This window comes from Triturus cristatus, chromosome 3_2, assembly GCF_964204655.1.
Source record: "Triturus cristatus chromosome 3_2, aTriCri1.1, whole genome shotgun sequence".
Taxonomy (NCBI): domain Eukaryota; kingdom Metazoa; phylum Chordata; class Amphibia; order Caudata; family Salamandridae; genus Triturus; species Triturus cristatus.
This window is the reverse complement of record NC_140584.1, coordinates 334,954,757-335,473,022: the sequence shown is the minus strand read 5'-3', so window position 1 is coordinate 335,473,022 and position 518,266 is coordinate 334,954,757. Positions and strand designations below refer to the sequence as shown.

At 45.1% G+C, this 518,266-nt stretch overlaps 1 protein-coding gene and 1 long non-coding RNA gene across 3 annotated transcripts; one reads left to right on the top strand and one right to left on the bottom strand.

Moving 5' to 3' along the window:
- Nucleotides 1-36,213: 36,213 nt before the first annotated feature.
- Nucleotides 36,214-65,686, bottom strand: LOC146857312 (uncharacterized). The gene is made up of 3 exons (XR_014979890.1): nucleotides 65,625-65,686; nucleotides 44,629-44,743; nucleotides 36,214-37,597 (listed from the first exon to the last, which is right to left on the bottom strand). It is a non-coding gene; the product is annotated as an uncharacterized LOC146857312 (long non-coding RNA).
- A 140-nt stretch (nucleotides 65,687-65,826) lies between these two features.
- On the top strand, nucleotides 65,827-348,335 carry MACO1 (macoilin 1). Of its 2 annotated transcripts, none has more exons than XM_085647812.1 (11): nucleotides 65,827-66,173; nucleotides 87,990-88,131; nucleotides 95,335-95,461; nucleotides 116,858-116,981; nucleotides 140,296-140,474; nucleotides 181,551-182,046; nucleotides 229,062-229,220; nucleotides 236,086-236,268; nucleotides 246,766-246,886; nucleotides 296,742-296,916; nucleotides 345,699-348,335. In XM_085647812.1, the coding sequence occupies exons 1-11, from the start codon at nucleotides 66,094-66,096 to the stop codon at nucleotides 345,899-345,901; spliced, it is 1,989 nt and encodes a 662-aa protein (XP_085503938.1). In that variant the 5' UTR covers nucleotides 65,827-66,093; the 3' UTR covers nucleotides 345,902-348,335. The 2 variants fall into 2 exon arrangements, with proteins under 2 accessions (XP_085503938.1, XP_085503939.1); XM_085647813.1 differs by having other exon boundaries at nucleotides 65,934-66,173; nucleotides 181,554-182,046.
- The last annotated feature ends 169,931 nt before the right edge of the window (nucleotides 348,336-518,266 follow it).

Genomic DNA, 518,266 nt, shown 5'->3' with positions numbered 1-518,266 from the left:
CAAAACAAGAGAACCCAGAAATTCGTCCCAATTGGCCAGATCCCAGGAGAATAGGACTAAGAATATCTGTGTACAGAAATCACAATTCTTAAAATAACAGATGCATTTGAAGAAGCCAACTTAAAGCTATGGGGCGTGACAATGTTGGCGTAAATAATGTGCATAATGTTCACAAAAAAGAACTAAGGACCTGACTTATATTTAAGTAGGTTGCTCATCATTCTGCCATTGGGATGGAGTACATTACTCCTTCCCCATGGTGGAGAGGCCACCCACCTAATTTATAAATGATTGCCAAGCAGGAGGTCATTGATTAAGGTATTGGCGGAACCGCTGTCACGTTGCTTCCTGTCAATGCACTATTGTTTGCTGAAGTGCTGCGCCAAAAAGTCGCAGCCCTGCCTCAAACAGTATTCTTTATTTCTTTTCAAAAAGAAAATCCTAAAACGGGATTTTCTTTTTGAAAATAAAAAAAAACAATGCTCCCCTTGCCATGGGAGGCTTTTCCCATGGCAAGAGGAGCATTAGAATGGTTTTACTGTTCCTTGCCACCAGGTTTTACCAGCCATCTCTCCAATTTCCCTTACTCCCCAGGGCCGTTGGAGAAGTTTGTCCACAGCGGAGACAGAGTAGACTTCGTTGCGGCTAAACTTAAGGTCTGCCCGCAATTAAATTTAGTGGGTGAACCACTATATCGGTAGGGTGGAACTCCATCCCCATTGCAATGGAGTACCCTGTCACCCACTATATAGATCAGGCCATAAGTTTGCTGCCCAGAATATTATCATCTTGGTTTGAAATGAAAAGAGTCCCAGAATTTATAATTAAAAAAAACAACCAATATTAATTCATAAGAACGTACATGTGAACAAGTTGAACAAAATAAACAACTGGAGAGCAATTACAACTGGTACAGCATTCATGAAGTTAATAACAAAAATCTTAATGAAAAAGCTCACTAGTTTTGTAAACTTTAATAACAGATGGAAAGGCTTCATGAAAGTGATAGGATGTCTTGAAGACCTGACACTACAGAATATCATAAAAGGGTCATCTAAGAATAAAAACATGCTTAAAGTGGTGTTTATATACACTTCAAAAGCATTTACTCTGATAGTCACTATCACATCATACAGAGCCTCATAACACAAAGAGCACTGTCATATATCTGAGATCTAATAAGAGACTTGAATGCAGAATCTACATATTTCAAGGGGAAAAACAATGGCTCTACACCAGAAATAATAATGAAGTCTGGTGTCAAACAAGGTGACTCACTATCCCCACTGTGGTTTACTTTTGCAATGGAACCTCTAATATGTGATCTCCAGAAAAACGGCAATGGCTTAACATTTGACCCAGATGGACTTATTGAACAAATCACTGCTTTAGCAGGGCTCGAAAAATCCCAAAAATGTTACTAGACCTGCAGGTCTACTGACTTAAATAATCTATTCAACCTAATTATAATGCTCTTGATCCATAAACTGGTTTCAAACTATGTGATCCTGGGCAAGTATTTTAACTCACTAAGACGCCATTATCTTCTTAAGGATGTATGACGTTACAACGCACACTTTTACAACGCATGCACTTACAACGCATTTTTTACAACGCATAATCCATTACAACGCATGACTTTACAACGCAGGACACTACAACGCATTTTTAAAAAATACCTTTACAACGCATTACCATTACAACGCATACTACCTTTACAACGCATACCATTACAACGCATAATATTAAATTACATTTAAGGTAAGTATTAAATAGTATAGGGGTAAAAATTACTATTCTAACTCCAGGGGGTGCAACAGTAGGGTAAGTGTTGGATAGTGTAGGGGTAAAAATTACTATTCTAACTCCAGGGGGTGCAACAGTAGGGTAAGTGTTGGATAGTGTAGGGGTAAAAATTACTATTCTAACTCCAGGGGGTGCAACAGTAGGGTAAGTGTTGGATAGTGTAGGGGTAAAAATTACTATTCTAACTCCAGGGGGTGCATCAGTAGGGTAAGTGTTGGATAGTATAGGGGTAAAAATTACTATTCTAACTCCAGGGGGTGCATCAGTAGGGTAAGTGTTGGATAGTATAGGGGTTAAAATTACTATTCTAACTCCAGGGGGTGCAACAGTAGGGTAAGTGTTGGATAGTATAGGGGTAAAAATTACTATTCTAACTCCAGGGGGTGCATCAGTAGGGTAAGTGTTGGATAGTATAGGGGTAAAAATTACTATTCTAACTCCAGGGGGTGCATCAGTAGGGTAAGTGTTGGATAGTATAGGGGTAAAAATTACTATTCTAACTCCAGGGGGTGCATCAGTAGGGTAAGTGTTGGATAGTATAGGGGTAAAAATTACTATTCTAACTCCAGGGGGTGCATCAGTAGGGTAAGTGTTGGATAGTGTAGGGGTAAAAATTACTATTCTAACTCCAGGGGGTGCATCAGTAGGGTAAGTGTTGGATAGTGTAGGGGTAAAAATTACTATTCTAACTCCAGGGGGTGCAACAGTAGGGTAAGTGTTGGATAGTGTAGGGGTAAAAATTACTATTCTAACTCCAGGGGGTGCATCAGTAGGGTAAGTGTTGGATAGAATAGTGTAATATTATGCGTTGTAATGGTATGCGTTGTAATGGTAGTATGCGTTGTAATGGAATGCGTTGTAAAGGTAGTTTTTAAAAATGCGTTGTAGTGTCATGCGTTGTAATGTCATGCGTTGTAATGGATTATGCGTTGTAAAAAATGCGTTGTAATGGTAGTGCGTTGTAAAAGTTGCGTTGTAAAGGTTGTTCCCCTCTTCTTAATCACATATGAGAGCACCTTCAAATATGCAAGTTCAGCACGTCTGCTGTAGAGAAAATGCATTTGTTTGATTTAATAGACTAAACATTAGCTCCATATAGAATGCAAATCTAGCCACATATAAGATACACTTGCCTGCATACTTGCCTCTTAGTTCATCAGGGCTTGGCCAGGAACGTCTCTCACATCATGTTTAAAAACTATCACTTAATAACTACATAACTAAAGCATAAAGCAGCAGCCCACTGTTATTTGCAATTAGCAGATTTTACTTAGAAATGGCCACAGAATGTGTCACTGACGTGGTTTTAAAGCTATATAGCGTACAATGTTTTGAAATAAAGTTTCTGCAAATATTTGTTATTTGCACATCACCAAGGAAAGTGTTTTCCTCCAATTTAAATCTTTGTTTGCATCACACTTCTGAATTACAAAAAAAAGTTCTTTCATAATTGCTAATCTACTTGTACTATTCATTTACAAGCTGTTCAACTGTTGTTTTAGAGAAAAAAACTGACATTTTACTGTATTTTGTTTCACAATTATTGTCAAATAGCTCACTTGACAAAAAGCATTAACAGTAAAAAGATAAAGAAAAGTAAACACCATTTTCCAAGAACACATAAGCAACAATGAGTAAAAAGACATGCTGACATTTAACCTCCGTCCTTGAGCAGTTGGGAAATGTGTCAAGATAAAACAAGATTTAAAGGCATTTTAATTGCTCATTCCCTTTCTGAACAAACAGAACACCTGTTTCCTCCAGCTTAAGTTTACTCCAGCAGGGTTGAGTAAGTGCTAAAAATAGCTCGACCTGCTAAAATTTCAGACTACATAGCAGTACTCAGAAACACATGGGAAGCCATTAGTAATAACTTGAAATTCATTGAAAATTCAGCAAGACAAAAGGCCTAAAATTAAATGTCGAAAAAAATATGGGTTTTTCATAAGTTATCACATAAACAAAATTTTTTGTGAATAATTGTAAACCATGCAAAAATTAAAAACAGAACATCAATAACATACATTGAAGTGACAGTAGAAGGTACCTCGGTTTGAACTTTAACTGTCACACAGGTCATACTAAAAACAGAAAAATAAATTAGGTACTAACAGAATGGGCTAAAAAACTCAGCAGTCTACCACTCAAGCCCACACAAAGGTTAAAATGCAATGTGAATACCTAGTTCCTAAACTGTCATTCAGACTAGAAATGGCAGGCACAGAAGCAAAGACGTTCTCTGAACTAGACCAGACAAGGTTAAGAACTTTCTCCATCTACCTGCTTACACATGCGATGATCTCTTGTACGAAATCTTGGAATTACCATGGACATGACATTATCAATGAATGCCCAAGTTGACAAGTTGGCAAGATCAAGCTTCATTAGCATGAAAACTCTGTCACGCATCTTCCTCCACCTAGGATTTCCACACAAGGTCCAGGCTACCATCCCTTCTGTACTATCTAAACTTGAACACGCCAATGGCCTCTACCACGGATCATCTTTATCAACTATGAAAAAATTATAACAAATTCAGAACTCTGCTCCCAGACTACTACTACATGTAAAGCCACAAGTACCCCTCTCCCCTGCCTTGAGGGCCCTACATTGGTTACCAGTTGCCAGAAGATCCACTATCAAGCTGCTTTGTATCACTTACAAAGCAATACATGGAACAGGAAAAGTTTTCATCCGGATTAAAATCTCCAAATACATACAACAAAGGGAACTTCGCTCAAGATTAGCACCTCGACTCAAAACCCCAGCCTATAAGAAAAACATCATCGGTGGTGCATCTTCCTCTGTTCAAGCAGTCAAACTATGGAATCCATTACCCCCAAACATAAGAGCCATGGATAACTATCTTATCTTCTGAAGATTACTCAAGAGTTGGCTCTTTCCTGCATGACCACCACACTGAAACACAAATGTACAGCATATACCTCTGCATGTAAACTTGTATAATTTGAATATAAATATTTAGATTTGTGCATTTCTTTGAATAAATATATATACTACCTATGGTTTAAAATATATATATTCTTTAGGTCTGCTTAATAAATGTATATATTTCTTACAGGGATGTTATAGTTAGGAAACAGCATTAAAAAATGTAGATATCTGCTGAAAAAACAAAGGTTACAGGGATGTTATAGTTAGGAACTAGCATTTACAAAACCTTAGAAATTCACTGAAAAAAGAAAGGTTACAGGGACGTGATAGCTAGGGTCAGATTTTACACAGACAAAACCATGGAAATTCAGCAGTTCAAGTTACCTGAGCTAGCTATAACATATGCCCCTGCAATGCACTCCTTATGACCTCACACATTACATCACTCATGACATGGGTGAGTGAGTGGCTGTGTGGGTCTGTGAGTGGGTGTGAGAGTTGTTTTGTGGGTATGTGAGTGACTCTTTGGGTCTGTGAGTGGTTGTGTGGGTGTGTAAGTGGGTGTATGAGTGGGTGTGAGAGTGGCTCTATGTTTGTGTGAGTGGTAGTGTGGGGGTGTAAGTGGGTATGTGAGTGGGTGTGTGAGTGGATGTGGGGGTCTGTGAGCTGGTGTGTGAATGGTCGTTTGGGTCTGTGAGTGACTGTGTGGTTGTGTGAGCAGTTGTGTGGGTGTGTGAGTGGCTGTGTGGGTCTTGGAGTGGGTGTATGAATGGCTGTATGGATGTGTGAGTATGTAAGTGAGTGTGCGAGGAGCTGTGTGGGTCTGTGAGTGGGTGTGTGAGTGGCTTTCTGGGTCTGTGAGTGACTGTATGGGTGCTTGAGTGGATGTGTGAGTGGTTGTGTGGGTCTGTTAGTGGGTGTGTGAGTGGCTGTATTGGTCTGTGGGTGGGTGTCTGAGTGACTGTGTGGGCCTGTGAGTGGGTGTGTGAGTAACTGTATGGATGTGAATGTGACAGTATGGACTTGTGAGTGGGTATGTGAGTGGCTGTATGGGTGTGTGACCAGCTATGTGAGTGGTTATGTGTATAAGTGGGTGTATGAGTGGCTGTATGGGTCTGTGAGTTGGTGTGATTTTGTGTGTGTGTGAGTGGGTGTATGGGTGTGTGAATGGTTTGCAGGTATGTAAGTGGGTGTGAGTGTGTGTATGATTTGATGTTTGGGTATTTGAGTGGGTGTGTGAGTGGTTTTTGTGGGTGTGTTAGTGGCTGTATTGTTGTGTGAGTGGTTGTGTGGGTATCTAAGTGGGAATGTGAGTGGGTGTGTGAATGGTTGTGTGGGTGTGTGAGGAGTTCTCAGGGTCTCTGATGGGATGTATCAGTGACTATATGTGTGTGTGAGTACCTGTATTGGTATGTGAGTGGGTGTATGGATGTGTGAGTGGTGTTCTGAGTCTCTGAGCTGTATGGATGTGTGAGTGGGTGAGTGGCTGTATCGTTGTGTGTGGGTATGTGAGTGGTTGTGTAGGTGTGTGTGTGGTATATGTGGGTGTGGAAGTGGCTGTGTGGGTCTTTGAGTGGGTGTGTGACTGGCTGTAGGGATGCGTGAGTGGGTATGTAAATGGTTGTGTGTGTGTAAGTATGTGTGTGGTAGGTGTGTGTGTGACTGGCTGTGTGAGTGGTTTTGTGGGTATGTTAGTAGCTGTGTGACTGGTTTTGTGGGTCTGTGAGTAGCTGTACAGGTATGTGAGTTGTTGCATGGTATGTACGTGGTTGTGTGAGTGGGTGCATGAATGCCTGTGTGGTTCTGTGAGTGGGTGTGTGAGTGAATTTCTGAGTGGATGTATCAGTGACTGTATGGGTGTGGGATTGGGTGTGTGAGTGGCTATATGGATGTGTGACTGGGTGTGTGAGTGTCTGTATGGGTGTGTGAGAGAGTGTGAGTGGATCTGTATGGGTGTTTTTTTTTAATTGAGCGCTGGATCCCCAGATGCATCATGGATACACACGGGGATACACTGAGCATTGAGGTGGATTTGCTGATCTTCGTGCGCCCATGACGGGTCCCTCACACACTTTTCCATCAGTCCCATTGGGTCAGGATACCTCTATCCTGACCCCTTACATTGTATTTCTACTTTTTTCCCTCCCTAGGAACACAGTCCCGAAACACAAAATGGCGGCCGCAACTTTCCTTTCAGGTTGCAGCCAGCCAATCACAGCATGTTTATGATTCTTAAATAAGTTTTCTTTATTAACTCCAAAAACTAATGAACAGATTTACACCAAATTACAAAAAACACTCTTTCTGGGCCAAGTTCTTGCTTTCTGACAAATTTAGTGTCACTTCGTTTGGCGGTTTGGGCTGTAGTCATGTCTAAAATCCCTATGGGAATCTGCACGTGGAAAACGCATTTTGGGACTCCCCTTTTTTCTCAGACCCCGCTTGATGAATCACCCTGACACTTACCAGACAGCAGCTGAAGTGAGTGACAAACTAGTTTTGAAATTTTCATGAAGATTCATCAAACGGCGCCAACACTATAGCAAAACAGAAAGCGCTATTCCTATGGAAACGGGGTCCTAACCATAACTACCTAATGGCGACCACCAGTAGTTTATGCATAAATATGTGTATATATGCATATCTATATGTGCGTGTGTATATATATATATATATATATATATATATATATATATATATATATATATATATATATATATATATATATATATATATATATATATATATATATATCATCGACAGCTCTCTCCTACACGGAGAGAAATGAGCCGCACTCCATGCAGTGAAGGTAAACGCATTTTATTTCATTTTGTCGGCAGTCCTGACGCGTTTCAGTCGTCTTCGACTTTTATCAAAGGAATAGCCTTGGCATCTGTCAGTTACCACCGTTTAGTTCCTTTCACCATTTTGTAGTTTTTGGCCCCAGTGGCCGTCCTTCGGTGGATTGATGCATTCTGGGATGTGTGGTACTGAAAATAAAGCCCTTCAGTGGGTGATGCCGAAATTGGTTGAATTTAACAAGAAACAAAGTCCATTTTCGTCCACTGCTGCTCCGTAGCATACCTACTTTCAAGGTTGCAAGGAGACCATACCAGAGAGGTCTCCGGTGGCGCACTACTGACCCTTTTCGTTTTCACGTTCAACACAGCGGTTCAATTTCGGGCAGTAAAGCGGCGCTCTTGCTGGCGGTGCGATCCTCGAGGCTGAACCACGCCCATGTAATGTCATCGACAGCTCTCTCCTACACGGAGAGAAATGAGCCGCACTCCATGCAGTGAAGGTAAACGCATTTTATTTCATTTTGTCGGTAGTCCTGACGCGTTTCAGTCGTCTTCGACTTTTATCAAAGGAATAGCCTTGGCATCTGTCAGTTACCACCGTTTAGTTCCTTTCACCATTTTGTAGTTTTTGGCCCCAGTGGCCGTCCTTCGGTGGATTGATGCATTCTGGGATGTGTGGTACTGAAAATAAAGCCCTTCAGTGGGTGATGCCGAAATTGGTTGAATTTAACAAGAAACAAAGTCCATTTTCGTCCACTGCTGCTCCGTAGCATACCTACTTTCAAGGTTGCAAGGAGACCATACCAGAGAGGTCTCCGGTGGCGCACTACTGACCCTTTTCGTTTTCACGTTCAACACAGCGGTTCAATTTCGGGCAGTAAAGCGGCGCTCTTGCTGGCGGTGCGATCCTCGAGGCTGAACCACGCCCCTGTAATGTCATCGACAGCTCTCTCCTACACGGAGAGAAATGAGCCGCACTCCATGCAGTGAAGGTAAACGCATTTTATTTCATTTTGTCGGCAGTCCTGACGCGTTTCAGTCGTCTTCGACTTTTATCAAAGGAATAGCCTTGGCATCTGTCAGTTACCACCGTTTAGTTCCTTTCACCATTTTGTAGTTTTTGGCCCCAGTGGCCGTCCTTCGGTGGATTGATGCATTCTGGGATGTGTGGTACTGAAAATAAAGCCCTTCAGTGGGTGATGCCGAAATTGGTTGAATTTAACAAGAAACAAAGTCCATTTTCGTCCACTGCTGCTCCGTAGCATACCTACTTTCAAGGTTGCAAGGAGACCATACCAGAGAGGTCTCCGGTGGCGCACTACTGACCCTTTTCGTTTTCACGTTCAACACAGCGGTTCAATTTCGGGCAGTAAAGCGGCGCTCTTGCTGGCGGTGCGATCCTCGAGGCTGAACCACGTCCCTGTAATGTCATCGACAGCTCTCTCCTACACGGAGAGAAATGAGCCGCACTCCATGCAGTGAAGGTAAACGCATTTTATTTCATTTTGTCGGCAGTCCTGACGTGTTTCAGTCGTCTTCGACTTTTATCAAAGGAATAGCCTTGGCATCTGTCAGTTACCACCGTTTAGTTCCTTTCACCATTTTGTAGTTTTTGGCCCCAGTGGCTGTCCTTCGGTGGATTGATGCATTCTGGGATGTGTGGTACTGAAAATAAAGCCCTTCAGTGGGTGATGCCGAAATTGGTTGAATTTAACAAGAAACAAAGTCCATTTTCGTCCACTGCTGCTCCGTAGCATACCTACTTTCAAGGTTGCAAGGAGACCATACCAGAGAGGTCTCCGGTGGCGCACTACTGACCCTTTTCGTTTTCACGTTCAACACAGCGGTTCAATTTCGGGCAGTAAAGCGGCGCTCTTGCTGGCGGTGCGATCCTCGAGGCTGAACCACGCCCCTGTAATGTCATCGACAGCTCTCTCCTACACGGAGAGAAATGAGCCGCACTCCATGCAGTGAAGGTAAACGCATTTTATTTCATTTTGTCGGCAGTCCTGACGCGTTTCAGTCGTCTTCGACTTTTATCAAAGGAATAGCCTTGGCATCTGTCAGTTACCACCGTTTAGTTCCTTTCACCATTTTGTAGTTTTTGGCCCCAGTGGCCGTCCTTCGGTGGATTGATGCATTCTGGGATGTGTGGTACTGAAAATAAAGCCCTTCAGTGGGTGATGCCGAAATTGGTTGAATTTAACAAGAAACAAAGTCCATTTTCGTCCACTGCTGCTCCGTAGCATACCTACTTTCAAGGTTGCAAGGAGACCATACCAGAGAGGTCTCCGGTGGCGCACTACTGACCCTTTTCGTTTTCACGTTCAACACAGCGGTTCAATTTCGGGCAGTAAAGCGGCGCTCTTGCTGGCGGTGCGATCCTCGAGGCTGAACCACGCCCCTGTAATGTCATCGACAGCTCTCTCCTACACGGAGAGAAATGAGCCGCACTCCATGCAGTGAAGGTAAACGCATTTTATTTCATTTTGTCGGCAGTCCTGACGCGTTTCAGTCGTCTTCGACTTTTATCAAAGGAATAGCCTTGGCATCTGTCAGTTACCACCGTTTAGTTCCTTTCACCATTTTGTAGTTTTTGGCCCCAGTGGCCGTCCTTCGGTGGATTGATGCATTCTGGGATGTGTGGTACTGAAAATAAAGCCCTTCAGTGGGTGATGCCGAAATTGGTTGAATTTAACAAGAAACAAAGTCCATTTTCGTCCACTGCTGCTCCGTAGCATACCTACTTTCAAGGTTGCAAGGAGACCATACCAGAGAGGTCTCCGGTGGCGCACTACTGACCCTTTTCGTTTTCACGTTCAACACAGCGGTTCAATTTCGGGCAGTAAAGCGGCGCTCTTGCTGGCGGTGCGATCCTCGAGGCTGAACCACGCCCCTGTAATGTCATCGACAGCTCTCTCCTACACGGAGAGAAATGAGCCGCACTCCATGCAGTGAAGGTAAATGCATTTTATTTCATTTTGTCGGCAGTCCTGACGCGTTTCAGTCGTCTTCGACTTTTATCAAAGGAATAGCCTTGGCATCTGTCAGTTACCACCGTTTAGTTCCTTTCACCATTTTGTAGTTTTTGGCCCCAGTGGCCGTCCTTCGGTGGATTGATGCATTCTGGGATGTGTGGTACTGAAAATAAAGCCCTTCAGTGGGTGATGCCGAAATTGGTTGAATTTAACAAGAAACAAAGTCCATTTTCGTCCACTGCTGCTCCGTAGCATACCTACTTTCAAGGTTGCAAGGAGACCATACCAGAGAGGTCTCCGGTGGCGCACTACTGACCCTTTTCGTTTTCACGTTCAACACAGCGGTTCAATTTCGGGCAGTAAAGCGGCGCTCTTGCTGGCGGTGCGATCCTCGAGGCTGAACCACGCCCCTGTAATGTCATCGACAGCTCTCTCCTACACGGAGAGAAATGAGCCGCACTCCATGCAGTGAAGGTAAACGCATTTCATATTATCTACTGGCGGTCACCAGTAGATAGTTATTATAGTTAGAACCTATTTTCCATAGGAAATCCGCAACATTCTATTCCCAATAAGTCTGGCGCCGGTTGACAAATCCTCGCGAAATTTGCCAAACTTTTGGCCAGCTCCGCTCCACTCCTACCCTGAAAGTTTTGTGGTGATTCGTCAAGCGGGGCCGAGAAAAAAGGGGGGTCCCAAAACACGTTTTCCCCATGCAATTTCCCATAGGATCTGTTGTCGCAGCTACAGCCCGAACCGCTGAACGGAATGACACCAAATTTGGCAAAGAGGTAGTCCTCAGTTCAGACTCGTGCCTTTTGCATAAATGTTGTGAATCTGTTCAGTAGTTCCTGAGAAAATTAGGGTAAAAAAGTTAGTGATATCTATGGCCGCAGAGGATCCGCGGACTGTACACGCACCGTACGCGCACCCTCCCCGAACCGAGCGCGCACCCTCCTGATCGCGCGCTGAATGCTAATTGGCTGTCGAGTGTCTCCCTACATTCGAAAACAGGAACTGTTGGCGGCCATTTTCTGCCTCGGTAGAAGCGAGGCTGAAGAAGCAAGGGGAATAAGTGTGTAAAACATATAAAGGGGGCAGAGTGGAAATACTCTGACCCTCTAGAGGTGCTTACGGGGACCCAGAAGGACCCCCTGGGGCCCCCCATTTAAAAAAAAAACAAACGGCGAAATGCGCGCATGGTGCGTGCATCCTATCACGTTGAATGCACGGATCCTCTCGCGGTGGGTTTGCGGATCCAAGGGAAAAAAAAAAAAATTGTTGGGAGATAAAGATTAAGCTTAAGTGTTTTGTTTTTAGACCACTTTGTGTTGAAAGGGTGTTCTATAAGTGTTGTTGTGCATGATTGCACTTAATACTCATAAACCAAGACACATGTCTAGATTTATCAGAAATCAGAAATCTCGATATGTGTGTGAATGCTGCACCATTCTAAAATTGGTGTAGGAAAGCACAACAAGGAGAATTGTTTTAATTTCTCCACATTTTTATATCTTCAATGCATGCTGAAATGTTCAGCATACATTGAAGGAGAAAAATGCATTTTCTCATTGTTTTTGTGTAGGAAGGTGTGTCTTCCTGTAGAAAAACAAACAGCACATGACACAGATATCCTTGCACTATGGTGCAAGGGTGCCTGTGTCACCACATGGCTGCAGTTTAAGCAGCCGTGCAGACAGAAGCATAGATTTGCAACATATTTATGTACATATGTTGCATCCCTGTGCTTCGGAAGTACTACAGCACACTGCAGTTAAAGAGGTTACTGTGTGATGCTGCAGCACTTCCTTATAGTTCTGCACTTATACATTCCCCATACGCTACTAATGCATTCATTCAGTCAATTACGTACTACACATACATTCATCTAAAATTTCACACACTAACAAAGAAATGTAGCTCTTTTTTTAAACCAGGAAAATTAGTTCTTACAAGAACTTTTTTTTTCTTCTTTCTTCTTTTATATTTTTTTTTGTTTTTTCTAACAATTTTAACAAAATCTAGCAAATGTGACTTTCTTGGCGGCGGCAGATCAGATCGATCGACTGCTCGCCATAGCACAAAGTCTTATTGCACTTAGTGCAGAGCACTTTTAAAAATTTTAATTGAGGACGGATGTCCAAGGTTTGGTCTGATGGATGCACTCTTGATGTGCTCGGCTGCGATGAGGTGGATGGCGCAGGAGCAGGAGTGTTTCTCATCCGTCGGCACTCTTCTTTTGCAAGATTGTTTGGATGAAGGGTCCTCGTGTGCTTCATCATACTTGCCGTAAGAGTATTTCTTGTTAGGATCCCCTCTCGATAGGACTCTTTTGCAAATCTTGCATGTGACCAAGGTGGCATTGGTCTTATTCTGCCCCTCGGGAAAAGTAAAACATTTCCACACCACTGAAGAGAAACGTTCTTTGCGTGGTAACTCCGGCAAAAATTCATACTCAGAAGTATGAGGTGATGCAGGTGATGCCTGCTGCCCTGAAGCCATTTTTGGTTGAAAAAAGTTAGAGCTAAGTGTAAACTTAGTCTAAAAATCTTCTTCTCTCCAAAGAGGTGGTTCTCCAAAGAAGCTCAAAGAAGAATGATTGAAATGGGTGGGGTCTTTCAGTAGTTAGAACAGGAAGTGTAATTAACCAATCAAATCTCTTTTTTTGCAGGTCACATGGGATCCGCGCACCCTGCGCGTACGTAGCACGCACCCAGCGCGCATCCGCGAAATTGAATTAAAAAGAAATATAGGATTAGATGTCAAAATATATTACTTTTAAGACTAGTTTAGAGTTTGTCTTCAATTAATATTCACATGAAATACATAAATATGTTTTTTTAAATGTTAAATATTTTGCGGGATCCGCGCACCCACCGCGTCATAGACGCCGATGACGCATCGCGGAAGCGCGTAAATGTCGCATTACGTACATCGAACGCATCGCGTATAGGCTGGGAGTCACGTACCGGTCGCATTGGAATTGTGCACTAACCACGTACCCGATGCATACTATGCGCAGATGCTATCGCGTAGAGATCGAGAATGGTGCGCTTAGGGTGCGCGGATCCAAAAACATGGAAAAAAATATATAAAATAAAGTTTTGCACATATAGTTAAAAAAATATTTTGAAAAATATGTTTGAAAAACCCATTAAGTTCAAATAATATTTTTTAATTTTTAAAAGAATTAATTGAAAAAATACATTTAAAAATGGTGATAAAAAAGTATTTTAAAAAAAATTTAATTAATGAAATGACACACTGAATTTGAAAAATATAGAAATCCAATCAAAATCATTAAACATGATACCTTCAGAGAAGTTATAGATAGGAATTAGCATTTAAAAAACCTTTGAAATTCACTGAAAAAACCATAGGTTTCATGCACGTTATAGTTAGGAATTGGCATTTAAAAAACCTTTGAAATTCGCTGAAAAAAACATAGATTTCAGGCACGTTATAGTTAGGAATTGGCATTTAAAAACCTTAGAAATTCACTGAAAATACCATAGGTTTCAGGGGCGTTATAGTTAGCTGGACATTTCCCTCGTACAAAACCCTAGAAATTCCCCTGTTATAGTTAGTTCAGCTAACTATAACTCGCGCCCCCGCAATGCACTGCCGATGACGTCACATATTACATCACTCATGACATGGTCAGTGACATCACTGATGACATCACTGATGACATCACTTATGACGTCATCCATGTGATAAAATTAGTGCATCTTCTCACACCCTAATATAACCTTTGATACACGACTCAAAATTTCAGACGGCCATTTTGACAACCATAGATACTCCAATACCAATAACTACTCACCCACTCATTGACTTTTAGGTCTACATACATGTCCACTCACTCACCTCTACAGTCACTCATACTTACAGTCACTCTGTGCATTTATACACCTATATAGACACTCACACACCGCCAATCATCCATTGAGGTACTGACACATCTAGTCAGTCATGCAAATAATTAATCACAGTCCAATTTACTCACCTATACAGTTAAACACACTCAAGTTCACTTACTCATAAAAATACTAACAAATTTTGTGTCTTCCTGCAGAAAAAACAAACAGCACATGACACAGATATCCTTGCACTATGGCGCATACAGCCACTCCCAAAATCACACACTCTCACATATAAATAGTTATATACTCTTACACATACACACACTGCGTTTCACATATGTAGTTAGTGACACATGTATAACTGAGATATACATTCAATCACTAACACACCCATACATACACTCACCCAACCATACAGTCCATCACAGATGCACTTTTAAAACCATGCACCCAGTGAATCACCCACTCACACATCTAGTCACAGAGTCACACACACCCTACCCACACAAACACTCAGGCACCCATACAGATACTCAGACAACCAATCAATAACCCATATAGACACTCATATAGCTATTCACAAAACCATGCAGCCACTTATACACCAACAAACAGACACATACAGACATTCACACAGTTTAGTCACTAGTCTGCAGTAAGATACATTTATTGACTCACTTATAGAGTCAGTTACACACCTAGAAAATCATCCATTCACACACTTGTACACCCACTTATTCTTCAACAGGCCTTTCCCTATATATATTAAACATATTAAAACTGTTCAGAAACACATACTCAATGGATGATGTCATCAGTGATGTCATCAGTGATGTAATATGAGATTTCATCAGTGATGTCATCAGTGATGTCACTGACCATGTCATGAGTGATGCAATATGTGACGTCATCAGCAGTGCATTGCGGGGGCGCGAGTTATAGTTAGCTGAACTAACTATAACAGGGGAATATCTAGGGTTTTGTACGAGGGAAATGTCCAGCTAACTAAAACGCCCCTGAAACCTATGGTTTTTTCAGTGAATATATATATATATATATATATATATATATATATATATATATATATATATATATATATATATTATGCTCCAAAGGTTGTCCACCGGGTGAGCAGCACTCGATCAGCAGCTTTGTTTATGATAGGCATGGACGAGGATCCGCTTGTAGAAGCCGCTCCGTAGTGGAATTGCCTGACGCGTTTCGAAGCTCCATTGGCATATATAAATTTAAGGAACCCACAATTTAAATGTTAACCAATTTTAAGACCGCTAGAATCCAAGGTTGTAAGTGTAATGACATAGAGTCAATTGGTAACACGCACGCAAACAACATACACTTAAACAAACACATATCAAAAAATTAGGATAACAACTAACAGTGGATAGCGGATCAGATTAAAATGTGAAGAGTTTCCACATAAGAGAGACATGTAATTGATTTGTAATTAATCTCGGTTGAATGTAAATTGGAAGTTTTAGGTTGGAATGAAATGTTAACAATATATGGTTTGAAAAACTACAAAGACCAGAATTCCATATTAAGAGATGTGTGACATCATTAATCACATGACTAATAACAATTGTTTTTATTGGGTAAATGAAATGTGCAATGGCAACCGTGATCAAGCTATCGGTGGATGGCGAAACGCGTTGGTTTTTATTGAGACTGGATACCTGCTAAAAAGAATAAAGAACTTGGGATAAGTAAAGCAAACTGTGAGTGCGTGCTAAATTGGTTCGCTGCGAAGGGAACCATTTTGATGAATTTATGACGGCATGGCTCGGCCACAGCGTCGCACCGGATAAAGACGCGCCAGGGGTCCCTTGAACTGAGCTGTTTTGTGGAAATATAGATATATATATATATATGGGAATCGTGTAATGTCCTGGGTTGGGGGACGGCGCTCTTCGGTCTGGGGGGTGCGTAATACAGCCGGTAGGACAACCGGTATAGACAAGAAGCAGGAGAACTCTGAGCCCAGAGGTCAGGGTACACGCACTCAGACGGAGTCCAAGGGTTTAAGTTTCAGTTCGTTTTTAATTCAAAAGAAAGTTCGTCAGCACAGCCAGCCAACAACAACACTGGCCCAACGCGTTTCGGTTCTCACTCGAACCTTGATCACGGGTTACCTAACACAATGGCCAGACATTATTTATGTCAATTATTGCTACTACTTCCTGTTTAAGCATTTTCAAAGCATGCTGGTCATTGTAGTCCGTGTATTCTGTGCTGGTGAATTCACAAAAGTAAAATATACCAAAATTAAACTCAGGTAACTAGGAGAGAGAAAGCAAGTGACAAGGTTGATCACAATTACAATCCTTAAGTGGAACGCTATAATCAACGCAGTAGCAAGTAGCATAATGCATCAGGTAATCAGGTTAACATAAACATTGTGTTAAACACACTTGTTGTGTGCAGACTAAAACGTGTTCTTTACCCTCTAGTGGGTTAATGGTACAATGTGTACAAAGCGCAAGTGCCAAATAAAACTAAGAATCACAACAGTAAATGGGAATTGCTCCGTTACTACGCTATTGTGTTAGGTAACCCGTGATCAAGGTTCGAGTGAGAACCGAAACGCGTTGGGCCAGTGTTGTTGTTGGCTGGCTGTGCTGACGAACTTTCTTTTGAATTAAAAACGAACTGAAACCTAAACCCTTGGACTCCGTCTGAGTGCGTGTACCCTGACCTCTGGGCTCAGAGGTCTCCTGCTTCTTATATATATATATATATACACACATACACACACATTATTTTATGCTTAAAATGTATATAGGTCACTGCATTGTTTTGATATTTTATTAGTTGCTTATGGGTCTCTGCTTGTTTTACTTTTCTATCATAATATATAAATATAATCATACCAATTTTATCTATAAGTGCTTTACTACTGAAATATTGAGGAAAATATTAATATAAAAAAAAAGTACACAAATAAATTAGCTTTACATACAGCAACATCTGAAAATCTGAATATCTAGCTATCTATCCATACATGCACATATGGAACTTTATACAATACAATTTTATATCTCTTTGTTATTTTCTTTATACGTATATAACCTTTCTATGTAGTTATGTACCTACATATTTATTACTTTACTCCTTCTGTAGAAAGAAAGAACATTTAAAATAAAAAAGCATACAATGCACTACTCTATGTCTCATTCTATATCTCTCTCAATGTATCCTCTACCTCTATTCTCTGACTCATCCCCCAAACCTCATTGATCTCCCTAAGACCCTTTCTTGACTCTTCCCTCCTCGACTCACCCCAAACCTTATTCTACTAATATGATCTCCCATATAACCCTTTCTAGACGCTTCCCTCCCCTATCCCTCCATTATCCAATTCAATCCAACTAATCATACTCACATGTCCACTGCCCGAATTAACAACTTATATTTCCCTATACTAATCCATCACTAATCCATTTTGGGTTTCGGAGCAGCGTGTTACTTGCCGAAAAGTGTTTCAACACCTTGTCAGGGGTAGTAAACTCTATATAAACACAATTACAATATAGGGCAATACAGGCTGGGTGTGGTCTACAAGTACCACTATCCCGCCTTGACTCATCCAAACCTTTATTTTACTACTATGATCTCCCTAATAACCCTTTCTAAACTCTTTCATCCTCTATCCCTCCTTTGACTCATCCCAAACCTCATTTTACAAATATGATCTCTCAAAAAACACTATCTAGACACTTCCCTCCTCTATCCCTCCTTTATCCTATTCAATCAAACTAATAGACCCACATGTCAACCGCTCAAATTAACAATTTATATTTCCCTATACTAACCCACCTCTAATTTTTTGGGTTCCAGAGTAGCGTGCTACTCAATGAAAAAGGCTTCAACGCCTCGTAGAGGGGTAGTAAGCGCTATATAAATACAATTACTCTAAAAGATTAAATGGTGGCTTAGGTATACTACAGCTATGTACAACTATAGGAATTAACAAAATGAAGAATCTATTGTTTTTCAGAGACTCTCTAGACTTGTACATTGCTCACTCAAAACTCACAACCTAAAGCTATGACGCAGCAGATTCATAGACTACTCTTTGCAATCTTTTGAATGGGGAAATGGAGAATTTGAAAATTGAAACATCTTCCTGTACAAGAAGATGGCATACAATACGTAGAATACTTCTCAACCTCAAACTTTTGGATTATGAAGGAAAATCAATACACAGCTGTGCTTATGCTGAGAGCGAATGTCATGAACACTAAAGAAACAATATCCAGCGGAAGAGATTGACTAATCGCTACTTGTAGATATTGCAAAGATGTATGTGAAACAATAGTATGTGCCAAATACATGTCCTAAGAAAAGGAAACAAGAAATAAAAGACACAACAAGATTCTGGGGCTACCCATTGATAGAGAAAAAAGATGTGGTTGGCTAACATACAAAGAACCTTATTTAAACAATAATCAAGGTGAATTAAGAAAACGGTTGTAGTATTCGCCATGGATGGTAATGCTGAATTGAATGATGTTTCTATGTTTTACAAAAACTCACACAATTCCCTTGAATAAGCATATTAAAGTAAAGTCAATTATTACAGTGAACTATCTCAAGAAGTAAAAAACTCTCAAAAACTGGTCCACTCTGAAATTTCATTGTTTTAATGTAGGTTGTCAGGAGATTTGGCCTCAATCTAACGATAGGGCAGGGGCGTGGCCAGCCGCGAACGATGGCAGACGCCTGAAGGGAGAGCTCCCGGGCCGGGACCACATAAACCCGATAAATCCTGTAGAATCCTGGGGCACCACCGCTGTAGCTACAGCGGAAGAACTGCGGAACCGATACCTACTGACCGAGGTGACACGAGAGTGGACCTGCACCCTGGCGAGGCGGGACAGAGAGCAACAGCGTGACAGCCGGCTGCCAACTGACGCGAGGCCACGGCTTGGGGCCTGGGCATTCTGGAGGAGCTGGGCCAAGCCCATTATTACTACGCCCGGAGGAGCGGTGGGCGCCGCACTTCCTTGTCACGGCTCCTGCCCCTGATGCGGTGCTGCAAGTTGGCCCGGGCAGTGTGATTCCCTCCCACCCGTGGGCTCACGCACGTGTTTGAAGTGTGCAACAGGCGCCCTGGTGGTCTGCTGGAGCGCCAGAAAATCAACGTGGCCGGCGGTGGCTCGTGAGGGCGTTGATGGGGTCCCGTAGCGCCTACCGGGACATAGGATACCCCCTCCATCCCAACGGTGGGTGGCTGTGCTGACCCCCCCCAGGGGGCCCTTTTGTTGAAAGTGACCTCAACGATGGAAGATTGCAGAGGAGAGGGCGCGGTCCTGCCCGTCCTTAATGCGGAACCGAACTAAGGCCCTAAGGCCATGAATCCCTCCTGCCATCGACCCAGCACGCTCAGGTAACACACAGCAGGTGCTCCGGCGGTCGGCTGGGGCACCGGAGGAACGGCGCGGCGGGCTGGGGCCGGCGGCGGTGCTAGTGCTAGCATGTGGTAATTAGCATACATCCACTAAGCAGCAATGGTGGAGGTCTGTGCTGCCTTAGGGGAGGGCCCTTACATAGCCAAGTCTGGACCGGTGAGCGGGCTGAGCGGAGGAGGCACACTACTGGTGGGCGTCTGATCGAAGAGCAGGGGATGGTGTGATCTTCTCCTTGACTTGCCTGTAGTGAAGGCTGGGGGCCAGGATCTCCTTCATTTACCTGCGGCGGTGCCTGAGACTGCCCTGGCCCGGGACTTCCCTTGCTCCAGACCAGACCAGCGGGCAAGAGTACTGATGGGGGAGAGATCCCTGTAACATTATTGGGACCATATTGATGCGGCGGAGGACCTGGCACAGGAGTTGCGATACCATAATTCTTTTTGGTGTTTTCTGTATCACCTACAGGCCCGGAATACTGGAAGCCACATGAGTCGTCATTATCACGACGCTGGGATTTTACCTGCAAGCAGAGGGCTTCACAGCATGGGGCAGACAAAAGGTAAACCTGTGGACCAAGGCCAGACGTCGGAAATGGGTCTTCACACGCAGCGTGACTCTCCGCCCACCCAGGACGAGATCCAAGATACTCTAATGCAAGAGGAACAGCCCCAGGACAAACTTGACATTTTTTTGAAGGAAATCCGAGAATCTAGGGCTGTGATGGACCAACAGCTGGGAAGTTTGACGGTGGATGTGAGTCTGCTTCGGGCGGATCATAAGAAACTTGCAGAGTGGGTGCAGACACATGCAACTACACTATCAGATATCACACCCTGGCGTAAGGCACAGACGGAGACGGTCTCCCAACTTCAGCGTCAAGTGAAGGAAGTGCAAGATAAGGTGGATGATGCTGAAGGACGGGCTCAGAAGAGCAATCTCCGAATCGTTGGTATGCCTGAAAAGAGCGAAGGCCGGGACCCCACCTTATTTATCGAACATTGGTTGCATACGGAGATCGCACCTTAAGGACTGACCACAATGATCAGTGTTGAGAGGGCTCACAGGGTACTGACAGGACCGCGGGCCGCCGGACTGCCTCCTCGTCCTATAGTGGCAAACATTTTGAATTACAGAGACAGAGATACACTGCTCCGTAAGGCAAGGGAAAAGGCGCCACTCCTATACGAAGACTCGAAAGTTTCTTTGTTTCCCGACTATACGATCCAGGTGCAAAGGCAAAGGGAGGCTTTTTACAGAGTTAAAAAACACCTGCAACAGCTAAACCTCCGATATGCTTTAATATTTCCAGCCAAATTGAAAGTCCTACACAATAATACCAGTCACTTATTTGAAGACGTGGAGACGGCGTGGCTATGGATTGAAGAGAACTTCCCCAATTTGGCGATACTGGAGGAACATTGACAGCCTCGAAGGCCGAGTCAGCGCCGCAGGCGCACAGGTTTGCGCAGCATGTCCAAGCAGAAGACACGTGAGGAGAGAGAACCCACCTTTGAGCAACAACTAGAGAGCAAACAAGCGGCCCTGAAGGGGGCTGCAGCATGGAGAAAAACCAGGAAGAACCGACAGTAGGCGAGATTCATCGGAGGAGGGAGCGCCGCCAACGGCCTGGGAGGCCAGTCAACCGTTGTTCCCATCCTTGACACCGCAAACAGCCAGGGAACTGGAGGACTAATCATGTTGTCAGGGCGGAATTTATGCAGACATGTAAAGTACTGGGGCTGTTGGTGGAGGACTCATCCACTTACTGCTCAGCGATGCCATGTGACGTGAGATGACAAAGATATGACTTGTGAGCTGGCACCTGTATTATTCTGGTTGCTCCACTATGTATAGTATATACTGATGGGGGTGTGTCCCAGGCATGGGAAGCAATCTCATTTCTCCACCTAAATGTTGTTTTATCCAATAGTTTAGTGTCTTTTCTTTCCTCATATATTTTACATTGGTTTGACAAAGTTTAAGTTTGCTAACACTGCAGTGAAACAGAAACGCGGCGTACAATTGGTGTGGCCCGGCGAATGCTTGTACGGGGCAGTATGGTCCGTGGTTGGCGTATCATCTCCCCCCCCCCCCCCCCCCCCTTGCAAAAGCAGCAAATGAGTTTCAGCTGTTATTATTTGTAGCAGCTGCTTGGTCGAGCACAGTTTTGGGGTTGGACCTTTGAATTGGGGTAGTTTGGGGATTCACAATAGCAGTTATAAGGGAACATGCGCGTATGCTCGACAGACAGCACTGGAGACTAGGCACGGGCCGCAGGGCAGAAAGCCGCATGACACATTTCAGATAAATGGAGGCAATGGCAAAATATAAGTTCCTCACTTGGAACGTGAGAGGTATGGGCTCCCTGCATAAACGTTAACGGATTCATGCTCAGCTTAGTAGGCGGAGTTCTCCTACAGGAGACACATTTAAATGAGAGTGAAGCGAATAAATTATGAAAAAAGTGGAGAGGTCAACTTTATAATACAACTATTCAGCCTTCGCGCGAGGAGCGACAATATGGATATGGGTGGGGGTCCTTTACAGATTGCTAGAACAGAGGGTGGATGCTGAGGGCAGATATGTACTGTTGAGGGGTGAGATGGATGGGCAGATGCTTGTGATAGGAACAGGATGCGTGTGATAGGAACAGGAGGGGTTCCACCAACGATTGAATAATGCATTGGTTGACTGGGTACAATACCCATGGATTCTTGGGGGGGACTAATATGCAGTGCTGGACGTGCGGATGGATCGTTCTCACCCGCCTCTCCGTGGAGCATTGCCTATTCAGCAGGGCAGGGCATTAGAAGTATGGATGGACAGATGGGGCCTTCAGGAGCCGTGGCGTGTCAAACATGCATTGATACGGGAATACTCCTTTTACTCCCATGTGCACGCAGTACACACTAGAATAAACCATGTCTTTTGTTCCCCCTCCCTTTGCCAAAAGATGGTGCAAATATCATATTTGGGTAAAACGCTCTCGGACCACAGCCCGCTGGAGATGGTTCTTGAGAGGGATTATGTCCCAACACCGGTCCCACCGTGGAGATTTAATCCCCAAATGCTTGAGGATGGGGTCTTTCTGGCACATATGGCAGCTACAGTTGCAGACTAGTTCACTGGGAATGTGGGGGGCCCTGCCTCCTCCCCTTTAATAGAATTGGAAGCATTTAAGGTCATACTGAGAGGTGCCTCCATTGAAGCAGTGGTAGGAGCGCGACAGGAAATAGTACGCACTCTGACAGAAGTTGAGGGGCGATTGGGACCATTGGAAAAAGCAGCTGCAGAATCCTCTGAATGGACAGGGGAACTGCAGAAAAAGCAGATAGAACACGCTGATCTGATGGAACGGATAAGGGTAAAAGATTATAAAGCGTATGTCCAGAGAACACACGTAAAGGCTGATAAATCGGTACCTTACTAGCACGCATTATTAGGGATCAACCCCGAGTGACCCCGATAACACAAATTCGCTCCCCAACAGGAGTTATGGCTGTCACCCAAGTTACAATTAATGAAGCATTTAAACAGTACTATACCTCTTTGTATACCGCCCCCGGACACTCGTGTATGCTAGACATTAAGGTGTCTCTTCAGGGAGTGAGGCTGCCGAGGTTGACCACTGCAGACCAAGGTAACCTGAAGTCACCCATCACAACAGAGGAAATTCTGACTGCGACCTGGGCCTTGCTGCGGAATAAGACCCCACGGCTTGATGGCCTACCCTCGGAACTTTCCTCCACCTATGCCAAGGAGCTGGCGCCCCACTTGAGTGCATTATATAAAGCCTCTGCTGAGGGAGGGGTTCTTCCCCAGACGACAAAACAGGCACTGGTAGTGTCACTACCCAAACCTGGACGTGATCAGTCTTATATCTCAGCCTATCGCCCATTGTTGCTCCAAAACACTGAGTATAAAATCCTAAGTACGATTTTAGTGACACGTTTACTGCCATATCTCACCGGGTTGATACATGTGCATCAATGCAGGTTTGTGCCATGTAGGAGCACGGTGCAGAAAGTGAGGCGGCTATATCAAATAATGTGGGCCCCTTTGGAATGTTTTCCAATGGCTGGTTGCCTCTCCCTAGATATGCGGAAGACGTTCGATACGTTGAGCTGGGAATATATGGTTGAAACACTGGCAATATATAGGATAACCGTTGAATAGATTCATTGGGTTAGGTTATTATATTCCGCCCCGACGGCACGCGTTAGGATGGGAGGCCATATTTACAAAGAGTACGAGGTCCACAGGGGCACGAGACAGGGTTGCCCCGTCCCCCATGCTTTTTATACTGGCAGTTGAACTGCTTGCATATAAACTGCGTATGTCAGCCCAAAATTGGGGTATACCAGTAGGCCCGGTGATGCACGCTGTGTCGCTCTAGGCTGACGACATAATCTTGTATACTCGTGATTTATACAGTGGTATGCCTGGTGCGCCAGCGATTTTTGAGACTTTCGGTCAGGTGTCAGGTCTGCATATAAATTTTGATAAGTCTGCGGCCTTCTTTTTTAACTGGCTAGAGACCCCGACCGAAGTGGGGTTTGGAGACAACGAACTACATGTGGCCCCAGTCACGTTTAAGTATCTGGGCGTCCATATATATAGAACGCAACAAGACACGATAGACAGCAATGTGCAGAGAGCAATGAACTGCGTTGCAGTCTAAAATTGCGTTTTGGACTACTCTACCATTGTCTGTCACGGGGCGCTTGGCCATCGCAAAGATGGTGATGTTGCCAAGAGTGCTGTACTATTTTACAACAATCTAGATATTCCTCCCTGCGGCCATATTCCGGGTCCTAGATACCTTGTTGCTATAATTGGTATGGGGCATGGGTAGAAGGAGAGTGGCACTTAACAAATTGCAATTACCGACCACTACTGGAGGGGTAGGAGCCCCCGATTTCAGAGCCTATTGTATTGCGAGCCAGTTGCAATGGCTTTCATTCTGGCTTGTGGATTGTAACATGCAGGAAATTGGATATACACCCAGAATGTTGACACAAGACAAACTACATGCGCGGTTATATAGTGCATGCCCAATTGAAGCAACGGATTCCCCACTATTACAAATAGCGTTAAAATACTGGAATGCTGCCAAAAAATACACACATCCTTGTTTACCTTATGCAACAAATATCCCATTTGTAGGATTGCCCATCCCGTCAGGAGTCGTCACGCGAGACAGATAACGGATTGGGAGGAAGGAGGGCTAGCTACAGTGGGGACACTATTCCAAGAGGGCATATAGATGTCGCACACTGACTTCACAAATACTAATGACTTGTCAGATACTCTATTCCTTTTACATGCGGGACTATCTCATTACATGAAACAGCTGTGGACCCCGGCCGGACAGGAGCCACCCACGAACGAATTGGTGCATATGCTCCATCTGATGGGAAATGGCAGGCATTTAACGAAATGGCTTTATGTAGGTATAAGAGGGACAGTAAGATCGCCACTAGAGGCGCTACGGATTAAATGGGAGTTAGATGTAGTAGAGGGTCTGACAGACGGAGAATGGGCAAAACTAATGGAGTAGCCGAAGATAGTGTCCCGCAATGCGCGGCTTCATCTTTATACAATATTTGATAACACAAAGAGCATATCGCACTCCGCACAGACTCCACAGGATGTTTCCTACTGCCCCCGCAAAATGCCCAAGGTGTTTTGAGGAGGATGCCGGATTTATACATATGCTGTGGACATGCCCAGCGCTAACATACTATTGGGCATGGATCCCACACAACTTACTGATACAATAGGGAAGAATACTTGGAATACAGCAAAGAGCAGCCTGCTAGGGTTATACCATCACCCTAAGGGATACAAAGTGCAAGAGCGTTTTGCTAATCTAGCGTTAATACTAGCAAAGAGACATATTACCAGTCGGTGGAAGGCAGCAAGATCGCCAAAGTTAGAGACTTGGCAGGAGGAGGTGATTAAATGGAACCTTGCCGAAAGTGCTGAAATACGTAGGTAGGAGCAGAGGGGTCTGCGAAAAATACCAATAGCAATGGCGTGGGATGTGCTCTGTGAGGTGTTTAAAAGTTGGGGGGAGCCGATGCAGGCAGGGGAGACTTGAGCGCAGCGGTGGCTGAAACATTGGAAGACAGAGGCAGATGCATTTTATAAGTTGTATCTGAATATGTTGTGTTGTGGGGTATAGTGGTGCGTGTCCTGGTCCTGTGCAGGTCCCTTAGTATAATGTTACAGCATCATTCTGTCTGTTACGTAGCTAACTACGGTGTTCCCAATTGGATAACTGTGGGTGCGGGGCGGTGGGTGGGGCCTTGGGGTAATTGTTAGAGTTCATTTAGAAATCAGAAAACTGGCTTAAAGATATAGAATGGAATGTCTACAGTTCAAAACCGAAGGTACACACTGGAACGTGTTGCTATTGAACGATATACACATGTAGGTGTTGTATTAGCTATGTGCTCATGTATATACTAGCAGATCATACGACGATGTACCCTACTGGTATTCTCGGGTGCTAAAGCGACAGTAGAAAATTGTATGCATATTTGAATAAACTTAATAAAGATTGTGTAGAAAAACAAAATCTAACGATAGGGCTCTAACTGATCTAAGACTGCAAATGGCATTCCCCTTCGACAAAAATGTATGCCTTACTTTCATGATGCGGTACAAAAGGGGGTGGTGATGGATGGAGCATCAGAACCAATCAAACACTCACACCCAGTCAACAGATCCATCACCGTTCTTTAGCCCACTCTGCCACCCCAGTTCAGACATGGCCATATGCAAATCAGTCTTACCCTGTGCCTCATGGAAACAGTCCAGCCCGAACTGCCAAGCCATGCCTTCCCTGGACCGGAAACAAGCTTCCTAGGACCGGTTTCTGGCATTTCAGCCATCTTCAGCCAGGCTTGCTTGAATCCAGTGGCAAAGTGAGCAAGGGACTCACGTCTGAGCATACCCTGCCAACTTATGGCAAACAAAGCGGTACAAAAGGGGGTGGTGATGGACGGAGCATCAGAATCAATCAAACACTCAAACCCAGTCAACAGATCTGGGTTTGATCCATCACCGTTCTATAGCCCACTCTGCCACCCCAGTTCAGACATGGCCATATGCAAATCAGTCTGACCCTGTGCCTCATGGGAACAGTCCAGCCCGAACTGCCAAGCCATGCCTTCCCTGGACCGGAAACAAGCTTCCTAGGACCGGTTTCTGGCATTTCAGCCGTCTTCAGCCAGGCTTGCTTGAATCCAGTGGCAAAGTGAGCAAGGGACTCACGTCTTAGCATACCCTGCAACTTATGGCGAACAAAGTGGTACAAAAGGGGGTGGTGATGGACGGAGCATCAGAACCAATCAAACACTCACACCCAGTCAACAGATCTGGGTTTGATCCATCACCGGTATTTAGCCCACTCTGCCGCCCCAGTTCAGACATGGCCATATGCAAATCAGTCTGACCCTGTGCCTCATGGGAACAGTCCAGCCCGAACTACCAAGCCATGCCTTCCCTGGACCGGAAACAAGCTTCCTAGGACCGGTTTCTGGCATTTCAGCCGTGTTCAGCCAGGCTTGCTTGAATCCAGTGGCGAAGTGAGCAAGGGACTCACGTCTGAGCATACCCTGCCAACTTATGGCGAACAAAGTGGTACAAAAGGGGGTGGTGATGGATGGAGCATCAGAACCAATCAAACACTCACACCCAGTCAACAGATCTGGGTTTGATCCATCACCGTTCTATAGCCCACTCTGCCACCCCAGTTCAGACATGGCCATATGCAAATCAGTCTGACCCTGTGCCTCATGGGAACAGTCCAGCCCGAACTGCCAAGCCATGCCTTCCCTGGACCGGAAACAAGCTTCCTAGGAACGGTTTCTGGCATTTCAGCCGTCTTCAGCCAGGCTTGCTCGAATCCAGTGGCAAAGTGAGCAAGTGACTCACGTCTGAGCATACCCTGCCAACTTATGGTGAACAAAGCGGTACAAAAGGGTACAGGGTCAGGACTGATTTGCATATGGCTGGGTTCAAACTGTAAGGGCATGGTGAGCAAAAAAACGATGGATATAGGCCCAGATCTTCGTACTGGGGTGAATATATGACATTGTTCTGCATTCTGTCCATCAATTGTTGTTTTTACATTTGTCACCCCGAGTGGGACGGGTATGCTCAGACGTGAGTCCCGTGCTCTCCATGCCATTGGAATCAAGCTATCCTGGCTGAAGAGGGGTGAAACCCCGCAACCGGTCCTAGGATGCTTGTTTCCAGTCCAGGGAGGACCTGGCTTGGCAGTTCGGGCTGGACTGTTCCCATGAGGCACAGGGTCAAGACTGATTTGCATATGGCTGGGTTAAACTGGAATGGCATGGTGAGCAAAAAAAACGATGGATATAGGCCCAGATCTCTGTAGTGGGGTGAATGTATGACATTGTTCTGCATTCTGTCCATCAATTGTTGTTTTTGCATTTGTCACGCCGAGTGGGACGGGAATGCTCAGACGTGAGTCCCGTGCTCTCCATGCCATTGGAATCAAGCTATCCTGGCTGAAGAGGGGTGAAACCCCGAAACCGGTCCTAGGATGCTTGTCTCCAGTCCAGGGAGGACCTGGCTTGGCAGTTCGGGCTGGACTGTTCCCATGAGGCACAGGCTCAAGACTGATTTGCATATGGCTGGGTTCAAACTGGAATGGCATGGTGAGCAAGAAAAGATGGATATAGGCCCAGATCTCTGTACTGGGGTGAATGTATGACATTGTTCTGCATTCTGTCCATCAATTGTTGTTTTTGCATTTGTCACCCCGAGTGGGACGGGTATGCTCAGACGTGAGTCCCGTGCTCTCCATGCCATTGGAATCAAGCTATCCTGGCTGAAGAGGGGTGAAACCCCGAAACCGGTCCTAGGATGCTTGTTTCCAGTCCAGGGAGGATCTGGCTTGGCAGTTCAGGCTGGACTGTTCCCATGAGGCACAGGCTCAAGACTGATTTGCATATGGCTGGGTTCAAACTGGAATGGCATGGTGAGCAAAAAAAGATGGATATAGGCCCAGATCTCTGTACTGGGGTGAATGTATGACATTGTTCTGCATTCTGTCCATCAATTGTTGTTTTTGCATTTGTCACCCCGAGTGGGACGGGTATGCTCAGACGTGAGTCCCGTGCTCTCCATGCCATTGGAATCAAGCTATCCTGGCTGAAGAGGGGTGAAACCCCGAAACCGGTCCTAGGATGCCTGTTTCCAGTCCAGGGAGGATCTGGCTTGGCAGTTCAGGCTGGACTGTTCCCATGAGGCACAGGCTCAAGACTGATTTGCATATGGCTGGGCTAAACTGGAATGGCATGGTGAGCAAAAAAAGATGGATATAGGCCCAGATCTCTGTACTGGAGTGAATGTATGACATTGTTCTGCATTCTGTCCATCAATTGTTGTTTTTGCATTTGTCACCCCGAGTGGGACGGGTATGCTCAGACGTGAGTCCCGTGCTCTCCATGCCATTGGAATCAAGCTATCCTGGCTGAAGAGGGGTGAAACCCCGAAACCGGTCCTAGGATGCCTGTTTCCAGTCCAGGGAGGATCTGGCTTGGCAGTTCAGGCTGGACTGTTCCCATGAGGCACAGGCTCAAGACTGATTTGCATATGGCTGGGCTAAACTGGAATGGCATGGTGAGCAAAAAAAGATGGATATAGGCCCAGATCTCTGTACTGGAGTGAATGTATGACATTGTTCTGCATTCTGTCCATCAATTGTTGTTTTTGCATTTGTCACGCCGAGTGGGACAGGTATGCTCAGACGTGGGTCCCGTGCTCTCCATGCCATTGGAATCAAGCTATCCTGGCTGAAGAGGGGTGAAACCCCGAAACCGGTCCTAGGATGCTTGTTTCCAGTCCAGGGAGGATCTGGCTTGGCAGTTCGGGCTGGACTGTTCCCATGAGGCACAGGGTCAAGACTGATTTGCATATGGCTGGGTTCAAACTGGAATGGCATGGTGAGCAAAAAAACGATGGATATAGGCCCAGATCTCTGTACTGGGGTGAATGTATGACATTGTTCTGCATTCTGTCCATCAATTGTTGTTATTGCATTTGTCACCCCGAGTGGGACGGGTATGCTCAGACGTGAGTCCCGTGCTCTCCATGCCATTGGAATCAAGCTATCCTGGCTGAAGAGGGGTGAAACCCCGAAACCGGTACTAGGATGCCTGTTTCCAGTCCAGGGAGGATCTGGCTTGGCAGTTCAGGCTGGACTGTTCCCATGAGGCACAGGCTCAAGACTGATTTGCATATGGCTGGGCTAAACTGGTATGGCATGGTGAGCAAAAAAAGATGGATATAGGCCCAGATCTCTGTACTGGGGTGAATGTATGACATTGTTCTGCATTCTGTCCATCAATTGTTGTTTTTGCATTTGTCACGCCGAGTGGGACAGGTATGCTCAGACGTGAGTCCCGTGCTCTCCATGCCATTGGAATCAAGCTATCCTGGCTGAAGAGGGGTGAAACCCCGAAACCGGTCCTAGGATGCTTGTTTCCAGTCCAGGGAGGATCTAGCTTGGCAGTTCGGGCTGGACTGTTCCCATGAGGCACAGGGTCAAGACTGATTTACATATGGCTGGGTTCAAACTGGAATGGCATGGTGAGCAAAAAAACGATGGATATAGGCCCAGATCTCTGTACTGGGGTGAATGTATGACATTGTTCTGCATTCTGTCCATCAATTGTTGTTATTGCATTTGTCACCCCGAGTGGGACGGGTATGCTCAGACGTGAGTCCCGTGCTCTCCATGCCATTGGAATCAAGCTATCATGGCTGAAGAGGGGTGAAACCCTGAAACCGGTCCTAGGATGCCTGTTTCCAGTCCAGGGAGGATCTGGCTTGGCAGTTCAGGCTGGACTGTTCCCATGAGGCACAGGCTCAAGACTGATTTGCATATGGCTGGGCTAAACTGGAATGGCATGGTGAGCAAAAAAAGATGGATATAGGCCCAGATCTCTGTACTGGGGTGAATGTATGACATTGTTCTGCATTCTGTCCATCAATTGTTGTTTTTGCATTTGTCACCCCGAGTGGGACGGGTATGCTCAGACGTGAGTCCCGTGCTCTCCATGCCATTGGAATCAAGCTATCCTGGCTGAAGAGGGGTGAAACCCCGAAACCGGTCCTAGGATGCTTGTTTCCAGTCCAGGGAGGACCTGGGTTGGCAGTTCGGGCTGGACTGTTCCCATGAGGCACAGGGTCAAGACTGATTTGCATATGGCTGGGTTCAAACTGGAATGGCATGGTGAGCAAAAAAACGATGGATATAGGCCAGATCTCTGTACTGGGGTGAATGTATGACATTTTTCTGCATTCTGCCCATCAATTGTTGTTTTTGCATTTGTCACCCCGAGTGGGACGGGTATGCTCAGACGTGAGTCCCGTGCTCTCCATGCCATTGGAATCAAGCTATCCTGGCTGAAGAGGGGTGAAACCCCGAAACCGGTCCTAGGATGCTGGTTTCCAGTCCAGGGAGGATCTGGCTTGGCAGTTCGGGCTGGACTGTTCCCATGAGGCACAGGGTCAAGACTGATTTGCATATGGCTGGGTTCAAACTGGAATGGCATGGTGAGCAAAAGAACGATGGATATAGGCCCAGATCTCTGTACTGGGGTGAATGTATGACATTGTTCTGCATTCTGTCCATCAAATGTTGTTTTTGCATTACTTCCATGATGGACACTTTAAAAATGTGCCAGTTCTTTATGGCCAACCAATTGATTGACAAAGCTCAATAAATGTATACTGAATTAAGAGTTGCGTTTCAACAGAAATGTTAATGTCAGAAAGTTGAAACATATTAGTTTAGTATTGAAATGTAGTGCAAATTTAGATCATTTTATTAAGGATAAGGGTTTGAAAATATATGTGTGACGTTGAAACATAATATTAGAATTGTTGAAGGTTTATGTTGATGTTAGGATTTGTTAATATAGTTAGTGTGAATTTTGGTTAGAACAGACAATATTGAATTCCCCACTGCATGTAAGAATTTCTGTTAGAATAATTCATAATCTACATGCCCATAATCAGTTCAGGTCATATTACTATATGCTAATTGTATACCAACCAAACCTTACTCTGCACAGGTCATTTGCAATTGCAAGATCTAAAGTGCTATAAGAAATAAGCAATACTAATTGCTTGAGATGCACTGGGGGGTGTACTGTCCCTATCTTATCATACAGGATTTGTAAAGCGCAACACTGTCACCAGTAGGGGTATCTGGGTGCTGTGACTGTCGAAGAGCCAGGTCTTGAGTCTCTTTCTGGAGTCTGCCAGCGAAGGGAATGTGCAGAGTTGGAGGGGAAGGTTGTTTCCAGTTCTTGGCAGCAATGTAGAATAAGCAGCCACCACTGCTGCAGTGATGGATGCGGGTGTGTGTGCGAGGGCGAGTGAAGAGGAGCGCAGGTGTCTAGAAGGTTAATGAAAGTTCAGTCAATGGTTGATGTAGGCAGGTCTTTGGTCATGGAGGGTTTTGTAGGCGTGTGTAAGGATCTTGAACGGACATCTCTTCTGGATGGGGAGCCAATGGAGGGCTTTCAGGTGGCGGTGATGTGGGTTCATTTGGGGAGCTTCAGGATGAGCCTGGCTGCAGTGTTCTGTAGGGTCTGGAGCAGTGATACTCAAAGCACGGTCCGGGGGCTGCATGCGGCCCTCCTGACCTTTACATGCGGCTCCCTCAGCAGCAGCAGCACTGGACTGCCGTTCACTCGACTCAGCAATAACATGGAAAAAAAGTTAAATATACAGCAAAGACTTATTTAAAGGTTAATTGCAGTTAAGGAAAGGAAGTAACTCTGCCCTTAACTTTAGGAACTTCCTTCTTTTTTAAAGACTGCCACTGGATATACATGCTTTTCTTCCCCTACACCCACTGTACACCCCCGCTGGCATCAGTGCGGCCCTCAGTCACACCATAGACCAAACTTTGCGGCCCCCGGGAAAATGTTTGTGAGTACCCATAGTCTGGAGTCTTCTGAGGAGCTGGGTGGAGATGCTGGTGTACAGTGCCTTGTCGTAGTCAAGGTGGCTGGTGACGATGGCCTGAGTGATGGTCTTTCTGATGTTGGTTGGGATCCATCTGAAGATTCTGTGGAGCATGCGAAGCAGGAGCAGGCAACCGCGTTGACTTGTTGTTTCATGGTCAGTTGGCTGTTGAAGATGATGCCCGAGGCTGCGTACATGGTCGGTCGGTGTGGGTGTAGGTTCAAGTTCTGCAGGCCACCAGCTGTGGTCCCATGTGGAGGTGTCCTTCCCAAAGATCAGTACTTTGGTTTTGTCGGAATTGAGGTGGAGGCTGTTGTCTCTCATCCACTTGACTAAATTGGTCATGCTGTTGCGGATGTTGATTTGGAGGTGGAGGGGTCATTGGTGAGCAAGAGGATCAGTTGTGTGTTGTTTGAGTATGAGATTATGTTGAGTCTGTGGGATTTGATGACATGTGTGAGGTGGTCATGTAGGTGAAAAGGGTGGGGCTGAGGGATGATCCTTGTGGTATGCCAAATATGATGCCTTTGGGTGCGGAGGTTAAGGGAGGCAGTCGGATGCCCTGTATGTGTCCTGTAAGGAAGGAAGGGATCCTCTTGAGGGTGTCTTGCAGTATGCCTATGTTGTAGTCTGCTGTTGAGGGTGTTGTGGGAGACGGTGTCGAACACCATGGAAAGGTCGAGGAAGATCAGGGCCACAGTTTCTCCATGGACAAGATGTTTTCTGATGTCGTCAGTGGTGGTGATCAGAACAGTCTCAGTGCGGTGGTTGGCATGGAATCCTGATTGTGAAGCATCCAGTAGGTGGTTTTGTCCCAGGAATTGGAGAGCTGCTGGTTAATGGCTTTCTCGATTACTTTGGCTGAGTAGGGGAGCAGGTAGATTGGACAATAATTTTTTCAATTGCTGGGGTCGGTGGAGGGTTTCTTTAGGAGGGGTCTGGTTTGACATCTGCTTGTTTCCATCTGTCCGGGAAGATTGCTGTGGAGGTGTTAGGGAAGCTGGTAAGTTGTGCCCTGATCGGGTTTATTGCGAGTTTGTAGAGGTGGTGGGGGCAAGGGTCGGTGGATGCCCTGTAGTGAATGGAAGACATGATGGCTGAGGTGGTCAGGGCAGTGAGTGGAGACCAGGTGGTAATGGTTTGACTGATGTTCACTGGTTGGTTGAGGTCGTTGGGATTCATGTTTCCTTGAGGACAACTTGAACTGTAGTTGTACTCTGGAACTATCTTTGTGTTGTTGGAAGCAAGAAGGATTTGATGGTGACAGGGAGCAAATAGAACCTCGAATGAGCCACTACCCGGTGGTACAAGAATAACCAAATGCCTCACCATCTAAATAGTGATGCGCATGAATGGATGAACAAGATTCCCATTGTCCCTACCTACTATTCAGCGCAACCACAGCCAGGGGAATAAGCAGATCCAGCAGGGAAAGCCGACCTGTTGACTTTGACTCTAGAGATATGAGTGGGATGCCCTCAGGCTGCTGGTGAAATTCCATGTTGTAGGTGTGCGGCATAGTAATATAGGTCCAGTCGTGGCAGCTCCCACCCACTCTCTTCATATAGTCTAGTCCGGGAGGCGTTACAACGGTGTTCCACCCAGGGACTTGAGGAGAAATAGTAGCGATTTGGTGTGGTTGAGCCAGAAAGGTCCCAAACTCATCCACTAGATGCAGAAGTATTGCCAATGAGACGCAGGTCGATGAGAGATAAAATAGCATCTCCCAGGCGTGTGCCTCAGTCCTGCAGCTCATGGTGCACCCATACTGCCAGGGGCTCCATCGCGAGCGCAAACAGGGTAAGCGGAAGTGGGCAGCCCTGTTATGTCCTATGACCCAAGACGCACTTGTCCGAGCGAATTCGGCCCACGCACACACTGGCACTGAGATCCATATACAGCAGGTGTTCCCACCCACAAAAATGAGGACCAAAACCCATGACTCTCTGCACCTCGAGTAAGTAACCCCAGTCCAATGTGTTGAAGGCTTCTGCAAGGTCAATAGACATCAACACCATTTCCTCATTACGATGCTCAACTTCGTTGGGGGACATGGGCGAAACGCCTGAGATTTATTCTATTTTTCTAGTCCGGGATAAACCTTCACTCGTCTACGTGTACCAATTGTGTCATATAGGCTGTCAGTCGATTAGCAAGTAATTTGCAAAGGACCTTCATGTCGGAGTTAATCATTGTGAGTGGCCTGTATGCTGCAGAGTCAGCCCGGTCACCTCCCGGTTTGAGGGACATACATATATCTCTCCCTCCCTCATGGTCGATGGCAGTATCCCATCAGCGCACACCTCAAGGAATACCTCCAGGAGTCCCTCTGTGATTGTTGCAGAGAACACCTGATAAAATATGGGAGGGTAGCCATCCCTGCTCAGTGCCTTAGCCCGTGGGAGCATGCTCAAGGCTGACCTGAGCTCCTCAAATTCTATGGGGGCATCCAGGGCCTCGGCACCAATGGTCAAAATCTGGGGATCTCCATGCTCTCCAAGAATGGTGTCTTTCGGTTTAGGTCTATGTCTGGGTCCGCGATGCTGTAGTGTTTGTAATTTGACACAATAGGACACACCTGGACCCTGCACTCTCAAAAGGAGGCAAATGCAGTACTGCACCTTTAAACAACACACGTTAAAAAGCACTCCCAAAAGACAAGGCGATAAAACAAGACCCAGCACTCTCTTAAGGCGAGGGAAGAAAACAAATTCAGGTGCATTTAAAGTGACACACGTTTATTAATTCAATATTTTAGAAAGGAAGGCAAAATATATCAGTTAATGCAGACTCCCAAATATCAAGTAACTCAAGTGCAAAACCAGAATAAAATGTAGTATATATACATGTAGCAAAGAGCAAAGAAACTTAGAAATTATGTGCATAAAGTAAGGAACACCTAACCGATCGATCATGCAACATCCTTGCCAACTCAAGTTGGAGGAGCCCTTCGACAGCCCAGGAAGGAGTTCGATCGGGACCCAAGTTCCGTTTGTTTCACAGCAGTACGTCTACTCTGAGAATGAGCTCCTAGCCATTCCCCGAAGTCTTCCAGCTTTAATACCTGTACTCAATGTGAGGCTAAGGTTCTAGAAACCTCGCCTCCTTTCTTCTGTTGGATCAAAACGAGCTGGCCGTACAGGTCTGTGTCAAGGTCAAGACAGAAGCTGGCCAGGCTCCTGTATTTTGACTTTGAGACAGAGCCGTACATTCTGCACATTCCCTGAAAGGTACCAAGCACGCATCCCACACAACATGTTCCAGTTACTCTGATCGGTGAAGAGCAAAAAACAAGTGAAGAGCGAAAACATGCTCTCCCCACTTTGCAGCTACATGCGAGCACAGAAAATGGAGTCTGTTACACAAGATGGAATCAGAACACAATATGGAGTCAATTATGCCAAATGGAGTCAATGGTCAATATATCATTTTTAATATCAGTACATTCCACCCCTTGGCCATTGGCTTTCATAGCATATCGGTCTAACATCAACTGCTTTAGGTCGAAGCATAGATAAAAGATTAGGCACACACTGGATACAACAACATAATGATATCAAGATACATATTGCTAATACTATCCCACCTGGAACAGAGCGAAGTTTACCAAAATCCAGCAACCAACCAAACAACCAATCCCACCACCCTTTTTCTACATCCTGCTTGACATCTTTAGCCAACTTATGTAAAGCTTCAATGTGGGGTTGAATTGACTTAGAATGATCTGAAAGATTAAAGCAACACATTCCCTCAAAGTCTGAACATCCAATCCATGATCATGATTCAAGCATGATATATAGCAATATAGCTTTTCTTGCCCCCGCACATCTAATAATAATTCTGCTAAAGCAACTGATGTATGATTAATATTTTTCACCATCAAACATGCTAATTCACTGGCAGCCCTAGAATTATAAATGGTTAGGCCTGGAATTCCTACTGTTGAAGCAGCTAAACTAATATATTCAGACTTAGATAATAAATGAATTTCAGAATCACAATGTTCACTGAGTTGAACAGCTTCTCTTGTATTCCGAACATGTGATGATGGATCCAATGGGAATATTATGAGGCCTAATCTAGTAAAGGCACACGGTCCACCTGTGATATTTGCTGGAATATACGTACATGTAACATTACCACATGAGAATAACGACCCTACAGGCAATTTAACATGCCTGAAATGACTGGCAGCAGATACTACATTTTTGCACATCATATTGTTCTGCTTATTTTTGCATGTACTTCCATTTCGATTTTTGCATAGAGTTTGTTGTTCCCATGTCATTTGTAATTCAGTTTCCTTCAAGTCGTATTTGAGCACATTTACCAATGGTAATGGGGTCAGAACTCAAATTATAGCAAAAGTCGCCTTCAGAGATATTGAACGTGATCACTTGTGTTAGATTTTTCCAAGTATCATCAGTAGTTTCTGGACAGAATCGGAAAAACTCATAAGGTGGCAAGTTAGTTCTCACATCATGTTCCTCCACTGTCTCGTCTGCATTTGTGACATTGAATGTCTGCAACAGCACATCGAAACGGGTAGGTATAGCTACAAGGCACGTGGAAATAATACCCATGGTGCTTTTCATGTTTGTCATGCAAAAGTACTGCAAGTTGAGGACTGTCTGTGCAAGATAGGACCACCCATTGTCAGGTCGAGTCAGCAGTGCAGTTGATTTGCGCAGTCGGCTGGCCACTTCAGAGTAAGGGGCTACCGGTCCCTCCTGGCCCCACTCAAACAAGACCAAACACACTCCAGCAAGCGCAAGCAGAGCACAGACACGCCATGCTGTGATCTAAAAGAACAGAGAACAAACAGATATTATTCATTCTCGCAAGTAACATTTTTCAGCAGGCACATGTTCCCATTTTTCCTGCCCTGGCTTCATAGTTAACAGGACGTTGTCCTTTCCTTTTTTTTTTAAATATCTTTATTTGATTTTACCATAATTAACACACCCATAATTCCCAAGGTCAGACATTTAATAATATAATACAATACAAGCAAAATCAAAAAAAAAAAAAAAATGTATATGTTCACAGCAGTTTATCATCACAGTGCATTATACATTATCCCTGTAGCTACCACTTATTATTAGATCATAAGATTAGCTAAGATTCACTATATTCACAGTATTATTTTGAGATTGACACCATTCAATTAAGGGGTACCAAATTCTCCAACCTCTTTTTCGGCGTATTCTCCCTTTCCATTTATAGATAGCTGCCTCTAGATTGGAGATTGCAAGGAACCTGGCCAGCCATTGGTGAAAAGCCGGCGCATTAGGGTCTAGCCAGGCCAAGGCGATACACATTCTTAAAACTGCCATGGCTATAAAAATAAGTTCAAGACCCGGCCTGGGCAAACTAGGATCTGTCACTCCCAATAGTATAACTTCACTAGTCAAGACAATCTCTCTTTTGAGTATGGACGACAAAAACTTCTCAATATTTTGTTTTAGAGATGTTAGACCATTACAGATGGAAAAAATATGCACACAGTCAGCATTAAATAGCATACATCTTGGGCAACATGTCCCCTTACCCCTCCCCCATTTAGCAATCCTATCTGGAGTGTAGTAAAGAAAAAAGCAGGTTTTATAAAATTGCGTTTGGAGTTTTGTAGACATAAGAATAGTTTGAAACATGGCGTATGCAGAGTAAAATTTTTCCGAGGTTGTACCAATTTTCTCATGCCTCTTCTGAGATACTTTCTCCAAATCATCCGGAAATCGTGCATTTATAAGGGAGTAAATTCCCCCAATTGTGTTTCCCCTCTTATTTGTTAATGTTTCTACTAGAGTTATTTTACCTGAAAGATTCTCTCCCCTCACCCTGCGTATGAGAAAATCTCTAATTTGTAAATATTTAAAGAAGTCCCGCCAGTCCAATTGATACTTTTCCCTAAGTTGCTCAAAAGATTGAATCCCTTCCGAGGAGAGGAAGCATCCAGTATGCTTAATACCTGCTGTCCTCCATCTGCTAATATAATTGTCTTTAAAGATCTCAGGTAAAACCGGATTATCGCTTAAGGGAGTATAGAAAGATATTCGTCCAATGCCCAGCAATTTCCTCATAGCTTTCCATACCTTAAAGCTGTTGGTCAAAGTTTTTAATTTCACTTTTTTATAATGGCTATCATGGAGGTGTCGCCAAAGATATCCATAATTCTTATTGCCTAAGATTAATTGAAAAAAAGATGGCGACTCGCCCTCAGGTATTGTTTCTAGCCCAGTATTTATTAACAATTCCCTGCTATAAAGTAGCACAGATGCCCAATAATAGGCTTTTAAATTTGGGAGACCCAACCCACCTCTCTCCTTTGCCAGGGTCAAATATTTATACGCACGGCGAGGTTGTGCGTAAGCCCACATAAAGCTTGAAAATGTGCGTTCCATAGATTTAAACCATTGATCAGAAAATTCTAAGCATATTGCTCTAAATAAATATAAGATCTTAGGAAAAAACACCATTTTCAAAGCATTAGCCCGGCCAATTAGGGATAGATGTAAATTATCTAGGCGGCGGAGATCTTTCTGTATGGTGCCCAACAATGGTTTTATATTTACATCCACCAAAATCTCAAGTTTAGCTGTAATACAAATACCTAAATATATGGCTTTATCAACAACTCGAGAGTTCGACATTTCGATTTTGTTATTCATCATGATCTGAGTCTTCCCCTGATTTAGTGCATATCCAGAAACGACCCCAAAAATATTGGCCTCACATTCGATAGCTACCATAGACGAGCTGGGATCCGCAGTTACCACCGCGATATCGTCTGCATAGGCCAAGATCTTAGTTGGATATGTTTGTGATACAATTGGTGCGATTTCACAGTTACCCTCTAATCTGCGAATGAAGGAGTCGATGTAGATCGCGAAAAGCAGTGGCGAACAAGGACACCCCTGTCGAGTTCCGCGTGAAATAATCAACTCCTTGGTGGGGCTACCATTCACCATAACCATGGCCCTGGGATTCACATACAGTTTTTGAACCGCCTGAATATACCCGCTATTAATCCCCACCCTAGACATAGCAGCCCACAAACATAGCCATGAGACCCTATCGAAGGCCTTCTCGGTGTCGAGAAGGACCAAGGCCATAGGGTCCCCGGTACTATCCATAGAGTCGAACAGGGTGATCACTCTCTGGATGTGATTAGTGGTTGATCTCCCTGGAACAAAGCCATGCTGATATTTCGCGATTACTTTGTGAATAATTGGGGCGATTCGATTTGCCAACAGTTTTGAGTATAATTTAGAATCTGCATTTATTAGAGTAATAGGGTGATATGAGCCTAGTTGATCCGGAGGTTTATTTTTATTCGGAAAGATAACTATCTTTGCCCTAGACCAGGAGTTTGGGGGCTGCCCCCCTTAAAAATGTGTACTATTAAATCAAATAAGATTTCTTGAAGCTGTTCTATAAAAACTAAATAGAATTCCGACGGTATATTATCCAATTCGGTTGCTTTCCCTTTGGGTACATTTTGAATTATAGTTATCATTTCTTCTTTATTGGGGGTTTCATCTAGGGTAAACTGGTCCGCTTTGTCGAACCTATCGGTACATTCACCATTTAGATAACTCTCGATTCTTTCTATGTCCTTCCCCCCCTCTTCGGTGTATAGGGTACTATAAAATCGCCAAAATGCCTCCCTGATTTGTTCCGGGTCAGTTAATTGGCCTTCCACCGGATCCTGTATTTCCCGTATCAAGTTTACTGAGGTTTGCTGTCTCATACGGATAGCCAACTGATGACCAACTTGTTCATTAACCTCATACACCATCTCTTTATGAGCGGTAGCCTTTTTAATGGCTTTAGTAGTAAAGATGTTTGTAATAGCGGCTTTTGCAATTGCTACCACATTTTGAGTTCTATTGATATCTACTAACTGTTGGCTCCCTTGAGTTGCAGTTATCAGCTCCTCTTCAGCTAAACGAAGATTTTCCTGCAACCCTCGCAGATGTTCCCTGGCTATTTTATTAGTTCTTAATGAGTATTGCATTGTTTCTCCGCGTATCCCAGCTTTTAAAGCGTCCCACACCATTTCAATCGAAACACTTCCAACATTGTCCTCTATAAAGTTTGGTATCCACTCTTTCATGTGTGCACAGTACATATCGTCTAGCAGTAAGGTTTTTTCAAATGTCCAAGAGCTTGGTGTAATACTACCGGATGACATGTCTAGAGTGCAGATCAAAGGATTGTGATCTGAGAGAACTCGGGGAAGCTTCTCCATTTGAAACTTAGATCTAAGTGAATTAGATATCAAAATATAATCAATCCTTACATGTGTACGATGCGTGTTAGAAAAAAAGGTATACCCCGGATCCTTAGTGTTTAAGATTTGCCAACCATCTGCAAGCCCATGTGTCTCACACAAATATTTCATTGCCTTAAATACTCTAGGTTTCTGGCCCTTATACAGCCAATCATCCCTTAGTGACCAGTCACTGGCGAGATTGATATTAAAACCCCCACAGACCACTAAGGGTAGAGGCCAATGCGTAAGTTCATTAGAGATCTCATGGAGGACTGCCGGGTCATCATTATTACTCCCATAAATAGCACATAGAGTAGTCTTTTGCCCCTGTCCATCTTGACACTCCGTCACTGCCCAACGGCCAAATCTATCGGCTTTGGAACGATTAAAAGTATAAGCTGCGCCCTTTGCAAGTATAGCAACCCCCCGTATCCATCCACCTTGTAGAGTTGCACAGACCAGTTTATACCCCAATGTTTTTAATATATGTAAGTGTGTGCCCTCGATGTGGGTCTCCTGTAAGCACACAACATTTGCACCCATAGTTTGTAGACCTATCGCAACCATTTGTCTCTTTTTAGGGTCATTTAAGCCACAGATATTTAAGGATAACACCTTTAGGACCCCCATCAAGTTAGATCATATGGTCCACATACGTACACAGATTTCTTTTTTTTTTTTATATATATAATTTTTTTGGGCCTTTAACTGCCCCATACCCCACAGATTATTTTTTTTTCCCTTTCCCCCACCAATATACAACAGTATAGTCACCTGTCTGACCTTCCACCCTACCCCCCCACCCAAACTACCCCCTTCCCACCCTGTCCACCCCCCCTCCCACCACCATTAATGGAGGTTAGCTGGCCACCACGTGGCCAGGGGTGTGGCATCCAACGAACACAGCCCCCTGAAAGCCCGCTGATTTCCCCCCATTATCAAATAAACTTTAGATATGCAAAAATCAAAAACCAAGAAAAAACCAACAACAGGTACCCTAACACAGGGCTTACTTTCACAGAAAATCCCTTGCCTATTGTTTATAGCCTCAACATACAGTATCACACCTGATTTATCGTATCACCGTAGGTGTATTACCGGAGAACAGACACACTTTTGAAGCTTTTTTTTTTTTTTTTTTACTTATGTCCCGAGATTTCATCTAGATACTCTTTCGCCTGTATTTCCGATACAAAGCAACGGGTAGTCCCTAAATGAACAACTTTCAATCTGGCCGGATTCTGAAGGTATACCATGGCCCCGAGTTTTAAGAAGGGGTCGATAAGCTGCCGCATTCTCCATCTGCGCTCCACGGTGGCATGAGCAAAATCCGGCCCCGTAAAGAAAGTTATTCCATCATATGTCCGTTTGCTTGTAGGTCTGGCCAGGTCGTAGAGTGCTTGCCGCAGCAGAAAATTTCCAAAGAATAGCAGCATAGCTCGAGGGTGCTGTTGGGGTGCCGAAGTGCGTTTCCCAAGAGTCAAAGGAAACCGGTGGGCTCTTTGGATTTCCTTGTCCCAATCCCAGTATTGTAGTTCAGGAAACGAGCCTTTGAGAAGTGAGATCATGAATTTCCTGGGATCCTCTTTTTCGGCCCCCTCCGGAATCCCGAGAAAGCGGAGGTTATTCCGTCTCTGTCGGTTTTCCTGTTCTTCCAGCTTCCACATCAAATCCTTAACAATCCCCTCGTGCTCCTTCGACTTAGTCTTCAATGAAGAGACATCCTGCTCGAGTTGATCCGCTCTCACTTCAACTGAGGCCATACGATCTGCAATTTCAGCACAGGTTTTGCCCACTTTCCGGACTGCCCCTTGGAGTTTCTTTGCTGCCTGGCGAGATCTACGACTATCAGCTTTAACTTCTGCCTGGAAGCCCTTTATAGACTGCAAAATATCTATTAAAGCCGGTTCGGTTTTTTGGGGAGCATGTACTCTCACTTGACCAGTGGTAGAGTCCGTAATTGTTTGATTGCCCCCTGATGCAGTCGCGACATTAGAGATAACGGTAAGTGAAGTGTCGTTGTAGTCCCATTTCAAATCAGTACCACTGATTTCACCTGTTGCCTCCATTCCATCATGCTTTTTACAACGGTCTCTGTTTTTCTTCTTCTGAAGCTTTTTAGCAGCCAGTTTAATTTTCTGCGGATCGGTATTTGAGCTGCTATACCACTTACTCTGCTCTTCGCCGCTAGATAAAGAAATACTAATGTCCGACAGCTCAGACTCTTCGGTTAGGGAAAAGAATTGATCCTGATTATCAGGTGTTTTCAGCAAGCAATCCTTCCATGTATTGTGTATGGCTTGAGGAGAAAGGGCAGCGTTTGAATACCCCTCTGCACGACCCTTTGATCCCTCGAAGGAAGTGGCATCCCCCCGTAGTGCAGGAGAAACCCGATCAGTTGTTAAGTTACCCTTACCAGTGGCTGCGGGGAAGTTGTCCTTTCCTGTTGCAATAACCTCTGCCTTTTCGAGGGAACTATTTGGAGATTCTACCCACACCTTGGCTCCTGGATTCTTGTCAGTAGAGCCAAACCCTCCTTCCCCACACACGGTGAGAAGGGCTGGGGCAGTCCCCTTCTTGACTATCCCTCCTTATACTGGCATGATCACTATTTGAGCGACTCTGTCTCCAGGTTGTATAATCAAATCAGCATCTCCACTATTCAGTATGATGACCTTGATTTCACCTTGATAGTCTGCATCAATGACCCCTCTCAGCACTTGAATGCCCTTTAGAGCCAACCCAGATCGAGGGGCAATCAAGCCAAAGTGCTCTGGGGGAATCTGGATTCCCACTCCTGTCTCAATAAGTGCTATATCTCTTGGTTTGAGTCTGTACAGTTTCAAAGCATGCAGATCAAGACCTGCAGCCTCCGGTGTCGCCCGGTACGGAGCTAAAGCTCCAGGAGCTGTCTCCCAGTAGAGAATGGTATTGGTGGCTACATGAGGCTGAATCTGCAAGGCTGGGGTTAGCATTCGCATAAAAGGGGTTTCTGCATTTGCTAAGGGTCTACTGTTCAGTATTTGCAATGCCTTATTTAAATGATCTCTCCAATTTTTCATTGACCCATCAGACAACTTTCTCAATTGATCTTTCAACAAGCCATTCATGCGCTCAATCAGACCCGCAGCCTACAGGTAATACGGAATATAAAAGACCCACTCAATGTTGTGTTGTACACAATAATCCTGCACCAATTTGCCTTTGAAATGAGACCCATTGTCACTTTGAATCTGTAATGGAATTCCATAATACAAAATCAGCAAGTCTAACGTTTTCAATGTGTTCAACTGAGTAGCACGTTTACATGGAAATGCTATCAAATATCCAGAGTATGTGTCTACAGCTGTGCATACATATTGACATCCTCGACTAGTGGGAAGGGGCCCAATGTAATCAATCTGCCAGATCTGTGCTGGTAATTTTTATCTGTCTAGATGGCCTCTCACTATCAGTGGGACTGGTCTATGTTGGGTATGCTAACAAATAGGACATTGTGAGATCCCAGTTTTAATCAGATGTATAGGAAAGCATATCCCTCTATTCTCTGCCTACCTGCTAGTAATCTTTTCTCCAAAGTGTCCGCACTTCTGGTGTGCCCACTTCGCAATCCCAACCAGGTCAGAATCTTGCATTGCCACCTCGGCCTCCGAAATCTTAGCTTTTTCATCTGTGAAGGAATTAAACCAGCGGTCGAGTGAGTCGGTGGAACAGTGAGCATCTACATGATACACTGTAACTGTACTTTGTGGCAACATGGTCCAGATTTCTTTCCACAGTTCCTTACCCCATACTTCTTTTGAATATATCATCCAGTTATGAGCATGCCACGTGGGAAGCCAAGTGGCTAACCCATTGGCAGTGGACCACAAGTCAGTGTATATATGGCATTTTCCTGGCAATTCTTGTTTCAAAGCTTGATACACAGCATATAGTTCTGCGAACTGGCTACTCTTTCCCTCTCCAGTAGCGGTCAACAATTTCTTGGTCACTGGATTGTATGACACCGCCTTCCAGTGCCTAATAGCCCCTACATACCTGGCTGAACCATCAGTAAACCACACATGCTTCCTGTCCTCGAAGGACAGTTCTTCAAATGGCTTACCCCACTTCACAGGAGACTCCTGTATCTCAGGTACATCATGCAACACCTCTGTATCTCCCATTGGGGCTTGCGCCACCTGTTCACGCTGCACCATAGTGCCCTTGGGACCTAATCGGGCCCTATCCTGTATGTACCACTTTCATTTGATCATGCTGGCCTCTTGCGCATGTCCTATTCTGTAAGTCTTGGGGGAACTCATCACCCATTGTATTATAGGAATCTCAGGTCTCAAAATCACATTGCGCCCTAGGGTCAATTGCTCAGTATCCACCAGGGCCCAATAACATGCAAGCAACTGTTTTTCGAAGGGAGTGTACCGCTCTCCAGCATCTGGTAATTTCTTTGTCCAAAATCCTAAAGGCACCCTCTTTTTTCCTTGCTTCTGCCACAAACTCCAATTAGCATACAGTCCTTGCACTGTCACATTCAGCTCAACATCCCCCTCACGCACTGGCCACAAATCCAAAGCGAGCTGTATAGCCTCTTTTGCTGATTAAAATGCAATTTGATGTTGCTCTCCCCATTCAAATGCATTCTTCTTTCGCTTAACTTTGTACACAGGGGCCAAAATCTGACTAAAGTGAGGGATGTGCTATCTCCAAAAACCAAACAATCCAATGAACCTCTGGGCTTCCTTCCTATTTCGTGGCACAGCAAATTCTTTGATCTTTTGTTACACCTGGGACACCACCTTTCTTTGTCCCTGATGCCATTGAATACCCAAAAACTTCACATTTTGAGAGGGTCCTTGTACCTTTGCGGGATTTATCTCCCACCCTTTACTCTGCAAATGCTCCACAATCCTGTCCAAATGAATCTGCATTTGCTTGTGTCTCTCCCTATATCATTATGTCATCAATGTAATGGCAAAGCTGTACTCTAGGAATAACTGGTACCTCACCTAAATGCTCTTCCACCAGCCGGTGACAGATAGTAGGACTGCGTAAGTACCCCATAGGAAGACTTCTAAATGTTAGTTGTCTACCATTCCATGAGAATGAGAATTGCTCTTGGCATTCAGGGGCTATTGGTATATAAAAGAAAGCATTGGCAATATCAGTAGTCGCATACCAAGTCTCAGGATGCTTCTGTATTTTCTCAATTAAAGTAACAATATCTGGGACAGTGGCAGTCAAAGGAGGTGTGTGCTTGTTCAATTCGCGATAATCAACTGTCATGCGTCAAGTATTGTCACTTTTGCGCACAGGCCACACAGGGTTATTCCAGGCAGTAGTGATTGGAGTCACCACCCCTGACTCTATCAAATCCTGTATGGTTGCACTGATCTCCTCATGCCCTCCTGGAATTCTGTACTGTTTCAAATGAATTACCTTAGTAGCCTGGGGCACCTTCACTGGAGATATCTTCCAGTGACCCACTCTTACGGCACCAACTGAAATGTACCTTTTAGGTCCAAATTGATAGTACCCATCCTCCAAATACAGAGTCATGCCCTTCAAGATATCAATTGCAATAATATATTCAGAGAGGGGCACAATCAATACAGTGTTCTCTCTTTTTGATATTCTCCCTATTTTCATTTGGACCTTTGTCTGCACTGCTGGTGTCTCTTTCCCACCTAAGCCTGTGATTGTGAAATACTGTCCTTTAAACTTTTTGGGATTTCCATATGTCAAAATGGCCTCCGCACCGGTATCTACTAGGGCTTGGGCCCTCTGAACATTACGATGTTTCCAATGAATTTCTATGCCAATATAAGGTCTATTGTCTTTGCGAGCCCATCTCTGTACCGGAGCTTGACCTATTTCCTAATCTGCTTTACATCTGTCAACCTTTGCCCAGGTCAAATCCGGGTACAACCTGTCATACTCTCGGGGGAACTCCTCCCTCTCCGGTTCTCACTGAGCCATTCACTCAAATGGGTAGCTCTCTCACCCTCCTTTTCCTCCTCATCCACCTCTGGCTTTCTTCGCATTTTATTTTGTTTATTCACTCTTTTGCTTCCTTCCTTTTTGTCCAACCCTCTTTTCCGATACATCTCCCACAGACTTTTAGTCTCTATTCCATCTATCTGCTCTTTCTTCACTCCATCATTCAACAGAGCTAAAAACATGTCTCTTTTAGACAGCCTGTTATTGTCTGTATAAGTCTTAGGTGGAAAGGTATGTGTGAATGGCAACCTATTCATTTTAATTTGATAAAAACACTCAGTAAATAATAAAGGATTGCTTTGTGAGTGTTTTCTCAATTTTAATATCACATTTGGTTACATCGAGGGATGTGACCTATTTCACTTCACTGCACTTGATTTTTGTTTGGACACTTTTTCGTTTCCTTTTTAACAAAATGACCGCCAATGATGATAAAAGTGGGCAAAACTGGTGAGTACCAACCAGCTATGCCATTAGTGGTGCGCACGTGAGGGGTCATTTTGTCTTTTCACATCTTGTCTTTCCACATTTTTTATATTATTTCTCACAGTTTGTGATTGCGGGGGTTTACATTAGGCTTGTTTGAAGAAACTCTCTTATTGGAGGACTGTCTTCTGTAAAAATGTGTTTTTTATTTTAAAAAGAAAGGCGACTACACGGAGTGTGACTACTGTAAAAATATATATAAAATAGAGTAGTACAACTGAGCAAATGGCAATAATTCATACACATTGATGAAAGTTGGAAGGTTAATAAAAAGCGCCTTAGAAACCTAGTTTTGTTGTGTTGATGTACGAGTCTCAGACCTGGAAGCTCTTTCAGTCTTTATCCAGTCCCCCAGCTCTCCCAACTCACGGACTGCCTAAATCACCTGCGCCAAAGTATTACCAGTCTGATTAATTAGCAAAGTCATCATCACCTGTTTGTAAGCAGGGGGAGCCAAACTGATTATTTTATTTTGCACTGACATAGTTAAAAGTCCATCCATCAACTTATGTGCATTATCCAGAAAAATTGCAGTTTTCATCACTTCCTCCTTAAGCCTCTTTATAGCATTTCTCAATGTATACCAGGGTTTATCATTAACTGGCCAGTCTGACTCTGTCGGGTATTTCTGACTGCATTCAACCACTGCCAATTGTAACAGGTTAGTTTGATTATTGCCCCCGTAATTCCTAAACTGCTCCTGCACTGTGGGATCAGTACTGAGGGTGCAGAATTTCATTGCATCTCAGTGATCCAACATTATCCCAGAGGCACCCATATCAAACAACCGCACCATCCATGTAAGCAGAGATTCTCCAGGTCTTTGTCGTAATCTATCTAAAATATCATTAATCCCCTGCTGAGTAAAATCCTCCATAGAATCCATTGCAACCCCCCTGTGGAAAATTTGGACCACTCTGTATTTTCCTACGATGTATGGGCTGTGCCTGAACCACTTTGCGTTCTTCCGACTCATCCTGACTACTGGCTTGATCACACTCTCCTCCATAGTCTGAAAACTCTGAAGAATCCCCAATATTCCCATCCCACGTTTCAGGGTCCCAGTCAATTCCCACCTTTGCGATAGCTAAACATACGTTTCTCTTGTTAACCCTTCCCCTCCTTTTCTTGTACTTGTATTGCGCGATACGAACTGCAGCCTTTTCTGCCACAGTCTGGTAAGTTTCCAACTTGTAATAACTTATTCTGACAAGTTAACATCGTAGAGGTATTTTTGGCTTCAACAAACTCTTTTTCTATTATTTCATGTTCGTGCTGCAGCTGAACACATTTTTCATGCATTTTACGATAAGCACACAAGAGGATCCAGGTTCTTCGCCCTAACGTGCTAAGCACTTGTCCTTTCTCAACAGGCGCTTTTTGCAAACACGCAACCACTTGTGCTGGCTCAGCGTCAGCTAAACACACATTCCAATTCTCACTCAGCCCAGAGCATTGAGCCCATATGAGACTACATCCCATCAATCAATCAATCAATCAATCATTTGCACACTACATACCCGCGAGAGTCTTAAGGCACTGGGAGGGGGGGGCCCCGCTACTGGTCAAACAGCCAGGTCTTGAGTAGCCTCCTGAAGGTCAGCAGGTCTTGGGTCTGTCGTAGGCTCAGTGGGGGGGTGTTCCAGGTGTTGGCGGCAAGATGGGAGAAGGATCTCCCGCCGGTGGTTGTTCTTCGGATGCGAGGGACGGTGGCGAGTGCGAGGTCGGCGGAGTGGAGCTGGTGGTTGGGAATGTAGAAGGAAAGTCATCTGTTGAGGTAGGCTGGGCCGGTCTTATGGAGTGCCTTGTGTGCGTGGATGAGGAGCTTGAAGGATATCCTCTGGTTGACGGGGAGCCAGTGCAGGTTTCTCAGGTGGGGTAATGTGGCTGTGGCGAGGTACGTCGAGGATCAGTCATGCAGATGCGTTTTGGATGCATTGCAGTCGTTTGATGAGCTTGGTCGGGGTTCCCGCGTAGAGGGCGTTTCCGTAGTCGAGTCTGCTGCTGACGAGGGCCTGGGTGACTGTTCTTCTTGTATCCGTCGGGATCCACCTGTAGATCTTGCGGAGCATGCGGAGGGTGTTGAAGCAGGAGGAGGAGACGGCGTTGACTTGCTTGGTCATGGAGAGCGTTGAGTCGAGGATGATTCCCAGGTTGTGGGCATGGTCGGTGGGTGTCGGGGCTGCCCCCAGTGCCGTCGGCCACCAGGAGTCGTCCCAGGCTGAAGGGTTGGAGCCGGGGATGAGGACCTCAGTCTTGTCTGTGTTCAACTTCAGTCGGCTGATCTTCATCCAGTCGGCGACGGCCTTCATTCCTTCGTGGAGGTTGGATTTGGCGGTGATGGGGTCCTTGGTGAGGGAGAGGATCAGTTGAGTGTCGTCGGCGTGTGAGATTATGTTGAGGTCGTGGTGTCAGGCGACATGTGCGAGCGGGGCCATGTAGATGAACAGTGTCGGGCTGAGGGAAGATTCCTGGGGTACGCCGCAGATGATCTCCGAGGCTTTGGATCGGAATGGGGGGAGGCGGACGCTCTGAGTTCTGCCGGAGAGGAAGGAGGTGGTCCATTCCAGAGCCTTGTCTCGGATCCCTACGACGTGGAGGCGTGCGCGTAGTGTGCGGTATTTCAATTGGTATCCGAGAATCTGCCTTAGTTTTTCTAGAAAACATTTTTCTTTCCCCTTATAATTTTCTTTTCATATACTGACTAGTGACGCCAAAAAGGTAGTGCTTGTAATTTGACACAAAAGAACACACCAGGACCCTGCACTCCCAAAAGGAGGCTAATGCACTACTGCACCTTTAAACAACACATGTTAAACAGCACTCCCAAAAGACGAGGCGATAAAACAAGACCCAGCACTCTCTTAAGGCAAGGCAAGAAAACAAATTCAGGTGCATTCAAAGTGACACACACGTTTATTCATTCAATATTTTAGAAAGGAAGGCAAAATGTATCAGTTAATGCTGACTCCCAAATATCAAGTAACTCAAGTGCAAAACCAGAATAAAATGTAGTACATATACATGTAGCAAAGAAACTTAGAAATTATGTACATAAAGAAAGGAACACCTCACCGATCAATAATGCAACATCCTTGCCATCTCAAGCTGGAGGAGACCTTCGACAGCCCAGGAAGGAGTTCGATCGGAACCCAAGTTCCATTTGTTTCACAGGGGTACGCCTACTCTGTGAATGAGCTCCTACCTGTTCCCCGAAGACTTCCAGCTTTATTACCTTTACTCAACGTGAGGGAAAGGTTCTAGAAACCTTGCCCCCTTTCTTCTGTTGGAAAAAACCGAGCTGACCGTACTTGTCTGTGTCAAGGTCAAGACAGAAACTGGCCAGGCTCCTGTATTTTGACTTCGAGACAGAGCTGTACATTCCGCACATTCCCTGAAAGGTACCAACCACGCACCCCACACAACATGCTCCAGTTCACTCTGATGGGTGGAGAGCAAAAAACAAGTGAAGAGCGAAAACATGCCCTCCCCACTTTGCAGCTACGTGCGAGCACAGAAAATGAAGTCTGTTACACAAGATAGAATCAGCACACAAAATGGAGTCAATTATGCCAAATGGAGCCAATGGTCAATATATCATTCTTAATATCAGTACAGATGCTCCCAGGACATGGCCCCTATACTCACTCTGGAGGTGACCCTGGTGCCCCGAGATGTTAGAAGATGTGTCAAAAGTGGTGGCGTGTGCTCCATATGCAGGATCCTGGTTAATATCCTACCAGATTTGTCGTCTGTATGTAACTTCTGTCTATATTATTTCAGTGTATACTTGTATAATCGTTGCCAGATATCTGCCATGCACCTGCGCACACTTTGTTCTCTCCTGCATGTCTCAGGGTATGTCTAGGCTCCACCCTGCATTGAGGCCAGCGCTGTTACCTTCCTGCTTAACTCTGCAACTGTCGACGTACCCTGCATGTTAGCCCCAGGCAAGTTCCCCTCAGTACTGCTTTAAGGGTCTCTCAATCCTTGGCCGTGGAGCCCCAGTTAGCCTCCATGCAGGCTGTCAGTGTCTGTGATAGCACCACCCGTCCAACTGGGTTCACTAGGATGTCGACCGGCATCCTCTAGGACCTCTCACCTCACATTGAGCCTCCCCATTAGAACACGCAACTAACTGGGGAGTGATCTGATAGGAAGCACACTAGGTGTGTTACCTCGATGTCTTCTGTTCGCTGGAATCCAGCCACCAGTATCCTATCCAACCTGCTGAAGGTGTTATGTGTTGTTGAATTACATGTGTATACCCTTTGGGTGGGGAGGGTCATCTGCCAGACATCTTCTAAGTTCATGTTTTGCATTACTCCGATGAGTGCTGCAGTCATAAGCGGTTTAGTGCCCGCTCTGGGTGGTGTTTGTCTAAATTGTCTAGAGTCTACGACGCAGTTTAAGTCACCTAGCCATATCATGAGCAACCAACATCCTGCATTATCAGGTCCTGCATGCTCTGGAAGAAGGCAGGGTCATTAGTATTTGAGGCGTAAGTCTTCAGTATGTTTACTTTCTGTCCGTCCAGGGTTTCCCCTGTAACAAGACATGCCAGCCTCCCACATCGGCATCCATGTATGTTAGGGAAAACGGCACTCCTGGGCCCACCCAAATTAGAGTGCCACTGGCATATGTAGGAGGAGTGGAAGACCTGTCCCCACCATTTTTTAGTCAGTTGTGTGGCACCTATGTCTTCCAAGTATGTTTCTTGCAAGCATGCTATATTGATTTTATGCCGTTTCAAGAAGGTAAGTACCCTGTACCTCTTGATGCATGTTCCTTATTCCCTGACGTTCCAGGTCAGGATTCTGAAGTCATTCTCCATGATTTCTTGTGTGAGCCTCCTCTCCCCCTGCCGTGACATCACTGCTCCTAACTGCATTTCAACTGTCAACACAAATAAGCAATACAAACCAAACACTCCCCAACCACCGACATAGTACCACCGCTTGACTATATATGCACACCCATTGCTTGTACCAGGACATGCACAGCATCCCAGCCTGTCCAACGGGGACCAGCTAACACACTCCACCAGCCAACAACTTGGCCAGCCACTCACATCTGCATACTATATACCTGCTTCATTCCCGTCGCAACCGTTCTCACCTAGCAAGTCTGTGTGCTCTATCTGTAGGTCATTGAGACACGTGGCGTTGGAGTTACACCAGACCCATTAGCTGTCAGTAGCATTCAAACTCCCCAGGCATATATCATACCAGCCCCTAAATTACTATCTCACAGATTCAAACGGCACGCATCTTCAGTCAGTCATCTCCAACCCCCACCTCGGGGGCAACCGTGGTATGTGGTATAAAGTCCAACGTAGGACTCGAGGCACCGGTCTAAGTTGCATCACCAAGCGACAGTGTGCCATTGTCCAGTTCCATGTCTTGTGTTTCTGAAGTGCATAGCTGCATGGTCCCCTTCCTCACTGATCATCACCTTCCAGGAGCCGGGGGGGGGGGGGGGATGTTCAGGTCCTCCCTTGCCGAGCAGTGATGGTGGGGGGCCCCCTCAAAGGCACGCTTTGTTGTTGGCTGCTTCCCGGCAGGGTACGGCTCTCTTGTCCCAGTTACTGCCATTCCCACACCTCCTCTGGATGATTTAAGAAATGTGCTTCTCCTTGGAAAATTACTTTCAATCTTGCTGGGTACAAGAGCATGTATTGTAACTGTAGCACTCAGTTTTTGTTTGACACTGAAAAAAGATTTGTGCTGCTCCTGTACCTGTTTTGTAGTCCGGGTAGATTGCTATCTTGCTGTTGCCAAAGAGAGTTGTGGTAATGTCCATATCGGCTGGGCACCATCACAATCCTGTTGGAATGCCTCCTAAACATCAGTGCAATGAGTGAGCATAAGGTGGTGCAGTGTGGCATGTTGCAGTAAACTGGAAAGAAATGTAGACTACATTCCACATCCTCTCCTTGCTCCACCCCGAAACACAGTGCCTTCCTTATTGGGGATAGACCAAATGTAGTGAATGTTTTTTCCAATAGAGGGCATACCTTGTGGAAGGCTATTGACACTGTGAGCTCAACCAATGAAAACTTGGGCGTGTCCACCACTAGCACCAGTGTTAGTTGTCCATCTAGGAAGCTTCCAAAGTCTATGATGACCTTTGTCCATAGTGTCCTTCACGGTTCTTAAGTCAGGATAAGGGCTGGGTGACAAACTCCCCCAGCCAGCTGAAAGGCCCGTCGTGCTATTACCATGCACTCTACTGCCTCGCCCATCCCCAGAAATAAGGTTCTCCCTCAGGCGTGATTATTTTTTGCCAACCCTTTGGTGTGCCAACTCCACTACCCTTTTTTTGGAGTGTTTGTGGTATCACGATACATCTCCTGCTTAGAGAAGCCCTCTATCAGTGGCACTCAGGTCCTCCCTCACTCTCCACAGCTGCATGAACATTACTTTATCAACTGGTTTCCATGATTGACAGTCACACAGGAAGCCCTTCCATTTGTGTTGCTCCATTGCCTTCACAACAATCTGTATAACTTGGTCTTCCAGGGAAGTAGTGGCAATTTCTTCTAGAGTCATGGATTTGGGGCATTTTCTCTGTGCAATTAGGCAAATGTAGTCTTCAGTGTCATGGCCTGCTGAGTTTTGGCTTGTGCATGGGTGCTTAGGGATGTCTCAATAGGTAGTCTGCTGGATTGCTGACCCCTGCCTTACATATTATGTGAAACTTTATATGTAAAGCTGAACCATCCACCTCTCGGTGATGCGGGGGGGGGGGGAAGTCTAGAGATGCGTCAGCAAATAGATAAACAAGTGGCTTGCAGTCCGTTATGACTCAGAACTTATCGCCACAGAGGTACAAGTGAAAGTGATGACTCCCCGATTTAATAGTCAGGGCCTCCTGCTCAATTTAGGCATATCTGGTCTCAGTGGTGATCATCTGCCTGGTTACAAAAGCGGCTGGCATCAAAACTTCGTAGTTATATTCTTGAACTAGAAAGGCACCCAGGCTGCAGGGTTGGCAGCTATTATGAGTTATGTGTCCTTTAGGGGGTGAAATTGTGGAATCATTAAGTAACGCTTTTTTGATGCTGGTAAACACTTCTCCTGTCTGGGTGCTCCCTTCCCAATGGGAGATGGCCTTTATAAGTGCCCTCACAGGTTCCGACAGTGTGGCCAAGTTTGGCAGAAATTTGCTGCAATAGTTGGCTATTCCAAAACGAGGTTCATCACCATTGTCACACTCTGTGGGGCAGGAGAGTTTGGAATAACTTCTAACTGGTGGAGGTCCATCTTCAGACCTTTTTTCGAAAAGACATACCAAAGAATTCTATTTGGTTTTCAAAGAGGGAGCGTTTGTCTTTGTGTAGGGTCAGACCCTGTTCCATCACTCTTAACTAACACCCATAGGTTTCAATACTTTGAAGTAAATGTGAATATCATCACTCATGTTGAGAACACTCACAATGTTTCCTGGATTGCACTTTGGAATACCACGGCTGCCGAGGAAGGATATTCTAAAATGGACACACTTGTACCTCCTTATAGTTATGCTGAAAAAGTTATGTGTATGGTGGTTGGGTCTAAAAGTAGCTGGTAGTAACCTACGTTGCACCATATTGAGGTCTAAAATTATATCATCCATTGTGGGTGTGATGTACCTTTCGTGCGGTATGGCTTTGTAATGTAGCTGCGTGTTGCTGCATGGAGAAATGCCCACAGTAGCTTTAGCTTTGTGATAATGAACACAGGAGTCAGCCACGGTGTGGGGCAGACACAATTTCGATAAAATCCATCTTTTCTAGCTCCTCCAGTTCCTTTACCACGCGATGCACAGGTTAAATAATAATAATAAAGAGGTTTATAAAGCGCATGGTTATACTAACTAGTATGTCCCCGCGCTGCGGCCACATTGGACCAGCCTCAAATACGTGGTAAGGGTCATGAGGGAAAGAAGGCTGATAGAACTAAACTGGCTGGAAAAGCCAGGTCTTCAGTTTTTTTCAGAAAATGGTTTCGGATGGTTCCAGTCTTAGGTCCAAGGGGAGGGTGTTCCATTGCTTAGCTGCAAGGTAGCAGAAGGATCGTCCCCCCCTTCTTGTTCTTTTTATAACAGGAACATGAACCCGGCCAGCGCCCGAGGACCGCAAGGCCTTGGAGGGCAAGTAGGGGGACAGAAGATTGTGGAGATGGATCGGGGCCTTCCTTTGAAGGATTCGGTGACTAATGCAGAGGGCCTTAAAGGAGACTCGTTCTTTAACTGGGAGCCAGTGTAGAGTGGATCGCGCATTTTTCGATGAGGCTCTCCTAGGAAGCATCAGGACAAGTTGGGCAGCCGCATTCTGAATATATTGTAGCCTCTGCATGCTTTTACTGCTGGCGCCCAAATAAAGGGCATTCCCATACTCCAAACAAGAGGTGACAAGTGCGTGGACTAAGGTTTTCCTAGCCGCTACTGGGAGCACGTCAAGAACTTTCCGGAGGCCTTTCATTATACCAAAACACTTTCCGGCAACCGTCCTGGAATGGTGGTCAAATGAGAGCTTAGAATCTAACCACATTCCCACAATCAGTACCTCGGTTTTATTCCCGTTCAATTTAAGGCAGTTGTTCTCCATCCAACCGGCACGTTCTTGGAGGCACAGTGAAAAGTTGGAGGCATCCTCATCACGAGATTGGGATAGAGATACCACAAGCTGCGTGTCATCTGCATATGACACGACACTGACGCCGTATTTTTTGATGTTATCGGATATGGGAGCCATATAAAGATTGAAGAGCGTAGGGCTCAATAGAGATCCCTGGGGGACCCCCTGCTCCATCCTGATGTTCTTGGAATAGAACGGTCCTTGGGCTACCTGGAAAATCCTATCCCGAAGGAAGGAGCTTAGTCATTTCAGTGCCGGATTGGCCAATCCACCTTCCTTAAGGTGCTGCAGCAGAACGGGGTGGGCCACAGTGTCGAACGCAGGACTAAGGTCAAGCAGGATCAGCGCCACCGACTGACCTGCATCGACCAGTCTGCGGATGGTTTCAGTAGAAAAGAGCAGAGCCGACTCAGTGGAGTATGTCGCCCGAATAAGTTATTCTGATTCACGTGCCTCATAAGTTGGTCGTTGACCACCTTTTCCGCAATTTTGACGATAAAAGGTAGAAGTGAGATTGGCCGCAGATTTTCCGGCTGACTATAGCTAATCCCGGGTTTTTTTTTATGGGCACAACCACAGCCTGTTTCCACTCTCGGGGAACTATGCCTGTAGTAAACGAGAGTTGAATGAGGTGTCTAAAGTAGGGCGCCAAAGTATCCATACTCTCCTTCATATTTCTAGGTTTCATGGGATCTTTCGGGGAGCCCGACTTAATGCTCAGGGCTAAAGCTCGAAAGTCTCTCAAGGATGGAAGACTAAAGCCCGAAAGACAGGAAACCTCATTCATAATACCAACTCTCGGCAAAGCAGACTTCCCATTACGAGCCGCCTCCGGAAAGGTTGAGTAAATTCTCTCCACCTTCTCGGAGAAGAATTCCGCTATCCTGTCGCATGCCTCAGCTGAATCCCTATTAGGGGGAGAGATTCTATCCAGCGACAATAGTTCTTTAAAGATCACGAACAGCTCTCTAGAGGAGTTCTCTGCTAGTTCAATTTTGGTGTTATAATAGGCAGCTCGTGTCTTCCTTATAAAAGAGTGGTAGTTCTTAAGACTAGACTTATAGGATAGTTTCCTATCTTTGGAAAAGTCTACTCTCCAGCTACGTTCCAGACGTTTGCAGGAGGATTTAGCGACCTTCAGTTCTTCATTAAACCAGGGAGCAGATCTACTCTGTCTCCTCTGAGCATTGGAGGCCCAGGGTACTACCTTATCAAGTGCCTCATTGATGCGGTGTGTTAAGGCATTGAAGGCAGTTTCCACATCACTCCCCCCTAGGGGACCTCCCAGCAGTAGGGCCTGATTACACTTAATAGCCGAAAAGCTGGCCCACTTTCTCTGGGGTTTACCTGATTTAAGCACAGTAGGGGGTTTTAGAATCATAAAACTAAAGGGAACCAGATAGTGGTCAGACCATGGAACCGGGATCGGAGCGTCCACCCTGATTCCTTCCCAGTTGGCAAAGATGGGGTCTAACAAGTGACCCAACTGATGGGTAGGGAGAGTAGATTGGAGCATTAGATTGAGCGCGGCCATCTCCTGACAAAGCTCTTGTGCAGGGGCATTATCCCTATCATCGAAATGAAGGTTAAGGTCACCCAGCACCAGTACCTTAGCATACCGTAGAGCTAATTGAATGACCTTTTCTCTAAGATTATTGGCAAACTGTAGAATAGGGCCAGGAGGACGATATATCAGCAAGCCCTTGATAACAAGGGGGCTGTCAGCCCCGATTGTAAAGAGACCCGCCTCACAGGCCTCTATGGTCACTCTTTCCAGGGCACATTCAATTGTGAGTTTATGGATCAGTGCAATCCCGCCCCCTCTATTAATGGGGCGGTCCAATCTTAGAATCCCATAGTTTAGGGGGAGTGCCTCAAGGATATCAGGGGCAGAGTCCTTAGACAGCCATGTCTCCGTCAGCAGCATAATATCTGGCTTACTATCCATGAGGAGATCGAATAGCTCAAGTTTGTGTTTAGTAAGGGATCTACAGTTGACTAATATTATTAGGAAATTCTGTTCCTTTATAGTGTCTCCCTGTTTGTTAGCCAGTGAGCACATTTTTGTGCCTTGAAATCGGACCGTATGCTATGCGCACATACATCCGTTACAGGGGGGCGCAGCAAACGCAGTTCCTCAGGGGTATAACTGAGAATGATTGGAGGACGGGCAGGGGTTCTGGCCCCAGGCCCCGGCAGGACGCGGACGGGCTTGCCTTAGGCGCGCCTTCGGGGCGCCCGCTGCGCGTCCTCCCAAGCATGCACCTAAATAGGCCCCACCCGCCTCCACACTAGACCGCAGACCTGGTCCAGCCACCGGAAGCGCTGTTTCCTACTTCCTGCCCTCCGTACAATCGGCACTAGAAAGCCGTGACGGACCGGGGCAAGGAAGATCAGATCGTGCCACAAGGGTAAGTAGGATTTATTTGTTTTCTTTTTTAAACATTCACACACACAATTTTAAAAAGTATACAGCGTTCTAGAACCCAAGCCAGCAGTACCATGAGAGAAGCGGTACCTCACAGACTCTGCCACCGTCTGCAATTGAACCGCTGCGCGTCCTCCCAAGCATGCACCTAAATAGGCCCCGCCCGCCTCCACACTAGACCGCAGACCTGGTCCAGCCACCGGGAGACCGGAAGCGCTGTTTCCTACTTCCTGCCCTCCGTACAATCGGCACTAGCCAGCCGTGACGGACCGGGGCAAGGAAGATCAAATTGTGCCACAAGGGTAAGTAGGCTTTGCTTGTTTACTTTTTTAAAAAAAAATATTCACACACACAATTTTAAAAAATATACAGCGTTCTAGAACGCAAGCCAGCAGTACCATGAGAGAAGCGGTACCTCACAGACTCTGCCACTGTCTGCAATTGAAATGGTATTCATCTGTGCCTGAGGGTTGTTAGTCTTATCAATATCTAGTTTGATGGAGGTGTCCGTCAGGCACACTAGCCCTTTGAAGAGGTGGTTGACAATATTGCCTACCCAACATTGGTATACTTGTCAGGTGAAGAATATGAAGCTTAAATCTTTAAGTGTGGCAGCCCAACAGTGTTCTTTCACCCTCTGTAGTAACTTGGAAGCGAGCTTTGGTCTGGACATCTCAGTTATATATGCCTACTTTGAAGGTACATGCCAAAATCAGAGACTGCTGACACCTGGTGTAGGTGTTGATCTGAGTGCACGTTGGGGTTTGCAAGGGGCGCAGTCTGAGAGCTTGATATTACTTTATGTACATGACATGGACTGTTGTGCCTGTGTCAATCAGCACTGTGTGCCTGCGAGTGCCACCTAACAAATTGGTTGGGGCCATTTTTGTTCTTGCCTTGTCTGGTGTATGAAGCCAAGATGACCTCTTCTTCATTGTCAGTGCAGTCATTCTGCCTGGGTAAACAATGTTTACCCCCAAACTTTTTCCCCGCTTGCAATCACAATGCGGTTGTTACAACAACCGCATTTTGGTTCCGCATACCATTACTCCGCAAGTCGGAAGAACGACTTGCGGAGGGGAGTCCTAACAGACTGGAGTTGGAATAGTAAATTATACTATTCCAACATCCAGCGCCCCCCCTCCGCAAGTCTTTGTTCCGACTTGCGGAGTAATGGTATGCGGAATCACAACGCGGTTAACAACCGCGTTGTGATTCCAAGCGAGGAAAAATGCAGTGGAAAAACGTTGTAGATTCTTCTGCCTGTCAGTAGCCAAGACCTTGATAGTGGTTAGTTATTATTCATCATTCAATGTGAGCTGACATTGTGTTGGGTTGAGGCATTATTATCCTGGGAGATTTCTTCCTCTCTCACCACCTGTGGATACTCTTGTGGAGTGGTTCGCCTTGACACATTTAGAGCACTCAATAATAATAATAGTTTATTGTTCAGTTAATTAAAACCATAACAATATTATATACACAATTTTGTGGACTGGTTCGCCTTGACACATTTAGAGCACTGAATAATAATAGTTTGTTGTTCAGCTAATTAAAACCATAACAATATTATATACACAATTTAAAAAAAAAAACCCTACAAAATTACATTGTATTCTAAAAAACACATAAGATATACACAATTGTTAAAATATTCTCCAGCATGTCTCATTAGGATACTTTTGCTTTCAGTTCTTGTTCATGAATGCATAAAAACGTTAGCAATTTGCAATTCATTTGGGAGTCGGTTGAGTCCAGTAATAATAGCGGTTCTACACAATTTGATTCCTCTGTCCAAGAATGCTCTCCTTAGAAAGGTAATTCGCACTGGTTGCAGTGTCTGACAGTGGCATACAAGATGAACCAAGATGAACCAAATCTTCCTTTTTATTGCCACAAAGCCGACATTTTTGGTTCTCCATATGCATCCATTTCGGGGCGTCTGCAAGAGTGGGGAACTTTCCAAACCGTAATGCTATTAATTGTCTTTTTACATGAATAGAAAAAGTGGAGTCCAAATAGGCCGCTTGTTTCAGTATTTTATAGCTATTGATCACTGTCCAGGAATGAGATCTTTTAGAAAATATGCCTTTATCAACCAGCAATGAATGGAACTTTGCGGCTTTGTTTAGTGCTAGCTTGAATGTTGGTTAGGGCATATTTTTAGTCCAGAGATCAGTAGTACAAGTAACTTTTAGCACATGTTCCAAGAATTTATAGGCTGGTAAGTTATTTTCCTGTTCCAATTCCAGCCATAAAGAATCGTTGAGACTATTTTCCTCTACATTTTGTTTTCTCTGATACCACACCTTTATGTACGTGTAGTTCTCCCAATGTTTCATTCAATAGCCCAAATGCTAAGCGCATCTGCGCAGGTAGGCAGTCTTGGGGAGCTGTAGAACCGTTTTATAAATACTTGTTATTGGTTTGTTTAGAGTTTCTGAGTTCCTTCCCATGCAGAGCGGCACTGGCATACGATAGTGTTGGCAGTATTTAGCAGAAATAATCATCAGTAGCGGTCTTAATGAAGGTCCCTCCAGTTTCTTTGAAAGTGCTTTAAGGGCAAATGTTAGAGCCCCCGCTCGCTGCGTCATATATTTTTTCTGGTCTCGAAGGATAACTTATCATCTACATAAATCCCAAATACTTGTAACATGATACTTTCTCTAATAAGTTGTCTTTTAGCCTGTTATGATAAGAGGCTATTCGGTTTGTAATGAGCATTGATTTAGTTTTGGATAAATTGAGTTCCAATTTATTTACAGTCAATTTCAGAGAGTTTGTTTAATAGTCTTGTCAAACCCACCTTAGTTAAGCTCAAAAGAACTATATCGTCTGCGTAAGCAAGATGCGACAATTGTAGTTTGCCCAACTTCAGTGAATGGGAGTTAATACCATCATGCTTTCCAGATAGGTCTGAGATGAATAAATTAAATAGGTGCGGGGCCAACACGCACCCCTGTTTTAGACCCATGGTGGTAAATACCTTTCTGGAAATTCTAGCTCCATTCCCAAGCTTCACACGAACCCAGGTGTCTGTATAAAACCACAGCAGACCCCCAAGTATTCTCTCCGGTATATTCCAGGATTTTAATTCAGTCCACATTAGTTTCCAGTCTACGCTGTCAAAAGCAGCTTTTAAATCTATATAGCACAGATGTAGGTCCTGTTTCTTGTTTTTAAATTTTTTAGCAATCAGTGAAATCGACAGGATATTTGAGATAGTTCCGATGCCCTTTCTAAATCCTGTTTGATTTTTTGGAATTAAATTACGTTCTCTTGACCAGATCTTTAAGGATGAGTGAGGCAAAATACTTAGCTTCGACGTCCTGTAAGGCAATTAGCCTATAATTTGTAGGATTGGATTTGTCTCCTCCTTTGTAAATAGGGGCTACGATTGATCCCTGCCAACTATCCGGAACTAGATTGTTAATTTCTACATCAGTGTAAAGTTTTTTAAGTGCGAGCTCCAATACTCTGAATCATATTTAAAAGTGGCTTGCGGAATGCCATTAGGGCCAGGAGCTCCATCACTTTTACCTTTATTTATTATTTCCTCTGTTGCGTAAAATGACTGATTTATCTGTGGGATCAATTCATGCTCAGTTGTCTGTGTCACAGCCAGTGATTTACAATCGTCCACGTCTTGAAGTTGTTTCTGTTTAAATTTCTCCCTGAGAAAATTAACCCACTCCTGCTCTTGTATATACGATGTTAATGCATTTCGAGGTCTTGACAAGTTATTTATTGTCTGCCAGAATTTGTTCGAGTTTGAATGTCTTACGTTGAAAATTAGTTTGGACCAGAAACTCTCTGCTTTCACTTTTTTAAATTCCCATATTCTCTTTTTGAATTGTTTTATCAGTTGTTGAAATGTTCTCCAGATTATCCCTTCGGATTTGCTCCCAGGGTGCAGTCTCCTCAGCTTTGTTTGAGTCAGCTTGTGAGTTCTTTCTTTATTTGCCTCTCCATTTAGAGCACTGGACGGGACACTTGGATGGTGTGTGTGCTTCTAGGAAGCAGTTTCTGCATTGTGCTGTTGTGTCTGGTTGTGTCCCTGCCTGTTGTCATGCTGATGCTATTCCCCCTTATCCAGTCTACTCCCTCTTCCTTAACGCGGACTATAGCAGTATAGATTGGCAGCACGTGTGGAGATCTCAGGAGATCTTGCCAGTATTAGTTTGTCTTCTAGCTTTATCCCAAGCTGAGGCAGTATTAGGCGTCTAATCACAGAGGATGTGCATCCCTGGATTATCTGGCCTCTTACTTTATATTGATCGTCATCTGTACACACACTGGCCATTTCTCTAACGCAGGTGTAGAATCTGCTGATTGCTTCACCTTTCTTCTGGCGGGCCGGTTGCAGTTTGCAACGTTCGCTTGTTCTCAGGATTGAGCTGTGGGTCAAAGTATGCATTCAAGGCAGCTATTGCAGAGTCCTAGTCATGGTCACAAATGCTCCCGGCATGGTCTCAACAACTTGTAATCTTCCTCACTTGCAACGTGTAACAGAAGCAATCTTTTTACTGTTCCATCCTTCTATCTTGTGACATGGAAGTAATTATGGAGGCTTCTGACTCATGTTTTCCAATGAGGACCTGCCATACCTAGATACACTAAATGAGGTCAATATTGTAAGGTGTCTCGTGGTGAGGCACCTTGGATTGAGGGAAACAGGGAACTGAACAGGCACACGACACTCAGTAGTGCAGTTGGGCCAACTGGCCTCGAGCGACCACTCCCCTTTTATTAAACGCCTAGGGCCAAGCCTGGCCCAAGCACGTGGGTGCAACATATCCAGCTCACGACGGGTGGTTAGCTGGACCATTAACTCATTACATCCCAGCTCAACTCAGTCTCTTTTTTTCGTTGACTGGTTGGAGGCTTGCTAAGGGTCTGCATGAACTTCTCGATTTCTCCATTGGCCTGTGGCCATTGAGGGGTAATTTGGCAGTGTTGCACCCCGTGAGGTTGCATGAAGTCACGGATATCCCCTCCCTGGAATAGGGGCCTATTGTTGCTCTTGATCTCTTACGGACACCCGAACATCGCAGATGTCTTCTCCAACACCAGGACGACTCGGGAGAATGCGGTGGAGCCGACGACCTCTACTACCGGGTACTTGGAGTAGCTATCCATCAGGACTATGGTCATCATGCCATCAGGGAAGCTCCCGAAGTCGATGCTCACTCTCTCCCACTGAGCCTTCCCATGCTGTATGTTCTTTTCCTCCATTATTCTTATTTCTTTTTTATTCCAAACAGCTCCAACACCACTTGTGTGGGCGTGGGGCTGACCGCGTGTTAGCTGCTTGGGGCGGGTCAGCGGCACATCTTGCGCAGGCCAGTCTTCAGTGCAGGAGGCCGTGCTCTTACCGACTTCTGTACGTTGTCACCTTGTGCATGCACCTCCGAGGGCTGGCGGCGGAGGTTGGGGAACGCGGACGGCGCTTCACCCCCTCCCAGCATACATGTGGTGGCCGCAAGACAGGAGGTGTCTTGCTGGCTCCTCGGCATTAGTGCGAGAGCGTGGGCTCGGCTCCGCGCTCGTCGCCAGTGTAAGGTGCCTCGTGGTGACGCACCTTGGATTGAGGGAAACAGGGAACCAAGCAGGCACCCGACACCCAGAAGTGCAGTTGGGCGAACTGGCCTCAAGCGACCACTCCCTTTTTATTAATCGCCTTGGGCTATGCTTGTCCAACGCACGTGGGTGCGACATATCTGGCTCACGCCGGGTGGTTAGCTGTACCGCTAACTTATTACAAATGCAATCATGAAAGCACGTTTCGTAGCCTCGCCACACAAAGAAGTCATGCACAGCAGCCCTCGTGGTTGGGCTTGTGTAACCTGTGGATCGCTGGCCATGCCAGATTCCATCTGTTAGCACCAATGCGTTTCTGGTGCAACAGGGCACAATGACAGCAAAGCACCTAGTGAAGAGTTCGTGCTGGCACTTCAGGAGGACAATACAGTTATCTAGTATTTTAAAGGGTCCCCCATGCATTTTAAAGTAAGGAGTGGGTGTGGTGCTGGCCACACTAGCTGCACTCTCCACTTAGCGGGACGTTCTGGCATGTCCCAGCGTTAGCATTCACTTCAGCAGTTGTAGCTTACACTGCGCTTCCAGGCAGCGAGGGGCTCCGCTGTGAAAAATGAAGCGGCCAACCAACCTCTGGCCTGTGTGGTCTGCGTGTGCAGGACTGGTATTCGCCTCCCTTAAATGTTAGGCTGTGTGAAGGCAGCCGGGCAGATGAATACGGACAGGCTGCAGTGGCACATTCGGCTGCCGCCAGCAGTCACCGGGGTGCGTGCAAAATGAGTGTCCCTCAGAGGGCAGCAAGGTGGGTCTCTACAAATATGGTATGACCAGTCCCGATAACAAAGATGTTTACACAGGTTACTTGAACGGACCCCCCTCCCGGTTATTGCCAAAGGAACGATTGCCATATTTCCAGTTGGTAGAACGCACTTCAAGCAGAATCGTCGCTGCATTGGTCTCCGGCTGTAATAGCAATTGGTGCTGTCTCTGATGCCAGCAGACCCGCCCAACCACTCGAACACACAGTTCCCATGAACTACTACGGAAGAACACGACCTACCAGTAAAGCAAACGTCCAGGCCCGCCCTGAATCCCAAAAAGGGGGAGTACAATTGGCTTAAACGCTACCAGTCAATTGTCATGTCACTTATTCGAACGTCCACCCCAACTTCAACGAAAAGGGAAGGATGGAAGTAGCGGCCATCTTGAAAAGGTTTTAGCTTTCGGTTTAATTCAAATACGTTGCGTGAATACATAAGGCAGGGATTCATGGATGGGAACAGTTTTGATTAACTTTATTATATATATTTCCCGACAATAACAATTTAATGTATTAAAAGAAAAACATATGTTCATAGTAAATAGCAGCGCGCCAAAGTATATTATTCGATGAGGAATGTTGCTAAAGTGCGATTCGTTTGTTTAGACGAATTGAAAACTACGTGGAAGAAATACTTTGCTATTAAAGCTACCGCTACTTACGATTGTGATATGGGCAAGCGCCAGTCTGTCATTGTTCAAAGTGAGACGTCAACTAGTCTCTCTTTCATACTTATGGCTTTGGTTACCGGGCTTCCACTCTATGTCATTTTTCTATGTCTGTGAATCGTAGGCTACTGAAGCAACTGCAGATCTGGTCCTTCTTCTACTTCCATGTTTCACTTCTCATTCCCCTTGGTGAGATGATTGGCAGCTAGGTTTCTACACCAGTTGGATAGCCACGCTGTCATTTGTTGTGCCCCCTTCCTCCGCGGCTGCTGATTGGTCTGTACGGCGATCAATCATAATGTTGGCTGGGGTTTACGCGTAGCATGTAGAGGCTGCACTAGAGGATGAGGGAGGGTCCTATATATTTATTTCTTTGTTTCAAACAGTAAATAAAATCTCCTTTTCGGTCCATGTGACTCGCGCCCGGTGCAGGCAGCGCGCGAGGGCAGCCCCGGGCGGGAGGATGAAGCGGCGGAACGCGGACTGCAGCAAACTCCGGAGGCCTTTGAAACGAAGCCGAATCACGGAGGGAATCTACGGCAGGTAATGGGGGCGCAACCCGGCGGGGGCGTGGGATGTGTGTCTCTTTGCAATTCAGCTTGGCCGGGTTTGGGAATAAGGCAGTGTAGGCCTGGCGGGGACCCTGCTCAGCAGTCCGGTTACGCCTCTTAGATTGTCCACCAGGATAGTACTGACTGCTACCATCCCAAAAAGACAAGCTGCAGACTGACAGCATCCCGACAGCAGTAAACTGCAGATGTCACCACCGTTAAGGCATTAAGTGCACTGACAGCTCTTGCTCCATACTGCCGCGATTTGTGCAGGCTGTCAAATTCACGAGGGCACGCAGTGCACTGCCAACACTCGCTCCATAATGGCGCCACCCTCGTAGCATTCATTGAAAACTGGTTTCATTCTTTTAGAAATCAGTACTCGCAGTGTACATCCTATTTAAGTCACATACTCTGACTGTATGGACTGCAGCACGCTTTCACACTTGAGAAACACTCACTGCAGACCGTCGTCATCATTGTATCTGCCTGGTGTAGACTTCCAGCACACCGAAAGTATAGACTGTATAGTGAGAGCACCTTGAAAACACTTGGGGCATATGGTTTCTCCCTAAGAAGACTTGCTGGAGGCTAATGTATAACCATGATAGCTTTGAGTGGGGACTGTCATAAACATAGCAATACCCCATTATATACTCTCATCATCCTGCTAGTAGTGACTGCCACCACCGTAAGAGGACCAATTGTAAACTGCTAATATTGTGACAGCTCTCTGTGCAGACTTTCACCAGACATTCAGTACTTCGTGCAGACTGTCTCCATCCTGGCATCTCACAGTGGAGTCATTCAGCAAACTGACATCACTAAACGAAAGCTCTTGCTATGATGACAGTATTCTGATCATCCTAATATCACTCAGAGCAGTTAGTCCCCATGCTGGCACCACAGATTGCATTCTGTTGATTATCTCCATGACTTAGTTATCGCCAGACGAACATCAATTAGTTCAGACTATCATGATGTGCGTGAGCACAGACCGACCCTATCCAGACAGCAATCTCTGTAAGCTGTCACTCACCTGACAGAACTAGGTACTAATTGCCATCACCATGCTTGCACACGGTGCAGAATTTTACCACCTTGACGGTGCACAGTGAAGACTGTGTTCACCCTAAGTAAATGTAGTGCTGACTATCGCCATCGTCTGAGCATTCGATTGTGTTATTTTTACAGTACTGAACTACCTGTTGCTCTTTTGACATCTGGGTGCCCTTTTTTGCTCTGGGATTCTAGTTGACTAAAGTGTCGGAGTTATCTTGTCAGAGTGATCTGTTATCATTTTATTATGCTGTGTTTTTTTCACATTTAGATTGCGTCAAGCCGAGGTTAGGTTAGTATACTATTTATTCTGATAGTTTGTATTGGAGCATGTCAGTCTAATAAGTTATGGATCTGTGTGGAGCATTATGCGCACAGAAGTGTTTATTTCTGCTTTGGTGTCATTACTTAGCTTCAGGTGGCTTTCATGTTTTCAAGGCATCTTTGCCCCTTATGTGGATGTGGTGCAATGGCATATGCAATAAATGTATGTTAACGTTTTTCTGGATGTTTATTCGTGAAATGATGTGAATGTGTTGTTGAAGACTTATCCAGCTGCATGGCTTGGAGTGACGCGTGAATGACTATGTCAGGAGTTGTCTGCTATTTTCTTTTGAGTCAGGGCTGTTGACTTTTATAAACTGTCTTCTTGTCCTAGGGATGGGATGTTGCACAAATGTACTTGTCTTGTAAGACAATCCACTTGTCCCTTGTAATGCCATGAAGTTGGGTGTCAAATTGTGGCAGCGTTCTTATAATGTCAGAGCCATAATAATAGCCTTTCGGATTATGTTATGACTCTTATCGGGGTTTGTATTCTAGTTAGGCTCCAATTTAACCACCTTATGCAAATTTACGTACAGGAAGGAGATGGAAGTAAACAGGAAGCAGTAGTTCCTAGGTTGTAATCTGGGCCACTGGAAGTATGTGATTGTGCGGTTGTGTTTTTTTGCATAAGTATACATTTGTTGCATTTGCCACATAATCCATTATCTGCTGCATAATCTGCAGATTTTGACAAAAAAAGTTACTATAAACGAACTGGCACATATATGTGCGCAGCGGAAGGCCCTCTGCAAAGGTTGACTGGTCACCTTTCTGTTGCTTATTGTTATGGTTGGGTGTTCAACTGGTACTAATGAGGTGCAACCAATGCCCAGACAGTATTAACAGGTGTAAAAATTACAAAATATTGAAGTAATGCGGTCACAAAATGTGGCACATTATGCCACATAATTTACTCAACCCTGCCGCATAGATTGGCCCTCTGCCACATAATTCCATTGGCCATGGTTGTAATACATTGTGCGTCCACAACTAACAGGTTTAAGGGTATTCACCATCTCCCCTCTAGTCTCTTCACACACTGAAAAGGTTGAAAATTGACTCCAGGATAGGGAAGCAGGAGGTGTCAGGATAGTGAATTGGCACTCCCTCAGCAGATGTTCGCATCAGCAAATGTGCACATGTATATTTGCTCATTCAAAAATGGAAATCTCAAAAGTTTGTTTGGAATATGGCTTTTGGGACTGCCTCTGTAAATTCTTCTGAATTCCTGAAAGTTGTAAATCTGCAATGATATAAACTTGCTTGTGCATTTTTTTTGTATTTTTTGTATTTTTAAATTCTTTTTTAATTTCTTTTTTTTTTTTTTTTAATTTAGATCAGGCCCTTGATTTTTTTTTCCTGTTGCCTTTAATGGTTTTACACTGATTCTCATTAATTTCATATTTTTATATTGGCATGTTTCAAACATGTTTTACTAAATGATGCCTTGGACAATTTGCTTTTAAAGTTGCACATTTGTTTAGAAAATATATATTTTTTTCAAGTTATTCTGTGTACATTTTATTTAGAAAATCATCTATCTTGCTTATGTGCCTTGGCATGGTAGTAGGAAGCGTGTTTAAAAATAGCCTCATTTGTTATATTTTGCAAACGTGTACACATTTGTATACTCTAACGACTGTCAATAATGCACGCAGTGCTCAAGATTCACTGCATTTCCTTAGAGTGCTGATGCCAATAGTAAAGACTTTAGTATCAAGGAATCAAATATACAAGTTTGAACAACTCCTACATATGGATTCACATTTTGCACTTAGTGGCACACAAATCTCTTTCACAGATCCATACTGAGGTACTGTAAACTGGCAACTAAAGGGTGTGTGCTGGGCCTACTTGTCTAGTGGAAAAAATAAACATGAAAACTCAATGAGTGACTATCACTTTATATTGATATACTAAAAGTGGTGCAGTTGATTTGCCAGCTAAATGGTTTAATGCTGGGATGTGTGCATGATGGTGGCAGAGTTGTATCTAATGGGTCCTGTTGGCATAGTGCGAAATATTGATCTAAATGTGCTGCTGTGTTGACAAATGCTTAGTGCAGATTATTGTGGGTATAAGACATTTTTTCATGGTTCCAGCCTAACTACTCATTCCATACTGACTGTACTCACTGCGAACTGCCACCATCCTCCTCTTGGCGCAGCCTGTCACCATCCTGCCAGCCTTCTGTGAAGACTTTCCCCTTACTGTCAACACTGACTGAATACTGATAGAATCCTCACACCAATAAGTTCAGGCTTCCATTCACAGGGTGTTCAATACACTGGCACCAGTCTGAGCATACTCACTGCAGATTGTCCCCTGTTCTGATAATATTTACCTCATGCTGACCCTAGTCTTGACTTTATTCACTGTAAACTGGAACCCCATCCTTAGAACCCTAAAGACAGACTGACACCACCCGAAGTTCTCACTGCAAATGGCCGCCTTGATTGTTAATAATGCAGATTTCCACCCCAAAGCTTCCAATGACAAAGCTCTGTGCAGACTTTACAATCCTTAACAACACTGTGTAAGCTATCACCATCCTGGCGCCACTCTAGGTGAACTTTCACCATACTGACAGAGCTGATTGTAGGTTTATATACACTAATAAGTGACTGACAGAATTTTAGGCAGGCACATGTTCTTCCCACCAAATATCCTCACAAAACACAAAAGGGTGCGAGGGCTTCTAACCGCGGAATACCTTTTTATGGATTCAGTTACTACTTCACAGATATAAAAATATATTATAAGACACCTCATCCACAATTGATAGTGGCATACTTCCTCATAGGGGCCTTCTCCTCATTCGGGTAGGTAGAAACCACACAATAGGGCTCAAACACTAGTTAGGAGCGTGCTATAATGTTTTTCTCATGGATAAGTGCTATGATTTTCAAAAAATGACAAGGTATTTGGAGGGTTACATGTCATGGTTAAAAAGTGATCCTAATTGCCTAGTTGTTTCAGCCGATTCCAACTAGCTCGAATGGGTCTCCAGCTTTCTTCAGGGTCAATAAATTCCCTGCCTGTATGGACCAAAACTATGGAAAAAATACAATTAAAAGTAGAGGTGTAAGGCTATCATACCTGTGTGTTGCTGCAAAAACTATATTTGGGTTTTTGTTCCTATTTCGTGGGGGAACAATCATGCTTCTTGCACCTAGTTGTTCTCGCCTCCACTGCGCTGGCCAGCACAGCAGAAGTGAGAACAACTAGATTCAGGAAGCAGCACCTATAATCATTAAAAAAACAAAAACGCTGGATCCCTGCACTTATTCAGAAGAAATGCTTTATAACGAAATCCCAACTAGTGGTTGATCCCTTTCGGGTCGTATCTACCTATATGAATGAGGGGTAGGTACCTATGATGAAGCATGCCTCTATCAATTGTGGATGAGGTGTCTTCAAACATGTTATTTATATTTGTGAAATTGTAGGCAAGTCTATAATAATGTATCCCTTGGTCAGAAGCCTCACACCCTTTTGTGTTAATCATGGAAGGTTTATGCCATCTTGGCAGTTTTTTGTGCATATTGTCACCATCCTAGCAGCAGTGTGTGCTATGTAGCATCTCCTTGACGGCAGACACTGCAGTCTGCCACCATCCTGACCGAATTATCACCTTTCCTATCCTATCCGTATCAACTAAGTTGCCACCATAGAAACAGTGTATGCCCACTGTCCTCACTCTGTCAGCAGTCAATGCAGACTGTCGCCATCGTGACAGCACAGACTGCAGGTTGATGCTATCTTAGTAGGACTCAATGTCAAGTCTGCATCCTTTTGAACACCACTACAGGCTTTCTGCACTGTGTCCTCATGAATGGCACCATTGGTGATCCATTTTCCTATTGCTGTATATATCTTCTTCATCCCCAAACAAAGCTTAAAGGCAAAGATTCTCTCGGTCCGGTAAAGAAGTGAGTGGGCAACCAGGGTGTTCTGCAACAACTGAAAGCTGGGTTTCGAAAAAGTATACAGATAGTTAAGGAATCCTTTCTATTTCACTTGCTTAGAGAGAACCAAGTGACCACAAAGCATTCTCTACTTGTGGTTTATAGATTTGAATCATGCGGTAAACTCTTAATCCATCTGTGATAATGCAAATACTTAGTAGACGTGGTTGTGATGACTCCTTACTGGCATCCATAGCATGGTTCCCAGCACAGAAGATGCTAAGAATCTGTTATAGAACACTGGGTTATTTGACACACACATTCTCTTTTAATAGAGACATCCATTAGGGCTGTGGCCTGGCTCCTTTTACTATGTAGCATTTAGCTGAATGCCCTCTCCAGTATTCTGCATGGATTGTTTCTGGACGTCTCCTGCAAGGGTAGTATGGATTTCATAGTGTTGCTGTATTCAGGTGATGAAATTTGGAGTGCATATACCCCTACTGGGCTCCACAACCTTGTGTATTCTGCAGTTTTTTTTCAGTGTAAACAAATCCTTGCTTACAAGTATTTCCACAGTAAAGCTGATGGTCCTTGGCAGTGGTGCGTTTCTGACCATTTGTCACTTGCTAGTATTAGAATTGGGGTGGTGGAGTCACATATATATATTTATGGTTGCCGCAGGTTGATAGGCCTGTCAAACAAGGCACAGACCACCGCCGCTTGAGAAAGGTGGCTGGGGGAGTTGTGTCCTTTAACAGCTCCTTTGTGTAACAAGTGATACGAGAAACCGTCCATGTCTACCAGTGGCAGCATCCTCTTGTGCACCCATGCTGTGAGGGCATGGGAACATGAATGACATTCTGGTAGAAGAAAACACGTTCGCCCGCTCTCTTTTTGATTGCCTTTGGGGACCCAATGATGTGTTTACAATAGGAATTGGGGGTGGGACCCACCCAAAACCACCTGGCTTTCAAACCATTGATTCTTTTGTGTAGGCTGTTGCTAAATCCAAAACCCACCATCTCCTAAAAATGCCACTCTGAGATCCATGCTATGGATTAGCTGTGCCGGGCTCCCTGACTGGGATATTTTAGGAAAACCGGTGTCATAGTCCTTGGTCTATGTTCAATCTGGAATGAGCCCTTGCAGGGGAAGAGGGGAGGGTTGCTTAAATTGGTAGGTGGGACCCATGCAAAAATAATAATGGAGGCAAAGGTAGCCCTTAGTGAGCAGGCAATAGTCTGCTTTCAGTTTGAGGCAACATCAGGCTATGAACAATATCTGATATCAGAATTATTTAGTCGGGATGTTAAGTGCCAGATTACAACTTTTCGACAAGATGGAGGCACAAGCTGACCTTTGTCTCTGCCCACTTATTGAAGGAGGCCATTTACAATTTTTTTTTTTTTTTTTTTTTTTTTTTTTTTTTACTGGTTCGCCCTTTTTTTGTTTGGCGACTTGTATTCTTTCGGTCAATTAGATAGGGAACAAAATCTTGGGTTACTAAACCACGAGAAAATATTTAGGAAGTTAAAGAAAGGAGTTAAGAGGGTAGCCCTTGTTTTAGAACAAGCATTTGCAATGCAGTTGGTCTCACATGTGTGAGAGTTAGAGCTATTGGTGTTGTAAATGACAATGTTTTTTACTTTGTTTTTTTTGTTTGCAATTAAGTGATTACATTTGAGTAGCACTATTGCCGTTGGTATGAGCTCACGGTGCTGGAGAACCAGAAAATGGAAATAGGTTACGAGAGAGGGGAGGTGGAAAATAAATTACATCAATGGAAAAAGGGTTTAAAAAAGTAGAAAAGGGTCGGGGATAATGCATGAAGAAAGAGAGCATGATACCAAAGCAGGATATGTGCGCGAGTTACTGAGAGACAGGGATGTGGAATTCCTATAGCCCGACACCCAGGACATATTGTTTGGGGTCAAGGGCAACAAGTTTTCATGTGTAATTTATCCTTGGGACAAGCAGGCCCAACCCCCTGCAGCACAAACCCTTTGGCTGCCTATTTGCAGTACCACATTATGGATCAGGAAAGGGCACTGTCTGCAGTTAAGGTAATATTTTTGTCCATATGTTAATGCTGTTCAAACTTGTATTCATGGTTCATTAATTGAAAGCGTTTGTTCTTAGGGTGAGCGCTCTAAGTAAATGTTGTAAGCTCTCGCTGCACTACTGACAGTGGTTCCAGTATAAAAATGTCTACACACGTTTTCAAAGGTTAGCAATATGAGGCTATGTATAATGCTCCCAACATGCTCTCTGATTTGATGCAAATATTTGCAGAAGCTTGAAAGCAAGATTGATGAGTCTGCTTTCAAAATAAAATGTTCTCAAAAAAATTAAAGCAGGAAAAAAAGCATTTTGCTAAACTACTGTAAAATTTCAGGTACCATTTTTTTGCAGCATCATTTAGTAACATGTGTTGATGCATACTAGTATTTCCCAAAAATATTCATATTGGAAAATCAGTGTAACCAGTTTCAATAAGATTATGGAAACAAAAATTAACCAGTATTGGCCAAGCCAGTATGTCTGAAATTGGTTGTCAGCTTATTAGTTTTTTAAATGTGTGAATTGTTTTGGCATGGTTTTTGTAAAACCTTATTGGTGTGGGAGCTGCTGGGCCCTCACCATTATAACAAACATTGGCAAAAGCAAAAATAGCTTTTGGACTCAAAAAGCACACACTGCCACAGTAGTTCCTGGAACTGAGCAAACCTACTTTATGTGGCGATATGCTCCTTGTGAAAGAGCAGAATGCTGTCACTCACAGTGAAGTCATCCGATACAGAAAGAGAGAGACAGAATTTTAGTAAATGCAAAAGGTCATGGTCAATGCCAGACCAAATTAGGGGCCCAATTATTAAAGAAAGTCTCAAAAGTGCACCCATGGTATATGTCCTTGCACTAAGTGCAGCTATACAGATTTCGTGAATTCCCAAGAATTTACAGACGTAGGACAAGAAATAGTACTCCTGGAAAATATTTGTGAACTGCATTTTAGAATGAGAAAATATGCATGTGTAGATTTGCTAAGCGAAAGAGTGTTTGCACTTTCACTTTCACTCCAACCACTTTTTTCCCAACTCTGGAAGAAGGTTTATGCCTGCCATAGTCATGAGTAAATTTCCAACATTTCTCAATATGGGAAAAGATTAGAGAAGAGTTGTTGAAAACCCTTAAAACATGCACATTAGTAGGTTAACACAGACTCAAAAAGGCATTCTAACCCTGGAACTATTGCTTACCACTACCTTCAGCCCCAGTATGTAGATCTGCGGAAACGTGGCAACATAAGGCAAGTATTCAAACACTACTATGGTATGAGCCCTGGCATAATCAGAGAGGCTATATAAGAGCTCTTATATAATGAGATTGCTGGCATAATATGTCGCCGCACTACATGGCACCAAAGGGACAAGTGGATTTTGTTACAGGACAAGTAAATTTATGAAGCAACCTGCCCCATGAACAAGTAGATATTTTATTAAATTCCACACCCCTGATGAGAGTGAAAGAGGGTTTAGAGAGAAGTGTGCATGAGTAACAGAGAGAAAGGGATGGTTAGAGAAGAATTGGGCATGGGAAAAGGAATATGAGGGGGAGTTGGAAACAGAGGGCAGTTGCAAGTTTGCGAGGAAGAGTCTAGAGTAGAATGAATGAAAGAGAGAGCTGGGGAAATTGGTGAGTAGAGGAGAGAGAGGAGTTTTTTTGGATTCAGCATTTAGGCGCTAGACTAATTCCATAATTACGGCATCCTGAATGGAAATTCATAGTGCTATTTGAATGTGCCACATGAGCTGTAACTTGGAGTGGAAGTAGGGTGGTTACAGCTGAGCGCTAGGTGTATCACGGCCAAACTGAAGCAACCAGCCATAATGGTCACTCAGAGCAAAGTGGCCTGTGGGGAAGCCCAGAACTAGTCAAAATGAGCCTTTGGTCACTCTGTCGCACGCATCCCACACCCCATGGTTGGGCTCAGCCTGATTGGCAGAATAAAAGGAAGTTTGGCGCAGCCAGAGTGCTATGGGCCCTAATGCGAGCAAAGAAAATGGCACCTCTTCATCTGGTTTGGTAGTTAAAAAAACGGCTGTAATAGGGTGTACAGGAGGTCCCGGTGCCGCTACATATGCGGTACCATTGACAGCTCAAGCATCGTTCCAGCACAGTGTGAAAGAGGGGCTCCTGCTGCATAGCCCCTACCCAGTAGAACTCAGGCCAGCCTCAATTTACAGACCTGTATCCGCCTCTGAGGCAGGAAATTGAATTTCATCTATGACGGACAAGAAGTAGGAAGAGGAGTGTTCTATCAATCTGGGCAGCAAAGATGCAAAATACAAGGTGCCTTTACTTCTCTTTTTACCTACATTAAAATGCAGCCTTTTACATTGCACCTCTTCTGCTGAAATAGTGTAGACAGTTTTTTTCACCTTAGCAATTCCAAGCAAAACGTCTGATGATTTGAAGGCAGTCTGTCAGACAGCGATAGAGCTCTCTCAGCGATGTTCAACAGTCAGACATGAATCGTAGAGAAACATTGAGGTGGGTCTGGGCTTTGTGTAGTTGTGTGTCTGATTGATGTAATAACTAACCCTCACAGCTGTAATAGAAGCCAGGCAGGTTCGTGGAAGTTAGTGCACTCATCGCAGCATGGGAGTATTTCACCTTCTATCCTGCGCACATGGCCCCCCTCGTCACACGGTCGGGTCGGTTGCGGCTCACGGAACGCCAGAGCCAACAAGCACTTTTCCAGCTGCTGTATTCTGAGCAGCAGACGAAACCTCCAGCAGGCGCGTAAAAGGTTACTGCGTTCTGCTTCTGTGCCTCTGAATCCTGCGTGTGCAAGGGTTGTTTGTGTTTGGTTTATACTTCCTGCGAGCTGAGGCCAGGTAATAGCAGTAAGAAAGGAACACCTAGATCACGGCGCAGTTAGCGACCTTGCCGCAAAAATAGAGGAATTGGCAAAGAAGCCAGCTGTAGAAAACAGGTTTCATTTCTGTTCAGGCTCAGAGCTGTTATTCTGTAGCATGCTATCCCCAGAGGGAGAGGATGTGTTGCAGCGCTCAGAACTGTTACCTCGGGAGCTGGAGATCAGTGTTTGAGGCACGGCGTCGGCTCAGCATTCTGTGTTTTTTGGCAAATCACATAATCTACCCCCTGCCCGTGATCTACTAATTTAAATTAAACAAATGTTGCTATCTCGGAGGGGCTGGTAAGCAGTGTTGTGGGAGGGGTGAGGAGAGATGGCACATGGAGATTAAGTGTTAAGTTGTTTTTTAAATTAAAAAAAATAACAAGCACACCTTGGATGAGTGGTGGGTGCGGGCAAGCAGTGTTGTGGGTGGGGGGGCACGGAAAATGAAGCTACCAGAAGCGAAGTAAACAGGACACTTAACAAGCAGACTAACAAAAAGAAAAGAGTGCTCTCAAAGCGCTCTAAATAACCCTGACGAGTAAGAGCACATGTAACTGGGGCAGTCCTCATCGGAGGATGCAAAAGTCCTAAAGGAGGGACTACTAAGTGTATCCACCATACAAAAGGCAACACTGCCAAAGGAGAAAAAGAGGAACCAATTACAAAGATGGACTGTTCTCCAAGCCCATATTCTAGATACAGGATGTTTCGAAGAGACCTAAAAATGGAAGGGTAAACCTAATTTGGTATAGGGTAAGAGTAAATGGGATAAAAATAGCATTTAAAGATAGAAGGCAGGGGTGTGGAATTTAAAAAAATACCTAACTTCCAAAGCATTGCGTGATGCTTCAGAAATCTACTTTCGTGTTGGAAAAAAAAAATCCACTTGTCCCATTTGGTGCCCTGCAGTGGGGTGACAAATTAAGGCAGTGCTCTCATTATATTAGGGCTTTTTATAGTAGCCTCTCTGATTATGCTCATATTCTATCAGTTTAGATTCTAGCAAGGCTTTGATTTTCCCATATGTCTGCAAATCTATGTACATCATGGACTGAAGAAGGTGAAAAGCAGTAGTGTCACAGTTTGGGTGCCCAGCGAGTCTTTGAACACCCTCTAATTTGCATGTTGAAGCGTGTTGGAAATGGCCCTTTTTAGGGTGGTTTCCCTCGACTTTCTACTTTTGTCCCTCCTGGTTTTCCGCTGATCTACTTGCTAGCCTTAGGACTTTCAGTGCTTTGATACTGATAGTCAATGCCACAGTGCTGTGCTTGTCATGTACATACTGGTGATTGGTGTATACATGACTGGCTGATTTGAGTTGGCTGTAAGTCCCTTGTCCAGTGGTAAGACATATACTTAGGGCATGTAACTCAAATTCTACTCCATGGGCCTGAAGCACTGGTTGTGCCACCCACGGAGGTAGCTCTCCAAATGTACCATGTGTTGGCCATTGGTGGGGCCTGTGTGTACAGGTTACTGTTGCTCAGCTTGGCATTTAAAAGCTACTTGCCAAAGTTCTACATGTCTTTCTTTCCATTTGAGCACTCCCTGGGGGAAGAGGGAGGGCATGTGCACATGTGCGCTACATGCCCTAGTTGTGAATACCACCGGATGCTGTGTTCAGTAGTGTGAGGCCTGCTTCTTACATTGGTTAACATGGGGGATCTATGGAAAGGCTACTGAGCTGTATTTCCTACGTGCAGAAGAGCAGCAGTATGGTGTGTTGTATAGATGGATTGTTAATGGCAAATCCTTTCCGGTAGTGAGTGTGGATTTAACATTACTAACGTGGAAATGCATTTTTTGGGAAAGTGGGCATTTCAGTGCTCGTTGCTCAAGGAGTGGAATTGGCACTTGCATTCCAAGGGGCCTGCCCCCACTAAAGATCAAGCTTCCCAGGGTTGGATGGCAGACAGGTCTTAATTTGGAGGGGGCCTGTGTATTTCAAAGGTGGCCATTTGACCTGATCTCATCTTCAAAGGCCATTGTGGGCATAACTACTGGGGCTCTGTTTGTAGGAGGTTAGATACACTTTTGGAATTGGAACAATACTACGCTGGTTTGACGCTGTGACATAGACATGAGGAACCTTTGTGGAAGGAGGATGGGCAACTGAAATATCTGCAGACTTCTGGTGGCCTGGGGCTTGTCGTGCTCCGGGAAGGGGACTATGATTTGGTGGATTTTGACGGAATGTTGCTGGCCTGCAGCTAATTGCCACCTGTTGTGGCCCGGGTCCTTAAGCACTCTTCAAGGGCCGGTTGGCTGGCTGACCTGTCCACGAGATTCCAGGGACAGAAAGGATCTGCCCATTTCCACAAGATTGTAAGGACCACGCAGGGTGCGACAGAAACTGGTGGAAGTTATTGTTGGTTGGTACAAGGACCGTCCTGACATATGCAGTAATCACACTGTGCAGAGGAGTGTGCTTTTAAAGGTCAGTGGCCCACCTGGGGTGCCGTAAAGTTCAAGGAGTGCTGGGGAAGTTTGCAGAGTCTGAAGGACCCGAGCTTGCAACCGCAAACCTGTGCTAGCTCGCACTTTTTAGTGTGTGGTTTCCGAGGGGTGTTGGGGGATGTGTCCCGAATTTGCGGGACCTGAGCTGGAAGCCTGGACTGTCTTCGACTTCCAGATCAGGAGGATGACAGTGCCTTACCTTGCAGCCTCAGCTCTTGGTCGCCAGCTTTCTCCCCTCGGATCCACGCCACAAGGTACTCTGTGGTTGGTAACATCATGAATGGACCCTAGGGGTCTTGTTGTGCTTTGTGCGGCTCCCCCAGCTGCCTTCCTGGAGAAACTGCGGCTCACACCTCTGCTTGGGAGGAACCATTTCTCCAACTTGGAAGAGTGCCAGCTTCCGGTGTCAGTCTTTTGCCTATGGGGGGATAGTGATCCTGAACTCGTGAAGGTGCTGCTGGGTGCCTTGATGGCCTAATCTGGATGGACAGAACCAAGTAACTGTTTCCTTCTGCTTTAGGTGGTCCCGGCAATCTAATCAAAGTGACGCCAGCGGGTGCAGCGTGTATCCTTGGCTGGTGTAGTTTGAATGACTAAGGGGCTGGGTTTCGAGGCATAGGCAAAACCTGTGGTTTCTTGACCATTACAACTTTACAGGGTATGCAATATTTGGGAATGTCGTGATTTATGCTAATGTTATTACGGGAAAGTGAAATACCTCTGAACAGCCTGTATATATGTTTCTGTTGTTCTTGATGTGGGAGGGATCTCTTGGATTTTGAATACCTCGGGGAGGAGACTGGGGGGGTGAGATGCACATGGGTTTATGTCGCTTTCGAGGCTCCGGGGATAACGGAGCAAGTGAATTCCTATTAAGGGCACATCTATGTTCAGGCTGTTCTGCTGCTAATGGGAGAATTCGACGGTTGCACATAACTGTAAATCATATATCCAATTCTGTCGTTTTGATTTCAATGTGTGTGCATTACTAAGACCAGTGTTTTATACATACGGTGTGGAGTCTTTTTGTAATGTACTCAGGTTTATGTCTCCTGCTACTATATTCTCCCTAAACAGATTTTCGTCTATCCTAGCGCTGTGATATCTCTTGGGATGAGTGTTGCGCTTTACAAATACTCAATGTGTTGCGGGGGTGGTGCTGTGCCAATACTATACATTTTGACTCTGAGGATAAACCTGAATGCTCTGTGCCAAGCTACCACAGGTTAGCACAGGTTATCTGATGAGTGTATCGTCCTCATCCTATCTAGGACAGTGGATTCTATCTTGCTTCATTCAGTACGTCCTAGCGAGCTAGAAACCGCTTGGTCTAACAAAGGGAATGTACTAACTCCTCTCCAATCTCTCCTCACACTGGAAAAGGTTGGAACTTTTTCCAGATTAGGAGGAAAAAAGGGAGTGTAAAAAAAAGTGATTTTGCAATAGTTTAGCAGATAAATGCATGAGCAAATATACCCTCCCATCACGTGTATTCTTTAAACCGCATGTTCACCCTAGGGTCTCTTGGCACTGAAACAGATGTTTATTATTACCCAACTCAATGGTTTGCATTTTATTAACCCCAGAAGGGTGAACAGTTAAGCCGCCCTGCCGGATTGGAATACTGTGATCGTGTATATTTCCTTATACAAAATTGGAATAGACATAAGGTTGCTGGAAGTACAGTTTCCAGCTATACTTCAGTTAACTTTTGCAAATTCCTATAAGTTCAAAATCAGCACCAATGCGAGGACACATCTGTGGGTGCCTTATGTATCTTTCTTTAATAATTGGGCCCTGACCAATTTTCATGTAGCACACTATCGTTTTACACAGATTCGTCCTATATTTCAATAAAAAAATAAATATTGGCATGCCTCAAACACATTTATTAAAACATGCATCATAGAAACGTGTGAAATAGTTTAACAAAACACTTTTCAAGTGGCAATTTTTTATGTATACTTTTTTATTTTAAAGCAAAAAATCACCAGCCGTGCTTTCATGCTTCAGCATGTAGTCATGGTGAATTCAGTGAGCATTGAAAGTAGCCTCATATTAAATACTGCAAATGTGTATATATTTATGTATTGGAACCACAGTCCGTAATGCATAGTGAGCATGCTGCATTTACTGACGTTTAATACATCGCGTATGTGAGTTTGAACCGTTCACACATATAAATTCAAATCTTGCTTTAGGGTTCGACAGTCCTTTTACTGATCGTTACTGTAGAACGGCTGTCAAAGGGTTTATGGTTCAGGAGGCCGGGCCTTCTTGTCCTTCGAACAAAGTAAACATGATAACCTGTCGGTCTTCAATCAATCAAGTAGGATTTAGGAAGTGCTGCTATTCACCCGTGCGGGTATCCAGGCGTTTTGACCCCAAACAATATGTCCTGTGCTTCGGGCGATATGAGTTCCACACACTTGATGGAAAGTGTGTATTAGGGGAAGAACCCTGAGATTTACCACAGTATTCCACCCTCTCCCACCCCCCAAGGTTTTGGCGAAAATAATTTAACAAAAAAACCTACATTAATTACTCCGAGGTTCATCGCTCTGTGATTAATTTGGAAGTGAGTAAAGACACCACCCTCCAAAAAAGGCAAATGAAAACTTATTCTCAATTGCGAAGTATCTGGCTGGTTCAAGTTCTCAGGAAGAGGTGCTCAGCACTAGAATGGGGTTTTCTGAGCGTGCTGCATGCTACCAATAACTTGGAAGTGGCATGCTGTCTAGTTTTATCGCAAGAGCATGAAAGCAGCGCACTCACAAACTGCCACAATTCATAATTGGTCCACAGTAATTTTACCATTACTGGGACGTTTTTAGCTGTTTTATGGTTTAAGTAGTGATCCCAATGATGTAAGGTACAGTTGTGATTGGAGTTCACATTGCATTCTTGTTTGTTTCATTTTCATAGGATGTTTTTACTATTTTAGTGTTCTCTATCAAGGTGTATTTTCAAGGAAATATTGATTGATCCTGACAATACGCATTGGTGTGCCCTCAAGGCTACTCTAAGCAGACTTGCACTAATTAGTCTCTCCACTCTTAGAACATTTATTGCTAGACTGCCACTACCTTGACTGCATTCGTTCCAAGCTGGCATCATCCCTACAAAACTCACCTCAGAATGTGAAAGATGTAAAATCACTCAATCCAGTGTGCATCCATCACAACAGCATGCTTGAATTGTTATTTGCATTCAGCCACTTGCTTTTGCATATGCAATGCAAAAATGAGCATAAACAAATACAGGTAAAATACACCAAGCTGTGATCGTACTTTTGTGGGAAAAGAAAGAAGCACGAAAAAAGAAAAGCATGGGAGAAGGGTGAAAATAAGGCAATTATCTTCTGGTCAGCAACCGTAGGACGCTAAAGTAGTCTGTCACTGTGCCGTTTGCTTCTAAGGCAAATATCAGTTTGGGTGGATGGATGCCTCCTGTAGTAGCGCCCATCGTAAAAAGCTCCAGAGGAAGAGAACCTGTGCAGGGCTGCCTGTTGCCTTGTTCTGGTGACATTACTCGCTCCAAAATGACAGCACTTTAAAAAGTCACTTTATATTCTCCACGTTAAAAAAAAAAAAAAAAAAAAAAAAAAAAAAAAAAAAAAAAAGGTAACCGCACATTCGTCGTCCAAAAAGAGATCACTAGAGACGGTCATTATTTTAGTCATCTTCATTCCAGATGGTTACATCGCATCCACTCTCATCCTACTATCAACATCCTGACCGCATTGTCCCCAGCCATACACCATGACGAGAGAACTGGTGCCTTCTTTTCAGTTCTACTTCGCTTGGCATCAGACCTGGCCTACTCATTACATTGTTTAATTCTGGCATGTTCTCACCTTAAAACATGCACTACAATTCGATGCATTAAAATGAGAAGTAATTTATAAGTCTTAGTTCTCCAGATAGTTAATAGCTTAAGGCAATAAAACCGCTGAAACCTTTAAACCAGCACCAGTGCACACCACTCTCCGCTGCAGACAAACTCCATTCTTCTAGAACTGGCTCCATTATGTTACTTCTTGAGATGATTTCGCCAGAGATCTTAGTACTATACCTTTTTTGTCCCCTTGTACAGACGTCTTGAGCGGAGGTGTGGAATTACTACAGCCCAACTCTCAGGACATATTGTATGGTGTCAAGGACAACAAGCCTTCACGCTTATTTTGTCCTCTGGACAGGTAGACCCAATTCACCTGCAGCACAATCCCTTTTGTCAGGCAGTTTACAGTACGATAGTATTGTGGGAAGAGGATTGTCTGCTGGTGAGGCAAAATAAGCACCCCTATGTGGAAGATGTTCATAGTGGTATATATTGGCCATTTATACTATCCCTTTAGTATTCCGGTGAATTCGATAAAGGAAATGCTGTGAGCTGTAAGCTCAGCCTGCTTTTTTGACATTGCTTCCAGTATGAAAACTTATGTTTACGTGTTTTCAAAATTAACGATTTGTGGCTATTTATAATGCCTTCGTAATTCTCCTTGGTTATATGCAAACACATGCAGTAGTTTGGAAGCAATATTGGTGACATTGTTTTTAAAGGCAGAATCTGTGTAAAAAGGGTTATATCCCCCTTTTTAGGTCTGGCATAAGTCAAGACTTTTATTTTTTTAAAGTAAGTATGTAGTGGGCTTTGGGTCAACAAGTACCTGCAGACAGTTAATATTTCTGCCTTTTGAAAGTACTTAACTGAACCATATTTGGATGGATTGTTTCTTTAACATGCTTGTTTGGAATAGCATTCTCAAAACTCTTTCAGACCGCTTCAGCCTAGTTGCATAGGGCTGGCATGTTCCGGATGGTGTGGAGCAGGCTGGGCAGTTGAAGCGTTTCATACAGTGTGGTGGAGAGTTGAAGTAGAGGTGGTGGTGTGGGAGTCGCAATGCGGTGTGGCTGTCTTGGTGTGGTTTATGTTTATGGTGGGCTTTTTTAGTCCTGAATGAGGCCTGTTTCACCTTTGTGCTGTGTTTGGTAACTTGTTAGGTGGAGCCTGTGGTGTTCCTAGATGGTTACTTTATATCGGTTGGACATTTGGTGGTTGTTAGGCAAGATTGAAATGCGAAGGGGCTGGGGTGTGTTTAGAAGGGTGTTGCAGAAAGTTGCGTTGTGGCGCCATGTGTTTGGTATTCGATTGTGTGGGTTAGTATGGTTTGTCAGTAATTTGTTTTTCTTTGGCCTGATTTGGGGTTGAGTGGGAATGGAAGTTGATGCTTTATAACAAAGCACCAGTTCATGGGATATTTCCAGAAGGGTCGAAGCACCCTAGGTGGTGAAAGTGGTTGCCTGTAGTACAGTGCCAACATTGTAATTATGTATTGGAGCTGTGGCATTTATGAAACATGGGTTGGGGGCTCATGGTCAAAAGCTTATATCTTAGAAAAAACGCATAAATGCCACAAACGTCCACCACTGGCCTAAATGTTATGTTCTGTTACGGAGGTTTGTAAATTACAGTGGTAAAACAAACTGAATATTAGTGGACATACACACTTTCTCACAGACCAAGAAATCTTTCCTTGCCAACACATTAATGATCTCTGTAGCTTTTGATTCTGTTGTAGGTGACTGTTCTACAATTGTTTCAAATGCTGATACACGGAGGGGTAACCGCACCTGGCTCTGCGGTGAAATGTGCTAGAAGTTTCACTAATAAACTGGTTACATCATCTCTGTCCGAGAGACTTTGCGTCCACAGTAAGCAATGTTGAGATGGCCGCAGCCCAAAACGGTTTATTTAGTAGATAAAGCATAACACTCGTGTCTGTGGCCACATGCTTCTTCCTGCCTTGCTAAAGTACTGATAGCTGTGCTCACCTTTTTAGTAGCAGCGTGTTTCTTCTTAGTCACGTATTTCTCTTCTTGATTTACATTCTATATGTATGCAAAGCTAGTATGCCATGATGCAAAGCTGGGCATGCAAGGTGTCTGGGGAATTTATTTTATATACATATTTTATATTTAATTCCAAATTGTATGCAGACGTTTGTAGCACTATATATGTATAGCTTATTATTGAGTACAAAGCATCGGAGATGTGCGCAGATTGGAGTACTAGAAATGTATGCTTATGTGTGTTTCAGCAATTTATCCACTATGAGACTTGAAAATCAATAATGGCATTTCCAGTTCACTGGTGTAGAGCAAAATGTGCCATTTAACAAAGACTACCACACAGAGGTAAAAGCACAGATGGCTTTGGACATGTGGACTGTAGTAGGGCAAAGTTATTTTAAATGGAAACAATAGATCCCTGTGGGAGACTTGTTGTGCATCAGGAAGGCCTCTTGCAATGGAAGAAAGCACCCTCAGAAACGTATTGTTCAAATGGAAGAACAATACCATTGCTGAATCCCAAGAATACTTCATACTAACACAACGCATCATTTAATCATTTAATCATTTAATCAACGCATCATTTAGGTGATAACCAATGCATTGAAAAAATAAATATACCATCTTCAAGCAATAATTTTTCTCGCTTTGCAGAGGTCACTGAAGATCAAATCCAGGATATTATTAAAACTATTAAATCTGGATCAGCTCTGGATCCCTGTCCTCTAAATACCCTTCGTTCACTAATGGACACCGTCATTCCAGTTATTACCCAAATAAGCAATCTAATGTTTCGCACAGGCATCTTCCCTAACCAGTTAAAAAAGACCTTACTTAAACCCCTCCTGAAAAAACCCGGCTTAGATAAAGCAGAACTTAAAAATTACAGGCCCATCGCAAACTTACCCTTTCTTGCTAAGATAGTCGAAAAAGCCATGAACACCCAACTTGCGGAATTCATCGAGCAATATCATCTGCTCGACAAAACACAATTCGGATTCCGCAAGTTTCATGGAACGGAAACAGCGCTCATTAAAGCGGCGGACGATATCCGATTAATCAGAGACCAAGGTGGCACAGCACTATTGGTGCTTCTAGATTTATCGGCTGCTTTCGACACGGTTGACCATAAGATCTTAGTCAACCGTGTCGAAAAGATGGGCGTGCAAGGCCTAGCAAAAGATCTACTGGCGTCTTTTCTGGCAGAGAGATCCCAGGCAGTTATACTGGGCCAGTTTGAATCTGCTGAGTTATCACTGCCATGTGGGGTACCTCAAGGTTCATCCCTTAGTCCGACACTATTTAATATATACGTGTCGGACCTCGCAAAAACCATCAAAGCGCATGGGATGAACCTTACCTCATATGCAGATGATACACAGCTGATACTGGCTGTCAGAAATGATGGGGAAACAGTGGCGGAAAGTTTCAAAACAGGTATGCTGGCCATAGGCAAATGGATGTCAGCAAACTGTCTGAAATTAAATTCCGATAAAACCGAGGTGGTCACCTTTGGCCATCTCAACCCTAGCTGGTCCCCAACTTGGTGGCCTTCTTCCTTTGGAGCTGTACCCAAACCAGTCACGAAAGTAAGAAATTTGGGTGTCATCTTTGATGACAATCTAAATTTCATGGCTCATGCCAATCAGACGGCCTCCACTGCCTTCTATAAGTTACGACTGGTCAGGAAGATTCTTTCTTTTCTTCCCAAAAATGTGGGAAAGACATTGGTCCGCGCTTTGGTCCTATCAGCATTGGATTACTGCAATGGCTTGTTCGCTAATGCTCAAGTCAGGATTATCAAGAAAATGCAGACAATCCAAAATGCAGCAGCCAGACTTCTCCTTAACATCCCTAAATTCAAGCCAATAGCTGAGACCTTAAGGAGTCTCCACTGGCTTCCTGTTAGGAATAGAATTAAATTCAAAACATTATGCATCGTTTACAAGTCACTACACCATCAAGCGCCTCAATTCTTGTGCGACCATCTTGTCTCATACATTCCCACTCGAACGTTACGATCAGCAAGACTGAATGACCTGGTAGTGCCACGGACTAGGCTGGTCAACTGGGGAGACAGACGTTTCCTAGTTGTCGCCCCAAGACTATGGAATACACTCCCGCAAACCATAAGATCCTGCCCTAATCTCATGTCCTTTAGGAAGAAACTGAAGACATGGTTATTTAACCTCTGAAAAATTCATAAGATCATTCAGGAGAGTAACAAAAGTACAGCGCCGAGACGCCTGCGGGCAATTGTTCGCGCTTAATAAATGCTAAAAATAAATAAATAAATAAACAAATAATGACTGGGCCAGCAAATTAACTAGAAGAGCATGCAATATGTACAGGCTCGGAATCCCACCAGCTCATATGACTCTGGGTTCATTTGACAGGCAATTTACATATCCTCAAGAACTCTGAGTGAGACAAAATGAGTCTGAGTCAAAATATTAGACGTGACTAGACTACGAACAAAATAAAAAAGCACAGCAAAGAGCATAATCTACTAAAATGAAACAGAAATTGACGAAAGTTACAACATGAGAGACTACAAGTATCTGTAAACTCGGAACAAACATCGAAATAGAAATGGGTCTAACAGTTGAGCTGAATAAGTGAATGTCTAGTCTGAAATTTGGCTAGATTACGGCTAATTTACTAGCTACAAAAGAAATCTTTAGATACTCGGTAAAAGGTTTTACTAGTTTCGGAAAGTGGATCTACAGGAGAGCAGAGGTGAGGCTGCAGAGTAATGAGGTGCAAGGAGCCACGTGTCTGTGAGAACTAAGACTTTTCAGTTCTACTGATGTGGGTAAAGACAGACTCTCCAGGACGTGGTGAATAAATGGCCAACAGTGCTCAGCCGTAAGCTAATTCTGCTACATACTCAAGATCTGGGGAGGAACTGTCTTGATGAGAGCATCTTTTCAGCAAACCTCCTAATAGCCCTACCTATGGAGCAGAAATGTAGGTTCTTGACGTCATAATGTAGATATGTTGCACTGTATGTGCATTCACCACTAGACAAGTATGACTTTAAGTAAATGACCAGTTCTTGCATAAAAATATCTTTAAGCACGATTTGTTATTGTTGCAGAGAAATGCCCTTAACTAATTGGTCCAACTGATGATCAAGTGTTAGCTACTTCGTTGTTTTGGTTGTTATTTCTTCCCTAAAACCGTTAGTACGCAATTTCTTTTTAATATAAATACATTATTTAATTTTCATCTTCAGCCGCTTTGGGATTGTAATTCTTGTTTTTCTCTCTTTTCAGCACTTTTTTGTATCTCAAATTCCTTGTAGTGTGGGCACTAGTATTGCTGGCAGATTTTGTCCTGGAGTTCAGATTTGAATATTTGTGGCCTTTCTGGCTGTTCATCAGAAGTGTATATGACTCCTTCCGATACCAGGGTTTGGTATGTATAACTCCACTTGTGCGGAATGAATTGCAACTTTTTCATTCACTTATTTCTTTACTGTAGTGTAATTTTATATTCAGCCACTATAAATAGGAAGTTTAAGAGAAAAATGCATGTTAATTGATTCAAAATAGTTATCTGATAGCTAAATATTAAAATGTTTTTACCTTTTGTGTAATGAAATTCCTGTAAAACTTTAATGTTTGTAAATGCACATGTATTTGGAAAAAAATAGTAAAAAAAATTCTGCAGGACATTCTTTGTCAAATATTCTTTGATCATAACTGTAGGAATCGCCAAAGAATATTTGGTAGTTCGGCATTCTAAAAATGAAAAAAAAAGTGTAATGTCAAATCTCTTTCTGATACTGTGATGTAAATTGTCAGACATTTGAATTAAATTCTTGGTAATTGTGTAAACTTTTCCAGCATAACGGTTGTGGAGTCCACCTGCAGGATACAGTCTTGTCAGATACAAATAGAGTCTTTTAAGTTGGATTACCAAGTCACAAACGTGATTCCCACAAATCCAAACACACCCCTTCCCTCTGCTTCTCTCTCATAAGAGAGGTGCAAGAGGAAAGAAAGATAAGAGACAAGAGAGAGGGAATGAGCAAAAAGAAGGGAAGGCGAAGGAGAATTTGCAATTCTTGTCACTGTCTTATTCTTTCTTTCATGCTGACCTTGTGAAGAAAAGAGTACTTACCTTGACTGTAGATGACTGGAAGGGAATGAAAAGAAAGGATGTTCAAAAGACAGAGGGGGTGTAGGCTGTCTGTAGGTTTGGTAGAGCAAATGTAGGGTTGGGAATGGCTACAGTCACACACTTTGTCAATATTATGGTGTATTTCAATGCTCTTGAAAGTGCGGGGATATTGGGATCATTAGTGCAACAGATATTCTCACATCACCAGTTTGGATGCTATGAAAGATTTATGCTTCTATTTTAGGGAATTCTGTGTTTTATTTTCTTTTATAACTGCTTTGATTTTGGGCTACAATCCTATAATGTGACACAATGCATCTTTTATATAAAATGTATCTTTCTTGGGCAAACCTGTAATATTTTGTGTTATTGTGAATTGAACAGTCCCTCTGTAAAGCACTCAACAAGTTGTAGACACGATTTTGGATTTTAAGAATTGAGCATATGAATCCTTCACGAGCGCCAAATAAATAGGGCCATGACAAACTCCATCATGGAAAGCTATGCAGATTTGTAAATTAAAGGTACTTTTATTTTATTCCTATGCTTATCAAATTGAGGAAATTAATCTGTATAGTTCTGAGAGGCCTGTGTGAAGCGCAAAGAAAAATATTCTTTCACTATCCTCCCATCCTGCATAGTAAACCTACACACATTTCCAGACCTCGAGTTGGCTTGTCCCTTTTGGTTACTCTTGGCAAATGTCCTGCATGTCTTAGCTCTTGCAATCGACTTCTGTGGCGTTTAGTACTTTACAAGTAATTACATAGGTAAAAAGAGGGGTCTTTGTCCACGGGATGCACTGTTCTATGTAGTAATCCCTTTTTAGTGGGCACTGTGCGTCCATATAAATAGTGCCATAGAGGTCGCACTGGCTTTGTTCATAGCTAATATTTTGACCCCAAAATGATTGAGAAAGATTACAGATTCCTTTCCCATCATTTCTAGTTGATCTCTCAATTGGAGCTTCATCTAGATATTTCTTTATATATATCGCCAATAACCAAAATTAATGCTACACTCCAGGGATGTATATTCCAAAGTTTGTATTCAGTCCACTATCACCAGCACTTTTTTTTGATAGCCATTATATACTGTTAACCCAATTAGCCCATAATGAGGCATTCTGGGAATTGTAGTACACGCCACAATATTTACATATTACAGCGTCAAGTTCCATTAAAAAAAAACAGCTAATATCTCCAATATCAGGTACATTGATTGATAACATATAATATTCACTTATATGATGGTTCTGGGTATTGTTGATTTTTATTTGTGTTTAGGGTAGTCTTACAAATGATTGCATGACCAATTATAATTTACATCATATAATCGAATACTATGTTATCAATCAATGTACCTGATATTGGAGATATTGGATGTTTTATTAGATGGAACGTTGACGCTGTAAGTGTGTGTGTGTGTGTATATATCTATATCATGGTGTTTACTACAATTCCCAGAATGCCTCATTTTGGGCTAATTGGGTTAAAGGACTTACCCAACCGTGAACAAGACCTTAAGTCAAAACGCGTTGGTGTTAGTGAATAAAAACCTTGGAATATTCAACACTGAAGTGCAGCATTCTTTTCGGTTATTGGATAAACTATACAGATTTAATTCCACCTGCATTGTATGCACTGGCTATGAGCTCGCTGTAAGCTGGGATTGCTTTGACATATATCTATTCTCCGTACTACGGCACTGTTGTTTCGGCGCACAGAGAACCACGAACCACCAGAAATGTAGGCATTTAAAATGTATTCCTCCTCAAATGACGCGTTTCGGGCACCACTTGCCCTTGATCACATATCTGAGAAAGCAGTTCGCCATCTTTTTTTGTATGCCTTGTGAATAAACCACGTGGTTGAACAGACATAGTAAACATAATAAAAACACTAGCACATTGCCCTGCTTCAGATTGTCTTTTCTTTTTTCGTACCTTTAAGGCTCTTATATCCAATCATACATCCACTACTCCTAAATGATTTAAAGTGCACATAATTGCAACGTGTTGATGAATAATGCTATATACATGCGATAAAAATAGAGTATAAATCAATGTTATTATAAAATCATCATTTTTTTTCAAAAAAAATTTTGCAAATGCATCCTACTAATGTGTATTGTTTGAATGCACTGAAACTCCTAGGTTTGATGATTAAAAAAACAAGTTATTCAACAAAATTAAAACCATGACCAGTTCAAATAACTTATGGCTGGAACAACATGTGCAAACCATCGCACAACATAAAGTAAACAGTTGACATGTGCAAATAAAATGCCTTGTATGTTCAATCATAAGATTGTGTTATCCCTGCGTAAATGCAGATATTCTTGGATAAATCCCTACTTGACCAACTTCACCTATACATTGAAGTTCTTTTCAATTGTTGGCATAGTGCAAACATCTCAGAGTACAGTAAGGTGCTATGTGCTAAAGTGCTATCCATTATACATATCTAAAAAGACTAATAAAGTGCAAGTGCTGGAAGTTCAAAAAATACCATCATTAAATTGTTAAATATCAAAAAAAGAATGTGCATAATGCAGGCCTAAAAATGTCAAAAGGCCGCAGCGGGAACCACCTATCTTTAGAATCTAATACTCAAATTAATCACATGGAATTGTAATATTTGTCCATGGGGTAAATTCTGCTTACTTAATCATACCTAGTTTGTTATTCATAGAAAATGGTGCAAGTCTTCCGTGTTGTTCAGGCCATATGGAAACTTGCTGTCCAACTCCAAAATCATTTTAGACTCCATTTGCCTGAGCATTTTCTCGCTGTCACCCCCTCTACGAAGTTTGGGAATGGCCGCCACTACAAAATATCTCAAGCAGTTAAGATTGTTATTGTGTTCTTGCTAGAAATGGTGAGCCACCGGATAGGTAGAATCATTATTTACGATGGCTCGCAGGTGCTGCAAAATTCTGACATGCACTTGCAGCTTGGTGCTGACGACATATCTTAAGCCACAGGTGCATGTCAGAATATACACAGTAAACTCAGCCATACAATTGAAACTGCCCTGGATTGCAATGCTGTCCGGGCTAAATGGGGTCGAGTAGTGTGGTATTTTCCCCAAATTTGCACGCTCTACAAGTAGAGCATTTTGTAAACCCTTGCTTTGGTTGTAGTCACATTTTGGCTGTTGACAATTCAGGACTGGTTTCCACAATCTGTGTGCACATAGAGGGACCTTTTCTGTAAGTGACAACAGGTTGTGTCGGTAATCTGGGCAACAATACCCCGTCTGTGAGGACAATGGGTCAATTGCGTCTGATGATGGACCAAATCTTTCTCTCTTGTTTACTGTATGTGATATATATATAACCGGCTCTGACGCAGCCCAGGATCAAATTAAAACACCAAGTTTAGTCCGGTAAGAACAGCCATTGTAACGTGTTTCGGCCGAGGCACAAGCATTTCTCACACAAAATGTGTGCCTGGCCTGCTATTATCCAGAACAGTGCAATTATAGGGTCCAAACTCTGAGATCTCGACAAGATCTGATATCTTGGCGTGTACTGCCTCCCAATATCTATTTATGCATGGGCAGGACCATGTGAGGTGGAAAAAGAACCCCTCTGAGTCCCCACAGCGCCAGGAGTGCGTCAAATCGGCTTTACCCATCCTCAATAGCATCCAGTCCATTTTTACCTATGACCTAATTTATTCAATGCCTATAGTCCAGAACATGTGATTTGTTCAGATTTCCTTCCTTTAGTAGGATACAAATACACAGGAAGGTTATATTTATTTCTTTTGTATAGTACATCTGGCCTTGTAGTTACCAGGGTTCTTGGCTGTCAACATGAGTAGTGCTAAGGAGGTATATTACCTAAGTCAAGATGCCAAAAATAATTTGGAAAGACTTGCCGTGGCGGATTGTGATGCGATGCAGGATGTTAGATAAGGGAAGTCTATGATGGTTGTATCCGTGGTTTGGGTAGGAAAGTCCTTGTGGAGGATAAGAATTTTCCTCCTTTACTGAAGGACTGATTAGTGGGCCTTAGTGAGAGCCTTTTTGAGACCAGGAGTGAGAATGAATAGATGATGGGTCAATAGCTGTGACAGAGTTGACAGTCTTGTTCTGGTGTGCTCATACCTACCACTATCAGTTGTTTTGTGTACTTAAGGTATCTTGGTTGGAAGCTCTTGTCAGACCCATGTTCCACAATTAGAAGTCTTGTGTGTAGAGGGTACATCATGTGATTATCTTATTCATCTTACTGCATTGCTGTAGATTGATGCACATAGAATCTAAAGTTTTTTGTAGTGAGCTGATGCTGTTTGATGTGTAGAGTCTCTTTCCTGAGGCAGCTCTGTGTTAATGCATACGACCTTTAATTCAATCCTTGTTTCTCCTGGAAAACAGTGGATGAATTTCAATGCAAGACTTATAGGTATGTGATTTTTCAAATCACCCAGAGCTTTTGGATATATTCCTTGGGTACATCATGATGTTTCTGTCTAATGTTGCAATGGTTATTTAGAGGTGCAAATGACTTGGAATTCCTGTAAATTTCTTTTCATCTTATGGGGATCTTAGTTTAATTCAGCAAGTATATTCCGTAGGTGCTCCAATTTCTCTTTGAGGCTGGGCATAGGTATACAAATATAAACATGCTCAATGGAGTGTGCAGTTTCCTTGTGCAAACAAAAACATTCAGATGAAATGCACGCATATGATTACAGCACATATGTTTTTGAAGAACATAGTTTCATCTTTCGTCTAAAATACATTTGGCCTGATTCTTGCCCAAGGTCTGGTAGAAGCCAATTGCATAACCAAGAGAGACCACTGTAGAAAGCTCAGTTCACATTTAGTTTTTTTTTCCAGTAAAGGCATTTATGAGTCTTAGCTCATTAAAAAATCTTTGCAGCTCAGAACAAACAGAATTGAGCAGTTCCTCCATAAGACACTGCAATTTTTGTGGATACAGTGCTGGATGCTATGAATTAGGTAGACATTTTAAAAGATGATGCATTTGTCCAAGGCTAAGTTAGTATTGCTTGATTGTTGGGATTGTGATGGCCTGCATTGGTGACCGGGTCTGCATCTGAGAACAACGCAGCTATCAAGAATGGTTAAGCTCTGTGGGGATATTTTTTGCAAGACTGTTGGTAAGACTGTTTCTCCCTTGCCCAAACTGGACAAAACAAGCGTTGAAATCAATTCTGTTAAAACAGTGGATTCCCCGAACTAACTTGTGCCATTTTATTACACAGTGCTGAGTAATAACGAGGAATTTGGGACAATGTTTGAATCAAGGAATTAGTGCAATCGAGAACCATACCAAATCGAAGGATGTACAGGATTTTAAAAAAGTTTATTATTTTTTTGTTTAAATACCTTCTGACTGTCTGCATTGAAAAATAGTCAGTTAAGCTCCTTTCAGTACCATATTCAAAAGCATACTTTGGTTGAAAACAGCCAAGACAAGCTTTTCTCCATAGAAGGCAAGCCCTCCTAAGCTAAAAACTGTAACTACCAATCCAAACGTTTAGGTGCCACCAATTTCAGATCAGCGGAATTTTAGAAAATAAATTCTTGGATGAAACTCAATTATTTTATTTATCACTATGCAATAGAACCTGTCTGTACTCCCTTTTTGTTGCATTCATTTGTAGTATGTTCTGCTGACGTTTAAAAGACTGTAGTCACTGACCAAACCTGATTGTTCTTGGTTCCCTTTGCCCCTTCTGCTTTCTAGTGTCCCTTCTATTCTTGCATTTTATTCACAAGGTGAACAGGTTTGTTCCCTCTGGTTCTGCAGAGTCTGTCTGCTTTCTACCTTGCCTTTGCAAAGTTGCATTTTAACTTTAAAACACTATATAGATATTTTTTTCTGGAAAGGCTATCTAGCGTTTTCTTTATTTGCCACTTCATTGTAGCATTAATTCACAACACAATAGCTTACCATATACTGATTTATCACGATTTGATTGTGCTTTTCTAGTTACTGAAAATAGACATAAGGGCAATAAAATGCATGACGTCTCTTGCTAATTGAGATGATTAAATGGTACTAGACAGGGCATCTTTAATACCTCCTATTCCATTTCCTACTAATTCCAAACATAAGGACATTGTCAAATACAGCTCACATTCCACTTGCAGATATCGCTAACACATGATTTTCTTGCCATGCATCAGTCTGTTTCCTCTGACAGTCATAGGTAATGCGCGCCATTGGCTCAAAGACTATCTGTGCCAAAGGTCCTTTTTTGTAAATAAAATTGGCTCCCACTACAGTGGCAGCCTAGAGTGTTGGACAATATGATTTAGCTTTGTCTCCCAACAAGTAGGTTTGGGTCCGTGAACAGCAATTCATAAATAAATATTATCACATGGGTACATGTAATGAACGAAAACAGTAAGAACATTATGACACCTGTATTTGTTATGTTTATCAAAGTACTTGCTATATGCAATATTATGAAATATTGTGTCCTAATTTATATTTGTCTTGTTTTTTTTCCAGGCATTTTCAGTATTTTTTGTGTGTGTAGCATTTACATCGGACATAATATGTCTACTGTTCATACCCGTACAATGGCTATTTTTTGCCGCAAGCACTTATGTGTGGGTACAGTACGTATGGCATACAGGTGAGTACAGATGTTTGTCTTTTAAAATATTTTGACTGAGCTGTAATGTAGTGAATGGGATGTTGGGTATTCCATAGTAAAGCTGGCTCGCTGTTCAAACAGGGTTAAGCTTAATATATGAATAATCTTCTAGAAGCTTCGAAATGGGTGTGCTGTGGATGTGATTTATCATCACACAGGTGCAAAACGGTGACACTGTTCAATATCTATATTTATTATATACCACAGGCATTTTAAAAATATTAACCATTAAGAAAGAGGTGTATACTGGTTTAACCTAGATGAGGAAACTCTACCCGCAAGAAACAATTCCCTGAAAATGCATAGCGCACACGTGGTAAAAAGCAAAAAGTTTAGCTCAAGGAATCTAAAATGGTATAAGAATGGTAACCAAGTTCTAATCTTTGTTTGAAAGGGCAAATACCAAGATGCAGGCTGAAAATTGATCCAAGTAATATACTGAAATAAAAGGAAAAAGAATGTTCTTGGTAGATCAAAATATCAAATTGTTAAGCATGTCCTATAGCAATTCAAAGTGGTGTCCAAAGCAATGAAAGCAGATGGTGACAAACAATCCTGAAGCCTTATGTTTAATCCTGATGACATTGAAATGCCTGATGAGTGGAACTGCAACCCTGTGTAGAAAGCAATTGCACTTAACCTGTAGTGCCTCTATTTATATTCTAAAGACACCTACATATACTTGAGGTTCTGCCTAATTTAACAACTCTTAAGAGTTATTAGGGTACAGTAAAAGTTCTAGTGATATGATAAAAAGCTGATGTTATTTGAGCCATATGTGGGCACCTGCTCGCCCGAGTAGCACACTCCAGCTACTCACCGTGTTTTGAAAGGAGGGGTAGAAACCGATTATTGTAAAACAAATAACTGTAGAAGTTACTTATAACTTAATTTGAAGAGGCTGAAGTCAAGGTTTTTATGTACACTAGGTGGGTCGACTCTTTGGTATGTGTAGTAGTGTATTTCCTTGCTCTAAGCTACTTTCAAGTTAACATGGATTGGCGGATATTTTATAGTACGAATGTTTATGGGTTAATATTGTGGCATACATCACACAGTGATGATCACAGTGCATAACCCTAATGCTGTCCCATAAGGAACGCTGGCCAGTTCTTCTCTTTTCTTAAGATCTTTAGATGACTTTACCCTGTGTGAAATGCTCCTGTGTATTTTCATAATTTTGTAAATCTATCTTTTATGGGGCAAGTAATACCTCTGACCATAATACCGTCTGACGCTAGTGGCGCTCCTAGGATGTTTGCACCCTTCCTCTAATAGTGCTCTATAGACATAACCTAATTCATATTTCTGTGGCCCTCCAATGTCAGTAAATGTTGATAAAATGAGCAATGCTTAACAATTATCATTTTCTTTAAATGTAATTTTTTTAATCATCGAATACAGGTATTTTTGTTACAATTAGTTTCCATTAATTCCCTCTGATAAGTTCAGAAATTGTAGCTAACCCATTTTTGTCGCAACCTATTCATTAACTGACATACCTGCATTTGTATTCATTTTCCATGTCAGATCGATTGATCGCCAGTGTAAAAACCTTTTTTAGATCATTGACTTTCACTGTAAATTATAGAAAACGCAAGACGATCTTCAGCTGGTATTTAACATTGACTCCTCCGCATCATCTGTGTCCAGCTTCCAATCCACTATGAACTTCATTAGTGATTGGATGAATGCCAATCAACTTAAGGTAAATCCAGACAAAACTGAGCTGATCCTTACTGGTGGTCCGGCTAATCTGTGGAATTCCAACTTCAGGCCACCATTATTAGGGAGCCCTCCACTCCCAGCCAGCTCGGTAAAAAGATTGGGAATTGTAATCAGTAATGATCTAACCATGAAGGCCCAGATCAGTTCAGTGGTTTCTGTGTGCTTTTTCCATCTCCGAAGAATTCGGAAAATCAGCAGATTCCTTTCCACAGCAGCACTGACCCAAGTGGTTCTCGCCATGGTCATTTCGCGTATCGATTACGCAAATTCCTTGTATTCTGGTATACCGGTACACCGGCTGCAACTGGTCCAGAATCGGGCAGCAAGACTTATCTTCGGTCAGCCTAAACATTGTCATGTGAGAACATTGCTGAAAAGCCTCCATTGGCTTCCTCCACCTCAACGCTGCCTATTCAAGTTAGGCTGTACCATCTTTAAGACCCTTTCAGGACATGGCCCCGCCATCATCGCCTCAAACATACATCGGTACATCCTTTCATGCGACCTACGTTCCTCAAACAAGAATTTGTTGGTCCCTCATACCTTCAAACGTAAAAAACATGGAGGTCTTAGATACACGACCTTGGCCCCTCAGATTTGGAACGCTCTCCCTTTTCATTTGCGCACCACTGACTCCTACATGGAGTTCAGAAAACTATTTAAGACCTGGCTATTTTCCCAGGCTTACAACTGAGACTCACTTACTATTTTGCAACCGCAGCCATCCTCCCCCCAACGCCAAGAAACCATCTGGTGAACGTCCGCTCAATAAATTACCTTTAACATAACATAGCAAGATAGATTTGGATGCAAATTTCATCTTAATGTTTGTCCAATTAAAATGGAGTAAGAATAATGCTAAAACCAATGCTGTATGTATTTCTTGTTTGGCCAGTATATATATATATATATATATATATATATATATATATATATATATATATATATTTATATTATATTATATTTATTTTCTACTGGCGGTCGCCAGTAGATAGTTATAGTTAGGACCCTGTTTCCATAGGAAATCCGCAACATTCTATTTGGAATAACTTTGGCGCCGGTCGACGAATCCTCGCGAAATTTTCAAAATAGGTGGGGCGCTACGCTCCGCTCCTACCCTGAAAGTCTCGGGGGGATTCGTCAAGCGGGGGCTGAGATAAAAGGGGGGTCCCAAAACGCGTTTTTCCCATGCATTTTTCCATAGGACCTTTAGACACAGCTACAGCCCGAACGGCTGAACAGAGTTACTTGAAATTTGGCAGAGAGGTAGTCCTCAGGTCAAGGAAGTGCCTTTTGTAGGTCTGGTGTAAATCTGTTCAGTAGTTCCTGAGAAAATAGCATTTAAATCAATATATATATCTGTAAGCGCGCTCCGTGCGCTTACCGTACGGTGCCGTGCGCGAGCGCGATTCTGATTGGCTGTTAGATCTTAGTAAACATTCGAATCGTTCGAAACCAGGAAGCGGCGACCGCCATTTTCTCTCTCGCACTCTGAGGGGGGGGGAGGAAAAACAAAGGGAAAAAACATGTAAAGGGACTGTTTCGACAGCTCCTAACCACCTAGCCTTGATGAATGTGTCCCCAAAGAACCCCCAAGGCCAAAAAATCATTTTTAATTTTTTTACGAAAAATCGCCGATTACGCGTACGGTAAAAAAATGTTTAAAAAAAAAAATTATCCACACTCTACCCACCCCGTGTGCAAATGGTGCCCGCAGTGCACCATTTGCGCATTGTATATAAACATCCTTGCAGGAATTTAAAAGATTACCTTTCACAACAAAGCGCATAATATGTCCTCCATGTGCGCACGGTGCGCGAAGCGAATCGTGCGTACATGGCCCATCCACGGCACTACCTGCGTAAAGTGGGCGCGCAGTGCGCAAAGCGCACCGCGTGCTCACTGTGCGCGCACGATGCGCGAAGCGCACCGTGCGCGCACGGAACGAACTGCGTTAAGTGGGCGCGCACGCCACGAATGGCGTAAAGTAACTTAGCATTTAAAAAACCGTACAAATTCACTGAAAAAACCATAGGTTTCACACACGTTATAGTTAGGAATTAGCATTTAAAAAACCTTGCAAATTCAGTGAAAAAACCATAGGTTTCACTAATGTTATAGTTAGCTGGACATTTTACTGATTAAAAAACCAATGAAATTCCCCCGTTATAGTTAGTGCAGGCAACTATAACTCACGCGACCGCAATCCTCTGCTGATGACATATGTGTCTTTATGAAAAAAAAATATTTGTAATATATGTATAGCTAAAATTTAATGGAAGAAGACATGGGCAAATAATTGTCTAAATACAGTATTAGCATCAGCAGAGGATTGCGGTTGCGTGAGTTATAGTTGCCTGCACTAACTATAACGGGGGAATTTCATTGGTTTTTTTATCAGTAAAATGTCTAGCTAACTATAACATGTGTGAAACCTATGGTTTTTTCACTGAATATATATATATATATATATATATATATATATATATATATATATATATATATATTTTAATAACTTTTTATTAGAAAAACATCGACTTCAAGGCATAGTTTCATAGTAACACCGCATAGGTAATTGCAAGCGCAAGGATTCAGCAATGCATAAAATGATGGTACAGTTGGAATTACGGGGAAGGGGAGGCCTCTACATCGTGAAATCTGGGGGCGGTACATATTTCACCTCTATATAAGTTCCAGGGGGTCCAAATCTTGGACCATTTTCGGGGGCAACCCCCTCGCAATGTACACAGATTTTTCTCGTTGCATGCACCAATCGAGGTCCTTTTTCCAGTCTGTTATTGTAGGTGCCTGTGACGCCCCCCAGTGTTGCGCAATGTTCCTCTTGGCAATCATGCAGGCAAGTGTCACCCAGTGTATGGCGTAGGCATTGAGGTCTGTGGGTTCCCAGATATTTAGGAGGCATCTAGGAGCTTCCGGCCGGATTTCAATCTCTAGGGTTTCACTCATGATGGAGTGTATCTTGTGCCAGTACTCCTAAATTAGCCTGCAATGCCATATGATGTGTATGAAAATACCTGGCTGGGAACACCCCCGTCTACAAGATCCATCCGTATGTCCCCCCATGTGTACCAATTGAGGCCCCGTTATATATATTCTGTGCAAGATTTTTAGTTGCACCAGGCGGAGCCGGGCCGAAATTGCTACTGTTTTGGGGGACGAGATCGCTGTCTGCCATCCTTCGTCATCCAATTCTATTCCGTCCTCAGTCCATTTCTCCCGCAGTAGGGTCAGGGGATCATGCATGTTATTAATTAGTTTCCTGTACGTCAGGGATATGGCAGGCTCAGGCAGATGCCCGTCAAGGAGTCTGTCCTCCAGCGGGGAGCTATCTGGTAAGGAGGCGCCCCTTGGCAGTGCGGCCTGAAGTGCGTGTCGGACCTGAAGGTATCTGAACAACTCTGAGTCAGCCAGTGAGTATTGAGTCTGGAGTGTGCTAAATGGCTTTACTCCCTCCGCAGCCCAAAGATCTCCGATAGTGGAAATACCGATAAGGTCCCACTTGTCAAACCCTTTTGAGTTGCCCAGGTATCCTAACTTTTGCGAGTCCCAAAGCGGGGTAGCTAGTGTTAGTCTATTAGCCCAGCCCAGCGATTGTGTCGCAGCGCGCCATACCTTAACCGTGTGCTTGGTGGGCCCCGTCAGCGGGAACTTGCCAGGTACGGAGTATAGTGCTCGGCCGTACACCCCGCCGGGAAGGAGCCAGCGGTCCATACGGAATCCCGGGGCATCAGGGGGGCCATAGGTGCCATGATTAATGGCTATGAGATGAGCTGCCCAATAATATTTTTTAACGTCCGGCAGTCCAATTCCACAGTCATACCACCCGAGCGTGAGCTTTGTTAAGGCTATACGTGGCTGTCCACCCCAGAGGAGGTTCCTCTGTAGGCCCTCTATCTCCCCAAAATACGAATTGGGCACAGGGTCCGCGGCGTTTTGAAGTGCATAGAGAAAGCGTGATAAGGACATCATTTTGAATAGTGCAGCCTTGCCCAACAAGGAGATAGGGAGTGTTTTCCAGTGTATAATGTCGCTTTTAAGGCGTTGCAAGTGTGGGGCCAAGTTGCGTGAATATCGGAGTGCCGGATCCAGGGAGATAAATATGCCTAAGTATGTGAACCCGACTGTGGCCACCGATATCGGGCAATTTCGAGGCAATTGCGGGGAGTCCCCACTTAGAACATATATGAGAGACTTCTGCCAATTGATCCGGAACCCGGAGTATCGTCCAAAGATGTCTAGAATGTCAAACAGTACAATAAGGGATCTCATGGGGGAGGCGAGGTAGAGGAGGACATCGTCTGCGTACAAGGAAATACGGTCCTCCCATCCCGGTGCCCATTGTAGTCCGCGAATGACCACGTCGTTGCATATCCACGCTGCGAGGGGTTCGAGGGCCAGAGCAAATAGCAGGGGAGAGAGGGGGCAGCCCTGTCTGGTGCCACGACCGAGTACAAAGGGGGTGGCCAGTATATTTTTAAAAAATTCACCATTCCAAACCAACAATTTAAGTGCATACTTCTGAACATTGTAATTTATGGTCTAATTTTATCAGTACTTTATTTGCTCATGTGGACCATTTCTGGGTTCAATCAAACAATGTTAATCTCTTCTAAATTCTTGAGTTACGCAAGAGCACAATAAATTATGAAAAATACCTACCCATTTGATAACCTTTCAGCTATATTGTACAACTACCATAGGAGTACAGGGTAAAGGTGAACATTTGTAACCCTTTCAATCTCACTGTCACCTTCTTGTAGGGTCTAAGTTGTACACTGGCTGCCTTTTGAGGCTAATGCTGCTACGTTTAACAGATATTCTACTTTAAAAAAAAAAGAAAAAAAAAAAAACTTCATCTGTTACAACCCAAAGAGGATGCAGTGTGTAGTTGTGTGCATATAATTTTGATTGAATTTCTTTGCTTAGCACTAGGCCTGCTCATTCCTTTTGACCTCAACTGAATATCGCAGTATTAGTACTCCTGTAAAAAGTTGTTCTTTCAGGTCCTAAAATTTAAATAGATGTTTGTGGTACGCTGAAGTCATTAAAATATATATGTAGTAATATACAGGTGCTTACAACAGAAACTAAATGCAGTTTGTACCTCTCAGGAAGCAGTTTTTCAATCGTATTGAACCTTGTTCTCCCATCTTGTATCTGAAAGGTGTGGATGAGGCTCAAACATGCTCTTATGTCTAGAATTCATTCATTACCCACCAGTTGCCCCTGTGACTGCTCTGCGGCAAGACTAAATGGTTCACTAGCTGGGCACAAAAAACCACAGTGTGAACTATTACCAGTCGAGCTTGTTGCATGCTTCTCCTTCAGGCAGCTGCACACCGACTTCTACCAGATGGTGTGGACAGGAATTTGATTCATGTACAAGCATTTTGTGAAGGAGTAATGGAATGTGTAGCCCGTTGTCTGGTACCATTTTCATCCTTTGTTTTTTCTCTGACCATTGTGGCCAAAACCATATTTCTTTTTTTTGGTTGCCATTCCTGCATTCTTATAATGACTTGACTCCTGAGTACGTTTTGACAACTTGATATCTTAGGGGCTATCTCTTCAGTTTTAGGTGTATCTTAAGGTTTAGTCTTTGTTTCTCTGACCCTTTAATTATCTATCATAGCAGAAGAGTGTCCTGGGCACCCCTTCTATTATTTCCAGTCCTATCATACATGGATTTCAGGAACACAATATTCTTTACTTACCTGCATTCCACTGCTACTGAGGACAAACCTCAGAATGAAGTTCCACCTTGATGTAGTCTCTTCCTAGATGTCCTCTCTGTGGGTTGAATGTGGTTACATTCACAACAGAATCTACTATTGGAAGGTAGATGGTTTTTGCATTAACCATTTTTTATAGGTAGCTTTCGCATTGACTATAAGGCATGTGTATGTATAGTTGCTGAAATTGTTTTGAAAGTGACGTTAAAGTTGGGTGTTGAAATATGGTAAAAACTAATGTTTAAAAAAAATTCTGATATTCACTAGTTGTATTTCACTGAGCTAGTTATAACTTGCTCCTCCACCATGCACTGCTTGTATTTGATGAAGGTTTGAGGTCATAAGGAGTGCATGGTCATGGTGGTAGTTCTAGTTAGCTCACTAAACTAAGACTGGTGAATTTCAAAGGATTTTGAAGATAATTGACTTTCATTTTAACTTCTGGTGCACCTTTCATAACCTCCTGCAATAGAAAACTTTTTTCTGTCATGATTTTCACAAATACAGTTAATAAAATCCTAGCAAAGGATCATCATTCCCCTCTACCCCCCCCCCCCCCCCCCCTACCGCGAGTCATGCTGGACCCTGGGGCCACAGTGTTTTGTTTTTTTCATCTTTTTTTGTTGTTGGGGAAGGTGGCATCAGACCCCATCCCCAGAGACACTGCTGTTTCCTGCTCAGTAAAGTGCGGACATTCCATGCCCGCACTCTCTCAGGCAGAAAACACAGCCTTGAAGAAAAGAGCTGCTCCCCCTGGGTGAGAGCAAAGAAATTAAGCTGGCTGTGGAGCCAGTAGGCGTCGCGGCAGCCTTGGGGCTAGTATCTTGAGGCTACCCCTGCAGCCCCCAACTACACCAAAAATATATAAAAATGTGGATGGGCACCTTGGCACCCATGGCAGAAGTTCATTGTTGGCTTTCTCTTTTGCCTACAAAGGGTGGTGGCGGGGGAGCCGACAGGGGCTTGGGGCTCCCCCCCCACTGCCCCTAACTTTACCAAAAATATGTACAAAAGTGGGGGTGTCGCGAGTGGGACTACGACACCCATAAGACATTGCAAAAAAAAAATGGGGGAAAAAAGAATAATACGCTGGGACCCACGTGCGGCTGGGTGCAGCCGGGGTCTGCACACAACTCCTCGCAGAGCACAGCCAAAGGCTGTGCGCTGCTTGTGCTTGTGTTGGACGCCTGCAGGAGGTTGGACGAAGGCCAGGCCCTGCATCCAACCCAAGGCCGCTTTACGACAAACCTGTAGATTCAATGAAAAAAACAAAGGTTAAAGTGTTGTTACAGTTAGGTGAAAATGATAGTTAAAATGTATCATTTTAAACTAACAAAACAACTAAAATTCACTAGTTAGTTATGTGAAGTAACTATAAGGTGCACCCTCGCCATGCACTGATCATTAACTCCCATATTCTATCGCTCATGACATGCTCTGTGACATCATTGATAACCTCACTGCAACATCTGAAATTATAACCTTGATAGCAACTATTTTCATGGTGGGGGTGCACGTTATAGTTGCTTGTGCAGTCCCAGCAGACTTGCAGGCTTCCTTGGTCCGAAGCATTTAAAATAGCCAGGATGCTGCCAAGTTTGTCATCCGATCATGCATAGACTTCACTGATTGTTTAGGGTAGGCTATTTGGACAGTTGATACTTTGGCACCAAGCATGGATATGGTCCACTGGTTTCTCTGGGGGCATCCAGGCATCCTTAGTGGACAAGCCTTTTGATGGCTCCTGAAAAAGCAGACTCGATCTTGGAGCAGTTTAAGGAGAGCTAAGCCACAGCAAGCTCCTTGGGTCTTTTGACACCTGTTCGGCAATCTCCCCTACAGTTCCACCCTTTTCAAGGATATGCCAGAGACTTGGCATATCAAGATTGCCAAGCTACGTGGCTCGTGCAGCAGGTCTTTTGAGATCTGGATTGTGGCCTCAACGGACCTCATCTAGGCCATCTGGTACAGCATAGTTCTTAGTAACAACGGCGACAATCTCGAAACCTCTTTACTGCTTCCTTAGTGGTACACAACCCCTATGTGAAGGCACAGCCTGCCTCTTCCCTCCAGGAGTAGCACAGCATCACGTCTGACAAATGGGCCCTTCCAATCATTCAGCAGGGTTATACCCCACCATTTCTTTTCAACCCTTCGCACCTACAACTGAGAGCATGATAGGAGCTCCTGGAGGACAACCTGTCTGCTTTAGCATGCGTCAGAAGGATCAGGCCTTTTGGCCAAAGGAGCCATAGAGACGGTGCTGGCCTCGGAAGTGATGACAGGGTTTTTTTCCGGCTACTTCCTTGTGCCGAAGCAGGACGGATGCCTTCGTCCTCTTGTCAACGCCTGAATATTAAATAAAATTCATGAGCAGGATGATTCTTTGAGAGGAAAGAGTTTTATTCAGCTAAATGACATGGAAACTCCAAGAGCACCAACAAAATATCTGACAAAAAACTGTAGACACAGGTAGATATAGCCTCATTTAGCAATAGAAATGTAACTAGGGGGCTCAGTTCTCAGGCAAGACTAACGGATGTGTGATCATTTTATGTGTAGCAACTCCCTCCTGGTACATTGGTAAGATTTATTAAACAGTGCATTCTTCCCACTACATATACATCCTTGGAAAAATACCAGAATGAGAACATCATATCTCTCTCCCTAGTGTTCCTATGCCAACCAGAACTGAGCTCTGCAATTAGCCTTTATTAGTAGTTATTGAAGCCCTAGCATGTATTAGTGCTGTAGCATTTTGTTCATGTGGTGACAAAAGCAAGATGGAGTTGGTTTTGTTTTTGCGACTGCAGCCCAGGCGCTCACCCTATTCTTGATCTTCACCCACTCAATACCTTCTTGCGAAAGGACAAATTCAAGATGCTTACAATGGCCGTAGTTCTATCTGTCCTAGATCCAGGAGACTGTATGGATGCTTATTTTCTTATCTTCATCCTGTAGGCCCACAGACACTGCCTTCAGTTCAAGACGGGCCACAACTATTTTCAGTCTCTGCCTCACCAGTGCCTCTGAAGAGTTCACAAAGGGGATGGCTGCTGCCCATCATCAGAGGTTGTGAGTACCAGTTTTCCCCAAACTTTAAGCCTGGTTTTTGAAGGCAGGCTCGCCACAGTCCATTCTGACTACCTTCAGACAACAGTGAGCCTTCTTATGACATTGGGGCTTTCAATCTACCTGTCAAAGTCACATGTCTACTTCAAAGTAGGTTGCTTTTGTCAGAGCTTCCCTGGATACATTGCACTTTTGGACCTTCCCTCCGGATCAATGAGACAGGACATTTAACTAGAATACCAATGTTTCAGCTTGTTTCCTGGGTCTCAGTGAGGATTGCTCAGAGGCTCCTTGGTCTACATGCTTCCTGCGTTCTGCTTTTCAACCATGACAGATGGCACCTGCTAGCTTTGCAGTGAGACCTGAAGTCTCGGTGGCCATGGGAACAGGGGAACCTGTCCGATTCCATCCATGTTTTGGTAGAGATTCCAAAAGATCTGAAGTGGTGACTGCTTGACCACAGTCGGACTAGCGGCAGATCCCTTTCTCTATCCCACCCAATCAATAAATCAATCAGGCGTTTGTTAAGCTCGACTACTCATCCGTAAGGGTCTCAAGGCGCTGGGGGTGGTTTGGGGGGGTGGGGGTGTGGCGGTTTATTAGGCTCCAGTGCATCAGGGGGGAATCTGTCGAAGAGCCAGGTTTCGAGGTTTCTTGCGAAGATGGGGAGCGATGTCTGTCTGAGGTGGAGCGGAGGGCGTTCCAGGCTCAGGCCGCGAGGAAGGAGAAGGAGGGTGACTGTGGTAACAAAGGCATCACTACTGGGTTGGGCAGACCATCTGGGAGGGTGTAGATCAGAGGACTCTGATCTCAGGTAGATACCTGCCTCACATCCGTTTGCTGGAACTGTGGGTGATTCACTTGTCTTTGAAGTCCTTCCTGCCAGCCATCAGGAGGAGGCTGGTGCAGGTTCTTGTGGACAACACCACCTCCATGTGGTACTGCTACATTCAGGGCAGGGTGAGGTCCTGGGTCCTGTGCCAAGAGACTCTGCGTCTCTGGAACTGACTGGGTTGTCAGGGCATCTCCCAGATCATGAACCACCTGGTGGATTGTTGAATGTCAGGGTGGACATACTCGGCTGGAGATGGCTAGCAGATTATGAATAGCAGCTGCACCCGAAGGTGTCGCAGGATGTCTTCCAACAATGGGGGGAGCCCTGGCTCAATCTCTTCAACCACAGAAAACGGGATGTGTCAACCTTTTTGCACATTGAAGTTCTCTTGGACATTCATTCTGCTTAGCATGGGGCACGGGACTCTTGTATGTCTTCCTGCTGCTTTCTCCACTGCCCCGTGTTCTGAAGAAGATCAGGAATGACCAGCCTAAGTCGTCTTAGTGGCTCCAGATCGGGGCAGGTGAGCATGGTATCCATAATTGCTGGGCTTTAGCATCTGTACTGCAATCAGGCTGCCGATTCAGGAGGACCTTCTGTCACAGCAGCCGCTCCGGAACTTACACCCGGGCATGTGCAACCTGCACCTCCATGAATGGAGATTAAGCAGTGGCAGTTGATCTCCTTTGATCTTCCTTGCAGACTCATTGATGCGATCTCTGCAGTCAGGCACCCTTCCACAAAATCATTGCATGGCAGGCGCTGGAATAAATTTGTGGTTTGGTCTGGCACCAGTTAGACTGAATATTTGCAAACAAAACTGTTGGATGTCTTGTTGTTCATTTTATCTTTGGCCCAGCAAGTACTTGCAATGGACACTGTGAAAGGTTACTTGTCGTCCCTTTCGGCCATTTTATGTTCGCCAGACCAGCCATCCTTGTTCAAATCACTTGTTAAAGGATTGGAATATATATTTCCAACAAAACCCATTGTGATGTCAATTGGGACTTTAATGTGGTCCTCACTTTCTTTATGTGTACTCCTGTTGAGCAAAAGCACAATTGTCCATGACGCCTCTTGACCTTGAAAATGGTCTTTCTGGTCACCATACCTTCAGCATGTCATGTGAGTAAGCTTCATGCGCTGTTAGCCCAGATGCCTTGTATCCCCTTTTTTTTGACAAATAGATGTTAAGATCCTGAGCTGCGTTCCTGTCAAAGGTAGTGGCACATTTTCATATTTGACAAGATATCCCCCTTCTGACATTCTAGGCTCTGCTTCATCCCTCGAAAGAAGAAGAGGAAACCAGTGGCTTGGACCCCAAAAGATTGTTGCGCTTTTACATCAATCACAGGAAGAACCATTGACTATCAACTCTTAGTGGAGTTCTTTGGAGCCAAGAAAGTCAGTGCTTTGCAAAGGGGGACCATTTCATGATAGATAGTCCCCTGTATTAAGATCTACTACTTATTGGCTAAGAAGCAGCCTCTAGAAGTTCTGAGGGGTCATTCTTCCAGAGCTAAGGCAACTGCAATTGAATTGGCACACAGAGTGTCTGTCCTGGATATGTGCCAGGCTGCTATGTGTACCTTGGTGCACTCTTTCACAAAGCACTATATCCTTGGCAGCCAAGTGTGTTGGAATGGGCATTTTTTCTATTTGATCCTGCAGGACTTTTCGATCTAAGTCACTAGTCATAGACCCACTACCTTTAGGAGGAATTGTTTTGATATCTGTTCACAAGATGAGGAATGTGGTGTTAGAAGTATCCATCAGAAGAACATGTTACCTACTTTTGGTAATACTCTTTTAGGTGGATAATCTATCTACCTGCAGACTCGTCACCATCCTCCCCATTCTGTGGAATTGTTTCATTTTCCTTCTAACAAAGTAGGAGCCTGCTGCACTGGTCCTTTCAGTTTGCTGACAAGTTCTGTGTGTGACAGTGTGGGCAAACTTGCCAAAGAAATTGATGTCAGCGTGCAAGTTTGGTGCTTATTTGCAGCTCTGTTAATCGCTGCTGAAGGGAAACTAACTCTGCGCAGAGCCACACAGGCCATCTACCAATGCGCAGAACCACTGCTTTTGGAGTTTCTGGTACTAGCCTGAGGCTATTTAAAGGGTTGGAGATCTGAATGAACTTCTGTGGGATCATGAGCCATTCGAGCGGCTCTTGATCCACTGCTAATTTATTTGAGGCAGAGTTTTAGTAAAAGTGTTTGAATGCTCGCACCCAAACGGCACTAATTCCCGATCCCTCTTACCTGTGTCAGAGAAAACAAAGTCTGCTTTTCCATGTACCTATAGCTTCCTGAAAGAGATTCACAGTGGCTGGCTTTGAATATATCCTCTGTAGACTGAGCAAGACAAATTGTATGTTTAATAAGGCTACTCACAATGGACCGTTAAGAGGCTTGGAGAATACCAAGATTTCTAGGAAAAAGAGTATGTTATTTTTTATTTTTTATGGTGTATCCATTGGCCATCTCTGGTGGATGCCTTACTCCTCCATTGTAAGGAAATGTCTCTATATGTTTATTTATTTACAATTCCAAGCCTTTTCAATCTGTTTGAAAGGTGCACACCTTTCAAACAGTTCTACCAGTTCATGTACAAAATGCCATTTATTCTGACACCCTCACCTCTGTTAATGGCTTGGAAGGTAGATTCATGAGGACAAACGTGAGGTTGTCTCATACTGCAGTCTGGGAATTGTGCAGCCATGATGAGCCTGCCATTTGTAATTTGCACTAAAAGTTTGTGTGTTTCTTCATTGGCCAGTTGTGGCATGAAAGTTGAGTCTATCTGTCTTTCTCATTGAAGTATGAAGCGGTCCACATTCATTTTGGCAGAACTTTTTACATTTGTCTGCCTAACAGGGAATTCATATGAAGTTTGAATGCTGACTTGAATTTTTGGGTAGTAGGCCTAACGGCAGTTGACCCACTGTGATGCTAAACCAGAAATCATGAGCTTTTTGGATGGGTTTTGCTACAACTTTTAAAATGATTGAACTTTGACTTCTGTCCATGGTGTAACCATATGTGATCTTCTGTGGATAAATTAGTCATGCATGTGTACCCTTCTTTTTTGCTCTAACCCTTTATATACTTGAATTTCTTGCTCCTCTTTCTTGTGTACTTCTGGTCTAGTGGAAGGATTCTTCATGACTGAAAGCTATAAGTACTTTCAAAGTTCTTCCTGTCTTTTGTGCTTTTCTGCTCTGTGCTCTGAGAGCTCATTTCGAGGATCTGCCATCTGCTTTTCTGAGAAACTCCTCTGAATTGTGCTTTGAAAAGTCTTCCTTAAAGATGATGCCCTGTTGGGTCAAGCCATATTAAAGGATATTTTAGGCTGGCTGCTTCTTGACAGTTTCTACTTGCTTCGAGATGTTTTCTCCTTTTTGATCTTGGTGCTTGATGTAGAAGTAAGAATAAGTTATTCAGTACAGTATTTCTGCTTCTCTTCAATCTTGTCCGATTCAGCAGCACACTTGCCACTCAGCTTTAAACCGAAGTATGTATGTATGTATGTATGTATGTATGTATATAATAGAGTATTTGAGGCCATATTGGTGCCATCCATCAGCAGAAACAAATGAGCAGGCTTGCTCTGGGTCTTAGTACATTGAATTATGCTCTTTCTTTCTGTGCCTCATAGTGATGGAATGCTTAGATATTTGTGAAGAATGGTTGTGGTGGGGATTGTAGGAAACTGGCTCTTTATGTTGTGGACCAAAAATAGCTACACTGTGTAAGGTGTCCAGGCAAACCCAAAGGAATTACAGAGGCACAAATTCCACCCCAAATGCTCTCTTCTGTTTTAGTGTGGGCAAGCAGTTAGGCATATCAGAGGGCAGTGTTAAGCATTTATTACGCACACAAAGGCAGTAAGTGAGACACACACTCAATAAAGAAATCTGACACCAATTTACAAAAATAACATGTACTTTAATATACATTTAGATACCCTGCTCATAGGAATCGGGTTAGTACTTTTTGAGTTATGAAGTTTTACTGGATCTGTAATGTTATCCTATGGAGGAAAAACATGTATTGCATTCGGGCACTTGGCAGCAACAGGTCACCTCAGGAGTCTCTGGGGTGTCTGGGTGCAGATGTGTGTCACTTGTGCCATTCACTTCAATGGGAGAACGATCCAGTCAGAAAGTGGCTGCAAGCTGGGACTGAAGGGCCAGTCTGGGGGAATCCACAGAGGGGCTCGACCTTTGAGATCCTCGGGCACACAGGGACATCCTTGGTCCTCTTCTCGGGTTGTGGGGCTCAGGTGCAGTGATATCTTTTGGCGTCGGATCCAATGCTGGAGTTTCTTGTGGTTGGAGGGGCCCTGCAGAAGGAGGCTGTAGGCGGTAACTAGAAGTTCAGTCTGGGTAGACCCAAGGATGGGCTTAGCTCTTGTGGGTCTGGGGTCCCCGTTGGCACCGCCACTTCCCTTGGACTCGGGCTCTGGGTCACGGGTGCATAGGTGCTTTGAGGTGTTGGAAGTCACAGACTCACTCTTTGTCTTGGTTTCTGCTACAGAGGGGTAAACCGGACAGCTGGGCCACTCACGGCATGGGTCTCACTGTCCCTAAAGACCCTCGATGTGCAGGTCGATCTTCCTTGGCGTTGATGTCCGGACTGGACACAACACGCCTTGGCTGTTGCAAGGGGTTCAGTACCCCAGGTATCTGCACTGTGCGGCTCCAGGCAGTCCACTTGGAGGGAGGATGGATCTGGCATGTAGAAGAACTGCTACCTCTTCCTGGGCGGCTGTTGCACAGATAGTCCCCTAGACGGCAGGTTGGTGTACCCGGTCTAGCTTCTTTGGTGCCTGCGGCTGCAGGTGAGAAGCTCCTCTACTCTAAGGGAGTTCCTTTGGCATTTTGCAAAGCACTGGCAGCCTCTGGGTTCCTTGAGGCCTACACAGCGGCAGAATTAATCAGTTGCTCCACGAAGGTCTGGTACAGCAGGCAAGCTAGCTGGGTTGGTGCCAAGTCAGTCGTGCTCCTCTGTTCTCAGGTCAGCAGTCTTCTTCTTTATCCACTTATTCTTTTGGCCCGTAGAAATCTGTAGTCCTCATATCAGAGGGCCCCCTAAGTACTCAATTTAGGGGTATTAAGGGGAGTGAGAAGTAGTAGCTAATGGGCTACTTACCGCTGGGTTCACTACACCCCCTGGATGACCGCTTCCTGTGTGGAGTGGGCATCACCCTGTCCCAGAACTCCTAATTCCACCACACACAAGATGGTGGAATCCTAAATACGGTGTTCTCTTCAGACTTGGTCACCCTAGGCGTGTGCCCAGCCTGGTAGTGTAACACGCCTCCTGCATTGCTAATTTTCCCGCCTACCCTGGTGCCAGATGGCTCAGGGCAGGGGGTCGGCATTCTCTCCTGTGAGGGAAGCCAGATTTGCATACCAAAGGTGGTGGGCTCTTTGAAGCTTCCTGCCGTGGATGCTAATTTGCAGGTCATCCTGTTGAAGGGGGGTGTAAACACCCTCTGCCTGAGTAGACTGTTTCTGACCTTCTGAGAGCAAAGACCCTCACCCCTGGGGTTAGAAACTCGTCTCTGGCGGCAGGCTGGCTAAGACCAGTCCCTCCGCATACTAGTAGTTGGTAGGTTTTCGGGGGGCACCGCTAACGTGCCCTCTGGGTGCATGTGTTAATAAATCCATCACTGGAATCAGTGTGGGTTTATTAATATGAGGTGTTTGATACCAAACACCATATGTTTCAGTGAAACCATTATAGAGCTGGGGAACTCGTTTTGAACAGTGCCCAGTACATACTATAAGTTGGTTTCCCTGCTCACTTGTAATATCTAGTAATAGAACTAAACATCACAGGGGCATATATGCTCATGCAGATATGTCCTCACATAAAATATAATGCATCCTGCCTTATGACTCAAAGGCCTGCCATAGGGGTGACTTGCGTATATTGGATGCAGTGACTTTGGCATAACATACAGCAGGGCTCTCAAAATCCACTCACCCATTCCACTATGGCGAGCCAGATTTAATCAGGATGAGCTATTTTTTGTAGAGCCTACTTGCCGTTCTGGTGCTGACAGCAGGTGTTATGTTTGCTCACAAAGTGAATGAGCAATAAAGATGCCTTTAAATCTTGTTATCGTGTCACATTTGCTCAGCTTTCAAAGACAGATGTCAAAAGTCAGTTTGTCTTCCTAAATTTGTTTTTCTTTCTGTGACTGAAGTTAGAGAATTTTGTAAAGTGAGGTATGCAAAATATGTGAAATGAAAGGCTGCAATACTTTTCTTATACAACACTGAAATAGCTAATAAGTGAACTGTTAACAAATATTTCAAAGATTTTTCACTAGTTATGAAGACACATCTTTATAATTGTGGTGGAAAAAAAGATTCTTATAGGATTAAAACAAATCAGAACACTTTACTTGGTGATGTGCAAATTTTAAATATTTTTGCTGAAACCCAATTTCCAAACATTGTTTATGCGTTATGTAGTTTTATCAGTAAAACTACGTTAGTCGGAATGTTTTGTGGCAATTTAAGTGGAAAATGTGCTATCTGTAAATGACAGTGCACTACCACATCATGCTTTAGTACTATATTTATGAAAAATGAGTTTTTAAACATAAACTGGGAAGTCTTCCTGCTCCTGTCCAGATGACAATGTTATTAATAAAGAGGCAAGCCAGGGATCATGTGTACCCTGTATGTGGGCTTGATTCTTATTATACATTGAGCAAACATTTAGTCTAGTAAATAAAGAGTTTTTTGTACAGCAGAAATAGTGAACTTGCTTATTTGAAGGTGCTCTCTTTTGTGATAATGAAGTGAGACCAGTCAATTACATTACAGTTGGGTCGAGTAGATTTTTCAAGTTATTAGACCTGCAGGTCTAGTAACATTTTCATGATTTTTTGAGCCCTGCACAGGAGTGTGTCATGTCATGTTTTCACACATGATTTGCACCATGCCACTCAGCCTGCAATGGCAGTCTGTGTGGAATTTGAATGTGGGTCCCTTAGGGTGGCATAAGATATGCTGCAGCCCTTAGGTAGCCTATTTAATGCCCCTGCCTTAGGTACCTGGGGTACCATTTACTGGGGACTTACAGGAGTTCTAAAGTATGTTGCCAGTTGTAGCACAGTTAGACAACATCTTGTTTTAGGGAAGGAGCACTGGCACTTAGGTCTGATTAGCAGGCCTTCATGCATTGTCAGTCGAAAATCAGCATCTAATAGCTAACAAGCATTGGCCTAGCCAATAGGTCTCGCCTTTGGGACCTTATAAGTTTTGAGTTATGCAGCACAATATCCTTGGTGCAACAGCATCAAGTGTTGCATAGCTAAACACTTATACGGTCCCAAAGGTGAGACCTATTGGCTATGTCAATGCTTGTTTCTCCCGAAGCTAATACCACTATGGACAAAGAAGCCAGCACGGTGCCAATCTTTAAATTACTCTATAAGCACATTATGGATTATGATTATATAATAAGAGTTTTATTACGTTGAGAAAATAAAAGAAAACTAAATATTCTAATGGGTGTGGTGTTATTACTCCCTTGATAATGATTAATATGAATACAGGAATCTCAAATTGAAAGCATTTCACAGACTTCCGGCACCAGTGTTAGAAATGCACAATGTTAAATCAAATACAACAAGCTGTACGAAATCCCACAGTGATGTTGTCCACATAAATAATTACAGTCTACAGTACACCAAGGTGCCAAAAATCACCAAGAAATTGCAGCAGCTGCATAAAAAAAGACACGAGAGATGCTCCCATCTAAACCCCAAGGCACACATCCAGCCAGCATAGCCAACATTTGGATTTTGCACTAGCTACCGAAACAAAAACAAATTTAAGTTTAATATTTTCATGCTGACCCCTAACGCGTCTTAGATCGCCGAGAACTCATTCTATTCAGGGAACAGCTGACGTGAAAGCTCCTTGGCAGGTCCTTCCACCTGAGTGAGCAGCACCTGCTGAGCTGACCACCCGAGCGCTGCAACGTCTATGCGAATAAAGGGCAGTCTCTGGGCCCAGAGCTTCATATATGGCTCAACCTATCGGGGAACTTGCGCACAAGGAAGACAATGCCAAGTGTAGACATTTGTAAACGACTCCTCTGTTTAAACAAGCATAAGTCATCTTAAATGGCGCAGCAAGGAATAGCAGAATGCAGCGAAATGGAATGACACATTTTTTTATTACAGTTGATTCGTAATGTCAGAGAAAACCGTAGCTAGGTGTTCGTGAATGCTTGTTTTAGGTATTCGAAGACCGTACAACATAGTTATGTACACAAATCCTTTCTTTAAAAGGGTAACTGGTGGACATGCACCTCAAATACGGATTGTAAAGGAATCCCTAATATAAATTACATTAAAAAGCGAAAAAAACAGCGGAAATCTAAGTATTTTATTTACAAGCTATCTATTCACCAGTACATTGAATATTTAGATCTTGTCCAGGAAGGGCATTCTAATAAAAAAGGTATGCAGAAATAAGCCACCTCTGTTCATTTCTTGCCCGGCGGGCACGGTTTTCTGACACTTTCATTCACTTCGTACTTCTTAAAGTGTGTGAGGACTAGAATTCTTGGACTTCCCGTCGCTGGCAATTATTTTTACAATAACAGAAAAGCAATTCACAAAATGAACACTGGAGATCCATGTTAGCTCTAAGAAAATCTTGGCAATACACGCAGAGAGACGATATAAATATGCATTCCTTTACTTCGGAAGGTTATAGGTCTTTTCAAAGCAATGTGGGTACCCGTAATCGATGTTTTCATTTCAGTGGGGGAGGGGCAGAGCGAGGCGCTTGGGAGAGCAAGGCTTAATGAGCCTTGAAAGCCACATGCCGGCTGCGCGCGCTCGTGAGCGCAAACTTGAGGCCAGGAAAAGATTGTGGTAGCACTTTGAAAAGCCACTAACTAAATGTCTCGCAGAGCAGCGCATGCGCTGGCTCAGCGAGACCTAAAAAGGGGGCAAGAAGTGGGAGGGTAACTGCAACAAAAGCCCAGTTCCCTACAGGGATTTGTGAATGGCTGGACATATTGCTAAAGAGAACTTCTTTCCACACTGTTTAAACATTATCTGCAGTTGTAAAGAAATTTGATGCCGGGGTGGTCTTCATGAAACTTTTTTAAAAATCTCATAGACTTGGTATTTTTCATTCCTTCTTAAAAGTGCAGCCCGAACACCTCAATCTAAAACATACCAGGGTTTCTGCTGGACATTTGAATGTGCTGTATTTTATTTGTAATATGAATAATAACGCTATTTATTACTGATGCATACTATTTGCTAAGTATAAGTCATTTTAAATTACAGAATGTTGTGTGATAACATATACAAATAAATTCCTTCCTTTTAAAGCAATACGTTCTTGAAATACTTAATATTAAATTAATACTGAAAATTCGATATTACTTATTTAAGGTAAGCCAACCCAGATGAGCAATTAATTACATTTCTAGATTCATTCCTAACTCTGGTCACTGATGGGTTTGTGTAAATTTGTGAAAGTAGGTTTATGTTCTGTCTGTAGTACAATAGTTCTACTATGTCTTTACGTGCACTCCATTCATGGATCCTAATCTAATAGCTTGCCACATCTAACAATAAATTCTTTGACTCTGTGGCAATACTTCCAATTACTTCTGTTGGCAGGGCATTTTCCTCACTCCCTTACTTTCCGCACTCACTTGTAGGGGAGCACCTTATTTCCTTGATATCCGAAGCAAGGAAAGTTAGGAAAACATAAGTGTGGGAAAGGGCACAGCTCACTTGCCTCTAGCATTATGAATACGAAAACAGTGTGTGCGTAATTCAGGTCACGAGGTACATTTATTTGCAGTTGTTGTTATTGAGCGTGTCTTCAGTTCTCACAAAAACAAATCCCGAGAAACTCCTCAAATGTTTTTTTTAAAAAGCCACTTCAATAAATGTTTTAATAACGGTTTGTTCTACTTTTTCCCACAGAAAGGGGTGTGTGTTTACCAACAGTATCGTTATGGATACTTTTTGTTTACATTGAAGCAGCAATTAGATTTAAAGATCTAAAGAATTTTCACGTAGACCTTTGCCGTCCATTTGCTGCACACTGGTAAGTTTAAATTGTTTTGTTGTTGCTGCAAATGCATATGTTGATTACAAGATCAGGCATACTTGTGTTTGCAGAAGTGACCTTTTAACAGCTTGATTACTGCTATACCACCACATTTTGCTTGGCAGTTACAGCGTTCTCCGATCAATCTGCACCTTTATTGGTCCTCGAGTACTCAAAAGATCATGTAAGGAACTCGCCTCTCATAACCCTTATAGATAAGGTGACAAAATCTTGATTGCAATCCTACCTTATGGGATACTCATTTTGTACTTCTGCATTTTCTTCTAATCATAGTAATGGCTCACCATCTACTCTCTTAGCTATGAATTGAATGGTTAGGGGACACCTTGTGTCTTTTATCTTGCATGTTCTGTACCTGTGTGCATGAAAATCTTTTGTGTCTGACAGTCCTTTTTAAAAATGGCAAGATTTAAAGGGCTTTTGAAAAAAGTCGTACTGCCCACAATACGTGTGCTGCTTGCCTTGTAAGTGAAGAACTGTTATAAAAGTTTGTACTTTTTCTTCTCCGTGCTTGACATTGGTGGGCAGAGTCAACTAGTTTAGGGTACTGGGAACAGTGCACTGGCCTCAGTAAAAACCTGCATGCCTCCCCTCTCCATGCCATTTTTATTGCTAAACCAGATAAAATAAGATGTGCCTCTTTTTTTTCCCGTGCTGTACATTGCACACTTTTGAAAGTGGGATAATCCGCAAGTGTGCCCCAATAACAAAAAAACGTATGTTACTGGGACCCCGCCGCCTCCGCTCCTGGCTGGGTCCTGCATTTTCCTGCTGCTTTCCTGCTCTAGAAGGAACAGGAAGAAGGAAGCCTCCCTCGTCCCCTTCCCTAAGCCAATCACAATGCTGCAATGGCAGTGTTTTGATTGGTGAGGACGGCGCCCAGCCGGACACCTATTGGGAGGCCATTTTCTCTATGTAAGCTGCATGCAGCCTACATAGAGAAGATCCAGAGTGCGCATGACTGGTTTGGTCGGCCCCAGAGGGCCGACCAAACAGTCAGAGCCCACAGCATTGGGCAAGCCACTCCTCCCTGAACCAACCAGGCATACACTTCTGCTTTCTCGCAGTGCGAGAAGCAGAAACATAAAATGGTATTTAAAATAAAATGTTATGCTTCTGTTTCTCACCCTGCATGAAAGCAGTGGGGCGACGCTCCTCCGCCCTAATGGAGGAGCCGCCCCTGACTTGCAGGCTCATAGCTCACTAAAACTTATCCTCGTTATATTCACCTGTTAGCGATGAAAGACTGACTGGATGCCAATTGTATGCCAAGGTACTATATTGCTGGACCTCCCCTCTTTAAACAAGAAATGGGGCTTCTGTAGTGATCATTATTATATGAACTATTTCCTAGTCAAGAGGAAACATCCTATACGGTTTCCAAATCTTGGTTATCTAATGGCAAGTCGCTTTTGTCCTCTGCCTCCGGCTGAAGATGTGTCCCCCCTCCGTCTGTGGTCCAGTGTGAAGTAGAAAGAGTCTGCATTCAAGAAGCAATCCCTGCCTCAATTATCTGCACATGGGTGCTTTAGGAGCCCCTTTTCTCATAGGGTTGTAAAACTCTAATAACTAAGGGCTATCCTATTGTTTGCTTATGTGAAGAGAAAAGACCCGGACCTCCTCACGCAGAACCATGGAACATGAAGACCTCACAGTCCCAAAGAAATGTATCTTGCAATTTGGCTCCTGAAGTGGTAGAGTTTGGATATTTAAATTTGCCTCAAGGCTGTACGAACATTCTTAAAGAGGCTTGTACACCAACTACAAGGAAATGGTTTGCACCAAAATAGAAACGATTTGTTATGTTCTGTCACAAACAAAACGTTAACCCTCGGCAGGCAAAGGTACAAACACTTACCTTATACCTATTGCATTTACAAACTGCAGGATTAGCATATACATCTAGAAGAGTTCGAGGCATGTGGGCTGCTGAATTCATATCTGTGCATAGATCGCCGCCTAGTGTTGGGTCCGGATGATTGCACATTGTTGTCCTGGAACAGTCTTCGAAGTATCACGAGATAGGTGGCTCCTCCCCTGGACTACAGTGCGCATGGGCATCCTCTCCATCCTTAGATTGGTTTTTTCCGCCATTGGGTTCGGATGTGCTTATCTTAGCTCAAGTTCGGAAACTTTAGTTTAACCCCTTCAGTGCCCATGACGAGCTGGACTCGTCATGGGCTGCGGTGGCGCTGTGCCCATGACGAGTCCAGCTCGTCATGAACTCCGCCCGCTAATGCAAGGCGCGGCACTGGGCGGGGAAAGGGGCGGGCATGCAAGGGGTTAAGGCCAAAAGGCCTTTAGATCTCGTTGGTATTGTTCGGTATCGACCAGTTTATTTTGTGTTTTAGTACCTTCTTCACGCTTTTCGGATCCGCTTCGGTCCGAACATCGATCACCGCTCGACGATGGAATCGAGGACTCCTTTCAAGAGATGTCCTTTATGCCATGCCAAATACCCACAAGTCGATGTCTATCCGGTGTGCAACAAATGTCTCTCACCGGATCATGATGAGTCGAAATGTATGGCCTGCGCCCGGTTCCGCTCGAAGAAGACTCTGCGGAATCGACGGGCAGCGAGATTGGAGGCACAGCAATCGGCGCCTGCCCCGGTCAACATCTTCAGCACCGAGGATGAGGAAGCCGAGAGCGTAGAAGACATAGACTCCAGCCACGCTTCCGAACATGAATCCCGATCGGAAGACGATGATGAGGTGATCTTCGAGGACGAAGACGTCGTCGACGACGTAGGAGACTACAATGAGGCCCTTGGGGCCGAGGAAGATAGCTCCAGCGAAGAGCTAGGCCAACCCGTCGATACGGAGGCCGAGAGACAAAGTCGTCATAAGGCTCAGGTCGAGGGATCAACTGCGGGCCTTACCCAAGATCAGTCACACAGTTCTTCGGCACCGCCTCAAGGCCCGGCCTCGAACATTTCACAGGAGCCATTAAAATCGAAGACGACTGGATTTCCTTCAGTGAAACCGAAACCGTCCGTCGCACCGGTTACATCTAAACCGAAAGTGAAACTAGTTGCGATCGGATCGAAGGCCTCGAAGCCCTCCACTCCTTCGACGCCAGCACAGGTCATCGGCACCGAACACGCCAAAAGAGATTTCGGTGCCGAGCTCACCGCGACGGGTTCCGGCGCCGAGCCAAAGAAGAAGGCCCTCGGTCCCCACAAGGCGCCTCGGCCTATGGCACCGAAGATTACGGCCCAACCCACCAAGGGCAAGGTGGTCGATCCGTCTGCGTCGACATCAAAGGGTGCGGCGCCGGCCAAATCATCGGCTCCAAGGAGCGTCGATACCCACCTTCGGATCGACGACACAAAGACTGGGAATAAATCGGATACCGCTTCGACGCCTGCCTCCAAGGTGCCTATCTGTTCCAAAGCGCCATCTGCGTTCACCTTACAACAGGTCTCAGCGTCGTTGCAACGCATCAGGGACCGGGCAACCCTCCAACCTACGTCGGGTCCCGAAACGCAAAAGGCCGCGAAAGCACACTCTGCGCCGGCGCACATCACATTTGGACTGCCGCCGCCCACGGCGCCGAAAATGTTCGAAATTCGGACACGTGTCCACCGAACACAGACGCTATCCACTGGACAAATCGATATCGAGCCTTCACAGGCACACTTTATCGACACCGACACTGGTAGGCTGATGCTCTGCAAGTGGAAAATCACACCAGAGAAGGGTTTGGACTCGTACAAGATTGCTTTGAAACAAAAACTGCCGGCAGGCTCCGCACCAGTGCTTCATGAAACCTTTCAACCCTTCCTTCAGGACCCACCGTCTTTTTCTCCTACGCATTCAAAGGCAGATGCCGGAGAGGACTATATAGGGGATACCACCACCTACCCGGTGGATATCGATCCTGATGATCACATGCAAGACCCAGATCAAGCATGGGATGACCCCACCGACCAGGGTAACGCACCTGATACTCCTGACACGCAGCTTTATAATATAAAGACATCTCCCACAGAGGACACTGCTGCCTTTAATGCCCTTATAGAACGGGCTGCTGCCAATCATGGAGTGGAACTCCATTCTGACACTGTAGAGGAAGATTTCTTAGTGGACACGTTCGCCTCCTCTGAGAAAACCGTAAAAAATCTGCCAATGTTGAAGGGAGTTCTTAAACCTGCAAAAGACATTTTTAAAGAAACAACCAGGGCACGGGTGTTGAACCCCAGAATCGGAAAAAAATACAAGCCTGCACCCGGAGACCCTATGTACATTAAGGGTCAGTTACCATTAGACTCCATGGTTGTTGCTAATGCTCGCAAACGGGCACATTCACAAACAACGGGTGATGCTCCTCCCCCCCGACAAGGAGTCCAAAGTGCTGGAGACATCAGGCAAAAGGATAGCAGCGCAAGCAGCAAACATCTGGCGCATTGCCAACACCCAGGCACTCCTGGCCCGTTATGATAGGTCACACTATGACACACTAGAATCACTGCTACAACACTTGCCAGATGAATACAAAGAGGCAGCAGAGCTCCTTATCAGAGAGGGACAACTTCTTACAAATGCGTCCATCAAATGCGCACTGGATGCAGCCGACACTGCAGCAAGGGCGATCAACACAAGCGTAATGTTGCGGAGGCACGCATGGTTAAGAATCTCAGGCTTCAAACCTGAAATTCAAAACAATATCTTAAATCAACCGGTCAACCCAGACTTTTTATTTGGCCCCGAGGTTGACACTACCCTCGAAAAAATTAAAAAAGACACAAACTGCAAAATCAATGGGGGCTCTGCAGTCACAGCAGTTTCGGAGTGGCTCCTTTCGTCGCCCCGGGAATAGAGGAGCAGCTAGAGGTCAGGGGTCCCAGCAGCAGTACAATAAAGGGGGTACGCAAAGTACCTATGATAAAAACAATAGAGGTGGATATCGTGGATCCAGCACCAAAGGCAGAGGACGTGGGTACGGCAACACCAGGTCCTCCCCCAAAAACAAACAGTGACGCCTTCTCCCTGCCCCCCGACCACATAACACCTGTCGGGGGGGAGACTCCAACAGTTCCTGTCAGTCTGGAAGTCCATCACCACAGACAGGTGGGTCAGGGAAATTTTCCAGTACGGTTACTGTCTAGAATTAACGTCCACTCCATCCAACATACCGCCAAAGCACCGTCCTATGTCCGTAGAGCACTTGGCATTATTGCAGCAGGAAGTACTAAGTATGCTGCAAAAAGGTGCAATAGAGGTCGTGCCCGTAAACCAACAAGGGACAGGGGTGTACTCTCTGTACTTCTTAATCCCAAAAAAGGACGGATCTCTCAGACCTATACTAGACCTGAGACCCCTCAACCACTACATTCTGTCAGAGCATTTCCATATGCTCACCCTACAGCAGGTTCTACCGTTACTCAGTCAGGGAGACTTCCTAGCCACACTGGATTTGAAAGATGCGTATTTCCACATACCCATACACCCATCGCACAGAAAATATCTCAGGTTCACTATTCAGAATCACCATTATCAGTTCAAAGTTCTCCCCTTCGGAGTAACAACGGCACCCAGGGTCTTTACCAAGTGCCTAGCAACAGTGGCTGCACATCTACGGAGACAGCATATTCACGTCTTCCCTTACCTGGACGACTGGCTTGTTCAAGCAAAGTCAGCCCAGCAATGTGCCAGCCACATGTCCCTCACCATTCACCTTCTTCACAGTCTAGGATTCTCACTAAATTACCCAAAATCACATCTTCAACCCGCGCACGTACGCCAGTACCTGGGCGCAACCATAAACACTCCGACAGCCACAGCTCAGCCAAATTTAGTGAGGATCAACCGCATACAACTGCTGATCACAAAGTTCAAACCTCAACACTCCCTTCCAGCGCGAGTGTTCATGCAGTTGATAGGCATGATGGCCTCCTGCATTTTCATAGTCCCGCAAGCGAGACTACATATGCGCCCGCTTCAGGAGTGCTTGGCACGTCAATGGAATCCGGCTCAAGGACAATTAACAGATTAACAGACCTAGTGTTGGTGAGCGGTCGGGCATACAACTCTCTGCATTGGTGGGATCCACAAAACCTTTGCAAGGGCCGACCGTTCCAAGAGCCTGTTCCGCAAATAATACTGACAGCGGACGCGTCTCTCCAGGGATGGGGAGCTCATGTACTCAATTACACAGTGCAGGGACTATGGACAACACAGCAAAAGAAGATGCACATCAACCTTCTGGAACTGATGGCAATCTTCCTAGCCATGAAGTCATTCAAAGTACACTTATGCAACAAAGTCGTGTTGATCCGGACGGACAACATGACTGCCATGTACTACATACAGAAGCAGGGAGGAACACACTCTCCACAGTTGTCTCATCTGGCTCAGAGCATGTGGAAGTGGGCCATTCAAAGGAACATATTCCTCATGGCGGAACACCTCCCAGACAAAGACAACCAGATGGCGGATCTGCTCAGCAGACACAGCCACCAAATGCACGAGTGGGAGCTACATCCATCAGTACTCAAACCGTACTTCCAACAGTGGGGTCATCCAGAGATAGACCTATTCGCCACAAGGGAAAACGCAAAATGCCGAAACTTTGCCGCCAGGTTCCCGCACCCACAGTCGCAGGGCAATGCGATATGGATGAACTGGTCAGGCAGATTTGCGTACGCATTTCCCCCAGCGCCATTGATACCGCTAGTGGCACGCAAACTGCGACAACACTCACTGACACTCATCCTAGTTGCTCCAACATGGGCACGCCAACCATGGTACACCACTTTTCTAGAACTTTCCGTGGTGCCGCATCAAAGGCTGAGGATCACACCCGCACAATTAACGCAGAACCATGGCGAAATTCAGCACCCAGATCCGCAACAGCTGAACCTGGCAATCTGGCTCCTGAAGTCTTAGAGTTTGGCTACCTAAACCTGCCACCTGAATGTATGGATATCATCAAGGAGGCCAGAAGACCCACAACCAGAGCTTGCTATGCGGCTAAATGGAAAAGGTTTGTCATTTACTGCAACAACAATGACATTAACCCGCTGGATGCATCCATTCAAAACATCCTCTGTTACCTCTTACACTTATACCGATGCAATCTGGCATACAACTCCATACGTATGCATTTAACCACAATAGCAGCCTATCTCCAAAACAGGCAGCACCTCTCTTTATTCAGAGTGCCTGCCATTAAAGCCTTCTTAGAGGGACTCAAATGAGTGATTCCTCCAAGACACCCACCGGCACCAGTGTGGAACCTCAATGTGGTCCTCACCAGATTAATGGGTCCACCTTTCGAACCTCTCCATTCATGTGAGATTCAATTCCTCACCTGGAAAGTAGCTTTCTTAGTGGCAATCACTTCGTTGAGAAGAGTTAGTGAACTCCAGGCACTAACCATTCAAGAGCCATTCATACAGGTTCACGCAAACAGAGTTGTACTACGTACCAACCCCAAATTCATGCCTAAAGTGATATCGCAGTTCCACATGAATCAGACTATTGAACTGCCTGTTTTCTTTCCAAATCCACAAACTGTCGCAGAGAGAATGCTCCATACACTAGATATAAAGAGGGCCCTCATGTACTATATAGACAGAACAAAGGATTTTAGGAAAACAAAACAACTTTTCGTTGCCTTTTCTCCACAACACAACTGCAACGCCATTTCCAAAGCAGGGATAGCCAGATGGATCGTTAAATGTATTCAAATTTGCTATCAAAAAGCTAAACGCACATTAACGATTCCCCCACGAGCCCACTCAACACGAAAGTTAGGGGCGTCCATGGCTTTCCTAGGAAACATTCCTTTACAGGAAATATGTAGAGCAGCCACATGGTCCACTATACATACATTTACCAAACACTACTGTGTAGATGTACACTCAAAACAGCAGGCAGCTGTAGGACAGGCTGTTCTCAAAACTCTTTTTCAGACTGCTGCAGCTGGCACGGGCAGCCGCCGCTAATGGAGGGACTGCTATATAATCTATGCACAGATATGAATTCAGCAGCCCACATGCCTCAAACTGAATATGCTACTTACCAGTATGCATCTGCTCTTGGCATGTAGGGCTGCTGACATTCATATCGCCCACCCTCCTCCCCGGCGCCTGTAGCGGCTGCAGCACTCAGAATTACTGTATAGCATGGTCATCACTTACTGTATCTACTCCATCACTGCCACAATGGCGAAAAACAATCTGAGGATGGAGAGGATGCCCATGCGCACTGTAGTCCAGGGGAGGAGCCACCTATCTCGTGATACTTCGAAGACTCTTCCAGGACAACAATGTGCAATCATCCGGACCCAACACTAGGCGGCGATCTATGCACAGATATGAATGTCAGCAGCCCTACATGCCAAGAACAGATGCATACTGGTAAGTAGCATATTCATTACATCTTTCAGCTATTGCAGCATATCTACAAAATAGACAACACATATCCGTGTTTAAAATTACTGTTATAAAAGCTTTCACGGAGGGACTTAAAAGAATAATTCCTCCTAGACTTCCACCTGCCCCAGTATGGAATTTAAACATTGTCCTAACAAGATTAATGGGGCCGCCTTTCGAACCACTACATTCTGGTCAGTTGCAATATCTTTCATGGAAACTTCCCTTTAACTTTTTGTCCACTTAAGTTATCCACACCAAATTTACGTCTTTTTCCTCCACCATCTTGAGGATTCTAAAGGTACCCAGAGTTTGTGGATTGCCCTGGAGGGGACTGAGAAATTGGCAAAATTACAGCAAATGTTTTTCTTTTTTGTTGAAAAATTGGAAAAAAGTGCTGCAGAAGAAAGTGTCTGTTTTTTCCCCTGCAAAAGGTATCAACAAAGGGTTTGTGATGCTAAAATCACCATCTTCCCAGCGGTAGGAATGTGTGTGAAAGCAATAATGGATCCCGGAGAACTATACATTTCTGAAACGTAGATAAAATTCTGAATTCAGCAACGGGTCATTTGTGTAGATCCTTCAAGGATTCTCTATAGAAACTAACATTTACAATAAAAAAATATTGAAATTGAGTTGGAAAAAACAACCATTTGTGCCAATGTTTTCACCGGTAACTTCCAAGTATGGCAGATTTTTTAAAGCAATATATAGTTACGTCCGCTGGCCCCTTCTGGTTCCGGGGATATGTAGGACTTGTAGGTTCACCAACAACCTGAGGTACCCAGAGGCTATAACTGAGCTGTGTCTTGCAATGTTTTTTGATTGTGCACCGGGTATATAGCAATTCATTTGGTAAAATAAGAAGAGAAAAAAAATGGGTACCAAAGGAACCTATATATTACCAAAATGGGAACAAAATATAGAGTTTAGAAGCAGTGGTTATTTACACCTCTCCGAAATTGTGGGTACCCATACAAGCATGTGAATTAGAGGAAATTTTCGACCCCAGACCCCCCTCCACGCCATTAAAAAAGGCTTCGGTCACGCCTTCAGTCCTAGGTATGCACTGAGAGACTGCTTCCCATACCTCGCTTCCAGGCCCGGTTAAGAAGCCCATCAAGCCTTCAGGCTGCTCGAGCCAGCCTACGCTCGGTGCCGAAAAACTCTCATCGACACTGGCACCGAAAAAGAAAACGCCCCTTTTCTCATCTGCGCCGAGCTCGACAACAAAGCACTCGGCGCCGAAGACGGGCACCGGCTCCTCGGCACCGATAACATCCTCGGAGCTGAGCAAAAAACCAAAGAGCCTCGACTCCCAAGCCTCGAAGCCGAAACCCACCTCGGAACCGAGGAAAACAAAAGACATTTCTAAACCCCACGGTTACAAACAAAGAAGCAGTGCCGATTCGACACCTAAAAAACCCACGGCTCCGACACCATCGTCACCGAAGGATCTGCCCCCTCCAGATGAACTGTTTCGACCCGAACCTTACCAAAAAACCCTCATAAAGGATCCAAAGACTGGGCATTTGACGCTTAGCACCAGAAAAAGACAACTGGACAAGCCTGCACCAGCTCCACCACCAAAAAGGAGAGACTTTGCCACCTCCCCTTTGAGGATTCCTTCACCTCCTCCTCCACCTCTTCTTCCTCCTCCTCCTCCTCCTCCCCTACCCCATCATTCTCCCACACCATCTCCAGATGAGGATGATGATGACATTTACTACGACACAGGGGACGGAGCGGGTGACCAACCCACAGGGGACCCTACTCCTACGGGCTCCCCAGACCCATGGGACGACTACAACATCCCAGACGTCCCTAACGTCCCGCAGGACGATCTTTACCCTTCCAGACCGTCCCACCCCCCCAGAGGACACAATGGGCTTTAATCAGCTACTCCATAGGGCTGCCCACTACCACTGGGTTGGTCTCCACACAGACCCCGTGGAGGAGGATTTCCTCTTACACACATTTGACACTGCACAGAGGTCCACCTCAATTCTGCCCATGCTTAAGGGTGTTATTAAGCACGCACCAGAGGTCTTTAAAGACCCGGTTAGGGCCAAGGTCATCAACCCTCGCATTGAGAAAAAATATAAGGCCGCCCCAACAGATCCAACCTACATTAGAGGCCCGCACCACTAGACGCCCTGGTAGTCTCCAATGCGAGGAAACGTGCCAATTCACCGCCAGATAAAGAGTCTAAACTCCTGGACGCCTCTGGCAAGCGGACGGCGTCCCAGGCAGCCAACATTTGGCGCATTGCTAACAACCAAGCGCTCCTAGCCAGATATAACAGGGCACATTATGACGAACTGGAGTTTATAATGCAACACCTCCCTAACCAATATAAAAATAGGGCCAATAAACTTATTCAGGAGGGTAAAACCATCACCAATACCTCCATCCGTTGTGCCCTCGATGCACCTGACACTGCCTCCAGGGCAATAAATACCAGGGTCTTGCTGCGTAGACCTGCATGTCTACGCATTTCAGGGTTCAAACCTGAGGTTTAGAGTTCCATCCTCAACCACCCCTTTGATGAAAAACACCTGTTTGGCCATAATGTCGACGTAGCCCTCGAAAAAGTGAAAAAGGACACAGACATGGCAAAATCTATGGGAGCCTTGCAGTCGCAAGCTCCCAGGCGCTCCTTTCGCCGTTCCTCCTTTAGAAGCACCACCAGAGGCTACTCCGACTGCGCCTCCACTTCCTACAAGGCCCCAACCCAATCCACCTTCACTAGGGGTTACCAAAGAGGCGGTTACAGGGGTAACAATAACAAAGGCAGAGACAAAACTAACACCCCCCGCTCTGCCTCCACCCCCACCCAATGACTTCCCTCCACTCCCCCCAGACTATTCCACTCCAGTCGGGGACAGGCTCCACAATTTTCTTCCTGTCTGGGCTAACATCATCTCAGACAGATGGGTGCAACAGATAATTCAATTAGGCTACTGTCTAGAACTAACATCTACCCCCCCCCCCCCCCAACCATCCCACCCAAACAGCGCCAAATGTCTCAGGAACATTTGTCACTTTTAAAGCAGGAGGCGATCTCCCTCCTACAAAAAAGTGTAATAGAACCAGTTCCTACCCACCAACAAAACAAGGGAGTTTACTCCCTATATTTTCTCATACCAAAAAAGGACGGCTCTCTAAGACCCATTCTGGACCTCAGACCCTAAACCAATACATACACTCAGACCACTTTCACATGGTCAAACTCCAGCAGGTACTTCCTCTGCTCTCCCAGAACGACTTCCTTGCCACCATAGACCTCAAGGACGCCTATTTCCACATTCCCGTTCACAACGCTCACAGGAAGTTTCTCAGATTCGTAGTGGACGGTCAGCGCTACCAATTCAAAGTACTTCCATTTGGAGTCACCACAGCACCACAAGTGTTTACTAAGTGCCTAGCGGTAGTGGCAGCACACCTGAGAAGACAACACATCCACGTATTCCCATACCTAGACGACTGGCTCATAAAAGCCAGCTCATACAACTAGTGTGTACAACACACTCACGCCACTATCCAACTACTTCACGACCTGGGCTTCACAGTAAACTCCGCCAAGTCCCATCTGCATCCGTTCCACATACAACAATACCTTGGTGCCACCATAGACACCTCAAGAGCGCTAGCCTACCCCAGTCCCGCCAGGATAGCAAGCATACAGGCTCTTCGCGCCAAATTTCAACCTCAACACTCTCTTCCAGCCCGAGTGTTTATGCAAATTATAGGGATGATGGCCTCTTGCATATTCATAGTACCTCATGCAAGACTCCAGATGCATCCTCTCCAAGAGTGCTTAGCACGCCAATGGAACCAGGCTCAGGGTCAATTATCAGATCTGGTGTTGGTAGACGGTCGTGTCCATCGCTCTCTGCAGTGGTGGACCACCAAATACCTTTCCAAAGGGCGACCGTTCCTAGAGCCGGTTCCTCAAATAGTTCTAACTGCGGACGCATCGCTCTCCGGCTGGGGAGCTCACCTACTACATCACACCATTCAGGGCAAGTGGACACCTCAACAAAAGTTACTCCACATCAACCATCTGGAGTTACTGGCCATATTCCTAGCCCTAAAAGCCTTTCAAACACACGTCTCAGGCAAGGCTGTCTTAGTCCGCACAGACAACATGACAGCCATGTACTATATCCAAAAACAGGGCGGCACACACTCTCTGCAGCTCTCTCAGCTAGCACAGAGCATATGGAGGTGGGCCATACCTCAAAACATTTTTCTCCTAGCCCAACATGTCCCAGGAGTCCAAAACACCATTGCAGATCTGTTGAGCCGTCAAACACAACAGATCCACGAGTGGGAACTTCATCCACAAGTTCTTCAACCATTCTTTCAAATGTGGGGGCCACCACAGATAGACCTCTTCGCCACCCACGAAAACGCCAAATGCCCAAGCTTCGCCGCCAGATATCCACACCCATTGTCCAAAGGCAATGCGATATGGATGAACTGGTCAGGCAGTTTTGCGTACGCTTTTCCGCCTCTCCCACTCATTCCATTAGTGGTGCGCAAACTACAGCAACATTCCCTAACTCTCATTCTAGTTGCTCCGACTTGGGCCAGACAACTGTGGTACACCACATTGCTGGAACTCTGTAGTCCCGCACCTGAAATCCTAGAATTTGGTTACCTTAATCTTCCCCCTGACTGTATGAAAGTCATTAAAGAAGCTAGACGACCTACCACTAGAGCTTGCTACGCAGCCAAGTGGAAACGTTTCGTGACCTATTGTCACAACAATAACGTCAATCCCTTGTATGTCTCTATCCAACACATCATAGGCTACTTACTACACCTACAATGATGCAACCTAGCCTACACGTCTATTAGACTACACTTTGGTGCCATAGCAGCGTATCTACAAAATAGACCGCATCTATCACTCTTCAGAGTACCTGCCATAAAAGCCTTCATGGAAGGCCTTAAGAGAATAATTCGCCCCAGAGTGCCACCCTCACCTGTGTGGAACCTAAACATCGTTCTCACAAGACTAATGGGGCCTCCATTTGAACCTCTACATAAATGTGAGCTTCAATTTTTAACATGGAAAACTGCTTTCCTTGTAGCCATTACTTTGCTCAGAAGGGTCACTGAGATACAAGCACTCACCATTCAAGAACCCTTTCTGCAGATGCATCATAATAAGGTTGTTCTCCGCAATAATCCAAAATTCCTTCCTAAAGTCATTTCTCCCTTTCACCTCAATCAATCTGTGGAACTGCCCGTATTCTTCTCGGAGCCAAAAACCATTGCAGAAAGAGCTCTACACACCCTAGAAGTGAAAAGAGCTTTACTCTACTACATCGAGAAAACACAACCTTTCGTACGACCAAACAACTATTCGTGTCTTTCTCACCACCACACAAAGACAACCCCATCTCCAAATCTGGGATAGCTAGGTGGATTGTTAAATGCATACAGATTTGCTACCACAAAGCAAAACGCACGCTATCTGTTCCCCCTAAAGCCCACTCTAAACGTAAGATAGGGGCTTCCATGGTATTTTTAGGGAACATCCCCTTAGATGATATCTGCAGAGCAGCTACATGGTCTACACCGCTCACTTTCACTAAACACTATTGTGTAGATGCGCAAACTAAGCAACAAGCTAGTGTGGGCCAGGCTGTCCTCTAAACATTGTTTCAAACAACTGCAACAGATACTGGTGGCCGCCGCTAGGAGCGAGTGCTGCTATATAATCTATGCACAGTGTGTAATCTGCAGCTCATATGCCTCGAACGGAATATGTTACTTACCAGTATGCATCTGTTCTTGGCATGTAGAGCTGCAGATCTACACACGCCCACCCGCCTCCCCGGCTACCTTTATCTGTTCCAGTTTTATCTTATTTAGATACAGCACACATGGGCATCTTTCCTCTTTCTTACAAGGCTCCACCATTTCCCCGCTGGCGTAAAACAATCTGAGGATGGAGCCCAAGCCCATGCGCAATATGATCCAAAGGAGGAGTCACATACCTTGTGACTTCCAAAGACTTTCCAAGAGAAAAACAGCTGCAAACATCCGGGCCCCACACCAGATGGCGATCTATGCACAGTGTGTAGATTTGCAGCTCTACATGACAAGAACAGATGCATACTGGTAAGTAGCATATTCCTTCTTTTTATAGAAAGTCTGAGGTTTGCAAGGGATTCTGGGTAACAAAACGTGGTAAGAGCCACACAAGTCACCCTATTCCGGCTTCCCCTGGGTGGCTAGTTTGCAAAAATGTGCGGGTTTATTAGGTTTCCCTAGGTGCCGGCTGCGCTAGGGCCCAAATTCATAAGCTAGGCAGAGTGCAAAAAAAAAAGAAAAAGGCCAGTGCCTAGTGGGCTTTCTGCTGGCCTGGGGGAGTCAGATCGGCAGGTATTACACCGATATGCCCCCAAGGGGGACAGAAAGACTGTAGCCATTTTTTTGAGGGGGGGAGTGGGGCATTGGCATGGCCATTCTGGACAACCCCCACCCATTCTTATAAAAAAAACCAGCATAATCCCTGGTAACTAGTGGGCTCTCTGCCCCCCCTGGGGGCAGATGAGGGGCTATTACCCCATCTACCTTCTGAAGGGGGCAGAAAAATTGTCATTTTTTTTGGGGGGTGGGGCATTGCCTTGCCCATTCTGGGTAGCGCCAACCCTGGAACTTGAAAAAAAGAATCCCTGGTGCCTAGCAGGCTTTCTGCCCCCCCCCCCCCCCCCACCCCCCTTTGCCGGGAGGACAGATTGGGGGCAAAAAGACTGAATATGCCCATTTTATATATGGGGGAGTAAAGACCCTTGCCCAAGGAGACGCTCCCCCCATACCCTGTGCCTAGTGGATGTATGCCTGCTTGGGGATCGCCCTCCTGGGGCGATCCCCGAGCAGGGATCCACTAGGGAGGGGTACCATTGGAAAGGGGAGATCCTCCCCTTTTCCATGATTCCTCTTCTGTGTGTTTCGGTGCTCGGGGGCTGAGATAGCTCCACGTGCACCGAAGCGCTGAAACTAGCCGATCCGCTAATTTCAGTTTCGTTTTCAATGTAATGACATCAGCGCGCCATGCGCGCGATCGTCATTACATTAGGTAAAAAACTGCCTCTGGAGGTTGGGAAAGCTCTTCCCCACCTCCAGAGGCAACCAAAACAAGAAGGAAATCCCTCTGCTGTTTACAGCAGAGGGATTCAGTGCACTTGTGCACATGACAAAATGGTTCAGTCATGAGCACACAAGCACTGGTGCTCATGTCAGAACCATTCCGTCATGAGCACCGAAAGGGTTAATAGCTACTACTTCTCTTAGAAGAGTCAGTAAAATGTAGGTGTTGACCGTAGAAGAACCTTTCTTTCAACTACACAGGGACAGGGTAGTGCTTTGAACTAAACCTAAATTCCTACCAAAAGTAGTGTCCAGTTTCCATATTAATCAGTCCATTGATCTACCTATTTTTCCCACAACCAGAAACAGTTGCAGAAAGGGCATTACACATTTTAGATGTAAAAAGGACATTAATGTATTACATTGACAGGACTAAATCATTTAGAATAAGTAAACAATTGTTAATTGCCTTTGCAACTCTTTTAGAAAAAGCAATTTCTAAATAGTTAAATGCATACAGACATGTTCCATTAAAGCACACTCCACTAGAAAAATTGGAGCTTCCGTTGCTTTGTGGGAAACATTCCTATTGCTTATATTTGCAAAGCAGCAACATGGTCTATTCCACACACCTTCACAAATCATTGTGTGGATGTATTTTGCATGCCAACAAGCCAATGTTGGTCAGGCTGTACTTAAGACTCTTTCAAACAACTGCAACCCCCACAAGTTAACCACTACCTAGGGGAGGACTGCTTTATAGTCTATGCAAAGCATGCGTATCTACAGCACACATGCCTCGAACGGATTATGTTACTTACCCTGTAAGCATGTGTTCTTGGAATGTAGTGCTGTAGATTCACATGCGCTATCCCTCCTCCACATATTCTTGTGCAGATTGCAGTTCATATATTTTATTTCATACTAACGCATGGCCATCTCAATGCTTAGATACACAGAATTCTTACATTCTCACCTGCCCACGGCAAAACAATCTGAAGATGGCGTTGATGGCCATGTGCAGTATTTTCCATTTTAGTAAAACCATTCCTGGGTCATGAAATGGAATACTAATATATGTTCGTCTGACCATAATCGTGGTAGAGAGTGATACTTGCAGAGTGCAAAGCAACCAAACACTGTACATGATCTTGTCTTGCATCATTTTTTAACCGCTATGGTATCATTTCCAATTGGTAGCAAGAACATTAAAAATATTGGTTACTTGGTGGTATCTGTTGGATTAAGAGCATTTAGTCACTGCCACTGTTTCCTTATTTCTTTTAGTTGGTGCCCTGCGGTATAATGAAGGGTTTGCCATTTGTAGGCCTAGGTTTTGACAGGGCATGTGTCTAAATCTGCAAAAGAAGCTCAGGGTTGGTGTGTGTGGTGTGTTTTGGCAGTTTGTCCAAATAGTACCTCAAATTACAGATGTGATTGTAGCATTTCAATCTGATATGTGTAATAATAAAGTATTTACGTTGCATGTTCAGAGTTTTCTGTTGTACACCTCTTTGGCTATGAGAGGCTATTACATCAATTTCCAGATGTGTGCTCTCTTTTAATGTGTTGGGGTACTTACTGAGTCCAGCATAGCAAAAGCTTAAAGGACGCATAGTGAGAGAATGGCCGTCTCCATGGATAATGGTTCAAAACTGAACAATAGATGTTTCTTTCTACCAAGAGGGTAGAGAAATGGCTTTAAAGGTATCTCATACCCAATAGAACAGAGATGCCATTCAGAAATTGGTGTGATTTAAGCATGAAAGTTGAGGAAGACTGCGGCGAAGCTCCAGTACTGTAGAAGAGTCATGAATCCTTTAATTGGATACAGTAAAAAAAGAAAAGGAGCTGAGCAGTCAGATTTATTTCTTGAAAGGCCCTCCATGAAGTCCAGCAGAGTTCTTGCCGAAGAGAGAGAACTCTGGATGTAGTGCAGCTGTCTGCAAGGTGCTGACTCTGAGGGGGAAGAAGAAAAAGAAAAGCGTTCCTCTAGCTCACTTGGATTCAGAAATTCCTTGTGAGTCGTTATTCAAAGGGGAGCGTTTGGATGCAGATTAGTACAGGCCAGTTTCTGTTCCGAAACGTTCTCTTGGACTGCAGACTGGATTGTTCGCATGTGTGCCTGAAAAGTGAATTCTGGCTACTGCAGGATATAAATGGGTCCTCCGTGTGTTAAAATGCACTCCTAGAAATTGACCTGGGTAAGAGCTGTTGTTTGTTTCTCTGTACTACTAGTTGTTCTAACACAGTGAATAATTTTGTAACGGTTCCCCTACTGGGCAACTTTTCTTCAAATTAACCTTTACTGACTGAGAAAGTCTCCCCCTATGTGCCTGCCTATCTGTTCATTTCTTTTATTGTTTATCAAATATTCACGCTTCTTAAATTCCCATGATCAATAAATTGAAGAGAACCATCTTTTTGAAATGTACTGGCCTCAGTTCAAAAAACGTTGTGCATTGACTATCAACAATATGTATTTAAGAAGTTGCTACCTGATGTAGTTTAGTGATGTTATGTTGTTGGTGTTTTTATATCTCGCTAATCATCCATCAGGATATTCAAGCGCTCTGTAGCCAGTGTGTGAGGCCAACCCTGGAGGGCTTACTCAAAAAGCCAGGTCTTCAGCTTCTTGTGAAAGTCAAGAGTGGAGGTTCTGGTGGTTTGTGTGAGGTTGTTCCAGGCTTTGGGAGCCACGTATGAGAAAGCACAGCCATCTGTTTTGCTTTTGTGTATGTGTTGAGTGTGCGCGAGTGAGACGGGCAGAGGAGAGGAGTTTGGAAGGGTGGTGAAAATGCCGCTATTCATGTAGGCATGGCCTGGTTGTGGAGTGCTTTGTAGGTGTGAGTGTGGAGTTTGAAGGATGCATGCTTGTTTATCTGGAGCCATTGGAGTTCCCTACAGTGTGGTGTGATGTGGGGTTAGGGTGGGAGGTTGAGGACTAGTCTGGGTACTACGTTTTGGACAGTCTGTAGTCTCCTTTTGAGCTGTTTGGTTATCCCTGCATACACTGTGTTACCATAGTCTAGTCAACTGCTGATTAGAGCTTGGGTGATTGTTTTCCTGGTTTGGTTTGGTAGGCACTTGAAGATTTTCTTTAGCATCCTTAGTTGTTTATGCAGGATGAGAACACTGCGTTGACTTGTGAAGATACGCCCAGTTTGTTGTCTAAGATGATTATGAGGTTTCTTACTTGTGAGCAAGGCTTGGGTCTAAGGTCTGCTGTCTACTAGGTGAAGACCCCTTGTGAGATGTCTATCCCAAAGACCACCACTTCGGCCTAGTCTGAGTTCTGTTGGAGGCAGTTGGGTTCAATTCAGTGGCCACTTTGATCATGCATGCGGTGAACTTGTTCCTGGTATTGGGTTTTTTGTCCGAGACAGACCGTATCCTTTGCATGTTGTCGACATATGCGAGGATGTTTATGTTGTGAGCGCGTATGATGTTGTCCAGAGGAATTATAGCGACTTTGAAGAGCATCAAGCTGAGTGAGAAACCATGCAGGACTCCGCAGATTAGTTATTGTGCTTCAGAGGTAGGGCTCATGATGACGGTTTAGGTTCTTCCAGTGAGGAAGGAGCAGATCCATTCAAGGGTGTGTCCTTGGATGCCTGCTTTTTGGAATCGTTGGATTAGAATGGGATGAAAGATGGTGTCGATGGCTACGGATAGGTCTAAAAGGATGAGTGCTGTGCTTTCCTTTTTGTGGAGGATCATCCAGATGTCATCCGTTGCAGCTTTGAAGTCGGTTTTTGTGCTACAGTTGGCACTAAATCCGAATTGTGTGGCATTGAGAAGCTGATGTTTGGCGAGGTGGTCGGAGAGATGCTTGTTGATGGTTTTTTCCAAGACCATGGCTTTGTAAGGGATATTAGTAGGGAATTTGGTCCGGTAGGCTGAGAGTTTCTTTAGGAGGGCATAGATTGCTGCGTTTTTCCATGGTTCCAGAAAAGTGCCGGTCAGATGGAAGTATTGAGAATTATGGTAAGGGCCTCGCTGATGGAGACCATACTTTTGTCAAAAGCATGATGGGGCACTGGTACACCGAGACCCTGGCATGTGAAGCCTTCATGATTGGTGTGATTTACTCTATGCTAATGGTGTCTCATGTTGTGATTGTGTTGTCTTCTTTTTGTTAGTCACTGGGAGACTTCTGGAGAGGGTCAGGGAGTCCGGTTGTGGGATGAAGTTGCTGTATATGTTTGTGTTCTAGCTGCAAAAGAAGTTTGAGAGTTTGTTGCACACGTCTTGTGATGGGCTGATGTTGCTGGTGGCAGGTGTGGTGAAGTCCTTGATGATTGCGCCAATTTTTTGCTACTGTTGGAGCTGGCATTTATTCTCTCTACTAGTGCCTTCCTCTTAGTTTCTCGGATAAGCTGTTGGTACCTTCTTGGAATGGATTTGGAAGTGTCTTTTTACGTTTTCCCCTTTGCTGGTTCTTCATTGCTGTTCCTGTTGTTTTCGGTGTTACTTGGTCAGTGTGAGGTCTTCCGTGTTCCACCTGGCTTGTGTTCTAGTTTATGCTCTGTGGCTTCTTACCTTTGGGGCTAAAGTGTTGGCACAGTTGGTGATCCACTTGTTGAAGTTTTCAGTGATGCATGTCAGGAGATCTGTTTTGTTGTATTGGAGGTGGTCATCGAATTCACTTCTGTTAGGTTGTTCCAGTGTCTATTTGCTGGGCATGCTGTGGCGGTTCTTCTGTGTTGCTCAATGTTCATTGTGAAACTGACTGTAGTGTGGCCTGTCCATATGACTGATCTTGGCATGTTGATTGTGATGTTGAAGGATGTGAAGACTGGATCAAGGCTGTGTCCGGCGGCATGGGTGGGCTCCGTGACGCGTTGAATTAGTCCCAGGTTTTCTAGGCTGTGAAGGAGGGCGGTTGAATTGGAATCGGCCCGATCTTTTAGATGGAAATTGGGGTCTCCTAGGAGGAAGAATGCTCTGTAATTAAGAACTAGGGGACCGATGTAATCCATAATGTTGCTAATGAAGTTAGCTTGGGTGCCTGAGGAGCTGAAAACTAGATTCCACCCAGGTTGAAGTTTGCTGTGATTTGTAATTTGAAGTTGAAGTATTCCATTTAGTTTGTTTCGGCTTCAGAGAAGGTGGTGTAATTGAAGGTGTCTTCGTAGATGATGGCCTCCTCCGGGCCTGTTTAGAATGTCTTGCCCAGTGACTTGTATCCAGCGGGTATAGGGGTAGCAGTGTCTGGCGTTGAGGCTGTGGTCAGCCATTTTCCTATGAGGAACAGGAGGTCTGGGGTGGCAGCATCCAGTAGGTCACATGTCTCCATGGTGTGCTTGCTGAGCGAACCTGTGTTAAGGAGCATGCATGATATTGGTGTGTGAGTGGTGCATGTGTGTTTGTTGGTAGGTGTTTGAGAAGTTGGGTGTTATGGATATGATCTTGGTTGGAGTTGCGGGAGCGGTGGTGCAGGTAAAGCAGCAGGGTGAGCAGGTGAAAGCTCCTTTTGTGTTGTGTGATGAGGCGTGCCAGCAGAGGGTTGCGTGATGCCTGGGTTCAAAGCGCGAAGGAGAGTGGCAGGGTAGTGTTTAGTCAGGGGAAGGCCAGGGATTCTGGCTCTTTGCAGGGACAGGATTTCTTTTCGCGTAGCTGCCATTAAATAAGTCCTAGGATGGGGAAGGAGCGCATGGGGTAGTGGGCGGGGCTGAGGCGGATCATAAGGGAAGGAGAGAGTCACAAGGGACAGGCAAGGAGCAGCAGGAGGAGGGAGGGGTCCGAAGGAGGGCGGGAAAGGGGCATGTATAGAAGATGGAAAGACACTGCACAAAGGTCAAAAAGAGTGAGAGAGATGGTAAAGATAAGAAAAGGAGCAAGAGAAATGGCACAAACAGCCAAAAGAGCAACAGAAAAGGTTCACAGAATGAGAGAATAGGCACAGAGCTAGAGAAAATGCACAAAGCGCGAAAGAAATGGCAAAGGTCGGGAAAGGAGAGAGTAAAACGGCAAAAGGAACAAGATGAGTCAAAAAGAGTGAGAGAAGTGGCTCAAAAGTCAGAGAGAGCAAGGCGAGATGGGTGCCCGAGGCACATGAAAGGAACGTGACCAGTCAGAGGACTGGTCACAGGTAAGTACAAGGAGGGCAGGGCCTATGCACATGCCTAATGCTTGTCCATGCTGTGCTGCCGTAAAGTAGGCTCTTGGGGTTGGGGGCGGTAGGAGTACAGGGGCGATGGGTTGGGCTGAGGAGAAGCTCGATGACAGGGAAGAAGAGAGGTGCAAGGGACAGGTAGGAAGTAAGGGAGGAGGGAGCAAGCGCAGAGATGGCGGGAAAGGGGCGCCGTAAGGGGTAGGCAGAGGTGGAGATACACGGCACAAAGGTCACAGAAAGAGCTAGAACGATGGCAAAGGTCAGAAATGGAGTGAGAGAAATGGCACAAAGAGCAAGAAAAGGCTAAAGGAATGATAGAAGCAGCACAAAAGTCAGAGGAAGAACAAGGTGAGAGGTTGCGTTGAGGGGCAGCAGCAGGGTCTGCAAGGGCCTTGACTGGTCTATGCAGTATTCTACTATTGCAGCAACTGAGTATTTCAACGTATGTCTTTAGTTTGCATTTATTATTCAAAAAAATGGTTAATTTGCAAAGTACTAGTATGTGTGGGATTGGTAGGACCGTGAGCAAAGGCTAAGATGTGAATGTCATCGTTTGCATGTTAATATGTTCATTAATTGTACAACCAAGATGATATAAGTTTAATTATTTAAAAAAAAAAAAAGTGGGTTAATCTGCTGTGAGAAGTATATACACCATAGGCCAATCTGCTCGGCCGTTTGCAGAACTTCAGCAATGCATTTCACTCTGTATTTGTATTTGTGGTATATGCCGATGCTGCACGTATGTAAATTTTGTCTAGGCAACAGTTTGTGTTTTTTAGCTTTGAATCTCTGAAGTTGGAAAGTTGGCTTTCCCTCAAGAACGAATTTGCATACCTACAGCTTGTATCTGGGCATGTGTTTTTAGGTAAAGTACATTGATATGCGGCTACGGCATGATTCTTTGGTGTGCAGATTTTCATATCTTTTGACTGTTAAACGTGACCACGTAGACTTCAATTTGGCCTACAGCATGCTGCTTCTTGGGGCATTGCTGTTAGCATTGCAAGTGTTGGCTCAAGAATCTCAGTGTACAAAATGCTGTTGGCTATAATGCCTGTACAGGCTGAACGTGTCGCAAGAGCCCAGTACGACATGGCAGTTTTGGATTTGATCTTTTTTTTTCTAGTAGTCTGTGCCAGCAATTTCTTTAGTTGGCCCCCCGACCACATCAGAAGCAAAAAATGGCGCGCCCAAAAATGTTTTTGGGACTTGGCACTCTTTTATTTTATTTTTAAACCTTTTTGTCGGTTCTAATTATTTATTTCAAATATTGAAAAAAACAGAATCACTGTCGCTGTTGGTCATGGCTGGATGATAAGCTGAGCCACCCATATTGTGAATTTAGTTTTGCTTTTGTACTTTATTCAAAGTGCAGTTCATGATTTGATCATGAGTCACAAAGGTCTCTGCAATTGATCGATGTGTATGTAATTAGTTTATACACTCTTCAATAAAATGCATTGTTCTTAGCGTTTGTTTAACCGTTTTATTAAATGCACTGAAGTATAATTTTATATTATTATAATTTCCTAATGACATGCATACAGTTTTCTGGGATTGTGAGCTTTAAATGCGTGTAGGGTTGCAGCAACACCCACATGATTCAGGCCTCCGAATCTGTGCGTTTCAGACGCATCTCAAACCTGTATATATTTAATAATTTGTTGTTTTCTTCCTAGTATTGGCTACCCTGTTGTGACATTGGGATTTGGATTCAAAAGTTATGTCAGTTACAAAATGAGGTTAAGAAAACAAAAAGAGGTACAGAAGGAGAACGAGTTCTATATGCAGCTTCTTCAACAAGCACTGCCGCCTGAACAGCAAATGCTACAAAGGCAAGAGAGGGAAGCAGAAGAAGGTATGCCCAATCTTTCCTTTTCTTGTATACATCGGTACCCTGTTAACGAGGATACCTTGTAATATTGTCTGTGTATTGTTGCTTTAACAGCGCTGGTTAGTTTTGCAGCAATAGATATGTTCAGGTTCTCAACAAACTTATTTTGTTGATGAAGTATGCTGAATCTTGCATAAGCCATATTTCTGGTCTAAGTTGTCATTCTAACATTGTTTGCTTTCAAGTAGATTTCAGCCTGGATACAGAACAAACAAAGTTGCTGAGGGTCTCTATTCTTAAATATTGCATTCTATCATTATGATGAGATCCCATAATTTCTTTTCAGAAGGCTATCAAATGTGAAAAGTTGAGAAATTGATATTGGTTCAAAATCTAAGCTGGCCCCTGTTACAGGGATATGTGTAGGTTATTATCACTTGAGCAAAAATTAAATGCAGTGGCGTGTTTTGAAATTTCTATTTCAGAACTGAGAAAAACAATTTTTAAGAGACCACAATAAAGTACATAATCAATAATTGTTCATTCTGTCATTAAACCACAAATATACATTTCTGTTAGTTGATGGAGTTGTTTCACTTGCTCTATCCCTCGAAGATTGCATTTTCATATTATTCCCCAACTCATGCACTACATTTCTGTTTGGATATGGTTATGTGGATCCTGGCCTATTGTTGAAAAATGTAGGTTGTGGTAGGATAAGGACAAAAGGTTACAGGAAGGACTAATAGGAGTCTTGGCCTACAAAAGCACTGTTACGGTTAACATGACTGACTACTTAAGCATTAATGAGGTCTCGATGGGAAATTTGCTTCTGGAATAGGATGCCTGTTAAGGTTTTGATATAGGGCATGTACATTCAAAATGTACAAGGGATTTACGTACCTCTTAACAGTGTGATGCTGCAATTGGTAAATGGGGTGAGGCATCTAGAGACTAAAACAGTAGGAGATAAGCAGGCAAGAGAGGAACTTATACAGACGAGACCCAGTTAGGTCAGAGCACTGATTGATCAACCATGACTGTGGTGAGACAGCTCGGTGAGGGACCTAGATTGGGGGGGTTTGGGGTAAATATGCTTGGCTGGCATGAGGCTATGAGATGTCATCATGGCATTGAGGTAATTGGATGGACGGATTATGCACTTCTAATTAAACATAAATGTTAAAATATCGGCTGGCTTACTATGAGAAAGTCTACTCTTAATGAAGTGCATACTCAAACAATTGGTTTTATGTGTGCACACAAGGAGGTTAACTGATTTGCCCCCTTTTCAGAGAGAACTATGACATTGGAAGAGATTAAAACTGCAATCTATGAATTGATGTCTGGAAAGATGTCCAGTGGGAGCGTACTCCTTGTGGAGTTATGTGGGAACCTACTGTAGCCATATTGCTATACATGGATTCAAAAGCGAGGATGAGGACTGATCTGGTAATATCAAAGTCACCGTCAAGCCAAAGGGGCACCAGACAGGGCTACCTCCTTTCCTTTTTCCTGCATGACTTAGCCATGGAGTCCTAGGCCGTCATTGCACCTTGCCTGGAAGGTTGTCGCCTTCCGTTATTAGTGCATCCAAATTTATCACAACAATGTGGATTTGTTAGCAGAAATTTTGTTCACTGAAAGTTGTAAAGTTTTCTTAAAAACTCGGAGAGCACTGGGGAGAATGGTGGTTGATCTCATGGTGGTTGATCTCGTGGTGGGGGTGAAGGGGAAAAGATGTAGAGCATCGCTTGGGAGGGATGTGCTCATGGTTGGAGGGTGGATTAAGCTCCATTGATTTTGGTCTATACTATTCAGTAGCTCAATTTCAATGGGTAGCCAAATTGCTACAAAGAATCAACAATCTAGTAGTGAAGCAGATTCTGGCAAATGGGAACACGGAAATCTTGGCATGTTTATTTAGAGCTCAGATAAACACGATGCCACGTTCAAACTGATGGGGGTGGCTAGGTATTGTTGGCAACAGCTGTTGTCCTAGACCCGTGCGAAGATGCACTCTCACCCAAACTACTGCTGTGGTTCCTACACAAAATTGAGACCGATGTATTTGTTCCACAGCCTACAGCAGGCATACCACGTTCGTTTAGGGTAGTTCTTTATATTTAATGCACTAGTGAGGAAGTTTAGGGAGAATGTGGGCATTGCTGATGGCTCTCCACAGACACACACAGAAAATACTAATGCTGGGAGGCAGCAGGAGGGCTGTAATACAGATTTATTCGGCCTTACTCGACTTGTCCAGGATGAGCCTATTACCTCTAAAGAAAAAGTGGAGCAGAGATATAGGTGGCAAATTAAATGATAGTGAATGTTAGAAAGTGGTGGGGTTTGCTAAATTTCAAACTATTCAGCATAACATATTACATAGATAATATCACGCCAGCTACCTCTACAAAACCAGTTTTTATATGCACCCAAAATGTTGGACTGAAGGTGGTGACCTGAAACATGTTCTGGTTATGCCTTTTGATAGTATTATAATAGACTCCTATCCAATTGGCCCAAAGAAACTCAGTGAACAACTGGTTCAGAGTTTTAAACCAAGTATTGTTAATAGCCAATGGCATTGCCCTAAAACAAATATAACATATTTGGCAAAAACGCCATCTTAATGACATTACACCTCCCCTCCAGGCTTAGCCTGAGATTGTCTATGCGATTAAGATTTGCTTTAAATTCTGGAAGCAATGGATCCAAGTTAGTTTCAACAATCTTAGACACATCTGCCATTATTTCGACCCCAAGATATGTTGCCTTCCGAACGACCCGGGGTCCTTAATCTGGAGTGCCTTACCGACAACAACAAGGGTTTTGTTAGAGTTCAGTCGATATCCCGAGAAATGCCCAAAAATCTCTGCCTCTTTTTCAATTTCAACTAGTGCACAAAGAGGATTAGGGGTCATAATAGCTAGATAATTGGCATACGACAAGAATTTAGTGCTCCCCCCCCTTACTGTGTATAGCTAAAATCTGGCTGGTATCTGTTATTTTCCTGACAAAGGGGTCAATGTACAAAGCAAATGATAGGGGGGAGCAAGGGCACCCCTGACGCGTCCCCCTACTAATTAACACAGGACCTGACAGTTCTCCCATAAAAGCAATTCTTGCCACTGGATTGTTATACATTATTGAAAAAGCCTTAATAAAGCCTGTACCAAATCCTCTACTCTTGAGTGTTGCCCACAAGAACGTCCAGGAGACCCTATCAAAGGCTTTCTCCGCATCTAGCAGGATTAGCCCGATAGGGTCTCCCGTAATCCCTGTCGCATCAAAGAGAGCAATCACCCTCTGAATATGATCAATTGTACTCCTACCGGGAACAAACCCTTGTTGAGTGGGTGAAACCAATTTCTTAATCACGATGGCTAGCCAATTTGCCAGAATCTTGGCATAAACCTGTACATCACTATTCATTAACGTTATAGGCCAATAAGACCCCAGCTCCTTAACCGGTTTCCCTTTTTTGGGAAAGACCACAATGTTGGCCGAACTCCATGAGTCGGGTGGCCTCTGTCCACACTGGGCTTTGAGAAATACATCGACCATAAGATCCAATAAGCAGGGAGCCAGTTTTTTATAGAATTCCCCTGGAATAGAATCGGTGCCAGCTGCCTTCCCGTTAGACAAGGAGCTGATAACATCCACAACTTCTTCAGCCGTAATGGGTACCTCCAGTGCTTCTCTTTCCTCCCTAGTTAGTTTTCCCCCTGGAAGCTCTTCTAGATAGTCCTGAATTGCCTTCTCACTTCAAGTGATTTCTTCAGTATAAAGCAGTTGATAGAAACGCTAGAAGGCAGCCCGAGTATCTGAGGGCTCTGAAACTAACCCAACTTGAAGAATTGCTCCCTCTGTCACCCTTTGTCTAGTGCGTACCACAAGCAAATGTTTCACTCTCACTCCATTTGTACATTTTGGATCTTCACTCTGCGTATTTCCCTTCCGCTTTATTTGTTGAAACTTCTAAGATTTGAGATTTAACTAATGCTACCCGAATTTGTACTTGGCCCACATCTCCCCCATTCAGAACCACTTCTACTAATTGTGCCTCTGCCTCAGCTAGCTCGTCATAAAGTTCCTGCATATAGGTTTACCCACTTTCTGAGACCGCCAGCCGTACCTTGAGGTTTCCCCTCTTATCCCAGCTTTCAGAGCATCCCATACAATATCGACCCGAGTGCTATCCCCATTCTCAGATATAAATCTAGGGATCCATACTCTCATATGTGCGATGTACTCCTGATCATAAAGGAGTGCTCTATCAAAAGTCCACCGTGGTATCTCTCTTTTTGAGGCTTGAAGTGGAATCTCGAGGACTAACGTATTGTGGTCAGACATGACCCGTGGAAATTTAGAAATCCTGCAGTTAATTGAAAGACCCTGGGACACAAAGAAATAGTCAAGCCTGGCATGTGTCTGATGTGGGGCTGAAAAAAAGGTAAAGCCAGAGTCATGGGGTTCTTGCGAGGCCCAAGCATCAATAAGACCATTAGTCGTTCATAAATTCTTCAAAGATTTAAAGACTTTGGGTTTATGGCCTCTGTATAGACTAGGCCCAAGCTTCATAGTGTTAACTCGCAGATTTAAATTAAAATCACCGCAAATGATCAAAGGCAATGGCCAGCCAACAAGTTCCATATTTATATAATTCAAAAGGGCGGGATCATCAAACATTGAGCCATAGACCGAGCAAAGCGTGAAGGAATAGTTATCACCATTGCATAAAGTAATAGCCCATCTGCCCAGATGATCCGCAGAGCGTGGGAAACTAAAAATCTTTCTGTGAGCCATAATGGCTAACCCTTTTGTGCGAGTGCCTTGGGTTGTGAAGGAGACTAGCTGATAGCCTCCCCAGTTTGAGCGGTGAGGGGCAGGTATTCCAGTCCATTCCGGCGACATACTAATCGACACCCGATCTAGGGGTCCTGGTCCCGCTCCGAACACGGATTGGAGCAGGTGGTAACACTGAGTTAGGTTACCCGACTTTCATGGAGAGCCTGTTCCCATAGTACTTGACGTGGTAGGTCGCATCTGCACCCACCACTTTTGTGTAGATAGTCTGTCCTTCACACTAGGACCTGAAAAATTGCTGAGGATCAATACGACCGCATGGCATGAAACATGTTGACCCACAGAGATGAGCATAGCTGAGCTGAATCTGGATATCAGCAGGCTGCCACTCTTCATTTGTTTTTAGTCCTTTGGATAGCCAGCCTCAATAGAGTCTTATTTTGGACTATCCAACTTGTTTTAAAATCACTTCCACTCACTCACATCTACACCACTAGGCCCCTCACACGCTCCGCACCATACGGCCAGGAACAAAAGATCTCCGTCAAAGAGCCCCTTTATGGGTAACCGTCGGGTATTGCAGCGCCGACCTGACGAGGAGCAGGTCCATATGATGAAGCATGACATCTAGCTTGCTGGGTGTGTAAGGACCCTAGTTCCGACAAGAGGAATCCCTTTCCTCTTTTGTCTCCTCTCTCTTTCTCCCTCTCTCTCCTACTCTCCACCCCGAGGAACTGCATACCCCTTTCATATAGCCTGCTAGTTCTGCCACCTTTTGTCTCCCAGCTTCAATATGTGTCTCTTGTAGACATATTATATCCGCATTAAGGTGCTGGATGTCTTCGTTGACCCTGCACTTTTTAAGCGGACAGTTCAAACCACATATATTAACCAATGCAATCCTTAGCTTACCCCTTGCCATGTATTACATTTCCAATTGTCATAAACAAAAGATCACCTAATATTCCACATAATTTCCATGGCATTACATATATTTCCGCCCAATGGACCAGCCACCACCCCTTCCCTCCCCCCCTGAACTCGGCAAAATAGGTCCGTAGACCCTTGTGATGCCTCCTGCATCCTGCTGTCGCCCCAGGCCGCTGCCACCTCTAAAAAGACAAAAATTACATACTATGCCACATACTATCTATACCATTAGGAATCGGACTGGCGTTCTCTAATTCTTTCCTCCCAAGACTTCCTGCAAGTACTCCTGCGCTTGAATTTCTGAGCTAAACACTCTAATCACCCCCTTGTATATAACCTTCAGTCGTGCAGGAATCATTAGATAAACTTCACAGCCGGCCTTCTGAAAAGGAGCAATTAACTGTCTGAGTCACAACCTTCTCTCCACTGTTGTGTGGCAGAAGTTTGGCCTGACAAAAAAAGTGTGTCCCTCTGCTGATCGTCTAGCTTCAGGTCGGGCCTTTTCAAAAACAGCCTGTCTTAACAAAAATTCTCCCCAAAAATCAAAATAGCTCTGGGTTTATTATCATGGTTGCCCTGACCCCTTTTTTTCCTGAGCATGAGAGGGAATCTGTGCACTCTCTGCACCCCAGTTCCAGTGTTTCAGTTCCGGGAAAGCTCCCTTCAGTAGCCGAAGAACAAATCCTCTAATTTCCTCTCCTTCTGCATTTTCTGCTATGCCAAATAGCCTCAGATTAGTTCGCCTCTGGCAATTCTCGAAATCCTCGAGCTTCCACATGACATCGGTCATTCTTGCCTCGTTTGCCGTTGCTTGTTGCCCTCTGGCCTCGGACCCTGCCTCCAACACCACTACCTGTTCTTCTAGTGTCGCAGTTCGCTTCGTAATCTCCGAACAGACTTTATTGACCCTCCTTATGGCCCCTTGTAATTTTTTGGTTGCCATATGTGCTCTTTTATGCTTTTATCAAGCTTCAATTTGCATTTGTTTAAGTGTGGAGTATATCAATCCCATTGAAGGAGAGGAATCGGAGATAGCATTTCTTCCAGGTAGTAGCTTACCAGCCTCCAACTGAGTAAAATCTTCTCCTGTCTCTTTGGCCTCAGAGCCCAGAAGGGTCGCTGATTAATTACATTTCATCTGATCAGGTTGGCCAAAATCTGATTCAAATCCCGCAACTAGAGAGATTTTCCGCGCACACTTTTCCATCTTTTCCGTGCAATAGCCCGTTTCTGAGTGACGGGTTCTGCCTCTGTGCTCTCTGATTCTTCTCTAGAGTTATCAAGGTCAGAAACCCCCAGCTCGCCATCATTAGATATTTCAGAGTCGTCCGTAAGGGAGTAGAATTTGTCTCCTTCAGGGGTTCTCACACATTTCAATTCAGTCATAGCAATGTCAGATTTCGTAATTAAATTGTATCACCCGAATCAGACTCCCCCTCGTGTCTCTCAGAGGAACCCAATTGCACATCTAACAGATTTCCTCCCCCGGCCGCACACTCTCCCAGTAGTTTACTAGAAGCGTTTATCAAGCTCATCGAGTTTATCTCATTTGTGTTCTGTTCAGCAGGAATATGAGCCGGAATCGCGTTTTCACTTTCCACAAAGCGGATATGCATGTCTCCCACATGGAAGGCTATTTATTTGTGGAAACCCTCTCTAAATTGGAGAGAACTGCCCAGTTCCTCCTGATGTTGAAGGGCATGCTAAAAATAAACCAAGACATCTTCCAAGCAGCCCATCAAGGCCAAGGGGGTAACACCACAGGCAGTAAAAGATAATATTTCTCCAAACCACCTGGACATCAAGGATCCTGTCCCACTGGACTTCCTTGTCATCCATAGAGCATGCAAGCAGGGTTTCACTCGGGCAAAAGGTGATGCTCCATGCCTGATGAGAGTAAAAGACTGGACCTGGTTAATAAGAGGGTAGCGGTAGGTGCTGCTACCCACAGGTGGATAGCTAACTCAGTCAGCTTCCTTTCCCACAGTGACAGGGCTCCGTGGGAAGAGATGCTAGGACTAGCCAAGCATTTCCCTGAAGAATTCAAAAAGCCTGGAGATGGGCTCTCCAATGCCACCATCCAATGCTCCCTTTACGCTGCAGACATTGCGTCCCCAGGAGCCAATACCAGCGTCTTCATCAGACCACATTTCTGGCTCGTTATCTCCGGATTCAAGCCCAGAGATCCTTCAACATCTGATCAATCTGCTCTTTGATTGAGAGTCAGTGTTCAACGCTCAGGTTGATCAGATGTTGGTGAAAATCAAAAAAGACAGACACTGCAAAAAACATGGGTTTCTTCACATAGGGGCACCTTTCGTTGACAACAGGACAGGTTCCAAGGCTGCGTTCCCAGACCCTTTCCCCTCATAACCAAAGCAGCAGCAGTCCTACCACCAAAAGGCTTCACAAGTGCATACCAGGGATGCCTATAGAGGCAACAATAAGAAGCACAGGTGTGAAGGAGGTTCGGGCAAAGGGGCCTACAACTCAAAATATTGACTTCCCTTTGACCTACCAGTTCAGGGTACTCTCCTTTGGCATCCCCACTGCTCCAAAGGTCTTCACAAAGTGCCTAGCAATGTTAGCCATCCCCCTCAGGGGGGGGAAGGGTTATGCATGTTTTCCCCTACTTCAAAGAACAGCTAATTAAGAGCGCAAGCAAAATTGACTAGTAGACACCCAGGCTACCATCTACAACCCATTTAAATCCAGCCTTTTTTAGGGGCAGTGCTAAACTCTGTTGCAGACTAAGCCAAATCAGATCTACAGAGGGTGCTAGACTTCAGCAGCTTTTACATCTTTTGCAGCCAAATTGTCCACTCTATAAGTCTGAACCTTTAACTTCCTCCTGGGCATGATGGCTTAATGTATCGCCCGAGTACTCCACATCTGGCTTTACATGTGTCTTATACGTTAGTGCCTAGAATCACCGTACACAGGCAGAGGCTAAGTGGGAAGATATAGTGTTGGTAAGTACCAATAATTCTCTGCCCTGGTAGAACAGCAAAAATCTGTTGCAGGGCAGGCCCATCCTAGACCCTGTTCCTCAAGTCACCATTACTAAAGACTCCTTTCAAGCCAGCTGGGGAGCACATTTGGACCACAGGATCGTTCAAGCCATGTGTGCTCCTTATCACCAGGGGCCCCACTTTAACTACCTTGAACTCCTTCCCCCTTATTCAGAACTAGGTAGTACTAATCAAAACAGACCATAAGACAGACATGTGCCAGCTCAAAAAACTGGGCAGTGCTCACTCACTCCCCCTATTGCTACTGGCACAGAAAACATGGCATTTGGCACTCTACCACCGCATTCACTTAATTGCGGAGTACCTACCAGAGAGCACAACATCCTGGCTCAGCAGGACATATCAACAAGTCCACGAGTGGGAACTACACCCACAAGTCCTTCTCCAGTGCTGGGGCACACCACACAGAGACCTATTTGCCACCCCAGAAAATTAAAAATGCCCACACTTCGCCTCCAGGTACCTCCACCCACAGTCCATGGGCAATGCACTATTGTTGAACTGGTCAGAAATCTTTGCTAATGCTTTTCCGCCTCTCCCACACCTTCCAATCATGGTCTGGAAGCATAGCTGCTTACATGCAAACAGGGAGCATTCCTTCCCTTTATGCAAACCGGTGGTAAAGCATTCATGGAGGCCTCAAAAAAATCCTCCCTCCCAAGGTTCCCCCTGCACCAGGATGGAATTTCAATCTAGTTCTCACCAACCTCAGGGGGCGCTTTTAAAATTCTGCACTCTTGGACCCTCCAGTACCTTTCCTGGAAGGAAGCTTTTTGTGGGTCTATAATTCATCATAGACTTATTAGTGAGCTGCAAGCCCTCACACTGCAAGAGCCTTCTTTCAGGTCCATAAAGACAGGATGGTACTATGCACTAACCCAAAGTTCCTTCCCAAGGTTGTTTGCCATTTCTACCTCAATCAAACCATAGAGCTCCTGGTCTTCTTCCCTTAGCCAAATGCAGTAGCAGAAAGAGCCCATCACACTCCAGATGTCAAACATGCTCTTCAGTTATATAATGACAGGACCAAACCCTTTCACAAAGCTGACTAGTTGTTCCTAGCTTTTGCAAAACCACACAAGGGTCAGCTCATCTCCAAAGCAGCTATCGCCAGATAGATAGTAAAGTGTATCTAAACTTGCTATTATAAAGCCAAAAGAACCCACCCCGTTACCCCCAAGGTGCACTCAACACGCAAAAAAACAGCAACAATGACTTTTCTATTAAACATTCCATTAGCTGACATACACAAAACATCTACTTGGTTAATCTCAGACACTTTTTACTAAATATTGTATAAGTATTTTTAGCCAGACAATAGAAGTGGTTGATCAGACTATCCTCAGGACACCATTTCAGACATCTGCATCATCCATACTCTAGCCACCTCTTGTAGGGGAGTTCTGCATTACTTGTATGCAGACCATGTGTATGTACAGCATTGTGTGCTAAGAACGGAAAAGGTTACCCTGTAAGCATCTGTTCGTAGCGTGCGTTGCTGTAGATTCACATTTGCTAACCCTCCTCCCCGGAAGTGTGTCGCTATGGTTGCAGAACTCTTACTCTACCAACTTCCCTACTCAGTGTACCATACTGCACTTACACACCACTCAATACTACTCTCACCAGCTGAAATGGAGAAATATCGAAAACGAGTGGTGTGCAGTCACCAAGAGAGCCCAAGGCCCTTCAATTGGAAGTCCGTGGCAAACTCGATCTTTGGAGGTTGTCGCCGACAAGAACACACAACAAAGGGTTTTCCTGGGGACTAAAACTGAATTGCACTATGTGGACCTGACCAGAAACCCGGAGAATGTGTCGAGCGCATAGCCCTGGCAATGCACGTCCCAATCTGATAGTGGCTTTGTGTCATCCAGCCTTTCACACATACTATGCATTGGTACAGTTTTGTCTCACTTGTACTAGTATCGCCCTGTGTCACCATATTCAGATTGATTAACAGGTATGAGAATAATGACCCCTCTGGCATACCACATTATACTCCGGATGGCTGGGGGACCAACTTAACCTTCATAAATTGAGAAAACTCTTGAATTAATCAGTATCTCTCATTCCGAAAGCCTCCAGGCATTCTAAAACCACATGGTGGGCAGTGGTATACAAAGGCGCTGGTAAAGCCAAAAGATTCGATGCCGCTCTCTTATTTTTGTGGCTATGTCATACCTATCCAGCTTACGGAAATTTCTGCTAGTCACAACAATTACTCTTGCCTGCCTATTGACATTCAGAGCTTTTATCTCATAACTAAGTGGGATATTAAAATGGTCGGTCCGTGTTACCACGTCCAGCATTGTTTTACACAAGGCATTGTCACTGTACAGCACATCCAGCAAAAGGCCTAATCTAAGGGTGGAAGACACTTCTGTTAAATTAAATTTAAACTGGCCCAGATTTTCCATAAGGATCATCTATGTGGTATCAGATAAATCAACAAAATTAACTTTTACGTTGAATGTCACCTAGGGGGTCTGAGATAAAGAAATAGATTCCATGTGTTCTTCATTAACTCAACTTTTCTAACCTCTAATATTTCCAAGTAGAGTTGTAAACTTCAACCATTTACTCACATTTCAATGTTTGTTTGGCAATCACTGCCAAGCCCCCACCACACTTTACCTCCCAACATGCAGTGATCATTTGATAGCCTGGGGTGACCCAGTTCATACATAATCATTCAACAGTCCTCCTTTAACCCGGACATAATTACACCCACAGCATCCTGGTCTCTTTCTGATCTGAAATATTATAGCCGTTACTAACCATGTGTTAATAAGCGCAATTCACATTTATTCTTCTCTTGTAGACCTTGACATATTTTGTTTGTCACACGTGGTTGACACAAATGGTTGCGTGGAATGGAAAAACACCAGCAAAATATCTAGATGAACGTATGTACAGGGGAGTTGAATGCAAGGCTTTTAAAGTAAACTAGAACATGATGTTTATATACTGTACCATACATACAATTTGTAATACAATGCTCAGAAAATCACAAGCTATCATGCTGTTGAGCGGGGTACATCTCCAGTCACAAAGAATTCAAAATGATTGTGGCATGAAGCAGATACCTGTTAATAATACCCAAAGAAAGGTAACAACCTTCTCTTCTGTGTGTAAACTTATCCTGCCTTTTTAAAGACCCAGTCAAAATATCGCATAACTAAAACATGTCGGCACATACAAAATTGTATCATACTCGTAAGAGGTATCTGGGCAAGACACATATGAATAGTACTCAAGTGATTAAACACTCATATGGCCTTTAGCTAATTCTGTGCTTCATACAACAAGGCGTCTGTTATAGCGTGTCCTGAATTCTATGAAAAGATTAATTTCTTCCTTATGATTCAGGTCTAAGCAGACAAACTATGATTCCAGCCTGCCATGCCTTCAGTTCTCCCAGGCCCTTTGTGGAATTCTTCTTAAGAAGTTTAAGCTAGCATTATGAACCTCGTCCAAAGAGTAGGATTTTGTGGGATATGCAAGAATATCCTAATAATTCATCTGTATATGATCTGCATGTCTAAACTTCAGTCTCCTGATCTAACATTGGTTTAGATTAGATCACATGAATTAATCGGGGCATATTTATAAAGTAATTTTCTTATTACTCCCACCCTGGGAATCTGTCATCTTTCATTTATGGAGTCTGACGAAAGCCAAGGTTTCTCATCAACCATTAAAATAATGTTATTGTTTCCATCCATCAATGTTCAGTTGCTCTGAATAATATTGCCCAAAGAATAGGCTTATCTGATTTTACTTAAGGCCACTGTCCATTCTCTAGCCTCACTGAACGGAACCACCACATTAAAAAACTGCTTTATTTCAACAAGTTCCAAAATGTTTTGGTATCTGTTGTCTGTTTGCAACATTCTAATACTTCTAAGAATTGGACTTTGCAAGGTACTCTAGCACCGGGACATTGGGAAGAGCTGGGCAAATGAGTCCCTTCAATGGAAGATCTGTAGATCAGTCGATATTTAAAGCAGAGAAAAAAAACTCGGAAAACTGGTATTTTTGGGGGGGCTTTATCTAAAAAAGTATTGAAATGTTTTAAGAGTTTTTTTAGGGGGTGTCTCTTCTAGATCCACATGCTGTGCATAATTGCGCCATCTAGTGTTTGGATCTGGAAAATGTGCATTACAAATAGTTTTCCTACTGTTGGTGGGTGTTGGACTTGGCAGTTTCTGCAGGGTCATCCCCAGACTTTTTTCCTTCCTCCTCCAAATTTCGCAGAATTTGTTTTTGTTGGCCTTAGGACTCTGTGCACTTTATCACTGCTAAACAGTGTTAAAGAGATTGTGCTCTCTCCTCTTAACATGGTAGAATTGGCTTACAACCAATTGGCATAATTTAATTTACTTATACGTCTCGAGTAAAGTGGTTCCACTATAAATTAAATGCTACTAGTGGTCCTGCAGCACTTGTTGTGCCACCCGCTTAAGTAGCATTGCAAACCTGTCTCAGGACTGCCTTTGTGGCCTGTGTGAGCAGTTCTGAACTGTCATTTCGACCTGACAAGATAAACCTTTTGCCAGGCCAAACCTTCCTTTTTAATACATACGTCACCCCTAAATTTGGCCTTAGATAGCCCAGCGGGCAGGGTGCTGGGCAGGGTGCTGTGTATCTAAAAATTAGGACATGTACTTTTAAGTTTTACATGTTCTGAGCATAAAAAAACTTACATTTTTCAGTATTGCAAGGCCTACCTTTCCCATAGGATAACAATGGAGTTACCTTATTACATGTAATCAGCTGTAACATCCAAATAAGAACAGGTTAACAGTTCATGTTTAGTGTCTTTCGAATTGTAATGAAGAGCCTCATTTATGGTGAAGTCTTATTTTTTTATTTTACTACAATTTTTAAAATGGCACTTTTAGGGGCATGGCCTGTACGGGGACCCAAGATGGTGTGCCTCGTATGAGCTCCAGAGTCAAGGCTCTCAGAAATGCCTGTTACCACCTCACAGTGACCTTAGAGGGAGCTGCGAGTGGCCAATCGTCCTGCTTGAATCAGCGGGGCCTGTTGGGACAGTCAGATGGACGGCTGCGCTGACAACCCAGTAGCTGCGGCATATCCAAGATGGCCACCCGCATCAGAGCTCGGACCTCAGCTGATGTGAGGGGCAGACACTGAGTGACACTACCCACACCCTTATGGACTCAAGGCCGGGCCTGCAGGGCCTCTTTTCTCTCCTTTCGCCACCCAGGGACTTCCAGAGACTCCAACTTACTGTGCCATTTTCTCACATTAGTTTGGACTACAGGGTGCCGGATGATCCCCACACCTATACTACTAGCCTGCAAGTGACATTTGGGGAAGTTTTGGAACATCTGGGGTAGTTGCTCCTTCTGCTACAACTTATCCACACCACTTGCAAACAGCGGATCCTCTGGGAAGGGCATGCTCCCTCTATGGTGTCAACGCGTCCCGAGTCTCAGAGACCCTCCACCATAAGGGACATGCTCAAAATCATCCATGAGCACTGGCAGCTCGGAAGCCATAAAGGAGGCACCTTGTGGAGACGGCGGGTCTGTACCACAGTTATATCTTCCTGCGACGAAGGGGGGCATTCAATCCTTACTCCTGGAAATGAGAAAACATCTTGCGGTCATAAGCACAAACTTTACCAAGGTGCTCACTGAACTTGACCATTTGATGAAGGGAGTCAAATCCCTCATGGTCCTGGTTGAGGCAGTGGTGCCACAACAAGATCAGTTTCAGGATACCCTGGATGAGATAGTGTCGGCATTGAACTCACAGCAACAGCTCTTGAGCGATGACCTAGAAGATACAGAGAATCTCTCTCGCTGCAAAATTGTGAGGATCAGGGGGGTGAGTACCACCGTCCCAATGCCAAACTGGAAACCTACATACATATATTGTTCCATCATATTCTTCAGGTCTCTGATGGCAGGGACCTTGCCCTCAACCGCACACCAAGTTTTATCTGCATCTGAGCAGCAGAACCAGCTTGCACCAGATGCTCTTACCAGAGTCCACTTCTATCAGGTTAAGGAAGATATCCTGAAGGTGGCTCTTAAATTGGACTCCATCCCCTTCAGGGGCAACATCCTCCCCCTCTTTTCAAGACTTCTCGTTCCAGATGTTAGAAAGCACCGGAACTTCATACAGGTGCTGTCCAACTTACTTGACAAGAAACTTCTGTACCGTTGGAGATTTACGCTGTGTCTGCTCTTCACCGTGGATAATAAGTACGTTGCTGCACATATGCCAGATGAGGTTGAAGCCTTGCTGCACATTGAAAGTGAGCATTGTTGAAAGTGGTGATGCCCAGCCCCAACTCTTAAGTGGGTGATGAATGGCAATGGCCATTATCGAAATGAACCTGAAAGGCTTCCAAGAAAGCTGTGCGCTAACGAGACCAGTTAAAGCACCTGCCCCTACAAGACATTGAATGAAGGCCCACTGGATGCTTGATACCTTCAAATTAACAGTTTATGCCTGCGGTTCTGGTTTGCTGGCCCGCAGGTCTCTCCAGATGTACTGGACGGGCCACTGTGTTGGCCCTGACGGTGGTGGCTGCCCCCTGAACTATGTGGCTTAATGGTTGTCCTTCTTACTCGATCGCCTTGTTAGGCGGAGTACCCTCTTGAAGTGCCCCAGCACACTTTGGCCGATTTATACCATTTTGCTGCCATAATAGATTTCCCCCCGCGAGCATGGCATGCAGGGCATTCAGAACCTTCATCTGCTAGATATTTGGAGAGCAACCCATGTTGGAGAGTGGGATTACACCCATTACTTCAATGTCCATAAAACCCACACATGGAACGATTATTTCTTGATTGCCTCCTCTCTCCAGCAACGCAACCACTATAGGCATCCAAATCCTCTCAGATCACCCTCTGGTGTTTTTGTTGTTATATGCAGGAGCTTCCCTCAATGCACGATTCAGACGTGGTACATTAACAAATAGCATTTCTAGGCCTAGCACTGCGGGACTTGGTGCAAGAATCTTTGGAGCACTACTAAGGAAAATTACACAGAAGAGGTGTCTTATGCCTCTGAGTGAGAACACAGCCTAGGCGATCCTACTAGGTGAAGTCATAAAGCATACATCCACCTTTCTGAAAGTAGCCAGAGCAGTCCTTGAGGGCTGCCTTTCCTGGCTCGAAACCCAACACAAGGCAAAAAGCTCAAATGGGATCCACAGGGAACTCGGGCTGGTTCAGGGATGCAGGACTTTGCCTTCCCCTCATGATGACCCCATGCTACTCCAGAAGCTAGAGGAGCTTATTAGCCCCAAAGAGGTGCGAGCAGTCATTCACCAATTGAAAGCCAATAAGACTTATGAGCTGGACAGGTTTTCAGTCTCATTTTACAAGGCTTACTGTTAGCTGGTAGTCAAACTCTTGGCTAACGTATTTAACTCTTTCCTTCTCACTAAAATAGTAACGCCAGCCATGGTGAAGACTATAGTAACACTGCTATTGAAACTGAGCAAAGATCCCAAGGCTCGTTCTTTGTATAGGCCCATTGCCCTGCTAAAATATGATGTGAAAATATTCACTACCATCCTGATTTACCACCTCCATTCCATTTGTCTGTTGTTACTATCCAGTTGCCAGTCTGGGCTTCTCAGGAATAGATAGGCCTGGAATAGTGTTCAGCTAGCAGTGAATGTGATTGATATGGCAGAACGGGCCAAAACCACAATTGATCTTCTCTCGCTAGATGCACTATTAATTGGCCAGTTCTAAAACCCAGACATCGCAGGTATCTGAGGGTGCCGTCTTCCCTCTGAGGGCGCCCTCTTCCCTCAGATACCTCTTGGCAGAGGCACTAGACGGTGCTGCCCTCTGTCCCTGCTAATTTTCGCCCTTATGATTAAACAGTTTGTCCGTAGTCTTGAAACCATCCCTGAGATCCCAGGGCGCAAGGTAAATGGAAAAACCTACAAATTCGCATTATTCCCTGCTGATGGGCCAGGTTTCCTTAACTGCCCAGCTACTTCTCTTCCAGTGTTATTGAAAGAATCAGAACAATTTGAGGAGGGTTGTTAATTCCCCATCCACTACGCGAAGTCCACGAACCTTGTTGTGGTGGATACTGCTCTCCCTCTTTGGTCTCGCCTGGTAGGCTGCCTCCATATGTTACTCAGGGTTCTCCCTTAATAATTCTGTTATGTTGTTTGATCACAACATACCCCTCCTGCTGGAGGTTCTTTTAAAGAATATCTACCGCTGGGTTGAAGATATCATGGCTGGGCGGTAGCAATGCTTTGAAAATCACTTACTTGCCCCCAGCTACTGTGTGTGTCACACAACCTGCCCCTTTGTATCCCCCGCAACACTGCCACACACACATACACACACACACACACACACACACACACAGCTATTACAATTTATGTGGCCTAACTCCACTCTCAGAATATTAGCGAGCAACACTGTACAAGAGAACATCAGATGGAGGGCTGGGATTACCCAATAAAAAACACTATGTTCATACATCACAGTTGCATTCTGCTCTTGACTGGCATCACCTCCCCATACCAAGCATTGGGTACTCTTGGAACAGGCGTGCTCTACCATCCCCTTACAACACATTCTGTGGCTGAGGCCCCGAGACCGCTTCCCATCTTCACACACCCCCCTGAATGCTACTGCGGCTCTGATTCGACACTAGAATAACATTAACTACTGGTAGGCAGCCACTAAATATCCCGCCCCTCTCTCACATTATACACAACCTGAAGTTCATGCCGGGTACGCTGGATACTCGCTTTACAGACTAGGGGAGGGATGCGAGGGGGAAAGACCACTTTTGAGAGATTTGTACCAAGTTGAGGTTGTGTTAGAGAGGCAGACATGTAGGCAGCACTTTCACTAGACTACTGTGGACGAGTCTTGCCGTACCCAACTTCTCCATTGGGTGAATGCACTGTTAGTCAAAGGTTTTGGTAGCAGAGCCAAAATGCCTTTGGGGCTTCTCTTCTCGAGAGGGGGCTCCCCAGGAAGGGTATCACCCACCTGTATGCGACAATAGGTGGCCTTTCCCAGCCACTGCAACACCCTTAACAATCACGATGGGAGCAAGACTTTGGTATCACTGTAGGCAACGACAATTGGCAGCAGCTCTCGATGCGTGCGGCCAGAACCTCTATTTGTCTCCAACATAAGCGTAATGCCTATATCATACTCACGAGATTGTACTTCACACCGGTCTAACTTCATGAATGGTTGGACCCCCAGATCTTTGCTGAGGAAGATGCAGGGCCAGGGGCACTTACCCAGATGTGATGGCAATGCATACATGTATTGTGCTTCTGGTCGAAGGATCTTCTCCTGTTCCACAGAATTTGCTCTGTGACCCTCCCAATGGAACCCTAAGTGTACTTGCTGGGGAAGGCGGGGGAGGACTCACTTTTTATTGTATAATTTTTTGAAATAGCATTTGTGATTTCTTTATTAGAAATTTTGTTAATTCTTTTTTGTTTTTTGCACTTGGAATAAGTCATAAGCCTTTTTAAAGAAAACTGATTGTTTTGTATGTTCTCCCTACAACATTGCATTGATACATTGATATAAAAAGAATGGCATATAGGAGACCATGTGCAAAGTGAAATTTAATCGTATGATTTTTTTAATGATCTTATAATGTTTTTAATTGTTTTTGTACATGCATGTTGAATTACTATAATAAATATCATACATTTTTTACATATATTTGGGTTCAGTGTATTGAGAATAGTGAGTCCATGGGAGTTTGTTGATGATGTATGAATGTATGGCTCAGAGTTAGATGTTGTTTTGTAGGGGATATCCTCTTGTTTATACTGCAGTGTACCCTGTCCCCTACATAAGTAAGGGTACCTCTCAATATTTGATAACAATTTTGGGAAAGAACACAGGCCCTGGGAACCTGATTGACAGGGACCCAGAGCACATCAAGTCGGGTTGTATCAGAAATCTGGCAAAAATTGTGCGGGGGGGTGTTCTGCAACGGAAACCCACTTTCCTACACCATCATTTGTCCCTATTCAAAAACAGGCATTCAAGCACCCACCTCCCTGACAATTCAAGGAAAATCAGTCTGCAGGGAGTCCCTATGTGCCCATTCTATAATAAATCCGAACAAGTCTTTAGGGCACAGTGTATGTCTTACCCATTGTTCCAGAAAGCGCTCGGCATACTGGTCCTCCACTCTTTCTGGGAAAGCCCAGCAGCCGCAGATTATTCCTCATTGATCGTCCCTCAGCGTCCTCCACTTGACGCTCCAAGGTGCCAAATACCTCTGTCAGCCGTGAGACCTGTTGTTTGAGCTGTTGGACCTCCATCTGTAGAGAAGTAATGTTGGATACTGCATTCCACCTTCCGCGCACAGAAGGTTCAGTTCAGTGGATCCCCCCGCAATTTGACATTCAAGAGCCTTTTTGGAGCCCTGTATTGCCTCCAAGATGTCGCCACGTGACAGTTTTTCCGAATGCTCCAGGGAAAGTTCAGTCGTGCCCGAGGGATCCTGCTGAGTGAATCTGTAGGTCATCTGGCAAGAGGTGATGAACTGAGTAATAGTGTTCTCCCTGCTGTTATCCCTGGGGTCTGTCCTTCCCTATACTGCCGGTGGAAGCAGTAAGTACCAAACACTCAATAGAGTCAAGGATGTAAAGATCCCCCGTGCTTGTCTGGCCAGGCAGTAGTTGCTGCGAGGGAGTAGAAATGTAATGTGAGCCCTATTTCCCAAGCGTGCAATCAGCCCCCTCAACGGACACGGTCAAAGTAGTAGATTTGGGGGGAGCGAAGTACAGGTCCATAATAAGTAATACGCAGTGGCCTCCAGAGGCGGCATCCACATTGGGGCTGCAACGAGATCCGGGTGCACCCAGCAGCAGGACAGTTATCTGGCAAAGCAGCAGTCCAAGTGTCACCCCATGCTCCAATGGGAAAGGCAAATTCGGTAATATGAGCCAAGAGCAGCCGGAGACCCAAGCATCCAGCGGGACCCCGGAAAGACAGGACCCAAGGCCCCCACACAGCGCAGTGGTCCAGCGCGGAGCCCACACATCACCTGAGCACCCCTCCACCTGTCGCCCTGGATGACAGGGCTCACCGACTTGGTAGTTCGGAGTATATTACAATAATTGCATCTTCCAGTAGTCGTTCCCACAGGGTCCCCTCCGCAGTTCTTCAGGAGCACTACGGTGAGTAGGTTGTTGTGTCCACTTCCCCTCAGTCTCTTCCTGCAGTTTCCCTGTCAACTGCACCGTCCCTAGGGTGTCAGGCTGACCAGTCGGTACAGTCATCCACAAAAGCGAGGTCTGCCCACCCTCCGGTCATGATGGCCGCTCCCCCAAGGGAGCGCACAACAGAAGGTCACGCATGTTGCCTCTGGCAAAACCGCTCTGCACTTGAGCACAGGCACCTTAAGGCCTCCGACGCCCTGGGTCACAGTTTCAGGACCTTCAATCTCCCGGTGGCAAAAGTGGGGGGTGGGTAAGTAAGTATAAGTAAGTCATTTTATTAGCATAGTTAAAACCATTGCTATACAAAATAGATTAAGAACAAGTATAATAAAAGTACAATTCTAAATAGAATCAGAATAAAAACAATAGCATTTCCTTAAATCGACTGTACACACGGCAGCTTCTTGAATATAAAAGTTTTTTTTTTTTGTTTTTTTTTTAAAAGATTGATCAACTTCATGTTAGTGAGATTATTTCTTCTTTCCCGGTTTCCTCATGAGCTCATAGGGTCAGTAAAGTGGGGGGTGGGGGGGTTCGGTAAACCGCTCCATCAGGAACCCCTGATGGGGCCAGTCAGTCCCTTCATTTGGCGACACCAAGGCTGCATCGTCAGTTGGCGCATTCGGGATGGCTGGAGCAGTGCACCCACACCTCCACAGGGGCCTCTGCCGCAGCACACTCACAGGCCCCTGGTTAGAGGGTGCACCCTCTGAGGGCCCCTCGCATCTCCCAGTTGTTTGGCCATACCAGGGCCGGACTGCGCTGCACTCCCAGTCAGGCTCCTCTGGGACTGTCGCAACTCAGCGGGCGACCTGCCCCACAAGCAGCGCATGTGTGGGAGGAATGGGTATGAAGCGTCAGTTAAGATAGGATGATGCAGGATTCTGTGACGGAGCTCCCTAAGGATCTCGTCCTGTCAGCCATGTTGGCTGGCCATGCCCTGGCTTCAGTTTATTTCTTATGATGATTGAGCTTGAAGGAGGTAAGAGAGTCAAGTACCCTCGAAGGACACATCCCAAAGAAAAAAAAACATAGCGAATGTCGAGAGGACGAAGAGGTCCCTTGAGGCAGAAATAGATGTACTAATTAAAAAGAAGAAAGTCATTGAGGAATTTATGGAAGATCATAAGGTAACTAAACCCTTGGTTATTAAGAGACCAAGACTGGAAGCATAAATGCTCAAGTCCGCAGAAACCCCACAAGTGATAGAAGCAGGACAAGATATGGGGAGGAAGAATTCATATACACACACCCTGAAGCAGAAAAGTTAAAGTTTGAAACACTTTGAGAGGTAGAGACACTTGGGGAACACTTTTTTAAGCATATTCTGCCTGGTATGAGGTATACATTTACCTTTTAGGACCTTCAACACTAGGTGATATCTCTGTACCACAGTATAATGAAAAGAGCTGCCAGATGCCTTTGGGATACAAGTGGAGATAGAAAATGAAAACTCCTTTTCCTTTTAGAAACTTTGAGTCCTGCACTAGGAATAACCAATTCCTGCATATTCTACCCAGTATATTACAATAGGGAAGAGAAGTCTTTAACAAGTAGGCATCTGCTATAGCTGTCTCCCCTAGCATAAAGAAACAAGCATTGAAAATGCAATAGGTCTCGCCTTTGATTAAGTTACAGCCATTTGCTTTGCTAATGGTATTGTGTAGCAAAGCAAATGGCTTTTTTACTTTTAGCGCGAGGCGCGCGCGCTAATTGCAACGTAGACAAAATTGCCCGTCTTCTGCTTTTACAAATATTGAAGCTCCTTAAACAGGTCTGACATTAGTCTTCCCACGGAATGTTGCCATTGGTAAAGCTATTTAGCATTGTAGAGGATATTTTGATTTGCAACATGGACAAATTGCCCGTCTTCTCCTCTTACAAATATTGAAGCTCCTTAAACAGGTCTGACATTAGACTTGCGACGGAATGTTGCCATTGGTAAAGCTATTTAGCATTGTAGAGGATATTTGGATTTGCAACATGGACAAATTGCCTGTCCTCTCCTCTTACAAATATTGAAGCTCCTTAAACAGGTCTGACGTTAGTCTTGCGACGGAATGTTGCCATTGGTAAAGCTATTTAGCAGTTTTTAGGATATTTTGTACGCAGGTTGTCTACGTTTTCCATATTTCGCTTTTTTGATTCTTATGGACTGGGGGATCGCGTTTTTTCCATGCTGTAAATCATGGGGTGATTTTTGGCTTGTCTCTTCCAGCACACAATAAATTGGTTTTGATATCGCCTCTGCATAGGATGAGATGCTATGTCTATACCCAAAATGTTACTGAAGGCTGCCTCTACTTCAATGGCTCATGATTCACAAAAAAAAATCAACAAACTGAAAAAAGACGGATGCACCATAAAATTAGGCTGCCACAAATCCCAGCATGCCCCTTTACCTTCCACTTATCCCTAACCCAATCAACAAAATTTCAAGTCAAACACTGACCAGAACCAAATACTCGCTCTCTACTACTCGCTCTCTACTACTCACTCTCTACTACTCACTCTACTACTTACTCTCTACTGCTCTCTACTTTTTACTCTCTACTGCTCTCTACTACTCACTCTTTACTGCTCTCTGCAACTCTCTCTACTACTCACTCTACTACTCGACTGCTCTCTCTACTACTAACTCTCTACTACTAACTCTCTACTACTCACTCTCTACTACTCACTCTCTACTACTCACTCTCTACTACTCACTCTCTACTACTCACTCTCTACTACTCACTCTCTACTACTTGCTCTCTACTACTTGCTCTCTACTACTCACTCTCTACTACTCACTCTACTACTCTCTACTACTCTCTACTACTCACTCTACTACTCTTTCTCTACTACTCTTTCTCTACTACTCTTTCTCTACTATTCGCTCTCTACTACTCGCTCTCTACTACTTGCTCTCTACTACTTGCTCTCTACTACTCGCTCTCTACTACTTGCTCTCTACTACTTGCTCTCTACTACTTGCTCTCTACTACTGGCTCTCTACTACTTGCTCTCTACTACTTACTCTCTACTACTCTCTCTACTACTCGCTCTCTACTACTCGCTCTCTACTACTCGCACTCTACTACTCGCACTCTACTACTCTCTACTAACTCTACTCACTCTCCACTACTCACTCTGCTACTCTACTGCTCTCTGCTACTCTCTACTACTCACTCTACTTCTCTCTACTACTCACTCTCTACTACTCACTCTCTACTATTCACTCTCTACTACTCGCTCTCTACTACTCACTCTCTACTACTCTACTACTCACTCACTAATACTCTCTACTACTACTCACTATCTACTCACTGTCTACTACTCACTCTACTACTCACTCTCTACTACTCACTCTCTACTACTCACTCTACTCACTCTCTACTACTCACTCTACTACTCTACTACTACTCACTCTCTACTACTCACTCTACTACTCACTCTACTACTCACGCTCTACTACTCACTCTCCTACTCACTCTCCGCTACTCACTCTCTCCTACTCAATCTCTACTACTCTACTATCTACTACTCTCTATTACTCTCTCTCTACCACTCTCTACTACTCTACTACTCACTCTCTACTACTCACTCTCTACTACTCTACTGCTCACTCTCTACTACTCTCTACACTACTCACTCTCCACTACTCAATCTCTTTTATTCTGCTACTCTCTGTACTACTCTCTCTACTACTCACTCTCTACTACTCACTCTCTACTACTCACTCTCTACTACTCACTCTCTACTACTCACTCTCTACTACTCACTCTCCTACTCACTCTCCATTACTCACTCCCTCCTACTCAATCTCTACTACTCTACTATCTACTACTCTATTACTCTCTCTCTACCACTCTACTACTCACTCTCTACTACTCTCTACACTACTCACTCTCCACTACTCAATCTCTTCTACTCTACTATCTACTACTCTCTCTACACTACTCTATTACTCACTTTCTACTACTCTCTACTACCCTCCTCTACTACTCTCTACTATTCACTCTCTACTGCTCTCTCTCTACTATTCACTACTACTCGCTCTCTACTACCCTCTCTACTACTCTACTCCTCACTCTCTACTACTCACTCTCTGCTACTCTACTACTCTCTACTACTCAATCTCTACTCTCTACTACTCACTCTCTACTACTCACTCTCTACTACTCACTCTACTACTCACTCTCTACTACTCACTCTCTACTACTCTCTACTACTCTCTACTACTCACTCTCCTCGCTCTCTACTACTCACTCTACTACTCTACTACTCACTCTCTCCTACTCACTCTCTCCTACTCACTCTCTCCTACTCACTCTCTCCTACTCACTCTCTCCTACTCACTCTCTTCTACTCGCTCTCTACCTCTCTCTACTACTCTCTACGAGCACACATATGCACATATATATATATGTATATATATGCATATGCATTTATATATATGTATGTGTATATATACATAAACATGCAACCAGTCCTGCCAAAAACAATGATGACAGGCGTAGACTCCGTGAGGATAAAGCAAAAAACTGGTTTATTTCACAAAGAGGGCCACGACGCGTTTCGACGGCAAGCCGCCTTTATCACAACGACCACATAAACATATATACATCTGCATATTTATATAAATACAAATATAAATGCATGCATACATATACATATGTAAATACATATATGCATACATATCCATGTTATGTACATGAAAGTTTGAAAAACGCTAATAAAAGCAAAGCTAAAAAGCCACCTAATTGCAAATAAAATTGCTTTAACTTAAACAAGGGCGAAACCTATTGCATTTTCAATACTTGTTTGGAGCGCCTACCGAGTTGGCGTCCTTCGGGTGCTCCAGGGACAGCAGAAAAAGACCATAGAGCTTACCCAGTCTCCGCTTTAATCCAACAATGACGTGCCTTTCCGTGGCAAAGCTTGTGGCACTTTCGCTTACATTTAGAAACGCAGGTAGCATGTAGCTTCACACGTGATATTAGATCAGTGGGCGGCATCTGCGCTTGTGGCATTCATTCCGCTTCTTGGTATCGTTCGTACATGCATGCCTTTCCTGCGATTATGTGACTACATGTGGCCTGTAATTGTAACAATTAAAGAAGTCTGCTGCATGATTAAACTTATAAGGTCCCAAAGGCGAGACCTATTGTCTATGACAATGCTTGTTGTTTTTTGCGCTGAAGTAATGAATACAATAATTTTGTACGGGGATGCACGTTAATAAGTGGTGAAGCGCGTAGAGTTATAAAATAGGCATCTACTGAAGAGCACATATACAGCAAATGGATGCAAGTGACCTACAGGCGAGGTGTACTTTATTTAAATGTAGAAGAGATGTATTGTAAAGCAGTAGTGACGCTCTAACAAACATTGCAGTGTGGCGGTGTTTAGTTTAAATTGCATAAATAAGCAAGCGATTACTATACATAGTATGTGTCGGTGTCACAGGAAAAACTATAATCGGGCGCCGCGCTCCAAAATAAAGTAAAGCACTGTCTCCCGCCGCAAGTAAATGATCCAATCCCGGTGGGCGGGGCCAAAAGGGGACAGGGTGGCAACCGTCAGTGTAATGATTGCCTCCGGTGCAATGATTACACTGTGTTTTGCATCAGCCATGACACAAAACGACCCGCACCAATGAAAATTGGAGGCGAAGCTGCGAGACGACTCCAAGAAGCCTCATAAGACGAGAGCAGCGCATGCGCTGCTTACGTCACGAGACCTAAAAATATAGGGCTTCCACACAGGCTGAAAAATCCATCCATTCTCATGTGTAACCTGAATTCCTGATTTTCACAGTAAGGAAAAGAGCCATGTTGCAAGCATCCATGCCCTTCCTTCCTTCCCCAGTCCCTGGGTATTGTATAGAGTTCACAAAGATGCCACTTGCCATGCCACCAAATCAACAAATATGCCAGAGATTTCATGGAAAAAATCCTGCAAAATGAAGTCTAAGCACTAACTGAAAATAAAGCAATAAAGACAGTCCCTCTTCAGGATCTAAACACTACTCCGTGTACTTCTTGGTCCCAAAACAAGACTTGACCCTGCAGTTTGACAACAAATTTGTGAAAACCCAGATATTTCAGATGACTATACCTCTTTTAGAAAAGGATGACCTGACTACCATAGATTTAAAGGACGCCTACTTCCGCATTCCGATTCGTCCGTAACACAAAAGATACCTCACGCTTGTGATGATGGTGGTACATTGCCAGTTCTAAATGGTACCCTTTTGCATAAAATCTGCACAGTGTTTACCAGAGCCCTGGCAGTGGTAGACGCCCAACTTAGGAAGCAGTCTATTAATGCGTATCCTTGCCCAGAAAACTGGGCTGTAGAGTGCATATGGGACAACAAAATATAAGAGAACAAGAGGACAATAGTCGGCCCAGGAGCCAAGCAAGCACATCAGGTACTTGAAGTTGATAAATATTGTTATGGCACTGAAAACATTCATGTCAAGTTCAGGGGAAGAGACTACAAATTCTAAGAGGTTACACAACTGCTGAGGTGTACCGGAACAAGTGGCCCACTATCAAAACTAGCTCTGCAGAAAAATAAAGTTGGTAGCAGACCATGTCCAGGAGTTGAAAAGGCTCATGCAGACAAATATTTCCCATAAATGGAAAATAAACCAAGAACTAGCAGATGCAGTATTGCAGCTGGTAGACTTGTTCTCGACCACAGAAAACATCCTTCAGAAAATGTAGCTCTAGTGGTCTTTAACCGTGTTGTAACAAAGCAAATGGTGGATGTTCAAGTATGTGTAGTAACCAATAAGATTGGGTGGGGGCTGATCTATCTGTGGGCTCGGTCATTGGAAGCAAGCAAAGCAATTTAAGGTAAGTCGGGCAGGTTAATTCATTAAATTCGGAGGAGAGGATGTGAATAAAGGGTACCCACATTTCGGGATAGGAGTCACTTTTCTGTTCAATAGCTAGGGATAGTTTTTCCATTCTTAGTATGAACCATAATTTATGGAGCTAATTGGTATGATGAGGGGACCTATCAGTGCAACACAGAGAGAATCACCTGGTGGGCATGTCCTAACGCTAAGGCCATTTTTTTCTCTCTCAGGGAGCAAAGCGGGTAAATAAGGGGATTAGGAAGCCCCTTGATAGTATAGGCAAGGAATATCAGGATTGCATTGTTGAAGGCTTTGTATATGTCGTTTACTATATGTTTCCAGTAGTGGTCTAGTTTTGGGCAGTGCCATAAAAGATGGAGCAAAGTGCCTGTATCCCCACAACTCCTCCAACACTCTTTCGAGCATTTCGGGTTCCACGCCTGGAGCCGAGCTGGAGACCGGTAACAGTAGGATACTATCTTGTATCCTGTTTCGGTTCTTGCCATGTTGTGAGCTGAGTGCCAGGCTCTGTAGGAGATGTCCTCCCAATCTTTGGCAGAGAGAGCACTGCCAAGTTTAGTCTCCCACGTATTCTGGCCTATAGTTTTGGATGGTGATGTCTCTTTACCTAGCAGTACATAGAGCTCTGTGATGAAACGCTTTGTGTCTTTTTTGAGAATTGCCCATTCCTCGAAGGGCATGAAGGGCTTCCCTGCGTGTGGTCTAACAGAGGGCTGCATCATTCAGTGTCCTACATGAAAGTATTGGATACAGTCTGTCTCATCAAGGGTGTAAATGGGATGATCCCTTAGGTATCGAACACATATCCTATGTGTTTGCACCCACCTTCTTGCCAGCACCAAAACCTGTTGTGTTGCATTCCCTGGGTAAAATCCAGGTTAGCCAGAATTGGGGTCACAGGGGATGGGAAGGCGGTCAGGATGGCTGTGGTCGCTACAACGTCCCATACTCTGAAAACAGAGCTAGTCACCTGGGAGGAATAGGGACCCCACGTCCACGGGAGAGCCGCTACTACCTGGTCCATGAAGCACCATTGTTTCTCAGAGGCCGACCAGTTCCACTCCACAGAAAACAGAGCTGAGAGGCCTGGTAGTAGAGCATTTGCATAGGCATGGCTAATCTGCCTTCCTGCGTTGGACGATAGAGTAGGTGCTTTTGAAAGCGGGGTTTCTTCCCATCCCGGATACATTTGTTGAGTTCTAATTGCAAGGAGCGCAGTGTGTGTTTCATTGGGGCTAACGGAAGGGCCTGAAAGAGATGGACAATGAATGGTGGTCATTTTGAGAGCAGAGATTCTGCCCAGCCATGAAGGGCAGAGGTGGGGCCAAGTGTTCAGATCAGCGAGTATTTGCGAGGTAAGGGCAGCATAGTTGATTGTTATGGTTTTAGAGACTGAGCAATCAAGTTTGATGCCGAGGTAGGGTATAGACTCCTTTGCCCATTCGAAAGAGAACAGTGAGCGGAGGTGAGCTTCCTGATGTGGGTCTTTCGAGAGGTTTAGGATCTGGGATTTTGCATGCTAACTTTAGACCCGGATATTTTCCCATAAGCCTGGAGTTCTGCCATGAGGGTGCGGAGAGATGACACCTAGTCAGTAATGGCTAGAATCACAAAGTCAGCGTGGAGACTGATGAGGTGGTGGTCGCCGCCTAAAGGTATCCCAGAGATTGCTGGGTGTGACCTAATCCTGGGTGAAAGGGGCTAAATGTATAGGGCAAATCAAAGAGATTCGAGATCGCCCCTGAAAAACGACCAGCCTCTGGTGGGTTCCGTGACAGGGTCACACCAACCTACCACCTTGAGACATGTTTCTGGACCCCTGGGGCGGGAGCCTTCGCTCCCTGAGCCCAAAAACAAAGCCTTTCCTGGGCGGAGGTGGTCACAACTCCCCCTGGCCAGATAGAGCCATCTGTGGCAGGGGAGCTTCCATGGCCTTGCCGCCTTTGTAATGTGACCCCCCAGCCTCTCTTGTTATCAGGAGCAGGCCCCCTTCCTGTCTCCCTTCCTTTTCGGCGGAAAGACAGGCGGGAAAAATTAGCACAGCCCTGAAGGTGTGCCCACCTCTGCCAAACCCCACCCGTCAGGTGGGGGAGGCGAGGTGAAGCCCGCTGTTCAGTGCCCACCATTTTGCAGATGGCAGGCACTCTCCAATCAGGATTAGGGATTGTACCCATTCCGCCATGTGGGGTAAATACAGTATTTAGGGGGCAGCCTTGCACCAAGAAGACTGATTCCCGCAACCTAAAAGAAGGACTCTGTGCACCCTATACCTAATGTTGGTATAGTATATACAGAGCCAGCTTCCTACACTGGCCTTCCTCAAAATATCCCCTTTTGGTTTGAAAGTCATGTACACAGGCTAAAATGTCTGGCGGTTAGGCATAGGGGCCGCCAGATCCACCAACCCGGTGTACATTTTCCAAATAGGGATCAACATCTTCCTTCAACTCCAGAATGGAGCGGAATAACACCTGGGTGTATCCTCGAATATATGAGCCCTCAGAACCCAGGACACCTCTGAGGCAAGTATTGTTGCGCCAGGATCTCTTTTCGTGGTCCTCCACCTGGGCCCGGAGGTCTTCGTGTTGTTCAAGGAGGCGGATGATCTCTTAGCGCAGCTGTTGTACTTCCTCGCCTCTCATGGTTTCATTGTCTTCCAGGGTGGAAACCCGCTCTCCCACTGAGGACAGGTCTTGTCTTAGTTCTCACATGTCTTTGGAGAGGTCCTTTTTGAAGTCATGGATATCTGTCTTCATTGAGTCAGAAAGGGCGGCCAAGAAAGCCTGGGTCACCGGGGACTGGTCTGATCATTCAGTTTGTGAAGAGTGCTGTGAGATAGAGGCTGAGTTTTTGGCGCGGGCTGGTGTAGAGCAGGTGAGCTTTTTCTGCACTGATTAGTTGCATTTATTTTTAGATGCGGCCTTATTTGGGGGGGGGGGGGCTATGTGCAGTGGGGTTCTGTGCATCCGTTAGTTAGAAGGGCTTGCCTTTGGAGAGGCCCTCTTTACGCCGCCACACCCAGTAAGAGCCAGGGAGGTGGTGACCAGAGGATGTTTATGGAGCAGAAGGATGCACAGTTGCCCTGGGCAGAGGCAGTAGCCGCCCTGCTCCTGCGAGGTTTGGTAAGGCTGTCATTATGCGATTTCCCCCATGGGTAATGTCCCAGACAGCGGCCTTTGCTCCTCCTTTACTTGCCCCATTTACTAAAGTTCATCCAGAGCATCGTGTCCCCCCCAGCGCTGGGCAAACAGTGCTGCATGCTTTGTACTCACCGGGTCTTTCTATCCTGCCATAATTGTTCAAGCAGCAGGCTTCTCAATTTCTCACCCTAGGGGCCCCTGGTCGCTGCTCAAGAGACAGTGGGGGCAGCCTTGATGATAGGGGCCTGAGGGGCCTTCCGCAGCATCCTTTGCAGCTGCTAGTGAGTGGTGATGCCCTCAGGTGGCTCTCCGGAGGCAGGGTCATTTTCAGTGGGCCCAGGTCTTGAAGCATGAAATGAAATTTGGATTTATAATGCACGCTAATACTCTGAGGTGTCTAGGCGCGGTGCACAACTTTAGGGAGCAGAGCACAGCCCTTCGTCAACACCGACCCCTCCCCCCCCCCCCCCCCCCCCCCCCCCCAACCCTCCCCCCCTAACCATCGCTCCCAAGTTGTCGCTGTGGTCTATGCAGGGGGATTTGCCACTATTTGTGGGCCAGGAACATCGCTCGACGCAGCAAAAAAAAGGCCTGGGTGGCGGAGGAACAAGAAAAGCAACTTACTCTGCTGCCATCTCGGGCATGCCCCCCCAACCTTTGTTTTTATAGTCAGTTCTCCTTGTTTTATGAGCAGGCCTACCCTTCTTATTCAACAAGCTGACATTTCTTTAGGAAACAAACCCAGATTCAGAAATGCAATGAAACTGATGTTGCAAGGGCACATAGTTTGAGGTTTTCTGGCTATGGGCCTTGTTTCTACAGCCAGTTCATCTTGTACATTTAAGAAAGCAGCCCTGCTCATAGGTGAATGCTTAATTTAGAGGTCGGTAAATTGGAGGTGCGTGAAAAAATAACTGTGAGTAAAGTGGGGCAGGGTCAATGAGTGTGGGAAGGGGGTGTCAGGTAGGCATTTAAAAAGAATAAAATATTCTGTGACTACTTTGTTGGTCTTATAACCTACAGATAACTGAATGTATACTGTAATGCATATGCCTAAATGAAAAATGAATCCAAATAAACTAATCTGTGATACTGCATTGTTTTGGCAGGGAACCTCAACAATCACTATAGAATTCAGATGTCTGTGGTTGTAACTGGAGGGCTGTTCCTAGTTGGTGCACTGGGGAAAAGTGGTGCATATTTATAACGCTACAAGGGCCTGTCCTGTGGCAGTAATTCAATTCATCAATTTATTACATATAGTAGAACATAGGCTACACAATTTAAAAAAATGTATCTGATCACACAATATAAGCCTACCTGCTGCAAAAGGTGTAAAAGATGTGAAAGAAAGCATTTTCTAGTGGTCTTTGAAAAAGATGTGTTTTTAGGTCTCGCCTGAGCCAGCGCTCATGCGCTGCTCAGCGAGGCATTTAGTAAGGGCTTTTCAACTCTGAACACACGCTTGTGCTTTTTTTTTATTAACCCGCATGCATTTGCATGCGTCTTTCTAAGAAAGACAGCACGCAATCAGCCCAAGGCGGGTGCATATCCCGCCTTCTTTCTCCCCTAGCCTAGGGTGGTCGGGAGCGAGCATCAGCGCAATCTGTGTCCAATTATCGCTCTCGCGTTCGCATTAATTGAAAACAGATTGAGCTCGTGCTGACCCTGGTGCACTTTTGTGCCAAACGCGGTGCTTTCACTTTCGGCCGTGCTTGTTATTTCCTTTTGCTGAGGCTTGTTGTGAGAGGTGATTAAATGGAGGCGCCACTGAACTCTGGGGCTCTGCCTTTTGGCCACCTCATGCAGTCTGGCGCTGTTGATGGCTGGCAGCTGGCAGTTTGAAAGAAAATGGTGGTAGAATTGTTGGTAATTTGTGTTTGAAGGTGTCAGGATAGCTATACTCTCTGGAAAATTCTGAGGACACGACCCTGCCTTGGCTTGATTCGTTCGTTGTTGGGTAATGCGCCAGTGCTCGGGGTGTCTCCCAGGTTCTGGGGGCCTTTGCAGGGTAAGTTATGTGAGCTTATTTTAGTTTGGCAAGTCTATGCATGTATGTATATATTTATAGCTTGATTAAAACGGGTCTCCTGTTTATCGGGCGGGTCCTGCTTCCTCCACTCCAGCCTCCGCCAGGTACACCAAGTGCCAAGGCTGCCAGACTGACAGCCAGCATCCGTCAGCCCAACCACAGCCAGCAGCCGTCAGCCCAACCACAGCCTGCAGCCGTCAGCCCAACCACAGCCCGTGGCAGTGCCCGTTCACTGACGGCCACCGCGCCTCCGAATAATTCAGGGTAGATCCCAAGCCTCTGAGGCTGGTATGTGAGACTATTCGTAGATCTCACCAATGCTAATAAAACAGTGCGGGTATGAGAGGCTTGGCTTGCAGAAGAACTGCGGAGGGGGGGGGCGGTCCTTGATACTTCCGGGGCTGTCTCTCCGCGCTCGCCCTCACATGCACCCCACCCACTAGGAGTCAGTGGAGAGAGATCTTTTAAGACTGAGATGGAGTCGTGTGTCTAAGTTGTGTGCCATTTTCTGCGAGGATGCCTTGGTAGGCTCAATTGCATTAGTCAGTGACCAGAGTGGTGTTGAATCGAGTTTGCAGCATGATAGGAATCCCCCAGAGGCAGCAGAGGTGGAAGAACATGTTTGGGTCACAGAGCTAACTGAGGTCGGGCACACTTGCAGTAAGGCCAGGTTAGAATGAAATCCAACAGATCACAGCCATTGTACCCTAGACCTCCCAGCCCATCCTCATACTTTCCAACCATGAATAATTAGACCGGTTTAAGCTTGAATATACCGCAAGGGCGGCCTGGAGGCGCCACACGGCACTCAAGAAAGGGAAACACATCTGTGCGAAGATCTGCAGTGCAACTCACATACGGTCTAGTGGTAAGATTGTTGATCTGTAGAGCCAAAAAACCTGCTTAATACCGGCTTCACGTGCCTAAATTGTGTGATCCTAGCCAAACCAATTAGTTTCCCTGGGTCTCGTTTCCCATGTGGGCATCGTTAACTAACGGCTAGTATTTGAAAGTATATTGCAAGCCCCAGCACAGTGACAAAATCACTTAAATGGATTGCTGTTTTTAAATGCTGTCCATAAAAACGAACTCGTATGAACGTGGACCTAATAAGCGTGAATTTACCTACAAAGCGTTGTGCGATAGATGTGGTGAAACAACTGATCTGAAAGAAAGACGTTAGTGATAGATTCCTTACCTTAGAATATCCCCAGGCGTCTGACTGGATCCGGAAAGTACCCCTGCGCGTCAGTAGGTTGCGTCGTTCGGCTCTGCGTCCGTCGCTGGCGTCGTAAGCACCGAGATGACGTCACGGAGACTACTTAGGCGCCACCCATGCGCGCTGACGTCAGTTCTTTCGTTTTCCGCCCCAGTAAGCGCAGATCCGGATAGAGCACGTACCTTAGTCACTTTTTGACTACTCTTTTGAGACTTTTTTCTCCCCCTTTTTTTCCTCCTGGTGCACGTAGGGATGCCTGGCTCTAAGTCTTGTGGGGCCTGCCTTCGCAATATGTAGGTGGCGGACACCCACGATGTTTGCCTGGACACCGACCACGACTCCTGGTCCTGCCGGGACTGTCGGGCCAGGACCCCGAAGGCCTTGAGGGAGCGGCCCCGGAAGCTGCTGGAGGTCAGGCACTCGTCCCAGCGCCGTTCCAGGTCCAAGGACTGCTCCCGGGACCGCTCGCGGGGCCGCAGTCGTCGCTCCTCGGGCTCCAAGTCTTCGCCCTCGTATTCTGGTAAGCGACGACATAAAAAGAAGTCGAAGAAGCGTTTTCGCTCTCCGACGTCCCCCCGTCGGTCCTCGGATGCGGACGAGGGGGACAGGAGTTCTGCCCCTGCGGCTCCTTTGGAGCCTGGGAGTCCCGCGGCCTATCCGCCTTACCCGGGTCCGTCTGCGACTCCCGAACAGGTGCAAGAATTTCTTGCCACCATGGACTGCCTTTTTAGGCCTCGGGCTCCCGCCGGCGCACCTTCGGGCCCTGCGGTCCCGTGTCCAGATCCTGTTGGGCCGTCAGCACTGCCAGCAGATCCAGCTTCGGCGCCACAGGATCCTACGCCGTTGGCACCGGCGCCGCGAGGTCCGGCGCTGCCGGCTCTGGCCCCTGCAGCCGCAGTGGGTGCCGTTTGTTCCACCCTTGCCCTGGTTCCAGGACCATTTCGTTCCTGCCTGGGATCCGCATTGGGAGACGGCGCCAGCCCAACCGGCGCCGGTAACGGCGCCGTTTCCGACGCCGTATGTTCCTTCCCTGGCTCCGGCTCTACCGCCGCGGCCGATTTCTCCTGCTACGGAGGGGGAGGATGACTGGGAGTGGTCCGAGAATCCTCCATGCTGTCCTTTCCCAGGCAGTTGCTGAGGGTAAGGATGTGGCTGAGTTTGCCACCGCTGACTCGTTGGGCAGGGCGATTTCTATGACTGTGGCGCTGCGTCGCACGCCTGGTTGCGATCACCCGGATTCCCGCCCGATGTCCAGAGCTCGCTCATGGAAATGCCCTTTGATGGCACTTGCCTGTTTGGCGATAAGGCTGACAGTGCTCTGGAGCGTTTTAAGGACTCGCGGGTCACGGCCAAGTCCTTGGGTCTTTCCGCAAAAAGTCCGGCTACTCCTGGGTTTCGTTCCTTTCGTGGCCATGGCAGAGGCGCCCAGGCATGTTCCTTTAGTAAGCCTGTGCAGAACCAGCCTCAGCGCGGACGCGGCTTCCGCAGTGGCGGTTCTGGGAATCCGCGTGGGGGTCAGTCCACCTCTGCCCCCGCTGCTTCTACCTCCAAACCTTCCTGATCCGCGCTTTGTGGAGATCCTGACACCCACGCCGGTGGGTGGCAGGATCTACCACCACCTCCCCCACTGCCGCGATATCACATCGGACAAGTGGGTGATGCAGATCAACGGCAGGGGTTACTCTCTTCCTTTTCAGTCCTCCCCTCCAGCCATGCCACCTCGGTGCCACCGCATGTCAGCGGATCATTTGGCACTCCTCCAGCAGGAAGTCACGGCCCTCTTGGCCAAGGGGGGCCATTGAGTGCGTTCCTGGGCCGGAAGTAGGGAGTGGTTGTTATACCCACTACTTTCTGGTCCCCAAAAAGGACAAAGGAGGCCTGCGCCCCATCTTGGACCTCCGGAACGTCAATCGCTTCCTCCGGAAGGAGAGGTTCAAAATGCTGACTCTGGCTCAGGTCCTGGCTGCCCTCGACCCTGGAGACTGGATGGTAGCGTTGGACATGCAGGACGCGTATTTTCGCCTCCCCGTCCTGCCGGCCCACCGGCGTTACCTGCGGTTCACGGTAGGCCTGGAGCATTTTCAGTTTGCTGTGCTTCCCTTTGGCCTTACAAGCACCCCTCGGGTGTTCATGAAGGTGATGGCAGTGGTCACAGCTCACCTGCGCAGGTCGGGGGTGTCAGTCTTCCCTTACCTCGAAGACTGGTTGTTCAAGGCGGGCTCGCCCCAGGCAGTCATCAACCACCTTCAGACTACGGCCGACCTCCTGCATTTGCTGGGGTTCTCCATCAGCGTGCCGAAGTCGCACCTGTGTCCCTCTCAGAAGCTCCCCTTCATCGGAGCGGTTCTGGATTCGACTCTGTTTCGGGTTTATCCTCCCGAACAGCGAGTCTGGGATATTCAGGCTATGATTCCGATCTTTCAGCCTCTGTCCCGGGTTTCAATCAGGATGACCCTCCGGCTCCTGGGCCTGATGGTCTCCTACATCCTGCTAGTGCAACATGCCAGATGGCATATGGAGGGTCTGCAGTGGGACCTGAAGTTCCAGTGGGTGCAGCATCAGGGCCACCTGTCCGATCATGTCCAGATCTCGGTGGGCACTGCACGACAATTGCAGTGGTGGCTCACAAATCGTGATTGAGTCAATGGCAGATCCCTCTCCCTTCCCCAACCGGAGCACACAGTGGTGACGGATGCGTCCCTCCTGGGATGGGGAGGCCACTTGGGAGAGGCGGAGATCAGAGAACTCTGATCTCCGGCGGAGTACCGGCTCCATATCAACCTTTTGGAGCTTTGGGCGAGCCGGCTTGCACTGAAGGCATTCCTTCCCTCTGTCCGGGGAAGTGTGGTGCATGTGTTCACGGACAACACCACCGCCATGTGGTATTGCAACAAACAGGGCGGGTGGGGTCCTGGACCCTATGTCAGGAGGCTCTGCGCCTCTGGACATGGCTGGAACATCAAGGCATTACCTTGGTGGTTCAACACCTGGAAGGTTCTCTGAACACCAGGGCGGACGAACTCAGCCATCGGTGCTTGATGGATCACGAATGGCATCTGAACTCTGACGTGGCGCAAGGTCTCTTTCAGCAGTGGGGGAGAGCCTTGGTTAGATCTATTCGCCACCGAAGAGAACGCGCAATGTCATCTGTTCTGCGCGTTGGAATTTCCAAGGCGGCACACGCTAGGCGACACTTTTCGTCGCGAGTCGAGTTGCGGTCTGTTGTACGCCTTTCCGCCTATACCACTTCTGCCCAGAGTGCTGAAGAAGACTCGGCGCGACCGGGCCCAAGTCATCCTTGTGGCCCCGGATTGGGCACGAAGATACTGGTATCCTGAGCTACTCAGCATGGTGATCGATCACCCGATCCGACTGCCTCTTCGGGAGGATCTTCTGTCGCAGCAGCAGGGGACGGTCCTCCACCCGAACCTGTCCAGCCTCCACCTCCATGCGTGGAGATTGAGCGGCGGCAGTTGACAGCTTTTGATCTTCCTCCCGAAGTCTGTGATGTCATTCTGGCAGCCAGGCGTCCCTCCACTAAAACGGTATACGCCTGCAGATGGAACCAGTTTGTGGCATTGTGCACAGCTAAGACTGTGGATCCCCTTTCTGCCCCTCTTTCCGAAGTCCTTCTGTTCCTTCTTTCTTTGGCCCAGCAGGGCTCTGCTCTGGGCACTATCTAAGGTTATCTTTCGGCCATCTCCGCCTTTTTACGGCTTCCAGATCAGCCTTCTCTTTTTAAGTCCCCGGTTGTTTCCTAAAAGGCATTAGGCACACGTTTCCTCCCGTGCCGTTCATAATTCCTCAATGGGACTTAAACTTTGTCTTGGCATATCTGATGCGTGCTCCCTTTGAGCCCCTTCATACCTGCCCTTTGCGTCTTCTCACTCTCAAGACTGCTTTCCTGGTAGCTATCACCTCTGCCAGAAGAGTGAGTGAGCTCCAGGCCCTTTCTTCTAAACCTCCTTTCCTTTCTGTTCATCCGGACAAGGTGGTTTTAAGGACCCGTCCTTCTTTCTTGCCAAAGGTTGTCACGCCCTTCCACATCGGGCAGACCATCACTTTGCCTACCTTCTTTCCGCATCCTTCCAAAGAGGAAGAGAGGCTCCACCGTCTGGGCCCAAAACGTGCGCGCTCATTCTACCTGAAGCGCACACAACAGTTCCGGGTGGATGACCAGCTCTTTGTTGGCTATGTGGGCGCCAAAAGAGGTCGGGCTGTGCACAAACGGACCATCTCTCGGTGGATCGTTCTCTTGGCTAAAAAGGAGCCTCCTCTGGGGCTGTGTGCCCATTCTACCAGGGTGACGGCGGCCTCTACTGCCTTGGGACATGGCGTCCCCTTGCAGGATATTTGTCAGGCAGCCACGTGGGCCTCGCTGCACACGTTTACCAAGCATTACTGCCTTGACAGCCTGGTCCGGAGAGACAGCTTCTTTGGCCGTTCTGTTCTTAATGACTTTCTGGTGTAGATCTATTCACATACCCTCCACTGGGGTTGGTATTGCTGGGGTATCTTTTCTAAGGTAAGGAATCTATCACGAACGTGTCTCTTTCAGATGCACAAGTTACTACTTGTGTAATGATATATCTGTCAGAGACATTAGTTAGTTATAGATTCCTTACCGCCCCACCCATCCTCCCCGTTCTGCGAACTGATTCTAGGGTTAAGGTCATCCCTTCCAGGACCCTAGTGTCTTGGCAACAGTGGTCAGTTTCTTGCATGGCTGTGCATTCCTGGCGCAGAAAGTAGTGTACAGAACTGACATCAGCGCGCATGGGTGGCGCCTAAGTAGTCTCAGTGACGTCATCTCGGCGCTTACGATGCCAGTGATGGACACGGAGCCGCACGGTGCCACCTACTGACGCGCAGGGGTACTGCTAGCAAAACTTTCCGGATCCAGTCTGACGCCTGGGGATATTCTAAGGTAAGAAATCTATCACTAACTAATGTCTCTTACAGATATATCGTTACACAAGTAGTAACTTGTGCATCGCATCATAAATTTTTCAACAGATGGACAGACAGGGGCTCACAAATGTATTTTCTATTGAAATTTGAGATAGAAATTGCTTAAGCTTAAAAATAATTCATGGAGGGGGAAATGTATTTTCACTGTCATGCAGTGTTTTTTTTTTGTTTGTTTTTTAAAGTGTATTCAACTTTAAAAAGCCCTGAGTAATGTAATGACGTTTCCATAAAAAAGCAGATTTCAGGGAGTGTGGTCATGCTTCTCCTCAGTGTGTGGAAGCTGTTGACGTTTTCATCGCCTGTCGCTGCTTCCAGAAGCCCTTGCCGGACATCCTTTCATGTCCGCGTCAAACAGCTGGCCACCTCCTCCCACGAAAGCGTCCCGTGACCAATGATTTCCTCTAGGTGCTGGCCCTTTCAGAGGTTTCCTTTATGACAGCCTTGACAAACGGCACGTTCTGTTGTCTTCATCGGAAGCTTTTGTGGTACACATCTGACGTGACATCTGGGCCCTGGACATTAGGCCCGAGCGGGTGGGGGAGGGGTCACAGGATGCTTCATGCCCTGCAAGTGGCCGTACAGGCAGGACGGAGTGACGTCTGGGGCCTCGAGCGCACTGGACGCTGTCCTGTGAGTCCAGCTCTGATGGACCACCCGAGCAGCAGTGTCTGTCACTCGCCGTCTTCTGTCTGGTTAACTGTCCGCAAGCTCTGTCCGTCCGAGCATCCATGGTCTTATATTGGTCTGTCCAGCCAGTCTTTGTCTGCCTGGACTGGATGATCTGCTTTCGGCCTCTCTTTTCCAGTGTCATTTCAAGGATTTGTGGGGCCTGGGCTTGATATTTTTTAGGGGAGTGGGGCTGTTCCGAACAACTTTACATTTTATTATACATTTTCTTCTATTTCAAGTCCACATAATGTTAAACTTGCATTAATTGGGTCATACATTAACAGTTAAAATAGGTCTTTCCAGAGACCCCTAACATCCTTAACCTTATACTTGGGAAAGCTAGACAGGTACAGGTATGCAGAAAAAAGAGAGCTATTCAGATGTAGAAATGGAAGTGAGAAGAAAAGTTCACTTCACCGGAGGGAAGCAGAGTTTGGGGGTGGGGGGCTTAGAAGGTGGTCTCCAGGGCATTTGTCTGCTTTGTCCATGGCTTAAAAGTCCCTACTCTTTAAAAAAAAAAAAAAAAAAAAAGAAAAAAAAAAAGCATTGACATAGCCAATAGGTCTTGCCTTTGGGGCCTTAAAAGTGTTTGGTTATCCAGCACAATATCCTTGGTGCAACAACATCAACTGTTGCATGGCTAAACACTTATAAGGTCCCAAAGGAGAGACCTATTGGCTATGCCAATGCTTGTTCTTTTCTGTCTCCATAGTATCCCACCCTAGCCTGTACCCTTGGGAAAGCCACAGCATTGATGCGGCCCTCTGGCACACTCAAAAAACTTTTTGACCACCAAGAAAATGTTTGAGAGTGCCTCTGATAAAGAGAAACGTGGCGCTAGGCAGTGTTCCTTTATAAAGTCTTGGGTACTTGATCCCTTATAGTACATGGCCACTCAACCACCCCTCCTGCAAACCAACTAAAACCTTGCTGTCTTTCTCTTTCATTTGAAAGGGGAAGTATGGTTGCAGACATGAAGAATACCAGTGGAATCTTAATTTGAAATTAAGCACACCAGAAAATCAGTCATTAATTTGATGGAAAATGATATTCGAATCAGTCTAATGTAAGTCACATTTAAGAAGTGCTGAGACTCAGAATGTCTTGAAAAAAGGCAGAGGGAGTCTATCTTTCCTGTAATTACCTTTTGTGTGCAAAAAATAAACATGTTGCAATAAATATCTGCTTTCTGCTCTTCACTGTTTATCTGAGAAAAACCGACCATAAGATTCAAATGCCAGTCTTGTTTGTGAATTGTTTAAACTGCATTTGCAGTTCAGCACCTTAACTTGCTTTGCCACTGGGGCTGCTTGGCTCTGGCAAAAGGTATAATGACACCAGAACTTCATTATTACAGGTGAATAGAGGCGTCAGAAAGCACATGTGTTAGGAAAATTAGTAATATAAATCCACAAGGAAATGGTATGCTAAAATAATCTGAATATACCAATTTCAATTTGCAGCTTAATTCTCGTTATTGCATGCAGTACATGAAAAAGCGAAGTATGATTTGGTAATGCCACTGTGTGGAAGCATTTTTTAAATTTTTTTAAATGTGAAATCTACTATGATTACAAGCTCAAATAAGTAATGGGGTGAGTAGGAAGTGGATGGAATCTGGGATTTTGCATGTACTGATTACAGTATTGTTTATTGTAATAGCTACCAGAGATTAGGAAAGATATATTAGTAGTGGAGGATGGGTATCAAAACTCTGTACTTGATTCACTGTTGAAATCTCATGTTTTAATGTGTATCCGCATGGAAAGTTAAGGGAATTTATTAATGCACTTTTATTTTTGTGGTATGGAATTTGTTCTGTAATGTGTGAGGATATTGTCTTCTATTTAATGAAACCTATACTTATGTTTAAGTGTAACTTGTAACAGAGCTGTATAGAATAGATTCATGCATTTTTTTCTAAAACAATCTCATTTGAACAACTATTTTAAAGGCAGTACACCTCTCTGTTGTGGATGACTAATTTTTAAATTTGCAACTTGAGAGCTAGGAAAATTTTTTGTCATTGCAGCCCAAAATATTGTTTAACTTAACACAGCTTATTAACATTACTCTGCCTTAGTCTATTTTTTTGCATTCAGTGTAAATACAACATTACGCCTATTATCAAGTTTATCATGCCCAGAAATACAATGTGGCTTTACTATATGTATCTTTTATTCTGCAGCAGCCAAAGGATTATCGGATCTGGATTCTACAATCCTCTTACAGCACAACGGGAGCATAACAAACAGTAAAAAGGTCTCTACAACATTGCCAGAACTTGAATACAGAGAGAGGGCAAAAGAAAAGGACAAGGATGCCAAAAAACACAACCTTGGAATAAATAATAATATTTTACAGCCCGTAGACTCTAAAGTTCAAGAGATTGAATATATGGAAAATCATATCAATACCAAAAGATTAAATAATGATCTTCTGGGAAGTACAGAAAACCTCTTAAAAGAGGACTCATGCACTGCATCCTCAAAAAATTACAAAAATGTTACAGGGGTTGTGAACTCCTCACCACATAATCACAGCGCTTCTAATGGGAGCATTCCTTCTAACAACAAGAATGAGAAAAAACAGAAGTGCACTAGCAAGAGTCCAAGTGCACACAAGGACATCATAGAAAATTGTATTCCAAATAACCAGCTTAGCAAACCAGATGCACTGCTAAGGTAAGTTTGAGGTGTGCTTTATGTCTTTGTTATACGTACTGATGCATCTTTTGTGTGAGGCCGGGTCTGGTGGCTTATTGGGCTAAGGGGTCCACTGAAGGGGCCTGTGATCGACCTCATGGTCACAGTTTCACATCCCAGCGGGTCCTCTCAGCCTTTCATCCTTCGGAGCTCGATAAAATGAATACTATTGAGTTGGGTAACAAAAAAATCTGTTATTCAGTGCCAAGATACCCTTCTGGGTGAACGTGCGCTTTACAAATACACATGAGATTACTTTGTGCATCTTTTCCCATATATCACTTCATGCATTACCCAGTTAAATGCATTTCACTGAGTTATTTCTGTTGCAAAATATATGCCGTGTCAAATGTTTAGAAAACGTGGTTTTCCACTGCAGGTTGTCTAGTTGCCTATTGGATTGAGTGCACAGTTTGAGTGTGTGCAGCTGCACAAACCTTGATGCCAATATGAATTGGCTAGAAAATATTTTAAGGTACTCCTTTTTTTTTTTTTTTTTTTTTTTCCCCCGCCTTGGACGTGGGTGGGTGTGAAACTTTTCTCTCCTGCTTGTCTCTGTACACTATTGACCTTTCCCACAATCTCTGATTTCACTGAGTGTGTCCACTGCACTTCTGACAATAGATTGGGGGAGGAGCAAAGGCCTGTAGATTTCGTCGGTGTGTCCTACTTACAAACACTTTGGGAACTCCGTCACCCTTGCCTCAAATCACAAGGATCCCTTGGAGTAGAAATTTGCCTAAACTGTTATTGCTATAGAACTACCTTAGCTTTTTGTTTTTAACATCACATCCGCTGAGATTGGATTTTAGTCTTTGTGATCTACACTTTCTTCATACGCCTGCAGATGAAACACTAGCAGAGAGCATTCTTCATTCCACACTAATATGACATATCGTCTAAAGAAAATTACTATTCGTGGTATGTGTTGGCCATAGATGCATATGCTTAGCATACTCCTGCCATCTAGTGTTGTATTAAGACATTTGCAACTTGTTTTTCTTTGAAGAACTATTTTGAGGCACAAGGTATGGTGACTCCTCCTGTAGTCTGTATTGCGCATGGTCATTGGCTCCTTTGTTAGTTTGTTTTTTTCCGCCATTGGGAATGGACGTTGACCTCTGAGCTCTGTGACTGAAGCTTCAAGACCATCCACGAGACCGTACCAGCACCCCACTTCATCACCCTTCGACTGAAGATTGGACAACAACCAATACCTAGTAGTTTCCTTCCATTTCAATCCACCCACCTGGTCCCGGTTCAACTTCAGTTTCCATTTCTGCCACCACCTTCTTCCACTCGACGACTCAAAGGGATGGAAAATATGCCTTTCAGTTTCTGCCCCAAATGCCATGCCAAGTACTCCAGGCAGGATCAGCACTCAGTCTGCAATCTCTGCTTATCCCCGGAACACAACGTCAGTGGGCCCACTCCACCATGCAGGTGCGCCAAGCCAATGATATACTCGATATTTTCGGGGAGCTGTCGATAGAGGCGGAAGAAAAACTCTAAATTCTCCACCTCTTCCTCCTATATTGCCATCACCTGCAATATCACCAGTTAATATGCAATCACCTTAGCACCTTCATTCAGAACACATCACCCGCATCATCAACGGGTGACATCGACACTGGAGATGATATTCAACCATATGATACTCCATAATTTACAGACCCACAGGGAGACCCAGATACTGTTTATGACCCATGGGATCAATATGACATAGAACCTGTAATTGGTACTGATCCCAACTTAAACCCCTACCGCCAGATGACAAAACAAAACTACCATGAGGTCCTTAGTAGTACTGCTCCACACCTTACAGGATGAGGATGATACCCGGGTGGAAACAATAAGTAGGTCTCATAGGGCAGTACAATTCTTGCCCATGCTAAAAAGAATGCTCATGTCCACTGGGGAAATACTTAAACAACCATCAAGTTCAGGGTAATAACACAGAGTGTACAAAAAATACAAGCCATGACCCTCGGGTTTCCCCTGATTTTTTGGGTGGTTCACACTGCCAGAAAAAGGACAGTTTTCAGGGCATTGGAGATGCTCCTCTGATGTTTAAAGAGAGCTAAAAATATAAGGCGGCAGGAAAACTTGTCGCCGCACAAGCAGCCAACCACCTCTGTATAGCCAATTCTGTAGGCTTACTTTCTCACTATAATAGAGCCCAATGGGTTGAGGTGCAAGAGTTACTCCAGCATCTCCCAGAGCAATATCGTCAGAAAGGGGCTCAGGTAGTGGAGGAAGGTAAAATTATTTCCAGTGCCACCATACAATGTGCACTCGATTCAGCCGTTACAAGTGCATGGGAGGTGTTGTATTCCGCTTTAGGTGTCAGAATATAGGTTTGCATGAAACATGTCCTTATATAGGCACAATTCGCATTGCCCTTATATAGGCATAAGATCCCAGTCCTTATTTAGGCATTAGCCATGCTATCCAAATACAGTCATGGTCACCTACATCCGTCCAACCCAACGTCACAATGAGTTCTTAGAAACCAGACCCTTAAGCTCTTGGGAGTTCCCCTAGCACAGGATTATTGATTTCTCCAACAACTCATTTATTATGCATGAACCGCTATTCCTTAAGCGTTCATTCCTGACGTCTTCCTCTGCCCGACTTTACGTCAATGCTAACATTCCAAGGCACCTGCCGGGTATAAATATACCTTCCCTTGCCCAAACAAGTAGGAGGAGACCTCGACTTTAGAGGAGCCTGTGCCCCGGCCTGACGCACTGACAAGAGACGCTGTCATCGCTGCTTGCAGAGAATCCAGCTTCCAGTGTTCTGACTCCCTTCGCGGGATGTTAGAGTTTCAAGACCCGGAAAGAGATTCCCACCTCTCTCATTCTCAAGGTATGGAGCTGACTAGAACCTAGAGGGACTCTTGGCATACTAAACTATAGAATACCATACTATAGAATACATCACCTACTTCTTGCCTTGTATTACACTTAGGTTAGGTACACTGGGGTAGAACTAGTTAGAGAAGCAGCTCATGAGTACTCGAATTTTTAGCTTATGTTATTTATGTATATGAATATATGTGTCATAGCTAAAGGATAATGCTAGCGCAGTATTATTTCTTTCTACTGCTTACGCTGTACATAATATATCTCGCATACTGACTTGTGATTATAACAGCTCATATCTCTCACATGAGAAACAAGACTGTTCAATAAATCCTTTTATTGAAACGCCCGTCTGTTCTTTCTGTGTAACTCTGAAGAAACTAAGCATGCACGATTAGCTGAGTGAAACTGTTATCTGTTGTTTCCACAATTCTGAGAGTGTTCCGATTCTAAAGGGAAACAAAGTTGTCATGTTTATGCGGTTGCCAGAAACTACTCCCTTCTTGTTTAGAAGGAGTTTCTAGTGGCCTCTGAGTTAACTGGTACAAATTAATTAAGTTTAATATACTTGATAGGGGCATACTGACCTCCGTCCTATGCCAAATCTATAGGGTATATTATTCCAATGCGCAGAGCCTATTAGGGAAATAGGAACTACACTATAGAGGTGAATACAAGCATCATTATCAGGCGCCATGTGTGGCTTAGAGTCTCTGGCTTTGAGCAACATTTACATAATTTGCCTTTCGTTTGTAATTATTTGTTCGGACTGCAGGTGGATGACATGTTTGGAAAAAAATACATGGACACCACCATAGCCATCGGTACACTAGAGACTTTTCAACATATGGGATCTTTTCGGGGGAGGACAATATAGAGATGCATCAAGACCTGCCACATCTACAGACTCGGGCAATGCCCAAAAGCAGCAAAGTCCCTACTATTCCCAGTACACCAGAGGGATGTGCTATAGGTCACATTACAAAAATAATAGAGGCAGAAGTCCTATATCCAACTCTAAGTCACTTAACAGTGACTTGCTACGCCTCCCCTCTCAACATTTAACCCCAGTAGGGGGGCGGCTGCAACAATACCTGGAACACTGGGCACAAATCACAACAGATCAGTGGGTCCTTTCCATCATAAAAGATGGGTATTGCTGAGAACTTAGAGCTACCCCATCCACAATACCACTGCAAACCCAAAATATGTCACCAGAACACCTAACACTCCACCAAGAGGAGGTCCAATCTCTGCTTCAAAAAGGGACTATAGAACTTGTTTCAAAACAAAACCAGGGACACTGGGTATACTCCCTCCATCCCAAAAAGGATGGGACTTTAAGGCCTATTCTAGACCTCAGGCCACTCAACAGATTCATCCTTTCAGAACACTTTCATATGGTGACACTACAGGACATGATACCATTGCTGCAACAAGGAGAGTTTCTGACAACCGTAGACCTCAAAGACCCCTACTTCAACATTCCAGTACACCCAGCGCTTTGCCGCTACCTCCGCTTTCAAGTAAATGGACAGCAATGGACAGTCCAAGGTGTTGCCATTTGGAGTAGCTACTGCACCAAGAATATTCACAAAATGCCTCACAGTGGTCGCAGCTCATCTCAGAAGACGATAGGCTAATCAAGAGTCCCACCAAACAGCAGTACCTACAGGACACTCAAAAAGTTAATCAGCCTTCTATACAAATTAGGCTTCACACTCAATACACCAAAATCTCACCTGCAACCTTTGCAATTGCAGCCGTTCCTAGGCACAACATTAAACTCGATTATAGCCAAAGCCTATCCAAGTCCAGAAAGGGTGCTAAAGTTTCAGTTAGCATTACCTTTTTTCAACCACATTATCATGTCAAAGTGAAAACAAAGTCATAAGTTTCCTTGGAATTATGGCGTCCTGTATCTCCATAGTGCCGCATGCATGACTGTATATGCTCCCCTTCAACGCACTCTTCGATCACAATGCTCTCAAGCGGAGGGGCATCTGCAGGATCTAGGGTTGGTAGGGCCAACCACTCATCGCTCTCTGCAGTGATGGAAAAGCAACATTCTGTTGCAGGGTGGGCCCTTCAAAGCCTCAATTCTGAAAATCACCATTACCACAGATGCATCCCTGCAGGATTGGTGCTCACATATGCAGTACCTAATAGTACATGGCCTCTGCCCATCAACTGAGAAACACTTTCACATCAGTCATCTAGTGCTTCTTGCCATTCAGTTATCTCTAAAAACGTTTTAGCAACATCTTCACAACAAAGTAGTTCTGATCCGTTCTGACAACATGACTGCAATGTATTCTATTCAAAACAGGAGGGCACACACTACATACAGCTCTCCCATATAGAGCAAATATGGCACTGGGTCAAATGTCACAAAATCCAACTCCTAGCAGAATACCTGTCTGGGTGGACAGCAGCTTGGCAGATATGTTCAGCGAAATGCATCTGCAAGTGCACAAGTGGGAGATCGACACAACACTTCTCCACTCATACTTCCAACGGAGGGGGACCCCGAAGGTAGACCTCTTTGCAACCCAGCAGAATGCTAAAGCTTTGCTTCCAGTTTTATCATCCACAGTCCAAGGGCAATGCCATATGGATCAACTAGTCAGAGATATTTACTTATGCTTTTCGTTCGTTCGTTAGGTGTGGTTCAAATACTAACACAGACTTCCCTCACTCTAATCCCAAGAGCCCCAACATGGGCACATGGGCACAACAAGCATGGTTCACAACCCTATTACAATTATCAGCAGTGCCACACGAAAAACTGCCCCTCTGCCCACATCTTCTAACTCAGGAACAAGGGAGGGTATTGCACTCAAATCATACACAACTCAATCTGGCGATTTGGCTCCAGAGGTCTTAGAATTTGGACCATCTTAATCTCCCACAGGAATGCATGGACATTCTAAAACAAGCACGGAGACCAAATACTTGAGCCTGTTATGCGTCTAGATGGAAAAGGTTTGTACATTACTGTGTAGCCAAACAAATCCAACCACTCTCCCCTACAGTGCAAGACCTAGTTTGTTACTTTTCATTTGCAACAAACCGGCCTTGCATATACCTTTATTAAATTACACTTAGTGTCTCTGGCTGCTTACATCTAAAATAGACAACATATGTTGCTCTTTAAATTTGCAGTAATTAAGGCATTTATGGAAGGACAAAAAAGTCATTCCACCTTCCACCCCCAGTCTGGAGCCTCAATATTTTTCTCCCTAGACTCATGGGACCACCCTTCAAACTTCTACATTCCTGTGATTTACAGTTTCTCACATTGAAAGTAGCTTTTTTGGTAGCAATCACATCTCTTAGGTGAATAAGTTAACTTCGTACTCTCACACTGGAAGAACCTTTCTTCCAAATCCATCCAACTAAATTGGTACTTCGAACTAATCCAAAGTTCCTTCCTAAAGTATCAGCATTCCATGCCAAACAAACCATAGAGCTACCAGTATTCTTCCGTAAACCAGATTTAGAAGGAGAAAGAGCACTACAGACACTTGATATTAAATGAGCATTAATGTATTACATCGAGAGAACTAAACCTTTTCGTAAAACACAATAACTTTTTGTTGCATTCTTAAACAGTTAAAAAGGTGCCCCTATATCCAAAGTTGGAATAGCAAGATGGATATTCAGATATATATATATTTATTCAAACTTGCTACCCCAAAGCGATCACTACCTGTAAATCCAAGAGCTCACTCCACCTGCAAAAAAGGAGCCTCCATGGCTTTTCTAGGAAACATCCCATCAGCGGATTTCTGTAAAGCTGCTACAATAACCCACATACATTCACAAAACTCTGTTGTGTGGATGTCTTAGCCAATCAACTAGCTAGAGTAGGTCAAGCTGTATTACGAACATCTACATCAACCACTAGCTAACCTCCTCTTCTGGCGAGCACAGCATTACATTCTATGCTAAGCATATTTATCTACGGCCAACACATGCTACAAATGGAATATGTTATTTACCAAGTAAGCATCTATTCGTAGCGCGTGGTTTCGTAGATTCATATGCTCCCACTCTCCTCCCTGGATGCTACTGGCTTATGTATTTACCTATTTACTAAGATACTTCATCTTATCTTTATTCACATGCTCATCTTTTCTGTCACTATACTGCTCCTATTGTAAGCTCGCCTGATGAGCTAAAAACAATCTAACAAAGGAGCTGATGACTATGTGCAACACAGACTATAGGTGCAGTCACCATACCTCATGACTTGAAAGACTTCTTCGAACAAAAACAAGTTGCAAACGTCCGAGCCCAACACTAGATGGCAGGAGTATGCTAAGCATATGAATCGACGGCACTACACGCTACGACTAGATGCTTGCAGGGTAAGTAACATATTCCTTTGCTTCACAAAGATGTGTTAGTCACATGAGTGTAAAGTAATTTTGGGTGCTCACTTATGTGACATCACTTTGATGGAGAATTATTTTGCTTCATGCTTGTGTACCATCACATTAAATGTGATAAAGTAGCCGTGGAGAATGACTCTTCCCGAAACAACTGTTATGCCAAAATGTGTACAAAGAACTCTGTAACTACTTTTTTTTACATTGAAGCCTTTTTTCTAGTTTCAGCGCGAACTGAAAGTGCATTGTATATGCACTGATGTTTACATTAAATGTGGATCTGGCTAGCTAGTCCCTCTTCCACTTGATCTAGTGTACGGAAAAAGTGATTTTCTTCAACCCTACGTTTCCTGATGTGTGTTCCAAACGCTTCCTTCCTTTTGTGATGAAAAAACAGCCTTTTCTGTAGTATATGCAAAAATGTTTGTACACTATTTGTAAGATGAAAAGTGTTGCATTATCAGTCTCCTATGATGAATTCACGCTTTCAAATAAAGTCAAATTGTGTTACCTATTTAATATGCTAACAATTTTGTTTAAATTAATAACATTTCTGATATGCAAAGTAACTGCTGTTTTTTCAGGTATCACAGGAAGAAAGACTTAGTGCTTCTTAGAGTATTGAAGGCTGTCTTATTGCAGAATCCCGTCCCTTCTTCTCTTTAATCTTTGGAGCACATGCTTAGCAATGTTTGGTTTATTTTCCTCCCCCCAATTATTTTATTAAAATGCATTCAATTTTAAACAATTTTTGAAAAAAAAGAAGCTTTGAAGTTATAAATCAGTATGGCATCAAACATCACTGGAGAATCCTTCATTTTGACATATTCTTGGAGCCTCCCAGCCCATAAAGTTCAAGTCTCCTTTTTCAGCCAGGCAAGTAATTCTAATCCGATAGTGTTGAAGGTTTACTCTTATTGTGTTCACGAGTGATCCAGCTAAATATATATTGAGGTTTTTACCATTCAATTTTCATTTAACACCTGTATGAATTATACTCTAACACTGCCAGGGGATGCCAAGAGAATTTGGGTTTTGTTGCGATTCAGACTATAAAGCATAAACTGACTTTCATCAAAGATTTTGAAGTTTCTTGAAAAGACAAAAGTGGATGTAAACTAAAAGCAAGATCTTGTTGGGATAAGCCACTAGTTTGATCTCATACTTACCAGCAAACCCCATTTGAACTCTGTACTTTCAAGGCTTTTTTGAGCAGATGTTTAAATTGAAAGATGAACACTAGTGAAGATAGTCTAGACCTCTACCAGGTGCCTCTACAAGTTGGAAAAGATGCTGAGTATGGAATGGATTACAGAAACTTTTTCAAGGTGCGATCACTCTTTCATTTACGTTTATTGAAATGTATGACCTTAAGCAGTTTTATTTATTTGAATATGAGTTCATATTATTTCTGATTATGCTTATACATGGATGGTGCTGCCTGAGACGAAGGACCTGGAGCATAACATTAACTTGGTTGATCTGCAACAGAAATACATTGTTTACAAGTATCCTTGCACCTATTCTAAAACATTGTTTACACTTAAAAATGTATTCTCAGTGATTAGGTTATAGTACGTAAAAAATGCAATCGGGATGAAAAGTTTTGAGTTTGTACTAAGCACAGGACTTTACATTTCTGTGTAAAATGTAGCTTTGCTTTTTTATCTTCTCATGGATTAAATAATTAATGGTATGCTGATTTAACATGGTTGGATACTTGTGTCCTGGCTGTTTCCCATTCTCACCTTCTAGACATCTACACTCCTGGGCACATGCCTGGGCTTGCCAGTTCCTTTTTGTTAATATGGATTGGACTTTGCTTCTCTCGTGCTTGGTTAGTTCCTAGCATGGGCCCCACACCTATATCCATGAACGTTTTTGTCTGCTGTGCAATATCCCTCCTGCCCTCCTCTCTTGTAGCTTATAGTGCAAAAGTTTGGCTGTTCGCCTTGTGCGTTGCGCTGTTGTGTATTTTAAGCTGCTGACTTGCGTGACCTCTTCGTTATTGGGCAACAGTCATGCATTCTGTTTGCTACCTTTGTTATGAAGTCCCTCTGGAAATGCCTCTCTTCATTAGGGAAAAGAGTTGGGTTGCAAGTACAGGATGCTGCGCTATAGACCCCCTTATTATGGGGGAAGTGAGGTAGTAAGGCATTCCACTGACCCCTGTATAGTTGGATGCAGGCCCACTCCAATCCAGCTGCAGATTTTCCTCTCATGTTGACCTTGATTCTTCTCTAGAGCTCCTTCCTGCATGCTCTGAGTGTGAGGTCGAAAGCTGAATAGCCCCACCGCCCCCCAGTCCTGCAGCCCAAAGTCCTGGTACATCGCCCAACCACTGTAGTGCAGCTTCCACAATCCCCAGAGAACCAGCTCAAGGCACAATCTCCACTGTCCAAGCCAGCACCACCAGGCCTGACCCTCCAGCTGAACCTTCAAGGATGTACAAGCCCTGCCCTCTTTGATTTTTACCCCTAGTCCACCACCATATTCATAAGACCCTCACACTTAGTCTTCCCCTAGAGATGCTTGGCTCATCTGCGGGTAATGAATGCATATGTTCTACAAAGGCTACCTTTGCCCTAGTTTGTATCACAAGAATTGCAGCAGGAACTAGAGTCTCCTCCTTTCAGGAGCTGTCGAGCCAGTCCTGTCCCCAGAAAGGAAGCACAGCCAATACTCCTGCTGTATTTTGTAACAAAAGAAGGAGGAGGGCTCACCCTAAATTGGGTTTAAAGCTTTTAAGCAGTTTCTCCCCTGCAAAGGTTTAAGCCACTGACAGACTTTTGGCTCAGCTGCTGGCAGCTGCCTAAAACAACTGTCTGCACCCAGTGGACCTTTAGGATGCCTACTTGCATGTAACTGACCTATAGGACCCAGGAATGTGCTTTATTCGAGAACAAAACTAGCATTACTAATGCAAGGCACTCCTTTTCATCATCGGTGCTGCCCTTGAATCTGGTGCTCAGCAATCTACTTTTTGAAGTGAATTACCCCCAGTCCTGCTTGGTACCATCCATAAGGATGCATGTTGTAGGGGCTGTTCTATTCTCCAGCATGTCAAAAGTGTTCTGTCCTTTACTGAAGTTAACGTTCAGTCAATGAATCACATTTTGACCAACAAAACCCTGACAGCTGTGTTTTTCCAGAGGCTTTTGAGACTGCAGGTCTTATACACAGAGTTGGTTCCCATGTAAAGCATTGCATGCATTCCCTGCAGCTTCATCTGGTGGTGTGCTTTGAAACCTGGATAACTAGTTAAGCCCAATCATGTTCACTTATCCCTGGTTCCACACTTGAGGCTGTGGGCATATGCTTCCTAGTGGGTGGGGTGCCAGGGCTGCTTTTTCCGTCCATCGCTCTTGAGTATTTTGACTTTTCTAAATGTACTTGGGAAGTATAGTATGGGAGCTCCCCCTCAGTACTTTTTGAGGCACTTTGGATCCTCCATGCATGTGAACATGCTGAAGTGGAACACAGTCCAAACATTTTGTCTGCCAGTGCCAGCAATACTAGGTGGTGACACAGATTTGATTCTACAGATATAACACTAGAGTTCTGTTCGTGTGAGTAAACCAGCATCCTCCCCTCCCTGAAGCTTTGCTGGCTCCCAATGACTTAGTGGGCATAGACCCTGAAGCTTACCATGTTTCTGTGATGTAGTTTTCTTTGAAGCGTCTTACCATATCAGTCCTGTGGAGTTAATTCCAATAGCCAACAAGGCTAGGCGAGGAGTTGGCCTAACGGCTAGGGCGCTGGAGAGGAGTTGGCCTTACGGCTAGGGCGCTTGGAGAGGAGTTGGCCTAACGGCTAGGGCGCTCAGCTTCAGACCTGGGGAACTGAGTTTGAGTCTCTGTAATGACGCTGAACATCCTGTGATTCTGGGCAAATCACTTAATCTCCCTGTGCCTAACAAAGGATGAATGTGTGTCCTAATGTAACGTAACTGGTGCTTTGTAAAGTGCTCTGATACCTGACTGGATTCGGGTCAAGTTCGCGCTATATAAAATTCTGCAAAAAAAAGGCTCCAATTGACTTAAAGCTTTTTTTTCAGGGCAGACTTTGTTTTCGGTCATTACATCGCAGTATTGCTTAGGTACCGGATGGTACTTAGAACTCCTCCTTCATCCCAGAATTGCTGTTGCAGCACCCTCAGGACAAAGGTCTTTCTCTTGACAGTTCTCCTCTTGTGCTGCTGGAGTAGCATTGCTCTGTGTGCATTTCTGGTTGCACTGAATGAGAAACATTCGTTTTGTGACCTTTGAAAATTAAAATGCTAGCCTACCAACATCTAAGGCCATCATTGCTAATATAACCATTGTTGCACTTGCCATAAGGTCCAAACTCAGTCCAGTATCCAGGCACAATTCCCAGGGCTAAGGAAATATATGTGGCATTCTACAGGCATTTAGCGATCAGACATTTGGGTGGAGGGCCTACCGCACACTCATTCTGCTGACTATACAGACACTGGACTTCTTCCAGGGGTGATGCGACGTTTGGGTTTTAGGCATGTGTGTTGTTACTTTCCCAGCATAAATCACAGGTCAGTGGGGCATGGTCACTAAAATCTGTAGTTCATACTTGCTTGTTTTTAATTCTATGTAACATGTTTTCTGATATGATGATATAATCAATAGTGGAAACCCTACTTGACCTTTCAAACGTTTTATCCATTGTGCCTGTCTGGGGATTTATTTTATTACCAATTGATGCGAAGTTTGGGTTCCGGGCATGTGTGATGTAGATGCACATATTTTGCATTCTCCTGCCATCTAGTGTTGGGTCCGGATGTTTGCAAGTTGTTTTTTTTCAGAAGAAATCTTTTCCAGTTACGAGGTAAGGTGATTCCTCCTTTAGGTGATACTGTGCATGGGGATTGACTCGATAGTTAGTTTGTTTTCTTTCCTCCATTGGGTTTGAATGTGGTTTGCGGCACTCCCGGTTCGAGACTGTTCTTCGGTATCCATTCGGTGTGCAATCCACTGTACCTTACTCCATATTGTTTTTAACAAGTTTTCCATCTCCTTGAGCCCCCCCCCCCACCTTCGTGTCGAAAATCGGAAAAAGTTCCAAGTTAGATCATTAAAAACTCCAACTGCTGCCTTCGGGCCTAGCTCATTTCCATTAACTTGAACTGAAGGAAAACATCGTCAAGTAATTTGCCGATGGAACAGACTTTGTTCCAATTCTGCCCTCGGTGCTTCTCTTAATATCCACACACCGACCTTCACAAGGTCTGTAACCTGTGCCTCTCTTCGGAACATAAGGAATAAGACTGTGACGCCTGTCATTAATTTTAAAGGAAGAAGCAGAGGTACACCAACACGTACCTCTCCATCTCCCAACAAGCAGTGACTTAATAACAATTCCCCTTGACCATCATACACCTGTCTGGAGAAGACTGCATCAATTGCTTCCCATTTGGCAACCAGTAACATCAGACAAATGGATGTTTGACATTATCCAACATGGTTATTACCTGGAGCTCCCCAGCAATCCTCCCAATATTCCACCTTGCATTCACAAAATCTTTCTAGAGCGACAACAATTTCTCAAACAAGAAGTACACGCTCTTCTAACAATCGGAGCTATGCAACCAGTTCAAATACAACACCTAAGGTTCAGGGGTTAACTCACTTTACTTCCTAATCCCCAAAAAGGATGATTCTCTATGGCCAATCTTAGATCTCAGGCCTTTAAACCTATACATACTATCAAATCACTTTCATGTAGTCACACTTCAACAGGTGCTACTGCTCTTACAGCAAAGCGACTTTGTCAACACTGGACTTAAAGGGTGCATACTTTCACATCCCTATTCACCCAGCACATCTCTCAGATTTGTGATAGCAGGAAAGCACAATCAATTCAAATGACTTCAATTCGGAGTCACTACTGCACCCAGAGTATTCACCAAATATCTAGCAGCAGCAGTAGCAACTCATCTATGAAGACAACAAATTCATGTCTTCCCGAATCTAGACGATTTGCTCATCAAAGCCAACACACACCACAAGTGTTTACAACACACTCAGATTACCATATATCTTAATCAGTTGGGATTCACAGTCCATGCACAAAAATCCCATCTTCAACCCTCACAGCGGCAACCTTGTCTAGGAGCTATGCTAAACACTCATACTGGAGACCTGGTCCACTAACTTCAACATAGTGGGGAATCTCAACCTCCACCTGGAGGCTGGCCAAGACAATGAGATCGCCAGTTTGTTGGTAAAACTCGCTGCATGTCAATTAATGCAATGCGTTCCCAGCAGTACACACACTGCAGGACACCTCTTAGATCCCGTCTTTACTAGCATACCTTCTTTAACAGTCTGACCATGACCTGGTCAGACCACTTCCTTATATCCAGAACACTACAGGGTGAAGGCCCTTCCACAGACGCCCATTCTAAAACACCCTTGTCATAAGCTAGATGTCAATCATTTCCGAGACCACCTCCTCAACCAGATGCCCCAACTGACTGGGAACATTGAAGCAGCAAACAGCCTTCTGCGTGAGTGGCTTACGCACACCCTTGACCAATGCATTCCCCGCCAAATACACCTACGGCCGTATAACACACACCAGTCCGTGGTTTAATGAGACGCTGCCCCGGGCGAGAAAATACTGCAAGGCACTAGAGCACGCATGGAGATGACACTATGATCCCGCCCTCAAGACACAATACCGCTCCGCTCTCCAGGATAATCATAAATCCATTTGTAAAGCAACAGCTGATTACTTTGCCGAAAAAATCAAACATAGCAGCAACCCGGCTAAAAGCATTTTTTCCTGCTAAAAGATCTTAAAACCCCAGTGCGGGCAAATTAACCCACCATCACCTCGAACTTTCAGTGCGAGACTCTTGCCTTCTTTTTTGTTAAGAAGGTCGAGGACTGCTATAAAATCTCCCCCCTCACTATCAACAACGATGGTCCTAATGCCCTCACTAGTTCCTCTGGTCCCTCATTACTCTCTTTTCCAGTACTATCCCAGGAAGTACTGATAACCCTCTGTAACAAAATGAAATCTGGATCCCCAGTGGACCCACTTAAGCCAGATCCGTTCCAGAAATTTCTACCCCATCTTCTGCCTATCTTCTGTGAACTGATGAACCTGTCCATGTCTTCTGCATAAGTACCCGCTGCATGGAAACAAGCCAAGTTGATCCCATTGTTAAAAACCAGCCCTCGATGATTCCAAGCCAGAGAATTTCTACCCCATCTTTGTTCCTTTTGTGGCTAAAATCACTGAGTCTTGCATCAATTCTATTTTAACCATATTCGTAGAGGCCAATTAATTTCTATTCCCCTCGCAGAATGACTTCAGACCCCGTCACAGCACAGAATCTGCCCTTCTGGCAGTCACCGAACACCTGCGCAGCTCCCTGGATGAGGCCAATACCTCGGTTCTGATCCTCCTCGACCTGAGCACGGCTTTCGACACTGTCTCATCAGATTATTCTGCGGCGCTTACAGGAGATGGATATTGGAGGTGCCGCTTTAATCTGGTCACATCGTTTCTTTTGGGAAGAACCTTCCAAGTGGTATCCCCTCTCCCCCTATTGCACACTGACACATTCCGTGCACCAGGGGGTGCCGCAGGGATTTGCACTGAGCCCCATGCTATTTAATATTTACATTCAACCACTAGCGGCTTTTGCAAAAAGTAGAGGGCTCTCTCTGGTCTCCTATGCTAACGACACTCAGCTTGTGATCTCTTTATCTAATGACTCCGACCAAAACATGGCTGCATTCCAGGATGATTTGGTGGCCATTGCGGATTGGATGGCAGCCAACCGTTTACTGCTGAACGCTAACAAATCTGAGTTTCTTCGCCTGGGAAGAAACACCAATTTATGGAGCGATCACTGGTGGCCTGCTGTGCTGGGTCCCCCCCCCCCCTCCCCATCACCCAAGGAGGAAGTACAAAATCTGTGTGTCTTGGTTGACTATGCTCTGATGTTTTTGGCACAGACTAAGTCTGGCTGGCGTCTGTTTTGGGCTGTTACGTGGACTTAAGCCATTGCTCAGAAATGTTGACGCCCAAACTAGCCAGATCATTATCGAGTCTACCCTACCTTCTAGACTGGATTACTGCAGTTCCCTGTACTTGTGTGCCAACAAAGTAGGGATTCCTCGCCTCTAGAGGGCACAAAACACCGCGGCTTGGACGCTCTTTGCCCTCCCTAAATCCTGCACAGTTTCCAACCTTCTATGTAAGCTCCATTGGCTTCCAGTGGAGAAGAGAATACACTTCAAGGTACTGTGCATCTCACATAGAATTCTGCATGCCCAAGCTCCCACCATTCTATCCAACCTCCTCACTCCTTACGTCCCTAACCGCATGCTGTGCTCCTCTAACCAACACCTGGCATGTGTTCCTGTGTCAGAAGAGCACGATCCAGAGGTCGGTTGTTCCATGTTCTTGCCTCTGCTCTCTGGAATGCCCTTCCTGGTACCATCAGAAGCATTCAGAACCATGGAGCTGTCCGGAAGGCAGCAAAGACCTGGCTTTTTCCAGGATAAGCCTACACGTTGGACTTTTGTCTGGTCTTTTTGGAATCTGCGATGGAACACCCTGTTGCTGGGGCAGCCACGTGCTCTACAAATCATGTAACATAACAGGTTTAGCCTATCCCAATGCTGCCAGGATTTATAATTTTCAAACACTGCTGCTACAATTCCATAGCAACTGGTATCTAACAGTCAGAACTTTCAGGCAACTCCTAGGAATGATGGCATCATGCATTGCCATAGTGCCTCATGCAAGATTAAACATGTGTCTCTACAGGAATCCTTTGCATGTCAATGGAATCAATCATAGGGTTAGCTAAAAGATCTAGTGTTGGTAGACAGTCGCACCCATCGCTCTCTACAGTGGTGGAATACGCAAAGCATCAAAAGGGCGGCCCTTTATCAACCCTGTTCCACAGTTTGTGCTCAAGCAGACGCTTCCCTCACAAGGTGGGGTGCCCATCTACAACATTTACCAGTTCAAAGTCTCTGAGACACCGTCAACTACCTAGAGCTTCTAGCTGTTCACCTAGTGCTAAAAGTATTTCTGCCTCACCTGAAAGGGAAAGTTGTCCTAGTCCGGAAGGACAATATGAAAGCTGTGGACTATGTACAAACACATGGGGGGAAACACACTCTACAGTTATCACGCCTCTCTCAGATCATTTAGCGTTAGACAATACATCACAAAATCCAACTGCTAGCAGAACACCTTCCAGGGATAGACAACAAATTTGCTGACCTCCTCAGTTGGATTCGGCAACAAGTACACAAGTGGGACTTCCACCCTAAGTCCTCCTCTCATACTTTCACAAATGGGGCGTTCCGCAAATAGATCTCTTTGCAACAGCGGAGAACTCAAAATGCCCAAACCTTGTCTCCAGATTTCCACACCCTCTATCCAGAGGCAATGCCCTATGGATGAATTGGTCAGGGATATTTGCTTACTCTTTTCTGCCTCTCCCTCTTCTTTCATTTCTGGTTCGGAAGCTCAGGGAAACATTTTTCACCCTTATTCTAGTGACTCCCACATGGGCTTGTCAACTACGGTTCACCACACTAATAGAAATCTTAGTAGTTCCCCACCAGAAGCTTCACCTCACCTCAAACTTTCTCACCCAGAACCATGGAGAAATCAGACATCCAAACCCCAGGGAGCTCAACCTAGCAATTTGGCTCCTGAAGTCATAGAGTTTGGATAGCTAAATCTACCACCAAATTGCATGACAATTCTTAAGGTAGCAATGAATCCTACCACTAGAGCATGCTATGCAGCAAAGTGGAAAAGGTTTGTTATATATTGTAATAACCAGACAATTGGCTCACTAGATGCTTCTATACAACAAATCATTTGTTATCTATTGCATCTTCAACGTGCAGGCCGTGCCTACACCTTGCAGTGGTGGCTTCATATCTTTAAAACAGACAACACTCATCCCTTTTCAGAGTACCAGTAATTAGAACCTTTATGAAAGGCCTTAAAAGAGTGATACCGCCAAAAGTTCCACCTGCATGGAACCTTAATATTGTTCTAACTAGACTTATGGGTCCAACTTTTAAATCATTGCACAATTGCCCACTGCAATTCCTTTCTTGGAATGTTGCTTTCTTGATTGCTATCATTTCACTAAGACGTGTCGGTGAGCTTCAGGCACTAACCTTGGAAGAGCCGTTCTTCCAGCTCCATAGAGACAGAGTGGAACTTTGCACTAACCCAAAGTTCCTTCAAAATGTAGTCTCTGCTTTTCATAGCAACCAATCAGTTGAATTACCTGTTTTCTTCCCTCAACCGGATTCTCTAGCAGAAAGTGCTCTACATACATTAGATGTCAAAAAATCATTATTGTATTATATTGATAGAACAAAAGATTTTCACCAAACAACCTTTTGTTGCTTTTGCTCCCCCTTCATAAACGGAAAGATCTAAATCTGGTAAATGTATCCAGACATGCTATATTAAAGCCAAAAGAACTTTGTCTATACCTCCTATAGCACATTCTACTCATAACATAAGAGCATCTGTGGAATTTTTAGGTAACATTCCCATACCTGACATTTGTAAAGCAGCTACATGGTCTACACCACACACTATTGTGTGAGTGTATTAGCATATCAACAAGCTACTGTAGGAAAGGCAGTGCTAAGAACTCTTTTTCAGACAACTGCAACACCCACTGGTTAGCCACTGCTTTGCAAGAGTGCTGCTAATCAGTAATTTGCAAAGCATTTCTATTTACAGCATGCATTCCTAGAACAGATTATTACTTACCCTGTAAGCATCATCTGTTCTTGGCATGTAGGGCTGTAGAATCACATGCACCCTCCCTTCTCCCCTGACACCTTTGGCCGTTGCAGTTATTATTCCCATGGTACACGCATGGACATCTCTGTACTACACTTACTCCATTCTCACCCTCCTGCGGTAAAACAATCTTAACAGTGGAGTCGATGCCCATGTGCAGTATCGTTGAAAGTAGGAGTCACCTTACCTCGTGACTGGAAACCACTTCTTCGAAGAAAAACAACTTGCAAACATCCGGACCGAAAACACTAGATTATGGGAGTATGCAAAGCATGTGAATCTACAGCACTACATGCCAAGAACAGATGCTTACAGGGTAGGTAACATACTCCTTATGGAGTCCTTGCAGCCTGTTTCCTTGGCCCTCAACTGCTGGATGCTGCTTTCTCTTACTTCTTTATGATTTTGAGTTCTTGCTGTAAAATACACCTAGATGTTTTGAATGTTAAAGAGGCAGGATGTAAGAGCTGGGATAGGTTACCTTTTTGATGGCTATGTTGCCTTTAGTATGTAGGCGTATTCCTATTGTAAATACCCTTAAGTAAGGGAACTGGTGAGGGCGGATGCATACTAACTAATTAGTCATATTAGCTACACCTTACAGTATTCAGCAATAAGGGTCTAATATAATTTTGGTTGTGTAAATATTGTCATACAAAATGTCCTTTTCTAACCGAGATGTGTACAGGAAACAACAGTGTGCCTACAATAATGTGAGATATTCATTAATAGCCTCTGTGCTGGGCAGCCATATAGACTCTTCCTACCATATTGGCTCTGATGTCGCCCTGCCTAGCAACAAGTTACTAAATGACCAACCCAGGAAGTGGTACTCCTGACATGTTTCTGGTGACACTTATAATTCCCTCTAAGCAATTGTCTTACTTGATTCACTTTGAAGCCAATTTGTATTTAATTATTTTTTGTTACAGTTTTATATAGCCTAAACATGACCCAGATTGGTATCAGAGCACTTTACATAATACCAGCAGCAACCACATGCAAGCAGTTCACATAAGCAGTTTCAAAGTTAAAATACAATTGGTAAGCCAGGTTAAGATTTTCATATTAACATTTCGAGGGCAACACCACTGTTATCTTCAAAATGCTCTACTATAACTTCTCTGAAGGAAATGGAAGGGATGGGTGTTGATCCTTATTACCCAGTTCTGCATGTGTGACAAAATACTATATCTTCCAGTCTAGGTGGGCGGCCATTTTTCCCTCCAGCATGGCCTCTGCCATTCAGACTAGGTATGTATTTTGTAGGAATAGGTCAGACTGCGGACTAGTTGCTGAATGGGAATCCCTTCCCTGATGTGGTGACCTCTAAAAGCAAAAAGACCATGCATGGCCTACTTTACCTCACCTTCCATCGCCATCTATTGCGTCAGCTCTTCATCAGCTCACCACAGAGAGAGCAAGTGTCGCTATGTGGCTTGTAGGACAACAAGCTAGCATCCTAGTGAGTGGCTCCATCCAGCTCTAGCCTCCTCTTTCCAACCTGCGGCTCCGGTTGTTATTGCTCATTCAATATGAAAAAACGGGGCCATATCAGGAGCTAAGTCATCCATCACTGGCCCCACCAACAGTGAGAGCACCCCGTTGCCCACGGTGTAGACGTCTGCAGACCTAGGATTGAAGAAACCTTGTTACAAGGGAGGGTAGAATGCTCTCTCTGCCAACCTTGTTTCCCTTACCTTTCCTTTTCACATTGAGGTACAAACCAGTTACATTTATATGGGTGGACCAATTATGGTTGGAAGTTTTTTTTGATATCTGAGTTTCTCTAGCGCCCAAGTAGACACAGAGCACAGCCAGGGACGCTGGCTGAGACCTCCAAACTCACTCATTTCAACATTCAAGGAATATCCCAGTTGTTGAAATTCACTGTGAAATGAAAAATATTATCTACCTCTGATGTGCTCTGTTTGAAGAGTTTGTTTGTTCTGTGATCCCTCAGTTTATTCCCCATTCATGGCTACCTTTGTATTCCTCATTGATTACAGTGGTTAGGTAGGTCAAATGAGTCTTCCCTTTTCCTATCTTCTTGTGACCAATCTGGAGTACCTCTGCTTCCACCAACTGGCGATAAGTCGTCTTCCCTCAAGAGGCCACTTACTTGATTAAAAGCCCATTAAAGTCCCCCTGGCCATTACTATTGGTTTACCTGTGATGCCCCTCTGTCAACTGCATCGTCTACGTCTGGGTAATGGCATTCATATTGTTTGTGTTACCATGACGTTTTTAGAAACAGCACATATTATCAACAGTAATGCCAGAACTAAAGTCAGAACATTAGTTAAAACGGTTATTAGTAGAAAATTGAAAATATGGAACAATGACTTAAGTCCTCTTGTAGAGCATTATGGAGGTGAACACTCTTAAAGAGCGAGCTTCTGCTTCCAAAACTGTGCTCTTGGAATGGAGATCCCATGAGTGTGTTTTGTTCATTAACCTTAATGGCTTCTTGAATTCTGAGGCGAGGGTACTAAAAATTAATTCATGCAGTAAACATAGGCACCTCTATTCAGTCTGATTCTGCACAACAAGCATATGATTATTCCTTCCGACATATGCTCTCACCCATGTTTTAGGCAAACAGTAGTTTGAAAAACATCTTTTTGAAGTCCCTTCTTAGAGAAAGTTTGTGCAAGTGTGAGATTTACATAGCTCCTTAAACAAGAATTTCCAAACGAGCCACAATCAGATGAAACCTTCTTTAAACAATAAAGATAGTAAACGTTTTTTTTTTTTTTTTTGGACAATGTCAATTTGGACCTTCCTGATAAGAATCTCTCCTACAAAATCCCCTATATTTTGTACTTGTAAGTTCCCTGATAATTTCTTGACCAAAAAACTTAACAAGCATCTGATGAGAGTGGGCTGAACACAACCAAATATTGGCATTAGTAGTGGCAATGAACAACTGTGTATCCATGCCAAGGCAAGCTTACTGATTTTCATAAGTCGGTAAACCATCCAACCCAACAATAGTATACTCTGCAGAGGACTTGAAACACAAGCCCAAACTCTGAATATTGCTGATAGTTAATGGGGGTCATTGGTGAATAATACAGAGAAAGGGAGATCCCTGCTGGGCTCTGCAATTTAATTTAGTATGGCAGACAGGAAGATCAGTAATCTTACTGCTTTTGAACTGTTGGCCTGAAATGACTGAAAACATGGTTGGCTTGTGACTGCTCGGTCACTGAAGTCAGATTATATAAAAGGGTTGAGTGGCCACACTATTGACTGCAGTGCAAAAAAGTCAGCAGCACAAAATTGCTAGATGTATTTTGTCCATGACATGGAGGATATTTTTTCTGATATATAGGCGTGCAGTCTTTCTGCTGTATTGGAACTAACCTGGATCCAGAAGATCATATCTGACTTGTATATACATTCACAAGAACTTTATCGCGGACTGGCAAACCAAAAGTGGCTCTATTTTTTAAGTTATCCTTCAGGTCCAGGTTTTATTTCTTTAAAAACTGGTTCAAGAATGACCTGCTCGAGTGAAAATGGCACATGACCCTTTTGGAGGGAAGTAAAAGTATTTGATTACTTCAATTTTAAGAGAAATGATTTTTAGGATTGAGCAGTCATCCTCCACGTTAGGAACAGCAGCATGTGCAGGGTATTTGGATTATAATTTACCTCCAATTAGTAAATGTAATTTTTTTTTATATAAAAGTAGCAAATTCAAAACATCTTGTAACCTAGAGCCCACCAATCTAGTCCACAAACTGCTCAGCACCAAACTCTTTCTCTGAGGATCCATTCCTTTTAGTAGCTGCTAATACAACAGAATAAACAATGAAACTGCTGTGTAACTCTGTTCAAGCTTCTCCTTTATACACCATCACTAAGAAAATTGTTTTAGTGGGTGTGGAAATGGGATAATGAACTCTAAGCAGTTTTAGGGGAGGGCCGCAGGAAGAGAGCTGGGGATGTACATCTTGAATACCACCCTTATGTGAAACTAGACTAAAGAGAAACCTCTCCAGTTCTTCACTTCAACAGACTATGACTAAGGGGGCTTTGAAGAGGTCAAAACAAAGTTTAATATCCCCTCTGAAGGGCAGTAATGGGGGCAACATTTGCCCAAGTTCTGTCTTCGCTTTAACTACATCTAACTACATCTGAGAGCAGTTCCTCCTCCTTCAGTAGAAAGAATGCATGCCTTGTCACCACGCTCAATTTCAGTTTTCATGTTTCCACAATGAGGCTGTGGCACCGAAAGGGCGTTGAGACTGCTGTTGCCTTTGTTGTGTTTTCTAAAGTCTGAGAAGAGTGGTACTTTTTTGACTTCCCACTCTTCTAAGGGATGCCAGTTCGCACATAATAGATTCACAAAGTCTGGGACAGTCATAACAGTGCCACCATTAGGGGACTTAAACCAGCTCCTGATTCTTTGACAGGAGTCTATTGGTCTTGCGTATAAAGTCTTCAGCACTTCCCACTGGTGATACCTGGTGGGCACTGAAAAAGAAGTTCAATTAATTTATAATGAGTGTTTTTGGAGGATTCCGGCTGAGCTCCAAGACTTGAATGTTGACCAATCACTTTGCCTCGATTTTACTGTCTAGTGCTTGCCATTTTCATTCCCTTTTGCCTCTAGTTATGCCTCCGTTGCAGTGTTCAACTTTCTAGATTTATCTAATTTCTTCAATATGATGTCCAGCTCTATTATCTGTCTTTGATCATGGGCAAATCACCAATGTTTCACCTGTCGCATTTACAGCAATGTCTCTCTTTTGGAGTTCCACATTGAACTGGTGCTTTCCCGAATGACTCCTCTCACCCAGGCCTAACTAAGACCCACAGTTGGCGTAGGCCTCAGTCTTCTTCCGGCCCCAATTAAACTGACTGTACCCTCTTGGTAATGGAGGACCTCATCGGATGGTAAAAGCTAGCTGCTGTCCTCTGCTCTCCTACGAGAGGCCCTGTTTTAAAATTTTAACTCATCTTATACCAAGGGAATCTGAATTTTGAGGCCGGAGTTAACTCTGGGAGGGACATAATCAAAGAAAAATCAGACCTTTTTTTAGTCTCCACTATAAACGCTTTTAGCTTACTTTTTTGCGAAAGGCTTCTTGGGGACCATACCAAAAACCTACAGCAGGCTTAGACCCCACCCATTTCTTAACATTGGTTGGCTTTACTGTCACTCTCATTTGACTACTTCTTTCGTAAACGGCTTGCCTCCCTCTTCTTGTGTTTGTCCCTGTTCTGGATCAAAGCCTCTTTACCACACTTGTGATTGCCGACTTGTATCCTTGACTGCTCATATTTATGGATCTACTTTTTTTTCTTTTTCTTTAAGCAGTTCAGAAGTGCATGTGTTTTCCACCCCTCTCCCTCATGTGTTCTTCCCCTTCACCAAATGCCTCCTGCTCTCCATGTTGCTCACCCAATTACTTTTTTCCCCCCTCCACGTCACATGGAGGTGTCCTCAACTTTTGTAGGCCTTGCCTAGAGAGTGCATGCCCTGTCTCTTTAAACCAATTGTTTACTATCAGTGGGCTTATAGCCCTCCCATTACTTATCATTGTTTGGGTTCGTTGTCAGTCTCATATGCCTGCTTCTACGTGGTCAGACTTAATTTCCGTCTGCCTTAACACTACCATGGAGCATGTCCCTATTAGTTGTATCTTTCAGTTGCTTTTCTTGTGGGAGCTATGTTTTTCTTTAGCTTTAAACGGTCCTTGCAAGTGCCGGTCACCCACATTCTGAGTTTTAGCAATTTGTTTTTTACATTGTCCTTTTATTTCTTCGTGCCTTCTGTATTTTCAAACAGTTTTTTGTGCAACCAAAGGTGGCATATGCCTTCACATTTCTCCTCTGCTATAGTTGTCCACTTCCTAAGGTTTATTTTATTTTCCACATTGCCCATTTATTTTTTATTAATAAAACTTCCTTTTATGTACACGCCAGATTTTTACTGTAAACCACTCTATGCCACTGCACTGTACGCTACCCCACTCCACTGTACTCTGCGCAACCCTATTTTGAACCACTCTATTTTACGCCACTCTGTTCTACTCTGCTCCGTTCCACTCTGTGCCACTCTACTCTATGCCATCATACCACTCCTCACCATTCTGTTCTTCCACTCAGCGCCAGTTCACTCTATGCGAGTCAGCCGCTTCACCCCACTGCACTCCAAGGCACTCTACTCCACGCCTCTATACTGTATTCTCTCTACACCATTCCAATTCACTCTCCGCACTCTACTCCGGTCTACGCCACTCTACTCTTTGCCACTCCTTTCCACGCCACTCTACTTTTTTCAACTCCTTTCCAAGCCACTCCGTTCCACTCTACTCCGCTCTGTGCCTATCCACTCTCCGCTCTGTGCCTCTCTGCTCTACGCCTCTCCACTCACATTTGATAATTTGAAATTTTTTTCTATAAACAATTTTATTGTTTTCCGGTCCTACTCACCCCCCAAGTGGCCCTTGGCTTTATATCGTTAATTTCGTGAGATCTACGTACCTTGTCCATAATAGTCCATCCATTTGCCCCAAATCCAGGCGTCCTTTCATGGAAATCCTCTGACAATGCATATGGGTTTTTCAAGTTGCGAGCACCAGTCTATTTCCCTGCGCCACTCACAAAGAGTAGACTTTGTCTGTTCTCCACTTCCATCGTGTTTTGACACCATCCCAATCAGGGATTGATCCCCACGGTAGTTCCCAACCCTGTCCAATACGTCCAGGGCTGCCTGTGTGGGTGTAAGAGTAATGTGGGCATCCAGTACCCGGTTCAGGACATGTGATTTTTTTTTTTTTTTGCCAGTAGGATGCTATTTGGGGGCAGTGCCATACCACATTATAAAAGTCTGTGCTAGGGCATGAACATCGAGGACACTCCGGGGTCGAAGTCCTGCAAGCTCGCCAGAGTGGGGTAAGATAAGTGGTGTGTAGGTAGGTAAGCTGTATGAGGAGAGACCTCAAGGATATTGCTATTTCTCATGGAATCATTCTTACCAGAGTCCAATAGGTGTCATGAAGTTTCCCCACCTATCCCTCCCATTTCTGTTTGAGGGACTGGAAGCCATTGGGGGGAGCCTATCACTGATATGCGGTAGTTTTGGGATATCCCTCCTTTCCCCGCCTATCCATCAGTACCTTGGCTTCGAGGGGGGGCTGTATTCCGGAAAGGTGTTGATGTGTGTTTTGTACAGCTCTAGATCGTTCCTCAGCTGAAGGTATATATTAAATTGCGTTTTAGAGAAAAGAAGTGTGCCTGCATGTTGTGGAAGGTACCAACTGAACCACCTAGTCAGAAGTCCCCAAATATAGCATTACCAATCTTGTCCCACTTAACAAAGCCTCACAAATGTGTTTGCCAGGCGACGGCCCTGCTACATTGCCTCTAATGTTTTAGTGATGCTGAACAGCAGTAATGCTGATGTACAACAAGGCTAAGTCATTGGCAAAGCCATTAGCTCTTGTGTAGGTGAGATCTATTGGTTTTACCAGAGCTTGTCCTCATTCCCTGTCACACCTCTCAACCCTATCTTACATTGTATTATATTCAGTGTTGTATGTAATGGTTAGTGGGCAAATAAGTTGCTAGTGGATTTTGTGTGGGGACATTACTTTTGCTGAGAGTCCTGCTAGGAAATCCTCACCAGCACGCCCATAACAATAGTAGGTTGAGAACTTCAGCATTAATTCTATGTAAGGTATAACACAATGGGGTAACCCAGTGTCCCTCAGAGCCTGGGTGAATATATAATAAACTACAATGGCTATGTCGGGGAGCAACAAATACTTGGAATAAATCCTGGAACATAATTATATAACAGTATACGTAAAGAGTTAAATAATACTGTAGATAGATCAAATCAACGTGCACGAAAAGGTGAGTATGGGAACACCTTCATACAAATAAAAAACAGAAAAATACTTTTGCAACAAGAATTTTTGTTATTGAGTTGATAATCAAATTTCACAAATCAACATTGTAAGGTTGTCCAAATGAGAATATTAAAAAGTGATGAGTGTTTCAAAGTGACATAAGTGCTCAGTGTTGTTGACAAAGTGCATATATACAGGGTCGAAATGTCGACGCTTAACGTTGGTTCAGCCAGTACATACCTCTGGTTTTTAATGCAGAGAAACCGTACCATTACCAGAGAAACTTTGTCAATCTTTTTTCTGACCAATTCTGAAATTGTATATATTCGTATTTAGCTTCACCATTGTATATATGCACTATGTCACCAACACTGAGCACTTATGCCACTTTGAAACACTCCGCTTTACATATACTGTTATATAATTATGTTCCAGGATTTATTGCAAGTTAAGCCAAGTAATTGTTGCTCCCCGACAGAGCCATTGTAGCTTATTTTATTAGTTCTATGTAAGCCTGTTGCAGAGTGAATATTTTTGCATAAGCTGTATTATATAGTTTGTCATTTGTTACAAAAGTATTTCAAGTGACCTAAACGTAGAAACAAACATTTAAAAGCCTAACCAGAGGATTCTAGTTAATAAGACGAAGTTTAAAAAGATCATCTTGTAAAAAATCACTTGCCCTACATTGTCAGACACAAAATAAGATACCAATTTAAAGCTGATTGTGAATTCATATACCAGAGTATTAAAGCCAAGCAAAGAAGATAAGATCACTATATATTTAAGAAATGCTCCATGCCAAGAATATGAGAGGATTGAACACATTACATTGTAGTGTAAACTTAGACCTGGCTGAGATGATTAATTTCCTTGGATAATGTATTAGGGGATACAAGTGAAGTACCTTTAAAAAAGGACATAAAGAGAGAATATAGCTACGGATAAATTCCAATAAAGAATTCCATTTGAGTGTGGGGGAGGTGAAGGTTTCATTTTTCACTCTTCTGTAACCAGAATCATTTCAATCACCGGCTCCAAACATTTTATAGACCAGGTTTAGTTTTCAGCCGTAGCTTTCTCTGTTTTTCAGAAACAAGTGGACTTTTCAATTTTGCTGTAATTATTGTTCATTTCCAACACTTTGTCTGATTTGGGATATTTCCATTTATTTAAAATTCTGAAGTCAACGTATGATATGATGTGTTCAGTGTAACCAGACCAGTGTACATTTTTAAAGTTTCACCACTTTTCCATTTCTTACTCCAACTTATGGGCCAGCATACTTATTTGGCATTTTATTTTTTGCCTACAATTATATTATTTTCCTGCTTTGATCTTACCAGCTTGTCAGATGCCTGACCATTTGATAAATGGTGCAGGTGGGTGATTGATGGCATACAGTCGACCACATTTATCCAGCCAATGAACAAATGGAGAGGAACAAATAAAATTCTACTTAAGTTTAGCTGAAGCCTTTCTCCAAAGATGGCAACCGTGTTCCAGCCTTGCCTCACCACCTACACAGTTATGTTTTATAGCCTGAGAGTTGACCTAGCCACTTGGAGAAGAGTTGGAAAAGGAACACTAGTGACAATGTTCAGTAGTGACTTCACTGTGCAAACACAAAGCATGATTTGCATTGGATGCAGGAATGACTAACTTTGACACTTGTTATCGTAGAGGACTGTCTATTTTGAAACTGTTCTCAAACTTCCCGATTGTCCTGTTCTGATGATGATGGGATTCCTGATTATTTGATATCTTTTTCTTCTAAGATTCACTTTCAATTAGACAAGATTTGGTAATGCGCTCGAAAGACAAGATAGCAGTCCAATATCTATAAAACTGTGCCCTCCCTGAGCATCTTTTACATCTGCCCTTATACAGCTTTAGGGTGTCTTGTATTTCCAATAGAAAAAAAGCACGCCAGCTACTGGCCAGCAGGCTTCTTCAGTTGGTATGTTAAATTGTCTGTCACATTTGGCTTCTCCCCACCGCACTGTACAGCCCTGGGCAGTGGGTCCGCTGACTCTACACTTTGGCTCCCTTTACTTTGCATAAATACGCAGAGCTTGTGTTCACATCTGCCAAAACTAGTTACTTTCTGTTCAATTCCAAAGCTGACTCGTGGTGTGCTTTTTAAAATATTTTATATTCTATTTAAATTCCAGCACTCCTTTATGAAGTTAGTTATAAAGTGTTTATGTCACACTGCTAAATTGTAACTGCCTGTGCTTGGTTATATGGCAATTTATACTGACTCCTTCTTAAATAATAGTAATAAAACAATTGAGAGGTGTTTATTTTTAAAACAAATTGGTTAATTCATGTTTTTTTAAATTTAAAATTGCTATTGTAAGTGCAAATTGGCCACATTTAGGTGACTGCATATTTTAGGTTTTCATGGAATATAAGTACAGTATGTTTGGTTTTCATTGCATATAAGTACAGTATTTTTCTTTTTAATTAGCGATCAGAACAGCTTGCCAAGGCCAAATATACTGACTTTCCCAGTACTTGTTATTAGGAAATGCACGGCATATGCAGCGGTTCTCACACATTCACTCCAGTGGTCTTTCAACAACATACTTTGAAATTATGCAGCACCCTGCCTTGAAGGTATTTCTTTCCATGTAATACTCAGTCCCATAATGCAGGGCACACATGTGAGCCTTAAAATACTCACTGTTTTCGAAGAGGATTTGACTAATTGGGTCATCTGTGGCTTCAAACACTGTTGCATATTTTCCTACCATTTGCACAACAGCTCCCACTTTATTCCAGAGGCCAGGAAGCACCTTTGATACATGGGATCCACAGAACCATACAATGATTCACAAGGAACGTGTAAGAAAGCCTTGGTTGCATGTAATTTAATTTTGTCTGAAAGCCAGATGCTGTTGTTTAAGTCACACACCAGCAGACAACTGAAAACGTACTGCTGGTCCGAAACATTATCTTTTTCGTATACTTGTGTGACTCTGTAGAATCAGCTAGCAGTGTGTCTTAGATACATTTGCCAACATTGTCAGACAAAACCCAGCTAGAAGGAGATCATAGTCCAGCACCAAAGAATGTTTTATGGTGAAAAGCTAACATTGAAAGTATTCAACAGTTTTGTATAGCTATATATTTAGCAAGTAAAACTGATGCCTTACACAGATTTTTTTCCATAAAGTAAAGATTTAAAATTAATTGGTGCAACGGCAATTATTCGGGACTATGTTTCAGTCCATCTGTTTTTGCTCATCATGCCACCGTGGACCGACCACAGCTGCATCCATTTTACCTTCAAGAAGACCACATCCCACCACCACCCACAACAGATCCCCCGCAGAAGCTGGAGCAAAGTCACCACTGACCAGCTAACCACATCACTGAGCCAGAACCCACCTATCAACACCACGGACACCAACGACACAGCCCACAACCTCACGCAGTGGATCATCAACTGCGCCGACACCCTTGCACCACTGAAGAACCCTCCAGGCAAGCCCGGCAACAGGAAAGCCACATGGTTCACCAACGACCTCAAAGAATCGAAGAAATCATGCCGAACCCTCGAGAGAACCTGGCGCCACGAACAGACGACAGAAAACCTGACAGCCCTCAAGAACGCCACTCGCAAACACCACCAGCTGATCCGCACCACCAAAAAGACATCGCTCAAAGAGCGGCAGGACAACAACGTACACAACAGCAAGGAACTCTTCAGCATCGTAAAAGAGATCTCCAACCCCAGCGCCAACAGCAACGACATCACACCGTCACAAGACCTTTGCAACTCCCTCGCCGCGTTCTTTCACCGCAAGATCGCCGACATACACGACAGCTTTGGCGCTCAGACCCCGCACCCAGCCACAGAACCAACGCCCCCTAAAACCACCCTAAGCGGCTGGACTCCCATCAGCACTGAAGACATCACCCACGTTATGAACACCATCCACTCCGGCTCTCCTTCCGACCCATGCCCTCACCACATATTCAACAAAGCTGACACCATCATCGCACCCCACCTACGGAACGTCATAAACAACTCCCTCACGTCCGCCACCTTCCCAGAGAGCTGGAAGCACGCTGAGATCAACGCCATACTGAAGAAACCCACGGCGGACCCTAAAGACCTCAAAAACTTCCGCCCCATCTCCCTTCTTCCCTTCCTCGCTAAAGTCATCGAGAAGACCGTCAATAAACAGCTGATCGCATTCCTCGAGGCAAATGGCTCCCTCGACCCATCCCAGTCCGGATTTCGAGCCAACCACAGCACAGAGACCGCCCTCATCGCAGCCACAGACATCAGGACCCTGCTTGGCAACGGAGAAACAACCGCTCTCATCCTCCTAGACCTCTCAGTCGCCTTTGATACAGTCTGCCATCGCACCCTAACAACCCGCCTCTACAACGCGGAGATTCAAGGCAATGCCCTGGACTGGATCACCTCCTTCCTCTCCGACAGAACCCAGAGAGTCCACCTTCCTCCCTTCCGCTCAGCGGCCACCGAGATCATCTGCGACATACCCCAAGGCTCTTCGCTCAGCCCAACCCTCTTCAATATCTACATGAGCCCCCTCGCCACGATCGCACGCAAACACAACCTCAACATCATTTCATACGCCGACGACACCCAACTGATACTCTTCCCTCACCAAAGACCCAGCCACCGCCAAAGCCAACCTCCAGGAAGGAATGAAAAATATCGCGGAATAGATGAAACTCAGCCGTCTCAAACTGAACTCGGACAAGACGGAGGTCCTCATCCTCGGACCATCCCCATCCACCTGAGACGACTCCTGGTGGCCCACAGCGTTGGGCACCGTACCTACACCCATGGACCACGCACGCACCCTGGGATTCATCCTGGACTCCTCCCTCACGATGACCAAGCAAGTCAACGCCATCTCATCCTCATGTTTCAACACCCTGCGCATGCACCAAAAGATCTTTCGGTGGATCCCTATCGAAACCAGAAAGACGGTCACCCAGGCCCTCGTCACCAGCCGACTGGACTACGGGAACGCCCTTTACGCAGGAACCACAGCCAAACTTCAGAAAAGGCTCCAGCGCATACAGAACGCATCCGCACGACTCATCCTCGACATCTCTCGCCACAGCCACATATCTGCCCACCTGAGAGACCTGCACTGGCTTCCCGTCAGCAAAAGAATCACGTTCAGGCTCCTCACCCACGCACACAAAGCGCTCCACAACACGGGCCCCGAATACCTCAACAGCCGCCTCACGTTCCACACTCCAACCCGCCTGCTCCGCTCCGCTAGCCTCGCCAGCGTACCACTGATCCGCAGAACCACCACCGGCGGAAGATCATTTTCTTACCTGGCTGCCAAGACGTGGAACTCCCTACCCACCCACCTACGAATGACCCAGGACCATCTCACCTTCAGGAAACACCTCAAGACCTGGCTTTTCGACCAGTAGCAGAACCCCTCCCCCCTCCCTTCAGCGCCTTGAGACCCCCACGGGTGAGTAGCGCGCTTTACAAATGTATTGATTGATTGATTGACTACAAACTAGACTTTCCAGATGAAAATCAACCTTGGTCCGCGAAGCCCTGTTCCCTCATAAGCAACCCGAGACCCATTTGAGATCTGTGGCAGGAAATGGGATTCACTTGTGAGCATTCCTGTCATACTTGGGGTGTTTCACTCAGGATAATGAAGTGATGGGTTGAATAGACTTGCATCCATCATGGGTTGCAGTTGATCAGTAGCCACCTTTTACAAACATTGTGATGTGTGTGGCAAAATGGAAATGTGGCGAATGCTGTTTATATTCTTGTTGTCACTGATAGGTTTCAAATGATGGGATGCTAGAAAATGTCTACAGTGTTGCATAAATCGGATTCTGTGACACTACATGGGTATAGCACTCCTTAAACAGCCAGGTCAATTTCTAGATGCCTTCTGCTACATGCTTAGTCTTACCAGTTTATTTTGTCTTCTAGTTCATTCAGGTGTGTACCCCAAGATAGTCTATCTAGGTATGATTTCATAGTGAAAGACCAGAACCTAGCCCTGGGCTACATCACAAGTTGTGCAAATGCCCATTTTTAGATTACATTTCAAATATCAAACATCTGCAACCACTTACTGATCTTGTTTAGTAGTCTCCTTGCTGCAGTTTACCTGTGTGTGGTTTTGTGCCATACATGTTCATTTACAATTGATATGTTAACTGTTGAATCCAACTTGCATCCAAAAGTGCATTTTATGTCACTGCCATTAAATAAACCCAGGTGACCTAAAACAGACATGTTTTACATGGGATGCTTTACTTCGGATTGTGTAATTCATACATCAGCTCAAAATATTTTTCCATAAAATCAGTTTACTTGCAGGTGTCTATGTCGAAATTCTAGGTACGTTTTTAAAAATGTTTTTGGGGTATTTTAGAAGTCTCCTGTTTGCCACTAGTGAGATCTTTAAGGGTAGCCATATTGTCATTCAGGTAAACATTCTCTGCACCCCATAAGAGAACACGCTTCAGCTTAGGCTCCGAACCCCCTTCTCCTGTGCTGATTTATTTATTTATTTTTAAATTAATGTTTGGAGAATTTTGCGATTAAACCTTTGTAACATTTTCCCCACCCTTAGTTTGAGGATTCTAAAGGTATACAGGGGTTGTAAATTCCCCTGGAGGGAACTGGGGAGATAGCCAAAATATAGCAAATTTGTTATTGGAAAAAGTGCTATACAAGAAAGTCTGTAGTTCCATTTAAAAATATGGTATAAAAAATGCTGTGCTAAGGTCACCCTCTTCCCGGTTTTTATGAATATGCAGAGTTGTTGAAACATTTTTTTAACAGTAGTTTTTAGATTTTCCTAAGTGGTAGTCAATTTTTACTTCTGTTGTGGCTTTTACCTACCTGCTGTGGTGGAAACAGTTGTGAAACCCATGGGCGACCTGGAAAGCTAAATATTTCCGAAAATTTGGAAAAAAATCAGCAAGTGGTCATTTGTATTGATTGATCATGGTTTACCAAAGAAACTAATTGTTCAAATAAAAAAAGAAAAGAAGTAGGAAAGAAATAGGGGATAACGTTTGCCCCGATTACCGATCTACAGACGTAGTTTCACTTAAATCCATCAGACAAGTTTGATTGCATAGTTATATATAGTGTTGGTTTGTTCCACATAAATAGGCAATAACCAGAACTAACAACTGAGCTGCAGCTTATGATTTTTCATTGTGTACTGACCAGGCATCAGTTCATATAGTAAAATCTGATGAATGAAAAATGAGTAGTAAGGAAGCCTATGCATTTCTAAAATGTGCCCAAGATACAGAGTTTAGGAAAAGTGGTTAATTGTGCAACTCTGAATTTAGCGTTTCCCATACTATCATGTAATTCAGGTGGGATATTTCAAGATGTGTTCTTACTTGCACATTGTCAACAAAAAGGAGAGAAATTCAGTTCATATTCTACTATTCTACATTCCCACACTTCTGCTGAAGATAGTACCCCACTTGTGTGTCTCGACCTTTTGCCTTGAAAATTGGTACATTATGGCGATGTGGGTAGCTCCTGTATTAGGACTCTGGTTCGGCCGCCATCCAGGTAAACTAATCAACCCAGACATTTCTGAAAACTAAACACCCAGGTGTACTTGCATGGATCCCACTACATTTTCTTACCCAGAATTCTTGCAAACTTCTAACTTTGGCTGAAATGACACATCATTTTGGGAATCGGCAGGGATCCACAAAATCTCGACCACCCAGTGTTCCCACAGTGTTCCTCATAAAAATAATCCACTTGTGTGGCTGGGCCTATCACTCATGATAGAAAGAAATTGGTCAAAATATGGACCTTGTGAAGTTAATGTGGTGTCAGTAATATCTTCACATAGTTTAAGCTTTAGTGAGTTCTAATGCTTTAGGTCTACCCACGCGTGGAAAGCAGTGTTTCCATCAGAAGCATGGGGGCACAACGTGGTACGGCTTGAGCAGTTGGCTGGAAGTGCCTTAGTTTCCCCCTCTATTCGCAAAAAAAAATGGAAATACCAATTGTCACAAGTAGTTTTGGGAATGTCCTATACAGCTTAATTCAAAAAGTACATTGGCCAAGACAAGCATTTGTCTTCTAGTGGTGTTCATATTGTAATAGCTACAACTATCTATGTACTGTAACTTCTTACGTCCATATAGTTAGGCCCAGTTCTCGAATTGGGAATTTTCTCTCATTCCACTTCTGTTGCTAACTATTTGACAATATCTCTTTATCTATGGCACACTTGAGACCGTCATTTAGGTCTCAAATTTAGTGCAGTTGTCCTCATGGGAGTATTGGACTGAGCACTATGAATTGTTTAGTTACTCTCCCCTTCTGCCTCATTTGGATAAAAACTAAACCACACCCCTTCAGGCGTAACAATGCATTACTATGCAGTATTTCACGTGCATATTCTACCACAATGGCCACAAGTTCTGCTGCTGCAGACTGGACTAAACCATATACATGAAATTGACTATGCTCTCTACATCAGGGAAGCAGGTGTGCCAGTCGGGTTGACCTTTTCTTATTCTATACAGTGTGGTGTATGCCTGGTGTATGTAAGTAAGGTATATCAATTTAAACCTGGCATTCCTTGAGACATATTTGTGCCCCGTGAATCGGGGGTACTCAATGCCCAAAGCAAGTAAAAAGCACAGCACCACCCTTGCTGTTATAGAAGTTGGACAGGGCCAACAGACTCTCTCACCTCACAGCTCATTGACTGATCCATAAGGATGCCCACCATAACTGGATTGATTGTGCATTCTGGAGCTGCACACATACCACAGATGTTTGGCTGTTGAGGGGGGTCAGTCATCTCATTCCTGCCAACCTCTTGTGCAATCTCTTCTTCCAGTTTCTGGCAAAAATGTCCACTGTTGGGTAGTTAGGTTTAGCGTTCCCCGGTGATTTTGCAGTCTTGTTAGATTGTTAGGATGTTGGCTGTACCATAGCTTGGTCCTGCACCCTCTAAAATGTTTTAATTGTAATTGAAAACCGTATATTGACTGGAGAGTAGTGATTCTTGGTTCATACTGTTCTGCCACCCAGGCATTGAATATATTTTCTAATGTGAGTCCCTCATACGTAGTCACCTGATTCCTTACAAATTTGCGCAGTTTTCTGATTTTTCCTGTTGCGAATCGCTGTTCTCAACTTTTGTCCACATCCTCTCCCATTTCTATGCCCTGCAACCTTACTTGACAGCCGCCTACTTTTATTTACTTGCTTCTGTTTTGCTATCCTTAAGTTCTTGCAGGAATGTCCAATTCATGACCTACATGGCCATCATGCTAGCACTTTGTCATGAAATTAGTAAAGTTCCCTCTGCCTTCCAAGGGGTCTCCATATGATGTGCTGCTAACTTGGATGAAACGCTGCAGAGGGTACTCGTAAATGCTCTAATTCCCTTATTGATTAAAGAACCAAGTAATTTCCGTCTTTCAGCACGTACTGCCTTTGGGTGATCAAGTCTCTAGATAACACTTTAACAGCCGCTGTCGCAGCTTTTCTATCCTCAGCCTGAAGGCAGAAAAAGAAATGGGTGTCTTCCTGTGGCTATCCCAGTCTCTGGCTGTTGGTGCCCACACATAGCTGGCTGAGAGTCGGCGCTTCTCCATACACTAGGCCATAAACCGTATTAGGTCAGAGGCCCATTAATTGGGGGTCCGGGCAGTCCCCAACCCTGCGGAAATGGTGCCAAGATATGGATACCACAATGGTAACTGAGAAAGCAGTATACGTCCATAGGGGGTGCCCCAAAAAGTGGACCCGAATCTGGGGGAGATGGAACGTACATCGTGGAAACATATGTGAGCCCCCTCAGGAGGACGCCGGATCTGATATTAGTGACTAATTAGAGTCTATAAAGGAAAGTTGGTAGACGATGTAACAATTCAATGGGGGGTTGTGCTTTATTGATACTCTGACAACAACCACAATGACTGTGAAGGAAGAATCGTGAATATGTACAAATGTGTTGGCAGTATTACTTGTGTGATTTGATTAACAACATGAACATGTACCGTTTTCTTTTATGTTGCAAAATAAATAAAAATATTTAAAAAAGAAAATGGCCCATTAGTCGGGCTGAAAAGACTTTTGACAGGTCTTTTTTCTGACCGGTTTTGTATTACTTTGAGCTTCCAGGCAGACTTTTCGTCTCATAAAGGTTCACACAGACTGGGGATGTTGTGGATGATGTATTTGGTACTGATGTTAATGACTGTTTTGTCTGTGTGACTTACTCTATGATACATACATCCGACTCCTTCTATTTGGCACAGTGAGCAGATGACACATCTATGGTGGGCCTTTACTTGTAGTAAATTCCACATCTGTGTAATGGTCCTTCTCTCAGTGCATGTGTTCGGGACGTAAGCCTGCACCAGCGCTCCTTACTGATTTTTGTTCTTTTATTTATTGACTTCTTTTTTCAATGCAAACAGCATAATGGAGATCCCTCTTCCCCTTTTCCCCTTTTCCCCTTTTTCCTCTTCCCTTCCCTTCCCTTCCTCCCCCTCTTGTAAAGTGCGGCTTGTCACCCGGAGCGTCTCCAGGCGCTTGGTCCTAACGTCCTTGATTGAAGAGCCATGTCTTGAGTCTTTTCCTGAATTCATCAAGTGACAGGCAGGGGGGAGGTCATTCAGGACTTGGTGGCGAGGTAGGAGAAAGGGCGACCGCTGCATCGGATGCGTGGGGTGTGGGCTAGGGCGAAGGTGGAAGAGTGGAGCTCCCTGGTTGGTCGATGGAATGTCAGGCGGTGGTTGATAAAGGCGGGTCCGGAGTCGTGGAAGACTTTGTAGGAGTGTCGGGAGCTTGAAGTGGCATCTTTTCCGTACGGGGAGTCAGTGGAGGGCTCTGAGGTGGGAGGTGGTGCTGGTTCTCCTGGGGAGGTTGTGACGAGTCTTGCTGCAGTGTTCTGAATGGGCTGGAGGCGGTTGAGTAGTTGTTTGATGGTACCGATGTAGAGTGCGTTGCTGTAGTCGAGGCAGCTGGTGATGAGGCCTTAAGTGACAGTTTTTCTAGTGGTGGTGAGGGATCCATTGGAAGATCTTGCGGAGCATGCGGAAGCAGCAGCAAGAGGAGGAGACTGCGTTGACTTGGTTCTTCATGGTTAGTTGGCTGTCCAGGACGATCCCGAGGTTGCAAGCGGGGTTGATGGGAGCAGCAGCAGGGAGTAGTGTGGTGGTGGCCACCAGGAGTTGACACAGGGGAGGAGGAGTTGTTTCTGAAGATGAGTACCTCCGTCTTTTCTGAGTTGTGTTTCAGGCAGTTTGCTTTCATCCACTTGGCAATGTCGGACATGGTGTTCTGGAAGTTGGCTCTGTTCGTGTCGATGTTGTCTGTGAGGAATATACGTCGTGTAGGTGTAGGAAGAGGGTGAGCCTGAGGGAGGAGCGCTCGAGCTTGCTCTCTCTCTTCATCCCTACCCCCTTTAAATGTCCAAAAGTTGATGAAGGCAAGGGACCCCACTTACGGGGCCGGGTTGGACCTTTACTGTGGAAAGCTGGTAGGCAGTCCCCACATAGGGATATGGTTAAAAAGCACAGTGCCCCTAGGCTAGATTGACGCTGCCACCACTGCATAGCCTGTGTTGATGGCAGTGGTTACTCAATTAGAATGACTTGCACACTAAAGGAAGTAGCTGATTACTCTGCAGAATGCATAGCTTAGGTTCCCTGTAATTGAACTTTTGTGTCTGAAGTAGGAGGCACTAGAATTTGCAGTGTTGCGGCATCTTACTGTGATCTGGCATTTTTGATGAGGAAAATTCACTGTTCTGATAACTGAATGAAGGTATGTACGTTGCTTATTTGAACAGTGGCTAATCTCAGGTTAATGTTAATTGCGGGATATATTTTTGCTATACTTTTATGTGATCTCAAACAACAAAAGTTATCATGTGTTCCTGGAGCTGCCCTGTAGGACCCTATTGCATAGTTCCCACTATGTAAACTATGGAAAACAATTGTTGAGTAACATGTATGCATCTCCCAGAAGGGGTGCATCCACAGTTACAGGTGCAGCCAATGAATGTTCCACTGGATCACGACGAGTGTACGCCAGTAGGCTCCCACCAGTATTTACAGTATGTGTTGCCTTGTTTTCTCTTCGGTCTTAAGCAGATACCAACGGCAGGCCTCAGACCATCCGAGATCTCTTAAGTGCATGGTTCCATTTGCAATTTGGTTTTATTTACTGCAGCACGCCTTTTTTTTCAACTTTGAATACGATTTAGTGTATTTGTATGTGTTATGTGCTTTTATCCACACACAGGTCCTATATGCAGCTTTCCATGGCACTGCCTTCTCAACTGCATCATTTCTGTCTGTCATTAGAGGATTTGTAGAATATATTTCTTGGTATGCATGTTCACATATTTGTAACTGTCCTGAAGATTTCTAATGTCTTAGATTGTCCTTTAAATCTTACCTACTTTGTGTCGGCCAACATTCTGAAGGGACATGTCTTTGACTTTGTTTGGTTCCTTGGTAGGTCATCCTGGTTTGCCACTGAGCTGGATCACATCACTGATCAGATCTTGTGCTTAGTATTCTTATCCCTCATATTGCTGCCTTCTTATCCAATGCAGTAATGGTGTAGATGTGCAAGAAAGTGAACTACACGATGTAATATAAAAGTAGATTCTTCGTTTTGCAAATGGCCAGATACATTGGGGCCAGCATGTCCCACCAGGCTATGCTAGCCTCTCACTCCAACTTAGAAATAATATCACTGCGCAAATCTTGGTACCTAGGGAGTTTCGAGGAAATCTAACACTAACAGTAAAAATCAGAGCATCACTGCTGATGGTAAACTTTTGTAACTCAAAGGTGGTCTAGAAACTGGTACCTTAAATGTTTGATGGTTGACCAGATTACACAGCAGCCACCAGAAAACCTCTTGCTGGGTACTGGATTACGGTGTTACATTTACTGTCATAATTTCTCATGAAGTAGTGCCCTCCAGGCTGAGGTAGAAAAGTATTTTATTTATTCCAATTGGAGATAAAGTATATCTGAAACACGTAGTGATAGATTCCTTACCTTAGAATTACCCCCAGGCGTCAGGCTGGATCCGGAAAGTTTTCGTCAGTAGTGCACCTGCGCGTCGCTAGGTGGCGTCGTGCGGCTCCGCGTCCGTCGTCGGCGTCGTGATCGCCGGAATGACGTCGCGGCCAGTACTTAGACGCCGCCCACGCGCGCTGACGTCAGTTCTTTCTATTTCCGCGCCAACAAGCGCAGATCCGAGAAGAGCTAGTCGGTCGACTCCTGGTGCTGTAGGTATGCCCGGGTTTAAGATCTTTGGAGACTGTCGCCGCATGATGTCGGTGACGGACCCACACCGAGTGTGTCTCTACTGCCTGGGACGCGACCACGACGCCGAAAACTTTGTGGTAGCCGTCCCGAAAGTTGCTGGAAGTCCGTCAGTCGGCTCCGCGCCGTTCAAGGTCCCGGTCCCATGGGAGGTCGAGAGACCAGTCGCGGAGTCGTCACCATCATTCTTCTGGATCCAAGTCTTCGCACTCGGGGTCAGGTAAGTCAAAGCATTCCAAAAAGAAGTTGCAAAAGCGTCGTCGCTCTTCAACTTCCCCTCGCCCGTCACGGCTGAGGATGCAGGCGGTGCCACCCCCGCGACTCCGGGGGAGCCTGCAACGTCGCCGCCGGCCTACCTGCCCTTCCCGGGTCCGGCGGCGACGCCTGCCCAAGTGCAAGAGTTTCTTGCTGCCGTGGCCCGACTCTTTGGACCGTCTGACCCGTCCGGGGCAGCTGTGTGACCCGCGGGCCCGACTGGGGATCCTGTTGTTCCATCGCCGCGGGCTTCGGCGGCTCCAGCGCCGCAGGCCCCCATGGGATCCGGGATCAGACCCCGGTCGACACCGGTTGACCTTGTTACCCTCCACCGATATCGACTCCACCGGCACTGCTTCTGACGTCGCCGGCTCCTCGGGACGATGTCGTCCCCGGGTTCAGCCCTGAACCGGACACGGAGCCGGATCGATCGATGCCGATTCCGGCGCCAATGGGATTTGTTCCCTATGTCCGTCCTCCGTATTTTCAGCCTGTTCCACAGACTTTGGAGGAAGGGGAGGACTGGGAGGGGCCTGAGGACCCTTTCGCACAGGATTGTGCTTATGATCCGGACTGGGCAGAGAATTTGGGGGAAGCCATGGTCTTGACACTTCGCCGGACCCTGGCATGCTGTCTCCTGCCGTGGCTACGGAGAAGGGAGAAGGTTACACAGTGGTGTTGCGTAGGGCGGCAGAGGCACTCCACCTCGAGCTCCCTACCGTGGCCATCAGGACGAACATCCTTACAGAAGTGCTCCAATCGGCGGCAACCTCTTCGGAGCCCTTGCTGCCCTTTAATGACGCACCTTCTGACGATCTTTTGGGCACCTGGTCCAGGCCCAGCACAGGGGCTCCTGTAGACGGAACGTGGCCCGACGCCATCGCCCAGCTACGGGCAACCCCCCCCTCCTCTCTCAACATCCTACTCCTGAGAGCTTGATTGTCCAGGCCTCTGCGTCCCAAAGCGCGTTCCCTTCCGCACCTCCGGATAGGGAATCAAAGAAGCTGGAGCAGCTTGGCAAGAAGCTGTTTTCATCTGCCAGCTTAGGGCTGCGATCGGTGAACACCGCCTGCCTCTTGTGCCGTTATTCCCACACTCTGTGGGACACGGTTACGCAGGTGCTGCCTAGCTGTCTGGTGGAGGTCCAGACAGCTGCGTCTCTCCCAGCAGCAACAGCTTGGGTGAGTACTAAGTTCATCATTCGTTGTGGGCTTGACACTGCAGACTCGCTGAGCAGGGCGATTTCCACAATGGTGGCGCTTAGGTGCCACGCCTTGCTGAGAACAACTGGCTTTTCCGGGGGATGTCCAGAATACCCTGATGGACATGCCCTTTGATGGCATTCGCCTTTTTGGCATCAAGGCAGATAGTGTGCTGGAGTGCTTTAAGGACTCTCGGGCTACGGTCAAGTCCTTGGGCCTGTCGGCCTCCTCTGCCTTCTGCCTTTCGCTCCTATCATGGCCGTGGAAGGGGCACCCCCTACGTTCGCAGAGCCACAGGCTGGCACAGCAACAACCTCAGTGCGGCCGCGGACGTGAGAACCGTCGAGGCGGTTCAGGGGGCCAGCGGGTGGGTCAGTCCACCTCCACCCCCGCGGCTCCACTGCTAAGCCTTCATAGTCTGTCCTTTCAGGTCCATCAAACGCCAGTGGGCGGACGGAATCGCCATCATCTCCCCCACTGGCACGCCATCACATCGGACCAGTGGGTGCTGCAAATTTTCCGAGACTACCCCTCCTGCCATGCCACCTCAGTACCACCACATGTCGGGGGATCACTTGGCACTTCTCCAGCAGGAAGTTGCGGCCCTCTTGGCCAAGTGGTTCATCGAGTGCGTTCCGACGCCCGAAGTAGGTTCCCACTACTTTGTGGTTCCAAAGAAGAACAAGGGCCTGCGTCCTATCTTAGACCTTCGGAACGTCAACGACTTCCTCCGGAAGGAGAAGTTCAAGATCCTTACATTGGCTCAGGTCTTGTCTGCCCTAGACCCACAAGACTGGATGGTAGCGTTGGACTTGCAGGACGCCTAATTTCATATTCCCGTCCTGCCGGCCCACTGACGTTACCTGCGGTTCACGGTTGGCTCGAGCACTTTCAGTTCACCGTGCTCCCTTTTGGCTTTACCAGCGCCCCTCGGGTGGTCGCAGCTCATCTGCGCAGATCAGGGGTTTCAGTCTTCCCCTATTGCGACGACTGGCTGTTGAAGGCAGGCATCTCCCACCTCCAGGCTACGGCCGACCTCCTGCATATGCTGGGGTTCTCCATCAACGTGCCGAAGTCGCACTTGGTACCCTCTCAGAAGCTCCTTTACATCAGAGCGGTTCTGAACACGGCGCTGTTTTGGGTTTATCCTCCCGAACAACGAGCCCGGGACATTCGGGCTATGATTCCGATATTTCAGCCCTTGTCCTGGGTTTCGGTCAGGATGACCCTGAGGCTGCTGGGCCTCATGGCCTCCTGCATCCTGCTGATCAACCATGCCAGATGGCATATGCGGGCTCTGCAGTGGGACCTGAAGTTCCAGTGGGCGCAGCATCAGGGGGGCCTGTCCGGACACATCCAGGTCTCGGAGGGCCCTGCACAGCAGTTGCAGTGGAGGCTCATGAACCAACATTGGGTCAGCGGCAGATTCCTCTCCCTTCCCCAACCGGAGCACACTGTGGTGACGGATGCGTCCCTCCTGGGATGGGGTGGCCACATGGGAGTGGCGGATATCAGAGGCCTCTGGTCTCCGGCGGAGTCCAGGCTCCATATAAACCTTCTGGAGCTTCGGGCGATCCGTCTTGCACTGAAGGCATTCCTTCGCTCTGTCAAGGTGAGCGTAGTGCATGTGTTCACGGACAACACCACCGCCATGTGGTATTGCAACAAGCAGGGTGAGGTGGGATCGTGGACCCTATGTCGGAGGCTCTGCGCCTCTGGACATGGCTGGAACATCAGGGCATTTCCCTGGGGACGAGCTCAGCCGCAGGTGCATGATAGATCACGAATGGCGTCTTCACTCGGAGGTGGCGCAAGGTCTCTTTCAACAGTGGGGAGAGCCTTGGTTAGATCTATTCGCCACCGAAGAGAACGCGCAATGTCAGCAGTTCTGCGCGTTGGAATTTCCAAGGTGGCACTCCCTCGGAGACGCTTTTCGTCGCGAGTGGAGTTGCAGTCTATTGTGCACCTTTCCGCTTATACCACTTCTGCCCAGAGTGCTGAAGATCAGACGCGACCGTGCCCAAGTCATTCTTGTGGCGCCGGACTGGGCCTGAAGAGTTTAGTATCCCAAGCTACTCAGTATGAGCGTGGATCCCCCGATTCGCCTGCCTCTTCGGGAGGATCTTCTGTCGCAGCAACAGGGGACTGTCCTGCACCCGAACCTGTCCAGTCTCCACCTCCTAGCGTGGAGATTGAGTGGCGGCAGTTGATTCCCTTTGACTTGCTTCCTGAAGTCTGTGATGTCATTCTGGCAGCCAGGCGTCCCTCCACTAAAGTGGTATACGCCTACAGGCGGAACAAATTTGTGGCATGGTGCACAGCAAAGGCTGTGGATCCCCTTTCTGCCCCTCTTTCCGAGGTCCTTTTGTTCCTTCTTTCTTTGCCCCGGCAGGGCTCTGCTCTGGGCACGATCAAAGGCTATCTTTCTGCCATTTCTGCCTTTCTCAGGCTACCTGATCAGCCCTCGCTTTTCAAGTCCCCAGTTGTAAATAGATTTCTCAAAGGCATTCCACACCTTTTTCCTCCTATTCCGTTTGTGATGCCACTGTGGGACTTGAATCTGGTTTTTGACCTATCTGATGTGCGCTCCTTTCGATCCTCTTTACAACTGTCCTCTTCGTCTTTTGACTCTGAAGACTGCCTTCCTGGTTGCTATCACCTCCGCTAGGCAAGTGAGTGAGCTCCAGGCTCTTTCTTGTAAACTTCCTTTCCATTCATCCGGACAAGGTTGAGCTCAGGCCCCGGCCTTCCTTTTTGCCAAAAGTTGTCATGGCCTTTCATATTGGGCAGACTGTTACCTTGCTCACTTCTTCCCTCCTCCACATCCTTCCAGAGAGGAAGAAAGGCTCCACCGTCTGGACCCAAAACGTGCACTTTCATTTTACCCCACCGCACACAACAGTTCGGGTGGATGACCAACTCTTCGTTGGCTACGTTGGCACCAAGAAAGATCGGGCGGTGCACAAGAGGATTATCTCCCGCTGGGTTGTCTTGTACATCATAGCCTGTTACTCTTTGGCTAAAAAAGAGCCTCCGGTGGGGCTGCGTGCTCATTCCACTCGAACAACTGCAGCCACTACTGCATTGGGACGGGGTGTCCCCCTGCAAGACATCTATCAGGCAGCCACGTGGGCGTCACTGCATACGTTTACGAAACATTATTGCCTGGACAGCCAAGTCCAGAGAGACTGCTTTTTTGGCCGTTTTGTTCTCCAGGACTTCCTGGTGTGAGCTTGGTTCGTAGACCCACCACCGGGTTGGTATTGCTGGGGTATCTATTCTAAGGGAAGGAATCTATCACTACGTGTTTCTTTCAGATGAACAAGTTACTTACCTTCGGTAACGATGTTTCTGTAAGAAACATTAGTAGTGATAGATTCCTACCCGCCCCACCCATCCTTCCCGTCTGCAAACTGATTTCTAGGGTTAAGGTCATCCCTTTCAGGGCCCTAGTTCCAAGGCACCAGTGATCAGTATCTTGCATGGCTCTGCGTTCCTGGCGCAGAAAGTAGTGTAAAGAACTGACATCAGCACTCGTGGGCGGTGTCTAAGTACTGGCCGCGACGTCATCCCGGCGATCAAGAGGTCATCGAGGGACACGCCACCTACCAACTCGTAGGGGTACTTCTGACGAAAACTTTCCGGATCCAGCCTGATGCCTGGGGGTAATTCTAAGGTAAGGAATCTATCACTACTAATGTTTCTTACAGATACATTGTTACCGAAGGTAAGTAACTTGTTCGATCGTACTAAAGAAGTTCCACCAGAGCTGGCACTCTTGCACTCCATGTTCTTTGTACAATTGCTCTGGTTGACAGGGTACACAGAGCACTTGTGCACCCCACATACCATGGCATCATTGTTCTGTTTGTATTATCACTCACTCGGAGAAGCATGCCTGGCTAGAGCACGCCTACCTTGAGCATGCCTACCTTCATGCACAGCCACTCTGACAAAGCAAAACTCCAAACACAAGATACCAACCAAATGACTGCCTGATCAGTCTCTGCTGCTGTCCCAATGGTAATCACATGGATATTGTTAGAGCCCTTTTGTCTTCTGGTCTCTATCATAACAGCAGCTTCATTCCTCCCTTAACTGTACAGTGCTAACAGGAGAGGTCTCTTTTTCCATGGCTCTCAGTGGTTATTCTCCATCGTCTTAGCTATATTGTAAACTTGTGCATGGAAAATATTTCTGTCTGTGCTCTATGTACCTCAGGTAATCTAGTAGAGAAGTTGAGGCTTCTTCTTTGTTTGTGTACCCATTGCTCTCTTTGTCTATGATATTGGATATATATATCCCACTAAAAAATATTGTTGTAGAAATGTTATTCCTAACAAGAACACCCTTTTTTGGTTTGACATAGACAGCTGTCTGTTGTTGAAATTCCTCTTGTGGACTAAACAAAACAACTGACAGTGGGCTGAGAGCCAGTCCATTGCTTCTATATAAAACAAGAAGAGGGGGGGGGGACCAGGAGCTTGTTATGGTCCAGTGTCTGTGCTCCGTATATCGTCAGTATCAATCAAAAAAGGAGACACTGTTCCAAAAAAGAGAAAACTAGAGAAAGACTCAAAAAGGCATGAGAGGATAAGGTCCTAGGCTTTATAGGACCCGAGTGTGGGAAGGGGAAGCAGAGCTTAGTTTCTCTTGTTTCCCTCACACACCCCGAAAGGTGTCATGCTTCATCATCGGGCGTTTTGCTCCTCGTCGGGCCGGCGCTGCAATGCCCTACGGGTCCCCCGAAGGGTCACTTTAGCGGAGATTTTTTAGAGAAAAGGCCGTTTGGTGCATGCAGGTGTGTGATTTGGGTCCTAAAAATAGGGGGTTAGTGGTGCAGTCGTGTGTGTGACGTGATAAATTAAAAATGTCTAAGGGTTGCTTGTGAAATATTGTTTAATACAAAGGGATGGCACCCTTGACAAACTAAAAAACCCGTAGGTTAGGTGTTACCCTAATGCGAATAATGACACCTTTCTGGGTGTGTGAGGGCAACAAGAGAAACTAAGCTCTGCTTCCCAGTCTATTGCTTACCATTGGTTGGCTAGTTTGTCCCTCTCATTTGCTTACTTCTTTTTCGATGTCTTTCCTTCTTATTGTATTAGTCCCTCAACTGGAGCATAGCCTCTGCACCATGCTTTTGATTGGATGACCTCCACTGATTACATTGATGGAACTTTTTCCTTTTCTGTCAGCACTCCTTGAAAGTGCACGTGCCTTATTGCTGTCCTTTTTGTGATGCCTCCCTTCACACCTGCCCCACTGCATGCTCTGTGTTGCTTTGTCATCCCTCCACCTCAGCTTGTCCATTGCTTTCCCCACGCCTCCCTGGCTTTTTGTTACTCTCTTGAATTTATTCCCTCGTCAAGCCTCAAGTACCAGTGCTGCTCCTCTCCCTACTTCTACTTTCTTCTTTTCTTCTCCCACACCTGAGATGACTTATCCCTTGTCCGCTCCTCTGTTGCTCTTGTGGTTATCAGAAAAAAGTCTATTTTTAAACTTATGGCAATTGCTGCGGTGGCCCTCCTTTTTCTAAATGTGCTAAATGTGCTCCATGTTTCGCTTTTGCTGTCATTGAGCAGTAAATAAAAAAATGGTGGATACCTCTTTTTGTATGTGCCCACATGGTTGGTGAAGAATGTAAGTGTATAGGTGATCTCGCATGGTGCACACGCATTCAAAACTTTGTTTTTTCCTTTTTTGCCGATGTTGAACAGAAGGGGCAAATAGTATTCGAAAAGCCAACCGATCAAAAAGACGAGACCTATTCACTTTGTCAGTGGTTGTTACTCTTCCAATCAATGAGACAAGCAAATTTATAATTTCGTAGGCAGTCAGCCAAGTCAGTTGAAATGAGGGATGGGGGTTTTCCATTCCTTCTTGCTACGCTGTAGATACTTTGCTGCAAATTGAATATCCTAGCCTAGTTTCTTTCAGCACATATATTATCTGCGCATGAGCAATTGTTAAAACTGGAATTTCTGTTGAATAGATTTACGATATTCATAGCATCGTTTTTGCATAAAGTGCTTGACAATTCACTTTGTTATGAATGAGAACATGTCCTCCAACCATTACAAGCAAAATATCCACTGTATATAAAGTAATAAACCACACAAGCTTTTCCAAGAGTGAATGAATAGTTTTGCTTTCTGTTTCCACTAAGTTTTCTCTTCTGATGGGCAGTTCCAATTGCAAGGCATCACATTACCATTAAGCTCCAGGCATTTTCCCTTCTAGGTTGGAACAAGACATCAAAAAATTAAAGGCAGACCTGCAGGCAAGCAGACAAATCGAACAGGAGCTTCGAAGTCAAATCAGTTTGCTGGGCAGCACAGAGAGGGGAATCCGTTCAGAAATGGGACAGCTCCGCCAAGAAAACGAACTGTTGCAAAATAAGTATGTATAATGCAAAATTAAATGTTAACATTTCACACTTAGATTATTAATTTATGGTTGTAACAAGCAGTATATTTAGAACAGATAATCTTTTAATGAAAACCAAAATATCTTAAAATACAGTTTTCTGTATTTTACCAAGCATATCATCTTTCTTTATAATGCTCAGTTTGTACTAAATGTTTAGAATGTGTTTGGTGCAGTCATAGATTGTGTTTGATGCAGTCATAGATTACGTTCAGCTGTACCATTGCCAGATATTGGGGTTACAAAGAAATGTTTCTTAGTTTATGCACCTATTTTGCAAACTGGTTTTCTCAACAGAGATCAGAACATTTTATTTTAGTATTTTTATAGAACATATGGTGAAGACTTAGTGTGAAAATAATGCAGTTTGACAGAAAAAGGCGTTCAGCGAATTTATAACTCACATTAGAAGATGATCAAATCAAATCATTAAGAGATAACCCATATATTATTATGTGGTAGTTGAAGATAAAGCATTCGCACTTGAACTGGGTATATAGTGCAAATGATGAAACTACACGACTGTTGTTACCTGTCCAGCATCTGTCAAAAAGCATTCTGAAGCTCATTTGCAGGTTGTTCGAATATGAGAAATGAAAGATTGTCAGGTTGCTTTGTTAAATGTCAGTCAGATAGTTAAGGCGGAAAAGAGACGGCAAATAAAAGAAAGCAGGAGGAGGAAAGAAAAGGGATGACTTACCACTGTTGAAGTAAAGTAGGAATTATTGATCTGTTGGAGGTTTCTATCCACATTGTTAATTTATCCTGTTTCTTTGCTTGTTTGAGATTATTAGAGTATTAGTGCAAGTGTTAAATTAAGAAAGCTATCTCTTCTGAAAATAAAGCTTGTCTCGCAGCTTTCTTCCTCGAATATCTCTGAAATGCGGCATATGAAGATGATTAGTTGCATCTTTTTGCGTAACATATCCATGCCCACCAAGATTGGTAAGATAATTGATGTCTTTCCAGCTGCAAAGAATTCATTTTGAGACCAGAGCGAGAAGAGGTGCCCCAGGAGGTGCAAGTAATGGCTGCTGTTCGCTATGCGAGGGGAGTTTGAAAAAGTCTCCAAGCATGCTCAGACTGGCCTAATTTTAATATAGAATTCAAATGCCTCCTTTGTTTTGCTTTCTATGGAATGTCATGTGAAGTTGTTTTCATTGAGCAGTGCAATGATGCCAACAGATTTTGAATCTGCAAAGCCTATTTTGAACTTTTAACAGGAGACTAGAAGGTCCAGTAGGTTAACTTGTTTCTATAATTCACAATTTAAACCATAGAAGAATCTTTAGGCTACAGTTTTCATGGATCTCCTGGATTTAATGATCATCCATGATATGGTGGCTCTCAACTTACTGAGGGGTATAAATACTGAGATCTACATCTCTGCAGACCCAGCCTTCGAGCCTATAGCCCCGGAGCCTAGCCTACAGCCAAGTGTGGCACCCAACCCAATGCTTAGGGCCAACCCCTGCTGCATACACCCTGCACCTCATACCTCATACTCTTCTTAAGATACCTTCTTTTAGGACCTTCAGACCTCAACAATTTTTGACCCATGTCACTTATACTCTTATATTTCTAAGGCGTTAGAGAAATGGGTTTTCTACGTACTATTGAATTTTGTTGAGGCAAAGCAGATTCTTGATCCGAGCAGAAGCGTTGGACAGGTAGTGGGGGTATCGGTCCTGGACGACCTTCATACACGCATGAATGCCAAGGGCCCAGGGGCCTTGGTGTTCCAGGATCTCTGCTACCTTTGAGATCATGGACCTTGAGATCCTGTTTAAATAGACATTGGCATGAATGGCATTGGATTGTCATGGATTATTAAAGTTTTGACCAGTTCCCAGGAAAAAGTCATGATCTTGCCTTTTGGGTCTGAGTCTAAAAACATTAGTTGTGGAGAATCCCAGGGATAAATTTTGTCATCATTACTTTTTAACATTTGTTTGAGATCCCTTGTCAATGCTGCATCAAATGGATACTAAATACTGTAATGTAAGCTGATGGTGTGCATTTTCTCTGATCTTTCTGCTTGGGTTGAAACTGTTCAGTAGTCTAGATCTTTTCTGTCATATAGTCTTCCTGCCCACCACTAGTGGTTGTTAAAACACTGTTTAAAACCAAACCCAAATAAGACTGGGATTCTCTTAACTTAACCAAAGATCCAGGGACAGGACCTACTTTGGCCAACTGTACTCGGTCCCCCACCCAAGCCATCTGTCATAATTAGAAAATTGGGCCTTTATTTGAAATCAGATCTTAGTTTTTGAATCTGATGTTTTGTAAGTTGACAAAACCTGTTTTGCCCACCTGAGAACCCTAAGAAAACTATTGCCTATCCTAGACACCTCACAAAAAAACCTGGTGGTCAATGCACTCTTCAGTCCTGTATCGACTATAGGAATATTAACTGGTTGCACGCATGCAGCTCATAAAACCACTGCCTGGCTTGCATTTAGCCTTACAGGTTTGGCTCAGTCTCCTCAAGTTAACTATGTTGGCTTTCATGTCATAAACGAGTTATATTTAAAGCCATTACCATAGGGTGACTCACAAACATATCAGAATTTCTGCCTGATAAATTCTGCCTAGTAACCAACGAGATACCTTCACTTTTACAGCTATGAACACTTTAAACCCTCTGCCACCTCATCTTCCCACTGAGTACTCTATTATGATTTAGAAAGGCATAAAAATGTATCCGTTCACTCATAGCTGCTAAAGTTTTCTCCACTCCTTTTTTTGGTTTCCTCTGCTAATCCATATCTTTAGCTCTCAAACTACAGAGAACGTGTGCTCTACCAAATCACAAAAACAAAAGCTTACAAATAACAGAACTCTGTGTTGGGTAATGGCAGGTGCTGCAAAACATTTTCTTTGACACCAGTCAGAGCACACCAGACTTTCAAAATTGCTGTGCACAATGTCACTGTAGCTATTGTTAGTAAGTAAAAATGTGACATTGGAGATTTATTATTCCTATCATGTGACATCTACATTTTAAAATTATTATTTCGTGACACTGAATTTGTGCTTGGCATTTGATGGTGGTATTTACCTTATTTTCCTTCTTAAAGTGTCAATCCATCAATGTGTCAACATAAATCACAGTATCCGTGACAACATTCTGCATGTAATTTGGTATGATTTGTGAAATCCTGTGTAAGGTTATAAAGCCCATTGGAGGAGTTTAGGTTACCTCATTACCTTAACTAGTACCCTTTGTGGTAAAGTGTTCTTGACTGGGTCACTACTCCTCCATTGCCCTCCACTAACCATAGCTATTGTTTTAATTGCATTTCAAGGTTTTTTTAATTTCATTTTTTATTTTGATCTCCCAATAACGCTGAGCCTGCTGTACACAACAACAACAATGTGCACCATTTACTAGACACAGGTTGTAGACTGTGGCCAGACTATGCACTTAGTCCTTCTCCCCGGTAGACACTGCACATGGTGTTCTGCTGTGTGTTTTCCTGTCTACAAATTCACTGTACCTAGCTTTCGTCCATGTGTTGCGCTATAGGGCACAGGATGTGGCCTTGAGTCATTCCTTGCACTAAGTCGCTGCCCCCATGCCCACTGTACAGAGCCTTGGGTCATGTTTGGTCGCCCATCGGTGCAGGGCTTTTGGCCATGCTTAGCGGCCAGTGCTGGCTGGGCGTGCCCTAACCCTTCTTGTCAGTATTCATTTTATTTCCTTTTTAGGTCTCGCCTGGCGAAAGCAGCGCATGCGTTGCTCTCACCATGGAGAGGACCTTTTGGAATCGATTCAGCGAAAGCTGAATGCACGTGCGTCCAGATGGACCAAGATGGCTGCTTTCGCCATCCGCAAAGCTAAACATGCACGCGTAGGGACAAAAAAATACACGCGCATGTGGACAGCCCGACGCTATCTTTGTTTACTTTCATTATCGTAGGGATGTGCACACGCGCGTGCATTTTTTTGTCTGTATGCGTGCTTTCCATTGTCATGGCAACTCGTCACGCTGCCTTGTTAACACTGCAATGTTTACATTTTAATTGTGTTCAGTTTTTAATTATGTGCCTTTTGAAGAGTTCCACAAACGCAGATTAGAAAAAGATCCGCCCTTTTATTGATATGTCCATGGAAGGAGAGTAATGTGAAATGCACGCAGCGTCTCCTGTTAGGTAGTGGGGAGTGCTTGCAGCTTTCACTCGTAGGGTTTGTGGAGTCTGTACTCCAGTGCTTGGCCCGCACTGCTCTGCTCGGGCTGCTGTTTGTGTTCGATTTAGAAATGGCACTAGTGCTGATCAGGGGGGAGAACTTGCCTTTCTATCCCCTGGAAGGCAAGGTGCCAGAGGAGGTCAGAAGTGCGCTTTGCTTTCAATTAATGTTTCTTGAGTACATATTTGGGTGGGTTCCCAAACGCTTCGCGCCATTCAGAACTCGCGTCTTGTGTGGCTGCCAGCAGGCATGTTTGCCGTCAGTGGGTGTAAGCTCAGAGGGAAGGTTCCTTGCTCGCTGGGCTGTCCTTCGTCTGTCCGGAGACTGACAGCCACACACGGGCCTCAGTGCGCAGAACGGATCTGATTGTGCGCCCTGGCCCCACGCTCACCTCTCTGATAGGCCCTCGGGAAGCCTGTCCCAACGATCTGGGCCTTTGCAGTTAAAATACAGTTTTTTACTTCAGGGTTGCCAAAATAAGACATTCTTTCATGATTATTTTCCCTTGTAGCTTGCAACTTCCTTTTACAGGTGAAAACCAGTCAATACCTTCAGGACCAAAACACCAAATAGCCTGTTCTACTGAGGTCATTCAGAAATCTGTGGTACAACTGTGTGTTGAATATATTACCCGTTAGACCAACTCACCTCAGGTTTTCACTACTTTGGCCCAGTAAAACACTGCTCAAGAAAGAGCATGAACGTTAACGAATGCACTCCTCTAGTTTCTCTCAGATCTGCGAGCTTTCTTCTGCATGTGAAAGAGATGTCCCTTTGTCCTGGATCTCTTTCCTTCCTCATGGGTGAAGCTGAGTGATGGCTTCCTAGAGAGACTTCATGAAAAGAGGAACGACATTTCGCGCCCATTCCAGTCACACAGCAAATATGCTAATGCTGCTTTTGCATCAATGCTTGTCCATTTTACTCCTGCTACATTTGCATGTAATTCCAATATTTCAAATGCTTTGGTACTTTTATGAATCCATATGTAAGGTGTCATGCTGTTTACAATAGCTTCTAATATTAAAGATTGCCCATCCGGACCTCTTTTCAAGAATATGTCGAAACACACATGATTTATCCAAGGCGATGTTCTTTATTATAACCCAATGCATTTCGAGCTACATCAAGCTCTTCTTCAGGGGTAACTGCAATTGACAATTTAAAAAGACGCCATTACTACATTGTCCTTAATAACACATGTATAATAGTCCATGTTCCCTTATTACCTAGTTTCTTCCATAAACAAGTGTTAAAAAACATCCCCTACCTTTGCCATATGAGTATTCTAACAGAAAAATATCAATCCCCCCGTGTGCAAACTCATAATTACCTCTAGTGAACAACCGAAAAACAAATAAATCATAAATCAATAAATCATCCATCCCATACTCACGCCCCCTACTATGCCTATTCCTCTCATGCCTCTTACTCACTGTAATATACTCCCGTATCGACCCTTGCCATCTCTACGTGATCCGAATTCTCCCCACCATCTCGCTAACTTGATTCAAACATACTCGCCACTCTTTCATACACACTCCCATCAACATTCCCACTATTTAATCTCTCCTGACAGATGCCTACCGACTCACAAGGGCATCGTGGTTTCCCAAAAAGTTCTAACTTTAAATATTACATTTGGCATTTAAATTAAGCATCTATCATCACTATCTAAAATACTGAAGAACTCAGAAGCAATTGATATTGCTTTCAATGTGAACAATTGTTTTGTTCAGAGCATCTCAGTCGACAAAATTATCTAAATTATTATTATTATTTTTTTATAAGACTGAGCCCTTGGCTCAGGTGGTATTCCGGGTGTTATATGCAAAACAAGCATTGGCATAGCAAATAGGTCTCGCCTTTGGGACCTAATAAGTGTTTAGTTATCCAGCACAATATCCTTGGTGCAACATCATCAAGTGTTGCATGGCTGAACACTTATAAGGCCCCAAAGGCGAGACCTATTGGCTATGCCAATGCTTGTTAATTGATAACTGGCAATTTGAGTTTTTGAACAGCAGTTGTTTCTGACTCTTGCTTCTGTTTCAAGATCAATAGAATCCCCTTAAAATGAAGAGCATTCTCAAACTGGTTCAAAAATTGCAATTATTTTAAGGCAGTCGTTCTCACCTTAATCCACAGTTTGGCAGTAGCTTTAAAATTATCACCTCTCCATACCACAACTGCTATAACGAAAGATCCAACAGAGTGTGGGGGGATTACAACACTGCGCACCCCCCATCCTTTTGAATAAAAATCTTTGGTGCTTGAAGGAGCTCTGCTGTCCAGCAGCTAGAACTGACCTAGCAAATTTGGTGAAGCTCCTGAGCTGCCTTACTTGATCCACTCATGCTACCGGACACTTAGCTTCAATGACTGAAAATTCATTAACAACCCTAGATACTTGTGATGCCTCTCACAGAGCCCTTGTTTTAGTTTTAGTCTTCTGTAGGAGCTTTTACATAGCCTTCTTCTAATGATGTAATATCTTTCCGCTGAAGCTGCCTAGTAGACTGCCTTGTTGTTTTCCAATTCATGCATCTGCCCCTCGGCCAGTATTAGTTGCATAATCTACATGCGCACATTCAGCTGGTGAGTGTGTCTCATCCTATTTAATGTATTTCAATTTCTTTGCAGATTACACAGTGCAGTTCAAATGAAACAAAAAGACAAGCAGACCATCAGTCAATTAGAGAAAAAACTGAAAGCTGAACAAGAAGCGCGAGCATTTGTAGAAAAACAACTACTAGAAGAAAAAAAAAGAAAAAAATTGGAAGACGCCACTACTGCTCGTGCAGTTGCAATAGCTGCTGCATCAAGGTATAAAACACATATTTGAAAATATCTTTATTTATGTGAATAATATATCTTGTCCCCTGCCATGCAGTGTTTAACAGTTCCACATAAACTCAAGCAGTCCATAAAGCATCTAAGATTGAATTGAATAGATCTAAGCCTTGTCAGTGACTGGTTGTTTGAGTCCTTCTTTAGAAATGAAGTTGGGACCTAGATGTGGATATAACTCCTTCACTTACAGGGAATCACCTACACAAGGCATGCCAACACACTTTAGAGTGCCTCACTTAAACAATACATAACACAAAATATCAATATGAAGTATAGCACAGATTGTGCTCTCGGCAAAAATGTAAATGTACAAAGGCATAACTAAATTTGTTCGAGGTACCGTGGGCTTTTTCCGCTTGCTTTTCCTTTAACAGGAAATGTCCAGGTTGGTGGTTAGCCAGGAGGATTTTTTATTGTAAAGTGTTCTTAGGGGGGCAGTCTTGTTATTTTTTCCTTTGTGAAACTGTAAATACTCCCTTGATAAAAATAGCTGTGATGCCGATATGGTTTTTTATGTACACATACTTATTTTCTTTTTTGCGTGCCATCTGATTTCTCCATTGATGAACATATATTGTGTGGTTATGAAATCAGTTCACCGTGGGTGATTGTACATTTATGCCGGTCCTTTATCCATGAGCCTTTCTGCCGAAAGATCAAGTCAGAATCAGGTGTGTGACTCATGCTGCTCTTCTAAGCCACCTAAAAAGATGACCAGACTTCGTTCTACTTTCTCCTTCTGAGGCCTGACTGAGACCTCATCAATGTTCAGTGTAATCCTTCAGAAGAACGCCTATCATTTCTGCTCTCTGTATCTTTGCAGGGAACTGCTCTTTGAAGTAATCTTCCTGTCGGTGTTGTGGAGTCCTTTTGTGCTGGGACCTCTGTACTCAAAACCTTTTTCACATAAACTCTCATCATAGACATGGAGATGATCAACACTCTAGACTTTAATATTGTGAGCCAGGCTGCCAAAGTAAAGAGCCTTTGCAAGTATCCATCTCAGTCAAAATAATGTTGACTAAGAATACAGACAGGCGTGGGTCTAGCTTGATTGGCAGTGCTGTGTAAAGGCACTCTTTGTCACTGCTGAGAGCTTCACTCTCATAAATGCAAAGCAGAGACATCTGCGTGTCTCTTATAGTTTCTGAACTGATACAGGAAATGGCTCAGTGCACAGCATTAAGCAAAATGTAAGGCTGTGAAACATTGCTGTTTTCTTATCCCATTGTACACTCCTTCGCGAAAGGTGAGCTACACACCTTACAATATTGCAACAGTGAGGCTTACACAATGACTCTGAGTTAAGGCTGGAGCTCGCTGTGGGGATCTCTTCATCGGTGTCTTGTGGAACATTGCAGATTTGCCCCTCCACATAAACATATTGGTGTTGATCGTGGATATTTCTGACCTTAAAAGCCTTTATAAAGTGTTGGATCCATGTAGGAATGGTCCTCTCTAAAGCCCTCTTCCGCATTTGTATGCAAGGTAGCACTTATTCCCCTCATGGATGGCTGATATTAGAAATGTGAGGGTGGGATGTCGCCCAGGGCATGTTCCTGCTGAGATCCAACAAAGCAGGTATTGACAACCAGAGAACAGACAGCCTGAGTAGGTGATTTCACTTCCAGATGATTGGGAACTTCATCTGGAATTTCGCAGCTCCATGTTTGAAGCATGAGGGCACCCAGACTTTGTTGTTGAAAACAGGTGACCACATGGCTAGACGGAGACCCCTAATGACTTGGGTGGGGCATGATGCTCACTTAGAGATGGGCTTTCCTGTATTCTGGATTCCTTAGTGTATAAGAAAAAGAAGTCCTTTCACCACCATCCCACCCCTGACTTTTCATGACCCTTTTGTGGTGGTTCCCAATTAAGCCTTGCAAAGTCTACTCTGAGAGGGGTTTTCCTATATAATTTTTCTCATCCAGAAATCATTTCACCACCTTCCCATTCCTGACTTTTGGTGGCCCTTGTATCGTCGTCCTAGTTTGGCCTTCCAAAGTTTGGTTCTTAGACTGCCCGCTATTTTTTCAGGAGCAAACATTCACCTTCACCAGAGAAAGGACTTCCTGCCTACGGGAAAAGGGAGAATGTGTCAACCCTCGCTACCATTGCTCACATGGAGTGCCTGTTTCCTAAAAGTTAGCATTGGATCACTTTAGCTTCCCTTCATAGAACATGGTTCTTCTGGCGGAGAGCTTTCTGCCACCAGAGTGTAGTATGGAAACACATGACTTATGTAATTGGACCCTGCTTTTCTTTTTTTTACACCTGCTCTTGCTTGGTGTATGATTCTGTCCTTTCGGAGCTATCTTAACGAATCCAGCAACCAGGTTGATGCCTAGTTCTGAGTGTGAAGTTCTATAGTACATTTTTGTACAGGTTTATATCACTCTTTGCTGCTTTTTCTCTCTCTCATCCAGGAAACCCAGGCACGGATCTCGTTGCGCTCAAATAACAATCACAGCAACGTTGTGGTGTTCAAAATAGCAGTGAAGTTTATTTTTGAATATTCGCTACCAAATAACCAGGCATAGTGCCTGTGTGTGTGTGTGTGTGTGTGTGTGTATATATATATATATATATATATATGTTCAGAATTCCTCTGTTTCTCTGAAAAGCCTCTTGATTCGGTGAAGGATCACAGCACCACGTCAAAAGGTACTCCAAAGTTCTTTTATTTAACGATAGTGCAAATTACAAACGGTAGAGGACGGTCTTCATGTTGCGGCTCCCAGACTTCTACTGGACCATAGAGTCCTAGAGCCTAGAGTGTCTTTTTTAAAGTGCTCAGTGCTATTTCCCTCGCTGCTTTCTATTAGAAAAAAGACTAGACTTTTGTCAATCCTCACTGATGGTATAAATATGAAAGTCTACCATTCTGACTATGTTAGTTTAACATTGTTTTTCTATTTTATATGAGTTAAATGTTGTGGAAGGCAATTTTACTCCTTCATTTGAGATGATAAATTGGATTTTAATTATTTTCATAGTTGCATTTCAAATGGCACATCCTTGCGAACAGGCATCCATCTACAATAAAGATGTAGTCATTACAGTAAACTATTACACAGTGTTTCCTAAAAAGCATGCACTAAATTGTTACTACTAGTGCAAAATGTAAATTTTTTTTATGCCCGCTTACAGAATGACCTGCATTATAATAAAAATCTTTGATGCAACACTATTGTTCAAGGGTGTCTGCAGAGGAACAAAAGACATCTCATGTCACTTGTCTCTCCAGTCATTTTTTACGGATAATTTATGCCAGTCGTGAAAAGGCTTATTTTAATAGCTGTCCATTATTAACCAGTATAGTTGCCTTAAAGTAAAGCTAACCAATAACATGTTGTAGTTTGCTTCTAAGATTTGATCAGGTAAATATTGTGAGTCGTTCCTAATTGACAGGAAAGAGATTTACCGCTTGTTCTTGTAATCTGTCCTCAAGTGACAGGGCCCGGAAAGCAAACTTAAAATTGTTACCTAAGCCTTTAGTTAACAATGGTTTAACAGCAGAATTTAATGTTGTCTCAGAACAATCCAATAGTTAGTATGACAACAGGAGACCGAGCTTTCCTTGCTCCTTAGGCTTGCTCACAGAATACAGTTCTCATCTATTGTGCCTTGAAAGAAGGTATCCTGAAGTGCAGTATAAATCCTTAAAGTCAATTGTATCTTTCTGTGGAAAGCAGTCTGTTAATCCACTGCACAAAAGCACATTCCACCACGTTTTTCTTCAAGTATTTATAGGTGGAATGCAGATAGCATAATTTTATGCAAAATAGTTAAAATATGCATATTTCCATATGTTAAAATGTAGACCGAGATAATCGAGAAAAACAGATGCTTCTCCAGTATTGGGGTATCTTTCATAGATTCACATGTCTGAACCATTCCCCGTCATCTAAGTGGGAGCCCCACGGTACTTAAAAATAGCAATATATATGCATATAGAAACCATATCATGGGTAACCTAGAACCAGGAAGTAAAGTAGCCAGAAATCAAAAGGAAAAAATCCTCCACTTTCATGACTTGTCCAAGTCATTATATATGGTCCAAACGACAGCCAATCTGGCGACAGCCCCACCCAGCATGTTCTCCTCAGGCTCAGGCTCTCAGATTTTCTACCGCACGTCGTGTGAAGGGAGTCTCCCTGAGCTCTGCTCAGTTCTTCTCAGTTTTCTTTGGAAACTTTTCCTGTTACGATGTCTTCTTCAAAGAAATCTCTTTCAACCTTGTGAATCTTGTGGGAAGCTCCAGCTGTTTTCAGAAGATCCCCACAAGAAATGCATTTACTGCTTATATCCTGACCACCAGGTGAGACTGCAAGATCTGCTTGTCTTTCCCACAAAAGACACTGAGGGACAGAGAGGGGCGTCTACTTCTGTGGCTATAGAAGATTAAAGATCAGGACAATCCCTTATCTGAAGTTGTGAGTGCGTCCTCTAGAAAGAGGAGTGCTGACGTGGATTTATCTTCTCCTGGGGCTAAGGTGTTGAAGAAACAGCATACCTCCAAAAGTGCTGAGTTGCCTTCTACTTCAAAAAAGGCTCTTCCATCTTCTAAGAGTAAACTATGCCTTCTACGCCCCCGAGAAAGATTTCAAAGTCTCAATCTTCGAAGCAGGTTTCTGACAAGGATTTACCTCAGAATGGGGCCCTCGTCGACGAGCTCGACGACGACGCCTTCGTCGACGAAACCTTCCGTCGCCGCTACGACTACGTCGCCTGCAACCTTCTCGTCGCCGAAGCCACAGATGATAATGTCGCGGGCGACACTGGTATCTGTCGCCGTCAGACTAATTCCGTCGACGAGAAAGATTAAATCTACCGTCGATGCGCCGACGACGAAGATTAAGAGTGTCGTCGACGATTGCCTCGTCGACGACTGCCTCGTCGACGAAGTCAGTCTCGTCGACGAGTGCCGTCTCGTCGACGATGACTCCATCGACCCCCGCCTCGTCGACGACTACTTCATCGACGGTTGCCTCGTCGACGTTACCACTATCTTCATGTACGGCTCTTCAGGTTTGGTGTTCGTCTACGCCTGCAGTATCTTCTACACCCTCTACGACACCATTTATGCAATTGCCTCCGTTTACAGCGCCATCTTCTTTACTACAAAGGAATGGATCTTTATTGGAATTGGAGGTGCTTTCTCCTATTACAATCTCTCCTGCTAAGGTTCCTCTTAGGTTACCTGAACAACTACTGGATTCTGATGAGGATGATGAAGAGTCAGATGAGGGGGATAGGTTTTGTACCGCCAGGAGCCCTTCTGAACTGCTCATTAAGTACCAAGATGTGGATCGAGATGACGAATTTTGTCCGGAGACGGTTCCTTCAGCTCCAGATACACTTCCTACGGCCCAAATGCCTTTGGCTCTTTTAAACAATCTGCAGTACATGTTGGACGATTACTATCGCCGTTTCCCTCCATCTGAATCTGCTTCTTCTATACCGCCCACACCTGTGCCTCCATCTTCGTCAGCTTTGAGGTCGCCCAGGCCACATTCTCCTGTAACTTCGCATCACTCTCAGGATGCTCACACCTCTGATGACGATAGAGAGGAAGGAGAATTGGATGACAGATCAGTCCTCACGGAATGGGATGATTACTAAATTCAAACTCCGTCGCCTTCAACTCCTGCTCCTGTCGATTCTCCTCCTGTTAACATTGGAGGTTTTCACCTTCTTATGGAGAGGGCTACACAGCGTTTTCTACTTCCTATGGAAACAAAAAAGGATGATTGTTTCCTTTATGATTTTAAAGACCAACCAAGAAAACAAGTACGATCTATTCCGATTATTGATTTCATTTGGCAAGAAGGATTAAAAATTATGAAAGCTCCGGCTTCTGTTCCTGCGGTCCTGCCCCGCCTTGATAAAAAATACAAGGTGACGAACAATTCGCCTGCATGCTTGATAGGCCAACCAAAGGCAGATTCAATTATCGCCCAAGCAGCTCAACGACGAGCGCGGAATCCCTCATCCGGATCGGGATGGTAGACGTCTGGACGCTATTGGAAAGAAGGCGTTCACTATGGCAGCGACGACAGTTCGTGCAGCTAACTCACTAGCTATCTCACGACGATATGATAGACAATTTTGGTCGGACATTTCTCCCTACATCGACATGTTGCCTGAGCCCTCTAAGTCAGAGGCGCTTAAAATCCTCGAGGTAGGGGAACAAATCTCTGCTGAGATTGATTCATCGGTGGATGTTGCATCTACAGGTTTTCGACAACTGGCAGGTGCCGCAGTCCTGCGGAAGCAGGGCTGGTTAAAATCAACATCATTTCGCCAGGAGGTTCAGGCTAAAATAATGGATATGCCTTTTGATGGCGAGTCTCATTTTGGGCAGCATGTTGACGAGGCCCTACAGGCCATTAAAAAGGATATCGAGACAGCAAGATCTCTCAGAACGCTTCAGTTTCGTAAACCGCCCCTCCGGGGTGTGAGAGGCCGCGGATCCTTTTCTAATCGAGGAGGATATAATCCGCAAAGACAAAATTAGTCCTATCAAAGTAACCAACGTTGCTCTTCCCAGCGTCAACAATCATTCAGACAGCAACCATCTACCTCCTACTCCCAATATAGAAGGAAGTCTACCTACCGCGGACGTGATACGTCCAAGAAGCAGTGACAACTGCCACCTACTCTACCGCTTGCCCCGTTAAAAGTTGGAGGAAGAATCTCCCGTTACTACTCAAACTGGTCGAAGATAACAACAGACAAATGGGTCTTGGACATTGTAGCCAGTGGCCACGTTCTAGAATTTGTAAAACTTCCTCCGAATTCTTCCCCCAAAGGACCACCTCCAGCTCACCTCTCAGAGCTTTTTGCCCAAATAAATTTGATGCTGTGAAAAGGAGCGATCGAAGTAGTCCCTCGATTGCAAAGAGGAACCAGCTTTTATTCCAGGTTTTTTCTGATAGAGAAGAAATCTGTAGAATGGCTTCCCATTCTAGATCTTCGCTCCCTCAACAAATATCTCAAAAAATTATCCGGATGCTAACTCTGCAAGAAATCCTTCAACTTCTCACTGCGGGGATCATATGACCCCTCGACCTCCAAGACGCTTATTTTCATGTACCAATTCTACCCAGACACAGAAAGTTCTTGAGGTTCAGAGTGGCTGGCAGGGGCTTTCAGTTCAAAGTCCTCCCTTTCGGACTACGTTCCGCACCCCGGGTCTTTACCAAGGTCTTAGCACCGGTGGCTGCACACCTTCGGCTGGAGGGAATTCAAATTTTTCCTTATTTGGACGACTGATCAAGGCGAATTCTTTCAACATCGCAAACGTCCATACACAGAGATATCTATCTCTTTTTCAATCTCTGGGCCTCTCCACCAATTTCGACAAGTCTCACCTCGTCCCATCGCAAAACAGAACGTTCTTGGGAGCCACCATAGACACTTTACGAACACAAGCCTTTGTCTCAAACGAAAGGCAACTGAAACTTTGCAAACTTGCCCAGCTACTGCGATCAAAAGAGTGCGTTTCAGTCCGGCAGTTCACGTCGCTTCTGGGGATGCTTTCCTCCTGCATTCCTCTGGTCCCCAATTGCCGTCTCAAAATGAGACCTCTGCAAGAGGAACTCAACAAACAGTAGCTACAAGTTTTGGGATCCTTCGACGATCTCATTCACATCAGTCCTCAAATAAGGGACGCTCTACGATGGTGGACTTACAAGAAAAATGTAGCAGCAGGCTGCTTATTCCTAATAGAAGCTCCAAGCTTCGTCATCAGCACGGGCGCCTCCCTAGAAGGATGGGGAGCTCACCTGCAAGGACTGCCGGTAAGCGGAAGATGGGATGCTCCGCAACAAACTTGGCATATCAACCTCTTGGAATTGCTGGCGATCTTCCAAGCCCTAAAATCTTTTCGCATCATCATTCTCGGAGCATCAGTGTTGATCCAGACGGACAACACAACAAGTATGCACTACTTGAACAAACAAGGAGGGACAAGATCCACACTATTGTCTCAGCAAGCCCAAGAGTTTTGGGATTGGGCAATCAAACATCGGAAAAGTCTGACATCAATCCATGTCCCGGGAGTTTCCAACGTTCTCGCGGATTCCCTCAGCCGATCGACCACTTCCAATCATGAATGGGAGCTGCATCAACCAACCTTGAATCGTATTTTTCAGGAATGGGGTCGGTCCGATCTGGATTTGTTCGCGACCAGTCTGAACCGCGACCAGTCTGAACCGAAAATGCCCATTCTTCGCAAGTTGGCTTCCCCACAAGGGATCGTGCGGGAATGCTTTTTAATGAACTGGTCGCGTATTTATGCCTATGCTTTTCCACCGATACCATTGTTTCCCAGGATTCTCCGGAAAATGAAGGAGCCTTGTCACCTAATACTCATAGCTCCCTGGTGGCCTCGCCAAGTTCTGGTTCACCGAACTCCTCCTTCTCTCCGAATGCGATCCCATTCAGTTGCGACCAATACCGAACCTTCTATCCATTCAGAACAGTCAGATCTGCCACCGGGATCCTGCATCCCTGCACTTAGCGGCGTGGCGCCTGAGCGCTTTCAATTCGCTCATTTAGATATTCCTTCAGACTGTAGAGAAGTCTTGGCCAATGCTAGAGCGCCCTCCACAATCAAGACATACAGGCTTAAATGGAAACGATTTTGCGTTTGGTGCCATGACGCCAACGTTCATCCAATTCATGCAAAACCGGAACAAATATTGCCTTTTTTTTTTGCATTTGACAAGATCAGGCCTTTCGCTTTCTACCCTAAAGGTATTTCTAAGCGGCTTTATCCAAATTCCGACATGATGGTTCCAGCTCTCTGTACTCTTCTAGGATCATTCAGCAGTTCAAGGGATTGTTTCGCATGTTTCCTCCCATTCACCGTCCACCTCCATCCTGGCATCTGAACGTTGTGCTCTCACAACTCATGCGTCATCCTTTTGAACCTATTCATAAGGCAGATTTAAAATTTCTCTCATGGAAAGTCTCTCTACTATTAGCCCTCACATCTGCTAGGCGGGTCAGTGACATTCAAGCCTTCACTATAAAACCGCCTTACCTTCAGTTCACCAGAGATTCGGTAGTGCTACGCACTAACCCCACTTTTATGCCTAAAGTACCTTCGGACTTACATCTCAACGAACCGATCATTTTAAAAACTTTCTCTCCTAATCCTCAATCACCTGCAGAAAGGGCTTTAAATACTCTTGATGTCAAGAGGGGTCTCAAATTCTATTTACAGAGGACATCTTCAATACGGAAATCTGATCAGCTATTTATAGCTTATGGAAAGATGCGTACAGGATACCCAATATCCAAACAGTCCATTGCTCGTTGGATTTCTGCCGCAATTTGTTTCTGTCATCAGCATGCAGGCAGACCTTTACAGACCACTCAGAGAGCACATTCTACTAGAGCAATCTCTTCCTCTACCACTCTCTTTGCTGGTGTGCCTATTCATCAAATCTGCAGAGCTGCTACGTGGTCCAGCAGGCATACCTTTACTAAGCACTACTGTTTGGAAGCTGCCAGCGAAGCAGACACGTCTGTGGGACAGGCGGTTCTCCGTAATCTTTTTAAATAAGGTGAGCCTCTGTTCTTTCCTTTTCCTCTTGCTATTTTCTGACATACAGATATTCTATGACTGTTGGTGTGTGTGTGTGTGTGTGTGTGTTTATTTATATATATATATATATATATATATATATATATATATATATATATATATATATATATATATATATATATATATATATATATATATATATATATATATATATATTTGTGATTACATATTGCCTATGATGCGCATATGCTTATGTTTGTGATGATAACATCACTCGTATTGTTACGGAGTTACTGCTCTCAACTCTGATTCAGGCATGTGAATCTATGAAAGAAACCCCAATACTGGAGAAGAACAAAAGTTACTTACTTGTAATCTGTGGTTCTCCAGTATTGGTATCTTTCATAGATTCACATGCAACCCACCCACCTCCCCTCAGAGGCTCTTCTCTGCTCTGTTCACTCTGGATCACACTTGTGCTAGAAAATCTGAGGAGAATATTCTGGGTGGTGCTGTCGCCTGATTGGCTGTAGTTTGGACCATATATAATGACTTGGACGAGTCATGAAAGTAGAGGATTTTTTCCTTTTGATTTCTGGCTACTTTACTTCCTGGTTCTAGGTTACCCATGATATGGTTTCTATATGCATATATATTGCTATTTTTATGTACCGTGGGGCTCCCACTCCGACTTCGAGGAATGATTCAGGCATGTGAATCTATGACAGATACCAATACTGGAGAACCACAGATTACAGGTAAGTACCTTTTGTTCTTCCGTTATGTATTTAGAGTAGGGATACAGTTTGGTTCATATTCTTTAGCGCAGCATGCCTGTAAACTGAGTACAAGAACCTGGGTTTTTTCCACAACGTTCTGTTATCTTACCATTGTGTTTCTCATAACAGAGGTGAATGTACAGAAACTTTAAGAGGTCGTATCCGCGATCTAGAAACTGAATGTAAGAAGTTAACAATCGACCTGAAGCTAAAAGAAGATCAGATTCGTGATCTAGAAGGAAAAGTCCAGGTAATGGGATGGATCTCTTTAAAATCTGGTTTGTGTATTGCCATAGTTCAAGAAATTATGAAAAGTGTTTTTGTTCATCCCTTGTTTTTGATTGTCGTATGTTATCAAAATTACTGCTTTAGATTACATGATGTCTAAAATACAATTGTTGAGACATTCTTGCACGCAGTGTTTTTCAGAGCTCATTATAAACTAGACAGATTGTCATATTTATAGCATGAGAGCTCATGTAGAGCAGTGTTCTGCTGTGGGATCGCATGTTGTCCAACAAAGGTCTGGAATGAGAAACTTTGCTAGGCATGTTGACTCTTAAGGGTTTGCCATTGAGCTCCTGACAGAATAAAGATCTAGCCCTGCAGTAGCACTCTTTCAGAGAGAGACTTCTAAGCGCAGATTCCTGACCGTTTGAATACTTCAACAGGCGTCAGACTGGTTTCAGAAAATCTTCAGCAGTACCACAAGGTCCAGCAAATGGCACCAGCGGCTCCACTTGAGCGGCATTTTGGGCCAGAGTTGTTGTACGCAAGCCTATATACAGGGGTATAGCTTAATCCGTGCGATTCAAGGGGGGTTGAACCTTACATTTTCCAACAAAAAGTCAAAGTGGGCTGCAGGGTGGAGGGGTAAGATGGCCAGGGTTCAAGAGTACTGATTGGCATTAGGTAAGCCTCTGTCTAGGGTGGCACAGTGGGTGAAAAAACATGGGTTGGAATGCTACCCCAAGCGATTACCCCTGGTTAGAGTACTTGCAAGCATACATTCCATCTTTTGGGTGTTTGATTGCCATTAGTGGGCTTGGAAACCTGAAAGTGGCACAACTTTCCAAGCCTAATACTGCCAATGTTTGTGAATTTCAAAAAGTAGTAAATTTGCACCCATACAAGGAGTACTTTTGTGGATGCATATTTATAATTCTCTTCGGTATACCAGTAATTATATATTTGTTTCTGCTCCAAAAAATGAACAAATTAAAAGCTCTTAGTGAAATGAAAATAAGAAAAACCGATGTGTAGCAGACCTGACTCAGGGCCTACACACTCCTCTATCAAGCCAAGAATGCATTGCAGGATGTCAGCCCAAACACACCACTGAAGCTACACCCCTGGGCCTGGTAGCTTATGGCTGCAGTCACATAACACACAACAGCCTGGAGTCCCTGCCCTGGGATCACTCGTGTTATGTGTATTTTCGCTGCAAACACTTCTTAATCTGCTACGAGAAGCCTTGATGGTAGAGTTGTCAAATCCGTGCAGGTGAGCAGGGCTCCAGGTTTCTAGTCCGCACATTTTACAAATCACTTTATCAAGTGACTGACGGCCCCATGTACTAATCACGAGTAGCAAATAGAGGTGGGTTCACCAGCAGATTAATAGGGAAAGCCTGACCAAGGGTCTGTTTTTGCTGTAAGTGTTCATGCACGACCCGACCCATGAAAACATTTTGCATATATATTGTGCAACAAAAATAATGTAAACATATGATCCAGTCTCTTCAAAATTCAAACAAAGTGTATTAATGGCTCTCCCCATTGATAATGCCATAAGAGGCAAGTCAGCAGTCCCTCAAACCCTAAACATGGACTAAGTTCTCATTCTAGATGGAGCAGCATTATAGTCATTTAGATCAGACATAAGAGGTGCTTGTACAGGGCACACCCTGAACTGGTATTTAAAAGTGCTCTCAATTTAAGATAATAAAAAAGTCTCTGAAAAAATAACGTTTTTACCAAGAATCCCACAATTTGTGCAAGCAGGAAAGCTGGTACTGATTTAAAGTTACCTAGCTTCACATCTTGAAATACAGCCACCAGATGTTTATATATGTATCTCTCTTTCCTGTGTTATATCAAAGGTCACTGTTTTCTCTTTTATTCCTGGCAGAAAAATTGGCCAAAGATAGCAGACGCGACACAGGGCCCCCAGACCAAACTACCAAGTCAAGCATGCATTTATTTGGTGGGTGTCACTGCCTATATAGGTACTAGCCATGCATGCTGGCATGTTTCTTTCTTTACTCGCCAACAGATGTGGATCAGAGGCTACCCCTTGTCTCATTGAGACAAATTCTAAAACATTCTGAGAAACCATTCTACATTGTACAAGGGTATATGTCACCATCCAGATTTGAAGGGTTCAAACCCTTTGGTTGGAGAATGTTGCAAGCAAATGTCTGTGACTGACCCACATGTGGTTTGCCTTTGGTGCCTAGGATCGGACCACGACTCCAAGGCCTGCAGTGATTGTGCCTTGATGCACCTCAAGGATATTTGAGACCGGAAAGCTAAGCTCTTTGTGGCAAAGCACGACAATTCCCCATGCCTAGATAGGTCGAAGTCCAAAGGTAGGTCGTGGTCCTCCTCCTCAGGTCGCTCCTGCAATCCCAAGGATAAGAGCAAGAAGTCCAGATGGGAATCCGCCCCTTCCTGCCACTTTCAATCTCTCGAGATGGCGTCAAGTCGTCATCGTGCCTCTGTGTCATGCTCCTGAAGCCACTCTTCTTCAGAGTGGATCCTGACCCTTGTTCTGCGGCAACCAGAATTTCTGGGACCATCTGTGATGCTGCAGTAAATTCCGTACTTCAGTGAATCCATGGTGTGGGTTTTTGGCATGTTACCAGCTTCTTTTGGTGCATCTGCAGGCCCCAATGACCTGAGAGGCTTCCCAACTGGACTACTGCTGACCGGTTCACGCTGTGCTCCAGCTGGGCCCTCTGGATCCGCTCAGGGCTCCAGACAGACTTCAGTATCAGCCCTCTCCCTGGTGTCACAACCCAGGCGGGAACGTGATCCACTGATGCCAGCGCCATCGCCAACCCATAATGCTGTCTGATGCAGAGACCGAGGCCATGCACTCCATTATCTGAGCTGGTACCCATTTACCACAATAAAAATCTGTTATTCAGCGCCAAGATACCCTTGGGTGAATGTGCGCTTTACAAATACATGTGTTATGTTATGTTACATTTCTGATTTTGATATCAATCAAGACCTTTGTAAAGCGCACTACATACAAGTAAGGGTCTCAAGGCGCTGGGGGAGGGGGGGAAGGGGGGTGCTGCTACTGATTGAAGAGCCAGGTCTCTTCCTTCTTGAAAGGCTCATGGTCTTCTTGAATGATCCAGCACAGACTAATAATTGAGCTATGATGTTGGGAATGATATTGCACAGCCTTACCAAGAGGAAAACTGGTACGAGGACCTACAGGATGCCAGTGGTCTGGATACCTCCTTTTACACTGGACAAGTTCTCCAAAGGCCTGCACTCCCCCAAACCCCCCACAGCTCTACCACCAAAGATAGCACCACCATTGCCATGGTTGTGCATAGAGCGACAGAGGTCTGGACCTTCAACTTCCTACTCAAGAAGTTAGGACAAATGTTTTGATTTCAGGTACTACAGTCTCTCTAAACAAGTCCTGAGGGTCTTCTCCCATTTAATGAGGCTCTATCTGACAAGCAATTGGGAACCTGGGCCAAACTTTTCTAGGGCCTCAGTGTTAATCGTCAGATTGCAGGCATCATCGCCCTGCCCCAGGTGGTTTGTATTTCCTTACGCAGCACCCAACGCCTGTGAACCCTGTTGTACAGACTTCAGCCAGAAGGGTAAATCCAAACTTGCTTCCCAATACTCCCCTGACAGGGAACGAAAGAGGATAGCAACTTTTTGGCAAGCAGAACTTTTCACCAACAAGCCCCCCCCCCACACACCCCCTGTGAATGCATGTTGCTTTTTCAGTCTCTACTCTCACACTTTGTGGGATTCAGTAGCCCAGGTGCTGCAGGATGGCCACCATGTTGCCAAATTCACCATTCGCTGTGGGCAGGATACCACTGACTCCCTAAATAGGGTTATTAGCCCCAGTGTGGGCCTTTTCTCCAATTTTAGGATGAGGGCCACTGGCTTTTCAGGAGACGTCCAGGCTAGCCTCATGGACATGCCTTTTTTGGGATAAAGTAGTCTTGGGCTTGGAGGGCTTCAAGAATAGAACAGCTCACATGGCGCTCCCTGTGCCTCTTTGCTCCTCTGCACCAGCAGGTTTGCCCTCTCCATGGCTATGGTAGGGGTTTCCTGCATCGCAAACAGCCCCAACAGGTACAGCAATCTCTCCAGGCTTTTCGTGGCCAAGGCACCTACGAGGGAGGGAAACAGGAACAGTTTAAAGCCCAGTCTCTTTCTCATCCCCCCACAGCTGCCACATCTCCCAAGCCTCTTTATCATGCCTTTGATGACAGACACCCTGTCAGAGGCAAGATTTGACATTTTCTTCTGCGGTGGCAGGTGATAACCTTGGACAAGTAGGTCCTGCAAATTAAGCAGGGTTACGCTTTACAGTTTCTCTACACCCTGCTGCACCTTTCGCTACCCACAGGCAGGCTGATGGAGAATCATCTGTTGCCTTTGCAGCAGAAACTGCATGTTCATCTGACCAAAGAAACCAGAGAGAGGGTCCCGGTGCCAGAAGTTGGTCATGGTTGGTATTTCAGCTATTTTCTGGGGCTGAAACTAGACTGGGGCCTCCATCCTATTTTAGACCATCACTCCTTCAATGATTTCCTGCGGAAGGACCAATTCAAGATGCTCACCCTGGCCCAGCCTTGTCTGCCATTGACCCTAGAGACTGGATGATAGCGCTGGCCCTGCATGATGCTTATTTCCACACCCCCTCCAGCAGGCCCACAGATGTTGCCTACAATTCACAGTAGACCACAACCATTTTCAGTTCGCTGTGCTCCCTTTAGATCTTACCAGCCCCCCACAGATGTTTACAAATATGACTGCGATGGTAGTAGCACATTTTCAGTGGTCAGGGGGTGCCAGTCTTCTGCTACCTCATCAACTGGCTGTTGAAAGCAGGTTCGCCCTAGGCAGTCATCAATCACCTTCAGACTATGGTGAACCTCCTGACATCCTTGGGGTTCACTATCATTGTGCCGAAGTCACATCTGACTCCTCCCCTTCATTGTTTCTATTCTGGACACAGTACAGTTTCACACCTATCCCCAGAGAGGAGAGTCTTGAACATTCAGCATGTTATCCAAATGTTTCACCCTCTGTCTTGACGTTCAGTGAGGATGAATCTGAGGCTAGTAGGAGTGATGCCAAGTGTATCCGGCTGGTCAAGAATACCAGATGTAGGATCAGCAGTGAGTTCTGAAATCCTTGTGGGCTCAGCACCAGGGGGATCTTTCCCATCTTTTCCAGATTTCAAAGAGATTGCAAAAAGATCTGCAGTGTTGGGTACGGGACCACCCTGAGCTTACAGTGGTCACTGATGCATCGCATCTGGGATGGGGAGGCCATCTGGGAGAGATGGAGTTCAGAGATGTCTGTTCTCCGGAGGACACCCAACTTCATTTCAACCTTCTGGAATTGAGAGCCACCCGCATGTCTTTGAAAGCTTTCCTGCCCTCCATCAAAGGGATGCTAGTGCAGGTGCTCGTGCAAAACACCACCACCATGTGGTACTTCAACAAGCATGGTGGGATGGGGTCGTCAAAACTGAGCCAGGGGGTTTTGCGTCTCTGGGCCTGGCTAGACCGCCAAGGAATATTTCTGGTTACTCACCACCTGGCAGGTTCCCTGACTGCAGAGCAGAAGAGCTAATCTGTTGACGCTTTGTGGATCACATACAGCAGTTACATACGGAGGGTGGTGCAGGGTCTTTACCTAGAATGGGGAGAGCCATTGATCAATTTTGTTTTACTACCACTGAGAACGCGAAATGTCCGCTCTTTTGCTTGTTGGAGTTTCCAAGGTGTCTCTCGCTTGAAGACACTTTCAGCATAGAGTGGAACTCGGGACTTCTATATGCTTTCTAGCCTATAGCTCTCCTGTCCTGAGTTCTGATGAAGATGAGGACCGACCAGCCCCTAGGCATTTTAGTGTCCCGGATTGGGCATGGAGAGTAGGGTATCCTGAACTCCTGGGCATGACCATTTGTTCTCCAATCAGGGTGCCTCTTCTTGAGGACTTCCTGTTGCTGCAGCAGAGCAGGCTTCTGCACCCAAAGGTGCACATCACACCTCCATGCTTAGAGATGAATAGTTCACCTTCCTCCTGAAGTTGTGAATGTCATTTTTGCAACCTGGCACCCCTCAACCAAATCTGTATACGTCTGCCATTGGGATAAGTTTGGGGCCTGGTGCGCTGCTAAACATTTATGTTTAAAGTATTTTATTGTCACATCCAAACTCAGACACAGCAATACAAGATCGGCAAATGAAAAGGAGCAAAAGTCCGGCATGACACTTCATTTCAATACAAACGTCCCCGCCCCCCCAACGCCCCACCTAACTCCCCCCCCCCCCCGACCCACCCCACCCACCGTCCAGTGCGCTACTAACATACTGCCCATCTCCTAAAGCTATAGGTAATTGGGGGGGAGGGTCTCGTCCCTCTCACTGATCTGGCGCTAGCGGACTCGTAAGCCGCAGGAGGCGAAGGTACCTCGGACAGGTAAGCTCCCTAAACTCTGTGAGCAGCAGAGAGTGGAATGGTTGCCACAGGTCATTAAATTGCGTTACATCCCCTGCCACCACCAAAGACAATTTCTCCATCCCCAGCACGTGCCAAAGTCTGTGGAGCCAGCCCGTTATCGTGGGCACCGTGTCCGTACGCCAGTATAGCAAGATATTCTGAACTGCAGAGCCGAGTGCAATGGCGATCTGCCTGCCTCTTCTAGACTTGAGGGGATACATTAGATCATTTGGGAGTCCTAGCAGGGTATATGCCGGGAGGCGCGGGAGCTCTATGCCGAAATGGACATCAATTTCATCCAGCACTTCCTTCCAGTATCCAGTTAAGAGGGGACAGTCCCAGAGAATGTGCGTGAGTGTGCCCCGTTGCCCGCACCCTCGCCAGCATGTGTCTGTCTTACTATGATCGAACTCATGGATCCGCTCAGGCGTATAATACCAGTAAGTGGACACTTTAGTGAAAGTATCAGTGAGGCCCATATGATATGCTGAGTGGCGCGCCCTATAGGATATTTGGTCCCAGTCCTTGGGGCTCAGTGTCCTCCCAAGCTCCCGTTCCCATCTAGTCCTCCCTGGATTGTGGAAATGTGTCGAAGGTAATTGCAAAAACTTATACAGGTCCGAGATTAGTTTTGAGTCCGATGTGCGGGACAACAGCCATCTCTCACACGGCAAGAGCCTCCTGTCCGCCGCATCCCTCACCTGTGGCTGAAGGGCCCAATGCCGAACCTGCATATACCGGTGTCTCTCCGTTTCGGGGAGCGAGAAGTCCTGCCGAAATTGCGTGAACGGAATGACCCCCTCGGGGCCATACAGGTGGCATAATGCTCTGCAGCCAGCCTGCCGCCAATGCGTGAAGGCTCCCTTCTCCATCCCAGGGGTGAAGGCAGGATTATCCACTAGCGGCGAAAGCGGCGAGGGAAAGGTGGTGAGGTCATATCTAAGGTAGGTCGCATCCCAGACCCGCAGAGGCACCCTAGTTATGAAAGAGGCGTAGAGGTTCCTAGGCCGGTGGGACCGGTGCAGGAACGGTATCTCCTGCAGAGGTCGCCCCGCCACCGCCTGGTCCTGGAAAAGCCAATGCTTATCCGACTCCCACCGGCACCATTCGACCAAGTACCTCAATTGCGCCGCCTGAAAGTATTTACGGAAGTCGGGAATACCTAGGCCTCCAGCGTCAGGAGACAAGAGGGAGAGGGTCCTACGTAGCCTAGGCTTTTCCCCCTGCCAAATGAACCGGGCCACGTCCGACTGCAACTGCTGTATCCACCCCTTAGGCGGCGACAGCGGCAGGGCCCTGAATAAGTAAAGTACTTGCGGCAGAATCGTCATCTTGACGGCAGCAATCCTACCCATCCAGGCAAGAATGCCGCGATTCCAGCGGCCTAGCTCGCTCTTGATCTTGGCCCCTAAGGCCGAGTAGTTGGCCGAAACCATGGCCGACAACGTAGGAGCAATCTGAATCCCTAAGTATGGTATCGCCTCAGAGGACCAAAGCAACGGGAACCGGTTCTGCAAATACGCCTTAGTATCAGGCGCCAGGGAGATATCCAAAGCCACCGACTTCCCCATATTTACTTTAAAGCCCGAGACCGCGCCGAACGCCGCCAGTTCTTCCATACAGGCTGGAAGCGATGTCCGGGGTGTAGCCAATGTAAAGATGACATCATCGGCGTAGAGACTGATCGCGTGGGTAAAGCCTCCCATCCGTATCCCCTCCACCGCCGGCCGCGTCCGCACCCGTTGAGCAAACTGCTCCATGTAGAGAGCAAAGAGCAAGGGCGAAAGCGGGCAGCCCTGCCTGGTGCCTCTCTCGATGGGGAAGGCTGCAGAGGTGTGACCGTTAACCCGGACCACTGCCGAGTGCTCCCTATAGCAATTAAGGACCATGGTACGAAACCGTTCTCCTACACCCGCCTTCACCAGCACCTGTTCCAAGAAGGGCCAATGCACACGATCAAACGCTTTTTCTGCGTCAACCGTGAGCATCATCCTCTCGCCCGGAATCCGGGACGCCTTTTCCAGCAGGTGGACCACTCGCTTCGTGTTATCCACCGTCTGCCGCCCCGGAACGAAACCCGCCTGATCCGGGTCGACAAGGCCAGGTAGATAAGGCGCCAGGCGGCTTGCCAATATTCCAGTATAGAGTTTCAGGTCGACATTCAGGAGAGAAATCGGCCGATAAGATCCACAGTGTTTAGGATCTTTCCCCGGCTTGGGGATGACCGTGACGGAAGCCCTCAGGAGGTCAGGTGAGATGGCTCCAGGTTCCGCGAAGGAGTTGAAGAGGCAGGCGAGGACGGGGACTAACGACCCGCAGAACGTCTTATAAAAGAGGGCCGAGTAGCCATCTGGGCCCGGTGCTTTGCCATGCTTGAGTCTGGCAATGGCTGTCACCACTTCCTCTATGCTAATGGCCCTGTTCAGGTGGTCCGCCTGTACGGGGTCCAGGGAGGGCAGAGTGACCGAGTCCAGATAGGAGGTCATAGCCGGTACATCCGGCGGGTCACCCGCGTAGAGGTTCCCGTAAAACCCCCGGAACGCGGCCGCGATGCCGACATCGTCCGTTACTGCAACGCCCGAGGGGTCAGTGAGTTCCCTCACCAGCTGGCTCTGCCGGGTGGCCCGGAGTTTATTGGCCAAAAGTTTGCTACATCGATCCCCCCCAGTATAAAAAGCGTGGCGCAATCGGAGGGCCGCATATTCCGCCCGGTCCACATCCAAGGCGGCAAGCAGTTTCCTCGCTTCTTTGAGCTGCCGCCAAATCCTCGGAGCCCCCGTTCTGCGGTGGATCAACTCCAGCTCCCGGACTCTATCAGTAAGCTCGTCCCTCTTTATCTTGCGCTCCCTATTTTCGGCCGCGGGGATGGACAAGAACTCCCCCCGGAGGACCGCCTTCAAAGCTGCCCACTGGGTGGCTCTGGTGGTATCTGTGTTATCATTGTGTGCCAAATATTCCCTAAGTACCTGCTCAATACGATCCGTTACCGTTTTCCTGTGTAGTAGAGTATCCCGGAGGCGCCAGACCCTTGCCGTGGCGGCAGACGGCGGCAAGCGAAAGGAGGCCTCTACAGGGGCATGATCCGACAAGGAAATAACCCCCATGTCCACGGCGGACGCCAGGGCCTGCGCCGGGGAGGTGACCAGGAAGTGATCAAGCCTCGCATAGGTCTTGTGCGCGTGGGAGTAGTAGGAGTAATCCCTGGCTGCTGGGTGCATCTGGCGCCAGAGGTCCCGGAGGTCCACCTCCGCAAGGCTGGCCCTACAACCAGCTGAAAGTTCCCCCACTTGCGGGGAACGCTGCACCGATCTGTCGACCACCGAATCAAAGACCATGTTAAGGTCGCCCCCGAGGATAACATGCCTATCCGGCGAGGCCGAAATCTCCTCCACCGCAGACAGCAAGAACCGCTCCTGTTTATCATTGGGGCTATAAAGGGAGCCTATCGTGAATGTAATGCCCCCCACCCGGAACCTATGCGCCAACAGCCTCCCTTTTATTTCTGCAAATTTGTGGAGGTGTTCCCCCCGGAAATGTCGAGCCACCAGAATCGCTACCCCTGCGGTCTTGGCAGTACCGGAAGAAAAGAACTGCGTCGGAAATTTACAAGAGCGTAGCCTATGTGTATCCTGTGGTAACAGGTGGGTTTCCTGAAGGAGGCAGATGTCCGCCTGAGCGTTTTCTAACAAGGAAAGCACCGCTCGCCGTTAACTGGATTGTTCAGACCCCTGACACTCAAGGTCACGATCTTAAGGGTATGGGGAGGCATAGTAAGAATTGCGTAGAAAGGCGCGAGTGTCCAGCGCGGTGATCATAATGGGCGGGCACACTCCCCCCAACTCAAACCACAAGTCAGTCTCCCAAAAACAGTATGCAAAGCCTCTCCCCCCTGCGCAGCGCAGCCCAGTGCCAGTCTCCAGCCCCAATGTGTCCAGGTCTCCCCCCACACACCCTCCAACCTCACAATCCACCTCCCTGTGCGCCCCCCCATCGACACAAAGCAAGACAAAGTGGGGGAACTCAGGCAAAGCAACAAATCCTAGCACAGCGCACTGGACAACTCCCTCCCTCCCCCACACCCAACTCCCACGACCCCCCCCCCCGGCGCCCCAACACCCCAAAACAACCCCTTCCAAACCCAAAACACTGTCGCCGTCCCCCCGAGAAAATTGTCCAAGTCCAGTCCCGAAGGGACAAGTCTTTGGTAAAGTACTCCAGTGGACGTCCAGCCACCGAACACCCCCCCCCCCCCCCCCCCCCCCGCCCCGATCCGGCCCCCAAACCTGCTTAGTGTTGAAGGCTGTGAAGATCTCCCCCCGGAGCAAACCTACGCCGTCAGCGCCGTGTCAGCTAGTCCAGTATTCTCCGCCACCTCGGACACCGCCTCCGCCATGCTGGCTCTGATGGTGGGCGAGTCCAGTCTCGTCGGTCGTGCCGGAGTGTGCCGCCTCGACACCCGCTGCCATCCATCACTGCCGGCACGCCCCCGCCGCCGCGGAGCTGCGTCCCCCTCCGGTGCTGATATGCCCAAGACTCCGCACGTTTCCTGCAGTGACCGTAGTTGATGCATAGCGCCATTCCATCGGAATATGAGCCTGAACGGGTGGCCCCAAGCATATGGTGTTTCGTGCGATCTCAGGAAGTCTGTGGCGATTTTGAACGCTTTCCGTTTCTGGAGCGTGATTGCGGACAGATCCTGATACAAGGCAACTGGGTGGCTCCGGAAGGTGAGGGGTTGCCTCCTCCGGGCTTCCGCCAGGATGCGTTCTTTGAGCGGAAAGTCCGGGAGATAGGCCAGAATGTCTGGGGGCGGCAACGACGCCCTGCGCCGCGGCCCTACTCGATGCGCTCTGTCTATCCCTACAGGGAACCCCGCCGGCTCCCCCAGCACCTCTCGGAATAGATCCTGCAGGTACCCCGCCACATCCGTCCCTTCCTCTGTGAGTGGAACGCCTCTGACCCTGATGTTGTTGCGTCGCGACCTGTTTTCGAGGTCCTCAGCGTGCGCTTGGAGGTCGATCTGCTGATCCCGTAGGCGTAGCACCTCTTGCTGCAGACGTTCGAGCTCCTCATCCCTGTTCCGTCCGGTGTCCTCCATCGTGGCCACCCGCTCTCCCAGGCTGTCCACTTCCCGCCGGACCTCCCGCACTTCGCTGGCCACCTCCTTCTTCAGGGCTTGGAAGTCCTCCCGCAGGGAGCCGAAAAGGGATTCCATGAATGATCTTGTGATCGGAGGCTCCCCATCATCGGCGACTCGCGACCCGCCGGAGGGGCCAGGCGATGGCTGCCCCGGTCGGCTCGCTGCTGATTCCTACCCAGTAGTTCGGGGAGGGTGCGGTCCCCCTTCCATCCTCCTTTGCTGCCCGCCATGAGCTCCGGGAAACAGCGCTGATTGCCGCTTCTGTGCCACAGAGGCCTCACGCAGGCTCCTGCCCCGCCCCAGCGTCTCCGGGGCCCCGGTCGTCCTCCTTCGCGTCGTCTCTCTGCGGCGCCTCTGCTGAAGCGCGCCTGTGGTCCGCTTCTGTGCCCCTCTGGGCTCCCTCCGCTCACCTCTGTGCTCGTGGCGCAGCTGCCACCGCCGGGCACCCCCCGCACCCGGGCCGTCCACCGCGTACCCTACGGTCTCGGGACTCGCCAGGGGCAACACGTAGGGCGTGGGCCGTCCCTCCTGACTCTGGCTCCCGTGTGCGTGAGGCAGGTCCCGCCTAGCACTCCTCTCAGTCCACAGTGCCCATCTAACCCCGAAGCGGGTCCCAAGGGCTGCGGGGCAAGGTACAAGGGGGGGGGGGGAGGCCCCTGCAGCCGCCTCCCCCGCGATCCAGCGGCCAGATCCCCGGGCCGCAGCGCCGGCGTGCGCACGTGTCGTCCACAGACCCCTGTCCACTGTGTTACCTCTGGGTTGGGGGTCTGCACCGCACTCTCGGGGCCGCGTCCCGTGTCGCACCACTGCCAGCTCCTCCGCTGTAAGCACCTCGCCGGGCTGGTAAGTGCCCCTCCGATCTCTGCCAGGACACAGGGGTGCCGCCTAACTTGCCCACCAGGCGCGTATGCAGTTTTCCAGCGTTTTCCAGCCCCCGGGGGCGGGGCTCCGCCCCCCCCGGATCCGATCACGCTCTTCTCGGGGCCGTGCCTCTGTGGGCTCCAGTCTGGGCCATTACCGGGTCCCCGGTGGTTGTGTGGGCCGTCCGTTCCCCTCCCGGCCTGTCGCCTCTGCAAAGCCGGGCGTTGTCCTCGACAGGCATCCGGGTCCTCAGCTCCCTGCGCCGGCTCAGTGCTCCGCCCTCTCTCGGCCGCTCTTTCCGGTCCGCTCCGGCGGGCGCCACGGGCCTCCCCCGATCTCTCCGAGGGCTAGGCAGCCCCGCACCCCGGAGTCTCGGCTCGCGATTCCCCGCACCTCCGGGGGGAGATTCAGCGATTAGGCGCGGTCTAGGGCCTCACGGAAGCGGGAGCTGGCGGAGAAGCCGTCCGCTCACCTCGCCATCTTGGCCACGCCCCCCGCTGCTAAACATTTAGACCCACTCCATGACAAACACAGGTTCTGTTGTTTGTGTTGTCCCTCACCCAGCGAGGCCTTACTGGGGCAATGTTAAAATGTACCTGTTTTCTCTTTTGTCCTTCTTACGGTTACCGGACCAGCCAGTTGTCATCTTCTACATCAGTCATATCAAAGAACAGTAGGTGGATGATCAGCTCTTCATCTGGTTCACTGGTGCAAAGAGCGGCAAGGCTGAACAGAAAGAAAACAAAATCTTGCAATTGATCGTACTCTGCAATAAGATTTGCTATGCTTTGGTCAAAGAGCAGCCCCCTAACGTCTTGAGAGCTTATTGTACCAAGGCCAAAGTAAGGGTAGAGACATAAATGCCGGTCCCAAAGCGTCAGTGCCGGTGGCCCCCACGGCTCAAATTGAGCACTGCTACATGGGTGTCACTACATACGTTCATGAGGCGCTATTGCTTGGACAATCTGGTCAGCTGGAAGGCCACTTTTTCCCGCTCAGTCCTTAAGTACTTTTTAGTTTGATTCCTTTCATAGACCCTCCACTTAGAAGGTATTGCTTGAGTATGTGTTCAGAGGGTGAGGAAATGGCAGTTAAAAGTCTCTCAGAAACTCATAAAGTTGCTTACCTTTGGTAAAACTTATCTGACACAGACTATATCTAACTGCATATTCCTGACTGACCCTCCCACCCCTCACCATCCACCCCTCATCATTCCATGAACTGGTCTCTTCACATAAAAAGATTCCAATTTAGGAAGCTGCACACTGGTCACGAACAATCTGATTGGCTCTGTATCTTCGGCCGTAGAAGTATCAAGAAAGCAGCTGATGTCAGTTGGCATAGGTGAAGCCTAAATAGGCAGCGCACTTCACATCTGGCTCAGAAGGTCATCGACATGGAACTGTTTCCACCATTTGCCAGATGGAGGGGTACTGCTAAAGTCTTTCCCGATCCAGTCTGACGCCTGGGGAAGTATTCAAAAGTTGAGAAATCTGCAGTCAGATAGTCTCTCAAAAAGAGCTTTACCAAAGGTAAGTAACTTGTTCATTTATGTTTTTCTGCAGTCAACGGGTGACTCGGAGGTTTCTCAAGCCCTTCATGCTTGTATAATAATGGTTTGTGAGTGCACTTGTACATTGATCAGTTCTATTCATAAAGTAATTGGCTGATGTCAGAACTCAAATCGCTGTCCGTTTTGGGATGAGTATTTCTGCAAATTACTTAACTATTGTTAACAAAATAATAACATTTCATAAAATATCCAGTTTGACGCAGATTCAAATGTCATTCTCCAATCCATTCGGTTGCAGTTTTAAATAGCTTAGGTTAACCTTGTAGGAAATTCCTCTTTTAGTTAGGGTCCCTAGGTATTATTAAAAGAGCAAAGGAGTATGTTTCTGGGCACTGTTACCTTCACACCTATTTTCCTGCCAACATTCAGGGCTCTTTCGCCCTGATGAATGCCTGTGACTGTATGATAGTTTATGAGCAGAACCATGTTGGCAGGAAAATAGATGTGAGGGTCACAGTGCCCAAAACATCCCCTTGGCAGGAAAATAGATTTGAGGGTCATAATGCCCAGACACATCCCCCTTTACTCCTCTGAGGGTGTCTAACAATAGAGAACTTTCCCATAGGGTTACCCTATGGTATTTCTGTCTGGAACCCTGCAATTATCCAGTAATAATAGTTTATCAAGCACTCCCTCATACCTGTGAGGTTGAGTCCGCCCTGGTAGTACCAACGTAAGAGGGGTGAGGATGCCTATAATAAAGCATGCCACATTACATGGGTGAGGCTTCCTCATCCAGAAATACTTGAGCTGGCCTTTCATCTTAAGGATACTAAATATGGAATATGATTTCCATCTTTATACAACCTTGCTTCCCCATACACATTGTGTTTAGAATTGTTAACTTTTCAGATGACATACAGTATGCACATTAATTGCCTTTTGATCTTCTAGTGTGATTGCATTTTTCAGCAGCCTGACAGACGATACTCAAGAGTTGTCTTTGGCATACTGTTCTCTTTCTTTCATATGCACCCCAAGTATTACATGTGGCTCAGCAGACCTGTCAAGCAAAATTTGACACTGTGCTATCAAAAGGAGGCCCACAGCCCCACCCTGCATATTCTGCCGACCTCAGAGTCCTCATCGCTACCCTTTCAGGTTAGACTATTGTGTGCTACTAGGAGGCATTTCACACCTTTTTCACATTTACCTAAGGGCTAATTGATGCCTGGGAGCTGGCAGAGGAGTATGCTGAATAGTTGTCTGGCAGTTCAGACCGGTAATGGTTAACTTACTAAAAGTTACTTTTTCTTAATATTTATTAAAAATCCGACTCCACCTTTGAATTAGATGTTTAATAATTATTAAAAATAGTTGTTTTATCATATTTTTAGCTGTTTCCTAACCCAATATAGCATTATTAAATGTAATGGTGCATCCCAGTGTTTCTGTACGGATTAGGAAGCTTTGCTACAGTGAAAAAAGCTTGCGAAGGCTAGTCACCATAAGGACATGTTTGACATGAAATCTTTGTGTCCTATTTTTACATACCATGCACCTTGCCTTATTGACTATAAGGACTACATGGGGTGAACTATTAATATTCAATAGAATGTTTCGACTTGTCAAAAGAGTTTAACAGGTCGAATTGCAGGTTTTATACTGCTTCAGTCCGGCTACACGGGAAGACATGAAGCCATGTTTGACTGCCACTGTCGTGGATGTCACAATAGGTGCTGCAAACACAAGGAGATGTTGGACGGAGTTGCTGAAACTTTTTAAACACTCACCCCCAGTCACAGATCTGGGTTGACTCCATCATCATTCTTTAGTACACTTTGCCACCCCAGTTCAGACACAGCTAAATGCAAATCAGTCTTGACCTTGTGCCTCATGGGAACAGTCCAGGCCGAACTGCCAAGCCATGTCTTCCCTGGACCGGAAACACGCATTCTGGGACCAGTTTCGGGCTAACAGCCCTCATCAGCCAAGCTAGCTAGATTCCAGTGGCAAAGTGATCAAGGGACCCACTTCTAGGCATACCCTGCCAACTTAGGGCGAACAAAGAAAACACAAGGAGATGATGGACGGAGTGCTGAAACTTTTCAAACACTCACCCCCAGTCAAAGATCTGGGTTGAATCCATCATCATTCTTTAGCACATTTTGACACCCCAGTTCAGATACAGCTATATGCAAATCGTGTATATGCCAATAAAGTGTCAGACATCAATGACCTCACCGCTCACTACAACTCCTCAATGACCAAAGTCTTCGACCAAGCCGCTCCACCAAAACTCAAAAGAATTCCGGACAAAGACAAAAACCCATGGTTCAGCAGAGCCTTGAATGAGGAGAGACGCAAACTTAGATCAACGGAATGGAAATGGACGCAACATCCGTCCCCCCCATCATCTTAAACTTCTCCGGAAATCGAGAAATTCCTACAATAAAAGTATCCTACAATCAAAAAAAGACTTTTTCAGATCAGAACTAGACAAGGCCAAAAGTAGACCAAAGAAACTCTTCGAAATTCTAAAACAACAATTATACAATCCTCACCCCTAACATTAAAATCACAGTTGAGTAGTGTAGAATTTTCCTAATTTTTCACAGCTAAAACAAACTCCCTCGCGCTTAGTACGGCGGCAATCACCTCAGCCACCTCAAAGAGCAGTCAAGCCGAAAATCCTGTACTACATGAGCTACCGCTGCCCAAAAATAACTCACTGGTCCACTTTAAAACTCTACGATCTCAATGACATCACCAATATTCTAGCGACTACCAAACTCAACAACCACTTCAACAACCCTGTCCCCTCAAATTGCTTACCCCACCTCTTCCATATCATCTCGCCTCTCTGGACCAAAATCATCAATGCCTCGCTAGCACAAGGTCGCATCCCGGATTGCCTAAAAACAGGCCAAGTCACCCCTATCCTAAAAAAACCAACAGCAGACAACTCCGACCCCAACAACTTCCAACCAATAACCAACATTCCCATGCTAGCCAAGGTCCTGGAAAAATGTGTTCAGCAACAACTGAACCAACACATCTCGAACTTCAATTTACTGAACATCCACCAGTCGGGTTTCAGACCTGGGCATAGCACAGAAACAGCCATCCTGCACATCGTAGATGACGCCCTTCAAGCCCTTGACCGCAACAAAACCTGCCTGCTAGTTTTACTCAACCTCTCATCAGCCTTCAATACGGTCAATCACGTCAAACTACTAAGAAGACTAGAAAACAGTATGGGTTTATCTGTTAAAGTCCTTCATTGGTTCAAATCCTTCCTGGAAAACAACGCAATCGTACATGATCAACAAAAATCTCTCCGTTTCCTCTCCTAACCTACTAGGAGTTCCTCAAGGCTCCACCCTATCTCCCATGCTATTCAACTTATACGTCGAACCACTCACTGAGCTACTACAGCAAGAGTACATCTCCTTCCACATGTACGCGGATGACACCCAACTGTACATCAAGATCTCCTCTATCGAAGAGATAAGGACAATGAATCTAGCTCTCAAAAAGAGAGTCCAATGGCTATCGACCAACTTCCTCAAGCTAAACTCCCAAAAAATAGAGTTTCTCTTAATCTCCCCCCTAATAACTCCATTGAGACGAAGGAGTGGATCAAAATTATCACTGTGTTGAATTCCACTCCGATTTTGGTGTACTCCTCCATATCACTTGGAATCACTCTAGAGAAACTTAACATGCAAAGTCACATCAACCTGTTGGCTAAAAATGCCCGCTTCCACCTCAGCTATCTCAGAAAAATGAAACCATTTCTCGAGAACTCGGACCTCAAAACTGCAGTCCAGTCCTTCGTTATCTCAAGGCTTGAATACGGATGTATGAAACCCTGAGGTCTACACAAACAAAGTTAGTAAGGTGAAGTGTAGAAAACGGACTAGGACCAATTGAATAATTCAAAGGGCAATCCGTTTTTAGGACGTAATCCCTCACTCACCCTAGGTGACATGCTTCATCATTTGGGATTCTCCTCCCAGAGAAAAAACCTAGTTTCTCTGGGGGCTACAACCCCCTCTCTGAGAGGGAGGAGCTCAGGGATGTTTTAGTAATACTCTAGAGGATGAACTAAATCCACAAATGATGAGCTAATTGTATGAGTGAGGGGTGCAGTGCTGTTAAACAAATAATGCAGTGAAAAAAGTGTGATAAAACTAGTTCAGGGACGGCAGACGAATATAAGGAAAATTGCTGAAAATATTCCACAACCGTACATGACCAGGATTAAAATAGTGTACACCTACAGTCAAAAGTGTAGACTGTGGTGATTAATCAAAAGATAATGGTCGACATGTTTCAGCCACAACGCCTAACAAGGCTCGGCTTTCATCAGGACCACTCGAGCTACTGCACAGAACAAACCTGTGTGACTGCCACACAGGTAAAGGATACAGCGAACACACACAAGATGGCTCGGGCCATTCTTGATACACCGAGTATCATTGATACATTCCAAGGGCCCTCTATTAGTTCGGAGGTAGATTGGGCTAGGATTCTTACCTTTAAAAAAATCACACTCACGGGTGTATATACACGGAGCTATCATGACTGAATATTTGAGAGCCAATTGTGCTCCCACTGGACTCATCGTGACCAATGCACCTAGATTGTTTCTGGATGACAAAACCTTTCTAAATGATTGGCCTTTGATAGCCTGGAGGTGTACCCGGGATTGGCTTATCCTTATCAGCAGTGCCAAACGGGTAGCTGATGCTATTTTGATAGAGATTCAGGCTTTGGAATCACAAATAAAAGTGACGCTAACAGGCGCACTTTTTAAAAAACAACAAGAAGAGTCAAATAAACATTATAAAGAATTCAAGGATTCCGTACTAATGACCAAGATCAACAAATTTAAAAAAGATCTGGCGCGCTTTTCCCTTGAGAAAGTGTACTCATACACAAGCGCAGACTATGTGCCTCCACAATACAACCGACAGGGTCGCAGATACGGGTCCGACTACTCCACATCAGGGAGTGATGAATGGTCTAGTGGTTCGGACACTGCCCCTGGTGAGGATTCCTCCTCTAGAGGTAACAAAAAGAGAGGTAGAGGAAACAGGAGAGGCTTTCGAGGTGTACCCACGACTATGTATCCTTCTCAGTGGTGGCCACCTGGCCCTTACAATTATCCACCATTTCCTCCTTTTGGACAACCTTGTCCTTATCCTCCACCACCCCAAATGTACCCTAACCAGCCTTTTTTAGGGTTTGGCCGTGGCCGGTCAAGGGGAAGAAGACGAAATCAGGTCCATTGGGCAGATCAACAACCAACAACTCCGGCACCGAGCCCGAGAGAGACCCAAGTAGGTCCGAGCACAAGCACAACTTAGTTATCAATTTGTCCAATAAGGTTTTGACACCAGAGGAATTGTCCCTTATGAACAAGGGTCTAGGGTTTGTACCTTCTTTCAGAGGTGACATGTTTGTCATCAAACAGGAACTTGCTCAGTTTTTCAGAAAAATTAGTTTGAATTTTTTCTTCCGCAATGATTCCAACACTGAACCTGACAATCAAGATCACAATACGGGATTGCGCAATAAATCCATTTTCAACCCCTTGCCAAGTCAAGTCCCCTCCCAGGTTCTCACGTTTGAGAAAGCGGTGTCCACACAGGTGACTAACACCTGTTCAGTTGATAGCCGCCAGTATCAGAATTTGACTAGATCTGAACGACATGCCTTGAGATCTCTTACATCAGATGAGACGATCACGATCAAGCCGGCAGATAAAGGTGGGGCCATCGTGATTATGGACACCACCGCCTATCGGGCCGAATGTTTGAGACAGCTCAACAATGATCGTTCATATCGTCCTCTGAGTGAGGATCCCACCAAGAGACTACAACTGGCAATTCAGATTTTGGTGAACGAAGCCAGTACTAATGGCTGGATCACTGTAAATGAGGCCCTATATTTGGTGAAAACATCTCCTATTGTACCTTATTTTTACATTCTTCCAAAGGTGCACAAGAATGTCAACCCTCCACCAGGCCGCCCCATAGTTTCAGGGCTAGGATCCCTTTTGGAACCTCTATCAGCATTCTCTGATCATTTTTTACGTCCTTTGGTTGCAAAAATGCCCACCTATCTCAAGGATACCAAGGACATTTTGATTCTGCTGAAGGACTTGTCCTTTGATCCCGAGACTGAATATCTAGTCTCATTTGATGTTGAATCACTTTATACGTGTATTCCACAGGATGAAACGTTAGAGGTCATCGAAACTCTCCTGTTGGATAATCTACCTGATTCCATCACTCCAGTCTCCTTTATCATTTCGTGCGCTAAGTTAGCCATGTGGGTCTCGTTGTCAGAGTCCATTTCATATGTAGTCCTTTGGATTCTTTTTCTAATTTAGTTTATTTGTCAGTCTCCCTTTTAGATAGTTTTTATGTCTCACCTTGAGTAGGTTACTTAGTATCACTAGCATACAACACACGTTCATGATATGCAGGATCTACATTATGAGTTTCTTGCATCGTATTTTTTCAGAGCGGTGTTCCTTTCCTGAGCGGCTGCCAGGTGGAGGTTGTTGTCCCACCCAGTTTTTACGGGTGAGTGGCTTTGCAGTTGACATTTAAATACACTATGTGCTTCTGCAGTATGTTTCACAGTGCACCATTACATGCTGATGTACTGACATTAAGATTTTGATTTTCTTTGTTTAGGTGAAGTTGAAACGCACTGCTGACGGACACTTATTAAGCATCTTGTGTGTGTTCGCTGTATCCTTTACCTGTGTGGCAGTCACACAGGTATGTTCTGTGCAGTAGCTCGAGTGGTCCTGATGAAAGCCTAGCCTTGTTAGGCGTTGTGGCTGAAACATGTCGACCATTATCTTTTGATTAATCACCACAGTCTACACTTTTGACTGTAGGTGTATACTATTTTAATCCTGGTCATGTACGGTTGTGGAATATTTTCAGCAATTTTCCTTATGTTCGTCTGCCGTCCCTGAACTAGTTTTATCACACTTTTTTCACTGCATTATTTGTTTAACAGCACTGCACCCCTCACTCATACAATTAGCTCATCATTTGTGGATTTAGTTCATCCTCTAGAGTATTACTAAAACATCACTGAGCTCCTCCCTCTCAGAGAGGGGGTTGTAGCCCCCAGAGAAACTAGGTTTTTTCTCTGGGAGGAGAATCCCAAATGATGAAGCATGTCACCTAGGGTGAGTGAGGGATTACGTCCTAAAAAGGGATTGCCCTTTGAATTATTCAATTGGGCCTAGTCCGTTTTCTACACTTCACCTTATTAACTTTGTTTGTGTAGACCTCAGGGTTTCATACTGTTTTTGATACATATGGTGGGGAATCAACCCTGTGTGGTCTAAAAATTTTCCCTGCGACCCCCTGGCTTTGAACCGTTTATTTGAGTGTTGAATACGGATGCTTCCCAAAATCTCAACCGCCCCTCTAAAAGCCTGTCTCAATGCCGCAGCAAGACTCGTAACAGGTTCTAGGAAAATATCCACCTATCACACCTGAAAGCACTCAACTGGCTATCCTACGAAGCTCGAATCCACCTAAATATGTCTTGCATCACCCACAAGGCGCTACACCACAACACCCCCCCAGTACCTAGCCCAAAAACTCACTTTATCTGGAGGAAACAGACATTCAAGGAGCGCAGACAATCTACTTCTGAAACCCTCACGTTTCAAGAAGACTAAAACTTCCAACAGAGCATTTTCCGGGGCAGCGCCAAGAATATGGAACTCCCTTCCACCATACATCAGAAAAATCTCCTCTACTCCTCTCTTGAAAAAGGAAGCAAAATTATTCTTGATGAGCAAATTCCTACCTTAAATCCGCACAATCACGACACCAGATCTACAACCTCCTAACTACCTCTACTCTCGGGTCACTTGACCGCGAAGTTAAGACCTGCACGAACTTGAATTGTCTTTTACTGCTCAGAACAATTCTCAATGCTGCTATTCTTTGTTACTTTTATATTATGTCTCTTTGTATGCAATGTTCCCCGTTGAATGTGTTCAACTTGCTCTTTATGTAAAGCGCTCTGATACCCTAGCTTGGGTCTGGTTCGCGCTCTAGAAAACTCTAAAAATAAAATAAATAAATAAATAAAATCAGTCTTGACCCTGTTCCTCATGGGAACAGTCCAGCCTGAACTGCCAAGCCATGTCTTCCCTGGACCGGACAATAGGTGCTGCAGTCTGCTAATGGCATTTAACTTCTATCCCCTGTTTACACTTGGTCCCATATTCTATGGATTTATAGGCATGTTAAATATAAAAATTAAGTGTATGCTAATGTTTACCAGGAGTAAGTATACAGGGTTCTTAACCCAGCAAAAATATACGGTCCAGTAAAAGGCAATAAAATGTGGGGTGACCATGCAGAAAAGGTGGATTTCCTAGATTCAGCATCAGTAATGTTTTTCTTCCATAGCCAGCCTGGGAATTGTCAAATTAACTTTCACAATGGCTGGTGTCTTCAGGTGTCTAGTAGACGCAAACCCCATGCATGTAGTCTGTTGAGTTGTCTTACTCAAACCTATTATTTCTTTGGGAATAATGCATGGGCTAAATAAAGCCTCTGTACCTTTAATTTGCCAACACATTGTTCCCAAAATATTTTCTTCATTTATATATTCTTTCCTATATTTATAACTTTGAACAGCAAGTGATTCAGTAAATTGTGTGGAATATATGAACCTGTGATTGGTGATTAGAATATTTTGCCGTTCTACTGGTTCCTGGGCATCCTAAAAGATGGATGAATTTGGCCTGTCATCACTGTTAAAATACGGGAAACTTTTCTGTAAACTTTCTGGACTATTTATGGGTGTTTTTCTACAGTGCTCCCACTGTTTATAATCATAGTTCCCTTTGACATGCGCACTCAAACAGCCTTCCTCCAGCACCCACAAACACTGGCAAAGCGCGCATGTCACCAAAAGCCAATTCCTCAACCATGTGCTTAAACATATGAGTGGCGGTAAAACTGTCACTTTCTTGGCGAAGTGCGAGGAGCAGTAGTGGCGCTTTTGTAAGGCCAGACGGAAGAGCCGCTATTCTGCCTCAAGCACATTTGATATGCTGCAGATTACAGAACCCACAGCTTCTACAGCTGCGTTTTTGCTCTGTTAATGTCTGGAGCTGCAAAGATCTGCAGCGACTGTGTGGCATAGTGGATATGCTTCCGCATTTGGAACAGAGGAGCCGAGTTAGAGTCCAGTCTCACATCAATTTTATTTTGTGTTTGCCCCCCAGAATTTTCTGAAATGCCTTCAGAATAATCAATGATTTGCATGTAATAATTGAGAAACCGGTCCAGCGAGTCTATATTTAACCTAATGGCTCTGGGTGAGGGGCTGTTATCACGCTGTAATTAGATGGCATCCAGAACATTAAACCCAGGGGCGGATAGTCCCGAATGAAAGACTTGTAATATAAATAGCTAACCTAAAATGCACTCTGCACATACAACTTTCCCTCCTCGCCCAATAAGACTGAGGCTTGAGAGAAGCAGTGTTTACCTCCAAGAGAATATGTTGCCAAGCTGTGCATTTTCAACATAATGTGACTCTGGGCAAATCACTTAATCTCCGCATATCTTGGAAAAAAAAAAAAGAATGTGTCTGTGTAATGTAACTTGTGCTCATGTAAAGCGCTCTGTGTTCTCGCTATATAAATCTGTGATAAAAGAGCCATTTTTGTAGTCTGACACCCTATGATGACCCTCAACCACCACCATTTTACCTGATTTTAGTGTGTTGTATTACCCTAGCCTTAACGTAGGATGGCCCTGCATATGTCTGCTTCTCTTCTGTCCTGTAATCTTGGTGTCTTTCAGTAGAATAGTCTTGCTAAGAATAGAAGGTATGGGATGTCGAGGTGCAGTGTTGTGGGTGGTGGTGCACACATGTGCTCAATGTTGTATACTGAGGGATAAAGTCTATAATGTTATTTGGGTTATGTGAGAGTATGACTTTGAACTACTGCCTTTGACATGGCCTTATGTCATTCTGTTTTCTGACTTTACCTTGCTTTATGGCAGTGCTTACTATTGGCTTTGACATGGTTTCATGCCATCCTTGCTTTCTGATTCCATCTTGCTTTGGGCCTTTCTGTGTGCATGGCTTAACTAACTCCATTTTCTTGACTGAAGCTATATTCTGTGCTTGCACGTAGTTGCAAAGTGGGGAGGGCATGTTCAGCTCCTCACTTGTTTTTCACACTTTACCGACTGGAGAAAACCGGATTTTATCAGAGGAATGTGCGTACTCTGTCTCGAAGCCATAGCAGAAGCCTGGCCAGCGGATGCTGTGACTTTGGTGCAGACTGGTACAGGATCTCATGAGAAAAAGGGGCGAGGCTTGCTAGAAGCTTCGCTATGTTTTAACTTGTATTTAAGCAAAGCACTTGCTGAGCTCGGTGGAAGTTCACGCCGTGGAGCAGACGTGTTGTCACGGAAGAGTGGGGGCTGGTGTCACCTCTGAGCTTTCACCCGGTTCAAGCAATGGACTCCCCTTGAGCGAAGTGGGGTGAAATGATGAAGCAGTAGGTGAGGTGTCTCTGCTACTAACTGTCTCTTGATTCTTTACTGATTCTTTCCTTTCCTTCTTATTTTCTGATTCTTATATCCATACATATATATTTGCTTTGATTGTGTATATCAATCGGTTATTTGATATTTGAGAGTCTGCCATGATCAATATATATTCGGCCTGCCCGTGATTGAAGTATTGTGTTAATACATTTATATATTCCATATGTTGGAATTAGTCTTTTCCTTGTCGTTGGAGGTGATGAGTGTGCCCTCCTGGCAAGTGATGTGCAAATTATATCTCGCTCTACAGAAGTGTTGTTTGTGTTACCTTGGTCTAGAGGAGACTCATGTGATATTGGTTTCTTGCCTTGCCTTTGGGGGAGTGTTGAAAGTTTGCCCACCTTAGGAAGTGCTGTGTATATGTTCTATTCCTTAAGTTTGGAACTGATATTCTCGCCCTGGGAAAGTGACGGTACATACCTTGGTCCTGGGAGATCTGAGATCTTTCATTACAAAAACGTAAAATATTAATTAGCAGCAGCGATGGGGGTACAATGCAGGAATGAATGTATTGTACACAACCTTTATTTATTTATTGCAGTGGGTTTGGCCTGCATTTCATCTATAGTACGCGTAGCTGCTCCTGCTATGTCAGTGACTGCTTCTCAGTTCATATTTTTAACCACTTCGTTTTAATAAATACTTTCTAAATATTCTGAGTTATTAAAGGGAAACACTTCTGCATGTTAAAGAAATACATTTCCTTGAATACAACCATATCATATTCTAACAAGATGTTTGTTAAATGTTTTACATTTCAAATACTTTTAAGGCTCAGCTCGTGCAAATAAGAGTGCAACTCTTTACATATGATGTGCTGTTAGAACTGGGGGAGTTAGGGGAATGAATGGCTCTGTTAGACTTTTATCCCGTGAGTGCTGATTTTAGAATGACTTACTTTTTTGCCAATTCACCATGAACCCACTACAAAGACCTCATGATGTGCGAACCCATACATTTATTGTCTAGGCGTGACAACAGAAAGGGGGTGCAGTCATGAGAAACTGAGCCATGGAAATCAGTCTGTCTGTCAAATTATACATTTTCCTTTTTAAAACCCTGCCGCAAAGAAATTGGCAAAAGGCCAAATGTGGCAGTAAATCTGTTAAGTCTTAACTGATCATAGTGGCTAATCACAAAAGCTGATCACAAATGCTGCATTTTAAAATATCTAATGGGGTTAGGACCGCTTACGCTGAGATTTTCGTGTGCCCAGAAACTCTCAGGAGATAATAATGCTGCGTAGAGGGTTAATAGATCTCCTTTAAAGCACACTGTGTAACATGCAAATCACAACTTCCATTCGGAGCTAGGTAAGCAGGTTTCTACTTTTGATCCGTATCCTTTATTACTTGCAGTTCATATATTGCAACCTTCTAATATAGCACAGTGAGCCAAGAACCATCATCAACAAGCTGCTTGCAAACTGCAAGGCAAGGGTTTAGAACCTTATTGTTTTCTTTCTCAGTTTATGTGGCTGCTTAGAAGGGTTCCATTGCGTAGTAATTAAGTCTTATAAATATAGCCCCAGCAATGTAACATTTTAAATCCAGACTTTTTGTTTCTCCCAGTTATTCACTCTTCACATATGCCTACCATCTTACAGTACATGTGTATATCTTATATACAAGGGATAAACAAAGTCAAAAACCTTCCTCCAATGTTTTTCTTAAGTGCTTGACTTGTAAAGTGATAAGGTGGCACTGCCCGATGTGCCCTGGTGTTGGCAAATTATAATGTCATCATATTTCACTGGATCTCGGTTCAAGCTCAACAATAGCTGCCTCCCTCTAACTGCTTGCATCAACCCTGCTGTTCCGTAAAATCGTATAAAAGTACAACCTTCTATGTTCTGTCCTTATCTAAACCTAGGGTGTAGGTGCTACAGGAGTAAACCATTGTCACAAGGGTATGTAGCTACGTTGCAAAACTGTCTCAAGACCCTTTTAAACTCTGTGTGTGTGTGTGTTGCACCTGTTTTCGTTCTTGTTTTAACCCGAAGTTTGGAGTGGTAATTGCCACATATTTATATTGCTGAGCACAGCACTTACATGCATGATCAGTTGCTTGGTGCACATAGCCTTGGTTTCAGCAAGCAGAGATCTTGCACCGCCACACACACAGGAAAAAAATTAGAGGGAATATTGTTTATAATTATGTATTTCTCAGAGCGGTTTGTTCCATGAATGTAATCCTGTCCATAATGATGAAAACAAAACCACTCTCAATGATCTACAGCATTAAAATAATGATCTTAACTGTCAAATATAGCATATGATTATAGGTACGATACCAGTTGTTTACCATCACTTATGTCCCATTAATTTTCAAAGGGGCAATGAACTGTCATCTAGGGATATTTTCAAAACATAGGGAATTTGAATCATATCGGTCAGACCCGTAATCTGATAGGAAAAGGTTTCCCAAACAACACCGTCCAGCACATAATACACAGTGATGCTCAAAGCGTAATAGTCTTGATGTGCCCTTTGAGGAGAAGAAGAATGTGGCTGCAATTCCTGAACAAGAGGGGACAGTACTCTCTTATCAGGAATGTAGATCCCATTCGCAAAAAAGAGAACTTACTATTGACATAATCTGCATCAAAAGAGAAAATATTCTAGTAGCAATCCACATGTAGGACCACGGTAAAGAAAGGTATCTGTTATGAAAACAACCACAAGCAATAAGCAATCTTGTGATTGACTGGAGAAGGATTTATTATTTCTCTTATTTCAAAATCTGCATCAGAATAATTCTCATACAGTGAACTTGCTTATATCCATTTCAGTTGATTTTTACTCTGCCTGTGGCTCAAGTCATAATGTAGCACAGAAGTAGTTTCAATAGTTGGGATTGTTTAAATCATAGCATCATTTTTATACATAGAAATTGACACTTGGTGTAAAGTTGGAGATACACCAAGCTTCTCAGTTCCAGAATAGGGGCAGGACTTCAGCATGTCTGTAATCTTCTTGCGATAGCTCTTGCAGAGTTGGGAGTGCATGTTCTCATCTCCTCCTGAGGCACCTTGGTGTCAGCAGGCATCTATTGTGAGGTTTTGAGCACGTAATGCTTTTTGATGTGATTGATTGAAACCTTCCTGTTTTTCTTTAACCAGGTAATGGTGGCAGAATTACTCGAAGTAAAGAGTCTGGTGTTTTTTACTCTGCCACCTTTCCAGGGACATCAACATCAGGCACTTACATTGGTATCCCAAAGAGCATCTCATATGGGATGTGACCACCTAATATGCCTGTAGGCAAATTATTTAATGCTATCCGAACTCCACACAAGTTATGCAGCCAGCTGAATATTGTATCTGATACCCTAGTAGTCAAGACCTTTTTTTTTTTTTTAGCATACCGTTGAAAAGTTTGGTAATGCCTTATCTGGTACAGACACTATCTAGCCACAGATTCCTTACCTTTGAATTTTCCAGGCATCAGACTGGATCTGGAAGATTTTTCTTCGAACAATACCCCTGTTCACCGTAGGTGGCGTCATTCGGCTCCGCGTGACATCGTCCGTGCCGGAAGTGATGTCTGCGTCACCTATGTAAGCGCCACCTCTGTGCACTGACGTCACATCACCTGCAGATGCTTTCAGTGGAAGTAAAGACAAATGTCCTTACTTAAGTTTGCACTTTGGTCCAACCTTGTCTGAACCCTTATTTCCATTTAATGAAGTCCTCACTGATAACCTTATGGGCACTGAGGTTGAGCCTTGTTATTGCCCATTGGTGAATACCCAGGTAGCCAGACACACCAGAGTGGCATCTGGTGACCCTGATTTTCTCAGGCAGCATCCTACCCCTGAGAGTATGATGGTCCAGGCCTCCACCAGTAAAATGAATCTAAACGCGTTACCTAAGACTCCACCTGACAAGGAGTCGAAAAGGATTTGGGTGTTTCGGGAAGCCAATGTTCTCTTTTGCCAGATTGGCGTAGACATTGGTCAGTGCGGGCTGCGTATTAGGCAGTTGTACACACCCCTTCTGGGACATGGCCGGGAATCTTACAGGCAGCCCTGGAGGTGTTTCAGGCTGTTTTGGCTCAAAACATTGAGGACAGCCAGGACGCATCCAAGTATGTAATTAGGACAGGCTTGCATATTACTGATTGCTTGTGGCACGCAGTGGGCAATGATGTGGTGCTCTAGCGCCATGTGTGGTAGCGATCCACTGGCGTTTTGGTGATATGCAGCCATCCTTTATGGATATGCCTTTTGGTATGTCCTGCCAGTTTGGCAAAAAGACTGATTCTGCCCTGAAACACTTTAAGGAAAGCAGAAGCCACAGTTTGTTCCATTCTAACCCTGCTTGACAAATTCATTCGTTTCGGGCCTTCTGAGGCTACTCCAAAGGGTTGATGTATAGACAATGCCAGGCCAAGTGCCTAACGCAGCAGCCATCACAGTCCTTTAGTGGCTGGGAATGGGCATCAAGCTGACCGGGCAGGTCACATAGGACACTGCTCTTCTCAGTCTCCTGTCCCAATGGCAACATAACCTAAACTGCTTTAGTTTGCCCTTAGTGGCTCACAGCCATCCTGTGGGGGGGCATATTCAAAATTTTCTCCCAGAGTGGCAGTCCATCATACCTAGCAGATGAGGCCTACAGATTGTCCACCAGGGATGTGCCCTCCTGTTTCTTTTCGACCCACCATAACTTCCTGCCACATCAGAGCGCCTTTGAGAGGAGCATCTGTTCATCTTGCTGCAAGAGCTGTGTGCTGTACTGGAAAAAGGGACCATCAAGAGAGTGCAGGCCTCGGAAGTAGGAACAGGTTGGTGGTACTTCTATTTACTTGTGGCGAAGGACAGAGGCCCTTTAGATCTTCGCCCTTTGTGTGTCTTTCTTCAGAAGGACCAATTGTAAATGCTCACAAATTCTGTCTGTCCTGGATCCAGGTAACTGGGTGGTTGCCTTGGACACACAGGATGCGTACATTCATGTGCCCATCCTGCAGTCCCACAGATGTTGCCTATAGTTCAGTGTTGGCCATGTGCATTATCAGTTAGCTGTACTCCCCTTCAACCTTACCAGTGCACCTGGATGCTCACAAAAGTGAAGGTGGTGGTCGCTGCCCATCTTCAAAGGTTGGGGATACCAGTTTTCCCCTACCTCCAGGACTGGCTTTCGAAGGCGGGCTTGCCACTGTCATTTGTCGACCACCTTCAGACACAGCTAACCTCGTGATAGTGTTGTGTTTTTTGATCAACATGCTGAAATCAGACCAGACTTCTTTGCGGACGTTTCTTTTTATAGGAGTTATTCTGGACACTGTGCACTTTAGGCCCTTTCCTCCTTCACAGCGAGTCCAGGAGATTCGGGCTATGATCCTTATGTTTCAGCCTCAGTTCTTGATCTCAGTGAGGGCAGTTCTGGGATTGCTTGGCCTACTAGCCTCCTGCATCCTGCTTGTCTACTTCGCCAGGTGGCATATGCAGGCTCTTCAATGGGGTCTGACATCTCAGTGAACCCAGCATGTAGGACACCTATCGGGAGCCTTCTGGGTTTCGTAGGAGACTGCACAAGATTTGCAGTGGTGGCTGCTCGATCACACCCTGACCAGCGGTACACCCCTCTCTGTTCCCCATCCAAAGCAGACGGTGGAGACTGATGCATCCCTGTTGGGCTAGGGAAGTCACCTGGGAAAATTGGAGCACAGATAATTCCCAACTCTATGTAAATGTGCATTTGTTGTGGGCCATCCGCCTGGGATTGAAGGCCTTCCTGCTATCCATCAAGGGAAGGTTGGTGCAGGTTCTCACAGACAACACCACCACCATGCTGTACTTCAACTAGCAGGGCAGAGGTGAGATCTTGGTTCCTGTGCCAGGAGGCACAACACAATTGAAGTTGGGTGAAGTATCATAGCATCTGCCTGATCAGGAATACCCCTGGTCGGGAACCACCTGGTGGGATCTTAAAGCAACAGGGCAGAGGAGCTCAGCCGGTGAAGCATGGTGCATCACAAGTGGCAGTTGAATCCAGAGATTACGCAGTGTGGAGAGCCATAGTTAGATCTTTTCACCACCATCAAGAATGCGGTGTCAAAACGAGTTTTGCAGCGTGAATCTTTCTGGATTCACTATGCTGTGCATTATTCCGCGGTCTGGTGGTTGGGTGCGGAATCGTAGTCTTTCTTTTGTCTTTTTTTGTCTTTTTTTTTTTTTGTAGTCCAGGTGGGCGTCGACGTCCCACCATTTGGTGTACTTCTCGTGACGTCGGCATGCTTCCTGCGGAAGTCCCACCTTGGGGCGCCATCTTCAGATTCTTTTTTCCGCCGTTGGGTCTGGATCGTCACCGAGAAGCTCCAGAGTTTTTTAACGAAGAAAGAAGAAGAGCACGAGTTTCATCGAAGGAAAATTAAAGGAGACTACAGACAGGAAGAACATCGAGCCGGGACGACGGAGAAGGAGGAGAACCTCGAGATCTTCGACGTCCAACGGAGAATGCGCACTCAGGGACACTGAGCGCAGGAATGGACAAAACACCTTTTAAATTCTGCCGTAACTGCCACCACAAATACGCGCAGAAGGACCAACATCCGGTCTGCAACCTTTGCCTGCCAGTCGACCACGAGAGCAAAGACTGCAACGCCTGCTCCGCCTTCACACCGAAGACACTCCGGGTGAGAGAGAGGCAGAGGAGAGCCAACTACAACATGGAAGGCGAGGGTAAGGCCCCGTCTCTGTACGACCTGGGCCTCTCCACCGACGATGAAGACAACGTCGCCGAGGGACCTGATGACTTCACGGTCGCAGAGACCGATAAGAAGACGTCTGACAAGGTAGGAGAGACGTCGAGCACAAAACCCGGAAAGGGCCCCGAAAAACAGAGACTGACTCTCGAAAACCAGAGTCCAAGTCCTCGAAAGGAACACCGGCGCCGAAAATTTCGACGACCGCGAGTGGATCCAAGGACGACAGACCCAGCGGATCCTTCGAGAAGGACTCCCAGGTGCCGAAGGCCGCCGAAAAACAAAGTTCGTCAAAACAGGCCCACGAGGTTGGGCGTTCGACGACGAAGGACAAGGTCGCGTCGACGCAAGCTCCGTTGAAAAGGCCAGCGCTCGACGCCGAACATGCCTCCGAAATGGAGAAGAAAAGGAGAAGGCTCGAGGCGGAGATGGAGAGCATCCTTCAAAGGAAGAAGGAGTTTGACGAGAAGATGAAGAAATTCACAATCCCAACGAAACCACCGACGGTTATCGTCGAGGTCGAAGAGCAGGACGAGTAGGACGCCGAAGAGCAGTCAAACTCCCGAAGAAGAGGAAGATGATCTCTACTATGAGGGAGAAGAAGAGGAGGAACAGCAATCAATCTACGGCTCGGCGCCGTCGACGACGCAAGACCTGGAATGGCAGGACCTCGACGCCGAAAATCCAGAAGAGCCCGTGGAGACTTATCCTTCGAGGCCTTCGCTGCCAGATGATATTGGGGCTTACAACATGGTCGTAAAGAGCACGACTGCAGCTTTTGGCGTGAAACTAGAGGAGGAAAAACCGAAAGCGGACTTTTTACTCGAGACACTGCTCCCCATCCAACCTAGGAGCCAATTCCTCCCCATGCTTCAGAGTGTCATGAACCAGGGGAAGAAGGCGTTCAAGGATCCTGCAACATGCAGATCCATCACACCCAGAACTGAGAAAAAATATAAACATTCCTCCCAGGACCCTCCATACATCAAGGGATCTGTCACAGCAGACTCCATTATCGCATCTACAGCCAGAAAAAGGGCCAATGTTCCGGCAACCTCTGGACCACCTCTTGACAAGGAGAGCAGAAGGATGGACCTCACTGGCAGAAAAATAGAGAGAAACGCGGCAATGCACTGGCGCATGGCGAACTCCAATGCACTACTGAACATGCACCAGTACCAACATTGGGACGAAATGGGGGACCTAATGAAGCATCTCCCCGAGCAATACCAACAAAGAGCTTCGCATCTAGTGGAAGAGGGGAAGAATATAGCAAATTCATGCCTTAAAACAGCGTTGGACGGGGCAGAGACATCAAGCAGACTGATGGCAATAGGAATCACTGAAAGGAGACAGGCCTGGCTCAGAATTTCAGGATTCAAGCAAGAGGTACAGAACAACATCCTGAACACCCCTTTCAACGTAGAGAAACCCTGTTCGGGGCACCAGTCGATGAGAAACTCACCCAACTCAAAAAAGAGAATGAGACGGCGAGGTCCATGGGGGCCCTGCAATTCAGAGGGATGAGAAGAGGTACCCCTACACGGAGACCTTACGGAAGGGGAGGAAACCAGCCGGGAACGTCACATCAAACATTCCAGCAAGGCGAGGGTCACGGGCAACAGGGGCAGCAGAAACAGAACTGGCAGTACCAGCCTCGGGGCCAGTCCTTTCGCAGTAGGGGAAACGGACGAGGCCAAAGAAGAAGAGGGGGAGACCAACACGCCTCAAAGTGACTTCGCACGGAGGAGAGTGCTCACCCACAACATCCCTCCAAGGGTAGAGCACAAAGGAACCAACAAAAGAGGGTTACACAAACCAAAAGCCTACGAGCATGCAACACCGGTGGGCGGCAGACTCAGATTTTTCCTCCAAGAATGGAGAAAAATAACAGACAAATGGATACTCAACATCCTACAGTATGGATACTGCATAGAGTTGGAAAGGAGACCTCCAAACAAAAAACCAAAGGGAACACTCAGGACAAGAGCTAGCACAACTCGTAGAGGAAGCACTACAGCTACTCCAAAAGGAGGCCATAGAACCAGTACCATTCAAAGAAAGGAACAAGGGAGTGTACTCAAACTACTTCCTGGTACCAAAGGTGGACGAAACACTAAGACCCATCCTGGATCTACGATTCCTAAACAAGTACGTAAGGACGCAAAAATTCAAAATGAGATCCCTACAAGAATTACTCTCACAAATGAGAGACGGAGACTTCATGTCCACCGTGGATCTCAAAGATGCCTACCTGTACATCCCAATGAACAGGCAGCACAAGAATCTGTTAAGGTTCACCATCAACAATTAACAATTCACAACCTTGGCATTCGGTCTAAAGTCCGCACCAAGGGTTTTCACCAAATGCCTTGCAGCAGTAGCAGCGTACCTGCGGAGGGAAGAGATTCACATGTAGCCTTACCTCGACGACTGGCTAATAAAGGCAAGTTCACGCGAAAAATGCGAGGAACACGCACAGCGTGTCACAAGAACACTAACAAAGCTGGGGTTCTCAATACACTGGGGGAAATCATCAATGGATCCAGAACAAGTGAAAATCTTCCTGGGGGCGCAGATCAACACCGTCAAGAGAACAGTGATGCCCAGCGAGAAAAGGACACTAGCCCTGCTGAAGGAGACGCGCCTCTACCAGAAGGGGCGAGCTCTGACAGTGAGAACAGCGAGCACGATCATGTGGATGATGGCGTCATGCATTCACTTAGTTCCCAATGTATGCCTACACATGAGACCATTCCAGGAATGGCTGCAACAGCAATGGTCACAAGCAAACAGAAGTTGGGAGGATCTAGTGGTTGTAACGCACGCAGTGCAACAAGAGATAGCATGGTGGAACAGGGAGAACATAACAATAGGGAAGCCCTTAACACCACCAAGCCCAACAGTGACCATCACCACAGACTCATCCCAGATAGGATGGGGAGCACATATGAACAAGCTCAGAGTGAGGGGTCTGTGGACTCCAGCAGATGCGGTCAGACACATCAACTATCTGGAATTAAAGACCGTACTGCTAGCGCTGAAGGCCTTCCAGAAAAAACTGTACAACCAAAGGGTGTTGATACAAACGGACAATACTACTTGTTAAGGCTAGAATGGAGCATGGCATTCCTGTATGCCTTTCTGCCACTGCCTTTCCTACCCCAAGATCAGGAACTAACTGGCCCAAGTCATCATAGTGATACCCTGAATCTCTGGGTTGAGTGTCTGTCCTCCAATCAAGCTACCTCTTCAGAAGGATCTTATGTCTCAGCAGCAAGACAGGGTTCTGCTACAAAACCTTTGCAATCTACTCCTCCAGGTGCTGGAATTGAGCAGCGACAGCTGACTGCATTCGATTTACTCCCTGAGGTTGTGGTTGTCATCCTCACTGCTAGGCATCTCTGTATGAAGTCCATCTACGCTGGGCGCTGGCACATATTTGTGACCTTATGTGAAGTCCATGACACAAGCCCCTTACAAACCAGGCTGTCGGATGTTATTTGGCCCAGCAAGGCCTTGCAGAGTACACTATTAAAGGTTATACTTCTGCCCTTTTGGCTTTTTTGCGCTTGCCGTGGCAGCCGTCCTTTTTAAATCACCTGTTAAGATGTGGTTTATTAAAAGTTTGACACATGCTCCCTTCCAAACCATTTATGATGCCACAGCAAGTTCGTAATTTGGCCCAGACATTCCTCATGTGCATCCCCTCAAGCCAATCCTCAGCTGCTTGTTGCGCCTGCTGACTCTTAAAGCTGTTTTCCTCATTGCAAACACTTCAACTAGTCACGTGAGTGATCTCCAGGCCCTCTCAGTGCGGCCGCCCTACACCATCTTTTTTCAAACTGCTGTTGAGGACCAGGGCAACTTTTTGCCATAAGTGGTGACTCCTTTTCACTTTGACAATCCATCACCCTTCCAACGTTCTTTGCTCCACGTCACTCCTTGAGAGGAGGAGAAACTCTATTGGCTGGACCCCAAAAAAAGCCTTAAGCTTCTATGTAGATTGCATCAAAGACCATTGCTTGGATGTTCAGCTAAATATGGGGTTCTCAGTTGCAAAGAAAGGTAAGGCAGAGCAGAAATGGACTTTGTCAAGGTGGATAGTCCTCTGCATTAAACTCTGCTATGCATTGACCATGAGTCAGCCTTCAAGTCAGTTGCCTTCCATCCCGTTGCCAGCGCTGAGACAGATGATGGACCCACAGCACAATGGCACAATCCTCTTTAGAAATGCCGGACATCTTTGGCGAGGCCAACCTACTGGCACTGAAGTAGAGGAGGAAGCATTGGGTGAGTGGCCCACCCTTCAGGCACACCAGCCCAGTCTTATGTTCGTCAACTCAGAAGTCTTAGAGTCCAGCGAGGAGGAGCTCTCAGAAGATGAAGACACACCCAAGAATGCTCCTTCTACCTCAGTTGGCTCTAGGCCACGCTTGAAGACCATACCTCACTTGAGTTCTGTCAATGTCCCAACCCCTCTAAAATATCTGAAATGGCCACAACGGGGTAAAAGTGCAGAGCCCCGTGCCGAGCCCCGTGCCAGCTTCAAGTGCGCCACTGCTTCCAAGCATTGGTTGACGCCAAAACAATTCTTCAGAGCTGTGAAATGACCCTTCCAGGGCCATGACACTCCACTAGCCTGGTGTCCGAGGACACCTGTCTGCACCGAACCTTCGAAGTCTACTCCATCATTGAAGCGGAAAACTCCACCTGCACCACAGCATCTGCTGTCGGCCCTGAAACCACTGTCTGCTCCGAAAACCTCCACTTTAGACTTTGAGGAATGCCCTATCCTTGAGAGGCAGCAGCAGGAGCTGGATGAATGGTAGAGTATGATCATCATCTACCCACCCACAGGCAAGACTGCCACCTTGGAGAAGGCCCTACCAAATAAACACAGGTTTGATTTATAGAAGTCCTGCCACGAACGCTCATGTGCCACTCTTTTCCCCCCAAGAGGTTTAAGAACAGAGCTCTCACTTCTCTTTCACTTCCTTTACCACCACCTTCACCTCCTCCAACACAACCTCACCACATAAGCCTTCTCCTCAGGGGTCCCGAGAGGCTTACTCTGACACCAGCAATCCTTGCCTTTATTCCACGGCTGAGGACTTCGTCCCAGTCTACCCTATTGCCTCAGAAAATCCCTTGGAGGATTGCAATGTGGACCCTCAGACCGATCCAGACTAGAGGACATTCCAGTCAGGGCCTCCCTGCCAGATGACACTACGGCATACCAGAGCGTTAACCAACGCACAGCTGCCTCCTATAAGGCTGAGATGTACGTTCCCCAAGAAGAGGATGACTTCTTGATGGGGATGCTCCCAAAGACTGAGATCAGCCCAGTACCTCCCAGTGGTCAAGGGAATGATTAAATCTGCCTGTGAAGAGGGGAGGAGCCAAGATGGCGACCGGGACGGCAGCGTAGACTCCCGGCTCCGTGAACCTCCGCATCCCGCACGGATATCCTGCACGAGATCCTCAACCTGTGCTACGCGGTCGTGTTTCTGAAGGAGAGGGGCACCCGACTGTGTGACTCCGAGGTTTCTGGCTGCGGTATCGCCGGAGAAATGTGCGTTTGAACTTTGCGGCCTGTGCGGCCCTGGAGCCGGGACCTCGAGTGGACGCCGTGGCCGGGTGGCAGTTCAACAACAGCGGCCTGTTGTGACTGGGTGGAGTCGGCCCACCGGAGCGGTGCCAAACTCGGCCTACATTTCGTCGTGGTCATCTTTACTGTCAAGCGTAGCGGACCGAGTGCATGTCCGGGGGTGCAATTCTCAGATCCTCCGGTGACTGCCCCTGCCTTTGATGGTGCGCTGCCCGGCCGCCGCCCGTATCCTGCCCTGATCATTGCGGGCCGCCCCCGGATTTTTTACGGGAGCTGGTCCGTGGTGGGGACGACTGTTGCCCGTGGCCACGCAACGGATAACTTTTTGCCTGCCCCCGGAACCCGGTCACCAGCGACGTGGACATCGCGGCGCTTGTCCCAGGGTCCCGGCCCCGGTGAGGGTCGGGCATACTTGGCGGCCATCTTGTTGCGATGAAGCCTACCATCCTGTCCGCTGGGTCGCAGCGGGCTTGTGAGAGTGCGACTTTTGGGAGTGTGGCGGCGCGATCGCAGAGAGCTGTGCTGGGGTACGGCGACCTCCTCGAGGCCCTTGGTGCTCTTCACTCCTCCTTGGTTCATGGTTTCGGGGTCTTGGGGAGTAAGCTCGACGGTGTGGCGTCAGCGTTGGGGCAGTGGCGGCCCGCCTGTCCGCACGTACACAGGGACTACCCACACTGCGCGCAGGAGGACACTGTGGCGGCCACCCCTGAGGTTAGTGCACAGCTGGACGCCCCGGCCAGTATGCTACAGTGTGTTCGTCCTGCTGAGGGCCTGATCTGTCCCGGAGGCGTTGGACCTGAGTGGGATGTGGTGGCCTCGTCCCGTACGTGCCCTCCTGCGACCCAGGGACAACTCCAGCAACTAATGTCTGCTTTGGCTGCTTCTGCCTTCCTGGACCTTGAGTGCAGTGCAGATCCTAGGGCAGCACTGGGAAGCCTGTTTCTCCACGCGGCGGACTGTGTTGATGCTCAGAGACTTCCACCCCACCTGTGTGCGTCGCTTCTCGGTCGTTTTTGGACACTCCCCTACCTAGGAACATTGGATATGGTGCTGGGTCGAGGGGTTGGCATGGGCAGAATTCCAAAGAGTGGTCAGGGATAAGGCTGATCCTTCAGGGGTGGTCATCTAGTGGACGGGCGGGCTCAGGGGTTGCGTGCTCTCCTGGCATAGCTACTAGCATAATAGGTGCATAATGCTCCCCATCTTGCTTTGAGAAGATTGATTTTGTGCTGTTCATTGTTCACTTTGGGGGAAACTTACCGTGCGGGAGGGAGAAGCCGGGGGTATGTTTTGAAGGCCCTCCTCCAGTTTATTAATACTTTCTCTACCCCCCCGTCTGGTGGGGTTCTTTTCCTACTTCTTTTTCTCTCTTCTCCTATATTTCGGGTCTGGTTCCAGGGCGACAGGCACACTGCTGGGGGGGGGGCCGTACTCATCTGCAGAGGTGCAGGGTGGGGGGTTGGGGGAGGGGATTCTGTACTCTTTCATCTCTTTTCCATGGCCTCCTTTTTCTTCTCTGATTCTTTTTGTTTTTCTTTTTCTGGGATCAGCGTGATACACCTCCTTTGCTATGACTCGTTGCCGTTCCATGTGTTCCACAACTTCCGGGGTGTTCTCGGGGAGTTCTGGCGGGGGACTGCGGGCGCAACTGTTTATGATATTCTTCCCCATCCTGATGTTCTTGTGTTTGCGCCATTGACCTAATAGATTGCTGCAAATCGCTAACGTCTATTACTCTGCATACCTGTGATCGTTGTTTGAAAATTGTTTGTCACCTGATCCTTCTGCCTTGTTTCATTATAAAATGAAAACCTTTTTCTCCTGGTGCCCTACTTACGCTGTTCACAGTATTAGCATTACGATTCTGCTCCCCGAAGTGCTGCCTGTGTTTATACTTGCCCGTTTTTGCTCTGATTGCTTAGCGGCCGGCCCCGGGGGGTTGTAGGCCCATACTTGTTCTTATTGAAATGTCAATAAAGGTTTTCAAAAAAAAAAAAATAAAAATCTGCCTGTGAAATTTTCCAGAACCTGGTAAAATCTTGTTTGGTCACACCACGCATCAAGAAAAACTATAAACCAGCCCCCTACTACCCGATCCACCTCAGGAGTCATGCCCCACCTGACTTGTAAATACTTACTATTGCTCAGAAGAGGGCAGCAGCCCAAGACACTGGAGACACTCTGCCTCCTGACAAGGAGAGTAAGCAGATAGATGCTGTGGGAAGAGAGTGGCATGCATTTGGCGCATCGCCAATTCCTTAGCCCTTCTCTCTAGATATGATAGAGCCCACTGGGAGGAGATGAAGTGGTGGCTTCTGCAACACATCCCAGACCAGTAACTCATGAGTGGGGAGGAGCTTGTTGAGAAAAGTAAGGCCATCTCAGATAGAACCATTAGGTGTGCTTTGAATGCAGCGGATACACCGGCAAGGCAAGTGAATGCCACAGTCATCCTGCAGCACCACTGCTGGCTCCGTGGTGTCTGGCTACAAGCCAGAGGTGCAGCAGCACCTCATGAACCTACCATTTGCTGGGGAACACCTGTTCGGACCGCAGGTTAACACCATGCTTGAAAATGCAGAGACCTCTACGGCAATGGGTGCTTTACAGGTTCTCTCTGGCAGGGGCTCCTCTTGGAGACAGCAGCTAAAAGGGGGCTCAAAAGCCACTTCCCCAGAACCTACCCTGTCCTACCATAGGCAGCAGCAGCGCTTCCACCAATAGGTTAGCAGGTGCTTTATGCGTGGCTTATTTGTAGTGCATAACTCCAAAGGCTGAAGCAGAGACGCCCTTTGTAAGGGAGCCTCTACCTCAGAAAATTGACTTGCCTTATATCTAACGCGATCAAACGACACCTGTCAGGAGACAGCAGTGTCTTCTTCCCCATTGGGAAGAGACCACCATAGACCGATGGCCCAGAAAATCTCACGCTGGTGGAAGAGGAGGTTCAAACGCTTCTGTCCAAAGGTGCCATATAGCCAATACGCCAGCAGCACCAGGGAAAGATGTCTACTCCCTATACTTCCTCATTCCCAAGAAGGACAGATCTCTCAGACCAGTCCTCATCTCTGTCCTCTCAACAGATGCATCATGTGAGAACACTTCCACATGGTCACCTTACAGGATGTTATCTCCCTGCTGCAGCAAGGCGACTTCATGGCCACCCTAGACCTGAAAAATGTCTACTTTCCCTTGCAGAATAATTCAGCACACCAGTGCTAGCTACGCTTCATGGTAAGTGGTCAACACTACCAATTTAAAGTGCCCCCCTTTGGCGTCACCCGGGCTTCAAGGGTCTTCATGAAGTGCTTAGCGGTGGTAGCCACTCACCTCAGAAGGTGAGAAATTTACATCTTCCTTTACCTAAATGACTGGCTGATCAAGAGTGCGAACAGATAGGAATGTCTAGTTTCACCCAGACTGCAGTCTCCCTTCCACACTGCCTAGGGCTCAGTGTAAACACCACAACGTCCCACTTAGAGCCCCTTTAAGTCCAGGTCTTTTTAGGGGCAGTCCTCAACTTAGTCTGGGGCAAAGTTTTCCACCGCCCCTATAAGAGTGCAAGCATTCCAACAGCTTCTGCCTCTTTTTCAACCGCTCCATTAACTTTCAGTTAGCAGTTGTTCACCTTGTAGGAATGAAGGCTTCATGCATCGCCATAGTGCCCCATGCCAGACTCGATATGCGCCCACTTCAGAAGTGCCTCTCAGCCAACGTAGTGTTGGTAAGGGCCAGTGCCCATCGCTCACTGCAGTGTTGGAACTGCAACAATTTGTTGCATGGCGGGCCTTTTGCAGACCCAGTTTCACAAGTGACTATGACCACGGACACATCTATTGCTGGCTGGGGGGGCACGCCTCAACAACATGACAGACCAGTGTATTTGGCACCTTATCTACAGGGTCTCCACATCAAACATATACCGTGGTTTGACTCGAGCGCATTGACGTGCTTACAGAGACCTGTAGGCCCACTACGTACACATGTTATGTTGCCAAGTGAGAGCTTTTTTCCATTAGTGTACAACTCACCACAATAACCCTATCGCCCATACTGTCCAGAACAAGGGGTTAACTTACACATCAGTCAGGCAACACCAGACTGCAATTGTTGTATATATTCAGAACAGGGAACACTCTTCCCTCTTCAAGATCCCTGTAGTTAAAGCATTAATGGAGGGCCTTAAATGTGTAATTTCACCAGAGGTGCTTCCTGTACCAGTCCAGCAGCTTAGTATTGTCCTCACGGGACGTATGGGTCCCCCCTTTCGTGCCACTACATTCAGGTGCTTTTCAGTACCTTTCTTGGAAGGTTGCCTTCTTCATAGGAATCATGTTTCTTAGACACATCAGTAAATTGCAGTCCCTTGCACTTCAGGAACCTTTTTTTCCAGGTCACAAAGACAGAGTGGTTCTTAGAACCAATTCTAAGTTGTTTCCTAAGGTGGTTTCCCCTTTCCACCTTAATCAAACCAGTGAGCTCAAAGTCTTTTTTCACCAACCTGACTCTGTAGCTGAAACCACACCCCATATGCTTGATGTTAAGCATACTTATGTATTATATAGATAGGACCAAGACTGTACGTAAAACGCAACAACTCTTTGTAGCTTTTTCACAGTCTTGTAAAGGCCACGCCATTTTCAAAGCAGGGATTGCCAGGTGAATGCATCCAAATCTGTTATGCTAAAGCTTAAAGAACCCTGCCGTCCAGCCCGGGCCACACTACATCCACAAACAGAGCTTTTCTGGGGAACATGCCCACAGCCTATATCTGTAGAGGTGCCATGTGCTCCACTCCACACACATTTACAAAACTTTACTGTGTGGATATCCTGGCAGAGAGCAAGGCAAGAGCAAGGCAGAGTTGGTCAAACTGTTCTGAGGATCTTGTTCCAGTCCTCTGCTCTGGCCACCACTTAGGGGAGTACTGCTTTACAGTTAATGCAGAGCATCTGTATCTACAGCCACATATGCTACAAATCTATTGTTAATTACCCTGTAAGCATCTGTTAGTTGCATTTAGTGCGGTAAATTCACATGCTCCCAACCTCCTTCCCGGAAGCCAGTGTATGTTACAGGCATCTCGTACTTTAACTGCTTTCTTTCAACATGCATGGACACTATCTTTATTGTGTTCACTACTCCATCCTTACTCTCAGCCGTTGGGCGAAAAACAATCTAATAATGGAGACAGTTAGGAAGCAGGAGGAAACTGCATCTCCTACAGCCACACCACGGACTCTTCTGGACAGACCACCACTGCATCCACTTCTCCTTCAGAAAACCCACTGGACACAAACACGCCCACTGCCTCCCCCCAAGAAGCTGGAACAAAGTCACCGAAGACTAGCTCACCTTTGTCCTCATCAACACGCTAACACTGTGACACCCAACCTCCACCACTGGATCACAGACTGATTCGACACTCTCGCCCCCCTCAAGAAAGAAAGCAAGCTGGTTCCCCCTGAACTCCAAGAATCAAAGCACACCTGCCGACGACATGAAAAAACATGGAGGAACACCAGAACCCCAGAAATATGCACCACCTACATAGCAGCCACCACAGCACATCACCAACTCACCAAATTCACAAAGATTAAGTTCTCCAAGACATAATCATCACCAACGCCCACAACACCAAAGAAATCTTCTCCATCATCTAGGAATTCGCCAAACCCAACAGCGAAACAACCGACGTCCCACCATCCCAAGACCTCTACAACAGACTCCGCACCTTTTTTCACCTCAAGATTAAGATGATCTACGACAACTTCAACAACCAAGCATCCAGTCCGGAGCACCCTCAGACCCCTGCCCACCCCACATCTTCCACAGAGCTGGCACGGCCATCGCACCCAAACTACACCTGACGATCAACTGCTCCCTCAAAACCGCCTCATTCCCCGACGACTGGAAACACGCCGAAGTCAACCCCCTCCTGAAGAAACCCTCTGCAGACCCGACAGACCTCGAGAACTTCATGCCCATCTCCTTGCTTCCATTCACAGCCAAGGTCATCGAAAAGCTGGTCAACACCCAGCTAGCAAATTACATGGAAGCCAACAACATCCTGGACATCTCCCAATCCAGATACCACAGCACCGAGACCGCCCTACTCGCCATCACTGACGACATCTGCTCCCTCCTCAACCAGGAACAAACGGCAGCCCTCATCCTACTGGACATCTCAGCTGCCTTCAACACTGTCTCCCAGCGCACACTTGCCACCAGATGCCACAACACTGGCATCCACGGAAAAGTCCTGGACTGGGTATGCTCATTTCTCACAGGCAGAACTCGGGGAGTCAGACTCCCGCCCTACCTCTCAGAACCTACAGAGACCAGATGTGGAGTGCCCCAGGCATCCTCCCTCAGCCCCACCATCTTCAACATCTGCATGACCACCCTCGCAACCATCATCAGAAACCACGGGCTCAACATAGTCTCCTACGCCGACGACACCCAGCTCATCCTCTCCCTCACCAAATAACCCAACATCACCAGGCACAACTTCTTAGAAGGGATGAAAGCCGTCGCCACCTGGATGAAGAACAGGTGGTTGAAACTCAACTCAGAGAAAACAGAATTCCTCATCCTCGGCTCCACCGCCTCAGCATGGGACGACACTTGGTGGCCCCCCACTCTTACAGACCACGCACGGAACCTCGGCACCATACTTGACTCATAGCTCACGATGAACAATCAGATCAACACTATATCCTCAACCTGCTTCAACACACTCCGAAAAACATTAAAATGGATCCCACCCAAATCCAGAAAAACAATCACACACACCCTCATCAGATTAGACTACGGCAACGCCCTCTACACTGGAATCAACAAAAAACTCCTCCGCAAAACTCCAGACTGTCCAGATCACCGCAGCCATACTGATCCTAGACACACCGCATCACAACCACATCACCCAACACCTCCGAGATCTCCACTGGCTCCCCATCAAAAAAAAGAATAACCTTCAAGCTCCTCACCCACGCATACAAGGCCCTCCACAACATCAGACCAGCATATCTAAACAACCGCCTCTCCTTCCACGCACCGAAGAGACACCTCCGATCACCCGACCTCTTTCTGACCACCATCCGACGCATCTACAACACCAAAATGGGAGGAAGTCCTTCTCCTACCTCACAGCCAAGGCCTGGAACGACCTCCCCTCCACCTCGTCAAGCACCTACATCGCCCCAGTTCGGGAAGGACCTCAAGACCTGGCTCTTCGGTTGACCCCAGCACTCAATGGAGCTCCCCTCCCCTTCCCAAGCGCCTCGAGACCCTCGCGGGTGAGTAGCTGCGTTTCACAATTTCCTGATTGATTGATTGATTGAGACAGTGCCCATGCGCATTCACGAGCAGAGGAGGACCTTGTGACTCGAAAGACTGCTTTGAAGAAATAAAACGACTTGCAAACGTCTGAGCTAAACATTAGGGGGCAGAAGTATGCAGATCATGGGAATCTACAGCACTACATGCAATAAACAGATGCTTATAGGGAAAGTAACATAGTCCTTCTGGTGGGTACTCCATCTAACTAAAAATTCCTCACCACCGTCTCAACTTCCTAGTCTGTGGACTGGCCTTATTTTAACCACCTAAATAGGTCCCAAATTAGAAATCTGCACACTGTTATTATTCATTCTTGACATCTGAGGGCGTGAAAGAGTCCAGCAAGAAACTGACGTCGACGCGCAGGAATGACGCTTATATGCAGCTCCACTCTTTCACTTCTGGGGTGGAATGATGCCAACGTGGAGCCGCAGAGTGCCACTAAGTGGTGCGATGGAGCACTGCTGTGAATTTGTTTGGATCCAGCCTAGATAATAATCTGAAGGTGAGGAATCTGCGGTTAGAAGTATACAACAGGTTTATGCTTATTGGAACTAATGTGTGTGTTGTCAACTCTTCTGATTTTGAAGCAAACTGCATTCCCGTATTGATAGAAACACATGGGTGTTTTTTTCTCACTGCAAGTCCTCGGGGCGTTTGACATTGACTGGGTCTTGCACCCTGTTTCTGAAGAAGGAAGAAGTTTTAACCATCCATCTATGACCTATGTTTTTGGAAATATTGTGGTTTAAAGCTGTGACTGTAAATCCTATTTTCCTATATACAGGATGTGACCTTTGTGATCTTGACACCCAAAATATGTTTGACCAGCCAGTTAAACGATAGAGGCTCTAAAGGTTAAGTACACCATTGGACCTTCTTTGGATGCTAATGCGCTTTCAGTTCTAATACTCCCTCATTCCCCATCTTCCTCTCTAACTTCAACTCTGCATCCATTGTGAGCTGTAACTGGTCCTTCTTTCCTTGTGTTCACTCCCTCCTTATCAGCAACCTCTGGATCTCTGGTGACCATGGATAATTTACTTTGGACCATTTTCTTTTTATTGCTCATTTCTTTAGTTTATAAATTCCAGTTCACTTTCAGATGGTGGACTTTTTGGCATCGTGAGATTTTTGTTCGTCAAACATATGGGCTGAAACCTTCTCACCTCTTTAGCATTGGCTACTTAGAAAGTGAGAGAAAGTATAGTGGAATCCTACTGCGTTTGTATTATTATGCCTGGCACCTTTGGTCTTTGAGAAACGTTATCCAGGGTAAAAAAGAAAACGGACTCGAAGATTTCTGGAAACCGCAGAGGACTTGTGATCTCAAGCTCACAGTAGAACAATATTCCATTGGCTCTCATAGATCCGGGTATGATTATAGTACTTTGTAGTACTTTACCGCATAAGCGCTGTGAATCTGTTTGGGACCCTGTGGTAATAAGTCCTTATTGCTTCTTATTTGTTTGTTTTTTGGTACCAGTCAATAAAATCCTGTTTTTGAAAGTAATATCTGAAAACCTGCCTAACGTTGAGTTTGAGCGAGATTAGTGTGCGACCCGTAGTGACTTCAAAATGTGCTACAACCTTCTGGATTAAGCTTCGATAACTCATCCTAGTTACCCTTGCAGAGGCGAGTGTAGAAATGCATTAATTTGTTTATCTATATCTAGCTCAATTGCATTGGGACACCAATGGTATACAACGGTACACACCACATATACTCCCTGGTAACCAATGACTGCTGCAGGACCTTTAGAAGTGCAATTACCAAGTATGATTAGATCATAAATAAAGCTATTACTCAATGCCAGGCATAAAGAAGTCTGTTTCTAAAATGGCTAGATAGCATTTGAAATGCGTAGTCAAGTTACAACCGTTTTAACCAGCTTGTTGGCTTAAAAAGGCTGTAACCAGGCAGGGAGCATCGTAGGAGTACAATTTAATAATATCAAAATCTGTTTACAGATACATTACATCTCCAGACCTTCCAACTCACACCATGCTACAGTGTGCCACACAATATCAACTGCCCTCACACGGTGGGAGGGAAACTTCTGGAGACCACTGCACAATAGTTGCTTTTTAGCTGTTTTGGGAGGCTCCGAGAAGCTGATGTCAATTAAGAAGTGTGAAAAGACCCCAGGACATCGTCTGCAGCCTATGCAAGCTTTTGTTATTTGTTTTTTTGTTGTGGTTTTTCCTCGAGGGGAGGCAATCAAGGATGGGTGCCGGGGCAGAGTGCTTCTTCCAGAAGCAGTTCTCGGCATGAAGCCCCCCCTTTCAGGGCCACTCCCCCGCCACACACAGTGAAATGTTGGCAGGTCTGCAACTCAAATTTTTATTAGTATAATTGTATAGAAATAAACTCAGTATAGCTAGAGAAATACACGAAGACTAAAAAATGCAGCCACATTCAATGGAAATATGTGGTGGTAAAATTGGGGCAATGCCATGAAGATCAATCAATTTTGCAACAAGCTTGTAATTGAACGATAAAATGTAATTGTTGAGTTAACCACGTCCTGGCCATTTTTTGCTGTGCTGTCTGACATCTTTGGATCAAAAGTGAAGATTTTTTAAAGCCTGTTCTGTCTTTTTACATATTGAGTGCTTGGTCATTGTACAGAAGGGTGGTGAGGTCCTTCAAAATGTGCTAGGGTAGCAATTAACGTTATTGATGCAGGAGGAGTGTTAGAATTAGGATTCTCTAGTTGGCACAGGTATGCACTTGCGACAAGCAGGGACTCTCAATTCTAAGTCAGAGTAAGGGGATCACCCTTTCAAAAAAACCCTGCTCACCCTTTAGGTAGTGTGGCGCAAGCAGTCAAGACTATTCTCAGGGCGTCCTAGGTTAAGCATTTGTGAACACATACAGTAATACAATGACACACCACAAATGGACACCAGTCAAGGTTGTATCAAAAATCGTTTCCTTTATATAAGGCTTAGCACAAGACCAGAATAACGAATAAAATGACCACAGTATTATTTTAAAGTTCAATGTTCTTGTAAAAAGGCTTAAAATACAAAAATAGGCTTCTTTTAGTCAATTCTGCTTCTTTTCAGGCTTTGTACGGTTCGTACCTGGATGTGCAACTCGTCGGCATTAAAAACAAGGAAAGTACGAGTCAAACAATCGGAGCGGACTCCGGGGTCCGTAACATGCACGCTGCGGTGCGAACAGAACAGAGTACCTTAAGTTAGTGGGGTCCGCGACAGACAGTGCGGGACAAGTTGATGGGTCCGGGTCGTAGTTCGGCAGCGTATTCAGATGCTGGACGGGTCGCGGCGTCGGGACGCGACGTTGGTACGGAACCTTCAGGGATACGTGCGGATGGCCCGGATCAGCTTGCAGAGTCCGTGGCGTTCGAGCCATACCTTCGGTGCGGATAGGCGGCGACACTTCTCGGCGACACTTCTCGGCGCCGTACAGCGTACGGGGAGGATCAGCGTGATGCAGCTTCTCGGCTCTGAGTACGGCACGGTGTAGTACGTTAGCAGCGTACGGACCGTACCTGCGGGAGAGCGAAGCTTGGGTCCGGCGTACAGGATTTAGGCAGCCAGGGTTGTACGTCTCGAATCGGCGGGGAAGGTTAGGTGCGATGCGGCCGGGAGGGATATGGTGCGTACTAACGCTTTTGAATCAGCGTAGACACACGGTGCCGGGCGGCAAAGACATTGCTTCGCGGCGGATGGGGTACGAGTCGTACTGGGGCCAAATCCAGCGGGAAACAAGCAAGAATTGTCCAGGCAACTCCGTTTTGAAAGGCAGATGAGTCCAATGGTCCTGGGACTCAGGTCAGGGGGCAAGCTCTTCTTCCAAGCCCTTGGAGATTGTTGAAAAACAAAGTGCAAAGTCTCTCTTAGTCTTTTCCTCTCCTTTCTCAGCAAGGCACCAACTGCAGGCCAATCCCCCAGGTTAGGGAAAGTTACTCCTCCTTCAGCTTCTTCCAGGTCCTTCTGGTCAGGCAGAGTTTCTTCGTGGTTCAATCAGGATCTGATTTCTTAGGAGCAGGGCTCCTACATTTGTACCAAGTTTCTTTTGTCTTTACAGGCCAGGGGGGCCTTTGCATATTCCCAGTCCAGTTCTTTTCAGTGAGGAGCACTTTGTTGTTGGGACTCTGGCTTCTTCTTTCAGCAGGCAGGGCAGAGACATCAGACGCTCCCCAGGGGGTGGAGCCAGCATTGTGGTGGCAGAGCACTGCCCTATTCAGAGTCAAGGTGCACTCCTCCCACCCATCCTGGTGTAATCTCTCTATTCACCACCTGGCAGCCCCAGCCTGTCTCCTGGAACTTCCCAGCCCTGTCACTCAAGCTACACACAAAGAAGATAGCCCTCCCCTCCAGAGGCGGACTGAAATGGTTAGGCACGCAAAGGCTAACTTTCTAAAAGTAGCATTTTCAAACCCAGGATATTAAAATAACCTTTGCTAAAAGATGTATTTTATTATTCTGAGTTCAGGCATATTAAACATGAATTTCTACCATGCTTCCTGAGCCTGCTAGGATTATAGAGTGTTATAATCTAGCAGCCCATTCTGGCCTATGGAGAGCAGGTAGCCTTACAATAGTGAAAAACGAAAATGGCTGTAATTCACTATTAGGACATGCCACACACCTCAGGGCATGTCCTACCTTATCCTTACAATGCACCCTGCCCTAGGGCTTACCATAGGGGTGACTAATATGAAGGTAAGGGAAGGTTTAGGGACTGGCAAGTGGGGACACTTGCCCAGTCAGCATGACAGTACCAGACTGCATGCAGGTTCTGCAATGGCAGACCTTAGACACATTTTACCAGGCTGCTTCTGTGGGTGGCACAACCAGTGCTGCAAGCCCACTAGCAGCATTTGGATATACAAGCCCTCGGCACCCCTGGTGCACTCTACTAGGGACTGATAGTAAACCAAATAAGCCAAACATGGAAGTCAATTCACATAATACATTTTCCCCTAGGGAGCACTTGCCCTGTGGCACTGGATGGCAGTGGCACAGGGCCCTGAGCAGCTAACACCAGCACAAAAATACATTGAGGCACAGACAAAAATGGAAGGGTGACCCACGCCAATGGTGCCAGGTCTGACAAGGAGTGTATGTGTCTGAAGCTAATATTATTTTTAAAATTCCATATTAAAGTGCACGCACAGTTGTCCACCATTTTATGAGCTTTATTGTTAGTTTGATGTGCTTTTTTCTTTATTATTGGATGGATTGCTGTGTAATTCGTTTTAATTAAACTGGACTACAAAATCATTCAATGTACCCATTCACTCAGTTTTACTTTTTAAAATTTCTTTTACTAAATGCAGTTCTTGGTACACCCTCTAGATTGGTGGGTAATGCACAAATGTGAATTCATAAGGTATCAACAAAAAAACTCTTGCTGCTGGTATGGCTGGGCCTTCTTGGGCACTCATGAAAGTGTTGTGCACACGCAACTCTTCAGGCTCAAAAGTTAGATTGTTTTGATTTGGAAAATTGCATGAAACTTCAGTAGATAATTATTTTTATTACATTTTAGGTACACTAAAGACCACCATTATTATGATAACTTTTTTTTTTACTGTTTTCAGGAATTGCGTAAATATAAAGAAAACGAAAAAGATACAGAGGTGTTAATGTCAGCACTTTCAGCAATGCAGGATAAAACACAGCACTTAGAAAACAGCTTAAGCGCAGAGACCAGAATCAAATTGGATTTGTTTTCTGCGCTAGGTGATGCAAAACGACAGCTTGAAATTGCCCAAGGTAAGATCTTTTTACTTAATATGTAATAAAATTAATTCACTGTATAATATGCTGCTACACATCTCCTGTGCTTAAACAGTGGTCTGTAGATTGTGTGGCCTTTAATGGTTTTACAAAAGAAAGGGCCATGCATCATAAGGTAACCTTTGCTGCTTCTATTGTTCGATTAACAGAAAATTTTGTTTAATATTGAAACCAGGCGTACAACTCCTTTTAAGTCTGAGGCTTTCAGGGAGTCTCATGTCCTCGCTCCTTTCTCTCTGCCTTTCCACAGTGCTTCTTTTATCTACCACTCCTTCTAATTTTTATTTTCATCCTCCCTTGACTCCTCCAAAATGTCCCTTTATGCCATCTGTCATCCAAACACCTCTTCTCTTCTTCCAGATCCCTTACTTTGACACATTTTCATTTGTTCTTCTTGGCCTAACGATCTGTCCATTATCAGCCTCTCCGTACCTTCTGTCTGCTGTGCTTCACTGGCACTGCATAGTCCTTGGGAAAAGAGGTGCATGGGAGATCAGGGTGTGAGTCGGAGAGTCACGATATGGTGAAGGACAGGAATCCTACATGGGCACATGGGGGTTCACCATGGGATCCTGAATAGCATTTTCTATTGGAAAAATATTTAAGAGACTTTTGGTGCCAAGAAATATCAGTCAGTCTTTAGTGCCAAGTTCCATCTTGAGATGAGATAATCTGTGTTCTCGGCACACTGGCCATTGGCACATTTGCTCCTATTCCTTGGAAGTGAATCTCAAAGTTGTTGCTTGAGATGCAGGTGTAGTGTAGTTCCTATATCCCTGATAGCCTCTGCGCCGTATGAGGTCAGTATGTCTCTATCGAGTACATTAAACTTAATTACTTGTATGTGCCAGCTAACTCAGAGGTCACTAGAAACATCTTGAATATGCAAGAAGGGATTAGTTTCTGACAACCGCATAAACATGACAACTTTGTTTCCCTTAGAGTCGGAACAATCTCAGAACCGTGGAAACAACAGATAAGTTTCTCTCAGTCAATCGTGCATGCTTCGTTTCTACAGAGTTACACAGAAATAGAGAGACGGGCGTTTCAATAAAAAGGGTTTATTAAACAGTCTTATTTCTCATGCAAAAGATATGAACTGCTACAATCGTTAGACAGGCTGCGAAGTACAATATGTACAGAGTTAGCAGTAAGATAAAATAATACAGCAATAGCATGGTTTGTAGCTATGACATATATTAATTAAAATACATACATAAATAACACAGGCTAAAATGTGGATACTCATCTGATGCTTCTAAATAGTTCTACCCCAGTGTACCTAACCTAAGTGTAGTACGAGGTAAGAAGTAGGTGCTGTTTTCTAAAGTATAGCTAACTATAGATATAGTTTTAGTTTTGCCAAGAGTTGACAAAGGTTTCTCTAAGTTCTAGTCTGCTCCATACCTTAGAATATGCGAGGTTGGAATCTCTTTTCCGGGACTCGATATCTAACACCCCGCAAGGGGAGTCAGAAACACTGGAGCTGGATTCTTTGCGAAGAGGATGACAGCGTCTGGTCAGTGCCTCAGGCTGGAACTCTATTTCCTTCCGAACTTGCCGTGGCGAACCGTAAGTAGGCAGTCGAGCTGGATCGTGCCGGGACCATGGTTTGCCAGGGCAAGTACAGGTATATTTATACCTTGAAGGTGTTTAGGAATGCCTGTATTGACGTAAAAGTCGGGCATTGGAACGTCATGAATGCACCCCTAAGGTATAGATGTTCATGCATACTAAATGAGTTCTTGGAGAAATCAATATCCAAACAAGGGAAATTCCTAAAGGCTTAAGAGTCCGGTTTTCCAAGAACTCGTTGTGACGTGGAAGGACGGATGTAGGAGACCATGCCTGTATTTGGTTAGCATGGACAATGCCTAAATAAGGGCTGGATTTTCTATGCCTAAATAAGAGCAATATGAATTGTACCTATATAAGGGCATAAATCAGGAAACCTATGTACGGAATCTAAATCTACACACAACACCCACTCCAGTTTCGTATGAACGACATTACTAAATCCTAAACATACTAAACATGTCTAAAAGAGAATATCGCTTGATAATCGAAAACGAGCTAAAACATATCTAAAAAGCATACGTCCTAAAAATGCATTACAAACCCATTACTATGCATAAGGTGCTGTACATATCAAAAGCAATGTTCCATTCTAAGCATATGCGTTCATTGAAAATGCCAACAAAAATGAATCCTAAATATATACAAATGATGAAATGGCTTGTTAAAACAGAAGAAAAAGGGGGCGAAACCATTTCATATCAGGTTAACACAAATCAATTGTTGATGTGACAAGGTGGCATAATGTCCCTGGAAGTTTTCAAAGAATTCTGTTCTCTGAGTAGTTCTACCATGAGCAGATTACTGTGCCAAAAAATGAAAAATACAAATTCGGAGAGAAAAAATTAATCGTAGGTAAAAAGTTCCAAAGTTAGTCCAATGGCTGAAAAGAATGAAGGCCAAATTCGGAGTCTCATCAGAAGACTGTGTGCCGGAATCAAAAGTCAGTGTGTGTGCCTGGAGAAAACGTGAAATCTTCTATTTCTGTTGACAAAAATGTGTCTACCGTTGTAGGTGAAAGTTGGAATACCTAGTTTAGAAGATTAACTGCACATAGATGTGAACTATCGCCTTCAGCATTGGTCGCATCAGTAATGTTCGAATCGGATGTTACCTGCGTGCCTGTTGTTTCATCACGTACCTCAGCAGTGGCAGTTTGCGTCTGTGAGATCTCAATGAATGCCATCATCAGGATTGCTAGCCGCTGGGGACAACACAGAGCATGGGCCGTTACTGGGTCCAGCTGAGTATCGATATCCATAGGCATGACTGATGGGAGTGTTAGACAGATGTCTAGCACGCATTCTTCACCGCAGAGCAGGCAGCGTAGAACAGGTAAGATGCAATCTTGCCTGATTGGTCTGAATGACAGAAAGCATGTCGTATTTAATTCTCGTTGACGAGGTAAACCCAAAATTTGGACGATGCGCTCACGACACTTCATCTCCAAGAGAGCTCTCTCTATGGTGCCTGGAGTGACGCTGGTGATTTGGCTTGCCATATTGTAGCAGTAGGAGCAAAAATAGGATCCCTGCAATGAGTGTTAAAAGGAGCGGCAGTCCGCCAAACACAGAGTGCACAAAGTTTGGAAAACTTCCGAGGACTACTTGAAAAGGTGCTAACAGTCCTGCACACACGTTCTTAAATACATGTACAATACCGCTCGTATCGGACATGTTTAAGATACGACCTAACATTTCTGAGAAATGTACAGGGCAGTTTGTATACAAAAGGGTATGTATCGCTGCAGAAGTCCTTGCGACTTGGAGATCATAGGTTTCTCTGGCCGAGGTCAATGGCACTGTTTTTTGTAAAAGAATGGCTTTCATTCTGCTTAGAGTATCAATTTGTATAGAAGAGATGTTCAGTGAAGGCCACAAGGGCGACTCCCTGACTGTCTATTTGTGGAAACAAGACTTGCATACAGCAAGTGACCCTGGATGTAACCGTAACTAGATATGGAATACCTGGCAACATGCCACAGCAGCTGTGATCATTCAACATAATATAACTCCCATTAGAAAGTTGGCCAAAAATTTGATTAATCACTGCAGCCGGTAAACCTTGCAGGTGACAGGATAAGTTTGTAGTGGAACCATCACAGGCCCCGTGTAAATTAATACCCTGACAAAGGAGAGAACCGCTTAGTGTGTGTTCACAGTTTTCACTGCTAAGAAACACTTCACGTTCCCCACTCCAACATCTGTGTGTGTAAGGTAATTCCCAAGATGTCTTGATGTATCCTTTACCCAACCTTTCATATTTGCCAACTGGTATATGTTTTAGGCAATATTGCAAATGGAAAGTTGTAACAGGCAGAGTAATTTTACCATGTATGATCCACTCAGTAGCTGGCTTTTCTGCCACCGTGAATGGTAATTTTTCCAATTTTTCAATGCTCAGCATAGTGTAGTCTGCTCCCCTTTGTGCCAGTCTGGTCTGTTTATCAGTGAGATTGAATTCTGAAAACAGTGACGTAGTATTGATTAAACGCCAAGGCACATAGCCTGCCCGCAAGTTTTGTACCGTCCAGCCTAATAGCATGATAGAACGTGGTTGACACTGACCATGTTGCAACATAACCAAGTCTTGTTCCATGATGTCTATGACAGAAGAAACAATGCTGTCCAATGAATATATTCTGGACGACAGAGTAGTTAACCCATTGTCTCCTACAGTGAGAGTTTTCTCTAGATTAATACGATCAATTTCTCGAATTCGTTCTGCAGTCTCTGCTTGGGTAACCTTCCATGCTTCATTATAAGCAGCGTAGATACCGGCATATATGAAACGTTTTTGATGCTGTTTTCTTGGTCCTAGAAAGAATTCCCTAAGGTCTGCACCTTTTTGAAGTAAATTTAAGTGTTGTTTTACATCCTTCAGTGTAGCTTTCTGTAGCCAATCAAGGCAAAGTTTCCCTACACTGTATATTGTTACTACCCCTGGATGCTGTCTTTGAACATAGCGTGGGTCTGGCCTATTGATAGTGAAACCCTGTGTTTTATTCAGGAATCGATCTTGACAGTTGTTTGTGTCCGTGGGCCAGAGCAACCATTTTTTCCATTCTGGATCTGCTCTGTTGTGATGCAAAATATTATGTACGTCGACCTCCCCCCGTGTAGTGCTATTACTTGCAGGTACAGGTATGGTCGGTGTGTTCATGTCTTTGATCCTGGCTAATCCAAGGCAAGACGTTTGCTGGACAGTGTCATTCAAAAACATAATTTGCTCAGGGATGATACAGGCCCTAAATAAAGGTTCTACCCCCTGTACTTGCCAATCTTTTGTACCCCAGACAGTCTTTTCTCAATGTTGTCTTTCCAAAAGTCGAAACCCTGTCTAGACTGTTGGGCAATAAAGGCCGCAGAATAAATCTGTTTCGTATTGGTTAACATATTTTTCGTTCCTGTCTTGTTCACATTTTTAAAGTAAAACGTTTCTGGTTTAGACAAATTGTAGCCTGAAAAATATGGAAATTTCATTGCAAAAGTTTTTGAGCTACCCTTTGGAGGTGTCGGACAATGTTCCCATTGGTTATACATAAATACATTTCTAGGCGTTGCAGATTTATGCAAGAAATGATGAACATAGTGGTTATAACAATACATTTGTTCATAGTCCGATGAACCCTCTAAATATTCATGATTTGTGAATACTGTAGACATCTCTAGATCATACATCATGTTATTAACTGTCTCGAAGTCCCAATCATCAGAAAAGGTACTAGAGGTAATAAAGTCATTTAATGAAACCTTAAATAAATGTGGAATCTTCAAAAGCTCAGACGGGCAAAAAATGTCATATTGAGTTTGGTCCCAAACTATACCATCATGTATAGGAACGGCTGTGATATTCACTGCTGACAAGTCTCTTGCTTCACGATGGGATGATTTGTGTGGCTGGAGAAGTAAGTTCACTCTTTTACTTGCTGTGTCCATTTGAATATATCTTCCATTTATCAGCATACCCAGAGTTAATACCAGAGCTAACCAAGGTAGAAAGAAGAATATTCCCAAAACTGTCCATAGTTCAATCCATGGTGAAACCAGATAAGTCTTTTTCAGGAGATATAAAGAAAGTTTGTTGCTTGTTCTTTGAAAGTTCTTTTTGCTGGCGTCGTTTCAGGCTCACTTGGATCCTCAGAAAATGTATCAAAGTTCATGAAATGGCCAGAGGCAGTTCTGTCAATGGTTGGAATTGTATCAGGATTTGTTGAATTCGCTGGAACCAGTTGATCACTTGTTACTTCGTTGTAGACATGTGTATCAGGCCGAACTGTTATTCGGGTTTCAAGAGGGACAAGTGCCATAGCTTTGTTGCTTAGTCCTTTACTTCTCACTGCAGAATCTTCAAAGGTGATGAGTCTCTCAGTTTGAACCTCTTAGATTGTAGCCAGCGGAGTGCATCTGCTACATTGGTGGAATCCACTTGGCCTACTGCTTAGTATCGGCCACATAGTGTGGTTTGATCAGGTCGATGGACACACATCTTTTCTCCTTTTTACCAGCAAGGGGCGGCAAAAGTACTGTTCTTGATCCGTGGATTGCTAGGACAGGTACTGGTTGTCTGTAAGAAGGCCCAAATTCCTTCTTGTCCGCAATATTTTCTCTGACTAGATCACCAAGCTTTGGGATCCAGACAGGCCTTGCTGGGACGGCCGGTTTTCCCTCAGTGATGGTTGGCTTCAGGAGCACGTTGCTTTGTTTTGTTCTTAGTTCATTTAAGTCCTGTAAAACAGCCAAACGATCTTTGATATCTAATGTCTTATTTTCCATCACTGTGCCTTGCATATCAAGGTCCGGTACCAACATTCTAGTTCCAAATAGAACTTCATACGAAGTGACTCCCCCTAGAGAACTTCTTGGCAAATTATTAAGTGCGCGCTGGACCCCATAAAGGTGTTTGACCCACCCATCACCCGAACCTAATACCCTAGCTGTTATAGACTGCTTTATGTCCCGTTTTTTTCTTTCCACAACAGAATTTCCCTCAGGATGGAACGTAGAAGAATACCGCAATGCTACGCCCAAACTGGCCCTCGCTTCTTTGTAAGCTCGAGAGCTAAATGCAGGACCCTGGTCAGAATGTAGTGTGCCAATTGTGTATGTGGCGATAAAGACTCGCTAATCTTTTATAACAGTTCGAGCGTCCGCCAAGCGCTGAGGCCACATCCATAGGAATCTAGATAAAGTATCCACTGCGACCATGATATATTTATAGTTACCATCCCATTGTAAGGGACCGCAGTGGTCCAGGTAAACGCAAGCTAACGGTTTATCTGAAATTAACAGGGGCGTCTGCGCAGGACGTTTCACCGTAAAGACTTTCATCTTCTGCCATATTTCACACTCCAAAACATAATTCCTGGTCTGTTTCCTAATGCATGGCCACCAGTATCTCTGTTTTAATAATGATACTGTAGCGGAAACAACTGCATGGGCAGAGGCAATCCCTTCATGTGCTGCTAGGATTAGTCCTAATTTGTGTTCCATGTTTGGTATTACCCTATCCCCCACTCCAGGAATTCGAGCAAACAGAACATTGTTCGCATCAATTATATATGAGTGGAAATTTGTTAGGTAACGCTGCACCGCTGCCTTTGCTTTAAGCATTGACAGCCAGCATTATTTCACTGTCTATTTTCGTTTTTGAACGAGTGATTGCAGCTACGGAAGCCGTTTGCACAGCCCCTTTTTGCGGCTTCATCAGCCAATGAAGTCCCTTCAACGTAAACGCCATCACGTTGATGACTCAGCGTGTGTATCACGTGAGTCTTTTGTAGTCCTTTTCGTAACTGAACTACTTTTTCCCAAAGCATTGTATGCTTGATTGTGCCACCTTTTGCATCTTTGAAACCATTTTGAAGCCAATTCTGTAAATATTCATTGTAAGATTAAACCCAATAAAAAGAATCGCACATTATGAGTGTGGGTAATTCGCGATCCGTGTTTTCAAGTGCCATCTTGAATGCTTGTAATTCAGCTCGCTGAGCTGTACAATCTCCTAGAGATTGCGTTTTTGTGACCATTGGTCTGAATTTGCCATCTCGCATACTACCTTTAACGATTGCGCATGCTGCACTGTAAACTTGTTTACTCCCCGTAGCGGGTTGTGCAGATCCGTCAGTATAAATTATAAATTCGTACTGATCAAGAGGGAGAATTTCAGTAGGCAGAGGACATTCTTGTTCGTATTGCAGGAATGCTTGTGTTTTCAAATAAGGATCAAAAACATATTCAACATCAGTTGCTGCAAGAGAATTAACCCATTGTATCCATCTCGGATGTAAAGCTTTTGCATTCGGAATGCTAGCATTAGTAACTGCCTCTAAGGCTAGTACAGGAGTCACGACCATTATGCGTTTCCCCTGTGCTAGGGCTCTTTCTTTTGCTACAGCGGTTTCAACTGCTGTCAGAATTTTTTCTGTAGAAGTGAATTTCATTTCTGCTTGTGTATACAAGTGTGATTTGTATGCAATGGGTACTTTTTCACCTTCGTTAAAAGTTAAGTAGGTGAATCCGCATTGACCCGAAATGATTCGGATCACTAATTTGCGCACATTTACGTGTGTTTGCAAGTGTTTAGTTGCTAACATGTCTGTTTGAAGTGAACGCAGAATTTCTGTGGGTTCTTGTCTTTGAAATCAGGTTTGATTAATTCGTAGAGAGGTTTAACTCTCTCTGCGTAGTTAAGAATGTTTGCTCTTCCAAAATTCAGGAAACCTAGAATCGACTAAGTTTTTCAGCGTTTTTGGAGGTTGGAGCAGCGCACACTTTTCTAAAACGTTGGCTGCCAGGATTTTCCCTTCACTTGAAAGTTCATATCCTAGGAAAAGGACATTGAGATGGGCAATTCTGGACTTTTTAAAGTTTCATTTGTAACCCTCAGAGGCGAAGCCCAATATAATGGTGCTCACCCTGTTCAAGTGTCTTTCCAGGTCATCGTCTGTCAGATATATATCGTCGACATATGACAATGCCTCGTCATCATAAATTTGTAGTAACTCCGTTACTCTTGCTGAGAATAACCTCGGGCTGTTTTTGACGCTGGGTCCCCATTATTGAGAAAACGGTCAAATATCTACTTTCAGGTGCAATATTTTGACAAAAGAAACCATTTGACATGTCCAATGTAGTTTTGTACTTTTTACGCACAATGTTATTCATTATTGCTGTACTGTGTGCATTTTGCACTGCAAATGTTTTACAACATGAGTTTAGGTATCTGTAATCCAAAACTAGACGATATGTATTGTCTGGTTTGGAAACAGGAAACAAAGGATTGTTCATTGATGAGGTGCATGTTTCAATAACCCCCTGGTATTCAACTTGATCTAAGATCTCCCTGACCTGTTTTTAGCTTCTTGCTTAACTGGGTACTGCCTTTGTGCAGCTGGTTGACTTTTTAACTGGATTCTGTGATGAGGTGAGTCCTCATCCCATCGTACATGAGTCTTGTATAATGCTGGGGCCGGGGCCACTGCCCATTTCCTGGCATAAGTATATTTTAAATGGATTGGAACATTGTTAGAGAAGGCTGGCATAATGATGTGTTCGCCATGTGGGCACTCTCTGACAAATTCTGGTGGCCAGTCTCGTTCTGCTAGAAGTATATCATAACCCCTTGAAAGATGCTCCCAAAAGAGTGCTTTCACTTTTCTTGGTATGTCTCCCTCCATCCGGAGTGTTATTTCATATAACCTATGCGGAGAACTTACACTGGTGTCTGCAGTTTCAACTTGATTGTCCTCATTCATGTCCACTGTCTCCAGAAGCCCCTTCAGGTTCTGGTGAGCTACTGTAACTTCTGCTGCACTGTCCAACATTGTCTGAGCCCATTCTCTGTTCTTTAGTTGTGTTCTTAGAATCCTCGGCATGTCTGATCATCAGACCTGCTACCTTCTTCTTGGAGAATTGAGGTTTTTGTTTGTTTTTCTGAATGTGTTGATCGTCTTTGGACTTCACGCGTTCTTCTTTGTTCTCTGACCGTCCTCTTCTTTCGGATGTCTGTGATGATATCTGAAAGGTACAAGAGAAACGTATATCAGTATCTTGATACCTGTTTGGTTTTCTCAAACTATCCCTATTCCTGAGGTTGTACCTCCTTTCAGAGGACTCCTTTTGAGGAGACCTACCTCGGGATTGAGAATCTTTCTCTTTTGAATGTTGTTTGTTATTTTCCCACTTCTTTTTAGAAGAGGTAGGATTGTTTTTAGTATAGGCCTTTTCAGGACTTTCAAACAGTTTAACTGGTTTCCCTCCCAAACTGTGTCTGCCTAATTCTTCATAGGATTTTTCAATTATTCTGGCTAGTTCTTGTGGTTGTTCTGTTACATCAAATTCCCTTAATTTCTGGCGGATTGCCACTGATGCTGCTTTACCTTTAATATTAGATAATATTATTGTTGAGACCTAGTCAAAATGTTTCAGTAACTTCATACCTAAATTCAGAGCAGGCTCTGCCCCGTATTCGTTTTGAATTTGTTTCAGGACATCAGGTATTACCGCCATGGACGGAACACCATGTGTTTTTGTGTAGATTGCAGCAGAGACTGTGCCTCAAGTGGTGCAGTCTTCCAGATGTGGTGTGATCCCCATTGGTAAACAGATTGTTAGAATTCTGTGTTTCTCATAAGGGCTAGTACTGCTTCGATTTGAGTAATTTTTTGAGCTATCCAGAATGGAATTTGTTCACGTTTTGTGGGCATTTTACCCATGACTGCGTGTAAAGTCTGTGGAGTGATTTTTAAAGTATACCACTGATGAAGGGCTGGATTTTGAATGGTTAATGATGGTTGGACTGTGAAAGTCTGCATGACATATTGAACTAATTGTTTGTAGATTTTGATTAGCTCCTTGAGTTGAGCTAGTAGTTCCACATCTGACATTTCTTCAATGTCAGGATGAGGTGTGTAGCCGGCTAAAATCGGCCATGTTGCTCTTGGTCTACCTCGTGGACCGAGCCTGGTAATGTGATTGTAATGTTTTAGGGCGCCTTTAAACCAGAGCTCATGCTCCTGGTATGTGAGTGGAATTTCAATATCCTCAAAAGGAATATATTCCTCAGGTGGATCATCTTCTTTTAGAAGTGAAACAAGTGTGTTACTGGGGTTGATTCTGGGAATACTATCCATGAATAGAGTACCTCTGGTGAGATTCATGTACCTCTATCACAAAACTGCTCTACAACCTCTTGGTGTTAGTCCATGTTTTATAAGTTTTAGAGTGATGGCTCTCCTTAAATTTGGATGGATGATTATAACATCCTCGTCGGTTTCTTGAAAACCTGTACGATTAAAAGCTGCTGTGACTTGGTCAACCGCAGCTCCACCAGTATTGGCGTTTGTGTTGTTTTCGGTCATTGTTTAATGAAAGTTTTAGAGCAAGTTTCAAGGGAACAAAGATAAGGTGCATAATATTTTGGAACTCTGTATACTTAAATGTTGAACAAACCAAACAGCTAATACGTAGGAGTTTTGTCCTACTCAGCTATGTCGGATATTATCCCTACCCACTCCAGACGTCTTACGGAGTATTATGAATAGGGGTCTCTGAGAAAAGCACAACTGAGTTACTTCAGTATCTAGTGTTAAAATTAGTGCCTTACCAAACCATTGGGCGCCATGTAGTGTAGTTCCTATATCCCTGATAGGCTCTGCGCATTGGAATAATATACACTATAGATTTGACATAGGGCTGAGGTCAGTATGTCTCTATCGAGTACATTAAACTTAATTACTTGTGTGTGCCAGCTAACTCAGAGGTCACCAGAAACTTCTCGAATATACAAGAAGGGATTAGTTTCTGACAACCGCATAAACATGATAATTTTGTTTCCCTTAGAGTCGGAACAATCTCAGAACCGTGGAAACAATAGATAACAGTTTCACTTAGTCAATTGTGCATGCTTTGTTTCTACAGAGTTGCACGGAAATAGAGAGACGTGCGTTTCAATAAAAAGTGTTTATTGAACAGTCTTATTTCTCATGCAAGAGATATGAACTGCTATAATCGTAAGACAGGCTGTGAAGTACAATATGTACAGAGTTAGCAGTAAGATAAAATAATACTGCAATAGCATGGCTTGTAGCTATGACATATATTAATTAAAATACATACATAAATAACACAGGCTAAAATGTGGATACTCATCTGATGCTTCTAAATAGTTCCCAGTGTACCTAACCTAAGTGTAGTACGAGATAAGAAGTAGGTGCTGTTTTCTAAAGTATAGCTAACTATAGCTATAGTTTTCGTTTTGCCAAGAGTTGACAAAAGTTTCTCTAAGTTCTAGTCTGCTCCATACCTTAGAATCTGTGAGGTTGGAATCTCTTTTCCGGGTCTCGATATCTAACACCCCGCTAGGGGAGTCGGAAACACTGGAGCTGGATTCTCTGCGAAGAGGATGACAGCGTCTGGTCAGTGCGTCAGGCTGGAACTCTATTTCCTTCCGAACTTGCCGTGGCGAACCGCAAGTAGGCAGTCGAGCTGGATCGGGCCGGAACCGTGGTTTGCCAGGGCAAGTGCAGGTATATTTATACCTTGAAGGTGTTTAGGAATGCCTGTTTTGACGTAAAAGTTGGGCATCGGAACGTCATGAATGAACCCCTAAGGAATAGATGTTCATGCATACTAAATGAGTTCTTGGAGAAATCAATATCCAAGCAAGGGAAATTCCTAAAGGCTTAAGAGTCCGGTTTTCCAAGAACTCGTTGTGACGTGGATGGACGGATGTAGGAGGCCATGTCTGTATTTGGTTAGCATGGACAATGCCTAAGTAAGGGCTGAATTTTCTATGCCTAAATGAGGGCAATATGAATTGTACCTATATAAGTGCTTAGATCAGGAAACCTATATACGGAATCTAAATCTACATACAACACAGGATACGATGAATTCACTAGCCAACATGCCAAATAAGGTGTAGTCTGGACACTGTCAGCATTCCAGCAAACTTGCCATATTGGACATTTGAAAAGACGCCAAGTGAAATCGCCCTTTACCTGAAGAATTCTTGGAGACCCACATAATATTTGGATTGGCCAATTCAAATGAACTGAAATCCTCTCTGGAATCAAGTATATTTAAACCTTTTGAAATATATTCACTCTGCAGAGCATAGTTGAGTGGACTGTCACCAAAAAACACAACTGACCTGATTATGACTGGGCCAAGTCTACAGAGTTTGCAGGTGGTATGTCTTCCATCTTGCGAAGATTTCAGCAAAAAATACTTTTCGGGGGCGCTGGTGAGTGCACGACAAGATGGCTGCACTGTAGTGCAGCTCTGCCGGTTGAGAGCTCATTATCCGCTTAAAATCCTCAAGTCCACTAATATAAAAGGATGCAACCAATCGGCAGCTGGTGGTGGTGAGAAGGCGCGGCAGAGCAGGTACAGCTACAGGAAGCCACAAGATACTGGAGGACGGGCTGCGACAGGAGGCCGCGCCAGCTAAGATGGCGGCAGTCGGACAGAACAGTGGTGCCTCTTATGACATGGCATTGAAGGGGAAGCGGTGCTGCTGGGAAGTTTGCGGCGCTTCCCACGACGACACAGTGGCCAGACAGGAGAGGACAAAGGATGAGGTGAGGAGCTGGCGGGTCCCTGAATAATCGGATGAAAGCTGCAGGCGGGGGCGCAGCCGGGTAGCATAGCCAGGGACAGCTCGGTGGAGAGAGACCACCTCCGGCGACATAGCCCGACGCATTGCGGAACTGCGTTGGGGACCAAACGTGGTCGCGCTAGCTGCGGTGTTCAAGACCAGGGCGAGGCTCTGCGGGTCAGAAGTCTTGCCGAGGAGAGTGAACGGAAACCTGCTGTGACCTGCGGAGGTGGCACGCCAGATAGCTAGTTGGCACAGAGTGCTGAGCGGGGCTGAGGTTGGCTTATAGGCCTTGAAGGGAACCTTCCAGACGATTGGCGGAGCAGCTGACAGCCCCTTCCTGAATCGCTGGTATTGTTTGCGACGGCCGGGATGAGGGGCCGGAAGCTGGCTGCTGACTGTGGTGGTTCGCCACGCACTGGGCTTCAGGCTCCCGGGCGGGTGGGCGGATTCGCAGAGGGAGGACAGGAGCTCCAATAGACCAAGGAGAAATGCCCTGATCTGCGAGGCGGCAGCAGCGGAAGAGAACGTGAAGGAGGAACTTGGCAAGGGCGCTGGAGAAGACATTAGGAGCAATCAAAACTGATGCAGCTTCAAAACCAACAAATAAAAACATAACTAACAAATAAAAGCCTGCACTAAATGTAAGCAAACTGAAGCAGTAGGGTGAGGGCTACTGCCAAGAGCAAGCAAAGGCTCACATCTACTGCGCAAGAGAAGGCCAAGAGCAGCAGATTGAAAACAACTGAATACTACCCATTAAAAGTTGGAACAGACGCGGGGGCTGCGATGTGGCTCATTGCCTGGGACTCAGTGAGTAGACATGGAGCCCTCTCTGAGGACATGTGTGATAAGCAGCATTCCCTGCTCTAAGGAACAATGTCGACAAGGAGAGTTCCCATGGGGAAAACAGACAAAGCTCAATCTAAGCTCACATTTGAGCCCAGGAAAAGTATGAGAAACCTCCCAGATGCAGACCCTGAGCCAGAACCTGACAACACGGGCCAGAGTGCAGGTACACTGAAAAGTACATTATCGACAATGCAGCAGTGTCTACACTCCATAGACCGGAAAATAGACCGATTGAACCTGTGCATGGACCACCTGGCCAATAATTGGGAACAGCATGCAAGCAGACTCACAGAAACTGAGCAAAGAATCTCCACCACTGAAGACAAAGTCCAAAGTACTTGAGATCGTTAAGGCAAAAAACTAAGATTTCGAAGACAGGTTGCAGCAAAATAACTTGCGTATAGCAGGAATACCAGAAACAACCAATACTGGGAACATGGAACTGTTCGTAGAGAAAATGCTCACTGAGATCTGTGGCACTGAAGCAATGTCTAGTGTTCTGGTGGTTGAGAGAGCACACCGCTCATTGGTGCCTCGTTCCCTGCCTGGAGCTGCGCCGAAGCCAATCATCGCCTGACTACTCAACTACAGAAACCGAAACACGTTCCTGAAACTTGCACAAACCAAGGAGGAAATAAACTATCAAGGGAACCTAGTGTTGTTTTTACCTGGATTTCACAGCGACGGTGCAGGCAAAGGAATATCTGCCGGTTGAAAAGAAACTACAAGCTGCGAAAATAACATATGCGATGCTGTATCCCGCTAGGTTTCGAATTGCACACCAAGGCAAATCCAAGATGCTCCAATCCCCTCAGGCTGCGATGGACTATGTTGACAAGATATGGTCCAGAGAAATGCAGAAGCAACTAACTTAGAAGACTAGAAATGACCTGAGTGGCGTCTGGTCTCCAGTCCACCTGGCTCGCCTCGCGGATGGGCGGGGTTGGGGAGTAATGAGACTGAAAGCTCTGAACTGCTAGAGTGAGTGACGGACACTGGTGAGAAGCCTGCAAGTCAATTCTATAGATTGTGTGTGAACTTGATGCTTAGTGGTGACGATGGATTGAAATACTTAATGCCAAGAAGGTGACGGGGGGGCTTTTTTCGGCGGGACTCCTGCTCTGCAGCCAAGTGGCATACTGTCTGATTACTATGGCGGTATTACTGCTCTCGACCACCCCTGTACAGCAGTGAGAACTGGGCACCCAGCGGACCCCAATGCAACTGTTGACTAATAATTGCTATTATGGGGAGATCTATAGCATAATTGGGATGCTGAAGTGGGTGGGGGTGGGAAGTTGACTTTCTTGAAATATTTTTGCTTTCTGCAGCTCTACGGTGTGCACAGAGGGGAGGTTTCATGAAGACAGATCAGACATAGCAGTACAGCCCCTATGAGAAGGGATGAATAGAAATAGGGAGTCTCACACTATCACACAGTTAACTTGCAATGTTCGAGGCCTGACTAACCCTCGAAAAACACCGAGTATTAGCGTACCTAGAGAGACACAATGTACGAATAGCCCTACTCCAGGAGAAGCACTTAGCAGAGACCACAGAAAGATCAGTGGGAGCAAGGTGGGCGGGGGCCAGATTAGCATCATCGTATTCTACATACTCGAGGGGTGTGCTGATACTGGTCAAGAAGGGACTCCGTTCACTGTCACTCATGAACACACAGATGAGCAGGGTCGATATGCAATCTTGCAGGGATCATTGGCCAGGACACTAGTCACCATGGTTAACATATATGGGCCTAACACGGACAACCCCTCCTTCTACACTAACAGTTGGAACTTGCTCAAGGACCCACCCAGGTCCGAAATACTCTAGGGTGGAGACCTAAATACGACATTAGATGTGACGATCGACTGATCGTCACAACCACCTGGCTCAAGCATACCAGCAACTAGAGCGCTAAAACACGGGATGGAAGACTTCAATATGGTGGATGAATGGAGGGTGCAAAACCCCGAGGGCTGGGAGGGCATGTTTATCTTGGCTATGCATGCCATGTGGTCCCGACTTGATTACTGGCTGACAACCAGAATGGCTAGAAACTGGGTGACGGACATACAGCATCTTGCAAGTACACTGTTGGACTACAAGCCAGTTAAACTGCCGACTGAGGTTCCCACATGCTCCTCCCCCCCCCCCCCTTCACATGGAGGTTTAGGTTATCCACTTTGCTGGATGCGTTCTATAAGGAGACAGTCCGGCAGTCCATCTGAGAGTATTTTTACATAAACTAGAACTCCGTTACGGAAGCAGGAACTTTATGGAAAACCTTCAAGTTTACGATAAGAGGAATCTGTATAAGCACTACTCTGGGGATACTAAGGACATTCAAACGCAGATTACCATATTGGAAACAACAATCCGGCAATCAGAAAGTGAGTACGAAAGCAGACCCAACAATGCCACCTTGGCAGCCATTAGAGATCACATATCCAGCTATCAGGATCTGGCTGAGAGGGAACTTAAATACCTCTCAGGTAGATAAGTGGCACACGTTTACAGAGAGGGCGGAAGACCTTGGTGGACAGTGACAGCCAAACTGAGACTTAGTGGGGTCCTGACACAGGTGGTAAAAATAGTAGATGATAATGGGGTGGGATATTATGATACACCAGGAATCCTAAAGGAATTTGTGGATTTCTATGGGGCCATGTACATCGCGCATGCATCGTCTAAGACTGTTGATATAAATTCATACTTGTAAGACATTGTCCTGGCATGGCTTTCGCCAGGACAACGAGAATATCTGTCACAACCTATAGAGTTGGAGGATGTGCAGGATGCTATAGGGTCCCTACCCAACTGGAAAGCCCCAGGTCTGGACGGACTAACTGGTGAATTCTATAAAGAATATGTAGATATGATTGCCCCACATCTCCATGCAATGTATATGGAGTCGTACAATAAATAAATTCTCCCCCTGATGCTGCTAGATTCCCTGATAGCCACCTTCCTCGAACCAGATAAAAAGTCAGAGTGATGTGACGCCTACAGACCCCTCTCACTCATCAATGTCGATGCGAACATTTTAACGAAGATCCTCGCCTATAGATTACAACCACTAATGCCGCATGTCGTGCTGCCGGACCAGTTCGGATTTCTTCCAACGCGATCAACTGCTCAGAACCTGCGCATGACATTTGCGCTTCAACACCAGTTGACCCTAGAAGAGGTGGCAGCACTGATGGACACCACCAAGGCATTTGATTCGATAGAATGGGAGTACCTTTTTGCGATCCTGCAGTGCATGAATATCCCAGATGGTTTGTGAGGTGGATTAAACTATTATATACAGATCGGATGGCGAGGCTCCGTGTAAACGGACGTACATCGCCGGTACTGCACATATATAGAGGCACCAGACCGGGATGACCTCTCTCGCTACTCCTCTTTACAATAGCGCTGGAACCACTGGCATGCAATGTACGCCAGAGGCATGCAGAGGTGCACTCAGATTGAGCCAGATTGAGCCAGGGTCCAATAGGAGTACCATTATATGCAGATGACATGGCCCTGTACTTCAGGAAACCATGTACACGTCTGTCGCCACTGCTAAGGGAGTATGTCCGATTTGAACGGTATTCTGGTCTCAGTGTTTACTGGGACACATCGTATGTAATCCTGTTGACAATGTGTACGCAGCCTCAACAATTAGACTATCCATTAAAGTGGTGTACAGATCCAATGAAATATCTGGGGGTGTGATCCATCATGAGCCCGAGAGTGGTCAGGGAAAACTATGGTCCAGCAATGGATAGGCTGGAGGAACAAGTGGATAAGAAGGTCATTGTCCTTCGCAGATAGCCATAATGAAAATGGTAATACTACCACAGTTCCTCTTTTTTTCAGCAACATTCCCATCAAGTTACCATAGACCCTCTTCAAAAAAATTGCAGACGCAGTTGATATGTCTGCCGTGGCCAGGAAACAGCCCAGAAATGCTTGGTAAGGGCTGGTACTGCCGTATGAACAGGCTTGGTTTGGCACACTTGATCTTTATTTGTATTGCAAACGCAATATGTGCACTACTTGTATCAACCTCCACCTTTAACACCTCATCTAGCAGAAAGGCAGAAAGAGCGCACCCCATACCGCTATTGTTGGAAGGCGGACCCCGAGGAGTCGGTGGGACCACCAAGGGGGGGCCCTCTCACTGCACGAAGTAGCCGAGCGCTGCCGAGAAGTCTCCTGAGAGATCCTTCTCCTATCCCGTACTAGCACAGTAACACCACCACACCGGACTCAAGGAGGTTGTCTCAAGACAAGCAATTCTTTATCATCAATAAAAGGTTACGAGTTCAATATTTACACGAAGGGATCGAGGGATCCACCAAAAGTCTCAATGTCTCTTTGGAAGGGTAGGGATAGCGGGACAGTCTTTGGCAGGAATGTGGTACGAGGGTACCTGGGGCCCAGTTCTTATCCTCACGCTGGAGGACCTCCGATCTCGGAGGGGTCGAGCCGCGACGGCGTCAGCAGGGCTCTGGCGTACAGTTCGTGGAGAGCCGCGATTCAATCAGCAGGGCTCTCAAGATGGTTTCTGCTCAGCTCGAGCCGCGACGTCGTCAGCAGGGCTCCGAGGAAGGTTTCAGCGAGGTTGGGCCGCGACAGCGTCAGCAGGGCTCCGATGTTCCAGGTGGTTCAGAAAGGGTTCACAAGAAGGAGCCGCGACGCAGTCAGCAGGGCTCGTGATGGTTCCGACAAGAGTTCTTCTCCGTAGGGTCAGCCGCGATTCAATCAGCAGGGCTCTCGACTCCGGGATACAACTGCCGAGCTGTGGTGGGGTCGCCCCAGATATAGGTCTGGAGCCCTTTGATGTCCGGACCTATGCGCCCGAGGGGGCGGAGTGGCCGGGTGGAGGTGGCCAGACGCCCAGCAGGAGAGGCGCCAGGCCCATGGGAGTTGGCAGGGTGATCACACCTCGAGAGGGGAGGACGGTTGGGGGTCCCATCGATACTGTCCTCCGCCAGGGCGATGAATGGTTCCTGCGGCACCCCCTGGCCAGTTCGTGGCGCCTCGATGTCGGGGCTTCGCTGGGGTCGAGGCTGGGTTGAGCGGGGTCGCGCCGGCTGGGGCACGGTGTGACGTGGATGCCAACAAGATGGCGGAGCCACGAGGAGCATGCGACCACGTGCCGCTCCGGGTGAAGGGCCTTGGTGCAGTCCAGACGGGTGGCCCGTGACGGCCGGGGCGGGGAACGGCCACAATCCAGGGGGTTAAGGACCACGCCACGAGGCCAGGTCCAACAGCTATGAAATATTGTTCTCCACACTGGCAGGGAGAACCCACGCACCGAGATAGACACCATTCACTGCACCATAGCAGCATGGCATACATTAGGTGCAAAAACTCACAAATTACCCATATATGCACCTGCACTTCCCCTGAGATATCATCCGGCGCTCTCGGTGTCACAAGAGGAGGGGAGTCTATTGACCCATAAACAGGTGAGCATTACGACAACGGGGGATATGTATTTGAACGGGCGATTCATAGAAATTGCGGCTTGGCCTTCATCAGCAAGAAGTCCCTGCTATTCCTTCTTATATATCACCGCCTCCGATCAGTTATTAAGACCCTATACCCCACGTTCCCTGATGAGCCCCCCCACTCTTGATGCGCCACAGATACTACTTACTAGCCCAACCCGCAAAAACATGGTCACTAAACTGTATAATGCTATACAGGCGGACAGTTCAATGCGCTCAGACACTGTGCTAAGGAGATGGAACGCGCAGCTAGACACACCTCTGACATGGGAGGAATGGGTATCCTGCTGTAAACTCACGGGACTACTGACCCCCCCCCCCCCCCCCCCCCCCTCCCATTGCAATTTATGACTCATACATTTTGAATATCTGCAGGAAATGTACTACACACCTGCAAGACTGGGCAGATATGGTCTGCTTGAGGAGGCGCAATGTCAGCGGTATGGGGAACAGAGTGCATACTTCATACATCTAGTGTGGAGATGTGCAGATATCCTGGGATTCTCCAGTATTGGGGTATCTTTCATAGATTCACATGCCTGAATCATTACCCGTCATCGAAGTGGGAGTCCCACGGTACATAAAGATAGCAATATATATGCAAATAGAAACCATATCATAGGTAACCTAGAACCAGGAAGAAAGGTAGCCAGAAATCAAAAGGAAAAAATCCTCCACTTTCATGACTCGTCCAAGTCATTATGTATAGTCCAAACTACAGTCAATCAGGCGACAGCACCACCCAGAATGTTCAGGCTCTCAGATTTTCTACCGCACATCGTGTGAAGGAAGTCTCCCTGAGCTCTGCTCAGTTCTTCTCAGTTTTTCTTTGGAAACTTTTCAGGTTAGGATGTCTTTTTCAAAGAAATCTTTCAACCTTGTGAATCTTGTGGGAAGCTCCAGCTGTCTAAAAGTAAAACTATGCCTTCTACGCCCCCGAGAAAGACTGCGAAGTCTCAATCTTTAAAGCAGGTTTCTGACAAGGATTTACCTCAGAAACGGGGTCCCTCGTCGATGAGCTCGACGACGACGCCTTCGTCGACGAAGCCACAGATGATAATGTCGTCGGCGTCTTCACTGTCGACGCTGGTATCTGTCGCCGTCAGACCAGTTCCGTCGACCAAAGAGATTAAGTCTACCGTCGACGCTCCGACGACGAAGATTAAAAGAGTGCCGTCGACGACCGTCTCGTCGACGAGGGCCATCTCGTCGACGATGACTCCATCTACGCCCACCTCGTCGACGACTACTTCGATGACGGTTGCCTCGTCGACGTTACCACTGTCTTCATGTACAGCTCTTCAGGTTTGGTCTTTGTCTTCGCCTGCAGTATCATCTACACCGTCTGACACCATTTATGCAATTGCCCCCTTCGACAGTGATGTCTTCTTTAATACAAAAACGTGGATCTTCATTGGAGGTGCTTTCTCCAATTACAATCTCTCCTGCTAAGGTTCCTCTTAGGTTACCTGAAAAATTACTGGATTCTGAAGAGGATGATCAAGAGTCAGATGAGGGAGATAGGTTTCGTACCGCCAGGAGCCCTTCTGAACTCCTCTTTAAGTACCAAGATGACGAATCTTGTTGGGAGATGGTTTCTTCAGCTCCAGATCCAGTTCCTATGGCCCAAATGCCTTTGGCTCTTTTAAACAATCTGCAGTATATGTTGGATGATTACTATCGCCGTTTCCCTCCATCGAAGTGGCTTCTTCTATACCGCCCACACCTGTGCCTCAATCTTCATCAGCTTTGAGGCCGCCCAGGCCACATTCTCCTGTACCTTCGCATCACTCTCAGGACGCTCACTCCTCTGACGTCAATAGAGAGGAAGGAGAATTGGCTGACCGATCACTCCTCACTCCCTCGCCTTCAACTCCTGTTCCTGTCGACTCTCCTCCTTCTTATGGAGAGGGCTACACAGCATTTTCTTCTTCCTATGGAAACAAAGAAGGAAGATTTTCTTTTATGATTTTAAAACCAACCAAGAAATCACATACGGTCTATTCCGATTATTGATTTCATTTGTCAGGAAGGATTAAAAGTTATGAAAGCTCCAGCTTCTGTTCCTGCGGTCCTGCCCCGCTTTGATAAAAAATACAAGGCACCGGACAATTCGCCTGCATGCTTGATAGGCCAACCAAAGGCAGATTCACTTATCGCCCAAGCAGCTCAACGACTAGCGCGGAATCCCTCCTCTCCGCGGTCAGCTCCGCCGGATCAGGATGGTAGACGTCTGGACGCTATTGAAAAGAAGGTGTCCACTATGGCAGCGACGACAGTTCGTGCATCTAACTCACTGGCTATCTTAGGGCGATATGATAGACAAATGTGGTCGGACATTACTCCCTACATCGACATGTTGCCTGAGCCCTCTAAGTCAGAGGCGCTTAAGATCCTCCAGGAAGGGGAACACATCTCGGCTGAGATTATTGATTCATCGGTGGATGTTGCATCCACAGGTTTTCGACAACTGGCATGTGCCGCAGTCCTGCGGAGGCAGGGCTGGTTAAAATCAACATCATTTCGCCAGGAGGTTCAGGCTAAAATAATTGATAAGCCGTTTGATGGTGAGTCTCTTTTTGGACAGCATGTTGATGAGGCCCTACAGGCCATTAAAAAGGATACCGAGACAGCAAGATCTCTCGCAACGCTTCAGTTTCGTAAACCGCCCTTTCGAGGTGTGAGAGGCCGCGGATCCTTTTCTAATCGAGGAGGATATAATCAGCAAAGACAATATCAGTCCTATCAAAGTAACCAATCTTCCCAGCGTCCACGATGATTCAGACAACAACCATCTACATCCTACTCGCAAAATAGAAGGAAGTCTACCTACCGCGGGTGTGATACGTCCAAGAAGCAGTGACAACTGCCACCAGCCACCTGTTTTACCGCTTACCCTGTTAAAAGTTGGGGGAAGAATCTCCTGTTACTACTCAAACTGGTCGAAGATAACAACAGACAAATGGGTCTTGGACATTGTAGCTAGAGGCCACGTTAATTTGTAAAGTTTCCTCCGAATTTTCCTCCCAAAGGACCACCTACCTTTCAGAGCTTTTTGCCCAAATAAATTTGATGCTGCGAAAAGGAGCGATCGAAGTAGTCCCTCGATTGCAAAGAGGAATCGGCTTTAATCCAGATTTTTTCTAATAAAGAAGAAATCCGGAGAATGGTGTCCCATTCTAGATCTTCGTTCCCTCAACAAATATCTCAACAAATTATCCTTCCGGATGCTAACTCTGCAAGAAATCCTGCAACTTCTCCCTGCGGGGGATCATATGACCACCCTCGACCTCCAAGACGCTTATTTTCATGTACCAATTCTACCCAGACACAGAAAGTTCTTGAGGTTCAGAGTGGCTGGCAGGGATTTTCAGTTCAAAGTCCTCACTTTCGGACTACGTTCCGCACCCCGGGTCTTTACCAAAGTCTTAGCACCAGTGGCTGCACACCTTCGGCTGGAGGGAATTCAAATTTTTCCTTATTTAGACGACTGCCTTATAAAGGCGAATTCTTTCAACATCGCAAACGTCCATACTCAGAGATGTCTATCTCTCTTCCAATCTCTGTGCTTCTCCATCAATTTCGACAAGTCTCACCTCGTCCCATCGCAAAACAAAACGTTCTTGGGAGCCACCATAGATACTTTGCGACCGCAAGCCTTTGTCTCAAACGAAAGGCAACTGAAACTTTGCAAACTTGCCCAGCTACTGCGATCAAAAGTGTACGTTTCAGTCCGGCAGTTCAAGTCGCTTCTGGGGATGCTTTCATCCTGCATTCCTCTGGTCCCCAACTGCCGTCTCAAAATGAGACCTCTGCAAGAGGAACTCAACAAACAGTGGCTACAAGTTTCGGGATCCTTCGACGATCTCCTCCACATCACTCCTCAAATAAGGGACACTCTGCGATGGTGGACTTACAAGAAAAATGTAGCAGCAGGCTGCTCATTCCTAATAGAAGCTCCAAGCTTAGTCATCACCACGGACGCCTCCCTAGAAGGATGGGGAGCTCACCTGCAAGGGCTGACTGTAAGGGGAAGATGGGATGCTCAGCAACGCACTTGGCATATCAACCTCTTGGAATTGATGGCGATCTTCCTAGCCCTAAAATCTTTTTGCACCATCATTCTCGGAGCATCAGTGTTGATCCGGACGGACAACACAACAAGTATGCACTACTTGAACAAACAAGGAGGGACAAGATCCACACTATTGTCTCAGCAAGCTCAGGAGATTTGAGATTGGGCGATCAAACATCGGATATGTCTGACAGCAATCCATGTCCCGGGAGTTTACAACGTTCTTGCGGATTCCCTCAGCCAATCGACAACTTCCAATCACGAGTGGGAGCTTCATCAACCAACCTTGAATCTTATTTTTCAGGCGTGAGGTCGACCCGATCTGGATTTGTTCGCGACTAGTCTGAACCGCAAATGCCCGTTCTTCGCAAGTTGGCTTCCCCACAAGGGATCGTGCGGGAATGCTTTTTTGATGAACTGGTCGCGTATTTATGCCTACGCTTTTCCACCGATTCCGTTGTTTCCCAGAGTTCTCAGGAAAATGAAGAAGGAGCCTTGTCGCCTAATACTCATAGCTCCCAGGTGGCCTCGCCAGTTCTGGTTCACCGAACTCCTCCTTCTCTCCGAATGCGATCCCATTCAGTGGCGACCAATACCGAACCTTCTATCCATTCACAACGGTCAGATCTGCCACCCGGATCCTGCATCCCTGCACTTAGCGGCCTGGCGCCTGAGCACTTTGAATTCGCTCACTTAGATATTCCTTCGGCCTGTAGAGAAGTCTTGGCCAATGCTAGGGCGCCTTCCACAATCAAGACATACAGACTTTTTGAGTATAAGAAAAGTTTATTGGATATAAGCAGAAGATCAAACAGTAATACATTACAGTATATAATAGCCATGTTGTACATAGTAAATAAAAAAGAAAGAAGAGAGAGGAGGGAGAAGGGAGAGAGGGGGAGGGGAAGCATAAGAATATATATATCCTATATGAAATACAGCAAAAGCATCTCGCAACAATATAACATAACCCTCATACTTAGCTCATTACTACAAACTTAATTATGGGTTGCAAAATACAAGTATAGTACAATAATGGTTAACTAACGTTAGCTTAAGGAGGTTTGGGAACTTCTTCTGTAATTGGAGTATGCGATGGCAATGAATGAGCATACAAATTTAAGAAATTGGTAACTGGTAACCATAATAAGTCACGCTTAATGGCAAGTGTAATCGGGTGGACATAGGCTCTATGTAGTCTGTAGTTATAACAAACACCATACCACCAGGCTTGATAAGAAACATTTGAAGCATTCTTCCATGATTTTGTAATTTGTTGAAAAGCAACAGCGAGAAGTAAGTCAATGATGAGGGTATTAAGAGAAGTGGAAGAGGACCAAATTTCAGCAACACTACCCAGGAAAATATGAGAAAAAGAAAAAGGGATATGTGTGTGAAATATTTTATTAATTTGTTGCCATACCCTAATCCAGAATTGGTGAATAACTGGGCATGTAAGCAACATATGTTTAAGATCTGCTACAGGAGCTGGACAGGACCAACAAGTAGAGGAAATAAGAGGATTAATCAGATGTAATTTGGCTGGAGTAATTAGGAGTCTATTATATATGAAAAATAGCGTTTGTGTAGTGTTTGCTGCCCGTGAAGATTTCCTTATTTTAATCCAAATTTTATCCCATACCGAAGAAGGAAAGGAAGAATTTAAGTCAGATTCCCAACTAGATTCCACTGCAGATCTGTCACGAGTGCGACCAATATGCCGCAGTTTATTATAAATTTGAGAAGCTGAAGTGCCTATTGTCAAGAACGAAATTTGTAGAGAAGAAGAACTGGTCTGTACGGAAGAAGGCAAGAGGTTATCGTAAGAACTTTGAGCAGCTGGGATTAATAATAAGTATTTAGAATGAGAGGAAGAAGGAAGGGAATAACACAACTGTAATATAGAGAAGGGCAAACAATTATCACCTTGAAAAAGCTGGTGAATCCATTTAAGACCCAGGTCAAACCAGTCCTTCCAAAAAAGGGTCCTATTTTTAATCTTAATGTAGCTATTATGCCAAATCGGAGATTGCAAAAAACGCTTTCGATCGTCCAAACCTTCTACCATCAGAGGATGAAGGAGTTGACGAGTGTGCTTAAGAATGGGGAGAGAAAATTTATGGGGGATGCTAGGTATGGATAAAAACTCATCAAATGAAAGAGGGGAAATAAAAGAAGATTCAACTTCTACCCATAAAGGCAAAGATAACACCTCAGTCGCATTTTGTGATAATAACGAAGAGGAATTCTTAAGGAAGAAAGAAGCGTGATAGGATGCAAAATCAGGAAAATTAACTCCACCTAACTGTTTAGGTTGTTTAAGTTTGGAAAAAGACATCCTAGGCGTTTTATTCTGCCAGAGACATTTTGATAAAATAGCATATAATTGTTTGTACCAGGATTTAGGAATATTAACTGGAAGGTTACATAAGAAAAACAAGATTATAGGGACCAACATCATCTTTATAGAATCTAGTCGACCCCACCAAGATAAGTATAAAGGATGCCATCGCGATGTGGAGTTAGTTAAAGTAGACTGGAGATTCTTAAGATTAAGCGATACAGTATCCTTAATAGAAGGGGTAAACCATAAACCCAAGTATTTAATTTTAGTAGGGCTCTAGTGGAAAGAGGAGGATACAAAATCAGCATGAAAGCAATATTTATTTAACGGAAGAATTTCACATTTGTCTACATTAAGTTTATAGCCTGAAACTGAAGAATAAATAGAGACTTCTGAAAGAAAAACTGGCAGGGAGGTCTGAGGATTAGAGATAAATAAAAGAATATCATCGGCATATGCCGAGAGTTTTAGATGCTTATCACCATAAGGATAACCAGTAATATCTTTGTTCATCCGGATTCTAAATAAGAAGGGCTCAAGAGCCAAAACAAATAAAAGGGGAGAGAGAGGACAACCTTGCCTTACACCTCTGAGAAGAGAGAAAGAAGCGGAAACAAGTCCATTAGCTAAAATAAATGATCTTGGAAAAGAATAGAGTAAGGAAATATAAGAAAGAAATTTAGGGCCAAACCCAAACCAAGTAAGAGTTGAAAAGATAAACTGCCAATTAACCCTATCAAAGGCTTTCTCAGCATCCAAGGCCACAGCTGCTAACGAAGAATTATGGGAGTGTGATTTACGAAGTACATTAAAGAAGAGCCGAGTATTATCAGAGAGGTGGCGACCTTTAATGAATCCACATTGTTCTTTACCTATTAATTGTGGTAAAATGTTATCGAGGCGAAGTGCAAGAATCTTCGCAAAAATCTTATAGTCCAAATTAATTTAAAAAATAGGTCTGTAATTTTTGCAGAATTTATGATCTTTACCCTCTTTAGGAAGGAGACAAATCAAAGCCTCTTGAAATGATCCTTCAGATCTCTGACAGGCGATAAAAAACAAAAATAAGTTAAGTAGTTTGGGAACAAGGAGATTTGAAAAATGAATGTAAAATTCTATAGTAAAACCATCAGGTCCTGGAGCTTTCCCCTTTTTAAGCGAATGAATAGCTTTGAGAATGTCTGTAGTGTGTATATCAGATTCCAGAGAGGAGAAATCCACATCCAAAGAAGCAGGTGGAGGAAGAGAGGCTAAGTATTGATCAATATCTGATAAAAGAGGCGGAGATTCAGGTGTGTATAGAGATTTGTAAAAGTTAGAAAATTCTAAAAGAATGTCTTCGTCTTTATGGAGTATGGCAGTGGTTCCCAAACTTATTCAACCTGTGGCTCCCTTGACCTAATTGGCAGTTGGCTGTGGCTCCCCATCATGTCACTGGTGGGAGAATGTAAGCCAGACCAACAATCTACATATATTCTTTTTTCCTGTAAATGAGGGCCCATCTAGATATTTGTTGTATCAAAATAATAATCGTCCTGACATAACCTCAGGCTCAGTGTGTGATTGTAGATAAGGTTTGAAAATACTGATTTTATTTGGGAGGCCTTACTCTTGGTACTAACTATGACCAAAGATAAAGAAAACGGTTTTTAAAAAAACATCGGATGAGGTTTTTTTTAAGTTCATGCACGCATTGCAAAGCAAGGGATGAGCGGTGGACACCTGATGACCCCTTTTATATACGCAGCTTAGAACTTTCACAATGCCACTTGTCGCACAGCCTCCATCACTTGTCCGCCCTCTTTGTCACAACACCAAATAGGCCACCTGGTGTGCACCTGTTCACGTGCAACGTCTAACTTTTGGCAAGTACGCCTGCACAGTGCCTTTTATATTACCGATTTATATATGGAATTTGTTTAATTTTGCGACACCCAGCCTATGAGTTTTACATACTCTCGGAGTCCTCGCCATAGCTCAACCTCAGCTTATAATGTTGAGAGACAAAAGAACACAGTCTTAACCTGCATGTGGGAGGCTTGTTGACTGTCTTGTAATGCGATGGACCTGGCAGGGACAGAATAAACTTACATAAGAGGGTGTGAATTTGAGCTCTCCTATTACGGCTGACATGCTGCACTCCATGCACATTACCACCAAAAAACATCTTTTCCCTGAGGAGAATCACACTGAGATGTCCTCAAATCACGAGAAACAAACACTTTGAAATAAGTAAAGTAAACAGCTGTAACTTTGTACTCGTGCCCGTGTCTCTTCCTGGGGCAGTGGGGAGCGAATCCAGCAAAAGGGAAAATTTTGGTAATTACTAACAGCAAAGCAGAATAGACTAGCACTCACTGTTTTGACAATATATATTTCATATATAAACCTCTCCTGAGCACATGTGAGTCTTGAGATAACGGCATCTTAAAGAATACTCTCCGTAAATGTTGATTGAGCAAGAAGTAGCACCAGTAAGGTATCCTTCACAGCAAGGGTGAGCCTTGCCCAGGCCAAGGCACCTATAGCCTCCCATCTGCTGCCGCGGTTAAGCAGTGGATACTACTAGAGAATGAAATGTGCTAATGTCCTTCCCTGATGCTGCCATCTTGATCCCTGACATCAGGGATAGAGGGGCCATCCAAAATGAGCCAAATCATTCGGAAAGCGCAACTTTTTCCTGATCTGGATTGGGATACGTCAGAGGCAGAACAAGTCTTCCCTTCGGGAAAGGAATGAGGGTCACACGAGCCAGCTGGGAGGAGGTGCTGTTGCTCAGAAAGGGAATGTGTGTTTATTTCTGACAAGTCCGACCATAACATTACTTCAGTGGCAAACTCCTGAAATAAACGGAGGGAAGAAGGGGGAACTTCTTTCACTGAGGCTGAGAAGGAAAAGGGTTATTAATATTACACACTAATATTAATGACTTGCTTCGTGCCTGGCTTTGGCTGAGGGTCAGACTGGGGCCGGTAAACTAATCCAGGCTGCAATGTAGCCTATTTCCAACGCAGCAGCGAGTTTGCCCACTGAAAATTCTGTCTCGTAATTTCTGGCGCGGACACAAACAAAGTGCAGGAACAGCAGCCAGCATAATTACAGGGGCTTGGCCGGTCACGAGTTTATCATGTCCCACTTTTTTGCAGTAAGCAAGGAGTATTTTAGCCCGTGTGAAACCAACCTGTGTAGATCGTGAAGGGTCCTCAGAAGCGCTGTGCAGCAGAACACGGAAGGCAATAACGCTTGACAGTCTCTGTGCGTAAGCAGAGGCTACGTGAAAGCACGTCAGAAGCGCGTATGGCGACCGTGCGCTCCTGGGCCAAACCATGATTTCAGATAACACAGGTGGCATTTGAAACTCCCCCGTGTGTTGCGCCGCAGCTGGGTGTCATTTAAACAAGATTCACTGTCTTGCTGCCTTCAAGCTGACTGCTGACAGGTAGCGGTAGGGCATCAAAAGACGCATCACTTGTTAATTGCGCACATTCTCACAATTACAATACCACATGATTCGAAGCTTCCTCCGTGCAGGTAATTTTTCCCACATCGTGCGCGGCGCCCCTGGTGACCCCTAACGGCGCACCAGGGTGCCGCGGCGCACAGTTTGGGAAACACTGGAGTATGGTATTAGATGAAGATATGATACAATCAATTTTAGTACGCTCTTGCTTGACTTTAAGGTATTTAGCAAGAAGATTACCTGATTTATTTTGCGCGCTGTAGAATTTCGCGCTAGACTTAAGTAGATATAGATTTGCCGAATTAGTAGAAAGTTTGTTAAAAGAGAGTTTGGCATTAATAAGTTCCTCTAAGGTAGATTGACTGTTTGTGAGGTAATAGCGGTGTTCTAATTGTTTAATTTGTAAATTAAGTGCCTGAGATGAAAGAGAAGCTGCCCGCCGCTTCTGGGCAACAAAGGAAATGATAAAATCCCTAGATGCAGCTTTAAAAGAGTCCCAGACAAGTTGGGGAGATAGCTGGGGAGATTCGTTTTCATAAAAAAATACGGTGGCAAAATCGAGAAAAGCTGATGTGAACTTAGAATCTAATAGAAGAGAGTTATTAAATCTCCATCTTCTAGTGCCTTTAATGGGGGAGGGTAGATCTAAACTTAAGGAAACTGGGGCATGATCAGAAATTAAAATAGACCCTATGTCTGTATGGGAAATGTGCTGAATTAAAGCCTTGGAGATAAAGAGGTCATCTATTCGGGATTGCGAGGAATGAGCAGGTGAATAGTAAGTGTATTCTCGTAGTGTAGGGTGACAAAGTCTACAAGAGTCTACAAGGGATCTTTGAGAAACAGTGGAGGTAAATTGAGAATGTGTACAGGAAGGGATGAATCTGGAGTTGGAATTCCTATCAATAAAGGGATCTACAATCATATTACAGTCCCCACCAAAAATCAAATAATCATCACTGCATTGCATTAAAAGGGAGAGAATTTGGGGCCAAAATAGTTTATCCTGAGTAGTGGGAGCATAAACATTAAAAATAGAAAGCGGAATCTTGTTGATCAATAAGGAAATCACCACCCACCTACCTTCTGAATCATTATCCTGTCTTATAAGCTGAACATCCAAACGTTTATGACAGAGAATAGCTACACCATTGCGTTTTCCTGAGCCAGGTGATGCAAAAACATGGCCTACCCAATTACGTCGTAATTTAATTATTTCAGTATCTGGTACATGAATTTCCTGTAAAAGAGCAATATCACCCTTCAAATTCGCAATATGTGACAAAACTCATTGGCGTTTGATAGGAGAACCCAAACCTTTAACATTCCAAGATATAATATTTAACGACATTTAAATCCTATATAAAAGTAGCAAAACAATAAAAACCATTCTTGAAAAAGTATGCCATATATAAAAGCAAATACCATGCAAATTATGCAACAAAAGAAAGAAAAAAAACATTACTGTAGAGATATAATAGTAAGAGATACAAGAATTCATGGGATAGAAGAGAAGATGAAAATGAGAAAAAAGATGATATAAAAAAGGAGCATAGAAGAAAACTTGAAAATAGAGATCGAACAGAGAAAGGAGGAGAAAAAGGGAAATGGAATTGGTCAAAATTAATTTGGACAATTATCAGATAGACAGTTAGGAAACTAAGCACAATACTAAATAACTGGGACAAAAGGGAACAAAACAACGACCAGTTAGAATAAGTTCGAACAATTATCCTGCAACCAATGATACAAAAGTTAAAAGCAATACAGAGAGAATAATAAGGATACAAAGAACTGGGAAAAAGATAAGGAATCACTATTAGACAAAGCGGAGAGATAGGAATGATAAGGCTGTTATCAAAATTGAGAGGAAAAAAGAAATCAGAAAGAAGAAGAGGGGAGGAGAAAAGAAAAAGGAAGGAAATAAAAAAGGACATAGAAGAAAAGAACATGAAACAAGAATGCAAAACAAAACCAACAATAATTGATGATAAAAGAAAATGTCAAAAAGACATACCACAAAAAGACAATGGGGATGGAGGAGCCACATGAGGAAGGTAGCACACCGAACGGAGGACTCCAAGAGGGTGCAGCAAGGGGAGACTCAACCTCCGGGCATGATACGAAGAGGACAAGAATCAAAAGTATCGCAGAACCGCACCTGAGAAAAGAAAAGGAACAAAAAACATTAGCAGGGTATCTCAGGACGTAACAGGGTGTATCCGAAAGGAGGGTAGAACAACAGAAAACAATGACATAACAGCAAACATAATTCAATTAGGTAATGACATTAATCATCGTCGAGAGGAGTCCATGGAGTTATCTCTGCAGGAGTCAAGGAAACGTTGCAGAAGCATGGGATCTTCATAATTTGTTGTTTTATTATTATAAGTCACCTTGAAGACACACGGGTGAAACAGTCCATAACGAGCATTCAGGGCGCGAAGAGCAGGTCTCATGTCCAAAAACTTTTTGCGCCGATCCGCAGTAGTTTTAGCGTAATCCGGACCAAAGAAAAGAGTGGAACCATTCCAAGTAATTCTCCCCTTCTGTTTGGCAGCCTGAAGGACTTTAATCAGATCCGTATATTCCAAAAAATACAGGATAACACCCCTAGGTTTCACTTGAGAGGATGAAGAACTGACAGAACGAGAGATTTGACCTAGGCGGTGGGCTCGTTGAATATTCAATGGAGGAGAATTTGGGAGTCCAAGAAGTGTTGGCAGAAAGGACTGAAAGAAAAATATGGTATTGGTGCCTTCAAGATTTTCCGCAAGACCATAAATGCGTAGATTATTACGCCTATTACGATTTTCCAAATTCTCAATCTGTTGTTTGAGAGATTGTACTTCTCTATGTAATTCTGGAACCTGGGCGGAGATCGCTTGCACTGAAAACACTTTTTCCTCAAGATCTGCCACTTGTTGCTTAGTATGAGACCAATTATCCTCAAGGCTCTGAAGACGGGCATTGGTTTCAGCCATATACGGTTTAAGCGAGCGTATTTCCTCAAGAAGCAACTCCATGGAGAGAGAGGGAGAGACGCTGGTAGGTGAAGGCGGGTTCGCCTTCGCTCGTTTTCCTGGAGTGGAAGGAATTTTAGATTTAGGCTTGGAGCCCGTACGGGAAGAACCCGGAGAGGAACTCCTCATTTCAATAGAGTCATTAGACGTGTCAGTGACGCCGTCCTGTAACACACTAAAAGGATTATTGGTCTCTAAAGGCCCGCAGCTGGTATTGGGGTGCTGAGCGGTACCACGATTAGAGCGAGCCATTTTGCCCAAAAATGCTGGTGCACACAAGACACTAAAATGATATTTCAGAAAGCGCTGGAAAGTGTTGAGAAAAATGAAAGTCCCATAAAAAGTATTGATAGTACAAACTCATCCATAAATGCCCTTATATGAGCTTTGGTTAGAGGAAAAAAGCACTGCAGTCAGTCAAACCTTCAGTAGCATAGTGAAAAAATAGAAGCTACAGAGCTAAAATGGCGTCCAGGGAGACAAAGATCAACACTGAAGAGATGAAAAACACTGCGCATGGAAAACACCACCAACCAGGTTGCTTTAGAAATCAAAAAGAAACTAAAACAAAATAAAAATGACTTCTGAGAAAATCCCTAAAAAAACATTGAGTCATCTTTGAAACATGTGAGGTGTTAAAATCGTGGCACAGGACCTGCAACAAACAACGAGCGTGTAAAAGCCCAAAATGGCGGCCGCTCTCCAGTTTCCAGTCACGGCCGATAAAACCGTCAGGTAAAATAGCATGCACGCTCACCAAACAGCACCATAACTCCCGCGGTCTATGCAGGAGGGCTTCCGCTGCTTAAACATGCAGTCCCGGGATACATTTGAGGGCGGTGAGCGCCCGGAGGATCCCCAGCGCGCTACGTTCTCTCGGAGCTCCGAACAGCGGCGGCCATTCCTGACGGCGCCTAAGCCACGCCGCCCAGACATACAGACTTAAATGGAAAAGATTTTGCATTTGGTGCCATGAAGTTCATCCAATTCATGCAAAACCGGAACAAATTTTTCCTTTCTTTTTGCATTTGGCAAGATCAGGCCTTTCGCATTCTACCCTTAAGGTATTCTTAGCAGCTATCTCCAGATTCTGACAGGATGGTTCCAACTCTCTTTACTCTTCTAGGATCATTCAGCAGTTCTTCAAGGGATTGTTTCGCATGTTTCGTCCCATACGCCGTCCACCTCCATCCTGGCATCTGAACGTTGTGCTCTCACAACTCATGCGCCATCATTTTGAACCTATTCATAAAACAGATTTCAAATTTCTCTCTTGGAAAGTCTCTCTACTATTAGCCCTCACATCTGCTAGGCGGGTCAGTGACATTCTAGCCTCCACTATAAAACCGCCTTACCTTCAATTCACCAGAGATTCGGTAGTGCTACGCACTAACCCCACTTTTATGCCTAAAGTACCTTCGGACTTCCATCTCCACGAACCGATCATTTTAAAGACTTTCTTTCCTAATCCTCAATCCCCTGCGGAAAGAGCTTTGCATCCTCTTGATGTTAAGAGGTGTCTCAAATTCTATTTGCAAAGGACATCTTCACTTCGGAAAACTGATCAGCTATTTATAGCTTATGGAAAGATGAGTACAGGACTGCCAATATCCAAGCAATCCATTGCTCATTGGATCTCTGCTGCAATCTGTTTCTGCCATCAGCGTGCAGGCAGACCATTACAGACAACTCCGATAGCAATCTCTTCCTCTACCACTCTCTTTGCTGGTGGGCCTATTCATCAAATCTGCAGAGCTGCTACGTGGTCCAGCAGGCACACCTTTACCATGCACTACTGTCTGGAAGCTGCCGGCGATGCAGACATGTCTGTGGGACAGGCGGTTCTCCGTAATCTTTTTAAATAAAGTGAGCCTCTGTTCTTCTCTCCTCCTCTTACTATTTTCTGACATACAGATCTTCTATGATTGTTGGTGTGTGTATATGTATGTATGTATGTATGTATATATATATATTCACTTAAAAAACCATAGGTTTCACACATGTTATAGTTACCTGGACATTTCACTCGTAAAAAACCAATGAAATTCCCCCGTTATAGTTAGTGCAGGCAACTATAACTCACGCGACCGCAATCCTCTGCTGATGACGTCAGATATTACATCACTGTATTTAGACACTTATTTACCCATGTCTTCTTCCATTAATCTTTAGCTATACATATATTACAAATATTTATTTTTCAGAAAGACACATATGTCATCAGTGATGTAATATCTGTTGTCATCAGCAGAGGATTGCGGTCGCGTGAGTTATAGTTGCCTGCACTAACTATAACGGGGGAATTTCATTGGTTTTTTACGAGTGAAATGTCCAGGTAACTATAACATGTGTGAAACCTATGGTTTTTTAAGTGAATTTGCAAGGTTTTTTAAATGCTAATTCGTATCTATAACGTGTGTGAAACCTATGGTTTTTTCAGTAAATTTCAAAGGTTTTTTAAATGCTAATTTATGTATGTATTTTTTTTTTATGGAATTTTCAGCTTGCGCGCACTTCGCGAACTTCGTGGAATTTTTTCCGTTTTTTCACCGTGCGCGCAGGGTGCGCGCACTCCGCCATTTTTCGGAAAAAAAATAATCTTTTTTTTGCCCTTGGGGGTCCTTCTGGGACCCCCTGACAAAGGCTAGGGGGTCAGGAACTGTCCACCATGCCCCCTTTTCACGTTCTCCACCTTTGTTTTTCACCCCCTCAGACTGCGAGAGACAAAATGGCGGCCGACACTTCCTGGTTTCGACCGATTCGAATGTTTACCGACATCTAACAACCAATCAGAATTGCGCTCGCGCACGTAAGGGTGCGCGCACTGTGCGCGCACGGTGCGCGCGTATAGATATTGATATGGTTTTAAATGCTATTTTCTCAGGAAATACTGAACTTATTTACACGAGACCTTCAAAAGGCACTTCCTTGACCTTATGGCTACCTCTCTGCCAAATTTCACGTAATTCTGTTCAGCCGTTCGGGCTGTAGCTGCGACTAAAGGTCCTATGGAAAAATGCATGGGGAAAACGCGTTTTGGGACCCCCCCTTTTTCTCGGCCCCCGCTTGACGAATCCCCCCGAGACTTTCAGGGTAGGAGCTGAACGGAGCGCCCCATTTGTTTTGAAAATTTCGCGAGGATTCGTCAACCGGCGCCAAAGTTATTCAAAATAGAATTTTAAAATTTCCTATGGAAAATAGGTTGTAACTATAACTATCTACTGGCGACCACCAGTAGATAATGTGTATATATATATATATATATACGTAGATATTTATATATGCGTAGATATTTATATATCTATATGTCTGTTTATACGTATGGAAATATCTATATGTGTGATTACATATTGCCTGTGATATGCTTATGATGAGGTTGTGATATAATATCACTAATATTGTTATGGAGTTACTGCTCTCTACTCTGATTCAGGCATGTGAATCTATGAAATATACCCCAATACTGGAGAAGAACAATAGTTACTTACCTGTAATCTGTGGTTCTCCAGTATTGGTATCTTTAATAGGTTCACATGCAACCCGCCCACCTCCCCTCAGAGGCTCGTCTATACTCTTTTCATTCTGGATCACACTTGTGCGAGAAAATCTGAGAGCCTGAGCCTCTGAGGAGAACATTCTGGGTGGGGCTGTCGCCTGATTGGCTGTAGTTTGGACTATATATAATTACTTGGACGAGTCATGAAAGTGGAGGATTTTTTCTTTTTGATTTCTGGCTACTTTACTTCCTGGTTCTAGGTTACCTATGATATGGTTTCTATATGCATATATATTGCTATTTTTATGTACCGTGGGACTCCCACTCTGACGACGGGGAATGATTCAGGCATGTGAATCTATGAAAGATACCAATACTGGAGAACTGCAGATTACAGGTAAGTAACTACTGTTCTTCTGGCTGGAGGTGGTAGGGGAATTGGGTTTGATGATGGGAAACTTGGTAGACTGCACGATTCAGGTATGTTTGCTGGGACTGCTCACAAAGCTAAAATCTCAAGAACACCGGTTCGTGTCGGTGGCGCTTCTGCTGGCCAAGAGGCTGGGGGCAGTACACAGGGGCCAACGCAATGTTACAAAATAGCAGCGATGTTTGCAAGATATGATATATTGTAGAGATACAATAACAATGTACGCAGAGGAATTGCGCTGCCACTGTCTTGTTGCTAGCATCTGGTGCACATGACTTCCTCATTGGTCTTTCAGCCACTGTCTGTTCCACTGAAGGGGGGAGATATATATATATTATTCAATGCATATAAGCTGTGGATCATATGCTGAAGCATAGATCACCATCTACTGTTGAGTCCGGATGTTTGCACTTTGTTTTTGTTCGAATAAGTCTTTCCAGTCATGAGGTAGGTGACCCCTCCTTTCGGTGATAGTGCGCATGGGCATCGGCTCCATCCTTAGATTGGTTTTTTCCACCATCTGGTTCAGATGTGTACTGCTGCACTCCGGTTCGGCACCATTTCTCAAACTTCTTTGACGCGCATTCCATACCCTCGACGGTGTTATTGACTGCAAATCCCCATTCGTCGCTTATCGTCTCAACTGTAAAATCTTCGATCGGAAAACTCATGGAAGGCTGTCTGGCCTACCCGCGCCGACCGCTCTAGCAGTCGATGAAACAGACTCCATTCAAGTCAAGTCAAGTCAATGAAACTTTATTCGGATCAATAATAATCCATAAAAGCACAGCAAATAAAACATACAAAATACCCAATAAGATGCTGTTTACATAAAAAGTCAACAGTCCATACAAATTTTTAAGACATTGTTAAACGAGCACGAACCGCAGTTTTTAACCCCTGTGGCGCGGATTCCCGCGCTGTGCTGAAGGGTTCGAGCGCGGGCGGGGCCATGACGGAACGGTTCCGTCATCCGCACAGCGCAACCGATGCTCATGACGGAACCGTTCCGTCATGAGCATCGAAGGGGTTAAAAAAGAGCTCACACGAAAAAGTTCATGGTCATCCAGGGTCAAAATCATTGAAAATGCAAGTTCCAGGCTAATTGGTTTTAGGTTTTTTAAAATACGGAATTAAAAACCATTTGATGTACTTAGAATAAAATTTACAAAAAAATAAAAAATGTCAAATTGTTTGCTCACTCCGGCAGTCACAAGGGCAAGGCTCAACACATTGGTCATTTAAATTCCATAAAGGAAAACTGAGAGCATGTTTAATGGTACCTGCCCTGAGACGGAATATAAGGCCACGCTCCCAATGACTTAGTGGAAGAGTTAAATAACTGGGTGTGGGGTAAATTAAGAGATTACGGGCTAGATATCTGGAAACACTAGGTTTCAAAGACTCCCTCGCTACCCTTTCATCGTTAAATAACATGTAAAGTTCTTTTTTAAGTTCACTTTTTGAAGGGAGCGTAGTGGTAATGGGTGTTAAGAAAACATTTTGCAAGTTCATGCTGCGAAATGCGCTCAGCACCCCTGATAACCAGGGGATAGCCATGCCCTTATCGCAACGTAAGCAATCCTCGATAATATCCCTGGTCAAATTGGCGGCAGGGTTTTTCCAAATCGCCAGCCAAAAAAGAGCAGGGCGAGCACAAATGAAATCCCCTATAAAATACAACCCCAATTCCTTATGACCTATATAATGTGGGGAAGTAATAGGGGCACAGAGGAGCTTTCTGCAAAATCTGTTTTCTTCAGCAATTATGTCAGAACATCTAGCTGTTCCCCAGACCTCAGCACCGTATGTGGCGACCGGGACGCATTGGGCTTTGTATATTTTTAAGATAGCAGCCAGTGCGCCAGTCTTCTTGGGGCGGGGGAGACTCAGGATTGAGTTAATGGACTTTGAGAACTTACTCCTGGAGTGGGCAATATGCCCACTCCAGGAGTTGTTCGCAGCAAAGACCACGCCCAAATACGGGAAACTGCTAGTTGACCCCAATCTCTCTGCTACCCATGTGACGTCTCTTCGGGCCACATGACATTACGAAAGATTTTTTAAAATTGGTCTTCAAGTCTAAGGAATCCATATGGTCAACAAAGCCGTTCACTAAAGTGCGTAGTGCGTTAGGGGTGCGGCCCATAAGGACCACATCGTCTGCATATAGCAGGGCGGGGAGCTGGTTACCTTTTATTGTCGGCACATCGCCAGTTAGGGAAACCAGGTGTTTGTGTAGGCCGTTGATATAAATGATAAATAAAAGAGGGGCTAAGACACAGCCCTGTCTAACCCCTCTGTTGACTCTAACCAACTCAGTAACCTCTCCATTCAAGTTATGTCCCGGATGTCGTGCTAAATTTCCACGCACCGACTTGCACAAAGTGTGCAACCTCTCTCTGTCCCCGGAACACAACGAGAAAGACTGCGGCGTGTGCCGATTGAAAAAGACTCATGATCATCGGGCTCATCTGATAGAGACTACTAGCCGCAGATTCCTTATCATAGAATTATCCCCAGGCATGAGACTGGACCTGGAAAACTTTCTTGCCCAGCATCTCTGCGCGCCGGGGGGGGGCGGTACCACAAGACTCCGCCCCGACGTCCTCCGCGGGCGTGACGTCAGCGAGGTCACATAAACCCCACCTCAGCGCGCTGACCTCAGTTTTCTTCTTTTCCGCGTGCAACGCGGTTCTGGATCTTGTCCCTGGCCTGTTTCAGGCCTTCTTTTCCACTTTTAGGCTATTTTCTTGAGAACAGTGTGTGAATGCCTTCGGGCTTTAAGACGTGCTCGTCTTGCGCGCGCCAGATGTCGGCGGCGGATCCTCACCCCTCTGCATGTGATGTTTGGGGAAGCACCACGACTCCACGGACTGCGAGGCGTGTCAGCAAATGAAGCCAAAGTCCCGGCGGGAGCGCCGGATGAAACTCCTTTCGGCGCGCATGTCCTGGTCGGCAGCGTCGCCACGCCCGTCCCCCGCGGAAGGCTTCAAGACCCGCCGCTTCCGTCTCCGACATCCTCCCTCTCCCAGGCCGCAAGGGCGTCGCTAACCTGTTGGTAAGTGTCGCAGTTTGTCCCCGAGGCCCGGTCCCCGGCCTGTTGGGGTCCTGGGTTCTCCGCAGGTGGTGCGGCCTGCGTGTCGCCACCCTATCCACCGTTCCGCGGGGCGGGGTCGACCAGAGCCCAGATGGGGGCCTATGCCGCGGCCTTGCAGGCCTCGTTGGCTCTTCCTTCTTCTCCTTCTCTTCCTGAGACGTCTACGGATCCCTTGCCGCGTGCGGAGACTCCTGCGGCTCCGGTGCCGACCGGTTTGGATCCAGGTTCGGAGGATGTGGTGCTGTCTGAGTGCGGCCCTTCGGGGTTCCCCTCCTTCGGTCCACGGCGCCTCTGCTTCGCTGCAAATCCCTGTGGGAGTCCCTGTGGTGTCACGGGAGGTTGCCGGGGTTCGGGGCCCCCTCTGGCCTCTGGGCAGACGGTTGCCTTGTCCGAGGCCGCGGTGATGCCACTCAGGCGGCTGCTGGCCCTGGCAGCGCCGCAGAGGCCGGCTAGGGGTCAGGCGTGTCCCCGCGCCCCTCTCGTCCCTCCAGGCAGGCGGCTGCCTCGTCAGAGGTAGTCTCGGCGCCTTTCTGGTGCCGACCCTTATCTGCCCCGGCTCCGACCCTGCCTCGGTCTCCTGCACCGCGCGTTGTGGCGGAGGTCATTCCGGCGCCCCCTTCGGCGCTGGTCGATGTTGCCCTGATGCCAGTGGCGGACTCTATGGCGCCGGGCCGACATCGGGTCGTTGATTCGTCTTCGGATGCCCCCTCTTCTCCAGAGGTTCGGCGGTTGTTGGTTTCCGGAGACGGGTCGTCGCGTCGTGGCCTTTTCCCCGGCGTCCTCTAAGGACGGCTCTTCTCCGTCGCCGCGCCCGCAGTCTTCGCCGGAGGCGCCTCAGGTTCCCCATTCATTGGCCCACCCTCCCCCCGTTTCGGGCTTGGCTTTTCCTTCCACCAGTTGGGCTGGGGGGCGGCCACCTTAGCTTACAGCCGTCGCCCAGGAACTGCTTTCCCCGCCGCGGGGCCCTACGGTGGCGCATGCTGCCTTCGCTCGGGCTGTTTCCACAGCTGCGGGGATCCTGCGAATGGGCGATCCAGCTGCCCGTTTCCCCACGGATCGTCTTCTGGAGGTCCTCCATCAGGGTTCTGGTGGTCAGGAGCTGCTTCTTTCCTTCGAGGCTTCGCTCCACACTTCTCGTTTGGGGGCGGCCTGCCACGGGGGACCCGGTGCCCCAGCAACTTCTGCACTGCCACCATTCTGCGCTGCATGATCCTGTCTTTCTTTCCCTCCACCCCTCCACCAGGGGCCCTCTTTTGCAGACTGCCTTTCCCTCCCTGCCATCGTTGTTGTCTCCTCCGTCACAGGAGGCACGCTGGTCGGATTCCTGGGGGCGCAATATTTCCGCCTCCACCAGTGCGGCTTTGCGGGCCCTTAAAACTCTGTGTGTTGGCTAGGGCCACTTCTTGCTTGTGGGATTTGGCGGAGTCCCTTATGTCTGCCGCTTCTCAGGAGGGTGCCTGTGTTGATCTGAGGCACCATGTGTTGGATGGCCGGGAGCTGGCGGGGTTTATTCTTCGCTCGGCTCTGGACATTTCAGAGGTGCTTGGTCGTGCCATGGCTTCTTCAGTGGCCCTTCGTCTGCATGCCTGGTTACGGGATAGTGTGTTCCCGGAGAACGTTAGGGAGCGGCTGGTGGACCTTCCCTTTGATGGTATTCTTTTGTTTCACGCCCCTGCGGATTCTGCCATTCAGAGGTTTCTTGCGGGGCTTCGTCCTCCTCCTCCTCCTCCTCCCCCTCAGTGACCTGTGAGTCGGTCTGTGTTTCGGGGAGTGTTCTTCCGTTGTTTTCCTGGGGCCTTGTAGCGAGTAGCTCAGGTTGTCTGTTCTGTGTGGTTGATGTGCCTTTCGGTCCTTTTGTTAGGACTTTGTTGCTTTTGGCTGCTGGTCCGGCCCTTGTTTGAATTGTGGTTTTAGCTGTTTGTAAGGCCCTGAGATTAGGCCTTCTGTGCATTCTTTATTGGCTGCTTGGCAAGCCATCTGCGGTTTTCTCCGCAGGTTTTTCTGTGTGTCCTCTGCTGCAGACAATTTTTGCTAAGAGGGTTCCCATGTTCTGGGACGTAACTTGCCCTATGTGGGGTACTGGTAGCTACTATATAGCTCTATCCTGTGCTGGGGAGGTGTGGTCGTCCTTCGGGCTTCTGCTCTCCGTGGCGTCACGGTATATCGCTGGTGCGATGTTCTTGCTAATGGTTTTGGATTGGCTTGTGTGGCGCCTGGTCTGTCCATCTCCTGGATCTCTGTGTCGCTGGCCTAGTCTGGCCTGCTGTCTGCGGCATTGCATTGTATCGGTGTTGCATTTCTGTCCGCCTTGGTCCTCTGTCTGGTGTCCAAGGGAGGGACTAGTTTCCCTGTTTTTTTTGTTCTGGTGGACAGCTTGGTCCGTCCTGCTCTCACTCCTTCACTCGTGGGTCAGTGTGTTCCTGCCCCTCCCTTGGGGCGTGTCCTGTTCCTTCTTGGCCCTTCCTGGCCTCTGCCTTTGGCTGGCACCTCGCTTGTCCTGGGTGCATCGTTCCGTGGTGTTGTCTGCTGCTGGCTGTCATGCCAGTGCTGGCCTCTGGTTCTGCTACGCCATTGTGGCCTTTGATGCATTATCTTGAGCTCTTTTTCTTCTTCTGTCTGCACTTTTGGCAGTGCAACTGTCCCTGCTTTGTCCGCTGCTTATGGCTGGGGTGTGTGCAGCTCTTTCTGTTATTGTGTATGTGTTTCTTCCGGTGGGCCCTGCCTCCGGTTCTACCTCGTCTCCCTAGGGGTTGAGGTGGTCCTTGTGTTCCTTGAGGCTCTTAGGGTGCTGTCTGCCCCTTCGGGGTGTTGGGCGGTTCTCCCTTGGTTGGGCTTAGGATTTCCTGACCTCTCCCTTCTTGTCCCTATGACATGTCCCCTGCTGGGGCCCTGTGTCTCTCCTGGTGGGGAAGACTTTCTCGCAGACCCTCCTCCCTTTTGGGTATGGCTAGGGTATCTATTCTACGATTAGGAATCTGCGGCTAGTAGTCTCTATCAGATGTGCAAGTTACTTACCTTTGGTAACGATGTATCTGGTAGAGACGATTCTAGCTGCAGATTCCTTCACTACCTGTCCTTCCTCCCCGTTCTGCTAGGACCCTCTGCTTGGGTTTATGCAGTCGCCTCCCTCTGGGTGCCTTGTCTTCTGTGGGTGTTCTCTACGTCTTCTTCCGGTCAGGCATCCCTCCAGCTGATTTCTCTCCAGCGTGAGGGCCTACTTTTGCTCTTTCCCTCTGTTGTCTGGTTCTCTGATTCCCACCGGTCTTCTTCGTTGGGAGTTCTTTTACCTGTCTTTGCAGAGGTTATGGCCCTCTTTGGCACTGTGGTCTGCGGATGGATTACCTGTCCTTTGACCTCCTGCTCCTTTCAGGAGGTATGGCCATCCTTGGCGGGTGGTCTGGGGATGGATTGCTGTTGCTCCTCTGTTCCGGGCTTGTGGTTGTGGTTCTCGGCTCTCTCTCTCTCTTTCTGTCACGGTGCTTTCTCCTGCTCTTGCCTCCAGGAGGGCTCTTCCCTTGGCTTACAAGGTGCTTCCGCGGAGGGGTGCTTGCGCTTTTCTTGCTATGGCTTCGCTGCTCTGGCCTTCTGGTGCTTTACTGGCACCTGGTGTTTTCGCCTTGCCTTGCACAGTTGTTCCTCAGAGTGGTGCCCTGCTCTTTTCCTGCTCTGGCCTACTGTTGTCGCCTTCTGGTGCCTTAGTGCCACCTGGTGCTGTCTTTCCTCTTTTGTTTCTCTCGCACACTGTTCCCATGCTGTCCTCCGTTTTGTTGTGATGGCTCCGCTTTGTGGTGCGTAAAAGTTCGCTGAAGCATACTAACGTCAGCGCACCGGGGTTGGGCTTATGTGACCTCGCTGACCTCACGCCCGCGGAGGATGTCGGGGCGGAGTCGCGTGGTACCGCCCTCTGGCACGCCTGGGGATAATTCTACGTTAAGGAATCTGCGGCTAGAATCGTCTCTACCAGATACATCGTTACCGAAGGTAAGTAACTTGTACGACATCACCAGATGCAACAGCAAAGCAGCTCTGCACTGGACATCTTTGGCGAAGAGTCAGACTCCAAACATCATACCCAAGGAGCCGAAGTAGAGGAAGAACATTTCTCTGTGTTTGAGGCTGACTCAGACATCGAAGAAGAGGAGCAAGTTACTCCGGGTCAGAGTACCGTGAGTAAAGACAACCCCTTGCCCCCACCCCCACAACCTAAGACAAAGGCTCTGGTCCCTCCTCTGACTTCGGGCCAAGGTTGGCACTGACAAAAGGTTTCCGACGCCCTGCCTTCGGCTCGGCTCCGAAACATAAAGAAAAGCCTTCCGGTTCAGGCTCGAACCGACCCCAGCTCGGTGCCACCCCAACACCTTTGACACCGAAGCACAAGTCGACACCACCGGCGCCGAAAGGCTTGGAGCTGAAACAGGCAGCCAAGGATAAAGAGACTCCGTTGAAAGAGCCTCGGTCCGATCAATCCATTTCGGATCCGAAACAGAAAAAGTTGGTGATTCACCCTGATACAGAGCATATTCAGGCCACTAGACCAAAAAAGAGGAAATTGGATCTACCAGAGGACTACCACATTCCTCTAATGAAGAGAAATGTGGGTACTAACCCTTCTCCTCCTTACATTACACCTACTTCTCCTACTAATCCTAATCTACTTACTTCACCTGAAAATTCACCACCAACTTCACTTAACCCGCAAGATGATGGGGATGGGGAGGCCAATCAAGATTCCCCACAGGACACTGATGCTTGGCAGGACTATCGCACTGATCCAGATCAAGATAATAATCCAGATTTGTACCCCTCCAGACCCTCCCCACCACATAACATTGGGTACATTGAGCTCCTTAATAGGGCTGATCAATATCACAGGGTGGAGTTGCATTAAGAGACATTAGAGCAGGATTTCCTCTTTGAGACCCGCCGACCCTACATACATCAAAGGCCAGTTACCTTTAGACTCTCTTGTAGTATGTAATGCTCACAAGAGAGCCAATTCACAAACATCAGGTGAAGCTCCTCCTCCAGATAAGGAGTCCAAGCTCATTGACGCCTCAGGCAAAAGAGTAGTTTCACAAGCAGCTAACCATCGGCGTATTGCCAATGCTCAAGCTTTTTATGACAGGGCTCACTACAATGAGTTAGAAAAACTCATGCAGTTCTTACCAGACGAGCAGAAGACTAAGGCTAGCTACTTTATTGAAGAGGGTAAGCTCATTACAAATACATCTATCAGGTGTGCCCTAGATGCGGCAGACACAGCAGCCCATACAATTAACACCAGTGTACTGTTGCGAACGTATGCTTGGTTGGGAATTTCAGGTTTCAAACCTGAGGTGCAAACCTCCATCCTCAACCAACCCTTTGATAAGGAACATCTTTTTGGACCAGTAGTGAACACCTCGCTGGAAAAAATTAAAAAAGATACAGAGGTAGCAAAGTCCATGGGGGCTTTGCAGTCACCCACCAATAGGGGTTCCTTTTGCTGCTCCTTTTATAGGGGTGGCTCTAAAAACATATCCACCGAGACTACCTCCTCTTACAAAGGTAATAATCAATCCCCCTCACCAACAGGTTATTTCAGAGAAGGTTTTAGAGGAAACAATGGTAAGGGAAGAAGCAGAGGCAACTCCACACGCTCCTCCCCCACCGGCAACAAACAGTGACTTCCATCCCATACCCCCTGATCATTCCACTCCTGTCGGCGGACGTCTCTCCCAATTTCTCCCTGTCTGGAACTCCATCATTTCAGACAAATGGGTACTGCAAATTATCCAGTATGGTTACTGCCTGGAACTTACAGCCAATCCCCCAACTATCCTTCCAAGATCACATGCAATGTCACCGGAACATCTCTCACTTGATCTACACCACACACATTCACAAAACACTATTGTGTAGATGTGTTAGCAAGACCCAAGCTAGTGTCGGCCAGGCAGTTTTACATACACTATTTCAGACGTCTGCAACAGCTACAGGTTAACTACCGCTTTGGGAGATAACTGCTATGTAGTCTATGCTTAAGCATATGATCTACAGCTCCTATGCCTCGAACGGAAAATGCTAGTTACCTAGTATGCATCCATTCTTGGCATATAGAGCTGTAGAGTCATATGCACCCAACCGCCTCCCCGGGTACCTTTACCTGTTGCAGTAATATCTTAATTAGATACTTTATTCATGGACATCTCTCTTTACTACTCTTACTAACTCCATCATCACAATTTACGGCAAAACAATCTAAGGATGGAGTCGATGCCCATGCGCACTATCACCGAAATGAGGAGTCGCCTACCTCGAGACTGGAAAGACTTCTTCGAACAAAAACAAAGTGCAAACATCCAGACCAAACACTAGATGGCGACCTATGCTTAAGCATATGACCCTACAGCTCTATATGCCAAGAACAGATGTATACTGAGAAAGTAGCATTTTCCATATATATAATATATATATTTATTTAGAGAGATATAACTTCATTTGTTGTGAAGAAAAAAAAAGTGCCAGGGCCTTTGCCAGGAGGCCACTGCAGCTTTCACCACTCATTGCCCCTACAATCACTACCTATGACAGTACCAAAACAACTACTAACCATCAGATCCATCAGATACCTAAACGTTTAACATTTCAGTCTATATCAGCCTCAAAAGCCATAAGAATGGCTTAGGTGGCAGGTATTAGTTATTTTAAATCTACATAGAATTAATAAACAACCAATTTTGTGCGCCTCTCTAAATTCAACAAATAGCGTGTATATATATATATATATATATATATATATATATATATATATATATATATATATATATATATATATATACTCTCTCTCTTCCTCCCCCTTCACCCCCCAATCCTTTTATCCCACTGTTGACCTCTCGCGATGTGGCTGCCAGTATGTTGGTCTATTTACCTTTGTTCACTCTTGCGGCTGCTTCTGTGTGTGGGTGCGCGCTTATTAATTTTTCTCAATCTCTTGCCATGTCATTCCCTCTTTTGAGTTTGGTTCTCTGTGTTCATCTTAGTATGGTTTACTATAGACGTGTGAGGCTCCCTCAGTGATGTTGCTGTTGTTTTTCTGCAGCGGTCAGAGTATGTGCATATTTGTCTTTCTTTTTCTATCTCTGTGCTCCAGAGTTATTGGGTGCAGGACGAGTTCTGTTGACCAGCGGTTTGTGCAGTGGCGACTCCAGTATATGTATTGTGGTTTGCATTTTGTGATGAAGGAATTTTCAATCTGTGTGTGTACCTATCAGCCTGTTGGCTTTTCTGGTTTTTTATGTCTGCATCTTGCTTGGCTTTCTGTGTTTTTTTTTAGCTTAAGTCAGTGTTTTTACAAGTACAACAAGAATTGATAATGCCAATATGTCTGGTCTATAACTGAAAATGTCCCTTCAGTCACTGGTGAGTTTAGGCATCTAATAAATCAACAAGCATGTACTTTGTCAGTCAATCTTGTACTCCTGCATCCATTCATCTGCCCACCTACTGACTAATCCATGCATTCACTCATTTCCAATTCATAATATACAACCCATCCTATGAAAACCTAATAAGGATTCACATTTTGCAAATATCTTGCAGAGGGAGGTAACTAACATCAAAACCCATGCCTACTACTCTAATTTGTAAATTCCCATGTAACAAAATACCTGTCTACAAGCTTTAACACAGTGTAATAATCTTCGTTTGAACGCCTGTTGCTTTAGCGCATGCTTTTATAGTGAATAAGTCAAGTCTATGCCTTTGTCCTAACGGATTATGCCATATGACATAACTATTCCCTGTGAACCAAGCAGGCACGTAGCCTTTATATTTGGCTTGTCATCGTAACCTACTGTATTGAGAATACGCATTTTCATTATGTAAATATTAGCGACACCATCAAATTACAAATGCGTACAAAATTACAGTTGGAAAAACAATTCACAGTTGCTCTTAAAAGGACCTCAGAAGCAGAAGCATTCTCACAGTGCAAACCTTCTACTTCCAGAATTGTGCGGGATAACAAGCACCAAAACCCTTGCCTACTTGCTTTCTTGTAAGACAATTCCTGTTTATGTGTAATCTATATATAATAGCAATTCACTGTTAAAGGCCTGTCGCCCCTAATATTTTCATAATAAAATAATTGTTAAAGTCTGGCCTCCTGACTTTGTTGTATAATTTTAATTTAATAAACAGTATAGCCTGGATCATTAGGTTGTCCGCATAACCTACTCAGGCCTCCTGTGTTGAGCATACACATTCCCACAAGGTAAAAATTGTATAAGACAAGTACTGTCTTTCAGTGGAAGCAAGCAGCTTCTGCCCACTGAAGAGCTTGTTGAGAGGAAGATCCATATGTGGGTAGAGCCTAAGCTCCTCTTTCAGTACTGATTTTTAACTCTTTTTTTGGTGTTCACATGAGGTCCAAATGATGACTGCTCTGTCAAACCAGGCCTAAAAACAAAGTAAAATACCGGAACTTAAAGAATTGCACAGTGAACACAGCATGGTCATCCCTTTAAATTGATGAGGAACATCACACCAGGCATCGTGTATTTAACCTCTTCGCTGCGGCGCAAATTCCGCAGCAGTGCTGACATTCCGATCGCGGGCGGGGTCATGACGTCTCCCGGCCGTCGTCCGCACACGCCCATCGTGACTCATGACGGCCGGGAGACGTCATGAGCATGGAAGAGGTTAACCTGAAGCCCTGATCAGTGCTTTAACCCCTCTCCTCATTAACCCCTAGCACTCTTATTTAGGCAAATGTATTACTTCGTTTCCATCCCTCAGATGCCGTCACCATTGCTGTCCTCTTCATTCATCCACATATATTCCCTCATGAATCCCTCTGACCCGTCAACAGTCTTGATCTTATTTTTCCACCCACATCCTCTATCTCCCTTCTGTGGCCCTACATAGAAAAAGTACACTAAAATAAGACCCTCCTTTCTTATGAATGGGGTAGTGTATCAAACAAGCTTGATCTCAGACCTTGTGTGCACCTATACCGAACAAGAATAAAGGTGAAAAGAAAAGCTGAATCGACAGGTAAGTGTAACTGGTAAAAGTCATGCAAGTTCTTGGTTCAAACCCAATTTACCACTGTACTTTCAAAACTGGTTTCTGGAAATGACAGCTAGTGCCACGGCTTCGCTTGGAAAGAAGCCTCCACTCCCCCCGCCCTCCCCACCTACCTGCAAAGCCTCCTCATCCACAATCCTATAAATTGAGTAAAAATTAAACATGTTAAATGAAGGCGAGACTGGCTTATCCCATTTAAATACATTCTTTCTATCTTTTCTTTTAGGGCAAATCATTCAAAAAGATCAAGAGATCAAGGACCTCAAACAGAAGATTGCAGAAGTTATGGCTGTAATGCCAAGCATTACGTATACAGCAGCAACAGGCACTCTGAGCCCTGTTTCCCCACATTACTCTTCCAAATTTGTGGAGGCCAGCCCTTCTGGACTTGATCCCAACGCCTCTGTTTACCAGCCCCTCAAGAAATGAATGCCAACCTTTGTTTACTCTACAAATTTGTCCCTCTGAAGGCAATCTCGCAAGAGCATCTCATGCAGTTAAGAAGGAATTGTATTGTGCAAGACCGTTGTAGTTTAAACAGAAAAAGACACCAAGATTTGACTAGAACTGCCCATCATTTTCTCTTGTACATTTTTAGAAAACCTCACAGAACTTTGCAGTTATTTATTTTTCTTTCGGGTTTTTTTTTTTTTTTGGGTCAGCCCATGAAAGCAAACTTCTTGTTACAAGTAGCCAATTCTGTCTCTTGGGCAGTATTGTAATGGTTTCCTCTTGAAAATGCAGGGCTTTGTTATGATCCTGAACCCCTTATCATACAATCAAGCGACACACACAAGAACCTGATCCTTGCGGTAATGGTAAAATTTAGGAGTCAAAGGGTCTTATAATGCAACCAAATGCTGAGGTTTAGTTGCATTGAATAATGATATGTGAAAGATACGTTGCAGGAAATTATTCGATTACCCCCTCAGTGGACCAAACAAATTTTTGGGGCAGTATTTATATTTTAAAGGGAAATAATAGCTACCAGAAATACCTGAAAATGTACTGGTTATTGTTGTGTGAAATATTTATTCCCGTTGATGTTTTAGTAATTGAGAATTGCTAACCGTTTTGTTCACAGTGCCTTGGGAGAAGACATTTCAAGGGGAAACATGATGTTCAAAATATTTTTTTTCTTCTCCATCACCCTAGCGTCTTTTCCAGCCTCATTACAACATCATCTGCACATTTCACACAATAGTGTGCATCCTCTTTTACAGCAGATATTTACTTACTAGAGGTTGCATTTTTTTTTCATGTGCCCGATTTTGCCTAAAAGTAGTAACTTGTGTACACAGACTTGTGCATAATACCGATTCCCACAGGGTCTTAATCAAAAAGTTCACCCCAGTTATGCTGTGAGCAGGGAGCGTGTGATACGGTGTGGATTGGCTGTGTATTTTGTAAACATTTCTATTGCCTTTTGTGTTGAAAAGGATGACACACCTATTCTCTATTTCACACTGTTGTTAAAGAGATGGTGGAGAGTATTTATCCCTATCGCAATAACAGAAAGAGTTCTCAGAAAAGTCGGCTAGTTTATAGGTTTGCACATGACTCCATGTCATTTGGGAAACGCTGCTTCAGTCATGGCTTCCATCACTCTGAGAGCTTCAGTTGAACCAATTGGATTGGAATTATAGATTGGTTTGTAAAAGGAAAGCTCAGGGCTGGATGAGAGTTTCTCACGTGACATGGACTTATTGTTGAGATGATTCTGATCATTCGACAGGAAGAGGAACGTTAGCCTATACATCTCCTCATGCAAGATTTAAGCTCAAATTAAGCCAAAAAATCTTCAGTGTTCTTTTACTTGCCTTGAGTAAAACGTATCCTGAAAGGCATGGTAATACTATTAAAAGCATTATTGTGAATGCAAGTGTGTGCATATTAGTTACTTGAGGGAGAGAACTGGGAGTTCACTGCATCTACTGGGACAGGCCTGCTGCCCTTCCATCTTTGAGAAGCCTCTCCTGGAATATTACAGTTTAATAATTCTATAGAAGTTTTTTTTAGGTGACTAAGCGAGTATAATTGTTTTGTCCCATCCAGTTCTTTCCCTCTGTGCCCACACTTCCACCACATGCACTGAAATAAGTGCAACTTCTAAGGTGTAAAAACACCACCTTGTGGGCAACGAGCACAGCATAGGCTTGAAACTAGGAGGGCTGCTTTATTTTTCAACTACGATTCAAAATTGAAATCGGATTGTGTTAACGAAAATTAACGGAGCTGGTGATTACTCAGCTATTGTGCCAAGAAGGTTTTTTTAAGTTAAAATAAACGAATAAAGGGAATTAAAAACAGTTCAGTTAAAACGTGCATTTTGCATTAGTAAAGTGTTTGCGCTGGAAACTGTTCAAGTGTTTGAGAATTTTAGCTAAAAAGCTAATTGTATTGGAAATTTGAGAACATTTAAGCCAAACATTATGCTTCTGCACACCTGCAGTAGATTCTGGAAGAACCATGTTCTTCTAAACCTGTAAGGTTGTAATGTTAATTGGCATGTACGCTCATTTAAAAAAAACAATGAAGTAGAAAAAAACAGTTTGTTCAATTAGAAGTAATACTGAATCACAGCGTTTCTTTTGGGTTAAAACGTTTAGATTTAGCCAGGTGTGTATGTTGCTGTCATTTGCATTTTTGAATCATCTTGTGTAACCTGTTGCCATAAAAGTGTTATTTAAACTTGTCATAGGTTTTTCAACTTTGTGAAAAACATGAAATATTGTCACTGACTTTGTGTTCAAGTTCCCGGATTCTGCTGCCTTTTTGGCATTTCTTTCGTTGAATTCTTTGGTCTTGGCTGCATCATTTCTTCTGTGGGGTTTACAAAGAATAAACATTTTCTTGCAGATAATTTATTTTGCCTTGTCTATATGCAGTGCATCAGCAACTATGAAAGGTAATGGGAAAAGTTGAAATGTGTACATTTGTCGAAATGTTTTATTGTCAGGCAACTCTGTGACAAAGTCTAAGGGTTTCAGTATTACTGCATAATCGTGACAGTCTTTCCACAACAGCCCTGTGTGCATAGGAATGGTTCTGTTTCATAATTATTCGAAAACTCAAATGTTTGCTTACTTCTCCGTTGATGTGCAGAAAAAGCTTGATTGCTTCTCCATTGATGTGCAGGAACGGGCTTTGAAAAGCAACTTAGACAACTTGGTGTGCTTATGGAAGCCAGAGCTGAGCCTTCCTAAGAATGTGTACACCACTTTCTGTAATTAAGTTTTAGTATATCCACACCTACCACTGAGTATTTGGAAAGGTTGCCATTATGGCCTTGTTTAAGCTGCACCCTGAACATTTTACTTCATTTGTTGTATTTTTGTTTTTTATAAAGCACAAGTTAGTGCCCCTTAGAATGGCGCATCCAATGCTTTTTTTTTATGTGGATGAGTAAAGTCCTATTCGTAGCCTGTTTTGGCTGCAGATACACATGCTATGCATACTCCTGCCATCGAGTGTTTGGCCCGGACTCTGCAAGTTGTTTTTCTTGAGGAAGTTTTATGATCGGTGTCATGCGTCGTTTCTCCTCCCCCCCTCAAGGTATTGCACATATGCAACGGCTCCTTTGTTAGAAAGTATTTTTTCCGCCATCTGGCTCGGATGGACTGTGTCGGAGCTCTGCAGAAGGTCACGCGGCCTACGGTAAACAAGAAGGCGATCGGAGATCCAGTAAACAACACCCAAGGATTCTAAGAGCCCGGAACAGATTACTCGGAGCCCAGTACTCACACACTTGTCGAGAATGACCATCTCCGGGTGATGGAGATGAAGAAGGACCTCTTCAGATGGTGCCCTTGGTGCAGGCTCAGATTCACTTGAAGTGTTCGATGTATGCCTCTCTCCAGAGCTTAAAGAGGTCGAGTGTGCGGCTTGCGCACTATTCAAAAACAAGAAGACTCTCTGAACCTGTAGGGATCGATGCGTGGCACACACCGTGGAACTGGCGGCTGTAACAGAGTTCTCGCACGACAGCGACGTGGAAAGTGAAGCAGGTGGTCCAGTAGGAGGTTGGGTTATCGTTGCCAGCCCCCACTAAATCACTTTAGTTTCCTCTTCTGGGAAAGAACATGCTCTGGTGCATGAAGACGGACCCACATCTCCGAGGCTGATCTCGGAATCTGGGCTGAGGACCAAGACAACTCCACATACCGTGAGTACAGTCAGCCCCGTATAAAGAAAATCTTACACTCAGCTCCACCATCCCTGACACACCATGGTACACCATAGCCCTCGGCTCAGGCCTACACCATGCTCACGCCTCTGGAACGGAGAAGAGGCGAGAATGTTCCCGATCCCCATTGGGCAACCAGGCCACAGCATGGGGACAGTTCCGAAGCTTAAGTCGTTGTCAATTAAGCCACCAGCACCAAAGCTTAAGTTGTCATCAACTGACACATCAGTACCGAAGCATAACTCTGCACCAGCTTGCATCTCTGCACCGAAGGATGCCATGCAGGCGGTGACCCTAAGAAAGTCATTGGATCCAAAGAAACACTCAACAGCATCGGAATCCAAGCAGGCCTCAGTTCCAAAGACTGAAATACAACAAAGGCACTCTTCTGACCAGAAGAAAAGTCTCAGCCATGGGGTTTCCAAGCCATATAAAGTTTCTGAGGAGACACCACCGGCTCCTAAGAAACAAAAGACTCGAACCCACACAGTTGGTGACGAACAAGGCATGTTCTTTGAAGGACTTCAACAATTTATGCATGAAAGAGGTATACAAAATGCCAAGAGGCCAGCTCCGGTGCACTCATTGCCACAGCCTCCGCCCAAAAAAGTGGCACAGGATACAGGGCCATACGTCCAATGACTTTCACCTCCCCAGAGTCACCACAAGCACACGTACCTCTCCACAAGAGGAGTATGAGGGGAAGATACAGGACACAGACTGCCAAGGAACACAGGATACTCAACATACCCCTGACCCATGGGATGATTATAATGTGGTCCTACAATCACCCAGATATAGAGCGCCAGTACCTACTGAAGTATCACTTCCAGGAGACACATCCTCATACCACAATGTCATCCAAAGAGCGGCAGAGAACCACAAGCTCTCCATACACACTACAGAGGAGCCTACTGACTTCCTAGTTGAAAGAGTTTTCGCGCACAGTTCAATATCTCCCAATCATTGACTCCATCCTCAACGTAGCCAAAGACATTTTCAAGGATCTAGTCAAATCCAGGGTCCTACTTCCTAGCATAGAAAAGAAATACATACCATCTACAACTGACCCTATTTGCATACAAGGACATCCCCCAGCAGATTCCCTAGTTGTCACCACAGCCAGGAAAATAGCTGCAGCACAAGGTACTAGTGAGGTGCCTCCTCCAGACAAAGAGAGCATGAGAATTAATGCAGCAAGCTTAAGAGTAGCAACAGGTCCCGCAAACTACTGTAAGATCTCCAATTCAGTTGACCTACTCTCCAGATACAATAGGGCAGCCAGGGACAAGATGCAAGATCTAATACAACATCCCCCAAAAGAATACAAAAAACGAGGAGAAGACTTAGTAACTGAGAGGAGACAGATTTCAAATGCAACAATCAAATGTGCATTAGACAGAGCTGACACTGCTGCAAGGGGCATCAATACATCAATCATGCTCCGTAGACATATGTGGCTATGCATATCCGGATTCAAACCCGAGGTGCAGCAGCAAATTCTTATTGTCTCATTCAATGGGAAAACCTCTTTGGCCCAGCTGTAGAGACAGATTAAAAAGAGACACCGTTACAGCCAAATCCATGGGTGCCTTACACGTAGCATCTGAAAAGCAACATACCTTTCAACTTAACCAGGGGCGAGCGGGCAACAAAAGCCACTACCTGAGAAAACACCACGTATCAGCGCCAGCACCAGCAATATCACCAGCAAGGGCATGGATATTATCGTGAATGATACAAAAACAAGGGCAGAGGTAGAGGTATACCCAACAGGGGTTCCTCTACACCACCAGCTAAATGACTTGTCCACACTCCCCCCTCCCCCCCCCCCCCCTCCTGGACCACAAAACACCTGTCGGGGGCAAGGCTACAGCAATTCAACCAGTTGGGGCCAAACATCACATCAGGTCAACGGGTATTACAAATAATCAATCAAGCAGGGATAGAGTTAACTCAACAACCACCAAATATCCCACCAAAACAACAGATGTTAAATCAACAACATCTACATCTGCTAAAAGAAGAAATGCATTACTACAAAAAGGGGTCATAGAACCAGTCCTACTCAAACATCAAAACAAAGGAGTTTACTCTCTTTATTTCCTCATACCAAAGAAAGACGGGTCACTTTGGCCCATTCTGTACCTGCGACCACTCAATCACTACATAATATCCAAACACTTCCACATGGTCACATTACAAGATGTAATACCACTACTACAGGAAGGCAACTTCATGACTGAATTAAATCTGAAGGATGCTTATTTACACATTTTGGTCCACCCAGCACACCGCAAACACCTACAGTTTGTGGTAAATGGACGTCATTATAAATGCAAAGTGCTACCTTTCGAAGTGACCGCAGCCCCAATGGTGTTCACAAAATGCTTAGCTGTTATAGAAGCAAAATTACGAAGAGAAAACATATATGTCTTTCCGTATCTTGACAATTGGCTAATCAAGAGTCCAACCAAAGCCAAATGTCTAAAAGACACTCAAAACACTATAGCTCTACTTCACCAATTGAGTTTCACTATCCATGCAACAAAATCACATTTTCAACCACTCCAGATACAACCATACCTAGGAGCAATACTCAATTCAGTATCAGGAACAGCTTACTCCAATCCAGAAAGGGTTCTCAATCTCCAAACTGGGTATTTGTCAGCCACATCGTTACCTACCAGTCAAAACAGTGATGCGCCTATTGGGGATGATGGCATCATGCATAGCAATAGTGCCACATGCAAGACTACACATGGGACCTCACCAATAGTGTTTAGCATGGGAATGGTCACAAGCAGGGGGGACATGGAAGATCTAGTGTTGGTTTCACCCAAGTTCCATCAGGCACTACAATGGTGGAACACCTGAAACATACTGAAGGGAAGAGCCTTCAAGGACCTAGTCTTGCAAGTAACGATCATAACCGATGCATCACTCATGAAGGACATTGTGGTTCAGGGACATTGGACCTTACAACAACAGACAGTGCACATCAACATACTGGAGCTTCTTGCCATCTACATGGCTCTCAAAGCATTCCTAACAAACATTACAGGGAAAACTGTCCTTTTCCGAACTGACAATATGACTGCAATGTTTTACATCCAGAAACAAGGGGGGAGACCCATGCCATACAACTGTCACAACTAGCGCAAAACATATTGAAATGGGCAAACAAACTAAAAATTCTCCTCCTGACTCAGTACATGCCAGGGCAGGAAAACTCCACAAGACACAGCAACAAGTTCATGAGTGGGGAAATGCACTCACCATTACTGCAACAATACTTCCATCGGTGGGGAACCCCTGTAATACACCTGTTCACCACCATCGAAAACTCGAAATGCCAAAACTTTGCCTCCAGATACCTACACCTGCTATCCAAAGGGAAGCTCTATGAATGAACTGGCCAGGGATATTTGCTTATGCTTTTCCTCCTCTCCCACTCTTTCCATACATGGTCCAGAAACTCAGACAGACTTCTATGATACTAATACGAATTGCTCCCACATGGGCTCGACAGCCATGGTACACAATACTACTCGAGTTATTCCTAGTATCTCATGCGAAACTACCCGGTTATCCAAACCTTTTCGCTCACAGCAGGTGCAGGGTGAAACACGCCAATGCACAACAGCTCAATCTTGGGATCTGGCTATTGAAATCAGGGTTTGGATACTTAAATCTCCCTCCAGAATGTTTATCTAGTCTAAAAGAGGCCTGAAGACCAACCACAAAGGCTTGCTATGCAGCAAAATGGAAATGTTTTGTACACTACCGTGCATCTTTAAACAACCACCCTTCTTCACCAACACCAAAAAAAAGTAGTCTGTTACTTTTTACCCTTAAAAAGGCAATTTTGACATATACCTCAATACGCTTGCATTTAACAGCCATTGCAGCTAGGAAACACCAATCACTTTTCTGTGTTCCTGTCATCAAAGCTTTCATGGAAGGATTAAAAAGAGTAATTTTACCACGTACACGTCTAGTACCTGCATGGAACCTAAACATTGTTCTAACATGCTTTATGGGGCCACCATTTGAACCACTTCATAATTGTCAAATACTGTTTTGAACATGGAAGGTGGCTTTTCTTGTGTCAATAAAACACCTATGGCGGGTAAGCGAAATACATGCGCTTACTGTGGAAGAACTATACTTTCAAGTGTTCACAGGCAAAGTGCATTTACGCATCAACCCAAAGTTCTTACCTAAAGTTATATCACCTTTCTATTTAAATCAAACTATAGAGTTACCAGTTTTCTTTCAAAACCATATACAGTTGCAGAGCGTGCCTTGCATACACTTGATGTTAAATGGGCACTTTTGTACTACTTGAAAGGTACCAACCTTCCAGGAAAACACAATTATTTGTTTTGTTTTCAAATCCACATACAGGGAAAGCTATTTCAGAAATAGGAATAGAAAGCCGGATTGTTAAATGTATCCAAATGTGTTATGCTAAAGCAAAACGAAAATTGACAGCTATGACAAGGCCTCATTCAACAGGGAATGGATGAGCAACCATGGCTTTCTTGGGAAATATCCCTCTTGATGACATTTGAAAAGCAGCAACATGAATGAACCCACATACAATTACAAAACATTATTGTGAGGATGTTCAGACAAGACAACAAGCTCTAGTTGGACAAACAGTCCTTCAAACATTATTTCAAACAAATGCACCATCTCCTGCCTAAAGCCACAGCGAGAGGGGTGCTGCTTTACAGTCTATGCATAGCATGTGTATGAAAAGCCAACACAGAGTATGTTACCCTGTAAACATCTATTTGTAGCCTTTACATGCACCCTCCTGCCTCCCCAGCAGGTATTAAATGGTGTGAAGAATACACACAAATACAGCATATTCAACAGCAAATGCTAACTCAGCAGACTATATCCTTTACAATACAATACAATATGCTACTCCGTATATAGCAAGTGGAAAAAAACATTATCTAACAAAGGAGCCGTTGTACATGTGCAGTACCTCAAGAGGGAGGAGACCGGAAGCATGACACCAATCATAAAACTTCCTTGAGAAAAACAACTGGCAGAGTCCGTTCCCATCACCTGATGGCAGGAGTATGCATAGCATGTGAATCTGCAGCACTGCACGCGACGAATAGATGATTACAGGGTAAGTAACATACTCCTTCCAAAATTTGATTGCTCATTATAGGTCTCTTGGGAGCAGCTACTACAAATGAAAACAAAATCTTTTATTATTGCATTTCTCACCATGTATTTGAGTTCTTGAACAACAGGTCACCAATTGCATTTGCTGGCATTTCTTTTTTAGGTGACCATTCCATGGTTGAGAGCTCAATTTGTGCTCCTCAAGGGTTTGTGGGAAAGTGGGATGATGTTTTAATTAGTAGAATTAGCCAAAAAACGCACTTGTACCTACATTTTTCTCTGGAAGTCATTTACCTCCTGCTTTATTTACTATCACACCATTTAAAAGACGCTAGAGCAGCCTGGTTAAGGTCTGTGCCAACGGGTTTTCCTTCCAGCACCCGATCACCGGTCTGCTTTGGCCATTGTATCGCTCAGAGACCCGCCAGACGGCAGGAGAAGGCAAGGCCTTGGGTGGCCCGGAACACGCATGCTGGCTCGCATAGGAGGAGGGGCCCGGCCTGAGAGACGGTAGCAGAAGCCCGAAGGCGCGCTTACCTTGGGCGCTGCGACACCGCCTGGGCCCCCGGATTAGACCACTTCCACCTTGGCGGTGGGCAAAAGGTCGGCTGGGGTCTGCACATGCCCAGACGGACGCGAACGAGGACGATAGCCTGAGCGGGGCCCAGGGAGGAGATAGGAGCCGGGCGTGGCTCACTAGTGGCCTGGTGGAGCAGCTCATCACCTGCAAACGAGCGGACCTGGGAGGGCCGCAATCGAGGACAACTGCCTGGGCAGGGCCAGGAAGGGAGATTGGAGCAGGGCGCGGCTAACTAGCGGCCTAGTGGGGCGGCTCCGCATTGCTGTACATTGCCTGCAGGCAGGATCCAAGGCCAAGGGATTCTGCGCTTGGGGAGCGGTGCTGGCCCCTCCTATTTAGAACTCTGCCACGAGCTGTGGCTACTCTGATTTTGGCAGAGGTGGCGTGGTGCGGTCGGCGACCTGGAATGGGGAGCAACGGTGCGTGAGTGATCTGAGGAGTCCTCCCGAGGCTTCTTGCGTCGGACAAGCGACCTATGGACTGGTACGGGGGCCCAGAAGCACTCCGGCAGCACACTGAGGTGAGGGGGCCCGCTGGAAGCTTAGGGCTAGGCCTGGCACACGGGGGCTCACTCTCTAATGTAGCCTCCTGAATAGTCCCACTATACATACAGCGAAGCCTCCCGGAGAGAGGGCCACACAACGTGGGATCCAGAGAAGCAGTATCTGATGCTTGGTCACCTCCGTATTTGTCTGGCTCATCCTGGCTGCGCCCAGTTCTGCATGAATTACACAGATCTTTGCCAGACACTGCTGGACAAGCATGCGGCCATAAGATTAAGCTGGGGTGTGTGAGTAGGCCGTCCCACCCCCACGCAACCTTAACTTGGCGACCAACACCGTTTGTATTTAGAGAGTGGTCGGGGCGCCACGTTCATCAGAACTTAGAGGAGGATGAGACTGGGGAGCTGTTTGCATCTCTCCGTGAGGGTTTGTAGGAGGTCAAAAAAGAGTTGTCAAGCAACATTTGGCGAACTTCGGAAGTACATTGGGTGACTGAGTTGCCACTCTAGAGGACCAGGGAAGTAGCCACACTGAAGAGGTCGAAATGCTGCCACAAGAAATTCTGCAGCTTCGTGACCAACAATTGACCTACAGGCACACACGGAGGACGTCGACAATAGATCCCGGCGCAACAACATCTGCGTCGGGGGTGTGCAAACCAAAGCAGAAGGTGCAAACATTAAAAACTTCCTCACTGGCCTCTTTCGCTTTATACAAGGTGCTGCTCCGTCCCTTGAAATCAAGATGCCTTGTGCACACCGAGTGGGCCCCCAACGCACGGTTGTGCCCCCCCCTTCCCCCCCCCCCTTGGACGTTTTGGCCAACCTACAAGACTTCGAACTGACAGAAGAGATCCTGCGTAAAACTAGGGAGAAACACCCCATTAACATCCAGAACCAATCCGTAACACTGTACCAGGATCTCGTTGCATCTACACTACAGAAGAGGCACACCTTCCGACCAGCGACTACATTCCTGCGTAGCAAAGGAATAGCATGCTCCTGGGGGCACCCCTTCCGGCTCATCCTCCGCTGGGACAGACGCCTGCTTGAGATGGCTTCCTACGAGGAGACATGCAGGGTCCTGGGCCTGGACTCAGCAGCGGACGAATGCAAGGAGCAGTCCTCTCTAAGACGCACTTCCTAGGAGCAGGCTCGCTGGCGCAGTAGTGGCCCTCGAACAAAAATCACTAAGCCTGATCCAGACACTATAGCGAACACAAAATTAATCTCTATGCAGACAACGTCCTGGTGTGACTAGTCAACCCACTTGTCTCTCTTCCCATTTTCCTGACCGTGATGGAGGCATTCGGAGCTGCATCGGGTTTCAAAATCAACCTTTCTAAGTCGCAGGCTCTGAGCCTCTCGCTTCCCTCAGACATGATTGTTACCCAAGCGAAGCAATTCCCAATCTCCTGGGAACGGGACGCTTTACTTTATCTGGGTGTGAAGATCGCACCCTCAATACAAAACACCTCCTTCATTAATTACTGCGCTTTCCACAGACTAATTAAAGCAGAACTAGGGCGCTGGGCGCAATATCTGATCTCTTGGCTAGGGAGAATCTCAGCCATTAAGATGACCATATTACCTCCGATATTATACGTCTTTCAGATGCTCCCCCTAGCTCCCTCATTAAGCATGATTAACAAACTACATCGCTTTGTTTGGGATGGGAAGAAACCAAGGATGAGGAAAGAGCAGAGCTACATTCCCACTGCCAAAGGGGGCCTCGGGCTGCCGAATCTCCAGCTCTACTTCCACGGCTCACAGATGCTTTTTCTGCTTGAATGGCATAAGGCGGAGTCTGAGCGTCGATGACTCTTTCAAGATAAGGTAGTGCGGGGAACTTCACTCTGGAAGATCCCCTTCCTAAAGAAAATACACAGACCCAGGATTCTCGACTTGTCCCCGAACACGAAGCCAATTATGGAAGCATGGAAGAGCTGTAACTTCCAGCACTGACTTACATCCTTCCCATCTCCTGTAATTCCATTGTTCGACAATCCTGAGTTTATGCCTGGGATGCCCTCTGGAGCATTCCATACATGGCGACAATCTAGCTGTTGCTCGATGGGCCATATGATCAATAGCGATGGGATAATACCGTTCACACAACTGCGGTCCAACTTCAACCTATCAGTCAGAACGCCTACAGTATATGCAACTCAGGCACTGGCTTTCCCACCCGGACAATTAAGCTAATACACAACATCTTACGGACTATGAGAAATGGCTGGTCACAAACACATCCAGTAAAGGCCTGATCTCTACACTTTACACCCTGTTAGTACAGAACTCAGCACATACATACAAAAACCAACCAAATCAGGTGGGAAAGAGAATTTGGGAGAACGTTAACCCACAAAGAGTGGGAGAGTATTTACTTTAGATCCCGTCACACTGCCCGGCACACAGCCCTAACCGAAACATGGACGAAAATAGCAACGTATTGGTACCGCACCCCGGAAAGGCTCCACAAGATGGACCTAACCAAGAGCCTGAACTGTTGGAGGGGTAGCAGGGAGACCAGGACACTAGTTAATCTGCTATGGAAATGCCTGCAGATCTGCAAGTATTGGACACAAATTATAGATGAGGTTGACCCATTTGGTGAACCAACTCCCCAGGTTCCCCGCCTACATTTTACTGGGTTTACCTAACCCTCTGACAATCTGTTCAATTAGGTTCCTATGTGTCATCTCCTGCTGCGGTGGACAAGGGGGTACCACAGGGCTCTATATTCAGTCCCACATTATTTAATCTATATGTGGCCCCCTTGGCCTTAATCATCAGGAACTGTGGCTTTGAAACTATATCTTACGCTGATGATACGCAGCTGGTTGTACATATTGGTAAGGACCCCGCCAAAACGGAATCCAGGTTTGCAACTTGCATGATTAATATTGCAGACTGGATGAGGAGACATTTTCTACAATTAAACTCTTCTAAAACCAAGATACTTTTGTTTGGTAAGGCTGTTGATCTGTGGACCCCAGACTGGTGGCCATCCGAACTGGGAGAGGCCTCTACCCCGAAAAGCTGGGCGAGAAACTTGGGGATAAGGTTAGATAACCAGCTCTCAATGGAGATACAGGTGAAAACGCTTGCAGCCTCCTGTTTTGGGACCATGCAGATGTTGAGTAAGAAGTTCCCATTGATCCCGCTTAGTGCCAGAAAAACTCTCATCCAGGCGCTGCTAATAAGCCGCCTGGATTATGGCAACTCCTTATTGGTAGGAATTAGAGCGGACCTTTTATCCAAACTACAGGTGGTACAAAATACAGCTGCCCGCCTTGCCCTTGACAAACCAGCCCGAACCCCTTCATTGCCACTCCTACGTCAATTACACTGGCTTCCAGTAAAGAAACGGACCCAGGCGACATTGAAGGAAGCTGCTGTATTCTTAAGCTGTGCGCTTGATTCTATGTGATTTTATGTGATAAAACGACTTTTTAAAAGCAATTTTTTTAAATAACGTTTTAATACTGCTATTTGCACCTTACCTGTTTAACGTGTGGTACAGTTGAAACGGGAAGCGGGAAGCTCTAGGGACGGAGTTGTGTTCAATACTCCGGGGGCGGCGGACATTTTGGGGAGGTGGAGGTTAGCGGTGCAGCTGCCGCAGAGAGCTTGGGCGGCAAGGCTCAAAAGGGGCGGATGTGGCGAGCGCGCACTGGAACCCAGGCGACATTGAAGGAAGCTGCTGTATTCTTAAGCTGTGCGCTTGATTCTATGTGATTTTATGTGATAAAACGACTTTTTAAAAGCAATTTTTTTAAATAACGTTTTAATACTGCTATTTGCACCTTACCTGTTTAACGTGTGGTACAGTTGAAACGGGAAGCGGGAAGCTCTAGGGACGGAGTTGTGTTCAATACTCTGGGGGCGGCGGACATTTTGGGGAGGTGGAGGTTAGCGGTGCAGCTGCCGCAGAGAGCTTGGGCGGCAAGGCTCAAAAGGGGCGGATGTGGCGAGCGCGCACTGGAACCCAGGCGACATTGAAGGAAGCTGCTGTATTCTTAAGCTGTGCGCTTGATTCTATGTGATTTTATGTGATAAAACGACTTTTTAAAAGCAATTTTTTTAAATAACGTTTTAATACTGCTATTTGCACCTTACCTGTTTAACGTGTGGTACAGTTGAAACGGGAAGCGGGAAGCTCTAGGGACGGAGTTGTGTTCAATACTCCGGGGGCGGCGGACATTTTGGGGAGGTGGAGGTTAGCGGTGCAGCTGCCGCAGAGAGCTTGGGCGGCAAGGCTCAAAAGGGGCGGATGTGGCGAGCGCGCAGCGGACGCGCGCAGCGGGCGCGCCGCTGGCGCGCCGAAGGCGCGCCAAAGGCAAGCCCGTCTGCGCCCGTCCGCGCCCAAACGAGACCAGAGGCCATGACCCCTGCTCCCGCTATCATAGCACCTCGCCCCTACACGTCCGAACAGCTACGAGATTTGCAGGACACGCACAATTGTCATCATTGTCTGGGCCCCCCCTTTGATCAAAATCACTGTGTTCAATGCAATTTCTCCCTAAAGCCTAAGGTTCAGGCAGGAAAGACCTGCCCTGAAAACATTGATTTTAAAATGAAGTTAGTAAACTGCCGCTCATTGTCAAAACATGCGTTAGAATTGAGACTGCTCCTAGAAGATACCAGACCAGATGTAATGTTCCTCACGGAGACTTGGCTCACGGACTGTTCTAATTCAGCGGTCGTTCAGGCACTTCCCCAAGGTTACATCATGCAAAGGCAAGATCGCCCCCTTACAAGAGGTGGAGGGCTCGCTATTATTCATAGGGACTCTTTTAGCTGTAGGATCTCGGACGGGCTCCTCCGGGATTGCGAAAGTTGTTCCTTTTCAATCAATTTCACACCCACTTGCACCTTCTCAGGCATGTTAATATATCGCCCCCCAGGGGCTATAGGATCTTTTCTTGAGGATTTGGTGGATAATATATCTGTCTTGGTCAGCTCCCTGCCTAATCTCACTATTCTGGGAGACCTTAACTTACATCTTGAATCCCGCGATGCTACGCACGTTGAGGAATTATTGGACGCCTTAGAGGCGCTACTTCTCCCCCAGAAAGTGACAGGCCCAACGCACATCAAAGGTCACCTGTTGGACCCGATTTTTACTAATACCCTTATCCAGGTAGACGACCCTCAGCCGCTCCCCTGGACGGACCACTTTTTAATTTCACTCACCTGGTCAGCACCAACGAATAGGAAGGCTGAAAACCATTCCAAAATTTTGAATCGGAATTGGTCCAATATTTCCATGGAAGAATGGACCACCATGCTCAAAGAAACACGCCCCCTTCTCGACCCTGACCCGGAAATGGCAAACCTGCAATTTAATCACTGGATTAAAAATTCATTAGATGTATTAGCCCCTTTAAGTCTCAGGGACATTAAAAAGGGCCCAAAGAAAGTTGCATGGTTCACTAGGGAACTGAGAGACCTTAAACGGAAATGTAAGCAACTCGAGAGACAATGGAGGAAAGACTTTTCACCTGAGAAAAAGAAAGTATATCGCGATGCAATAAAACGGTATAAAGCTGAGATCACGAACACTCAATCCAATTTCTATGAAAAAAAGATTTTATCTGCGCCCAATTCCCCTAGAGAAATTTTTAAAATTTTTAAATCTTTGACTATCCCTCCTCTCACCACAACGATCCCCACTGATGTACAAGGTCGCTGTAATAACCTAGCAGAGTACTTCCAGGACAAGGTACAAGTGATTTACTCAGCCTTTCCGGCAGTCGCCACTGCGGACCTCGATGCTTTGACGAAAGAAATTGGAATACGTCGTGGTCAGAGCTTGGTCTCTTTCCCGCCCCTGGATTTAGATATAGCAACGACCTTACTTAATAAACTTAAATCAGGGTCACCTAAAGACCAGGCGCCTCCCACGGTGCTGCAAAAGGTTGCTTCAGAAGTAGCCCCCGTATTGGTAACTCTTATTAACTCTTCATTGGCAACAGGCAAGGTTCCTCCACTTTGGAAGGAAGCAATGGTGAAGGCCCTGTTAAAAAAACCTGGTTCTGATCCTGAGGTAATGGCAAACTATCGCCCTATTTCTCTGCTCCCGGGAACAGCTAAAATAGCAGAGAAGTATGTTATTCCATCCTCTCCACTTATTTAGAGGAACATGACTGCCTGCACCTTACACAGACTGGTTTTAGATCTCGCCAGGGAACTGAAACTGCCTTGATTGCCGTAGTGGAAGAGGCAAGGAAAATTATGGACTCTGGAGGATCAGCTGCAATAATTCTCCTTGACCTCAGTGCGGCTTTTGATACCGTCAACCATCAAATTCTTATTGCAAGATGTCATGAGATGGGGATAAACGGTACCGCACTGAGGTGGATTGCCTCTTTTCTGGAAGGTCGGACATTCCAGCTTTTCGAGGAGAATGTTACCTCCAGGATTGTGCCTTTGAAGAGTGGAGTGCCTCAGGGCTCATCACTTAGCCCCACTCTTTTTAATATTTACATGTGTCCTTTAGCCAAAATTGTAGAGGCATTTGGCATACAAATTGTTACGTATGCCGATGACACTCAGTTGATCGTCTCCCTTAAAGACGCAGGACAACCGGGAACCAATCTTTCCAGGTGCCTTGAGGAAATATCCGTTTGGATGAAAAAGTCCTGTCTCCAGCTGAATGGGATTAAAACAGAGCTTATGCTGCTTGGTAAACCTTTACTCCCAGACATGCCGTTGGCTTGGCCTGGGTGTATGGGAGACCCGCCGATTCCCAAAAAGCATATCAAGAGCTTAGGAGTCTGGCTGGACACTAGACTTGACATGAAGATTCAGGCTATGAAGGTAGCCGGGTGCTGCTTCGGGATTATGAAGTCAGCACGAAAGATTCTGCCCCTTCTCCCGTTTCAAGCAAGAAGACTACTCCTCCAGGCACTGATTCTGTCACGTTTGGATTACGCTAATGCGTTATATTTAGGAGCCCCCCAGTTCACATTAGGTATACTACAAAAGGTTCAGAACTGTGCGGCCAGAATCCTCCTGAAAATTCCTCGGAGAGAATCAGCAAGAAGTGCAATTAGACAGCTACATTGGCTTCCTGTCTCGGAAAGGATTAAATTTAAGGCCCTCTGTGTCACGCATAAGATCATGGCCGCGAATGGCCCTTTAATCCTTCGAAGGATAGTCTTTCCATATCACCCCAGAAGGCATCTGCGCTCTGCAAATAAGCGCCTCGCTATGGTACCAAGAATTGCCAGGACGAGATGTGGAGGTCGTTGTTTCTCTTATGTCGCCTCTAAGACATGGAACACCCTCCCAGACTCCATCCGTATGGAGGAAGAATACCTGCCTTTTCGACGGCTTCTGAAAACGCACCTTTTTCCTATGGTATAATCTGATCTGCCTAGTCGTCTGGTTTCCTAGCGCTGGGAGGCCTCAGGGTAGCCATGCGCTTTATAAATGCCTCTTCTATTCTATTCTATTCTTTCAAATGTTGTTTTTGGTCTTTAGGTCCTTGCACGGTCTGGGGCCGGTTTATCTGACCAATAAGCTTAAATGATATCAACCTACACGTCTGCTTAGATCTAGCAATCGTAAGATGCTATGTGGTCAAAGAATCAGGAAGGTAAAAATGGGGGTCGTTCCTTTTCTTATCAGGCCCCCAAATTATGGAACGGCCTCCCTGAACAAATCCGCCAATGTTCGAATCTGTCCTAATTTAAAAAGCTGCTTAAAACTTGGCTCTTCTAAGCTTGCCCCTCGCTGACCGCTAGTCTTTTTCTCCAGCGCCGAGAGAACCCCTCGGGGATGATTCATGCGCGATATGTGACCTAAATAAATGTACCCCTTGAAATCGATGAGAGGCAGGCCGATTGCCATCACACTAGGTGTTGCTTTGCAAAACGTTCTCTCCCACTAGGGCATCACTCACATCCCAACTCACCTAGGATGGCTCCACTGCCTTTGGTTTAACCTGGGGATGGAAAAAATTTCATCCACATCTAGCAAACGGGAGAAACATTTCCAGGATCTTTGGAAACCGTGCATTCACTTCTTTCTCAAGCTTCCGAGAGCCGACGTGCCCCCGCTATTTACAGGTCTTACGGCTCTCAAATGCAGCAGTCGACACAGAACCAGGTGTACATGGACACAGTAACTAGACACTGAAGAACACCACACTGCACGGATGAGGTATGGGATAGGGAGGGTGTGGGAGGGGGAGGGGTTTTCTTTGATTGTTTTATTCCCTTGTTTATTTTAGTTTGTTGGGAAATTACAAAGCAGCCCTTGTACTGGATCGAGCATTGATTTGTATTTCTTTCGGCACTTGGATCGAGATTTGCTTTGTCTAGCACAATAGTATTTAAAATTTAGAGACTAATCATCCTGTACCTCCTGTTGTAGGAAAGGCACTGTAATTGTGACTTGGTGGCTGTTTGGTGAACTAGTGTTTAATTCGAAAGTAAGACACAGGCACATAGTGCTTAGAATTGTAGCTTTAAACGCTGGTCATTTTTAATCACAAATAAACCCTAGGTCACAACTGACATTCTTACTTCCCCAGTTAAAAATCACAGCACTGCTCCAAGGATTATCGCCATTCCATCAAGTAAAATCGTAGGCCTTAATTCTCTTCGTCTACCTTATCACTTTTCTCCTGTGTCTATGTCCACATTTCTTTGGCTAGACAATGACCTCTGCCTCTGCTGAATAAGGAAAATTTGAGAGCTGGGGAAAGAGAAGGACAGAGTGATAAAGGGAAGGGAACAGTGAGCGAGGTGAAGTAGAAGAGAAGAGAGGCAGCAGTAGAGAGGAATTTGAGAGATGGGTGAAGTAAGAAGTAGATAAATTAGAGAGAAAGGTGAGGTAGCCAGAATGAAAAGGAGAGGTAGGTTTGAAAAAAGAAGGCTAAGGCTTAAGAGTAAGGAAGAGAGCTAGAGAGAATGTAGTGCTCTGGAGGGGAGCTGAAGAGAAAGTTATGGTTGAAAAAATGTTAAAGGTAGACTAGTGGAGAAGTGAGGTAATGAGAGAGTTAGAATTACGATAGAGTGGTACAGTAGAGAATGAGGCAGTATGTGAAGTGAGGTATAGAAAGAGAGGTAAAGACTAAGTGAAGCAGAGAAAAAGATAGAGCCAGAGTGGAGAACTGAAGGAAAGTTGAGGCGTAAAGAGAAAAGAGTTGAAGTAGAACAGCGGTGAGGTAGAGGTTGAGAATGGTGGGCGATATTTAGAGAGTGTGAGGTAGAGTGAGATCCAGACGATAACGTGAAGTAGAGAGATGTGGAGAGAGTTGGAGAGCTGAAGCAGACAGGATGAGTTGAGATAGAGGTAGTAGATAAATATGAGATGGAGAAAAAGAAGTTGGAGAAAAAGGTAGTGAGAAAGGAGTTGGATTTATGGAGACGAAGGGTAGCACATGAACGTGAGGTAAAATGAGAGTTTAGATAGAGCGAGATGACATGAAGAGAGATTAATGTACTCAATGAGATGTGAGGTACAATTAAGGTCAAGCGGAGAGGAACAGAACTATAAAGTAAAGGGGTTAGCTAGAGGTACAGCAAAGTGAGCTACCGAGAGATGGAGAAAGGTAAAGTAAAATGAATGAATAAGTTGAGAGACCAAATGGAGGAAATATACGGGGAAGTGAGATGGACACGGAACAGTGGGCTGCAAAAGGAAGTGTGAAAAAGAGTTCAATTTGAAGACGGGTTAGAGATGTAGAATATGGCACAGAGAGGCCAGATCGAGAGTGAGGCACAAAGAGGTTTATTTGAGATGGAGGTGAGGTAGCATTCAGAAGGAGAGAGTTGTGGTAGGTGCCTAGAGATTTGGATAGAGAAAGGGAAAGAAGAATCTGGTAGAATAAGCGAGGTGAAGTAAGAAGAGAGACATGAGCAAAGAAGATTGGTATGGTAAAGGTGATACACATAGTTGGGGAGTTAGAGAGAAACGTACAGATTTAATGATTGAGTAGAGACCAGGGGTAGAAGATGGAAACGTAGAGAGGTGAAGTAGAACAAGGAGAGGTACAACGAATGACATGCCAAGCAAGGAGGTAGAAAAGAAGTAGGGAGAAAGGGAAATATTTGTGAGGTAGGAATAGGTAGAGACATGACCTGAGGAAGTAGAGAGGGAGCAAGGTTGAGATGGAGAAAGAGTGGGTGAGATAGAGAAAGAGATCACTTTACCAGGGGCCCTTGGAAGGTAGGGGCCTTAGGGAATTGCCCACTTTGCCCATGCCTTAAAATCTATTGATCTGTATACTCCCAAAAAGGTATTGTGGTTCTCACCACAGACATTCATTCTGGTATTTGTTAACAACCCCTCTTCATAAAATTGTATCTGATATTGCTGTCCTTATTTATGTTAAAAATGTTAGGGGTGCTAAATGAGTAAATTTCAATTCATTTCAAAACTTTGTTCAGCAGCATTGTGGCAGCCATAAGAGGTATACACAAACAGAAAATGATAAACATTTTACATCATAACCATTTAAATTAAGATATGACCAATACATAAAATGCATCAGCTAGAAGGATAAAATATCTCGTACAGTACCAAATTGCAACAGCATATCTTATTAGTGCATCGATGTTCGTGCCTGCGTGGCAGCCTTTAAAAATGCACCCACATTAAAAGACTCTTCATCATTATGTAAAAGTAATAAGAAAATAAGAGCCGGTCTCCATTGATTTAGGCCATAACATTACTTCTTTAAAGTAGGAGTTAAAAACAACTTGGAATATTGCGAGTACAATTTGCAGAAAAAGATCAAATGAAGCATGGTCTTTTTATAAACGTTCGTCACAGAGGCAAGATATGGAATCAAGATGCTGTGTATAGCTCAGGGGAAAGCATAACAGGTATTTAACAGTACCTGATCTACAATGAAATAAAAGTGAACGTTCCCATCTGCTGTGAGCTGTCCATGGATAATTAGTGATGTTATCAGTGTTGTATAAGTCCAAATATCTTATGACTGTTGGACATGTCTCGAGCATCCTGAGCTGCTGGGACTCCTCGAGCTGGAAAAAAGCCTCTGTCATGCTCCTTTTAATTAATGAAACAGATCGAGGGATTGCTGAAAAAAGATTTCATCCCTATACGACTATAAATGGTCTTAACATAACCAATCCAGGGGATTTGCAAACCTTTATCCAGGCAGTCCAGTATTGTGTCTCTTGTTAGGGTGGACTCTGGGTTTTTCCATACTGATAACCAGAGCAGGGCTGGCCAGACACGGATCATGCCTTCCAGGTATCGCATCCCCAGTTCTTTGAGTGATGTAATTGGCAGCAGAAATGGAAAGTGACAGCCGTCTCCTTAGAAATGTTTTCTTCTTGCTGGATTACCTCACAGTTAGAAATATCCCATAACTCTGCACTGTGCATAGCAATTGGATGGCACTGGGATTTATACATTTTTAACAATATGTCTAGAAATCTACCACCCAGGGGTTGTGGAAGGCAGCATAGGGACCCATTGGCCGAAGAAAATGTTGTTGTACGATGAGAGATGTTGAAAGATCATGACCCTTGGGAAAAGAAATAAATCTCCAGATATGGGAAGGTGCTTGTACTGGTCAGAGCGTTGGGGCCAGTTGATAGGGGCCTGCACTTAGAGCCACAAGATATGACGTGGGACTTTGCAAAATTGGTTCGCAGGTCGAGGGAAGCCATGAAGTTGGTAAAATTGTGTACTAGGAGAGACAGTGCCGTAGGTGTACTATCGATGAGTAATGCGTCACCCGCCTACAAGAGGGCTGGGAGTGGGTTGCCCCTGATTACTCGGACATCCTGAGTTGCGTCTAAGAGTGAGGGATGGAGATCATTCCTATAAAAAATTAATTAAAGAGGGGCTAACACACATCCCTGCCTGATGCCACGCTGAATTTCCTGTTACTTCTCCCTGTTGACTTATGCGGACTCTAGCCTTCATTCCCTCATGTAAATGGGCCAGAAAATGGACCAAAACAGTGTCAAGCCCTTAAGAAGTACGAATGTGTCTTAATTTCCCAGTTTACACAGTTGAATGCCAAAGTCGTGTCCATGAATGCTAGGTAAAGCGGAGATCTATTAGCCATTGTATGTTTACCTAGCAGCAGGTCGCTATTAAGGCCTTACTCGATGGTCCCTAGTTTACGTCTGAAGCCGTCCTGACTGCTATGGAGTATAAACTTGGTGTCCATCCTCGCAATAATTGTATTATATATAACCCAGCCCAGTACTTTAGCTGTACTGTCCAAGAGGGAAATTGGATAGTACCATGTGGGAGATGAGCGGTTCCCCTTTTCAGGTCTCGCCTAGCGAATGCAGCGCAGCTGCTTCGCCTTGGCGAGACTCTATTGTTGTCGCTTTCGTTTGCGAAGGGAGACAAACCATGTGCGCGCCCGGAGAGGCGATGTGCACGCGCATGGCGTCTCCTCTCTGGCGTCTCCTTTGTAGTGATAGGAGCTTTCACACGCTCCCACCGAGCGCTTGATTTATTAGCTCTTGTTTGTTCAGCAGTAAAGCTTTAGCAGATCTTTAAGTGCAGTTCTAAATATAGCCACTAGATGCCAGTATGAGCATACGCCTAGGTTAGGAGCTAAAATGTTATGCCGTTCGTCAACGAAAGGCCAGTGATAATAAAAACTGGGTCTACAAAGGGAAAGATTGAGGGTTTTCTAAGAATGTGATTTATGGCTGTGGAATATATTTATATGTATCAAGAAAGCATTGCAGGGGACATTGCAAACATGCAAATATGACATAACAGTCAAGGCTGACTTGTTTATCATTTCCTTCTTCTATATTCCATACGTGTTTCACTGTGCAACCTATACAAACTTATTTGTATCTTTGATCATAGTGCACACACTTTCTCTGCTGCATTTTTTCAACCTCTACTGATACCTTGGCCAAAAAGTATTTCATCTTAAATGTGTGTGTTTCAGAACATACTGTCAGGCAGTGGTGATGTATCAGAGGCGGGATTGTTTATTGAATTCAGTGCTCATCCTTGTTTTCCCCTCGTGTTGTCCAAGTTTCCCTGCTCCTGCCCCAATGTCCCCCTTTTCGCCTTCCCTGCCTTCTCACATCTGGGCAGCTTTAGAACGGAGGCGACCTCAGGGCGCTCACTCCTGCTGGTTTACCGTGAAGCTGACATCACTGAATGTGTCAAGCGACGTGTTTTCTGTGCCGAATCAACTTTAAAATCGTAAGATAAATCTCTGTATTTGCACAACTTTTTTGCCCACACTCGCCAGCCACAAGCTCTGCCCGGTATCAGCGGTGCCTGGGCAAGATGGTGGCCGAGCAGGAGTGGGTGACCAGTGTGCTTTTCACCCACAGGCTGCCTTCATTCCCTAGAAGCCGGGGGAGTTCATCCGGGAATATTGACTGACTGTATGTGATACTCCTCTCTGGCATTTAGTTCTCCAACTTACGAACAGCTGTGTTTTTGGGTCGGTTTCGTACAAGTTGCAGAGCGGGGGTCGTTGGGGTGGTGTCAGGGCTCTTATCAGCTCCCCGCCGCAGATGTTGCAGGGCATGGCCCGTCTCTAGTTTTGTGAGTCACAGAAGAAAGTATCTGCAATAAAGTTATTCTAGCACCAGGCTACATCCGCTGAAGATTTAATTTACAGTCCTAACTGAAAAAACAAATGTATTTGTTCAGAAGAACGCTTACCATTTTACATGCTCTATTTAGTGTATGTGCTATTGCCACAGAGATTGTTTCAGCTGAGCTAAATGTTTGATGCGTATAGTGCTATGAGTTGGGATAAAAGGTAGAAATTCACTGTTCGACTGCTAATAAACATAAAGCCGTTGTGTATTTGTTATTGTAAATCTCACGCAGTATACCTGTGCACGCAGTGAACACTTCACCAGTAAGGAAAATGTTCAGTATATATGTGCCACACGTGTGTAATTTATCAATAAGTGCCTACACCCAGAATGCCTAACTTGTTTCTCTATAGACTTGGGTGGCTAAACCTTTATAAAAAAAAGATGGGAGGGGTAGTTCACGAGGCAAACACGCGCGTCACCCCAGTGACAGAGTGATGATGTGAGCCAATAGTTTGGAGTGGAAGATGTCATCCTTTCCCATTTGATGACCAGCGTTGCGCTTCTAGAACATTTCCAAATCTCTGCTTTAATATTCTTTCCTAAGTTCATCAATACAAAGTGACAAGAGCCGCAGCGCCTCATGGGAAGAGTGGGGTCAGGACATCCAGTGCTAGAATAATATGACAAGCATAGCCAATAGGTCTCGCATTTGGGACCTTATAAGTTTTTAGCTATGCAATAGTTGATGTTATTGCACCAAGGATATTGTGCTGCATAACTAAATACTTATAAGGTCCCAAAAGCGAGACCTATTGGCTATGCCAATGCTTGTTTTTGTATGGCCACCTTCACTATCCTCACTGTGTGCCCACACCGAGCGCATATCTTTTCCCCTTATTTATTACTGATGAAATGTTTACACGGTGGTTTGGAATATTTGTTTATATGAACCCAATTCTTGAATAAATGTCATACTTTTCGTGTTTTCCTCGGTTTGCATTTGTGGTGTTTATAATGTACTGAAGGTATTTTATAAATTCAGTTTTTCTATATTCATTTCCTCATGCACATTATTGATGCCAGATGTTAGTACCCCCGTCCTTTGGGGTCTGCGTGGTGCTCCTGTGGCATCTTCTAGTTTTGGAGATTAGTGATGGAGGTGTGGGGTACACCATCCGTGCGAGGGTCCTCATGTCTCACCCCGAGGGATGAACCCTCATCCTCTGCCTTGAATGTACCTCGAAGCCTCTCACTTGCTTCAGTGATACACGGATGTGTTCTCATTAATAAGACGAGGCTTCATTTTGTGTTCCTGTGTCCTGCTCTTTGCTGTGGTGTTCGGTGCTCGGGGTGGGTGTGGTGCAGTTTCACGCAGAAACGTATGATCACGTGCTTGCACACCTGTTGCACGGATCACACCGCTGTACAGTGTAACCTCAGCTGTACATATGTTCCATCCGTTCAGCTACTTGTGAAAAAACCTTCTTCTGGTAATGGCGGGACACCGCCCACCTGATGCAAGTACTGTCCTGTAGTGAAGGTAGCTACATACATTGCTATGTTAGCATAAGCGCGTTAGCTTTTAGAAAGACATCTTGCCACTTTTGCTGCTTTTGCACATGACACTGCAGATACATGGTATTATTTGAGAAACTGCTTGCTTGCCTTTGCTTCACATGAGAACTGTCTGTTGTTCAACTCCCTAGACGTGCACTGCAACCTTGGTCTGAACATTGTGTGCAAAACACTTTGAGCAGCCAGACAATGTATGTTTTTGAATCCAGGTTGATCGGCCCACTCTCTAGTCATAATATGCACACAGCTGCAAATACCTGAATGTCGAGAGCCTTTAATATTACAGTTTGCATGCGTTTGAAACACATTCTGGAGAAGAACATTTCCAGGCGCAGAGCAAAGCTGATCCTGTGATGTGATCATCATAAAGCTGATCTTTACGGTATGGAGTTCCCCATTCAAGCCTAAGAGACCTTCTACTAGTCTAATAATATTAGTTTACTAGCGAAAGGAAGGTGGCTTTATGCCACTGTCATTTTTACTATGATTTCTCCTTTTATTTTCTATGGTATTGTAACAATGCTGATGGTTTTAATTATAATCATTTGTCTGCTTATGTTAGCCAAAGTACTGCATCTTAGGACACGTAGTTTATAAAATAAACCTTTTAAACTTTACCGTGTCTCTGATGACTTTGTTGTTAATTTGATATATGTATAATAGCGAACGGGTATTTCCGATTCCCACCATTCCTGAGAATACTCTAAGTCGCTTGTTCTGGGTTGTCTATACATTGGGACCTCCGAGATAATACGGATAACTAATGGGACACTGATGCTGGTCGGATAGGGTTTCTGGGTACTGAGGTGAGTTTTTGGTACACCACAATTCACTGAGGTCCTTGTTTCCTGCGCATAGTTCTGTGCATAACCACAATCCCTGCAACAGTCCAATGCAGGTGTTACTGAAAAGTAAAGTGCAAAATCAATCTTCAACAGTATCTAGCATTATTTATTACGATTTCTTTTAAATATAGTAGGTGTATTTCAGACACGGTGGATGTGAGGCTGTGGTTCAACACCTGTGTCCCAGAATAGTTGCTTGCTTCAGATTGCACAGAACGTGACAATCGCACAATCTGCGTCAGTCATATGATAGGTTTGTCCCCCGTGGTGAATGCGATGCTTCCAGAATCTTGCACAGCTGGTGAGATGACTCAAGATCACACAGCGCGTTAGGAACGTGAAACCAGATTTGTAGTTCACTGCTGAAGGGCCACCAGTGTGGTGACCCCCGGGGTAATGACGTGACAGCGGACGTTAAATCTGAACTGTTTGTGATAGAAGGTGAACCCGGCTACGAGCGGAAATGCATAAGGTGAAAAACAGCAAAGAGCTTTGAAAGTCACCGAGTTAAAGAACCGGCGTAGGAAAGAAAAGTCAAGATATTGGAAGTTTATAGTCCGCCTTCAGTGGGGAGGGCGCGTGCTTGGAGTGGGTCCTGCAAGCAGGTTTAAGGGCATCGCTGTGTGGTTCTTTAGTTCCATGTGTTGAGCCGGTCTGCCTCTCCTTGGGATTGTCTAGCCGAAAATAAAATTGAATAAATATTGTTTGCGATGAGCTGGGCTTGTAGGATTTCTCTTGTAGAGGTCCACATAGAAATCCTGAAAGCAACAGTTTTAGCTACCTCTCGTGAGCGCTTTATCCATTACTGTCTCTAACTTCTAGTATGAAGCTTTTTGCCTGTCACGCTCTGAGGAAGTTGGCCAGGAGTCTTTGGTTTGTTACTAAAACGCCAAGGAAGGGGGTGGCAAATGGTGAGCACTTTCGCAGCTGCTTTGATGTTCTCAGTGGCCGCGCGGCTCACTGAGCACATCAAAGCGGCCGCGAAAATGAATTGGCAGGCTGACAAATAGTGCGCGCGCCCGGCGCACATGCACTGTATTTGGAGGCCTGAAAAGCACTAGTTTGCACTTCCAAATCCCCCGTTTACTAAAGCTCTCGCCAGAGCAGCGCTAAAGCGCTGGCTCAGGCGGGACCTAAAAAACCATAAATTGGGGCTCCGTGTGGCAGAGAAAAGGCTGTGGATTCTCGTGGGTCAGACTGATTAAAATCAGGGTCTGACAGTCAACATATACATTCATTTAAAAGAAAATAAATTGGGAACAAGGCCAAAGGTGCAGTAAATCTATTCCAGCCATTCTTCCCCAGGGGCCAGTATATTTGGCCACAACCCCAGTGCATGACTGGACATCTCACAGAGTACGAATTTTAGCTTCACTGTATATGAAGATTCATCAGTCAGTTCTCATAAAGTATTATTCTAGTACACAAATGCTTGTTTTACAATGCAATAGGTCTCATATTTACGCAAGTTTCAGCTGTTGGCTTTGTAAATGACAATGCTGTTTATGTTATGGTTTTTAAAACATAAAGGGCATTGTCATTTACAAGGCCAATAGCTTAAAGTCGCGTAAATGCGAGACCTATTGCATTACAAATGCTTGTTGAATATGGGGATATGGCAAGAAATCATGGTGGAGGGCCTGAAACTGGATTTGAGTTCAGTAACAGTAGCCCAAAATGTCTTACTGCAGCCCTGTTTGGATTTTTGTAAGTGTATCCCAGAAAGAGCTTACAACTTCCTGCCAATGTCTTTTTATGGCTTTTTTTTGTATTGCTTATGCAGATTATTCATCAAATATTGATCCCTGGGTTTGGTAGTTAGTGCGAGGCAGAGATCCCTATTAGCTTTTGAGCAGGCTGTGTTAAACCACCTAGAAATATTAGGGGAGGGTTTAACTGGTTTTAATAAACCCCTTTTTGAAAGCCTCCACCACCTGTGAGGCGTGGGCCTCTTCAGATGGGCAGGAGAGCACCAAGTCATAGTTAGTCCAGATTATGGGGTCGAAGTATTTTGCTGGGTTTTGCAATTTACAGGCTACTCTTAGTTTATCTGATGAGGATTGGAAATTGCAAAGAGCGGTATCCCTCCTGCGTTCCTTCCTGTGGTGTGACATTCATTTGATTTCTATTGGGTTGTGTTCAGTGAAGGTTGTGGGGACTACCATGCCATTTGGAAGCTGTCTGGCCAAGTTATTGGTAAAAAAAACAATCTATTATGGAGGGGCGTCCTCTGCCTTTATATGTGGGAGTCTCACGGTTTGGGGTTACTATGGCCAACGTATTTTCCCTGTTTAGTGAAGCCAGATAAATAAGCAGGTCGCTGCCACGAGGGTCAGTGCGTGAATTAATGGCAGTGGGAAATCATTGGGCTGGGTTGCCAATAAACTGGAAATGTGAACATTAGAATCACCAGTCAGGCAGAGATAAAATGGATGTCGCGTTATTTTGCACCATGGGTGCGTACCAAGGATGGTGCATGGGCGTTCCCATGCAATCACCTAAGGTTTCTCACGCTAAACCCAATTTACTAAAAAGAGTAGATGGGGTTTAGCGTGAGAAAACTGCCATTTTCAACTAGGTCCAAGGAAGGAGAAATGCTTTCATTTCTCCTTCCTTTTCCGACTTTGAATGCATGCTGCACTGTGCAGCATGCATGCAAAGTGGGAAAAGCTTTCCCTTGTGTCGAGCATAGTATTTTGTACAGGAAGGGTACCCTTCCTGTAGAAAATCTATGCTACACTCATGCACACACCCTAGCGATGCGGCGCTAAGGTGTGTGCATGGCGCACGGCAGCTGAAATCAGCGTCGGCGCAAGGGAAAGGGGAGGAGGGAGCTATATCTTTGAAGATATGGCGCTCTCCGCTCCCTCCGTCGCGCAACGCAGTGCAGCCTCGCGAGTGGCTGCACTGCTTGAATCTTTAGTAAATCTCCCCCCTAGTGTTTAGGATACTTGAGAAATCATTATTGTAAAAGTTGATAAAGTGCAATCAAATGGAGGGCCTAACGCCTATTACTTGAAAGCTATCTGCATGTGTTTTGATTACTTTAACATTACCCCTCATAGCAGTTTTGATCTACATAGCCAGCCCCCTGAGGTGCGCCCCCTATATGAAGGCTTTACTACATTTGAGAAGCACAGGTACCCATCAAATTGTGTAGGTTGCGTCTCCCATGTTTTCTATAGTAAGATGTCATACCGCCTCACATTTTTCTGCCACTAACCTATATGAATCTTGAAATTGAGGCCAGCCACATTCCAGCTAAGAATTTTAACTGCGGTGTCATGTGTGTTGATAGATGTCACTGTGGGAGCGAAAGTTAAATACCCAAACTTGGGAAGAGAACTGGGGGTAAGAGTTAAAAAGGCCCACTTGAGATAGTGGTCGTTTCAGTCTATTTAAATTTGGTTGTTCCACACTTCTCAATAGCTCCTTTGTTCGGTGGCTGTTCCTAACCATCAGTCTACACATTTGAGATCATTAGGTGCGGAGAATGTATTGTGGCACGCCAACGGGTTGAAAATATGATGCATTTGACTCAAAAGGCCATGTATGGGGGAAGTGGGCCTATAGATCTAGTTTAAGGACAGTGTAGAGATAGCAGTATGGGCAGGCTGCAGGTGGGAGATTCAAAATATCTTTGGAGCAATTGGGGCACTACTCATGTTTGCTTTGACCAGATTGCTTATAGTTGATGGAGGGCTGGGGATAACTGTTTGAGCTATTTTAGTCTGGTTGATAGATGGTACTGCCGGATAGGGGCCCTTCAGATCGGGGACTAGTAATTCGGGCCATTGTAAGAGATCAATGCAAGATGGTGCAAGTTACCTGGAGACTGACAGCGGGCTCCGTCAGTATATGGGATGAGGCTGTGAAATGAACAGGAGCGGGTTTTAAAGAAGGAGACGTAATTCAGAAGCCCATCCTATAGAAAGATTGTTAACCAGGGTCTATATGCATCCAAGTCAGTCTACCAGAGGCTTCATATTCTCTCTGAGCTCCTAGAGTCATTGAAATGCAAATTTTCCAGCCATGTTCTGGCTTGCTCTAACTAGTCCTCCTTATTAAACAACTCATGTGATTTTTGTCACTCTTGAGGCCTTTTTATTGGGAGCATTGTTTGGGTTCACCCAGATTCTGTCCATATAATGTAATGGTTTCGTACTTGCCTTTTTTCCACAGGAATAATTCCATGGTTCCACCCTCAGTGCCATGACTGGTGTACACCTGCCCGCCCACAACAAGGCTCAGTGAAAAAAAAATTCTGAAACTATCTGGAATCCTCTCTCCCCCTCCACACAATTCTCCCCCGCAGAGCACTCCCACCACTGCTTAGTGAACTTAGAGCACCTCCTTGATTGCCAGACCTCCACACCACTCAATGAACCTGAATACCCTGTATAACCTGTGCCAGTTAAGACTGGGTTACTTTGTTCCTTTTTTCTTATGATAGCAGTTTTTTTTGTTCTACAAAGAAACCCCTGATTGTTGAGATAGGGTGGCCCTATACAAGCCTTGCGAGCCAAGATGTAGGTGCTCTCTCAGAGCCCAGCGCTTTTCCACCTTCAAATAGGTTGACTTTATAGTATTAACTAGAGTAGACGGAAATGCACCACAAGCAATGTCCTTGTCACAGAAGACTAATTATGATAAGGCTGTACCTCCAGTCCCCTTAGAATACCCTGGACATAAGGCCCTTCCAGACCATCTTCCCGGGGTATCTCGAGCAAATATACACATTTATCAGACTTGAACGTAAAACAGCCCTTAAAAGGATTCAATCGATATATATATATATATATATATATATATATATATATATATATATATATATATATATATATATATATATATTATTTTTTCTCAAATCTTTTTTGTTTTTGTTTAATAAAAAGCTTTAGTAAAGTGAAATACAAATGTATAGACTTATCTGTTGCTTAGAGTGAAAATCAGGTTATGAAAGAGACTAATCGAAAAAGAAGAAATAAATAATACTTAAAGTATAAAAGAGAAAATTGTACAATAAGCTTATTAAGATACCATAATCCTGCACTTATGATATTACATTTTTTGTATTTGGAGAAAAGAAAGAAAACAAAAGATGATAGATTAGAGGAGAAAAGGGAAGAGAGAAAGAAGAAAAGTGAAACATGAGACAATTTGTATTACTTATCTGTAATATATATCTAAAAATAAAGCTTATATAATGGCTTATTCCATATAGTAACTTCATGACATATAACTTATCTTATATAATGACAATGGCAAAATAACTATGTATGACATTAAACTGGAAAGGGTAAAAACATTGTAGAATCCTTGGAGGGTTTAGGATTTTTGTTTAAGTAACCAATGAGCGGAGACCAAAAGAATTCTTTATTTATCATCTTTGATGTAGACGTGGCCGATGCTGTATTAAGTCCATGATGGGAACAAAGAAGATTCCACCAACTTGTAACATTAATTTTTTTGGCATTCTTCCAGTTGGATGGAATAACCTGAAAAGCAATAGCAAGTGACAGGTCCAGACATTTACCTAATTTAGAGCTTATAGGCCAAGACCTGGAGGAACTTCCCAGAAAAATACATTGGATATCAAAAGGGAAATTAATGGAACAAATAGTGGAAATAGTTCTACAAACCTAAAAGGCAGTGGTCGGCGGACAGTGGAAAAACATATGTAAATATGTGCCAGGGAGGGCTTTACAAGACCAACACATATTTGAAAGATTTGGGTTATATTTTTGCAAAGAAAGTGGGGTACTATATAACCTATTATAAAAATAATAAATGTTTTGTGTATTGCTGGCATTAGGCAAGGTATGGTGTATCTTGTTCCAAATTGAACCCCCAACCCATAAAGAGAAGGAATGCGGAAGATCAGACTCCCATAACAATTCAGTTTTCGACTTGGGACGGGAACGGGGGTGTAATGCAAATATTTGTATATGTATGATGCTTTAAGCGATGACGAAAGTGCAATATGGTTAGTTGGTGAGGAACATATATGAGATTGCGATTGATTCAGCATGGAAATAGCCTGTAAGAGAGCACATTTGAGAGATTCATGTTTGATGGGATAAGCAAAGGGAAGATCAAATTTGGTTTGAATTTCCCAAAAATTAGGAGGAGTCATGTCACGCAGTAATTATTTGATTTGAATGATGTCTTTAAGAACCAATGGCCTCCAAAAAATAGTACGATTTGAAATTTTGAGAGATTTATTATGCCTTATAGAGGCTTTCAGGAATTCTTGTACCGGAGACATGGACCTTGTAAAAATACTGGAAGATACTATAATAGAGTATTTAATAGATGGAGCGGAAAAGGCCCGAGAAGGTTTCGAAAAATATGGTAAAGAAGAAAAAGGAAAAGGTGACACAAGTGAATCCTCCAGTCTGCGCCAAATATTATTGGTTGAAGATTCAGTGTCCCCAATATAGGGTAGAACTTGTTTTAGAATAAAAGCAGTATGGTATTGTTGAAAGTTTGGAAAACTTACGCCACCCAACACTTTGGGTTTACAAAGAGATGCTAAAGGGATGCACGTTTTTTTCCCATTCAATAAAAATGTAGCAAGCGATTTACTTAATAACGTAAGCATTTTTCAAGAAAGTTGAATAGGCAATATGGACATGTAAAAATTCATCAAAACCAAAGGGGATGATGGATGGAGTGTTGAACATTGCAAGCACTCGCCCCCAGTCAACTGATCTGGGTTTATTCCATCATCATTCTTTAGCTCACTGCGCCACCCCAGTTCAGACATGGCCATATGCAAATCAGTCTGACCCTGTGCCTCATGGGAACAGTCCAGTCCGAACTGCCAAGTCATGTCTTCCCTGTACCGGAAACAAGCATCCTGGGACCGGTTACTGGCTAATCAGCCGTCACCAGCCAGGCTAGCTTGAATCCAGTGGCAAAGTGAGCAAGGGACCCATGTCTGGGCATACCCTGCCAACTTAGGCGAACAAAGCAAAACCAAAAGGGATGATGGACGGAGTGTTGAACATTTCAAGCACTCGCCCCCAGTCAACTGATCTGGGTTTATTCCATCATCATTCTTTAGCTCACTACGCCTCCCCAGTTCAGACATGGCCATATGCAAATCAGTCTGACCCTGTGCCTTATGGGAACAGTCCAGCCCGAACTGCCAAATGTAAAACTGTAAAAATGAATGGCCTGTAAAATCATCATCTTTATAGTGGCCAGCCTTTCCCACCAAGACAAATATAAAGGAGACCATTTCTCCATCATTTGAAGAATTTTATGATGGACATCATCTAAGTTTAACTGAGTTGTCTTTGCCATGAAAGTAGAATACATAATTCACAAACACTTGTTAAAGTATGAAGACCATTTAAGCCCATTGCCATCAAACTTATCTTTCTGACAATTCTCTTTAAGAGGGAGTACCTCAAATTTTGAAAAGTTAAATTTATATCCAAATAGCTTAGAATAAGAAGATAAAAGATTAGTAAAAGCCGGAATTGATGATTCTGGTTCAGAGACCTAAAGGATCACCTCGGCGTACGCTGAGAATTTAATCTCCGTATATTTATGTCAAATGCCCTGAAATGACGAAGAATTACGTAGTGTGTGCAAAAGAGTTCTAGGGATAAAATAAAAAGCAAAAGAGATAAAAGACATGCCTGTCGGGTACCCCGTAAAACAGGGAAATATGAATACTGAGTGCCATTTAAAAAAACACAGATGTCATCGGAGAGGAATATAATATAGCTAAATATTTGAGAAAAGTTGGACTAAAACCATACCATTTTAGAGCCTGCATCATAATTTTCCAATTAACACGGTCAAAAGCATTTTCAGCATCCAAAGTTACAGCAGCCTTAGGTGTATTGTTAACAGAAGCCATATGTAAAATATCCAGAAACATCCTAGAATTGTCAGTCATGTGTCTTTCTTTAACAAATCCAGTTTCTTCAAAACCAACCATATCTGAAATTAGATGAGAGATTCTAATAGATAGAATCTTGGCGAAAAGTTTGCAATCTAAGTTAAAAAGGGAGATGGGTCTATAATTGGCACGTAAGGAGAGATCCTTATCCTTTTTAGAGATCAAACAAATCATAGCTTCCAAAACGTCCCCTTAGCTTTGTCTTGTGAGAGAAAACACTGATAGACGGTAAGTAGATGCGGGAGTAAGAGATGTGAAAAAGAGGAATAAAACTCAACAGAAAAACCATCCGGACCCAGCGCTTTATCTTTGGGTAGTGCATTAACGGCATTAACGGCGGATTTTAGTTCAGGAATTGAAATAGGCTCTTCTGGAAAAGAAAGATCCTGTATCTGTTGCTGTCTTGGTGGGAGAGAGTGAAAATAGCAATCTAATGCCTCATCTGTGGGGAAATGATCTGGTGTGTAAAGATTTGTATAATAGTCAGTAAAGCACTTCAAAATGTCATTGTTTTTAACCTGAGGAGTCCCACTTTCGTCTATAATCTTTAATATTTTAGACTTTTGAGATTTGACTTTCAGGTAATTGGCAGATAATTTGCTGGCCTTATTTCGTCTACTGTAAAACTTGGAATTAATTTTTAACAGTTTTCTGGCAGCTTCCTCTGTTGATCTTTTATTGAACTCAAATTTAGCATTCATTAAACGTAACATATTATCATTCTTGGTTGTGAAAATTTCATGTTCTAATTGCTAAATAAATTGAAGCAGTAATGAAGGTCCTTATTAGCTTTTTTCTTTTTGGCCCTGACATAATTAATTATACGTCCTCGGGCAGAGGTCTTAAAGGCATCCCAAAAATATGAAATGGAATATCAGGTGTGACATTATGCAAAGAGAATTCCTGTGGAAAACATTAAAAATTCGCACAAATTCTTTATCCTTCAATATGCTATTGTTGAAGCGCCAGCTGTTTTAGTTTTAGAGGTTTCCATTAATAAATCCAAATCTATTATTACCGGTTCATGATCTGAAATTAATATTGACTCAATTTCAGCGTGTGTGAGTGTAGCCACTTGGAGGATGGTGGGAGGGGGTGAAAGAAAGAAATAATCAATTCTGTATTGGGATTTATGAGTTGGTGAATAAAAGGTGTATTCTAAATAATATAGTCTCCAGGCATCAACTAATCTTCTAGAGTGAATAGATCATATAAACGTTTTCTGCATTCTGTTAGGAACATATTTAACAAGAGATTTTTTTTATCTAAAAAAGGGTTCTATCTGCTTAAAATCACCACCGACTATTACATTTGCATTTGAACATGAGTGTAAAACAACTAACATTTGTACATCAGTACCAGTAGGACCATAACAATTAAGAATGGAAATAGGCCCCGTGACCCCCCCCCCGACCTATCAGTACTCCTTTCTCCTGATAGCTATTTGAAGGTCTGAAGTAGAGTCCCCCGGATGTAGCCTGACCCACATCTTTTGCCCTTACGCCTCGCCTTTTGTTTTTTATTTGTTATTTATGTTAAACCTATGTATCCTGCTTCCCTAGGACTATCCGGAGCCATGTACGGGGCTGGGCCCCGGGAGTCGACTACTGCCTTAACATCTGTATGATCCTGTCTGAATCTAGCGGCCGGCCCTGGTGGTTGTAGGCCCATGCTTGTAATTGATTTATTGTTCAATAAAATTTTCAAAAAAAAGAATGGAAATAGGCGTGTGATGAATGGTGGCATGTACTAGAACACATTGACCCTCCACATCTCTTTCCTCTTTTTCTATTACCAAGGGAAGGGATTTGTGAACCAATATAATAACCCTGTTTTTATGGTCAAGGGCCGGAGAACAGAAAACCGGACAACTCAATTTTTACACAATGAGTTTAAATCTTTGTCAAGTAAATGCGTCTCTTGTAATAAAGCAATATTACATTTAAGCATTTTTAAATTAGTGAGAACTCACTGTTTTTAAATAGGATTACGCAAGCCCTTGACATTCCAAAAAATAACTTAAGGGACTTTACCATTGTAGTTCATTAACATACATAGTAAACTATTGTATCTATAAAAGGAAACCGAGACAACAAACCATTTAAATGCATATAACTCAAGAAATAATCTAACATTCATATTCGTTGAAGAGCTGTAATGTATAATGGAACCGAAGAAAAAGAAGAAAGAAAAGAAACAAGAAAGAAAAGAAAAGGAAGAAGAAGAAATGAAAGGAAAAAAAGGAAAAATGACTGATAAAGCCAAGAGAGATGACAAAAAGCCAAGAAGCTTCAGTCATGAATAAAGTAAGACAACCACTGTGAAAAGAATATGATGGAGGTATAGAGAAGCGCAACACTGAAGATGGACAACAGGCTAAAATCGAAATAGATTGGATAACAATAACGACGGAGACAATCAATATAATAGAAGAAAAACAAAGAATATGAAGAGAAAAAGGAGAAAAACAGCACAGCAGCTATTTATGTGACTAGGACCAATAAGACAACAGTACAAATAAGTCTACAATAAGAGTGCATTGTACATAAATGACCAATAAATATAACTTACCAAGACCGAAAGATAATATGGAAACAGTAGGTCTAGGAAGGGAGATTTAGGGGGACATCTCATCAGGGGGGGGAATCCAGATTAGACAACAGACAACTGCAAAGAAGAATAAATAAATAGCAAGGTTAAATAAGAGGGCAAATTAGCTAAAAACATCAACAATATCACAAACACCATTAACCGTAAACATTCTACAATGAATGACGATATACTCAACTCCTTGAAGCAATAAATCCATTCAATTCAAAGACAAGGATCAAAAAGCATAGGCAAAGAACAGGTTGAGCGGCACTAAATGAAGAGTTCAGGTTTTCCCACGATCCATTGCTTGACCCTTGTGTTGGAGAATGAATTTCCTTAGGTCTTCTGGGACAGTCAAATGAGAAAGTTTGTTCCTTATATGTGATTTTAAAGAAGCATGGGTGCACAAGTCCATATCTCACATTCTTAGATCGTAGAGTAGGACAGAATGATAAGAACTCCTTCCGATGAGCAGCAGTTCCACGTGCTACATCCTGGGAAATAAAAACCCTCTGACCAGACCATAGCATTTGTTAGCGGCCAAAGCTTGAGGCATTGACAGATTTAGGGCCAATGCAGTGAGCACGTTGTAAATTGAGAGGTGTTCCTTCCTTAAGGCCCACCAGCTTAGGAATATTGACTCCAAGAAATGCAAGTATGTCTGACCTCTCCGCTCCTTCCGGAATGCCGTAAATTCGGAGATTATTGCGCCTATTCCGATTTTCTAAATCTTTTGTTTGTTGTTTCAAGAGCGCAATGTCTTTAGACATACCATCAATTTTGGCAGTCGCATCTTGTACTTCACTAATACGTTGTTCAACACCTGACACTCTGGACTCCAGTGTGGACCACTTTCCTCAATACGTTGAAGTGTGACGTTGGTCTCCATGACAAAAGGTTTCACATGCTTAATATCCTCCATAAGGTCCTCCAAAGTCATAGGTAAAGGAGACTTTGTAGGGGATCCAGGATCATTTTTCTGTCTCTTAGTAGGAGCATATGAGTCTTTTTCATCAAGCGCCCACATGTTCAAATTCATATGGTACATAACCAAGGATTATCACACGCCTGGGTTGGCCACCATAATGTTAATGATGTCTAAAATATACAGAGTTTGACCATCGTTATGAGGAATTGACACCATGAAGCCAAGGATGCTCATGTTATTCCAAGATGGCAAGATTATGTCAGGACTGCAACTATGCTAGGGGTGAATCCATAAGACCAAGGATGCCGGCAATTTGACATAAATGACTGTCATTATACCGTAGGTGGCCACCTGTGCCAGGGTTGGAATAATTAGGCCAGCTATTTCCACAAAGTGCCAAGAAGGCCACCATTATGCTATGGCCACAATTGTGTAATGGCTGGACATTACACTGCCAAAAGTATACCCATTATTTTAAGAAAGGACACTATTATGCCCAAGGTAGGTCAACCATTATGTTAGGGGAGGCCACAATTTGGCCAGGAATGTTCAGAATATTTCTAGAAGAGTCATCGTTGCTACAGGACAACCATTATGGAAGGAGAAGCTACCATTATGGAAGGAATGGCCTTAACTGTGTCCGAGATTAGCCATGTTTGTCAGGCGTGGTGGCGTACCAACATGCACACATTCCACACCCATCCTTTAGAAGTAGTGAAGACATGTCTCAGCAGGCATTCTTCCTTGTTGTATTGTATTGTAATTGCATATATATAGCGCTTACTACCACTGACGAGGCGTCAAAGGGCTTTTTCGGCGAGTAACATAAAGGATTAGTGTTGAATTAGTATAGTGAAATATGAAAGTAATTTGAGTGGTGGATATGTTAGTCAGTTATTTGAATTCAATAGGATAGCGGAGGGATAGAAGAGGGAAAAGGGTTTGCATTTGTATAGCGCTTGCTACCCCTAATGGGGTTTTGAAGTGTTTTTTTTTTTGGCAAGTAGCACGCTACTCCGGAACCCATAAAGGATTAGTGGTGAATTAGTATAGTGAAGTATGAAAGTAATTTGAATGGTGGACATCTTAGTCTGTTATTTGGATTGCAAAGGATAGTGGAGGGATAGAAGAGGGAAGGTATTTAGACTTTTTTCTGTTTGTTTTGGAGGTCATAGCAGTAGGAGGTGGCTTGGGATGTGGAGGGGAGGAATCAGAGGGAAGGGTTTAGAAAGGCTTGTTTTGGGGGACCGGTATAGTAAAAGAGGTATGAGATGATGCAAGTAGGGAAGAGACTAGAAAGGGGTATGGGTTTTGGGGTGAATTAGAGAGTGGAAGTAGAGAATATACTGTTAGAGGAATAGGGTGAGAAATAGGGTAGTGCATTGGAAAGAGTAGTAGAAAGAGGTTTGAGAGGAGTCAGAGAGTTGAGGTAGAAGATATATTGAGAGAGGCATAGGGTGAGACAGGGTAGAGCATTGAATATGCTAAATTAGAAAAAAGTAATAAATATATAGATCCATAAGTACATGGAAAGTATATAGATGCATGAAGGAAGGAAGTATTTGTAGATTAAAGATATTGATAGAGGTATAGGGTTAGAAATAGGGTAGTGCATTGGAAAGAGTAGTAGAAAGAGGTTTGAGATGAGCCAGAGAGTTGAGGTAGATGATGCTTGAGAGAGGTATGGGGTGAGGAATGGGGAAGTGCGTTTGATATGCTGAATTAGCGGAAAAGTAATAAATATATAGATCCAAGTACATGGAAGGTATATAGATGCATAAAGGAAGTAAGTATATGTAGATTAAAGATGCATTCAATAAATTCCGGCTTTCAAGTGCTGCTGTTGTTGTGGCTTCCACAATAATTACTCGAACTAGTGATTGCATCCTCTACACACTATGTTGCTGACTTCATGGGATTTTGCAACATAGCTGCCACTGTGAGACCAATGCTGCCTCCTGTATTTTGTGTCTGGAGAGAAACAGATTCTGTACGGGGCTGGACTTCATATCCGTAAGCTGCTTACTAACAGCTGGCAAGCTACTGATGGCCCCCAAGCCGCTTGTTGGGGATCCCTGCCTGTTTTAGAGACTTTGTCAGACACAACAGCGTGGTAATGTGGTGTAGTGAGTGAATGCTTTAATTTTAGGACTTAGTAAAGATTACATTATATTTAGTCTGTACTTGAGGATGAAGGATTCTCATCTTCAGAAAGGTCACATATTAATAACATGTCAGTATTATTCAATTTGTGCCAACATACAGTTGAATTGTCCTCAATGGTTTATTTATTGTTCCAAAGTGGAACGGAGGTCGTATTATCATTTAGTGGAATCTGGGTTTGTTGTCTATTGTCTATAGTGCATCAGAAATATCTTTAAATCATTTTGATTGTGAGGGCATTACCAAGTTGGCAGCGTAGTCGGACACTTACCGCCAGAACTCCAGATGCAGTTAAGTTGCTTTGGTAGTTTTCCACCCCAGAGAACAGCCAGGCATGATGTCTGCCCTCTGGGAGCAGAGCCCACACCGGGGAGACTAGTGGAGCTGCTTATATTCCTGCAGAGAGGCAACCTAGCGAGTATGCTGTGCCCAGGGCCTGCGATTCCAGGAGCAGGCAGTGCCGTTGAGGGAGTTGTGGTGTGCAGATGTTGGGCTGAGCAACGGCCCCATTGAAGCGCTGCCCTGGGGATACGGCTGGGGCCCCAGTGCACCGAAGAAACTGTGCGATGCCCTCATGCATGAGACAGGACAGGAGATCTGTAGACTGCTGCCACTGAAGATCCTGGGTGCGCCTGTTATTGGGGAGTGCCCACCACCCTTGGGGCCCTCTTTGTGCACCCCCTCTTGTGGCTGGAACATCAAGGGAAAAAATGCCCTAGGCTTAAAAAGCCTAGATTACAAGCCTGGTGACTTATCAGCATCACAGTTCAGATGGGTTTTCCTCACATGGGAGGGGCTAGCCTGGCTTCACGGAGTGGGCCTGAGGAATGGCGGTGGGCCCCACCTGGGTAAGAACTTAATCTGCTGGCTTTCTGATACATGGGGGCCACTGTGTGTCTTGCACAGGTGGCAGAGGTGTGACCTTGAGCGAACAAAACACTGGCTGTTGGACGCACCTAAGAGGCCTCTCCTCCTAGTTGGTGCAGTGAGCTAAAAAACGGTGATGGATTAAAACCATGATCTCTTGACTTGGTAAGAGTATTCTGCATCATTCAGAAACTCTGTCCATCACCACCCCCTTTTTCCCAAATCGTCTCTCCTCCTAGTTACCCAGCTCAGTCCCTAATTTGGAGCTTTTTTACTTGTGCCATAGCCGCTGTGCAGGCCCCTCCTTTTGCCCCGAGTAAGAAGCTTAGACACAGTGTCCTCCTGGCATATCTGGCTAAACCCCATCCCAGATCAACTGACATGAGCAAAGATTGCGGCACAGCTCAGCCTTCTGTGGCCATGTCACTCAGTAAATCTGTGGTCCTGGAGAACCTCTGCATCTTTAAGGCCGAGCTATAGGACAAATTTCGGTAGTATCTGGAGAAGACAGTCATGGACCTCCACTCAGATCTGGGGTCGAAGATTCTAGAGTTTAGGTCAGACATCCAATCTGTTGGTTAGAGGGTGTTGCACGCAGAGGCTAAGATAAAATGGAAAGAAGCGCAACAGGAGGCCGTCTCTTCCCGCAAATCCACTCTCGAGCGCCAACTAAGAGGAATATTAGTTAAATTGTAAAATTTTGAAAATTGTTCCAGAAAGGAGAATCTCAGACTTGGGGCCTGAGCAAAGATCTAGTAGATACCAAACATACCACATTTGTGACTGGCCTTCTGTTCCAATGAGGCATTAGCACATATAAGTCTACCTTGACCTGGTCAACCAAGTCGGCCTCAGGAACTCCCCCTCCCCCCCTCACACAGCAGCAACCCTGTGACATCCTGGACAAATTTAGCTACTACTCGGAGAAGGAGGCAGGCTTCCAAAAAGTTAGAAAACTGGTCACGGTTTCTTTTCAAAATTACTTCTGCACAATACACCAGGATGTCGCCCAAAGCACTTGCCTGCGCAGCACCAAGCTGAGGCCTGTCACAAGTTACGAGAAGAAGGCATCCAGTAAGATTGACTCTCCCCTTTGCTCTCTTTTTTAAATCTGAGAGCAAAAGACAAGTGGTGTCTGATACTGCTGAGGCTTTTTGGCTGGTTTGACTCACCATTGAGTTGGATGTGCAGGTCCGCAGCAGCACCAAGACCAACAGAACCCTTGAGACGGATGTAAGTCTCTAATGGCTGGAGTAGATGGGGCTACTGGCCTGTCACAGTCAACTCCCCCCCCAACCCTAAGTTGGCCATGGAATGGCTTTAGGAGACAGGCCCTCTGGCTTTTGGTAGACACTCTTGCTTCTCCGGAGCCATCTAAGAAACTGTGCTTCTACAATTCTTGTTTTAGGCAATCAAGAACAGCTACAGTCAGGACCAGTCTGGCTTGTTGGATGTATTGACTAAAGCTGCCCTCATGGAGGGGTATCCTTCTTTTTACACAATGCCTGGTGCTGCCCTTTGCTGGGTCTGATCTCCAGATTGTAAAGCAGTTCTAAATGGAGATAATGACCTGTCCATGGTATTCTAACCTCATCTCCCTTACTGCTTTTTTAAGAGGGAATGTCCAGTTACTGTTTTGCGTTGTTCTCTTTTTGGGTCAGGTAAAGTTGGGCTCTCACCATTGGTTACCATGCATATATTCCTCACTCAAGGAACACAGGCTATAATCTCTTGTGTAAATTCTGATGGTTAGTTAAATTACCGTCAACGTGAAAGGCCTTAATTCCCCACACAAGAGGGGGGTTATATGGACGAGTCTTAAAAGTACATCCCCAGATGTAGTATGTCAGCAGAAAATGTACATGTTGAAGAAATGACCAGGGGAAATTGGGGCAATTGAGAAAGTACCCAGTGATCTTCAACTCTTTTGCATGCACTAAGAGGCAATACTCATTAAGTAAAACTTGCCCCTTCAGAACTTTAAGTCAGCACACCACAGACTGCCCACTCACTCTTGCTACAGTGTACACACCCAATAAAGTGCAAGATAACCTTCTAATACACTTTTTGAGTTGAGTGTGAGCTGTTGCTTACCGGGGACTTTAATGTGGTTCGGGACCTCCATAGGGATATGGATAGGGGTGCGGAGAGCTCCTGGGTGGGACAGGCAAGTGCGGTTTATAGACACCAAAATCTCTTTGTGAATTGGGCTTGCGTGATATATGGAGGGAGCTTCACCCTACTGATAGGAAATACAAACTCTCGTATGGACTGTGCCCTGGATAGTATTTTGCTCATTGTGGCTGTACGCTCAGCTGCCATTGATGTTATCTCTGTTGCAGACCATGCATCCGTCACCCTCAACTTAGTGCTGGGCCCCATGGGTCAAGTTAGAATCTGGCGTCACATCCATCTATCCCTACAGTGATATGTGAGGAGATGTGCTGTCATATAGGTTAATATTTTACCGATAGTTGGGGGGAAAGGTCTCTGTTATTGGGATCTGGGATACCTCTAGTGGGTAATTAGAGGTGGGTTTTTTGGCACTGCAGCAGTACACCACTGTCAGCATAAAGTAGAAATTCAGAAGTTAGTGCACGATATCCGAGACCTGGAAAAGGAAGGGGCTAATGTTCCTACCCTGCAACTCACACATAAATTCATAGTAGCTCGAGGCCAACTCTGACTTCACTATGGGTGTAGGGGGTGATAAGGTGGAAACTCATCTTGCTAGGCTGCATCAGAGAAAATGAGTCCTTTGGAATCTGTGAGGTCAGCAATTGTTTGACAAGCTCTGCTACTTCTACACTTGCCTCTGTACTATAGAGGGATGCTATCCAACACGTGGAATTCATCAACAAGGTGTGCCTCCCTGACTTAACTCTTTTAATCAATCAATCAAGGGGTTTAAAGTGCGCTACTCACCCATGAGGGTCTCAATGCGCTGGCCAGGGAGGGGGGTGCAGCTCCGGGTCAGCAGAAGAACCAGGTCTTAAGGCTCTTCCTGAAGGTGTTCAGCATTGGGGAGTATCTGATGTTGACTGGAAGCTCTTACATCCACATACAGCACTGAAGATAGACTACAGATCTTTCTCCCAGCTGTTCCCTTCCTTTCCTTCCTCCGATTGACCACCTTATTCTTCCGTGCTATAACGGCAGGTCACAATTGAGGGTGTCAATAGGTGGACCCATTTGAGCGGCGAACCACTTGCTGCCGTGAGGGGAACAGCTGGCAGATCATTACAACGCCGGGAGGGGAACGTCTTGGGCGACTACCACATCGCCGTGAGGGGAACGGCTCTTCACCTACTCCTACCGCCGTGAGGGAAACGGCCTACATCTCCCAGCAGCCCCTGGCCGGCGTGGGGAAGCAGCGTCACTACAGCGCCTGCAGCTTCCGCAAAAGCGCTGCTGCCCTCCCGCAGCGTGGGACGTGCCCGGGCTTTGCCAGGAAGAGGCAGGACAGGGCTACACCAATCAATCAATCAATCAATCAAAAGCATTTATATAGCGCACTACTCACCCAGAGGGTCTCAAGGCGCTAGGGGAGGGGGGTCCGCTACTGCTCGAACAGCCAGGGCTTGAGTTGCTTCCTGAAGGCGAGGTGGTCCTGGGTCAGGCGGAGGTGGGTCGGGAGGGAGTTCCATGTCTTGGCGGCGAGGTAGGAGAAGGACCGTCCCCCTGTGGTGGCTCTTCGGATGCGGGGGACGGCGGCGAGGGCGTGGCCGGTCGATCGAAGCTGGCGTTTGGGGGCGTAGAAGTTGAGGCGGCTGTTGAGGTATCCTGGGCCTTGGTTATGTAGGGCTTTGTGTGCGTGGGTGAGGAGGCGGAAGGTGATTCTCTTGTTGACCGGGAGCCAGTGCAGGTCTCTCAGGTGTCTGGAGATGTGGCTGCGACAGGGGATGTCCAGGATGAGTCGTGCTGAGGCGTTCTGGATCCGCTGGAGTCTCTTCTGGAGTTTGGCGGTGGTTCCGGCGTAGAGGGAGTTGCCGTAGTCCAGACGGCTGGTGACGAGGGCCTGGGTGACCGTCTTCCTGGTCTCTGTGGGAATCCACCGGAAGATCTTACGTAGCATGCGCAGGATGTTGAAGCACAACGAGGAGACGGCGTTGACTTGTCTGGTCATGGAGAGGGAGGAGTCCAGGATGAAGCCCAGGTTGCGTGCGTGGTCTGTTGGTTTGGGTGCGCTGCCTAGGGCGGGGGGCCACCAGGAGTCGTCCCAGGTGGAGGGTGAGGATCCCAGGATGAGGACTTCCGTCTTGTCCGTGTTCAGTTTCAGGCGGCTGTTCTTCATCCATTCGGCTACCTCTTTCATCCCTTCGTGAAGGTTGGCTCTGGCGGTGGCGGGGTCGTTGGTGAGGGAGAGGATCAGCTGGGTGTCGTCGGCGTAGGAGATGATGTTGAGGTTGTGCTGGCGTGCGATGTCTGCGAGGGGGCTCATGTAGACGTTGAAGAGGGTTGGACTGAGCGAGGAGCCTTGAGGAACGCCGTAGATGACTTCGGTGGCTTCAGATCTGAACGGGGGAGGCGGACTCTCTGTGTCCTTCCGGCGAGGAAGGAGATGATCCACTCCAGTGCTTTCTCCTGGATTCCGACGTTGCTGAGTCGCTGCACTAGTGTACGGTGGCAGACAGTGTCGAAGGCCGCGGAGAGGTCTAGGAGGATGAGGGCTGCTGTTTCTCCGTTGTCATGCAGGGCTCGGATGTCATCGGTGGCTGCGATCAGGGCGGTCTCGGTGCTGTGGTTGGCCCGGAAGCCAGACTGCGAGAGGTCGAGGGATCCGTTCGTCTCGAGGAAGGTGGCCAGCTGCTTGTTGACGGTCTTCTCGATGACTTTTGCAGGGATCGGGAGCAGCGAGATGGGGCGGTAGTTCTTGAGGTCGGTGGGGTCGGCTGATGGCTTCTTTAGTAGAGCGCTGAGTTCGGCGTGCTTCCAGCTCTCCGGGAAGGTAGCGGTGTCGAAGGAGGTGTTGATGATGTCCCGCAGGTGGGGTGCGATGACAGCGTCGGCCTTGTTGAAGACGTGGTGAGGGCACGGGTCGGTCGCAGCTCCGGAGTGGATGGAGTTCATCGTGCGGACGGTGTCTTCGGTGCTGATCGGGGTCCAGGCGCGGAGGGTGGTGGTGGGGGGCGGTGGTTCGGTCGTGGCGTGCTTCGGTTGAGTGCTCAAGCTGTTGTGTATGTCCGCGATCTTGTTGTGGAAGTAGGAGGCGAGGGAGTTGCAGAGGTCTTGCGAAGGGGTGATGTCGTTGTTTCCGGCGTTGGGGTTGGAGAGCTCTTTAACGATGTTGAAGAGTTCCTTGCTGTTGTGTGCGTTGCTGTCCAGTCGTTCCTTGAATGCAGTTTTCTTGGTGGCGTGGATAAGTTGGTGGTGTTTTCGGGTGGCGAGCTTGAGGGCAGTCATGTTGTCCGGTGTAGGGTCTCTGCGCCAGGTTCTCTTGAGGGCTCGGCAGTTCTTCTTGGAGCCCTTGAGTTCGTCGGTGAACCATGGGGCTTTCTTGCTGCCGGGTCTGCTAGGCGGGGTCCTCAGGGGGGCGAGGTCGTCTGCGCAGTCGCTGATCCACTTCGTGAGGTTGGTGGCCGCTTGGCTAGGGTTCGTTGCGCTGGTGGGTGGGTTCTTGCTCAGGGAAGTCACGAGCTGGTCGGCTGTGATCTTGTTCCAGCTTCTGCGTGCAACCTGTTGCTGGTGGTGGTGGATCGTGGTCCTTCTGAAGCTGAAGTGGACGCAGCTGTGGTCCGTCCAGTGGAGTCCGGTGGCGTGGATGAAGGTGATGTCCTTGCTGGATGAGAAGATGGGGTCGAGTGTGTGTCCGGCGTAGTGGGTGGGGGTGGTCACCAGCTGCTTGAGTCCGAGGTTTGCGAGGTTGTCCAGCAGGGTGGTGGTGTTGCGGTCGTTGTTGTTCTCCAGGTGGAAGTTGAGGTCCCCGAGGAGGATGTAGTCAGCGGAGGGGAGGGTGTGTGGGCTGATGAAGTCGGCGATGTCTTCGCTGAATTGTGTGCGTGGTCCCGGGGGTCTGTAGATGAGGGTGGTCTTGGGGTTGATGTGGACCTGGAAGTGGAGGTGCTCGGCGGGTGCGAGGGTGTCGTCGGTGTTGGTCGTGATGCGGATGGTGTTCTTGTGGATGATGGCGATGCCTCCTCCGGTCTGGTTGATGCGGTCCCTTCGGATGATCTTGTAGCCATCTGGGATGGCGATGTCGGGCGCTGAAGAGGCGTTCATCCAGGTTTCCGTGAGGAAGGCGACGTCTGGTGAAGTTGTGTCGAGCAGGTTCCAGAGCTCGACGGCATGTCTGTGGACGGAGCGGGTGTTGAGCAGGATGCATTTTGCTTCAGGCCTCGGGCTCCTGCCCTGCACCAGGAGTCGGCCGACAGGTACTGTGAGCTCTCTTCCCTACCGTCCCTATCATTTGCCTTTTCTTGAAGCAACTGCAGTGTAACTTTACTAACAAAATCTTTATGTACCACGGCCAAACGGACCGGGCATGACTAAACATTTCATATTGAACATGGTTTTATTGGATCTCCCGTGCCCAGTCTTTTATTAACCAGGGCACTGTACTGCACGTTGCACTCTAGTGACATTATTCTGTCTAAAAGCCATTACCGTTTTTGCTGCTAAAAACGTATATGCACGTCGCACTTCTCCTTGAAAAGGCGAAGCTTTTAGAAAGTTTTTAATATTTGGCATTTTAAGGTTCAAGGTTCGAAATATTGTACTGTACTGTGCTGTTTTTATAGCACATTGCACTTTGATCTATAAGTCGTGAAACATTTCAACAGGGAATTGAAGATTATTTCGTTCTTGACTGGAAATTATTAGAAAAAATACGTTACGCTCTGCCTTTTGGGGCCTGTCATTAACATTTGAAAGCACACTGCACTTTATTCTGTGAGGGGAACATAGTGAATTAAATAGCAAAATTCTAAAATCTTGAGGATTCCTCATCCCTTAGCATTTAATTGCACCACCAAGTTGCTGATTACTGAACATGGGGAAAAGGAAGTTAACAGCAAGCCACGTATTTAAATCACCAAGTAAGCACAGAAAAGCCAACATGACTTTGCTTATTTACTTAACAGGGGCAGTTGGAGATATTGAACGACAGATAACTTCTGTCAAAGAAACTTTAAACATGGACTCAACGAACTTACTAGGCCCTAAACCAAAGGAGAAATCAAGCACGTTAGCAATAGGGACTGACGGAACTGGAACCTTGGGAAAAACACCAACAGAGCAAACTAAAAATTGATGTATCCAGATTATTCCCAATGATATCTCTAATACCGACCCTGATATTGAACACTCACCCCCCTCAAAGAAATCTTCCAAATCGCCAAGTATAGAAATACCGGATTCTCAACCGGATGGAACACACACATGGCAAACCACTCCTAGCTTAACTAAAACCGACTTAAAAAAATCATAGGGAAAATTACAGGGCCCCAAAAATAAAACTCAGACTAAAATAGGGAACACCAATACAACACGTGTAAAAAACAAAGGCAATGCACCCTTAGCAGAGACTGCAAACTTGACCACGATGATAAAGGAATTAACTGAGTTTGTTACTAAGTCCATTAACAGTCTGTAGACTGGATAAAATAGAAGCAGGATTAGAGAAGGTTCTTGCTATTCAGTATATGCCGCTCAAGATGGGAAAATGCAGTCCAAGAAGTTATCTAGTACCCTCACACAGTGCGAGAAGGAAAACATGAAAGCTACCCTCTCAGTTGCAAAGGGACAAGTAACGGCAAGAGAAAAGGGCGAGGGGCCCTGAATTTCCCCAAATGTAACAATAAATTTGAAAAAAAACACCTCAAATGAGATTGATGTACACAGGAAAAATGACATAAGAAGGATGGGCAACCCGGTGGGTGAAAGACGGGAGGGCTCGAAAAATACAAAAACAAATCCAGTAAATAGTAACACACTAGAGGATGCACGCAGCCCACAGACTCTAAATTTATCACCAGCGGCTAACCCATATACTGTCATATTATCCAACATTCCTTTCTGCTCACTAGCTGAAAAGGAAACCTGGGCTGCCTTAAGAAACAAAACCATACATTGGCTTGGAAATAGAACAGGCATGACCAGTGCCCTTTTCAGAGAATTTAGGATGGTGAGGAGAATTAGTTGGGTGAGAAACAGTAACAAACTCTACCAAGGTGACTGTGTTGTCCTTTCATTACGATCACCTTCACTGGTAAGGGAAGTTTTACTAAGAATACAGGATCCTAATTTAAGTTACACAAATATACATGTTTTCCCACTGGCCTTTTTTTATCAACATAAGCGCCCATCTGGACTAAATAACCCCTACCCACTTAGACAGCTTAAAGACAGTTCCCTCTTTAATTTAGAGATATCAAATCGATTCGGGCCCTTATCGACCCTAGACGCAAATGATTGACTATTTACTAGCCAGAACCTAGTAGGAAATGATAATAACTCTAGTACTGAAATCCAATGCGCAGCAGTCACGAATAGTCCAATTAGAACTGAATTAATGGTGAGGGGGATAGTAAGTGTAATGGTGAAGAAACATCTGGGTGCGATAATAACAGCAGGGCTCCCATCGAATCGGATGATGTTGGGGTTTCTAATCAAGCCATACAAAATGACTCCGGACCAACAGAGCAAAATAAATCTGCCCTCGTAATAATTCAATCCAAAATAAAAAAAATGTAGAGTTCTGTTTTGGAACATATCAGGCCTTAAGAATATAGTGAAAGACACGCATTGGAATGATTTTATAAACAATTTTGACATCCTCTGTTTTCAAGAAACCTGGGCCATCAACGAAGTACACATTAATGGATTCAGGACATTACACACACCAGCAACTCATTCCTTCAGCGGAAGATCCAAGAGTGGAGGGGGTGTGTCAACCTCTCACCCCAGAGCAACAGAAGGACTATCACGAAGTGTTGGGACAGCTTGTTTCTCTCTTCTCCCTAATCCCACGGCTCACTGCATATTGTACTCATGATAGTGACTCTGGGGACAGTATGCCTGTGAAGAATAAGATCTACAGTCTGTTTGATAAAGGAGGATGTTTCCAAATGCTGGAACTTGTGGTAAAGCAGGCCTCAAGCAGCCATTGATCAAACCCAGTAGTGCTGGTCTCCTAGGCTGCCTGTTCAGGTACCACTCCATGAACACAGTTTCTATGTGGATTACCGGGGCTCAATACAGTTACAAAGGGCCTGATCACGAGGCCGGTCGGACTGGTTTCCACGATCCTGTCGAAGGCCGTCCAACTGCTGCGGTCTCGTCGGAAGCGGTCAGTCCGACCTCCGGATTACTATGCATGCCTCCTGTACTCTGACCGACCACTGAAAGACCACTGACTCCGACAGCCTTTCTACAATCGCCGAGATGGCGATCGCAGAAGATCAGGATCCATAGGGCAGTATAGGGATCTCCAACTGCCGTACAATTTACGATGTGTGTTTCCGATGACCCAACTGTGGCAGTTCGACCGCCTGCTTCAAGTGATCGGAAACGATGGATATGGGGTGTATACTCACCCAAATAAGCTTCTCCCAGACAGTTTCTACCGACAGCTGAACCCCGAACACTACGACCCAGTGGGCACCGGAATGCAGGTTAGTTCATAGGTGTTATGTATCCCCATTGGCTGAACTGTGCACAGATCGCCACACTCCATCAATGGGTTACTTGGTGCACAAGGCATATACCCACATATGTCATGCATGTGTGTACATACCACATGTTTCCTGTGATTTTGCAATAAAACAAAACTGGGTCCTGGCTCAAAAAAATCAGCTGGACTGAGCCCAATTAACAGAAAACAGCAAAACAAACTGTCCAAGCTGAGGATCACTGAAAACAATCCCTTTTATATCTCCCATCATGAGAGATAAAACGTGAAAGGAGGGCTTTAGGAATTGCCTTTTATTCAGAAATGTTCTTCTGAATAAAAGGCAATTCATAAAGCCCTCCTTTCACGTTTTATCTCTCATGATAGGAGATATAATAGGGATTGTTTTCAGTGATCCTCAGCTTGGACAGTTTGTTTTGCTGTTTCCTGTGATTTTGCACGCACTTGCAGTGACATATTCGGGGTATGTGCACCGCCGTAGATGAGACCCCTTCAGTAGCAGTTGTTTGAAAAATTTTACAGCGGGGGGAAACTTTCCTGGCCTCGGCAGTCGGAATCGGATTGCAACCACGGCGATCGGACACTTGGTACGACTGGCATCGTAATCGGCCCCAAGACTGAGGCTAACTCCAACCCTGAGCTGATGAGCTCATTGATCAGTTGGGCACTGCCAAGTTCCTCAGCACATTTGATCTGCATACTGGCAGATCACCTTGACTGATGGGGCCAAAGGGATGGTCTGTGTTCTCTACCTCTGAGGGCCTCTTCCAGTTCTGAGTGATCCCCTTCGCGTTGAAGAATGCCACGTTCCAGAGATTGATCAATCATGTCCTGACTGAGTTGGAGAACTTTAGTGCCACCTACATAGACAACAGTGCAGTATTCAGCTCCTGCTGGAAGGACCACCTGTGCCACCTCAGGGAAATGCTTCAAGCTCTGCAAAGGGCAGGCCTGACTATCAAGGCGAGTTAGTGCCAGATAGGGCAGGGTTCTGTAGTCTGCTTGAGTCACCAAGTTGGAGGTGACAAGGTACAACCCCTCCAGTCCAAAATTCACACCATTTAGTTGGGGAACACCCCAAGACCCAGACAGAGGTGAGGGCCTTCCTGGGACTCACCGGGTACTACAGGAGATTTGTGAAGGGGTATTGTACCATTGTTGCTCCCTTGACAGAGCTGACGTCCAAGAAGCAGCCCATTCAGGTGATCTGGACAGAGGCACGACACCCCATTGCACTTTACTCATGCTCAAGTCCCCTGACTTCTCCCAGAAATTAATTGTGCACACAGATGCCTCAGAGCATGGTGTAGGGGCTGTGCTCTCACAGCTAAATGAAGAGGGTCTAGATCAACTGGTAGCCTTCATCAGCAGGAGATTACTTCCCAGGCAAATGAGATGGAGTACAATAGAAAGGGAAGAGTTTGCAGTGGTCTTGCTCACTGAAGAAGTTGAGACCATAACTGTTTGGGGTTCACTTCCAGGTTCAGACAGACCAAATACCCCTCAGATAGCTAATGGAGATGATGGGTGAGATTCCCAAACTGTTGCGGTGATCCATCTCCTTACAAGGAATGTACCATATGTTGAAGCATGGCCCAATAACACTCCATGCCCATGCTGATGGTCTCTCCAGGTTCTTCCACCTTAGTGACAAGAACTCACATGAGGTTGGGTAGTTCTCTCTTCTTTCAGCTGGAGGGTGACACATGTTCGACCTGACACCCTTGGCGTGGTTTCCCCTAACTTTTTACCTTCAATCTTCCTGGTTTTTGTTGACTTTGTTTTTCCTTAGGACTGCATGCTTTACCACTGCTAACCAGTGCTTGTGCTCTCTCCTTTAAACCTGGTAAAATTGGCTTACACCCAATTGGCACATTTAATATATTTGTAATTCCCTTGTAAAGTGGTATTAGATGTAACCAGGGCATGTAAATTAAATGGTTCTAGTGGGGCTGTAGCACTGAGTGTGCCTCCCACTTAAGTAATGTTTTACATTTTGACAGCGGTTATAAGGTGGGTATGATACTTGCATGCGAACTACGCCTCCAAAGCCCACACAGCCCTCATTCTCCCAGGCCCCACGACTTGGGCCATTTCAGAACAAGCTAAACAATCTGCCTTTCACAATTTCTATCAGCAGTTCTACACATGGGCCACAGAAGACACCCAGGGATCTCATCGTGCCTTAAGTGTGCGACTGAACACTCATTACAGAACACCACAGGGAACTTCTTGAAAGACCCATCAATGCCAAAATTGGGTAAATCTCTGGCACCGAATGGGCTCCAGCTATCATTTTTACAACATATTTCTTACGCTCTTTCAAGATCATCTGCTAGGTCTCTTCAATTCTTTTACTTTCTGCTCTAGACTCACCCCTATCATGTGCAAGGCAGAGATGGGGTTGAGCCCTAAACGTGACACATCCCCAACAGATTGCAATTTGTTTAGCCTTATAGCCTTTCTGAATACAGATGCTAAACTCTATATGGAAATACTGGTTTTAAAACTGGCCCCACTGCTCGCCACTCTGATCGATCCTGATCAAGTTGGCTTTGGGAGACATCACCAGGGTGCTGACCCCACCAGGCACGTAGTGCACTTGGTAGACAAATTATATAGACAGAATATCCCTGCTGTGATTCTCTCACTTGATGTCAAGAAAGTGTTTGATCGAGTGAGCTGCACCTTTCTTGAGGAAGTCCTGGAGAAAATCCACCTTGGACCCAAGATGAGGGATAAAATATTAGTGTCATACACTACCACGTTGTCAGTTAACAGGGTCAATGGCACACTCACACAGCTTATTACGTTCACCAGAGTAACTAGACAGGGATGGCCCCTTTCACCCTTACTATTTGCTCTAGAGTTTAAGCCTCTCGTAATGAAATCTAACCACACCCCCGATTGGTTACTTTTTACCTTTGGGGGTTGTTCTCACATGATAAACCTCTTTGCAGATGATCTCCTCAACTTAACCAACCCCTCCACTTCACTACCTGCACTAGGGGAATTCAAAGTTGTCTATGGATTTAATTTCAACATTAAAAAAATCACATATTCTCAACTTGACAATCCCTTCATGGTACTTCCCTCTCTTGCAGGCCCTAGCACCATTCCAATAGGCCCCACACACTATTTTCTAATTGGATCTCAACCTTTCCTCTAATGTTTAGGGACAGACTAAAGCTAATTGAATAGAATGTCGCAGGCAGATCCTCAAAGATGTCAGGAGATGGAAGCCACTTTATATATCTTGGCTAGGGCGCATTAGTGCTGTGATGATGAACAAGGCTCTTATACCTACTTCAGTCCTTCCCCACGCCCATTGCCACCACTGAAATGTAATCACTCCCTCCGATCCTTCATATGAGAAAGTAAGAAACCACGTATCTTGGCGAAACTCAATTCTGCTGAGGTTTAAAGGTGAATTGGTATGCCCCCAACCTGGTAGACTATTATAGAGCAGCACACCTATGTTACTTATTGGAATGGGTGTTTACGGATAGAAAAAAACCTTGGTTCCACATGGACAGAGAGGTGGCGTTTCACCCTTTGTGGGACCTGTCCAGGCTTTTGCGCCACCTCTGGCCCCAAAGTCCATACATAGCCATTGGCACCAAGACAGCGTTTGACATCTGGGATCAAATAGTTGTGTAAAGGGCCTTACCACTTTCCCCTCCCCTAACCCTTCGATTGCCGGGGACCCTAACTTAACACTTGCACTTAACCCCTCCTCGTTATTTCCCAAGTGGGAGCAGGGAAAAATGCAGGACACTAAGCAACCTCATCAATGGGGTAGCATTAAAGCATCAGAATAATGCAAAACTGAATACCTTCTAACCAAATCCTCTCGCCTCCAATACCTTCAGCTACCTCATTGGGCCTTCCAACGCCCCAATGTCCAGGCTGCTTTGCAAACCCTTAAACCCTTTGAGAAAAGTATCCACTCATTCAGGAGCATGAAAGGCCTCATATCCAACACCTACTGGGTACTGCAAGATTGCAAACCCCCCACAAGCCACTCATATCCAATTACATGGGAACCACTCAGGGAAGTCCCATAACAGGCAAGCAGTGGGAGGTATTTTAGAAAGAATCCCCAAAAGACACAGAAGCATCCTGCACAGGGAAAACACATATAAAATAATGTTGCAATGGCACCGCTCCGGCTTTTCAAATGTTGCCCACTGCCTCCACCCTATGTTGGCACTGCGGCTAGGCGGAGTGCGACTTCCTACACATCTGATGGTCCCGTATACCCATCCAAACATTAAAAAAAAAAAATGTTAGGCCATATAAGAGCACGCTAGGCTTTACATCCTGGCTGATCTGGCTATACTACCCTTGGGCCTAAGGCCTACAGCCCACTCATTCTGACTGGAAATCTCTGAGCTACATGAAGGGGGCAGCAAAAAAACTTATTGCTGAAAAAAGAGGCCCCAGCAATAGAACCGTGGATCAGATTGGGCATGCCCTAGCGATGGAACAAATCTCCCATTCCCTAATATTTACTGGAAGGAAGTTCACTGCAACTTGGTGCTCTTTCATAGGCTATATGTCTAGACTAAAATATTTGTGCTTCTCACCTCCTCGCTTATGTGCTCAGCAGCTTTTCGATTAACAGCAGGGTACCCCATTGTGGGAAGGCCCCTCTTTTTAATGGCCCAACTACTACAGGAGAGAGATTCACTATCTGGAACTGACCTTCCAGGTTGATTGACCACTCTCCTCCCCGCCCCAACACCCCGAGGGCCCCCTGTTATATTTCCTCTCCCCTTCCTTACCCTTGGTTTTCTATGTGTATTCACACTTATATTTGCAATTTTTTCTTTCTTTCTCCTTTTATCCATTGGTTTATTTGGCCAAACATTACGTCTCCCCACTACACAAGGGAAGTTATGGAAATAACACATATCCAACATCACTACTCCTATAAGTGTTTGTTTAAGTGGATGCGAGCATGTGTACCCCTAGTACACTTCTGTTGCCTACTAAAGCATTTTGTAACATTGGTGTACCTCTGAAAACTTAAGAAGCACATTTGATTAAAAAAAGGAATCTTTTAAACATGCCTCATGCCGCCATTGCAGCCTGTGAGTGCGGTTTTAAACTGCCCTTTAGATTTGGCAAAATAAACCTTTTGCCATGCCTAAACCTTCCTTTTTATTACATATTAGTCACCCTGAATGGTAGGCCCTAAACAACCCATTTGGCACTGTGCAGTGTATTTAAAAAGTTGGACATGTATTGTTACATGTCCAGGTAGTGAAAAACTCTTACATTTGTTTTTCATTACTGCAAGGCCGACCTCTCCTATAGCATAACATTGGGTTACCTTATTACATTTGATAAGTGATAACTTTCAATTGAGAGCAAGTCGGAATATGAAGTTTGGTGTCTAAAGAATTGCAATTTGAAACCCTCTTTAATGGTGGTTGAATTTTAAGTCACAATTCTGAATATGCCATGTTAGAACCGGGATCCCTAGTTGGCTGTGGTAGGTACCTTAGGCCAAGTATGGACCCTTGCCTCTACGACAGGGAAAGGAAGGATACCTTCTCAGGTAACCCCTGCTCACCCCCTTGGTAGCTTGGCACGAGCAGCCAGGCTTATCTTCACGGCAAATGTGTAAAGTATTTGCAACCACGCTCCCAGTGACCCAATGGTGACACCACAAAATGACTCCACACAATGAGACCAGACGATAAAAATCCAACATATGCGTATTTGTAATATACCTTCTGGCCGGTTATTAGGCCAGCCAGCTCTTGTAAGCTCTGGCAATATTAATGAGCAATTCTAGGTGATCCTATGCAGTTCGTAATGCAAGAATCAGGCACTTTGCAATGAAAAAAATAATTCAGTTTGTTATGCAAACTAATGCAATGCGTAATACAACAATCAGGCAGTTCGTTATGCAGAAATAATGCAATGCGTAATGTAACAATCAGGTAGTTCGTTCTGCAAACTAATGCAATGCGTAGTACAACAATCAAGCAGTTCGTTATGCAGAAATAATGCAATGCGTAATGCAACAATCAGGTAGTTTGTTCTGCAAACTAATGCACTGCGTAATGCAACAATCAGGTAGTTCGTAATGCAGTATTAATGCAAGGTGTAATACTCTCCTGCACCGTTCACGGTGCTTCAGACGGTCTCTCCGCCCCTTGTACTGACTCGTGGTCAGTATCCGTCAACATATGCCCCCAACACGGGCCGGGTGTAAACTACAGTGCAGCTCCACGCTCCGGTCCCAGTACGGCCACTTCTTGGCACGTACGGGCCGCTATATGAGCTGGAACAGAGGCCCGCACTGCAAGAAGGGGAGAGGCCGAGAGCGTCTCTCTCCGAGCCCGCACCCTGCTCCAGGCGCCGACACACGTTACCTGGGGGGTGCGACCTCGCTCTCCTCTCCGCCTCTCGCGACTTTGGCCTCCGATGTGACTTGGTTGATTCCGGGTCGATGACGATAACTAAGGTCTCAGGCTGTAACAGGGCACACGCACACAGTGTCACTTAGACTCCCTTGAGCCTCAGGTGTGCACGGTCACAGGGCAATCCTCACGAAGGTCTCAGGCTGCACGAAGCACATGCACACAGCGTCGCTCAGACTCACTTGAGTTCCGGATACACACGATCACAGGGCAATCCTCACAAAGGTCTCAGGCTGCATGAAGCACACGCACACAGCATCGCTGAGACTCACTTGGACTCCGGGTGCACATGATCACAGGGCAATCCTGACGAAGGTCTCAGGCTGCACAAAGCACACGCACACAGCATCACTGAGACTCACTTGGACTCCTGGCGCCCCCGATCACAGGGCAATTCTTTCGAGGGTCTCAGGCTGCAAAAAGCACACGCACACAGTGTCGCTGAGACACTTGAACTTCTGGTGCCCACGATCACAAGGCAATTCTTTCAAGGGTCTCAGGCTGCACAAAGCACACGCACACAGCGTTGCTGAGACTCACTTGGACTCCGGGTACACACGATCAGAAGACAATCCTCATGAAGGGCTCAGGCTGCACAAAGCACACGCACACAGCGTCGCTGAGACTCGCTTGGACTCCAGGTGTCCACGATCACAGGGCACGGCTTACAACGGACTCAGGCTGCACAAAGCACACATTCACAGCGTCGCTGAGACACTTCTGGAAACTTTAGAGTTCCTGAGTTTCCACAACAGGGAGGCAGCTCACTTTGGGCCTTTGAGGTTAAGTTACTTCAGGACACAGCACAGCAAAGTCCTTTCAAGCAGGGGGACACAGCACACTGCAAAATCCCTTCAGCCTCTCCTTGGTTAAAGCAGCAAACTGCAGGCCAGCCCCAGAACACACAGCAAGGGTCAGTCCTTTCCTTCAGTCTATTCAGCTGTTTCTTCCTTGGCGGAGGTTCCTCTTGACCACAAAGTAATTTCAGTCCTTTACAGTCTTGAACAGGTCCACTCCTGTTCAGTCTTGCTGAGTTCCATTCAAACGTCCAGGGGTTTCAGCTCTCATAGTTATACCCCTAAATGTTTTTGAAGTTTTTGTGTTCAGGGGGGCACTGACCCCTGTCTAAACCAGTTCTGGGTGTCTCCCTGCCAGTGATACCTTATTCCTTTGATAGTGGGGGTCTGGATCCTTAATCACTCAGCAGGGGATGGAGCCATTGTTTTATGGTGGCAGCCCAGGCCTCTTCACCTCCAGGGGCTACTCCTCCCCACTACACTCCAGATGCAGGTCAGCCTGTTGCTGTCTCACCTCCTCACCTGGGTCAAGACATTCCCCAGATCCTATCACTTTCAGATCCAGTAAATCCACAACCAGGCAGAGACACACAGAAATGTCAGAGCACAAAAACCCAGCCACTTTTAAAAGAGTGGTTTCTAAACACACAATGCAAAAACCACCTTCACAAAAAGATGTGTTATTGTATTGTGAGTTCAGAATACTAAACTTCACCTCTCCATCTTAAGCCTTTGGGAAGATAGGCTGGAAACATATTACACAGCCTCCCTATTCTGTCCTATGGGCAAGATGGCCTTTCAACAGTGAAAAACTAAATGGAAAGTAATTCAGTGTCAGGACATGGTACACACCTCAGTACCTGTCCTAACTTTCAAATACACTGCCCCCTGCCCAGGGGGTACCTTGGGCCTACCATAGGGGTGTCTGATGTGCATAGAAAGGGAAGGGTAAGGCCTGGCAAGTGGGTGCACTTGTCAGCACAACATGGCATTTTACCAAACTGTGCGCAAGCACTGCAGAGGCAGGCCTGAGTTCTCTCTTTAAGGCTACTTGCATTACCAGCCCTGGCACACATAGTGCACTTTACTAGAGACTTTACTAGTAAGGCAAACATACGAATCATGGACAACCAATTACCATTACACTTTCCACAGGTTGAACTTGCACTTTGGCACTGATCAGCTGTGGCAAAGTGCCCAAAGCATCTAAGCCAGTCAAACGAAATCCATCACAGCATCGAAAATAGAGGAGGCAGAGGCAAAAAGTCAGGGGTAATCATGCCAAGAAATGCCAGGTCTAACATGCCACTAATAGAAAGATGGCATTTCTTGACCCATCTATTTGGTGCCTGTACCCTGGGCCACATGACTAGCTGTAGCTGGCAGTTGGTCTTTGTATGGTTATTAGACAGTGAGACAAAGGTGAATAGGTGTTGGCAGGATGGGCCATATCTGACTTGATAGAGGGCAGAGCTGGCACCTACCTCACTTACCCATCACAAAGACTCCGCCTGAGCACACTCACATAGGGTTTCACACTAGTCGTTTGTAGCCTTAGACAAGCTGGAGCCAGGGCAAGGAGGAAGGAATTTCCAGGGGGAAACCCAGGGCCTTCTCCCACTTCAAATCTTGCACAGGTATAATAAATATTGGACCCTCAGACCCAAATCTTCAGTATACAATTGACCTGTGGGAGATAGAAGAAGCACTTCTGTGGTGCTCAAAGGGTGGAGCACTGGTTAATTTAGGGTTTGCTTGTGCTTCACTCTGATGAGAATTGTGGTTGCTGCTTGAGTATAGTTTCACCCTCCTCAACTAGTAACCCAATTTCCTACACCCAGCATTGTCCAATATTACACTGTTGCACAACTGTGGAGTGTGGCGAATAATCCATGCTTGAATCAGAGAAGAACTAGAGGCAAATGGATCACCCCATTGTCCATAGACCACTATGAGAGCTAGTTTGGTTGGAGAACTGATATAGACACCGTAATGCGTACTTGAGAATGCCGGTTGGCACCACCCTGAGGGCTTGGGACTTTTTTGTGGCAGCTAGACGGTTGGTGATATATCCTTTGCCTCATGCACCCATACTCCATAACAATGCCTACACTCCATTATAGTTTGGGTCCTGTTTTAGGGCTTGGCGGAAGGGTGGTTGATGGTGTGGCGCTAAAAGAGATTGTCGCACTTGGCGCCATCAGCCCTCAAGCCGGCCCTGCCTGTAACTGTAATATTTTAAGGTATACGTGGTACTCCAACTTTGGAATTGGGTGAAATGTGGCTTCTATTTTTGCCATCTCTGTACTGAAAACATTAATAAACATAATTACACAAAAAACTATTTTGATTGTAATTTGATGTGCTTTTAATTATTTCAAGGATATGATAGTGTGGTACGAAGAGCTAATATTCAAAAGAGACCCAGAGAAGGACATCCATTTCAGTATGATCAATTATTGTCTATTTTGCACCCTAGGCTGCGAAGACATTTTGGGTAGGGCAGCTTGACTGCCCTCAAACATGTCTGTTAGTTCCCTGTGGATGAGTCCATTTCTTCAGCTGTTTAAGAATGGATGTTTTAGCACACCAAATTGATTATTTTCAAATGTGAATTTCATGCTGAAAATTCAGACTCTACTGTGTTTTGCTTTCACTTTAGACAGGTATCTTTGGACTGTGACTTACGCCTGTCACTTATGCTACTTTAAATCGTTAGATGCCTTCTGTGGCCTCCTCTCAGTGGATTAGCAGCACTCGACAGATACTCCAGGATATTGTCCAGTTCTTTTAATTTGGTTTTCCCATCAATTGGGTGGAAGAGCTCACTTAAGGCCAGTATATAACAATTAAGTTTCCTCTACCTGAGGCAACCGGTCATATTCCTCACTTAAAACAGGACCCTGGTACTGTAGAAGCCTAATTCTTCTGATAAAAACGTTGAGGTCACTTTGAGATTTATTATTATCAGAGAACAGTTTGTGGTACAATAAATGTTTACTATGAAAACAGCTTGCTCCAAAGGCCAAATGCAGGGAAGATCCCAGAAGTGTGACTTAATCCTAAGCAGAACGGAAAAGGTTTGAGGAGCTCTGAGCTCCAAAGGTGCCACAAGTCTCATACGCCCCTTAACAGATCAGTTGAGCTTGGCACAGGTATTAAATCTTTTGACGCTTGAGCTCTGGCTTCCAGGTTGGTCTCACCTTACATGAAATCAAGACAAGCCTGTTCCATGGCTAAGACAGTTGAGATATTGCTGAGGTTCTTTATGCTGTATCCAAGTTTCATTTGGCAAAGGATAGCGAGTCAACCGGTTGTTTCTGGAGATGACCATAGTCTAGTCTGTGGCTCCCTCCTATTGCATCTAGCACTACATTAAGCCCTATTGAATACAGATGAAATGGTGACTGACTACTTTGGATACTTGCAAAACTCGTCCTTGATGCAGGGCTCCTCCTCAGTCTTGGATTGTAGCTCTCTGATGCGCCTTTCCTGTTTTTCATTAGGACTCAACCCAATGTATGTTGATCAGGAAGCAACTAGCTCCTTTTCGGCTCTCTTTATGCCCCTCAGTTGTTTAGGTGGTCTCTTACTGCGCATCTCAGCTGTTGTTCTAATACTTCGGTCTGAAGCCTGATCTGTAATAATGAAAGCTGAAACTGTTTCTTTAGTATCTTTGCTCTCCTTTTCAGTACACAAGCTCTGTGGATTTCTAGGTAACATATGATTCTAATGGATATTGCTTCCCATAGATTCCACACATTATGACTATTCCCTAGTGCCAGAGTGGGTCCAAAACATGTTTCTCCCAGCAGTAGCTCACCAGCTCCACAAAGTGACACCATGTACCTCCACCAACTACTCCACCAGCCCTAGAATTGAACATGTCAGCCTAGATATGTCCAACTTCATTTCCTGTTTTTCTGTGACTTACCGATGTGGGTCTGGAATTCTCCTTTGGTTTTTACAGATGCTGTCAAATTTCCAGCAGACTATGTCAAATATCACCCTGAAAGGTATCTTGTTTGAAACCCTGACAACATTGTCAAAAACAGATGTCACTATCTGACCATCTGCATGTGGTGCTGGGGGTCTGCTGACAATCCCTGGTGAGGTGAATCCTGGGCCTACATTAATCGAAAGACTGTCAGTGAGGCCAAGCTGTTCTGTGTCTGGTCCAGTAAGGAGACTCCAAACAGTCACTTTCTCCTCTCTCTCATAAGTCTCGAGGTAGAGAGTGGCCTTCCAAAGTGCTCTCAATAGAACCATCTCAGAAAATACAAGATCTCTTCTTTCTCATCTAAAAAACAGTCCTACTCCTGGGATAATTTGGTGAGTCAGTGATGCTATTCCCTGATGCAAACTTCCTCCTCCTCTACTTTCTAGCCAGCTGCTGTGTTGATGTGTCGCCTGGAGTTTCTTAATTAATTCTACAACATGTTTCAGGTGGAGCCTCCTTGGCAGCTCATGTTGTGCCCATGTTCATGGCCCCCACTCCTCCTTCTCAGGCTTCCATGGCTAGGCCAAGCCCTTTGGGCCCAGTAGTTCTATCTCTAATGACACCCAACTCCACGCCTTCAGAGACTCCAGCCTCGTTACTTCTTCTATGGAAGACACCACAGTTCAAAGTGCCTATTCGCCTGGCATCAATGCTGCTTTGTACATTGCCTCTGCTGCTTGTGGAGCTGCGTTTGGCTCTGTTTCAGCCTTTAAAAATATAGGAGATTATTCCAGTGGCTACAGAGAAAGTCAGGACGTCCTTTTGCTATCACTTTACTGAGAGCCAAGAGATAAATGTGCAAGGGAGAAGTCTTTCGCTAAGATTTGGATGAACTTGATAGGTTGAGCTTTGAGGTCTGGAACAACAAGGAGGAGGATTTAGAAACTGATCACCTCCTCCCTCTTATGATACTGATATTGGGCTTGACTTGGATCTTCAGGGATCAGTGGCCTTAATACTTAGCTTGAGGTGCATATTACTTATTCTTCCGGCTCAGTTTACTCTTTCACTACCACTTTGCATAAAGCTGCAGCAGCACCATGTAGGAAAGTAGGATCTGCTTTCATAGTTACCCCCACTTTTTGCTTGATATAATGCTGTTTCGGACTAGTCTGACTGGGACCCTGCTAATCAGGACCTCAGTCTCTGTGCTTTCTCCCCTAAATTTGTTTGCTAAGTACTTAGGTACATCCCAGATTAGACACTGGTGTACACTTATTCCCTAGAATATGGTCCTAAGGTACCCAGGGCGTAGGTTTCCCATGGGCTGAAGCATGCATTATGCCACCCATGGGAAACCACTCAATTTGCAACAACAGGCCTGCCATTGCAGCCTTTGTAAACTGGTGCTAGCACCATTTACGAAAGATATAGGTTTCCCTATATCTAAGGTCACTGCATTTAAAACCTATGTCACCCCTAGAGCAGGTCTTTCAATCCTTAAGGCAGGGTGCTTGGTTATAAGTGTGAGGGGGTCCCTGCATGAGCAGGACACCCCTACGAACTACAGAGTCCCTTCTCCTGGGTTGTGAGACAGCCATATGACATATAGGGGGACACCGCGCCATTACGCGGTGACCATCTTAAAACTGACTGCAACGAATTCAATCATGTTTGGTATCAAACATGTTGGAATCATACCCCCACACCGTAAACTGTGCGGGAGGTATGATTCCATGCACCGTAAAGCTCCTTTGGGAGGCCCTCGGTGCTCCCGGTACCTGTTTTCCAGACCCAGACAGCCAGGTAGGGCTGCAGCTGGCCACAGATTAGTTTCTGCCCTCCTGCTGCTGAGCCAAGCTCGGGCAGGGGAAGGCAGAACAATAGGCATCCTGCTACAGGGAGGTGTGACCACCTCCCAGACAGGATTTAGTGTATTGGGGTTGGGTGGGGGTGCTTGCCAGTGCCACATAGTCTGCGTGCAGGGCCATTGGCTCCCGCTCTGGCACGAACCTGGACAAAGGACAGAGGAGTATCCTCCCCTTGTCCAGCTCCTCCTTAGAGAGGGACCCTGTATCATCCCAACTCTTTCTTTAGGGTATTTAAGGGCTTACCTGAGGGTGGAGCCCTAGATTCTTCATGGGAGAAGATACATTTCTGACACCACTTCTTCAACCGTCTGGGCACTCTGGACTTGGCTCTGGGCATCAAGGCTGCAAGGGAAGACTCCTGCTGCTCCTGATCTCGTCCCCCTGCTCGTCTGCTGCAATGTCCATGCCTGTGCACCATACAGGAACCTTCCAAGGCCTGTGGGCATCCAGGACACCTGAAGGAATCTCCCTTGAAGTGAAGGAGTCACTTCCCTGCATCTGCAGGCACCACAACTAAGCTGCCCGGTCTGCTGATCCTGAGCTCCCAAAGGCTCAGCAACACAGGTGGTGGTTCTTTACATCCCTCAAGGGCTGCCATGTACCCTCACCAAGTTTGAGGCCAGTATCTCTCTTCGGAGCCGGCAGAACCGAACCCCTTTGCACCGCATTAATTTGCAGTTGCTAAGGCTTGTTGGCTTCTTTCCACCAAGATCTTCAGGCTCCAAGTAGCCCCAACCTCAAGCATCTCCAGTGACCAAGATCTTCATCCTCACCGCATCTTCTTGCATCGTGGGCTTGCATCTTTGTTGAGCTGTTCGAGGTCCTCTTGCGACTCCACTGCCTCCGGGCTGTTGGTCCACTTGAGGGTCATCTACGTATTCTTTGGGCTTTCCTGATTACTCGGGACTTTCCCTGACTCCCCTGCTTGTGGTGAGTCTCTTGGACCTTGCTGGTCCTGACATTGCACCTTCTTCAACTTCCACGCTAGTTGCAGTTGCCAAGGCTTGTTGGTGCTCCCACTGGACACCGACCCCTCAACTCTCGACATCCAAAATGGGACAGCTCATATCTGGATTATGGTCATCCACAGCATCACCTGGTATGCACAGCTGCAGTTTAAAGGTCACTGTCAGCTTTCCTGCAACACCCGACATCGGTGGGCCTTCGTCTTCCATGCCTCCTGGTCCCTCCTGAGTGGCATAGACTCTTTCCCCTCTGCTTGCAGGTTCTTCACATCTTGAATCCACCTTTGGGTTCCACCGGACACTTTCACCTTCTCCAGCAGAGGCATCTTTCTGAAGTCCTCCATTGGGTTCGACAGCGGTTTCCGACGCCACTTCACACCTATACACCCGGCTTCCCTGGGGCAGGTATCCTCGTTCCTAAGGTATCCATGGGTGGAGGGGCTCTCCAACCTTCTGTCTTCCACCGGGTTTCTTCAGGGTCTGCTGGGAAGGGTCCCATTGACTTGTATTGATCACGCGGTCATGTTCCCACTTAGCACACAACCTCTGTGGGGCACCTAGTTACTTGCCTGGGTGGTTCCTTGGGTCCCTGACACTTCTACGTCTTCTGGGTACAGTCTTGACTCGAGTCGTGATTCGCATTCCACTTATTTAATATATGGTTTGGTCCCCCCCTGGTGACCACTGTGTATTAAGTGCTACTTACCTGTTTCTATAGTAAAGTATTGTGTGCATTGTGTATATCCCCGGGTAGGAGATATCTGTATATGTTGAGGAACTTCGATTTCTGATCGCGATCGAATCGACCCGCCATTTTGTGCTCCACCGCCATTTTGTGTTGCCATCACTCAGGCAGCACGGCGAACAAAGTCTATTCTGCTTTTTCTGCAGCCTGGTGTCGAAATACGCTTTCTGCCTCTGTTTGCAAAGCTGATGTTAGGACTGGCCGAGTACACTAATCCCTGTCTGGCTTTTCTAATCCCCGTCTCAACTATCTGTTGGTTCACACTATTCTTTTCTGACTTTATCTTATCATCTGGCCTTCACTGTCTTCTGCTAGCATTCTCTCGTTTCACAACTGTCCTCCAACACACACAAACGTATCTCGCCATTTGCAAGTTAGTTACAAATCCATTAATGAATTAGCTTGAGGGAGGGGTGGCAAACATAGTTGGAGGAGAGGTTTCTTCGAGTCATCTGACACTTTTATTTTCCAATCTCTCCTATTGGTTCTGTCCTGTTTTCCAACTTTCCTTATTGGCTCTTTCTTGTATGTTCTGGGAGTGTGTTTGGTTAATGTATAGGTTATCTATATGATATATAAGTTTGTGCGCCACAGAGTGAAGTGGCAGTCTCCTGAGAACCTACCTTGTGTACTTCTGGGATAACTGTACTAGCTGCAGCTAATAAATCTGATCTTCTAACGCCGACAGAGTGTCCTGTGTCTCTGTGTAGCTGAGCAGGAGAATCCAGGAGACTAGGGCGTACCCTGCGCCGCCAGGCCCAAAAGGTTCTGGTTCTTCAACGTTAGTGAGTGTCTTATAATAAATACATATTTTTATATATACAATGTGTGGTTCTATTAATCTATACTTATAAGATTATGTTCTGGTAGAACAAGCTGCTTTACACTCCTTCTGGACTAAGCTTGAAGGCTGCTCTCCACAGCTACCACTTAGAGAGCTTTCTAAGGTTGTCTAGGACCACTAAAATCACCATAAGGTTTGTCTGGATTCGTGCAAGGTGTCCACTTACATAAGTGTACACCGTATACCAAGCCAGCTTCTCACACACCAGAAATGTCCCGTCCTACTATAGAGTACAAATTCATTATCCTTACAGAAATCCACAGCCAACTTATGTTTCTTCTGTACCACTTCAGCTTGTCTATGAAGCCATACTAGAGCCTGCGCCTCCTGCATCGAAAAAAAATATTCTGACCTAGCAGTTCATAGACAGCTTGCCCAAAGTGAATACCAATGCATTTCCAACTACCTTTCTGGACCAGGAGTCCAAATAACTTTGCTCCTTGGAGCACAAAGTCTTTGTCTGGAGCTGTCTTTTGTTGTGCACCACCAATGCCAGGTTACTTCTTGTGTGCTATGTCCATGCATTAAGGGAAATTGCACCATTGCCTAATATTTGCCTCCCATAACATGTCAAGGGCTCTTTCTCTGCACTTGCTAGGGAGGACCTCTATGCTTCTCAGCAAAGTGATATGCAGACTAGATTCACCTAAATGATTCTCCGAGACATCAGTTGTGGAGGGAAGTGAGTAGTCTACTTGGCTCCTCCCCCGCATTTCCTGCCTCAGCGCTACGGGCGGCGCTGTAGTCTTTTCCCAGTCCCAGCTATTTAACCACCATGCTGGGCCGGTCGCGCTGCAGATAGTGGATCACCTGTGTTCGAGGTGCCACGCTGCTGCGCTGCTCATGTACTTTAGGTTTTAAATTGATTGCACATTAACCTTTATTTGAAAAAGAAAATTGTATTGTATTTTGTACTGTGTTGCTTGGGGAGATTTAATTCCTTTTTAAAACATTACTGTTTTAACATTTAGCCTTACTTTATTTTTCTGGGGATCTTATTTTTGTGCATTTTGACTTGGGGGTCATTAGAGGGTCTCTCGCTCCTTCCCCGGTCCACCACAGCTTGCCGATTGTTGTGGAGGGAAGTGAGTAGTCTACTTGGCTCCTCCACCTCATTTCCTGCCTCAGAGCTACGGGCGGTGCTCTAGTCTTTTCCCGGTCCCAGCTATGTAACCACCATGCTGGGCCGGACGCACCCGGAGCGCCAAAGGCAAGCCCGTCTGCGCCCGTCCGCGCCAAGTCTGCGCCAAGTCTGCGCCATGCGCAAGAAACCCTAGCCAATTCTCCCTAAACTCTGGTAAACCCCGTGTCTACTCCAGGGAACATCTCCTGGAGCTTCAAACTCAGGAGCAGGGGTATTGCAGTCTTATGAACCTTGAGGCTCTGGGTGGCGGTCAGAGATTTAAATGTGCCTACTGTGAGGCCTCTTTCTTACTGGGTTCAGTTCACTATCCCTTTGAGGATAGTTGTTGGCTCAATCCCCTGCCTCTGAAACATTCTTTTATAGGATATCTTCTCAATGCCAGATCCCTTATCAAACATGTCACGGAATTCAATGACTTTGTGTCCCTTCGAAAACCCGATTGGGTCTCCATCACTGAAACCTAGGGCCAAAGACTGCTCAGGTCCAGATTTAGTGGAGGCTATTCCTTTGGGTATTTTTTTGTTAGTCTTGATAGGGAAGGGAAGGTGGACGGGGGTTTAGGGGTAATGTATAAAGACATTTACTCCTGTTTTACCGAGGCCCTCACCTCTCCTTCAGATCCCTATCAGGCCCTTTATTTCTCTCTGAAGGTTCTTCCAACCAAAAGTTTCATTGGAGTGGTTACCTACCGGCCTCCTGGACCCAGAGCTCTGTTTTCCCAGAATTTCAGTAGCCGAATAGAGCCCTACCTAGTTAGCTCAAAGGTTACGTTTCTGGGTGATTTTAACTTCCACTTGGAGAAAATTCTGTGCCCTACAACGCAGGCCTTCTTGGAAGTCATGGACTCCTGTGGTTTCCCTCAGCTAGTGAGGAGCCCTACGCATTTGGCAGGACATATCCTCGATGGGATTTTCTCAAATGATCCTAGGATAAAGGTCATGGATCCTATTCCACTCTCTTGGTCTGACCATTTTGCTATCCCCTTCATCCTGGAAATGTTAGTATCTCACCATGACCCTAACTTTAAGAACAGGGTGGAGTTGAAGAGAAACCTCAGACGGATTAGTAAGGAGGATCTTCTTGACAAACTCAGCAATTACTGCTGCCCCCCTCACGCTGATGTCAATGCCGTTTATGACGAGTTCACCAACTGGTTAACGGCAGCCTTGGATTCTCTTGCCCCTCTTAAGAAGCACTATGTGGCAAGAAAGCGCCCTTCAGCCCCATGGTTTTCTGAGAGGTTGAGAAAGCTCAGACAGGTCTGCCGACATCAGGAAAGAAAGCGGCGCATGGACCCTACTACAGCTGAAAGGGATCTGCATAAACTCAGGCAAAGGGAATATAAGCAAGCTATTAATGAGGAAAAGCTCTCCTACTATTCAATGATGACGGAATCTATTAGATACCGTAGGGAAAGTTTCACTATGATCAATTCCCTTTTAGCCCCCTTGACTAGTGTTAATACCAAGGTCTCCCAGGACCTTTGTGATAAAATGGCAGGTTTCTTCTATGCCAAAATTATGGACATTTACTCCTCTTTGGAGAAATCAAACTCTGCGGGAGCTAAAACTAATCACCTATCTGATCCTCTGGTAGTACCCATGATGGATTGCCCTTTGCGCTCCTTTCCTCCTATTCTTCAAGAGGATACTGAGTTATTGTTAAGTGGGATTAGATCCGGCTCTCCCCTCGAACCCTGTCCTCTTAAGATTTTGAAATTAGGAAGCGAGGCCATTGCACCTCCTCTGACCGCTATCCTCAATACCGTCATTTCCTCTGGCCAATTTCCCACCGCATGGAAAACAGCAGTGTTAAAACCTCTGTTAAAGAAGGCCTCTCTTGACCCGACAGAATTAAAAAACTATCGGCCTATTTCCCTGCTGCTCATTCCAGCTGAGATTCTGGAAAAACATTGTAAGGGCCATCTCAGTTCTTACTTGGAGGAATACCCACTGCTCGATTGCTCGCAGCATGGTTTCAGGAGTGAACACAGTACGGAGACGGCATTAACCGTTGTCATTAACAACAACCGACAACAAGTTGATGCTCGTCATACCACCCTACTGATCCTCCTGGACCTGACGGCAGCCTTCGATACGATTTCTCCTTGTAGACTGGTTGGCAGGCTCCGTGAAATTGGGATAGAGGATTCCGCACTCAATCTGCTTTCAGCGTTCCTCTTGAATCGCTCACAAAGAGTTAAGATGGGCCAATTTCTTTCTGCCCCTAAACAATTGTTTTGTGGAGTCCCCCAGGGATCCTCATTGAGTCCTACCCTCTTTAATATCTATGTAGCCCCGCTCGTCACCGTGGTAAGGTCTTTTGGCCTAGAAGTGCTTTCCTACGCTGATGACACTCAGATTCTGATTTCCATCACTGAGAGTGTCTCAGCCTCAGCAGTAAATTTTAAAAACTGCATGCGGGCGGTGGCTGCATGGATGGTTGAGAACTACTTAAGACTCAATGGGTGATAAAACGGAGGTCTTAATCTTTGGAGACAAGATGGATATTTGGTCGGAGGCTTGGGGGCCTGACTCTCTTGGATCTTGCCCTTGCCCCTGTCTTAGTGCCAAGAATTTAGGCATCATTGTGGACTCCTCTCTTTCCCTGGGCTCACATATAAATAGAACTGTCTCTACCTGTTTTGGGATGATACAGACTTTCAGGAAGATCTTCCGTTTTCTCTCCCTTCCATCACGGAAACAGGCAGTGGTGGCCCTTGTGGTGTCTAGGTTAGACTACTGCAATGCCCTTTATTTAGGGATAAACAAGGGACTACTTTATCGACTCCAATTGGTGCAGAATGCCGCCGCTAGGCTGTTGATGGGTCTCCCTAAATTCCACTCAGTTTCAGTTACCATCAGAAGCCTGCACTGGCTCCTGTTGGGGAAGAGAATTGTGTTCAAAGACTTATGCCTGGTCCACAAGGCCGTCCACAATAGGGGGTCAGAAGGCATCAACAAAATGTTTCAAAGATATCTTCCCGGCAAGGACTTGAGATCTGCAAGCAAGAACCGGGTAACAGTTCCCAGGGTTAGGAAAGCCAGGTGGGGGGGGGGGGCTTTCTCGTTGATAGGGGCTAATCTGTGGAATTCTCTTCCTTCCCCAATTTCCACTCTGGAAACCCATTCCTCATTTCGTAAGTCCTTGAAGACCTGGCTTTTTACCTGTCCTAATCTTTCACCTGTCCTAACCTTTAAGCTCTGAAGTCTATAGACATCTCTTACTCTGATTTCTTTCCGCAGCGCCTTGATACCCCTGGGCTAAGTTCGCGCTCTACAAAACTTAGATTCATTCATTCATCAGTGAACTTGCAAAACATGCCTGGAATTGCCCAATAGGATTTTCCAGAGATGTCCAGACTGTGTGGATGACGAGATCCTGTTTCGTGAAAAGGCAAACTCCTCCTTCAAGACGTCTAAGAACAACTGTGATACAGTTTGCTCCATGGAGCTGTCCTTGCCATTAAAACAATTTCACTAGCACTACTACAGCTGCTTTCATGGCTTTGTAAGACCCTAACCCTCCCAGCAGCAACAACCTTATTAACTGGTGCAGGCTCCATAGTAAGGGAAGAGAGACGACTGTTCGAGGCCCTTTGGCCTCTGAAAGAGCAACACTTGCTTATCTGTTTGCTAAAACTGCATGAAGTCTGCTTAACTCTGTGGGCACTTCATCCTTTCATGTCATGCGGTCAGTGACATCTGGAGCATGCATTTTGTCTGGTGACACCTCACCTGGTGGGTAGGTGAAGGTGGATGCCTTAAGCCACTTGTCCTTTGAAGATCATAAATGGGACCTCCATCGTGATGTGATGGGTGTTGTCCTCTCTTCGTTGGGTGGTCTTTGCATCGATCTCTTCAAATGATCCTCAACGGAACATTTCCTTTCTTCTGTGCCCTGCACTTCTCACCACGTGTTCCTTAAGGGTATGACTCCTGCTTGCGGTGGCCACAAGCCCTACTTTGCGTTCCCTCGATTCCGCCCATCTTGAGAGTACTGCAGAAATTGCATTAAGACAGCGCCCAGCTGATATAGTTTACCCTGTGCTGGATGTGATGGATTTGGTACACTAATCTGTGGGAACCCATTGTGGGCTTCCTCTTCCTCTCCAGGAGAGGGCCGAGCTGCTTTTGTAACAGGACGATCAGTTACTCCACCTCAATCCTGTGATGGCGCATATTCCATGCTTGGAAACTGAGCAGTGCAAATTAGAGGTTTTCGTTTTTGCGTTGAAGATAGTAGATGTCATCTTGGCTGCTTGAGAACAACTCCACTACGTTTATTTCTAGTGGGAAGTGCGACAAAGTTTGCCTTTTGGTGCCAAGCTGTAGATTTAGACCCTTTTGAGACTCGCCTGTCAGATGTTCTTCACTTTGAGCTCACCCTCACTCAGCAGGGTTTGACAGCCTCTACACTGAGGGGCATATTTATGAGCCCATTGCGCTGCCAGAGTGTCACTTTCTGTGATGCTCCGGCGGTGCAAACTGGAAAATCATATCTATGCAGTCACGCCAAGCCACTTTACGTGGCGTTGAATGGCCTCACAGATATGGAGTGAGGCAAGGCAGCCCAAATCGCTGCATTGCCTTAGCCTGCGACAGGGAGGCATTCTATAGGCATTGCGGTGGGTTTTCCCACGCAGCACCCATGAATTTTGATGCTTCCCCAGATTTACAAAACTATGTAAACCTGGGGATGTGCAAAAACCTAACGCCTCACAGGGGAGGCGCAACGAGGAGAAAAAAACGTTTTTACTCCCTGTTTTTTCCTCTTTCCATGTGTGCTGCTTTCTGCAGCACAATTAGAGGATAAAGCCTCCAAGGATTGTTTTTGTGGAGGACGGAGCCCCGTCCTGCACAAAAACAAACCTGCATGCAAGGGTGCCTGCGTTAGCGCTAGGCTGCAGAAATGGTGCCAGCAAAGGGGGAGAGGATAGAAATGCAAAGTATTGGATACATGCGGTGCACGCCTTCTCTTTCACTTTGACGTAGGGCAGTGCAGCAAGGTGACTTGCTGCACTGATCTATGCCAAAGCTCCATAAATGAGGCCCTGAAAGTGTACTTTAAAAAAAATTGATATTTTTTTTCGTTAATGAACATTTTATAAAACAATAACAGAAGATACAAATCATACAGGGCAGTGTAGTAAGTACAGATTATTAAAAAAAACATTTACAAATGCAGAGTACCATTTTTGTACTTTGAAGAGAAGATTTAGAAGGGGTAAAGAAAGAGCATAATCCTGTAAGGGAAGAATAAGAGAAAAAAAGAAGGGCATGAACAGAAAGGAGAAAGAAAGAGAAAGGGAAATAGAAACAAACTGAAGAAGAACAACAACCCCGGGAACCGGGGAAAAACTGGTACAGCAACATAGTCACGTAGTAGTGCAAGCTAATCAGATCATCATACATATTAAATAGAAACATTGAGACTAGGAGGGGCTCAGCATTATAATCTGTAATATACAATTTATCTTAGGAGGGTATGCCTTGACGGCAGTGAGTTACAGCATGCCATTACGGCCGCATCATCCGAGAGTACACTGAATTCCAGTGCGGCCATAGGACTCAAAAGAGGCGGCAACTGAAGAGTCCTGAGATCTAACCCAGTCTTGAAAGGGACCCCAGATGTCCCGAGGTCTGGATGCCTGAGGCATCAATTCCTAAAATATATCAAGCTGTTCCTGACAAAATGCAACATCAGTAACCCAATTTTGATGTTTTGGGACCCTTGCCCTCCCCAGGTCATAGCAACCCGTCTTTTCGGCAGCAACAATAGCATCGCCAGGAGACGCCTGGTCTCAACCTCACAGTCTTTTGTTTATCCTAGGATGCCCAGTAGTGGCGACGGTTCCAGTCTCGACTCTAGTATCCCGTTAATGGACCCAAAGATTTCCACCCAATATTGTGCTATCTTAGGGCAGTACCAAGCCAGATGAAGAAAAGAAGCCTGGGGCGAGCTACATCTCCAACACCTAGTGTCCTCACGAATTCCCATCCTAAAAGGTTGTGCAGGCGTTCTATAAAATCTATGCAAAAATTTAAAGTGGATTAGGCGTAGTTTGTAGTTCAGGGATAACATCTCCAACTGTCCACAGTGAACTTTCCACTGTTCTTCCGATAAAGGACTACTTAGTTCTACATTCTAACTCTCAAATGATTTGGGACAAGTAATAGAGAAAGAGAGTTGCATACCATTATATATTCGGGTGATTAGTTTATGTTATGATGTGTTGCTGAGGACCTGCTCTAGTGCTGTCAGCATAGGTGGGGGTGGGGGGGGGGCGGGGAAAGAGTCATGCAGTTTGCGACAGGTAGCTCGGATCCGATAGTATAGAAATAAGTCAGAAAAGTGCACTCTGTCATCTCCCGCTGCCACTGGAGGGGGAATAAAAACATCCCCGGGGTGTAAATCAGCAAATGTCTGCCATCCAAGCCTGGCAGCTCTCAGAACATCACTTCTATTTGCCAATGCCGACACCTGGGGATTGAATGCAAGAAGGGCAGAGGGGGCGTATAACTGTCTGTGTCCAGCTCTCATCTGCAGTCCATCCCAAGTCCAGCGAAGCGGCTCCACGGGGTCAATTTAGTCTCTCGGTCTGCAATATTTGGAGAACACAGCAACATTTAAGGGGACTGGCGACGATCTGTCCAGATCAATTGCGACATGTGGTTGAAAGGGCGTGGGAAATACCCAATGATGTAAGAACTGAGCTTGTGCACAATATGCATATAGGGGGATGTCCGGTGCACCCAGTCCCCCCTGACTCAAAGGCAGAGCCAAGAGTTCCCAGGAGATACATGCCTGTTTCCCAGCCCATACAAGTTGTATCATCAAGGACCTTAACGTCTTCAGAAACGCCTGGGGGAGGGGGATGGGGAGATTGACAAAAAGATATAGGAACTTTGGTAGCACGATCATCTTGGCTATGGCAATTCTTCCTGCTAAGGAGAGAGGCAGTCGTGACCAGGTTTTAATCTTCTCCTCTAACCAGCTAACCGTGCGTCCAAAATTCATCTCCCAATGTTCCTGCAGATCCCGGCTGAGCCAGATCCCCAGATATTTAATCGGTCCTTCAGCCCATTTGAGAGGGTATTCCAACGTAAAAGGAGTTGTGCTATCTTTTAGAGGGAACATTGTAGATTTGCACCAGTTGATTTGGATCCCAGATAACCTACCGAATCTAGTCAGTTGACGTAAGACAGGAGAAGTGTTTGCAGTTGGGTCAGTTATATATAGCATGACTTCATCCGCATATAGCGAAATAATCAGGCCTCTGGTGGAAACCCCCATCCCCCTTCTGGCATGATGTTGTCTCAGACGATCCGCTAAGGGATCCATCGCTATAGCAAAGAGGAGGGGGGACAGAGGGCAACCCTGCATCGTGCCTCTTGTTATGGGGAAGCTTTCGGATAGGAGCCCGTTGACTCGAATCTGGTGGTGGGACCGGCATACAGAAGCTTTATCTGGGCTATAAATGTCGGACTAAAGCCTAACCTGCCCATATGGTGAATAGGTAATACCATTCGAGTGAATCGAATGCTTTAGTTGCATCCAGCAGCACCACCGCGGCAGGTGTTTGAGGGTGTAGATAATGGAGTAGGGTAAAGAAGGTTTTCAAATTATGTGCAGTCGACCTATCCGGAACCTGAAAGTGTACTTGGTTGCATTGTCTACTTTCCTGTCCGTTCCTAACCAATCTTCTTTTTTCGAATCACTCCAGATGGCTCAATCCTTGAAAGGTTTGCATTACACGTTTCCACATCTGCCTTTTGTTGTCTGCCATGGGGCTTGACTTTAGTTCTGTACATTCTTCAAGGAATCTCCATTTGAATTGATGCTCAGTTCTTCTGACTCCCAGAATTTCCTTTCTGGTATCTATTACTTCAGCCGGTATGGTCGGAGGGTTGCAGGCTTTGGTGGACTGGTCACAGTTTGATATCTTAGACAGGCAAGTTAGTGCTGCATACTTGCCTCTTCTTTTTGTCAAAGGTACTATCTGCCTTTTGTATGGGCCGGTCTATAACTCATCCATCTTTCTTTCCCCCTTCTCGCCCTTACATGGAAAATGAGGCATTGCACTGGCTGCAGCCTGAGCAGGCGTTTCCCAATTTAAATATTATTCCGTTTTTATGAGAACATTAAGCTTCCCCACAAAATGAGCATTTGCATCGATACCTAGATAATCTGTAATGCGTCTCAGCCGCTCCCCAGTCTTTCACAGCTGATACGAGATAAAGAGACGATTTGGATAAAGGAAGAGAACGAAACAACCAGACTTTCAACGTAAGATGTACAGAATAGTAATTAACAACAGACCTGGCCTGTCCTCGGGGGGAAAATATGATTTAATTGGACTCTATCAAGCGTCTATCTGACCCCTAGCACAGTCATACGGATAATTTAATTATTTACATATGGTTCCCATATATCCTTTAATCATTGCAACTTGCCATTTAGGTTATAGATCGAGCCTTTCATGGGCAGCCATTAATGGAATGGCTTCTGTCCTTTCTTCAATAGTGGAAAGTAGCCTTGACTTCCATCGTTGGCGTGCACACATCATTTAGCAACTGCTAAAGCTGGGTCCAACCACCTTTTTTGTCATCGTTCATCTTAATTATCTCCTGTATGTCATAAAGGGGCAAGTACCAATTTTGGGGTGATCTGCTGTTAACTTATATCCTTAAACTGCCACTAGATGGAATCCTAGAAGGTTCTCTGAATAGAGCACGTCCGTAGGATACACAAACAAGCTGTTCATTAATACATCAATCAGACAAGACTGGATCAAGTAAACGATAACTTTTAGTTTGTACTGTGCAGCGAAGAAGGGCAAAGCAGTGGTCAAGTGCACCGTTTCTCATTGGCTCAGTCTTTCCATTAAGATCCATTACACATTGACTAAGAAGAACCCACCAGTTGGCAATCACACTCATTCTACATAAACCATGGTGATGTCTACTGCCCTGGTCACATACTGTTGGTTATGCACTTTTGCCAAGCATTACTATCCAGCATCTCAAGCAAGAAGTGATGGTGGCTTTGCTTTAGCTGTTTTGAACAACTAACTAGTCTAATAAGCACTACTCAGTCCTGGCACGGAGTGGATACTGCTTTGGAACTCATTGACAAGGTGAGCAATCTTTGGAAAGAAGTATCTTTCAGAAGAAAAAGTTATTGTAACAATATTTCTTGTGGATAGTACATCTTCCTGCATATTCCTCACTGCCGTCCCTCCGGCTGTTTAAAAAGTATTGTTACAAGTTATTCATTCATTTGTAACTTTTATTGCATAATTGATGTCACTGAATTCTTAAAAATAAACTTTTAATAAACAACAATAAATGAGAATGAACCGATCTTGATCTGTTCACAAAAGCTGTAAAAATGAATCTCACAAACAAATGTATTAATCGAGCAAATAATCAATAGCAACACTTGAAAAAATTACTTACAACCAAGCCTGTGAATTTCAAATAATATCCTTTTAATTGTTGCTCTGTACCACTCAAGCACGCTGTGACTGCATCTGCACATTTCCTTGTTCTCAAACATTTAAGGGATTGTCTTAATAATTTTCTTTAAACTCCAGACATGTCTTCACATGCATAGTATATGCACCTGTTTCCTCTGCAGCAGAGCATAAGCGGCATTGTGTGTTTTGCTCTTCAGTCTGCAGTGATATCAAAAAAGTCCAGTATTGAATATAAAATCTAATTCTAACGAACCTGCCCATTCATTCAACGCATAGGAAGATCCAGGTATTTCTGCAGAGCTTTGATTTGTAGGTATTAAAAGTCATCCACTTGTGTTTTCTCCGTTCTAATGCCTGGTGGTCTTCATGATATGAGATCAGCTTTACCTTCTTCATGACCAATCCTTTAAATTGGGGCTGTGGGATTTGTATCCAGGAGCGAGCAGTATCTGCCCAGTTACAGAGCTTCTCATGAAAAACCACCAGCCCATGATATCAAGTACAAACAAACAGTTGATGGACAGAATGCAGAACAATGTCATACATTCACCCCAGTATTAGATCTAGGCCTAAATCCATCGTTTTTTTGCTCACCATGTCGTTCCAGTTTGAACCCAGCCATATGCAAATCAGTCTTGACCCTGTGCCTCATGGGAACAGTCCAGCCCGAACTGCCAAGCCAGGTCCTCCCTGGACTGGAAACAAGCATCCTAGGACCGGTTTCGGGGTTTCACCCCTCTTCAGCCAGGATAGCTTGATTCCAGTGGCATGGAGAGCAAGGGGCCCATGTCTGGGCATACCCTTCCCACTCGGGGTGACAAATGCAAACAAACAGTTGATGAACAGAATGCAGAACAATGTCATACATTCACCCCAGTACAAAGCTCCGGGCCTAAATCCATCGTTTTTTTGCTCACCATCTGGTTCCAGTTTGAACCCAGCCATATGCAAATCAGTCTTGACCCTGTGCCTCATGGGAACAGTCCAGCCCTAATTGCCAAGCCAGGTCCTCCCTGGACTGGAAACAAGCATCCTAGGACCGGTTTCGGGGTTTCACCCCTCTTCAGCCAGGATAGCTTGATTCCAGTGGCATGGAGAGCAAGGGACCCACGTCTGGGCATACCCTTCCCACTTGGGGTGACAAATGCAAACAAACAGTTGATGGACAGAATGCAGAACAATGTCATACATTCACCCCAGTACAAAGATCTGGGCCTAAATCCATCGTTTTTTTGCTCACCATGTAGTTCCAGTTTGAACCCAGCCATATGCAAATCAGTCTTGACCCTGTGCCTCATGGGAACAGTCCAGCCCGAACTGCCAATCCAGGTCCTCCCTGGACTGGAAACAAGCATCCTAGGACCGGTTTCGGGGTTTCCCCCCTCTTCAGCCAGGATAGCTTGATTCCAGTGGCATGGAGAGCAAGGGACCCACGTCTGGGCATAGCCTTCCCACTCGGGGTGACAAATGCAAACAAACAGTTGATGGACAGAATGCAGAACAATGTCATACATTCACCCCAGTACAAAGATCTGGACCTAAATCCATCGTCCATCATCCCCTTTGGTATCGCTTTGTTCGCCTTAAGTTGGCAGGGTATGCCCAGACGTGGGTCCCTTGCTCACTTTGCCACTGGATTCAAGATCGCCAGGCTGAAGAGGGTTATGAACCCGAAACCGGTCCCAGGATGCTTGTTTCTGGTCCAGGGAAGACATGGCTTGGCAGTTCGGGCTGGACTGTTCCCATGAGGCACAGGGTCAGACTGATTTGCATATGGCCATGTCTGAACTCGGGTGGTGGAGTGAGCTAAATAATGATGATGGATTAAACCCAGATCAGTTGACTGGGGGTGAGTGTTTGATTTGCTCAAACGCTCCGTCCATCATCCCCTTTGGTATCGCTTTGTTCGCCCTAAGTTGGCAGGGTATGCCCAGACGTGGGTCCCTTGCTCACTTTGCCACTGGATTCAAGATAGCCTGGCTGAAGAGGGTTATGAACCCGGAACCGGTCCCAGGATGCTTGTTTCCGGTCCAGGGAAGACATGGCTTGGCAGTTCGGGCTGGACTGTTCCCATGAGGCACAGGGTCAGACTGATTTGCATATGGCCATGTCTGAACTGGGGTGGTGGAGTGAGCTAAAGAATGATGATGGATTAAACCCAGATCAGTTGACTGGGGGTGAGTGTTTGATTTGCTCAAACGCTCCGTCCATCATCCCCTTTGGTATCGCCATGATATCAAGTAGGCATCAAGTTGCTTGAGCTCACTTGTAAGAATGGGACCAGAAGAATCACTGATTACTTATGTTTTATAAAGATGTTAGAGTTAGAGCAGTAGAGCATAACTCTGTGTGATGTCATAATCGATACAACAGACCCCTCAAGCCAGAGTCCCAAGCACTTATTGCCTGATACACGATCTATACTGGTATTATCTAAGTGTCAATAGTCTCTTCTGCAAATTTTGCAGCCAAAGACTATGGATTTTGATTTCTTTTGGTAATGGTACAGCAATTTCCCAAATCTTTTAACCCCTTGTGTGCCACGCCCTTTCCCCGCCCTGTGCCGGCCGTTGCATTAGCGGGCGGGGTTCATGACGAGCTGGACTCGTCATGGGCACAGCGCAACCGCGGCCCATGACGAGTCCAGCTCGTCATGGGACCAAGGGGATAAATAATGGCCTAGAGTGACCGCTCGAGGAAACTCCACAGTTAGCAGCAGTATAACTGGGTGTGCCTGTCAGTGATTTGCGGCACTCGTGCCCTACTTGGGTGTCTGCTTGAGGTGGACACCACAATGTTGACCTCCCTTGGCTGCTATGTTTTCATGACACTCTCTACTTTCTGTATTTTTTCCACTTCATTTTTCCTTACATTATAATTTAAAACGCACATAAGGAAACAAAAAACACAAATAATGGGAACAACTTGTTTGGATCCCATCAGCATTCACGCCCACACATGTTTGGCAACACCGTCCTCAATTGTTAGATTCATTCGAACCATTTTCTTAATTTAAACAAGCGTTAGTGCACGTTAAAACCTACAAGAAACACGCCTCAGAAACCCGGTGGGGAGGGGCGGGGGCACTCAGAGTGAGACAGACAGACAGTGGGACTGTGGAGCGAAAACAATGCAGCCTGGACTGTAATAACTCTGCTGGCTGAGCGCCTCGTAACAGTGCAGCCTGGACTTTAATAAATGCTGCCAGCTGAGCGTATCAAAACAATGCAAAATATATACATAAGAGGGTCCCTGCTATGCGAAACTTTTAGGGGAGAACCAGGGAGAAACAACCTATAATACAACACTAAACCCCTAGTAAAATAATCACATCCTACATTAATTCATAAACATATGTCCCACAGAGAAAAATTACAAATTCTCTTTCAAGTTTATATTTATTATTTTTTATTATCAAAGAATGATGAACATATATTATTAACACAATTGTGTTGTTTGATTTGTTATTAATGTTTAAAAGTTTTATGTATTGTCAATATTGTTAGTCTTTGTTGAATTTGTTAGGTTTGAATATATGTTTTTTTTCCTTTATGTGTACTGACTGTTTAATGTGGAGACATGTACCATAACTAAGCCACTTTCTCCCCTTCTTTTTTGTGACTGGGGCTCCTTAGTCTGGGACTCATTTTTAAGAAAAATAGTGTATATATGAAATGAAATAGATGTGATATCAAATATATTTATATCAGAAACTAATTTAAAGTTAAAAAAAATATATAATATATGTTCATCATTCTTTGATAATAAAAATAAAGAATATAAACTTGAAAGAGAATTTGTAATTTTTCTCTCTGGGACATATGTTTATGAATTAATGTGGGATGTGATTATTTTATTAGGGGTTTAGTGTTGTATTATAGGTTATCAAAACAATGCAGCCTGGACTATAATTACTCTGCAGGCTGAACGTCTCATTACAATGCAGCCTGGACTGTAATAACTCTGCAGACTGAACGCCTCATTATAATGCAGCCTGGACTGTAATAACTCTGCAGGCTGAACGCCTCGTAACAGTGCAGCCTGGACTGTAATAACTCTGCAGGCTGAACGCCTCATTACAATGCAGCCTGGACTGTAAGAACGCTGCTGGCTGAGCGCATCATTACAATGCAGCCTGGACTGTAATAACTCTGCAGGCTAAACGCCTCGTAACAGTGCAGCCTGGACTGTAATAACTCTGCAGGCTGAACGCCTCATTACAATGCAGCCTGGACTGTAATAACGCTGCTGGCTGAGCGCATCATAACAATGCAGCCTGGACTGTAATAACTCTGCAGGCTGAACGCCTCATAACAATGCAGCCTTAGACTTAGCCTACCTTACCCAAGCCCAAGGCAGAGCTGCGGTAGCGCGCAAGGAAAGCCCCCTTATCCTGGACCTGCGCTGCGCAGCTGCGCTAAAGCGCTATTTTCCTGCCAGGCAGGCACTGGCAGCCGGCCAGGCAGTCGCAGGGCCCAGGCCAGGGCTAGCTAGGCCCGTCGAGAGGTGCGCTGCGCAGCAGCAGCGCAGGCAGCTGCTGAGCGCTGCTGCCTGCAGACAGGCAGCCAGTAAATAAAGTATTTATAGCCGCAGCGGGCTGGCGCCGCCTAGGCCTGAGTCTGAGTGACCGACGACGAGTGGGTGACTGTGTGTCACTCACTGACGGTCGGTCCCGAGTCGACTCCCGACTGAGGCAGGCCATGCTGGCAGCTGAGGGAGGAGGCTGTGGCTTAAAGTTACCAGACTCACTCACTTGAGGTCCAGGAGGTACCGTCCGGGCTCACCAAGTCTGCTGCGGCCTACGCTGCATCACGTGCCAGCCAGCTGTGCGAGCGCTGCAGCCTGCTGACTGAGTCACAGTGGGTGACCAGTGGGCGGCAGCAGCCAGCCAGTGACACGTCCTCCTTGGTAGTCTAGGTGACTGTGACACACCGGGCAGCCAGCAGGCCCGTGACTGTCGATGAGGGCAGACTAGATTTACGAGATGAATTGACCAAAGACAGTCAGACAGTTGAGTCCACTAGCTAGTCCGTCCACCTCCCCGCGCCAAAAGGAGCATGTCACGCCACCCCCAGCATTATATGGAACCGCGCGAGGGCTGGGCAAACAATTATGCCCAGGGCCGTCATTGGTAGCGCTACAAAATTGACGGCCCTGGGGGACCCCCATCGGCCCGCACACACATTACCAAGCTAGGTGGTGATGCAGCGCTGCGCACATGTGCAAAGCAGGTGCGCTTGCACCTACACAATTACAAACAAATACTGCTCTTAGACTAGGGTGGGCGGGGTCATCATGTGCGCACAGGCAGGCCCTGGATCGGTCCTCCTCCAATGATTAGCACTGTGTTAGCGCGCGCTCATTTGCCACTGGACCTTCATGCCACGGACTCATCGTGGTCGGCGCCGCCCACAGCCAGTAAATTGCACACACTGGCCTAAATACAGCCCAAACAGTAGCCCCCGCCAGGCATGGGTTTTTCCCGCACAATTGGGAAAAATGTCACCCAATTGTGCGGGAAATAGCCCAATCTGGCAACACTGCCGGAGGGAGGTTTCCTGAAAGAGGGCAGTCCTATTCAACCTTCTGCTGTTTCTTAAAGGTTCTGTTTCTGCCTTTTGCTTCAGATATTAAAGGCAAGGTCTGCTTTTATTGGCACCTGGCAATTATTAGATCTGCTTTTCTGATCACCATCATTTCATTGGCTTCCTGCCTCCTTTTTCAGCAGGTTTATTGCAAAATAGAGGATTTTGTTCCCTATTTTCACATTTATTAAATGTTGCCAGTCTTTGAGGGAACTGTCTTTTATTACTACATAAAATGGATAATAAAAGCACACAAAATCCTCATAAAAAATTAAAATAAACATCTTCCCCACCTCCTGCCAAAACAATATTTGGTTGATTCAAACGCAGAATCTATGGTGAAAATTCTGCAAGAAATACAAGCCATACATATTAATACTGATGCCATCTGCTCTGATATTAAGGATTTGCAGAGAGATATGGCAGCGCTTACAATGCAGAGCTCTGATAACGCCATTAAAATAAGAGATAATAAGGCTGCGATTGACCAAATGTCTCCTCAGGTTAATCTTATGTGCCTATGAGGAAACAGCTTCTTGACCTAGAAAACAGAAATCGCCAATATAATCTGCGTATTTTCAGTCTGCCAGAAAATATTGAGGGGCAAAACTGAAGATCTTCTTGGGAGAATCTTATACCTTCATTTTTGAAAATAAAATTCTCTGAAAAGATTGAAATCGACAAGGCCCATTGTGTTCCCTCTATCACAAACCAACTCAATCCAAGCCAAGACAAAGGATTTTAAAAGTACTGCAACACCATTATCTTGTTCTTATTCGGAAGGCTGTCAGAAAAATCCCAACGCTAATGCTTGAAGGGCATAAAGTTTATATCCATCAAGACTTTACAAAAGAAGCGGTTGTCATGCACAAGCATGGCGTGTTTGATCATGCGGTGACATTTCCAAGTCCTTCACATCACCTTCTCATCTAATTGCGTATCTTGATATTCACGCTCCGGTGGCACTGGAATCTCAGTCTTCTACAAACGTTACTTGATATTTTTTGCTGCATAACTAATAATATTTTCTTTTCCACTAGCAGACTACATGCTTTTCATTGGATTCCTGGATCGTACCGTCATAGTTTCAACACTTCATTTTATGTGTTCTGTACTTAAATGTTCTCAGTGGTAGTTTGTCTTGTTTGTGAATCTCGCCATGTTTTTGAGCTACTTGTTTGTTCGATTCCTTTCTATCTTTTTATTCTTAAATATATAAACCCCACTTTTTATTGTACTTTTTTGTCCTTTTAAAAAAAATTGTTATGGCTAGTAGTTGCGAGTTAAAAATTGTCTCACTTAATGTTAACGGTCCAGTCAAACGACACAGAGGTCTAGATTATTTAAACAAATGTAAAGCTGACATCTGTTTTGTACATGAAACCCAAATTGATGATATCTTACCATATATGGCTAAATTGTGGGTAGGAGTTATAGTGTCCTCACCAGCTTCTGGTCGCAAAAATTGTGTTACTATCCTTTTCTCTCCCAAATTACAGTTTGCCATTTTAAATCGTAAAGCTGAATTAGATGGACGCTACATTTATGCTCATATTCAAATTGACAAATCTTCTCTCCATTTAGTCAATAATGTGATTCCCATTTTTGTTTAAAACCTTTCTGTCTACTACCAAATTATTAGATCATTAGCGACTCACACACCCAACTGGAAAAAGGTTTATATTATTCTCCACTGCTCATTCTAGACATTCACTTATTGACTATCTATTATCCTCCAGACATTTAATTCGTATGATTTCAAGTTCTAAAATAGAATCCATCACTATATCAGATCATGCTTTTATTTCTCTTCCGTTAACCTTAGCTGACATTCCTCAAAATACATATAGGTGGAGAATGAATACTGACACTTTACTTTCTGGTCAAAATTAATTCAAATTGGCAGCTGCTATTACAGATTATTTCCAAAATAACACATTTTACGATACACCCAAAATTAATCATTGGGGCGCTTTTAAAGCTGACATGTGAGGAGTTTCCATTTCTATAATGGCATATGAGAACAAATTATTTAATTCCAAATTATCATTACTAGAAAAACAAATGACTACAGCAGAACAGCAGTTTAAATCTTCTAATGATATACAATTTAAGATAAAACTTTGATATAAATACAATAAACTGCTTTGTAAAAGAGTGAATCTTTATATGTGTAAGCAGAGAGTTAATTACCAGTTTAATGCTAATTAAGCAGGTCACATTTTTGCAAACTACCTACATATTAAAAGAGATAAGATACATATTTCTGCTATTTGTTCGTCAAGTGGTCGCCTACGTTTATCCTCCACTGAAAAAGCTCACGAATTTCAAGAATGTTATTCAAACCTATACAGTAAACCCCACGTTACTGCTGACAACACAATTCTCCAATTGCTTTCTCATTGTAATTTAGCAACACTACCGCTTACCGATAAAAATATTCTTGATTCCTCCTTAACTATTGGAGAAGTTTACTCTGCCATTAAAATCCCAAAGTCCAAAAGTGCACCTGGTCCTGATGGAATTCCAGCAGAATTCTACAAAACATTTTCTACTGAATTAGGCCCGGTCCGCCTATCTTTGTTTCAAGATTTTGGTTTCAATGCTTCTGTTGAGGGTACATTTAAAGATGCCACAATGACTGTGCTTCCCAAACCAGATAAGGACCATACTCTAATTTCAAACTTTCGCCCTATCTCGCTTATTAATGAAGACTGCAAATATATATGCAAAAATCATCGCAATTAAACTATCCCGTGTACTAAACCAACTTATTCACCTGGACCAAACTGGTTTTATGCAAGGACATTTATCTGCATATAATACAAGACTTGTATATCATACTATTGCTTCAGTATCCAAAATAAAGCACCCTATTGGTCTTTTAGCTCTAGATGCTGAAAAAGCATTTGATAAGGTAAATTGGAAAGTTTTATTTAAAACTATGGAGACATTTGGTTTTGGAGCGACATTCCTTTCAATGGTTACAGCTTTGTATTCTGCACCTCAAGCTACTATTTATGTTAATGGCACCACTTCTAAATCATTCGCCTTACACAGAGGTACAAGACATGGTTGCCATCTTTCGCCCCATTAGTTTTACTAGCCATTGGTCCTTTATTGTGCCTCCTATGTAACTTGCCAGATAATACAGGAATTAAAGTTAATAATATTATTTTAAAAACTTCTGCTTATGCTGATGATGCTTTACTCTATATTATGCTTCACTCTCAGGATGCACTTTGAATATTAATAAAAATGTTTTCCACTCAATGTTTATTGTACTCCAGATATGCTTAGTAATACCAACAATATTTGGAATTCGTCTACTCTAAAGTACTTAGGAATTTATTTTAAAAATTCAATTAAGAACACTGTCAATATATATTGTAAAAAAGTAATATCTTGTATTACAGAAAAATTAGACAACTGGTCTTCCTTGAATTTATCCTGGTGAGTGAAATTAGAAGCACTTAAAATGGTGATCACACCTCAAATATTATACTTGCTGTCAATGTTACCTCTGTCATTTCCCACTTCTTTTTACAAGACCCTCAATACAATTCTCATCAAATTAATCTGGAATAATAAACCTCCAAGTATTAAATATGAAAACATGACAACTTTTAAAACTAGAAGGTGACTTTGGTCTTCCAGATTTTCAAAAATATAATTTCACTTTTTTAGGTGCACAAAGTGTTCATTGGTTTGCAAGGTCAGATGCTGGCAACAGGCCAAATTGGGTCCTAATTGAGAGGAACATTGCTGCTCCTCTTCTTTTACCTGCAATCCTTAACATGGACCTCCGTAAACTAGAGTTGAATTTGTCAATACTAAATAGATTCTCTAACTAAGGTTGATGTGTTGTTTCATAATACAAGTATCTACTCTAAAAAAACATTACTATGGTATAGTTCTAATATCAATGACATTTTCCTATCTCCTCTTGGTCTACATGGATTGATGCTGGGCTGTTTTATGTTTCTGACATTTGTCATAATAACATGTTTGTCACCTTTTCAGAAATATAATCCAAATGTAATATTCCAACTTCTGCATATCGTCAATTTGACATCTTATGTAATACAATTCTCAATACCTATAATAGCTCCATCCCACACTCTTCATGGTCAGATATGGAGCTTGTTTACAATATACATAGGCTCTCTGGCTATATTGCCTCCAAAACGTATAAAACAAATCATTTTTGCTATCTCTTCCAACCTTACACAGCTATGTCAGTTTTTTTAATACCAGCTATGCTACAATCAGTATTGTCTCTGCAATATTTTTGGTTTGTTACCTTCATACTCTTTGCCAATCCAATTTATTTCTTTTAAACAATTGCTATGATTCCTGTCAAATTACATGATGCACACCTTTCTGATAAACTAAATTGTTGACATTGTAATTCTGCATCTGGTAATCTCAAATTTATGTTTTTTGATTGTGTGCTCATTTTTTATGTTTTGGTCTCATGTTTGGAAAACATTTTCGGATATATTTTAATTTGATATACCTCTAACTTTTAACATTATTATAAACCAATCTTTTTCCTTTCCTAAACATCTGTCATATATGGATATGAATTTCTTATTTAATGTGCAATCAAATCTATTTCTATGAATTGGAAGTCTGCTAACCTTTTATCTGTGCAAGTATGGCCGATTTGGATCCTTTATATAAGGAAAGAAATAGATTTTTCTTTTAGCAAAACTAAAAAATATCTTTTAATCTGAACCCTTAGATGGAAAACTGTGGATTAATGTATTTAAATTGAACGGATATGAGTATTCATTTCTTTTTAATATTTTTAGTTCAGTATTCCATATATACCCCTATATATGTTTATAATTTATATTTGTTTTTTAAGGTTATTATTAATTCCAACATATTTCTCAGTATACAATTACATAGCATATGTATATCATTTGTAAATGTGTACTGCACTTTTCCTTTTTGTCTCTTTCTTGTTCATTTTTAAATAAAATATGTTGAACAGGCATTAGTCTGCACTGCAACTTCTCTTATCGATTTAGAGGTATCCTTTGTCCCTGCACTTTGCTAAATAATCGGATAATGTGTTGATGAATGGTCCATGACGTCAGGCAGATGATGTCCCTTCCACAGCTGGAGACCTATTATTACATTCACTAACATATTAGTAATAGATGTCATCTGTGGTGTTGTATTTAGTGGGCAGTAGTAAATGCATGGCAATAAAGTTGCATGTGCTCAAAGGACTGATCAGGAGCGGCCCGTGCAGGTAAGAGCGTTGAGGTGACGTGGGGTGGGGTGGGGAGTCAACAGATGATGACAAGGAAAAATGAAATAAAAAAAAAAGAAAGCTACATCCCTTTCACTCGCCGCATCGCCAACACGGCGGTGGGGCGAGCGCAAGGTAAGTGGTTTTCTTTTTTTTTTAAATCTCATTTTCCCTCGCCGTCACCTGTCAACTTCACGCCTCCACCCCACTTGCCCCAGCCACAGATCTCTTACCTGCACGGGCTGCTCCTGGGATTATTCAGTCTTAACGGGTCTCCAATAGAGAATGGAGGTATTGCTGCGACCACTTCTGTTGATGCTGGGATAGCTTCAATGATATCAACCTCACTGTCTAGTGATGCAGTACACATTTTTACAAGAATCAAAAATCAGAAATACTTTATTAAATGAAGAGTGATTATTGCCCTGCTTCGTTTTTATTCATATTTCTTTTTTACTTTTTCCTGTTTTTCTTAGGCAGATTAGTAGTTGAAGGTAGAAAGTTCTTCTTGTGGCAAGTACCACTTATGGCACTTGCTTCCTATTTTTCACGGGTCCCTAAAGATGCAACTGTTTGAATGGAGGTTGTGGTGATGTTTTGTTCCTGTTCTTTTCCCAGTATTGGGGAGCCAAATTCCATGATTCTCGGCAAGTGTAATCCAGTTTTGATCGTCTGATGCACGTCACTTACCCTTCTCTGCAGATCCACCGTTTTAGGTCTCACCTAAGATGGCGCGCATGCGCTGTTGCTTGCGAGAGATATTGTGTACCAATACAGGGGTCGGAGTCCGCCCATTCCTTACCATTCTTTGGTTTCATTGTCACTGCTATTCGCTTCCTCTACTTGCACAGCATGTGCCGGTTTCACTTCGTCTTCCTTCGTCTGAAGCATGGACCAAGTACTAATTGCTTTATCTTGAATATTGTCCTACAGCACAGCTTATGTTGTGATTGAGGTATTATTTTATTCTTCCCCTGATGTCCTTGTCCATGCTGCTTCTTCCCCTCTCAATCCCCGCTTGTCCATGCTGCTTCTTCCCCTCCCACCCTCACCCTTGTCTATGTTTTTTCTTTCTCTCCCACCCCTGCCCCTCCCATTGTCTGTTGCCTCCCCACATGCCACGTGGCCCCCTCCCCTTTAAAAAAAGCCCCCCTCACCGTTAAATTACATAAGGCCCTGGGTGATGGGGTCCCCGGGAACAAAGGAGGCTCAGAGAGGAGGGCAACGTGGCCCCCTCTCCTTTAAAAAAACAAAAAGGCCCTGGGGAATGAGGTCCCCAGGGTCTAATAAGGCTGAGGGAGGGGGCCACGAAACCCCCTTCTCTTTATATTACATAAGGCCCGGAGGATGCAGTCCCCAGGGCCTAATGAGGCTTAGGGGGAGCCACATGGACCCCATCCCCTATAAAAAATAGGATCTGGGGTAGGGTTCCGAGGGTGTAATGAGGCTCAGGGAGGAAAGCCATTTGGCCATCCTCCCCCTTTAAAAAAAATATGACCCTGGGGAATTGAGTCCCCAGGGTCTAATACGGCTCGGGGATGGGGACCGTGTGACTTCTACACTTTTTGATTATGTTTGGCCTCGGGGATGGGGTCCCTGGGGCCTAATGAGGCTCGGGGAGGGGAGCTGCATGCCTCTTTCCCTTAGAATTTGGCCCTGGGGTATAGGGTACCCGGGGACCCAAGAAGAATTGGGGAGGGTGGGCCATGCAGTAAGAAAGTATTCCTTTAGGTTAAAAAAAACTAAAAGTTAATGTTATGTTATAGTTAGGTGTGATAAAAAAATCTGCTTTTGATTAAAAAGAAATCTTAAATATTCATTGAAAAAAACAAATATAGAATAAAGTTATGTGAATATTTCACTGACAACATTAACAAACCAAAAAAAAGAAATTATCCAGTGATAGTTAGCAATGCTAACTATAACTTGCCCCCGCCATGCACTGCTTATGACTCCGCGTACTACATCACTCATAACATGTCCTATGACATCATTTATGACATCTCAAATTGCATCACTGATGACATCATCTAAGCTTCTTTGGCTCTGTAAACTAGTATGGCATTAGAGGCCTGCATGTACGTACAAAATAGCTCAAAATAATATACATTATTATTAATGCAATCACAAATACAACTCCCTTACATGTAGCAAGCATGTGATATGTGCAACACTGACCCTATACCATACACTTTACGGGTAGCCTAGTTCACATTAACAGTCAACCACAGACATATGTGAATCCCTAATTGCACACAGTGTTGAATATGTATACAACTGTTCAGAGGAAACTAAGTTTCTCAAGATACTCAACGTCTGCTCTAAAATTAATGCCCTGCTACGGATAGCTTTTATCTTTATCAAACCCCTCACAGTCACAAGACCTTCATTGAGAAATGAAGTTGATATGAGTAGAAAAGTGGGTATTGTAAACAGTGTTCCTCTCTAGACAGAGTTTACTCTGTACCCCACTGTTTGCAGGCAGTAAACTCTCATGAGAATTACACCACAGATTATTAAAAAAGATCTACTAAGAACAGTGTACAGTCTAAGCAATAATTGTCAAAAAGACACTACTCGCTTAAAATAACCAAGGTCTGAAGGTGCTAAAGATGGTACTATTTCATACTAGCAGCACCCTTCATACTGTGGGGAAAACTTTACAGAAAGTCCATTTTCTGCAGCAAAACAGGCACATGTACATAGGTAAATATGTTATGTAGAAATTGTCATGCTGAAATGATTCTGTCTAATAACTGAAGGCTGCTTACAATACTTAGTATGTAATATGTAAAAGCTCTACCATGTTGTAAACTTTTTCCTGCATAGCCAAAATACGTGTGTGGAACATGTTGAACACAATTCGTCATCTGTCACCTGCACACAGATTTACTCTTCAACACAAAGATTTATAACATGTTCTATACCTCTGCACATCTATGATGCATGAGGAGCACATGCCTTTTGTTAACACTTACACACATTAGCTGAACACAGGCTGTACAAAATTAGGTATTAAAGTAATCTGGTAGTTACCCACCACTATGTAAATAAACTACAAAACAACTAACACACTCATTGGATGATGTCCTCAATGATGTAATTTGAGATGTTATCAGTGAAGTCATAAATGATGTCAAAATGTCATCAGTGATATCATAAATGATGTCATAGAACATGCCATAAATGATGTAATATGTGAGGTCATAAGCAGTGCATCTGTACTCTTTGGTGGCACTTTATGTTATTGGCACTTGCACTTTTATGATGAGTAGACTTTGAAGGTCAGGATGACCCACTTGGGCGTAATTGATTTAACATCTAGCACAATCAACAGCTTAAGATGGTTATGTACAGATGGGTGATTTCCACTTTTTAAAAGGTTTTTATTTAAAGAACTTTTTATTGTGTATATTACCATGCATTTGACCAATTTAGCTGTATTCTGCATTTAATGGTTTTTTACAGATTTTGCAACTATTTAAATATTTATTTTTATGGATGCATATTTATTGATATTATATCAATCTGTTTGTAAATGTATTTTACATCTATTAATTCACTGTTACATGCAGTTAATCGTGCGGATGTTTAAACAGACTTTTTTATGTCTATCATTGATTTAGTCACAAGTTTGTTGCACTTTCACTTTAAATGGAAGCAAAATATGATGGACGTCATGTGATCAAGGCCTCTGGAAGGCCGAAACACATAATGGCGGTTGGTGCAATGCACATAGCTAATAAAAAAACAGCACCAGTAAATTGTGTCCGCATCGTCTTTTTCCTGGGTCAATGGACGCGTGTGTGAGACGAGGAATTTGGACATATAGATATTACCTACTGGCGGTCGCCAGTAGGTAGTTATAGTTAGGACCCTGTTTCCATAGGAAATCCGCAACATTCTATTTGGAATAACTTTGGCGCCGGTCGACGAATCCTCGCGAAATTTTCAAAACTAATGGGTCGCTCCGCTCCGCTCCTACCCTGAAAGTCTCAGGGGGATTCGTCAAGCGGGGGCTGAGAAAAAAGGGGGGTCCCAAAATGCGTTTTCCCCATGCATTTTTCCATAGGACCTTTAGTCGAAGGTACAGCCCGAACAGAATTACTTGAAATTTGGCAAAGAGGTAGTCCTCAGGTCAGGCATGTGCCTTTTGCATATATGGTGTCAATCTGTTCAGTAGTTCCTGAGAAAATTGCAGTTAAAAGCACATAAATATCTATAGCCTCGCACCATGCACGCACCGTGCCGTGCGCGAGCGTAATTCTGATTGGTGAATTCATGTCAGTCAACATTCGAATCGGTCGAAATCAGGAAGTGTCGACCGCCATTTTGTGTGTGACAGTGAAAAACAAAGGTGGGGAACGTGAAAAGGGGGCAGGGTACAGAGTTCCTGACCCCCTAGGTTTTGTCAGGGGGTCACTGAAGGACCATGAAGGGTGAAAAAACTTTTTTTTTTTTTTTTAAATCGCGAGGTGCGCGCACGGTACGCGCACCGTCGCGAGGTGCGCGCACGGTGTGCGCACGGCGGAATAAAAAAAAAAATCAAATTAAAAATCAAATTTAAGTGTTTAGATGTTAGGTGGCTCTAAAAAGAGCTGTTGTGTTAATTGAGGGACAGAGGAAAAAAAAACATGGCAAAAATTATAGGGTGCCGCATGTGTGCTGCTGTATCTTGCTCTCTATTAGGGGAATGCTGGTGTCCGCATAAGAGAGAAGAGCATTGCACGCATTGCACCGTATATGCACCCTCTTAAACAGAGGGTGTATATCCAGAGGAACCGAAGCAGGTGAAGCTGCCGCCACAGATGAAGTGCTCGGATGAGCTGCCGATGATGTGCTCGGCTGAGCTGCTGCGGATGTGCTCGGCTGAGCTGCTGGAGGGTTTTCTCTAGCAGCTCGAGCATAAGCCACAGGATGTACATCTCTAACGTGCCTGATCATAGTGAAGATACTAAAAGAGTATTTCTTTTTAGGATCTCCTCTTGATAAGACACGATCACAAAGAGTGCAGGTGACTTTTGGAGTATTCACCTTCTTCTGCCCGTCTGGAAATGTAAAAAATTGCCATATAAAAGAGTCTTTCTGTTTCCTCTGTCTCTGTCTCACAAGGGTCTCCTGCTCACTCCCAGAAGATGACTGCTGCTCTGCCATTCTCAAGTACTGGAGTACTGGAAAAGCTGCTCAGCTCCTTCTCCCAGGGAATCGGAAGTAATAATGAGGGGAGTGGGTGTGGTGTTGGAAGTTTCTGGAACTGAAACTACTATAAACCAATGAAAAGTGTTGTTTCTTAATCACATGACCTGAAACTACTATAAACCAATGAAAAGTGTTGTTTCTAAATCACATGACTTGCCGTGTGCGCACGGTGCGCGCATGGTGCGTGCACAGAGCACGCACGCATGCGCGTACGGAGCACGCGCGCATGCGCGTACACGCACGAGCACGCACGAATGCGCGTACGTCGTGCGTGCTCCATACGGAGCATGCGCGCATGCGCGTACGGAGCACGCGCGTACGGAGCACGCACGACGTACGCATGCGCACGCGGAGTACGTACGCATGCGTGCACAAAACCCTTAAAAAAAAAAATCATACATTTTTAAAGTGTTTATAGAAGATATTAACTATGCTGTTCAACTCTATCCAAATAAAAATAAAAAAACTGAGCCATTCCATATTACAGGATAAAGTTAATCTATAACTATATATATAGGTAGCTTATTGTAAAATAAATATTTAAAAAATATAATAATACATTCATAAATTAGCATTTAAAAAACCTTGCAAATTCACTTAAAAAACCATAGGTTTCACACACGTTATAGTTAGGAATCAGCATTTAAAAAACCTTACAAATTCACTAAAAAAACCATAGGTTTCACACACGTTATAGTTAGGAATTAGCATTTAAAAAACCTTGCAAATTCACTGAAAAAACCATAGGTTTTACACACGTTATAGTTAGGAATTAGCATTTAAAAAACCTTGCAAATTCACTGAAAAAACCATAGGTTTCACACATGTTATAGTTAGCTGGACATTTTACTCGTAAAAAAACAATGAAATTCCCCCGTTATAGTTAGTTCAGCTAACTATAACTCGCGCGCCCGCAATCCACTGCTGATGACGTCACATATTACATCACTCATGACATGGTCAGTGACATCACTCATGACATCACTGATGACATCTCAAATGACATCACTGAAGTGGACACTGAAGGCTGACTGACATTCTTGCTGCCGGTAGCTGTGTGTGTATACTCCTCCGTGTGTGACCTCCTCATTGGGCAACTCGTGGTTTATGATATATATATATATATATATATATATATATTCACTGAAAAAACCATAGGTTTCACACACGTTATAGTTAGGAATTAGCATTTAAAAAACCTTGCAAATTCACTGAAAAAACCATAGGTTTCACACATGTTATAGTTAGCTGGACATTTTACTCATAAAAAACCAATGAAATTTCCCCGTTATAGTTAGTGCAGGCAACTATAACTCACGCGACCGCAATCCTCTGCTGATGCTAATACTGTATTTAGACACTTATTTGCCCATGTCTTCTTCCATTAAATTTTAGCTATACATATATTACAAATATTTTTTTTTTCATAAAGACACATATGGCGACGCATTGCTGTGTGGGGACGGCTCACCATCACCCCCTATTGCTTCTTCAAATCCAGCTATCCTGTGTAGGCGGTCGTGAGTACCTTGCTGCCCACGGAGGCTCTGCTGCTTCAAAGTAAGACTGAGGCTGTGCTTAGAATGGTGCTTCCACCTCCTTCGTTTTATTAAGCTATTTTGCTGCTGCATGCTTGTGGCTGAGAGAAGGATTAAACTGTGCCACGTTCGTTTCGCCTCCGTGGTCTTATGACACTTGCTCTGTGTGTGGGCCTCTTAGCGCTGCTTCTCCCGTCTTGCCGCGGCTCCGTCTGTGGTCCTGGAGGTAAAGGATCGCTTCCAGCGCTGGTCCGCCTTCGCCTCAGTGACGAGGCTTCTATTGTCATCTGTCCCTCTGGTGACGCTTCGGCCATATGGCAGGTGACTCCCTTTTGTCTCCTCAGTGCTGTCCGGAGTGAGGCTCACTGCTGTCTGAGGTGCTGTGTGGTCGCTCTATTCTTCGGTCGGAAGGCAGCTTCTTGGAAGTTTCTCTGGGGCATTCCCTGTGTGATCTACTCTCGGCGCCACTTTCCAACATCCTCACATGAGCGGCGCATTCCATTTCGCACGCCCTCAGCTGATCGTCGATGTTGACTTTCCTTAGCTGAGGCGCTCAGGGTGCGCTGCCGATTTTGGCCTCTGGGTGGCAGTGTGGCTCAAGTTTTCAGTCCGGTTGTGAGGAGATCGTCTCCAGCGCTAGTACACTTTCCATTCAGGGAGAAACCACTAAGGGAAGAGGGGGAGGGGGGGGGGGGAAAGGAACGTACCAAGTGGAAGGATTACAACAAGTCTCATAGGCGAGCCCTATTGGCTTTGCCAATGCTTGTTCATAACTTATATTTTGCAACACACCAAGGGTACCCCTAATCTAGTTTCCTATCTCAGGGTTTTAAAGTAAATACTGGTGAGAAAATATATAGGAAACAATAATTAAAACAATTGTGGTGATGTACAGATTATTCAATATCCAAGATTAAGCATGACTATCACACTTGGGGATTTGATTGAAAATTCATTCTTTAATGTTTTTTGTAAAGTTATATACTTTTTTTTGGTTTGCTTTTTCTTTTCCCTTATTCATTCAAAACAATACTTATATAGCTATTATTATAGCTTCCTAGCAAAGTATAACTAAATTATTCTGAATTGATATATAATTTACAATTTGCCAGACATTTTACGTTTTCAATCATAATACAGGGTATCTAACGAAATTACTACATAATGAACATGGCTTATTTCAGTCTATTTCAGTCTACGCGCGTTTCGGCGTTCAGCCTTCCTCAGGCAGCCATGGTATTCAAAAAATCCTGATTCATTGAGAACGTATCTGTTCTCAAGGTTCCCTCTGTAAGATGGATGCTGTATCCAATGCTATACTTTTTCTAATGGTTCATAACTTATAACCATGCTGCACAGTAGTCACACTGCTCTACAACATGACTAAAAGACACTGATCCATGCCTATGCTTGTTTAGATCAGCAACAAGTGTCTCCAGCGTTCCCAGGAGCATGGTGAGTTTGACTAATATCAAGAATGTGCAGTTATTCGAGATATTTTAATCACTCCTTTAGCCCAGTTTATCAGATCATTTAATCACCCCAGTTTCACACCAGTTGTCACTATATTTGATAACATATGTAAAAACCCCATTTGTGCCTCTAGTTTATCTGCGTGTAACAAGACAACATTTGCAATTGAGCCGAAAGAATTATTCAAAGAATTCCACAATTCAAATGGGCTGTTTTCTTTTCCTAGTTGAGGGAAATATTTTTCACAAAGGTTAGCATCCATAGCCTGTGACAGCATTATGCTGGGGGATTTTCAACTATGTTGAGTGGTGAGGGGTCCTGAAAGTTTACCAGTGCGAAATCCTTATTCTCTTGGGGCTTCCTAAATAGGATTGTTTGGGAGAGACAGGGGGTTATTAGTTATCACAGAGTGATCCCGCTGTATAACCTCATCATCCCTCTCAATGTTTGCAAGAACAGGTGGTAGGTGTAAATTTGGGGGCCACACCTGTCTCATGGGGCAACTAAACCAATTTTAAACAAGTTCTAATATGGTTCTGTTACGGTTCGATCAATTCCTGTTCAGGTGTACATGTTGATGTTTGCCCCCTCTACCCCAACCCCTGCATTGTTCGTTTAAGCCACAGCGAAGCTCACCTGCCTAACCAGCATTTGCCTAAATACATTATGCACTTAGCATTAGGCCTTACCACCAGCCCACAGGTCGGTGGGAAGGTGGTATTACACATCACATATTATTGTTGCGTGATGGTGGTATTCCACACCATGTGTTACTGTCTGGTGCATGTAAGACCTAGTTTGCTAAAATTATGGAGGTTATGGTTAACTATGATGGCAGGGTTAGACTCAGCAAGGCACGAGCCGTTTTTTCCAATCTGATTCCACTTCCAACTTGTGGTCCTTCAGAGAAAAATAACTTTATTGCCAAGGAAAATTTGGCAAAAAAAGCACAGTCTGAGTGCTAAGTAGAAATTGCTCATTCAAAAAATAGTTTAATATTGCGCAGGGGACCTATTTCTGACTCTGGACCGTGTTTTTACTATGTTTAAAAAACACTGTAATTTATGTTAAGGTGCTCCACTAATGTGTTTGTGACTTTGTCTTTAACCGCACACCCTCTTTTTTTGCGAAACCCTTATGCAGAGACTGAGCACCGCAACCCAAAGTTTCTAAGTACTCCACTGAACCATGAAGGAAGCACTGAGCTGTCTTGCAAAGTTGCAGTGGGAGTCCCATACTGCTGGTACCTCGCACTGCTCATAATAAATGGCTGTGTTAAATCGAAACTATCGCTTTAGGAATATACAACCTCACATACTACACCGTGCCTACCTGACCCCCGAGAAGCTCCAACGTCACTATCCAGACAGCCCTTTACATGTCCCAGGTGCCCAGAGCCTCAGGCATCTTTTATTCATATGTTTTGGGACTGCCTCACACTCTGAGCATACTGGACCAAAATCCACGCCACCCTCCTCACAATCACATGGCTCACTGATATCAGCACATGGGAGGTCTGCGCGTTGGGCATTGCCAAACGCCGTAAGCACCAAAAAGTGAAGACGAAAAAGGCGGGGCCAGCATCGGCCCTGCCGCAAGTATGGTGGGGCACTGACCCCCCTCCCCCCTTGCCTGCTCTCCCTGATGGGGAGCGCACTGCCGCGTCATCATGACGCGGTGGACGCCTGTACTGCTTGATTTTCCCGGTCTCTCCGTATTGAAGAAGCGACCAATATGACTTCAGTCTCTTTCCATCCATGCCTAAGGACTAGAGTAGTGAATAGGGCCTACCTATCAGATACTTTTGACACAATCCCGTGCTCCTACCCCTAGCCTACGGCCTATATACATAGCCTAGGGGATAGATTCGTTAGACTTGAGGATAACTTGCCTTATAGTGAGGGTATTTCATAGAGCTGTGTTGAATTCAGGCCTGGTAGGCCTCAAACGGGAGAGACTCCATCTTTCTTTCTGCCCCGGCAGCCCGGGGCCTTTCCAGAGGGAGGGGGATGTTTTAGTTATGAGGTGTTATTCGCTCGGAGAGAACCGGTCCAGGCCGGCCCTTATCGAAGGATTGTATTTTTCTTCATGCTGAAGACACTACATCAGGCCGGCCGGCTGGGAAAGTGTCCTTGGTACGGGGAGGTACAAGAATTTGGTGGGCGGCAGGTTTCGAGCTGGAAATTTCCATGAGGGAATGCACTTCTATATTAGTGAAAGTCTGAGTAAGATAAGGGCACTTGCTTCTAGACCGTAGGCGGCATCTGGCCGTTAGCAGTAAAGCTGCTACTTGTTCCAGGGAAGACAGATGATGAGCCTAAATCTAAAGAGGAGAGAATAGCTGATGGGGAAAAGGTTCCAGTGACTCGGAGAGAGAGAGAAGGGAGCAGACCCACAACTGCAGAGGGGTGACTTCCAGGCTAAGCCGAGGCATAGACGAGAAGGGAACCTAGATGACCATCGAGCACAGGCGACAGACCATTAAGGTGAAGTCGATCCCTTTTTCTTTGAAGTGTATAACTTAATCTTTTACTTTCCTTGCAGGTTATATATATGTATGATGCATTTCGTAAATGTGCATGTGGCATTTAAATAAAGTATTCAGCTTGTTGTAAGTTAGCATGTGTTATGTGTCTTTACATAGTAGAATAGCCTAGTCTTTCCGTCAGGGCTAATGCAACATGAACCGGGATTAATCCTGGTCAGGTAAGTGATAACTGGATGAGGAGGAAACGAGCCCCTCAAACTGGAGAACAGGTTGCGCTCAACTAATGGTCTTTGTGTGATCTGATATATAGTAATCCCAATTCCCCTGTCGTGTATTATGGTAATAATAGGATGAGCTCGTGCTAAGGCTGCCGTGTAGGTAGGAGATTCTGGGTCTGGCTGAGGCCGCGAGATCGTGTGTGTGTCGCTACCGAATGGGTAGGAGATTCTGGGTCTGACTGAGGCCGCGAGATCGTGTGTGTCGCTGCCGAATGGGTAGGAGATTCTGGGTCTGACTGAGGCCGCGAGATCGTGTGTGTCGCTACCGAATGGGTAGGAGATTCTGGGTCTGACTGAGGCCGCGAGATCGTGTGTGTCGCTGCCGAATGGGTAGGAGATTCTGGGTCTGACTGAGGCCGCGAGATCGTGTGTGTTGCTACCGAATGGGTAGGAGATTCTGGGTCTGACTGAGGCCGCGAGATCGTGTGTGTGTCGCTGCCGAATAGGTAGGAGATTCTGGGTCTGACTGAGGCCGCGAGACTGTGTGTGTGTGTTGTTGTGATTGTAAGGCTGTGAAACCTTGGTATAAATATATAATAGGAATTCCCTGTCCTTAGGTGGTACATATATATATATGTGGTTATTTAGGTGTAAAAAGACCCTAGGGAGGGGGGGTAACGTTCTGATTTGGGTCAGAAGGGCTCTGTAGAGCGGGTTCCACCCGATCCAAAAACCCAAGCAGAACAACGCCCCACAGCAGGGATTGGCCTGAGGGGGCTCCACCTTGGCCCAGAAGCGATTGAGTCGCTTCCGGGTCAAGGGGGAGCAGGATCAGGCCAGTTAGAACCTGCCTGCCCAGTAATTTAGGTTAAAAGACCGGGGAGCGCGGGAGTCGGTCTCTTTGTCCCGCGCTCCCAGGTCCACTGCACCCATCCTCTAGGAGGCTGTAAACTTTTTGTTTTCTTTTTATTGCAGGTCTTTTTCAAGCCGACGCGGTGGCCGGCGGTTCCTGTCCTTCGTACGCGGATTGCGGTTGCAGGCTGTCGAAGCGGATCGTGGTCTCGTGGAGGACCGCGGCGGATCGTTGTCTCGCGGAGCAGGAGTGAGAGGGAACAAGCAGGACGACAGAGTGGCAGTTACCGGGTACTTCACCGGGCACAAAGGAAGTCGTACGGCCACCGGGGGGTTACGTAAGGCGCGCGCACGCTCCCCCAAGGTACAGGTGAAAGTCTGTGGTTAGAGGAGTGGGGGGAGAATTGTGGATTAAGAGAGTTACTGTGGCTTAATGGTTAAGGTCTGAAACTCTTACTCTCAAGGTTACAGGTTCAATTCCCATTGATTCAGTTGAGTAAGTTCTCTTTTGGGTACTGTGCAGTTAGAGGCACTGTCGTGTCACGGTGGCTTAATGGTTAAAGTCTGAAGCTATTACTCTCAAGGTTGCAGGTTAAATTCTCCATTGATTCTGTTCAGTTAGAGCTCTTTTGGTTACTGGTCAGTTAGAGACACTGTCGTCAGCGTTTGGTGTTCCAGGTCCATAAATGGCAAGGGCCTTAAAAAGAAAGGGTTCAATCCCCAGCAGTGGTGGGAAGGTCATCTCTCACGGGCAAAGCTATAACAATTGTTTTCTGTGGCGACTTTAAAAATAACAGGGGGGGGCGCTTTGGGCTGCAGGTTTAAAGTTAAGTCGGGGGGATTTAAGGGGTGTTTATAGTGGCACCATATAACAGGAGAGTGTATTGAGTTGGATACAAGATTATTGTAGTTATCCATAGCAGATGCTAACCTGGTTTTTCATCATAGGAGTGGGTGCTCTTCATATAGACCAGAAGGAGGCGAGACAGAGGGTATCGCTGTAAGGGGATACAGACAGGCCTGCACTTCACTGTTTCTGTGGGCCGCCGGGCTAGAGTTCGCTCGCCTACCGCCCAGACTAGCTGGTGTGGCGCGGTCCCAGTTGCGTTGTGCTTACGGCCAGTTTGTGTACCCCCAACGTACAGGTAAGGACCTGGATAGGTCCCATTTAGGTGACACATAGCATTGTGCTCGCAGGTGTAATTGCTGATCAGTTTGTGGGTCACCGGGCAATTGTTGGCCCACGTAAAATGGCTAGTAAACGGGGTGCAAAGCGTTCCCGCATGGAACACATGTTGGAATCTATGATGCACAGGATGGCGACAATGGATAGGAGATGGGGAAAGGTAGAGCAAATGGGACATAGCCTGGCGGAGCTCAGACAGAAGGTAGAGGACCAGGGTGGCCCATCAGGCAGGCCCAAGCAAACAATAGTGCCCCCAAAACCCAGAGGGGAATTAGAATCACTCCCCAAGTGGGTTAGAAACAGGAAGGGGAAGAATCAATACCCCACACCAAGGCAACCTTTAGGGGAGATTCCTTCTGGGGAGGGTCCCTCAGGTCTTCCAGTCACTCCAGAGAGCCCTATAGCTATACCAGATTTAGCGCCAAGTGTCCCATTGACCCCTGTGCCTTCCGTGCCTGTGCCTGCACCAAGTTCTGTGCCTCCAGCTACCCCGGTGGTACCAATGATAACCCCAGTAGTGCCCACACCATGCCCAAGGGTTCCGGTCCTGAATCCAGTGGCCCCCATCCCGGTTTTAGCACCAGCAGAGGTTAGTCAGGTCCCGCCGGAGTTAGCAGCGCAGATAGCAGCAGTCCTTCCTTGGTTAGGTAAGGGGGTATGTTACCACCCTCTGTGGGCACAAAAGAAGTAGGGGAGGACCCGTTAGCAGAGGCGCAGAGGCTGGTGGCGAGGATTATGGCTGCCCCTAGTGGGGTGCCGAGCCCAGGCCCGAGTAATACCAGTCAACCCCAACCAGCGCAACAAGAGAGCGACACTGGAAAAGACAAGATGGCGGAGCCAGCTGGAGTTGGGCCAATAGGTAAGGAGGTGGCACTGCCATTGCTGGGCGCGGGTGTGCTACCCTCTAGGAGGGAACATTTAGCAAGGCATGTAACACGAGAGGTGATGGAATTGATATGGTCCTGTGCTTATGTCAATATGTTTTTTTTACTTGTGGATAACAGGGAAATGGAGTATGCCAAGAGGCAAAAGGATTGGATGCTTCCCAGTGAATGGCGGGTTGAAATGTCAAGATTCAGGGTGGAGGAGACCCTGACCAATTGGATAAAGGCCTTCTCAGTGTTTATGTCTATAATAGCGGAGCGGTCGCCTAATCTGCAAGCAGAAATGGCGTGTTACCAGAGCAGGGTTACTATGACTCATGATAAATATGGGGGGGTAGGTTGGAAAGAATATTACATAAATTTCAGGAAGGCTAAGGAATTCGACCTAACACTTACATGGGACCGGGTTGACTCAATCTCATGGTTTGATCAGTTTGGCCCAGGGCAGCAGGGCAATGCAGTGCAAAATTGGATCAAGAGTCACACTTATCAAGCACATCAGCCCTTTCGGCCACCACAAACCGGGGGCACGGCCCCTGGTGCAGGGAACGGGGGGGGGGGTCGAAAAGGAGTATGCTGAGATTTCAATAGAAAGACATGCACCAGAGCCCAAGGCACTTGTAAATTCAGACATGCATGCTCCATATGTAATCACCCTTCTCACCCAGAATCAAAATGCCTCAAGAAAGGGAATGCATTCTCAGGAAATAGAGGGAGGAAGAAACAAGAATAGGGAAAAGGAAAAAATTGTAACACATTCACCCATTGACGTTCTGGCTATGACTCCTTGGTTAAACAGGTACCCAGATCATGCCGCGGCTAGGATGTTACAGGAAGGGTTTTTGTATGGTTTTAGGATTCCAGTTGGTGACTATACAGGGACACCAGAGCGAAAAAATCAGCTGTCAGTAAGGTTCAACCCAGGGATAGCAGCAGTAAAAATTGCTAAAGAATTGCGCCTGGGTAGAATAGTGGGTCCATTTGACCACATCCCCATGCCCAACTTTGTCTGCTCGCCCCTGGGGGTGGTCCCAAAGAAAGATGAAGGTGAGTTCAGGTTGATTCATAATCTATCAGCCCCCAGAGGCAATTCATTAAATGACGCCATCAACGAAGAACTCTGTAGCGTCAAATATGCTTCTTTTGACCAGGCAGTTGATATGCTAAGGATTCTGGGACCAGGGGCCTTGCTGGCCAAATCAGATGTTGAATCCACCTTCCGACTGCTGCCGGTTCAACCTTTAGATCACCACCTGTTAGGCTTTTCATTTCAAGGGAAATTCGACATGGATATGTGCATGCCCATGGGTTGTTCTGTTTCCTGCGCTTATTTTGAAAAATTCAGTTCATTTTTGGAATGGGTTTTCAGGCAGGTGACGGGGCACCAATATGTCATGCATTATCTGGATGACTTTCTCTTAATGGGGTCGGCGGGCTCCCGGGAATGCACGGTGGCATTGCAGGAATTTTGCGTGCTCATGCGTACTTTTGGGGTCCCTCTGGCACCAGGGAAGACAGTGGGTCCAGCAATCACAATTGAATTTTTAGGCATTGAATTGGACTCTGTACAGGGATGTTTTAGGTTACCTAAAGAAAAAATAGTGAAATTTTGAGCAGTACTCCAAAAATGTTTGTCAAAAGATAAGGTGACCTTACACCAGCTACAACAGGCAGTGGGCCAGTTGAACTTTGCCCTACGGGTAATACCTATGGCACGACCATTCTCCCGTTCCATCCCACAGGCCATGACAGGCCTGCAAGAGAAGCATCATCACACAAGACTGTCGTCTGAGGTTCGCTAGGACATGCGGATTTGGATCGCATTTCTGGAGGGTTTCAACGGCAGGGTAGTGTGGCCCGGTCCCCCCACTACTTCCGCGGAGTTAGGTTTATGGACTGATGCTGCGGGCAGTGTGGGATTTGGTGCCATATTCGGGAACGAGTAGGTGGCGCAACATTGGCCGGCTTGGTGGGATGGGAGTGGTCGACAGCCAACATAGGTTTCCTGGAACTTTTTCCCATCTGGGTGGCATTGACTGTTTGGCCTCATCATCTGCGAAATCAATCGGTGATTTTTTGGTCAGACAACATGACAGTGGTGGAATGCATCAACCAACAGGCTGCACGGTGCAAAATGATTCTCCGCCTGTTGAAAGAGATAGTGCTGTTGTGTATGAAACTGAACATACAGTTTAAGGCTAAACATGTCCCGGGGGTACTGAATAATGCTGCTGACGCACTCTCTCGCTTCAAGATGCAGGTTTTCAGGGAACACTTACCATCTGCAGAGGCAACACCAGCACAGTTCCCGGAAGTACTCTGGCAGATTGGTGCCCCCAGCTACAGAACCTCGTGGCAGCTAGCCTAGCACCCAGGACCAGGAAAGCTTACGAAGGGGCGTTTTGTTCTTGCTGCACGTTTTTGGGGCGGGAATGGGTGGATAGCTGGCATAAGTCAGGGGCATTCCTCCTGTATTTAGACGCCTTGAATGAAGAGGGGCGCTCCGCGGCGACAGCCAGGCGACATGTAGCAGCGGTTTCTTTCTTTGCACAGATCAGGGACACAAAGGACCCCACGAATAGTTTCATTGTAAGAAAGGCATTGAAGGGGTGGCGGCGCCTCCAGGGGTCTGCTCCTGACACCAGGCAGCCGATTGGTTTGGAGCGGCTGACTGCATTCTTAACAGCCTTGGGTGCCATTTGCAGTTCAATAGGGGAGGCATTACTATTCAGAGCTGCCTTTGCACTAGCTTTTTATGGGGAATTTAGGATGGGGGAACTGGTGGCACGCAACAAGCAGGATGTACAAGGTGGGCTCCTGCTGGAGCATGTGAAGATATAGGGAGACACTTTGCTAATAACCATTAAAAAATCTAAAACCGATCAGGAAGCTCGGGGCGAAGGGATGGTACTTCACCGGGCACAAAGCAATCCATGCTGAACAGTGATGCACCTAGAAGCTTACCTCCGACAGAGGAATAGTGCGGTGGGTGAGACATTGTTAATGCCTGCAGACAGTACCCCACTTACCATGTTCCAATTTAAAAGGGTATTGGCCATGGCGATCGGCAGGACAGGTTTGAATCCAAAGGATTTTGGGACTCATTCATTCAGAATAGGGGCTGCCACAGAGGCAACAGCTAGGGGGTTGCATAGCAACAGTGTAAAGAGGATTGGACGATGGGCTTCTAATAGTTACAAGCGCTATGTGCGGCTGCACATGTTGTAAGGGTACCAGTAACTGATGCCTGTCCTGTTTTGTTTGTTTGCTTTCAGTTTCTCGAACCTGTCACGCAGGGGGGAAACTGCCGTCGGCACAGCAGCAAGATTCTTCACAACGGTGGCCACAACCACGGGACAAGGGAGCTCAGGAGGTGTGGGTCATTGGTCATTCTTATATACGACGTATGAAATCTGTTTTCCTTTCAGGTATTTACAGACAAAGAGCTGAGCAGGATGGTTTCAAAGTTTCTTTCCATGGAAATGGGGGTCTCTGCCTCAATCAGTTTAGGGGTTATGTGACAGATCTTTTGAATAGACACAGCCCTCCGCCCACAATAGTTATCCTGCATTTAGGTGGGAATGACCCGGTAAAACTGGGGAGAAGGGTCTTGATGGAGGACATAATCTCCGAGGTAGGCTGGTTAGCTAAGGCGTGCCAGGGATGCACCACAGTTTAGTCACAGATGATACCCAGATTCAAATGGAGGGTGGGAAATTCTGTGAAAGCGTTGAATCACTCGGTAAGGAGGATCAACAATAAAATAGGGAAATTGTTCAGGTCCCCTCAGTTACAAAACATTGCACATGGGTGTGTCAGGGGAGAATCGTGCTTCTTAAAAGACGGGGTCCACCTGACTAGGTTAGGTAATGAAATGATGTTAGAAAATATCATAGCTTGGCTAGGGAGTGTAAGGGCTGGGCATGACCTTTCAGGGCAAGAGGAAGGGGGGCCAGATAGTCGGACAACTACGCTGGCCTGTGGCGGTAAGGTCATGACTGGTGAGCAGTAAATTTAAGGTCCTTAGGGGGCGGCGCCATTCTTGGATGGGGTCGTCCAGGGTGAGGGACAAGGGGTCTCTCCCATAACTCCAGGGGCAGTACATCCGGTTGGCTGGATGGGTGCGGGGAAGGGGGGAGTCACGCTTTCTTTAGGCTGGTTGGCCACCCCTCACTACATGATGAGTGCAAGAGTCTCCATTTTTAATGGAGTTCAGGGAGCGTACGGTGGTAACCGGGGGGGGGGGGGAAGTACCCTCTCGGTAAACAGGCCCTCTGTGCATGCGCACTCCTACGGGAGGGCGTGGCTAATTGATAAGGATCTGACACCGGTTAGCAACCTTGCCATAGGCCCAGATAGGATACGCAGAAAGTAATTAATGTATGATTATGATCCAGATGTTAGACTCGGATAGGAAATACTCTGTGTTAGAAATATGTTAAGGTTAGCCATCTGATATCTGTACATATGAATTGTAATCAAATGTCATGCTACGTTTTCTGCGTAAAATTGTGTAAATATTGTTTAATTAAATTTTATTTGTTTTCATGTTTTAATAAATACGGCCGGGTGTTGTACGACCCCCGCCTCCAAAGAAACCCACTCTCATGTCCATCATTAATAAAGGTGGTTTATACACAAGGCGGGGGAGGGGGAGGTTCGGTAGTCCCAGGCCATAGAAAAAGACGGGGCCGGCATCGGCCCTGCCGGAAGTATGGCGGGGCACCGACCCCCCTCCCCCCTTGCCTGCTCTCCCTGGTGGGGCGCGCACTGCCGCGTCATCATGACGCGGTGGACGTACCACAGCAGGGATTGGCCTGAGGGGGCTCCACCTTGGCCCGAAAGCGATTGAGTCGCTTCCGGGTCAAGGGGGAGCAGGGGTCAGACCGGTTAGTAATTTCGGTTGAAAGGCCGGGGAGCGCGGGAGTCGGTCTCTTTGTCCCATGCTTCCAGGTCCGCCGCACCCAGCCTCTAGGAGGCTGTAAACTTTTTGCCCACCCACCATCCCCTGTAGCAAAATTGTTTTTTGTATTATAAAGTTGACAATGTGGTGTTTCGTTCCTTAGGCATTTTCCCGTTTACAGGTCATCGATCGTCGTATTTATTGCTATTCCTTGGTCAGGCGGTAAGGTCATGACTGGTGAGCAGTAAATTTAAGGTCCTTAGGGGGCGGCGCCATTCTTGGATGGGGTCGCCCAGGGGGAGGGACAAGGGGTCTCTCCCATAACTCCAGGAGCGGTACATCCGGTTGGCTGGATGGGTGCGGGGAAGGGGGGAGTCACACTTTCTTTAGGCTGATTGGCCACCCCGCACTGGCATGATGATGTCATTAAATGGAGCAGAGTGCAAGAGCCCCCATTTTTAATGGAGTTCAGGGAGCGTACGGGGGTAACCGGGGGGGAAGTACCCTCTCGGTAAATGGGCCCTCTGCGCATGCGCACTCCTACGGGAGGGCATGGCTAATTGATAAGGATCTGACACCGGTTAGCGACCTTGCCGTAGGCCCATATGGGATACACAGAAAGTAATTAATGTATGATTATGATCCAGATGTTAGACTCGGATAGGAAATACTCTGTATTAGAAATATGTTAAGGTTAGCCATCTGATATCTGTACATATGAATTGTAATCAAATGTCATGCTATGTTTTCTGCGTAAAATTGTGTAAATATTGTTTACCTACTCTCATGTCCATCATTAATAAAGGTGGTTTATAGACAAGGAGGGGGAGGTTCGGTAGTCCCAGGCCATAACAGTTCGCGTCCCTGGCGCACCTTTTGGCTAAACGATGTATAGCAATGCACGGGCGGGCACCCGAGGGGCCACCACTAGGGGCCTGGATGGGGGCGGTTAATAAATGGGGCACCTCGGAAGAGGAGACGCTTCGATTGGAAGAAATGAAGGGTTTACACAAACACCCCATCTCCATGCGCTGGGCCATCCTACTATGTTCCTTCAAGCAGGAAACTACCAAAACGCCTTTGTAACAAAACACCCAATCCCCCATTGCAGAGGTGCGAGGTGGGACGATCCGACAAAGCGCCTCCACGGAGTAGGTACACAGTGAGGTGGGGCGGATAGCTGAAGGCATGCAGCATATTTAATACCTCGAGATCGGCACTCCCACCTTCCCCCACCTCCCTAACCCACACACAGTCTATCGTTCAGCAACAACGCATCAGCTCACAGGTCTCTGCTGCTGCTGGAAGAAAATGTTAGTATTTACACTTGGATGAAATATCTAATGAGCATGATGGCAATATGATTTTTTTTTGATAATCAAATAAGAGGATGCAACTTTTTCTGTTGTACACTATTGATGTACATGTTGCTAAAAGAGTTTGATGATATAGTATGACTGGAGATGTATGTGGTATGAATATATATGGTTTTTAAAAACGGGATAGCTTTATACAATATGAGGAGACAGTGGTGAAATTGTATGTTGTATTTTGTGATTTGTAATATAAAAAATAACTATAATTGTAATTAAAATAATTTTATTTTGATTATGGAATTTTATCTCAATAAATGAAAATATGTTTTATAAAGTAAGAAATAATGACAATTTTAAAACAGTTTCGGGAGGTGGGGTTTCTTTGGTTCTCTTAGGTTATTCCCCTGTTCTGCTCCCTATAACTTTGTCAGGGGCCCTTTATATCTGGAATCTATTTGGAATGTTTGCCTTTGAGTTCTCCAGGAGTTCTTACTCAGTTGGATTCCTCGGGTGCTGAGAGCCTGTGGTTTTGTGTGGCGTAGTTTATTAATACAGATTTGGCGACAAATTTCACCACAGCATTACCCACGTATGTTCTCTTGCCAAGAGTGACCCCCCGCTCTGTATTGTGTTCTACAGATGGATCCTGTTTTCAGATATTCCTCTGTTAGCAAGGAGCGTTTTCAGGTTCTCTCCTTGTTTTAGCCTCGGTTAGTGTGCTCAATGGAATCTCCAATCTGGTTTCCCAGGTGTTGTTTCCAGGGTAGAAATCACAGAGTCTCTTTCAAATTGTTTACACAACGGAGAACAACTTCAATATCAACTGCCTTTGGTGAGTTACAAAGCTACCCCGCGCCATTTTGGAAGGTGGATTTGCCACTATTCACAGCAGCATCCACGCTGCAGTGCCATTTTAGATATTGGTCGGACTATGCACCAACGTCATAGGGCATCTGCGCCATTTTGGTTTGAACTGTGTGTCTATATATGATGTTCAGCGGTGTGATGCATCATACCCCAGACGCATTTTGGGATGGGTTGAATGGGTGTTTATACCTCATATAAAGTCAGTTTTTTGTGATCAACACATCAACGTCATCCAATTAAAATGCTTAAGCTCCTTCTGATTGGAGGTTTTTAGGTCCATTATAGGTGGTCTGAGGTACTTCATATGCATTTCAGTTTGTTTGGATTTTCCAATAACAGATTGTAAAGAAGACGCTACACTGATTTTCTTCTTTCTTCTTTTGTTAGTAATGTTTCCCAGCGGACTCTCTTCTCCTGAGCCAACTTTCCAACTCTCCCATGACATCACCGCCCTCAGATTCTCTCTCATCCGTGTTCTATATTCTTGTGAAGTAAACTCTACACATCTCCTTTTGCAACATAATTTTAAACAGTTAATACACTTATTAGCTAATGCATGTTCACAATGTTCCCAAGGGGAAATACAATGACTTGTCAGAACAAATTAACAACAGAATATACTTGCAACACATTGAACATGAAAGAACTTAAAAATATGATAAAACAGTATCTTTACTCTATAACCCATATGACATGAATCATCCTAACCCATTATCACTGACCTCACTTAGAGGTCTGTTCACTTTACACACGTTTCCAAAACTCCAAGTATTGCCATCATACAGAACCACAATATTGCGTTTCACTTCTCTCACTCTTTGAGGTTTAGAAAATTTGCTCTCTCCTTTACACACAATTCCACCCTTCCTTATCACCACCCCTCCTTCCTTTAACCATTGACTCTTCACTTTCCATGTCAAATTGTAGTATCTCTTACTTTTATCTTGAAGATCAGAGACTCTTCCCTTGATACCCTTGTGGTCAATCCACACATCTTTTGCATTATTCAACCATACAGGACATTCTTTTCTCCCTGGTTCTCTTTCCTTCAGAGAAACAAAGGGTGATCCTCTAGTCACCGAATGTGGCATCATTCTGTGTGCCCACACCATCTTCCTCAATTCCTTCTTCCAGGAAAGCTAGTTAACTAATGAGAGCTGGATGTTTTCCATAACCATCCTGTTAACCCTTTCCACTAATCAATTGGCTTGTGGCCTTTATAAGGCCACTTTTTCATGAATGATGCCCATCCGGGAAAGATAATCAGTCATCACTCGAGAAATAAACTGGACACCATTATCTGAAACCAAAGTCTTAGGAATTCCCTCCTCCATAAATGTCCTCTCTAGGAATTCAATCACATTAGCTGTCGTAACCTGATCTAACGTTTCTGTGAAGAACCACTTGGTATGATAATCTACTTTTATTAAAATATACTTGTTTCCAACACCAAGTCTAGATACAGGACCTAAAAAATCAATGGCTAATCTTTCCCACGGCCACATGGGAAAATCTGAGCATTCCATGGGTGGGTGGCTGACCACTTTAGTCTTGTCACTATTTGCACATCCCAGACTTGTTTTCATCACTTCTTCAATGTCACAATCCATCCCAGGCCACCAATATGACTGACACATCCTCCTCTTAGTCATTTTTCTTCCAGTATGTCCCTCATGAGCTAGAGCAACAATGCGACTCTGAACTCCAGTGGGGGGAATAATTTGATTTTGTTAGACCTGGCACCATTGGCGTGGGTCTCCCTTCCATTTTTCGCTGTTGTTTCCTCTGTTTTTGCTGGTATTAGATGCTCTGGGCGCTGTGACACTGCCATCCAGTGCCACAGCGTGAATGCTCCCTGTGTAAATATGACATGTGAATTGGTATATCCATGATTGGCTTATTTGGTTTGCCTGTTAGTCCCTAGTAGCGTGGCCTGTGTGTGCCCAGGGCTGGTGAACCGAATGCTGCTGGTGGGCCTGCAGCGCTGGTTTGCGCCACCCACAGAAGCAGCTTGTACAGTGTGTCTCAGACCTGCCACTGCAGAGTCTGTGTGCAGTCCAGAACTGCCATCTTGGCTGTAAAGTGCACCCACTTCCCAGCCTCTGAACCTTCCCTTGGCATCATGTGAGTCACCCCTATGGTAGGGTGCATTGTATGTGTAAGGTAGGACATGCCCTGATGTGTGTAGCATGTCCTGGTAGTGAATTACACCCAATTTCGTTTTTCACAACTGTAAGGCTACCTGTTCTCAATAGGCCAGAATGGGCAGTTTGACCATTACATTCTATAGTCCTAACTGACCCAAAGAACATGGTAGATAAACTAATTTAATATGCCTGAGCTCAGAATATTAAAATACATCTTTTAGTGGTTTATTTTTATATTCTGTGTTTGAAAATACAACTATTAGAAAGAAGGTATCTTCTTGCCTAAGCAATCCAGTGAGCTCTGCTGTGATGTGTATTGGCTGTCTGGTTTTGGAGGGACAGGGCAGGCTGAGTCAGACCTGGGTTGAATAGAGAGATCTGCATTGGAGTATGGGGAGGGGTAGCTCCTTGACCTGAATAGGGCTGTGCCTGGCAAGGTGAATGCTGGCTCCACCTCCCACTGTGCGTCTGATGGCAGACCCCCTCTTTCTGAAAGGAAGGATGCAGCCTGGTAAACAAAGTGCTCCATGACTGGGCAGAACTGGTTCTGGCTGGATTCAGTGACTTGTAGCTTCTGAGAACAAAGACTTTTGGGGTATAAATATCTGTGCTGAACCCCCTACAATTTGTATTGCTCCTGGACAACAAGACGAACCTCTGTCCGTGTAACTGAAGGAATCTGCAGGAGGTGACTATCCTTGTGCTTGTGTGCTGTTTCGTGGATTGGCCTGCAGTGGTTACCATTGGACTTGGAAGAAGAGGGAAAAGGACTTTGAAGGAACTTTTATTTATCTTGCTACAGCAATCACCCAAGGGCTAGAAGAGAGAAGGCCTCCTTTTGAAGTCTCAGGCACATCATACTTCACCACCAGCCTCCTGTTTCCTCCCAGTGAGGTTTCATCTGCAGGTGAGGCTCCTGTGAGTTCCAGGGCCTCTATTTCTACTACAGAGAGAGTGCTGAAATCGTCGCTAACGCCCGTTTGCGAGCCGCCGCAGCTGAAAGCGCACGGAAAATCATCGCGCTGCTGCCACTGAGGGCTCGCTACCGGAGATCATCGCATCGCACATTTGCGGGCTGCCAAATGCTCGCTAACCCAAAGATTATCGCATCGCACGTTTGCGGGCTGCCAAATGCTCGCTAACCCAAATATTATCGCATTGCACGTTTGCGGGCTGCCAAGTGCTCGCTAAACCCAAAGATTATCACATCGCACGTTTGCGGGCCTCCAAGTGCTCGCTAACCAAAGATCATCGCATCGAGTTCATCGCTTCACGACATCGCAGCACGGACGCCGGGCGTCCGCCGTTTTCATCTCATCGCATCGCATCAGGATCGTCGCTCCCTCGCGGAGCGCCATTTTCTCTCATCGCAACCTGATCGCACACGCAACAGGATCGTTGCATCGTCTCCACCCTCGCGGCAAGGAGTCATTGCATCAACGGCCTAGCGTGCAGAAGTTTGTCGCCTGTCCCCGCATGCTTCCGCAGATCGGCGCATCATCCTCCCTCGCGGCAAGGAGTCAACGCATCGCCGGCCTCGCATGTGGAAAATCATCGCTATAGCTCCTTTGCAACATTTTGGTTGTTTTGCTACGAAATCCAGGTGCTTTGTAAGTAAAAGGTCGCAGAGACCACTGCTTTGAACTGAACTCCTCTTTACATACTTTGAACTATTTTTGCAGCATTTTAAGAGTAAACCTATTTTATAGTATTGTGGCTTTTTACCGTTATTGGTCTTGTGTTAAGTCTATATATAAAGATACTTATTTTTTATAACAATTTGTGTGGTGTCCCTTTGTAATGTTCTTCACTGTGTTACTGTGTATCGTCATAAATGCTTCACACACTGCCTCTGAGATAAGCCCAGCTGCTCGTGCTACGTTACCACAGGGTTGAGCAGGGGTTATCAAAGGGTGTAGCCCTTTTACTCTGACTTAGGAAGAAGGGTCCCTACTTGGACAGTGGCCAGCCATTGCCAACTAGAGACCCCCATTTCTAACATTGGTGGTCAGCGGTGAGGATCTGGACTTGCATTTGTGATCGCATACAGTAATTATAGTGTACACTACGAGTGAGTGCAGACCATAACGCAACCACATATGTTTTTGAGGTTTTTTGATTCTATTTTTGATTGATATTGCCAGTTATTGCTACAATGGGCAGATCCAATGCCTCTGAGGATCTCTCCTGGGAAGAAGAGAAAATAGACACCTACACTTCCAAGCAGCTCAAATTTTTTTGCAAACAATTCACAGTCCCTATCACAGGTCTCACTAGAAGGGAGGAGTTTTACAAGGCGCTGAAGGCCTGGCTAGAAGCCAGGGATGCCCCTAAGAATATGGGAGAGCCTAGTGTGTCCTCAAGGGGTCTGTCTCCAGAAGAGATGGAGGACAGGGAGAGAGATAGGCGGCATAATATGGAGATGGCTAAGCTTAAAATGGATGGTCAGAGGGACCTAGAGAACAAGAAGTTAGAATTTGAAATTATGAAAGTGAAACTTGAGCATGAGAGAATATTGAGGGAATTGGAGATGAAAGCAAAGAGTGTAGTGATCTCCCCCTCTGGTGGCAGCATACCTGTAGTGCATACTGAGAGTAGAGTGTATATACCCAAGGAGGTTATTAAGGATTTCCATAAAAGTGAAGATATTGGGCAATGGTTTGCAGCTTATGAATTAGCCATGGTGTCCCACCGGGTCCCCGAGAAGGATTGGGAAGCGGGGTTGTGGGGACGCTTTGTGAGTGAGGGGAGGGATACCTTGTTGGACCTGCCCCCAGAAAGTAGGATGGTTTATGCCCACATGAAAGAAGCTTTGACTACCCGCTATGGTTTGACCCCTGAGATGTATAGGCAGAGATTTAGGACCTGCAAGAAGCTAGAGGGTACCACGTGGGTTGAATATGTGTCTATTTTTTGCAGAGCAATAGAACGCTGGGTAAAAGGTAGCAAAGTAGAAACTTTTGAGCAACTTTATGATTTGATTGCATTAGAGCATTTCTCTAGTAACTGTTTTCCTGAGCTACGCCAGCACCTGATTGATTGCAAGCTAACTAACCCTAGGAAGCTTGCTGAGGGAGGCGGACCGCTGGGTGAGCACCCGGGTTCTCAAGGGTCCAGTGGGAGACTTCGCCAAAGGTGGGCAGGGTCCCCAGCAGAGAAGTGGGGGGACAGGGGTAAACCGAGGGAGTTCCAGAGAGGGCCCCAAAGTAATTCCCAAGGGAACCAAGCAGTGGTGTCCCAGCCTCCCCAAGAGAAGAAGCCAGTGCCCCCGACAGGTAGGCCTGTTCAGAGGGGGCCCCTTACTTGATATAAGTGTGGTCAAGTGGGCCACAGATACTTTGATCCTCAGTGTCCTCAAAGGGATGCTCCTTCACCACCCCGTGCACCACCCCGCCAGCTTGCTAGTGTAGGCCTGGGAGGGGAGGAGATAGGTGCCCAAGGTGGGTGGGATCCCGTAGAATTGACCCTTGTCTCATTAGGAGACTTTGAGATGGTCCCTAAGCCTGCACTGCCTGATAACACTAAAAAGTACAGGCAGTGGTTGACCATCAATGGCCATAGAGTGAAGGCTCTAAGAGACACAGGAGCCAGTGTAACTGCTGTCAGCCCCCGGTTGGTGTCCAAGGAGCAGGTTATCCCCCATGCATTCTACCCAGTGGTGTCCACAGACAACGCAGAGAGCCAATTTGAGGTGGCTCAGGTTCCCTTTGAGTGGGGGGGGGGGTCTCAGGAACTCTTCAGGTGGCTGTGAGGCCCGCCATGCCTGTAGACTGTCTGTTGGGCAATGATTTAGAGAACTCCCCGTGGGCTACGGTGGAGAGGAGATCTCACTTGGAAATGTTGGGTCTGCCTGAGTGGGCGTGTGCTACCACTCGGTCCATGGCAGCCAAAGAGGGTGTTGAGACGGACCAGGAGCCTGAGAGTATGGCCCAGGTCCCTGCCTTAGAGAGAAGGGGCAGGGGGCGCGAGAAGCCGGCCCCCTTGGTTCCCACGGCCCAGGAGGGAGCAGACCCTGAGGGGGATGCCCTGGAGCCTACAGGGGAGCAGGTCGCCGAACTGGGGGACCTGCCTGAGCTGACCCATTGGCAGCAGGAATGAGGGCCCACCAGGGAGGCGTTTTGTGAGCAGCAAAGAGTTTGCCCTTCTCTTGAGAGTATGCGGCGACAGGCTGCAGCCCAGGCAGCAGGTGACACATCTGGTTCACATCTGATTTATTGGGAGAACAGTCTCCTGTTTAGCGAGCCTAAGGCTGGTAGCCTGTGTGCTGGTGGTACCCGAGTGCTTCAGAGCCTTCCTACTGGGGTTGGCTCATGACATTCCATTGGCAGGACATCTGGGGCAGACCAAGACCTTTGAGAGGCTGGTCACCCACTTTTATTGGCCCCAGATGCGCAAGAGCACCGACGCTCTTTGCAGGACATGTGAGACTTGCCAGGCAAGTGGGAAGAGTGGGGGGAAGATCAAGGCCCCACTCCAGCCCTTTCCGGTTGTCAGTATCCCATTCGAGCGAGTGGGCATTGACATTGTGGGGCCTCTGGACCCCAAGACAGCCATGGGCAACAGGTACATCCTGGTCTTGGTGGACCATGCCACCCGGTACCCTGAAGCCATCCCGCTGAGGACAGTGACGGCCCCCATGATGGGAGGTGCACTGATGGGGATCTTCTCCCATGTGGGATTCCTCAGAGAGGTGGTGTCTGACAGGGAGGACCAACTTCATTTCTCAGTATATGAAGTCTCTGTGGAAGGAGTGTGGGGTAACTTATGAGCTCACCACTACTTACCACCCCCAAGGTAATGGTCTGGTTGAAAGGTTCAACCGGACCTTGAAGGGAATGGTCATGGGCCTAGAGGAGCCCCTGAGGCGTAAGTGGGACGTCCTCTTGCCATGCCTGTTGTTTGCCTACCGTGAGGTGCCACAGAAGTCCTTAGGGTTCAGTCCCTAACTGCCCTATGGCCATCCGGTAAGAAGACCTCTGAGTCTGGTCAAGGAAGGCTGGGAGCAATCTCCCAGGAAACCTCCCCAAGATGTATTTAGCTATATGTTGGCCTTCAGGAACCAGACTCGGCGTTTCAGAAAAATTGCTGAGGCAAATCTGGAAGCCAGCCAGGAGGAAATGAAACGTTGGCACGACCAGAATGCCACTCTGGTCGAGTTTCAACCTGGTCAGAAGGTTTGGGTACTGGCCCCAGTGGAGCCTTGTGCGCTCCAAGATAAGTGGACCGGTCCATTTGAGGTGGTGGAGCGCAAAAGTCCAGTTACCTACTTGGTGGACTTTAAGTCTCCCAGGAACCCTCTGCGGGTCCTGCATGTAAACCTCCTGAAGCCCCACTTTGAGAGGTCCGAAGTGGGCATGCTTCTTGCCACAGATGCTGGAATGGAGGAGGAGAGTGAGCCTCTCCCTGACCTCCTGTGTGCAGGAGAGAAGGATGGGTCAGTGGAGGGTGTGGTCCTCTCCACCACACTGACCCTTGAGCAACAGAGAGATTGTCACCAGCTGTTGGGGCAATTTTCTGATTAGTTTTCCCTGGTGCCTGGTGTCACTGAGTGGTGCGTCCATGAAGTGGACACCGGGGACAGTCCTCCTGTCAAGCACAAGGCTTACAGAGTGACTGACAGGGTCAGGGCCTACATTAAGGTGCAGGTCTCCAAAATGTTTGCCCTAGGGGTGATTGAGTCCTCTAGCAGCCCTTGGTCCAGCCCCGTGGTCTTGGTACCAAAAGCTGCAGCGCCTGGTGCCACTCCTAAACTTAGGTTCTGTGTGGACTACCGAGGTCTCAATTCGGTCACGAAGACCGACGCGCACCCCATCCCCAGAGCTCATGAGCTCATACATCGGTTAGGGGCTGCCCGGTACCTCAGCACATTCGATCTAACGTCTGGGTACTGGCAGATCGCCTTAACTGATGGGGCAAAGGAGAGGTCAGCAATCTCCACACCAGATGGGCACTACCAGTTCCGTGTGATGCCCTTTGGGATGAAGAATGCCCCTGCCACCTTTCAGAGGTTGGTCAACTAGATGTTGGTTGGGCTGGAGGATTTCAGTGCTGCCTACCTGGATGACATTGCAGTGTTTAGTTCCTCCTGGGAGGACCACTTGCACCACCTCTGGGAAGTGTTGATGGCGCTGCGCAGAGCAGGCCTCACAATCAAGGCCAGTAAGAGCCAGATTGGGCAGGGTTCTGTGGTGTACTTGGGACACCAGGTTGGGAGTGGCCAGGTGGCACCTCTACAGCCCAAGATTGAAACCATCCTGGCTTGGGAGCCCCCAAGGACCCAGACCCAGGTGAGGGTCTTCTTAGGACTCACGGGTTACTACAGGAGGTTTGTCAAAGGGTATGGCAACATTGTTGCACCCTTGACTGAGCTGACTTCCAAGAAGCAGCCAAAGATTGTGAACTGGACTGACACCTGTCAGAAAGCTTTTGATGCCCTCAAGGCTGCCATGTGTACAGCACCTGTACTCGAGGCGCCCAATTTTGCTAAGGAATTTATTGTCCAGACAGACGCTTCAGAGCATGGGGTGGGGGCCGTTCTGTCACAGATAAATGAGGAGGGACTAGACCAACCTATAACCTTCATCAGTAGGAGGTTACTTCCACGGGAAAAGAGGTGGCGTGCAATTGAGCGTGAGGCATTTGCTGTGGTTTGGGCACTGAAGAAGCTGAGACCATACCTGTTTGGGACTAACTTCCGGGTTCAGACAGACCACAGGCCCCTCAGATGGCTGATGCAGATGAGGGGTGAGAATCCCAGGTTGTTGAGGTGGTCCATTTCCCTACAGGGTATGGATTTCACGGTGGAACACCGCCCTGGTACAGAACACGCCAATGCTGATGGTCTGTCCAGATCTTTCTGCCTTAGTGATGAGAACTCCCAAGGGGGTGGGTAGTTCTCCCCACATTTCAGCTGGAGGGGAAACGTGTTAGACCTGGCACCATTGGCGTGGGTCTCCCTTCCATTTTTCGCTGTTGTCTCCTCTGTTTTTGCGGGTATTAGATGCTCTGGGTACTGTGCCACTGCCATCCAGTGCCACAGCGCGAATGTTCCCTGTGTAAATATGACATGTGAATTGGTATATCCATGATTGGCTTATTTGGTTTGCCTGTTAGTCCCTAGTAGCGTGGCCTGTGTGTACCCAGGGCTGGTGAACCGAATGCTGCTGGTGGGCCTGCAGAGCTGGTTTGCGCCACTCACAGAAGCAGCTTGTAACGTATGTCTCAGACCTGCCACTGCAGAGTCTGTGTGCAGTCCAGAACTGCCATCTTGGCTGTGAAGTGCACCCACTTCCCAGCCCCTGAACCTTCCCTTGGCATCATGTGAGTCACCCCTATGGTAGGGTGCATTGTATGTGTAAGGTAGGACATGCCATGATGTGTGTAGCATGTCCTGGTAGTGAATTACACCCAATTTCGTTTTTCACTACTGTAAGGCTACCTGTACTCAATAGGCCAGAATGGGCAGTTTGACCATTACATTCTATAGTCCTAACTGACCCAAAGAACATGGTAGAAAAACCAATTTAGTATGCCTGAGCTCAGAATATTAAAATACATCTTTTAGTGAAGTTTATTTTTATATTCTGTGTTTGAAAATACCACTTTTAGAAAGTAGGTAGTTTCTTGCCTAAGCCTTCCAGTGTGCTCTGCTGTGATGTGTATTGGCTGTCTGATTTTGGAGGAACAGGGCAGGCTGAGTCAGATCTGGGTTGAATAGAGAGATCTGCATTGGAGTATGGGGAGGGGTAGCACCTTGACCTGAATAGTGCTGTGCCTGGCAAGGTGAATGCTGGCTCCTCCTCCCACTGTGCGTCTGATGGCAGACCCCCTCTTTCTGAAAGGAAGGATGCAGCCTGGTAAACAAAGTGCTCCAGGACTGGGCAGAACTGGTTCTGGCTGGGTTTAGTGACTTGTAGCTTCTGAGAACAAAGACTTTTGGGGTATAAATATCTGTGCTGAAACCCCTACAATTTGTATTGCTCCTGGACAACAAGACAAACCTCTGTCCGTGTAACTGAAGGAATCTGCAGGAGGTGACTATCCTTGTGCTTGTGTGCTGTTTCTTGGATTGGCCTGTAGTGGTTACCATTGGACTTGGAAGAAGAGGGAAAAGGTCTTTGAAGGAACTTTTATTTATCTTGCTACAGCAATCACCCAAGGGCTAGAAGAGAGCTAGCCTCCTGTTGAAGTCTCAGGCACATCAGACTTCACCACCAGCCTCCTGTTTCCTCCCAGCGAGGATTTCTATCTTCAGGTGAGGCTCCTGTGAGTTCCAGGGCCTCTAGTTCTACTACAGAGAAGAGAGTGCTAAAATCGTCGCTAACGCCCGTTTGCGAGCCGCCGCAGCTGAAAGCGCACGGAAAATCATCGCGCTGCTGCCACTGAGGGCTCGCTACCGGAGATCATCGCATCGCACATTTGCGGGCTGCCAAATGCTCACTAACCCAAAGATTATCGCATCGCACGTTTGCGGGCTGCCAAATGCTCGCTAACCCAAAGATTATCGCATCGCACGTTTGCGGGCTGCCAAGTGGTCGCTAAACCCAAAGATTATCGCATCGCACGTTTGCGGACCTCCAAGTGCTCGCTAACCAAAGATCATCGCATCGAGTTCATCGCTTTACGAAATTGCAGCGCGGACGCCGGGCGTCCGCCATTTTCATCGCATTAGGATCGTCGCTCCTTCATGGAGCACCGTTTTCTCTCATCGCAACCTGATCGCACACGCAATAGGATCGTCGCATCGTCTCCACCCTCGCGGCAAGGAGTCATCGCATCAACGGCCTAACGTGCAGAAGTTTGTCACCTTGTCCCCGCACGCTTCCGCAGATCGCCGCATCACACTCCCTCGCGGCAAGGATTCAACGCATCGCCGGCCTCGCGTGTGGAAAATCATCGCTACAGCTCCTTTGCGACATTTTGGTTGTTTTGCTACGAAATCCAAGTACTTTGTAAGTAAAAGGGTCGCAGAGCCCACTGCTTTGAACTGAACTCCTCTTTACACACTTTGAACTATTTTTGCAGCATTTCAAGAATAATCCAATTTGATAGTATTGTGGCTCTTTACCGTTATTGGTCTTGTGTTAAGTCTATATATAAAGATACTTATTTTTTATAACTACTTGTGTGGTGTCCCTTTGTAGTGTTCTTCACTGTGTTACTGTGTATGGTCATAAATGCTTCACACACTGCCTCTGAGATAAGCCTAGCTGCTCGTGCTATGTTACCACAGGGTTGAGCAGGGGTTATTAAAGGGTGTAGCCCTCTTACTCTGACTTAGGAAGAAGGGTCCCTACTTGGACAGTGGCCAGCCATTGCCAACTAGAGACCCCCATTTCTAACAGATTTCTTCTCATCATCTTTCCTTCAATCAAACTCAACTCATCCCTCAGTTTGTAATATTCCTTCAACTCCTTGTTCAACACATCCTCCTCGAACCAACCTTGAACCACTCTCCCTTCAACTTCTTTCAACACCAAATCCTTATCCATGGCTATCCTCCATTCATCAAATCCCAAAACCATCCCACTATCTTCACAATCCGCAATCACTTCACTCTTCTCATATATCTCTTCAATCACCTCACTCCCCTCGTGTTCTCCTTTCAGTCACAGGCATCCTGGATAAACAGTCCGCAATAACGTTCCTACAACCCTTGAGATACACAACCTCAAAATTGTAGTCTGGAACGGATAACATTCACCTTGATTTCCGCGGTGTAACATTCCTTTCCAATCCTCTACCTCCTTTGAACAAATAAATGAGTGGTTTGTGGTCCGTTTTAATTCTAAAAGGAATACCTCACACATAAAATCTAAAATGTTTGCTGCCCAAACTACAAGCTAGGGCTTCCCTCTCAATCACTGAATAGGACACTTCTGCACCTCTTAACCTCCTGGATGCAAACCCAATTACACAGTCTTCACCATCCACACTCTGCATTAAAACCGCCCCCAATCCAACACCCCTCACATCTGTAGCTATGTCTGCTCTTCCCGATATTTTGAAATGCCCCAATGTGGGTGCCCGTGCTATATTCTTTTTTATTTTTCCAAAGGGCCCCCTTACAATCCTCATTCCACTCAAACACTACATTTTTTGCCATGATTACTCTCAATAGCGCCACAATTTCCGCAAAATTCTTGACATACTTGGAACAATATTCAGCAAGTCCAAGAAAAGATCTCAACTCATCTTAGTTTGTTGGTTCCAGTGTATTTTCAACAGCCTTCACAATACTCTCTTTCGGCCTTATTCCTTTTGCATTCAACACATGACCTAAATACGTCACCTCATTCTTTCTTAATTGACACTTTTCTTTTTTTATTGTCAAACCATGTTTTCCCAACCTTTCCATAACCTTATCCAACACCACATCATGATCCCTTTCTTTCTTCCCCAATATGAGTATGTCATCCTAAAAGCACATGACTTGATTAATGTCTCCAAGTATGTTTTTCATCACCATCTGAAAAACATCAGCCACTGATGCCCACCCGAATGTCATCCTTTTATATTGTAATGTGAGTATCTGAAAAGTTTCAGTGCTCCGTCCATCATTGCCTTGTGTTTGCTTTGTTCACCCTAAGTTGGCAGGGTATGCCCAGATGTGGGTCTGTTGCTCTCTTTGCCACTGGATTCAAACTAACCTGGCTGATGAGGGCTGTTAGCCCGAAACGGGTCCCAGGATGCTTGTTTCCGGTCCAGGGAAGACATGGCATGGCAGTTCGGGTTGGACTGTTTCCATGAGGCACAGGGTCAAGACTGATTTGCATATAGCTGTGTCTGAAGTGGGGTGGCGAAGTGAGCTAAAGAACGATGATGGATTCAATCCACATCTGTGACTGGGGGATGAGTGTCTGAAAAGTTTCAGCGCTCCGTCCGTCATCTCCTTGTAATTGCTTTGTTCTCCCTAAGTTGGCAGGGTATGCCCAGACGTGGGTGTCTTGCTCACTTTGCCACTGGATTCAAGCTAGCCCAGCTGCTGAGGGATGTTAGCCCGAAACCGGTCCTAGGATGCTTGTTTCTGGTCCAGGAAGACATGGCTTGCCAGTTTGGGCTGGACTGTTTCCAAGAGGCACAGGGTCAAGACTGATTTGCATATAGCTGTGTCTGAACTAGGGTGGCGAAGTGAGCTAAAGAACGATGATGGATTCAACCCAGATCTGTGACTGGGGGTGAGTATCTCAAAGGTTTCAGCGCTCCGTCCATCATCTCCTTGTGTTTGCTTTGCACCAAAGAACAAGTGTCACTTGTCGGTAAAGAAGAAAAATGTGAAAACGAATTGGATTGACACTTACAAGAATGTATTTTCAAACTGGCTAGAGTTGATCAAAGGGTTTTAACACAGAATTAAGTTTAAAGAAGGTGTCACACCTGTCAAACATAAATTGAAAAAATGTCCCATTCCGTGTAAGGGAAGATTTGGCAGATAAATTGAAACAGCTGTATGAGTGATGGGTATTGAACCAAGTGAATCATCTTTGCCTCCATTTGCTGTGGCACAAAATAAAATGGAGCTTTGAGAGTGTGTGTTAATCTACGTAGTCTAAACAAAGAAATATAGATTGACTCACATCCTCTACCAAGGTTCTATGATATTATGACCAGATTTGTTGGAGCCAAGTATTTTTCTACGATTGATTTGGCTTCAGAAAACCATCAAGTAGAGTACGGTCCTGCATCTCATCATCTTACAACTTTTGTCTCTCCAATGGGCACTTTTCAATGCAAGGGAATGCCTTTTGGATTGGAACCTGCTGCTTCAGCTTTTCAGAGGACTATGGAAAAGTGTTGTAGGGTATTAAAGGTACAGTGGCTTTCAGGATGACATCTGGTTGCAGGAAAGGATAAGTTGAAGCATGATGAAACCTTCAAGAAAGTCATATTTAGGTTGAATAATGCAGTGATTGTAGCCAATAGATAGAAATATGTGTTTCTGAAAAGCTCCATTGAATATCTGGGACATGTTATTTCTCAGGATGGGGTTTGAAACATGTCCAGGATTAGCAGAATAAATTGTTCAAGCACCCAGTCCTGCCAACAAGGAACAAGTGTCATCATTTTCGGGTGTTTGTGAATTTTTCGCAAATTTGTCTGAAATGTTGCTGAGAAAACTGAAAATGTGAGACATTTGCTGAAGAAAAAAAACCTTTTGAATGGAGTGACGAGTACGAAAGAGAATTTGTACAACTCAAAAAACAGTTATCTTCACAAAAAGCAGTCTCCCCATTTGAACCTACCAAAGATTGAATTGTATCCATTGTTGCGAGTTTGTGTGGTCTAGGAGGGATGATCACTCAAGTGTACCGTGGTGAAGAGAGCACTGTAGGATTTGCATCTAGGGCCCTTTGTCCCAGTGAGGAGAACTATTTTGTAATAGAGAGAGCTAGCAACTAGCATGTTGTGCTGTTGAAGGATTTAAGAGTTTTTTGTGAGTAGGTCTTTTCTATTGTTGACGAACCATAAACCTCTTGAGTATATACCTAGAGGTAACGTCATCAAGGGTCACACACCCAGAATTGCGAGCTTGTTTTATCAATTGCTTGCATATAATTTCAAGGTAGAACGTATACATGGTGGTAAGAATATTAGAGCAGATTCTTGTCAACATCTCCAATGCCTGCAATCAGGATCAATGATGTTGATGATGAAGAAGAATATCTAATAGATCCCATTGATGCTTTTTTAATTGGCGGATTTTCAGAAGAAGAAAGGTTGGCTGGATTTGGGAAAAGATTACTTTTGAGCCAGGTTTCTGACTACATTATTAATGGTTGGCCACAAGAAAAGTGTCTTCCATATGATATCCAGCCATATAAAAAAATATCTGATAAATTGTCCTTGGAAAGAAAAACAACATGATAATGTGTGGCGATAAATTTATTCGAGCAATAAATTTGAGATCGTGCATTATTGATGTAGGTCATAAAGGTAATTTGGGTCAAACTGTTACAAAAAGAAGAATTCACAATGTATTTTGAGGGTCACCTATGGATACCCAGATATCAGAATAAGTTAAAAGGTGTGTGTTTGTTCAACCAGTGACAAGACTATGAAGACATACACTCATCCTAGTTAGCCAGTAGAGTTACCGGATGGTCCTTGGATCAAATTAGAAGTTGATTTTGTAGGACTGTTCCACATGTTGCCAGTGGAATACAAATTTGCTGTTGGGTTGGCAGACCATTATAGTAAATGGTGGAGTCATAAAGTTTTTCCAAAAAGTATTTGTTTGAGCAGGGATTTCCCAGCGAAGTAGTGTCCCACAACAGAGTACCGTTTGCGCCAAGAGAAATGGTTGAACTTTTGAAACAGTCTAACATTGTACATCATAGCATTGCCCTTTAGCACCCCCAAGCCAATGGTTTTGTGGAGCGGATGAACCGTATGTTAGTTGAATGCGTACAATGGGCGGTGAGCAGCAGAGTGAGTTGCTTGTTTTGATATGTGTCACGGCTGGATGAAAAAATTAGATTTAAGAGTCAATCATGAAAGGGACATTGATGCAGACATTAGGCTACAGGTTAAGGGGTTCCAGAGGGATTCAAAAGAGGAATTTGGATGTTAAGAATGATTTAAGAAGTAAAATGCCCAAGGTGAAGGTGGGTGATTTGATCAGAATTAAACATCCAGTAACAGAGCCCAAAGGTCTTTCTAAATTTGGTGCCCCTGTAAAGGTGGAGGCTGTCAGTAGCCAATTAATAAAAGGGAAGGAATGGTAGAATTTGTCCAGAATTTCTAAGGTGCCTTATGATCAACCAGTTTTTCAAGGTCTGGATGAATGTTGTGATGAGAGGGAATGTCAGCCTGGTGGTTTCCACAGGAGGGTGAAAGTTCTCCAAAGGTCAGGTTGGGTTTGATAAGAATCTATGGAAAAATGACAACTATTTCTTTCCTTTGCGATGTGATGTATTTATTTATTTAGGTTTTTTTGTGAATGTTTCACGGTATTTCTTTTTCCTGCAAATGTGTAGTATGGTTTAGGTTTTTATTTAGTGCTTTGTGCATAGTAATATTATGTTTGTTTATATATCCTTTTACTATGTTTAATAATCATATGTTGTCAGTTATATTATGTTTTTGTGTACGTTGTTTTAAGAAGTTTAACTGTTGCTTGTTCTTGATGGGAAGGGAGATGTTGTGGCATTCATGCTGGACATGGAGCGTGTTCTATTTGGACTGTTTGCTTTTAAGTTCTCCAGAAGTTCTTAATCAGTTGGATTCCTGGGATCCTGAAAGGCTGTGGTGAATAAATAGACACTCCACCACTTGTTTTTGTGTGGCATAGTTTAGTACTACAATAACCTAAGAACCTTTTTGACAACTGTAATGTCAAATGGTGCCCCTCTTAGGTACCCTATCTAGGTATTCAATTCTCTTACGAACTTGTTCACTGCTAGACTTTAAATGAGAACAAAGTTCTAGATGACAAGATAAAATTGGAAATTAGCTCTACCTTAGCTTATTATGGTGGGACTGCCTTGACACCATCAAAATCTGCTCAGTCAATGTATTCTATACACTCCACGAATGCTGCCTCTGAACCTCACCACTAACGTTTTTTTTATCAAATTCAGAAAAAAATCCTTATTCCTTTCTCTGGAAATGGATGAAAACAAACATTCCACAAGTCAAACTGCAACTTTTAAAACATATGAGTGGCCTCAATTTTCCAAATTTCAAAATATATCACATAGCCATAGGACTACTGCAAGCACAAATTTGGTTCCTCTCCCCCTTGATACCACTACGAAAATCATTAATAATCACAAGCAATTGACTGGAACCAGCAACTCACAATTGCTAAATAATTCCCTATGCTTCAACACCGACATTTGAAACACATGTTCTCAAGCATGGTACACTTGGATGAAAGACTCTAAATATGCAATTGGCCTATTAATGGCCATGATTCACACAAAAATTACAAGCCCATACACAGCTATCATGAAATCTAATCCCCTTGAATTTTTTTCCAAACATATTTTTATTGCCATATGATGTAATAACAGTAGCGCAAACAGGTTTTCAGCATTGCACATGACACATTTCAGAGTACAGCATAGTATAGTAATATGGGGTTCACCCAGGTCAAATCGTATACCTTCGATCACATTAGTAAGTAGTAGCAATTATCCGTGCCCATGGTGTCTCCAGTATACGTTGTGTCAGTGCTACATACTGTTTGATCCTTATGAAATTTACCACTTTCAAGAGTATTCAACCAGCTTGAGAAGGGGCCTTTGGAGAAATGCCTTTTGTTTAGTACAAAACAAAAAACAAAATCAACAACTATAAACAAACTTTTGCAGGAAGATTTGAATAGTGCTATAGTCCAAAGAGTGATCTGGGGCTCTCGGCGTGCAAAGGGGGAGAACCCTGGCTACTCCCCACTGGGTCGATGGCCAGCGTGCTATGCCCTAGATGCCCTGGGCAAGCACGAGGGCGACCATGTGGGCAGATGGACATCATCCTATCCCTGTTCAGTTACATAGATACTGCAACACCCCACTCCAGTACCTTCCCTGCTTTCAAGCACATCCACGGGGGATATCACCTATATTAGGCTCCTCAGCTACAGAATTGCTCTCCTCTTCAGACCGGTCCCCATCTTCACTCCTCTACTCGCTGCTACGATCCTGAACAGGGTGTTCCCAGGCCTCAAGGACCTCCCTCCATTGCTTTGCTATGGGACAGTGTCTCAGCCCCTTTGACTCATCTCTAATCAAGACTCTGCCCTCAGCTCCTGCCCAATAAATCACATCTCGTTTCCAAGCCCCTATCACAGGCCCGTTGATGGACTTCCAGGAGGTTGCTATCTTGCTCTTAGCCAGGACCAAAGCAAGATGAAAAAACGTATTTCCCACCTTCCATTTGGGCGTTTGGGGAACAACTCCCTGCAAGCAAACTGTGAACGTGGAGTGAAGTGTATGCCCTAGCGTCGCACCTATAGCCGCAAAGACTTCGTACAAAAAGCGGCTCAACATGGTAAAAGCTCATGTCATATGTACACAGTCAGCACTGCTATAGTTACACCTCGGGCAGCTATATACCTCACCATCATAGGCGACTCGGAGTCTATGGGATGTCATATAGGTCATATGTACGTAATTAAACTGTGTGTATTTCAACCTCGTATTTCGGGAGACCCTCTTAGGAGAAGCTAGAATTCTGCCCCTTTCTTGGTCTGAAAGTTCTCCGTCAAATATCATCTCCCATCGTCTCCACAGTTTTAATAAAGGAGTACGGACCATCCCAGACAGTGAAGCAAAAAACCACTTCACCTGATGTTTTGCCGTGCCCAAAGTAAGCAAAGAAGATAACACCGCATGTGTCACTGATTCCTCACAACCTCGTCCCTACAGCTCCCTGAACATGCGGACCAAGGCCTCATACCGCAGGAACTGGCTAGGCGTAAGGACAAAGCCCTCGACCAGATCATCAAAGGGAGCAAGAACTTTCTGCTGGCAGCAGTCCCCCACGTGTCCAGCCCCACCTCTGTCCAACTGTGAATATCGACTGTGACTCGCCATGTGGTAAACCAACCAAGGAAAGGACCAGGGAATACCGAGGAATCTCCGCCACTTTAGCCACGCAGCGTTTCCAAAACTGCGAGGCCGTGGTCTGCAACAATGACGGGTATGAAACTCTCACTACTGGGTTGAGCTGTTTAGCTAGCAATAAGTCAGGGCGAGCTCCAGACTCCGTCAGGTCTGCCCCCTCTGGGCTCACTCCCTCCAGCCACTGTGCTAGCACCTTTATCTGAGAGGCCAGAAAGTATAGTTCGAAGAGCGGCACCCCCAGGCAGCCTTCCGTCACGGGGCGCAGCACCATTTCTAAGTCCCTTCTCCCATATAAGATCCCGCAGGAGAGAGTCCAATTGTCGAAACCATCCTCCAGGTACAGTGATCGGGAGACTGATAAAAAAAAAAATAAGAGGCGTGGCAGCATAGCCATCTTAGATAGGGAAACCCGGGCCATGATCGGAAGTCGTTAGGACCACCAGAAAGGGACACAGGACCTGAGAGACCTAAGAGCACTCCTGAGATTACCCTCTCTCAGGTCTTTGAGGGAGTGGAAGATATGGATACCCGAATACCTAAAAGTAGATTGTGCCCAATTAAGATCTACAAGGAGGTCCGGGGCTCATGGCAGCGTCCCAGCCACAGGAAACAGGTAAGTCTTGATTCTGTTAAGCCTTAAACCCAATAGGAGTTCACACCTTCCTAGCACTGTAGCAGAGCCCACCACAGCGCCCTTCAAATAAATCAAGAGGTCATCTGCATATATGGAGATGATATGTTCATGTTCGCCCAAAGTCAACCCCATATCCTGGCTTCCCTGTCGAAACAGCACTGCCAGAGGCTCGATCGCTAAAGCAAATCAAAGGGGCGATAAAGGGCTGCCCTAGCGGGAGCCACGGGAAATCTCATACTGTGTGGATACCATTTTACCTGTCTTAACCTGCGCCGTGGGGTGTTCATAAAGCACTTTCATCGATTACCCAGCTATCTCCAAGACCCATACTTTCCATGGTCTCAAACAAGGAATCCCAACGTATTGTGTCGAAAGTCGTTTCCAGATCTAGCGACAGGAGGGCCGCCTGCGGAAAGTGCCGCACTCTAGGGTTGTACAACACAAAATACTATCTGCGCAAATTAAGTGAGGTAATCCGGGAGGGGGTAAACCCATTCTGGTTGACATGAATTAGGGTAGGCATACATGGGAGCAGGGGGAGAGCTAGGAAAGTGCTATGCATCTTAAAATCCATGTTGAGCATGGAGAGTGGTTGGAAGACTACAACGCAGGCCCCCGAAACCGTCGTCTTGGGAAGCAGAATCACGAGTGCATTCTTTATAGACTCAGGGAGCTGCCAAAGTCTCAAGGACTCCGCATATAGAGTCACCAGTCGGGGTGCCAGTCACGGGTAATATGTGGAGTAGTATTCTTCAGGGACACCGTTCAGACTTGCGAAACTCTTGTAACCTCACCAGGTCTCAAAGCATCTCCTGTGCCTGCCGGTCCAGTACCCAAAGCTGTAATGTACTCAAAAAGTCTCTTTGTTCTACCGGAGTAACTGGAGGTGGTGCATTATACAGGGCCTCATAATAGACATGGAACAAATCATTAATCGCATCCGGATCATAAACAGACTCACCTATGCCGGACTGGACATGGGTGATCGGGAACCCTCAGATCTTCAGTCTAACCAGCCATGCCAACAAACAGCCAGGCCTCCCCTCCTCCTGGAGTTGCCTCTTGTAATCATGGCACCTTAGCCGTTCGAGCACCTCATGATAAAGTGTGCGTACTCCCCGAAAGTTTTCCAAGTCAGTGACTCTCGGTCCCTGTGCATTATCTAACCTGTATAGTGTGTCCTCCAGGTCCCCCAACTATCTAATCCACTTGAATTATTGGCAAATTACCTAAACATTTAGCTTTCACTGGATATCCAAGAAACATTCCGGAGACAAGCCAGCTGATGTGCAAAATCTGCCTCCTTATCACAAACCATTTTCTTTATGTGGCACAGATCCCTATGGTCCACCAAAAATGCACAAAGCTGGTCTTTCACCCAACAATAGCTGCTGTTGGTGCCACAAAGTCATTGCCAATTTAGAACATATGCTCCTTTTTTGCCCCAAACTAACAGTGTTTTGAAACAAAGTATCTAAGGCCGAAGCATCAATAATGCCCCCTAAGAATGATACCTCTCTGCAGAAGCTACTCCTATATTCTGTCATTTGAACAGCAATCCTATGGGAAAACAATCTGCTAATGGACCTAATCAGTTTAATTGTTTTACAGCAAATTATCAGTTGCTAGAAAGAATATTCAATACCCACCTACACAAAATGGTGAAACTGAGTTTGACAAGCACAAGGAGATGATGGATGGAGCACTGAAACTTTTAAGACACTCACCCCTAGTCATCGTTCTTTAGCTCACTTTGCCACCCCAGTTCAGACCCAGCCACATGCAAATCAGTCTTGACCCGGTTCCTTATGGGAACAGTTCAGCCTGAACTGCCAAGCCAGGTCTTCCCTGGACCAGAAACAAGCATCCTGGGACCGCTTTCAGGGTAACACCCCTCAACAGCTAGGCTAGCTTGAATCTAGTGGAAAAGTAAGCAAGGTACCCACGTCTGGGCATACCCTGCCAACTTAGGGCGAACAAAGCAAACACAAGGCGATGACAGACAGAGAGCTGAAGCTTTTCAGACACTCACCCCCAGTCACAGATCTGGGTTGAATCCATCATCGTTCTTTAGTTCTTTGCCACCTCAGTTCAGACCCAGCCATATGCAAATCAGTCTTGACCCCGTTCCTTATGGGAACAGTCCAGCCCGAACTGCCAAGCCAGGTCTTCCCTAGACCAGAAACAAGCATCCTGGGACCGGTTTTGGGGTAACACCCCTCATGAGCCAATCTAGCTTGAATCCAGTTGCAAAGTGAGCCAGGGACCCATGTCTGGACATACCCTGCCAACTAAGGGCGAACAAAGCAAACACAAGGAGATGAAACTGAGTTTGCTCCATCCACAGGATAGAACCTAAGGTGCTGTATATTTCTGTTTACCTATGGTGGTTATGTGAGGAAGAGCCAAATACTTTATTTTTTTAGGTGTTTCTGAAATAGTTTATTGACATTCCAAAATATCAGTTTTGTACTTGATCAAGTCCATTAATACATTTTCTACTTCATTCTGAGTGGAGGCAACAGCTAGACAATTAGTGGTCTCCGAAAGTGCATCAAGGTATTTAGATTGTAATCCGTAATACTGTTGACTTGTGCTGGATTATAGTGAAGTAGAGAATTATTGAGTTGTTCTAACTGCATTGATGGTGTATTCACAAAGTATAATGTCCGAACAAGTTTCCTTATTGTTAAATGATGTGTGGAGAGCATCTTGATGTGTGAAATGTGGTGTCACAGGTAATTTCTAAATTAAGCTAAAGAATATCCTTGTAGGTTAGAAATGATCCTAAATGGGCAGACGTCTAAGGTTTGTAGTAGGTTAATTTTTGTAAGTATTTATGAATTTTTTATTTTTTTTATTTAAAGTTTTTTATTAAAACAACAATGATCTGCATGTGTAATTTTGCAATCTTAATGTTACTTCTTTACAATCACTTGAAATAAATTTCTACATTGGTACACATATGACTTCAACAACATCACTGGTCTTCGAAGTGCCAATTCTTGAGTAGTTTTCTGAAGATAAGGTGGTTATCCGTGGATCTTATGTTGGGGGTAAAGAGTTCCATAGTTTGGCTGCTTGAATAGAGAAGGATGTGCCACCCATGGTTTTTTTCTTGTACCTTGGGATTTTGAGGCGAGGTGGCACTCTAGAGCGGAGGTTCCTTTGTTTAATGTGTTTGGTGATTTTATTCCTGATGAAGAGCAGTCCCGTTCCATGTATCGCTTTGTGGGTGATACGAAGCAGCTTGAACGTGAATCTTCTAGCAACCCGTAACCAATGCAGGGTTTCAAGGCAGGGGAGATGTAGTCTGGCAGTTGAGTTCTGAATCTGTTGTAGTCTTTTCATGGTTGTTAAAGGTGATTCATGGTAGAGGCTATTGACGTAATCGAGTTTGTACAGAACAAAGGAGGAGATGGTTGATGGACCTTGTGTGGAAATCCCACATGGGGATAGATTTGTCGCATAGTTTTTATAGTAACAAAGCTTTGTTCACTTGGGCATTAATCGATATCTTGGAGTCCATGGTCATTCAGAGGTTTCTTACTTCCTTTGATACTTTAGGCAGTGTTCCAAAATCATCAGGCCATGCAGCGAGCGGGTCATAATGTTTCCAATCACCACATGTAAGTATTTCCGTTTTGGAAGCATTCAATTTGAGAGGGCTCCACCTCATCCATTGATCCATGGCTCGTAGACAACTGAAAATTGGTGAGTTTCCAATGTCTATGGAGCATTACGGTTGAAGGAGTATTTGCGTGTCATCTGCATAATTATAGCATGCGAGGTAAAATTGATTGATCAGTGCAGGTGATGCAGATGTTGAAAAGCAAGGGTGAGATGATAGGGCCTTGTAGGACCCCTGCTTTTTAAATTACAGTTTGGATGAGAAAGGGGGGGTATGGATGACATTAGCTCTGTTGCGAAGGTAGGATGTGATCCAGTCAAGAGCAGTCCCCTCTATGCCAGCTTCATAGAGTCTTTGTATCAGTGTGTCATGGTCAACCATTTCAGAGGCAGCCGAGAGGTCCAAGAGAAGTACTGCAGCAACCCCTTTGCAGTCATCTGTGTTCTTCAGGTCATCCCAGATGGCAAGGAGGGTTGATTCTGTGCCTCTTTCTGGACGGAATCCCGTTTGGAAGTCTGAAAGTATGGTATTATCTTCAATTAATTGTGACATCTTGGCAAACGCTGCTCTTTCTATAAGTTTTCCCAGGAAAGGTCCATTTGTAATCGCTCTGTAGTTGTCAGGGTTCAGCGGTTCCAAGTTTGTTTTTTTCAGTAATGGGCGTATGTATGACTTTTTTACTTCTTCTGAAAATAGTCCGGTAGTTAAAGAATTGTTGATGATTCTTCTTACTGGAGTGGCAGCAGATGTTGTTAGAAGAATAGTCTTGAAGGTTTGCCGGGGACACCAGTCAGAAGGGCTGCCGCAGACCTGCTTGCTTTGGCCAGGTCCTAAAAATCATCAGGTGAAATGTGTTGGAAGGAACGGAGAGGCTGGGTTTGAGTATTCATGGATTGTTGTTTTGGAAAAGGATCAGCACTGGTGCTTTGTCTTAAGTATGAGTCCAACGTTTCTGCTTTGGCCGTTTAATGTTTTGCCAGTTTGTCTGTGAAATCTTGAGTAACGGGATGAGCTCTTTCTAGCTAATTTGCTTTCCGAAATTCATTGAGAATGTTATAGAATTCTTTATTGGCTCATTTAGCATTTTGAATTCTGTCTGAATAGTATTTTTTCTTTGCTCTTTTGATAGCTGACTTGTGTATTCTGTTAATTTTCTGTAGGCGCAGTTTGTCTTGATTGGTGTTTGTTTTGAGCTAGGCATGTTGCATCTTTCTAATTTGCTGTTTTATCCCTTTTAACTCTGTATTTCTCCAAGGTGCTTGTTTTCTTTTGTTCTGTTGTGTAGTTTTTAGTGGTATCAGGATATCAAAAGCTTACTGTAGCCACTAATATAGTTTTTAAACAGAATGTATTTTGTCTAGATCTGTACTGGATGTTAGTTGTGTTTCCAAGTGTTCCAAATTGAGTTTGTTCCACGGTCGATGGGTGGATGCATGTAAGGTAGTTTAAGGTGCGTCGTTTAACGTTGTTTTATGTTGGAAAGCAAGCAAATGGTGGTCTGATTGTGTGACCGGAGTCATTGTTTGAAAGGTAATTAGTTGTGTATTTGCAAAAAATTACATCTAGGATGTGTCCATCAATGTGTGTGGGTTTGTTGATGGTCTGATGCAGGTTTAGTGCATCTAGGCCAGTGATGATTGTTTTGGGATGGAGCATATTGGATTAAAAGTGTGTCTGGAAATGTTGCATTGCTCGGTGGAGGTCTGTAAAGGAGCCGGAAGCTACAGGAGGTGTAGGATTGCATATGGTGAAAAGGGCCTCACAATCTTTTATGGAGACGTCATCAGCTTTAGTCGTATATAATGTTAGCCTGAACAAAACAGGTAGACCACCTCCTTTTTTGCCTATACGATTCTGGGTGATAGTTTGATAGCCTAGAGGAATGGCTTCATGCAGGACTGGAGCCATATCATCTCCCAACCATGATTCAAGTATGAAGAGTATGTCAGGTTATGTGTCAGTGAGAATGTCGTAGATATGATGTTTGTTTTTAGAGAGAGATCGAGCATTTATTAGTAGACAGTTAAGAGAATGTGCTTTGGCGATAGTGTGATTTTTTTTTGCAGAAGAAAGAGCATTATCTTGTGGGCTTGCAGCAGGTATGTCCTTAGTGTCGGTATTAGTTGTTTGAGGATAGCAATCGTGTGGCTGTTCTGTATTGCGTCACTCATCCAGCAGGCTAAGAAGGCATTTTGATGGGTCTGTATGTGTAGGTGGTGGAGACGGTGGTTGAGAGTGAGTTGGTGTGCTGTGTTGTTTTTGTAGTGTAACCTTATTGTGCAGTAGAAATGGAAAAGCAAAGTTGTGAGGTGTGGCACGTTGCTTATTTTTTTGTGTCTGTTTAGGGCCGAAGGTGTACGAGTTAGGGGTGGTGGTGCCACATGTGGGTCATGTAGTAAGGTTTTAAATTGTCCAATGGATGAGAGGCGGTTAAAAGAGAGTTGCTGTGTTGCTGTATATGTGTTAGGTATATATGTATACATGATGGGATTTGTAGTGTTCCCCATAGTCTGCATTTCAACCCAGATGGGATTCAAGCCAAAATAAATCTTAAAACGACCCTCAAATGGGCCACAAAGTGCACGTTCGTTTGGCATCCAAAGGCACTGTTGCTCCACTTCAGGTGTCGACATACTTCCAAGCCCTGTGGCCCCTCTAGTATTTTTAGGGTGGTGCAGCCCTCCACGACCGGAGCAGTCGTGTATAACATCAGAAATAGTTTGCTCAGCAAATGAGGGTAGACTCAGCCGCAGCAGACTTCAAAGAAAGTCTTTATTAACCATCAAACGGCAACGCGCACTTTGACAATTATCACAGTCTGCCTGACGTGTTTCGGAATCTTCAATCCTTAATCATAGGCTTTGCTTGAAAAGCTCGCGCTGAGCAAATTGTTTCCGATATATATATAACGCATCTGCCTAGCGTTTCAGGGACCCTTGGATTGCCAGCGCTTTTAACATCAATAAAGCCTTCTTGTTGATCCCCCGAAGCGGTTGTCACACTCTTTTCGCCTTGGAGAGAGATCGGTAGTGATGTTTCGTCAGCCTGCAGGCGCTGACTTGGGACCGCCCTCTTGGTTTGGAGCAACGCGTTTTCCTGCAACTTTCTGGTATGTGCATAAAACTGCTACGCGTTGCCCCCCCAGTGCCCCACTTGGAGGAAATTTAACATTGGGGAGAGAGGAGGTAGAATTCATTCTGCCTGGAATATGGGGGATAAACAAAGGGGTGTACCTGCTGTGAGGCTGCGGCGGCAGGAGAGCACCATCTAAAACTGTTTGGTGGCATCACTTGATGTTGTGGAAGTCCCGTCACTGTATAGGGTCCACAGGTGAACTCCATTGCCCAGAATGCAGTGCAGCAGCAGGAGTAGTGTGAGGTACCTTGCAGCTGTGAGGCATAGGAGGAGCCAGTGATCACGTAATGCGATGTGATCACTTTCAAACAATAGAGCAGCAGATCCTGTGAACCATCGAGGACACTGAATTGGGACACTGATGAAATCTAATTAAGGCTGAAACGCGTCTGCCTCGCGTTTCAGGGACCCTTGGATTGCCAGCGCTTTTAACATCAATAAAGCCTTCTTGTTGATCCCCCGGAGCTGTTGTCACACTCTTTTTGCCTTGGAGAGAGATTGGTAGTGATAATATATATATATTATCTACTGGCGGTCGCCAGTAGATAGTTATATTTAGGACCGAGTTTCCATAGGAAATCTCAAAATTCTATTTTGAATAACTTTGGCGCCTGTGGTAAATAATTTAATTACCGGTACTTAATTTGATGCGGAAAATTAATAAGAATAGCTCAATAAAATAAGAGGCAGAATCCGTGGTATTAGAGGTTCGGAACGGGCTTTATTCCAAAACACAATTCGAATTTGTGGGCTTCATATTCCATCACCACGAAGGTTCAGGAAGTGAAGGACAATACTTTATTGACAGGTAATCATTTTTATAGAAGAGGCATTACAGTGAAACAGATGCAGGAGGCGTAGCAGTTGATAACAGAGATAAAAACATACATGCGTAACTAAAATGGGTGTAACTAGGCGTAACTAAAGAACGTCATTAGGTATGATGTCACAAATGGGTGGTTCCATGAAAGAATTTCGCAATGTCAGCAAAAATACTTGGCAGAGATGCGCGCGCAGCAGCATGACGTGTGATTGACGTGCAACTAGGGGGTGAATGGGACTTGACATTTCGCTCTACATGTGGAGACAGAAGTCTGGGGTTATGTCAACCTAATCCCAAATCATATCTAACATCCTATGTTTAAAGAACTGTGTTATCCAAAAAGAGAGGTCTCTTAGGATAGAATCTTATTCTATACTGACTATACTGACTGTTAGTGCGTGTACAAGCGTCTAAGTGTCTACACTAGATGCGAGGGCAGAAATCTTCCATAGTAACAGGGCTATGAATTACTTGCATAAAGACAGAGAAGCCGGGTCCTTTGCCCGGTAGCTGGAAGAATGTTTACTTAAACTGCTAGACAGGAATGCATTGGATGAGGAGCGGAGCAGAGCAGATAATCTTGAAGGTGACATACAGTTTTTGGCAGGCAGATAGGCCGACAGGCCGAGTCAGGCACCGTTAGCCGCGCAGGGAGTAGGACAAAGTTCATGGATACAGATGCGAGTTCAGACTGGAGCTTTCAGAGGCAGAAGGCAGGAAAAGGCTTAATGGCAGAATCAGGGCCTACTCGCCTGGACTGTAAAATGGGATAAATGAACCATATAAAGCCGGTGGCCTTTCATACTTAGGAATAGAATATCCGGCCCATTCATGGCGGATCTGAAAGAGGACATGTTGACGGTGGACGCACATGTGTTTGCGTCTTCAAAACTGAAACTGGAGGGAACATACATGTACTTGTGACTTATACATGAAACCGTTGGGGTCCAAGATAGGGGACATAACTGATCATAAAAATCCATATTTCCACATTCCCTCCTTGTCCCCTACTTGCCCTTAAGAGATATCAATCTTCATCAATCCGTTGATCTGTTCATATAACATCATTTGTTCTTCTTTCTTCTTCCGGGATCTCGAACGAAAACTTGGATGTGGGATACACGAGGTGGCACACAGACCACAAATCGCTGGCCCACATTGTAGACATAAGCAGCAACTGAATAGTATGAGAAAGCCAATACCTAGGAAGGAGAGCATTCTCCATCCCCAGGCTGACAACACGCCCCAGAACCAACCGGACCAAGTCCAGGTGCCTGGACTCTGGTGTATCTGGCTTACAATCTTATGAAGGCGAGTTATGGCTTTATATACAGACGGCGAATTTTCTGGTATGAAAATGCAACAACTTGATCCGATGACCCTACAAGCTCCGCCCCTATCGGCCAGGATGACGTCAAGGACAAGACGATTTTGAAGCACAACAATCCGCATAGCAGACTGCTCTTCTGTTAAATTGCCTAAGGCGGAAATAGTTTCGTTCACTACTGCTTCAAGGGTTCTGGTTAATCTACGTATCAGCTTACTATTAGTGACTGTACCTATATAGGGGAAGAAACCTTTATTGAAATCTGTGTATTTTTCCCATGCTGTTTCAGTGTAATCGACGATTGGGAGATCTCTCTGCTGTCTATTGTGTACTAAATGAGTATTTCTATGATAATCAGGAGGAGCTAGGAAAACAGGTGGCAAAAGGAATCCGATGTAACAGGTACCATCCCAATCTAGAGGCAAACGTATATATGCAGTCTGACCACATATAAAGTAGGAATGGCGAGAAGCTCTAAATGTAGACTTGCCTTGATCACTGAATTTTATCACAGTGGTGCATTTACTATGGCCCATGTGTATGGAGCCATTCTTTCTTATACATAGTTCACCTTTAACTGGAAATACTGACATAGCGGGCAAAATTGGTGCAGCTTCGGATTCAACATTCAGGATCATGAGATTAAGCGTGAAATTACCTAATCTGTATACTTCATTTTCTAGATCAGTTCCTGTTCTTTTGGGAAGTCCCTCCTTGTTAGGGTAGCAGACTTTAAGCAAAACTAAGTTCAGGTTTCCCCATACCCAGTTGTCTTGATAAACAGCGGAATTCGAATCTAGGGAATTAATTAAACTAAACCATGCTCCACAGGAGCCATTGTGTGTGAACGGATATGGAAAGAGAGGCAGAATTCCCTTATAGTTCTGATAGGGAGGGAGTCGGCCACATATCCAACAATTTGTAGCATTGCTAGTCTGATGGGAATGATGTAACATACTAATGAAAGTGTTATTGCGCAGCGCAAATCTATAGGACAACTCATGCGGGGGTAATTCACTAAAAGAATGTTCAGCAGTAACATTGTAAACATGTTTAGAAATAGGATAATATATGTGCAACAATATACTTGCAGCGATTATTAAAAGACTTAAGAAAAACAAAATTAATAATGTCACTGTGCAATGACTACGCAGTGATTTACAGTACGCATGCTTTTTCATCTGCATTTTTCCGTTTCTTTCTCTATTCAGGTCTAGGGGATACATGTCAGAGACAAATTCGACCGATTCACCTTGGAGAGGACTTAAACAATCAAATTGTCTGACTTTTTAGACCGTAATTTTAGTTTGTATAGTTCCTTATCGCTTAGTTCAACCAAAGGAAGCTTTGAGTCAATCGGTGAAGACACGCGAGGTGTAACGTTTACATCAGACGGTAGTCCATGAAATTTCTTGATATGACTTGAATGTATCCACCTTTGCGACCTTCGATCTTCACGGCTGTCCTCGTGGTGAGCAGTACAAGTTGAGGCGATTTCCACCTAGGATCCAGCTGAGTCTTCCGGTCGAAATTCCGCACTAACACCAGGTCCCCGGGAACTACGTCATGGGGTTTCACCTCGGTGTTGTCGGGAAAGGCTGCAGCTACCTGTGAACGACAAGATTGTAGTGCAGACATCAAGGAAGCCAGGTAATCTGTCAGCATATTACAGTCAACATCAGTTATTTTGCGTGGTATAGGCGTCCCCCACATATTTGGTGGTCTACCGAAGATCACCTCATAAGGGGATAGCCCTGTTCGAGAGTGTGCTACCATTCTCATGTAAAAGAGTGCAACTGGTAAGGCTACTACCCAATCGACACCTTTCTCCCTACATATTTTGGACAATCTAATTTTCAGAGTTTGGTTATGTCGTTCCACGAGACCTGCTGCCTCGGGGTGTCGGACACAGTGAAATCTCCATTGATAGCCTAACAAAAGTGAAACGTGTTTCATTAGTTCGGATGAGAACGGCTGGCCGTTATCTGAGTAGACAACACGTGGTAAACCGTACCGTGGGAAGAATTCTCGAACCAACTGTTTGGCGGTAGTCGGGGCAGTGTAATCTGAAACCGGGTATGCTTCTGTCCAACGGGACAGAGCACAGACAACTACGAGAACATATTTGAATCCTCGACATCGTTCCATCTGGATATAATCCATCTGGAGGACTTCAAAAGGGTGCTCAGGAGGCTGAAATCCACCCTGTTCTACGGGAATGCTTTTACCTGGGTTAAACTGACAACAGATCATACAGGTACGAACTTTTTGTTTAGCTGCTGCTCGTAAATGTTTGTTGAACCAAATGTGTTGAATGCTGTCTAGCATAGCTTTTTCTCCTAGGTGTGCTGGACTATGTATTGTATTAATGATAACTTGAACCATAGAATCAGGAAGGAACCATACAGATTTTTCCTTCGTCATCCATCCTTGATCCGTTTGGATCCCTCCTAATTCAGTCCATTTCTTTATTTCATCTGGTGTAGCATGTGTCTGCATGTCAATTACGTCAAGAGCGGGATCCTTAACCATCATGCAATGTGTTGGTGTCGGAACTATTGTCTTTGTCATGTCAGATGTGTGAGTTTGAGCAGTCTGTTTAGCTGTTCTGTCAGCTAGATCATTGCCTTGGGAAATGATATCAGTAACTTTCGTATGAGCTTTACATTTCATAATTGATATTGCAGTGGGTAGATGTATTGCATCTAATAAGGCATGAATGAGGGGTCCGTGCTGAATGTGGGCACCGTGAGAAGTTAAATAACCTCTCTCTCGCCACAGCACGCCGAAGTCATGTACAACTCCGAATGCATAACGTGAATCAGTGTATATGTTGACTTTCTTATTTGTGGCTTGAATACAGGCTTGTGTCAGAGCGATGAGCTCTGCTGCTTGAGCTGACAAGGTATTTATGCAATTTGTTTCAATGACTTCAGTGTCTGTTGTGACTGCATACGCGGCCACTAACTCTCCTGTACTTGTTCTCATACATGAACCATCTACATACAACGTCAGGTCTGGGTCTGACAATGGGACGTCTGTCAAGTCTTGTCTAGGTTTCGTCGTGATAGTAATAACTTCAATACAATCATGAGCTAGTGGGTCTGTTCCGTTTACTGGTAACAGTGTGGCAGGATTTAATGTACTACAACGTCTGATTTCTATATGTGGCTGAAACAATGTTAATTCGTAACCGGTGAGTCTTGCTATAGTCAAGTGTTGTGTTTGCGTTCGGTTCACAAGAACCTCTACTGCGTGTGGTACTTGTACTGTCAATGGATGTCCTAACACTATGGCATCGCTTTGTCTGATTGCTAAAGCTGTCGCTGCCACTGATTTCAGGCACGCAGGCAGAGCCTGAGCTACGGGATCTAATGTACTAGAGAAATAAGCACATGGTTTGTGTGATCCTGCTTGTTCCTGAGTGAGTACTGACAAGGCAGTACCTTCGCGTTCTGTAACAAAGAGTGTAAACTGTTTATTGTAACATGGTGTTGCTAAAACAGGTGCTTGACATAAAGCTTTCTTTAGGCTTTCAAAAGCTTGTGTATGTTCCTGAGTCCAAGGGAGGACAGTCGATGTGGCTGCCTCCTGTGTTGTCAACTGAATGAGTGGTTTTGCTAGAAATGCATACTGAGGGATCCACTGCCTACAATATGAAGTGAGGCCTATAAAAGCCCGCACCACCTTTTGTGTCTTGGGTATTGGCATGTTAGCAATTAACTGGATGCGATCGGGTGTAAGCTGCCTTCCCTCCTTGGACAGCGAGTGCCCAAGGTAAACAACTCGCTGAACACAGAATTGCAGCTTAGAAGGGGACACCTTGTGCCCCTTTTCGGCCAAAAATTGTAAAACCGTCAGTGAGGCTTTTTCACATTCAGGTTCACTTCTAGCGGTGATCAGCAGATCATCGACATATTGAAGCAGGGCAGTGTTGACTGGCATGCGGATACTGTCAAGTTCTCGTTTCAGTGCTTGGCTATAGATGCTGGGGCTTTCTGTGAATCCTTGAGGTGCGCGTGTGAATTTAAAGCTTCGTCCGTTTAAACTAAATCCGAACAAGTATTGGCTTTCCGGATCTATTGGGACGCTGAAAAAGGCATTCTTGAGATCAATTACAGTAAAGAATGTTGCTTCGGAATCAATGGCTGTCAGTAATGAAGAAATGTCTGGGACTACGGGGTATTGTGGTACAATGCATTTATTTAATTCGCGCAGATCAATAACCAATCGATATACTGGCGGGGCTTTTGGATCAGTTCGTTTAAGAATCGGAATTATCGGGGAATTACATACATTGGAGTCGGTTTCCACAACCACTCCTTGGGTAATAAGCTCGTCAATGATTTGCAGTAAAGCCACTACAGCATCTGGGGGTAACTTGTATTGTCGCATTCGTGGTAGTACCACTCCTGTCTTTAGTGTGACTCGATATGGTGTAATGTTCATGCAACCAACATCTGTAGGGCCTTGTGCCCATAAATGTGTGGGTAAAGTCTGCAGTCGGTGATCCATGTCTCGGGACACGTAGTGCCCTTTGAAATCACGTAAAAACAATCTTACTCCTTCCGGAGAACAACATATTATAGCTCCTAGAGCTTTCAATGTTTTTATACCTAACAGGTTTTCTGGACATGATTTAGTAAGCAATAAATCTGTAGTTCGTGTCAAAGGACCAATCGTAAGGGGAAGAGGCTGTGATACTTCGTTAATGATAGGTTTTCCTGAAAAACCAAGGGAAATATTCTGTGAGCCTGAGAGGGGTGCCCCTGGAACTTCACTACGTTTTATGGTTGTTCGGCTTGCCCCTGTATCAAGTAAAAATTTTCTATCTTGGCCTAATAATTCACTGTGTACATAAGGTCCTTCTTGATCTACAGGGACCTCGATAAGGGGTAAGCCAACTTCCCTCTCTAGGCTGTTTCATGAGTATCGTTGATAATCAGGATAGTCATACTGTGCGGTCTGGTACATCTGTTGTGTCGTTGTTTGTGTGGCAGCAATAGGCTGCGGTGGTGGAGCTGGCATAGACTGTTGCGGAGCTGGCATGGACTGTGCATGCTGCGGGGCTCCTTGTTGGTTCTGATCCTGTCTAAGTGGCCGTGGTCTTTCTTTTGTATTACCTATGGCGATATTATGTTTTAAAACTGGACAATCGTGTACATAATGACCTGGCTGTTTACAATAGTTGCATGTCCCTTTTACAGAACCTGCTGAAACACTGGACTGTGTCATACCCTTTTTATGACCGTCAGCTGGAACTGTCTGGGAAACTAGCATTTTCATTTTCGTGTCTTTCATGCGTCTTTGTTCATGTTCTTGTTCCTCTCTAATTCTATTGTGATGGTACTGTAGCATTTGTAACATTTGTGACGGAGTGTTACCTTGCCAGGTACTCTCGAATTTCAATACTCTATTCTTAACTTGGGGCAAGGAATTTTCAACTAATTTTGTCACAAACAGATGTGGATACGATTCGCTACTTGCTTTTATTCCACTATTTATACCAAAACATTTTTCGAATCGGGCATAGAAATCACTAGTGTCTTCATCTTGCTTTTGTTTACAGGCTGAGATTGCACCCCAGTCTTCCTTTTTCGTAGTTAATAAACGTGGCAGTACCTGTACTAATAAACCTGGTAGTATTCTGGTCTTTTCCCCGAGCCCTAAACCTGGACCTCGAGCTGTTTCTTCGTTTTCTAATGCTGTCCAATCTATCTTTTGGTCTCCCACCTCCCAATCCTTTTCTTTGAGTTTTTCGTAAATGCCCGCAGGCATTAATACCTTTAATATTTTCATAATGTCGGGATAGGTATACTCTCCCATGAGCAACATATCTTTAATTTCACGGTGGAAACCCGCTGGGTCTTTGTCATGACTGGGTACCACTTTCTTCATTTCTAATAGTTCCATTTTAGATATGGGTGTGTATACAAACACACGTTTAAACTGATTGTCATCACCTTTTATCGGGTGGACTTCGCGTAAGGGATTCTGTCTATCCATATAATACGTCGTTCTTTCCTTGATGGGCAGTGAGACATGTTCGGGGCATACAAAAAGAATGTACTGCTTTCTGGATTCTAGTATTTCTCTAATTAACTCAGTACCTGAACCTCTCCATTTATCCGTGAGTAATTCAGTCAATATATCAGGTAAGGGACCAGGATCGGAGTGTTGGCTTTTATATAATATAAGGAGTTGTTGAATCATATAGATACCAGCTAAACGCTGTTCATCTGGGGTGAAGTTCAAAAACGTATGTGCTAGTGTATCATCACTATATTTTCCGGGACTGTCAACCCAGTGAACGGCTGACCTTGCTAATTCTTGTTCGTCCATAGAATCTAGTATATGATAACCCCTTCGTTCTCGGAGTAATTTGTCAGCGGCTTGGAACGAATGTTCGGGGGACCTTATATTTATTATAGGGGTTTGGAAATTTCTGTTATTATCTGGACGTATAGGACGTATCGGATCAGTAAAGCATCTAGTATTGTTACAAGATCTCCCTCTACCTACATAGGCCATGGTTTCTAACTGTCCTGTGGGCAGTTCTAATTCTTCCTCCTCCTCGTTTTGTTCAGGCTGGTCTACCGCTAATCTTTCTTCGTGTATGCGTTCTACTTCTTTGCGGATCTTTCGGCACATAGCTACTATACTTAATAGTTTATTATGTCTCCCCTCTGATATATTCCGACTCCATGTGGTAAGAATTCGCATTTCTTCCGGATTTACCCCTGGTCGGTCTTGATTTCTGATCACACAATTTATGAGGAAACGTAACAGTTCCCCCTGTATCTCCACTTTCTGGTACTCCATGGCTCTATTAATACTTTCAGAATCTCGCCCTGACTGAACAAAGTGATATATATTTTCTAAATGTGTAGTCATTCCTGGTAGCCTCCCTAAATATATTGCAGCTCGTCGGATACGTAATGATGCCAGCAGCATTTCGTCCTCTTTGCCGGGCACAGGGTCATATCTACAATCTACTAGAAGTTCCTTAAGCATGTCGGGAGTTACTAGTTTGGGCGTACGTTGGTGGGCTAATTCTTGAAAGGAAAGTTTATTTACTCTGGGTGGCGTGGAAAAAATGTTTGCTGTACCTCCTGTAGCACCGCCTGGGGTGCTGGATGTGAAAGGATTCGTTGAACGTGATATAGCAACCATAGGTGTGGGTACAGCTGTAGAAACAGATGTGCTTGCCGGAACTTGTGTCGGAGTTTGTTGTTCCGGAGGTACAGACGGAGGGTCTTGGCGTTGAACCCCCTCGGCAGGCGGTCTATGTGGTGCCGTATTAGCATACTCGGGAGCTGCGTCGTCTAAATAAGAGGAAAGGAAAACATCTTCTGCGGTTCTGGGATGCCCTTTGGGATGTGCTTTTATCGGAAACAATGGGGGTGGCAAGTCTTTTGGTATCTCCGGAGTAGCCTTAGGTAACCCTTCGGCCAGAAGAGGATACATACCATTCATAAGGGCATTTCTTTGTCTGTCTGCTTGTTCTGATTTTGCTCGGGTACCTTCTTCAATTAATAGATTTTCTCGGACTTTATTTGAATTCTCCTTACTTTTCTCTTCCTGTCTGAGTGCTTTTTCTGTACGTCTATATGATTCTTTACGCCAAAATTCAATGGCATCTTTCTGTGATTGTCTAGCTTTCTTTTTCCATAATTCTTCCTCTACTTTCATGATGCAATCTGCATCCCAGGTCCCAGCTGCGGGCCACCTCTGACTTTCTGGTAATTCCTTGGTGTAGTCTACCCATAAATCAAGAAATAATATGGCGTCTAGGCCATGTTTATGATACATGAAGTACCCTGGAGTGTCCCTAGGAGGAATGGGAACAGCTTCTTCGAGTACCCCTTTTCTAGTTTTGATCTGTCTTAATCTCGAAAAGAGCGGCATATTGAGAACTGATCTGATACCTAATTTTGAACACGTTTAATACAACAAAACACAATAATGAACAGTCATTCACACCACAATATGCAGAACGTATTTAAAACATTTTAACATTTTAACATTTAATGAACAACAATGATGGCCATTTAGGGAACTAGTCACTAAGCATAATACTCGGCACTAACTAGGTAATTCTGAATTATATACTAGACATACTTGATATACTGCTAAACAGTACAGATACACTGCTGAAACAGTGCAAACCGGATTTGTGTACCCAAACCCGTCTTGACCGGCACAACCTATGTGCACGTCAGAACGCCTCCCCGGCAATGGTACTCACCGGGTAGCTCGGAACGGAAGGCCTCGGAACTGAACTGAACTGGACTTGGACCAGACTGGACTCGACTCGAAACTTCGGAACTTCGGAACCTGGTGGGCCTCTGTATACCTCGGATCTTGCTCTCTCAGCTAGGCTCTGGTCGGGATACTTCGCACTTCTCACCGCCTCGTCTGGGTGTTGATCGCAGCCTCAGTTACCCCCGCTCGGCAGGAGGGAGATACAGGAAATCCTGTGGGTACGCGTTGTTGTCCGTCCAGCTGTGGCAGGAGACCGGGCCTGCAACGCACCTCCGGCGCGTGAGATGAGAAAGTGTCCCTGTTCGGGCGCCATATATGTGGTAAATAATTTAATTACCGGTACTTAATTTGATGCGGAAAATTAATAAGAATAGCTCAATAAAATAAGAGGCAGAATCCGTGGTATTAGAGGTTCGGAACGGGCTTTATTCCAAAACACAATTCGAATTTGTGGGCTTCATATTCCATCACCACGAAGGTTCAGGAAGTGAAGGACAATACTTTATTGACAGGTAATCATTTTTATAGAAGAGGCATTACAGTGAAACAGATGCAGGAGGCGTAACAGTTGATAACAGAGATAAAAACATACATGCGTAACTAAAATGGGTGTAACTAGGCGTAACTAAAGAACGTCATTAGGTATGATGTCACAAATGGGTGGTTCCATGAAAGAATTTCGCAATGTCAGAAAAAATACTTGGCAGAGATGCGCGCGCAGCAGCATGACGTGTGATTGACGTGCAACTAGGGGGTGAATGGGACTTGACATTTAGCTCTACATGTGGAGACAGAAGTCTGGGGTTATGTCAACCTAATCCCAAATCATATCTAACATCCTATGTTTAAAGAACTGTGTTATCCAAAAAGAGAGGTCTCTTAGGATAGAATCTTATTCTATACTGACTATACTGACTGTTAGTGCGTGTACAAGCGTCTAAGTGTCTACACTAGATGCGAGGGCAGAAATCTTCCATAGTAACAGGGCTATGAATTACTTGCATAAAGACAGAGAAGCCGGGCCCTTTGCTCGGTAGCTGGAAGAATGTTTACTTAAACTGCTAGACAGGAATGCATTGGATGAGGAGCGGAGCAGAGCAGATAATCTTGAAGGTGAAATACAGTTTTTGGCAGGCAGATAGGCCGACAGGCCGAGTCAGGCACCGTTAGCCGCGCAGGGAGTAGGACAAAGTTCATGGATACAGATGCGAGCTCAGACTGGAGCTTTCAGAGGCAGAAGGCAGGAAAAGGCTTAATGGCAGAATCAGGGCCTACTCGCCTGGACTGTAAAATGGGATAAATGAACCATATAAAGCCGGTGGCCTTTCATACTTAGGAATAGAATATCCGGCCCATTCATGGCGGATCTGAAAGAGGACATGTTGACGGTGGACGCACATGTGTTTGCGTCTTCAAAACTGAAACTGGAGGGAACATACATGTACCTGTGACTTATACATGAAACCGTTGGGGTCCAAGATAGGGGACATAACTGATCATAAAAATCCATATTTCCACACGCCGGTGACGAATCCTCGCAAAATTTTCAAAACTAATGGGGCGCTCCGCTCCGCTCCTACCCTGAAAGTCTCGGGGTGATTCGTCAAGCGGGGGCCGGGAAAAAGGGGGGGTCCCAAAACGCGTTTTCCCCATGGATTTTTCCATAGGGACTTTAGTCGCAGCTACAGCCCGAACGGCTGAACAGAATTACGTGAAATTTGGCAGAGAGGTAGCCATAAGGTCCATGAAGTGCCTTTTGCAGGTTTGGTGTAAATCTGCTCAGTATTTCCAGAGAAAATAGCATTTAAATCAATATATAGATCTGTACGCGCGCAGCATGCGCGCTGGGTGCGCGCACCTTGCCGTGCGCGAGCGCAATTCTGATTGGTTGTTAGATCTTAGTAAACATTCGAATCGGTCGAAACCAGGAAGTGTCGGCCGCCATTTTGTCTCTAGCACTCTGAGGGGGTGAAAAACAAATGTGGAGAACGTGAAAAGGGGGCAGGATGGACAGTGCCTGACCCCCTAGCCGTGGTCAGGGGGTCCCAGAAGGACCCCCAAGTGCAAAAAAAAAAAGTATTTTTTTTTCGAAAAATCGCCGAGTGCGCGCACCCTGCGCGCACCACCCAAATGGAAAAAATGCGCGCACTCCGCGATTTTTTGAAAAAAAAATGTATTTGGCCCTTGGGGGCGAAGTGCTCCGTGCCCACCGCGCGCGAATGGAGCGCGAAGCGCTCCGTGTGCGCACGGCACGAACTGCGTAAAGTGGGTGCACGGTGCGCGAAGCGCACCGTGCGCGCGCCTTGAAAAAGTTTTGTTTAAAAAAATATATTAATAAATACTTAACTTAGCATTTAAAAAACCGTACAAATTCACTGAAAAAACCATAGGTTTCACACACGTTATAGTTAGGAATTAGCATTTAAAAAACCTTGCAAATTCACTTAAAAAACCATAGGTTTCACACATGTTATAGTTAGCTGGGCATTTCCCTCGTAAAAAACCAATGAAATTCCCCCGTTATAGTTAGTGCAGGCAACTATAACTCACGCGACCGCAATCCGCTGCTGATGACGTCAGATATTGCATCACTGATGACATATGTGTCTTTCTGAAAAAAAAAAATGAAATATATATATAGCTAAAGATGAATGGAAGAAGACATGGGTAAATAAGTGTCTAAATACAGTGATGTAATATCTGACGTCCTCAGCAGCGGATTGCGGTCGCGTGAGTTATAGTTGCCTGCACTAACTATAACGGGGGAATTTCATTGTTTTTTTACGAGGGAAATGCCCAGCTAACTATAACATGTGTGAAACCTATGGTTTTTTAAGTGAATTTATATATATATTCACTTAAAAAACCATAGGTTTCACACACGTTATAGTTAGGAATTAGCATTTAAAAAACCTTGCAAATTCACTTAAAAAACCATAGGTTGCACACATGTTATAGTTAGCTGGACATTTCACTTGTAAAAAACCAATGAAATTCCCCCGTTATAGTTAGTTCAGATAACTATAACTCGCGCGCCCGCAATCCACTGCTCATGACGTCACATATTACATCACTCATGACATGGTCAGTGGCATCACTCATGACATCACTGATAACATCATCCTTGTGATAGAGTGGCGGTCGCGCGAGTTATAGTTATCTGAACTAACTAGAACGGGGGAATTTCATTAGTTTTTTACGAGTGAAATGTCCAGCTAACTATAACATGTGTGAAACCTATGGTTTTTTAAGTGAATTTGCAAGGTGTTTTAAATGCTAATTCCTAACTATAACGTGTGTGAAACCTATGGTTTTTTAAGTGAATCTGTAAGGTTTTTTAAATGCTAAGTTATGTATGTATTATTATATTTTTTATATATTTATTTTTCAATAAACTACCTATGTATATAGTTATAGATTGACTGTATCCTGTAATATGGAATGGCTTGTTTAAAATGGTTTTTTTCCCCCCGTGCGCGCACCCCGCGACTTTTTGAAAAAATTCGGGGTCCTTCAGGGACCCCCTTACAAAGGCTAGGGGGTCAGGAACTCTCTACCCTGCCCCCTTTTCACGTTCTCCACCTTTCTTTTTCACTGTCACACACCAAACACACAAAATGGCGGCCGACACTTCCTGATTTCGACCGATTCGAATGTTGACTGACATGTAACCACCAATCAGAATTGTGCTCGCACACGTTTGGGTTCGCGCCTATAGATATTTATGTACTTTTAACTGCAATTTTCTCAGGAACTACTGAACAGATTGACTCCATATATGCAAAAGGCACATCCCTAACCTGAGGACTACCTCTCTGCCAAATTTCAAGTAATTCTGTTCAGCCGTTCGGGCTGTACCTTCTACTAAAGGTCCTATGGGAAAATGCATGGGGAAAACGCGTTTTGGGACCCCCCTTTTTTCTCAGCCCCCGCTTGACGAATCACCCCGAGACTTTCAGGGTAAGAGCTGAGCGGAGCGCCCCATTAGTTTTGAAAATTTCGCGAGGATTCGTCACCGGCGCCAAAGTTATTCAAAATTGAATTTTCAGATTTCCTATGGAAACACGGTCCTAACTATAACTATCTACTGGCGAACGCCAGTAGATTATATATATATATATTCACTGAAAAAAACATAGGTTTCACTACGTTATAGTTAGTTGGACATTTCACTCATACAAAACCAGAGAAATTCGGCCGTTATAGTTAGTAGGGCTAACTAAAACTTGCGCCCCGGCAATGCACTGCTGATGACGTCACATATTACATCACTCTCTCTCTCACTCTTTCTCTCTTTCTCTCTCTCTTTTGATTTGCGCATAACACACAATCTTATCTTACTTTTTGTCTTGCAGGCTGTGACAAATTGTCAAGGGTTAACACGCCACGGCTGTACCTCCTCTTATTTTTTTGTTTTGTATAAATAAAATGTTTTATATGTAAATCCATAGATGACTATGATTCTCATTTGTCCAACCTCACATGCATCTTGAATGTTATAATTGTGCGACATCAGCCAATTTCTTACGTTCCATACTTCGGAAGGTTGCTATCACATTTGTTTGTGGGGGGTGGACAGGAGGGGTCATGACTCCAAACAATTTTTTTTTTTTTAAACGTTCATTTTTCAATAAAAAAAAATTAAAGGGGAAGGGGGCTGCGTGGCCCCCCTCCCAGGCCACTTCTGGCCCCAGGGACCCCATCCCCCAGGGCCAGGCCTCTCTGTTGGGGACCGTCGGGAGAGGCCCAATGTCCCCACGGTCCCGCCGGCTCCCCGACTCCTGCGGAAGCCGGCATTGCTTTTGGGCAACGGGAGCTGCTAACATGCAGCTTCCCTTGCCTAAAAGCAATTCTCCTTCCTTTATTGAAGCGAGACGAGGTTTTCCTCCTCTCGCTTCAACGAAGCAAACCACAGTTTGCTATCACAGGGTGGAAGCCATGCTCCCGCCCTGTCATAGCAAACGGCAATGTCCCGGGGGATGCACACCCCGGCACATTGCAGGAGCCGGCCCCGGGGGGTGGCGGTCCCAAGGGCCATCAAGCACTTCAGGATGGGGACCGCGAGGCCCCCCTCCCTCTATTTTCAAAACCCCGTGGAGGAGGTGGTCCCTGGGGCTTCGGGGAGCCCGCAAGGCCTACCCTGCATATTTGATTAAAGCCCCGGGGGTGGCGATCCCCGGGACTTGAGGTGGCCTCAGAGGCCCCCAAACAATTACAAAATAAGCCCTGGGGAGGTGGCGATCCCCGGGGCTGTGAGAGGGCCCTGTGCCCTCACGCACCTAATTTACATGGGAGGTGGCAGTCATCAGGGCTGCGGAGGCCCCGCAGGCCCCCACAATATAATTATAGGATTGCCCCCGGAACCTGGCCCACCCGGTAGCTCATTTAAATGAAGTGGGGGAGCCCCCGCTTCATTTTTTTCCGTCCGGATTCACGCAACCAGCGTGCATGCTGACATTTTTTCTCAAAAGAAAATAAAACAAATTAGCCCTGGGGGTCCTTGTGGGACCCCTGTCAGTGTGTTTCTACCCTGCCCCTTTTCTTCTCTTTTAATCTTTTTTTGACTGTTTTCTTGTAACTTGGTTCTACCGAGTCACAAGATGGCTGCCAACACTTCCTGGTTTGGAGTGTTGGCAGCCAGTCACAGTGAAGCTCGTGGTCGTGGCACCCAATCACAGTGACGCGCGCTGTCGGGAGGGTGCGTGAACCCACCGCTGCCCCAGATATCGAAACTTTTATTTTTGTAATTGCTCAGCAACTACTGAACGGATTTACACCATTTAAAGAAAAGACACTTTCTGAATCAAGCACTACCTTTTTGCCAAATTTGGTGTAATTCCGTTCAGCAGTTTGGGCTGTATCTTGCCTAAAGTTTCCTATGGGAAAAAGATTTTTTGACTTTTATTTTTTTAATTTCTCAGCAACTCTGAATGGATTTACACTATTTAAAAAAAAGGTCGCTTTCTGAACCAAGCTCTACCTTTTTGCCAAATTTGGTGTAATTCCGTGCAGCAGTTCGGGCTGTAGCTTGTAATAAAATTTCCTATGGAGAAAACACTTTTTGGGACCCCCCCTTTTTCTCAGCCCCCGTTTGATGATTCACCCTCAAACTGTCCGAATAGGAGCTGACCTGGATAGACCTTTTTTTTTGGAAAATTTCGCAAACATTTGTCAAACGACGCCAAAATAATTAGCAAATCAAAAAATGCTTTTGCTATGGAAACTAGGTTCTAACTATAACTACCTACTGGCGACCGCCAGTAGGTAATATATATATAGTGTTAGTGACCTTGAACTACTGCAAGATTTACAACATCTACATGATGAGGATCCTAGTTCTGGCCATATGAATGAAGGATTGGTTCCCAACATGCCTAGCTTTACCAAATTTAAGCCTAAATCAACCTTCACTCCCTTGATGCTGCATGACAATTTAGATATTTTTCACGAACTGTCTATAGCTGGTATCAAAAAATTGTATACATCTACGTTACGTGAAAAATTTCAACACACCGCGCAGAACAGTTGTTACATCCAGTTGGTTAAAAAACTGCAGGCAAATGATAACATCATAATCCGCCAATCAGACAAAGGTGGTGCTTTGGCCTTGAGAACTCTATCTAGAGGAAGCCCACAACCAGCTTAATGATCCTCTGTGCTACAAACGGTGTGAAGCAGCTGCAATGAAAAAAGCACAAAACGATTTCTATTCTCGTTTGGTCGCCAGGAGAAGCACTGGTCTATTGAGTCAGGATGAACTTAAATTTCTTAAGAACGATCACCCAGTCACCCCGGTGATCTATTTCATCCCGAAAGTGCATAAGAACTCTGTTAAGCCTCCAGGCAGGCCTATCATCTCAGCTTGTGGGGGTTTATTGGAAAATACGTCTGTATACATTGATGGTTTCTTGCAGGAACATGTCAGCGCCTTACCCTCCTTTGTTCAAGATACAGGCGATTTTCTAAGAAAAATTGCAGGCACAACTTGGGACACTACATTTTGGCTGATAACACTTGATGTAACAGCTCTTTACACCAGCATTCATCATTCTGATGGTTTAAAAGCAATTACTCATTATTTGGGGACTAGACCTATTGTGTTAGCCAATCACAACAAGATGTTACTAGCTATGATTTCATTTTGTCTGCACAATAACTTCTTTATGTTTGGTAACCAGTATTTTCAACAGGTCAGAGGTGTTGCCATGGGGGCCTGTTTTTCTCCCAGCTATGCCTGTTGCATATGGGCTGCTGGGAAGAACAGGTCCTCTTTGGCCAACACCATGACACCTTTTCCAAACATGTGATTGTATGGCTTCGCTATATCGATGATATTTTCTTGATATGGCAAGGTACCAAACAGCTAGCTCTTGACTTCGATTCACTTCACATCAACACATTGAACCTCCACTTCACGTCCAACATAAGTCAGGAATCTGTGTTTTTCCTAGATGTAGAGATCGTTGTCAGCAATGACCATTTAGTGACACGACTTTTTAGGAAACCCACTGCGGGCAACACTGTGTTGCATGCCACCAGCCATCATCCGGCGCACCTCATACGCAGCATACCCTACGGGGAGATGCTGCATATCAGACCCATTTGTAGCACAGAGTTGGAGTGTGCCAAAGTTCAACAAGCCAGCAAAGCACGCTTTTTGGCTAGAGGTTACACTGCCGCCATGATTGACATTGCAGTCCTGAAAGCCAATCGCATTCCCAGAAGTGAGGCTCTAAAGAAGACAGTACCTATTGCCACAGTGACGCAAAACAAGCAACCGGTCAGATTGATTGTGACCTATAATCGCCAGCATCAGGCCTTACGTAAAATACTTAAGAAGAATTGGAGCCTTGTTTGCAATGACCCTGTCATTGGGGATCTGATGTCAGTTAGCCCAGTTATTACATTCAGGAAAGCTCGTTCCATGAATGATGCTTTGGTCAAGTCCAGTCCTGAAATTGGCTCCACTAAAACATGGTTACAGGCGAGCAAGGGTTTTAAGCGTTGTTCTGGCTGCAAAGCTTGCAGGCATGGGTCCAGTAAAATGGAATTTCGTACTCCATTTTGTGATATTCCTCGCCCCATCACCAAACTTCTTACTTGTAAGACTGAATTTGCAGTGTATGTGCTGGAGTGTCCGTGTGGCCTGCAATATGTTGGTAGTACCAAATTGCAGGTCCACAAGCGAATACTCCAGCACATTCGCGGTATAAACGGTAGTGATGCCTCCTACCCTGTTGCACGCCATTTCAAGGAGCGTCATGACAATAAAAGTGAACTTCTCAGATTTTATGTCATTGACTCAGTGCTCCCTTTGAGACGGGGAGGGAACCGTGAGGCCTTACTCCGTGCGCTAGAAACCCGCTATATCCTAGAATTGGATACTAAGACACCGTTAGGCCTCAATTCTAGCGAAGATTTCTTCACCTGTCTCTAAACCATGTTTCTTCACCAGTTTTCCAGAGGTTTTCTACGGTTTTTTAAAATGGCCAGCCTCCACAACTATTTATTATTCAGGAATTTTATACCACAGTTTTTTAACATACAATTCTTTATTGAATCACTATTTTGCACTTTGCACACCACATAGTATCATGATTGGCACACTAATACAGACATGGTAGTATCCATTAAGGATGGTCTTCTCTTTTGTATGCCTACTGACTATCAACATCATGTGGACTCTACCCACTTGGGTATTATTTGCACAAATTGCTAATTTTGCACAACTTTGTCCAATGTTGCACATACAGGTGTTAATTTTTATAATATGAATGACTTTTAACCGGTTTTCGCTTTTTGGTTTTACCTTAAAATTAGATTGCACTTAATATATGTGTTTTCTCTGTTGTTAAGGATTTTTTAACCAATTGTAAATATGTGCTTGATGTACTGATGTTGATTCTTCATTTATTGACGAATTTCACCGTCTGTAGACTCAAAATGTATATATGTATATATTTTTTCCATGTCTATTGTGCTATTTATGCGCTAGCCAATCGTTTCACATTTCTCATTTGCACTAGCACTTTAAATTCAAACCTGCTTAGCCTCGGCGTCATGTGATCAAGGCCTCTCATAGGCTGAAACGCGTCATGCAGGCATTGCTGTGAGATAAATAAAAACTACTCACTCGCTTTTTGGGTCAGTGTTCGTCTGTTCCAGCTCTCCTCATGATTGTTGGTTTGCAGGAGTGTTTCTGGCGAAGTCTTTCGTTATATATATATATATATATATATGCGCATGTTCAGCGTGTTGGCCCTTGGCACGCAAGAGGGACCCTTCCATTAAGCGTTCTCAGCAACAAAGGCACCAGTGGCAACACTTTCGTTTTTCCGAGGGATCGGCAGCTGAGAACTGCCACCCGACCCACGAGGGAAGAAGAACTGCTGTCAGTCCATCACTGCATGGAGAGGCGAGGACACTGTGCCGTCGTCTCCGGTTTTGGCGCTAGTGGGGAAGTGCGGCTGGAAGTAGGGGCAAGTGAGGCAGTTTTCTTCAATCCAAGCTGTAATTTTCACCTGACCACGCTCTCAAATTGGCCCTTCACTCACTGTGAGTAATTACAATCCAGGCCACAAGTACCACCCGCCCCAGCCCAACATCGCGCTGCATTGTGGGACATATAGTTTTTACGTCTCAAGCTGCACGGGTGGTGCTAGAGTTCATGGGGGTCAGGTGTGCTCACTCTATTTAAGGAGAGGCTGGACTACTTCAAGACATGCAAGCAGTCTAAACAGCTATGAGAACTCTGGCATTTGAAAAAGGCATTTCCGAAACGCGTCATGCCTTAAAGATCAATAAAGGCTGCCTCACCGTGCTCCGCTGTGTCCCTCTCATCTTTTCGGCAAGGAGAAGGTGTTTCTGTGCATATATATATTCACTGAAAAAACCATAGGTTTCAGGGGTGTTATAGTTAGCTGGACATTTCACTCGTACAAAACCATTGAAATTCCTCTGTTATAGTTAGTTGTACTAACTATAACTCGCGCGCCCGGAATCCACTGCTGATGATGTCACATATTACATCATTCATGACATGGTCAGTGACATCACTCATGACATCACTGATATGACATCACGGATGACATCATCCAGTGAATGTGGTTTGCTTCCATATTTAAATAAGTATTATATATATAGGAAACTGCATTGAAGACTGAGTGGATGTATAAGTTCTGGATGGAGGATTTAGTAGTACTGTGATTGACTGTCTAAGTGACTAATTTAAAGTGTCTCACTAAATATGTGAGATAGTGATTTAACTGTGTGAATATCTGTATCACTCTGTCTCTTGTTGTGTAAACTACTGCATAAGTTGGTTACTAGATATGTGAAACTCTATATTAGTTTTTAATTAGTTAAGTGAGTATTTGTATGAGAGAGTGAATGTGTGTGTAGTTGGATGGGAGGTGTGTGACTGTCCAAAGATGTGTAAATAGTTGATTTAGTAGGTATATGAGGTTAAGACTGTATGTGAAAACAGTTGTTTGGGTGAGTGAATCTCTTTATGGGTGTGTTGATGAGTAAATATATTTCTCAATGATACATGTCCAACAAAGTAGAAATATAAAAGGCAGTGTATGTGACAGTTCTTGTATATAAATAGGTATACATAAGACTCCGTGATTGTCTGAGTGACTGTATGGAAAATTGTATACTTATAATAGTGATTTTATAACACACTAAGTATGAGTTACTATCTATATGAATAAATAAAGTGGTGTTTGTATAAGTGTGTAGCTGAGTAAATGTAAGTATGATCAATTGTTTGCATAAGTGAGTAGGATGACTGCATAAGTGAATAGGATGTGTGCTGATGTGTAATGTCGATAGAGGTGTATAAGTATATTTAATAGTGTTCTATTGATCTTTCTCAGCATGTATGAGTAAATCTATAGGTAAGTGTTTAGATGTGTGTGTAGATCTCCAAATCACTGAGTGGGTCTTTAGAAACTTTTATTGGTGTGTCAATGGTTTAAACATGGTACTCTATATTTTATAGTGAGTGATGAAAGGTTATACTAGTGATGAGGTGTATCAGATTGTCACGTGGATGATGTCATCAGTGATGTCATTTGAGATGTCATCAGTGATGTCACTGACCATGTCATGAATGATGTAATATGTGACATCATCAGCAGAGGATTCCGGGCGCGCGAGTTATAGTTAGTACAACCAACTATAATGGAGGAATTTCAATGGTTTTGTATGAGTGAAATGTCCAGCTAACTATAACACCCCTGAAACCTATGCTTTTTTCAGTGAATTTCTAAGGTTTTTTAAATGCTAATTCCTAACTATAACATGTCTGAAACCTGTGGTTTTTTCAGTGAATTTCGAAGGTTTTTTAAATGATAATTTTTAAATGTAATAATAGTTATATGTATTTTTTATACTGATTTTCTACAGTTTTTTAACTGTTCATTTTTACATATTTTATTTTTTAAATTACATTATATATTTTTAATATAAATGGAAATAAAAATGTTTAATATATTGAAAGTGAAATATTGTTTTTTTTGTTGAATATATAAGTGCAGAACTATAAGTGTGTTGGTTAGTTAGCGGACTGCATGCATAGTGGATAGGGGTTTGAAGCAGTCCATGTGCTAAGGTCTGGCTCAGTGCATGAGTACTTGGGTACTGACTGAATGATTAGAGTACTGCAAGGAGAATGCCTGGGTGAATTTATAAGTGTTAGAATTACTTTTCAGGATCAGTACTGGCCTCAAAGATGCAGCACTGAGGTCTCTCCTGATAACAGGTGAGTAAATCAGAATACGTAGTTCGGCTGATTTTAGAAGAATATTTGTAAGTTTCAAAAATCGACAGAAACGTTTTCAACAAAAAGCAGGCAATGAAATCCCATGGAAGGAAATTCAAGTTACTGGTAAGTACGGTTAGAATTACTTTTTAGGATCAGTACTGGGCTCAAAGATGCAGGACTGAGGTCTCTCCTGATAACAGGTGAGTAAATCGGAATTCGTAGTTCGGCTGATTTTAGAGGAATATATTTAAGTTCCAAAACTCCACACTTAGAAGAATTCCCAAGTGAAACCAGTCAATGTTAGCCTATGGAAGGAAATTCAAGTTACTGGTAAGTATGGTTGAAAATACTTTTCAGGATCAGTACTGGGCTTAAAGATGCAATACTGAGGTCTCCCCTGATAACAGGTGAGTAAATCGAAATTCGTAGTTCGGCTGATTTTAGAGGAATATTTGTAAGTTTCAAAAATCAACACTTAGAAACTTTTTCAGCAAAAAGCAGGCAATGAAATCCTATGGAAGGAAATTCAAGTTACTGGTAAGTACGGTTAGAATTACTTTTCAGGATCAGTACTGGGCTCAAAGATGCAGCACTGAGGTCTCTCCTGATAACAGGTGAGTAAATCGGAATTCGTAGTTCGGCTGATTTAACTTTGCTCCAGTATATATAGAGCCACTTTCCTACACCATCCCATCCCTTCACCACTGTGTAAACGCGCCCTGTGTCTGTTTTAATTTGAGAGATTAAGTCCCCTTGAATCCTGAGTGTCCCTAGGGTCCAAGTAGCCCACTAGGTACCTCCAGTAAATGCCACAGAGCTGCGTTGCAGAGAGGTGTAAAAAGGGGCACGGCCTGGGCCACCTCTCTGAAATACATCGCAGTGGCGCTTACTGGAAGCAACTGGTGGGCTAGTTAGCCCCCAGGGGCCCTCAGGATTGAAGGGGAATTATTTCCCCAACTTAAAATGCAATACAGGGCGTGTTTTCACATGTCACCTCGAGCCCCATCCCCTACCTTCAGCACTGTGTAAACGCGCCCGGTGGCCGTTTTAATTTGGGAGATTAAGTCCCCTTGAATCCTGAGTGTCCCTTGGGTCTAACTAGCAAAATAGCCCACTAGGTACCTCCAGTAAGCGCCACAGAGCTGCGTTGCAGAGAGGTGTAAAAAGGGGCACGGCCTGGGCCACCTCTCTGAAACACAGAGTCCCCTTGAATCCTGAAGGGCCCTAGGGTCAAAGTAGCCCACTCGGCACCTCCAGTAAGCGCCGTTGCAGAGAGGTGTAAAAAGGGGTACGGCCTGGACCACCTCTCTGCACTGCAGCACAATGGCGCAATGGCGCTTATTGGAAGCACGTGGTGAGCTAGTTGGCTCCCAGGGGCTCTCAGGATTGAAGGGGAATTATTTCCCCAACTTAAAGCACGCCACAAGGCGTGTTTGCACACGTAACCTCATGCCCCGTCTCCTCCCTTCGCCCCTGTGTAAATGCGCCCTGTATCCGTTTTAAGTTGGGAGATTAAGTCCCCTTGAATTCTGAGGGTCCCTAGGGTCAAACTAGCCCACTAGGTAGCTCCAGTAAGAGCCACAGAGCTGCATTGCAGAGAGGTGTAATAAGGGGCGTAGCCTCAGAACACCTTTCTGCAACGCAGACCCCTGGCGCATACTGGAGGTTCCTGGTGGGCTAGTTGGCCCCCAGGGACCCCCAGTATTCAAGGTGAATTTGTTCCCCATCTGCAAACACGCCACGGGGCGCGTTTGCATAGTGCTGAAAGGAGGGGGCGTGGCCTCCGGCGCCATGCCGGTCTTTTTTTTTTGTTTTGTTAAGAAGGGGGGCTTCTTTTTCAATTTTTTTGGCCCTGGGGACCCCATCCCCCAGGGCCTAACCCCTAATCTTTTTTAAAAAATTGTAAAAATATGGAAGGGGGCCGCGTGGCCCTCCTCCCGAGGCCTTAATCGGCCCCGGGGACCCCATCCCCCGGGGCATGGCCTTTTTCTTTTTCTTTTTTTTATCTTTTTCTTTTTTTTAACTTTTGGGGAGGGGGGCCATGTGGCCCCCCTCCCGGGCCACTTATGACCCCGGGGCCGGCCTTTCTAATTTTTTTCATTTTATATTTTTAAACTTTTGGGAAGGGGGGCTGCATGGCCCCCCTCCCAGGCCACTTGTAGCCCCAGGGACCCCATTCCCCGGGGCTGGCCCTCTGTTGGGGACCGTGGGGGGGTCCCCAATCCCCCCACGGTCCCAGCCGGCTCCCCGCGTCCTTCGGGAGCCGGCATTGCTTTTCCACATGGGGAGCTGCTAAGATGCAGCTCCCCGTGTGGAAAAGCAATTTGGTTTGAATTTTGAAAGAGAGAGCAGGTTTCCCTGCTCTCTCTTTCAAAATTCAAACCAACTTTGCTATGGCAGGGCAGGAGTCGCGAGGCTCCTGCCCTGCCATAGCAAACTACAGTGTCCCGGGGGTAGGCACCCCAGGACACTGCAGGTGCCGGCCCAGGGGTGTGGTGGTCCCCAGGGCTCTCAATAGCTCCAGGAGGGGGGCCGTGAGGCCCCCCCCCTCAGATTTTCAAAACCCCGGGGGTGGTGGTCCCCAGGGCTGCGGGGTCCGTCACGGATTCCTAATCTAAATATTTAGAGCCCCGGGGAGGTGGCGGTCCCCGGGGTTGCGGGGGCAGTGTGCCCCCCCCGCAATCAAAATTCAATTGAGCCTGGGGGGTGGCTGTCCCCGGGGCTGCGGGGGGGTCGTGTGCCCCCCCGCAACTATAGATGCTTCGCCCAGGGGTGGCAGTTCCCGGGGCAGTGTGGGGGGGATTAGGCCCACCCACACTTTTTAAATGCAATGTACGTAGCACTAAAAATAGTGCACTTCAGCCTTAAGGAATTGCTATTCCCTTTGAAAAAGCACTTTTTTGCTTTTTTAAATGTGCCATGTGTCACACATCCATGCCCTTAGGGCATGTATGTGTGCCACATGTGCACACATGCACATTTCAGGGGTGCAACAGGGTGTCCTTTGGACACCCTGGCACCCTTGAAATAGCTCCGGCTATTAGCGATTCGGTAATACCGAATCGCTAATAGTGAATATCTTCCCATTCATTCTTAGGGGCCTCCTAGCCCATAGGAATGAATGGGTAGGTATTCCTTAATAACGAATCTCAATTACCGATTCGTTATTAAGGAATGTTAAGGAATCGCTAATATTTTAGCGATTCCTACCTACATTTCATTTAACGAGTCCTTAATAGCGATTCGGTAAAAATCGCTATTAAGGACTCGCTAAATTGAAGTTACCTACATCTGGCCCTTAGATAGCTCTAGTTATATTTAAGTGTGCAAAGTGAAATATGTTATTTAATGCCATTGTTGAGTGTGTGAAGGGGTCATAACTCAAGTGGAGGAGTCTCGAGTGGGTCATGATGCCCCTTCACTTCCTGAAAAATTGCATAATTCAGTCTATGCATCTGCATATATAGTTTATGTCATGCTGTTTCGTCAAGAGCCAACATACAAGAATTAAATACACGTACTACTATAAAACCACACTGAGTATTCCCTGCTGCCAGTTAATAAAGTTGTTTTTCTCGGTCAAATCAATCCAAGGTGTATTCTGTAAGATGGTAAGAAGAGTTTTCTCATTCCAGTTAAGCTGTACAGTGGTAATAACATCGAATTCGACATTTGCAGTGTGATAACAAATGTGCCAATGGGTGTTTATTAGGGCACTTGCTCTAAATAATAGGATTTGCTGTGCCTCTTGATGTGTGATTTAGTTTAATAATTTCAAATATATCATGGTGGATACCTTTGACGTCGATGCGCAGAGGTTAATTTTCTGTTAATATATTCAGTATGTTCAAAGTGTATATAAAACTCTGTTGGTAACAACAATATATTGACAGTAATTACAAGTTTATAATTATGAAAGTGATATACAGTCAGGCCAGATAAACATAATGACAGTTGTTTGGATCCCAAAAACACAAAATCCAATATTTCAGCAGCCAGTCAACATGAGTTCCACGACCGACACATACCTTTAAATCACAAAATATCAGGCTACAAATCATACCGTGCTAGTAAACATTTGGTTAGCATTATGCATGTGTACATGACGAAAATGAACACAAACATTTTACGTAAACAAAGAAAACCAGCTTAAATGACATGCACGTGGATTCTATAGGATGGTCGAAAAATTAACTGCACTAAAAATATTTACACTACTTTGTGCTCTATTTATGCACATACTTTTCTCTTTCCGAATTATTATTCCTGCTTAAAGCGTATGTTTAGCACCAATATATCGCATGTCTTGATTACATTTCAGACGTGGTACTAAAGATTTACTGTTTTAAATGGCATACAAATACTAGATGTAAATGCATGGTATCCATCCCATTTATTCTGAATACGATTCATGTGCAACGCTCACTAATCAGGTCATTTGTATGTTTGCATATACGCCTCGAGATGAATATCGTGACGGTGTTTTGCATGCTCAATTAATTCATTCCTTGAGATTTTGCTATGTAAGTGGGACTCTCTTGCTTTTGATTGCACCCATTAACCGCCTTTCATTGTTCTGTGCTGCTGAGACAGAGGGGTTTTTCTCCTGTGCAGTGATAGACACATCTGGAGTTTTAGAGGGTACTGCTGAAGCACCCAAGTTAGTAGGCGCACGCGTATGTGTAGGGATAGTGCTAACACACAGCATAGGACAACTGTTCTACAGATGGATTAGCTGAACGCTGTTCCTATTCATTGACTCCAATGCAACAATGGGTCCAGTTCAAGCCTGTGATCCCAGTCCACCTTTTTAATTTTTAATTTAAATATTTTTTTTATATTCAATTTACAAAAAGAAGGGTATCTGCCCCTACTTTTCCCTACTGCATATCATTCCCATTCACCACTCTTTCCCATGTCAAGACCAAGCCTCTTGCTGAGCTTCGGGCCTTAACCCATTCCATCCCTAACAGCAATTTCCTCGAATCACCATTAAAGTCAAACCTTTTCTTCCGTCTTGGTCAAAACTTAGTTGGCTTTTTTTCATCCACTATCTTGGACAAGAGAGTTCTCTAAATTCTTTCACCAGAAAACCAAGTACTGAGCCTTACAACAAATCGAAATCCTTCCCCTCATTTTCTGTTTCCAGTGTCAATTTCTCCCCTTCCTTCTCTGTGTAGTCAGGCCTCTGGTGTTCGCAGTATATCCTTTCCCCAGTGGGATACAACCATTGTTTAGCCGCCAGAAGCTGCTGCAGGACTTGCATCCCAACACAGCTGGAATTGATCCGTAATAGGAAACCCAGTAAGATGACTTCTGAGGTCTTTAGTACAGCAATACATTGATCTCTCCTACATTTCCTGGACCAGTTCCCAAAATGACCCCAACTTGGGACATCTGTAGAACATTCAGGGACGAACTCTTTCCAGTACTTCGATCCTCCTCTTCTAATCTTATCGGCATACCAAGGATCAGGAAAGCCACCTGCGGTGGCAGAGCCTTCAGCATTGCGGCAGCTCATCTGTGGAATAGACTACCTATTGACATCAGGAAAACAGATGAACTGATGGCTTTCCGAAAAAAGGTGAAAACATGGCTTTTCCCTAAAGTCTAACTATCCAGAATCATAAGAGATCCCTTTTGCCCCTGATGCACAGCGTTTTTCAGCTATATGTACACAGCGCCAGGATGCCCGTAGGGTTGCAGAGCGCTTTACAAACGCCATAAATAAATGTGAACCAAGGTCCTTCACCTCCAAATACTCTCTGGCATATGTCGGACTTTCACCTTCACCTTGCGTAATCTGGTGTGAGTTTTGTACCAACAGTGCCACCGTTTAAACAGGGATTCTTTACCAGAGACAATACTGTCCATGTCATTTGTCCACAACATTATTGTCTATGGACGCTTCCTCAGACACATTTTCCCCAGTGGGATCATAAAGCCTTTCATGTTCCTGTGGTCTACTGTCGGGATTTTACATATCTGATGGTATGATCAATGCCATGCAATCATTACTCAATCTGCGTCAAGGATCTAAAAGCCTTCCTCTTAATAATACAATGAAATGTCAAGTGGCATATCTGGTTTTGCCCAACTGACTCTGTCTCCAGTAGCCAAAATTTTAATTTCACTTATAAAAAAAGGGTTTAATGGTCCATTCCTTATGCTGTTCTCCAATTCTTTGCACAATTTCTGGTTCCATTTCTCAACTCCATTATGTTGTAGAGTTAAGCTGATCTCTGGACTGGTGCCAGGTATAGTCTAATGGGAGGGAAACGCTGTTAAGCCACTCCTCAAACCCACTGTTTCACATATTGCTAATGTGGCTCTAGTTATATTTGAAATGTACAACCCTCTGTGATTACAATTTCCAGTAAACCACGGTATCCGCCTTTGGGAGCCATTGGCTATTGTTTTCTCAATAAAGCACCCGTGCTCTTCACTCTCCTTCAGACAGCATAGTTGCTGCTTGCTAATAACTTAAACATGGCACCCCAAACATGAACATTTCGGTTGCAAAATCACCCGTCTATGGAGATTGCAAGGATCTTTCCTTCCCAAATGAAATCAGTAATTGCTCTCTTCAAGCTATTGAGCAGCCTCTGGAACCGCAAAATGGTTTGCCTAAAACCGGTATGGAATTTTCAATAACAGCATCAATCTTCTAACAACATGCCCCAGCGTGCCAAGGCTGCAAGTCTCTCATTAAGCTGTGCACTAGCGCAGAATAAAAGTGATGCATTGTCTCTACCCCATGACTGGATACTGCTTGCCAAGGTCACTCACCTTACCTTAGAGGAGCAAGAGATTTAGTACATGTGATTTTCTAAATTCATTTTGATCTCCAATACCCTTTGCTTACATTCCAATTCTCCAAAAGTGCCTATGCTGCCTTACCTGCCAATAAAATAAAAATATCTTATACATACCTTGCGATCTTAAATTGGTCCTGCCCGACCCACTAACGGTAAAAAGTATAGAATTTTGTATAAAGATATTGTTTGATAATACTGCCATTTTCCTTTCCCAATCCTTCTAAGAGCATGGCCTAGCTCACCAAGGGGCTGGAGTTGTAGGTTTAAGCCGCACTCCACTTGGGCATGGGGGCTAAAGCAACCTGGTCCTGTTATGTAGGAATGTGGAATTTTTACCCCAAAAATGAAATACATTGTCCCTGACACCATACGAGGTACTGCAGATTAAGGGCTGTAGGAGAGTAGGATCTGCTTCTTATAGTTACCCCCATTTTTGCTGATGTTTCACTATTTTTCGACTTTAGTCTGGCTGGGCCCCTGCTAACCAGGGCCCCAGCCTAGCTGCTTCCTCTCTAAAATGATGGCATGTACTTTAGGTACACTCCAGATTGGATTCTGGGGTACCCTTATAAGTCCCTAGTATATGGTATACTATGTACCCAGGGCATAGGTATCCCAGGGGCCTACCAGGGGCGGCAGCATGTATTGTGCCACCCCTGGGAAGCCATTTAAAATGACACAACAGGTCTGCTACAGCAGTCTGTGTAAGGTGGTGTATGCACCCCTTACTGAGATATAGGTTCCCTATATCTCTCCATCTCACTACACATATAAACCTATCAGTCACCCCTATGGCAGGCCTTAACAATCCTAACGGCAGGGTGCTGGGTTTCATGTGAGAGGGTGCCCATGCATGAGCAGAGCCCCTCTGCAGCTTACGGAACCTTTATTCCAGGGTTGTTTGTGATGCAGCCAAACCATATACGCTTAAGTGCATTATAACTTTGCGGTAACTGCTAACTTTGGAATGGCTGCATGGAAACATGTTGTGTTTGGTGTCAAACACCTTGGAATCATACCTCCACACCAGTAACTGGTGTGGGAGGTATGATTCCACCCTACTAGAGAGAGAAAGATGGCACCACCGGTACACCCGGTACCAGCTTAACAGAACCTTGGCATCAAAAAATGGATGCTGCAGCCACAGACACGAGTCTGCCCTCCTGCTGCTGGACGAAACTCCGGCAGGGGAAGGCTGGACAATAGGTTTCCTGTCAGAGGGAGATGTGACCACCTCCCACACAGGCTTTAGTGTATTGGGGCTGGGTGGGTGCCCTCCAAGAGTGCTTTGAAGTCTGCACTGGGGGCACATTTGGATTCCCTGTGCATAGTCCAGCTCAAACCGGTTGCAGGGGCTACCAGCCCCTGCTCTGGCGTGAAACTAGACAATGGAAATGGGTGTAGCCACCCCTCTATCCTGACCCTCCCATATATGGGTCCTCCGAGTTTGTCCCACCCTTTCCTTGGGTATAAAGTAGGAACCCCTGGCTCCAGGACTTTAGATTTACGTGGACGAAACTCTGACACAGATTCCTGGAACTTTGACGATCTACACGGCGCTAGATGACTGAAGAACCTCCCTTGGAGTAAAGGAGTTACTCCCCTGCTTGGCAGGCATCAAAGACGCATCTGTCTGGTTTGCATCTCCGAAGCTCCTGATGACTCTGAAGAATTTTGCAACACAGGAGGTGGGTTCCCGTGGTCTCTGAGGTTGATCTGTGCACTCAGCAACTCTGAGGCCTGTATCCCTCGTGGAGACCGTGCAACCCGAACCCCTGGACAACGCAACCATTTGCAGAAGCATCAGCTTTGAGGCGAAGCTGAGCTTTGTGTTACTTGTAGCCCAGACCCAGAGCAGCAACTCCACCGAAGATTGCCGGCCTACACTCCATGAGTGTTCCGTGAGCTGGCCCTTTGTGTTTTCTCTCGAGGTCCCTTCAGGATCCCTGGTCCGTCGATCTGTGGGTCCCTGAGAAGGTAACTATAACTCTGATTGGACATCCCTGGTTGCTCCTGACGTGCCCTGACTCTCCATCGCTTGGGGAGTCCCCAGGACCTTGCTGGTCCGCACCGAAGCATCTTTACTCTTCCTGTGTGGTTTGCTGTTGCCGAGGCTTGTTGTGTTCAATCCGAGCACCGACACCGCAGCACTCGACATCCTTCTTGGGACAGCTCGAATCCAGCTTCTGGTAGTCATCGACGTCTCCTGGTCCTCGTGGCTGCAGAGTCAAGCTTCACCTCTTCGCACCTGAAGCACCCGGCATTCGTCTGTCGTGCCCCTGGTCACTGGCAAGTGACCCAGACTCTGTCCCCTCTACTTTCAGGTTCTTCACATCTTCGATCCAGGCTTGGTTCACCCCGGATACTTCTTCTTTCCATGGCAGCAGCACTTTGCAGCACATCGCCATTGAAATCAACGACGATTCCCAACACCATTTGACACCTAGGCACCCGGCTTTCCTGGGTGAGGTAACACGAGTACTTCGGTGCTCCCATGGATGCTGGCCCTAGAACCCTCTAAATCTAAAGGGGTTTGCTCAAAGTCCTCTCCTAACTGTCCTCATTCTTTAAAATTCCAACCGTGACTTTCCTATTGAATTGTACGGGGCTCGCGGCTGTGTTCCCACACTGCACACGTCCCCCGTGGGTCTCCTGTGTCATTGCCTTGAGTGGTTCCTTGGGGTCCCAGCGATTCTACGTGCTCTAGGCACTGTGTTTAGTCAAGTTGTGGTTCTTATACCACTTTCTTAATATATGGTTTGGTCTCCCCCTGGGGCCCATTGTATATTGTGCTATTTATTGTCGTTTAATAACTGTATGATTGTGTGCCGTGCTCTCTAACTTCATAAAGAGGTTAGTAGAGAGTGTTTAGAAATAAATACATATATTTTATATATATATATATATATATATATATATATATATATATATATACCTGGTGTGGTTCTCCTTTTCATTTAGTCATTCAGGAGGTTATAATCTGGTAACCCAAGCTGTTTTACACTCCTTCAAGACTTAGCCTGAATGCTGCTCTCCATAGCTACCACTAGGATAGCTTTCAATAAAGGTTGTCTTTAAACCTATCATCAATAAAGGTTGTTTGGACTGGTGCAAAGTGCCCACTACAACTAGTGGACAGCATATACCAGGGCCCCTCACAATCTTCTTGAGGGGAGACAGATTTAAAACAAGCAATTTTTCTTTAGTAATTTTGAACCCCTATACCCTTTAGTAACCTTCCAATTCTTCAAAAAGTACTGATGCTGCCTTACCTAGCAAAGACATGAAACTATCATCCACATCCATGGAGATCTTCAATTCGTCCTGCATGATTCATGGTCCTCTGACCTCAGGGTTTGGACTAATATCACCTGCGAATAATTCCATTGTCAGGACAAACAGAAGGAGGATAAAGAGCATCAATCAATGATAAACATCCCCGCTTCACCTATTTGGATTCCTAGATGGAATTAATCCAAAATAGTCTGAGCCAAACAAATTATTCAACATTATTTTTATTTAATAGCTCATAAATTACCTTTTCTACCAGTTTTTCTTAGTTTCATATATTTCAATTTTTAGTCATCCTTTTTTTCTATCATATTATTCTTACAACCAGAAACGCATTCATTAATCCCACCAACAATAATAACAAAATCAAAACAGTACAATAAAATAACTAATCAACCCACTTGTAAATCAGTCTTGCATTCATCACCACACTCATACCCATTCCATACACACATTCTCCATGTCTCCCAAAACAAATTTCTTCGACAAACAATCAAGGAGGTCACTTGTCATTAATTTTACATTGTTGCATCTTGAACTGGGGTCCTCAAACAACACTGAGGAACACAGGTTTCGGTGGATATCAAATTCTTTTAACCACATTCTTCAGGACCTATCACCCATACTTTTTCATTTTTGACCCAATACAACAAGTGGGGTAAATTTGCATAAGTTAGTTCTATTTCCCTGCTATATGGCGAGTTCTCAGTGGTGTTTTTTTATATCCCCAAATTACTCATACCCTGTCTAGTGGAAAACAGTAGAGGGAATCTAACTCTGGATATTTTCCAACTTCGAGGATGCTGGTAGGCAACATGGCACAGTGGAAATTAGGTAATTTTAGAGTATTCATCGTGAGAAGTCAAGGAAGAAGGAGCACACCTATTTATGTTGAACGATGTACTAAGGGATTTGAGTAGTGTCATTTTGAGAAGGTGGACCAACTTTTCGGATGACTAGTAAATTGATTTCTCCTACTGTGATCAACTGGACAGGGGGCAAGTAATTTGGGGATGTAGAAAAACGGCACACAAAACTCACCATATAGCAGGGATATAGGACCAACGAATGTAAACGTACCCTATTTGTCGCATTGGTCAAACAAGAAAAAGCATGGGTGATAGGTCCTGAAGAAGGTGGTTAAAGAATTTGATATCCACTGAAATATGCATTGACCAAATTGTTTGAGGATCTCAGTTCAAGATGCAACAATTGGAAGATTAATGAGAACGGGCCTATTTGTTTGTTTGTTTGTCAAATAAATTTGTATTGGGCAGCATGGGAAATGTGTGTATGGAGTGGGTATGACTGTGGTGATGAATAAGAGACAGTGATTTATGAGTTGGGTGATTAGTTATGTTATTGTATTGTTTTTATTTTGGTATTATTATATTATTATTGATGGGATAAATGAATGAGTTTCTAGGGTTTGTTTTACAAATAACATGAAAGGGACAAAAGGATGATAAAAAAATTAAATATATGAAAATAAAAATTGTAAGAAAAAAGTAATTTATGAACTATTAAAAAAAACATATTTTTGAATGAATTTTTTGTGTCAGACTACATTGGATTAATTCCATCTAGGAATGTAGATGGGTTAAATGGGTATGTTTTTTATTAATTGATGTCTTGTCCCCTTTTTCTCTAACCTAAAATAGTATGTACCCTTCTTAGAAGAGGGGGATAAAGAGCAACCCTGCCTTGTTCTCTGGCAATGGAAAGCAGACCTGAAAATCAGCTATTCACTTGCACCCTAACACTAGGAGCTTCATCTCCCACCATTATCCATTTCATCAAGTCTTGTTTCAAACCTACAATGGTCAATGTGCCCTCCTTAAATCTCCACCTGGCTATATGGCTATTTGGCACTTATGAAGTTCTAAAGTATCTATTCCTTTACAGGGAGCGACCATATTATTAATTAAGGTCACAATTTGTCTGTTGCTATCCTGCTTGCTCCTGATAAATCCAAACTCGTCTGGGTGAACTAGTGTTGGCGTCAATAATTTTTAACACTCTGACAATTTTCCAACAAACAGCATTATGTCTATGTTGAGCAAGAAAACAGGTCTGAATTAGCCACACAACTGAAGGGCTTTTCTGGCTTTCTAAGAAGCAAAGTCACGGCTCCGGTATAGATGGTGTCATTTCTATAGACAATTGGAAACAACTGAACAAATGGATGTGTGTATGTACAAGAGCGATGATAAAGTTTTTATATAAGGCGGCTGTAAAAATATCCGGCCCTCCAACTTTGGCTGTCTTCAAACTCCGAATAGTGACCCCCTGCACAAGTATTTTTGTTGAAGGACTCCTTTCTCATGCCTCCCATTTACAGCCTGGAGACATCCCATAAAACAGACGGTGGCTTTTCAGTTCTGGATATGGCCTGTCTGACTCTATACTTCACAATTCTGTCACAGTCCTAGTTCTGTAATACCATATATATGAGGTTGGGGAATGGTCTGCCGGAGCATAATCAACTCTATGTGCTGCACAAATCACCGGATACACATCTGCCCTGTGAAGCTTCAGACCGCAGAGTATTTGAATACAGATCACAGAACGTAGGAAACCACCAACACCGCTGCTAACACTGCCTGCTTCATTCATCTTCATCAAGCTCAAAGGAGTTACAATAAGAGTAGCATTAATGGATACCAGACATGCATGGGTTGTAAAACAAGAGAAACATTCTATCATTAGTATGCTAATTAAAAAACAAACATTGGCAAAGCACTCTGCCAGTTTCTTGGCTTTATCAATGCTTGTTGTATCATGTTTTTTTGTAAACCTATATAGTTGGTGGAGCTACCAGGCCGTCACAATATAAACAAAAAGGCTCAAAACAAATCTTTTTTTGTATAAAAAAACATGCATTGTCATAGTAGTCCCTAGCATCAATAGAAACTACTTTATATGCGGATGTGCTCCTTGTAAAAGAGCAGGATGCCGCCACACCCAGTGAAGTTAGCCAATGGCTGGACTGGGCTAAACCTTCACATAACATTGGATGAAGTGGGCTGGCTGAGAACCGTTTAAGCAAGTCCATTATATGTACAATTGTAGTAAACTCAAAAGGTATTAGCTAGCAACAGACCTAAATATCATTGATGTAATATTGATCCACAGCTCAAAGTGCTGGACTGCTGTGCGCAGCACTTTATTGCCCTGTAGCATATGGTATTGGGACAAAATATTGAGTTAAAAATATCGAGGCACAGAAATGTAGAGTTTTTAATATTGTGATACACAAATATCATGATGCATGAATATCGTTGACAAAAATATAGATTTTTAAGGTAAGTAATATCGATGTCAAAAATATCTATGTTGTTAATATCATTTACAAAAATATTGTTGTAAGGAATATTGTTTTATCACCTTTATGTATTTTAGTATATGTTTTACTTGTATGTTTTACATTGTCTGTGTAATTATTATTAATGTTTTATATATATATTGTACATTTTTTGTTGTTTTTAAATTGAATGCAATTGTTAATTGTAATTATTAGTGTTGTAGTGGGTTGTGGGGTTTGTAGGGTAATAGGGTGGGAAGTAAATTAATTGTAATTCATTAATAATTCATTTTAATTATTATTTATTTGATTAATAATTATGTTCATTGTGTAATTCATTTGTTTTTTAAGCTGTAATTCAGGTGCAGGTTGTGGGGTTTGTAGGGGTAAACGGTGGGTAGTTAATGAATTTTAATTAATTAATCATTTTAAATTAATATCATTTAATTGATCATTGATTATGTAAATTGTGCAATTAATTTGTTTTTTAAGTTATAATGTAGGTGTGGGTTGTGTAGTTTATAGGGGTAAAGGGTGGGAAGTTCATTCATTTTAATTAATACATTATTAATATTAATTATTTAATTGATAATTAGTTATGTAAATTGTGTGATTAATTTGTTTTATAAGTTGTGAGTTAGATACGAGTTGTGGGGTTTGTACGGGTAAAGGATGGGAAGTTAATTAATTTGAATTAGTTAATAATTTTAAATCCATATTAAATATTTCATTGATAATTAAGTACATTTTGTAATTAAGATATATTTTAAGCTATATTTCAGGTGTAGGTTGTTGAGTATGGCCCGTTGATATGGAGGGCTTGATGTGTCAGAGCTTTGTACATAATATGCTTACGGACCGGTAATCAATGCAGCTTTTTTTGAAGCAAAGATACCGAAACATGCTTGGGTAGTTTATAGAGTAGGAAGACTGCCACTTTCTGAACTACTTGTAGACGCTGAACCAAACATTCTGGGAGACCTAAGTACAAAACATTGACATAGTCCAACCTAGAAAGAATCAGTGCCCTGACCAAAGTGACTTGTGTATCGTGAGGCAAGAAGTTAAGAAATTTACTAAGCATGCGACTGTTAGTAATGGGGTTTCTGGTTGGCTAAGGTATGCGCATCAGCCAGGCAGCCAGGCAGAGCCCACCAGTCTAGTCAGGGTAAGCTAGACACACTACGAAGATAGCCTGTGCTCACTCTCTGGTAGCTTGGCGCAGAGCAGGTAGGCCTATCAAAAGAGGCAATGTGTAAAGTATTTGTGCAACACACACATAGTACCGCAATGAATACACCACAAAAAGACTCCACACAGGTTAGAAATTTATCTTATTATATAGTGAACAAAACCAGTCCAAAATGACAAAAGTATGATAAGTACTTTTCAAGTTATCAACAACTTTAAAGAACACAATAATTGCAGGGAAAATTACACAGCAGCCTCAGAAATACTTTTGCTTCCATCAAGCTCTTTACGGTAGATTTGCTTCCTGTAAGCGACACATGGTAATGTCCCACTGGGGGGTTCTGGAGTGAGCACTTGAGATTTGGGGCTTTGGTGTGGTCTTTCCAACCAATAAGTGAGTGCCAACACAGTTGAGCAAATTACACAGGGCAGGGACGCGCACTGACAAACGGTAGCTGTGACTTAATTATGTAAGGCTCGGTGAGTCCTTCCTGCCCAGCATTAATTTTAGCAGACCGCTAGCCTCTTTCAGAAACGTCTTTTAAAAAAAAACTGATTTGCTCATTTTTAACAGTATACGTTTTATTTTATCTCTGATTTAAAGTGTATTTCTCGGTCTTCTTTCTTGCTTTGCCGCTTGCACCCCGGTCCACCACGGGGCTCTCCCGATTGATGTGGAAGGTGCAGGCTGACAGTATTTTTTCAGTGACAGTTGGGGGCAGAGCACCGCGACTAGTGCTGTGCTTAGAGCCTATATCTGCCAATGTGTTACCCGTCGCGCAGCAGACGCGCTCAGCGGGTGCGCCGCTGACGCACCAAAGGCAAGCCCATCTGCGGCCAGCCAGGGCTTGGGGCCACGCATTATGCCCGCTCTCCCCTCTGCTACTCCACAGCTGAGCTTAACTCCCTTCAGGGGGAGTGGATCATCAACCCGGACACCATGAGTATCCTAGACAAACTAGGGATCTTGTCCCATAAGCACATTGCCTGTAGATCAATAAGCAACCCTCCTGAACACACACCACCGACAATCTCGAGGGGCACCCTCCCCAATACTCCTACCCCTCTCAATAGTACAAGCCAGGACAGTCTGTCCATCTGGTATCTCAATACCCGCTCGTTGGTCAAGCATCAATTAGAGATCTTTTATCTCCTAGACACCCTTAAGCCTGACATACTCCTTCTTTCAGAAACCTGGCTAACAGCAGAATCCACCCCAGACATCTTAGCTGCAATCCCTGACCACTACTATGCTCTCCAGGCCAACAGCAAGGTGGGGGGGGGGAGGGGTCACGGCCATTATATCACAGTCACACAAATGTACTTCCTTAACCACTTCTAATATCCCCTCTGTTGACAGCCTCCTTTTTAAGTTCGAATCCAACTGAACTTCCTTTACCTGTGTGTTATTTTACAGGCCCCCCTCC

Coding starts and splice junctions, on each gene's coding strand:
- MACO1 (XM_085647812.1), top strand. CDS start 66,094: ATGAAGCGGCGGAACGCGGACTGCAGCAAACTCCGGAGGCCTTTGAAA. Junction 140,475..181,550: donor AGAGAGGGAAGCAGAAGAAG/GTATGCCCAATC, acceptor TTTATTCTGCAG/CAGCCAAAGGATTATCGGAT. Junction 246,887..296,741: donor ATCTAGAAGGAAAAGTCCAG/GTAATGGGATGG, acceptor TACTGTTTTCAG/GAATTGCGTAAATATAAAGA.